This window comes from Miniopterus natalensis, chromosome 3 (genome assembly GCF_054644295.1).
Source record: "Miniopterus natalensis isolate mMinNat1 chromosome 3, mMinNat1.hap1, whole genome shotgun sequence".
Lineage (NCBI taxonomy): Eukaryota > Metazoa > Chordata > Mammalia > Chiroptera > Miniopteridae > Miniopterus > Miniopterus natalensis.
Genome location: NC_142083.1, coordinates 82,844,353 through 83,289,053, shown reverse-complemented (window position 1 = coordinate 83,289,053; position 444,701 = coordinate 82,844,353). Strand labels below are relative to the sequence as shown.

The 444,701-nt window shown below is 45.4% G+C and overlaps 4 protein-coding genes, 1 non-coding gene and 3 pseudogenes across 7 annotated transcripts; 3 read left to right on the top strand and 5 right to left on the bottom strand.

The window, feature by feature from the left end:
* Nucleotides 1–4,248: 4,248 nt before the first annotated feature.
* CEP20 (centrosomal protein 20) lies at nucleotides 4,249–19,450 on the bottom strand. Its single transcript, XM_016196253.2, has 5 exons — nucleotides 19,423–19,450; nucleotides 16,196–16,393; nucleotides 13,752–13,836; nucleotides 11,126–11,262; nucleotides 4,249–6,263 (listed from the first exon to the last, which is right to left on the bottom strand). The coding sequence occupies exons 1-5, from the start codon at nucleotides 19,448–19,450 to the stop codon at nucleotides 6,187–6,189; spliced, it is 525 nt and encodes a 174-aa protein (XP_016051739.2). The 3' UTR covers nucleotides 4,249–6,186.
* On the bottom strand, nucleotides 9,722–9,827 carry LOC148093539 (U6 spliceosomal RNA). The gene has a single exon (XR_015714348.1). It is a non-coding gene; the product is annotated as a U6 spliceosomal RNA (small nuclear RNA).
* A 26,362-nt stretch (nucleotides 19,451–45,812) lies between the features above and the next one.
* Nucleotides 45,813–172,160, top strand: ABCC1 (ATP binding cassette subfamily C member 1 (ABCC1 blood group)). The gene is made up of 31 exons (XM_087815640.1): nucleotides 45,813–45,898; nucleotides 80,223–80,399; nucleotides 86,343–86,468; nucleotides 91,206–91,343; nucleotides 92,571–92,696; nucleotides 103,263–103,324; nucleotides 104,425–104,556; nucleotides 109,117–109,347; nucleotides 110,068–110,245; nucleotides 111,538–111,699; nucleotides 118,935–119,027; nucleotides 120,685–120,888; nucleotides 129,934–130,080; nucleotides 132,549–132,636; nucleotides 135,407–135,482; nucleotides 137,652–137,778; nucleotides 140,133–140,309; nucleotides 142,048–142,215; nucleotides 144,190–144,373; nucleotides 151,610–151,700; nucleotides 153,584–153,719; nucleotides 155,898–156,105; nucleotides 158,184–158,494; nucleotides 161,191–161,390; nucleotides 163,307–163,433; nucleotides 163,945–164,046; nucleotides 166,414–166,560; nucleotides 167,981–168,139; nucleotides 168,856–169,022; nucleotides 169,749–169,943; nucleotides 170,526–172,160. Exons 1-31 carry the CDS (start codon nucleotides 45,851–45,853, stop codon nucleotides 170,632–170,634), a joined length of 4,596 nt encoding a protein of 1,531 aa, XP_087671766.1. The 5' UTR covers nucleotides 45,813–45,850; the 3' UTR covers nucleotides 170,635–172,160.
* Nucleotides 172,161–177,321: 5,161 nt separating this feature from the next.
* ABCC6 (ATP binding cassette subfamily C member 6) lies at nucleotides 177,322–222,790 on the bottom strand. 3 transcript variants are annotated; one of them, XM_016196303.2, is made up of 31 exons: nucleotides 222,734–222,790; nucleotides 221,373–221,555; nucleotides 219,602–219,727; nucleotides 219,333–219,461; nucleotides 217,525–217,650; nucleotides 216,261–216,322; nucleotides 214,386–214,517; nucleotides 209,955–210,164; nucleotides 209,077–209,254; nucleotides 206,990–207,151; nucleotides 204,417–204,509; nucleotides 203,241–203,444; nucleotides 201,876–202,022; nucleotides 201,131–201,218; nucleotides 198,795–198,870; nucleotides 196,999–197,125; nucleotides 196,647–196,823; nucleotides 196,047–196,214; nucleotides 195,431–195,602; nucleotides 194,096–194,171; nucleotides 193,162–193,279; nucleotides 191,447–191,654; nucleotides 189,636–189,946; nucleotides 187,613–187,812; nucleotides 185,460–185,586; nucleotides 184,003–184,104; nucleotides 183,058–183,204; nucleotides 180,149–180,307; nucleotides 179,906–180,072; nucleotides 177,737–177,931; nucleotides 177,322–177,430 (listed from the first exon to the last, which is right to left on the bottom strand). In XM_016196303.2, exons 1-31 carry the CDS (start codon nucleotides 222,788–222,790, stop codon nucleotides 177,322–177,324), a joined length of 4,536 nt encoding a protein of 1,511 aa, XP_016051789.2. The 3 variants fall into 3 exon arrangements, with proteins under 3 accessions (XP_016051789.2, XP_087671234.1, XP_087671235.1); XM_087815108.1 differs by having other exon boundaries at nucleotides 196,080–196,214; XM_087815109.1 differs by lacking the exon at nucleotides 196,047–196,214.
* A 2,857-nt stretch (nucleotides 222,791–225,647) lies between these two features.
* Nucleotides 225,648–272,662, top strand: LOC107524384 (BOS complex subunit NOMO1). Its single transcript, XM_016196298.2, has 31 exons — nucleotides 225,648–225,818; nucleotides 229,168–229,257; nucleotides 230,863–230,908; nucleotides 233,690–233,790; nucleotides 234,466–234,572; nucleotides 236,484–236,556; nucleotides 238,439–238,591; nucleotides 239,097–239,234; nucleotides 239,562–239,651; nucleotides 242,406–242,511; nucleotides 242,702–242,852; nucleotides 245,908–246,082; nucleotides 247,691–247,832; nucleotides 248,848–248,979; nucleotides 250,323–250,459; nucleotides 252,021–252,108; nucleotides 254,881–254,944; nucleotides 255,943–256,038; nucleotides 258,020–258,235; nucleotides 258,336–258,418; nucleotides 259,263–259,422; nucleotides 259,547–259,673; nucleotides 261,147–261,260; nucleotides 262,135–262,262; nucleotides 263,490–263,631; nucleotides 265,504–265,587; nucleotides 266,760–266,870; nucleotides 268,672–268,773; nucleotides 270,266–270,385; nucleotides 271,540–271,632; nucleotides 272,035–272,662. Exons 1-31 carry the CDS (start codon nucleotides 225,648–225,650, stop codon nucleotides 272,164–272,166), a joined length of 3,672 nt encoding a protein of 1,223 aa, XP_016051784.2. The 3' UTR covers nucleotides 272,167–272,662.
* Nucleotides 272,663–295,029: 22,367 nt separating this feature from the next.
* LOC107524392 (nucleolar protein 11 pseudogene) lies at nucleotides 295,030–296,608 on the bottom strand (annotated as a pseudogene).
* A 7,634-nt stretch (nucleotides 296,609–304,242) lies between these two features.
* Nucleotides 304,243–304,848, top strand: LOC107524393 (high mobility group protein B1 pseudogene; annotated as a pseudogene).
* A 105,832-nt stretch (nucleotides 304,849–410,680) lies between these two features.
* On the bottom strand, nucleotides 410,681–412,679 carry LOC107524385 (small ribosomal subunit protein uS5m pseudogene; annotated as a pseudogene).
* Between the last annotated feature and the right edge of the window lie 32,022 nt (nucleotides 412,680–444,701).

Here is a 444,701-nt window from a genome sequence, read left to right as displayed (position 1 = left end):
GAAAACTGAGGTCCCAGAGGAGTGCCCCAGCTCTCACTGGGACTGGAGCCCACCATTGCCATGATTCCCCTGGAGAGATTCTAAAGGGAAATGCCCGGGAGAGTTGAGTTTGAATCTGCCAGTGCCAATTTCTAGCTGTGACCATCAGCAAGGAACTTGAACCCTTTGTGTCTGTTTCCCTACCAATAAAATGGGGAGAACATCAGCTATTCCTGGCTATTTGTAAAGAGTCCGTGAGATAACCCATGTAAAATGAACACATTACATTGCTTCCTGCTGGCTGCTATTCTCAACAAACATGAAACCAAGTAGAGTGAGTGGCACCAGGCCTCCAGGACATGAGGGCCTGTCCTGCCCACAGTGTTTACCTACAGGCTTCCAATCCTTCTCGTCCTTCCAACATCAAGTTCACCTGGTTTTCACCCCCCAAAACACCCAAGCCCAGCCGCCCCCTGCCCACAAATGGGGCTAAATCAAAGAGTGAAGAGAGCAGTATTCACTGGCTGGGGAAGTAAGGGGTAAAGTTCAGAAAATGATGAATGGGCTGCTTCCCCACATGCTTCTTAATGTCTAGACTGTAAAGGAATGGAAATTGTCCCTGCATTAGCACAGAAATGCTGTGGAGCAGAGAAGAAAGGAAGGGGGAAATGTAGTCGATCACCACCCTCCCATTGTGGAAAGATAATCCAGAGCAGGCTGTCAGAATCAAACTTGCTGGCCTCGGAGTAAGAAGTGGCATTTTTACCAGAGGCATTCACGTGGGCACTTTCAAAGGGGTTGCATTTGATTCTTTAAAGAAGTTGGTAACCAAATGCTGAATTTTACTGCACCATCTCGACTAATCCTTATAACAACCCTATCAAGTAGGTACTTTAAAAAAAAACCTTCCAGCCCCGTTTTGCTGTTGAGATACCAGGTTTCGTGATTTAACCAGCTAAGGTAGCACAGCCAGTTAGCGGGGGAGCAGGAATTCAAGTTCCACCTGTGATGCAAAGTTGGTTTTTAACTCATGATCTACTAAGCACAAGCCAGGCAGCCGCAGGATTGCCAGGGAACCTCTCTGCGCCTGCCTGTTTTCTGGGACATGCTAGAAGTACTCAGGAACAGTATGCGCACATAATAGTCATTCGATAAATATCTGTCCAATGCCGAAGCTCAGATGTTTGAATCTTCACAAATGCATTGTTAGCCCCGGCTGGGTGGTTCAGTTGGTTGAAGATTAGTCCCATACACCAAAGGGTTGTGGGTTTGATCCCCAGTCAGGGCGCATATGGGAGGCAACCGATCGAGGCTTCTCTCACACTGATGTTTCTCTCTCTCTAATAATTAACAAACATATCCTCAGGTGAGGGTTAAAAAAAAAGTGCATTGTTATAATAATTAAATCAGATGCCTCCATTTTATTTCTCATAGCTCAAAAATCCAGTTAAGATTGAGGAAAACACAAAAATTACTTTTTAAAAAATGTTATTCCGACTGAGAACTGTCAGGTGTGTTTCTGTGGCATGTCTTTCCTCTGAGGTGCCAGGTTGTGGGACTTTCCATGAACTCATGAAACAAGATGGCAGAGGAGGAATTTTTCTCTTGGGAGTTTACCAAATAGCTTTGTATTTGCCACTGGGTTAAAAAAGCTCCAAAGTGTAATCCCCTGTTTTTTAATATTGTCAAAGACTGGGCCTAAGCATGGTTTACTCCTGCATGTGCTCCAGAACTTAATTATTTAAAAGTGTATCAACATTCAAGTCATCCAGCTCAAGATCTGCATGGGACTCTGCCTCCTTGTGAATAAAGGGGCATCATTTCTTACCAAGGGAACTGCTCAGCAACTACTCTCTTGCACAAAAGCACTTGTTTCACTCATGACAGCCCCCATGCTTCTCCAGGTACAAGACGACATTGCACAGTAACCTGCAGTGCTCTTTCCTTCACCAATTTCCAATGCTGGCATCTTAGTAACTCCAGAGTCTCTACCTCTATCAGGAAGGGTTCTAAGATTCTAAATAAAAGTAGTTTTACAGTTTCTTATAAAACTATTCTTACTATATGACCCAGCAAATCATGTTCCTTAAAATTTACCCAAATGAGTTGAAACTTATGTCCATACTAAAACCTGCACACAGATGTTAACAGTGGCTTTCGTCATTACTGTTAAAACTTGGAGACAATCAAGATGTCCTTCAGCAGCGGAATGGATAAACAAACCGTGGTACATTCAGATGACGGAATATCATCTGGCACTAAAAATAAATGAGCTATCACACCATGAAGAGACATGGAGGAACTTAAATGCATATGATTACGTGCAAGAAGCCAGTCTGAAAAGGCTCCATATTGTATAATTCCAAATATATGCATCCTAGAAAGGACAAAACTAGGGAGATAGTAAAAAGAAAGATCAGTGGTTATCGGGTTGAGGGAGGGGGGATGAATAGGCTGATCCAAGAGATGTTTAGGGCAGTGAAATTATTCTATATGACACCATAATGATAGATACATGTCACTATACATTTGTTCAAACCCACAGAATGTACACCACCAAGAGTGAACCCTGATGTAAGCTATAGACTTTGGGTATTAATGATGTGTCAATGTAGGTTGATTAATTCTAAGAAATATAGCACGCCAGTGGGAGATATTGATAACGAGGGGGGCTGTGCCTGTGGGAGGGTGGGGGAACCAGGGTACATGGGAAATCTCTGTACCTTCCTCTCAATTTTGCTATGAACCTGAAAGTTATTTTTAAAAAGTATATATTTTTTAAAAGGTAGTTTAACCTCCATTTTCAAAAAAATGAAGAGCACACAATCCTTGCAGAAGTTATTACAAAAATCAAATATCAAAAAATCAATGCTGGGAAGCATTGCCCTAAGTGCCTTTAAAGGCATATTCTCACAAATATTAATCCTTCGTGTACACTTGGCTTTAGAACATATCAGATTTTACATAATCATACAGGCATGTGAGTCATATACAAATGTGTTCTTGCACATAATTATAAAGCTATTAGTTTATTCTATGCAAACATATATGCGGAGCTTAAATTTATCATCTTCAAGAGCCACTCTGCTCCTGCTTTGAATTTTTAGATTCCCCAAGTTTTAAATTTCCGCTTTTCCTAAATCCCTCTTTAGTTCCAATTTGCATACTATTTTTGTGTAAACCAACTTTTCCCTTGCATTTCTAGAAGATGTCTCCCAACAATGCCATGAAAACCGCCAGCACTGATGTACTAATTTAGTTTATGAATCTATGAGAATAGTTTGATAGGTTCTCTATATTTATATTTGTCTTTCCTTTATCTTTTAAATGTTTCAGCCCATTATCTTTTTAAACTACTGGTTTATAAATTAGTTGACAGTGTTGAAAAATCCCAAGTATAGGAATTTCTGGAGCAGATTTTCTTAGCCCAAGTTCCTCCTTTGTGGATAATCATAAAAATCTCATAATATTTAAAAATATATATATATCTTGATTGATTTCAGAGAGAGGAAAGGAGAGGGAGAGAGATAGAAACATCAATGATAAGAGAGTCATTGATCGCTGCCTCCTGCACGCCTCCTGCTGGGGATGGAGCCTGCAACCCAGGCATGTGCCCTGACCGGGAATCAAACCCTGATCGCCTGGATCCTAGGTCGACGCTCAACCGCTGAGCCAAGCCTGGCTGGACTCTCATAATATTTTGAAAATAGGTAGTTTTTTCCTTTCCAAACATAAAAATTAATACTAAACAGCCCTAGCCAGTTTGGCTCAGTGGTTAGAGTGTCAGCCCTCGGACTGAAGGGTCCTGGGTTCGATTCTGATCAAAGGTATGTACCTTGGTTGCAGGCTGGATCCCTGGGCCCAGCCCAATCCCTGGCCCAGGTTGGGGTGCCTACGGTAGGCAACCAATCGATGTTTCTCTCTCTCTGTGTCTCTCTCCACCAGCCCCCTCTCTGAAAAGCAATGGAAAAAAAACCTCAAGGATTAAAAAAATGTAAATAAAAAACAACATATATGGCCCCATCGACTTTTATACTGCCCCTCCTAGAGACTGACACCACCAGCCACCCTATGAAGGGTTTGTTCTGAGGTGAGATGGCTGATGCCAAGTGCACATACATGAGAAGTTCCCCTTCCTCAACCTGACTCTACCCTCGTCAACTAGGCTGCTGGAGATCCCGAAGGAAGGTCTGGAGAGTTGTTGCCAGGTTCTGGTCTATATCTTTGATGACAGAACAATCACAAAAACCACCTTTGCACAAAGGTGAATCACTTAACGTTTTTTTATTAAATGATACATCGAAAGTATAAAAGTTGCTTAGGTACATACAAGTTACAGAATAATGCACATAAAACCACAATGAACTACACGTGACAATTCTGTTTAGCTTCTATTTTGATAATTTAATTTTACATCAGTATGCTAAACTCTGGCATTTTTTCTTAATCTAGTGCTGCATGATTGCAATTCCTGAGGTAAACTTAAGTGTCCACTGCCAACACCTTTGTATGTAAACCAAGTCGTCTGAGAAAACTTCAGATATTTATATTCCCACATATAATAGAAATCATAATTTTAATCAGATACTATAGATTTCTTTTAAAAAATGGGACTGAGCCCTGGCTGGTGTTGCTCAGTGGTAGAGCGACTGCCTGAGCACCAAAGGGTCACAGGTTCAATTCCTGGTCAAGGGCACATACCTGGGTTGCAGGTTCATTCCCAGCCCCAGTCAGGGCACATGCGGGAGGCAACCAATTGATGTATCTCTCTCACATCGATGTTTCTCTCTCTCTCTCTCTCCCCCTCCCTCCCTTCCACTCTCTCTAAAAATCAATGGAAAAAATATCCTCAAGTGAGGATTAACAAAAATAATAATAATAAAAAATAGAAATGAACCCTTATAATATTTCTACACCTATATAATTTTAGCCCACCAATAGGGCTTCTTAAAATCCTTTGACTTGTAAAGTATGGTTTAAGGGGATTTCTTTAATATTTTTCTGTATTCAGATAAAAATTCTTGGTTAATGTGTAAGGACTAAACACTGACTAGCACCAAATATAAAATCAAAAGTTTCAATAATTTCCAAAGTAGCACAGGGTCAATACCATAACGAGAATGCCAATTTTGCCAACTACAGCCCTGATCACTTCTCCCGTGGAAGATGTTTAAGCTAAATGTTGTCGGTATCCAGGTGCCCATGCAGTTGTGCTCTGAATATACCTATGACTTTTGCCAGTCAGGTTCTGCTACTGTAAGTCAGTTTTCAGTGAAATCAGTCTGTAGACTCCACATTATAAAAATATCTTAATAAATATCAAAGCAGCATTTTAGAGATAGCACTATGATAGTTCTTACTATTTTTCTACCCCAAGAATAAAAACTGACATTTAATAAGACTTTCAGAGCCCAAATAACTAGGGGTTGGCCCTTTCATAGCTCATCTTATAATTGCACAACTGAAGGCCACATAGAGGTTAAACAATGCCATCTTTTAAAAGGTACTTTCTGGTATTCTCCTAAAGCCTGTCTCTTCAGGCTGATTCCACATTCTTCATGTAATCAAATAAACTCTTTGTTTCACTTACAGCAAAATTAAAAGAATTAGTTCCCCCTCTACATTTTAATTAAATCTTCCAGTAGAAGCCAAAATGATCTAAGGAAAGAAAAAGTACATTGTTACCTAGTTTAAAAGTTCAATTTCAGATAGTAATTCAGATATTTTAATCTAATTATAAATGGTTATCTGAAAAAATGGGTAATCAAAAAAGAACTTATAATTTTTTCTGGCTTTAGTGTTATTTAAAAAACATGAATTTTTCTACAAATCCACATAATTCCAGCCTGAAGGAAATTTACTTAATGAGCCATGCTAAAGAGCAGATGATATGGCTCTACAGACCTGGGTTTGTTTTTTTTAGAAGAATGTATAGGATACTACAAAGACTTTCCATTTCTCACAAATCTAAGGACCTTTAAAATACTTCCTAAAAACAATACATTTTCTTTCAAGTCAAATCCAGTAACCTAGGTGACAGAGTTAGCTTTTATTCACAAATGCACTAAAGCACGAAAGACTAAATATTTTGCAGAAACTCAAATTTGTACAAAGTACAAATAATTGTGATGCGTTTTGGCAACGAGAAAATAAATAAGTTATTTAATACATACAATTTTAAGATAAAAGATGCCCCAAATGAAAATGTCATCTCTTCACAGCTTGAGAAATATGAAGATCTTCGATATTAGCATTTTTCCCCTTCTCTTTTCTTAGGTGGTCATCTGAAATTAACAGAAATGAATGTCAATGCTTATCCCAAGTTAAAATAGGCAGTAGGCAGACACAACTACATATATTTCAGGATGTTATATATTTAATATTGTATGAGTTTGTTCTTTATTTATCCTCACCCGAGAATATTTTTTCCATTGCTTTTCAGAGAGAGTAGAAGGGGAAGAGACAGAGAAATACATCGATTGGTTGCCTCCACACTCACCCCAACCAGGGCCAGGGATCAAGCCTGCAACCAAGGTACATGCCCTTGGCTGGAATCAAACCCGGGACTTTTCAGTCCATGGGCCAATGCTCTAACCACTGAGCCAAGCCAGCCAGGGCTTGAATGAGTTCTTCAGACTGCTTAGGACAATGAAAAAAGCTCACAACTTTTTAAACACTACTGAAAAATATCAGAAATGTTTTGTACTAGGGACTCTAATTACTCAGAAGTTTCTTGGCTTTTTTTTTAAATGAATAGAGTACCCCCTGGAGTAAACCCATAAAATAGCTACAAACTTCTCTCATGTTATATGTAAAGAATGGAATTCACAATAAAGGACAGAGTGTTTAATTAGCATTTTGAGGGATGTCAAAGCTCTTCAATCAAAAAGAAAAAAATAAACCTTTCTTCCACTAGAAATACCTCCCAGTAGCACCCTCTTGTGGCAAGAAGAAAAACTAGCATCATTTACAATTTCCTGCCCAAATCAGAAAACTATCCAAGAATTTGTAGACAAAGTTCTTCAGCCAAAACAATAAAGTTCCTTCAGAGTTCAGAGGAGCCCAGAGCCCTGTGACCACTCACTGTGCTCCAGCCATAGTAAAGAAGGGGCCCTAGTCACTTCTTTTGTAATGGGGGAAAAAGTAGAGCACAAAAGTACTCTAGATTAAAAGAAACTAAGACACTTAATATACAATGTGACCAAAGTGCAATGCACAAACTAAATTCCTAAGAAAGTGTGAAACTCCCCCAATTCCTCACTTTTTACAACTGAAAAAAATAACCTTTTTAAATGATAATTTTCATAACATGAGAAAAATACAAATTTTAGACAAGTTGTTAGAAACATGTAATTTTAGCACCAAAAACACATATTGGATTTTCTAATTCTAAAGACAATTTGATTGTATACACGGTCTTATTAGTTAGTCCAGACATAGCTGATCATGCTCAGAAATAATGTAAATTTTCACAGATGAAAAACAATTTCCCTCAATTTTAGGCAACTTTATTGAACAAAACAAAATTCACAGTATCTTTAGAACACAAGCATTTTAGGTTTTCTATAAAAGCATTATTAAAAAATGAAGTATGTTATTCACATACTTCTTCATATATATGCATAAAGTTAAGGTGATAATGATGTTACATATTATAAAGTATCTAGTCTTTAATCTATAGCAACAACTACTACTTTGCCTCCAATATAACAAGTATTAATAGCAGCAGCACTAATGAATTGGCTACTATTTCAAAGGTAAGTGTGTCTACATACACCTTCTTCATTTTTTTCAGCACTTTGAAAGCTTTAATAAAAGAAATGCTTTCATGTTGGCGTGCTTTGGACTTACTTTCAAATAACAGAGAATTTAAGTTTACTGTTTTAAACAGTAAGCTAGAGTTGAGAAAGGAAACGGAATGCTTAAACATGTTACTGGAACATAATGCAGGTTTTTTTTATTATTGATTTTAGAGAGGGAGCAAGAGAGAGAAAGAGAAACATCCCTTGTACACCCTGGGATGGAACCCACAACCCAGGCATCATGTGCCCTTTCAGTGCATGGGACAACACTTCAACAAACTAAGCCACACCAGCCAGGGCTACATAATGCAGTTTTTGGCTGACAGTTCACAAGTCATTGCACAAAGAGGCCAAGAAAATTTTTGATGATCAAGAAAAATAATTTGCAAAATCACTGTTCTATTGGTTCAGAAGTCATCCTCATTTCTGGGTCTTCCACAGAGCTTTCCATAGAATAGGCACCCAAAGCTTCAAGGGCTTGAACTCAACTCTCTGATGTCTCTGGCACTTTATACAGGAAGGACCCAAAGTAATTAATGCGCTCCCTCATCCTCTCCACCCCTCCCCAGTCGACCCTGTCCACCGTGGTATAGGCTACCAGCAGTTAATCCATGACCTTCATCTGAGGAGAACTCAGTTAAATACTCTATTACTTACAACTTTCTTATTAGTCATTAGCCATGAATATTAAGGAGATTGATTATAAAAAGCTTACAAGTCACAAAAGTTATCTCTCAAGAGGCTATTTTTCCTCATGGGACTGAAAATACAAATGTCATGGGTTTGCTGTGCTAACAAGTGTTAATGTGTACAATATCCACTGGTAACAACAAAACAAGGAAACTAGTATTGTCATTTACTTTTGGTAAGCACAAACTGGTAAATTCTTTTGGGAGGAAAATACGACAATACTAGACTATTTTTTAATACACATATGCTTTGAACCAGCAATTCTACTTCTAGGCATCCAGACAAGAAATACTTGTGTGAACAAACTAGTAAGGCTGCACTGTAATACTGTAAAAGCAAAAAAATTAAACATACATCAGTAAAGAGTGATTAGCAATATGATGGAATACTATACAGTTAAAAATGAGGGAGAAGTAGATCTACATATATTGACAAGTAAAAAGCAAAATGTAGAATAATACGTATAGTAACAGTGCATACAGGGGTGGGCAAAAATAGCTTTACAGTTGTTTATATGGAAAGACACGCAGGTTATGATAACTACAATAGCTTTATTAACTCAAAAGACTGTCACAATGGCACAGTGAACTCAGGTACAATCTTGTGAGTGCTCAAATTGTTGGCCTTCATTATTTACACATTCTCGTAGTCTACTTGCTATACTCAAGCACACTTTGGCACAGAGTCTGACCTACTTTTGCCCACTCCTGTATTTTAAAATCTAATTATTTTTTGAATACTAATGCAGTAATGAATGGTTCAGAATTCAAAAGGAAGGTGAAACGGGTTACAAATGTGAATTTATTCACTCCTGTCTCTAACCACCTATATCCCGTCCCCAGGCACAAGATATCAACTTTTCTTTGAGACTGGTGTTTGGAAGTTATGTAAAACTCTCACAATATTAACTGTAAGCAACACTGTTTTTATATACAAGGGAAGGAGGGAGGTTTGGAACAGAGAGAACTCACCACTGGAATCCCAGAGAAGTCAGGTAAACTACAGAGCACAAAGGGCTTTTTAAAAAAATATTTCCCCACTTTAACCTTTATGTTTTAATTAGGTGTTAAATAGCCTATTCTGAAATCGAGTTAAAACTTCCTGCTTCTGTTTGTCATCTTATTCAAAATGTTGTATACTTTTATCTGTCTGTTTCAAGTAGAGGAGCTCCTTTCATTTCCTGCAATGCAGGACATATGGTGATAAATTCCCTCAGCTTTTGTTTGTCTGGAAAAGCCTTTCTTTCTCCCTCATACCTAAAGGGTAACAAAAATTTGAGTGTCATCCTGGCACAGGAGCCATGTTGATCCTCTCTGCGTTGTTTCACTTCTAGTGTACGATAGATTGTATTTAAACACACAGATACCAGCAAGTCCTGAAGGACACCCACCAAGCTGCTAATGGAGGTACCATATCTATAGAAGGGGAGTTAAGGAGAGGCAGGAAAGAAGGGGTTAAAGGGCATTTTACATTATATTATTTGAATGTTTAGAGATTTACTCATGTACTTGTGTTTTGTTTTGCTTTTTAAGTAGCTGCCAAAAAGCAGGCACTAATGACAATTCCTTATTCAATCCCTGAAAAGGGAACTAGGAAAACCCCATATTCTTTTTTTTGTTTTTTTGTTCTTTAAATGGCAAAGTGTACAGGAATGGCAATCAGAGGTGTTGATGCTGCTAAAAATGATCAGCTATGGGCTTTAGATGAGTCATTCACCTCTTAGTCTTGGTTTTCTCAACTGTAAAATAACTAGCTGGGAATGCTTTCTTTTCCAATGTTCCATCCAGCTCTAAGATATATAGAAGGATAAGTCCTAGTAAAGTCAGAAATGACCTCAAAAAGGCCACAAGCTTTTTGATCTAAAGATCTTAAGCTAATATTTAAGATAATCAATATTATTCATAGAAGTTTAGGAAAACTACAAAAGGCAATAAACATTTTAGATGTTTCCTCAAAGTTTATTTCAACATTATTTCAAGAGTTGTATTTGTTCTGATAATCAGCTGTCTGAGCCTCACCTGACCTTCTTAAAAAGAGAGATCACCTCTCCCCCACAGTAAGACACATTGAGCTCTAAAACACTTTGTTCAGATGATCAAATTGAGGTCCTACTGCTGATATAATCAAAACTGACAGCTTGTTTAAAGAGTATGCATTCTGAAAGAAATATGGGCTACTCTCCTAAGATTTTTTTATTTGTAGATACCTACTATTGTGCCACAAAAAGGTATCCTGAAAACGCAAAGGACGCATAAACCTGTGACTTCTCTATCTCTGTTCAACAATTTGGCCTCTTTTTAGTCTTAAAGTAAAAAGACCATGAAGATTCATTAAAAAGCTATTTGTTCAGTATGCTAAGGACTAAGCTGCTCCAGAAAGTACAAATTTATAAGGAATTCAGGGTTTTCAATACTTCTGTATAGTAATTTTACCTAAAACTTTTGTCCAGCCATCTACGTGCCTCCCCCGAGATTTGCTTTCCAAAAGGCACTCTGGCTGCTGCGGGGGATAAACAGCAGGTTTAAACTGTCCGAGAGGTAAGCGGGATTGGACTAAGGCCCAAGAGCCTGGACAAAACTATTCCAAAGATAAACATATACACAAAGAAAATACACTTGCTAACAGCTAAGTGAGAAATCTCAGAAAACTCATACCCATTTGCTCTTTTCCACTAGGCTGTCTACCAGGATTTGGGTTTGGAAGCTGAAGTGAAGATCCTTTCAGAAATGAATTTTGGACGCCATCCTTAGTTCCATGCAAGAAGTGAGCTAAAATCCCATATAAAAGGGGTCTATGGCAGGAAGAAAACCAAAATCAATTAAATTTGCATAAATAGAAAGAGCTTAAAACATCTGTGCTTTAAAAGGTAGCCTCTGACACCAAAATAGCCCAGTAATTCACTGGACTTAAAAAAAAAGTTGCACAGTTATTATACAAATTGCAAACTGTTCATGCTTTTTTAAATTTAAGAGTACTATTTAACTCCAAAGACAATTATAAAACCTGGGGGGGGAAATGTTAACAACTTAAATCTCATGTAAACTGAAATACAAATTCAATCAATACACAGGAATTCGGCTTTTAAACTCCAAAGTCCAGTATAAAATTTCTCAGTACCTAATATAGTCTGATACACAACAAGTATTCAATCAACACTTATTACATTAATAAATCCTTGCCTAGAGAAAGTCTTATGTCCCAAGAGACATACCACCTGGTTTCAGATCCTGGCTTTGCCACTTGACTTCAGCAAGATTCTTAATGTCCCAGCCGCATAAATGTTTCCTCCGCTATAAATGAGGATAAGTGTAGATCCTACCTCGTAGGGTTGTTATGGACCAAATGAGTTAATAATGTTTAGAACTGTGCCTAGCACATATTAAATGGTATGTAAATGCTAGCTATATAGGAGTTGGGTAAAAACTAACATTTAAAAAGTTACTTTACAGTTTACAAAACATTTCTGCTTCTATTCAGTTTATCCTCACCTTGTGATGTCATAGTAATCATCCCCAACTTTTAAATGAGAAAAATCACAGCTCAAAGAGAATTTGCTAGAAATCCCTCAGCTAGTAAGGAAGCCAGGGGTGGGGAACTTTTGTCTGCCAAGGGCGATTTGGGTATTTATAACATCATTCGAGGGCCATACAAAATAATCAACTTAAGAATTAGCAATGAAAAAAGCTCCTAGATTTATTGAATTTCAAGTCCCACCTGCAGTTGCCTTGGCAGAGCCAGATCAAATTAAGTAAGCAAACTTCATACTTGAACCCCAAGTCCAGTATTCTTTTCCTTACAATTTGCTGCCTTAGATTTATATTAGTGCCCTAGCACAAACAGAAGCTGCTCTGCTGACAATAGAGAGGTACAAAAGAAATGTTTTCCTTCATTTCCAATCTCATAATCTAAAACACAATTTAATGGATTTAGTTTTTCAAGATATCTATTTACTTATTAGCAGGTGTGATGGTTTAAATTATGACGTTTCTTTCCCTTCAAAAGGTGGTGTCTAACTGCCCTCCCCAACTGTGGGCTAAATTCACTTGTAATGAATCAAGGAAGACTTATGTAAAAGCGCTCTGCACCTTCAGAGACTAGGTCATTACAGCACTGTGGCTCCACTGTGTGAGTCATCAGCATGGAAATATCATTAAAGGCTCAAGAATACTTAGAAGAGTGGGCAGGGGAACAAGAAGAAAAGTACAAAACTCGGGGAGTGCCCACATTTAAAGGAATCCCAAAGGAGCCAATAAAGACAGGCAGAACACCATTAGGGAGACAGGAAAATCAAGACCGTCACAAAAGACAAATGAAAAAAATGTAAGGAAGAGTAAAATTGATATCTATTACAAACTGCTGCAGGAACTCAGTAAAACTGAGCTGCTAAATTGGAAATATATGCTAGAGACCTGGTACAAACTACAGGATAAAGGTGGCATATGATCCTGGAACAATTTCATACAAAGATTTGTGAGAGTTCAATTTAATTGGTATGTCATTAAAAACATTTTTATGGTAAAACAATTACACCATGAAGTAGAATGAAAAAATTCAGTGAATTTTTTTGAAAGAGAAAATGTAAGACTTCAGAGAAATTTCTTGCTAGGAAAAGACTGCTTTGAGCTATGTTCCCAGGTACCTACAGACAATTTTTTTGCCACTCAGGGATCCTCTGGGAAAAGTTTAAGAAACACTGAAGTAGGAAAAGAACTAAGAAACTACTAGAAGTGATTACTCTTCTTTTTAAGAGCATAGTTTTTTGTAAATGGTGTGGAGAGAATTTAAGATGCAGGGAGGACCACAGAGGGGTAATAAAATAAAAGCAGAGGGTTGACTGTCACTAAGTGCAGCAGTAAAAAGGAGATCTTAGCAGCAGCTTGGGGTTGGAAGTTGATAGTTTAATTTTGGAGAGAGGAGATCTGAATACATTCCTAAGTTGAAGTGAAGGAAGCAATGAGGCAGAAGAGTTAAATCTGAGGAAGAAGACAACTGATAGAGCAACAGCATCAGAAGAAGGAAAGGATGGATCAAGAAGCCAAGAGGAGTGTCCCTTAGAAAGAGGTGGGGCTGTTTTGTCCTCTGAAACCATGGGAATTTGAGCTTCAGAGACACCTCATCTGACCAGTTTACTGCTGCATACCTTGGATTTGGTGCAGTGCTAGATACACACTAGACTCAAATAAATACCTGCTGGATTAAAATGAAATAAAAACCACCACTATGAGATTATGACTCCAATACAATACTATCTGAAAGCATATTTTAAAAGTAAGTTCTTACATTGTATTATCCTTTGATTCTTCAAATGCATTTAGTTCTCGGATGAGAAATTGCCTGTCCAGTGGAACCACCGGTTGACCAGATTCTGGGGGGAAAATCATGAAAACACTGAGTCTAAGCAAATATGGTTGTGATAAGAAACACATTTACCAGGTATAAACATTTTTCAGATTTTGGAAAATGATGATGGCAGATCCAACTTATGATTTTATGACTTTTACAATATTTTGTTAAATATTTAACTTAATATGGTTTATCATAAATTCATTTTTAATCTAATTTTTGGTTAAGAAAATAGTGCTTCTGCATTTAAACTACAATGCTAGCCTTCAGAAGTCTGTTTCTGAGAAGTCTGTGAATTAAACATGTGATAGTACCAATATCCATTTGGTGGCAATAATTCTAAGAATAAAATTAACCCGAATATTAAATGCTGGCAAGGATACAGGGCAACTGGAAATCGCACACTTTGCTGGTAGAAGGGCAAAAATGGTACAGCCACTTTGAAAAACAGTTGAGCAGTTTCTTACCCAGGTAAGCATATATTTACAACACATAATCCAGTAATCCACTCTTAGCAGTTTATCTACGAGAAATTAAAACATATGTTCACACAAAAACCTTTGGTGAAGGTTTATGACAGGTTGATTCATAATTGCCAAAACTGGAAGCAACCCAAATGTCCATCAACTGGCATAATGGTATGTTATTCATGGGAGGAAAAAATCAACATGGCTGAATCTCAAATGCATTATGCTAAGTGAAGGGAAGCTGACTCAAAAGTCTATATCCTATATGGTTCCATTTATAGGAAATTCTGGAAAAGACAAATGATAGATACAGATAACAAAAGATCAGTGGTTGCTAGGGGTGTGGGATAGGCAAAGAAGTTGGCTACAAAGGGGCACAGAAAATTTTGGGGGGTGATGGAAATGTTCTATATCGTGACTATGGTGGTAGTGACACAACTGTGTGTTTGGCAAAATCCATAGAACTGTATACTGAAAAAAGTAAAATATAATGCATGGTACCTATACCTCAATTTTTTTTTAAAAAAAAAGGCATTTAATATGAAATTTGACTGTCACTGTATTTCATTCTAGGGAAGCTCAAATTCAAGACACCTAATTAATGATATTTTCATAATTTTCTTCTTTTCTTAGTCTTAATGGTATTATGCAGACGTCTATAACAAATGGAGGAAAGTGGAGATACTGATATTAAAGATCCTTAAACCAGCAAAAACCATCAGTCTTTATTCAGTTAAGATGTGCTTAATATTAAATAAAAGATGTTAATGTAAAGTTCTGGCATCACAAAGAATTCATTCTCTCTTCCAAAATCTACTTTATGATTTCTTTTCTTTGATGAGATACACCTCTAAGACACGAAATAGTTTTAAAGCACAGATTAAACTTTAACAGAATTAGCCCTAGCCAGTGTGGCGCAGTTGGTTGGAGCGTCGTCCCATACACGGAAAGGTGGGGTGTTCTATTCCCAATCAGGGCACATTTGGGAGGCAACCAATTGATGTTTCTCTCTAGCATCAACGTCTCTCTCTGGCCCCACCCCCACCCCTTCCTCTCTCTAAAAACAAAACAAAACCCTTAAGGGAATTAAAGGATGTACAGGGTGGGGTAAAAATGGGTTTATAGCTGTTTATGTAGAATAATTAATAAATAATTATACAAGAATAAACTGTTTCACATACCCGCAACTGTAAATCTACTTTTGCCTCACCCTATATATTCAAGGTGCTTTGATCATCGTCCCACCCAATCTCATTTCTTCCTGAAGCCCAGAAGTAATGCCTGTCTTGACTACTGCATATATCTTTCCAGTTTTTTTTACTTTCTTTCTTAAGAAATAAAATTTAACAGATACATTTACCTTTAACTGCCCACTCCTTCCCCAATACTGTTTCTCTCCCTCTTATCACTAGATGAGTTTGGAGTTTACCTTCCTAATCCCTATTAAATTAAATACCATGCTTTTACATGCATTTGTATATATCCCTAACTGATACATAGTAGTAATATTTTGAGGCTTTATTTCCAATGTTTTATGTTTTTAAATAAAGAATATGTATGTATAATATATATGTATACATTAAACATGCACATTTTAAAAGCGTATCCATAGAAAAAAGACTGGCATGGCAGTAAACAATAAAATATAAACAACTGTTTATTCTCAGTATCAAAAATTATGTATGATTTTTCAAAGTATGCACCTAGTGCTTATTTAGTTATTTATATTCCCTACAATACAAGCCTCATGAGAACCTGTTCAAGGTATGGAAAGAGCCCGTGTGATTTTATGTCCCAGTCACTGAGATGACACTGTTTTGTAATGGAATTAGATTTCCAGGCTAAATACTTTCTTAGAATTGGTGGAAGGGAATAAGCAGATTTTGTCTCAGGTGACTAACAATAACCTCTTACCTGCTATGAGGACAGATGCTGTATACTTGTATTTGTTGAATTCCAAATACTCCCGAATTAATTCATTAATAAGAAGGTTTTCATGAGATAATGTTGGTCGGGGCACACTTTCATCATCTAGGGCACTGAAAACTTCAGCTCGAATTCTCGCTTTTAAATGCCCTAAGACTCCCCTTTTCTCCAAGGTGTCCTTTAAAACTGTTAAATATAAAACATTAATGCTTCAGTTATAGAATAAATTTTTTCATTCTTAGGCTTACTTTAAAGAAAATGGTTTAAAAGGTAAATTGCCCAACAGCAGCTTTCAATCTAAACATTGTGATGAACTGAACAATTACCACATTCACTAACACAAGCCATGTATGTAATAAAAAATAAAGTTCCTGCCCAGCCGGGCATGGCTCAGTGGTTGAGCATCAACCTATGATCCAGGAGATGGAGGTCTGATTCCCCTCCAGGGCACATGCGGGGGGGTGGGCTTGATCCCCAGCAGGAGACAGCCAATCAATGACTCTCATCATTGATGTTTCTATCTCTCCCTCTCCTTCCTCTCTGAAATCAATAAAGATATATTTAAAAAAAAAAAAAAAGTTCCCATGTTGGAGTAATTTACTATTTTAACATTTAAGAAAATTCAAGTTTATACTTCCAACGTTGTCACTGGCACAGGCTACAGTCTGATGCACATTTTTCAGTGGAGGAAAAAGGGGGGCTAGAACTATAGTCAGCATACTGGGACTTGAACTTAACCCTCAATGTCTCATACATTTTCAAGAGTGGTTATCACTGCAGACAGGTTCTGTGTGTCCCCAAAAACCTCTGGTCTAGAAAGAAAATGATTAAAGGTTACAAGTACACTCCATAAAAGGAAGGAATATGTCCTGTCTTTTGTATAGAAACCTTTGATATCCAGAACTCTTGGGGAATGGCTCATTCTGAATGAAAAGGTGGGTTTTGGTTTTTTGTTTTTTAAAGACAATTAGAAGTTAATTCCTTAAGCAAAAAGATTTTGAAATTTTAAGCCTAGTCAGAAATCTAACACAGAGTATATCACTGCCATCTTAAGAAATCAAGGATATATATGCTCAATGTAACCTAACTTCTTGATGAATAAGGGTCATTATGACAAATATTAGTAGTTGTGATGAGATTTAGCAATAGGTATTAGTATCGATAGTAAAGACATAGAACTGAATTGGCACCATCCTTGCAGGGGTCTAGAACCTTCTTTTTTCAAATTGCCCCTAATTGCTAAATAACAACTGCAGAGAGTCAACACATATCACCCACAGTGCCTAGAACAAAGTAAGAGCTCAATAAATGCTACCTAGGAGCATTATAATATAGTGCCATATACTACTGGCTATAATAAATATAGATTAATACCGTACTGCGCCCTGTCAAAGGCACCAAATAACTACACAATAATGAAAATTCATAAAGGGGGCCCAGGAACATAAGTATTTTTTAAGTTTTCATAAATAACAAAAACCTGGTCCTATGATTAAAGAGACATAATCTAGACTAGACTTAAACCTTTCTTACCCCTAATTTTAAAATCACCCCCTCAAACTCTTTGCAGGTATGTACGTATATATGGTTATCACCAAATCAGACTTTGTAACAGGCCCCTAGAAGGAAGGTATAGCCTTATTGTATCCTTGGGATCATAACCTAATCCCTATTCTCTAATTCCATCTTTGGAAATTAGATGGAAAGATTTTTTTTCCACTGGCAAGGATCTCGGCCCAATTACTTGGCATTTGCACACAGTACAGCCTCAAATTGGGCAGAGAAATGAGTGAAGCCGGAGCTAAGAAACCCAGCCTAGCTCGCCACCACCCCGGCGGTAGGTCGCCAGCTCGGGCCTCAGTTGCCTTCTCCAACATGAGCTCTACCTCTCAGAGGGAGAACCAAGTGAGGTGGAAAAACGTGAAAGTGCTTAAAAAAAAAAAAAAAAAAAAGGTAAAATCTCCTAAAACGTAAGATAAGTGACTGGCAAACGCCCGATTCCCAAGGAATTCTTCTAGGGTTCCCTGTCGCTTTGCCCTTCCCTCTATTATCGTGCTGAACAAACACACTGCGCCGCAACAGCTCCTTCAGAAAGAGGTTCTTAATCTGGTTTGCATCTCGCGCTCTACAAAGTTGCAGGCAATGCGATGGGCGACATGCGCCTCCTAGGGAGAGGGCTCGTGGACTGATGCGGCGTCTGTCCTTGCGGCTGGAGGCATGCCTTTCCTGTGACTGTTCACCAGCCCAGGGCCACAAATACACATTCATTTCCATGGTTACCGATTCATCGCAAAGAGACTCAACCCCTCCCCGCCAAGTCTCTAAGAATTCCTGGCTCAGGCCCCACGTGGGGTTCCCTGAAAACTGGAACCGGCTTTATTAGCGCAGCAGTAGAATCACTCAGTGATCTCGCCCTGAGCTCAGGAGCAGCATTATCTAGTTCTCACTTAGGGTGAGAACTTTCTGGCTACATCCCTTAGGGTGAGCCCGTTCCACCTCCCAGCGCCTCAGCCTCCTAACGTATGGAAAGGGCACAGGGTTGTCACATGGAGTCAGTTAGGTAACAAAGGGGCTGGGCAGTGCCTGGCATATGAGGCTGAATCACTCATAACTATAATTATTAATATTACCTGTCTGGATACCTGCGTCAAAACTAACGGTGTGCAAATGTTATCAGCTTAAAGGCTCTTCTTTGTGGAACTCTTCCAAAAAAGACAGAATAGCCAGGCCAGCCAACTTTCTACCTCCAGTTTTTCCCCCCACGACAGAAAATCGGGACCTGCCTCCCAGGCTGTTAGGACGCAGTGAGACAACCGACCAAACGGCTTAGGGCTGTGCCTACCATCAAGAGTCTGTGGATACCGTCAACATCGGCCCCGCGTGAAAGGCCCACGCCAAGGCCCCGGTTCCAGGCGGGGTCCAGAAAAAATGCGCCAGAGGCCCAAGGTGCAGGACTGTAGACCGCTCAGGTACCTGCAGATTCTGCGACTCCTGCTCCAACTCAAAGCCGGTTTAAAAACTGCCCTGAACTACCCATTCCCTCCGGGGCCCTGGCGCAGCGGCCACCCCATCAGCCGGCCCCGCAGGCCCTGACGCCGCAGAGCGACCGCCCGGAAAGTCTGACTCCTGCTCCGCGCGCCCTCCTTTCGTCGCAGCCTTCTCACAGTCCGCAGACCAGAAGCATTCCACCTGACAAGCCCCCCACTCTCACTCACCAGCCTTCAGCTCCGTGACAGTCGCCATTTTTAACGGCCGCCAGGGGCGCGCCTCCGTCGTGCGCACGCGCAGCCCCGCCCCGCTCCGCTCCGCGGCGTGGTTTGTAGCCAATAAACGCGCCGCTCTCTCCGCGTCCAGTCCCGCCCCTCTCAGTTTCCGGGCTCCGCGGTTACGGGTGGGTGGTGACGGTCAGGAGAGACCCCCAACAATCGTCCTGCGCTCTAGGCGGGCGCTGCGAAGGGAGGCGGGAGAGGGCGCGGGGCCTGAGGCTGGGGGAGCGGGGGCTGAGGCAGGTCGGGACCTTACAGGTACCGGGTGCTGCTGGCACCTAGCGCTTAACTTTAGCCCGTAAGTCTTTCATGATCAGCCCACTCCCGGCCTCTGCGGCCTCGGGCACTAATTGTTAATAGTTACCGTGCAATAAGCCTGAGGTTCTCCAGCTTGAGCGTGCAGCAGAAGCATCAGGAAGGCTTGTGAAAACAGATAACCGGGGAGTAAATTCTGATTCAGTGAATCCGGATGAGGTCCAAAGAATGGCGTTTCTGACAAGTTCCAGGTGACGCCGATGCTGCTGGTCTGGAGAACCATCGTATGAAGTACTTACTATGAGCCTGAAACGGTGCTAAATGCTTTACACACGTTAGTTCGTTGATTTTTTTTCCTTTTCTATTATTATCTCCCAATTTACAGAGGAGAAGCTGAGCCTCTGATGACTGAAGAGACTTCACCAAAAGTCACCGACAAATGGTGGAGGTGAGATTTGAATCCAGGCCTCTTGCTCTTCAAAGCCTGTTCGCTGCCACTGGCACTCGATAGTACTGGGCAATACATAAGGAGCCCAAGGGCTGTTTGTGAAAATGCTTGATGAACGGAGAAGCTCCAGTATCCCAAGGGAATGAAGAAAAAGGAACATGGTAATAATAATGCACCCGAAACTGAGCGTGAGGCTCTATGATTCCAGTTGTATGGCCAAGAAGGCCAGTATCTATGACCTCAATCCTAGAACAATGCCCTTGAAACTGCTGGTCTGAACCCCATAGTAGCTTTTGAAATCTATTTATTAGTGGACCCCCAATGAATGTGTTTTTAATGGAATGGAATAAACAGAAAAGAGGAATATTGGTTTTTTTTGGAAACTTCTGTTTGGGGTATATAATATGTGTATCCTGGTTCCTCGTGTATTTCTTAAAGTGGGTAGCAGTCGAAAAAAGTTGGAAAGCCATTGTAACCTAGAAGAATCCATTTCTGTTCCAAACTAGATTAATTTTGACCTGGGACACAGATCTGTTCTGTTACCTTAGAAAGGTCCTATCTGGCCCTGCTGGGCGGGGCTCAGCGGTTGAGCGTGGACCTATGATCCAGGAGATCGGGGTTCGATTCCCCGTCAGGGCACATGCCTGGGTTGCGGGCTGCAGCCAATCAATGACTCTCACCATTGATGTTTCTATCTCTCCATCTCCTTTCCTCTCTCTGAAATCAATAAAGATATATTTAAAAAAAAAAAAAAAGAAAGGTCCTATCCTGTGACACTTCCCTGTTCTGTAAAACCCATAGGGCCGAAATTCCTGGCCAGCATCTGAAGAGATGTACAAGGATTAACTACATTCCTCAGGGAGAATGTCTGAGCTCTTCAGAGAAAAGCATTCCTAAGGGTACTGATGATGAACTCAGAGAGAGAGGCAAATAAAAATGGAATTGACTGATCCGTAGTGGTCATCATATAATAATTAACAGCCACGGCCACTCTCTGTATGGCAGGCACTGCTCTAAAAGCTGTACTTTTAAGTCCTCACCAACAACTCTATGAGGTAGATACACAGCAATCATCTAACGTACAATTTCACTTAAAAATGTACTGAAATTGGCTAATACACTGTGTTGGTGAGGATGTGGGGAAACGTGCCTTACATCCCAACTATAGTAGGCGGGTAAATTGGCCCCACCTTCTCAGAAGGCTGTTTGGCAATACCTAATCAACCTTTCACACCCTTTGATCCACCAGTTCTAGTTTTAAGAACGTACCTCACAAATACATTCCCACCTAATTACGAAGGATATGTGTGTAAGAATGTTCACTGCAGCACAGTTTATAGTAGAAAAGGCTATCTACCTATCAGAATGACTGAAAGAAAAACAACTGACAATAAGAATGAATACTGGCGAATGTACATGTCTTGCTGGTAGTATAGTCACTTTGGAAATCTGTTTGGCAACTGCTTATTAAGTCGAACATGCATTTACTATACAACCCAGTAATCCTACTCCTAGGTGTTTACCCAAGAGAAATAAAAACTTATGTCCATGCAAAAGGCAGTATGTATTTATAGCAGATTTATTCATAATTTCCCCAACTGGAAACGACACATTGTCTTCCAACTGGTGAATGGTTAGAAACTAACTGGTATATAGGTACCATGGAATATCAGTCAGTAATAAAAAGGGAGCAACCATGGATACATGCAACAATATGAATGAATCTTAAATGCACTGTGTTGGTGAAAGGAACAAGACTCAAAGGCTACATCCTGTATGATTCAATTTATATGTCATTTTGGAAAAGGCAAAGTATAGGGACAAAAAGCAGGTCAGTGGTTGCCAGGCTGAGGATGAATGAAGGGAGCTGATTAAACAGGCTCATGAGAGAGATTTTTGGAATGATGGAACTATTTTCTACATCTTGGCTGTGACTACACGATTGTATATGTTTACCACAATTCATAGAGCTGTACACTTAGAAGGGTGAACTTGACTGCACGTATACTTTGATTTGACTTTTAAAAAATTACTGGAAATACCAATATCATCAGTAGGGAGACTGGTTAAGTAAATTAAAGTACAGCCATAAATGAAATATTATGCAGCCATTCCAAAGAAGAATGTGTTCTAAACACACACACACACATCAGCAAGATGCACAGATAAAAATTTTAAAAAGCACAGTCCAGTAAATATTGTGTAGTATGTCACCAATGGTTTAAAGAAAGGGGGAATACTAAGTATTTGTTTTCCTATACATGGGCTACTTCTGAAAAGATATACAAGAAAGTACAAACAAAAATTGTCGCTATGGAGGAGGACTGGGTGACTAAGAGTCAATGGTGAGAGAAAGACTTTTTCTTTTTAATTTCTTATTTATTTTTGTTTAAAATATTACAGATGTCCCTTTTTCTCCCCAATGCCCCATTCCACCCCATCCCATCCCCCTCCCCAGTCCCTTTCCCCTCCATTGTCTGTGTCCTTGGGTTGTGCATATATGGATATAAATTCTTTGGTAACACTCTCCCTCTCCACCTACCCACACTCCTCCATCCCTCCGACATTCGTCAGTCTGATCTATGTTTCCATGTCAGAATCTATTCTGTTCATCAGTTTATTAAGTTCTTTAGATTTCACATAAAAGCGAGATCCTGTGATGTTTGTCTCTCTCTGCCTGGCTTATTTCACTTAGCATAATATTCTCCAGGTCCCTCCATACTGCCCCAAAGATTACGAGATCCTTCTATACAGCTGCATAGTATTCCATGGTGTATATGTCCCACAGCTTTTTTATCCACTCATCTACTAATGGGCAAAAACTTACTTTTCAATCCATAGAAAATTTTCTATTTAAATTTCTAATTATGTGCATACATTACTGTGCACAACCAGCTGTGTGCAGGTGCAACCTGATAGCACTTCCTCTCCACTGCCTTAAGTACCCTGACGTGCTCAATTTTTGAAATGGGAGAAAGTTAACACCTCCCTTGACCAATGGTAGCCAGTGGACAAGCTATGTCTCAGGTGGACATTTCTGAGACATAGTTCCTTAGGGGGTTTTCAGTGTATTGAAACCTCGTTGCAGTAACCAGCTCAATAGCACACCATTGCATTGGTTATATACCTCCTTTCCTATTTCACTCTCACAGTTTCCTCACTCAAGTTTCCCAGAATTCTTCACAAGATAAACTATTTGCAAATAAGCCCTTGTCTCAGATTCTGTTTTTTGGGTTAGACTAAGCTAGGACAATTATATTTCCTCATCATTGCAATTATGAGCCTCAGCTTCTAGACACAGGATCATCTCAAGAAGAATAAACAGCCGTACATGAACTTCATGGAATCTGAAATGACAAAATCTTCTGATGATCAAATGGAAATTCTATTGCTGTGTCTCACTTTTTGTTTTATTGCTATGCGATTTTGTAAACCAGTGCGGATCTATGTAACCGGTGTGTGCAGAGAACGTTCCAAGTGAGGGGAGAAAGTACATAGAGAAGAGACCTGAAATCTCTTCTCAAACCACAGGGTCTTGTTTTGGTGGTTTAATAATCTTAGTTGGGGAAGTTGGCAAATGGAACTGCTTCCTGTTTCTGTAAATAAAGTCTTATTAGAACACAGCCATGCCCTTTTTCTGATCTATGGTCTGTGGGTCCTTCCACACTATAAGAGTTGAGTACTTAAGGCCGGGGCCAGATAGCTCAGTTGGTTAGAGCCTTGTCCTGATAACACCAAGATCACAGGCTAGATCCCCAGTCAGGGCACATACAAGAATCCACCAATGAATGCCTAAATAAGTGGAACCACAAATCAATGTTTCTCTCTCTCTCAATTATCTCTCCCTCTCTCTCTAAAATAAATAATAAAAAAAAGAATTGAGTAATTAAAACAGAGACCACATGGTCCACAAGCTTAAGTTGTTTAGTTACTAAGGAAAAGTTTGCCGACTTCCTAATTCCTCTTCTATAATTTTTCTAGGCAAGGGGTGCTTTATTAACACACCATTATTATTTTCTGAGCAATAAACACAGCAACTGATATTGATGAAGCATGTGTTATTTCACCTCATCCTAAAAACAACGGGGAGGCAGGTATTATCCCCATTTACAGAGAAACTGAGATGTGGAGAGTTTAAGTGACTGAGTAAATGGCAGAGTCAGGACCGGACCCCGAGCCCACTGACCATATTCGACTATTTCTGAATAGCTGAAATAAGAGGCACTTTTCTCCTTTCCCTCCCTCCCTTACTGCTGGGTCTTTGCATATGCCCCTCTCTCAGCCTAGAAACTTCCTTATGTTCTCTCCTTTTCCTTCCTAGTTATTTTCCACTCCTTCAGGTCTGCGTTTACACCTCATTTCTCGCTAAACCTTCCCTGGCTAGATTAGTTTCCTCTTCTTAGATCTATTTTTGGGGTTGGGAGGGGCTGAGAAAAAGGAGGGGTACAGAACCAGGAGAAGACTTCCAAGCAGAGATGCACCACACCTATTCTCCCCACACCCACACCCAGGCCCAAGGCTGCCTTCTTGGGGGTAAACTGCTTCAATACCTGGTCCATGTTGGGGTATAAAGGTTTGGATTTCTCACCTCAATGTGGGACAGTTCTTTGGGATCCCCTCAACTCCAGAGCTCCCTCCCTGGGTAGGCTGAGGCCTTTATTGAGGCTGCAGAGCCATCCAACTTCTTCATCCCCTCCCCCAAACCTCCTCCCTAGGTGCCATGACAAGATCTCAAGATCTCTCCCTAAAAAACTTCCTGTGTGTTGATCTTGATCAGTTTGTCCCTAACTGCTCGGTGCTTACCGAGGCTCTGGAGGGTGACTCACCAGGCAGAAATTCCAGAGCAGAGTGTTCCCTGCATTGCGCCTGGAGAGAAGCAGGCGGCTGGCTGCCTGTATACACCGGACTGTGACTCGTCCTTTCATGTCTGGTGCCCACGCTGGACTGCTTTGCAGGACAGAATCCTTGCTTACCTTGCTGATCTCGGGTACAACAAATATTTATAGAATGACTAAATGAACGCAGTCCCGAAAGGCGGTTCATCTTACAGTTGAAACTGACACTCAAAGAATTACCTGGCCCAAGCAATTAGAGCATGAGTGGGGAGCTGGCCCTTCTCTGTTGTAGTGACGAGAAGTGGAACCCACGGAGATTAGAGGTCTGTTATCACTTGCCACTGGTGAATGCTGGCTAGTTATGTGACCTTGGGTAAATTGCTGTACTTCTCTGAGCCTTGATGCCCCATCTGTAGGTATAATATCTACCTGGGATGTTGTTGTGGCTACAATTAGCTAATGCATAATAAACACTTTTTTTTTTTTCTTTTTTTTTTTTTTTTTTTTTTTAGAAAACTGCCTTTATTCTACTTGTAGTTGGAAAAAATTAACTGATACAGGAAAAAAGTTCAATCAGCTGAAGAGAAGAGGAGCCACCCAAGAGTACTAGTGGCTCTTCTGGAAGGGAACCTGGATACAGCGAGGAGAAAGAACACCATGAACTAGCACCAGATTCTGCAGTCCCAGTGAGAGAGGCAGGGTCACCTTTGGAAGTGTCTAAATGTTTCTGCCATGCAACCAAATTCCTATTTACTTAGCCCAGCTCTGAGGAGGGACTACTGGGTTGTGTGGGACTGAAAACCAGTGATATGGCCATCTTTCATCAGAGAAACTGACAACAGGAACTAGAAAAATGAATTTTTCATCTGACTTTATTTCCAAATACAATCGACCCTTGAACAACACAGTCTAAATGTCAAATTAAATGTGGGGTTCAAATGTACATTCCACAGAACATTTATTAGAACATGCATACAGAACATTCATAAAGTTCCTTCTTGACTCAAAATTATATGTAATAACAGCAATTGTCTTGCTGGTCCATAATTAATCATAGAAAATACGTGACAGTTTATGGGGCAGATAAAAATGTCCTAAAATTATATTCCTGAATGATTTGTCTGGATTAAAGATCTCCCTTAGTCCTCTTCAGTGGCAAATGGATCTTGGGCAGATTTGGGCAGGTTTTTTCAGGGGAAGCTGGAGAAACATGTCAAAGTGGCAGCTATCTGAGTTATTTTCATGCCACTCCTTACTCCATCTACTAAAACAACACACACAAAAAACCCCTCCTAATTGATTAGACTTGTTTTTTCCCTTTGGATTCAAATCAAACTGTCTTATTGGTAAGAACATTTAATATTAAACATAACCAGAAGTCCAGGTACGTGGCAGGTTTAAAGACTGACTTATGTCAGTGGGTATGTTTATTGATTTTAGAGAGAGAGTAAGGGAGAAAGAGAAACATCAATCAGTTGCCTCCCATACTCGCCCCAACTGGGGATCAAACCCGCAACCTAGGTATGTGCCCTGACTAGAAATTGAACCCACAACCTTTTGATGTGCTAGACGATGCTCCAACCAACTGAGTCGCCCGACCAGGGCCGATCCTCTTTTCATGTGTTTGTTGGCCATGTGAATATCTTCTTTGGAAAAGTGACTACTCAAATCCTTGGCCCATTTTAAATGACTCCTTTGTTGTTGAGTTGTCAAAGTTCTTTACATATTCTGGATATTAGAGTCTTATCAGATATATCATTTGCAAATTATTTCTTCCATCTTGTGAGTAGTCTTTTCATCCTCATGATAGGGTTGTTTGATGCACAAATGTTTTTAATTTTGATAAAATCCAATTTACCTATTTTTATTGTTATTGCTTATACTTTTGGTGTCATATTTCAGAAACCATTGCCAAATCCAAGATCATGAAGATTTGCCTCTAGGTTTCCTTCTATGTATTTTATAGTTTTAGGTTTTATATTTAGGTTGTTAATTAATTTTGAGTTAATTTTTGTATATAATGTGAGTACAATGTCCAACCTCCTTCTTTGCATGAAAATATCCAGTTGTCCGAGGACCATTTGCTGAAGATATTATTTTTCCCCCAATGAATGGTCTTGTCAAAAATCAATTAACCAGCCCTGGCCCAGTGGCTCAGTCAGTTGGGGTGTTGTCCCATACACCAAAGGGTTGCAGGTTCGATTCTCCATCAGGGCACATACTTGGGTTGCAGGTTTGATTCCCGGTTGGGGCGCGTGTGAGAGGCAACTGAGCGATATTTCTCTCTCACATCAATGTTTCTCTCTCTAAAAAAAAAAAAATCAGTTAATCCCACGGTCTGGGAAAACATATTTGCCAAGGATGAATCTGATAAGGGGCTAATTTCCAAAGTGTACAAAGAACTCATAGCACTCAGCAAGAGAAAGACAAACAACCCAATTAAGAAATGGGCAAAGGACCTGAATAGACACTTCTCCAAAGAGGACACACAGATGGCCAAGAGACACATGAGAAAATGCTCAACGTCGCTAATCATCAGAGAGATGCAAATTAAAACCACAATGAGGTATCACTTCACACCTGTCAGAATGGCTCCATCAACAAATCAACAAATGACGTGTGCTGGCGAGGGTGTGGAGAAAGGGGAGCCCTAGTACACTGCTGTGGGAATGCAGACTGGGGCAGCCACTGTGGAAAACAGTATGGGGGTTCCTCAAAAAATTAGAAATGGAGCTGCCATTTGACCCAGTGATTCCACTCCTAGGAATATCTCCTAAGAATCCTGAAACACTAATCAGAAAGAATATATGTACCCTGATGTTCATAGCAGTGCAATTTACAATAGCTAAGATCTGGAAACAGCCCAAGTGCCCATCAGTAGGTGAGTGGATAAAAAAGCTGTGGGACATTCACACCATGGAATACTATGCAGCTGTAAAGAAGAAGAATCTCGTACCCTTTGGGACAGTGTGGATGGACTTGGAGAATATTATGCTAAGGGAAATAAGCCAGGCAGAGAAAGACAAATATCACAGGATCTCGCTTATATGTGGAATCTAAAGAGCTTAATAAACTGATGGACAGAATAGATTCAATGACATGGAAGCATAGATGAGACTGATGAATGTCAGAGGGAGGGAGGAGGGCGGGTGGGTGAAGGGGAGAGAGTAACCAAAGAATTTACATGCATATATGCACAACCCAAGGGCACGGACAATGGTGGGGAGAGGGACTGGGGAGGGGGAAGGGACGGGGGGAACGGGTCATTGGGGAGAAAAAGGGACATCTGTAATATTTTAAACAATAATAAAATTTTAAAAAATCAGTTAAAAAATCAACTGACAGTAGATGTATTTACAGTCATAACTTTAGTCTATTGATCTATATGTCTATCCTTATTCTAGTACCACAATGTTTGGTTATAGTAAATTTATAGCAAGTTTTAAATCATAAAATGTGAGTTTCCCAAATTTCTTTTTTTCCAGGACCATTTTGGCTTTTCAGAGTCCCTTGCGATACCATATAAATTTTAGTTTTAGCTTTTCCATGTCTAAAAAAAAAAGGACATTGGGATATTGATAGGAATAGCACTTAATCTATAGATTGCTATTGTGTAGTATTGCTATATTAATAACATTAAGTCATCCAATCCTTAGACACATGATGTCTTTCTATTTATTTAGGTCTCCTTTAATTTTTTTCAGCAGTGTTTTATAGCTTTCAGGGCCAGGTTCAGACAACTAGGGACAGTCCCTATCCCTCAGACACTGCTGAAATGATTAAACTAGTCAATCCTAAGCCTGCTTACCCTACCTCTCTCATTCCTTCCTTTTGAAACGCCAATAAAGGCTCTCATCCAGTTTTCCTTAATCCTTCTGCTTCCTTACTAACCCCAGGGTTTCCCATGTGCCCCCCCAATCCCCATTGGTGTGGCATGCTCCCTTCTCTTAGGATCTGTGGGTATAATAAACTATTTTTTTTTTTTTACAGGTTAATGTTTTATTTTATTTTTATTTATTTTTTAAATAAATTTTTATTTTTCATTTACAGTTGACATTCAATATTATTTAGTTTCAGGTGTACAACCCAGTGATTAGACATTTATATAACTTATGAAATGATTACCCCAATAAATCTAGTACCCATCTGACACCGTACATAGTTATTACTTATCTGTTATTGACTGTATTCCCTTTGCTGTACTTCACATTCCCATGCCTATTCTGTAACTATGTACTTCTTAATCACTTCACCTTTTTCACTCATCCCCAAACCCCTCCTATCTGGCAACTGTCAAAATGTTCTCTATATCTATGAGTCTGTTTCTGTTTTGTTTGCCTGTTTATTTTGTTGTTTAGATTCTGCATATAAGTGAAATCATATTTGTCTTTCTCTGTCTGACTTCTTTCACCCAGCACAATACCCTCTAGGTGCATCTATGTTGTGACAAATGGCAAAATTTCATTCTTTTTTATGGTGGAGCAATATTCCACTATGTATATGTACCACTTCTTTATGCACTTGTCTATTGATGGGCACTTAGGTTGCTTCCATATCTTGGCTGTTGTAAACAAAGCCGCACCTAATATATGGATGTATATGTCTTTTCAACTTAGTGTTGTGGGTTTCTTCGGATAAATACCTAGAAGTGGAGTGCTGAAAGTGATTTGTTTAAGGCTAGCAGGGAGTGGTTTGATAAATTTAAGAAAAATAGTGTTTGTTTATAGATTAAATAGTATGTTAGACATGTACTGTATATAAAAAACATTAAAACAGAATCATTTGGGGGTCTGGAACAAATTATTTTATTATTATTAATTATTTATTTATTTTAAATATGTCTTTATTGATCTCAGAGAGAGGAAGGGAGAGGGGGAGAGAGAGACAGAAACATCAGTGATGAGAGTCACTGATCGGCTGCCTCCTGCAGGCCCTCTGCTGGGGATCAAGCCCGCAACCCCGGCATGTGCCCTGACCGGGAATCGAACCGCGATCGCCTGGATCCCAGGTCGATGCTCAACTGCTGAGCCACGCCCGGCCAGGCCCAAAACTGACAGAATTGAAGGAGAAATAGTTCAACAGTAATGGTTGGAGACGTCAACACTTTCAATAATGAAAAGAACTACTAGACCAAATATAAATAAGGAAATAGAAGATTTGAACAACTCTATGAAGCAACTAGACCTAACAGACATATTTACGACACTCCACTCAAAAACAGCAGAGTACACATCTTTTCTAATACACTTGGAACATTCTCCAGGATAGAACAAATGTTAGACCACAAGTCTCAATAAATTTTTAAAAGATTGAAACCATGAAAAGTATCTTCTCCAATCAAAATGAAGTGAAACAGAAGGAAAAACTGAAAAATGTACAAATACATGCAAGTTAAACAATATACAATGGAAACTTGGTTCTCAAATGTAATTTGTTCTGGAAGACAGTTTGAAAAGCCATTTGTTCAAAAACCGAATCATTTTTTCCCATGAGAAAAAATGTAAATTGAATTAATTTGTTCCAGACCACCCAGCCAGTGTGATGCAGCTGATCAATGACGGCTCTCTCTTCATTCATGTTTCTCTCTCTCTCTCCCTCTCCCTTCCTCTCTCTGAAATCAATGAAGATATACTTAGCCCGGCCAGGCATGGCTCAGCGGTTGAGCATCAACCTATGATCCAGGCGATCGGGGTTCAATTCCCAGTCAGGGCACATGCCCGGGTTGTGGGCTCGATCCCTGGTTGGGGGAGTGCAGGAGGCAGCCGATCAATGACTCTCTCACCATTGAAAGATGTTTCTATCTCTCTCTCTCCCTCTCTTTTCCTCTCTCTGAAATCAATAAAGACATATTTAAAAAAATAAAAATAAAAAAATAAAGATATACTTAAAAAAAAAATCTGTCAGTTTTTGTTTCATGGCTCTTTTTTAGGGTCATGTGTATTTATAATTGTTATATCTTCTTAATGGATCAACCCTTTTATCATTATATAATGCCATTCTTTGGACATTTTTTATTGTAACAATTTTTTATTTAAAATTTATTTTTATGATATTAGTATAACCATTCCAACTCTAATTGGGCTGCTATTTGCATGGAATATCTTTTTCCATCCTTTCACTTTCAATCTATTTGTGTCTGTAGATCTAAAGTGAACATAAAGTTGGTTCATGTTATTTTATTCATTCTGTCAAACTGCCCTTTAATAGGAGAGGTTAATCCATTTCCATTTAATGTGATTACTCATACATAAGGACTTGCTTCTGCTATTTTGCCATTTGTTTTCTATATGTCATATCTTTTTGTTCCTCCGTTATAGCCTCTTTTGTGTTAGATATTTTCTAATGTACCATTTTGGTTCCCTCCTCATATATTTTACTTTATACTTTTCAGGTATTTTCTTAGTAGTTGCCTTGGGAATTACAATTAACATCTTAATTTATAACCATCTAGTTAGAATTAGTACCAACTTAGCTTCAATAGCATACAAAAGTTTTACTCCTACCCAAGCCTAAGTGTCCTCGCCTGGACAGTGAGGGTCAGATCAGAGGAGGAGGAATGTCCAAAGCTCAGCGGAGTGCTTGGTGATCAATCAACAGCAGTTGATTATTGTGGTTATTATGATTATTGTTGGTAATGTTTTACAAAGTCCTTAACCACAAATGGGCAAATTATCAGCCTAGCTTTGCCTCTGTTTCCTCACTTATGGAGTTGGGATCTTCATATACCTTCTCACAGGATTGTTGTGAAGGTTAGATGGAGTACAGAGTGTTTTTGAATGCTACGGGCACTTAGTAAGAGTACAATGAATGTTGACTATTACTATTATTTACTCTTTTCTTTAATCACTATGCTTCAAACAAAGGAACTACTTAGAACAGCTTGAATATATTCCATTGTTAGCAGCCTCCGTGTGTTTTTCTTTGCCAGCCCTCTGCCTCGGACACCGTCCCTCAGTTCCCTGTGTCAAAATCCCAGTTGTGTCTGCTCCAATCCCACCAGCAGAGTCCTTGGAGCCATGAAGCCTCTCTTCATCACCCCTCTGGGACTTTATTGATCTTTCTTGGGGTACTTATTTTCTACTTTGTATAGAAATTTATTTCCCTTATCCCTTTCAAGGAGCCCCTTTCTCTACTTCAGATGACATCTAACCCAGAGTACATTCCTTTAGATACCTGAAAATAGACACCTGTTACCCTAATGAGGCCAGAGCCATTTTTAGAAGGAACTCGTTAAGGCTTGCTTGGAGTCAGGGAGAGCAATCATCTGATTCCTTTGGTACCTCCCGTCAGTCTGTTGCCAAGACTCAGAATAAATACATTGATAGGGACCAACTCCCATAGTGCAGGGAGTTGCTGATTAATAACCTCTTGTCCGGGGAGGGACCTCAGCACACCAATGGCTTCATTGTTGCCTAATGGAGGGGGCCCTGTGGGGCTTAATCAAGCACAAAGGGAGCCGAGGAGCCTCCTCCACATAGTTAAAGTGATGGGAACCTATGGACAGATTGCTACAAAGGCACCCAAGCAAACAGGACACTCTGGCAGGGGCCTTGCCCTTGGCCGAGATGTTTTTGACTCCTTTTTGGGGAGGCCGATAAAACAGTCACCAGAGCTCAAGTCCTCCCACTCCGCATTTGCAAACTGAATGCTTTTAGGCATCTTGGTGATAAGTTTTTGGTGAGATTCTGTGAATTTCAGGAATAAAATAAACAATAGCAATTGTTCTTCTAGGGCCTGCTGGATGCCAGGCCCCTCAAAGCTGTTCGCCCTATGAATTTCCACATTAGAAGGACAAGAAATGGTAGATGTCTCACCCAGGTTCAAGGTTTTCTTAAAGTCACCTTCTATTTAACCAGTCTCCCCCCCCCCCTTTTCTTTTTTTTCAGTCCTTACCTGAGGATGTTTTTTCCATTGCTTTTCAGAGAGAGTGGAAAGGAGAGAAAGTGTAACATTGATGTGAGAGGGACACATGGATTGGTTACCTCCCGCACACGGACCAGGGTACGTGCCCTTGACCAGGATCAAACCCAAGACCCTTCAGTCCTGGGGCCAATGCACTATCCACCGAGCCAAACCTAACCAGTCTCCTTCTGATGGAGACTTAGTTTGTTGCCAAACTTTTACTGTTATGACCACACTGTGGGTAAATATCCTTGGGCCAAGACCTTTGCATATTTGTGCAATTATAGGATAGATTCTTCCACCTAGGATTGCTAGGTCAAAAGGTATGAACAGTCTAAATATTAATAGATGCTGCCAACAGCTCTTCCAAAAAGAGTGTACTTATCTATATTCCCACCAACAGTGGACGAGAGGACTCAATTAGGATTGGTAAAATTGGGGTGGGGGTGGGGAGGATCCCAACTCCCCTAAACTGCTGAACCAATATTTGCAAGTATAGAATCTGAATGTTAAAAGTACATAAAAGCAGCAATCGTCTCCAATCCTTCTCTTGTCAGGGCCTGGGCTCAAACTCCCCATCTTTGGTTTTTAGGATAAATTGCCCCTGACAGGGTTCTTGTCACTTCCGGGAAGTTCATTATATTACTGGGTCAAAATCTGCTTTCCTGCAACCTCACTCCACCTTTTCTAGCTCTACTCTCAGGAGCAATAGAAAACAGGGTTAATCCTTTTTCCACATGACATCCCCCTAAAATATTTAAAGACTGTATTAAATCTCCTCTCAATCTTCTTCCAGTGTAAACCTCCCCAGTTCCAACGAGGCAAATCCCCTGGAGGTAAAGTGTTGACCCAGAGGCCCTTTGGCTTAGTGGCCAAGCGTAAGAGCTTTAAGGTTCCCTAGGCCTCCCTTCAAGTCCCTGTTTCCACACTTTCCATTCATCTGACCTTGGTCAAATCACTTCTCAGACTTTAGTTTCCTCCCTTGGATGAATGTGTAACAATAGTACCCACCTCACAGGGTTGCTGGCCAGGCCACATTTCTCCATAAGATATATAAATATAAACTACATTTTGTAATTATGTTGCTAAAAATAAATATAATAAAGGCAGGGTTATATATATTTTTTCTTCTGAGTTTAAAAGAATTCCAACATTTTGATGGGGCCCTAAAAGTATCAGGGCCTTAGGCATTCTACCATCTGTAACTGATGGTTACAACCTCTCTTGTTTGCTGGGAGGAGTGAAAAGACAAAATGGGCCAAGTATATAAAGTGCTCAGCAGCCCAGCTGGGCGTGGCTCAGTGGTTAAGCGTCAACCCAGGATCCAGGAGATCAGGGTTCGATTCCCGGTCAGGGCACATGCCCGGGTTGCGGGCTCGATCAATGACTCTCTCATCATTGATGTTTCAGTCTCTCTCTCTCCCTCTCCTTTCCTCTCTGAAATCAATAAAGATATATTTTAAAAAAATAAATAAATAAAGTGCTCAGCATATTACAGGGCCTGGCCCTTTGTAAGCTAATAAACAACGACCAACAGTAAAAAAAGGGCTCCAGAGAGAACAGAGTGTAACGCTGAAGAACGACTCCCCAGAGATGTCTCTTCAGCACTTGTAGGTTTGCAGACTCAGCTCCTTCTGAATGAGAGGAACACAAGCCCTGGGCCCAGGTTTTCTCACCTTGCCCACAAGAGTCTCAGGAGAGATTTTGTCAGAAAGGTACAGGGTCTGTGGTGTTTATTTTGAGAAGGGAGGTGTCCTAGCCTGCTCCGGATGCTATAATAAAATACCACAGACTGGGTAGCTTATAAACAACAGAAATTTCTGAGTTCTGGAGGCTGGTAGATATCAAGACACCAGCATGGTTGTGTTCTGGTGAGGATCCTCTTTCTGGTTCATAGCCAGTGCCTTCTCCCCGTGTCCTCACCTGGTGAAGGGGCAAGGGACCTCTCTGGGGTCTCTTTTATAAGAGAATTAATCTCATTCATCTGCTCTCATGACCTAACCACCTCCCAAAGGCCCCACCTCCTAATACCATCACATTGGGCATCAGTATTTCAAAACATGAACTTGGAGGGGTGGGGGACACAAATATACCAGGACAAAATATACATTACAGACACGTGCATGAAAAGTTCTGGAAGGATATATAGGAAACTAATAATAGCAGTTACCTATGGGAGAGGGTTAGGATTATGTGAATGGACACAGGAGTGGGCGAGAGATTTTCCATTTTGTATCTTCTGATAGTTTCGATGTTTGAATAATGATAATATACTGATTTTAAAAATCTTAAATATTTTTAGTATGAAAAATATATGCACATGGTTTTTAAAAACCCACACCGTTCAAAAGCTCAGGAATCTCATCATTCCTAGGGACGGTCCCACTTAATTCTCTGGTTTTCAGTTCCACGACCTACTCCATCATCTACGTGCCCTTTCCCAAATGTAGACTTTCCAGAACTTTCTGTCTTATGCTGTGGCTGAGAAAGAGACAGACACCTGATCCATGGGATGCAGGAAGAGTCTAACCTTTTTTTATATTGACTTCCATGCAACTCACCACAGTCTCCCCGTCAGTAACGGACGTTTCCAGTGTCCCAGGCTCCCCTGGCTCCCACAGTGGGGATCAGCGTGGCTCTTGCTGGCCTCCGTCTCTGTGTTCTGCTGGTTCACTTACCACCTGCTTTCCACTGTCTGAAATGTTTGTTGGCATCTTTATCTTGACCAACCCACCTGCCCCTCTTCCCCATACATTCAACCTCATCCAAGGAACTTTCGATTGCATTTATTGTGTTCTTCAAAGTATCATCAATTCCTGAAATCGGCTTTTTTCCTTAGTTTATATTTGTTTCTTACTTACTAGGTGTTAGCTCCAGGAGAGCAGGGGCCCTATCAGACTTTGCTTGGCACATGGTCACTGCTCAGTAGATGGACAAAAGGTGTTGTTTACTGATCTTCAAGTATGCTATTTGTGTTTCTCCTAAAAGAATTTCGAAGAACTATGTACCTTTCCCTTGTACATTTTTAAGCTGGCATCTAAAACTTGTTTATTATAGCTCTTGTTGGTGTGGCACGGTGCTTAGAGCACCGGCCCTTGCACCAAAGGGTCGCAGATTTGATTCCCAATCAAGGGCATGTACCTGGGTTGCAGGTTTCATCCTGGCCTGGTCAGAGCGAGTGCTAGAGGCAACCTATCCATGTGTCTCTCTCACATCGATGTTTCTCTCTCTCTCTCTCTCTCTCCCCCCCTTCCACTCCCTCTAAAAATCAATGGAAAAATTATCCTCTGATGAGGATTTTTAAAAAATTGTTTATTATAAGTTTAAATAGTTGCAGAGTCTAATTTCCCAGTTATTATAAATATTGACATTTTAGAATATAACTTTACTTCACACTTTTAAATATATCTACCATCATTATTTTAAAAAATCCGTGGGCATAATTACACATTATGAAAATATATGGAAAATTTTGTGGGGAAAAAATGCAAGAACAGGCTCTTAACTATTGGAAATTTTATCTCACTCTCTTTTTCTCCTTGAACTTGTGTTTCCATTTCACTTCCCTCCTAGACTTTTATCCTAATGTAGCATATTTGAAATTATTTTAAAAATTAATCACCTGATTATACTTCTGTGTAATAAAAATGATTATATAAAGTTTTATATATAATAAGTTCTGATTCCCCATGGCTCTAATTTTGAAAACCATCCTGTGTTCATAAGTTTTAATTTCAGACCATCCTTTGTGGTCACTTTAGGTCTCTGAGTTTGCAAGGCTGCCACGCAGGCCTCCCCTGAGCTTCTTAGGTTTAGTATGTGGCCCCTTTTCATCCACAATCATTACAATTATCATTACTGTATAATTGATCAGTATGTCCTATTCTAAAAAGGATGCCTTATTCTAAGTGAGCCTTTTAGTGAGAGGAATGGGGCTGGTTGTTTTTTTGTGTATTTTTCCAGGTTTATTTATCTGTGGATGAATATTATTTATTGCTGGAATGGGACAGAATTTAAAATAAGCACTATTCCAATTTTTGTTTTTATAGAAGCCAATCCTAAGAAAGGTTTTTCATATAAACAGGAGACTGGAATGGACATTTGTTATAGCTAAGTAATTCAAGGCCGTGCCTGTCTGAACTCCCCTCTCATTTGCCACACATCACATTCTGATCCATTATCAGAAGGATCAATTACCCAACAAGTCCTTCAGGGCCTCCTCCAAGTTGGTCGAAAGCAAATTGGAAACGATAAGAATTGCAAAAGGATTTGTTATCCAGCCTTTAGGGTAATTCTCTTTCCTAGCCACACATTATTATTTCACGCTAAGCCTGTCTGGCAGCCAACATGGGGCACCTCGGTACATTTGCAGACGAGTAGGAAGTGTTGCCATACTTTTGTGAAGTGGAGGAAGGAGAGTGGTGAAGGCGGGAACACCTTGGACCTCAGGCACTTTCTCAGGCAAATCCGTTTCGGGAGAGAGAACACACAGAAGCTGAGGTCTAAACAGATTCTCTCCCTTTCTCTTCTATTGAGATATAATTTAATACAATACAACACACTTTTAAAGTATCCACTTCGAGGAGTTCTGACAAATGTATACTAATCTCCACCACATTCGAGATAGAGAAGGAAAATTTTCATCATTCTAGAAAATTCCCTCATGCCCTTTTGTGGTCAATCCTCCTTTACCCTCCGTTCTAGGCAGCCGCTGGGCTGCTTTCTGTCACTATATTCGATATGCAGTTCTTTGTATATGGTTCCTTTCACTCAGCGTAATGGTTCTGAGCCGGATGAAAGGTGTAGTCCCTTTTCACTGCTGAGTAATATTCATTGTATACAGCAATTTGTTTCTCGCTAGCCTGCTAATGGCGATTTGAGTGTGTCCAGTTTGGGGCTATCACGAATCACTTTTCTGTTCTCACCCACGCACAAGTTTCTGTGTGGAGTCTGTTTTCATTTCTCTTGGTTAAGCAGCTAAGAGTGAGTTAGATGGCAAATCCATGTGGAAATAGCTCCTCTTAACACTGTCCTTGCCAAGAACACCTATTCTGGGAAGAATGTTTACTGACAAGTACCCAACCAAGCCTTTAGATCTCAAGTTTACAGAAAATACAGGGAACAGAAGAACAAATTGAACAATGCCAATGAAGAAACAAACGGAGAAATCCAGACTGTGGGATAGTCTATGGTATAATTGGCTTGGTCTCTTCAACAGGACAATGTAATGAAAAAAGAAAAGAAAAAACCAATGGACTGGTCTAGATGAAAAGCCCCTTAGGGGACAAAACAGCTAAATGCAGTGCATGATCCTGAATTGTGAGAAAGTAAAAATGGGATCAGACTGAGAGAGTCAAACAGCCCGGCCACGCTTCAGGCCAGGATAACAGACACAGATAAAGCTGGCTGCAGCAGTAACAGGAAATCATGTTTCTCCCAAGGACACTCTGCAACTGTAAAGTGCCCTAGTGGCCCGCTTCTCATTGCTTTCTCATTCACTAGGAAACTTGATTCTCTCAAATCATACATGGTCAGAAAATCTGCACTTTAAAATTATATCAGTGCAAATGAAATATCTTTCTCTCGCCTGCAAGATCGAAGTCACTTGGAGAGCAAGAAGCTGCCTTGATTTCCAACCCAAGTCCAGAGCTTCAGATAAGGGCTTTCGGAACGCAACGGTCCACATTTAGGTAACTTTGTAGTTTTAGGGAAACAGGACAGTCCCAGCTGACATCAACCTTTTACTCACAGCCCTATTTTGCTTTAAGCCTATCAAAACCCTTCCCCAAGTCCTCTACTAACCTGATTCTTCCCCTCTGTTTGGTAGGACATCCCATAAGTGCGCTGACCTTTGCGCTCCCTCTTTATAAAAAGTGAAGAAACCTGGCTTTGTCAGACTGCAGGTTTGTCCCTGGTGGCCTTTTCTGACTGGGCTTAAAACAATCAGATCCCTCAAAAACATCAGCTTTGAAAAAACAACATTTTGGTGGAAGTGGGGAAACCTGAATATGAATTAGACCCATAGGGGATTTTAAGTGTGACATTGGCATTGTGAGTATGTAAGTGAATGTCATTATCTCTTAAAGGTACTTACTGAAATATTTAGGGGTAAAGTGTCATGAAGTCTGATTACTTTGAAATGGTTACAAAAAAGTAGATTAATACATTTTACATGTATAGAAAAAGATGACGGTGGCAAAAGGGAAACAGTCGTTGAAGGTGGGGCAGCGAGCACATGTGTGTTTAATTTACAGTTCTTTCTCCTTTTCCTTATGTTTGAAAGTGGTTAGCATGTCGGCCTGTGGACTGAAAGGTCCCAAGTTCAGTTGTGACCAAGGGCACGTACCTTGGTTGCGGGCTCGATCCCCTGCCCAAGTTGGGGCGCGTGCAGGAGGCAGCCAATCGATATGTCCCTCTCACATTGATGTTTCTCTTTCTCCCTCCCACTCTCTCCCCTCCTTCTCTCCCTTCCACTCTCTCTGAAAAGCAATGGAAAAAATATCCTTGGTGAGGATTAAAAAAATATATACTTATAATAAAAAGTTAAACAAAAATAACAAAAACCCTATCCTTGCACGTGGCCCTTGGAGAGTCTTTGGGCCAGTAGGGCCCTGACTTGGAAAGCCGCTGACCCTCGTGGAGGCCTCCTTTCTGGTCTTTAAGGAACCCAGCCCTATCAGTGTAGTCCTGGTCACTCCATTTCTCTTTCGTCAAAGACCTTCTTCAATGTTCCTATGGACTCAGCAGAGAAGGGTAGTGGCTCCGGGTTCAATATCCACATTGCTATTCACCAGCTATTCGACCTTGAGTGAGCCCTTAACCTCTGTGAGTCTCCATCTCTCTCTGTAAAATCAGCGTAATCATAGTCCTTGACTCACAGGGTTGTGGGGGGCAAAAAGTGAGGCCGCACAGTGCCTGGCATAGCATACATATCAGCAAGCACTGGCGGCTATTAGTTACTGTTGTGGTTGAAAGAAAGAATTGGGAATTGTGGAATGAACTCCAAAAGAGCCTGGAAGCTTTGGCTAGAAATAAATGATCAAGGTGTTTTCAAGGGCCTTAGGGTCTGCAAACTGGAAACACAACTAGGCAGTACCCAAGTGTTCTGAAGAAGAAAGAAAAGCAAAGAGCTCTACTAGTAAACAGTACGTTCTTGGGAAGAATCAGTCCTACACACTCAGCCTCTGGATTGGTCTGAGGTGGGAGTCCTCTAGATGACCAGTGGTCTGGATCCTGGATGTCAGGTTGTCTGGATCCGTGAATATTATTTTCTTAGTCCTTTAGGGGGTAATCAGAGGGTTACCTGGAGGTCTGATGTATATCCAGGTATTTACACAAGACTGGCAAGTTCAACCGATAAGTTATCAGGATAGTTCAAATAAGAATAGAATTGTTGTTCCTTTGTGTCTCAACCACTTGATTTTAGTAATTTAGCAGCTCAGCTATAGGGGCTCTATTTTATTTCTGCATTCTGTTCCTCAAAACTACTCGATGGCTTGTTGTGCTTCTTTGAAACTGTGTAGAGGCTGTTCCCTGGGAATCCTCTAGAACTTTCACTTCAAATTCTCAAGACTTCCCTGTTCACGGTAGTGGGGGCCTAAAATGGAGTTTTCAGCTGCCCCATGCTCAGCCCGTAGTGGATCAGCTGTGGTCTGTGTGGTCTGACCCTCAGAATGAAGATGTCAAGAGTCCAACATAATAGGAGGCCAGAGGGCAATTTTCCACACCCAGTTGGAATGAGGCCTGAAGCAGCACCACCCACCTTTACCTTCACCCTCATCAATTTCTACATCCCTTTGCTACATCCCTCACGCCCTGCCATCCACTCCGTCTCTCCTCTGCCTTCTCCCTCACCTCCCGCACGCTCCTCCCGTATTCCCTCTGCATGGGACACAGTGCAGCATTGGGAAGAATCTGCTTTTGGGTGTCCCCTGAGTTGAGTACAGATGGGCACTCCATCTCTCTGCTCTTTCTCATTGTGCATTGGCTCATTCATGTCTCTTTATTATTATTTTTTATTGTGGTAAAATATTACCGTCTTGACCATTTTTAAGCCTACAGTTCTGTGGCATTAAATATATTCATATTGTTGTGCAACGATCACCACCAGCCATCTCTATCCAAACTGAAACTCTGTACCCATTAAACACGAATTCCTCATCTCTCCCCTCCTCCCAGCCCCTGGCAACCATCTACTTTCTGTCTCTATGAATGTGACTACTCTAGGAACTTTATATTAGTGGACTCATACAATATTTGTCCTTTTATGACTGTCTTAATTCACGTAGCATAAGGTCTTCAAGGTTCACCCTTGTTGCAGCATGTGTTAAAATTTCTTTCATTTTAAAGGCTGAATAATATTCCATTGTGTGGATATACCACATTTTGCTTATCCATTCATTTGTCAGTGGACACTTAGGTTTTTTCTACCTCTTGGCTATTACAAATAATGCTGCTGTGAAGATGTGTGTGTAAATATCTGTTCAAGTTCTTGCTTTCACTTCTTGTGGGTATGTACCCAGAAATTGCTAGATTATATCCAGTAGGATTTTTGTACTAAACACAATGGAAGGCCATGGGAGCCTTTATTCAGGGCTGTCACTTTCTTGCTTTTCTGCCTGCACCCCAGAGGTCAAGGCCAAATGTCTTTTTTTAATTGTTGACACTATTACAGGTGCCCCCCATTCTCCCACCCCGGTTTGCTTCCTTCCACCCCCCTTCCCTCCTTGGCCCTCACCACACTTTTGTCTGCATCCCTGGGCTATGCATATATGTTCTTTGCTAATCTCTTCACTTTCTTTTATCCAGTCTCCCCATTCCCACCCCCATCCCCTCTGAGATCTGTCAGTCTGTTCCACGTATTCACGCCCCTAGTTCTATTTTGTTTGTCAGTTTTTGTTCATTAGACTCCACATGTAAGTGAAATCGTATGGTATTTGTCTTTCTCTGACTGGCTTATTTCGCTTAGAATAATAATCTCCAGGTCCATCCATGCTGTGGCAAAGGCTAAGAGTCCCCTTGCTTTAATAGGACCCCTCTGGCTGCTGTGACTGCTCCAACTCCAGCAGGGAGGGACAGAGACAGGAAGGCCAGGAATGACGCTGGTGCAGCAGTCCCGGTGAGACAGCAGTAGCTGGAGCAAATAAATAATTAAATGGCTACAAATGGCGATAAGTACTGCAAAATAAATGAACAGGGACAGCATGCTGTGGTTCCAGGGAAGGGTAAAAAGGATCTCTCTGGCATTCTCGCCTTTATGATTTACTCAACAGTTTCCTGAAGCTGCTGATGCTTGAAACCCACACCCTGCATTTTCATCACCAAATATTTTGCTTGTTGTCATTTGGGTGGGTTTGGCCCAGGGGCCACAGCCACTTCGTTGGAGGGTGTTGGTTATTGTACCAGAGCCACTAGAGCCGCAGATAGGAAGGAAGGGGCTTGGAGAGCAGGGGAAGGGAGGGCCTTTGAGTCTATGGCTGGAAGAGGAGCTCAGGGAGAGCTTGACGGTTAAGACAGGGCTAGGTCTGGTCTCTGCCACATCCCACCTGTGGGATCTTCAACGCGTTATCTCATCCCTCTAACCTTCTGTTTCCTCTCCTGGAAAAAGGAACACTCATTTGTTCTGCCTATCCTCTGCTTCCTTCTCACAGGGCAGTGATCTTTGTCTTGTCCATTGCTGTGTCTACAGAATCTAATAGAGTGTTTGGCACATGGTCGGCCCCAGTAAATACTTTTATTTATTTATTTTCTATTTTAAGTTTTTATATAGTACAGCAACCTTAAGCATCCAGCTCAGTGAATTTTAAAATATATGTGTGTGTGTGTGTGTGTGTGTGTAAGAACCATGTAACTACCACTAGATCAAGTTACAGAACATTTCCAGCTCCGCAGCAGGCTCTCTCATACCTCTTCCTAATAGTACCCCCCAAAGTCACCATTATTCTGACCTTGGTCAGCATCTATTTGTATTACCTGTTCTTGAACCTCATGTAAATGGGATCACGAAAAATGAACTCTTGTGTCTGGTTTCTTTTGTTCCTTATGATGTTTTGTGGGATATATTCCTATTGCTGCATATGTTAATAATTCGATCCTTTAAAAATTGATGTGTAGTAATCAATCATGTCATTATGCCACAATTTATTCATCCTTTTGACTGCTGATGGGCATTTAGGTTGTTTCTAGTTTTTGGCTATTTTGAGTAAAGCTGTTCTGAACATTTTTTTGTAGATGTCAGTTGATGGGCATAAGCACGTTTTCTTTTGGAAAGGAGTGCAATTGCTGTGTCACTGTGTAGTTGGATGCTCAGCTTCAGTAGGAATTGCCAGACTGCATTCCAAAGCGGTTGAACCAATCTATACTTCCACTAACAGAGTGTGAGAGTTTCAATTGTTCCTCCTCTTGGCCAAAACTTGGCATTTCATTTCAGTCGTTCTGGTATGTGTGTAATAGTATTTCACTGGGGTCTTATTTGCCTTTCCCTGATGACTAATGATGTTGAACACCTTTTCATATGCTTCCTCAATAAATATTTGTTAAGAGAATGAATGAATTGCCTTGGTCAGTTAGCTCAGTTGGTTAGAGCCTCATCCCGATACACCAACATTGCAGGTTTGAGCCCCTGTCAGGGCACATACAAGAATCAATCAGTGAATGCATACAACAAATCAATGTTTCTTCCTCTCTCTCTCTCTTTCTCTCTCTCTCTCCTCACCCCCTCCAATCAATCAATCAATAAAAAAATTTTAAAAAAGGAATGAATAAATGAAGAATTCGGATAAGAGTAAAAAGAAACCTGACCCTGTCTCCTGCCCTGCTTAGAACCCACTAGTGGCCTCTTTGTTGCTCTTAGAGCCAAGCTGAAACCCCTCCCTTGGCCAACAAGATCCTGCATGCTCTGTGGCATTTACTGATCCCTTCTGATTCTCTCTGGATTCCTGTCACCCAGACTGTCTTCAGGTTCCTCCAAGGATCTGCTCTGTCCTGGCTCATGATTTTTCCATAATCTGTCTTCTTCAGCCTAGAACATAAACCAGGCCTCATGAAATTAGACTCATCACTTGTATCTTAGCTCAAAAACTCCTCCCTCCAGGAAGCCTTCCTTGACTTTCACCACCTGCAGGCCAGGACTCTTTTAGGCCCTCTTATTCCAACTTTTTCTGCCTAGCTTTTATCACAGTTGTAAATACCCTTTTCTTTATGCGATTATTTGATTAACCTGTTCCCCTACCATTAAAAAAAAGCATTAAAAAAACCCCTCAAGAAACCCAACACTTTAAGCTCCATAAGAGCAGCAACATTGTAGGACCTGACATATAGTTGATGCATAATAAGTGTTTGTTGAATGTATAAATATTAAAGCAACAGCACATGGAGTATTAGCACTTGAAATTAATTAACTCTTAAAAATTCACTCACCCTGAGGGGAATCTGGGCCAATAAAAAAAATCACAGAAAACAATCCTCCCTTCCTCCTTCCCTCCCTCCCTCCCTAGGTCCTTTAGAGGTGTGTGTGTGTGTGTTTCAAATTCAATCACTGTTCCTGTTTTAGTTGATGCAGCTGGTGAGTGTGTGTGTGTGGGGGGGGGGGGTATAATGGAAACTACACATCAGTCAAGGGATTAAGGAGGAGAGGAGGGAAGAAAGCCATTGCTGGTTTCACAGTGAAAGCCTAGCCTCCCAGGCCCTAGCCCCAGCCCCTCTGTCACTGGCTGCCTGTGCATTAAAGAAATTTGAAGCAATATGGCAGAATGATTAGCATTATAGGTTTCGCCCTTCCTAACCAGTCTGTCTGGGTTCAAAGTCTGGTTTAGCCACTTCCTGTCTAAATATTCCTGACAAATTACTCTGCCTTGCTGTACCTCAGTTTCCTCAACTGCAAAATGGGAATAATAAAAGTATTTACTTCATGGGGTGGTTGTGAGCATTACCCAAGTTAATTCATATTCACTGTTAAGAACACAGCCTTAGGAAGCCCCATGACTGTGAATGCTTGTTAATTATTACTATGTGTGTAGGCCTCAGTTTCTTTACCTCTAAGGTGAGGATCAATAACCTGGTTATTTTCTGAATGCTGCTCAAAGAGGATGGAGAAAATGCCAAGGTCGGTTTGCACACATGCGGGGACAACAGCTGCTTGGGATGGCGATTGGAGCCCTCCTGTCATGAGTCCTCTGGAATCAGACTGGTCATGGGTTTAAATCCCGCTTCCACTCCTTGGCAGCTGGGTGACCTTGGGCAAATCACTTCCCCTCTCTGAGCTTCAGTTTCTCCAACAGATTCATAAATGTATCCACTTCCTGTGTTTCGGTGTGAGCCCTGGAGTCAGCCACCTCGGCTAGCCCTGTGACCCTGGAAAAGCCACCCAACCTGACTGCCCCTTGTCTTCTTTCATGAAAGGGAAGTCATAACAGAGAGGCTCCAGTGAGGACAGAGCTGGCGTCTGGCACGCTGCAGGCCTTGGAGGGCGCAGGGCGTGTTGTGTCTTCCTGTGTGTCGTGACTGCAGCGGAGGTCGTCGTTGTTGTGACAGCAGGATTTGAAAACGGGTCGCCGGGTCTGGACGCAGAGATCTCGGCAGCTTCTGGAGGGTTAGCACACCCTCCCCGGCCCGATGGGGGTGGGGCTGGACGCGGGGTCCCGGGGACTAGGGTGCAGACCCGCGCGGTGTCCAGGCCCCTGCGCGGGGGGTGCGGGTGTAACCCCCGCGCGCGGCCCACGCCGTGAGGCTGCTCGGGGAGCCGGCGCCTGGGAGGGGCGGGGCTGCTGCATCCCCGTGACGCGCCGGCCAATCAGAGGGCGTTGCGGCCCCGGCCCCCTCCCGGCCGCCTCCCGCCCTCGCCGCCGCCGCCGCCGCCAGCACAGGGCCTGTTCGCCCGCCGCCCTGCCGTCCCGCAGCCCCACGCCCGCCGGTGCCCGCCGGTGCCCGCGCCGGCCGCATGGAGCTCCGGGGCTTCTGCAGCGCCGACGGCTCCGACCCCTTCTGGGTACGTGCTCGGCGGCCCCCCGGGCCATGTGGGGCGGCGGGAGGGAGGGTGGCCGGCGGGCTGGGAGGCCGGCTCCGGGGGAAAGCGCCAGCTGGGCGGCGGGCGGGCGGGCCCGCAGCCCCTGGGCACCGGCTCCCGACCGAGCGCCGCGGTCCCCGCTCTGCAGCCGGCCTGGAGGTCCCGCTCCCCAGTCGCTCGCGGCCGGCGCCGTCGGGAGTGCAGCCCTAACTTGGGTGACTCAGTTCCTGGGGAGCAGGCATGCGGCTGGGGCGGGGGGCGGGGGGTGGGGGTGGTAAGAAGGGGAGTTTTGCATGTGTCCAGCTCTGGGGTTTGGGGGAAAGGTGAGGGGACAGAGCCTGGGCGAGGGGGTCGAAAAGAGGGGTCCTTTCTGCTTTGGGGTTCCCCTCTCCGATTAAAAATAACCTTCCAGGGAAGGGGACGCCAGAGCTGGAGGGCGGTAAAGGAGATTGTCTCCCTGCTTTGAAGTTCTCCCATCTCCTTTGTGGGTTAGAGACCCCCCCTTTTCACAAAGAATGCCCCTTTATCAGAGGGCTGAGCTGGGGAGGGGCTCGGGTTGTAGACAGGGGCTTCCTGGTGATCAGGTGAGGTTTGCCCCAGTTGTTTTGCATCCACATTACTCTCAGATGGTCACACCTTTTTGTTATCTTTTACTTTCTTTGGGCTTAATTACTCTGGGGGGGGGTGTTTGGGGGAACAAGGAAAGAATTGGGGAAGTTTGGGGAACAGCCAGGAAAGAAGCTAGGGCTACTCACCCCTGCCATGTCTGGCCTGACCCTCTGCTAGGTTTGCGGTGCTGCTGAGGATGCCCAAGACCCTGGTAGCAGTGGGCATGCCATCCGATGGCTGTAAAGCAGGCTCCTCTCTGTAGGACCTCCACCTGTTTTAACCTCAGCAAGTTTTCTGAATGTTCAGTGCTGAGCGTGTCTGGGACTCTGGAATGCACTTTCTCTGGCTTAATCCCAGTGTCTCCGGCTTTAGCTTCCCTCTAATGTGATTTCTTCCTTTGTTCCAGGAGGGCATTTCTGTGTCTGGCCATGTTGATTATTTGTAAACACTGTATACAGATCTGGACACGATAGTTTTTCCACTTCTGTTTAGGAATCAGGAGAGAGAAACACCCTTGGCTCGTAGGAGCTGGCGATTAGCATCCAAAAAATACCTTCTTGTCCTGTTTTGTGGTTCTTTTCTTGCAGGTGGCATTTGGAGTGTTGAAAGAGTCATCATTGAGGGCCCCATGGGAAGGCTTTATTTTGAGGAGTATCTTTTGGTAGAACAACCCAAACACACTTTGGTACACCTTCCATTTTCAGGCCAACGGGGTCAGAGAGTTAGTTACTCCAGGGCTGGAAACAGCTTTGCGTTCAGTGTCTTGGAGTGATTGGAGAGCAGGCCATTTGCAAAGTAGGACTCTATCTAGCAGAGAGGAAAAACCTGTGGACTCCTTCCTCCCTGTGCCAGTTATGACAACACTAACATGATTTCTGCAAGGATGCAGATAGGGATCTGGTCTAGTATTGCTGTGAATTTTGGAGTATTGTTTCTTTTCTTCTCCTAAATGACAGAGTGGGAAAAATGGGCAACCATAAATTAGATTCTGCATCAGGATGTATTTGATTGATGGCTAATGAGGTTTTTCCAAAGTTGAGTGTGTTTGGGGGTGTCCTCCATGTATTTAGTTTAAGAAGCTCATCTGGAAAACCAATTGGCAATTGTTTTTTTCCTCCTTATAAGGACTTTTTGCTACAAAATTGCCAAGCGACTGGCCTTCACCTCTGCCAGGCCCTTCATCTTCCCTCAGTCCTTGGCCTTGCAGACTGTCCTTTGCCTCTCCTCCCTCTGGATACCTGGACTTGCTAGATGCCCCAGTTTCTGGGGGTGCCTGGAACCACAATTGGCGAGCAGACAGCTGAGGCATAAGAACTTGCAGATAGCAGGAGAAACCAAATGTAACAGAAAGCAGGTAGCTTGTGTTTTTTAGGATGGCATGCTCAAGGCCAGGAGAAGCTGGCCTCCCAGCTGTTAGATAACTGTGCCACTTTGGGCAAGCCATTTTGCTTCTCTGTGCCTCAGTTTCCTCATCTGTAAAATGGGAGCAGGGGCCAAAAGAGTCCCACCTTCCTGGGATTGTGAAGAGTAAATGAGTTTATCTATGTGAGTGGCTCAGTTTGTGCCCTGCACAGAGTTAAACAATGGTTATTTTTCTTTCTGAAGATGAAGCTGTGTGTTTTGAGTTGTTTGTCCTTCCTTTGGACCCACTTTTTATTCAGGGGTGGTGATGGGATTGTGTCACCCACTCACTCATGCCTGGTTTCTGTCCTGATCAAAGACAAGTGTTTAGAAACCAAGGTGACTAGTCCAGGTGACACTCTTATCATAGCTTTGTTCCTGGGCCGGTGTCTGCCTCTGAGCCCCAGGAAATTTCCAGAAAAACCGGAGTGTGGAAATGGCCCATGCTGAGGATTCCACTGACATACTGCCTTCATTCAGGCAAATGCTCTGGGCTGAAAAAAGAGGAACTTCATTATCTAAAAGGAAAATGGGGGCTGAGTTCACCAGCACTTGGCTGCCTCTTTCTGCTGGGGGTGTCTGGAGTGGGGTGAGGCTGGTAGGACAGACTGTTCTTTGGCTGATGTTTGAATGATGGTTGGGAAAATGGACCTGGGTCTTTCCTTTCGAGTTAATTAAAAAATTTTTTTGGGGGGGTTTGTTAATAGGTTGCATGGCCAGTGTAGAAAAATTGAAAAATATAGAAAAGTAAAGAAAACAAATCAGTAAGCAGTGTAGTGTGGTGGCTCAGAGCAATTGCTCCCATTCTCTGGGTGTAAATCCTGGCTCTGCAGCTTAGGTGAGTTGCTTCCCCCCTCCATGCCTCAGTTTCCCCATGTGGAGAATGGGGGTGATAACACATTACCAAGCAAAGAGTGGTAATTTGAGGAATAAAAGAGCCAATCCTTGATGTGAACTGAGAATGTTGCTGCTTGGTATACAGTTGACACTCAGTAATTATGAGCCGTTGATGCTAACTAGAATTCTCTAGTTAATATTTGGTCTTGGTGTTATTTGCTACAGAGATGCTCTGAGCCATCCTTCAACTCAGGAAACCCCTGAATATTTGAATTAGCTGCCAATGGGTGTGAAAAAAGGAGTATCTTAGATGCTTTTAGAAACTCCTCTTAGGATAAGGTCTGGCATTGGAGTCAGTCTAATTCCTGCCTTAATAGCTCCCCCTGGCTTCACAACAATCTATGAAGAGCCAAAATTTTTTCCACCCTCCAAGTACTCCGTTGGTTTTCAGGCTCATCACTTTGCTTTCCTCTCTCCCCTCTTTGTCTTCCCCCTTCTAGTTTCCCTCTCTCTCCCTTGTGGATTGTTAGAGTTCAAAGGGACCCTGGAACTCATGGGGACTCCCTCCACTTACCCCACTTCACTCAGGTTAAAGCTGAGGCCTAGTATGGCAGTGTGACAAGGTAACAAGGTAAATGGCTTTGGAAGGAGAAAAGGGGGACCTTTGAGAGGACAGAGCAGAGCCAGGCCTAATTCAGAGGTCCTGTGTTGCCCATGGGCCTGGCAGAAGGAAGCCACTGCTGGCCCGTTTGGCAGAGGCTAACGAGGGGCCTGGACCAGCGTCATTTACTTGGACCATCGTGGAGATGAAAACTCTCTTTCCCCTCGTGGACTTGATTTTTAGGAATTGATATCTCCATCTGGGTATCTCCAACTTACCCTGCCCCAAACGGAACTTGGGACCCTCCTGCCCCAGCCCTCCCATCTCAGTTAATGGCAGTCCGGTTTTCCAAGGCTCAAGCCAAAAGCCTGTGTCATCCTTGGTTCCCCTCTTTCCCTTCCGTTCCACATCTGATCCATCAGCAGGTCCTTCTTACAGCCTTCCCCGCTACCACTCTGGCCGGAGCCACTGGCTCACCCCTGGATTTAAACATTTCCTCCTTGCTGCTCTCCCTGCTTCCCTTCTTGACCCTTACAGTCTAGTTCCAAACCAGCAGCCAGAGGGATCCTGTCTTCCTTCTACTTAAAATCCTGCAGTGGATCCCACTTCCCTCAAAAGCCAAAGGGCTTAAAGGGCTTACTAGGCCTGGCAGCCTCTGGCTCCACCACTTCTGACCCTATTGCCTGCTACTTTCTCTCTTACTCCAGCCACACAGGCTACAGGCTGCCTTAGGGCCTTTGCACTGGCGGTTTTTCCTGCCTGAAATGCTCCTTCACATTCAATTCTTTGTGTCACCTCAGCCTGCCTTTCCCCACCCCCACCCCAATAGTCCCTGCTTTCCCACCCCCATCCATAACACTTATTTACTACCATCTAATACACCAAATATTTTACTTTTTTTCCCCCTCAAAAGGTCAACTTCACAGGGGCAGCAATTTTTGCCTGTTTATGACCATAATCCCAGTATCTAGAACAGTGCCTGGAACATACTAGGTGCTCAGTAAACATTTGTCGAATGAATGAATGACATGAAGTACTGGAATGGCTTTTGAGCTTAGTTGAAGCCTTTCTCCAGAGATCCTAAGAATGAAAGTTACTCACCTGTCCTGAATGGCTACTCAGGTAGACTGAACCCTCCAGCTTCCACATTTGACGGCTTATATTTTATCTTGCAAGGGTCAGACTGAGCCTCCTCCATCTGCCTTTTCCCAGGACCCAGTGCCTCCCACAAAGTAGGGTTAATTAGCATTTGAATTTTACTGTCTGAGGTACAAGTTCCGAGCTGGGGGTTCGATCTAGCCCACAAGGGTGCTGGTTTGGCTTTATTTTAATTATGAATTACTGTAATTGCTAATATTGATTGATTGGTTGTAAGATTTCAGAGAAAAATCTGGATTTCTGATTTCTCTTGAGAAACCGGAAGATCTGATAGCACAGGGCCTGCCTTGGTACATGGTGGCGGTAAGCTGGGTGGTTTCATTTTGCTGAAGTCCCTACTCATCCTTATTGTAGCCTCAATTCTAAGGTGCCTTTCTTCATTGTGCTTTCTCATCGGGTCTGCTTCTTTCACTAATAGAATCCAGGTGGCACCTGTAGTTATTTGAGTTGGCATTCCCCTGCTTTGAAGCCCAACCATTTGGTGAAGTGACCCGGGGCCTCTCTGAATCACTAGCGTGGTGATGCAAACATCCTGGCTCCAGACGGTCACGATGTTGGAGGAATTTGAAACAAGAGTCTCATTTGTATGTTAGCTACAGATTTTTGTGGCAGGATAAGGCCTAGCTTTTCTTATTAGATCTTAATGGTCGGTAAAACCCTAGCCCATAAATACTTGCCTGAACATTTTGCAAAAAATAAAAAGTAAAAAAGTGCTAATAAAGTGGGGGTGGATAATGACATGGGCTTGAACATCCTGAGGCGAGCACATGCCCCAGCCTGGCACGGGAACTGGGGCAGTGTCTCTTCTGATGGAGGCTGGAACCTGTACTTACCTCTTGGAGGCTGAGGGCTGAGGGAGGCCTTTGAGGAAGCCAGTTTGGGGGTGGGTGGTAGGTGTGGAGCAGTTTCTCAGCCTCGGCACTCTTTGACACTTGGGGCCAGATAATTCTCTGCTGTAGGAGGCTGTACTGAGCATTGTAGGATGTAGCATCCCTGGCCTTGACACACTACCTGCCAGTCGCACCTCCCCTTGTTGTGACAACAAAAACATCTCCAGACATTGTCAGATGTCCCCTGGATGGTGAAGTCACACAGCCAGAGAAGAAATTTTGGGAGAGACTTTGGCCCTCATTCTTCCATTTCCCTACGAGTTTTTAGGCTGTTGGACTTCTCGTGTAATTGGCTTTCTGGGGTTGCCTTGGAGAAGCTTAATGAGATGTTAAGGAGGTTAAACTCCAATTAGCTGGAGGAGCTTGCAGCCGTTCTCATACTGTTTGCCTCTTTTCAAAAACCCAGGCCTGTGTCCCTTTTCCCTAATCCATGCTCATTGGGGGGTATGGCAGTTCAGTCCTGGGGGTGAAAACACCTGTTTTTAGAGGTTCCCTTAAAAGTTAACCTTTTGATCCATTTATGCTTGAATGAATGTCAGGTTTTTAAAATTAAGTTGATGTATCTTTTGAGTCTCACCTTAGCTGAAACTCTTCAGGGTCAGACCATAGGCTTTTCGTGACCTGTTAAGATGATGCGGTGCTCTCTTAGGTGAATAAAGTGACTTTCTATATATATAGATTGCTAGAAAACTCTTTTAAAACTAGCTGTTGAATTGATCTGGCTGATTGTATGGGGAGGATCTCGAATGGTAACATTTTTGATTGTGCCATTACTTTGAAAAGGGTGAAGAGGAAGAGTATAAATGGAAAGTAAAAGTTTCGGTACTTTCCCTCCCTGCGCTCTGTTCCCAGAAGCAGCCGTGATGACAGTTTCTTGGGTGTCCTTCTAGAAAAGTTTTAATTATATGCACATGTGTATGAAGGACTGAAAGTGTGCATATCTCTTTGCCCTCTCTAAATGGGTTCATATTCTAAATACTGTTCTATGTTTTACTTCCTTCACTTAAAAACCAATGAGGAGCCCTGGCTGGTGTGGCTCAGTTGGTTGAGTGTCGTCCTGTGCACTTAAAGGGTGTGGTTCTATTCCCAGTCAGGGAATATACCCAAGTTTTGGGTTTGATCCCTGGTTGGGGGTGCGTGCTGGAGGCAGCTGATTGATGTTTCTCTCTCACATCAGTGTTTCTCTCTTGCTCTCCCTCTCCCTCTCCCTCCCTCTCCCTCTAAAAATCAGTAAAAACATATTTTAAAAAATGATTTTCTTTCTATTTTAGTCCACGCAAATAGAAAGGAAAAGGAAATAACACTTTTTTTATTGAATTTATTGGGGTGACATTGGTTAATAAAATTATGTAGGCTTCAGGAGTACCATTCTATAACACATCGTCTGTGTATTGTATTGTGTTCACCACCCAAAGCCAAGCCTCCTTCCATCACCATTTATCTCCCCATTATCCTCTCGTACCTTCTCCTACCCTCCTTTCCCTCTGATAATCACCATACGGTTGTCTGTCTCTGAGGGGTTTTTTTCTTAATCCCTTCACCTTTTTTACCCGCCCCCCCCCCCCCCCCCCCGCCATCTGTCAGTCTGTTCTCTGTATCTGTGAGTCTGTTTCTATTTTGTTTGTTAGTTTATTTTGTTCATTAGATTCCACATATAAGTGAAATCATATGGTATTGGTCTTTCTCTGGCTTATTTCACTTAATGTAATACTCTCTAGGTCCATCCATGCTGTTGCAAAAGGTAAGATTTCCTTCTATTTTATAGCCGAGTAGTATTCCCTTGTGTAAATATACTACAGCTTTTTATCCACTGATCTACTGATGGGCACTTGGGCTGCTTCCAAATCTTGCCTATTGTAAGTCATGCTGCAATGAACATAGGGGTGCATATATTCTTTCAAATTAGTATTTCGGGTTTCTTCAGCTATATTCCCAGAGGTGGGTTGCTGGGTCATAAAGCAGTTCCATTTTTTTAAAAAGTATATCTTTATTGATTTCAGAGAAAGGAAGTGAGAGGGAGAGAGAGAGTCATTGATTGGCTGCCTCCTGCATGCCCCCTACTGGGGATGGAGCCCGAAACCCGAGAATGTGCCCTGACTGGATATCGAACCGCGATCTCCTGGATCATAGGTTGCTGCTCAGCAGCTGAGCTGGGCTACAGTTCCATTTTTAATGTTTTGAGGTAACTCCATACTGCTTTCCACAGTGGCTGTACCAGTCTGCATTCCCACCAACAAAATAACACTTCTTTACAGGCCACATATTCTCCTGTGATATGACTGTGATCTATAGTCACTGAACCCCCCCCTCTTGGTCATTGTTGGGGTCAGTTCTGGACTTTTGGTGTGATAAACAGTGCTGCCTGGAACATCTGTGGGCACTCACCTTTGCACATGTATGAAAATATATGTAAATGACTCAGCAGACTAAATTCTCCCATGAGAAATTGCTGGGTCCAGGGATAGAAGCACACTGAAATTTGGTAGTGCTAATTGCCAGGTGGCTGCCATAGTTTTACTCCCACTAACGGACACACCAGCATTGGTTAAGCACCTGTTGTGCTCCTGGCATTGGACAGCATTGAGCAAGCTGGGAATTGACCAAGCTCTCCTTGCTTTCCTGTATAGTGAGAAGGGTTAATTGGTTTGTTCCAATTTTAAGAAGATATGTTCTGAAACCGATGAGATAATTTAACAGTATGTAAATTTTACTCATAATCACACCATGCTAATGCAACTCCGATTTAATTTTTACACCTACTCTCCGGTTTAATCAGTTTTCTAATTACAGAAAAAACAACATAGAGATATTTAATTCATTAACAAGCTACTCTTTTGAGTTATAACCAAGGTATTCTTCTAGTCTTTATAATCATAAAAACATTTATAAACATAAATAGTAGCCCGGCCGGGCATGGCTCAGTGGTTGAGCGTTGACCTGGGATCCAGGCGATCAGGGTTCGATTCCCGGTCAGGGCACATGCCTGGTTGTGGGCTTGATCAATGACTCTCTCATCATTGATGTTTCTGTCTCTCTCTCTCCCTCTCCTTTCCTCTCTCTAAAATCAATAAAGATATATTTAAAGAAAAAGAAAAAGAAACATAAATAATATGTTTAAAATAAATAGGTTCTGTGTTAATTACTCTGCATTTTATTTTTACTTAACAGAAACATGTCTGCATAGAATCTCACTAGTTCTTTATAGCATTTCAACATTTCAGGCTACAGATTTGCTATAATTAATTCAGCTATTTCTTTATTAATAAATAACCATTGCTTGCATTCATTTCCCATTTTTTTGTTCCTGTAAACAATGTTCTGATAAACATCCTTTACACAGGCAAAGCTTATAGAATTTTTCTATATTTAATAGGTATTGGGTGATTATTTTCCAGAAAGGTTGTAGCAAGTCCATTTGCAGTGACAGTGAATGGGAATTTGCATTTCTCTGCATCCTTCCCAGCCCCGGACATGGCTGGATGATGTTAATTTGATGAATACAAATCATTTTCATCTTTGTTTCCCTTAGAAGTTAGAAGCTGAGGATCCTGCAGCATACTCCCTGGTGATTTGCTTGCTCTTTTCTTTGGATGTGTTTCCGAATCCTTTTTGTACATCTTTATAATGGCTTGTCTTTTTCCTATTGATGTGCAGGAGCTCTTGGTATATTGGGAATTGTGCCCCTTTGTCTATCATGTGTGTTGCAGATATTTTTCATAAGTCGTTGTTGGTCTGTTAGCCTGTTAACATCCAGTTCCTGTCCAGATTTGTATGTAGTAGCTTGCCTGCCATTTTCTATCCCACATTCATTTACAGTTGTGAGAATTTTCCCATGTTCTTATATAACTTTTAAAATTACACCTTTAAATGTCCAAACGATAGTTGTTGGTATTGGTGGACTATAATTTACATAATTACTACCTTTGGTTTGATGTTTAGGTTGCTGTCTTCCCCCCCCCTTGTTTTTTTTAAAGAAACATTAAATGTTTTTTGATGTTAAAAACATTAGTTTTTTAAAAAAGAAAACATTGTAACGAATATCATATGGATAGTGCTTGTTGACTTATTTCCTTAGAACATATTCTCAGGAGTGGAGTGTCTCAGAACATTTGAAAAAGTTTCACTCTAGCTATAGCTTTGTTTGTTTTTAAAAAGGGTTTGCTCAATTCATCATTCTATCTAGCATGGTCTAAGGATACACATTATAATTGTTTTTTTTTTTATTATTGTGAAGAGCAGGTGATAGATGCATAGTAATGACAGTGTCTTCTCCAGTCCCTCTGCCTTGCAGGACTAGAGACCAGTGGCCCAGGGGAAAGTTGGAGCTGCCCCGAGCTAGGAAAGGTGACTTGGTAGTTATAATTTGGTTAGATTATCTAGGAGCCTTTGATAAAGCTCCTGCTCAGGATTATTAATTCACTAACTCAGGGTTGAGGAATAGAGTCATGAATCTCCCTGGGGTTTAGGTGGGCCGTTTCACACTTGGTGCTAGAGGCAGGGTCCTGTGGTGGAGGAGGGGTTGAAGAAAGGGCTCACCCCTGGGTCAGATCCTCCTTATTCTCAAAGAGGACACTGGGGGGGAGGGATGAGCATTGGGGGCTGAAGGCATGGGGATGCTTGGGTGAGAAGCTAGAGTTCCAAAGAAAGCCAGAGTTGCATATGGCTGGGGTCAAGAGGCCAGATTCAGGAGTTTTGGTTTGACACTTCTTCCGGCCACTTCCCAACGTGCAACCTTGAGTCACTTAACTTCTGGGAGCCCCAATTTCCTCATCTGTAAAGTGGGGATCATGATCATGCATCTTATAGAGTTGTGAGGAAGAAAAGAGGCACGATGTGGAGGTGGCTCAGCCGACTCAGCAGGCACTAGCTGTGCTTATGGAGGAAGAAGCTGGCCAGTAAGGGACAGTGCTGAACGTGGAAGACAACTGGGTGGGCCTTTCTGGTGTGGCAATTCTCTTCTGGTTTATAATCTCCTTGCGACCTCCGGGCCCCTGCAGGCCTAGGCAAGATCGGAATGGCGTCCAGCCTGAGCCCAGGGGTTCAAATACCCATCCTGGCATTTCAGACAATTCAGGTTAATTCGCCCACTTGTTATACGGTGTCAGTAGGGTGCCCGGGTCTGGGTGAGGCACTTCAGGGTACTGGCTGTCAGCTCTGAAATTGGACTCAGGTGTGGGAAATTCCTTCTGCAGATTATCTTGGTAGTTTAGGATTAAGGAGACTTGTTTAAGTACCTAAATCGATGGCGTGTGAGCACAGGTGGGTTAAGACCACTGTGAGAGCTGCTGACATTTACATAATAGGGAAGTTCCAGCTTTTCCGTTACTGTAAACATGGTAGTGATTGAATTACTTAAAGGGACCTTTTTTTTCTTTTATTCTCTTCTTTGATATTATAAGAGATACAGTATGAAGTGAAACAGTCCAGAAACACATAGAATAAAACGAGAATATTCTCCGTAATTACACTCTTCTAGAGATAACCTCTTATCGGCAAGTTGGCATTATAATTTTCAGTCTCTTTTCTCAACATATCCTAAATCATAGTATTTTTAAAAAATGAGAATGGGATCCTAGGAAAACATATTTTTTTGTTGTTGTTTCATTTACTAGAGCATGTTGGATATGGCCCACCTGTAATGAACAGGTATTTACTTGAATATGAAATGTCAACCTGAACCTAATTAAGTAATTTGCTAATAATTGTTCCTTCTGGGGGTGGTTAGTCTTGTTTTTTAACCTCTGTGCACAGGGAGATCCTGGGGAAAATGAAGCTTGAGCCGGGGGTGGGGGTACAGAGGGCCATGTCTTTGACTTTCTCAGATGCCCCTTGCAGGAGATGAAACCTCTGAGGATCATGAATTGTGCTTATAGACAGAGCTCTCACCCATTGGCCCCACTTGGTTGATAGTGGCCGAGAGTCCCGTGAATATCCTTGCACTGGGCTTGACCACCTCTAGCTATAAGGAATGCAGGAAAAGCTAACATTTATTTTATGATTCTTTAGTGAGAGACAGCAAGAGAGAAGGGAGAAAGGGGAGGGACAGTTGAGTAAGCCAGCTGAAGTGTCTGCCACACATGTATTATGTAATACTTTCCTCTAAATTGGTTCACTTAAAAAAAACCCTGCATAAAAATATCCCAAAGGAAGTGTCTCATCACTAGTATACCTATGAAGTCACAGGTTGGCCATATTTGTGTATTTACCTAATAGCTATTAAGTATGTCAGTACTAAAATGAAAAAATATGATGTTCTGCAAACTGCCTGCCTAGATCAAGTGTTCTCAACTCTGGGCAATTTTGCCCAAACTGGTCAACATCTAGAAACATTTTTGGTTGTCACAACTGGAGGACGGGTACTCCTGGCATCTAGTGGAGTAGAGGCCAGGGTTGCTGGTAATATACAACACACAGGACATCCCCTCCCCCCTCCCCCCGCCACAATAACAAAGAATTATTGCGGCCCCATTGCCAGTAGTGCTGAGGTTGAGATACTCGTGTGCTATCATGTGCTAGTCCCACTCTCTTTTCTCCTGGGTGACCATAGATCAGTAATACGTGACATCTGTAGCTTGCTTATAGGTTTTCAGACTGTTCCCACAGATAATATCGGATCTCCAATAAACTTGTAAAGTAGTTTAACATGTGAATGTGAATTCACAATACTGGTGCTCCTTGAGCACCTTCTAGAAATTGGGGGAGAAAGCTTTTGGATTCTGAAGCTGAAGTGGTTGGAATAATAACCCTTTTGCCAGGCAAATCCATCTGAGTGCGTGTTTTGGAAAATACACTGTGCTGCAGAGACGATCTCTCTCTGGGGCCAGGTTGAAACCACGGCCGCCTGGTGATCATGCACTTTGAAACGGCTGTCCTTTGCGGAATAGATTTTATTGCCTCCTTTCTGCCTGGCAAAAACAACCTGGCCTGGGGAAGGAACTGTGGAGACAAGAAGGCAGCTGGCAGGTGGAGACTATCAGATCAGGCTGCTGGCAGTTTTGCCTGCACTGGCCTGGTCAGGTAGCTTGACAATTACGCCCATCCCTCCATTAAAGTTAATTGACTTCTTGTGGAGCTGGAGCAAGGAGGTGGGGCCAGAGAGGTTATTGCCTCTCTCTTAGGGTTAGATTGGCTGAGACATGAAGGCATTTTTCATTTTTCCTTTTTGATTCTGGAAGCTTAGGAAAAAGCCTCTTGCCATTCCTTAATGATGCAGTTAGATTGGAAAAGAGGTCAGTCTGTTGATAGAGGATACCACATTTCATAGAATCTAAGAGGCTGGCAGTTGTGACATGCGTCTCAATTTCAGAGATGTTATGCTATGAAACTGGCCAGCAGAGATTGTAGGGTGCATTAATTACGAGAAACAAACTGATATCAAAGGTAGTAAAATAGGAAGAAACACAGATCTTAGAATCAATGCAATATGGTAATAGCTTCCATGCTACCCCTCTCCTTCCCATTTCTGTATATTAATTATTTTATTGTCATAGGTTTGATTCTAAGTGCTGGGGACACATACGTGGCAAGTGAAACACGTGGCCTTCCTGTCTCATGGAGGCCACAGTTGTGAAGATGTTTGGAGGAACACAGCAGCAGAGGGAGCCAGTGTAGCCTCTGTTCAGATCCTGGTTCTGCTGCTCACTAGCTGTGTGACCTTGGACAAGTGACTTTACCTCTCTGTGCCTCTGTTTTCTCATGTGCAAAATGGGGATAATGGTAGTGCCTCAGATGGTTGTAAAATGAAATGAGTTAATAGATGATTAGTGTGCTAATAGTGCTATTACTATTGCCATGTCACTGTCATTATTACAATTGGCATCATCATTATTGTTATGCAGCAGTCCAAAGCAAAATCCGAAGATCCAGGAGGAAGCTGGGATAGAAAAAGTAATGGACAGCGGTGGAGTTCTAGGTTGGCCCCGGTTAATTCCTGGGCCTCTGGGTAACAGTCTCCTTGGTGCAGGTCAGGAAGCCTTTTCATTCTGTGCCTCAATTTCTACATCTGTAAAATGGAGAATAGTAATAGTACCTGTCTCTTTATAGATTTGTTTTAGAGATTAGACAAATGGAGATCAGTGCCTGGGGCTACTTAAGGATTTGCTATGATGGTATCTAAACTTCTCCAGAGAAATAGACATACCCTTCCCCTTCAACCTTAAGCACCATCTGTTTCCTTGATTCAGAATTCCCCACCCTCCAGCCCTTAATTGCAGCTCTTCGGCAGTGCTGCTCAGAGATGGGGTCTTTCCTTTAGTTCTTGGTTGGCTTTCATATGAGCCCTAAGTGGCCAGTACCCGCCCACTTTACTGATGGCCTCTGTAGGGCTGGTGGTGGCCCCCACTTTGGTACGTGACAGTTGGGTCATTTTCAGCAGGATCCCCTGCCACCATTTGTTTATCTCTTTTGTGCCTGGGAGGTTCCCAGTTTTCCTATGAATGGCCCAGCATGTGCACATTGCTCCTTTTCTTGCTGTTTATTTCCTTTTGACTTTTGCCTGCCACTAGGATTCCTGGGTGAAAGGCGAGGGGATGGAGTCCTGGCTTTTCTTTGCATGATTCTGGGTTGCTCTTCAGATAGATTTATTCACCCCTCCTTTCATTTGCTGAAAAGTATTTAATGAGCACCTACTAGATGCAGATGAATTAAAAGGATGTGGTCCTCCTTTGGGGAGATTACAGGTAGGAGGGGAAGAGAGACAAGACACTTAGACCTCAATAGGGAAATGATTGGTAGTGTAGGCTTCCAGAGCATTTTCTAAGTGCCACGGACTGTTCTAAACACTTTATAAGTGCTGATGACTTCGTCCCAACAAGAGCCTATGGAGTAGGGAGTGGGATTACTCCCAATTTATGGATGAGGAAACTGAGGCAGAGAATGGTGAAGTCATCCAGTTAGTAAATGGTAGAGCCACATTCAAACCTAGGTTGTCTGGCCCCAGGGTTTGGCCGGTAATCCCTCCCTCATCCTGCCCCATAAACATCTGGGTGCTGAAGGAAATACACACGTTTAGGTCCTAGTGAATAATGGGGGAGAAGGGGACTTATGACAGGTGAGGACTCTCCCCCAGCTGGTGTTTCAGGCAACACTGCAAGGCTGAGAAGGAGGTAGCCAGGCCAAGGGCTTTCTAGGGCCAGAACAGCTGGTCAGAGGCCCCGGGGTGGGGAAAAAACTGGGTGTTTGAAGAACAGTGGGGACGCCATTGCATCTAGAGCATCAGAGGCTGGGGGAGAGGGTCACAGGCTGATTTAATAATGAGTATAATATAATAATAACTAAACTCATGTCATCCCAGGCACTGTACAAAACACTTTCCATTTAATCCTCAAAACAGCTGTGAAGTTGTTAGACTATTATACTCATTTTACAAATAGAGAAACTGAGGCCCAGAGAGGTTATGGGACTTGCCTTAGGTCACATAACTGATATGTAGCAGAGCTGGGACAGAATCCCAGCTGTTTAGCCCTTAGTCTAGGCTCTCAAGCATGACACCATCCTGCTACTGTGATAGGATTGTCCCTAGTTGCCACTGCAGTGGCCTGTTATTTTTATTTTTTATTTATTTATTTATTTATTTTTTAAAAAATATATCTTTATTGATTTCAGAAAGAGAAAAGGAGAGGGAGAGAGAGAGACAGAAACACCAATGATGAGAGAGTCATTGATCAAGCCCACAACCCAGGCATGTGCCCTGACCAGGAATGGAACCCTGATCGCCTGGATCCTAGGTTGACGCTTAACCGCTGAGCCACGCCCAGCCGGGTGTGGCCTGTTATTTGTAAAATTAGCTGCTGTGTGTGCTTCCTGGATTATTGGTATAACAGGAGGACGGTGGGGTGGGCCAGAGTGGAGTCTTCAGCAGGCTCTGGCAAGTGATTGTTAATTCATGGAATGAAAATCTCCTAGGGGGGTCTTCAGCATTCTGGCACGTGGCTTTCTGTGCTGTTGTTTTCACTCAAAGAATGACAACAATAGTAGCAATAATAATATGGCAGAAGTAGCAATATCCAATGGCTCCCTCTCCCCCTGTCATTGACTATCAACAGTCCAGTGAGAGATGAGTGGCTGGAAGTCAGAGAGGTGGAGTGATTTCCTCAGGGCCACAGCCAGGAAGTGATGGTACTGGAACCAAAGCCCGTGCCCTTGACCACTGAGATGCGGCTCCTTCAACACCGCCTGCCCTGATCCATCCCATGGCGATGCCGCATGGCCAGGATGGGGCTCAGGTTTCAGTTCGCAGGAGAGACACCTTGGGATAGGGAGCCGGTGAGCTGGGATGCTCCTGGATGGAAGGCTCTGGGGCAGGGATAACGACGTTTGAGCATGCTGGTGGCTTTCCTAGTGTTCTGTTCTTGGCCTGTCCCAGAAATGGGAGTGAGAAGAGTAAATAAGAGACTCCCTCTGGTTTTCACAATTCCTTGGAGCTTTTGCAGCATGTGGGTGACGCAGCACTTTCCTGGTGGGAATTCTAAGTGAAGCGTCATTTTCCTCTGCTTAACCCGGGCCCTGGCCTGCCCTCCAGCTCTGTGTGTCACCTGGTTTTCTCCTGGCACTTTGTTCCACTTCTGGATGTGCTTACACACCTTGTCCAGTGGCTGTCTTGGATCCTGCTGCATGCTCCTCTTAGGACACTGTTCTCTCCTGTCTCCACATTGGCAGATCGTGGCATCTTGGCCTTCCTTAGATTTTACCTGCTTCAATATGCCTGCTCTGAGCTCCCTAGTGGAAACGACAGTAACACTGACTTCCACTACGAGTGGCTGCTGCGTACCCACCGTCTTCACATGCCTGATTTTACGCGCGTTTTCCCAGGGAGGCAGGACCTACAGTGGTGAGCCAGCCAGGCAGCCTGCGTTGGTATCTGTTTCTGTCACTTACAGGCTGTACTACCTTGGGCAAGTTGCTTTACCTCTCTGCGCGTTAGTTGCTTCCTCTGCAAAAGGGGACAGTAGTGTCCACTTCAGAGGATCAGGTGAAGATGAAATAATTTAACGTGTGGATGTAGCCTTCACGATAACTGAAAAGCAGGGATTATTGTCCTGGCCGTGTGGGTGGGTGAGGAAACTGAGTTTTCTTCCCCTTGGCATTGTGAATTAACCCCTCTCTCTTCCCTTGTCATTTATGTGTATCTCTTAATGGCACTTAATGCTTTTAAGATCTTTTGTTATAGCCAGTTATATACCCATCCTGCCTCCTTGTACAAGATTTCAAGCTTCTTGAGGGCAGGACACAAATGTGGATGTTTTTGGTTTAACTCTTATTACAGAGCAGGCCTCAGTAAATCTGTTGAATGAATGGATAGCTGGTAGATGGGTCTTTAGGGTCGCTAGGTATTGGTGGCAGGAGTGGGACAGATGAATAAATTGTGAAGGCAGTGGGTCACAACCAGGTTGATTATGCCCCCAGGGGACTTTGACAATGTCTAGAGACATTTTTGTGTCATGGCTTTGTCGTGAGGATGTTACTGCCACCTAAGGGGTGGAAGCCAGGGATGCTGCCAGATATCCTACCCTGCACAGAACAGCCCACAGCAGAGAATTATCTGGCCCCAAATGTCAGTAGTGCCAAGGGTGAGAAACCTTGGGTGAAGGGGACATGTATGTAGTTACAAGCAACATAGCAACAGGAAAAGACATCTCATTTAAATGTTTTTTTAACAAATGCAAACATGTCCCTTATAGGTGATGCCTCTCTCACTGAGGTGATAAAGTGGGGCCTCTGTGTATTAATTTTTTGAACGAGGAGTGTTAGATACTAAAGGTAGCATATGTAAGGTGGAAAATGGATGCAGTCACAATGACCCTGGGTCTCATCATTTTTTTTTTTAACAGCTTTATTGAGATATACTTCACATTCCATGTAATTTACCCATTTAGAGTGTCCCATTTGGCAGCTTTGTAATAGAGCTGTATACTCATCACCACAACTAATTTTGCAACATTTTCATCACCCCAGTTACTCATCTGTGTGCTCTTAAGACCTGGCGAGTGTGTGCTGGTGTGGCGATCACAGATGTTGGTTGCATCCGCTTTACAGTTTGCTGAGACTCATTCTGGTGTCTCATAGATTCCACAGGCATTTCCTGACTGCCTGCCAAGTGCCAGAAGCTGTAGCGAGTGGGGAGTGATATCTGGAGGGGAAAACCTGGGCATTCACTGCCGTTGAGGAACTGACAGTCTGGGGAGAGAGCGAGATACAGAAAAAATAATGTATAAAATAAATGGCATCAGATCGGGCCATATGACATTGTCGACACCCAAAGATTTTGGCCCTGTGTCTGGGATTGGCAGACTTTTTATGTAAAGGGCTAGGTGGTAAATATTTTAAGCTTTCCAGGCCAATAGGCAACATGGAGCGGCTGCCGTTGGCAGAAGGCCAGTTGTCTGTTTTACATTTTACATCCCTGGTTTGGAATCTATACAAAAGCAGGCAGTGGGCCAGATGTGGCACGCGGGCTGGAGTTGGCCAACCTTTGACCTACACAAATGACAATTCATATGGTTTGGCCTAGGCATATATATTATACATAATATATGTTATACATTCCATAACATATATAATATAAAGCACTATGTTATACATTCCATAACATATATAATATAAAGTACTAAGTAAGATAACAGAAAACATTGACAAATATCTGAATGCCGTATTTAATGACAGTATGGTGAGTGCTCTGCAGGAGGTATACACAGTCCCATGAGGAATTTGACACGTTGAGAAGGGTGTGGGCAGGTGGGTTGGCCTCTCTGAGGATGCCACTGAGTTGAAGTCAGGGCAGTGAGGAGGAGAAGTTCTCTAGACAGAGGGAATCGACTGTGCAAAGGCCCTGAGGCAGGGAGTGGTTAAGAACAGTGAGTAAGGGCTGGACCTAGAGATTGCAGTGAGGAGTTTGGGGCAGAGTACGATGGGATCAGGGCTGCTGTGTGGAGGGTGGACTGGAGGGGAGTCTGGCAACCTATTAGGAGACTGGGGCAGTTGCCCAGGTGTGGGACAAATAGAGCTAATCACCTACCTTCTAGTGGTGTGTCACTTTTATTTCAAGTTAATGAAAGGGTTTCCTGTTTTGCAAAAATTGTGGCTGTGTTGTACTGCAGCAAACTCTTATGCTGCCATTTCCCTGATGATTTCTCTGCCGTTCAGTGGTTAGATGAGCATTGTCCGATGGAAATACAGCACCAGCCACACGTGGAGTTTTAATGGCCTTGTTGGCACATTCAAAAATAATAATAAAAGGGTGACATGAACAACAGTGGGGTCCAGGAACCTGAGTTTAAATTATTTTTTTGTTTCTCTCTGCTTTGTTGAGATATAATTGACAGCATTGTGCCTGCCACGCATTAAAAGTGTAAGTCTAAGGTGTACACTGTGACGATTTGATACACTAATATCTTGTGAAATGATCACTACAATAAAGTTAGTTAACACATACATCACCTCACATAGTTACCTTTTTTTCTTTGTGGTGAGAACATTGAAGATCTACTTTCTCAGCAACTTTCAAATATATATACAATATTGTTAATAATAGTCACCATGCTGTACTTCATCTGATAACTGAAATTTGTACCCGTTGACCAACATCTTCACATTCTCCCTTCCCACCAGCCACCACCATTCTGCTCTGTTTCCAGGAGTTCAGCTTTCTTAGGTTCCACATATAAGTGAGCACACATAGTATTTGTCTTTCTCTGACTTAAGCCACTTTGCATAATACCCCCAAGGTTCATCCATATTATTGCAAAAGACAGGATTTCCTTCTCTCTCTCTTTTTTTAAAAATTTACCTTTATTGTTGAAAGTATTACAAATGTCCCCTTCCCCCCCCATTTATCCCATCCTGTACCCCTCCCCCCTGATTTCCTTCTCTTTTATGGCTGAATAATCCATCATATATATCACATTTTCTTTATCCATCCACCCATCAGACAGTTTGTTTCCATATCTTCGCCATTGTAAGTAATGTTGCAGTGAGCATAGGGGACAGATATCTCTTTGAGATAATGGTTTCATTTCTTTTGGATATATTTAGTGATGCTTTAAAGACTAAATTCCCATACAGGTGACTGGGTCAGCTTTAATTATGCTTCTGATTTTCACTGCGTATCTCCAGGTTATCAGACTTAACCTGGGCGGTGCTGTTTTCTGCCTATGAGGCTTATGAGTGATTCAATGAAGCCCTGTTGATCTTCAGGCCAGGCTTTCCTGATTTTTTTTTTTTTTTAGCTTGAGTAATTTCTAAGGGCATTCATTGGGTCATTGTTGGGAATAGCGAAAGATTGGCAGCAACCCAAGTGGCGGGCAGTAGGGACCTGGGTAGGTACAGTATGTTCTCACTTAGCAGAGGAGTGAGGGTGCTTTCAGAAGGAAATAAGTGAGGACAAGGCCAGCCTCCAAAATCCAGTTTTTAAGTGAAAACATCAAGATACAGTTGGCATAATACCTCTTGTGTAAAGAAAGGAACAGCTAAGAATGCATAGTTGTATTTGCTTGTATTTGCATAACAAATTCCAGAAGAATCGATGAGAAACTCACAAATGTGGTTGCATTGTGTATATAGGGAGGGGGTGCAGGTATATAGGGACTGGGCAGAGGGGACTGGGTGGAGGGGGAGAGAGAGGCAGAGCAACACACACACGCGTGCATGTGCGTGTTCCCACAGGAATATATTTAAATTTGAGTCATATATTGCCTATTAAAGTGAAATTTAAAAATAAATTTGTATTTTCTGTTGTTCCCAGCTCCCATCCTTCACAAGCATTTCCTAAGCAGCTGCACTGCAGGGCAGACAGGGCTGCAGGCCACCCCGGGAGGGAGCAGGTGCGGAGTCTGACTCGGGCAGGCCCGGGGCAGGTGAGGCAGGGCCCACGCAGGGCTGTTGAGCGTGAATGAGCGTCCGCTTGGTGAGGGCGCAGCCAGCCCTCGTTTCCTGCTGGCTCTATCTGCATTGCCTGCTGTACGGGCTTCCTGTGGCTGCTATCACAAATCACCACGAATTTATGGCCTAAAGCAGCACAGACTTATTCTCTTATAGTCTAGAGGTCAGAAGTCCAAAGTGCAGTCCTGGAGTTGCTTCTGGAGGCTCTCGGGGAGAACCCATTTTTCTTGCCTTTTCCAGCTGCTAGAGGTGGCTTGTGTTCCTGGACCAGTGGTCCTGCCTCGCGTTGACTTCTGCTTTTGTTGTCACAGCTCCTTCTCTGACTCTTCACCCTCCTGCTTCCCTTTCTACCCTGAGCCCAGGAATTCCACCTGGATAATCCAGGATAATCTCCCATCTCCAGATCCATAACTGAGTCACACCTGCAACATCCCTTTTGCTGTGTAAGGTAACATATCCGTTCTGGCGATGGGGATATGGAGATCTTGGAGAACTCTTCTGCCTACTATACTTGGTCAGCATAGTCCCTGGTACATGGTAGGGGATCAGAACATCTTTGTTGGATGAAAGAATCATTTGGTGAGGCTGGAAATGTGGAAGGGACATAGCAAGAGATGGATCTGGAAGTAATCACAGTAATAGCAGTGGCATTTATTGAGCACGTAATATGTGCTCAGGCTCATGCTTAATTAAGTGCATATTTGCATCATCTCAGTGGTGTTCCCACTTTACAGATGTGGAAACTGAGGCTTAGTTGCTTGCCTAGTGTCACATGGTGAGGAGCTGACACTCTCTGCCTGATGAGGGCTGTGTGTGGGGAATATGGACCTAAACTTGGTAAGGGCAGGGATTCTGTGAAAATAGGGTTTCTTGGCCTTGTCACTATTGACATGTGGGGCCGAGTAATTCTCTGTTGTGGGGCTGTCCTGTGCATTGTGGGTGTTTAGCAGCATGGCCTCTACCCACAAAATGCTTCTACCCCCACCTTCACCCTCACCCTAACAGTGATACCAAAAATGTCTCCAAATTCAAATGTTCCCTGGTGGTGGTGGGGGTTCGGAGGAGGACTTGCCTTTGGTTGAGAACCACTATGTGAAACATAAATAAGATGGTGACACATCAAATCCATGGTCCCCAAGTCACTCTGAGTGAAAGTCAAAGTCCATACAATGGCCTATGAGTCTTACACAGTCTGTGCCTGCCTGTCCCCCTTCCTCGATGACTTCATCTCCTATTACTGTTGAGTCATATTGGCCTCTCTGCTATTGCTCCAAAATTCCAGGCATGTTCCTGCCCCAGGGACTTTGCACCTAATGTTTCCTTCGTTCTCCCCCAAGATTCTCCCCCCAGGCATCTTACTGTCTTGTTTACTTCAACAAATGTACATTTTCAGGGAGGCGTTCTCACTTCTCTGAGCTTTATTTTTTTTATAACTCACTCACTCTCACACACACACTATATACATTCTCCCTCCCCCTCCCCCCCTCCTCTTTGATCCATCCATCCATCCATCCATCCATCCATCCATCCATCCATCCATCCATCCATCCGTCCATCCATCCATCCATCTGTCCATCTTGTTTCCTCTGTCTCCTCTCAGCATGCTGTAAGCTCCAGCAGGTCGGGCCCTTTGTTCACTACTGGGTCCTCAACACCTAGACATAATGCTCAGTAAATGAGTGGATGCTGTCAGTTCTACCTACAGCTGTGTCCCCAGACACACTCCTATGCTTGGCACATGCCTGACCCCTCTCAAGTCCCTGGAACATGACCTGATGGAGGATTTGGTGAAGCTCCAGAGTCTGATAAGAGGAGAGGTAGCTAGAGATGAACTCAGCGAATGATTGGGGCTGGCTGAAGAAGGAAGGCGAGTGTGTGCTTTGTAGGGAAGGGCCCTGGTGAGAGGCCTCATGGTACTGGCTGGGACAGTTCAGGGCAGTCCGATCAAGCTGCCCTCTGCTGACACCCGGATACTTGTGCTAGGCAGCCCTGGCTATTTTCTTCTTGACACTGGAAGTCCTGTTAAGACAAGTGTCTTGGTTTTGCATGTAACTCCTGCCCCTTTCTCACAAAGGTGTTCAATTCTGCATCTTCGGCTTGAGGATCCAGTAAGGATTTGGGGCTTTTGCCTGGGCAGGGCCATGCCCTGCCTTCCTGGGCACTGGGGGTAAGGTATGGATGCTGCTGTGCCTCCCTCCCCCAATATTTCTGGGCTTTATTCTTAGCTCCAGTGAGTCAGAGGGTGAGGGAAGGTCAAAGCTCAGCCCAGCAGTGGGCAGGGGACATCACTGCCAGCGTGATGTTGGCACAGCTGTCCTCCTACTGTGCTGCTGGCTGCTACTTGACCTTTCAGGAGATCCCTTTCAGGACTGTGGTGGGCAAAAAAGGCCCCTTGCTGGCTCTGTAAACAGGATTAGTGTCCAGCAGCCCAGCGGGTCCCCTGACATAATTGTGGCCTTCCAGCTTCCTTTTCTTAGCGTTCTTTTGCTTCGGAGCCCGCTCCCTGCAGGGGATCTGGCACCTGGGTTGGTTTTGACTGTGGCTTTATAAATGGCCTTTTGCCTCTCTCCCTGCGCCCCTCCACAATGGCCCAGTCCTTGGCTGTGCCCTGCACCTCTCCTTCCCCTGCTTTGCAGAAGAGTCTGCTGGGTTCTAGAGCCAGCCTCTCTGGGTTGGAATGCAGGCGCCACCAGGCCCTACCTGTGTACCTTCCAGCAAGTCATCTTACTGGTGTTTGCCTCTGTGTTCCTCTCTAAGATGAGATTAAGACAGTACCTACCTCATAGGTTGGCTCCGATGATGAAATGAAACGATGCACTTTACACCTGGAACATAGTCCCTGCATACAGACAGTATTTCGGAAGAGCTGCCATCCTATTTTCTTACTATTCCTGTTATTACTGTTATTAGCCTGAGTTTTCAGCCCCGTGGGTTTGCACCCTGCAAAGTGGTTGGTGATACAGAGCCAGCAGCCTGCTCTGCATCCTGCCCGCCCCAGCCCTTGTTAGGCAGCTCTGGGCAAGCTAACCGCTTACCTAGCATGCTAAGGACATACCGTGTGTAGTCCGTTATTAATCCTGTTTGCACACGAGAGACACCAGGGTGGGAGAGGTTAGCTAATTTTCTGAAGGTTAAGAGGCAAGAAGCAGTGATGACTGGATTCAAATGCAGGCCCTCTGGCACCAGGGTCCTTGCTCTTGGTGGTTTGTGTTCATTTAATTTATTCCCTTCCTCCGTTCCCTCCCTTTCTTCATTTTTGGAAAGGTGACACCCACACGTGTTTCTGTGCATGGCTGGCTTCTCCTGACCCTTTTAATCTCTGCTAAAATGTAGCCTTCCTAGACCTTCACCTCTAATACTTGCCGTTCCAACACCATTCATTCCCTTTTCCTTCTTAGCAAGTATTTGCCCTTTGTAGTTATGTTTTGATTTGTTTTCTTATAATTTTATTTTTTTAATTGATTTGAGAGAGAGAGAAAAGCATCAGTGTGAGAGAGAAACATCAATTGGTTGTCTCCCACATGCCACCTGACCAGGGGTCGAACCCGCAACCTGGGTATGTGCCCTGACCAGGAATCGATCCGGCCCCTCTTGGTGCGCCGGGTGATTTTCCAACCAACTGAGCCACACTGGCCAGGGCTGGTTTATGTTTTGATGTGTCTTTTTAAAAAAATCCTCACCTGAGGTTATTTTTTCCATTGCTTTTTAGAGAGAGGGGAAAGGAGAGAGAGAGAGAGAGAAACGTTAATGTGAGAGAGACACATCGATTGGTTGCCTCCTGCATGAGTCCCAGCTGGGGCCAGGAATTGAGCCTGCAACCGAGGTATAATGTGCCCTTGGCCGGAATTGAACCCAGGACCCTTCAGTCTGTGGGCCAATGCTCTAACTGCTGAGCCAAACCAGCTAGGGCTGATGTGAGTCTTTAGAGGGCAGGGACTGTGTCTGATTTATCTCCATATCTCTGTGATTAGCCCAGACCTTGGCACATGGTAGGTGCTCAATAAATACTCATTGTATGAATGAATGAATGAATGCAACCCTGTGCTTGTGTTTATTCATCAGCCTCTTGGCCAGGAACTCAAACTGGAAACTTTGGGTGATCTCATTTAACCCTCCTGATAATTCTATAGTAGGTGGGTCCTAGAATTAGTCTCATTTCACAGAGGAAGAAACCGAGGCCTCGTGAGGCCATTGTGTTAGGGTAGTGGGGGCAATTTTGCTTCCAGGGGACATTTGGCAATGTCTGGAGACATTTTTGATTGTCACAACTGGCTGTATATGCTGCTTGCAGATTATGTGACCTCAGTTTCTGTATCTGTAAAATGGATTTAATTATACCACCTGTCTCTCTGAGTTGTTGGGAGGATTAAACTTGATGTGTGGTCCTGGCATCTATTGGGTAAAGGTCAAGGATGCCCTCAACATCCTATAAGGCACAGGACAGCCCCTCAAGACAAAGAATTTTCTGGCTGCAAATGTCAGTGGTGCCGAGGTTGAGAAACCCTGCTTTCTGACACATACTGACCCAGACCTTGAACGTTGTATTCTTAAGCATCATCTTGTATTGCTCACTTTGGGCAGATGGGTAGGAAGTCTTGTAGACTATTTCTAGGTCTGAGTGTGAACATTGCTCCTCCATTCTGCACAGAGGAGCTTGGAATTCCTAAGACCTGAGGACAGTTAGTTGATGTCCTGCCTCAGAGAAACGTTGCCTTGCGAGCTGCCTCAGGCTGAATGGTGAGGCTGTTAACTTTGCAAAGCCCTTAGAGTTCCGACTACCTGGCTGAGAGGTGGTGGGGCCCAGGAGTTAAGAGCTCAGTTGTCAGACTCTGTGGGTTCAAATCCCGGCTCTGCCTCTTCCTGGCTCTGTGAGCCTGAGCAAGCTCTTAGCCTCTCTGGGCCTCAGAGACCTCCCCTGAAAAAGGGGTAGTTATTACAGTCTTGACTTTGTAGTTCTACTGTAAGGTGTAAATGGACTCACGCTTGGAAGACAGCCCTGGATCTGGCCTGGCAAATACTGCTGGTACAGGAGCTCAATAAATGTGTGCTCTCTCTTCGCTCCCGGCTCAGCATTACGAAATTTCTACCCTTACATTCCTGCTGCTGCTATTTATTTATCTAAAGTGTGAACTCGTTTTGTTATTGTTGTTATTATTTTAGGGGGAATACATGCAGAGTCAAAAATTCAAACAGTACAAAGGATAATAAAAAACTAATAGTTGCTTCCTCTTACCAACTTCAGCCCTACCCCCTGGAGATCATCACAGTTAGCTTTTGTTTTTCTTGTCTCCTTCTAAGAAAGTGTCCCTGCCTAGACCAGCATCTGTATACCCTTTAATACTCATTTTAAATGGGAATGGTAGTACATGTACATGATAAAAAAAAAAAAAAGGAACTAGTGTATTTTTTGTGTAAATAGAGGTATCAACACTTGAATTCAGTTTCCTGGCTGTGTACGCAGCTTGCAGGTTAGGGACTGGGCCTCAGTTTTTACATCTGTAAAATGGGTTTAATTATAGTGCCCGTCTCCCAGAGTTGTTTGTGAGGATTAAATGTGATGTAAAACACTCAGCTCAGTCCTGGCACATGCTACTGAGAACCTTAATCCACCCTCACTCTGTTTCTTTCCATCAATGGAAGAAGGTGGCATATGTTTCTTCATTTCCTCCAGGTCTTTGTCCAAGTGTCACCTTGGCCCAGAGGCCCTTTTTGTCCACCTGATATAAGAAGAGCACCCACTCCCGCCATTATTCTCTGCCTCCTTTATTCTTTTTCAGGGCACTTGTTGCCATGAGACATACATATTATGTAATTGTTTATTTATCTGCCTCTTATGATAGAATAAAATTCTGTGAGAGTGGAAACTTACTTACGTTCAGATGGTATTGGCATGCAGTAATGTCCCAATAAATAATTGTCCACTGAGGGCTAGAAATCCAACTGTTGCAAGTTACTGAGACTATTGAATTGGAAAATGAATGTTCAGACCCCAGTGGAACGCCTGGTGCATAGTAGGTTCTTGTTTCTAAATAGTGTCAGAGCAATTCTAGATCCCAGACATTGGTGACACTGAGCAGCAGTTCACATTCATAATCACGTTCTGGCCTGCTGTCCGCCTCTCCTGCTCTCTGCAGCATCCCCTCCTGACCTGGTTGGGTTCTGGGACAGGGCTATTTCCCTTGTCTCCCCGCAGGCCCTGGCCACATGTCCCTCTGGAAGCTGTGTAAGCCAGGCCGGAGCAGCTGGGGTGGGGGCAGCATCGAAGAGGCCCTGGCTGTACAGTGAGCTGAGAGTGCTGGTCAGCATCAGGGTCAGTTGGCATGAGGCCACGTCTCGGGCCTGCCCAAGGCTACTTCTTGTTTTTACCTGGCAGGATTCTGGTGGCTTCTGAATCTGATCCTGCTGAGAAATGTGATGGTGTTCCTGGGATGTCAGAAATTTTAGGGTGGGCCAGAGTCAAACAGGGGATGTGGTGAACAGAATAATGGCCCCTCCAAAGATGTCCATGACCTAATCCCTGGAATCTGTGAATATGTTAGTAACCTGGCAAAGGGAATGAAGACTGCAGATGGAATTAATTTGCTCATTGACTGGCCTTGAGTTGGGAGACTATCCTGGATTATCTGGGTGGGCCCAAGGTCTTCACGAGGGTCCCTATAAGTGGAAGAGGGAGGTAAGAGAGAGACCCAGAGAGATGGCAACATGAGAAGGACTTGGCTGATGCTGTGGCTTTGAAGGTGGAAGAAGGGGCCGTGAGCCCAGGAATGTGGGCGGCTTCTGATAGCTGGAAAAAGCAAAGAAATGGAATCGCCCTTAGAGTCTCCCGAAGGAACACAGCCCTATTCACAACTTGATTTTGGCCCGGTGAGACCCAGTTCAGATTCCTGACCTCTAGAACGGTATGATAAAAAAATTGTGTTGTTTTAAGACACTAAGTTTATGGTAATTTGTAACAGCAGTTCTATAGGTTTGAGGACTCAGATCACCCTCTTGGCTCAGATGTCCCATGGGCAAAAGCACATGCTCCAGAAGGCCCTGTTAAAATTTGTACCATACCCATCACTAGGAGCCAGCAGAGAGGTCCGGGGAACTCAGTATTCAGGCTTTCTAGGTTTGAGCCCCAGCCTCATCATTGTGTGATCTTAGGCAGGTTATTTGATTTCTCTGCTTTCAATTTCCTCATCTACCAGATGGGGATCAAAACAGCCTCCTTTTTAGGTGATCATGAAGATTAAATGTTCTTCACATAAAATGCAAGAAATAGCACCTGGCAAATAGTGCTCACTTAAAGCTAGGTGATATTATTATCAGTAATAATATAAGACTATCATATTTTGACTATAATGCTATAAACTTCACTTACTTTTATTACTGACACAGAATTAAGGTTACTGTTAATAGCTCTTCATTGAGAGTGAATATATGACTCTGAGCTGGACCCTGTGTGTATATAATTTTACTTCCTCTTTAGAATAGCTTTAGGAGATAGGTGTTCTTGCCTTAGTCATAGCTGAGGCTCAGAGTCCCCGAACCTCTATGCTGGCTCCTAGTGATGGGTATGGTACAAATTTTAACAGGGCCTTCTGGAGCATGTGCTTTTGCCCATGGGACATCTGAGCCAAGAGGGTGATTTGAGTCCTCAAACCTATAGAACTGCTGTTACAAATTGTGACTTGTCTAAGGTCACACAATAAATAAAGAAGAATGCTGGACCTGTAAGAAGAGGGGCAAGGGGCCCTGGCTGGTTTGGCTCAGTGGTTAGAGCGTCGGCCTGCGGATTGAAGGGTCCCAGGTTCGATTCCAGCCAAGGGCATGTACCCTGGTTGCAGGCTCAATCCTGGCCCTGCTCGGGGCATGTATGGGAGGCAGCCAATTGATGTGTCTCCCTCACATCGATGTTTTTTTTCTCTCTCTCTCCCTTCCACTCTCTCTAAAAAGCAATGGAAAAAATATCCTCAGTGAGGATTAAAAAATAAGAGAAAGAAAAGGGACAAGGGGACAGACACAGTGGATCAGAACTTTTATTATTAGGATGCTTTGAATTGTGAAAGCACATTCATTTTCAACTTGTGTAAACAAGTGAATTTATTGGGCAAGTCCAATGGGAGGGTGGGCTGCAGGTGAAGCTTGACCCAGCAGCCTACAATGACACTATCCATCTCCATCTTTTATGATGTCAGCTTGATTTTCACAGTGGCCATAGTGGCGCCTCCCTTCATTTCCCCTCCCAGCCCTTGGCACTTCCCTTGTGAATGGCTGAGACACTGTAAACCCCACATCCTCACCCTGAATCTTTAGACAAGAGAGGATGTATCCTTGCTGTGGTTGGCTCAATTGGGCATAAGTGCCCCTCCTTAAACTAATCACCAGCATGTGGGTAAAGGACTCTGCTGACTGGCTGACGCTAATGAGGGCCCACCCCTAAAGCTTTGCCCTGAGTGTGTGGCTGAGAGTAGAGTGTTTGTTTATGAACAAGAGCCAGAGGCTGTTGCCATAGAAGGGAAAATGTGCGTGGTGTGTGGGGACAACAGAGACCCACTGCCTTTGGGAAGATGTCTCACTTCCTGGTGCCTTAGTTTCCTCATCTGTGAGATGGGGGTAACAGCTGTGCCTCTTCTTGTGAGAACTGAGTAGGGTCCTATCTGTGGGAGACTTCGATCAGCGCTCAGAACATATTGGTTGTCATACTGCCCAGAGAGGGAAGGGCGTGAGAGGACACCACACAATAGAAATTCCATAAACTCCCAAAGCTTGTGGGCCAAGCAGCTTTGGACTTGTTCCCCAGGCCCTAAATGTCAGGGCTGAGGGCAGGGGGACATAGAAGGTGACTAAGCTGTGGAGGTGTCCTGTGAAGGGAAGCCTCGGTTAGGGGAGTCTGGGGGTGCACTTTCTCTATTGAGATGCCTTGGGCCAGTTTCCCCGGAGCGCAGGGCCTGGGCCAGCGCTGGTGACTGTTTCCTGGGGCTGCATTTCATTTCCTGCAGGTGGGCTGATGGACAGAATCAGGGGTTCAGCCAGCTTGAGTTCTGAATCTGAAGCTCCCTGGAGTAGGAGGCAGAGCCCCTGAAAGGAAGGCCAGGGGAGCTGCCCTCCCTGGGCCAGGGGTAGAGTGAATGGCAGACCCAGTGAGTCGCCCCTCCTTAAGCCTTATAATGGTCTCCCGCATTTGCTGTTTCCCCCCAGAAACCCCAAACCGAGGGGGCCTCACTGCTTTGTCTCCAGGAGTTTGGACAGAGGAGATATCCGGGTCCCAGCCAGAGAGGGACACGCAGGGGGTCCCCAACGCTCTTATCGTCGCTGCTGTGACAGTTGTGGTCAGGGCCACCGTTGGGCTGGGTAGGAGCAGCGACCGAGGCCCTGTGGGGTCTGGGGGCGGGACGGCCTGCGTTGGCTGCATTCTGCAGCAGTGAAAGTTCATGTGCACAATCCTGTTTCCTCTTTTCATGCCCCCTCTGGCTTCCTCGCTCTGTCTCTGCCCTCTTAGGGACAGCCTTCTGGCTTTGAGCAGGAAGCTGCTCTCTTCAGAGTAAATGCCTGCCTTTGCTAAGCATTTCTCTGACCTCTCCTTCCGGAGTCCCGTGTCCTTAGATGTCCCCAATTCCCTCTTGTTCACTTCTTAACTTCAGCTTTTCTATGGGCAGTGCTGGTGGGAGCAGTGGCGATTATTATTCGTTATTAGCATCTGCTATTTATAGTTAAATGAACTGCCCAGGTTCACATGAGGTCAGGGGCTAAATTTTAATTCACACCCACTTGACCAGAAAGCCAGGGATCAGTGCTACGTTGTACTTGGATGGATTGTTATTTTTTAAAAAGTAAAGTAGGAAAGAATGCCTGAGAGGAAAGGCATGGCTTGGGCCACTTGTTTACTTACTAACCTCTGGGAACCTGCTGGGTAGGAAGATAGTAGTCAGAGGTAAACACAGTATGGTCCTGGCACTGAGGTACTTGCATGGTCTTTGCAGGAGGTATCGACAGACATGTAAGGAAACCATTGCAGAGGTCAGGAGGAAGGGGACTGAGGGGTCTGATGGTTTGGGAAGTGAGGAGGAAGGCTCCTTAAAGGAGGTACCTGAGTTGGGTTTTTAAGGATGAACAGGAGTTTGTTATGATGGAAAGACATTGCAGGGAGAGCATCTAGCAATAGATATGCCAAAGAACCATTCATTTGACTAGCAGCTGGGGAATGCCTTGAAGGTAGGGACCATGGCCTTCCTGAGTCTGAAGTACCTTGAGCAATGCCTGACACATGCTTGGGAAATGCTTATTTGAGTGAATGCTTCAGTTGCCACATTGGGGAACAGGGCAGGAGAAATTGTAGAAGGAACAGATGGAGCTCGAATGTGGAAGGCCTCATGAACCATAGCAAGGATCAGCTCTCAGAGGTAATCAGGAGCCATTGGAGGGTGTTTCCCAGAGGAGAAAGGGCCATCAGATCTGTCCCTTATATATATATATTTAAAAATATATCTATTGATTTCAGAGAGAGGAAAGGAGAGGGAGAGAGAGAGATAGAAACATCAGTGATGAGAGAGTCATTGATCGAGCCCACAACCCAGGCATGTGCCCTGACTGGGAATCGAACCCTGATCGCCTGGATCTTAGGTCGACACTCAATTGCTGAGCCACGCCCGGCCGGGCTGTCTCATATATTAACACATGTATTAAAGTCTATGAATTGTCCTCTCAGAGGGAGAACCTGAGTGCTTTTATTTATTTATTTTTTTAAATTTGTTTTTCAGGTTCACTGCTAAAAAGTGACTTTACAAATATGCTTGTTCATGTGTAATGTGAGGCACTTACCAGTTATTTATTCACGGCTGCATTGTTTGTAAAAGCAACCCAATGCCTAGTCAGCAGGAGACAAATTAAGTCAAGTCAGGTCTATCATACAATAAAATATGAAGCAGCCAGCACAGAGGAGGAGGAAACTGTTCATGTGCAGGGCAGGATAATCTTTAAGACCTATTATTAAGAGAAAAAAAGCAAGATACAGAACAGTATATGGAGTATGCTTCTTTCCATTTGCTAACAAAAAATATATATTTATTTTTGTTATGTATGCATAAGGTATTTTCTGCAAGGATACATAAGAAACCAATAATGGTTGCCTCTGGAGAGAGGAATTGAGGGATTAGGGACCAGGATGGGAAGATGGCTTGTCACTTGTATCCTTTGTTAAAAATAAAATAAAAGTAAGCTATCAAGAATAAAGTGGATCTATGTTACTGGTAAACATCAGTTTCTGATATTAGCTAAGTAAAAAAAATAAGGTAAAGAACGGGTTTGTATTATGGTACCTTTTGGAGAGACAAAATAGATACACTGTATTTGGAAGATAATCTAGAATGCACATGATTTTAGCAACGGTAGTTTTGCCTGTGGGGTGGGATGGGGGGCTGTGAGTTCAGGGAAGAATTATTTTTCACAGTATACCATTTTGTGTAGTTTGAGCAAATTTGGCACATAAATGTATTAACTATTAGAAATAAATACGAAGAGAGAGAGATATGGATGGGGGTGTGGGTGGGTGGATGGATAGATGGTTGAATGCATCAGTAGAGAGGGTGGCTGAGCAGATAAGACAGGTAGATGCATGGATAACTTGGTGCATGGATGGGTTGGTGGGTGGATGGATGGATGGATGGATGGACTAGTGGATGGATGGTTGGATGAATAATAGATGGATAGATAGAAGGATGAATGGGTTTACGAATGGGTGGGTAGATATATCTATAAATGCATGTGTGGATATATGGGTAGATAAGATAACTTTAGCTATAGTAGGGAGGACCTAGTGGGGGCAAGGAGGGGCTGGGAACAGGTAAAGTTTAGGAAGCTAGTTGTAATAGTCCAGTCAAGGAATAATTGGGGCAGGGATTAGCTACTGAAATGTCTCGCACATGAACCGAGCTTCTTGTATAGGTAACTGTATATGTTAAGCCCCAGCATTGTTTTCTTATTAGAAGGGCAAATTCCTTTGGAATGAACTTTTACCAGCAATTGCTCAGAAACTGTTCTGTGTATAATAACCACCAACAGTTGGATCCCTTTTTTCATCATCGCCTTAAGAATTCCAAGTTGTGTGAAACCAGTTAAAATAATCAGTCTTTGATTTAGGTCACTTGTATGATCAGACTTCAGATGCCCAAGTTCATAGAGGCATGACCTTTGTCCTAAGGGTTTCTTTGTGTTTAGTAGTTTCCTAGGTAAATACCTTTGTGTGTGTTAATCATTTAAAGTTTACATTTCATTGACTTCTTGTTATTGGTTCTGGAAAAATAACCATTTATATCATAGAATTGTTTATCAGTTATACCTCTGAAGAACCTGTTTAGGTACTTGTTTAATACCTAGATCTCTTTTTTTTTAAAGTCAGATTCTTTATTTTTTAATCATCGTTACCATTTTTAAGTGTATGCTTCAGTTGTGTTAAGTATACTCACATTGTTGTGTATAACTAGGTCTTTTTTGAAATGCTTGGAACATAATGTTTTGATCATATTGTCATATGATTTATGTGAAATGATCTACTTGCTTCCATCACTTTCTCTTAACATTAGTTGATGTGCCTTTAAAGCTTGTACAGGGCTGTGATATTCCAGGTTCCTTAAGTCCTCTGTGGTCTCATTTATCTCACCATGGGAAGGCTTGGAATCAGATATCTGGAGAGAGCATCTTCCAGTGGTGGACAGAGGGACTGTGGCCAACTGGAACACATGGACCTTTTCCCAAGACTGGCTACTCCCCAGGTCTTGCTGATGGTTGTGAAGCAGGAATATTGGGCTCAGTGCTGTCAGTTTTTCTGATTTTTTTAAGAGAAGCCAGAAATCCAAAATTTTATATGAAACTTCCTGATTTGAAATGTTGGCAGCTAATCTAAAATTTTTTTTTAAAAGCATGCTTAAAACAATAATAACAGTAAACCTTCTGTGGGCCAAATTGGCCGGAGGGCCATATCTGATGTAATCAAAGTAGAAATAGGAAATTGAGACCCCAAGATAGGGTAATAAGTTTTTCCAATGTTGTGTAACTGGTCAGTGGTCAGATCAGGACTTGAATTAAATTCTTCATTACTGAAGTCTAACAGCAGGTTGAAGTTTATTCTTGGACAGATATACTTGATCTATATATGTATTTATCTATTTATTTGTGATGTTTCTTTAACAAAATGCAGGTGGTTTCTTACAAAATAAAAGTATTTACACCAAATTTGTTATCAAGGGTGGATAGCATAGTTGTTAAATGAAGGGACTCCAGAACCAAATTGCCTTAGTTTGAATTCCACTCCAGATCTTACCAGCTATGTGATACTGGACAAGTAATTGAACCTCTCTGTGCCTCAGTTTTCCTATCCGAGAAAGGAGGGATAAAGTACTTATAGAATTATAGGGGACAATACATATAGAGTACTTACAATAGGGCCTAGCACATGGAACTGTAATTTTGGCATTATTCATGATGATGATGATGATGATGATGGTGTTGATGGTGCTGATGAAAGTGATTGTGATAGTAATGATGGTGGTGATGAAGATGATGATGATGGTGATGAAGAGATTAGAAAGTCCGAAATTCACAAGATAATAAAGTAGGAATGATTTGTATGACTAAAGGACTCTTCAGTTTACAGGAAAATACCCACAAGGATCCTTTAAATGGGCATCTCCATCTTATGTACAACAATGGAATTTGTCACAGTTCCCAGGAACCTGTTTGTAATGTGCCGTGAGGCATATCTTTATTCCTGATTCCTTGTTTCATAGTCTTTCTGGCTATTGAACTCTCCAGTTTGCATATTCTGCCTGAGAGGGCCTCAGGTGCAGGGGTCTTGTCTGTTTTCTTGAACCCCATGGCAGCTATTTTAACTCCACTGGGGGCCCCTGTCCCTCTTTGGCACATCCCATTGACCCTGTGCCTGTGTTTGTTTCCGCAGGAGTGGAATGTCACATGGTACACCAGCAATCCTGACTTCACCAAGTGCTTTCAGAACACCATCCTCGTGTGGGTGCCTTGCTTTTACCTCTGGGTCATCTTTCCCTTCTACTACTTCTATCTCTCCCACCATGATCGGGGCTACATTCAGATGACACATCTCAACAAAGCCAAAACTGTAAGTCATGGGGAGGGGGTGATCCTGGGTGGGGAGTGGAGGCTAGTGAAAACTGACATGTTTCTTCTACTTCATTGGCCCAGAATTCCATTTTCTAGGAGCCTGAACAATGATGTGGTAGATAAGGCTGGGGACCTGCATTCAGACATGGGTTCGCGTATCGTCTCTGTACCTTACTGGTTGTAGGACCTTTAGCACATTTCTTAATCTCCCTGAGCTTTAGTTTCCCATCTGTACAATGGGAATGATAGAATCTATCTCAAATGATTGTCAGAGATAATCAGGAGTTCTTCTTAGATCAAGGATATCCTTTTACTTAAAAAAAAGTTTTTGGTTTCTGACCAAGGTGGCAGAGTAGGTACAAGATAGCAGAGTAGGTACAAGATGGTGGAGTAGGTAAATGCAGTATTGCTAACCTCCCACAACCACATCAAAATTACAACTAAACTACAGAATAACCATCATTCAGAACCACCTGAAGCCTAGCTGAATGGAAGTCCTATAAGTAAGGATATACAGAAGAAGCCATGTTCAGACTGGTAGGAGGGGTGGAGACACAGAATGTTCTGGTCCCACACCCACATGTGGCAGTCAAAAATCAGGAGGGATATCTTGGCTGCAGAGGTTCCCCCTAAGGAATGAGGGGCCCCAGCCCCACACCAGGCCCTCCAGCCCAGGGTTCCAGTGACAGGAAGAGAAGTCCCCATAACTTCCGGCTGTAAAAACCAATGGACATTGTGGCTGAGTGAGACAGAGGCCTCCTGAAGTCCCAGGTGTTCCTCTCAAAGGTCCCATGCACAGACTTACTCACTCTCACTCTGAGCTCTAGTGCTGGGGCAGCAACTCAAAAGGTGCCAGCAACGTGTAGTAGGGAACTGAATTTTCTGTCTTTAGGACGAGGGCTAGAGGGGCAGCATTCTCCCAGACAGAAGTACTGGCAGAGGACATTGTTCCTTTGCTGAGCCCTCCCTTGCACTGAGCCGGCAGGTGGGCACCATATCTGAGTCTCTAGCACCCTGGCTAACACTGTTCGCCCCGTCCTGGTGATTCCCTGAGACCCTGCCCCACTCAACTTGCAGGCCCACCCAAGTTGCTTCCAGTACCTTTTTAATACAAATGGCCTATCTTGGCTCATGCTGCAAATTTTGCTAAATTCCCTCAAAGGTTCACAAACCCCAAACAAGCAGTATTTGGCCTTGTGGTACCTCTTGCTAAGTGGCCCCAGGCCTGGCACTAATGGCAGTTGGACTCAGTTTGCAGCTTGGCCTCTCCCTGGCACCTCCAAATCCAGCACAAGTAGCAGTCATCTGCTGATTCCTTTGTAGCTCGTGCTGGGTAGCTCTGAATAGGGCACAGGTGGCGTCTGACCTTTGAGCCCCTCCTGGGAGTTCCCAGAGCCAGAGTATACAGAGGCCAGCTTCAGACCATGCCAGAGCACTACCCAACCACCTCGATGAGTTACACACTCAAGGGGTTGACTCGGGCACCAGAGCCCCGCTAAAGCAAGTTCTGCTCTGTGGGGTTGGCCCTTGCACAGCAGCAGCTCCTCTGCTGTAGTCATGGCTGCTTCTTGCAGCTGATTGGCCTGGCGGTCAGTCCCTTCTGTTGATATGCCTACAGCAATCAAGGCTCAACTATAACAGGAGGGTGCACACAGCCCACAGGGGGGTGCACCTGGAATATCTGGCTCGGGTGCCCAGGGTGGCAGTGCCTCTGGGCCCTACAGGACACCTACTACATAATGCCACTCTTCCAAGGCTGGGAGACATAATAACTCTACCTAATGCATAGAAACAAACACAGGAGGCAGCCAAAATGGGGAGACAAAGAAACATGTCCCAACTGAAACAACAGGAGAAATCTTAAGAAAAAAGAACTAAAGGAAATGGAGGCAAACAATCTGCTAGATACAGAGTTATAAGGATGCTCAAGGAACTTAATGAGAACCTCAACAGCATTAAAAAGGACATAGAAACCATGAAAAAGAGCCAGTCAGAAATGAAGAATACAGTAACTGAAAAGAATACACTAGAAGGAGTCAACAGCAGATTAGATGAAGCAGAGGATCAAACCAGTCATTTATAAGAGAAGGTAGCAGAAAACATCCAATCAGAACAGCAAACAGAAAAAAGAATTCTAAAAAAAATGAGGATAGTTTAAGGACCTCTGGGACAACGTCTTGCTGGAGATGAAGACAGAGAGCAAGGGATCGAGAACCTATTTGAATAAAAATGACTGAAAACTCTTCCCTAAACCTGGTGAAGGAAAAGGGCATACAAGTCCAGGAAGTGAAGAGAGTCCCCCAAAGAGGTCACACACCAAGACACATCATAATTAAAATGGTAAAGGTTAAGGACAAAGAATCTTAAAAGTAGTAAGAGAAAAGCAGTTAGTTACCTACAAGGGAGCTTCCATAAGACTGTTAGCTACTTTCTCAACAGAGACTTGGCAAGCCAGAGGATTGGCACAAAATATTTGAAGTGATGAAAAGCAAGGACCTAAAACCAAGATTATTCTACCTAGCAAAGCTATCATTTAGAATAAAAGGACAGATAAAAGCTCTCAGACAAAAAGCTAATGGAGTTCATCACCACCAAACCAGTATTACAAGAAATGTTAAAGGATCTTCTTTAAGAAGAAGGGGGGGAGGGAGGAATATATATATATGAATAATAAAATGGCAATAAATACATATCTATCAATAATTATTTTAAATGCAAATAGATTAAATGCTTCAATCAAAAGCATTTTGGAGGCTGAATGGATTACAAAGCAAGACCCTTACATATACTGTCTACAAGAGACTCCAAATCAAAAGTAAAGGATGGGAAAAGGCATTTCATGAAAATAGAAATGAAAAAAACAAAAAAACCTGAAGTAGCAATACTTGTACCAGACAAAATAGAATTTAAAACAAAGGCTATAACAAGAGACGAAGAAGAGCCCCAGCAATTTCACTTTTGGGTAGTTATCCAAAGAAACCCAAAACACTAAATCAAAAAGACATTTACGTTCATATGTTCATTGCAGCATTATTTATGATAGCCAAGATATGGGAGCAATCTAAATGTCCATCAGTAGACAAATGGATAAAGAAGAGTGGTACATATGTACAATGGAATATGACCCAGCCATAAAAGAGAATGAGATCTTGCCATCTGCAACAGTATGGACCGACCTAGAGGGTACTGTGCTGAGTGAAATAAGTCAGAGAAAGACTTATTTGTGGGATCTAAACAACAGACAAAAGCAGAATAGAAACAGACTCATAGATACAGAGAACATTTTGATCTTTCCCAGATGGGAGGGGTGTTGGGGGTTGGGTAAATAAGGTGAAGGGATTTAGAAGTACAAATTGGTAGTTACAGAGTAGTTAATGGGATGTAAAATACAGCACAGGGAATATAGCCAATATTATTGTAATAACTATGTATGGTGTCAGATGGGTACTAGATTTACTGGGGTGATTACTTCGTAAGTGATAGAAATGTCTAATCACTGGGTTGTGCACTTGAAACTAATATAATATTGTATATCCACTGTGGTTTTAAAAAATAAAGTAAGGCAAAAAAGAAAAGTTTTTATCCTGAAATAATTTCAAACTACAGAAAAGTTGCAAGAATGATACCAAGAACTCCTCCTAACACCGTCTACCCATTTCTCACAGTCACCGAGTTTTAACATTTTGTCATGCTTGTTTTATCATTTGCTTTTGCTCTCACCATATACACACATTCTTTGTTTTTCTGAATCATTTGAGAATAGGTAGCAGCCACCGTGCCCCTTTACCCCTTAATTCTTCAGTGTATCTTTTCTTGAAGCATGTATATTATCTTTTGTAACCAGAGTATAATGATTAAATTCAGGAAATTTAACATGGCCACTTTTTTTTTTTTTTTTTAAATCTGCCTATATTTCAGTTTTGCTACTTGTTCTAATACTGTTCTTTTGAGCATTTTTCTCCCCACTTCAGAATCCAGTCCAGGGTCATGTGTTGCATTGAATCGTGTTGTCTCTAGTTTTCTTTAATCTGGAAGATCTCATCTCCTTTCTCAGTGTTTTATGACATTGACATAGTTGAAGAATGTGGGCCATTTGTTTTAGAGTGAGCCCTCAACTCGGGCTTGTATAATGTTTCCTCATGATTATGTTCAGGTGATGCCTGTCTAGCTGGAAAACTACTAGAGGGACATAATGTCCTCAGACTGTTACACCTGGGGCTCCGTGGTAACCAGCTTCGTGATAGGGTTAATTTTGATCATTTGGTCCAAATGGCGTTTAGTTTCCCCATTCCACAGCTACTATTTGTCCTCTTATAAGAATAAGCGTTCTGAGAGGAAGACACATTAGAGCATTTATATATCATGTTTCTCATTCCACTTTTTCCCGCCGACTTAGCATGTATCTCAGTAATCTTTGAAAGACCTATGCATGAACATATTATTCTCACATGTCTGAATTTTAAAAAATATATATTTTTATTGATTTTTGTTTTAGAGAGAGAGGAAGGGAGAGGGAGAGAGAGAAACATTGATGTAAGAGAGAAACATCAGTCGGCTACCTGCCGCACACATCCAGACCAGGGATCAAACTCACAACCTGGGTATGTGTTCTGACCGGCAATTGAACCCACAGCCTTTCAGTGCATGGGACTACGATCAACCAGTTGAGCCATACCCATCTGAATTTGATACATAAGATTCTTAATTCATTTCACAGATTCTGAAATCAGCTTGTTCAAAAGGTAAATTCTGAAGCCATGGTTGATGTAGCAAATAAATATATCAAAACAAGCAAAAACTTCATCCAAATTTTGACATTTTAAGAAGACATTTTTGGAATAGGCAGCTTGTTAAGTGTGCTTGAACATAGCCTGTATGGAATGAATCCCATTCATTATGGAGTTAGTTTCTGCTAAACACTTACTGACACTAGAGAAGACTCGGGCATCTGAGGATTTATGAGTTTTCAAGTGTTCCCAATCTATGCGTAAAAAATGAAACACGACAGACAATTCTGAGGCACTAATTTGAACCTCAAGTAGAAGGGCTAGTATGTAGGGCAAATTACCTAGGAGTCAGAAAGGCTGGCACCTGTGACATAGAGTGGCATGCAATAAAATTCTCAGGAGGTCATTTAAATTTTATAATTATACCTCTCAGTAATATTTTACAGCCACATTTCCCAAAACTTATTTCCATAAACCCTCGGTAAACAGGAAAACTTGGATGATTTTACTGATGCTGTCCCTTTGCCTATATTGCCGTTCAAATCTGTCTCGTTCATACTACAGTTCAAGCCTATCTCAAAATGCTGTCTATTTCCCTAACATGAACTAGATCTAATGTCTTCTTCTTTGACCTCTGGGAGCACTTTGTACTTCTGGGGAAAAATACCTGCCTTTAAAATGTGAATCAGATCTTGTTCTGGCCTTGTTCGAAAACCTTCTGGTTACTACTCACCACAGGGAGTAAAATCCAGAGGTTCTCACAGTAGCCCAGCTTGATCTGGCTCCAGGATCTTCTTCAGCCATTTCCTACTATGCCCATTGCTCTTTCCATAGTAGCCATAAACCCATCGAGCATGTTCCTACCCCAGTGCCTTTGCACTGGCTGTTCCCTCTGCCTAATTCTTTCCTTTAATTATTCACTTTTGGCTCTTTACTCAGATGTCATCTGATCAGAGAGGCCTCCCCTTACCTGTTTTATTTTTTCTCATGTCATTTATTACTTTCTGGCATTATAGTATGTATTTTTCGGTTTGTTTCTTGCCTGTTTCCTTTCCGGTAGCTTCTCACCCTGCTTAGAACTTGTGTATGTTCCAGACGATATGTGCTGTGTTCAAGGACCACAGCTGGTAATGTAGAGGTTGGCGGTTCCCCTGAGGCTGAGCTGGGGAAGTTCCAGCGCTATCCTTTGTAAGACGTGTGTTCTTCTTTTTCAGGCCTTGGGGTTTTTGCTGTGGATTGTCTGCTGGGCAGACCTCTTCTACTCTTTCTGGGAAAGAAGTTGGGGCAAGTTTCCAGCCCCGATATTTCTAGTCAGCCCGACCTTCTTGGGCATCACCATGGTAAGTAGGAGCTGGCTATCTGCCAGGCACTGTGGAACCAAAAGCAGTGGCTGGCATTTAGAGATGAGATCTCACTGTAAAACTCCAGAAATCTTGCTTCTCTAGGAAAACTCAAAGGTCTTGTAACACTGGACTCATAGTCTTCTAGGGCAGCAATCAGCTGGAGCTGAGAGGTGACTGCAGCCTTTAAATGGGGCATGCAGGGTCTAGTTTGTCACAGTCCCCACTGTGCCTTTTGCCCTCCCTGCCCCTGAGGCTGAGTACAGGTGCTATCCTGCATTGCACTTGATATTTTCTGTTCTTGTTCTGACTAGCTTAGTCACTTAGAGTCATTGCCTGGGACCTAATGGCCTCTTGAGTTTTTAAGCTCTGGCCCAAGGAGTGGAATGCAAAACTGAATGAGAAACTACCCTGCCCCATGGGGGTCCCTCATTTAGTGGGAGATCCAGACAGGGGAACTGCTTTATCACTGCTTTTTTATATCTAATTTTCAGAACAACCCTGTGAGATAGGTACCACTTTGTCTCCATTTGAAGGTGAGGAGATTAAGGCACAGAGAGGTTATGTGCCCTGCTAAAGGTCAGTTAATACCTGGTCAAACGAGGGGTGATCGTTCCGAGGCCATGCCTTTAGCTCTTGCATTCCACAGTGACTCGCTCTGAATGAAGGGCCATTCCTACAAGGTATCATGGTCCTTGGGTCGTCTAAGAAGCCTGGAAGGTCCGCGGCAAGCATGGCCCTTGAGTGTTGTAGAATGAGGAGGGAGCAAGTTTGGGGCAGGATATTTTGAGCAGGGAGAACAGCATGTCCAAGGGAGGGTTGGAGGCCAAAAGGGGATACCTTGGGGGGACGACGAGCCTTTCCTGAAGCAAGAAGGCGGAATGGGGGTTCAGGGCATAGATGGTGAATGTGACAGAAGGTGGGTCAAAAAAGGCAAGTTGGAGGCAAATTGTGAAGGGTCATGAATCTTTATAGCACAGGTGACCCGTGTGTGCCCTGTGCCAGGCACTGTCCTAATCCCTTTGCATAGTAATTCATTTAAGTATGTTCACTCATTAGCCCTATTTTGTGGATAAGCAAGTTGAGGCACAGGAAAGAGTTGCAACTGGCCCAAGGTCACAGCCCATAAGCAGCAGAGCCGACTTCACACGCAGGCTCTCTGGCTCCTGTGTCTGTCCCACTGTGTTTGTGGGGCTCTTTGCTAATACCTGGCTCTTGTGCAGGGCTCAGCTGTCCTCTGTGTCCTCAGAACCTGGCACTGCACGTGACATGCAATAAGCACTCCCTAAATGTATTGAGGGAATGGGAGATAAAGGACTTTGCTTTGCTGGCCTGGAGGTCTTAGGCTTACATTTTGGCATGGGAGTGTCAAGGTGGACTAGTTTGGGCTGGAGTAGCTCATATTCCCTTAACTTTCCCCGTTCCCGGCCTTTTAATTCTTCATTCATGCCTTTGTCTGTGGTGCTGGGGACACAGGTGTGATGGGCTGAGGTTCACCAGGCTTTATACCTCCTGGGGCTCTGAGCTGGGCTGGCCAAGAGGTGAGCTGGCCTGTGAGATCCTCAGTCTTTCTCCTCAGGGCTCCATGATAGAGTGAAGGACCAGCCGTGCTGTCCCTGTTGCAGGAACATTCTCCCACACACCTGGGGACCGGAATATGCAGGCACTGGGAATATGGGACATGAGGCAGTCAGCAAATATTTTTTATTCCTAATGTGTGCCAGGAGTTGAAGATAAACCTGACACAGTTCCTATCCTCATAGAGTGTACAGTCCAGCTGAGCAAACAGACATTCAACAGATGATTCCCAAAAAAGGCACAAAATATTTACTTGTGTGCAGATTGCCGTGAGAGTGAGGTTCAGTGAACTTGGTTTGGTCTGGAGGGTAGGGAGGAAGGGATGACAGAGCTGAGGCCTGAAGGATCAGCAGGACGTTAAAAAGTTGAAGCGGCTGTGGGCAGAGGACCACCACTGGTGAGAATAGCGCTTGCAGAAGTCCTTGGGTCGGAGGGGGAAATTGAGAGTTGGTCTATGTGGCTGGGGCGGAGAGGCTGAGGAAGAGGAAGGGAGCTGAGATGGCAGAGGCCTGACCCTGTGGGACCTTGTTTCAGGATAAGTCGGTTTGGTTTTATGTCTCACTCCCAATGCTGGGTTCTAAAACGTTTGTGCCATGGACCCCTTTCTCCTTGGCCAGTCTGCTCTCCCCAGAATAATGTTCTTAAAATAAAATACATAGGATTACCAAGGAGACCAATCACAGGTGCTCGCGCACACGCACACACGCACACACACACACACACGAAGATTTTGTGATGTACATTTATATTTTTACTTGGGGTTTTGTTGATAAACATATACTGTCTTGCAACTGCCAAGTCCACAATATATAGAGCAGTCCATCACCCCCAAAAGTTCTCTCGTGCTGCTGCTTTGTAGTCAGCCTCTGCCTCAGCCCCTTCCCTGGGAGCCACACCCGTGTTATCTGTCCCTGTCACTTTGCCTTTTCCAGAATGTCACATGAATGGAACCATGCAGGCTGGAGCAGTGTGAGTCTGAATTCATAGCACCTGAGGTTCAACTGTGTGGAGTGTATCCTAAGTTTTTTGGTTTATTTTTTTTAATTGCTGAGTGTATTTGATTATATGGTTTCACCACCCATTTTTTAAAAAAAATATATCTTTATTGATTTCAGAGGGAGGGAGGAAGGGAGGGGGAGAGAGATAGACAGAAACATCAATGATGAGAGAGTCATTGATCAGCTGCCTCCTGCACATCCCCACTGGGGATGGAGCCCACAGCCTGGGCATGTGCCCTGACTGGAAATCGAACCTCGATCTCCTGGATCCTAGGTCGATGCTCAACCGCTGAGCCACGCCTAGCCAGGTACCACCCATTTTTTTAATCCATTCCTTTATTGCAGGGCATTTGGACTGGGAAACCAATTATACTTAAATATAGTTATCAAAAGATTAAAAAGCAAAGTAAAAAATATGTGGTTCTCTATTAATGTCAAACCCAGATCTAGCAGCAGGTGTGATGCTTCTTAACTTCCAAATAGCAAGGACCATACGAGATAATTGGGACATCTCCAGCTATATATTTTCAGATACGATTTCTTTTTTTTCTTTTTTTTAAATATATCTTTATTGATTTCAGAGAGAGGAAAGGAGAGGGAGAGAGAGAGAGAAACATCAATGAGGAGAGAGTCATTGATCGAGCCTGCAACCGGGCATGTGCCCTGACCAGGAATCGAACCCCGATCGCCTGGATTCTAGGTTGACGCTCAACCGCTGAGCCACGCCCGGCTGGGCTCAGATACGATTTCTAATGGTGACAGAGTCCTGGGTACTGCTTATGCCGTTGTGGTTTATTGCCTCCACTTACAACTGGTGATGCCAATGTGGGAAGCCAAAGCTGTAATTGTTTCCCATCCAAGTTCACAGACTCTCAAGTTCTATCCACAGCCTGTCCTTGGAACCCAGGTTAAACCCCCATCCTAAAGACAAAGGTTTGCAGCAAGGATGTGATAAGCCTGGCTTTGCACATTTAAAAGCTGACTATAGCCTCCAAGTGGAGAGCCGATTGTTGCGCAGGAGTGGAAGCTGGGTGGTCAGTGGGGGGTGGGCAATGGGGTCACCTGGCAAGGGGGGATGAAGGATGGGATCAGGGTGAGCAGCAGGTAAACTGAGGATTGGCCTTAGTAGCGGAGCCAATGTGTGTTTTTGAGGGATTAGATGTGGGGAGTGAAGGAGATGGGGGAACCGAGGAGGACAGACGGGCAGATGTGTTTCTGGTTCCGGCAGCTGGGTTATGAGGGGAAGGACTGTGGGTGACCTATAGATCATAAGGAGTTGGCTTGTGACCATGACTGGCCTTGGGGATCTGCCTCAAGAGGGTGACTGTGCCATTCTGGGGGAGGGCCATGAGTCCTTTTTGCAAGGAAAAGCAATTTTATTTTTTATTTTCTCTCCCTGATCATTAAGTCACCTGTAAAATGGAAGTAGTAGCCCTAGGTATCAGGAATGAAGTAAAAATCCCCATCCCCTGCCACCATGGTTCTAAAGAAAATCCTGGAATACGAGATGCTCGAATGCAAACTGAGGTTCCTGCTCTCAGTGTAGCAGGAGGCACTGAGTTAGTGCGAATGCTTCAAGGTAGCAGGTGCTCCAGAAAGAACAGTTATCACTGTCGCCCAAAGGAGAATTTGAACACAGGTCTTTCCAGTTCTAAATCAAGGGTGGGCCTGCGGTTTGCTTTTGTAAATAAAGTTTTATTGGCACACAGCCATGCCCATTCATTCTTGTATCATCTAGGGCTGCTTCCATACTGCAATAGCAATGTTGAGTAGTTGTGACAAACTCTATGGCCCATAAAACCTACAGTATTTACTGTCTGATCTTTTAAGAAAAAGTGTGCCCATTTCTGTTTTGCACTGAACTTTCACCTCCTATCCCAGATCTATGTGTGATCTTAAGCTGTTATCAACTCCATTTTGCAGATGAGGCAGTGGAGGCTCAGAGAGGTTTGGTAACTTGCTCAGGGTCACCCAGCAGGGTGAGAGCTGAGCTGGGACTGGAGCCAAGTCCTCCCCAGGCTATTCTTGTACCACTGGGCTAAGGGCAGCCCTACCCCAGGCCTAATGTCTGCTAGAACCCTCACTGTGGGGGCCTTGAGGACCACGGGGGCTTTGGGCCCTGGCCTTCTCCTGACATCTCTTGTGTGCTTCTCTCTTCTAGCTGCTTGCTACCTTCTTAATTCAGCTCGAGAGAAGGAAGGGAATCCAGTCCTCAGGGATCATGCTCATATTCTGGCTTGTAGCCCTACTGTGTGCCCTTGTCATCTTGAGATCCAAAATCATGACTGCCTTAAAAGAGGTAAGTGGTGGCCTCACTGTGCGTCTTCCTGCGGCAGCCCTTGGGAGAGATGCCTGCTCCTTTTGGGTTGTGTGGAAAGCACGGGTTGCCATGGGAGCAAGGAAATGGGTACCACTTGGGCTCGGCTTTTTCCCAGGGGATTTCCCTACCTCATCCAGCCTTTGTTCTAGAACCTTCTTTCCTCACGGCCTCACTTGTCTGTGTACCTCTGAGGAGCCCATGTGGGTCCTCCAGGGGCAGGAGCTGCGGGCTGATGCACACCACCCTGTGGCCTCTGTCAGCAGTAAACAGATGTCTTCAATTTGGAATGGAGCTGGGTGGGGAGCAGTGTTTGCAGAGTGGCTGCTCCCCCAGGAGGCCCTAGGTTGTCCTCACGTTACCTTAGTGTCATCAGCCTCTAGTTTGGCTGAGAAGTGGTTCACGTTGGCTGCCACATGCCACTGCTAGGATTCTGAGGTGTGTGCTTTGAGACTAATGTTGTTCCCTGCTATTTCCCAGCTAATCAGGAACTGGCGTCAGGCAAAGGAAGGAAAAGAAATGGGACATTTATTGAGCACCTGCTGTGTACAGTACAGTCTTTAATAGTGACAGCAGCTGACAATTATTGAATTCGTGTTTTCAAAGTGCCAGGCGGAGGACCAAGTTCTTTTCATGAATAATCTTACTGCTCACAATTACTCTGCCAGGTTTCTCAGCCTCAGCGCTAATTGACATTTGGGCCAGAGACGTCTTTGTTGTCAGGGGCTGTCCTATACTCTGTCGGATGTTAGGGGCATCCCTGGCTTCCACTCACTGGGTGTCAGTTGCACCCTCCCAAGTTATGGTACAAACAGAAATGTCTCCACACACTGCCAAGTGTTCCCTGGGATGTAAAAATCACCCCTGGTTGAGAACCATGGGTCTGTTTATAGATGGGGACACCAAGGCACAGGGAAGTTTTAAGTAAGCTGACGAAGTTCCACAGCCAGTGCAAGCAGAGGCAGGATCTGCTTCACTCCCAAGGCCAGGCCTCCTCCCACCATCGGGGACGCCCCCCCAGGCGGTGTGGACCACACTGTGATGGAACCGCCTCTCTTGGGTTAACGTGCAAGGGGGGTGGGATGGGGCCAGCAAACTTGCTGGGGGCCTGCATGCTGAGGGCGTGGGCCTTCTGCAGCCTGCTCCCTCAGCCTTTGCAAACTACTTCCAGAAAGTGATTTTTCTCCCTCCTGCTGCCCTCATATTTAGGACGCCGAAGTCGATGTGTTTCGTGATGTCACTTTCTACATTTACTTCTCTCTCGTGCTGATTCAGCTCATCCTGTCCTGTTTCTCAGACCGCTCACCCCTATTCTCCGAAACCATCAATGACCCCGTAAGTACGATCACGAATGTGTTTGAGAAATGAACCTTGTACAGTGCCGGGAAGTTGCGATTGGACACTGTTTCTGAGCCGGTGTCATATATTTGGGGTCTCATTCCACCTTCCCCAAATGCCTGGAGACAGATTATATCGTCCTCCCCACTTGACGTGGCAAAGTTGAGCTGTAGGCATGGCTGGGGTGGGGGAGCCTAAGGAGGGAATCTCCTTAGGTTTCTAGTTGTAAATTGCTGTGTCTTGCAGGCCTGTAGGTTTTCTCATTTGGTTGGCATAGCGATTTTACAACATGTGAGCAAACATTTAAAAATCAGGAAGTTTCAGAAATTCTAAGTGTCCAGATTTTCTAGAAAAAATGAGAAGTTCAGGCAGGGCCAGGGTCATTAGCCCACATGGCAGCAGTTGGCCAGAACTGAGGAGTGTTGCCCTAGTTTACCACAGTCCCTACCACTCCCTATTGCATTGTACAGTGTCACTTTCATCTAGGTACATGCCTGCCCCCTGAGGGATTTGAATTTGAGACCCTGGGTCTGTCTTGTCAGCTTGAGGGAAATCCTTTATGTGCAGAAAGAAATCATTGTGTAGGTGGAGATGGCCACTCTTCCTGCTGGGAGAATAAAAGGGAACATTGTCATTTGTCACCCTTGCCTCTCTTCTTTCTCCCTGCCCTTCCTTCCCTCCTCCTCCCTCTCTCCTCTCTTCCTTCTTCCTCTCTCTCCCCCGTCTCCTTCCCTTTCTTCCTTCCCCCCTTCCAGCCAGTGCTGACTGCCGGGCCTTGATCTGGGCACAGGACTATAGCGTGAATAAAGTAGAGTTCTTGTCCACTTGAGGTTACAAACAGTAACCCAGGACCCATGTATCTTTCAGGTGGTGGTAAATGCTAAGTAGAAGAAAGCAGGAAAGGAAATGAAGATCATGGTTGGGGGTCTGTGCAGTTTTTGGGAAGTGATCATGGAAGGCCTCCCTCAGGAAACTGCATTGGAGCAGAGACCTAAAGAAGCAGGTGGCCAACCTGGCAAATACCCAGAGAAAGAGCTTTCCAGACAGAGTGGTGGCAAGTGCAAAGGCCCTGGGGCAGGAGCTGCTATGGAATGTCGAGGGCACAGCAGGAGAGGCCAGTGTGGCTGGAGCAGCAGAGACAGGAGAGGGCTGAGGGTGGCATCTGAGAGGTAGGGACAATTGTCTGTAGGCCAGATGAGCTGTGTGGATTTTATTCTGAGAGGGACAGGAAGCCTTTGGAGCATTTATTCAATGCTTTGTTCATGGTTGGTTGTTAGCAGATGAAATTGCAGCAGGAGCAGCTTTCAGCAGCTATGTTTCTGTTGGGTGTCACCTGAACCTCAGCAAAGGGCTGAGCTGCCTTTGCCAGTGATGAAGGGACTTATGGGGCAGCAGCAGCATCCTGAGAGGCCCCACTCTTGGATTTCCCTTCTCAAGGAGGAACTGGGTTGGAGAAATGAACAAATTGTGTGTTTATGCAAATATGTTTGTGCACGCGCGTGTGTGTATGTATATGTGTGTGTGTATGCATGTTTGCATATGTGTGTATATTTTTGCTTTTATGTTCATGTTTTGTATGTAGATTTGTGTTGGAGTGTTTGTGTATGTATGTGTTAGTGTGTTCTTGTGCATGTGAGTTAGAGTGTGTATAAGGTTCACAGAGGCAGCAACCATGCCTATAGCACCCATTGGATCCCAGCCCATGCCTGGCACAAAGGCAGGGCTCAGATGTCCATGGCTGTTGTGTCTGCTGGTCCTCAGTGTTTGTGTGTGTATGTGTGGCAGTGGAGTATCCCAATCAGGAAAAATTGTTAATTGTCGGGGTTTTCTGTGGAGCTGTGAATTGCACTGGACAAGCCACACACCCCTGAGTGGCTATAGACTTTGGGTTCCCCTGAGGGTGACTGAGCCCAGGTGGGGCTGAAGCGTTGGCATGGGCATCACCTAACCTTTCAGGGTGCCTCTGGGGCCCGAGAAGCAGCCCTCTCACAGTGGACCATCTGAGGTGCTTTATGCAGGAGGGAATTTCAGGTTTTTGGTCACCTTTGGGGATTTGGATCAAGTTCCTTTCACTTTCTTCCTGACATATGTGCAGGAAGGTGGCTCATAGAGCTGACTTCCTCCCATTATTTTTTCTGTGTTCCCAGCAGCCTGGGCCTGGGACCTAACCTGCTGCCCTGGGTTGGCCTATTGTGCTCAGCTGTAGCAGCTGGAGGCTATATCATGGGGGGCCAGGACACCCCGACTTTTCTCCCTAGTCATTGTCTTTCTGGTTTAGGAAGTGAAGCTCAGAGAAGTAGGCCATTAGACCTTAACTGATACCCTAAATCTAACAGTGGAAGCAGCATGTATGATGGGAGAGAAGCTTCATTTTGGAGTTGGGCAGACCCTGGGTTTAAATCCCACCCGGGTCCCTTTATCCCGTCAACAGACATTTATTAAGCACCTGTTGTATATGGTGCTTAGTTCTGGGGCCACAACAGTGTGTGAAATAGATACAGTTTGTGCCCTGCTACAGTTATCTGTTGCAGTTAACAACAATAGTTTATTATGTCTTGTAGTCATGGGTGTTAACTGGGCTCAGCTTGGTGGATCTCACTTGGAGACTGTCCTACGGTTGCAGGGGCTTGAGTTTGGCTTCCTCCTCACATGTCTGGTGGTAAACTCGGCCCCATGGCTGGAGCCTCGGCTGGGTGTGACCGCTCCATGTTGTCTCCCCAAGTGGCCTGGACTTTCTCACAGCATGGTAGCTGTGAGTATTGCAAGAGAGGGAGCCAGGTAGAAGCTGTGTCACCTTATATGACCCAGTCCCAGAGTCACACAGTGTCACTACTGCTCTGCTGTCTAGATTGAGGCAATCACAGAAGTCTGCCTGTGAGCAAGGTGGGGGGACACAGACCCATCTCTAGATGGGGAAGTGGCCAGATCTCATTGTGGGACCAGCACGTGGAATGGCAGGTAATGTCTGTCCATCTTTGGAAAATGCTGTCTGCTGCGTGTCCTCAGGAAGCTTCTGGTCTTGCTGGGAGATAGCTGATAAGCAGGTCAGCAGACAAATAACGATGGAACCACAATTGAGTTGAAGGCAGGGAAACAGGTCACATGACTTTTAGATTTGGGACTTTGGGTCAATTGCCCCTCCTTTCAGGACCTCAGTGGCCTCGTCTTGAAAAAGGGTTGGGGCTCCACTTGATGCTGACCTCACCTTCCTCCCTGCCCCAGGTCTGAGAAGGGGGGACACTCTTAGGTACCTTTTATGCCTATCTCCCTGACACCCTCAGAGCTGGTATTACAGCAGAGCCTAAAAAATGGGAGAGTCCAACCCTTTCCTCTCTCCTGTCCTCATGGCAGCAGTCACTGTCGCCTGTCCTTAGAGAAAGCGGTCAGCCAAGCCTGGAGCTGACCGGGGTCAGGCAGGGTCTGGGTAAGAACTGGCAGCACTTGGCTTCCCCAGGCTCTCTTCTGCTGAGTCACCCAGCCTGCCTGCCCCTTGCATGACTCAGATGTCTATTCTGGCCCTGGTCTCTTGGCAGGGCTGCTTCTGTCCTCCAGGCAGCTGAGCGTGGCTGACCAGGCTCCTGCCTGTCCCTGGCCTCTGCTCCTTTTATCTTGCTGGCCCTGAAGCTACTGCTTAGGGTTGAGGGAGGCGGTTTCCATTTGCAGAAGGGGACATCATGGTCATATGTGGTCACGAGGTAGACCCTCACTTCTCAAAGTGGGGTCCTCGGACCAGCAGCATTGGTGTCCTCAGGTGCTCACTGGAAATGCAGCGTCTCAGGCCTCCTGAGTCCTGCTGGCTAAGTCTCATTTAATAAGATCCCAGGGGCACAGTTGGATGCACTGGTGCACCCTAACTAAGAACCTCTCAGCTCATTTGGAGGAAGAGATATATTTAGCCCGGTGCATAAACTTGAAACATTCCTTCCCCAACGAATTCTACTATGAACATTTCATACCTACAGAGAAGTTAAAAGGCTGGCACAGGGACAACTCATCTACCCACCAACTAGATTCCATAATTAACTTTTTGCTAACCTTGTTTTATCACGTAGTTAGCCAGCCAGGCAGCCAACCCATTAATTTTTTTGATATCTGAAACTTCCTTTGAAATACATTAGGGTCCTTCACCCAAACACTTCACCGCTCAAATCATTAGCTAGAGTTCAGTATCTGTTTATAGTTTTGTTTCCTTAAAATAAAATTTACATACAGTGACATTGCTGAATCTTATTACCATTCAATGAGTTTTTGATAAATGAATAATCTGAGCCTCTCTCAAGATAGAGAACATTACCAGGACCCCAGAAAGTTCCCTCCTTCCCCTCCATGGTTAGTCTCTACTCCTCACATCCTAGAGGCAACTGCTGAGCTTGGACTGTTTAGGAAAGCATCATAAACACTACTTGTAATTCCTTTCTCCTTTATACTCTGGTCATTCAGTAATTCAGCATTGTGCCAGGGGCTAAGCTGGGTTCTGAGTACCTAGAAATGAACAGACGTGGACTGCTGCTCTTGAGGAGAGGTGGGGGAGGGGCAGCAGGCCAATAAATCAGCAGCTACAGGATGGACAGTGGGGCTCTGAGGCAGGGAAGTGCTGGGGCTCCAGGGCCAACATTCAGGGGAGTGAATGCCTGAGTCAGAGAAAGGAGAGGCCTTGCCAATGACATTGAGAGCTGGAGGGTGGACAGGAAAGTGGTCCACAGGAAAGTGGAGGAACCAGCACATGCAAAGGTCCAGTGATGTGTTTGGAAATTGCATGAATTCTATTTGGCTGGGTAGGACAGGCCAGGGAGCTGAGCATTAAAGATCATTGGTAGAATAGTATGTCACTATAAGGCCTTAGAATTTTTACCTGATGCAAGGTTTTTCAGTGGGGGAGTGACACACCCTGGGTGGGAACGTTCAGAGGATCCTTCCAGCAGAAGACTGGAAGAGATCTCATGGCACATGGAGAGGCTGGTGGCACCTAGGAAGCTACTGTAGGAGCCCAGGCAGGTAGAGTGGAGGGTTGAGCTGGACAGTGATCCTATGTGCACTCAGGCATCAAAATCCAGGAAAAAAATGAATGAAGCCCTGGGAAAAGGGCAGTGTGCACGTGGCATGTGTTACAGTAGAAACGGTGGTCCTGAGCAGGGAGGTGATTTGCACAGCTCTAAGCAAGAGACGCAACAAAAACCAGAAGTGTTACAAATCACTTTTATTGTTGGACATTTAAATGGTCCCAACCAGTAATAATGATAGCAGACCCATGTGCTGTCTTTACTAATTTATTGAATCCTGGAAGCAACCCAGTAAGGCAGGATTATGACCCTCCCCCCGTTTTACAGTTGAGGATGCCGAGGGCCAGAGTGGTGGTGTCTTGCCTAAGTCATGAGGCTCCATCCGGGAGCCCTTTCGCTGGGTTTGAACACCTCAGCGGGCCTGGCATCACCTGGAGGGCTTGTTAAAACACAGGTCACTGGGCCCCAACACCCAGAACTTCTGAGTCAGTAGATATGGATGGGGCCCTAGTATTCACATTTCAACAAATGCCCTGGTACTGTGGATGCTGGTGATGGCACCACATTCGAAAACCCCTGCTCTGAGCTGTCCTGCTGTTTTACTTGTCCCTTACTCCTGGGGGGTTAGGAAATGTAAAGTGGGATCACCTCCAGACAAGCAAACTAAAGGCAGAGTCTAAACCAGAAAAGAGACTGTGGGGACCTGGACAAGGTCCCCAAACTGCAATGTGCGAGAGGTAATGAGTGAGTAGTTCTCAGAGAACCAGTGCCCGGGGCTCTTGTATCAAATTGGTTTAATCCACATGGTTTCTGGCCAGATCACCCGGAGCCAGATGCCGATGCCAAAGAACGCAGCTCTGTTTGCATAAATCAGACTTTCCTCCTGCTGTCAGCCAGGGCTTGTGTGAATTACTCTCATTTCTAAATGAATGGGGGACCAGTTAATAAACCTCCGTCCTGGGTCAGGAGTTGGTCCATTTTAGCCTCAGAGGCCGCAAACCCCAAGCTGGCAGCTCTGCTTTTGTGCTTAATGAATTACTACACCAGAACGTTCTGCTTGGTTTCGGTTGAATGGTCTGCTGTCTGGATCCTTTTCCATTAGCCCTTTTCTTCTTCTTTTTAAAAATTATTTTATTATCAGTTCTTGGCTACTGAAGCACTCTAGTCGTCTGTTTTTGGATAGGGGCTTCCAGAAAGTGGCTCCCAAGTGGATAACAGTATTTGCTGATGATGGGGACCGTGTGTCAGCCCGATGTGACTTCCAGTAATCTGAAAATCTGTGTTTGGATCCCTTGGAGGAAGGAGAGCTGGGGAGACGAATTTGACAAAGCTCTTGGAGTGTACAAATCAGAAACTGGAATGTTCGTGGTAATAGCCCGGCCTCATTGAATTTGCAGGGTGACTTTTCTTACAGGAGTTGGGATTTTTAACAGCCGGAGGAAGGATTAATGTTTTTCCTCTGGGCCATGATTTCTTACAGTCTCCTTTGTACACAGTTGTACAGTCCACAGGCTGCTTCATTTTTTGACCCACAGCTGGAGTTGCCCAATTGGTGTTTGTGAGGCTCCTGTGGGTATATACCTAACACTCCTGCTATTTGCACTGTGTCTCTGTGCAAATTAGAAAAAGATGACTCATCTCCCCTGGGTGGATGAATTTGAGACAGGCCCTGCTTCTTTGAAGTTGATGGTGTCCCTCCCTGGCACAGGACCTGGCGGTCTTGTTCAGTGGGCATTGGTGCATTTCCGCTGGGTGTCTTTGTGCAAGGCCTAACTTGAACAACTGTATGCTGATGCCAAGACTGAAGGAAGACTGAGTTTGGGTGCAGGAGGCCACCATTTGAGCTCTAGTTTCACCTTTAATAATCATTGTGTCCTGGAGTGTTATGAGGTCTGATGTAAGCAGGGTCAGCCAACATTTTCTGCAGAGCCAGATAGTAAATATCATAGGCTTTGCAGACCACATGGTCTCTGTCAAAACTATGAAACTCTGCTTGTGGCACGGACATTTGTAAATAAATGGGCATCAGTGTGTCCCAGTACAACTTTATTTCCCAGCGGCCACCCATGGGCCGTAGTTTGCTGACCCCAATATAAAGCATCTGTTGGTATGGGGCTGGGTGTGTCACGGGCCTGCAGGAATGGAAGTCTTTGCTATTGTTTTCCCTATTTTCTCTTTTACTAACACTACTAATACCATTTCTTGAGCTTTTACTCTGTGCCAGGTACTGTTCTAAGTACTTTACATGCTTTATCTCGTTCAATCTCATCACCAGATCCCATGTCCAAGCGCCCACAGCTAGTAAGTGGCAGAGCTGGGATTCAGACCCTCTGACTACCTGGCTCTGTGTTGGCTCACACACCAGCCACCCCTGCTCCCCACCTCTTCTCTCTCTGGCACCGGGTGTTTTTCCCTTGTTTCGGCTCTCATCATTTATAGTTATATATTTATTTGCATCTTGGTTTACTTCCTGTCCATTTCCCCCCGAGTCCCAACGTTTTATGGGGTGAGGACCTCACTCTCTCCTTTCTAGCTCTGTCCCCACCCCTTAGCTGCCTCCTGGCATATAGGCAGATCCTCTCTAAATATTTGCTCAAGAAATAACCGAGTCATTGCCAGGCCTGCCCCACCCCTGCCCCCTTTTTTGCCAGCACTGCTTAGCTTTTCACAATGGCTAGGAATTGGGCTACAGTTGAAACGCCTTGGTGATTCCCTAATAACCCACCCAGTTCTGGAAAAAACCCAGCCTACAGAGCAAATACCATCACCTCTTCCACAGACAATATTGCTGCCTTAGGTTGGAAGAATTCCAGCTTATTACACAGTCCCATGGACCTCATTTGATTTGTCTCTCCCTGTAGTCCTGGAAGGTAGGCTGAGCAGTAGGACTAACCGCTCCCATTTTCTAGATGTGAAAACAGGCTTTGAGGTAAAGGGACTCGCCCAGGGTTATTCAACTAGCAAATGACAGGCCTGGGATTTGAACCCAGGTTTGTCTGGCTCTACAGTTCGAGCTTTGTCTTAGGTTGGTCTGGAGTGTAGGTCTGTGTCTAGCTGCATCTGACTGACTTTATTAAAAATATACTGATGTCAAGGCCCCACCCTCAGAGGTACAGATCTAGTTGGTCTGGTTTGGGACCCTGGGCACCTGGGTGATTCTGGGGCAGCCAGGGCTGGGAACCTCTCCAGGCCCCGTGGCTCTAGAGTAGAGGAGCTTGGTGGTTCTCAGCCCAGGAGTCATGTTTGAATCACTGGGGAAGCTTGTCTTGTTGGAGACTTTCACATGTGTGCAAAAGTGGACAGCCTGGTAAAATGAACTGCTGTGGACTCTTTACCCTGAGTCGCCTGTGCAAAGATTTCAGTATGTATCTCTGAAAGATAAGGAATTTAAAATTTTTAATAACTTTTTAATTTGAAATAACTTGACTCACAAAAAGTTGCAAAAATAGTAGACTTCCTATGTACCCTTCACCCAGCTTGCCCCAGTGATGGTATCTGAACGATGAGGATTTTAAACAGTACAACTATTATCGCACCTAAAAACATTTATAATAATTCTTTAATATCATGAAATATTTCTCTACACCATTGTGCTTGCAACATGGCACACTCTCATACCTTATATCATTTCTTCATTTATTAGCTGGACTATTCTTATGCAAAGACACATCCCCTCATCTTTTTGTCCCTCTCTGGTGTAGGTCACTGAGGAAAGACAGGAAAATGCTTGTTTCCTGCCCCTTTTATGTTTTCAGAACGACTTGGTTCACTAACATCTTTTCATCAGTGACACCAAGAGGTGGTGGTTCTTTTTTTCAGTGTTAGTATGAACTTGTGTATTTAAACATGTGATGGGTTTCAGTCCATTCTATTCACTGTCTATTGCAGCTCAGATTGTGCCTTTTTAGGCTAGCGGGAGCCACTCCCTATTGCTTCCTGGGCCTTGTAGCAATCTTGCTTGGCTTTAGTTTCCTTGGCGCCCGGTGTTACAAGGTGTTCTAGGCTTATCTTGTACATTTTCTGCCTAGCCACCTTGCCAAGGAGACTCTGGGAGTTAAAAACAAAGACTCAAGATGCCCTGGTCCCATCTCAAACCAGTTTAATCAGAATTTCTGGGTGGTGGGGCCCAGGTATGGTATTTTCTAAAAGTGGGTTGGGACCCTGGGCACCTGGGTGATTCTGGGGCAGCCTAGAGGGAAGACTGCTTGGGTCAAGGGGGTCTCTCAATGATTCATCTCTGAAGAATGCTGGGTCCTTGAGCACAATCCTCAATTGAAGAGCTCATCATGGCATGGTGACCCCTTCACTAAAGCTGGTATTTCAGAATTTAGACTTGAGTGTTTCAGCATTGAAAGCCGGCCGGAGTGTGCAATCCCAGAGGCGCTGTCCCTTTCCTTGTCTGTATGTTGTTGAACTGGACCTCATCTTTGTGCCTTTGGGAAGGAGGCTCTATGAGAGCTTGCTCAGAATCTGTCCACAAGTTCCCGTTGCCCTTAGGATGAAGACCCAAATTCCTTATGTGGCCTCCAGCGTAGACTGTGCACAGCCTCCAGCATAGATTGCTCAGACCCTCTCTTGGTCCCTGGAGGAGGTTATGCTCCCATGTACCACCGGGCCTTTGCACATACCCTCCTCACTGCTGGGACCACCTTGCCTTTCCCCTTTACTTAGTTGTCCAGTACTCACTCTTCAGACCTCAGCTTGAGCATCTTCATCAGGAACACCTTCCCTGACCTCCCTCTACTAGATCAGCCCCCATCCCCTACCAGCTCTTTTACTGTGAGCCCAGGAAGTTACCAGTGATCCCATTGACATACCTTTGGGGTATGAGCTCTATCATAGTTGTGGTTTTAATTTGTTCACGGGATCATTTATTAACTTCTGTCACTGGAGCCTGACCGGAGCTCACATCCTGTTTCTGTCACTTCTCGCTTGGGACCCTGGGCCAGTCATCTCACCCCTGTGCTCCTCAGTTTCTTGTACTATAAAATGAGGTAGATGCTTTTACCTTCCTCATTGGGTGGTCATGAGGATTGGATGAGATAATGTGTGTAAAGCACTCAGAGCTAGCTAGGAGAGAATGTTAGCAGGTGCTATTGTTACTGTTGTTGTTATCACTGCTACCACCTGGTATATCATGGGCTTCCTAAAGGGGGGTGGGTTATATCTGTTTTCGAGATTTGTGTACATGGTGCTAGGTGCATAGTAGCTGCTCAGAAATATTTGTTGAATGAACAAATGAAAGAATGCATGGAGTGAAGCGGGGATGGCAGTAATACCACACTCATTGGGTTGCTGAGGGGATATAAGAACGCACTGTACTGTTTTTGCACATAGTAGACATTCAGAAATATTTGCTGGGTGAAACTGGAGGAGCTGCCATGGGTTTATTTAAGGCCACTGGGGCTTAGGAGAGACATTCTTTCTGGGTGCAAATTAGTGGCCGCTGGTCCTTTGGGAGGAAGAATGGTCCAGCCGATTGTTTCCTGCCAAGTACTGTCATAGACGAGAAGTTGAATCACTCATTTCCCTTTTCCTCCCCACCCTGTGTTTCCTCCACTAGAATCCTTGCCCAGAATCTGGAGCATCCTTCCTCTCCAGGATCACCTTCTGGTGGATCACAGGGTAAGGCCTGGCCCTCCTGCCCCGGGTGAGGGTGGGCGGGGAGTCAGTGTGAGAGGTGAGTGTGTGGCATAGTTGTGTCCCGACTGCGCCTGCCCTGGACATGGGTCTCAGAGACACTGACATTGTCCCCACATGCATGAACTTCGAGTTCCATGAACCGTAAAGCACTTGATCCTCTGGACGGTTTGGCCTCAAGCAGTTAGAAACTGCATGCTCTTGGCTTAGTTTTGGATTTGGGTACTTTTTTACATTAGGAATAATTACTATTACTGGCATTATTTCAAACCCCTCACCACTAGAAACATAATATATGCACCGTAGGACATGTGGGTAAGAGAAACATAAGTAGATCAACAACAGAAAACACCAGAGGCAACCATAGTCAACAGTTACCTTCTGGTCCTTTTTCCCCCCCACATTCCTCCCCTCCCCCCACATTGTCAGCATCTTACTGGGGATTTTTTTTGAATCTTTTTCCCGCCCCTGATCAGCATTGTTCCTTGTCTTCATAAAGTTTTTACAAACATTGTATGTGTTCTCATAAGTATGTTTATAGAGATAGAAAATGATACAGCAAACCTGGCAGAACATTAACAATGGGGAACGAGGTGAAGGGTAGACAGGAATTCTTTGTACAATTCATGTGATTTTTTTGGTAAGTGTGAAATTATTTCAAAATAGCAAGTGAAAATATTTGGTTTACTTTATACAATGAAAATGTTCAAACGTGTAGAAAGACTAGCCTAATAAACCTCACTAAACTCACTGCCCAGATTTAACCGTTGGTAATGCTTTGCCATCCTAGCCTTAAAATGTTTTCCTTAGTAAATTGGAGATATCCTGATGTTTCCCTCCTAAGTATTCCCTCTAAAAAATGAGGCCATTTTTTCCTGGGTGACCTAACAATTTAGCAGTAATTATTCAATGTCCGCAAATGTCCGTATTTGGATTGTCCCAGTGCTCAGCTGCCTTTGGTTGCGGGGGCTGCCGTGGCGGGGAGGTGGCGGTGGTGGTGGTGGTGGTGGCGGGCTTGTGCAGTGAGGGCCGCTCTCCTCTTCCTCTCGACTCTCATCGCCTCCCTCCTTGTGTTCCCGCCCCAGGTTGATGGTCCAGGGCTACCGCCACCCCCTGGAGAGCACTGACCTCTGGTCCCTGAATAAGGAGGACATGTCAGAACAAGTTGTGCCCGTTTTAGTGAAGAACTGGAAGAAGGAATGTGCCAAATCCAGAAAGTAAGTGAGTCCTCTTGCCACTGGGGAAAGCCAGACACACTCTAGGACCAGCGATCACCTCCTTCTTCCACCTGAGGAGATGAAGCAGAAGTACTTGCGGGGGTCTCCGTGCCGTGGGAGCAAGTTAGGGTCTGATCCCAAGTGTGGCGAGAAGGTAGAGGGGGGCTCCCGTGGGGCAGTGGCACGTGGTGAGTTCTGTTCAATAACAACGCGTGGGGCTGCCCTGGGGAAGGTGGATCTCGGGAGAGACCAGAGTCTGGCCTCAGAGGCTGCCTAAGTCATTAATGTGCTGAGACCTTTGTTTTCCGCTCAGAGGGCTTTCTGAGAATTCAAGGAGATAAACATCATGTGATAAGTTACCTGTCATCTCATAAGCCATGTGAAAACCCTGGGCAGGTAATGTCATACAGGTTGTGTTTATTGATCTGTGCACACCAGGCTGAGCGCTTCCATGCTGCCTGGGAGAACATGGCGAGAACTGGCTTGTTGGGCTCTAATGTGGGCTTCCCGTGGGGTGCTGGCTCCATTAGCACCTTTGCCTTAAGGGGGTGTCTCAGCGTGGGGGTTTGCTCCCTTGGGACACTAGCACATAGGTCACTTGCTCTGTTCCCAGAGGCCTGAGCCAGATCCAGCACCTGTAACCCCTGCGGACATGGTGGGGGTGAGAGGAGTCCTGTTCTAGGAATTTCTTGGTGTGGCCTCTTGGAATAAGGCCTCTTCAGGTAGCCGGAGACTAAGGTAGCCTGTGCGGGCTCTGGGCTGCTGGGTGTGCTGGGCCTTCTGAGGATCAGGCAGTGGCAGCCTGGCCAGATTCACCATCGCCCTCACAAACGCCAACCCTTGGCAAAGTTCCTAACAAAATATAGTCTTCTCCTAATTTGCACAGTCACTGCATTCCTGAAAAAAAATTTTGAGGCATATTTAAACTTGCAAAAAAGGAAATGCACACTGTGTATGGATTTATGTCGGAAGATGGGCTTGGATTCTAGACTTGGGTAATTTTAGGCAAGCCTTTCACCTACATGGGTGCCTGCTGGAATCTTCTTCCTCTGGGACTGTTTCCTGGCTCAGTCCCTAGGACAGTCTGAGAATGTGCATTTGCCGAACAGCCCCCCTTGAGAAGCCTGTGTTTTTGAGGAAGAAAAAGCACTCGAAAAACAAAACAATATAAAAAACACACACAAAACCATAAAAAGGAAGACCATCTTGAGTCATTTGCATTTGTAAGTGACACTTAAAATCATGCCAGGGCTGTACTTTCCCAGGGGCTCATTAAGGGTTGGGGGTGGATCACATCCATCTATGGTTCCCAAAGCCATTGCTGTACCTTGTGAGCTCTAAGAAGAGTGGAAATGTGCCTTAAGTTTGTAAAATTCTTTCTCCATGATTGTAGATCAGAGCTGCCCTTCTGTGTTATATTGGGTATTATAGGTCAAAGACCATGTTCAGAAATGTGGAATTTTATCCACAAATGTGGAATTTTAATTAAACTAAGACCATTTTAAGTGTGAGCTTTTACCTTTGGGAGAAGATGAAAGGTCTTATTTAACAAATGATAGACAAAGCCATGTGTAGCTCCTCACTGCTGTTTGGTTGGTCCAGGCCCCTTCCAGTCTTCTCTCTCCACCCTGCTCTGGCTACCTCAAGGTTATTGTGCTTCCTGGAAGAGGGGCCCCACCTCTTTTCAAAATCCTTAGTTCCAGGCCTTGCTCATGCTGTTCCCTCTGCCTGGAGCCGCCTTTCCCTCCCCAACTGGGCCTGTTCCCTTATCTTGTAGGTCTTGGCTCCCATAGGCTTATGAAGATCTGTTTCTCTCAGGAGGTGCCTTGATGGTGGACTCTCCTCAGTGTTTGGCCCAGGGCACATGTTCAGTTCATTTACAGACAAGTAACCAATGGGCACCTCTGCCCACATCGAAATCCAGTTGAGTCAGCAAGTCCCTTTTTCTTCCCAGTTTCCAGCTTCCTCACCTGTTTCTGTTCCCCTGTTCTGGGCAGTTTTCTCCTGACCCAGACCAACCCCCTTTAACTTTCCATTCCCCCCCAGCCTGACCATTCAGATACCCTGCTGGCTCCTTCCCCTCCCAGAGCGCCTTCCTCACAGGGCTCTTGTCACTGGATATTGTTTTCCTGGCTAGGCCTTAGCTGATCCTTCCCACCGTCTTGACCTCCTCCTCCAAGCTCTGAGCCATCCTCCTCTCTGCCTGCCTGAAACCTCCCTGGCCCTTTGGCACCCGTCTCCCAGCCACGGAAAACAGCCCTGGGTTAGCCAGGCCACGCAGGCCCAGGGCCCAGCTGGGGAAGTGGTGCAGAGAATGGACAGGGGAGGGCTGAGCCACTCCCTTCCTCTCTGCTCGCCGCCCCTCCTCCTTGCCAAGAAGGCATATGTGCTGAAACAAATACCAAAACCCAGCCAGAAACCCGACCTCAGGGAAAGTCAGTAAAGCAGGCAGGGAAGGACCTTACGTGGTTACATGGACAACATGGAAAACAAATAATCCTCTGTGGCCCGTGGAATAATGTTCGTCTTCCCCAAAGATGTCCACATCCCGATCCCCAGAACCTGTGCCCGTGTCACCTCCCATGGCAAAGGGACTTAGCAGATGTGATTAAATGAAGGATTTTGAGATAGGGAGACTGTTGTGCAGTGCCTGGGCCAAATAATCACGTGTCCTTATAAGAGGGAAACAGGAGGTCAGAGAGAGAGAGAGAGAAAGAAAGAGAGAGGGGGAGAGAAAAGATGCTGTGCTGCTGGTTTTGAAGATCGAGGAAGGAGCTTCGAGCCTAGGACGGTTTCTGGAAGCTGGAGAGGCAAGGAATCAGATTCTCCCCGAGAGCCTCCAGAAGGAGCACAGCCTATGGCCCACTTTAGATTTCTGACCTGTGGAAATATGAGATGATAAGTTTGTGTTGTTTTAAGCCACTTAGTCAGTGGTAATTTGTTACAGCGGCCACAGGAAGTTGTGCAGCTTCACACACAATTTAGATTTTACTCTGGGTGCAGCGGGAAGCTGTTGATGGAGTTGGAGGAGGGGAATGATGAGTTTTTAAGATGGTCCCCTTGGCTGCTGTACAGGGAGTTGGCTGTAAGGAAAGAAGAATGGGAGGAAATGGGGAGTAGTAAGGAGGTCCTGGCAGTGGTCACTTGCACGGGTTGGAGGCTGTGGAGAATGAAAGAGTGAATAGATGACTACACACATCCCAGATGTGGAGCGGACAGGACACAGGCCTGATCAGACCTGGGGAGCATGAAGGCGGGGGTCAAGGATGAGTCCCACGTTTCTGGTTCTTTCCTGGGTTAGGGAGCACAGAGGAGAAAGACAGGGACTTGATAGCCTGGACTAGTGCCCACAGTTTGGAGTGGGGACACGACCAAGGCAGGGTGGAAGGCTATGGTCTCTAGAGGGGAGTTGCACATGGTCCAGATAGGCAGACGTGGCATAGATGTGACAAGCAGGAGTCTCCTGAAATCGAATGCTATTCAGTGAACTCATGCTGTAGAAGAACTCTGTAAGTTGTAAATGTTAGTGTTGGGTGAGGATGAGGCTTAGAGTCCATGTTTAGCCCTCTGAGGATGCTGCTTTCACTACATTTTGGTAGAGGGGATCTGGGGGGGTGTATCTGCTGCTGCATAGCCCCAAATTAGCCCCAAACCTAAGCAGCTGAAAATGACAATGTACATTCAGTATCTGGGTCAGGGATCCAGGAGTGGCCTAGCTGGGTGGCTCTGGCTCAGGGTCTCATGAAGTTGCAGTCAGCATGGTAGCCAGGGCTACTGTCCTCTGAAGGCTCAATTAGGGCTATAGGATCTGCTCCCAAGTTGCACATGGTTGGCAGGTTAGTGCTGGCTTCTGGCAAGATCTCACCATGGGGCTTTTCCAGAGGGCTCATTGAGTGTCCTCACAACATGGCAGTTGGCTTTGCCCGGAGTGAATGACCTAAGAGATGACAGGTGAAAGCCACAGTGTGTCCTACGACCTAATCTTGCAAGTGACGCTCTATCATTTCTGCAGAGAGGACTTCACAGGGGCATGTGTGAGGGTTCTGATTTCTCCACATCCTTGCAAACACTCATTATTTGACTTTCTGATGATAGCCATCCTCGTGGGTGTGAAGTAATATTTCACCGTGGTTTTGGTTTGCATTTCTGTGATAACTAATGGGCTTTAAATTGGGGTGTCTTTTTTTTTTAGTGAGTTGGAAGAAATCCTTGTGTGCTCTAGTTACAAGTTCTTTATCAGACTTTTGATTTGCAAATTCTTTTTCCCATTCCATGGTTGTCTTTTCACTTCCTTTTTTTGGTCCTAATGAAATCTACTTCTCAAAGACTATGTGAGGATTCTTTCTTGATAGTGTCTTTTGAAGCACAATCGTATTTTATGTTGATGAAGTTCAGTTTATTTATTTTGTGTTTTGTTGCTTGTGCTTTTGGTGTTATATCTAAGAATCCACTGCCAAATCCAAGGTCATAAAGGTTGACTCCTCTGGCCCTCTGCTGTAGTCAGTGGGCTCAGTCTCTGGCAGACCCCACATGGCTCCACACTCCTTCCTTGTGTTCCAGGCAGCTGGTGAAGATCGTGTACTCCTCCAAGGATCCTGCCAAGCCCAAAGCGAGCTCCAAGGTGGATGTGAATGAGGAGGCCGAGGCTCTGATTGTCAGGTCCCCGCAGAAGGAGCGGGAGCCATCCCTGTTCAAGGTGCTCTACAAGACCTTCGGGCCCTACTTTCTCATGAGCTTCGTATTCAAGGCCCTGCACGACCTCATGATGTTTACTGGCCCAGAGATCTTGAAGTAAGACCTCTTTCTTCCCAGCTGGGCAACCCTTCACATTCTTGACCTTCCCCTTTTGATGCTCCTAACTCTCCCTAGGGTCAGGTGGTACTTCAGGGTCATGTGGCATGCTCCAGGGGGCTTACAGCCCAGTCTCTTTGATAACCTGCTTTGCTTAGTGCTTTCCATTAATAGCATCTTAATTAAGCCCACTTTGATTGCAAGAAACAAAAACCTACTATGCTCCCCTAAAGCCAAAAGGGGGAAGATAGAGGATTGTCTTGGGAAGTACAGAAGGCCAGATCACATGAAAAGTGCAACCTCAGACCAGAAAGTCAGAAAGGTCACCTCTTCTCTGTGTTTACCTCTCTCCCTCCTTCCCTCCCTCTATTTCTCTCTCATTGTCTCTTTGTTTCCTCTCTCTGTGTGTCTCTTTGGGGCCAACACATTTGCTCTCTTACCCTCTCTGCTCTGTCCCCTTATGCTCTCTCTTTGGTCACCTTTGGGTGATGGTACAGTTAGTGCAAGAAGCCTAAGGCACCCTGTCATGCATGAGCAGTTTGGACAGCCTGCCCAGTCAGATCACCACCACGGGGTTGGTTTTCCATCTATAAAATTCAAACACTAATGCTCACCTCGCCTGCCTTTGGAGAAAGTCAAAACGCTGAAACTGAAGGACTTCTCCCTGCACGTGTGCATCTTGGGAACGTCATTCTGGGCTCTGTCCTTGCTCCTCTGCAGATTGCTCATCAACTTTGTGAATGACAAGGAGGCCCCGAGCTGGCATGGCTACTTCTACACTGCGCTTCTGTTCGTCAGCTCCTGCCTCCAGACCCTTATGCTGCACCAGTACTTCCACATCTGCTTCGTCAGCGGCATGAGGATCAAGTCTGCCGTCATTGGTGCCGTCTACCGGAAGGTGGGTGAGGCCAGGAGGTGGGCACATGGCCGACTTTGATATTGACTGGGTCACTTTGGGGCTACCACGGGGATTGCAAGCCTAGCTCCTGGAGCAGTAGCTCCTGGTGGCCTTAGTGACTGCGGATGGGAAGGATTGACAGTTCTGCATTAGGCCTCAGCCAAGCTGATTTCAGGGGTGAGCCTGTAGGATGTCCATGTCAGCCATGGGCCGTGTCAGCCCTGGGAAGTGGAATTTCTTACGTGGTACTTGATTTGGGGAAATCCAAGTTCAAATCCTTGCTCTGCTATCCATAGTCTGTGTTTGAGCTTGTTCTAACTCTCCATTTGAACTGAGCAGATGGTCCCTCTCCTGGATGACAGGGTACTTCGCAGGCATTTGTGCACAGCTTATAGGAACTGGGTTGCCTTCCTGGTCCCTTCGTTTCTTAGCCTCTGGGGCAAGGACACCCACTGGACCCATGGGTTGGGAAGAGACCGTCTAGCAGATAGTCGGGAAAAGCAGACTAGATCATTGGTTCTCAGCCCAGTCAACAAGCTAGACTCACCTGGAGAGCTTCAAAAACTTCTGACACCCAGGCCGCACCCCAAACAAGAAAATCAGGATCTCTGAAGGTAGGACCCAGGCATCAGTATTTCTAAAAGTTCCCAGGTAATAGTATGAAACCATATCTGAGAACCAGGGTGATTTTGTCCCTCCAGGTGATGTTTGTCCCTGTCTGGAGATATTTTTGCTTGTCATAACTGAAGGTGGGCCATCTAGTGGGGAGAGGCCAGGGATGCTGCTAAACATTTTATAATGTACAGGACAGGCCCACCAAGCATGACCCAGCCTCAAATGTCAGCAATGCCAACATTGAGAAACCCGGGTCTAGACCTTGGTCCTTCAGTGTGTCTGGGGACGAGCAGCATCAGCATCACCTGGGAGCCTGTTAGAAATGCAGAGTCTCAGGTCCTGCCTCAAATCTGCTGAATCAGAGCCTACGTGGTAACAGACTTCCTGGGTAAGGCGTGTGCACACACAAAAGTGTGCAAAGCCCAGGTGTAGGCAACTTCTGAGGTCCCTTCCACATTGAAGAGCTCAAGGTGTAGAGGCAGTAAGTGCCATCGATAAGAGTGAGGGCTTCGTGATGAGATGGACGAGCTGGGGAGGCAGGTAAGTTGGCAGGGGAGGAGGAAAGAGCAGTCGCCCTTCTACTTGAGCAGTCTCCTTCCTTCATAAGGGCCTGGAGGCAGAGTACAGGGCTCTTCATCTGCCACACTCACACTCTTTCCCTCTTCTTTATCCCATAGGCCCTAGTGATCACCAATGCTGCCAGAAAATCTTCCACGGTTGGAGAGATCGTCAACCTCATGTCTGTGGACGCCCAGAGGTTCATGGACCTGACCACATACATTAACATGATCTGGTCAGCCCCTCTGCAAGTCATCCTTGCGCTCTACCTTCTGTGGCTGGTGTGTGTTTGATGTGATTCCCTGTCATGTGGGGAGGGGCCTTCGTGTGTGGGCAGTAGGGGTGAAGGTGTGGGTGTTGATGATAAGAATCTCTATAGCTCACCAGTATTTCTTTTTTTCTTTTTTTTTTAGCTTGGAAAGGTTTATCTTTTATTTATTTATTTAATTTTATTTTTGTTTAAAATATTACAGATGTCCCTTTTTCTCCCCAGTTACCCATTCCACCCCCGTATTTCTTGCTGTCATTTACATTTTATTTCTGTCCCATCAGCCAAGTCCTGGGTATTTCATTCCTTTCCTCAGTTGTTGGGTGTATGTTCCCTTTGGGGGGAATGGTATTTGTTTGCATTCATCTTTTCTTGAGAGCATATATAATTAACAACCCTACAACATACACACCATGTTTCTGCCACTGTATTCTCCCAAATGCTAACCTAACTCATTTATTCACTAGTCCTAAATTATGTTGGTCAAGATAATATCTCTTGGTTGCAAGGGGTAGAAATACATCAGATGGAGTCAGCAAAGGACGCTGAACTCCCCACTCCCTGAGCAAACTTAAATATACAGGTATGCTGAAAATGAACAGCTTCTAAATAACAAATAAGATAAAGAGAATAAATAGAGATGGCTGGGAAGCTAAGGAAGCCCTGCAGGAACTCTCTGAGCTGAAGTAGCGGCTGGTGCCATTGTTTACATTCCCTTCCGCTTCCCTAGGGCTGTTAGGAGCTCTGATCTGGGTTTTGGCCTATCTGTAAGATCACCACAGCAGTTAACAGCTACCTTGCCCAGAGCCATTTGCCTCTGAACAAGGGAACAAACAAGAACAACAGGGCATAACTACTGACACCTGACAGGAAGACAAGGAAGCACTCTAGTCAGACCATCAGTGCCCTAGGAGCATGGTGCCTGCTTGGATCTAGCTGGATTCCCAGAAATACCCAGCACCTGAGCCTACACAGAGGTCACTTCTACACAAGACCACTTTCTATATAACAAACGAGAGAGACATACAGAGAAGACTGGAGAGCTATGGGAGCTCTCCGGGTACTGTAGGAATTCTCCAGGGTCAGAGGGGCTAGTGAGTGACATTTTTTATGTCCCCCTCTATCTCCATAGGGTGAGTGGGGGCTTTATCCAGGTGCTCTGGCCTACCTGCCAGGTTGCTGCAAGTTGTTTCTGGACACATCACCCGAGCCCATTTCAGCCCTGAACAAAGGGAGCAAGAAGAATAGAACCACAGGGTATTACTGCACAATGTGGCCACCCCACTTGGAACCACTCCAGCTCAGTTGGCCAGTGCTTTAGGCACCTTAGGTACCTGCTCGGCTCCCACTGGCCTGCCCAAACCACGTGGCACACAGCCTGCACAGAGATAGCTTCTTCATTAGGCCACTTTTTCAAGACTGAGAGAGAGAGCTCTTTTGTCTAATTTATATAAATAAACATAGAAAATCAAACAAAATGAAAAGACAGCAGAATCTCTCTCAAATGAAAGGGTAAGAAAAATCTCCAGAAAAAAAAACCTCTAAGGAAATGGAGATAAGTAATTTGCCTGATAAAAAATTCAAAGAAATAGTCATAAGGATGCTCACCAAACTTGAGAGTGGAATAGAGAAACTTAGGGAGAACAATAAGGAGAAAGTATAAGAAAGAACAAAGCAGACCCAAAGAATCTGAAATGAAAATACATTAGAAGGAATCAACAGCAGATTAGCTAATACAGAAGAACAGATCAGTTATCTGGAAGACAGACTAGTTGAAATAACCAATCCTAACAGCAAAAAGAAAAAGAAAAAACTTTTTTTAACTGAGGATAGTCTCAGGGACCTCTGGAATGTAACATCAAGTTTACTAACATTCACATCATAGGAATTACTAGAAGGAGAGAAAGAGAGAAAGATACAGAAAACCTATTTGAAGAAATAATGGCTGAAAACTTCCCTAACCTGAGAAAGGAAACAGACGTTCAGGTCCAGGAAGCACAGAGTTCCATATTAGATGAATCCAAAGAGACTTACACCAACGCGTATTATAATTAAAATGGCAAGACTTAAAGAGATAATCTTGAAGGCAGCAAGAGGAAAATGAGTCACATATAAAGGAAACCATATGATGCTGTGAGCAAATTTGTAGGTCAGAAGGGAGTGGCAGAACATCTTGAAAGTGCTGAAAAAAAGGAACCTACAACCTAGAATAAGGTTACCCAGCAAGGTTACCACTCAGAATTGAAGGAGAAATAGTTTCCCAGATAAGCAAAAACTAAAGGAGTTCATCATCATTAAACCAACTTTACTGAAAATGTTAAAGGGTCTTCTTTAACCAGAAAAGGAAAGGCTATAACCAGAAATAAGAATATATGAGAAAGGCCACCTTATTTATTAAAAACCAAGTATTTAATAAATACAGCGAATCAGACATTTAAAAGGCTACTGTGAGGGTCAAAAGAAAACAGTTCCAAAAAACTCAAACTACAGCACACAGGTAGGAGATATACAACACAAAAAGATCTAAAACATGATGGCAGTAACATAAAGCATGGGGGGAAGGAATAAAAACCTAGTCCTTATAAAATATATTCAAACTTAAATGTCTTAAAATAGACTCCTATAGATAAAGGATGATATACAGAGTGGGGCAAGAGTACGTTTACAGTTGTTCCTGTGGAAAATAATACAATAATAAATAATAAAACAAGAATAAACTCTGTATTTTGCATACTCACAACTGTAAACCTACTTTTGCCCCACCCTGTACATAAAAACCTCATGGTAACCACAAACCAAAAATCTACAAAAGATATACGAGGAACAAAGGGAAAGGAACCCCAAAGAACAACAGTAAACCACAGGGGAAGAGATCAAGAGAAGAAGAAAGGAATGGAGGACAGCTGTAAAACAAACTAAGAACAACGAACAAAGTGGCAATAAACATACTTATTAATAATTACTTTAAATGTAAATGGATTAAATGCTCTAATGAAAAGACATAGGGTGACTGAATGGATTAAAAAACATAACCCATGTGTATGCAGCCTATAGGAGACTCACTTCAGATCAAAAGACACATACAGACTGAAAGCAAAGGGATGGAAGAAGATATTCCATGCAAATAGAAATGAAAAGAAAGCAGTATCTTTTTGGATGTGTCTCCTCGGGCAAGGACAGTGAAAGAAAAAATAAATAAATGCAACTATATCAAGTTAAAATGTTTTTGCATAGTGAAGGAAATCAAAACAAAAAACCAACTGAATAGGAAGATTTTCACAAATGATACATCCAATATGGGGTTAATATCCAAAATATATGAGGAAACTTATACAACTTAGCATCAAAAGTACAATCCAACTGAAAAATGGACAAAGGAGCTGACTAGATATTTCTCCAAAGAGGACATACAAATGGCCAACAGGCCTGTTAAAAGATGCTTGACATCACTAATCATCAGGGAAATGCACATTAAAACCACAATGAGATATCACCTCACACCTGCCAGAATGAAGTCCTGGTGAGGATGTGGAGAAGGAACCCTTGTGTACTGTTGGTGGGATTGTAAATAGGTGCAGCTGCCAAGAACAGTATGGAAGTTCCAAAAAATTAAAAATAAAACTACTATATGATCCAGCAATTCCACCTCTGGGTATTTAGCCAAAGAAAAAAACACTAATTAGAGAAGATACATGCACCCCTATGTTCATTGTAACATTACTAATAATAACCAAGATGTAGAAACAACCTAAATGTCTATCAGTAGATTAATGGACTCACAATGAAATATTATTCAGCAATAATGAAGAATGAAATCTTGCCAGTTGCAACGTAATGGATAGACCTAGAGCATATTTTGCTAAGGGAAATAAGTCAGGCAGAGAAAGGTGAATACTATATGACTTCACTTATATGTAGAATCTAAAATAGCAGAACAAATAAAACAGAAGCAGACCCATAGATACAGTGAACAAGCTGATGATTGCCAAAGGGGAGGTTTGTGGACAGATAGGAATAAAAGAAAAAGAAAAGTTAATGATGAAAAAAAACTAGTTGGGGAAAGTGGCAGGGGTAGAAAGAAGGCACTGCGTTCAAAATACTTGCACTGGAGTCTACACCAATGTCTGCTGCGTAATGAAGTGGTTAGAGAGGCCCCTCTTTCAGCCAGCAACACCTGTTTTGCCCTCAGGTTCCTTGGAGATCGCTTGATGCAATTTTGTGTTTGAGGTAGATGGGATCACAGCATCAAGTGTTATGACTGCAGGCATAATTGCAACATCTGAGTATATTTTCCTAAAAATAAAAATAACACAATTTATAAATAGCCTAAGTAAATAAGGGAATTTTGTGGGTGCATACCTGAAACGTCCAGGGTCTTCAGCAATGAATGGATCCAGGAGTTCCAGGAACGCTGTAAGGATTGAGTTTTGCTCTTTAATTGTTTTTGACCCTGTTTCCCTCTGAGTTAACTTTAGTCCCAATGGGATTTCCCTAAATGGCTTTTATAGCTTTGGGCTTGTATCATTTTTTACCGATAGTGGTGTCAGAGAAAAGAGCATTCTTCTTTGCCTTAGCCAGAGTACCAGGGAGCACTCTGATTGGCCTGGCACAGTCCTGTTCACATCCCTGAACCAATCACGGTGAGGCAGGAGGCAGAGTTCTCCGATTGGCCAGCCTGGATCATAAGCCCTCTCATTGTGGAAGGGGTGGAGGTAGATTGACAGCCCTTCTACCAGGGGAGAGGGAGTTCCCCACATCAAAAGATGACCAGCAAAGGTGCTCATATCCTAACACATGCCTTATTCTTTCCTCCCCTGGGCCTTTGCATGTGCCTTCCCTTCCACCAGGAATGCCTTTCCATCCTTCCTCCCTAAGGATGAAATCCTGCCCATCCCTCAAGTCTGTAACAAATGCCACTGATTTTTTTTTCCTTCTCAATTAGATTCCTTTTTTGAACCCCAGTAGCTTTAGTATAGAAACTTGTCTGATTTTACCTTTTAGAATAGTGTTTTGCACACTCAGTGTACCACTCTCTCCTCTCCTGGGAGCATGCTAGCTGCTTCATGGACTCGCTGGGTCTGGTTTTCATGTCCTTTGGGTACAGTCCCAGCAGGGCCTGGTGCATAACAGGCACACAGCAAATTATCTGTTGATTTGACTGTGTTTTAGTTTTTTTTGTGTATTTATAGAGCAGATAGCAAATGATTATAAATTATTTTTGTTAATGAAACTTAGAACATAAATACCAGAATTCAGATATCAGAATTAATGTTTTTTCCGGCATCCATTTCCCCAGAAAGTGCTGGGATACCCACTTCCCCAGAAGGTGCACATGTGGGTAAAATATTTTTGGAATATTTCCTTTAGAATTGCCTTTGGGGTTGGTTTGCGAACTATTAAGAAAATTGCTTTATTTTTAATGAGGGTTGCTGAATGTGTTATTGGCATTTGGGGCCACATAATTCTCTATTGTGGGAGCTGCCCTATTTGTTGTAGGATGTTTAGCAGCATCCCTGGCCTCTACCCACTAGACACCAGTAACACAACACTCCTCTCAGTCCCCAGTTATGACATGCTAAACATCTCTAGACATTGCCAAATGTCCCCTGGGGGAAAATTCCTATCTGGTTGGGGACCAAAAACAGGATTTCTCTATTTGATCATCAAAAACTGTGGATGACAATGCGGACCCTGGAATCAGACCGCCTGGGTTCAAATCCTGCCTCTTCCACTACTTGCTCTGTGATTTAGTCACTTAATGACTCTAAGCCTCAGTGTCCTCTTCTGTAAATTGGTGAAGAGAATGGTACCTCTCATCATAGGGATGTTGGGACAGTCAATGGATTAATTCAGGTAATGTTTATGGAACAGTGCATGGTACACAGATGTTCTTAGTCTATTTTAGTCACTATTATTTGCTGTCAGAGTTCTGAACACTTTCGATTGTTGGTAGAAATCACCTTTGTTCTCGGAGGTAGATTAATTTCCATATCACCAAAGCCATTTGGATCAACAGTAGTATCTTTTTGGAACTAGGCCTGTAGCCGTTGCAGATGACTACTTGGAAGGGACTGACACTCCTATTTTTCTGAATGCCTAAAGGGGGAAAAAATCACATGACCCTCGAGTTCCATTTGTGTGTTTCAGCTAAATTGGTACACACTGGGCTAACTTCTCAAGCTATCTCCTGTATTTATGGAAGTTGAAAGATATCGATCAATATTGTCAGCTCCTCTTAACCTCTCTGAGATAGTAGTTTCTTTGTTTGCAGATGGGACAAGAGAAAAAAATCTACCACCTCTTATCTGCAAATCCTATGCAGATGGCAAAACCTGACCTGAACTCATATGAACTATTTATAACCTTGATTATTTCTCTCAGTGTGAATATGTCTGTTTTGCTGCTAAAACATCAATGTGTTTGATTATGGAGTGCTGTGCCAGGTCCTGGTTGGGGTGGATGCAGGAGAAGGGCATGTACACCTGTGTCAGGAGTCCCCAACAGCCTGCCAGATTGATGATTCCCTAGGAGAACTCAAGGCTATAATTTATAACAGCAGGATGAGTGAAGGGTGGAAAAACTTGGTGGAAACCAGATCCAAGCTTCCAGAATTCTTTAAGTGGTGTCACACAGGATGTCCTTGATTCCCTAGCAACCAGGTGTGACAGCTTGGGTGGAACGTTGCCAGCCGGGGAAGCGAGGTAGAGACCTGGAGCTGAGGGTTTATAGTGGGGGTTGGTCACATAATCAGCCTCTGCCTGGCATTTACCAAACTTCCAGACTCCCAGAAGGAAAAGGGGTGTTCAGCACACACCATATTGTTTGTACAAACAGTTTAGGCACAGGGAGCCACTCGAATCAGTTCTGAGAATGGTGGGGACCATCCCCAAATCTGAGCTCCTTGATTCCAGCCAAGGGCCAGATTTGTAAGCAGATCTTTAAACAAGATAAACGCTCAGGCCGGCTTGTGCTGTTTTCTGCTCAACACCTCATTACCTTTCTAAAATTCTAAAGTCCTAATTTGTGAAACTCATCTGGCCCCAAGGGTTCCGCTAAAGGATCATGGACCTGCATGTTCTTAAAGGGACTGTGGGACCCCCTGAGATGCTCAGGAGTAAATGTGAGAAAATTGAACAGCCCATCGTTGGGTAAAAGTAACGGAACTGCCTCGAAGCTGCTGGGCAGAGTCAGAGTGAGTGGCTCAGCCTGGGAAGCCCTGTGTGAAGCCTTTGCTCTTTCCTTCCACAGAACCTGGGCCCCCCTGTCCTGGCTGGCGTGGCTGTGATGATCCTCATGGTTCCCCTCAATGCTGTGATGGCCATGAAGACCAAGACCTATCAGGTAGGGTATCTATCTCCACCGGACTCCAAACCAGGCCCCAGCCTGAGGCCTTTCTACTTGGGCTTTAGCGGAGTTCCTGCTGCTCAGAATGCGGGGTTCTCAGCCTTGCGTCCCTGTTGGGATCCCCTGGGGAGCCTTAACAAATACTGATGTCTGGGCTCCAGTCCTGGGATTCTGATTCACCTGATGTGGGTGGGCCTGGGCATCATGAGTCTTAAAGCTTCCCAGGTGATCACAGTGGGCAGCCAAGGTTGTGAGCTCCGGAAATCATTAGGTCAGTGGGCCAGTGGTTGAAAGCACGTCTGGGAGCCTCTAAGAAATTCCTTACTTCCTGGAATTTATTCGTTTGTGTGTGTTTTTAAGAGTTAAGTAAAAATTAACCCTACTCCTCCCCACCCTTACCTTATGCTAGGCGCAGTGATAAACTCTCTAGTTTCCAAGAAACTTTGTATTTTTCAAGTTTTTGAATACCCAGGTAGCAGAGTGAATGCCTTCTCATTATTAAAAAATGTTCGAATAATACAAAGGTGTACAGATTACAAGGGGATGTCCTTTTTCCAAGCCTCTGAACCACAGTGAACGTGATGAAGCAGATCCTTCTATAACTTTCTGTGCATTTATATAGAGATCTGATTATATAGTTAGGTTTGGTGTGTATATGCGCTTTTTGGGGTATTGTTACCACATATATTTTTACACAGACAAGCTGTTTGGCATCATTTGACACGTGTCTCGGGGATCTTTCTGTGACATGCCACAGTCTGACTTCATCTTCTTGAACTGGTGCCTAATGGTCCATAACAGAGCCTGGCCAGAGTTTATCCCTCTGCTCCCTGCTGATGGCTATTTATGATGTGCCTGTGGAATTTCAAATAAGAGAGCCTGGCCTTGCCGATGGTGCCAAAGGAGAGATGAACTCATCAAGTGAGGGCGGGGCGGGCAGGAGAGCATAGGCAAGGAAGGGGGCTTGTGGCCCTGTCACCTTTCATGATCGTGACACGTTACATCTCTGAGCAGCCACCTCTGACACACCTTCAGTCACTGGCTTTCACCTCATGTTGCTTAGAGTGTTCTCATCTGTGACCCAGGCATGACCATAGCACTTCATGACAGGGTCCTCCTGAACATTAAATGCCTAAATGCATGCAAAATGCTCAGAAAAGTGCCTGGCTTATGGAAACTGAGAGATGCCGTTAGCAGTATTTAACAGCTGTATGGCGTGGACACCCCAGGGCTGGAACCAGTGCCGGCTGTTACAGAAACATTTCAGTATTTTAATTGACCATGCACTGGAGGAAAACTCATAAAGAAAATAAAACAATGGAGGGGAAAAAACTCAGCGTCATCCCTCTTGTGTTTGGATCTGCATTGTAGGGACCATGTCCCCCTTTTTCCCTGGATACCTGAAGGATTTTTCTTGCCTCTGTTTCTCAATCTAATAGGTTTCTTTGTGTCTAAATTCACATGATTTGAAGCAGGTGTTTTTTCCCCCATTGATAAAAGAGTCCCTTGGAGCACTTTCAGGGTCGGGAGTAGGGTCAGCTCAGTCTTTGCACCCTCAGGAAGGCCCCTTTTTAATAGATGGGCATGTTGAGTGATGGATGGCCAGAAGTGAGTGGCCAGCCTCCAGATGTGCGGTTGATTACTGTCTTTGAAGGTAGCCCACATGAAGAGCAAAGACAGCCGGATTAAGCTGATGAATGAAATTCTCAACGGGATCAAAGTGCTAAAGCTTTATGCCTGGGAGCTGGCATTCAAAGACAAGGTGCTGGCCATCCGGCAGGAGGAGCTGAAGGTGCTGAAAAAATCTGCCTACCTGGCCGCAGTGGGAACCTTCACCTGGGTCTGCACACCGTTCCTGGTGAGTGAAGCCAAGTGTCTTAGCCCATGACGTTTTATGTTTTGTTTTGTTCTCATACCCAAGTATTTTTAAACGGTCACTATTTCAACAAGGCCTTCTCCTGTCACTCCCTTTAAAAATTGCCATGCATACCCCTTTATTTTATTTATAAAACTTAGTAGCTTTCAGCCCAGGGTATTCAAAGTAGCCAGTTCAGGAACTGTTTGTTACGGGTTCCCCATGAGATAAGGAGTTTGCACCAGAGTGCCCACCAGCATTCTCTGCTTCCTTCATCAAAAAGGTCTTGCCAAAAATAAAAATGTCAGTTGAGCTACCTGTCGGGTCCTTGTCTGTTGCTGACTGGTCACAGACTTGTATTGGCAGTGACACTTTGAGTGGCAATGCCAAACACACTGAAATATATATATAAATATATTTTTAAATATATCTTTGTTGATTTTGGAGAGAGGGAGGGAGAGAGAGAGAGAAACATCAATGATGAGAGAGTCGTCATTGATCGGCTGCCTCCTGCACTCCCCTGACTGGGGATGGAGCCTGAAACCCGGGCATGTGCCCTGACTGAGAATCGAACCCCATCTCCTGGATCCTAGGTCAATGCTCCACTGTTGAGTCACACCCTGCCGGGCCACACTCTGAAATTTACCTACTCTTTTATTTATTGTGTCTCTCTCCGTTGGAATGTTAATTCGAGGAAGGCAAGGATTTTGTCTTGTCTCTTTACTGCTGTAATCCCAGTGCCTAAAATAGTGCAAGTCGGTACTCAACAAATATTTCTCATTCATTGTAAAAAAATAAATTCCAACCATGCAGAAAGTTTTGAAATGAAAAGTATATTGTCTTCCCTCCCATCAGTCCCTCTCATCCAAAGTGACAGTTTTATGTATCTTTTCAGAAAAAAAGTTTATATAGATATTTTAAAAATATTTTAATATATTGAAAGTGAGTCATACTATACATAGTGTTCTAGACCTTTTTTGGACTTAACTATATAACCTCTCAGTTCATGTGTTCAGATCTGCTTTGTTTTAACGAATGCTTGTCCAGGGCACAGATGTGCCGTAGTTGATTCAACCTGTCTCCCAATCCTGGATTTTTAGGATGGTTCGCATTCTTTCCTCTTATGATCTGTTCTGTACTGAATGTTCCAATATGCATGTCTTGGGTACTTTAATGGGTCTGTCCCTGGTTGGCTAACTTTGAAAAGTTTAAAGACAGCAGTGCAAGCTGCTCTTTTACAAAGAGACCAAATAGAGATACCACGCAGTTAATAGCTAAGAATGGGTAAGGATAACTTCCAGTGATGCCCATGTTTGCTTTTCCTTTCTGTCTTTGTATTCTTAACTATGTCTTTAAAGGTGCTAATGATGATTATCTCCTATTAGTTATGTTGGCAAATATACAGGGTGGGGCAGAAGTAAGTTAACAGTTGTAATACAAATAAACAGTAAAATGATTAATAAATAATAATCCAAGAATAAACTCTGCTTTATGTACTCACAGCTGTAAGCCTACTTTTGCCCACCCTGTATGTTCTTACGAGAAGTTCTGTGAACTAAACACACATTTTCATAAGTATGATAGTTTCCTATTAGACTAACATCCGCTTCATCGTAGCTGAATTGCATGTGGAATGTTTAAGGACACTCCTGTCTTTTCAGTGTTTGTTGAAGTGTATTTATTCTGACACTGGATTTTATTAGGCTCAGTTCCACGTCTCCCAGTGCCAGGCAGTACAGTGGAAAGCAGTGATGCTTGAACTTGAGGGAGTGTTGGAATCACCTGGAGGGCTTGTTAAAACACGGCTCCCTGGGCCCCACCCAGTTTCAGATCCAGTAGGTCTGGGTAGGGCCTGAGTATTTGCATTTCTAGCCTGTTCCCAGGTGCTCCCAATGTTGTTGGTTTGGGGCACACTTTGAGAACCATTGGAGTAAATCCTCACTCTCCAGAGTGTGGCCCACAACCAGCGGCAGTGCACCTGGTTGCTTATTAGAAATGCGGACCCTCAGGCCTCATCCAGACCAGCTGAAACCATCTGAACTTTAGCAATCTCCCCCCAGGTGGTTTGATAAACACTGGCACAGAGTAGGAGTAAGCAAACTTTTCCTGTACACCACTAACTAGTAAATATTGACGGTGTTCTGAGCCATATAGTCTCTGTCGCAACTACTTAGTGTAGCCATAGGTAATACATAAATGAATAGGTGTGGCTATGTTCCCATAGAATTTATTTATAGACACTGAATTTCATATAATCTTCATGTGTCATAAAATACTATTATTTTGATTTTTAAAAATCATTTAAAAAATGTAAAAGCCATTCTGTGCTCAAGGCCAGACATAAACAGGTGTGGACCACGGGCCATAGGATGCTGACCCCGGCTTAGAGGAATGGAATGTTCTGAGAGTCAGGACACCTGCTGAATTCTGCTCCCAGCTCACAGTCTGACCTGAAGCCAGTCATTCTACTTCCCTGCCTCTGGGTTTTCACATATGGAACATGAAGGGGTTAGGCCACAGGGATGTCACACACCGAGCCCTGCCCTCTCCCACCTCCCATGCCCACACCAGACATCCACAGTCGGTCATGGTGTTCACGCCCACCGAGTTATGTTTGATCAGTGCCCCAGGTGACCACTGTCAGCTGCCTGGAGTTGGCACAGGAGGTGACTGGGACTCTGTTCCCAAGATCCCTTCCAGCTCAGACACTGCTGCATTCTGGGCTAGAAAGTTCTGCCCTCTCACTCTTTTCACACTTAGGTCTCCCCAGCTTTCCCCAGGAATTTGAAGACCCTCTTTGATCTTGAAGAGTAAAAACAGTGTAAGACTGGATGGTAGTTATATAGGGTATTCATTTTATTATTTTTCTTTAAGTTGTTAAAAAGCCTCTACATGTTTATAACTGTTTTGTATATGTATATGTGATACGTTTTATTTTAAAACAGTAATGCATCGCCATGGTAAAAGTAATTAAAGCTCTTCTAAAGGATCTGCAGCAGGGGTTTGCAGCCTCAGCGCTGTTGACATTTGGGGCCCGATAATTCTTTGTTTGTGGGGGCGGTCCTGTGCATTGTAGGGTGTTTAGCAACATTCCAGTCCTCTATCCTCCTAAGTGGTGCCTCTCCCTCCATTTTTCCAGTTGTGATGATCAAAAATGTCTCTCCATTTTGTTAACCAGTGTCACTCCAATAAATTCAATAAAAAAGGGGGGAAAATGTCTCCAGGCGTTGCCAAGTGCCCCCCCAGTTGAGGACCACTGATCTGCATTAAAAGGCACAACTCTTTTCTTCCCTGCTTCTTTTGTGTATTTCCAGAGAGAGCCTCCATCTGTATCAGCATAACAGTGACTATGTATAATAAATGTCATTAAACTTATGTACAGTATTTCTTTTAGTTACTTTACTTTTACACAAGTGATAGCAAATCATACAGAAATCTAACGTGTTTTGAATTGCTTTTCTTTTTTTAATAGGAAAAGATCAGTCAGAGGGAGCAAGCAACAGGGCTTAATCCATGGGTTGTGTTACACTTAGGACAGGGTATCCTTTTCCCATAACCCTTTGCTGTGCACATTAGATCCTTGGATCAAACTGAGTTTCCAGCTTGTCACCTGAACTTTCCAGCTTGGTCGTTCACTTATTGTCTCCTACCCTGGTCTCCGTTAGGAAGCCCTGGCAAGAGATGCTTACAGGCCGGACTGGCTTTTCTTGACCTTGAATTTGCCACTCTGTTTTGGGGTGGGTGATGGGCTTCCTGAGATGGAGTTTGTTGAGCTGTTGGGCATGAAACAGATGAACTTGGGTGTCAGTTGGGACCTTGGCTCTGGCTGAGACATCGAAGCCTTTGACTACTACATTAGGATAAAATATGTGGCCCTCGGTTCCCTTGGAAGGTATTTGTTCATCTCACTGGTAAATTCCTGAGCTTGAAGGTTGATGAGGTGTTTACCCACTGGTGGGTGTGATGGAAGACAGAGGCCTGGGGAGGTCGGACAGGAGTGGGGACGCCATATGGTGGGATTGATGGGACTGTTTTTTCTAGGCTACAGAGCCTGGCATTTATCATGTCCACTTAATGCACTTTCCTAAAATAGCATCCCCAGGCAGCCTGCAATATTTAGCATTTTCCATCTTGGAAGATTTGTGAGCTTCTTGCCTCCTACTTACCTTGTATCTCCCTTCATTAGATAATTACCATTCTTTTCTTTTTTTTAAATTTTATTTTTGTTTAAAATATTACAGGTGTCCCTTTTTCTCCCCAATGGATAATTACCATTCTGATGGTAATAATCTGTTGTGTAGTTTGTATGTAGAGGAATGAGTGAATGAAATATTTGAGTAAACTATTGACTAAGAACTATTTGCAAGACACAGAAACCTAACTCAGACTGACTAGAGTGAAAAAAAGAAAGGGGGATTTTTAAGTCGCAGAACTGGAAAGTCTAGGAAAGTGCTGGTTTCAAGCATGGCCAGAGTTTCAGGCATGGCTGGATCTAGGTGCTTCAGAGATCTCTATCCATCTCTTTGTTCTGCTTTATCTTTTGTGGGTTTTTTTTTGTCAGACATGCGCTCACCGTGCAGTTCTAGTTCATCCTGTCATCTCAGTTACTCCTGTGAGGAGACAGCCCCCCTTTCCCCGTTAGTTCCTGCAAAGCTGTGGGATTGAGTCTCATTCATTGTAGTTGGCTACATGCTTATCCTAAATCACTACAGCCAGGGAGACGGGATGCTTTGATTGACCAGGCCTAGGTCATGAACTTGGGGTGGGGAGTGGGCAATCCATCTGTGCCTGAAGCTCATAGACAGACTAGGTGAGGTTCAGCTTCCCAAAGGAAAATTGAGATGTTACCAGCAACAGGGGAATGGGTGCTGGGCAGGCAGAAAGAACAGATATGCACACAAAGAGATGTCAGGTTTTTAGGGGTTGGGTGTAGGTGGTTCAGTCATTTGCCACATTTCTCAGTGGAGGCACCATTAGCACTTAGAATGGGACGGGTGTTCTTTGCTGTCTGTGAAGAATATCTCCCATTCTTCATCTTCACCGCGACAAGGCAGTGGCAAACCCCAGCTCCCCACCACCTACTGCCCCACTCACCTTCACACACTCCCAAACACCCCCTGATAGAAAGAACCAGGCTAGTACCTATTTCCTACTAGACTGTGAGTCTCAACGAGATAGGCAGGCTACTCCCTGGGCCCTTCGGACAGGAAGGTGGGAACCCATTAACTGCCCCAATGCTTTCTTTTTTCCTAGTAGCCAGTTAGCAGCTAGACCAGGGGTGGAGAACCATTTTTTCTGCCAAGGGCCATTTGGATATAACATTCTCGGGACACACAAAATTATCAACTTAAAAATTAGCGATGGAAGAAGCTCCTAGATTTATTGAATTTGGAGTTCCGCCTGCAGTTGCCTTGGCAGGGCCAGACCAAATGATTTCTTGGGCCAGACGTTCCCCACCCATGAGCTAGACTGAAGGACACTGTTTTCTGCAAGTTTTACTTTGATGGGCTTAAGTGTGGTTCCTTTCACTCATGCCTGCAGGCTAGCAATATAGACTGTCCTTTTGGTGACCTTATTTAAACGCTAAAAAATTCACTCCCTTGGGTGGAGATTTAATATGCTAATGAGACATGATGCTTGAAGAAGCATGTAGTTAACACTGCACGAGCGCCAGAGTCCTGCCTCTGCATATTTAGATGCCACACTTAGACATCATCTTTCCTGCTTCAACTTCTTTAAAACTGTGCCCTGGCTTTCGGGAAGCAACATTTCTCTTTCTCCCTCGATGCATGAGCTATATATAATAAACCTATTGCCTGAGTACTACTATATGGGGAACTCTCTTGATTTCTATCTCAGGAGTTCCCAAGAAACCAGGGGGTTCAGTGGTAGGATTCTCACCTGCCTCCCGGGTCCGATTCCTGGCCAGTGCATCAGGCTCTATATCAGTTTCTGGTGAGCTCTTGATTTCTATCCTGGGAGATCACAAGAACCAGGGCTTCAGTAACGTGAGGATCTCCATGGTTGCCTCACCTCCTAGCACACAGTGCCTGGCACATAGTAGGTGCCCAATTAGTAACTGATGGATGAATGAATGACCTCTTCTTCCTGGAGAAGTCAGAGCTGTGGGTCTGACAGGGGCCATGTGGTGTGGTTCCCTTTCTACTCATGCCCTGTGCTGCCGGCAGCCACCCCATCAGTTGAGCCAAGGGAGCTGGTGTGCTCTGGGGATGAGACCTTTCAGGCCTGGTTTTCTCCACTGAGTATATGCTCTCCTGCCTTCAGGAAATCCATCCACCTACTCACCCACCCATCTATCTGTTTATCTGTCCGTTCATCCACCCGTCCACCCACCCACAAACATTACCTGAGTATCTGCCTTGATCCAGGCACTGTCTTAGGCACTGCGGAGAATACCACAGCCAAATTTCCCATGCTCATGGAACGCCCATTCCTTCTAATTGGGAGAGACAGACAGTAAACAGCAGGCACAACACGTGCATCATACAGTGTGCTAAGCTGTCGTAAGTGCAACGGGGAAAAAATATCTGGGTTAGAGCAAGCCGGGAAGGCTTACAGTTTTAAATAGGATAATTGAAGACCTCATTGAGAGGGTGCCACTTGAGCCTTTACCTGATGGAGGCGAGGGGCCCCACCAAGGCGAGGAAAGGCCCTGAGGCTGGACTCTGCTTGCTCCGAAGAAGAAATAACCATGGAGGCCAGTGGGGCTGGAACAGAGGGAGCGAGGGGAGAATGGTAGGCAAGGAGGCCAGACAAGTTACAGACAGGGATGTTTACAAATGAGGTGGTCCCTGGGGCCCGAGTCAGAGCTTTTGCTTCTGTCATAAGCAAAATAGACTGATTTTGGAAAGGCGAGTTTTAAAAGGTAATTTGTTATTTTTATGGAGATGTAATTCACCATTTTTAAGTGTAAAACTCACTGGTGGTCAGTATATTCACAAGGTTATGCAACTGCTACCACCATCTAATTCCAGAACATTTTCATCTCACCAAACAGAAACCCTCATTGGCAGTCACTCCCCATCCCCCCCCCCCCCAGCCCCAGCCACCCACTCATCTACTCTCTGCCTCTGTAGACTTGCCCATTCTGGATATTTCCTATAAATGGAATCATTGCTGTGTGGCCTTTTGTATCTGACTTCTCTCACTTAGCTTCGTGTTTTCAGGTTCATTCATACTGTAGCGGGTGTCAGTGCTTCGTTCCTTTTTATGGCTGAATACTATTGCTTTGTGTGGATGTATCTGGAGAGTTTTGAGTGGAGAGTGCCTTTGGATAGGAGGTCACTGCCTGGAAGAGGAGGCAGGGTGTGCAGACATGAGGGCCTCACTTCCCTCTTGGCTGTGGAGCCTGGAAAATTTGTGTGCCTTGCCTTGAGGTCATCTAGCTTGTTAATGTCAGAGCCAGAACAGAAACCAGCTTTGCTTCCCAGTGCCTCGCTCTTGGAACCGGTTTATAAATTCTTTGGAAGACTAGTCCAAGGAGTTGGGACTGAGTTTTATAACAAGAAATAAAAACAGCTTCCATATGTTGCATTTTTCTGTGCCTTGGCCACTGTGCTGAGTACTCTGCCGAGCACCTGACTTCCCGCTGCAGCAGCCCTGCGAAGGCGTGTCAGGATCCCCACTTTGTAGATGGGAAAGTAGAACCTCTCGTGGGGTAAGCAAGGTGGCACACCCAGCTGGTGTGTGGCCAAACTTACAGTTTTAATTTTTAAGCTTTATGACCTTCTACTGGGTAACAAAGAAATGAGGCAGCTGAGACCCTGAAAGTACACTGCACCATGGAACCTCCTGATTTCCAGCAGTCTGCCCTGAGTGCAGAAAGGCAGGGCCCTGGGCAGTTTATAACCCCATCCCCTCCCTAATGGCTCTAGGAGTCTGGGGCTGGTGTGGGGCTGGGAACTTCTGTTCACCTGCCTGGTCCAAGGTTTTCCAGACGGCTGCTTGCATGTACCAGATAATCTCGTGGGATGCTTGTTGTTAGCCTCCCCTGGTGACACCTAGCACTGCTCTGTCCGCAGCAGTGAAGGAGGGGCACAGAAGTTTACCCACTGATCTTTTCCCTGCCCCCTAAGCCAAGCAGCCTGGCCCTGGATTGTCCAGGGGGTCCCCCATTTCTCCTGGTGAGGGAGGTGACGTGCTTGTCATCTCTTAACAACTGAACCCAAATTCTGGTCCCCTGGGTAGTAAAATCTCAGGAACTTAGGGCAAGGTAGTAAAGTAACAAAACAAGACTAACTAGAGGGAAGGGGGTGGCTGTTTGGTGTCTTTTTTTTTTTTAGTTTTCGTGTCCTGAGGGTATAAAACCACAGAAAACTTTATGAGCTGGAAGGAACTTTGAACAGTGGTGTTAATTCTCCACTTTCACCCCCATTTCACAGATGAGGCACCTGAGGCACGGGGTGAGGAGGTAACTTACCCAAGGTCGTCTTTAGTGTTCTTGTGTCCCAGGGACTGTTCTGGGCACGAAGGATGCAGTCCTGTATAAGACAGGGTCCCCGCCTTTGTGGGGTTTCCATTTCAGTGCAGGAGTCAGACAGTACCTACATATAGCACCACACTAAAAGGTGACAATAGGTGCTGTGAAGGGAAATAAGCTAGGACAGCAGGATGGAGGGCAATGGCGGGGCCGTTTCAGGTGGAGGGGTCGGTAAGACCAAGCAACCTTGCCACTGCCTGGATGAGAAGGTTGTTTAGGCAAAGGGAACCACAAGGGCACAGGCCCAGCGGTGTGGTTCTGCTGTTAAGGAATTCCAGTGTGCCTCAGAGGAAGCTGGTGGTGGGAGAGAACGTAATTTTGGCTCCTGGTCACTTATTTATCCAGTTCACTCTCTGAGTGTTTGGTGAGTACCTGTCACGTGTGCTAGACACTGCCTTGGGTGTTTTCTGCTGCCTCCAGTGGCCAATCGTCTGGTGACTGCAACTGGAGGGGGGGGGGCTGAACACACGGCGGGGGGGGGGGTGTAACTGCTCCCAGATTGTGACTGACTCGGGCACACGTGTCAGTGATGGGCGTTCTGCTTGCAGGTGGCCCTGTCTACATTTGCCGTCTTTGTGACCACCAAGGAGGACAACGTCCTGGATGCCCAGAAAGCCTTTGTGTCCTTGGCCTTGTTCAACATCCTTCGCTTCCCCCTGAACATTCTCCCCATGGTCATCAGCAGCATCGTGCAGGTACAGGCCAGGCTGGGGGACTTCAGGGACGGTTCTCTGGAGAACAAAACCAAAGGGCTTAACAATCCCCCTTGGGGCAGCTCTCTGTGCATCACTCATCCCACTGTGCCTGGTGGGCTTGGTGAGGCCTGGACAGGTGGCTTTCATGCTTTTTGGTCATACCCCAAAGAAATACATTTTAGTTCTTGACAAGGAACCCACACTGAGGTATACGAAACAAAAGCTTAATGCAGCCAGGCTTTCCCATGCTCTGTATGATTCTTTCTGAATATTTTATTCTATACGGATCTGCTCTGTTCTACCCTGCCCTATCCGCTATTCTAGCTTTTCAAAAATGCATCTCTTAACCCATTAAATTGATTTCAAGAGCCACTAATAGGCCTTGACCCACCATTTGAAAACCCCCAACCCCCCTCCCTCCGAATTCCTAAAATTCGTGCAGCCCCTCTGTAAGGAGAGGAAGCTGCTCTGTCTGCTTTCACACTGTTTGAAACTCCTACCCCTCTTCTACTACTTTCCACACTCTTCTCCCTCGAGTTGCACATATTCATGTTGAAAACCCCATTTCAGCCACACAGACAAGTCAGTCTTAAGATTTGTTTGTACAACTCTGGTCGTAGGCTTTATTAAAAAAAACAAGCAAATAAAAACACTTTTTATTATGAAACATTTCAAATTTACACAGAAGTAGACACTGATAATGAACTTTGTGTACCCATCACCCAGCTTCGACATTTTGTCCTGCTTGCTTTATCTGATCCTTTTTCCGTCTTCCTCCCTCCCTCATCCCTCCCTCCCTTCATTGTTTTTTTTTCTTTGCTGGAAATTTTTAAAGCAAATCCAAGCCTCTTGGCAGTTCACCCATAAATATATCAGCGTGCATTTCTTCTTGCATAATTGTAACACCGTTATCATGCTTAACAAAGTTAACAGTCATTTCTTAAAATAATACTCAGTCCTTGTTAAAATTTTCTGGATTTGTTGGCAGTGGTGGAACAGGAGCAGGTGCTAGATGGGTGGGGTCAGACCAGACCTGGGTTCAGCAACCTCAGTCTTTGAGTCCTGGCTAGGAAAGAATTCAGAGTCAAGACTCAAACTATAAGAGAAGGTTTATTTAGAAAGTCACAGAGGTAGAAGTCGTTAGAAGAAATGGACTTAGGAAGCAAATTATAGAGGCAAAGGAAGGGCCCTTGGAGCTTGGAAGTCAGGAAGGTAATGGTAACGCACCTGAGGAGATGGGAAGGGGAAAGGTGTGGATGTGCTCCCAGGAGGGAGCTTGAGCAGGGCCCTCCTGGGTCCTCTGTCCTAAGGGTTTTAAGGGTGGAGGTTTTAGGGGAGGTTCCAGGGGAAGATCTCAATAGAATATTCAGCAGCTTTCCAGGTGTGTCCTTTTAGGATCAGAGTCTCCACTGGTTGATTGGTGGTCATCACCAGTAGGGGGTCATTATTCAATGCAGCTGGTCCTGAGGTCAGCCAGGGCAGGGGTCATTATTCAATGCAGCTGGTCCTGAGGTCAGCCAGGGCAGGGGTCATTATTCAATGCAGCTGGTCCTGAGGTCAGCCAGGGCAGGGGTCATTATTCAATGCTGCTGGTCCTGAGGTCAGCTGTGGTGTCACTTGTCTGGTTTTGCTGCTTTTCTGGGCCTGGAGCTGAAATACAACTGAGGCCTAGATGTTATCTCTAGGGAGAAAAGGTCAGGGGGTCTAAAGCACAAGATCAGCCATATGCCAAGGGAGGAAAGGTCACCCTGGGGGTGAGGTCCCACCCTACAATTGTCCTTTGACCTTTCTATCCTGGTGACCTTCTTGTACCTGGCCCATTGTCCTTGCTCTGCTCCTGTTTGTCTAGCTGCCTACCACAGATTGTCTCATTAATGCCTTTACAGTTGGGCTGTTTGAAGCAGAACCATTGTTTTTTTTAATTGATTTTTATTGGGATATATTTGACATATAACATTGTGTAAGTTTAATACATTGATATATTGCAGTATGATTACCACCGAAGTGTCAACCAACAACTCTTACCATGTCACATAATTATCATTTCCCTTTTTGTAATGGGAACAATTAAGATCTAGTCTCTTAGTAACTTTGAAGTTTATAATCCAATCCTGTTGACTCTGGCCACTCTGCTGTGCATTTTGGCTCTAGGACTTGTCTCTTTGCCGGGGTTTTGTGCCCTTAAATGGGACCATTGCCTTTGGTTATAATGTATCTCAAGTCCCTTTGCATCTGGGACAGTCCTTGTTAGTACCAGTTGTGGGATTTTAAAGCAAAACAAACAGGAACCAAAATGTGTTTTACTTTCTATTCTAAGGTGCATGCTGGTTGTGGGAAACGCAGAGCCTTCAGAAATGGGGGAGGGTGTGGCCCTCTGCACACAGGGGAAACCACTGAATGTTAGCCCGGGGGCCGTTTTGCAAAAATGCTTTTAAAAATAACCGAGCCTGTAATTGCTTCCTGTGTAGGCAAGTGTCTCCCTCAAACGCCTCAGGATCTTTCTGTCCCACGAGGAGCTGGAGACCGACAGCATCGAGCGAAGGCCCATCAAAGATGGTGTGTGCGATGTGGGTGTTTGGTCTCTCTGCGCTGGGATGGCCGCCCTCACCATGACTGTTCTCCATTTGGCTCTGCCCAGCAGCTTGTCTGCGAGGCCACAGGGAGCAGGATCTCTCTGTAGAATGTGGTGGACTCTAGGGCCTTATCTTGCACCTCCCAGGAGGTTGAACTTGCACTTCTGCTTTCTTGCTGAGAGGCAACCACTGGGCGTGGCCTCCCCCTGAAGGTCAGCTTGAGCGGGGGAACCTGGACTTTGATTCCATTTTGGGCAGATACACAGATAGAGCTAGGCTGCTGGAGACTGACCGACCTCCAACACCTATTAGCTGTGTATATTGGGCAGGTCACTTCACTGCTCTGAGCCTCAGTTTTCCCATCCAGATAATGGGAATGAAGGTGCTTTTCTTTGGCAGGGGGTTATATGGATTTTATTTTGTAGCTTATTAATTGGTCCTTTCCTAGTCAGCACCCCTGACCAGGTATCTGATCCATGGCTGTGTCTCTAGGCACTTAATGATCAACTTTAATAGCACTAACAGAAATGGCCACTTTCATGTCAGTGACACTCCCATGGGTGGTGGCCTGTTCTAAGGACAGCGAATAATGCCCTATCTTCTGTTCCCTGTGGAAACTCCCATTTTACACACAAGAAAACTGGCCTCAGTAATTTGCCTAGATTGCACAGCTAATAAGAACTAGAGTCAGGATCCACACCGACAGCCATCAGTAGAACCCATGCTCTTATCCACTGAGATTTAATGAACACCTACTATGTGCCAAGCACTGTTCTAAGGACTCCCTGTTTATTGCCTTATTTACTCCTCATAGACCTATGAAGTTCATACCATTATTATCAATCGTATTTTACAGATGAGGAAAGTTAGGCACAGAGAAGTTAAGTAACTTTCCCATAATTGTCCAGCTAGGAAGTGGCAGTGTAGGGATTTGAACCCGCACAGTCTGTCTCCAGAGCCCAGTAAATACAGTCAGAGGAATGAATGTGCATATATATTGGTTATGATATGTGAGCAGTGCCTGGCAGCTAGTAGGTTTTGAGGTGCCTTCAAGGGTGTGTAAAACACCCAGCACAGTGCCTGCTAACCCAGTAAAGGTAGTGCTCATTACTTCTCTAGTGTGGGTGAGAAGATCTGTGGCATTTTCAACTCAGCCTCAGCGCTACTGGCTTTCTGGAGGATCATTCTTTGCTCTGGGGTGATTATACCATGTTGAGCAGCATCCCTGGCTTCTACCCACCAGATGCCAGTAGCCCACACCCAGTTTTAACAACCAAAAATGTCTCTAGACATTATATCCCTTGGGGAGCAGTCACCCCTACTTGAGAATCAGTGCTCACTGGATGCCGGAATCTTCCTCTGACTTCCCTGGCCTGTGGTCATCCAGTTCCTGCTGTCCTGAGGATCATCATTCTGTCTCCACCAAAGAATATGGGAACATTGCCATCTATGTCAGGGTTAAGTTTCTCTGCATAACACAGGGTTGAAATTGGGGGCAGCCAGTGGAGGTTTGAGCTACTGAAGTTCACAGCTCACTGCTTGAGACAAGTTGGAAATCCCTGAGGCCTCCCAGTGCCCTTTAGGCCTCAGCCCCTCCCTTTCTGCCCTGGTGGCAGTCTATCCTAGACATTTTGACCTTCTGAGATGTTTATCCACACCTCCAGGTGCCAGACCCTGCCACCTTGGCAGCTTTCGGCCAAGTCTCATGGTTCATTAGCTTGTCAGACTCAAGTGGCTTTTCTTAAATTCCTTAAATAGCACTTTCCAGTTTCCTCCTTTGTTCTCTGTTTTCAGCTGGGGGGGGGGGGGGGGGAATGGAGGTGGTGAGGGAAAAGGTTAAGTTAGGTTAACCAGTAACTTCTTCTCAGCACCAGTTTTAGTCTCTTTGTGTGGGAGAATTTATTTCTTCATTTGATACCTGAAAAACACCCCCAGCTTATCTCTGGGTGGTTTGAAGATGGCTCATAATTAGTCAAGATTGTATTTTTTTTTTTTAAGTGAGGGACATGGAGTAAAAGGGAAATAAGGGGAGGGAGGTGCCAGAAGCCTAGGATCACAGGAGCCCCGCATATAGTGCAGGCTTTGTCTTAAACACCCCTCCTCCAGGGCCCGATACCCCACTTCCTGCTCCAGAGCCTGCTTTCCACAGTGGATTGTGACGGCTGCTGCTTTAGAATGACCTGCTGTGATGTGAGCAGGGTGGTGGTGAAGGCAGAGAGGGAGGATCCAGGGAGATGAGTTTAGGAAGCAGCCCTGTAATCCAAGAGTTGAGGGTGGGTCCTGTTTTGAATATTAAAGGTAGAGGCCCTGGGGTGTGGTGAGTGCCAAGAGCCAGCCCATCCCCGTGGAGAGAACCTCTGTTCAGGAGGGTGCTCCTTGTTGCCATTGACCTTGGCTTCTGCTCCGCCCTCCCAGCCACAGTGGACAGAACCTTCCAGGACAGGGCGAGGGAGGTCCCTGGAGCCCTGTGTTCCCTGTTACCCCCCCACTTCTGCAATATAGGCATCTGGATGCTGCAACCTCCTGCCTTTCAAGGCGGAGCCCTCTTGCGGTTTCCTTTTGCTCTCTTGGTCTGAGGCCACCTCCAAAACTGCTGGGTGGGTTCTTTTTTAGAAACTGAGACAGATATAACCAGATGCCTAGCAGAAGTGTCTAGCCTCTGGGGTTGAACTACACTTGATTAGGAAAAAAATTAAGAGCTTCCTGCTCACTCGCAGTCCCGTGACTTTATCTGTATGTCTGGTGCTTTTCAGGCGGGAGCTCAAACAGCATCACTGTGCAGAACGCCACCTTCACGTGGGCCAGGAGTGAACCCCCCACACTGAATGGGTAAGCCAGGATGTGGAGAGCAGCACAGGGCTCTGGTCAAACATGGGTTCAAAATCCAGCCATGCATGCTTCAGCTTGATGACCTTGAATAGGTCACTTTGCCTTTCTGAGCCTCAGTTTACTCATCTGGGAGCAGTCACACTTGCTTGGGTTTTGTTGAGGAGATGAGAGTGTGCCTGGCACAGAGGGTCCCTTTAATTGTAAGTAGTGGAAACCCTTGCACAGATAGGCTTAGGCAACAAAGGGAGATTTTTGGTGCGCATAATTGAGAAGGGCCACTTTCAGGTACAGTGTGATCCAGGGACTCAGCGCATTAGGATTCTCACTGTCTTGTCTTCGTTCTGCTTCCCTCTCAGACGGCCTCTCCCCTCGTGATGGCAAATGGCCCCCATCACTCCAGGTGTACCCCCTGTTTCTGATTGGCCCAGTTTGGGTCATGTGCCCCTCCCTGAGCCAATTACTGTGCCTGGAGAGACCCAGCACACTGACTGGCCAAGTTGGGTCCCAGGCTGTGATGCTGGCAGGCTTGGGTCTGTTGAAAGAAATTCTTATCCTGTGGGATTTGCTCTCAGGATGGAATTGCTCTCTGTCCTTCCCAGGGTTCGCCAGCGGCCTGGCTCACCCTTTCTCACCTACTCCCCATCTGGTACTTTGCCCACAACGCACAGCGTATCCAGGGAATTGACCTGGTTCCCCAGGCAACTTATCAAGTGCCCCTTATTTACTTTTGATTAGAGGCCTTGCTCAGTGGCTTCTAGGCCTCCTTAAGTAATCCCCAAAACATGAGGCCAGAAGGGGCTTCTTTAGAGGCCAGATTTACCCCCCATGCCCCTGAACAAATACCCCCTTCCTGGGTAGCCCAATTACTGCTGTATTTATATGACGGGAGGGTGCTGGGGACGGGGGACAAATTCCCCAGAGAAAAGGATCTGTATAACACCTCCCCTGGAAATTCACGGTGGGATTGCATGCTTAGCAAGTTCTTCCTTATGTCTAACACTACTCCTGCCTGCTTCGGTTTTAGCTTTTCTCTCTTGTTCTACTCCACAGCTAAATAATCTACACCTGCGCCCTCATTCTTTCCTCTGTCCTTCCAGAACCAAAGGCTTTCCTGTTCCAGTCTCCCTCACCACCTTGACTCCCCACATCTTTCTCCATCCAAACTTCCTTTCTCCTCTGCCTATAAAAATATTTCAGTCTCACCTGGATGATTGCAGGAGCTGTTTCACTGGGCCCCGTAACCCATTCCCCTCACTGCACAGGAACGAAAGAATAATCATTGTGACTGTGCAGCAGGTTCCCAAGAATTAAACAGTGAGTGACAGCAAAATCTAACAAGCATTTCCACTAATATGTTCAAAATCATAATAGCAACCGTGGAAAAGCACAGCCAGTGTACGTAAGGTCAGCAGTGCCCTGGACGTGCCACCCTTCGCTGGTGGGTGGAATCACAGCTCTGACACATGTCGTGTGACAGCCAGTCTTACCGGCAGAGCGTCGAGCTTAGTTTCTTGTCCTTTGCTTTTTTGCTTACCAGTATCTGTGAAAGGGCAATTTCAGTGGAGACCTGTTTCTGAAACTCACATTCATCCATGTCCAGGCCCCCTTCAAACCTTTCAGTGGCTTCTTCAGGTCCCCCAGGCCTGGCCACCACCCACCCACCTTCAGGACCAGGACCCGCCTACCCTCCCTGCTTCATCTTGTGTCATTGACATGCCGATCCCTGATCACACCTGTTATTCACAGCCTTGGCCTTTTCTTAAGCTTTTCCACATTTTTGTGTCTGACACATGCTTACTCTTCCTTTAGAGCTCGTTTTGGGGTGTCCTCTCCCCCAGGGCACCTGTGTTGTGTCCCTGGGCGAAGTGAATCCCTCTGCATTTTAGCCGATCGCTCAGGTCTCTCCTGCTGTCTCCGTTTTCTCAGATGCACTGGCATCTCAGCACCAGACCCGTGCCTCACTCAGGGAAGGCCTCTGAGACTGTTCACTGAACTAAGCTCAGCGGTAGAAGCGCAGGAGGAATTTCCAGATCTTAGAGGTTCGCGACAGCCCTGCCTTCTGCCTCTCTCTCCACTCGGTAAATCCAGCCCCAGGGGCTGGGGCAGCAGCCCCACTGGCCTCATTCAGGTGAGAGCATGACTGAGGCACTGTGTGTTCTGTCTTTTCAGCATCACCTTCTCCGTTCCAGAAGGATCCTTGGTAGCCGTGGTGGGCCAGGTGGGCTGTGGAAAGTCGTCTCTGCTCTCAGCGCTCTTGGCCGAGATGGACAAGGTGGAGGGGCACGTGGCTCTCAAGGTAGGAGGAGGACTGGGTGAGCGGGGGCTCTGGGGAGCTGATGGCATGGGAGGAAGGTCACGTGCAATGCCGTGTTCGTTCACTGTGGTCCCCGTGCATGAAGCAAGAGCAGCGATGCCTCCTCTCATTTTCTCTCTCATTCTTTCTGCTCTTCTCTGTGCCATCCTAGAGAAGTGTCATTTTTTCCTGCTGTATCCCAGCACATAGAACAGTGCCCTGCACGTAGTGGGCACTCAATGCATATTTAGTAAACACACAAATGTTCCCTGGTCTGCTCACTGTCTCTCATTCCCTCCCATCTCTGCCCCTCAGTGTGCATCCCGTAGCCCCTTTATCTGTGAGTCTTTCTGGCTTACTCTCTCTCTACAGACCTCTCTGTGTATCCCTTTTTGTAAAAGTAACAAAACTTAAAATTTTTGACTAATGTCATTGGAATGTGATCTTAGAGAATTCTTTTTAAGGGAAGCTGTTTAAATTCTGTGTGCTTGTCGAATTCTTAATATAGGGCTAATACAGACTGTGGTTTTATTGCTTTTAAATACACAGAGTACTTTGAGCTAAGCTGGTATATGCCTCAAGAGAGAGTCTAAGAGGCTGCTTTAGTGGACAAATGAGTCCTTTAGAAATCAAGAGTCTTGTTTTGCATTTTGCTTGTTCCCACGAAGGCCTTTTCCTGATGTCGGACTACCTCCCTCAAAGTTTGTTGACACCAACATTACCTGGAGTGGGGTCTGCAGCGGGATGTTTTGGGAAATTCTGCATACTCTGATCCCTTCCCTCTAGGAGACTTAGAATAAACATTAATAAAGTCTCTGAGAAGTTCTGCAAGGGGGGAAAAAACTATTTAACTTTGGTTAATCCAGCATGGCCTAGACATATTTGCCCGCACCTCTTTATTGTCTATGCAGCAACTATTTATATCCCCAGAATTACTGTCTCTTAGAATCTGCTTTTGGGGATGCTGGCTTATCCCATTGTCTTTATTTTGGTGCAAAATCTTTTCTTTGTTGATTATATGATGTCCTGTAGCCTAATATGCATTAGTAGAAAGTGTACGTTACAGTAGTTGGGTCCAAACTAATAACATCTAGCTGTTGTTTAGGAAGTGTTCTGTCATTATTTCAAGTACATGTTATGAAGTATGATCAGTGGGCAACATGAGCTGGGTTAATGGAAGAAAATTAGAAATCATGGTAGGACCCACACTGCCTTCTGTTTCATTAACCCTGAATTTCCCCAACCATAGCACTGTTGACATCTTGGGCTGGATAATTCTCTGTTGTGGGAGCTGTCCTGTGCTTTGTAAGGTGGATACCTGGCCAGTACCCCCCTAGATTCCAGCAGCAGCCTCCAGTTGTGACAACCAAAAGTGTCTCTAGACATTGTCAGGTATCCCCTGGAGGGCAAAAGTACCCCAAGTTGAGAACCACTGTTTTAAAGAAAAAGGCCTTTGCCCGGCCGGGTGTGGCTCAGTGGTTAAGCGTCGACCTAGGATCCAGGCGATCAGGGTTCGATTCCCAGTCAGGGCATATGCCCGGGTTGTGGGCTGCAGCCGATCAATGACTCTCTCATCATTAATGTTTCTATCTCTCTCTCTCCCTCTCTTTTCCTCTCTCCGAAATCAATAAAGATATATTTTTTTAAAAAAGGAAAAAAAAGAAAAGAAAAAGGCCTTTAAGTACAAAAGTGATGGATCTGGAATTTGAGGGTGCACTGAGTATTTGGTTTGACAAGGTTACAGGTTCATTTGTTAATTTTGACTTGTTAATTTTCCCCAGAAGGGAGTGCCTGCCCCTCTTCTCGTGGCCTTCTTGACACCTTACATTATGTAGAAATAAAGACACAAAAGCTTTTGAAATGGATGATTTTGATACAGAACCCCTTGCTTAAATTTCATCAAGGAGGTTTCCTCAAGAAATGCTTTCCAGTTGTTCCTAACTAGGTCTTTCTTTTTAAAGGACTGTTTAAAGGTTTCACATGTTTTTTTCTCTTAGCATTTACTCTGACTATAATCAAATAATTTTTTTAATCGTGTCAGGAATTTCCCATTCTTGGGAGGCAGGAGTTTAGTGCACTGATGAAGGCATTCAATGAATGTTTACTAAATATCTAACTATAATCTCACCAGTGTGTATTTTAATTCTTGAACTCCCAATGTTGGTCAGTGTGGGTTCTGATCTCAGCTCTGGCATCCATTGTCCTTTGTGACCCAGTTTCCCTCCTGTTGAAACAATGGGTGTGATGAAAAGTCATTTGTGAAGTAGGGCCTTTCTGGCACATGGTTGAGCTGGATGCTATTTTGTTAATCTAATCTGTCTCCCTGTCTCTTGCTTTCTTCTCCACTTGCCATCTAGGGCTCAGTGGCCTATGTCCCCCAGCAGGCATGGATTCAGAATGATTCTCTCCGAGAAAACATCCTTTTTGGACGCCAGCTACAGGAACAGTTTTATAAGGCTGTGATAGAAGGCTGTGCCCTCCTCCCAGATCTGGAAATTCTGCCCAGCGGGGACCGGACAGAGATTGGTGAGAAGGTCAGTATGTCTTCAGCATGTCCCCTGTAACAGTCAGCTATAGCCGTGTAATAATCAGAAAATAAATCTCAGTGGTTTATGATGTTGGACACTTATTCCCTTATTTGTGGGCGTGTGAATCGACTGATTGGCTGACCCAGGCTGGGCTCAGCTGGGCGACTGCTCCATGTTGCAAGCCAGCGGAGCTTGGCTCCAGGCTGTGGGTTTGGCCCAACTCTGCCCCACATGGCTTTGTGCTGGGGCCTAGGCTGAGGGGCAGCAGCTCCCCAGGGGAAAGCTCTTATGGTGACAGCAGAAGCCCAAGAGAACAAAAATTAATACGATGTCCCGTAAAACACACTGTTTTTTCCATCACAAAATGGATGGATCACTTGGTTGAGCCCAAAAACAAGGGACCAGAAAGTGCACTCTACCTTTGTAGTCTGCAAAGTCCCATGACACAGGGCACTATACAGGGAGGAGGGGTGTCAGTGATTCAAACGTCCACAGTCTCTTTCAGAACAGTGATGATAATAAAATAACACTTTTGAGGATTTATTATGTACCAGGCACTGTCCATATTTTGTCTTCACAGCACGCCCATTAGATGGGACTTACCGTTTCCCCGTGTAGTGGTTGATAAAAGGAGGTAGGGAGGGGCTAAGTGACTTGCCTGAGCCCCTTCCCACCTCCGGGCCTTTGCACACTCTTTTCTGCCTGGCCAGCTTGTTTTACTGCCCCCTGGTGGTCACCTGGTGTCCACTTGGCAAATGCAAATGTTCCACGGCAGCACCAAATAGCTTTCCTGTCTGCTTTTAGTTACAAGCCTGTGGTTCTTCCAGCTTTCTGATGAATGATTTATTTGAGGGAAATCTGCAGATCAGCTTTTTTTCTTTCTTTCTTCTTTTCTTTCTTTTTTGAAAAAAGTGTGTGTTTCTGCCACTTGGTGACTCCTCTCTCCTTGTCTGGGTCCCAGCACCAAAATCTGGAGAAAGAGAATATGATTGGCTTAGCTCAAGTCTGGTATCTTCCCCTGGGCCAAAAACCTGTCGCCAGAGGGACCATGCAGAAAAAACCTGGTTGCCAGGACACCACCTTGTTGCAAGGGGGTGATGGGCATCTCTCAGGAGACGCTGGGCAGTTAACCCAGTGGGTATGCACTTTGATTCCTCAGCCAGACAGTGGGTTATCTGGCATGGAAGGGCCAGGGCTGCTGCTTTGGTCCATGTGGTGCCCTTGTGTCCTTCCTGCTAGTGAGTGGAGCTAGATCCCAGTGTCCCCAGGGTATAGTCTGCCTGGATTGTATGTGGCTTCACCAGTGAGTGCTAGATCCGGAGTAAATTAGAAAAAAAATGTTAGCTGTTAACAATAATAATAGTAACAGCAGTAATGATATTGCCACATCCTCTGGTGCTTTCCATCTGACTCAGAGATCAGGAGCCTTTCCGTAGCCAACATTATTCAGTGTCACTGGCCACCCTTTGCTAAACTCCCACTCTGTCCTGGGTCTTCACTCAGCAGCTCCTTGGAGGCTCAGGTTTTCTCTTCCACCTGTTTTACAAGTGAGGCTAAATCCCATGCTAGCACTTGAACCCACAACCATGCAGGTGCAATCTCATACCTCTATTGCTGCACAGGAGGGAGAGGGTGCAGCCCTGTGGGGTCTCCAGCCTGGGTCTGCTGCATCCTAAGCAGCTTGCCTTCTCTGTGTGTCTTGAGGTTTCCCAGCAAACCCACCTTCTGCCATGTGTCTCCCCAGGGCGTGAACCTGTCAGGGGGCCAGAAGCAGCGCGTAAGCCTGGCCCGGGCTGTGTACTGTGACTCCGACATCTACTTCTTCGACGACCCCCTATCGGCAGTGGATTCCCACGTGGGAAAACACATATTTGAAAATGTGATCGGCCCCAAGGGGATGCTGAAGAACAAGGTACCTGAAGAGGGGCAGGGCTCAAGGTCTGGTTCTTTCACGCTTTGGTTAAGTCAGAATGTGCCCCTTTGGTAACCTTTCACTTCCCAGGCTTTTTTTTTTTTTTTTTAATTGAACTTAAGAACACTTTTCTAATGCTTCCCTTGGAAGCCTTCCCAGGACGGCCTTCTTGCTCTTGTCATTATGGGGGGAAGTCCTTGGCACTGACTTGAGGTCATTGCCTCCGCTTGGCCAAAAAAGGCCCCTCTTCCTGGTTTAACAATAATGGTGGCTTCATAGAAAGAAATCCCACAAAGATTCCCTGTGACCGAGCAGGCAGCTGTCCCTTCTTTTCTGAAGTGACCATGGGCCAAGGGACAGAGGCTTGGAGCAGGAAAACCGTCACAATACCTTGACCCGACAGGAAATAGTTCCTGTCTTCTTTCATTATTTTATATTTTATTTTATAATTTTATTTTATTTCTTTAATTTTTAAATTTAATTTAATTTTTAATTTAATTATTTTATTTTATTCTGTAGAGGAATTATGGGGTGAGAGTACTGATTCCTCCCTTCTCCCCCTCCCTTCTCCCTTTCCCCTTTCCCCTTTCCATTCTTTTCCTTTCCTCTTTCCTCTTTCCTCTTTCCTCTGTCCTCTGTCCTCTGTCCTCTGTCCTCTGTCCTCTTTCCTTTCTTCTTTGCTCTCCTTTCCTCTCCTCTCCTTTTCTTTTTTTCTCTCTTTCTGATTAAAAAAGTAACATGCTCATGGGAAAAATATAGGAGATTCAGAAAAACATGAAAAAGAACAACAAAAGCTAGTGGCATCATCTCACCACTTAGAGATTTCCGTGTTTCTTTCGAGTCTTTTTGCTGTGCGTATAAACTCTTTTGATAGTGTTATCACGTTGTGCGCATATATAGTGAGCATTGTGCCACTCAGCCTATTGAAGCAGTCCCGTACACACCACAACGAAGTCTGTATAGACTTAATTTTTAAATATTAAAAAAATTGTTACCAAATTCCTACGTGCCCATGGTAACAAAGTCAGACTATAAAGAGTATGTGTAAAATTTTAGAAAATGGTCCTCCCTTCTGCACCCAGCTCCTCTCCTGAGGGCAGGGGCCAGGAACCGGGCCTGCTCTGTTTAAGTCTGGTCCTCAAGCTAAGAATGGTCTTTACATTTTTAAGTGGTTGGAAAACATCTGAAGAAAAATAATAATTTATGACATATGAAATGGCATTGAATTTAAACACCAGTGTCCATAAATAAAGCTGTATGGGGACACAGCCAGCCCTCTGTTTATGCCTTGTGTATGGCTGCCATCACGCCACAACCACAGGGCTGGTGGTTCCCACAGTGACCCGACGGTCTGTAGAGCTGAAAATGTTTACCATCTGGCCCTTTAAGAAAAAGTTTGTCAACTCACGTAAATAGCTTGATGAGTATCTTCCCAAACATTCAGATCATTAGATAAAGGACATATCTACAAATTTTGAAGCTTGTGGGAAGTGTGGGAGTGGGTGGTTACTTAAAAAATGAAGCCATTGCCAGCAAATTATTTTGCAGAGTCCTTATTTGTCTACATGTGCCAGGTTCCCTCCCTCCCTTCTGTCCTTCAGATTTTTGTTCAAAAATACCCTTTCCCATCACCTTTGTTAAAATTGCAACACTTACCCCACCCTCAGTGCCCTGCCCCTTCTGTGCTGTGTCACCGTCCAGCACATGGCGTTTTACCCACATCGTTCGTTTCTCCCCTGACCCTGGAATCGGGGACAGGGATTCCTGACCCTGGAATCGGGGACAGGGATTCTCGAATTCTTCCCTGTTACTGCCACCCCCTCCCCCAGGTCCTGGCACATGTGTTGAATGAAAGCACCCAAAGGTTGTCCCAGGTGTGCATCCACCTTCAGATAGGAGCCCTGCCACCTAGGTGTGGGGTGATTGCCTCTCTCACATGTGTGCTAACGCGCCCGGTCTCCGCTTTGCCCACAGACTCGGCTCCTGGTCACGCATGGCATCAGCTACCTGCCGCAGGTGGATGTCATCATCGTCATGAGTGGCGGCAAGATCTCTGAGATGGGCTCCTACCAGGAGCTACTGGCCCGGGATGGGGCCTTCGCTGAGTTCCTGCGCACGTACTCCAGCGCCGAGCAGGAACAGACGGAGCAGGACGACGGTAAGGTGGCGACTTGCAGGGCCTCAGTTGTCCCCTAGAGGTTTCCACCAGCCACTGGGTGATTCATCAGGGCATCAGGCAGGGACTGGGCCAGGCCCTCTCAGGAACCATCTGGAAGAACCATCCTTATGAGGAGTGGTCCCAGTGCTGTATGTCCTGGTCTGCAGACATGGGCACAAGTCCCAATCTTTTCTATGGTGTGGCTTTGGGCCTCCTGAGCTTCAGGGTCCTTGTGACAAAAATAGGGACAGGGATAATCATAGTCCTTCTGGCTCCCAAGAGGCTGTAAGGAGCCAGTGACATGTGAGGGTCATGAGGCAAGGTGGTTGAGCATGCAGGCTTGGAGTTGGCAGGACCTGGGTTTGAATCCCAGCTGCTGCTCTTAACCAGCTCTTGGACCTCAAACCCCTTCTGAGCCTCAGTTTCCTCACTGATAGAGCAGTGTAACAAAAGAACCAACCTTCTAGCATTTGGTGTCAATTTAATGTGCTACATTACGTGAAGCCTCTGTCACAGTGCCCAGCACAGAGTGTTGCGTAAATGACAGCTGCTGTCATTTCTGCCCGGGGAAGAGCTGCGTCTCTTTTACCCCCATCCCCCTGGCACCTGCCAGGCCAAGGTAGACCTGCCTACTTCCCAGACGCTGCACCCTGGCTCCCCTCCCAGGCCAGTACTCTGAGAGCAGGGACAGTCTCGGAGGTGCCTTTTGAATTTTGGGCTGGGACGTCACCCTGCCTTTATTTGAAGCAGACAGGGCAAGACTTCTAAGAATCCTGTTCTCGCTTATCATTTGGTTTAAAAGTCAGGGAATTGGTTTGCAACCTTTGCCAGTTGCCCTGTGTTTCATTGGTCAGATTGGCCTCTCAGATGATTCTCTCTTCCCTGAGCTCTGGCCTGTGTTAACACAGAAAGGTCATCTGATGCCTTTCAGCTTTGGTTTCAGCTGTTGCTAAAAAGAGTGGAACTACACAGAGGTCAACTGTCCTACCCTGATCTCCCTCTTCCAGGAGCTGATTACAGACTTCTTGAGACTTTGTAGTGTGTTTATTATATACTTGGTCCCCAGACAGGTCTCAAGGGCGGGGCCGCAGGGCTGCCCCATTGCACAGCTCCCCAGGTGAAGGGAATGTCTGTGATGGGAAAGCCACACAGCTGGGACAGAGTGCTCACTGGGGCTTCTGTTCTCTGCTGAGGTCATCTTGCTGAATCCTCCTAACAGCTCATGAGGGGGGTAGAATTGCTTTTCAGAGAGAGGGGAGAGAGAGAGAAACATCAGTGTGAGAGAGACACATCGACTGGCTGTCTCCTACACACGCGAAGTTGGCTGCGTGAAGGATGGAGCCTGCGACCGAGGTGCGTGCCCTTGGCCCTAATGGCTTTTCCCCATTCCTCCCCAGCTGCAGGCGTGTGCAAAGCAGTTTATGCAGGACACGGAACACTGCCATTTCTTTTTTTCTTTTTTCTCTCTGTTTGGTGCACGTCAACACTTAATTTGTTGGTGAAAATACCATCCACCACCCTAGCACCACTGTGGGGTCATTTCCCCAATTCAGCCACTCAGCCTCCTGCCGGGTGGGACACAGAAGTCCTCAACCTATGTGTCTAAATCAAACTGGGCTCCCCCCTCCCCCCCCCCCCCGAAGGCCCAGCGATAAGGCTCAGCTTTAGTGCCTAGTCTTGCTTAGCCAGCTCCAGGCGCCAGTGACCTTGGATTTGTTTGAAACACATTCTTGGCTCCTCCTAAAGGGAAGCTCCCCCCCCACCCCACCCCGCCCCTGTTGTTGGCTTAATCGAGTCTTTTTTAGAACACACAGGCTGAAGGGGGAGTGTTTGGTTTGGGGAGTTTTTTCTCACACGGTAGGGAAGGGGGAAATGTAACAGGAACCAGGCTCAGGGTGGGGAGATGTCCCTCCCCAGGGACATTCATTGTACTGATTTCTAGGAAACTTTTTGTTGTTGGTGGTGGTGGCAAAGAGATTTACAAATTGGCTCAAAACCTTTGTACGTGGAAGGTGAAGAACATTTTGAATTTACTTTGGTTTCTTTGTTAAGAACCTAAAACCTAGAGCAGTGGTTTTTACCAGAGAACACCTGTGCCTTTCAGGGAGACTTGGCAACGTCTGCAGACATGTCTGGTTGTCACAACTGGGGTTGCAGGGTGGGTACTCCCAGCATCTAATAGGTAGAGACCAGAGATGCTGTTAAACACCCTGCAATACACAGCGCACTGCCTCTGCCCACCGGCAGCAGAGCATCATTTGGCCCACAGGATGGCGAGACACCTACTCCACTCTGACTTCAGGCTGCCCAGGTCCTTTCCTTGTTTTCTTAGGAGAAAGACCTTGATTCCAACAACGTGTTTACTTTTCAGAACCTTGTTTGAAGTTTCTTTAAACCCCATGACTACTTTTTTCCCCCTTTCTTAAATTTCTGCTGTTTTCCTTTTTCCTGATTATAAAATCACTATGTGTTCATTGTAGACAATAGCAAACGGTGGAAAAGCGTAAGGAACCAGGAGAAAGAATCTCCTTCCACTCTCCCACCGCCCAGAGAGGGGGGACTACACCGGCATTTGGCCTCTTTCCCACCTGTCTCTCTCTTCATCAATTCCCCTGACCCTTTTATTTTTTCTTTAACATCGAGTCGTAAGGGCCTCCCTTTATTGCAAAAATCTGTTGTAAACACCACATAGCCGCGGAGAGTCCATGTACAGATGGCACATTCCTGTCGGCTGTCCTCAGTGGCCGTATTTCTTCCTCTTTTGAGTATGAAGAACCTGCAGGGCCCAGTGGCGGGAGGGGGGTCGGGGGATGCAGCCGGTCACTTCCGTTTTTGGTCAAAAGCGAGGCGTTGACTCTGCGCATAGCAGTGTCTTGGATCTTTCCCTTGAGGGAGGCTTGCCCGCTGGCCCTTGCCCAAGCGGAGTTCCAGAACCTTCTTGAGTAAAGGCAGTATTGCTGGAATAAACAGTGAGCCTCTGACGTGCCCACTCTGAGGGCCAGCAGCTGGCAGAGCACACAGCCCAGGCAGCACTTAAGTGGCTCAAGGGCAGGAACGCTGCCTGGCTTATCGGCATCACAGCCCCGCACCTGGTGCTGAGACACACTCAAGGAACAGTCATTGAATTACAGGTTTCTTGTCTTTGCTTAAAAATTGCCAAGAATTACTATTTCATAGCATCATTGGTTTTCCCCTGCCCTGCTTTATTTTTCTCCGTGGTGCTTATCACTACCTGACACTAAATTCTGGATCTGCTAGTTTGTTTACTGTGTCTCTCTCCCCCTTGGAATTTAAGCTCCATGAGGGTTTTTTGGTCACCTCTGGATGGAGAACAGTGACCGTCATGTAGTAATAATAATAAATGTGCTGAGTGAATGAATGACTCCTTGATTGTTGAAGTCATGCCCTGTGTATGCGGTCTGTATATGTCTCTGGGCTTTGGACATTAACACAGCTGCATAAATATCCCAGATGCGAAAACAAGATAAGCTCATTTTTTACCCATTTCTCTCAGGGCTGGTTTAGAAACCAGCTTTGTGGGTTCGGGCTGTGAGATGGCACCACTATGGCTGATTTGGTGCCCCTTCTGGCATTGGAAGGTCAGCTCTGCTAGTTCACTTGGCCATTTATTTGCTACTCTGTCATCTGCCCACCCAGTGTACACAGCATGGCTGTGGTCTGCTCGGTACTTGAGCCACTGTGTGGAATGGTGCCCCTTGAGTTATGCGGTGCCCATCCTGTAGAAACTCATGGCCATCTGATGTACTGGTGCTGGGAGTAGAGTTCACAGTTTGATGGGGGACAAACACCAAGTAATCAAGGACATCATGGTGTTGGAGGCAAGCATGGGAGGCTGTGAGAACCCCGAGAAGGGATCCCCATCCTAGCCTGGGAGGGTCCAAGATGATACCCGAGCCAAGTGACCTTCTCTTCCTCATTTCTCGGCTCCATGTGTAGCCGGCTCAGAGTCAGGTTCTTGTGTCCTCTAAGAACTAGAGGCTGTGAGCCGGAGCTGAGGCCTTGCCTCCTCCCAGCAGTCATGTCCACCCTGCCACTCTGTTTACTTAATTTCTTTCCCTCTGCTGCCATGAAACAGCTGTCAAGACAGAAGGTTGATCTGCTCTTTAATGTTTAAACTCTTACGGTTATAGCTTTTAGAGAAAGGGGTGGCCATGTGCAATGTGCTTGTCAGGGATACCCCCAAACGTGGGGTGGGGAAACTGAGGTTCAAACACAGCAGGTCCCTCAGCCATCCTTGCCCTTCATCCTTAAGAGAACACACCCATCTGCACCCAAACGTGTGGGGCGTTTACATGGGGACTTAGGGAGGGAGTTTTGCCTCAGTTCTTAACACTTTCTTGGATCTTGCGAATTCCCAGGTAGCGATGTGGTGGACGAGGAGGGGGCAGGTCAGTGGCACGTGGGCTGGACTTGCCTGTGCTTGCAGCATGAGCTTGCAGACAGGCTTGTGCTATTGCTGCGCGCCTGGGAAGGGGCCTGGAACGTCTGCTCTTCCATCCCCTTCCATTGTCCATTCAACAAACATTTATTGGGCACCTACTATGTTCCAGGCTTTCTGGTGGGCACTTAGGGATATCATTCAAGTCTCCAGCTCTGCCACTCATCAGCTGGGAGACCTTGGCTAAGGTTTACTGTCTCCTTGGGCAAATGACCGTGACTAGCACGCCTTGAAGGAAATGCTGGTTGTGAAACACCTGGCACGTGGTAGATGGACGATGAGTGGTAACAGTTTGGCTGTTACTGATTATTTTATTATTAAGCTGCTCAGACCTCCTGGGCATGGTCAAGACCTTGGCAGGCCACAACAGTGCGGGTGATGACGCCTGATGGAGCAACTGCAGGTTGCATCCCAGAGGAGGGATGTCTTCCAGCAGAATTTCAGCCGGCAAGGCTGCCCTCTCTCCCTCTGGGGCTGTAAAGGCCTGAACTGGTCGCTGGAGTGGACCTGTCCCTCCTGCCTTCTGTAACTAGCATTGTGGTTGAAGGTCCTGGCAGAGGGCCCTTTTGCAGCCACAGAAGCCAACTCCAGCCACTTAACAACAAGGGTGTTTACTGAAGGACACCAGGTAGCTCAGAAACCAAAGGCAGCGGGACTCAGGAGATGGGAACTCTGGGAATGAGACTTCTTTGGGACAGATCAGTTGGAACTATCTTTGGTTCTTGTGGGACCAATGATGGTTCAATGTCCTGGGAGAGGGGTTCTGATGGGCTGACCTTGGGCAACCCCCTTTCCTTGGCTGGGGGAGCCTGGGGCACCCTCACAGGCCTGCCAGGACCATAGGAAGAGGGGGAGGGCTAATCCCCTGTGAAAAAGGTGGACTATAGTAGACCAGCACACGTTCACATTGCCCCTCTTAGACCCTCAGTCCCTCCTCTTGCAGAGGAGCATTTTCCAGCTGCCCCATTTGGTGTATCAACCTGTGGGCTAATTGGGTTGAGAAGGGGCGGCAGCCACAGGAGGCCACTGGGGGGTTGCTGCTGAGTGAGGAGCAGGAGGAGAAGACAAGGTTGAGGCTTACAGAGGGCGGCCTGGCAGCCCAGTGGCACAGCCGGGCTCTCTGAAGCACCCGCCCACAGGACAGGTGTCTTTGGGAGTGTGTTCAGGCGTCCCCACCCCTGCACAGAGAACGACTGTCAAGGCTGCAACTGGGCCCGGATGTTGTGCATGTGTTATATGTGCTGGCTGTGTGTGGCTGCATGGGAAGTCCTGCCTGTTATCACTCTTCTTTTTTGTTTGGCTTAGTTTTTTTTAATTAAAAACAAAAATGCTGACATTAAAGGAAATGTTTAAGGCAGTGATTCTCAATCCTGGCTGTGGGCCCGAATTATCTGTGGACCACGTTTAAAATGCAGGTAAGGATGAGCACCACAGTGCATCTTATACTTGCTGTTCACCACGCACAGCTCATCATCTTCCTGCGTATGAGGGAAAGTGCTGTCATTACTCCCACTTTGCAGATGTGGTAGTTGAGGCTTAGAGGTTCATTACTTCCCCAGTACCCACACCTGGAAGTGAGAGAACCCTCCCCGCCTGACTCTGCTCTGACTCAGCACGGGGACCCGTCTCTCTGCAGAGTCACCACAGGCACCTCGGCTGCACCTTGGGCATCCCCCATGGTTGGTTCACAGCCAAGACTGAGGATCATGGACGAACTCCTTCCCTTTCCTCAGGAATGATCCCTAGCTTTCTGTCCTCTTTGTCTTCCTGTGGCTCTCACCCCAGAGAGCCTGCCTTTCTGGATCCTGCTTCTATGCATGTCACCTGAGCATGTTCCCAGGGTCCCCCTGGCTGCATGTTTATCCCCTTTTGTGACTTCTCTCCTGCATCCCTCCCCTCCGCTTTTGGGGTCATCCCTTTAGGGCCCTACATCATGCTTGTTTCTTACACTCTCTCACAGCACCAGAGGGGAAGGAAATCGGAGTGGAGTTGGGGGTAATCAGTGTCTCACTGAGTAGTTGGGAGGATTAAAGGGGATGATGTATTTCAGCACAGCCGCCCCACTCCATTGGTAAACATTAGCCACCACCGTCGAAGCTACAGTGGTTAGAGTTGACAGGTGGGTACTTCCTGGGATTTTGTGGGTATCCGGCTGGTATCCATGGTGGCCATATCAGTTAAGATACTTCCTTACTGTTGGGGAAGCAGCCACTGGCCCAGGTACCCCTTACCCCGGACCTTTTGGACCACCCTATTATTAGGCAAACCGAAGGGTTAACTCCTGGCATGACAGGGTACCCCTGGGACTTGATTGACTGGTGCCCCTGTCAAAACAGGTTATTTATTTTGAGTATCACCCCTGCTTGGGGCCCAGAGGGCTGTTCCCTTTCCCCCTGCCTAGTTCCTCACATCCTGGCCCCATTAACCAAGCTTCATGCAGCAGGGGGGCAATCAGCTGAATCTCACTGTACCCGTTGCTGCTGGAACAGAGCATCTGCTCAGGCCCAACACCCTCAGTTAATGGGGCCCTCGAAATGGTTGCAAAGCATCACCCCTGCCCCAAGGGAACTTGCAAACTAGTAGTTAGCTCCTGCATCCCAGCCGAGAGCCTGCTTGTGGCCTCAGCAAAGCCGATCTTGCTCTCTTGCTTTTTGAGCTTCCTGGAGGCCAGGTTTTCTGCCATCCCCCCCCTTCCCCCCGCCAAGTGACAGGTTTTGTCTTTGGTTTTGGCATTGGCTCTTAAAACTATGATTCCCCCTTTCTCTGTCTTCTGCCAGGATTAGCAGGCATGAGCGGTCCAGGGAAAGAGACGAAGCAAATGGAGAATGGCATGGTGGTGATGGATGCTGCAAGGAAGCAAGTGCAGAGGTAAGAGCGAGGGAGACACCACGCTTCTGCCCGCCTGGGGGAGGGAGGACATACAGGGTGCCAGTGGCTTGACCTACCAAAAAAAGCCTTCAGCTCTCCAGGGTTGTGAAAATGCAGGCTTTCTGCCTCCCCCCTCCCCCCGAACCGTCTAGGAACCTCATTTTCTGGAGCACAGAGGCCTGAAGGGGGAGCCTGGCACTGTTCCTGCCAGGTGGCACAATCCACACAGGCCTCGTGATTTAACCATCAGTCTGCACTTCTGGCATCAAGTTCCCTACATGGTGTGGATTTTTGTTCAATTCCCTCCGAGGGGCCTGGAAGGCTGAGGCTTTAAGAACCAGCATTCAATTCAAAGCAGTCACAGTGATAGTGAGCTCTGTGTTTTATGCACCATTAGGACCCAGGTGTAGTGCCAAGTCCTGTGCAGTCTATTGGACCAGGAGGTAGTTACTGTCATCTTCCCATTTTACAGATGAGCAAACAGAGAGCTCCCCACAGGTTATACAGCTAGAAAGAAGCTGAGCTGGGATTTGAACCCAAGTCAGGCCTCTGAGTCACTGCTCCTAAGTTCTCTGCTTTGCTACTTTAAAGGAGGTTGCATTTCGTGAGGTCATTGGGTATTTGGGCTTTGCTGGTTAACCTCTCTGTGCCTCAGTTTTCTCAGCTGCCAAATGGGGTGTGTGGTGGGTCTGCCACATAGGGTTGTAGTATGGCCTACATGATATGTTACCTGTGACGCACTCAGGATCGTGCCTGTGCCACCAGCACTCAGCAAACAGCACTGAGCTATTATCTGGCGAGCTGGGGCTGCCTGAACTTCTTTTGGGTGTGGGGAGATTTCACAGAAATGGAGCTGGGAAGGAGACTGGTATGAGCAGCTCTGCCCGCAGAACACTGGCACAGTTCCCTCCTGGACTCAGATTTTTATCATACGGACAAGTGGAAGGATTTCCTTCTCTGTCGGTGCCTCTGTTGAGGCGGGGAGCTGGGCATATGTGTGTAAAGCACTTAGAGCACACCCAGAGTCACACCTGGGATGTGGGGGTGCTGCAGGTTCAGGCAGGCGGCCAGCATAACCAGTCACGGTGACTGCTATCTAAAATTTTGCTGAAGTAGCCGAGATGAGGCAGCGCCTGCGGGTGGTCCTAGGAACGGGGGCAGGTGATGGTGGGGCGCAAACCAGAGAGAGCCATGGGCAGACTGAGCAGACACAGAACACTGGGGTGTTTGTTTTCTCTTGCTACATAACACATCACTACAAACTTGATGGTTTGTCATCTCATGGTTTCTGCGTCTTGGGGGGTCCAGGTGCGGCTCAGCTCATTGTGTCTCACAGGCTGTAGCCAAGGTGTCGGCCAGGCTGGGGTCCTATCTGAAGGCTCAGCTGGGCATGGACCACTTCCATGCTCGTGCAGCTGTTGGCAGGACTCACTTCCTCGTTTCCTAACTGGCCGCAGGCTGGACCAAGATGGGTCACATGCCATCACTTTTGCTCATTTGGGTCTAAGCCATGGCTGAGAGAGGGGATATCCCCTTCCTGTGTTCTCACGCACATGTACACACGCACACTCTCTCTCTCTCACCATGTCGTTCCCCAAGGTTTAAGTCCCCAGGGAACAGGACTGCCTCAGGGAGGAAAGAGTTTGGGGTCACATGATCCGTGATAATCTGTGATGGTCTGCAAAAGGTAATGACCACTGGTGGGCAAAAATGCTGTCTGAAGAACGCCTGCGTAAAGGAACACTTCCTTTCAGGGGGCCCTGGCACGGCCCTTCCCCTCTCTGGGTTGCATTTGTAAAATCGGGAGGTTGAACTGGGTCGGTACTTTGCTGGGACTGCCGTCCCTGCCCAAGGCTGACACCCGTGTGCCTTGCTTTCCCCAGGCAGCTCAGCAACTCCTCCTCCTACAGCGGGGATGTCAGCCGGCACCGCAACAGCACTGCCGAGCTGCAGAAGGCCGGGGCCAAGGAGGAGGAGACCTGGAAGATGATGGAGGCAGACAAGGCCCAAACGGGGCAGGTAAGGGCAGGCTGCCTCCTGAGGGCGCTGGCTGGCGCTGGCGGCCGTCAGTGTGTGCCGGCCCGTGCAGTGCCGCCTCGTTTATGTCAACTCGTGTCTTCCTCGCAGGGGCCTATATAAATACTGTTTTAAGTGCTGGAAACCGAGGCCTGAGAGCCTAGGGGACTCACCCAAGATTGCAGCTGAGTGGCGGAGCTGGGATTCAAACTCTGCAGTCCAACTCCAGGGCTGTCATGTATAGTCTCTGCTGTCCTTACTGCCGTCTCCTGTGAGCCCCTGGGGGCCTCTCTAGCACTAGGCAACCTCGTTGATTTGATTCAGGGCTTCCTACCATGTGGGATTCCATTTACGTGAGATGGTTTCAGGCTGTTGCAGACACAATGCTAAAAAATATTAAATTATATAGTTAGAAAAAAAGTTTTCATTTCTCTTTCAGCCCTTACATCAGTGAGAAAGTTGGTTGCTAGCTCGTTTTTAATACCTAACTGTCTTAGTCCATTCAGGATATTTGTTATAACAAATATCGTAGGCTGGGTGGCTGTGAAACAATACACATTTATTGGTCACACCTCTGAAGGCTTAAGTGCAGGATCCAGGCATCAACAAATCTGTGTCTATCGAGAACCCTCTCCCTTGTTCATAGACGGCTGCCTTCTCACTGTCCTCAGCTGGCAGAGGGGCTGGGGAGCTCTCTGAGGCCTCCTTTTGTAAGGGGACTAATACCATTCACTTTCATGAGGCTAATCACCTCTTGAAGGCCCCAACTCCTAACGCCATCACATTGGGGGTTAGGATTTCAACATAGGAATTTGGGGGGGGGGGCACAAACATTCAGTCTCTAGCACTAACAGCTGCTAACTTTTCTTTGTAAAAAGCACTGGGTTTAAAATTCTACAATCATCCATATTGGCTGTCAGTAATCAATTTTCCACTTGTGGCTGTGATCCAAAGTTGTTGTTTTTTTAAATCCTCACCTGAGGATATGTGTTTCATTGATTCTAGAGAGAAAGGAAGGGAGAGAGAGAGAGAGGAACACCCATCAGTTGCCTCACTCATGTGCCCCGACTGGGGGTCAAATCCACAACCTGGATATGTGCCCTGACCAGGAACTGAACCTGCAGCCCTGTGGTGCATGGACAGTGCTCCAGCCACTGAGCATCACCAGCCAGGGCCAAAGTTTATTTTTAAAAATAAATGTTTTTTTTTTTTAAAGAACAGGGAATAGAGTTTTTTAAATAAGTAAAAAGTAAGTACACAAAGAAAAACCACCAACCCATGAAAGGTGGTTCGGCACCATGTGAGGGTGGGGCACTCTTCTCAGATCTACGGGGATGCATCCAGAATCTCCTGGGACGCTCTGTTCCCAGCCCCTCCCCTCACCTGCCATCACAGCTGTGGCTGGGGGCACAGGTGACTGGAGTGTGTCCTGTCCCCTGTCCCCTTGCTTTTACTGACCCTCCAAGGAGCCAGAGAAATGACCCCGAATCAAGGACATGGGGAGGAAGGACCAGAGATGCCAGGCCTGTTGAATCCCCATTGAATCCCATACCCCAGAGGAGATGGGTCCCAGTATTACCTGCATTTTATATACAAAGAAAACAGAAATGGGGGAAGGTGGTCGTAAGTTGCCGAAGTCAGACCAAGAGTGGAGCTGGGTTCAGCTCATGTGGCCGCTTCTGCCTCCCACGTGGCCATGTCCCACTGCTCAGGGAATAGAGTGAAGGAGTCCCTGAGTCCCGCAGGGTCATTCAGGGCCAGCAGGCAGCTCAGCTATGTGAGGAATCAAGTGGTGCAACGAGCATGTTCTTTATTCTGACACCCTTTTCCCACTATTTGAGTTTGAAGAACAGGGACTTGAAACTGAAAAACAGAAGCACTCAGTTATACATCAGACCTCTCATCTTTCACCTGCTACCTTTCAGCCGGCCTGTAATTCAGACATGACCTTCGTGACCCAAAATTCAGCCTGGAAAGCTGGGCAGGACTGACAGTGCACAGACACAGGAAAGATACCTGGAGCTTGTTGAAACCAAGCCTAGCAGGGCAGAGACCTGGACTTTGTTGGCTGCTGACTTTGTCAAAGAACTTGGAGGGCGGGTGTCATAAACATGAGCACAGGTGAGGGCCTGAGTGGGTGTGGTGCTCTGTGTAAAATGCCTCCTTCCCTGTGGTCTCCAGGTCAAGCTGTCCGTGTACTGGGACTACATGAAGGCCATTGGACTTTTTATCTCCTTTCTGAGCATCTTCCTTTTCTTGTGTAACCACGTTGCCGCCCTGGCCTCCAACTATTGGCTCAGCCTCTGGACTGATGACCCCGTCATCAACGGGACCCAGAAGCACACAAAAGTCCGGCTGAGCGTCTATGGAGCCCTGGGCATCTCACAAGGTGGGAGTTGTCCCTTCACACCCTCCCCCACTCCACCTGATTTTGGCACTTGGAACTGCTTCTGTGTCTTGTTAGTGAACTGGACCCCACTTGGCAGGGTATTACAGACCCTCAACGAAGCCAGACCCAGATGAACGGTACCTGACACTCAGTAGACACTCATATTTGTGGACTGAGTGGTTTTTGAATGCTTTGTTTCATGTGGCCCTAAGAGATAGAGGGGAGCTCCAGTGTGCCCATTTTACAGATGAGGAAAATTGAGGAAGAGAGGCTACCGGAGCATTAATGAGCAAGGGCCCTCACCCCTTGGTGCTTCTGCACAGTCTCATTTGTGGGCTTTTTCATGCTCTATGAGGGTGGGAATTCTTAGCGTTTGTAGCATTGGTCCCCAGGGGACATTTGGCAACATCTGGAGATCCTTTTGGTTGTCACAACTTCTGAGTGGGGGTGGGTGCTACTGGCATCTAGAGACCAGGGATATTGCTAAGCATCCTGCAGGCACAGCACAGGTCCCACAACAGAGAATTATCCAGCAGCACTTGTCAATAGTGAGAGGTTGAGAAATGCTGCTGTATACCTTTCCTGTGGTCCCATGAAAGTCCCCAAACACAGCAGCATTAATACTAACAGCATTTACTGAGGACTTACTTAGCCTGCTTCTGTTCTAAACACTTTTATGTGGTTTAACTTGTTTTAGCCTTGCAGCAATCCCGTGAGCTAATATTTTCTGCATTTTAGAGATGCAGAAACTGAGGCCCATAGAGGTTAAGTAAGTTGTCCTAAGTCACACTCTAATATGTGGCAGAGCTGGCATTTGAATGAGGCAGCCGGCTCAGAGCCCATGCTCTTCACCACTATAGTATGTGCTCCGTGGCACATTAGCTGTGTGTTTATGTGCTCATAAAAGCTATGTATCTGTATATACACAGGTACATTCAATGTCTGTGAAACAGTGTATAAAGTAAGTGTATACATATTTGACATTTTGAGCACTTTCTGTGCACCAAGCACATTGCTGGATAGGCTCCTTACATTTGACATTGCTAAAAGTATTGTCCCCATGTTACAGATGGGGAAACTGAGGTGTAAAGAAGTTAAGTGACTTTTGGAAGGTCCTATAGCTGGTAGGCGACAGAGACAAGATTTGACAGTGTTGGCTCCAGAGCCTGTCATTTTAGCTCCGCCTCTTGGGTTTCTTCCTTGATTAAGGAGGCCAAGGTAGAAGCCCCTCTATCCCTATGAAATCGCCTCTGCAAAGCATGAGTGTCCTGCTGTGGGCTGTTTGCAGGATGCCTCTTGAACTCTAGGAGATAGCTTTGGAAAAACCCAGAAGAGCAGACATGGGTTTCTTAAATTTCTCAGTCCATTCAACACCCTCATAGGGCAAAGGACTGTAGACTCCAAATTATAATTGAGGGGAGGTGGTGCACAGAGAGGGTGTGGTATTTACCTGGGCTCACACAGCAGCACCTGTTCTGGAGCTGTGCTGTCCTGTAATGGTGGTCACTGGCCACAGGTAGCTGTTTGAATTTCAATTCATTAAAATTAAATAAAAGTAAAAATTCAGTTGTTTTGTGCACTAGCCACATTTCAGGGGCTCAGCAGCCACATGTGGTTCGTGGCTACTACATTGGACAGTACAGATATAGAAGGTTTCCATCATCATAGAAGGTTGCACTGGGCTGGTTGAGAGTAGTATGGCCTATAGACTGAGAGCATGAGCCTGGAGCAGGCTGCCTGGGTTAAACCCCACCTCTGCTTCTGGTTGGCTGAGAATATTGAGGGCGAAGGACTTCACCTGCCTGAGCTTCGGTTTCCTCATCTGTGAAATGGGTAGTGATCTAATTTGTACAGAGTTGTCATAAGGATTAGATACCTGTAAAATTTCAGTACAGTGCATAGCGCATAGTAAGTGCTCAATAAATAATAGCCATTATTATTATTATTATTATTATTATTATTATTATTATTAGCTGGGCACCTAACCCTGCTTTGTCCATATGACCACATGGCCACTCCTCCCAGCCCCCAGCGTGGTCCCTCTCCCACTGTGGAGTTTAACTCGAGAGTGTTTGTAGGTATCGCAGTGTTTGGCTACTCCATGGCAGTGTCCATCGGAGGCATCTTTGCCTCCCGCCGCCTACATCTGGACCTGCTGCATAATGTCCTGTGGTCACCCATGAGCTTCTTCGATCGGACGCCCAGTGGGAACCTGGTGAACCGCTTCTCTAAGGAAATGGACACGGTGGACTCCATGATCCCGCAGGTGATCAAAATGTTCATGGGCTCCCTGTTCAACGTCATTGGCGCCTGTATCATCATCCTGCTGGCCACGCCCATCGCCGCTGTCGTCATCCCACCCCTGGGCCTCATCTACTTCTTTGTCCAGGTAAGAGGTGGCCTCTTGGGGTCCAGGAGCAGCCCTGCTGTGTATTGGGCTCCCGTGTGAGCCCAGGGCTCCCCCCATCACACTGTTTCCCTGGTGTGGAGCTGTGGAGGGTTTGCTGGGGGAGCCGTGGGTGTGTTGTCAGTTGCAAATACCTCAGCTGATTGTTTTTAGCTCGGAATAACCAAATGTACTTTTTTCAAATAAGCTTTATTTTTGTAGCTGTACGTTATAAAAGAAAAAAAGCTATCACTATAAAGATACTTTTATTATTGAAATTTCTTTAAGAATTTTATGAAATTCTTTAGTTCCCAAGCTCCCTGAAGATCATGGAGATGCAGCTTAAAGAAGATAGGTATTTATTTTTCTCTTGGGATAGAAACATAGAGGTAGACCATTCAGGGCTGGTGTGACAGTCCCTGAGTATGTCAGTATCCCAGACTTCTTGTCTGTATTTCAGAAAGTGAGCCTGAGGAGGCGAACAGGGCAAGGGGCGTATGGTAGCCGAGTCAGCATCACTGGTTTCTTAGGCAACTGCAGCGTAGATAATGTTGCCATTTGACAGATGAGCATGTTGAGGCCCTAATGGCAGAGCTGGCAGTATGAACTCATATCTGTCTGAGTCCAAAGCTTGTGCTGGTAACCACGGGGCGGCCTGTCCCTTCTTACCCCTAAAAGGTTAGCTGCAGCACAGCTGCTGAGGAGGGGGTGTTGGATGGGAGCCTAACAACTGCAACACAAAATAAGGGTAGGGAATTGTGAAGGGCTCCGTCCTCAAACCGCACTGGAGCCTGCTCATGTGGGGCCCTCGCGGGATTCTCGGTCCCGCGGGATTCTCGGTCCAGCCAGCCAGTCCCGGACCCACCACACTGGCCTAGTGATGGGTGAGCGTGAACAAGGGTGGAATCGGGGAGAACAGGTCCAGTTCCCCGACCCTCATTGTATTCTCTCAACTTGGTGCCAACTTTGGACAGTCATCTGGGTCCATTCACCAAAAATAGCATCCATGGTCATACCCTGGCTGGAGATGTTCCTGAAAGACCCAATTCAAAAGAAAGAACAGACCAAATGCAGTGTTTGAAGCGGCTCAGATACCTGCCAGTGGCGGGACCTTGAGTGCACCGTGGAGTGAGCGGTTCCACGGCAGAAGCTTAAGTACCTTTAACGGGGATAATTAGGGACACGCTATTGCAACACCACCGATTTTATTTCTAAACAGCAAAGGCAATGAATTCAGCAGAGAGTCCTGTTGGATACACACTGTCATTGTAACTAAGACAAAACCCACAACGCGCCCATGTGGGCAGGACTGGAAAAAAAGGCAAAAAATGAAGACATTGCCTGCCTGAGGGTTGGGATTATGGAAGAGTTTTTTGTTCGTTTGTTTTGAATGGCTTTTAGCTAACTATACACTTACTCCTCGGTATACATGCAAAAGAAATGTGAGTCCTGTCAGGGTGGCTCAGTTGATTGGAGCATCATTCCCATACACCAAAAGGTTGTGGGTTCGATTCCTGGTCTGGGCACATACCTAGGTTGTGGGTTCAGTTGCCTGTCAAGGCGCCTACGAGAGGCACCTGATGGATATTTCTCTCTCACATTGATGTTTCTCCTCCTCCCCCGCCCCGTGGGGTATTTATACACTAGAAATGACTCAGCAGTAAGAAGGAAGGAGCTGCTGATGCTCGCAGCTGGACGGGTCTCTCAGATTCATCCAGGAAGAAGCTGTGACCTTGGAGGCCCTGTGAGAGCCACCTGTTCTATTGGGTGTTCTCCTTGGAAGGTCTCTGCCCCAAGATGGCCCCGGACACCTACTGCAGGGCAGGGAGGCCGTGTCCCTAACCACCCTTGTTCATCTTCTCTGCTCTGCTGTTTATAAAGCAGTTGCATATCCGTTCTATTTTTAGCATCTCTGCAATAGGCACCCTCAGTCTCCCCAGTCCCGTTTGTATAGATGAGGAAACTGAAGCCAGGAGAGCTCACGTCCTCAGATCCAGCCCAGCATCTGTCTGCAGCTGCTGAAAGCTTCTGGTGGTGATGTGCTGCTGTTCTGTCCCCAGGGGCCGACCAGTCAGCTCTCAGCGCCAGGCCCTGCTGAGTGCGTGGGTTAGGGCAGGGGCAGATGTGGGCTTTGCCCACAGGGATGGAGAGAGTCAGGGTTTGAACTGAGTTCTGGTTGTCCTTCAAACCTGTGCCTAAAGTCTCGCTGCTGGGCTTAGAAAACCCCAGCGGTCAGTGGCTTCAGAGAGGCTGCGTGGTTCAGAGGCTGGCACTTTGCAGCCAAGCTGTCTGGGTTCGAATCCCAGCTCTGCCAACTCCTAGCCAGCTATGTGATCTTAGGGAAGAGGTTAGCTGACTTCTTTGGGCCTTAATTTACTGATGGTGAGAAAGGAACGAACACCTCAGAGGTTTGTGGTGAGTATTAAATGAGCTGATATTTGTGAAAGTACTTAAAACAGTGCCAAGGAGGGTGCGCTCCGCGTAAGTGATAGCTACTGTTACTGTCATCACTGCCATTGTTGTTGTTGGCTCTGTGCCTGCATTTCACCAGGTGAGTGGAGACACCTGCTAAGAGCAGCCCAGCTCCAGCATTTTGCCTCCTGGAAGCATCATTTGTATCCAGACTTCCTCCAGCACAGCCCAGGAGGCTGGGATGAGGGCAGCCACACTGACCCCCCCTGTCCATCCTGTCCTCCCAGAGGTTCTACGTGGCCTCCTCCCGGCAGCTGAAGCGCCTGGAATCCGTCAGCCGCTCCCCGGTTTACTCCCACTTCAACGAGACCTTGCTGGGGGTCAGCGTCATCCGGGCCTTTGCAGAACAGGATCGCTTCATCCGCCAGAGCGACCTGAAGGTAGACGAGAACCAGAAGGCCTATTACCCCAGCATCGTGGCCAACAGGTGGGTGCCCTGGGCCCGCCCCTGGAGGGGCGTGGGAAGCTGCTTTAGTTCCTGGAGGATGGGGTGAAGCCAAACGCAGATCCTCCCAGAGAGAATCATTCGACTTGGTAAGGACAGAATAACCATTAGAAGCAGACAGGGCACGGTGAGCACCCAGCACCCCAGGGCATTAAGTGCAGGGACAGAGAGTTGTTCTGAGGTCAGAAAATACTACAGAGCTTGTCCTTTGGCTGTTGTCCTGGGGCTATGAGATCATCATTGGTGGGCAGACTTAGCTATTGAGTATTTTCCTACCCTAGTTCCCAGCTAAAGGGTGATCGCTGCCCCAACCCCATCCCCCATGATGTGTATCAGAAGCAAATTACTAATATTAGCTTGAACCATGTGAAATTGCCATTTAGGGTATCGAGAATGGTTGAATAGCATTAATCAAAAAAAAGGGAAAGAAGTTTGCTAATTTTTTTATCATTAAATTATTTTCGGAGCAGAAGGGAGAGGGAGAGAGAAAGAGAAACACTGATGTAAGAGCATAATATCGGGCCTCCTCCTGTACACCCCCTAGCGAGCCCACAGCCCAGGCATGTACCCTGACCTGGAATCAAACTGGCAACCTTTCGGTGTACAGGACAACGCCCAACCAACTGAGCCACAACAGGCCAGGGCAAAGTTTGCTGATTATTGACTGAATTTAGAAAAGTGATTTATCTCTGAAATATCCTCCTCACTTGGTTACATCGTGACGTATTTCTTGAGATGTGGGGTAGAAAACGCTGGGGAGGGGTGCCAGCATCCTGGAAGTGACCCGTCAAAACCAACCCCCAGCCCATCATGCACAGCAGGATCCTATAGTGTAAGACTGGGTAGGAGACATGAGTTACTAGAGACTTTGCCTTCCCTTGCAGAAGTTTTAGGGAGTTTGTCAAAATGTGGGTCTGTCTGTGGGAGTCGCTTATCCCCATGGAGATCAGTCACATGGACCTTAAGGGCTGTAGTGGATAAAAGGTTAACCCATCTCCCTAGACTGCTTTACATTTTTGAAACATTAAAACCATATTCCTAATGCTGTGTGATATCTTATGAAAGTTATCTTTAAACCATTAAAATATCTGTTTATATTTTAAAAGGTAAAATAACATTTTAATGTTTCTGAGATGAGGATGATCTGGGTCTGGGAACACTTATAGCTACATTGAAAATAGTGTTATTTTCTCACTCCCCCTCCCTGCCAAGAGAAGGTTATTTAATTTTATTTTTTATCTTTTTAAAATATGTCTTTATTGATTTCAGAGAGAGGAAGGGGGAGAGAGAGAGAGAGAGAGAGAGAGAGAGAGAGAGAGAGAGAAACATCAATGATTAGAGTCATTGATCAGCTGCCTTCTGTACGCCCCCAACCTGGGATCGAGCCTGCAACCTGGGCATATGCCCTGACGGGGAATTGAACTGCAGTCTCCTGGATCCTAGGTCGATGCTCAACCACTGAGCCACGCCTGGCTGGGCAAGAGAAGGTTATTTTAAATCAGTGGTGCCTTACAGTTGATGACTTCTTAGTATTTATTAATTTTTCAGGACATCTTTTCTTAAAAATGCACACATGGCTGAATTTTAAAGGTTTCAGTGAGAAAAAAGTTGGTTCTTAAAAAAGCAAGCTTAATTTTCCTGGGAAGATTGCTTCCAGAGAACTGTCTTAATCCCTGGGGTTGCCAGATGAGTGAGGATTTACTGGAATTGTGTCCCTTTGGCCTTCCTTTCCCATGTGTCTTAGGAGCAGGGCAGAGAAGGCCTGTTTCAGAACTATCAGGGATTATTTCAGTTAGTGAAGTGCCCCCCCAACCTTCAGAACCTGAAACCAAGTCTCTGAAAATGCTGACTCTGTGCATGTGCATCTGTCCATCCATCTGCCTGTATGTCTCATGTAGGTGGCTGGCTGTGCGGCTGGAGTGTGTGGGCAACTGCATTGTCCTATGTGCAGCCCTGTTTGCAGTGATCTCCCGGGACAGCCTCAGCGCTGGCCTGGTGGGCCTCTCAGTGTCTTACTCATTGCAGGTAAGAGGGGACTCTCTTGCTGGATTTTCCATTCCTCTTAATGGAGAAGCCACTTATGTTTGCTTTGGGCCACTGTAGGAGTGTGGGAGAGGAAAGGGGCTGAGTGGAGTTTGAGGAACAGGTCTATAGTCCATTGACTAGAACAGGAGGGAGATTAGACATGTGATCTGGATGCCTCCAACTACAAGAGAAATGGTTTTAGCACTATAAATTTCCCTCGAAGTGGTGTTTTAGCTGCATCTCCCAAACTTTGATGCATTGTGTTTTTCTGTTATTATCTAGTTCAAAATACTTTCTCATTTCCTTTCTGACTACCAATGTGGCCCATGGGTGATTTTGAAATTTGCTTGCTTAAGAGATGCAGTGGAGCAAGTATGGGTGAAGGCTCTGTGTGGGGTTGCTGTTTTCTGTACCTTTTTAATCTGAAGTATTTCATAACTCATAATTACTTCCTCAAAATAAAGCAACTCAGGCTCACTTGAGAAGCTCCATGTGACTCTTCCACTCACAGGTCACCACTTACTTGAACTGGCTTGTTCGGATGTCGTCGGAGATGGAGACCAACATTGTGGCTGTGGAAAGACTCAAGGAATATTCAGAAACTGAGAAGGAGGTAGAGCAAGCCCCTGCCCTGACCTCTTAGCTTTGATCTTCAGTGTGGCTTTACTCAAAAGAACTCTCTGAGCCAAACCATGTGTGCCTGCCACAGGCAACCTCTGTCTATTATCTGTTACGTATTTTTATTGGTAACTTCTTTTATAGGAAATGAGACTAGTTTCTTCTTTTAGTAAGTTTTAAAATTAAGTACAAATGAGTTGATTAAACGTATTCAAAGTCAATAACAAGAATCAGCACACGGATATTATAAAAATCATATGCTAGTAGGAATTGACTCAAGTTTGGGAAACCCTGCAGTTATTGCTTATATAGATGGAGAAAAGGTAGCCTAGGGAGAGATGATGGCTGATTGAAGGTCATATGTGGTCGGTAGAACCCAAGTCTCCAGGCTTCCGTGCCACATTGCCCCTAATAACTGCCTTACTCTGTCTACACACCACCACCAATAGTAGTAGGGATTATAATGACAATAACAGTAATGCCTGGTGATACTACCATCTCCATCACCACCAGTAATAATAATAGGGACATATATTGTGCCCTTGTGGAGGTGTCAGGCCCTGTCCTAAACATTTCACATAGAGTAATTTATATATCCTTTATATAGCCTTATAACTCACATTCTATTATTATTTCCATTTTATAGGTGAGGAAACAGACACAGAGAGGCTCAGTTACTTGCCTAAGATCACATGGCTGGTAAATGGCAGACCCAGGATATGGGTCTGTGCGATTGTGCCACACTATCTCCCAAGAAAATGCCCCTTGGGAATGAGACCAAGGCTGCCCAGTTAAACTCTATCTTAAAGGATTTGCAAAGGTGACCTGTGACCCCAGTCTTTTAATGCTCTGAGATGGTAAACTGGTTCCATTTTATCGGAGAGCATCTGCCAAAGAAATGATGAACCAGGTCCCATTTCATCAGAGGCATCAGCCAGAATGGTGTGAGTGACCCCTGTGGAAATAAGAGTGTATTACACCAGGACTTTCCTACCCAACACTGAATTTATGTATTTATTTTTTTAATCCTCACCTGAGGTTATCTTTGTTTGTTTGTTTGTTTTATTTTTAGAAGGAGGGGAAGAGGAAGGGGGAGAGAGAGAGAAACATCAATTGGTTTCCTCCTGCATGTGCCCTGACTGGGGATCCAGCCCACAACCTAGGTATGTGCCCTGACCAGGAACCTAACCCACAACCTTTTGTTGTGTGAGATGATGCTCCAACCAACTGAGCCACCTGGCCAGGGCTGAATTTATTTTTTTTAAAAAGCTTTAATATGTAATTCACTTGCCATGCAGCTCATCCACTTAAAGTGTGAAGTTCAATTTATTTTACAAAAATATTTTACATGCATTTATTTTTATATTTTTAGAATAAGAACATATTTGAAAAATACAAGAGAAAGTAAAGATCATCCAGAGTCCTACCACTATTATAATATACATATTTATTCGTTGTTTATATATTATATATATATTTATAGATAGAAAGCTCCACCCACTTTTTTTCAGTTGCTCCTGTTTTTATACCATGACCCTTTCATTTATATACATAAATTATAAAAGGGAAATATTCCTCTCTTTCCCCAAAGATAGCCCCGAGGCTGGCCTGGAGCATAGCCAGTTGTAAATCTCAGGAAATGCTGAACTGGACTAAGAAACTTTTCAGAAAAAGGGGCTGTGTGACCCGGGGCACAAGTTATTACCCTCTCTGTGTCTCAGTTTCCTTGTGTGTAAACGGGATAATGAAAGGACACCACTTACGGGGCTGTAGTGGGGATTAAGTGAGATAATGTGATAGAATGATGTTTAAGTGTTAGCTGCCGCTTTTATTGTTGCACTCCAGACCTAGAAGGCAGGCAACCTTGTTTTGGTTCAGAAAAGACCACTTTGATTCAGTCCATAGATTTTATTGAGCACCTACTATGTGCTCTGCACCCTGGGATAGAACGGTAGATGAATAATAAAGAACCTGTCCTCATAGAGTGGATATTCGAGTGGGCGTGGGTGACAGAATAAAGGAATAAATATGTGCTTAAAATGGTGAGTTCTGTGAAGGAGACTGAAGCCAGGGAGAGCAGAGAGGGGCACAGGGCCAGGAGGGTGGTCAGAATCGACCTGAGATCTGCAGGAGTTGGGGTAGCAGGTTGAATAGGTAGCCTGGGGAAGAGCGTTCCAGGCGAGGAAGCTGCAGGTGCAAAGGTCTGGAGGAATCACCCCGAAGTCAGTGTGGGGAGCAGAGTGAACGAGAGAGAGGGTGGTGAGGTCAGAGGGGTTGTGGAGGCCGGCTCACATCGAACCTTGGGGCCCACAAGAGGGACCTAAAATTCCTATTGGCCCCCCTCTTCCCCCACCCACCGCAGGCTCCCTGGCGAATCGAGGAGATGGCTCCGTCCAGCTCCTGGCCCCAGGTGGGCCGGGTGGAGTTCCGGGACTACAGTCTGCGTTACCGAGAGGACCTGGACTTGGTTCTCAAGCACATCAACATCACCATCGATGGAGGGGAAAAGGTGGGTGCTCATTGTTCTCCCCCCTTCCCAGTCCGCACAGGTGTGATCAGGCAGATGAAACCAGCTGTCACTTCCCCAGTCCACCACAGCCCCATGACATAGGGTGAGTGGCCTTCTTTTGGAAGGGCTTGTGGAAGTAAAAGCTGCTCGGTGTCCGACAGGGTTGCAGACTAGTAGCCTGAGGGCCAGAGGAGGCCCACAGATAGGTTTTGAAAAAATCCTGAATAAGTTACAAATATTGAAAAATCTGGAACTTTTTTTTTTAATAAAAATCAGTTTTCTGCTTTTCTCAAAAGATCACAACATGTAGCAACACTGGGCTCATACTCCCCACCTGGCTCTTGTCAGAGAAGGTGTGAGCCTCCGTCTCTCCCACGCTGTTCAGGTGCCTGCTTAAACCTCATAGACATGGAGTTTGGGATCTCCAGGGTAGAAGGATGTCACCATCACTGCTAGGGATGGCCCAAGGGACATGTGAAATTGTCGGAATTTTGGAACATAGCCTTGGAAGCCTTTCCTGGAAGACGTTTCTTCCCCTGAGACCCTCAGATCATCCTCAGGATGAGGCTACAGGCCTTCCTGGCCATTTTCCAGGGGACTGCTGCTTTCATCTCTGAACATACCGACTTGTTGAACTGTCCCTTCTGCCAGGCTCAGAATGTACTGTTCCCATGAGATAAGTTCTCTAACTTCCAGCAAGGGAAGAACAGAGTGGGTGCTGTTCTCACCAAGGCTTTATGGCTTGTGTTGTATCATGAGGCTCTGCTCTGTGATGTCGCTGGTAGGGATAGAGGAAGCCCACCTCTCAAGGGCCCAGATGAAAGGGAGAGTTGTATTTGGATGTCAGGAACATTCATCATTGGCCATTACATGGGAGCCCAGTTCCCTCAAGAGAGGATAAGTGGAGACCAGGTCACATCCATAACCCCTTTTGGTCACGCAGCTGGGAGGGAGAGGGGGTGTGTAGGGGGTTCTCATTGAATCTTTGAGCTGTTTCAACAGCTCAGGTTGGGAAACTCATCATCAAAGAATTGGAAAAAACAGTGTGAAGTAATCAAGTAATAACTTGATTATTACTTAATATTATCTTGAGTTGAAAATAATAGGGCCTTATTTAAAATCCCTCTTGTCTGATGCCTGGGTCTTTGGAGGTCTCTAGTAGTTTATAAAGAAAGCTAATTATAATTTTAACCTATATGAAGAACTGGCAAAGAGAAGGGCGTCTTTCTTGACCTTTGGTCAAATAGCCCCTAAAGGAGCATTTCTTGGAAGCTGCTCAGGGAGAAGGCTGTGGTGGGAGTTGGGTCGACCAGATGACTGGACTGCTCTGGGGCAGATATTTGAGGTGAGGGCACTCTGGGGTGGGAGGTATCCCCCAGATAGCATTCTCACCTCATGCCGGGTCCTTCCTGTCCCACAGGTTGGCATCGTGGGGCGGACAGGAGCTGGGAAGTCCTCCCTGACCCTGGGCTTGTTTCGGATCAAGGAGTGTGCCGAGGGAGAGATCATCATCGACAACGTCAACATCGCCAAGATCGGCCTGCACGATCTCCGCTTCAAGATCACCATCATCCCCCAGGTGCGGTCTGTGTGAGGCTGCAGGGGTGCACTCACTGGTCCCTCCAAAAGCAATGCATGTATATTTTCAATGTACAAATATACATCTGTTCCTACTTTATTACTTTTATTAAAATTGTGCTATGTTTCTTCTCCACTGAATCTCCTCTGAGCGTATAAATAACAATGGGAATTAACCAGGTATCATCTCTTCACTTCTGCCACCCAGAGCACCTAACAGGATCCAGTAAGACACTGGCTTCTTGGCTGGCTATCAGTCAGGACAAGACTAACCCTTCCAAGAGCTAAATGAAAAATAATGATTTTCTAGACTGATTCCTTGGGGTGCTGATTCCCTAATATGTTGCTTTTTAGTGTTATTTTCCCTACAGTTTCTTCTAAGATTCTTTTTTGAAGGCAGAGGATAGGGAGGAATGCACAGTACTTTATGATTCAGAATTACCATGTTGCATCTCCTTCTTAGAAGGTTCCTGACACATTTGCATATTGAAGGCTTGGAAGTCTTGCAAAAAAAAGTAATCTATTTTATTTCACCTAACCCAGAGATTTCCAGATTATTTTTTCATTATTACTATCTCCAGAAATAGTGATTCTGAGAGTCTCTGGTGCCCCATCCTGAACAATTCTGGCAAGAACTCTCTCTGTCCCACCTCTTTGCCCATCCATGTCGAGTTGATGTGAGCCTCACACACTGTCTGCTGTCTTCTGTCTGAACAGGACCCCGTTTTGTTTTCGGGTTCTCTCCGCATGAACCTGGACCCATTCAGCCAGTACTCGGATGAAGAGGTCTGGACGTCACTGGAGCTGGCTCACCTGAAGAACTTTGTGTCAGCCCTCCCTGACAAGCTGAATCATGAGTGTGCAGAAGGCGGGGAGAACCTGAGGTGGGTTGGTTTGGTGGGGGTGGGACGGGGTCCCCTCAGCTTCACCCCGGTCAGAGTGTTTCAAGATTCTGTCCTTTTGCATCTGTGTCAGATGCAGGTTTGAGTCCCAGCTCTGCCACAGACAAGTCTTTTGTTTCTTGGGGGCTCAGTTTCAGTATCTATATAATGGGTTTTAGCCAGGTTTTGTGGCTGGGGGTCTTCTTCTATTGGCTGATCTGATTGGCCTCCAGTGGGGCAATTAGGGTCTGCTCCACATGTCCCTCATCCTTCACAGACCAGCCCAGGCATGTTGTCATAGTGATGGCAGAGGTGTAAGAGTTCAAACCCTGGCATGCATTCCCATGTCAGGCTTCTGCCAGCCTTATGTTTGCCAGCACCCCATTGGCCAAAGCAAGCCACATGGTTAAGTCCACAGTTCAGTTGTGAGGGCCTGGATATGGGCCCCTTTTGCTATCTGTCACACTACCCACAAAGAACTGGTCAAATATTTTGGATATTATTCTTCGTCCTGTCTTGAGAGTGATTCTGAGCCTGCTTCTAGCTCAGCAGGAAGAACATTCTGATCGATGAGCGATGCCTGCCAGAGGCACAGATGTGAGAGTGGACACACTCTCCTGGTCTAAGCAACACCAAGTGTCTCTTCTCCCTTCTCCCAGCTCAGGCCAGGGCTAAGGGTCAGGGGTTATTTTTAACACTCTGTCTCCTGGTCTTTTTCTCCTGGTCAAGTGTTGGGCAGCGCCAGCTTGTTTGCCTGGCCCGAGCCCTGCTGAGGAAGACGAAGATCCTTGTGCTGGATGAGGCCACGGCGGCCGTGGACCTGGAAACAGATGATCTCATTCAGTCCACCATCCGGACGCAATTTGACGATTGTACAGTCCTCACCATCGCTCACCGTCTCAACACCATCATGGACTACACAAGGTGAAGCTCGTGGCACAGAAGGCCTCCAGGCCTTGGTGTTCTCCCCACTCATTCATTCATTCATTCATTCATTCATTCATTCATTCATTCATTCAGCATGATAGCCCCAGTTGGTGGGACCTCTCTCGATCCTGGGTAGTACCAGGTGTTTTTGACATCACTCAATCGTTTACTCAGTCAGCACATGTGGAATGCCTGCCACAAAGCCGGCCCTGTTCCAGGCACTGGGAACTCAGCAGGAAGCTCAGGCAAGGAGCCTGCCTAAGGGACCTTATAGATTAGTTGGGGACTGGGTGCAGAGACAGCCAATAAACACAGCACATTGTTTAAATAAAAGCAAATTGTGCTGGAAAGGAAATAGAGTAGGTGATAGCAAGTGCCTTGTGTAGTATCACGGGACTTTGACATTGACTAGAACCAGGGATTGAGAAGGGGTGACCAGTTGGAAGGCTACTGCAGCAGCCCTCTAACAGAGGCTTTAGGGACCTGACCCAACGCAGGGACTTGCCTAGATGGGCTCTTGGGGGCATGAGGTGCCAACGCATTCCCTACCACTCATGCTTGCATCCCCTCCCCTTGCAGGGTGATCGTCCTGGACAGAGGAGAAATCCGAGAATGTGGCCCCCCCTCTGAGCTCCTGCAGCAGAGAGGCCTGTTCTACAGCATGGCCAGAGATGCTGGCCTGGTGTAAGCCCTGGAGCTGGTGCATCTGGTTTGACCTGCAGGGATCACAGACCAGTGTCCCAGGATGAGTCAGCCTCTTTGGGAACCCAAGCCTCCCATGTACTGAAACCAAAAAAGAAAAATACCAAACCCAACAAAGCAAAACACACACAAAGGCGCCATCACCTGGTCCGCTGCCTGGAATTGGCCATGCAGAAACAGGAGAGACACAGATGCAGCACACCAAAGCCATGCACACCCTTGCCTCTGCTACCCACACAGGATGCACAGGCGTCCCACACCCCTGGTTGCGTCTGCTCGTGCTCTTGGTGCTCTGCAGGGAAGCTTGGCACCCAAACTTCTCGAGAAATTGGTTGCGTAAAATATGCTAGTGACCAAATCCAGCCAACTGCCTCAAATCTCTTTAGCCAAAGTTTGGAATTCCAACTCTTTGGCCCCCGGCTGCTGGGCCAGCACCTCTAACAACATCCTTGTCTGGCTCCACCCAGAATGATTCGTTTACTTGGGGCTGTAATTTGGAGGTGAGGGGCCTGGTGAAGATCATCTTCACCCTTGGGCAGTGTCCTGAAGGTCCTCTTACTAATCATCCGGTCTTCCAGGCACTCTGACCCTGGGAGCCAACGTCCCAGCACTGCCTGCACCCAGAGGCAGCTTTGTCACCTGCACACTTCTTAGTGACAAGACTTGGTTGGACTTACAGGGGACCTGGACCTGGAACTCCAGGTCTGGGGGATCCTCCCTCAATGCCGACTTCCCAAACTGGTTGCTCACCTCCTTACCAGTCTGGTCTTGTCTTTGCTTTTCCTCCTGCCTCTTTTTGCCCATTGCTAGAATGGATTACCTCTAGGTACCTGGAAGAGGTCTGCACATGGTTAGGAGGCACTCAAAGCCAAGAGCACTGGGCACCTCCAAGTATGGCCAGTTGGTACTGAAAAGAGCTCTGTTGAGTCTCCTCGTTTTTAGATTCCAGTTTCTCACCCTTGGCCTCCGGTTAGCTGTCAAAGGTGGCAGTGTGGAGAACTTGACATTTAGTTCTGAGCATCTTCCAGGACAAGAGAAGAACCCATTCATGAATATCAGTGATTTCTTTTCCTTTTTTTCTTTTTTTTTTTTAAGTACTGCTTGCAGGAGAAAAACTCTCTCGACTTGAATTTCTTGGGAGGGCGTGTTGGGCTGGGGAGCAGCACTCCCAGGGAATAGCCAAGGTGGCCCGGCGTCTTGACAGTGGGTCTGCGTGTTCTTGGAAGAAGACAGCAGAGTGGAGACCTTTAGGTCTCGCAATTGGAGACCAAAGGAAGACCCAAAAAGCGGAAAGGTCACTGCTGCCCCAAGATTCATACTTGCTGACTTCAAACCCAGAGAAGCATCTTTCTTCCTCTTGGTGGAAATATATATTTATTTTTTGTAAGTTATACCATTCTTTCACATTAGATAAACCAAGTTTTTCTTGGGGATCATTTTGTAATGACTTACACTGGAAATGAGAACATTTACAAGCAATTTGCAGTAAAAAATATTTTATTTCTTTCTAAATGATGATTCCTTTTCTTTGGGGCATTAGCATGGGTTTTGGCCATCTCCTCTGGGAGTCAGCGTGGGGCTCCCCTCTTGTCTGCTTTTGTTCTTTCCTTTGGGCAAACATGCCATCTCTGGTGGGGACTCTTGTTGGAAATGGGAGCCTAGAGGTTAAGAATTGGGTGGGGTTTAGTGGGGAGTCAGCGTGGCATAGTGGACAGAGCCTGGGCTGAGTCCTGCCCTTGTCATTAGTTGGCTGTGTGACCCTGGTCAAGTCACTTAGTTTCTGTGCTTCCGTTGCCTCGTCTATAAAATGGAGCTGACCTTACCTGCGCCGATGGGATTGTTGTGAAGATGAGCAGTGATGTGTGTGCTCCACCTGTGGCCCAGGTTGGGTTCTAAGACACCCACAAGGTAACACGTGGCCAAAATTACCCTTGAAAATCCCGTTGTATTAGGAAAGGCCAGGCGAGGCCTTGCTGAAGCCATAAACTTGGAGAATGAACACAAGGGTTTTGTTTCTCCCTCATACACTTCTTGATGAGGGTCAGTGCCTCTGCAGGGCCACTGCCTTCCATGCTACAATAGAGATCCGGACCGTTCTAGTCTTATGACATCGCCTCTCAGGAGCTGGCTTCCAGGTCACCGTAGCAGGGGAGGGGAGACTGGATGACACACACCCAACTCTTGAGTCTCAATCCAGAGATGAAGTAAATCCATTCCACTAACAGCCTGTTGGCCACAGCAAACCACAAAGGAAGCTGGAAATGTAGGGGTGCATAGGGAAGAGAAGTCTCTCTTCTGCAAGTTCATGCGGTTTCTGAATTTGGGGGAGTTGGGTTTCTTGGTTTGAATTGGGTGACTCTGGATAGTGAGGAAAGCCTGTACTGGGAAGCACGCCACTTGTGCTGCACCCAAAGCCACACGCCAAGTTCACGTGCAGACGGAGCGTCTGTGCGCCATGTTCCCTCTGACATGGCTGTCCTGGACGGAAGTCATTGCCTTGCAAGAGGGACAGAAATGTGAAGGTGCTGGTGCTGGTGTGGGTGAGGTGGGGTGGGGTGGTGGAAGAAGTTAGTGAGGCTGTTACCATTAAAATGGGTAGTATTTGGATGGTCATGTGGAGTTAGTTTTGAATGTGAGCTACATTTTTATCTCAAGCTGACCCTGAGTCCTTCACAGTGTGTGACCCAGTGAGCACCTGTGGGGGTGGAGGGCATGATGTGGGACAGGGAGAAATCCTGGGGCTGGGTTACATTTCGGTCTCTGTGAAAGGCACAGTCATCATTGACCCCGAAGATGGTGGAGCTAGACCCTGGTGGGGCTGCTCCAGGTAAGCGCGTTAGTGCCATGGGAGGAGCAGGGGGGGCAGTGAGCACCTGAGGGCCAGCCCTGGGCTCAGCAGCGCATCGCTTTCTCACGGCCAGAGCTGCTTGTCCCTTTTTATTCTCACCCTATGTCGGGTCCTGCGGCAAGTTTTACTGACTTCCAGGATCAGACCAAAGCATGCAGGATCTGACTACCTCTCATTCCTCCCATTACTGCCACACTGGTCTCTTGTGTGTCCGCAACAGCCGACTCAGTGGTCTCCTGCCTCTGCCCCTGGCTACCCCCTTCCCCCACACTCAGCCTGTTCTCCACCCAGCAGCCATAGCGATCCGGTGAAAGCACACGTCACAACCCTCCTGTGTCCCCATCCAGGGACAGCAGCCAGCCTGGCCTCAAGGCCCTGCACAACCTGGCTTCCTGCGACCTCTGCCCTCTCAGCTGGCCCCTCCGGCCACCACTTGGTCCGATCCAGCCACACACACCTCTGCCCTTCTAATGTGTTGAGCACAGTCCTGCCTCAGGGTCCTCCCACTTCCCCCAGATGTCAGCATTGCTTGCTCCACTATTTGATGATGACAACTCCGTGAGGGCAGGGCATTAATCTGTTTACTCTTTGCTGAATCCCCCCCTCTGAGCACGGCACAGAGCGTGCACTCTGACTGCATTCTTAGAGCCAGGACCGAGCCCTATGTGCCAGACCCTGGGACAGGGGTGACGTCACTGGGGCTCTAGAACTTTTAGGAGCTGCGGTTTCCTCCTTGGTAACTGGGATCAGAGTGTTCACCTGGCCAGGTAGTTGTGAGGATGAAAACAGATCGGGGGAAGCACCCAGCACCATGCCTTAGCCCTTAGGACACTTTCCAACGTAGTGATGCCATTCACTCTCATTTTCTTGTCTGTCCATCTATCCGTCCATCCGTTCATCCACTCAGTCAAGCAGTTGGCATTTATTGAATCATCCTACATGCTCTGCACTGTGCTGGGTGCTGGGAAAAACACAGTGAACACGCACAAATCCCCTGGCTCGATAAATAATTGAAGTCCTTTCCTTCTCATTTGATGGGATCTTAGAAATTCCAGTTTTTATCAGTGAGCTGGTGTAGAACTAAAAAGCTGTGTGAGAGGCAGCGTGGCACACTGGTTAGGACATGCTCTGGAGCCTGGCCACCTGGTTCAGTCCCTACTTACCTCCCAGTTTCCTCATCTGTAAAAGGGGCCTAATGATAGTACTTTCCTCATCAAAGCATCCTAGTAAGGTGCGGAATGATAGTACCTTCCTCCGATATGAGGATTACCTGAAAGGCTGTGGCGGGCATTAGAGCAGGGCTTCGTACATGTTTATAGTGACCAGCGGGACACGGGTGAGGCTAAGGACCTACTGGAAGGCACCGGCCAGGGACGTCTGTATGTGGCTTTCCTGGGTCTGTGTTTCACCTGCCAGCCAGGCTCTGCTGGCAGGAGCCATGGCAGGGGGATTAGCGGCCTGGATGGCATGCAGGCTGGTCTCCATGGAGCAGTGGTGTGGGCCAGCAGCAGCCTTGTGGGCACTGCTGGCTCTTGAGGCCACACTTTGTTCCCTGGCAAACCATCTCCCTCCATGAAAGGGGCTGTCGTGACCCTGAAGTGGTCCCAGGTGAGTTTGCCAAAATGCAGCTGCTGCCGCCTCTGCCTGTGGTTGCTCTGCCGGGATAGCCGGTGGCTCAGCTCCCAGCAGAGCAACGAGAAGGGCTGCATCTGGTCTCTTTCCGTGCTTTCGAATTGGACAACCCCTAGGCGATAACTTGGGCTTTGGTATTAGATAGCCCCAGGGGCAGGCACCCACTCTGTCACTTACTAACTGGGTGACCTTTGCAGGTCATGTCAACTGAGCCTCGGTTTCCTCATCAGCAAAATGGAGCTAGTAATTGCCCGTGATGATGGGGCCAGCACTTTGTAAGCGTGACGGTGGACCGGCAAGGGATGCAGACGGCCTACCCCAATTTGAAGTCATCAAAATGTGCTTCTGGCCACATCTTGGGAAAGGGAGGTAGAAGCTGCAGTTAAACTGGGATTAGTCTGGGCTGGAAGCCTAATGTCGGGGAGTTCCATTAGAAAGTCCCCATGACCTGACCAAGACAGAGCAGGCACAGGCCCCTCCTGAAAACCAACACAGCCATGGCCCCAGTTAGCCCAGTGACTCTCAACAGGGTGACTTTGATTACCCTCCCCACCACCTCTCCAGGACATTTGGCAACGTCTGGAGATATTTTTGTCACAACTGGAGGTAAGAGTGCTACTGACATCTAGTAAGTGGAGGCCAGGGATGCTGCTAGACATCCTACAAAGCACAGGACAGCCCCATGGCAGAGAATTATCTGCCCCACGTCGGTAGTGACAAGGTTAAAAAATCCCGGTGTATAAACCCCTCTCGCTACCCCACAGAGGCCCTCAGATACAACGGTAGTGATAATATTGAACGTTTATTGAGCACTTACTCTGTGCCCAGCTGGCTCTGAACATGTTTCCAGGTAGTAACTTACTCTATCCCTGCAGCAATGCCATGAGGTCAATGAAGATCCTGCGTTGTCTCGTTTCTCACGCTGCCCTTTACAGTTAGTTGGCAGACCTCAGGTTTGGCTACTTGAGACTTGAGTCCCCTTTCCTGGTGCCTGAAGCTGGTTGTATGAGCACCACAGTAGAAGGCCGACGACTGTGAGAAGCAGGCCTGAGCAGTGTGTGCTGTGCCCTGCCCTTCCTGAAGGCAAGCGCTGGCCCCTCACCACCCTGACCTCTGACCTCCAGCAGCAACTCCCACACGGCCCCCTCAGGGGCTGCAGTGTGGACAGAAATGCCCTGGGTGCCTGACTGCTTCTGGGGCTCCCCCAGGAAGCTGGAATTTGGTCTTTAACAAACAAACGTATGACGTGCCAAGTCCCAAGCAGAGTCTCTTGGCGGGGGCCAAGAAGTTCTGGCCCCTCTCCTCTCTCCTTTGGAACTGAACCTGCGCAGCGGTGTGTGCTCGTGCCTGGAGGGGCCCCTTCTTGGTGTGGGTTGTGGCCTGTGTGTCCAATTCAGACAAGATGCTCCTTGGAGCTCATGTACCAGGGTGAGAGGAGCAGCAGGAGGCATGGAGCTCAGTCCCAGTGCATGTTGGAATCATACGGGGAGCTTTAAAAATATACAGTATACAGAAATGGAGAACACATCGGGTTGTGGGGCGGGAGGGAGTGGGCATGGTAACACGATGGCAACCCCCGTGTCGTGATGGATGCAGCCTCTACGTGTGACACGGTTGTGCAGAAGTTACACAGAGTACAAGTACAGTGGGAAATCTGAGCAAGCTTGGTGCATTGTACCAATGTCAATATCATACTAACATTTTTCAAGGTCTTACTATTGGGGGAAACAGGGAAAAGGGTGCCCGGGCATTCTGTGGATTATTTCTTATAAATTCTTATCAATCTACACTCATCTCAAAATAAAAGGGTTAGTCTGGGAAAGTACACACACCATTGCCGCGGCCCCAGGGATAATGATTTCACTGGTCTGCGGTGGAGCCTGGGTGTGGGCAGGTCTTGAGGTCCCCGGGTGAGTCCAATGGGCAGCCAGGGCTGAGAGCCACTGTCGGCTTTGGCTCCAGGATGGACAAGGCTGGACGGGCTCTGGTCAGGCCAACCTTGGGGGTTGCTGCATCCTCCTGGGTCTGTGATGATTGTCCACTTTCCCTGCCATTCGCCACCCTCCCCCCCAGAGAGCAGAGAGGGGTCTGGACTCCATACCGTGGGGCCACTGATGACCCCCAGATCACTCGTATCTCCAGGGTATGTCGCATCTTCTGGGTTGGCGTGGCGGGAGGGTTGAGGGGTCTGGCTCAGACCAGGCCTGACTCCTGTGCCAGCCTGTAAAACAGGCCCTTCTTGGCCAGCAGCTGGGCGGGGCTGCCGCTCTCTGCCACCTGCCCCTTGTCCATGACCAGCACCCTGCAGGGGAGAGAGAGAGAAGCAGCTCTTTGGACACCAGCCTGGGCAGTTGGCGGCTCTGAGAGCCCAGAACGCCTGCTCTGAGGTCTGCTCCCAGAAGTCTGGCCTTTTGTGCAGTTTCCTGACCCTGCCAGCCAGTTGGAAGCATCTGTTGTGCATGTGCCCTCAGGCTCATCCCTTACCCTCTGGGCATCAGTCTTGCCACCTGTACAATGGGCACTTGATAATCCATTCCAGCTCCTTTCCGGCTCCAAACCTGACGCCTTCCTTCACCACTGCAGGGGGCCAGCGGCATGGGGGACCTACCTGGCGCAGTCCATCACGGAGCGCAGGCGGTGGGCAATGAGCAGCACCGTGCACTGGGCAAACCAGCTCCCGAGGGCGGCCTGCATCTGAAGCTCTGTCCCCGGGTCCACGGCGGCCGTGGCCTCGTCCAAGATGAGGATCTGGGTTTTCCGGAGAAGGGCACGTGCCAGACATAGGAGCTGCTTCTGGCCCAGGCTGGGAGGGAGAGGGACAGTCAGGCCAGATGTTTGTGTGTCTGCACATCAGGGTTTTCAGGGTGTGCCCACAAATGAGTCCTCACAACAGCCGTAGAAGTGGGGGATGCCAGTGTGTCCCTACATGTGGGTTTGCAGTCCACAGAGCTGGTAGAAATCCCCATTCTGCCATTTTTGACCAGGGTGACTTTAGGCAAGTCATTTAAATCCACTGTGCCTCAGTTTCTCCATCTGTGAAAGGGCTATTTCTAGTCTATGGTCTTTACCATGTGTCACACACATCCTTGTGTTCTGTGTATATGGACTCAATCTTCATAAAGGCCACAAAGCTGGGTATTATATTAGTGAGTCCTTTATTGAGTTGTGAGGACGAGGTGAGTCATATAAAAGGGCTCACTGCGTGCTTGTCAGAGAAAGCCTCCAGCATGCAGTAGCTTCTCTTACTCTAGTTACAAATGGAGAAGTTGAGGTTCAACATCCCATTGCCAGTGACCCAAGGGTGTCTGGGGCTGCTTCCCACAGTGCTCAGCTTCCTCTCACAGTGAACTTAGAGAACCAGAGCCTACTGTGGCCATGCTCCAACCTCACCACCTAGACCCTGGGCGAGTCTCAAGTGTCAGATGCCACCTTTGAGAAATGGGATTAGGACAGTGCAGCTTTGAAGGTTAAAGTGAATATTTATTGCTTCTTGTATGCCAGGCACTGTTTCAACAACTTTACACATACAACTCAATCCTTGTACGGGTGCGTAGGTACTATTATTCTCATTTTACAGATGAGGAAACTGAGGCACGGGAAATTAAGTAAATTTCCAAGGTCCTACAACTAGTAATTGGGGGGATGGAGGGAGCCTGGATTGGAAACCTGTCTATGCTCTTAGCCGCCAAGCTATACGGCCTCTCTGGTGTGTGGAAACCACTACCCCCCACAGCGCTTTACCCTAACACCTTTGGGGGCAAATGTGTTTTAGAACGTCTCGGTATTTTTAAAGAAAAAGGAAACACACCTATATATCCATGTTCATGGCAGCATTATTCATAATAGCCAAAAAGTGGAAGCAGCCTAAGTATCCATCTACAGGTGAATAAATAAAAAAACCTGGTGTAGTCCGGCAATGGAATATTATTCAGCCTTGAAAAGGAAGGATATTTTGAGACATGCTACAGTTTGGATGAACCTTGAAGAAATTATGCTAAGTGAAACAAGCCAGTCACCAAAAGACAAAAAATATAATATTCCTCTTAAATGAGGTACATAGAGCAGTCAAATTCATAGAAACAAAGTAGAACAGTGGTTGCCAGGGGCTGGGAGGAGGGGGAAATAGAGAATTGCTTATTGAGTCCTGCATTTCAGTTTTGCAAGATAAAAAAGTTCTGGAGACGGGGAGCACAATGATGCGAGTGTATTCAACGCTGCTGAAGTGTGCACTTAAAAATCTCTCTCTCTTCCCCTCCCTCCCTTCGCTCTCTTAAAAAAAAAAAAAAAAAAAAAATCAATGGAAAACAATATACACTCAGGTGAGGATTAACAAAAACGGGTAAGATGGTAAATTTTATGGTGTGTATTTTGCTACATTTAGAATAAAGCTTTTCAAGGCCTACTCGACACACTCAGTGAGCATGGGCTCAGTGCCTAACACCACACACGTTATTTCTATCGCAAAGTAAGTGCTGAATGGGATAAATAAAGACTGTAAGTAGTCTCATGTCAGTAGAGGTTGGGTTTTGCCACTTAATAAATTTGGAAACCAAATTTAGGAAAAAGAAACTTGACATTCAGAGATCGTGTTGGAGTTTGGAACTGCGGGTAAGGGATGGGGCTCCTACTGTGGTTATTAATAGAATGAATAGAATGGGGTTGACAATCTGCGAGGAAGGCAGATTTCCAGCGCAAACTGCCCTTGGAAGGGCAGCCGTGGCCACACTCGCCTCTCCCTCCAGCTCCCCTCGGGCCCTGGCTGAGGCGACGACCCTACCTGAGGTCATCGCCCTGGTCGGTGCACTCGTACTGCAGCTGGCCGGGCAGGCTGGCCACCAGGGCCCTGAGCTGCACCGTCTCCAAGGCCTTCCAGATGGCTTCGTCTGTGTGCTCCTGCAGCATGTCGAGGTTCCTCCTCAGGGAGCCGGGGAACAGGATGGAGTCCTGGCCGGGAAGGGCAGCGGGTCAGAGCTGCGCCCCGCCTCGCCCCCACCCCTGCCCACCCTGACCCCGGTCTCACCTGGGGGATGATGGTGATTCTTGACCGCAGCGTGTGCAGCCCCACGTGGGCGATGGGGACCCCGTCGATCCAGACCCCGCCCTCAGCGGCCTCCAGGAGCCGCAGCAGGCCCCCGGCCAGGGTGGACTTCCCAGCCCCTGTCCTGCCAACTATGCCCACCTGTCAGGGGACGGGCGGTTAAGGCCACTGTGACCGGGCCTGGCCAGAAGAAGGCGGGCCACAGCCTAGAGGGTTCCTGGGCTTCTCTTTGAGAGACGTTTCCCCTGCACCTTAGATCCATCCATCCATCCACCCACCCATCATACTCTAAGCATCCATCCACCCATCCCTCCCCCATCATACTCTAAGCATCCATCCATCATCCATCCATCCATCCATCCATCCATCCATCCATCCATCCATCCACCCATCATACTCTAAGCATCCATCCATCCATCCATCCATCCATCCATCCACCCATCATACTCTAAGCATCCATCCATCATCCATCCACCCATCATACTCTAAGCATCCATCCATCCATCCATCCACCCATCATACTCTAAGCATCCATCCATCCATCCATCCACCCATCATACTCTAAGCATCCATCCATCCATCCATCCATCCACCCATCATACTCTAAGCATCCATCCATCCATCCATCCACCCATCATACTCTAAGCATCCATCCATCCATCCATCCACCCATCATACTCTAAGCATCCATCCATCCATCCATCCATCCATCCATCCATCCATCCACCCATCATACTCTAAGCATCCATCCATCCATCCATCCACCCATCATACTCTAAGCATCCATCCATCCATCCATCCATCCACCCATCATACTCTAAGCATCCATCCATCCATCCATCCATCCATCCATCCATCCATCCATCATATTCTAAGCATCCATCCACCCATCCATCCATCCACCCATCATATTCTAAGCATCCATCCATCCATCCATCCATCCATCCATCCATCCACCCACCCATCATACTCTAAGCATCCATCCATCCATCCATCCACCCACCCACCCATCATACTCTAAGCATCCATCCATCCATCCATCCATCCATCCATCCATCCATCCACCCAACCTTTTGTCTTTGTGTTCTTCTGTCTTCCCCTCACCCCAGCACATCTCCCCCATCTTCCCATCTATTCCCCCAACCTTCCTTCAGTACCCCTACCCTTCCTCTGTTCTCCACTTCCCCATCCTTCCACCCATAGTCCTCCATCAACCTTCACCCCGTCCCCATGTTGTTCGAGTCATGTCCCATCCTCCCATCTGTCCCATCCTTCCATCTGCCCCATCCTTCCTTCCATCTGTCCCATCCTTCCTTCCATCTGTCCCATCCTTCCTTCTATCTACTCACCATCCCTCCACTCACTCCCTTTCATCCGTACTCATATCCTTCCATCCATTGCTCATCCTCTCCCACTACATCCTGTCCAGCCATCTAACCATCAGCCTTCCTCCACCCACCCCCATCCCAGCCAGCCATCCTCCATCCTGCCATCCATCTGCCCATCCTTCTGTCTGTCCCCATCTTTCCTCTCATTCTTCTCTCTCGCTGACTGTTGCATGCTCAACGTCTGACACACTGTGGGGGTTCATTCATTAAACTATTTGTTTAATGAATGAATGAAATGTGTCACCCCACTGTATGACAGACAGGCGCCCTCTTAGGCGCCAGGTATAGAAAGTAAAGAGTTCTTGCTCCAAAAGGGCTCACTGTCTGGTCTTGGAAATAGTGCAACTGAGTAAACTTAATTTCAATACAGTGTGATGAACAATCACTCTCTGCCATCAAGCTCGGACCTATGGCAATGGAGGTAAGTAAGGAGGTGCTTTCCTGTTGTCTGGGATAGGGGCTGATGGGGTAATCAGAGAAGGCTTCATGGAGGAGGGGATACGTGAGTGGGATCTTGAAAGACAAGCAGGAGTTCAGGGAGGCGGGAGATTCCAGGTAAACCCCAGTGCTAGACTATAAGCTCCCTGAGGGCAGCTTCCAGAGGCAGCTGCTCCACAAATGTTGATTAAATCCTGGCAGGGGACTGAATGAAGTAGAGAGCTGGGCAGGACCTTGAATGTCAAGCTCAGGAGTTTGGTCTTTACCCTGAAGGAAGCAGGGAAAAGGCATGCTCAAATAAAGGTCACGGGAGAACAGATTGGAGGTGGTGAAACATGAGGGTAGGGGATCAGATGGGGGCCTGGAGCATCAGGGGGAGGGCAGGGAGGGCTACAGGGAAGAAGTGTCACTGGGTGGGAAGGGAGAAGCGGGATTCAATGAAGGGGCCTAATAGGGTAAATGGGATAATACTTGCACCTTCCTCACAGGGCTGTTGTTAGAGTAAAAATGCAAATCCTAATGAATGAAAGCATTGGTAAACATTTCCGTAGCGCGTGCTCTGTGCCAGGCACTATTCCAGGCAGGTTGTATGTACTAACTCAGTTCAACTTCACAACATCTCTATATGACGTTGACATTATCATTTCCGTTTACAGATGGAAAAACTGAGACGGAGACATGAAGTGACTTGCCCATGGTCACCCTTGGCAAAGCTAGGAACCGAGCCCATGAAACTGGATAATGTATGTGGAGCATTTAGCACTCTGCCTGCTCAACTAATGTTCAAGAAAGAAGGAAAAGGAAGTTGGGGAGATGCCTCATTTGGGACACCAACGTGGGTGGGTGGATTTCACCCTGGTGGAATCGGGTTTGGAGAAGATAACTTCAATTTGGGCTGTGGTGGGTCTGAAGATGAGGAGGCCTGAGATGGGGATCTGGAGGGGGCAGCTGGTGCTCAGAGCCTGGGTGCTGGGGTGATGCCCAGCCTGGCAGAGGCCCTGAGGCCTCTCCAGCTGCCCTATAGCCTGATTTCCATGAGGAAGAAAGTGTGGGAGAGCCACTCACCTTCTCTCCCGCATGGATCTTAAAGGACACACCCTGCACTGCCAGTGGGAGCTCAGGTCCATGTCTCAGGCCCAAATTCCAAAACTCGATCTGCCCCCCATGAGGCCAGGGGGGCTGGGCTGCACAGGTGGGCAGTGTCCAGGGTGCCTGGTGTAGAAGGAGACACTGAGTCAGAGGAGCCCTTCTCCCAGGCTGCTCCTCATGAAAAGGTCCACCTCCTTGAGCCTCAATTTCCTCTTCTGTAAAATGGGCATATTTATAGGGACATGGGACATAGCAAAGCTAAAAACAAGTATCCAGTATCATAAAAATGATGATGTTGGCCACTCTTTATTTTATTATTATTATTATTAGCCACTGTTAATTGTGAAATACTATTCTCTCTTCCTCTAGTAGGGGTAGGCCCTCATTTTTGCCTTTGTGAAGAGGGCAGGTCTGTGCAGTAGTGAGTCCAAAGCTGCCATTGGTATTCCTGTGACCTTGAACAGATCGCTCCACCCCCTTGAGCCTCGATTTCCCCATTTGTGAAATGGGGCTAATAAGAGCAGTGGGCATGTACTGAGTGTTTGTGGTGTGCCAAACCCTGCACTAAGTTCCTTTATTGCCGGATCTCATGGGACACTCCCAGTGTACCCGGCATTGTTAGTGGCTATGCTGCTTTTCTGTTCCTGTAATGTTGCTGTTATATGGTTGTTGCACTGATGTTCCTCATGTCCCCTGTTCCTCAGAAGAATGACCTGCTTGCCCAACTGAGGAAGCAAAGGACCCAGGATTTGACCTGGCTCCAGACCCAATGCTCTTAACCATTACTGCAGCCCTGGCTGGGACTCCAGCCTGCAGTGGTGGGGGCTCCAGAGCCCGTGGCAGACGTCCACATGGGTCCACTGCCCTCTGCTGTAAGTCCCAAGTGGGGCAGACCTTCCACCCCCATCTGCCACCCATCACCTCCTTGGGTGTCCCAGCATAGTCCTGCATCCGCTCCACTGACATGATGCTGCTTTCCAGGTCTGTCCAGCTTCGAACAGCCCACTGCAGCGTCTGGGTCACCTGTGTGAGAAGACACCAGGCTGGCTTGAGCAAAACCACCCCACAGGCTTGCATCAGTGCCCCTGAGGCAGGGACTCGGAGGTAGGACCCAGGGCCGAAAAGGGAGCTGGACTTGGCTGCAGCCACCAGGACTCCCCCCTCCTTTCAGTAGAATCAGAGCAGGAGAGCAGAAAGGAGCCCTCAGACATCAGCTTGTCCACCATGTCTTGATACAGGTGGGGAGACAGGCCCAGAGAGGGTGCGTGGCCTTCCCAAGGATACCCAGCAAGACCCCGGCCCACTGACCTCCATTCTGAGAGGTTTCCCTCCACTGATTGCTCATCACACTTGGAACCACGCCCAGCTCCTCACCAGGGCCCACGTGTCCTCCCTGCTCCAGCCCTCCCTCCTCTCCCCAAAATCACTTCCCTCCAGTCTCGCCCTTACCCACACTCTCCAGCCACACCACCTGCTTGCTGTTCCTGACACACCCAGCCACACCCCCTCCCTCATCCCAGGGCTTTTCCCCCTGCTCTTCCCTTCCCCAGGAAAGCTCTTCGCCCCTCCCAACCTCACTTCCTTCAGGCCACCCCCTCAGGGAGGCCTTCAGGCCCTGCAATAGAGAATGCCCACTCCCCATCCCGCTTCGACCTCTCACCTGGCTTCATCCTTAAGCTTAGCTGCCTCAACTGTAAAATGGGGATAATAGCAGCACCCCCGATGGGGTTGAGGGCAGGATGAAATGAGTTAATGTTTATAAAGCGTTAGAACAATGCCTCATTCGTAATGAATGTTACTTACATATACAGTGGTACCTTGGTTTTCAAATGTAATCTGTTCTGGAAGACCATTCGAGTTCTGAAACGCTCAAAAACCAAGGGATCCACAGCCGACAGCTAGGCCTCAGGATCTTGCCCTCAGCAGAAGCCATGTGGCATGTTCGACTTCCGAAGCATGTTCGAAAACCGGAGCATTTCCCTCCAGGTTTCTAGCATTTGTAAACCGAAATGTTCGCCAAAGGCGACGTTTGACAACCGAGGTACCACTGTATATTCCCTTCATAGATGTCATGACCTGACATCAAATATTGTTAATAGGTAACAAAAAGTTAATGCACCGGAAATGCACTCTATATACTTCATCTCGACTAGTGAAGCGAAGGGATTACGACCCCATTTTTCAGATGCGCTCCCTGAGGCTTGGAGACGGGACTCTTGCTCAATGTCCAGCAAGGTCACCTCAGCTAAGCTCTTGTAAGAGCCGTATTTTCCTCACTGGTTGGTAGTTTGGACTTGGATCTTTAAAGATCCCTTTGGCAGGGGTCTGTCTGACTCTGTTCTGCCTGCTCCCTGGAAATCAGGTCGGGTTGTCAGTACCTGGAGGGCAGCGGAGACAGAGAAGCCCACGAGGCCGGCGCTGAGATGGGCCTTGCTCAGCACAGCGCATGTGGCGGCAGCGAACACCAGCCCGTTCCCCAGCAGCTCCAGGTTGGCGGCGAGCCACCTGCAAGGGGACGCAGGTAATAGCAGGGTCGGCGGGGGCTCTCTCTGCAGGACCTGCTCCTCTGGGCACAAGGACGGGTCATGGTGCCAGCTCCAGTGCCCATGGGGTTCCTGGACATAGTCTCCTCCACACTCAGGCCCCACTCGGACTCAGTGGGTGGGGTAAGTTGATGCTGTCCTGTCTCACCCGTGCCAAATTCAGGGCTTGGCACACAGTAGATGCCCAGCCATATACCCTTGTGCTTCCCTGACTGAACCCAACCTCCATGGTCACGTGGCGAACATCTTATGTTCATGCACAGGTCATCACCTCCTCAGAGAGCCTTCCCGGCCTGCTCCTCCCTTTCGCTCTAACACATCACTGATAACTTTCTTCATTACAGTTATCAGTCTTAGTAATTCAACTGCCTAATCAGTCCTTGACTCTCAGTTTCCATCAGTAGATCGTGAGCTCCATGAGGCCAGAGACTTGGTCTTGTTCACAGCTGTCCCCAGCACCTACCATAGGACCCAGCCCAGAGCAGGTGTTCAACAAGTATGTACTGAGTAGATGAATAAGTATGCACCCCCTTTTATTGAATTCCTACTGTATCATTCATTCATTCATTTACAGATATGTATTGAGCACCTACTGTGTGTGCCATGTGTATTGGAGGTAGTAGGGATACAGCCGTGAACCAAACAGATAAAAATCCCTGTCTTTGGGGGACTCAGGGCTTTACTACATATAACAGTGAGTCACCCTAACAACCTCACAAAGGGGGTTATTGTTGTCCCCACTTGACAGCTGAGGCCACTGTGGCTCAGAAGGGTTAGGTACTTGCTTAAGTCCAGACACATAACAAACAGCAGGATTTGAAGCCACATCTTTCTGAATGATACCAGAAAGCACGTACCCTTTCCAGCAGGTCATGCTTCTCAATGAACCAACTAACAAATGAACAAAGACCCTCTAGGGTCTCCCACTTCCTAGATGGCTGAACTTGGGGAGCCCCTCCACTTCTTTGAACCTCAGTTTACCCATCTTTAGAATGAAATAACACCTGATTCATTATAGTCGAGAGGTTTAAATGAGATATGCCATATATAGCATGGAAATCACCAAGCCTTGCACATAGTAGGCGCTTTCTAAATGTCTGTAAGGTTCCTTCTCCCTAGGCTAGGACTCCAGGAAGGGGCAAGGCAGGCTACCCAGAAGGCATATGGTATTGAGACACTGCTCACAGCTACAGGGCCTGATAGCCCCAGCTGACTGGGGACCTGGGCAAAGAGGAAAAAGAATTCACATTTATTGAGTACCTACTATGTGCTTAACCCTCTCCACACTCTAGTACCAGACTCCCTAGGTTCAAATCCTACTTCAACTACATATTCCCTGTGTGGCCCTGGGCAAGTTCCTAAATCTCTCTGTGCTTGATTCATCATGTATAAAACAGTCTCTGCCTCACAGGGTTATTGATAGGATTAAATAAATTGATCCATGTAGAGTGCTTAGAACTGTGCTGAGCACATAGTAAGCATGTTGTAAGTATTAGCTATGAATATATTTATTTAATTCTCATAGCCACTCTATGAGTGCAATCCAACTTTGACAAATGAGGCTCAGAGAGGTTATGTAACTTGCCCACGATCACCCAGCTGGTAAGCTGCAGAGGTGGGGTTTGAACCTGTGTCTGTTTATGCTCAAAGCTTGTGTTCTTATTCTTGCTTAGTACTGAAAAGAGGTTAAAGATGCTTGTATAGCTGCCTGTCACCAAGGCAACAGAGGCTGGTCCAGTGGCTGGCAACAGAGGCTTCTTCCCTTTTGCTGACATCTGTGGCTCCTTGCCCACCTGCTGTTGGGGACCCATCAGGCCAGGTTCCATCTGCTCACAGAGTAAGCCAAGTGCACCCATGGGATCTAGCCTCAGCTTTATCCCCAACTCACTGTGTGGCCTTCGGCAGGCCACTTGACCTCTCTAGCCACACAGCATGATACTCTCTGGGGACACAGATGGGTTGCAAGGTCTTCTCTGCCCCCTTCCTACCTGTCAGCCACCAGCCGTGGGAAACTGACTCGCTGGCTTTCATCCATGTGGACATTGTTTTGAGCCACGAAGGGGCGCTGGGCCTGGAAGGCTCTGACCACTGCGCTGCCCTGGAACGTCTCCACCACGTGGGAACACACGAAGGAGTGCCTGACTGACTCTAGGCGTCTGAGCTGGCACGAGGTGGCCACATACAGGCTCTGAAGTGGGGCAGGTGGGGAGGAGAGAAGTTACAGACACAGAAAGGTAGTTTGAGAAGTACAGGGAGCCCCTAGTACAAAGTCCCAGACCAGGCTCTGTTACTGGCTTGCTGTGTGACCTTGGGCCAGTTGCTTCTCCTCTTTGGGCTCCAATTTCCTTGCAAAACCAGAAAGAAACATGGTTCTTTTTAAAATCACCTGGGAAACTTCAAACACCTCTAATGCCCCACCCAGAACTATTCAATCAGGATCTCTGGTGGTGTCACTGTGGCCCTGGTATTTTCAAAGCGCCTTCCAGGTATTTCTACTGTACAGCGAGGATTGAGAAACCACTAATCTAGTGTAAATGTCTCATTCCCATAAGGCCAACTGCTTCACTTAGGGCCAGTTACTGTGGGAACAAAACTGTAAAAGGCAAGGAAGGCAGTCAGCCAAGTCGAATTCATTTCTTTAACTCTAGGGTTACACGCCAGTTGCTGGGAACATAATGATGCACAGATAAGAGGTGTTGTTTGGTTTGAGGTTGCCAGTGTGTACAGCTGGCAGGAAGGGGGGAGGTGCATTTGCTGAACACCTGGGCTGCATGCAGGGCTCTTTACAAACAGTATTTAATAATTGTGAGGTGGGCATTAGTGGCATTCACAGTTTGCAGGTGAGAACACCTGAGGCTCAGAGGGATTAAGCACCTGGTCCAAGCCTCTATATCCAGCAAGTGGCAGGGCCTGGATTCAAACCCATCTCTGCCTGACTCCCAAGCTCTCAATGGAGAAGTAGTCCCTCCCCAAGTCAATAGGACATAGAGAAGACCTGGGATGGTCATGGAGGCCAGCGTTGGCCATGATTTTTGTCTGACTATCATGGTTTTTCCTACTCTACTACTGAGTTCCTTGCGGGGGGTGGGGGGGTGGGGGTGGCTGTCAATTGTGGGACCTGATAGTAGAGGTGGTCACATAACACAGCCGAACCAGTCAAAGTAAACTATCCCTTTGCTCACAGTGATTAGCTCAGGGATGAAACATTCTCCATAAATGGCCAATCAGAATCTTCCCTGGGATTGATATATGAACGCTGAGCCAAAGAAAAGGTTTCTTTGTGTTGGGGCTGCTAAGGTAGGATGCTGTAGGTATAGGGTTGTAAGGGGCCATCAGACCTGACCTCTAGAAAGAGAGTGTTGCAAAATTGAGCCAAGCAGAGCTAAGCCAGCGGTTCTTAAATGTTAGAATGCATCAGAATTACCTGGAGGGTTTATTAAAACCCAGGTTTCTGGGCCCAACTCCCATAGTGTCTGAATCAGTAGGTCGTGGGCAGAGCCTGAGAATGTGAATTTCTAACCAGCTCTCAGGTGATTCTCTGCTGGTCCAGGTCCATACTTTGAGAACTACTGAGCAAAGAGAGTGACTGTGTTCTGGTGATAGTTGGCCACTGCACCTACTACTCATAAGCCATTAAATTCTATTCTTCTGTTAAAGTTAAATTAAGTTGGTCTCTGGCTCTGGCAACTGAAAGTCTAGCCTAATGCACAGTGTTTGAGGCCTTGCAATGCCTTCTTGGTTTCCAGGTAACCGGAGAGGAGGAAACTCATTTCAGCAGCAACAGAACAACATGTTAGCTATTAAGAACATCGATGGGAACATATGGGAGACACAGCTTAGTAAGTACAGGAGTTAGAAACAGACTGTGGTGTCTCTGCCTCTGGGAATTCTTCTAGGGATGGCCCCCAACTGCCCAGCATGGCAGACTCTTACACCGACTCCTGCCCAGGAACAGGGGACAGGCTGAAGTGACCTCAGCTGCCCCCAGCAGTCTCCCCAGCCTCTCCATACCTGAAACCAAGCATAGAGGAGCAGCAGCGGCAGGATGGCCACAGCAGCCAGTGGGGTGGCCACTGTTACCACCAGGCTGACCTCCAGGAGTCCAAAGGTGTAAATGAGCAAGGACCGGAGTTTGTCGGGGATGTCCACATCTACTGTGTCTGTCTCCTTGGAGAAGCGGTTCAGCAGGTTCCCGACGGGCGTCCGCTCGAAGAAGCCAATGGGAGACCGTGCCACGTCCCACAGGAGCCTCCGGAAGAGCAGGCTGGATGCCCGGACCCCCCCCAGGAGCACTGCGGCCGTGGAGGCGAGCAGCCCTATAGCTGCGGAGAGAGGGTGTCAGCATGAGGGCTGGAGACCCCACCCCACCCCCACCCCCACCCTGTGGTGGCCAACTTATGATTTGGCCACCCAAGTTATCCCTTGATGGAATCACCCTGTCCATCAGGAACCTCGGAAATAGGATCTTTGCAGATGTCATTAGTGAAAGATCTTGAGATAAAATCATTCTGGATTTAGGGCGGGTTCTAAATCCAATAACTAGCGTCCTTTTAAGAAGAGGTAGAAGCCAAAAGAGACAGAGAAGGTGGTGTGAAGACAGAGGCAGAGACTGGAGTGATGCGCTGCACACTAAGGACCACCAGCACTGCCGGCAGCCAGCAGAAGCTAAGAGGGAGGCATGGGATGGATTCTCCTTCAGAGCCTCCAAGAGGAACCAACCCTGCCGACCCCTTGATGTTGGACTTCTGGCCTCAGAACTGTGAGAGAATAAATTTCTGTTTTCTAAGCTACCGAGTTTGTGGTCCTTTGTTTTATAGTAGTCCTCAGAAACTAACATACTTCCCTTCCTCCCAGTGCCAGTCTGTGTGCTTGGAATGGGACTAACTTCACTCCCTGTTTCTGGGGTGGGACAAATTTCATCCCTGGCCAATCCAAACCACTGTAGTTTGTTCAGGGATGAACACGTGACCCAAGTCAGGCCAATGAGAGTGAGACCTGGGACTTTGCTAGGGCTTTAGGGAAACAGGTGCTTGCTTTCTTGAGGTGGCAAGGCTGGAGCTGTGGGTACCATCTTACCACTAGGCATCTACCTTGCCTGGACAGGAAGCTATCACAGAGGAAGAAAATGAAGCCATTCCCACAGCCTCACTGGACCCCTGGATCCAGCCATACCTGAAGCTAGTTATCTGTGGATTCCAGTCCTACAAGCCAATAAATTCTCTTGTTGCTTAAACTAGTTTGAGATATACAGTCACATGGTTAATCTATTATAGCTATATAGTTAGTATCTTTATTAATGTCAAACGGAGCAGCAGACTTCAGACTAAGGAAAGTTATCAGGGAAGAAGAGGGGCATTACATAATGATAAATGGGTCAATTCTCCAAGAAGACATAACAGTCCTCAACGTGTTTGTCCCTAACAACGGCATCAAAATGCATGAGGCTCATCTGGAGGTTTGGGGTGGGGGTGCTGAAAGTCACCCCCAGTCAGACCTTGGGTTTGCCCTCTGTGCGGGAAGCAGGCAGAACCAGCTGAACTGTTGTATCTGTCCCCACCTAAGTGCTCAGCTACCCCTACATCTGGGGGCCAATATCCTGCATTTGCCAATGAGTCTGGTAAAGACCGAGGATTCCAGAAAGGGAAGGATGTGCCATGTCCCCCTCCTCCCATCTTGAGGATGCAGGTCTGGGAATGGACCTAGGACATTTACACAGATCTTCAGGGAGGACAGTTTGAGCCAGGGATGGGCAGGCCAGGGAGCCCTGAGCACCTTGGGTGGGAATGAGAGGATGGAGGGTGAGGAAGGTCAGCGAGGGGTACCTTGGAGGCACCCCAGGAGCCCGAAGACCCAGCCTCGCAAGGCCGCATGTGTCTGCCGCCCGTTCACGGTGGGGTCGTCCGCCCACAGGCTGAGCCAGTAGCCGCGGCAGAAGGAGGCCACTTGCTGGCAGAAGAAGAGGAAAAGCGCGTAGACGAAGAGTGGGGTGCCCACAGCCCGCACGTAGCTCAGGTACACGGTGGCCTTCACCTGCAGCACACGTAGGGCAGATGGGGTAGAGAGGGGTCCGGGGGAGGGGGGAGAGGAAGAGCAGGTGAGGCTCCCAAAACACACCAATGGGCCAGAGGGAACCACCGTGCAGACCTCACAGGTCCCCTCAGCACCTCCCAGCTGCAGCCCCATCTCCCCTACAGGCCCCACCCAGCCTCAGGACCCCTTTCCTGTGTAGAATCCCAGAGGGCCAGTGGGAGCCTTAAAGGTGACTTTGGAGTGACTTATTGAACACCTACTATGGGACAGGCATGTGCCTCTATCCCCATCTGACAAATAAGGAAACTGAGGCACATACAGGTAAAGCCACTTGCTTAAGGTCCACCTCCTACCAACCTGAAGTTCTCCATACAAGCTGCAGCGGAGTGAACTTTTGAAAACATCAACCTGATCCCATCTTGCTGTTGCTGATCTGCGCATGGCTTTCTCTTGCTCTCCGAAGAAATTCCCAACCTCTTGTACCCCTCTCCGACCTTACTCCTCACTATCTGCTGGTCTCTTGGGATCCCTTTCTTTGCTCCTTCCTACCTCAGAGCCTCTGTACCTGCTGTTCCCTCTGCCCAGGGTGCTCCTCTCCCTGTTCCTTCCAGGGCTGGTTCCTTTGCACCCCTCAGGGCTCAGCTCAAGTGCTCCCCTCAGAGCATCCTATCCAAGCAGGCCCCGGCCCCTTGGTTGGTTGCCACCTCACAGCCCTTCTTTATTTTCTTAAAGGATTTATCATTATCGGATATCATCTTGCTTGTAGCCGAATTGTATGCTGACTGTCTCCACGCACTAGCAAGTAATCACCAGGGCAGAGGCTTTCCCTGGCATGTAACGGGGGCTCTGTAAATGTTTGCTGGGTGGGTGGGTGGGTGGATGGTTGGGTGGGATGACGGGCAGTTGGGTGAATGGGTAAATGAATCGGTAGATGAGCAGGAGGGTGAATAGATGGGTGGATCTGTAGATAAGTGGATGAATGGATGGAAGGGTGGATGGATGAGAGCGGATAAATGGGCGGATGGATGGGTGGACGGGTGGATAGATGGATGTTTGGGTGAGATGGATAGATGGATGAGTAGATGGGTAGGTGGATGGATGGGTGAATAGGACAGATGGGGTAGGCGGGTCGGTGAATGGGTGGAAAGGCGGGCGGATGGATGGAGAAAGCAGCAGAGAAGAAATAGTACAAGCTCCAGGTTAGGACTGACCTAGATTTGAGTCCCAAGTTGGTCATGTGCTAGCTGCAAGAACACTGAGAAGCCTCTCAACTCTCTAAGAAGTCAGTTTCTTCATCTCTAATATGGAACTATCACCATCTAACTTTAGGGTGGTTGTGAGCATTAAGAAATAGAAAGTGTCTAGAATCTTACTTGGCACATAGTAGGTGTTCAATAAAGGTGACTGACCCCTCCCCCCGCCCCCAGTACTGTATCTGGTGGCAGGTCTTGAGCCCGAGGGCAGCAGTAGCAGTGAATGCAGAGAAGAGGGAGCAGCTAGTGGTTACCCTGCCATAGTGCACACTGCCCTCTCCTGTTGGCAGTCCTGCCTTCTCAGGATCATTTAGGGGAACCTTTGTCTGGGCCTCTGAAGTGGTGCTGTCCTCGGGGATTGACTTCACGGACCTGTTATTTAAAAGAAATGAGGAAAAATCAGTGTCTCTCTCCATAGGGTGTGTGTGCCCAACCTTCATGGCCACTGATACCAGTGAGCTCTGGGGTACCCTCTCCATTCATTTATTCATTCACTCACTCACGCACTCATTCATTCATTTATTCATACATTCTTTCAATCAACACACCGAGCTATACCCTCCTCCTGTGGTGCCCAGCTAGATGCCATCTATTACCCCAGAGTTGAACAAGCCTGTTCTTTCAATGCCACTTCACCGAATGAACTTATTTGCCCAGCTTTAGAACTTGGTTTTCAGAGTTTTCATTTTGGCCTAAGCTTTGCTACAATCATTTTATCCCGCTGTTTACCCTCAGATTTGTTGATCTAGATTGGCAGAATGTTGATTTTGTCCAATTCACTTGTTGGAGACTCTTTGTATGTTCCTTTCAGCTGTGGATGAGTGGGCTGACTTAACCTTAAATGTGAATTACCATCTGCTAGTTGTGAAACCATGGGCAGCTGACTTAACCTCTCTGCCTCAGTTTCCTCAGCTGTACAATGGGGATAATCTATATCTATCTATCATCTGTATATTTACACTTGGAAAATTGGTCATTCTGTGAACTGGACATTTGGGTACTTAATCATTTTGGTCATTTGATTGTCAAACAATTTCTGATGAATTATCCCACACCTGAGCACCATGGTGGGTATTCAGCAGGTGTTCAATCCAGAATAGTTTTGGCTGCCCCCTACCAGCCTGAGCTGCAGGTGGTCTTCAGCCTCAGCCTGTGCCCTCCCTGTGCTCAGGACCAGAGCAAACTCACCTCTCTGGTCCACCAGTGGGCCTCCCACCTCCAGCAGAGCCTCTGGGGTCCTCAGGGCTGGTCACGGGTTCTGTCTCTACAAGGTTAAGGGAGTCTTGTCACATGATGGGGGCCAAGAACTTGGGGTCTAGATGCTGACTTTGACACCCACTGGATGTATGGCCTTAACTTGTCTGAGCACCCATGTCCTCTGCTCTGGCTCCTGCAACTGCTCCCAATTCTTCCAGGGTTCTTCCGTGAGCATTATCCATTCAATCACTCACTCTTTCATTTATTCACTCAGCAAATATAATCAAGCACCTGCTATGAACTTGGGGCTGGAAAACAACAGTAAACATGTACCTAGTTATACTACTTCCGGTTCCCCTGACACCCTTGCACAAGCTATGGCTGGAATGTTCTTTTCCGATTAACTTTTACCCAACCTTAGGCGTCATCTTCCCCAGGAAGGCCCCTGGTTGCTCGACCATCCCCCTGGGCTGGGCGGGTTCCATCTCCAAGCTCCTGGATGGTGACACTGTGAATCACCACTTAGGTGGGCCAGTGCTAAACAGGTATTTTCAGAAGAGGCAGAACCTGGGGCTGGGGGCACCTGGCTTCGAGTCCTTGCTTCGTCATGGAGGGGCAGTAGACAGCCTCGTGATGAAAACCACATGCTCTGGGTTCAAATCCCAGCACCTCCACTTCTAAGCTGTGTAACCTTGGGCCAGTTCCTTATTCTGGGCCTCAGTCTCCTCATCTGTAGAATGGAGGTAGTTAAGGTGCTGACCTCACAGGGGCAGAGTGATGAGTAAAGGAGTTAATGTAGGCGAGGTGCCATGGCCTTTTTTCATCACTCACTGTGGGTGAGCTTGGGTTGGTGACTTCGCTTCCAGAATGTTATTATTTTCCCAGTAAGCATTGCATTCCCTGGATTACGATAAACCCTAGCTAGAATGGCTTAGGTCTTCTGACCTCTAGACAACAAATGACCTCGCTCAGTCTCTGGAGCAGTTAAGAGCATAAACTAAATTCTAATCTTGTGATCTTGGGCAAGTTATTTAATTTCCCTTGCCTCAATTTGCTCATCTGTGAAATGGCAGCAAGAAAAGCACGTGCCTCAGAGGGGTGTTGTGAAGATCAAATGAGACCCCGTACATTTACAGATGCATTTAGCACAGCCCCTGGCTCATGGACAGTGCCACTGGCTCTTACTAGGGGGATGGTTTGCCTCTCAGGAGAGCCATCTGCCTCAGGCATGGGCCTGCAGGGAGGGTGTGGTCAGAGCCATTGCTCATACCAGTTGGATCCTTGGCAGGAGCCAGACAAAGAAAACCAGCAAAGCCCAGCCAGTACCTCCTTCTCTGCCTCTTGGCTGGCTGGCTCGATCCAGAAGGCCAACAAGGGCCCCTTTCCTGTTCAGAAGCTCCTGGTAGGAACCCATCTCCGCAATGGCCCCATCTTCAAGCACCACAATCCAATCAGCCTGGGGCAGGACATGGAGTGTGTGGGTCACGAGAATCCGTGTCTGGGCAGGGAAGGGGTGGAAGTTACAATCATGTGCTTGACCAGCCTCTCAGAGCCAGGGGTGTGGGCAGGAAGAGCCTGGGTTAAGAGTGGGGCAAGTTCCCTCAAGAAAGAGGGCTCCTACCCTCTTTCTTGGAAACAGCATGTCACAATAGAGATATAGAGGGGCTTCTTCAACCTATGTCTCGAAATAAGGAGTTCACCTGAACCCAGTGACCTTAGGGAGGCAGAGCTGTAGCAGTTTAACTACAGACCCACAAGCCAAAATCACTGCTGTTGTAAGCCACTGAGGTTCAGGGATTGTTTGTTATGTGGCACTGTCACAGCAAAAGCTGGCCATTACAAAGAGGAAAATTGGACTCAAGGAGGGTGGTGGTGAGACAGACTTGGGTTAAACTTTCTCTGCCTTTGCCCCATGCCCTCTGATACATTTTCCCAAACTTACTGTCCCCTGGAGCAGCCCATTGGGCCCGATGACCTGGTTGAAGATGTGCTGGCCAACATGGGCATCCAGGGCTGCCAGGGGATCATCCAGCAGGTATACGGCAGCCTTACTATACACGGCCCGGGCCAGGCTCAGGCGCTGCTTCTGGCCCCCAGAGAGATTCATGCCCTGTGGCCACAAGAGAGGGACAGAGCCCTGAGTCTACATGCTGGGTGAAGCTGGTGCGATGGGGCCACATCTGCTCATCAGAGTGAGGCACAGCTCGCTGTGCCTGTCCTCCAGGGCCACCTCCCAGCTGTGACACTTGCTCTCCAGCCAACACCACCCCAAGCCAGGCTTTACCCAGCCTCCCACCTCCCCTTCCAGCCAAGCGTTCTGGAGGAATTGCCCGCGCCCTCCACGGTGTTCTCTCCTCCCACTCACTCTTTTCTCCACCTGAACCTATTATGCACTTGGCCCTAAGCTGGGCCCTTTCTCTCCCCCACTGCCCTACCCTCTTTGTCTCCCCTTTGTCCCTCTCGCCACACTGCCCACAGCTCAGGGAAGCAAACAGGCCCAGCCACAGTGCCTCCTTGTCCCAGGAAGGCCCAAGCCCCTCACCTGCTCCCCAATTTGAGTGTGGACCCCTGCAGGAAAGCTGCCCACGTCTGGCCACAGGGCACAGGCCTCCAGGACTCTCTCCAGCCACGATGGGTCCAGTTCCTGCCTGAAGCACACATTCTCCACCACGGATGTGTTCTGGACCCAGGCCTCCTGGGGCATGTAAGCCACAGGACCCTAAAACACAACTCGCTTTGGCAACGAAGAGGCCCATGGGGCTGGAGGTAGGAGCGACTGTGGAGGAATAGTGGCTGGTGGTGGAAGGTGGAGAGGGTGAATGGAGAGGAGGGGGAGGGGCAGGGAGGGCTCTAGGGTGGGGATATTCTGCAGAAAGGCAGGGGTGTGGCCTCACCTTGATGTTCACGGACCCCTCTACCTTTGACAGCTCCCCGAGGAGTGCGGAGAGCAGGGAGGACTTCCCTGCCCCCACTGGCCCAACCACAGCCAGCAGACAGCCCTGCGGCACGGTGAGGTTTATCCTGGAGGGGAGACACATCCCTGGGTAGGACCCAGACGAGTCTGCAGAACTGGTGAACCCCAGGCACTGCTAGCCTTTCCCACTGGTGATCCATCCAGGAGGTGGCTAAGAAGACACTCAGGGGCAGTCCTTCCTTCTCCCAATCCTTATCTGGCTATGCAAGCAGCCATCATGTCCCATGCACATGCATGGGAACACATGCATGCACACCCATACACATGCATGCACACATGTGCACATGTAACACCACAATGTATGCACACATGCATGTATACACAAGTGCATGCACACACTTTCACAAATGCACATATATGCACACAGCATGCATGTGCACACACATAAGTGCATGCACATATAAACAAACATGCTCTCACACATGCACACCTATGTGCATGCACACACAGAGTTTATCATGGCAGGAGGACTTAACCAGCATTGTCTCTTGACTCAGTCATAGCAACAAACTCCTCACTACTCTTCCTGCTTCTGTGCTTGGCCCCTGCCCCTGTTCATTTCCCACCCAGAGGCCAGGGGGGCCTGAGTTAAAAATGGAGTCAGATCATGACACTCCCCTGCTGAAATCCTCCAGGGGTTCCCATATCACGTGGGGCTCTGACAATCTTGAGAGACGCCCAGTCTCTTATTGCTCTAGGTGAGCCACAGTGACCTCCTGTTTCTCAAACACAACTAGGGGAGATTGTGCCCCCCCCCCCCCCAGGGTGTCATTGGGCAATGTCTAAAGATATTTTAGGTTATCACAACTGGTGGAGGTTGCTGCTAGAATCTAGAGGGTGAATAATGGGGGTCCTGCTAAATATCCTACAATACATAGGACAACCCCCACAACAAAGAATTATCCAACCCCAAATGTCAGTACAATGAGCTGAAGAAACCTGGGTCTAGGCATGCTCCTGCCCCAGGAACTTTGTACATGCTGTTTCCACTGCCTAAGAGCTCTTCTGTCAGGCTTGTGCAAGTCTCATTCCTTCCCTTCATTATGACCTCAGTTTAGATGCCAGCCCTTCTCTCACTACACATGACCCTGTCAATATGACACTCCGTCACCCTGATTTCTCAGTTATGCACTGCCACCCATCAGAATGTCAGTCCCAAGAGTGCAGGGCCCTTGTCTGTTTTGCTCACTTGTCTGTTTTATTCCCAGTGCTTGAAACAGGGCCTGGCACATAGTAAGTTCTCAATAAATACTATGAAGTGAGTGAATGACGAACGACAGATACTGGCCAGGATTAATTTTAGTCCCCTTCATAGGGAGTTTTGGGGTTGGCTGAGGTGAGTCTTCTGCTACAAAGACCTAGCCAAAGAGTTGAAGGCTAGAGGTGACAGGGAAGTAGGGACAGACACAGAAGGGAGAGAAACAGGCATGGCTGACCGGGCTGGGGCTCTTCTTGGCTAGGCCTCTCCCATGTCATCTTGACCAGTCTGGGGAACAGAAGATGTCTCCACAGGTGCCCTGTCCCCCCCATCTGCAGGAGTTCTTGTTTCTCTGAGACTCTCTGCCAGGGCTGGTCCTGGGAGTCTCCTTGATAGAAAGCCAGCCCAGGCTCACCCATGCTCCAGCCCCAGGCTGCAAACCAGCACCATCTCTCACACAGGAAGCAGCATTTTCTCCCTGTCAGCAGGAGGTAGTTACCAGGGAAGGCCCTCTGTACCTGTGCAAGCAGGGTGGGCTCTCCCGGGACCAGGCAAAGGTACCTTCTTGCACACTGATGCAATCCTTCCTGGCAGCTGCGGGCATAAAAGACCAGTTATACCAGACGCTCTTGGCTGGCTTCCTTTTCCCAGAGACCCTCAGGCACTGCCCCCCCAGAGGCAGCAGGAAACCTCTCCCATTGAACAAACTGTCCTGCTACTCACAGGCTTGAGTGTGACCCTAGGATGGTCACAATCTCTCCCTGTGGGATGGTTAAATAATTCAGGAGTCCATAAGCCACAGCCCAGGGGCCGGATCCTGCCTGCCATCTATTTTTATAAACATTTATTGGACCACAGCCATGCCCATTAGTTGATATTTTTATTTTAATGGATTCTTTCACGTTGCAACAGCAGAGGTAAGCAGCTGCAACACAGACCGAATGGCCTGCAAAGCCTGCAACATGGACAATCTGATCCTTTACAGAAAAGTTACTGGGCTTCTGATATAATTTGTCATCTAACCTGGGGCTCTGGAGAGTAAAGGGAGTATTGTGAATTTTACTGGGACAATAGGTGTGACCAGGGACACTGATCTCCCTGTATAATGAGGAAAGAACCAGATCAGTGGTTTTGGACCCTGAACACACATTTAGAATCACCTGGAAAGTTTTGTTTTAAAACACAAGTCTCTCCCTGGCTGAGCCCAAATCCCCAGGTCAGAATCTCCATGGGGTGAGGTTTGAGCGTCTTCCAACTAACGAGCAGCTGACACCCACTGACACCCACTGGACTGGATGGTCTCTAGGGAAGGGTTGCAGATAAAAGGCATGATGCCCAGTTGAATGCTTTTTTGGTATAAGTATGTCCCACATATGACATGGTATATGCTTATACTCAAAAAATTATTCTCTTTGGATCTGAAATTCAAATTTAACTGGAAGTCCTGTGTTTTTATTTGTGAATCTGTCTAACCTGCTCTGGGGATGGTCCCTTCTTAACAGTCTTGGCTGTGGGATTCTCCACTTCCCCATCTATGAAATGGGTGGTGGTGGGGAGATGAGGTCGTCGCTCTCTAGAGCACGCTGAACTGTGCTGGCACGTGGCAGTACTCGGTCCACATTATTAGCTGTTGGCATTGGTACCAATCTCACTGTTGTACACCTTTGGGCGAGGAACATAGACAGGGAACAGTGAGGCTCTGGCCCCGGCAGGTGACCAGGTGTGTCAAACACGTGGCTCAAATGAGACCCAGGGGTCTCTGGGCCAGGGTCCATGGGGCCCTCCACTGGGGACAAAGGCACAGTAATCATGGCCCTCAGCTATTTATGGAGCACCTCCTGAGAACTGGGGCTTGCTGGCTTTGGGTAGCTGTCAGGGTAATCCTGCCAGAGATGGGGCACAGCAGTGGGGAATTGGACTTACTGCCCAGGGCCACACAGTCAGAAACGGCAGACTCAAATTTGAACCCAGTGCCCAGTTCCCACCGCCTATGTCATACTGAGTCAGCTGAACGAAGCTGTGTCCAGCTGAAAATGTGCCAGAGCTTTGAGTAGCCTCAGAAACACCAATGTGGGGTTATTTAAAGGGCCCTTAGCCGACTTTCATGGTTCTTTTTCCTCTAGAGATATTTATAATACTAACTAAAATGCGCTGAATGCTGACTATGTGCAGGGCCCTGCTCTCAGTTCGATACTTAAACAAATCATCTCACCCTGACAAGGACCCTGTGCCAAGGTGCTGTGAAGATCATCATGCCCATTTTGCAGATGGGGACACTGAGGTTCAGAGATTAAATTCTGGCTGGGGCAGTCCAACACCACAGGCTAGGCTTTTAGCCGCCATGAGGGTGTTTTCTAGGTTGATGATGCCTCAGTTATGACAAGGGGAGGGTCTCAACCCTGTGAGGGGTTACCTTGTCTCTGCAGCAGTTCAGATAGTGTCACTGGGCCTGTAGGTGCAGGGTTAGAAATGGATGGGGCGGGGCAGGAAAGCCCGGCTAACTTGTGCTTAGTGAGTCCCCCCATAAGCGGCTCTTGTAATCTCTCTGATTTTCCTTTCTAGCTTTGCGCACACATTGCCATGCTCAGCTCCCGGACCTTCCACGCGAGGGCGAGGATCTGGCCTGTTAGAGTGCTCACTGCTGTACACAGACTGCATGGTGGCACCCAGTCGGTCCCACGAGCCGTCACCGAATGACTGGCAGGAAGCAACATCGTGGTGCTAGTTTCCACGTTACGTGGCTGATTGTGTGGTCTGCAGGTGCCATCTGCTGCTGCAGCCCCCAGCTGGGACCCTGGCATCCTGCCAGTGCCCTCATCCCTCCCAAGCCCCTCCTGCTCAACTCAGCACTCACAGCATCTGGAGAGACGTGAGTCCACAGCCTCAGGGTCCACTTCTTCCAGGCAGAGGAAGGCAGCCAGGCGACCGAAGGACACCCGGGCCTGGGGAAACCAAAACCCAGGTCGCCCGTGTGCCGGAGAGCAGAGAAGAACTCAGGTTTCGGGTAACAAAAAATGTGTGCATGAAGGTGGCGCAGACGATGGTGGCGGTGCCCTCCCACCTCCTTGCTTCTAATTAGCATGATTGGTACCACGGAGCTGCCCTTCTGCAGATCAGACCCTGGAAGAAGACTGAAGCCTTTCCGGGAGCATCGCCGGGCCATTAGCGGGAACGATTCTGCACTTGGTCCACCGGGGGCGCCCTTGCCCCCAACCCCACCCCCAGCGGTTTCAGGAGGGATGTTGTCAGCCAGGCCACCGCCATCTCATTTTCATTGCTCCCGAGGAGGCACGACGTGAGCAGAGTCGGGAAAGGGAGAGAAGTGTGCTAACAGTGCTCTGCGCAGAAAGGGGAGGGAATGCAGGCTGGCAGCCGGAGCCGCCGGGCCGGGGAGACTGGGTTTGGAGGGTGTTTGCTGGCAGCTTCTGCAGTAGCCTCTGCCCCTTCCCTCCCTGCTTGCCGCTGTTCCATTCCCTATCTCACTCCCTCTCCTCCCCCTCTCCCCCCTCCACTGATGGTGGGTGGGTGGGTGGGTGGAGACCTGGAGATGGGGCACAGGGCTCACCCTGCAAGGCTCCTCCAAGCAGCCCCCCCCTCACCTGGACAACGGAGTGGATGGAAAAGGGCAGGAAAGCCTGGGCCTTGTTGAGGATGTTGAGAACCGTGAGGGTCACGAAGGCTTTCTCGGCGTCTATGGCATTCTCCTCGGTCGCCAGAGTATGGACGGTAAACACAACCAGTGCCACCTGGGTGAGACACGGGGAGACATGAGCTGACCTGAGTGTGGCCAGGGAAGCCTGAGCCAGCTGTGGTATCTCAGGGGTCTGTGTGACCTGTCCACCCGGATCTCCCCTCAAATTTGGCTATTGGTGAAGGGAGCGTGTGCAGGGCCCCGCCGTCAGTAGGTATCAGAAATTCTGGGTTCCAGGCATTGGGGGGGTACCACCGTTCTCCCATCTTGGTAGCATTTTTGTGTTTCTAGGCGTGGGTGGGACTTGTGATTCGAGAATCCCTTGGAAGATGACTGAAAGTAGCAAGTATCGGCAGCACTTGAGGGCTCTAGGTATTGGTGGCAGTTGTGGTTCAGGATGTCATTTGGTGTGATAGTTTGGCTCTAGACATTGGGGATGTTTTGGTTCTAAATGTGGCTTGGTGTGGTGGTTCAGTTCTAGATGTCGCTGGGTATGATAGTTTGGTTCTAGATGTTGGTAATGTTTTGGTTCTAGATGTCGCTTAGTGTGATGGTCACTCTGTGTGATGCCTAGTCAGTGTGACACTCACTTGTGACTGTCACTTGGTGTGATAGTGACTCGGTGATCCTTTCTGGGGAGGCCTCATGGTTCTAAGTGATGGCACTTGCAGTTCCAAGTGTTGACTGTGTTGGTGACATCTGGTGTCATGGCAGATGGCCCCTGGGATTCTAGAACCTTCTGGAAACAGTGGTTAAGACCCACTTGTCACCAGCCTTGAATGTTTTATGAAGGGTTTGAATTTTATTCTGGACACAGCTGTGAGGCATTGTGGGTTTGACTGCAATGGGGTGACTGCAGGCAAAGCCATGCTTTGAAGGTTAAATTTACGAAATCAATTGGAAAAAGACGGGACAGGCACCGTGCCCAGTGGGGGGCCGCAGCAGGGTGAACTTGGGAGCCCATCTCTGCAGCTTCCCGCACCTGTCACCGATTCCCCATGGCAGTAGAAACAGCAGTTTCAGAAGCTGGAACTTTCAGGGCAACGACAGACCTCACTGGACACTGCCGCGCTCAGGGGAATGGCCTGACTGATTCGCTGACCAGCAGAAAGCAGGGACCCCTGAGCGAGAGCAGGGTGCAGGGAGGGTGCATTTTGATGGTCAGGGTGGTCTGCAAAGAGAGGCTCTGGGATCCAGGGCTCTGCCTACCTCATCCCCCCCCAGCACTCCCTCCCCCAGTCCACGCTCTGCAGGGAGACCAGGGTGACGTCACCAGAAATGTGGACACTTGGAAGGACACCAGAGACACAGAGAAGAGGAGTCCGGAGGTCCTCAAGGCGCCCAGCTCCTGGCCCCGAGTGCGCAGGACTCTCTCGAGAAAGGCCCCCTCCCAGCCATGGCACTTGACAGTCCTCATGTTCCGGAGGATGCAGCTGGTGAGCCGCGCCCGGCAGTCCTTCTGCCTCATTTGCTCTTCCTGGGGACAGAGGGAAGAGGGGGAGGGGACAGGGAAAGTCTAGAGTTCTCCTTCCCTGCAGCTATCACACCACCCCTTCAGCAAATCCTGCTGGTTCAAACCAGGCCCCAAGCTGTCTGCCTTTCAGCACCTGTGTCCCCAAAGCTGTGGCCCGAGCCACAGTCATCTCCTTCTAGACCGCACCATCTCACTTCGTCCCCCTGCTTTTGCATTCATCACAGGGATGATTCGCCATAACAAAGGGAGGCCTCCCAATGGGCTGGAAACAGAGGCAGGGCCCAGACCCAGCTGAGCATGGTGCCATCAGGAAGGAAGGCTTCCCGGAGGTGGGGGTGACACACGAGCTACATCAGAAATGATGTGGAGGTGCTGAGCACACCGAGGATGGGTGTGGGCAGGGGAAGATGGAGGGGACAGCATTAGTAGGAGGATATCCAGTGTGGTCAGAGTGTGGGGACTAAGAAGGAGAGGTGGCCTGGGTCATGTTGGGACTTGGAGGTCTGGCAGAGGAGTTGAGGCCACTGGGTTTCACCTTTGAGGGGCATCATTAGAGGGGCAGATGTGTGGACAGTGTATTAGAGGAGGCCAGACGGGAGGCTGGAGAAACAGTTTATACGACACCTTCCCTCCCTCCCTCCCTCCCTCCCTCCCTCCCTCCCTCCCTCCCTCCCTCCCTCCCTCCCTCCCTCCCTCCCCTCCTTCCCTCCTTCTTTCAATTTGAAGGTGAGGCCAACCAAATTAGCTGACTTATTGGATGTGAGTAAAGGAGAGGCGTCAACACTGACCCATGGTTATTTTGTGGCCTGGATGCTGGAGGGACAGAGCTGTCACCCCCCCCCCCAGATGGGGGGTTGTGGGAATGCAGGTCTGAATGACTGAAACGACTCATACCATGGCCTGCACCTCTCCCCTCCCACCTCCCTGCAGACCCTCCTTCCATTTCTCCTGGGTGTCCCCTGTCAAATGACAAACCTGGTGGTGGTTCCTCTTCTTGGTGATGAAGAAATTCAGAGGGAGGAGGCCCAAGAAGACAGCGATGGCGGTGAGGGCAGAGGGTCCTAGAAGCTAGAGACAGAGGGAGAATGTCATGAGATTCCTACAGGAGCCCAGCTGTAGACTCGGAGGGGTTGGTCAGCACCAGGGGTTGGGGTCGGAGGCTCAGGCTTGGCTCTGAAGTCAGGGAGGTGTCAGAGAGTCTGGTGAGGGCAGCTGGTGGGTCATGGAGACCAGGACTCAGGGCAGACACCTAGAAGGAGACGCCTTCTACATGAGGGAGCGGAAATGATGGACTTCACACAACAGGGGCTTGGGGGTAATATTCAACACAGATCATGCATCTAAATGGGTGGAACAAGGAAGGTGTGCCTGGTTGGGATGGCGAAGTCAGACCTCTGGAATCAGGATCTGGGTTCAAATCCTGACTCTAACACTCGCTTGTGTGACCTTGGAAAAGTGACTTACCCCTCCCCAAGCTGCAGTTTCCTCATCTGTTAAATGGAAACAGAGCTGTCCCCAAAGCCTAAGGTCAGTGCTCATGCCATACAATCCATTATTATCCTAATCTTCATTTTACCCCTGACAAGGGTCGCAGATTTAGCAAATAAACATATAGGACACGTGCCCAGTTAAATTAGGGTTTCAGATAAACAGTGAATGTGTTTTTAGTATAAGTGTGTCCTGTGGAATATTTGGAACATACTTATACTAAGAAATTATTCAATGTATATGAAATTTAGACTTAACTAGACACCCTGTTTTTTTCTGGCAGCCACCCCCAGCTTTGTGACTGGACAGTTGCCTTCCCTCTTAGCTCTGGTTATGGAAAATGTGGAGGTGGAGGGGTAGAAGAAATGATTTTTAAGTGGCTGTGACTTTTTGAGATTCCTTCTGGGGTCATTTGGGCCCATTTTCTAGACAAGCCTCAGCCTCTCTCCAGTCTGTGGACCTTGGTTTCTCCTATTAGCCAAAAACAGTTCTTAAAATTTCCTAGACGACTGAGCAAGCCGGTTTGTTTCATTTATGTAGCAATAGTGCCACCCATTGGCTAAATTGAGAAGTGCCCAGAAGGCAAATACTGTACCAGCTGTCATAGCCAGTGTTGCGAAAATGCTACAAATGCTAACCACAGCAATCCCAGCGCCCACCCCTCCTTAACCAGGATCTCAGGGTGATCCTCTGAGTAGGGGCTCTGTCTGCTGAGAGGCCAGGAAGTGATGGGTGTGCTGTCCGCAGGTTCACTTGGGTCACGGGTCAGCCTACTCAATTGTCCTGCATTTTCCCAAGTGTCCTCCCCCCCCCCCTTCCTATCATAACAGCTAACACCTGCGTACTGCGCTTCAGGAACTCTTCCAAGTGCCCTACGTGTACTTGCTGAGCACCTACTGCATGCTAGGCCCTGGAACACCAGGTAGCAAGTCAGAAAGGCTCTGGGCCCTGCCCTACAGGTGTGTGGAAGCAGTAGAAAATGACCAGCAACGAGGAGGGCACACAATAGGTGGCATATGGGAGTATTCCACGCTCACTCACAACCACTATGCCCCTGGTACGCCCACCCAGGGGCCTGAGAATGACGGCCCGTGGGCCAGATCCCTCCACCTGCTTTCCTACAGCCACGAGCTGTATAAAAATTTTTAACGGCTTTTAAATTTTTAAATGACTGAAGAAAATGAAAAGAATAAGACTATTTAGGGGCATGTGAAATTAAAATTTCAGTGTCATAAACAGCTCCTCTGGAACCTGGCCTTGTCTATCTGGTTAGTATAGTCCGTTGCCGCTTTTGCATTAGAAGGGCAGAGCCGAATAGTTTTCAGAGAGACCACATGGCCCCCAACGTCTAAAGTACTTACAATTTGGTCCTTTATGGAAAAGTATGTGAGCCTCGCACCTACAACTGGAGTAAGGTCTTCAGATGAACTGTCCCACCTTCACGCATAATTAATAATATGGGCCAATACCTGCAGAATACAGCTGTGTGCCCGACACGGTTCTAAGTCTCACAGGTATTAGCTCATCTCATACCTCAGCATCAAGGGCAGGGGCACTGTTGGTAACTATGATTCTCGCCTTACAGATGAGGAAGTGGACACAGACAGGCTGTTACTTGTGCAAGGTTTTCTATCTAGTAAGTAGTAAAAGCAGGATCTGAATCCAAGCAATCCCACTCCAAAGTCTGTGATTCAGAAAAAAACTCTGCTTTTTTTTTTTTGCCACTAGGTAGCAAATTCTTTCCCCTAAAATGTTTTGTCTTTTTTGTTGATGGTGCTGGTGCCCTAGTGTTACTGGTGACTTCAAACGGGCTTAATCTCTCTCCTCAGAGGTGGCAATACCCAAGAGGGGGCAGTGTCATCATTATCGTCAACATTTTACAGATGAGGAACCTGAGGCCCAGAGAGGGTGAGCATCCTGCTCAAGGTCAAGTGAAGGCCATCCTTGTCTAAGACTTTGCCCATTCCATCAGCCCACAGTGTGCAGAGGGAGACGGGAATAAGGGGGGGGGGAGGGGGATAGGACTCAGCTCAGATCCCAGGGGCCTCTGCCCAGCACACCTGCCAGAGGTAAACAAAGCAGACTATGATCCAAACGAGGGGCAGCCACAGCCCGTTGAGGAACAGGACGCTCTCGGACAGCCGCTGCGCGTCCACAGACACCAGGTTGACCACGTCCCCAACTGCGCTGGTCTTTTTGGAGCCGCTGGACAGAGCCAGGACCTGGGTAGGACAGGAGGAAGGAGACCTGAATCTGAGGGAAGGCCTGGGCCAGGGGGGTGGAGGGACACAGGAGGCCCGAGGCGCAGAGGGAGCAGGAGCGCAGCCACCCGCTGGCCTGGGTCTAAGCCGAGTGCCCCAGCTGGTTGAGTCAGGTTTCTTTACCACCTGAGCCTCCGTTCACTCATCTCTAAAGTGGGCTAATAAAGATCCCCTAAGCCAACCTCCCGGGGCCTTTGTGAGAATCCAGGGAGATGACAGAAACGAAAATACTCTGAACTCCCTAAAGCATTGGAGCGATAACAGTCAATCACATAACAAAAAAACCTTGGGTTTGTGACGACAGTGGTGGTCATTCGCTGTGTGCTGTGTCGTGAGCACAGTGTTCGATAAACAGTGTCATCATTTTCTGTGATGAACACATCACACAACTGTATGCGGCAGGTACTGCCATATTTCTATTTAAAATGCCTCTATTTTTGTATCATTAAGGGGAAAAAAATCAATGCTAATTAAATTCAGTCATAAGGCATCTTGATTTCAGAAGTGTTAAAAAAGTGTGACTAGAATCAATGAAATGCAGAGTTACTAATCCCATTTTACAGCTAAGGAAACTGAGGCACAGAGAAATTGACCAACATGCCCAATGTTGGAGGGCTTGTAAGTGATGAGGCCAGGTTTGGAATCCAGAAGGAACAAGGCATGACCCAGGCTCAACAAGGTGATAGATGGACCCCTCCAGGCATTTAATGTGCCTCTCAAATACCAACCTGGTTCTCTGGCAGCCCTAAATCTGCCCTAACCCTGGGGCCACAGTGGACCCCTTCCGGCCTATTGAATGCTGTTTTACTTGCAATCCTCTCTCTGCTGAGTGCATGAGGGAAGAAGTGAGGGGGTAAAGGAATAGGCTGGGAATGACTGAGTGTAGAACTTCTCCAAAAAAATCTTTGAATCTTTGCTGAGCACCTACTCTGTGCCTGACACTGAGCTGAGAACTGAGATTATAGCTGTGAAAGAGAGAGGCGGGGGCTTGCTCTCCTGGGAGGGGGGTTTGAGCTGGGAACAAAGTTAAGTAAAGACTCACCTAGCTCACTCCTTAATGGCAGCTATGATGAGGGCCATGAAGAAGTGTTTTAAATCCAGGTGTTATTATTCAGGCAAGGCAAGGCCCATGGATCAGGAGATGACTGTCATTGACCAGACAGCTCTTATACTCACAGATCTCAAGAGGAGAGGGTGCCCTATGCTAGGAGGGGCCACTCAGGGAAGCGCCTGGGTTGGGCAGAGGGAGAGGCCTGCACTGTGGTTTTCACAGGAAGGAAGGTCAGGCAGGGTAGGCAGGTTTAGGGCTGGCTTCTTTCAATAATCCCAGCAAGCTCTGGGGCATGGGGAGCTGTCCCTAGGTGTCTGGCCCTGGAGTGATTGGGGGGTGGGGGTAGTGGCCCAGAATGTGAGCGCCCCATACTCTGGTGGGTGCTGGGTGGATGAGGCACTCTGGATTAAGTGGTTTGGGTATGAAAGGTGTGCTCTCAGGTGAATCATTTACTATCTCTAGGAATTGGCTAGCTGGGAAGGGACAGTCCCTCCAGGATCAGTAAAGCCCCAGATATCAAAACACCAGGTGCAGAAAAGAAGAAGACACAGTTCATAGAGCAGTGGCCCAGAGAGGAGAGGGAGGAAGATGCGTGTGATGTGAGGAGGTCAGAGAGGCCCTCGGGTCAGATCATGCAGGACCTTACAGAAATAACCAGGAAGGTGAGAATGTAGCGTAAGCGTAAGTCCTATTAGTGAAGGAATGAATGAGTGTGCCTTCCAGCACAGATGATATTAACAGTTCGGTGATGTGACCCTTACCGGCTAGAGCATTTGCATGTAAATCAGGACAAGATGGAGAGAAGGGACAGGCCTGAACCTCTCCCCAGGCTCACCTTTCTGTACACCAGGCCAGTGATGGCCGTCCGCAGCCTTATCTGCAGCACCTTGAGTCTGTACATGTGGTGCTGCTCAAACAGCGTTTGCAAGCAGGCGGCGAGGAACATCAGCACTGCGACCAGATAACCCTTCCAGGCCGGGGCCGTGGAATCGCCAATGAACTCCAGAAAAAGGCTTGGGGGAGGAGGGAGAAGGTACAGCTGGTGAGAGAAGGTGCCTGCCTGGCCAGGTCTGGAGGACTAGACAGTGTGGAAGATTTCCCCCCTCCCAAAAAAATGACCAATTATTTTCCCCACCGTCCACACTCATTTTCAAAGTGACTTGCAGCAGCTCCAGTCAAGAGGTGACGTTTTTACCCCCACCTGTTATGGGCTGAGCTGTATACCCCACAAAATTCCTATGTTGAAGTCTGAACCCCCAGCACCTCAGAATGCAACTGCATTTGGAGATGGGGCCTTTAAAGAGGCAAATAAATTAAAATGAGGCCATCAGGTGGGGCCTTAATCCAATATGATTGGTGTCCTTGTAAGAGGAAATTTGGACAGATGAGGAAACACTTGGGGTGCATGTGCACAAACTGAATTGCTAACCCACATTATCATAAGTAAATAAGTAGTTTAAAGCCCTTCACTTTTGGGGTGTTTTGTTATGCAGCAAAAGCTAACTGATACAGTCCGGTTAGAGGTCACTCATTTTCTCTCCCCAAGGTCAGCCACCTTCTCATTTGTTTTTGTTCTTCTCAGTGTCCTTCCACCCACCCTCCAGTTCCCTGAGCAGAGGTCTGGACAGACCAGGAGAGCTGAAGTCCCCATGGCCCTAAGGACACCATCAAGGGACCACCAACCTTAGCAAGGCACCCAAGGCTTGAACCTACCTGAGGAGCTTGGGGACAGTGAACCTGAAGACATCACTGATGACAAGGCTGAGGGTCCCCAGGAGGAAGGTGGAGCGGAAGACCTGCCAGATGGCCCTCAGCAGCGGGCCCCTCGGACTCCCGCTTTGCTGTAGGAAGGCCTGGGTCTCTGCGGCCTCCCCGCCACGATGGAGGCTTCCTTTCCTTTTAAATACCGTCACCTCGGTGTGCCTTAGGGGAGAGGAAAACTCAGCTCTGGGTCCTTGCAATAGATCGAATGTGCGTTTCCCCAATTTCATATGGTGAAACCCTAGCCCCCAATGTGATTGTATTGGGAGGTGGGGCCTTTGGGAGGTGATTAAATCATGCGTGTGGACCACTCCTAAATATAAAAGACCCCCGGGAGCTGCCTCACCCCTTCCACCCAGGGAGAGGACTGAGTCTAGGAAGCGGCCCTTGCCAGACACCAAACCTGCTGGTGCCTCGATCTTGGACTTCCAGCCTCCAGACTCTGAGAGATACATTTGTTGTTTATAAGCCACACAGTCTATGCTATTTGCTAGAGCAGCCCAAACGGACGAAGACAGTCCTTTCTAACATTCTCAGAAGAGGCAGCTGAGCTGTCAGCAGCAGGACCCAGCATCACAGGGTTCATTCTCAACAAGGGGGTGGGCGAGCATGGATCCAGCCTTGCCTCCTCACCTGTTCTTCCGGACCCCCCAGGCGCCCACTTATGAGTGGGCGGGGTGGAGGTGGGATGGGTGGGCAGGAGGGCAGCCCCAAGACCTCATGGATGGTGATGGAAATACACATGCTTTGAGCACCTACTATGTGCCAGGCACTCCTTAGTCTACCTAAGGAATCTGGCAAGCAAGGTGTTGTCCCCATTTCGCAGATGAGGAAACTGAGGCTCAGAGGGTGAACTTGTCTGGGGGCACACAGCTGAGAAGAACTTGGATTTGATCCCAACTCTTCCTTCTGGCCCTTTTTGATCCAATACGCGGCCCTCCCTTCTTCCACAGCTGCCGCCCTGAGGTGGTTTAGAACTGCTTTAGAATCCTGCTGATGTCCATGGGCCTGGCACTCCTGGTCTGGATGAAACCATACACAGAAGCTCAGGCAGCCTTGAAGCAATAAGAGCCCTAGCCCTTGGTGACAGCCAGGGGCCACAGGGAAGGCTAGAGTGAGGGAGTGTGAGAAGGAGGCGGAGGCCAGAGGACCCTGCCTGAGGCCAGCAGTCCTCAGTCATAGAGAGAGGCTAACAGTGACGCAGCTGCTGACAGCCCGGTTGCTGTGTGGCCTTGTGCAGACTGCTCCCCTCTCTGTGCCTCTGTGTCCTCATGTGTGAAAGGTTGGAGTTGGTCTCACTCTCTGAGTCCCTTCCAATTCTCACAACCTATGGGTTATTATTAATGTCAATGACCATGTACAGAGCTGGGACCCAGGACCAGGCGCTGGAGTCAGTCCTTTACCAGCACGATTGCACTGACTCCTCTCAACCTCCCTGCCTGGTGGGTTTCATGGGCTCCCCACTTATGTAAGTCAAGACAGATGCTCAGAGAGATGGTGACAACTGCCTGAGGTCACACAGCAAGGGCAGAGCAGGGATTTGAGCCCAGATCTCCATTCATGGTTTACACAGTAGCTCTTTGGGGCCCTCACCCACCAGCGAAAAGAAAAAGAAAAAACCCTGGTGAGCATGGGTGGCCAGACTCTCACTGACAAGGTCAAGGCCTTGCCCCCCATCCCTGGCCTGGTTTGTTTGGTTTGGCATCTCAGAGGGTTGTGGCTTGGCCTTTGTCACTGAGCTGTGCATGGCCTGCCGCTCACAAACATTTTGGTATTTGGGTCCCAAATGCCAAAAGGATGTCCCCTCCTTGCAGAGGCCATCCCTGACCACCTTCCCCATCAGATCCCATCGTTTAATTATTTGCCTTCACAGCCTTGCTCACTCTCTCCAGCTCTCTCCTTTACTTATTTGTCTTGTTAGAACTCCAGATGGGGAGACTTTTTGGTTGTATTTCCCCCAGCACCTAGTTCAGCTCCTGAATGTAGTAGGCACTCCATTAATACTTGCCAAACAAATGAGGGAAAATAGGTTAAGTGTGATGTACGCAAAGGGCCTAACAGAAGTGCCTGGTGCATAATGTTATAAAGATCTGTGGGAAAAAGAAAGGAAGGGAGGGAGGGATCGAGGAAGGAAGGAAGCAGGCAACTTGGTTTGGTGGCCTGACCCTGGCCTTGGAGCCAGGAAACTGAGGTTTGAATTCCAGCTCTGTCCTCTCCCCTCTGAGCCTCAGTGTTTCCATCTGTAAAACGGGGTGGGTGAAGACCTAGTTGTGAAGGCTTCTTCCAGCTGGAAGTATTGCTCGGTTCTGTGCTAGCTGCTTGCCCCAGAACTCTGAGTCATTGTGGTTAGCCTGCAGGGTCTGTGGCAAACTCTGTCCTGTCCAGTGGGCTTCACTTTTCTTCAAGGAAAACCTTCAGACTGGTGTCTAATCTTTGGTCTCTGGTCATTTGTGCAGGACTTGCTTATGACCACAAGGTGAGACAGGGGTGTCGGTGAGTAGCCAGGTGTAAGCTGCAGGCTACAAAAGGGAGTGGCAGAGACTGTGGCGAGCTGAAGAGCACCTGCCCCATCTAAGGAGCAGCTGCCACCCAGATCCACTCTCCTGTTGTCATGGGGGCCTATGGCCCAGCACTCTGTCTACTTTAAGGGAGATCAGAATTTCAGATTTTTATGTGATACCTCCAACATTTAAACCTTGGCAACTTATTAAAAACAAAGCAAAACAAAACCCCCAAAGAACAAGAACAACATTACACCATGTGGGCCAAGCATACTTTGGGAACCTGAGTTGCCAGCAGGTGGCTGGTCTGTGACCTCTCAGGATGACATCCTCTCCCTTCCTCCAAAAGTTACAAAATATTTCAGGAACAAAACCAAAGTTCCCTCTGTGTGTGAGCAGTCAGCTCTGAAAATAACTGAGCTGGGTCTTTGTATAACCATGCCTTCTTCCTTTCTTTCTGCCCCCAGTTCAGGGATTCTCAGCCTGTTCTGGGGAATGTTTCTATCCACTAGTTCCAATATTCCCATGCTGGCATGGAGAGAGTGGGTGAGACCTCCAGGGCTTATTTTGAATGAATTCTGCCACTCAAAAGTAATTTAAGAGTGGAAGGGAAGTTCAACAAGATATGCCTGGGGTGAGAGAGAGAGCTGCTGTTTTGATTTGCTTGTATAACTCACCCCTTTTGGAGCAACACACCCCCTTCCTTTGGGGAACAATCCTTTCTCTCCTCTCCCCTCCCCTCCCCTCTTTGTGTGACTCTGAAGGAGCCACCAATCTTGGGGCCTGCTCCCTGGCCATGGGAGTGGCCCCTGAGAGGCACATGACTTGAACTGCCAATCAGAGGCTTTCCTTGGGATTTCCTATTTGGAAACTAGGTGAGATGGCTTTATGAAGAGAGCAACACACAGATAACACCTGAGCTGAGAGATGGAGGGAAATAATTTGGACACCGTGCAATCCCTGGATCCAGCCAGACCTGAAGCTAGACACACCTTCTCAGCTATGTGAGCCACTAGTCTCTCATTTTCTTTCTCTCTCTTGCTTCTTCCAATTTGTGGGATTCAGCCATCTACAGTCACCACCACAAAGCCCTAGAGTTTGCAGGGGAACCTTGTAACTCTTTCCACAGAGCTAAGTTACTTTCGTCTTTCCCCTGAAACACCAAGGCCCAGTGAGGTCAAGCGACTTGTCCAAAACCATCAACTACTTGATGGCAGGTCTGCATTTAACCCAGGTTTAATTAATGTCGTCAGCTCATTTCTCTAGAACAAAGGTCCCAAACTGGTTCTTCAGACTCCAAGGGCCCCACAGAAGTTCCAGAGATGTCGCAGAGGGCAAGAGCGAGGCAGAAAGGACAGGACTAGGGAGAGCTTGAAATGCTCTGGGTAACTGATATTGCTTGAGCATTTACCATTTTTGAGGAATTCGCTAAGTTCCTTTCTGAAATCATTTTTTTTTTCAGCTCCCACAAGTTACAAGTTAGGGGGCTAATGACATCCCCATTGAACATATAGGAACACCGAGGCCCAGGAAACTAATCACTCAGGTGATGTGATACATGAATAGTTGCCTGCACTTAGGATCCACCACTCAACTCTCCACCCCTAGTGTTAAAATATCCCTTCTGTTTCCTGCCTGCCATTCCACCATTCGAGCTTCTTCTTGGGGACCTTGTGGAGCTCCCACCTGGTCCATCTCCTTTGGAAACCTGCAAAGCCCTCTGGGAGGAAATGTCCCTTGAGCCTGACCAGTTAATGCTTAGTGAGATCAGCTGGCAGGAGGGGGACTCTGGAGATGGAGCCCAGAGGAGGGTCGGGGGGTTGTATCCGGGGTCAGGTGACAAGCTTGCTGCTGAGCTCTCTCTCCACTTCCACACACTCACCGCTGGGCTGCATTGCGGTTCCTTGTCCATTCCTTTTCGAGCTGGGAAACAAGTTCTTCGGAGGAGTTCTCTCTCCCAAGTGACCAGAGGTCTTTTGTTCCCAGTGGCCTCCTGTAGCCCCTCCAGATCAGCCTGTAAAAGAAGGTGACCAGGGTAAGCTCCTTCTGCCTTCTACCCTTCAAAGTCCTGGCCTGGTAGCTGTGTGACCCTGGGTAAGTCCCTTTACCTCTCTGCACCTCTGTTCACCCTCAGTAAAATGAAAGCAATTAGCTTAACTGCACCTAATATTTGCTGGGCACTTTTCCGTTTACAAAGATAATCTCATTTAATTCTCACATGAGTCTATCAATAGATTATTACTGAAGCATATTACAGATGAGGAAGCAAATAGAGACTCCGAGAGATTAAGTGATTCAACCAAGGGACGACCTGTGTAGCAGGGGAAATAAACCTCTCTTCCTAATGAACCAAGGAGAAGGTCTTATTTGGTGCTGGTCTTGAACTCCTCTCTGAAACTTTTCAAGTTCCCTTTCCTAACGCAGAGCAAACTCAGGCAAGCAACAGTTTGGATCTAGAAATTATTAATATTACTTGTTTTTCACTGAAATTATGGTTAGAGTTCTACATGACAAGCAATTCTATAGATTTTTCCAATTTGACAGTGATAGAAAGTTTCCTTTTTTAAAAAAAATTGATTTCAGAGAGAGGAAGGGAGAGAGAGAGAGAGAAACACCAATGATGAGAGAGAGGCCTTGATCGGCTGCCTCCTGCACGCCCCCTGCTGGGGATCAACCTGCAACTCGGTCCGCAACTCCACCAGGAATCGAACTGCGATCTCCTGGATCATAGGTTGATGCTCAACCGCCCAGCCATGCTAGCCAGGAGAAAGTTCCCTTTTTAAAAAAGGCTATTAAAGTAGAAAAGTGAGTTGATTTAAAGGAAAAATATTAAGTAAATAGTATATGAATAATATCCTAATATAAGGCAAAATGCTTGAAGAATGGTCCATAAATATCTATGTTTGGGAAACAGAGGGCTAGATCTGTTTTCTTCTAGCACTTCTATGCTCTTTCCACCAATTCTATACCCCCAGAGCATCCTATTCTGCATTTATTTAGCAGCTGCTTTATATAATACTCACTATAGACCAGACCCTGTTCTAAGTGTTTCATAAACCTTATCTCATTTAATTCTCACAACCCTATGAGGTAGATGCTATTATCTTCATTTTACAGGTGCAGAGACTGAGGCACAGAGAGGTTAAGTAGCTTTCCCAAGGTCACACAGCCAGGAAGTGGTCGGGATAAAATTCAAAACTAGGTACTATGAAATCTGACCACAGTGTGGTCAGGTGGGTGTCCAGCGGGTGGGGACATCCTCAGTGCCCAGTGTGCTGACCCTGGAGAAACATTTGTTCTTTCTACCAGCCTAGGAGCCTCCAGGGGATAAAGATTTGGTCTTTAACTCCTCACCCCTGGTGCTTAGCATGTAGTAAGCGCTTACTAAATGTTGATGGAATGAATGAAGCCGAGTAAGCGATGATTTTATTGAGCACCTGCCATGTACAAGCACTAAGCACTTCACATTCAATGAAGGTAGAGTTGCTCCCATTTTATAGAGGGGTAAACTAAGGCTTTGAATATTTGTGATACGGCCAGCTAAGAGATAGAGCCAGGATTCAAACCAAGATCTCACTTCAATGAGTGAGTAGGAGTGGGATGTGGATGACACGCACAATGAAACCTAAGAGGGACGTACTGAGGCTGGAACAGAGAAAACCAGCTGACCTTGGAACCTCATGGGGTAACAAATGAGGGCAGCAAATGCAGGTGGGTGGATGCACCATCCCAGCCCCTTCCCAGCTACTTTACTTACCCAGAAACCCACCAGAACATGGCCTTGGAGGGGAAGGAGGCCCCAGCTTCTGGACATGGATTCTGTAAAGACAAAAATGGGGCAGTGGGAGAACTCAGTCTCACATTCCATGGCCAGTATGTGGCAAGGGGAACCAAGGGCAGGAAGACAAGGTGAAGCGACCGACAGCTTAGTTCCAAAAGTGCACACCAGTGTGCCCTGCCTACTTGTCGAAGGTAGACACTAATGGGCTTGGCGCTTCCTAGCAGGCAAGGCAAAAAGGGATTGGGCCACAAGACTGACAGCATCCACAAGGTAAGAACTAACAGTTTCCCAGAACAGCTGTTATTATTACTGAGACCAGGCAGTTCTCAAAGCAAGGGCCATGCATGACATAGACAACATTCTGAGCCATATCCCTCAGTGAATGTGGTCGGGAAGTGGAGAGGGATCTGTCCTGAGATTTTGCCAGCTGCTCCAGAAAAAAAAAAAAATTGCACAGACCTATGTTCTTAGCCAACAGGGCATGAGAGTGCCCATTTCATCACATCTTTACCTCACAGCTTGTTATCAGTTTTTTTTTTTTTTTTCTGCCAATATCATAGGAAAGAGTTCTATTATAGTTTAACTTGATTATTTAAGCAGTTGAGCATCTTTTTAGATGACTCAGATCAATTGGTTCTTCGTCAGAGAATTCTTTCCTGATTTCACAGACTAGTTCAACATTACCTATTGTAAACTCTCATGGATCATGAAGTTCTCCCTGTAGAGCATTTGTAATTTTCCACTTATTTGTGTAATTATGTGATTAATGTTTGGTTCTCTTACTTGGCTGTTAGCTGCGTGATGACAGGCACGCCATCTGCTTATTCAATATAAGCCTCAGTACCTAGCTGGGGCTCAGAGTAGGGGCTGGCAAACTACAGCCTTGGGAGCCAAATCCGGCCCCCTGCTTGTCTCTGCAAGTAAAGTTTTATTGGAACACATTCATGCTCCTTTGTTGACATACTGTCTGTGGCTGCTTTTGTGCTACAGTAGCAGAGTTGAGCAGTTGCCACAGAGACCATATGGCCCACAAAGCCTAAGAGTGTTTTCCTCTTGCTCTGGACAGAAAAAGTTGGCCAACCCAAGGCATAGAGCAGACGTACAGTACATGTTTTGCTGAATGATGGAATGAATTAGAAAAGCAAAGGCCTATGTTATAGTTCATCCCCCTTCGGTCACATGGGGAGATTGAGACAGGAAATAGAACAGAGACAAGGGAGGCACTGCGTTGGAGACTTACCGACTGCTGGGGGTCTTTAGGAAAGAAGGGGGGTTGATCGGCCAGGCAGGACAGTGCAAACTGTGCCACCATCAGAGACAAGCACAGGTAGGTTGACAGGTGGCGGAAGGGATCACTCTGAAAGCCCTGTGGGAGAGAAGGCAGAAGTCCCACTGAGTCTAGGCAGGCGGACTGATAAGTCAACTGTGGGAACCCACCCTCTGATGCATTAGTGGATGGCCTGTGGAATTTTCCAATTAGCTACAAAGGTTATTTTGTAAAAATCTGTCCTTAAGGACAGAGCGTGGTTTTCTGTCTTCTTTTAAAAAGGAGCAGGATGGAGTAACCATTTGGCTCAAGAGGTCTTGGGTGAGCACCACCTATGCAAGTGGTTTTCAACTGGGAGTGATTTTGCCCCCAGGGGACATTTGACAATGTCAGTAGACATTTGGGGTTACCATACTGGGGAGGCGTAGTGCTACTGGCATCCAGGACGGAGGCCAGGGATTCCGCTCAACATCCTACAATGCACAAGACAGTTTCCCCACCCAAATCAGAATTATGCCAAGAATGCTGAGGTTGGAAAACCCCGGTCTAGCTACATATTTTTCTCTTTGCAGATAAAATGATCCATCACGCCCCTTAACACGGACATGCTGCTTTCCAGGTTAGGAAACAGAAATATGGGTGGATATACAAAATGAGTGTGGAAATACAGATGCACGGGAGCACGGATGGGGTGAGAAGAGGTGAGAATGAGGGGAAACCCGCATTAATGAGGAAGAGTGTGAGCAGGTGTGTGCCGCGGGAGGCCATCGAGAGGACGTGGCTGCTGGTTGACCTGGGCAATCAGAGGCTCCTCACCCTCCCTTGTCCCAGTGAGGCAGCCGTGAGAGAGCAGGTGTCGTGAGACTGTCTGAGCAGTCCACGTGACTGAGCCCCACTAAGGCCACTATATAAGCTTTAAGACTCTGGTGGGTGGGTGCGGAGATCTCCTGTCTTGCAGTGCCCAAGACGAGCCTCCTATGCAAGCTCCTTTGCTTGTGAAACTGCCACCTACCAGCCTAGAGGGGCTGCCTTTCCCGTCTCTCTTTGCCCTCTGTGTACAGGGCCAGCTTGGGATTTCACGTGGGAACCTCAAGCTTGCCAACCCACAGCGTGTCTGCGCCGGGTAGTGCGGGAGGGCTGTGTGAAAGTGTGTGCAGTGGGGGATGTTGGTGCCTGAGTCATGGGGGAACTTGAAGGCACAGCCACAACTGGGTGACGGCAAGTGTGAGTGGATGGGTGCAGGGGTGTGTGTGAGATGTTTCAGAGTCTGTGGGTCTGTGACCCACGAAGTGTGTGTCTGGTGTGCAAGTAAAGTGTGTGCTGTGAGTGTGTAAGACAATGAAAATCTGTGTCGATAAAGACATGTGGCCCGGCCGGGCGTGGCTCAGCGGTTGAGCATCGACCTAGGATCCAGGCGATCGGGGTTCGATTCCCGGTCAGGGCACATGCCCGGGTTGCGGGCTCGATCCCCAGTCAGGGGCTTGCTGGAGGCGGCCAGTCAATGGATCTCTCATCATTGATGTTAATCTCTTTTTCTCTGTCCCTCTCCTTTCCTCTCTCTGAAATCAATAAAGATATATTTTAAAAAAAAAGACATGTGGGATGATGGGTACTTCTGTGGGAGGGAGTGCATTAGTGAGTTGCGAGAATTTAAGCAACTGTGGTGTTTGTGTCTCTGTGTAGAGAATAAGTTGTGTGTGGAAAGGGGAGAAGAAAGGATGGGGCCCCGAGGCCTGAAACTGCCACACTGGTTTCCCCAGGTGGCCCAGGCCCCCACTTACCCCTTGCGAGGCCTGCTGGGCAGCAGTGATTGCTGGCAAGAGACAGCAGAGCAGCCAGTACCCAAACAGCACCCCAGATGCCTGGACCCCCTTTTTCCTCTCCATGTGGATCAAGAACACCGCAAAGGTCTGCACCAGAGAATCAGGACACACCCCTTAAGGTGGAGGGAGAAAAGGGGAGGGGGGAGCCCCAACCTGTCCCACACCCTCCATCAGGGCAGGAAAAGCAATAAAGCAGGAGCTAGCCGCAAGCCTGGGAATGTCCTTACCATCGTGGTGAGCCACATGGTGGGGTGAAGGAGGAATTCGGGGGCCTGGGGCATCCCCTGCTGGATTCTCCAAAGAGTGACAGACACGCTGGAGATGTACAGGATGATGAGGGTGAATCCAAGCACCTGGGGAGACAAGCTTAGATAAGGCTGGTGGGTGAACAGAGAGGTGGTGGCAAACTGCACAGTGACCCACGTCACTGTGGCTCTGGATGGGGCACTGCACCTACCAATGTCATAATTTAACAGTGACGATGTGACATTTGCCTAAGAAAAAGCAGATCGATCTTGACCTGTAACTGTCATATAATAACGCACCACAAGGATCTGAGCCAACCCTGTGTTTTCCAAAATGCTGGGGAGCTCCAATAGTGCACAGGAGAGACTTAGGTACAAAGGAACAGAGGGAGATAAAATCGACTTGACGGGTAAAAAAGTTACATTTTCTTCAAGTCTGTTTCAATCTCTACTATCAAATCAAGGAGCAACTCTCTGTTAGGAACTGTATGTCTCTAGATCCTCTCTAAGATGCTTCAGTGCCTCTTAAATAAGAGAAAGTGCCCGGCCAGGTGTGGCTCAGCAGTTGAGCATTGACCTAGGATCGAGGAGATCACGGTTTGATTCCCGGTCAGGGCACATGCCGGGGTTGTGGGTTCGATTCCCAGTAGAGGGCCTGCAGGAGGCAGCCGATCAATGACGACTCTCATCATTAATGTTTCTATCTCTCTCTCTTCCCCTCCCTTCCTCTCTCTGAAATCAATAAAGATATATATATTTAAAAAAAAGAGAGAAAGCAAGAAAGTGGGAGTGGCTATATGCGCGCGAGAGAAAACCAGACCTGGGCATACCAGAAAAAACTATTGAAAGTACCTCAGTTAGTCAAAGCAGGGGTCCTGCTACCACCCGCAGGCTGAGTTTGGCACGCTGCCTGTTTTTGAATTGCTTGTGAGCTAAGAATGGTTTTTGACATTTTCCAATCATTGAACAAAACTGAAAAAGTATATATGTCATGACGAGTGAAGATTCCATGAAATTCAAATTTCAGTGACTATGAATATCTTTTTATTGAAACACAGTTGTGCCTATTTGTTCACCTTGGCCTATGGCTGCTTTCCTGCTGCAATGGGACAGAGGCCACATGACCCTCAAAGCTTCAACTATGTAGTACTTGGCCCTTTAAGGGAGAGTGTGTCAACAATAGATCGTCAGCGATGGGACAAAAATTAACTAGGTGGTATGGGGATGAATGAACGTTGAAGGGCATTCTTGTAGAAGTCTGGAGGAGAAGGGGCTAGAACCTTGAGCAGAAAGGCTCACCCTTAGAATGCCAGTGTTTTCCGAACTCACTAAAACAGATACCTAACAATTTTAAGAACTGTTCTTTAGTACTGAGAGCGGGGAAGCATAAAGATCAATGCATAACTGTTAAAAATGTAAAAGTTTTATCCTCGCATGATCCTAAAATTACCTTGCACACCCATGCTTTGCAGAATGCCAGAAACTGTTTAGGAATGCACAAGCGTCTGTCTGGATGCGCGCGTGTGTGGACTTTCATTGTTACCAATCTGTTTGGGTGAACCCTGGCCCACTGAGTTTACCTCTGGATCCGGTGCAGTATTGCTCTGTTTGCTTAACAAGTTCCCTTCTTGTCCCTACCCCGTGTGCTCCTTGATAGGAGTGTCCACTTTGGGGTCTCTGCCAGGTTCCAGCCTACTCCTCCCCCTGCCCCTCAACTATGGTTTGGTTCCAGGCTCCCAGAGGCGGCGGCTACCATTTTGGTCTTGAACAGGGAGGACATGCGGAGGTAGCCCCTGCCGTGGCGGTGGATGCAGAGGAGGTGGATGGGGCCAAGGGCCCAGAGGTACATGGGGGGCACCCAGACTCCTGCCGTTTTCAGGAAGCAGAGGCTCAGCAGGCCTTCAGCCGTGGGCTCAGGCTCCGTCTGGTTCCAGACCTGAGGGAGTACCAGGGGGACACTTATGAGGGTACAATGCAGGGGCCCCAAACTCACCTGCTTAGGGGGCCAGGCAGCTTTTTGGACCCCTAACATTTACATGAAAACATGCCAAGCAAAAATCTTTGGAATACCTTATAATTCTCAACTCCTTTCCTGCTAACATCAACCCTATGAGGCTGATGAAATTATCACACTGATTTTGCAGATGAGCAAGCCGAGGCCCAGAGAGTTTGAGTAACTTGGCTGATGTCACCCAGCTGGGAAGTGGTGGTGCTGGGATTTGAACCCATGGGGTTGGGTCCGGGAGTCTAGGAGGCCTGCGCTCCCTGACAAGTGCTGGGCACAGACTGTCACTTAATCTCTATAACAACTCTAGGAGGTAGGTGTTACTGACCCAATTTCACAGACCTGGGAAACTGAGGCACTGAGAGAGGAACGGCCTTCTTTTGGCTCACACAAATAGGAAGTGACAGAGATGACTCCATGTAGGCCTGTCTGACCCAAACCTTGTTCTCAATTTATGATTCTTATCTTAGCCCCTCTGCTGGCCTTCTCTAACACTGGAAGTTTGAACATGAAGTTTAAAGAACATGGCCTCTTCAGTCCTCTCTCTACTGTATTAATAGCCCCTCAAACCCCTACCCACTGGTAATCCTGACTCCTCCCGGCTTCACCACTCACCAGCTCTGTAAACTGCAACCTCCCTGTGCCTCAGTTTCCTTCCCTGCAAAGGGGAGATAATAAGAGAATCACCCTCTAAGAGCTGTATTAAATGGGTTAATACCAGTAAAGCACATAGCATGATGCTGCGCACAAAGTAAGCCCTCATTTAAACATCAGCTATTATTTTTCCCATACCTACTTGGCCCCCCGAAATTCAGGGATTTTGTTACCCTCACTGCCACCCCATGAATTCCACTCCTTAGAGTCCTTTGCTAAGAGCCTAGTGAGAGAGATGGAGGTCTTATGCAAATAGGGGTCAAAGTTCCAGTATGTCTGGAGGCCCTTTTAACAGAGCTGGGATCTTCTGAGCATGGGTTTGGTTAAAGGGGTCGCCCTCCCCTGTGGTTCATCTGGCCTGGAATTTGGAGGTATCTCCCCTCCCCAGCACTATGCCTCCTGAGAGATCTACCAAGCCCAGAAAAGGGGACATGGAGATGGGGAAAGACACTCACTCCCAGTCCCATGCTGGGCTCTCCTGGAGCGGCCATCAGCGTTGTCCGTCCGTCCATCTGTCTGTCTGTAGGTCTGTAGGCCAGTCTCTGGCAGCCCCCTCGGCCTGGCTCCTAGACCGGGAAGGGGCGGAGCCCTGCAGGCCTGGCCAGGATTCCCGCTCCGGATTGCGAAGCACCGGGCAAGGTCCAGCCTCATGGTGGGGGTGGAGCAAGAAGAAGAGACTCGGAGAGGCCCCTGCGAGCTTCTGGGTGGGAATCCCCTAGCTCCAAAAAAATACAGTGGCATCTCCGTATAACCCTCCAGCCCCCTGCAAGTGTCACCCCAAACTTCTTGAACACTGTGGAACTGCAATTCCAGGAATTTATCCCCATGCAAAAACCTAATAGGTGCGCACGTGCTAAGAGTCCAACAACAGGGTGGGTGGGGGAAACTTCTGATTAAGCTGCAGTCTTCTCATCCATGGGGATGCTTCTAGGGTAGTGGAAAGGTTTTAAGAAGATTACTAGTAAAAAGTTCAGCACAGTGCCGGGCACAGGGTAAATGCTCAGCAAGTTAGCTATTATTAGAATTAATATTGTTATTTCATTCATAGGTTATTAAGCAGTGGTTCAGAGTGCCCTTGCAGAAATATATTAATTTGGAAAGATGGTTGCTAAATGCTAAGTGAAAAAAGAGATAATAGTATAAAATAGGCTATGATAATTTTCCAATATACATGTGTATATATATATATATATATATATATATATATATATATATATACACACACATATATATGTATATTAAGTTGGAGAAAATGGGAAAGTCAGGTCATTCACCTTCTTCTCCTGGGTCTTAAAGCAAGGTGTGTCCTCAGCCATGAGTTCTTTTTGGAAATGACTCTACGTGGCATATATGCATAAATAAAGAGATGGAAGTGCACTAAAGCAGTATCATGGGAATCCTAATGTTCTTTTCTTTTTCCTTTCCTTTCATATTTTCTTTCCTTCTGCAATGAGCATGCATTCCTTTCGGGATAGAAAAGAAAGACTAAGCTTTTCCAGACAGACAAACACAGATGCTCGGTTTGGGTGCAGAATTAAAATCCTCTGCTCTCTCTGTGCTGCCTTGTTACTTCCCAGAGTCTTGACATTTTTTTCTCCTGCCTTCTGCAGGACCACAATCACATGGGTTCCCCTGGCCTTTATTTTCCCCATTTCTTTTGGTTTTCCCTTCAGCCATCCCCCTTCATGGATCTTCTGGAAGAGCAGGGACACAAAAAAGCCAGATTTTTCTTGGAGCTGGGCGTGGCAAGTCTGCTGTTTACATTTAAATTATGCCTGTTTATTCGAGGTGATTTTAGTGGAGGCTGCTGGAAATTATGGGAGGCTTGAACTCCCTTCTGCCTGCAACTCATTCTCCAGTTGGCATTGCCACAGTCCTAGTCCTTTATTTCTTTGTTTATTTGAAGATGAATTTGAGGGAAATGGTGGAAATTTGAGGGGGAATGGTCAGGAAGGCAGGAAGAACATAGAGGAAATCTGTTGGTGAGCCAAGGACAGAACTTGGGCACCTGCAAGCCTGCTTTCCAGCTCTCTGAACATCACATGGCTGCATGCAGAGAGACCTAGACAAGTCCCTTTCCCTCTCTGAGCCTCAGTTTCTCATTCTGTAAGATGAGAAGGTTCCATAGGTCAGCATTTCCTAATTGGTGGCTTTCAGCCCCTGGTGATTTGCCAAGACAGGCCAGGGATTCATGTTAGGGAGGGTAAAGGGCATATATTTCTATTGTAGGTAACGAGCCTCAAGCAATAAAACAATTATTTAAATATTTTCTTTCTATAATGAAACAGTTGAGAGTCTCGCTGTATTTCAAGTGAGAATTCAGACCAAAAAACTGAAGTCAGGTGCTCTCATGATTGAGATCCTCAGTGGATGTATTGTAGCCAGTCTGAGTGTTTTTACCTTTGTATAGCTTAAGATCATTGAGATTCATAGTTTTTATTACTTGAATTATGACTCATTCTAGTGGGAAATTTTCTTTTACCTCATCATTTAGAAACAAAATATAAAAACTATCAAAATAAAGCATTCAATTTTTTTTTTTTTTTTTTTTTAGGAGCAAAATGGAAGAATTCCAAATGTCAAGTCAGAAAAAGCAATTTTTGTCTATTTCAATGTGGTGACCTGCAGTTAAATTCAGTCTATGTAATAGTATATATTAAATCTTGGGACAAAATACAACACACTGAATGAAATTCCTTTTCAGACAAATCATGCGTCATCTTACAGAGGTATTTCAAAGTAAATGAAACTGCATGCATGTCTTTCTTATGGGGAAAAAATCCCTCAAAATCTGTTTCATACAAATGTTATTAGAGCTGGGATTAAAATAAAATTTAAGTATGATTTAAATGTTATGCTGAATTTAAATGACCTATGTTTTGCTTAAAAAAAAAAAACCCCTTATTGGCCATTTTTCGTGGAAAAATGAACCAACTTATACACATTCCTAAAGTGGTTTTTGAGATTATATGTCACGCATGAAATATATGGGTCAAAAAGATTTGGGAAAACTGCTGAATACTTCGATCAACAGTCTCTCGTCCTTTCCAGTGTCAGGGATGCCGAATTCCAAAGTAGAGTTCTTTGGAGTTTGTGCCTATATGCACGCCTCTTGCAACTGCGCCTGTCAGACGGTGCGCGGAGTCCTCCAGGCCTCCAGAGGGCACGAAAGGCTTCTTTTTGTTGTTGAGCATGCGCGGGAGTCCTCTTGCCTGGGGGAGCGGGCGCGGGGCGGGAGCGCGCACGCGCGGAGGCGGCTGGGCGGGGCTTGGGCTGTCAGCGCCGGCGGAGGAGGAAGGAACGGGCGGCGTGCGGTGTGAGGAGCGGGACCGGCGCCTCGGCGGAGGGTCGGGCGGCGGAGGCCAGGCCATGCGGGTGTACCCGGGCGCTCGGCCGCCGGGGCCCGCGGTGGTGGCTGCCACCGTGGTGCTGCTGCTGCTGCTGAGCGGCGTGGGACCGGCGCGCGGCTCCGAGGACATCGTGGTGGGCTGCGGGGGCTTCGTCAAGTCTGACGTGGAGATCAACTACTCGCTCATCGAGGTGAGCGCCCGCCCCGCGGCCGGGCCGGAGCTCGCTGTGTGACCCTGGGCCAGTCACCCAACCTCTCTGGGCCGCAGTGGTCTCCTCTGACACTAAGCGGGTGCCGCCAGCCCCACCTTGTAGGAGTCCTTTCAAACCCTCTGCAGGCGCCGCGTGTCCGCCGCCGCCGCCGCCTCAGACGCGCTGAGGGGAGGTTCTCGCCGCGGGGGCCGCTGTGCGTGGGGCCGGGGCCCGAACCTGTGCGCGCAGGCGTGTGGGGGACGTTTCTGGGGATGGTGGTGCAGAACTTTCATCCGATCACCCCAAACCCAGGACCCTCCAAACCAAGACCCCCAGATTCTTGAAAACCGGGACAACTGCAGGTACCTAGAACCGGTTCACGGTAATCCAGAACCCAGACCGTCCCCAGAATCCAGGCCCCAGATCTCTGAACTCCCCGTCTCCGCAGGCCCCAGGCCCCAGGTCCTCAAAACAGACCCCCCTGAAACTCTGATTTCCCAAAAGCCATATTCCAGAACCCAGAGACCACAGTCTTACCCCGCCCCTCCCCATACCCCACAACTCAGAGCCCCCCCCCCCCCCCAAAAGTTCTACTCCACTAAACCCCTCCAAACCCACTGGGATGCTTTTAAAGAGCATCAGTTCCTGTCCTGGAGATCCAGACCTGGCAGATCTCTGTTGGCATCTCTGGGGCTGGGAATCTGTAATTTTAATCCCTGGCCCCCTTTTCTTCTCCCCTTGGGACACCCTTTTTCTCCAAAAACGGAGAGCTGTGAGCCGCCCTGATTGCTTTACTGGGTCGTTATTGGAATGACACCAGAGATTTGTGCAGAAGTCTTTTTATTAAGTTGCAAAGCCCTCGTCAGTTAGATGATGATTAGCCCCGGGGGGATTATGACCCAGAAAGCTCTGTGGAGAGGAAGGGAGGCTGATGGAAGGTGGGAGAGAAGGTCCCTTTTCTGGGTGGGTGGGAAGGGGCCCGAGGGAGGGGTGGCCTCTGTTTTAGGAGGTCTCTGATGATGGGGCAGAAGAAGGGGATTGGAAAGAGGAAAAAGGAACAGGCTGTAGGAGATGCCAAAAAGAAGGGACTGGAGCCTGATACCCCGAAAGCCACCAGAAAGCACCGTTGAGCCTCCCCAGTGCTGGCCGCTGGAGAGCTGTGGTGAGGGATAAACCAGTGTGTTTTACAAAGGAAGCATATTCTACACCCCAGTAGCCCTTTGAGCTGGCCTTGCCCTGAGCCCCAATTTCCGTTCCTGCCGCGTGGTATGCGAGAAGCTGCAGAACCTAGTGCCATGCATTTCCTAAAGAAGATAATCAGTGATCACCTTTAAGGCCCCTCCGTTGTGGCTTCACCACTTTTGATCTTAAGCAGTTGGGTGTTTAATTGACGACTCTACCCCCTGGCAGGGGCAGGGTTCTGAGAGTCAGCGGGGTGCCCATTGCCACCTCCTGGATTGCCTCCCAGTGTGTGGGCACAGGGCATTTCAGAAGCTGCCTCGATAGGCCTTTTATAGCTTATAGTTTCCTGGTGCTCTGGGAGGAAAGTGAAGGCAGTTAGGGGCACTCCCACCCCAAGGTCCCACAATAGTGACCTTGAGAGCAGGTATTATGAAGTGTGTCCCAGGGCTTGAGTGCCAGGGCCGCCTGTCCAGGTGGTGTGACACATTTGTTCTTTAGTAATTTCTGATTATGAAATCACACATTTCATATGTGTAATGTATGTTGCCACCCTGTGTCCTGATCTGTACTTTATGAAAGACATGCAAATAATCAAGTTATTTCACAATCATTTCCTGATTGTATTTTCTGTGTCCTAATAAAACTGCCTTTACTCTTCTCCAGACTTCTTCCCTTCTCTGTGTTTTTCTGTCATATTCATTCAGTCAGTAACTATTAAGTGAGCCCCTGCATGTGCTGAAACTGTCCAGGGTGGGAATGTAGCAGTATAGTGAACACAACAGACAAAAATCCATACAAAAGAAAATTTATATTGGTTGCTGAGACCTAGATCATCTGGAGAGTTCATTTTGAAAACTGGATTCCTGATTTTTCTGGAAAACCAGCTGATCTCTTGGCTCAGGTTGAGTAGTGATCTGTCTCCCTTTACATTCATGCCCGTTGATATCGCTTCCCTGGCGCCTCTGGACAGGTGAATTTTCAATCCCTGCTTTAAGTTTGCGCATCTGGTTTTCTTTATGGCCTGTAAACAGATTCCCTGAGTATTGAGCACCTACACTAAAGACACTGTCCCAGGCGCTGTGGAGTGTAAGCTGTCATCACACCCGGGGGCACTTTCAGTCCCTGTACAGTTTTAACTCTGTTCCTTCCCCAAGTGTACATGTAAGTTTGCTGCTTTGTACATCTTCTTAGCTGTCATTACATGACTCTTGTGATTTCTGTATCATGGTCACAGCATTAACGTTTTAGAGGTGAGATTCCTTTTACAGATGTAGAAACTGAGGCTCAAAGTGGTTGATCCACATAGGTAGGTTTAGGAAATCTCTTTTGAATCAAGTCTCTGCCCTGCCAATGACTCCACATTGCTTTTTTTCTTTGGAGAGATGTTAGTAATACAACATAATAATATAGTAAAATGGTAATAGTAAATAGTAATATAGGCTACTTTTTTTTGAGTCCGTACTCTGTGCCAGATGCTTGATATGCATAGCTGTGAATCTGTGCAGGCACCATGAGGGGCTTGGCTCTCCTTTCAACCCATGAAGAAACAAAGGGTCTCAGGAGGGCAAATGATTTGCCCAAGATCACATAGTATGTGGGAGACTCAGATGTTACTTGAGCCTTTTAATGGGTTAGCAGTTCGTGTCTGGGAATGCTCAGGATGCAAGAGTTTTAGAGAGTCCTCGAGGAGAGGACATGTATTAAATGCCTTTTGATATGTTTCTGCCCCTAGAATGAAAATAAAAGAAAATTTAAAAGTTTCTAGATAAGTGTTACTACAAGCACTGTGAATCATTTGAGGTTAATAATGCAGATCCCTGGCTTGACCCCTCAGTCCTTCTAGTTTAGAAACAGAAGTAGGGCTCAGGAATTGCTTTTAGCACCTTACTAACAGCAAGTTTGAACATTTTAAACCCAGAAACAGCATAAAAACAGTCACTAAAATTAAAAAACTATTGAAAAATACAACTTTTGGGGTAGACTTAAGTTGGTTTCTAACCTGAAAAGTATCAAATCACATTATTTTGAGGGTACTTCTCTCTCTCTCACATGCCCAGTGTTAATAGCAGCATATAGTAGGTCTTCATCAAATGCATTGACTGAATGCATTCAGGTATAATGTATGTAGCTAATTCTCAAAGCTGATATGACTTTCCTTTCTTTCTAGATAAAGTTGTACACCAAGCATGGGACTTTGAAATACCAGACAGACTGTGCCCCTAACAATGGTTACTTTATGATCCCCTTGTATGATAAGGTAAGAGGACAGAGTAATTTAGCCTTTTATAATGGGAAGTGGTTTGGCCCATCACGCTGCACAGGACAGACAAATGTCAGCAGTGTCAGGGCTGAGAAACCCTGATTTAATAGAACCCTTTATTTGCAAGCAGCTTAAAATGTTTAAAAAAAGCATACAAGTAATATGTGAATTTATGAGCTTTTTTTTTTTAAAAAAAATCAAGGTCTTTAGAAGTATATGAAGTAAATTCTATCTTTTATTCCCCAGGTGCCCTTCCTTGTGTAGGGATAATCTTTAATAAAAGTTTTGGTGTGTATCCTAACAGACTGCTTTCTCTGTACTTACAGTTATATAGATATTCATGAATGCACATGCATGTGCATATATGCAGACATACAGAAACACATGTGCATCTAGATGGCCATCTGTGCATGTTTGTTCTTCCACCCCCCATCTTCCCACATTTAAACTTTTTATTAGGAAATAGAGATTCACAGGATGTTGCAAAAACAGTCAATATACACTGTTTTGATTTTGATTTAAAAAAAATACAAATGGAATCAAACAATAATATTTGATTTTTTTTCCCTATGGTAATATTTTGACACCTTTCAACATCAGCATGTATAGATCTACTGCCTTTTTTTTTTTTTTTTTTTTTTTTTTGGTTAATCCTCACCCAAGGACATTTTTTTCCATTTGAATTTAGAGAGAGTAGAAGGGTGGGAGGAAGGAGGAGACAGAGAAAAAAACCCCATCAATATGAGAGAGATACACATTGATTGGTTGCCTCCCGCACATGCCCTGTCCAGGGCCAGAGATCAAACCTGCAACTCAGGTATGTTTCCTTGCCTGGGAATTGAACACGTCGCCCTTTGGTGCTCAGGCCGATGCTCTAACCACTGAGCAATACCGTCCAGGGCCTACTGCCTTCTTTTAATGGCTGCATAGCATGTCAGAGTCAGACCAAAGCAGTAATTTATTTAACCACTTCTCTATTGATAGAGACTTTTTCCAGTTTTTAAAATTAATACAATAGCAATACATATCCTTGAACTTATATCTTTATGCTGAATACAGGATGGGGCAAAAGTAGATTTATAGTTGTGAGTATGTGAAACACAGAGTTTATTCTTGTATAATTATTTATTAATTATTGTAAACTGTAAACCTACTTTTGCCCCACCCTGTACATAAGATTGATTTCTAGAGGTGGACTAGCTGGGTATTGAAATCTTTTTAAAATTTATTTTATTATCTTTTTATATTGAAAAAACAATCTCAGGAAACCAGGGTGTATGAGTAAAATCTAATTTTAAGAAATGACTTTAGTTCCTGAAGGTATGGCATATGTGGGGTTAATAGGAGATTCATTAATAGTATGTTTGGTGTCAAAAAAACAAGGAGTGGCTGAATTGGCGTCTTTGGGATTCTCCGTTGGGCTTTAACATGGTGTCTTCTGATTGGTTAGATGGGAACTTTTGGTGATTAGCTTCAGCTTCAGCTTGGAATTTCATTTCTGGTGTAAAAATTCTCGATTAAATGGTAGCACTAAACTAAGTTCAGCTAATTGTTGAAGGCTCTTCAGTTCTCAATCCTTTACTTTTTTACCCCTCCTCTTAGGGAGATTTTATTCTGAAGATTGAGCCTCCCCAAGGGTGGAGTTTTGGTAAGTTAACTGAATAACCAGACATACTTTGTAAATGATTAGATTATATGCTGATTATTAATTTAAGTTGACAGTGCATAGACTGCTAAAATATTGAGGATTCATTTCTAGTGTAGAAGAGTGTCCCTTGCCTTGTCACTTCAGAGTAGATTGGATTTACCTTAGATCTATCTTGAGGTTTTTTTTGTCACCTTTCTTAAAATAGACATCTTTTCTAGCACCTTTCTCTGGAAACTCTACGGTTGCAGTTTCATTCATTAAGTGGCAGTAGAATTATGTACAGAGGTCAGGAGTGGGGACTTTGTTACTGTTCCAGTTGGCTTCTTTCTTAGCTCCCTCAGTGTTACTATTATTTTTTTTTAGTGGGTTAATTGTAACATTAGACATTGTGAGATCTGGCATAAAAGTCCAGATCTACTTCTCTTAAGAGATGAGAAGATCAGGCAGCCTTGGGCCTTACCAGCTTTGTGATGACCTTAGGCAAGTTACTTCCCTTGTTTCCATGTCTGTCTCTTCGCTAGAGGGTCAGGAGAGTAATAGCACCTGTCTCACAGGCAACCTGGAAGATTAATTGGCCGATGTATTTATGTGTTCAGAATGGCTGGCACATCATTAGCAATTAATTAGTAGATACTTAAAAGCAGTCCTGCACGTGTCCAAACAAAAGCTCAAAACTTTCCTGAGCTTTTAGCAAAAAGTAACTGCCTTTTAGCAAAGTTGGAGCGGTGGGAATGGGGTTGAGATCAGAAGAGAGGGTTCTGCTTTGAGCTCGCTGATGATTTTGGAGAGGAGAGACCATTGACTTTTCTGTATAGTAGGTGTGTGTAACTTGGGAACAGTTCTGTAGCTTGGGAACAGAAGGGGGGGTGGGGCCTGGTTTTTGTCAGGCTGGCTTGTGAATTAGACAAGGAAGAATTGAGTCCCTGCCATCACGACAGGTGAAGGGAAGCTCAGGTAACTGATAAACTCTGTGGGAGAAGTTCTTTTCATTTTGAAGTCAGGGGGCCACCTGGCTGGTGCATTCCAGAAAGTGTAGTGGTAGGGGGGAAATCAAACGCAACTGATAGCTAAAGCAGAGGTCACAGATTGGCAGCCAGTCGGAGCGTTTTGTGGAAGCCCTTCCCTTCCTGTACTTTTTCTTTTGATAAGCTTTTTTTATTGAGTTATAACATATTTTCAGGAAAGTGTACTTATCATAAGGGAATTTTCACAAAGTGAACTCACCCATGTAACTGCCACCCAGACAGTGAGATGGAACTTTATCAGCACCCCCACAGGCACCCACACCACCCCACACTACCCGACAGGTGACCACCACCTGAGCTCAAATTACAGATTTTTTTCTGTTTTGAACTGGATAAAAATGGAACCAGATAAGGCACATTTTTTTGTATCTGGTTTCTTTCAACATCGTCCATGAGATTCATTCGTGTTATGTATAGCTCTACTTAACTTCATTCTGTTGCTGTATGAATGTAAAGTGATTTATCCCTTCTACTTTTGATGGACATTTGGGTTGCTTCCTGATTTGGACCGCTGACAATAGTGCTCCTACAAACATCCTTGTACGTATTTTTTCGTACATGCGTGTTTGCATTTCTGTTGAGTATATACCAGAAACGAAATTACTGGATGATAGAATTTTTACGTGCTCAGTTCTCGTAGATATGGTGAAACATCCAAAGTGGATGTAGCAGCTTCTCTCCCAGCAGTGTGTAAGGGTCCCAGGTGCTCCATGTTCCCACCAGCGCTTGGCATGGTCCATCAGTCTCTTTCATTTTGGCCATTCTGGTGGGGATATGGCGGTATCTCGTGGTTTTGATTTGCATTTCCCTAGTGGTCAATGAGGTTGAACACTTTTTTACGTTTTTTGGCTCCTGGGATACTCTCTTTTGTGAGGTGCCTGTTCAAGTCTTCTGTCCATTTTTTATTGGCATCTTCGCTCATGTGTTTGTGTAATTTTTTGTTTTACCTAAAATTTTTTTGATTTTTCCATTTTTCTCTCTATCACTCCACATTTTTCCTAACTTTTAAAATCTCAACTTCATTTAAAAAAATAATTGAACTAGTTATTAATATTGAAGAGTCAGGTGGTGGCACCTATAATTCGGCTCTCTAGTTTTTCTTGAGAAGTTGGAGGCTCTGGCAACACAGGGCCACATGGCTGGGGTAGACAGAAGCTGGGTAGTGGCTTCCCTTTATCCATTCACCGTAGTCCCCACTTGGCCTCTCTGCTTACCTCTTACCCATTTGTTTCCTGGGTGCATTGTTTATGGCCCTGGTTTAATATAGCTGAACCCATGTACTTGGTCAGGGGACAGAAGTGGAACCAGATTTTGGGGGCTTGAATTGGGGCCCTGTAACAAGCACTGCGACTTTGAGAGATCCATTAACCTTTCTGTGCCTCAGTTTACCCCTCAATTGTAAATGTTACTACCTACCTCTTAAGGTAGTTGTGAGGATTAAGGGCACTTAGCTCAGTGGCTGGCCTATGGTGAGCATTCAGTGAATAAAGCTATTTGGTGCGAAATGAATTTTCATGGGACTCTGAGGTACAACTGTCATAAGGGTATATTATACTCTAAACACTGGTTCCCTCTGGGGTGGGAAACTGAGTGTCTTTGTATCTTTGGATTTTGAACCATGTGAATGTATTAAGTGGTCAGAAATAAATAAAATGAAAGTTAACCAATAAAATGTGTTTTACCTGGGCCCTTTCACCTTATCCCAGAACTAAACTTGCTCTTGTGTCTCACACCCTGTTCCATCTTCATCCCCCAGAGCCAACAAACGTGGAGCTGTATGTGGATGGTGTCAGTGACATCTGCACAAAGGGCGGGGACATCAACTTTGTGTTCACGGGCTTCTCCGTGAATGGAAAGGTTTGGTTTCAGAACTTTGCTATTTTTAATGTTCACTTTGTGGTATATACAGAGTCTTCTCTTACCTTTGAAAAAGCAGGACTTTTTAACCTGGGGACTTTGATCACACAAGGGACCCACAGATGAGCTTCAAGAGGATCTGAGAACTGGATAAAATTGAGTATAAAATGTAGTGGGTGTTTTCAGAGATCTAGGCTGCTGCTCTTACCATGTAAGAGGAGAGGCTGTTAGTGTGTAAGTTCCAGGGGTGGCCTTTCCTAGGGACAGATTCTCGGGGGAGAAATTTTTTCCTCCCTCCATCCAGCATCAAGGTTGAGATGTGCACGTTTCCTTGCACGGCAGGTCTATTTCTTTACTTTTACACTGAGAGTGAGGCCCTTTTGTCTGTCTTTATGTGTGGGTTTCCTGTTGGAGATAAGGATCATCTCTATACTCCAAACTATGTAAAATAATTGTGCATGGTGTCTTAGATTAAAAAAAAAAATTATTATACTGTTACTGTTTCTCTCATGGCCCCTCAGCCCTCCCCGGGAAGGATATCCATGATCTTTATCCCCTTTTCAAAGGAATTTTTACCCAAAGAAGGTTATCGGCCCCATGAAGGGAGTATGAGCAGGATCTCTTAAGAGCAGTACTTTGCTGCTGGCCAAAGTTCAACCTCCTTCTTCACAACAGGTTCTCAGCAAAGGGCAGCCCCTGGGTCCTGCTGGAGTTCAGGTGTCTCTGAGGAACACGGGGACCGAAGCAAAGATCCAGTCCACAGTTACACAGCCTGGTGGAAAGTGAGTTGTGCTTGTGTTGTCCTGCCTTGTAGCTAGAGTGGGGCTCTGACAGGGGTTGGGAGAGCTTTGGATTTAGAGAGACCTGGGTTCAAATCCTGATTGGCCTTTTACCTTTGGACAAGTTCAGGCCCCTTAGGGCCTCAAGCTCCTCATCTGTAAAATGGAAGTCATTTGACCCATTGCATCTAGCATTGATGGGATCACTAAATATGAGATAACACCCATCAAAATAAGCACCTACTGCAGGACCTGGCACATAGTAGGCCTTTATTTAATGATTGCAACTGGCTCTGGAGTCTGGTAGCCTGTATTTGAATCCTGGTTCCCCCATTTACGAGCTGTTTGACCTGGGGCAAGTTACTTAATGCCTCCGGGCCTCCATTTTCTTGTTTATAAATGATAATAATTGTGAAGTCTACCTTCTAAGGTTATTGGGAAGATTAAATTATATAATATTAGTGTTTCAAGCTCTCTGGCATGACATGTGCTTAATAACTGTTAGCTCAATATAGGTTAGCTCAATTATGATTTTTACAAATCATTTTATCCCTATTACATCAAAATTGTTTTGTAGTTAGAACTTGATGACTACTTAATTAACCTTGTTGAGTCAAATTTAAAGCATTTACTTAATGGATTTATATCGTTGAGTAGTAAATGTTAACAGATGTGCCAAGATTAATAGCAGAATAGTTCCAACTGATAATTTTGAGAGCATTCAGATCGTTACTACTTTAATATACAAAATTGACTAAGTTCCAAAATTGAAGTTTATAATGAGTCTGTCAGTAAGTCATTCAGTTTTTAAATGATGATTGTTGAAATTATTTTTTGAAATAACATGTACTTCTATTTGATTGATGCCTTTCCAGCCCTGGTCTATAGAGGGAATATGGAGTGTTCATTTCTCTAGGCTAGTAGTTTGCTATTGACTTTGCTGGGAAAAATGACTTGACCTTTCTGCATCTCTTTCATCTGCACTAGCTAAACAGAGATAGTAACTTGCAGAACAGGGATACCATGAGCATGAAGTATAAGCTACATCTTACTAAGACCAAAATCCAGTGGCAGCTTCAATTTTATTGTAGCCAAATGGTTGCCAAGCCCTATCCAGTTATTATAGGCAACACTTGATATAATAAAATATTACCACAGAAGAAGAAATTGAATGCTTTTTGTAGTTCATTTCATTAGAACTAGGCCTCTAATTGTCTGGTGCCTTGCAGATTTAAAGGGTTAAATGTTTGAGAATCCTTCTGTTCCCAACCTGAGCTCATCACTCTGGTCTTGGTTAGTCTATAGTTCCTTTAATGATCTTCACTGACTTCTGGTTTCATCACTGTTGCTTTGCATTCAAGCCCAGAATGTCATATTTGTTTCTGATAATAGATCTAAACTCTCTTGCAGAGGCTTCAGAGGTCGTTATCATTTTTCTTCCCATTATCCTTAGCATCACCTTGTATTAGCGTCTTCCCAGCCTATAGGATCTGGTCTCTGTTTTTACATGTGTCTCCTCCCTTCCCACTTCTGTGCCTTTGACTCATCTCTTCCCTTCTCCTTGCCGATTCATGCCTGTCATCTCTGTGAAAACTCACTTGCCTGTTCTATGACTGATCCCTGCTACACCACAGTGACTGGTTTTTAGGCTGGAAATTCCTGGGGTTAAGGAAAACATAAACCCTGCTTCCTTTTGGCACACAGAGTACCTGTCCTTGCACACAGCGAGTGCTCAGTAAGTGCCATCGGATGTGGATGCGCACAGTGAAGGATGGAATTTTGTTTATGCTTGTTAACTAGCGAATGGCAAGTGTGTGATAATTCAAACACTATTTTCTGTGCTTCTCAATATTAGTCGTAAAATTAGAACTCAGGTTGTTGGGAGTAAGTTAAGTGGTGTTTTGTATTCCTTAGGTTTGCATTTTTTAAAGTCCTTCCTGGAGATTACGAAATCCTTGCAACTCATCCAACCTGGGCACTGAAAGAGGTAAGCATTTCCGTTATGGCTTTATCGTGCCAGCAGTGCTGGTTTGGGGACAGATGCAGGTGTTTTCAGTTCAGGATGTGAAATGAGTTTATGGTTTTTCTGGAAGTAGCTGAAAAACAGTGGTGCTGCTCATGAGGTTGGTGGTATTTGTAAGGTAAAACTCCCTCCTGGTAGCAGATGTTGCTTATGTTGGTTTCGGTTTTAGGTGAAAATATTGTCTTCCTGCTTTGAAATGGGTTTGTTATTAACTATAGCTATTTTAAGCTAAACCAACACAGAAGGACCTGATGAGATTTTTGTTGTTGTGCTTTTTTCAGGCAAAAGCAACATTCTGTTAACATACTTAACATTTTAGAAACTGTTGTACATGTATCCAAGGTGAATGTATAAGAATGTTTACTGCAGCTTTGTTTGCAATAGCAAAATATTGTAAACAACCTAAAATGTTCATTAAGAGGAGGGTGGATTGTAGTTTCATTACACAGTCAAATTCTGTACATCAGCCATAATGAATGCACCAGAGCTACTCAATATGACTACGTTTAAATACATAGGTCAAGGAGAAAGGAGAGTTGCTGAAGGATAAGGAAATATGATGCCACTTATATAGTAGCTAAAAACACTCATGATAATACCAGTTAGGGATAATTCACATGTAGAAAAATTGCAAAGATTTGGGTGGGAATGGCAAACACCATGTTAATCAGGATACTGACATCTGTAGAGGGAGATGGAAGGGGAGACGCAAGGGTCTTGAATTGTAGTTTTACTCTTATTTCTTTAGCTGGTTAGAGCATGTATAGGTGTTCTTTAGAGTATTTCTTATATTGTTTTGTTTGAAATAGTTTATAATAAAAGATTTTTAAAAAGCAGCATACTAGGTGAAATTTTATAATAGCTGTGGAAAAACAAATTGAATTAAGACTTAAGGGACATTTCAACATGTTAGCTTCTACATTAGTTTTGAGGCTGTGTCTCATTCTTGCTCCAGAAGCATGAGAATCGGTAGTTTAGTTTTTACTGTATGGGTTTTTTGCAGTTTTAATTGATGGTGTGGTTTCATCCTACGTGTATCTGTATACTGTTTATGACTTTCAATTTTCAGGACTTTAGAAACATTTCATTTAAAACTCAATGGCTTACACATTACAAATAGAATACATTTTAAGGCTTACATTGTTAATTCTATGCATAAAGGATTTTGAGTTTATTAATATGAAATTATGTTTCAAAGTAAAGTATGCTGTTAAAAGTCAGGATGATGGTTGCCCCTTGAGGAGGGTAGTGACTGGGAATGAGCATGAGTGGGGCCTGTGGGGGGCTGGTTCTGTTCTGTCTCTGGCACTGTTTGCTTCGTATGTTCAGTCTGTGAAAATCACTGCTCTGGACACTTAGAATATGTGTACTTTTCTCCACATAAATTGTACTTTAGTTTAAAAAATATATGCATATGTACCATTAAACATAGGAAAAAAGTAAGGCATGCTCATTAAAAAAAATGGAAACATACAAAATAAAGGAATGGAAACAGAAAATTTGGAAGGTGGAAAAGTATAAAAGAAGTAAAATGTCACCATATAGATGAAATCGTCATTATCTACATTTTGCCATATTTCCTTTTACTTCATTTTGCACATGAAAAAATAGCGATCATACTACATATATAATTTTACATGTTTCTTTTTTCCTAGTCAGTATTGTAGCTTAAGGCATGTCCCCATGTTCTTAAATACTTTGTGACTTTTTTTGTGTGTGGTTTTTTTTTTAATTGATTTGTGCACGCAAGAGAGAGAGACACACATTGGTCAGCCACCCCCCACATGCGCTTTTTAAATTTACATATATTATTTCTTTTTTTGGAAGTTAAAATCTTCTTTTGTAGGCGAGCACCACTGTGCGAGTGACCAACTCCAATGCTAATGCTGCCAGTCCCCTGATAGTGGCTGGCTACAACGTGTCTGGCTCTGTCCGCAGTGATGGGGAACCCATGAAAGGGGTGAAGTTTCTTCTCTTTTCTTCTTCAGTAACCAAAGAGGTAAGCAGAGGAAAGTGAAGAACAGGAGAGACAGAGCCTGTGCTATTTAAAGCACTGTCAAGGTTGATCTATAGCCTCAACATTTAAGACTGTCCTATTTCCCGATTGACTTACAAGAAACTGAATGAGAGGTGGTGGAGTTTGGTGTAAAGGGCACAGGTTTTGAAATCACTCAGACCCATTTCAGACGAATCCCAGTTCTGCCTCTCACTAGCTGTGTGGCTTTGAGCCAGTCTCTTTGCCTTCCTGAGCTGCGTTTTCTTATCTGGAGAATGGTGACCCATTGTAGGGCTGGGCAGTTACGTCTTTTTTTCCAAGCAAACTGTGCCATTTTAAACTTGAATGTAAAGATCTTTGTTTCTTTTATCTCTACTGTGTCCTAGATTTCAGAAATATATATTTTGTGATATAAAACTTATGAAAGTTTTCCTGTAGTGTGGCTGTTTGATGATAATCCAAACATGTAAGTGGAAAAGGAAGCCAAGTATTGTTTTCTCTGGCCTAGGATGTCCTGGGCTGCAACCTCTCACCGGTGCCCGGCTTCCAGCCCAAAGATGAGAGCCTAGTGTATTTGTGCTACGCAGTCTCCAGAGAAGATGGCTCATTCTCCTTCTATTCCTTGCCGAGCGGGGGCTATACTGTGGTGAGTGAAGCAGTTTCCGTTCTGTTTAACTTTGGGACTCTTACGATGCAATAAGAGTGGATGCCATTTGGGTGTTAAGGACTCAAAGGTTGGCCCTTGGTTTTGTGAACATTTTATTTAGCAGTTACTTAGGATAAGACTCTGACCCCTCTGTAATAGCTGCAAAAATGCAGGCCTTTCTCTTTTAAAATCGGCAACAGAATAAGAGTGTCTCTAGGCCTGCCTTAAACTTTCCCCTTGTCATTTATGGGCTGCCGGATTGATTAGTAATAATGATGGTTGAATCATGTTATTGGCTGTTAGTAATTAACAGATTCTTCCCTCCAGATTCCATTCTATAGGGGGGAGAGGATTACCTTTGACGTTGCTCCTTCCAGGCTCGACTTTACAGTGGAACACGACAGCCTAAAAATTGAGGTAAGGACTCCCCGTCTTTTGGAGGAACAGGTGTTCAAGTTCCCATCCTTGGGCACAGGTGTTGAAAACAAGTTTAAGAGAAAAAAAAAGTGTTTTATCCAGATGGACTCTTGGGAAAATCAGAATCTTGTACTCTTCCAGTTTAACCTAGAATTCACTAGATACCCCAGTTCTCTTACTACATGTCTTTATCTTAGAGAATCGGAGCCCTAGTTATATCTGCTTCATTCAGGGAAATATGTTTATTAAGTCAGTGACATATGTTTCAGGTGCTGTTCTAGGGATGGGCTTATAGCAGCGACTAAAAAGAGGCAAAAATTTCTCTTCTATGGAATTCATATTCTAATGTCAGAAAAAGAATACACTTATAAATAAGTAAATTTGAAACTATTAGAAGGTGATAAGTGTTCTCTAGATAAATAAAGCAAGAAAGAAGATTACACAGTTTCAAGGTCGAGATGGGTTACAGTCTTACAGGGTATTCTTGGGAAGTCCTCACTGTGAAGGTGACATTAGAGCTACACCCTGAAGGGGGAAGAGGCAGTGAACTGTACTCACATCTGTGGGAAGGGTGTTGTAAGACCGAGGGAATTGCAGGTGCTAAGGTTCTGAGGCCTAGAGAGTTTGGGGGACCCCATGAGGCCAGGGAGACTAGAATGGAGGGAGTGAGGAAGGGAGGAAGAGGAGAGAAGGACAGCAAGATGATGGGGCAGATTGTACAGGGCCTGGTGACAATTGCCCCACTCTGGATGAGGTTCTGAGTAGAGGAGAGGCGTGATCCCTCTGGCTGCCATGTTGAGAAGAGTTTCCAGGGGGCAGAATGGGAACAAGGGACCAGTTAGGAGGCTGTGACAGTAAAGCAGGTGAGAGATGACAGAGCTTGGACTATGGTGGTAGGAATGAATGTGATGATAGGTGGCCTGATAAACTCCCTAGGCCCTAAAATAAGTGGTAAATGTGTTTTTCATCACAGTTACATCTTTAATTACAGAATTTGAAATGGTTACTATAGCAGATTATCTAGATAGAACAAATCCCTAAAGAAAAGAACAAATCCCTAAAGAAAATAACAGTCTTTCCTAAATAGACCACCCAGTGTCACAGGTATTGAAAAAATTAGATTTTAAGTGTTTTTTCTCAGTGTTACATTTGAAAGTGCTGCATTAAGGTAGCTGGAACAGGTCCACACTGGCATTTGGGTGGCATGCCCAGTGGGCTTCTGACTCTGCTTTGAAAGGTTCAGGGAAGCACTGACTGTTGTGCTGTGCCCTGGAAGGGAGTTAGAAGGGTGAGAAGCTGAAGTCCTTGAGTGGGCTTCTGGGGCTTACGGAGAAGAGTGGGAGCAGGAGAGTGGGGAAAGACATTCCAGATCATGACCAGTAAACATGAGTTTTTAAACAGAGACAACGGGAATTTCAGGAGTGAGAGGGCCTGTAAGCTGCATGAGGTCAGTCTTATTCCTCACTATTCCTAACTATGATTTAGTGCCTGGCATATTGTAGGCACCTAATAAAAGTGTTTGTTGAGTGGATATATGGATTAATAAGCAGATAAAGCACATCTTTTTAGAAGGATCAAGAAAGGCTACCTGAATAAAAAGGAAGCCATTTAATTTTTTTCAAGCTCTCTCAAATGCTGTGGCATATATGCACTCATTGATTGATTGATTGATTCATTCATTCATTCATTCATTCATTCATTCAGGGGTTATCTATTGAGTGCCTACTATGTACCAGGTAACTAAGACAGAAAAGGTCTCCATCTTCATGGACCTTACATTCTAATGGAAGGTAGACAACTGTAATAAATCAAATAAGGACATTTTGGATATTAGTCATTTTTTTGATGAAGCTAATAAAATAGGTTAGTGTGATGGACAGTGACTGGCTGGGGTAGGAGGCAGAGACTGCTGAGATTAGATAGTCAGGGAAAGCTGCTCGGAGGTGGTAACATTTTAAACTGGAACCTGAATGATGAAAAGGAGTGGCCCCCTGCCAGATATTCTCCGGGTGTGGGAGGAGGTTCAGGCTGACGGAGCAGCTGGTGTGGAAGCCCCATGCGAAACATGCATGTGGTGCACCCATGTGTGGTCAATCTGAGGAACCAAGGATCAGGTGGCTGGGACATAGTGACTGCAGAGAGAGCAAAGCCATGGCACTCGTGAGTGGGGCAGACAGGTATAGAACACTGGCCAGTGCAGCAGCTGGCATGGAGTGAGGTGGTCTAGGTGGAGTTAATAAGGACTTGAATTCAGGTTGTGGTGGGAAGAGGCAGGAGAAGGGCTTGGGAGACCTTGCTGAGGTGGAATCTACAGCACTGATTGATGTTGAAGTGTAGGAGGGGGGTTCCAATGTGATGCTGAGTTTAAGCTTGGGAGACTGGAGGATGGCATGGCTCACCAAAATGGGGGTGCCTGGAGGGGAGGAGGCAGGAAGGGAGTAAGAATAGAAAGGCTCTCACCAGTTTAACTGGGGAAGTAAGTCTACAGATCTGTTTTATTCAATTATTGGACATACATCAGTGTGTTGGGAATGCAAGAAAGAAGACAGACTTGGGGAATGTGCTGCTGGTGGGGGAGCCACCTATGGGTGAGTTGAGAAGGAGCATGGTTGACATATGGGACTAGGAGAAGCCAGTGTGGGCAGATGTGCTGAACAGTGGCGTGAGCAGTGTCATGAGAGGTGTCATGAGTGGCATAAGGGAGACTTTTGCAGCTCAAGCACAAGAACCTTCTTCCTGATCTTTGTCTTTTAGCCCGTGTTCCATGTCATGGGATTCTCTGTCACTGGGAGGGTCCTGAATGGGCCTGAAGGAGAAGGTGTTCCGGAGGCGGTGGTCACTCTGAACAACCAAATCAAAGGTGGGCAGACATTCAGCCTCTGGGGCTGTGTGCCAGCACTAGTTTCTGACTATAGAAACAAATGGAAGGGAAACAAAATGTTAGTGACTATGAAAATAGGCCAGCTTTTCCTCCAACGTATTCTTGTGAATATGGAGGGCTATGGAGTTCTTTTTTGGCTCATCTTTGTTGGCACGTTTTTGTTTTACAGTCAAAACAAAAGCTGATGGCTCATTCCGTCTGGAGAACATAACGACTGGCACGTACACCATCCATGCGCAGAAAGAGCACCTCTACTTTGAAAGTGTCACAATCAAAATTGCTCCTAACACTCCTCAGCTGGCTGACATCATTGCCACGGGGTAAGGTTATCATGTTTGGGTCTGGGAATGCCAAGGCTTGTGTGAGCAGCCAACGGAGAACAAAGTCACCTTTGGTCTGACTGTGTGTTTCTGCCCAGGATCCGCACGCAGTCTCAGACACCTGCCCAGAAATTCAGGCCGGCTTCTTCAGAAACAGTAGTGCTAAGTCTTATCAACTCAAGGCACTTAGATGTTGCATGCTTAAAGAAAATGATCTCTCTTCAAAGTTCAACTGCACTTAAGTTAGAAAAGGATCTTTCGTGTCTGACTTCACATCTTGGGGGACTTCCTTGGCCCAGTTCTTGAAGACTTTGGAAGATGTAGTTGGTTGAGAAAGTTTATTGTAAGATGCTCTGAGCCATTGTCATAGTTCTTTCTGCTTTGTTTGTATTTATTGCATGTGAGGGGACATCCCGTGGTTGAATTTGTGTGGCTGTATTAGGTAGTGATAACGTGTGCTGCAAAAAACCCAGGCCTCGGAGTCAGATCTTGGATCTTCCTCTCACCTGTGTAACCTGTAGAATGGGGATGCTTTCTTCTTTCTTGAGACAGCAGTAGGTGCTCAATAAAGAGTAACTTTAAAGGAGAGGGGCTGAGTCTGCTTGGAGAGAGGCAACATGAACAATGGCGTGCAGATATGGATGGCAGCATAAAGCTTGGCAATGCTGGCACATGAAGTGCTGGGTGGGCAAAGGAGGGGCAGACCTTTTCATACCCCATTGGAAGGTGGGGACTTCCTCCACTTGGGGTCAAGGAGCCAGTGAGCAGTTTGAGCATGGAGGGAACACGGTTAGACTAGTCTTCAGTGAGGCCTCTGGTGGTATGGGGGAGGATGGCTTTGAAGGGGTCAAGACTTGGGGACAAGAGACCTTAAAAGAGAGTTGGTGAGGGCTTGCCTTATAGGAAAGTCAAGGACAAGTTGGAAAAATATTTAGGGGTTCCCATTTTGAGGGCCAGGATGACTGTGGTGCTGCCAGCTGTGGGCAGGAAGAAGGTCCAGTAAGATGACGGGATCAGTTTTGGGGTTTGTAGGACCACTAGGTGGAGCTCTCTGTTAGATGCTTGGATTGATTATAAATCCTAAAGATTTGGCTGCAGGTGGCAGCCAGAACCTTGAATGTGCAGGAGCAGGTAGAACTGGGAAATCACTAGACCAAAAATGAAGTGCTGGTGTTTGAGGGTTGGCCTCAGGAGAACCTGGGGCGGTAGGTCTTAGGTATAAAGTAGTGTCTGACGGCAGGGAGATCCTGGGAGCCGAGCCGTGAAAACGCAGTTCATTCGCTTGGTCACTGAGGCTGCTACAATGACCATTTTCTGAAGACAGACGGAAGGTCAAGGTTGGGGTTCGGTGTTGAATAGGAAATCAGGAAACACGTCACCTGTGGAACCTGGTATCCTGTCTTTGTCCTAGAGCCTCGGAAAACAGTTTTTGGATTTAAGGCCTCCCTCTTCCCCTTCATAAACATTTTTGAACAGCTACTATGGGTGAGGCACTGTTATAAGTGCTAGGTATATAACAGTGAAAGAAACCTAGCATTCCAAAGACAGGGCTTTCATCTCACTGGGGAGACAGACTCAAGACAAGTGAATTTGTGATTGTAAATTATGGTGGGTGTGCTGAGAAGAGGCCGGGTGCTCTGAGAGGACTTGATTTAAATTGGGAGCTATGGAAGGAAGTCCTCTCTGGGTCGCTGGGACCTTCTGGAGGACTATAAGTTATCTAAGTGAAGAACTTCCCAGGCAGAGGGAACTTCCCAGGCTGGAGGGGAACTTCCCAGGCTGGAGGGGAGAGAAGGGAGCTCTTTGGAAGACAGCCAGCATGGCTGGAGGCAGTTGATGAGGGAGGAGAGCTGTGTAATGTCGTTGCCATCTTGTGGAGATGGGCTTATTCCTAAATGCAATGGAAAGCCGTTCAAGAGTTTTGGCAAATGAGTGATATAGATCAGGTCATTTTAGAAAGCTATTTTGGGGTCTTTTTTTCTGGCTGCTGTGGAGCACGGATCAGAGGGAAGCCAGAGCATATAATGGAGGGACTAGACAGGAGGTGGCGACAGTTGTCTGTAGGAGATACGGTGGTGGCTGGGACCAGGGTGCTGGCAGGGGAGGGAGTGAGAAGTAGAGATTTGACAGGTAGTATGGAGAGAGAATCAGTAGGTCTTGTGCCACTGAAGTCCCAGGTTTCTTATTTGAATAATTGGGTAGATGGAGGAAGTGCTGTTCTTTAAGATTGGAAAATTTAACCTTTACTCTGTTGAGGAAGCTGTTGTGGCTTTCAGCTGTGGTACCTTCGTGTACTTGAACACATCAGCTGAGGAGAAATGAAGAACATCACTGAGGGTGATAGTCTTTGTTGGCCTTTCTGAGGGCGTGGATGTGCCTTTCTTGGGCCTCTCCAGATACACTTTGGAGCACTTTACACACTGCTCATGCAGTCCCCAGTCTGAGTCATTACCTTAATGGGGCTTGTCAATTACAAGTTGCTTTTCTGGCTCCTAGCTCCTAAGGAGTTCAACTTTAGCTTTGCATTTTTCTAACTTAATTACCTTTTATGTTCAGATCTCCCAGATTGCTCCTCTTATCCACACATTATATGTAATCACAAGCGAGGAAGTTGTCTTTGATAACTGCCTTGTTTTATGGCCTGGGTAGTACCACACTTCCTTAGGCAGCTTATAGCTCTTGCTTTTAAGGACTAGCCCACATTCTTAGTCCAAGGCTGCTCCACTGTCAATGATTCAATTACCTGAAACATTTTTTTATCGCCCACTGATTTTCTGAAAATCACTTCCACTGTGGGGGATTCTCACATGTCGCCCAGAACACACACACAGGCCTGCAGTGGGCCCCCACTCTGCTTTCCCTTATTCAGAAAGAGGTACAATCTTTCCAAAGGTTGCCTTTAAAAGTGGAGCCATTCGGGCTGCATTCCTGTTTACTAAGGTTAAACTAGTCTCAGGGACAAGGGCTGAAAGACGGACGTGTAATTTTGGTTGATAAGTGCCTTTCCTGTTATAATTGAGTTCTCATACTGGAATGAATTGTCCCCTTGTTGCAGGTTCAGTGTCTGCGGCCAGATATCAATCATTCGCTTCCCTGACACCGTCAAGCAGATGAGTAAATACAAAGTTGTCCTGTCTTCGAAAGACAAGGACAAGTCTTTGGTCACCGTGGAAACGGATGCTCATGGATCATTTTGTTTTAAGGCAAAACCAGGGACCTACAAAGTCCAGGTATGATGAGTTTTGTTCTATTTAAGATATTGAAAAAGAACAATGATTTTTTTTGAAAGGGTTATTATTAGCCAAAATGGGCTAGAAAAGGAGTGTTTCCATTCCCAGCTTATGTTGAAATCTTTAAATTCTGTATGTCACTGTTAGTGGAGCAGACAGGTAATCAGTTTAAAAATGATGCACCAGGCCTTTCTCTTTTCCAGTGTGATACTTATTAGGGGTTAGTATCAGGCTGCCAGTCACATCTCCACCTTCTCAGGCTTTTGGCTGCTGCAGAATATCCATGAGTCTGAAAGGAAATTAAAATGAACTCTTTATTAATGGCAGATCAGTACCTTCTGCAGTACGTGGCTTCTGGAACCTGAGGCCTTTCCCTGCCTCCCCCTAAATGGAAGATGCTTGGCAGGCACCACCTGGTTTCTCCATCTAGGCAGGCAGAGAAGCTGGGGAGACTTTGGCCCTTGGTCTCACCATAAGGGCGAAGGCCTAAGCACAGGTCAGGCTAGTGGGCAGGAGACACGACAGAACCGGAGGTCAGCCCACTGTGCCTTTTGGTGCCGTGGCCCTGCCTATGGAGAGAGACCGCAGATTTCAGACCCTCGCCCATTGAGTCAGCTGCTGCTCCTCTTTCCTGAGAAAGAGCAAGTGAGGGAATGGAGAGGGATGGGAAGGCTCCTTTTATTACTTGCTCTCCTGTGGGGCAAGTGGGGTCCCTCCCTCTGAGGAGATGGGGTGGGAGAACAGTGGTCCCCCTGCTTCCGTTGAACAGTGTGGTGTGTGGGCTGACAGCTCCTTTACTAGATAGCAGCTTCTTGCAGAGTTGGCCACATTGACAAGCCTATGGAAGCCCTTTCAGAAGCATGATTAGGGACTTATCCAAGGGAGGGCAATTCCAAAATGTAGTTTTCACTAGGGGTGCAAAACATGACCATTGTCTCCTTTCCCAACCCCTCTTGTTAGCCTGAGAGAGGCCCCTAGAAGAAAAGGAAGAAGAAAATGGCCTAATGTTACTATTGGGCGTCCACACAGCGTCAGCAAGTTCATGGCTTATGTCATGTGTGACCTCAAGCTAGGAAAAGGTTCTGGGGTTTAGTATGGTTTTTACCCAGTGTTAAGGTGATAGATGACAGCTTGCGTTTCTCTGGAGAGTTATGCCCAGTAGGCTTTTGTGCACACCGTGGCGCTGCTGAGGATGAGGTTTTTTTTTTTGTTTTTTTTTAAAATATATCTTTATTGATTTCAGAGAGAGGAAAGGAGAAGGAGAGAGAGATAGAAACATCAATGATGAGAGAGTCATTGATCGAGCCCACAACCCGGGCATGTGCCCTGACCGGGAATCGAACCCCGATCGCCTGAATCCTAGGTCGATGCTCAACCTGCTGAGCCACGCCCAGCCGGGCGAGGATGAGGTTTTTATATCTGATTAGAAATGTGTTGTCTTCACATAGGCTACTTGAATATTTGTTGTGATTATAACTCATCCTAGAAAGGAACCTTTGTCCTTGGAAATCTCTTTAGCCTTGGGCCCAGGTGAATATTCTGGTGCCCTGTAGGCCAGGGGAGCAGCAGTCCTTATGTAGCGACTGATGTTGCCCTGTGTTCCCACAGGTGGTGGTTCCTGAGGCAGAGACTAGAGCGGGGTTGACATTGAAACCCCAGATGTTTCCTCTCACTGTGAAGGACAGGCCTGTGATGGATGTGGCCTTCGTACAGTTTTTGGCATCAGTTTCTGGGAAAGTCTCTTGTTTGGGTAAGATGTCCATGGAAAGCAAGAACAGATGGTTTCAGAGAAGCAGGTGGGTAGAGGTGGGGTTTTGGTGAGCTTTTCCTCTCAGGGCAGCATTAAAGATGAAGGCAGAAGCTTGTTCCTGGGGGGTAGTTATGGAGAGTTCATATTATATCCAGTTCTTTCTGAAAAATTGCCACATTGAGTCACAGAAATATTTCTCTGGGAGTAGTTCTTCTTTGGCTCCCAAAAGAACATGTGGGCCTCTTTTCCCCCCTCTGACTCTGAGAGAAAGGTGGATTTAGGCCCAGATTTCAGTCCTAGCTCTGTTGCTTACCAGGTATGAGATTAAGCATTTACTTCCCCAGCCTCGGTTTTTCTTATGTTAATAGGAATACTGCTGCTTTCAGAGGATTTTAATGAAGCTTAAATGTGGTCATCAGGAAGGCAGTGTAGCACAGTGACTACATAGATTCTGGAACCTGACCACATGGGCTTGAACCTTTGCTGTGTGACCTTGGGCAAATTACTTAACCTCTCTGTGCTTGGAGTCCTTTATCTATAATGTGGAAATGATAATAGTACCTGCCTCATAGGCTTATTGTGAAGATCAAATGCGTTAGTATATGTATAGCCTTTAGAAGTACTTGGAACACAGTAAGAGCCATTGAAACCTTTGCTATTATTGGTAATATTATTATGATGATGATTAGGGGCCCAGTTTTAAGCCTGGTATAAAGTGGGCATTAAGTGAGGTTTCATCAGCTCTTCTTTTTCTCTGGCTCTTCTTGTTGCTCCATAAAAATTACTTTCCCCATTTTGGTAAATGGTAGAGCCACTTTCACCATTAGTGGCTTCCTTGCTTGGTACTGATGACCTGCACAGGGGATACTTTTTAGAATCAAGTAGCTGCACATTAGCTTTAAAGGAACCCTGACACTGCTCTTCAGGAGGTAAACAGTAGTGAGCAGCACACAGGTCGAATGTGTGCTATGGTTCATGAGGGCAGTCAAATGAGGCCCTCTTGTCTTTTCTGCAGACACTTGTGGCGACCTGCTGGTGACCCTGCAGTCCCTGAGCCGCCAGGGTGAGAAGCGGAGCCTCCAGCTCTCCGGCAAGGTCAACTCGATGACTTTCACGTTTGACAGTGTCCTCCCTGGAAAATACAAAAGTAAGACCCTAAGAGCCTCTCATGGCCCTTACATGCTTCCTGTCTTTCTAAGTGTCCTAAAACCCAGCTCTCAAATTGCATCCCAACTGTCTACCTTTACTTGTTTAACTCTTCTTTGGCCCTTGACCTTGAATGTGCTTCATTTAGCATCGGGCAATAATGCAGGAGCTGAGGCTCTAGGAACCAACTGCCACCTTATCAGGACAACTCATCCACTTCTCTTTTGGGAGGGTCCCCTTATTCATGCCATTTTATTTCTAAATGCTGTAAAAGAGTGAAATAATACACCATATGTTCTGCCACTTATCAGCTCTGACCTTGGCAGTCCCTGAGACTCAGTTTTCTTACCTGTAAAAGAGGAGTGATAGGCTTTCTCCAGAATGTAAGACTAAATGAATTATAGTTGGTAAAGCCCTTGCACAGTGCCTGGTAAGCATTAGATGCTGGCAAACAATGGTTCTCTTTTCTCTGCCTTTCTCAAGAAGTTACCCATTGCCTATGTTTCTGTTTTTTCAAAGCTCAGCTTGGAGCTGCTGGCAGTGAATAGCTTATAAAGTCTACTGCTTTTTCTGGGGAGCTATATTTTCCATTATATCAGGTATTGGCTAACTATGGCCTAAGGGCCAACTGCCTGTGTCATAAGTTTTATTTGAACACAGGCTTGCCTATTTGTTTGTGTATTGTCTATGGCTGCTTGTTTGCTGTAAACACAGAGTTGAATAGTTGGGACCATGTGGCCTGCAAAGTTGAGAATATTTGCTCTGTGGCTTATTATAGAAAAAGCTTGGTGATCTCTGGATATCTTATATGTAGCCTAATATTTAGACACAACTGAATTTCTTTCTTGGTGATTTTAATGGTCATTGGTTTAAATTTTTCTTCAGTTGTTACTTCTTCCAAGTATTGCTATTTGTGTGTGTGTGTGTATAATATTCATTGATATGTATGTATGCATATTTAAAGTGTGTATGTACACACCCACTTTTTTTGTTGTTGTTGCTAATCCTCACCTGAGAATATTTTTAGATAGAGTGGAAAGGAGGGAGGGGGAGAGGAAGAGAGAGAAACATTGATGTGAGAGAGACCCATTGATTGGTTGCCTCATGCATGAGCCCCAACCTGAGCCGGGGATTGAACCTGCAACCCAGGTACCTGCCCTTGACCAGAACTGAACCCGCGACCCTTTGGTGGACAGGCTGATGCTCTAACCACTTAGCCATGCTGGCCAGGGCACACACACACATTATTAAAAAATTAGTGAATTCATTATAATTTTTCCCAGTGGCATTCTGGGATTGGTGTGCTCTTAACCCATGTGTCTCTTTGTGTTGTTCCATTTCCAGTAAGCATCATGCATGAAGATTGGTGCTGGAAGAACAAGAGTCTGGAGGTGGAGGTTCTGGAAGACGACGTGTCAGCGATTGAGTTTAGGCAGACGGGCTATATGCTGAGATGTTCACTTTCTCATGCCATCACTCTGGTATGCATGGGTTCTGAGGATCCTCTTATTTGGAAGGGCATTTCCTTTGGAGAGCAAGAAGGACTAGTGTGCCAAGATTATAACCATAGTGTAGTCAGTTTTCCTTTTCTGCCCTTCGACTCAGCCACCTAATATGGAAAGCGTCATCAGGAAGCATATAAAATCTCTCAGTGGAAGATGACTTTATTAGGGAGATTTCCTGGCTTCACATTAAATTCTGACTTTGGTGATTTGGGGAAGTTGCTGATGTAGTGCAAAAGCACAGTGTTTTGTAGCCTTGGGCAAGTTCATTTAATGTTTCTGAGCCTTACTTTTCTCCTCTAAACCTGGGATCTTAATATCCACTTCTCAGAGTTATAGGGAGGTTTAAGTAAAGCTTTTACTCATTTAAAAATTCCTTGGTGTGTGCTGCTGTTACTTATTAACAGGTACAGCTGGGCCAGTTTCTCCAGTATATTTGTTTTGGTTCAGAAGACAGAGCTGAGCATCTTATTTTCTTGTCAATGTGCTCTCCATGGCCTGATGGGTAGTATACCAGGTGGACTTCTGGAAAGGGAACACCTGTGCAGACCTCTAGAGTTCCACTTATGAATTTTATATAATTTTTTTGACTTGAAGCAATGGTAAATGTCATAGTCAGGTACCAGTAGAGGAACTGAGGCAAATGGCAATTAAGTGACTGCTTATGTTAGATGCTGGAGGATTTGAAAGTAGTGTTTTCAATGTCAGTTGACTGCTCTAACTGCTTAACTGCAAATGCTCAACAAACAGCTTTGTTCCAGGAAATGGGTTAATTAATTTGCAGTTGAGATTAAGTGGTGGACATTTAGGAAACCATTCCTTCCCTTAAATCCTTCAGTGTATTTCTGTTTCCCTTAGAATAAGATCCTTATTCCTTAATGATGGCCAACAAGGCCCACCCTCAACTCCCACCTCACCTCCTACCACTCTGCCTTGCTCACTGAGCCCCAGCCCGTGGGCCTTCTCCAGTTCCACAGTAAGCTCGTTCCCTCCTCTGGGCCTTTGCTCATGCTCTTTCCTCTTCTTGGAATGCTATGTCTCTTTGAGAAATGTTTGTAGTTGGTTTTTCTGATCTTTCAGGTTGCAGCCCCAGTGTTTCTTACTCAGGAGAGGCCTGTTCTGAGACCAGTAAGCTGAAGACTCACTCCTCTATGGGGGTCATGCTATATCCGGATCCTCTGTTTATTTTCCTTAGAGCTCTATTACTTACTAGCTGAAATCCACTAATTTCTTTGTTGACCATATTGATTTTCTGTCTACCTATATTAAAATGTAAGCCATCTGAGAACAGGAGCCTTGTCAACAACCAAAGCCCAGCTCTGGGTCTATCACATAGTAGGTGCTCAATAAATAGTTAACTGAATGAAAAAGAGCACATTTTTGTTGGAAGTTTCTGAAGGTTTTAAACTTTCCTGTGGCACCCAACTGCTCAAATGATTAATGGGCAAAACAGATGACTGGTTCTGAAACAGAAATATTATTAATCATCTTGTGTCTCCATCTCCCCCAGTAAGTCATTGTATTGGCTTTGGTCCCTTAGGAATTTTATCAGGATGGAAATGGACCTGAGAATGTGGGGATTTATAACCTCTCCAAAGGAGTCAACCGCTTCTGCCTGTCCAAGCCTGGTGAGTATGGGAGGATTGATGTGCTACATGTTAGGGACACAGAAAGGCACCACAGGATGGTTTTAAAGGCGTTTTCTATCTCAGTTCTATTTGCATCAAGCTATCAATTTTTGTTGTGGTCAGCATACTCTTGTTTTTCTCTCTCTTTCTTGTGGAAGGAGCACTGTTTTTACCCAAAGAATTAGAACTGGGGGCTGGCCAGTCTCTTGGGTTTGAGTTGGGTAGAGACCGCTAGGCCCTTTCACTTTTTTTTTTAAATTTATTTTTCAATTACAGTTGACATAAAATATTAGATTAGTTTCAGGTGTATAACATAGTGGTTAGACCCTTTTACTTTGAAAAATATTACCCCATTGGCCAATGATTTCCCCTTAAGAGCCATCTTTTTAAAATAAAAATTGGATCATCTCTCACCTTGCTTAAAATACTTTGGTGGCTTCACTCTCTTTTAACAACTTTGAGGTGAAATTTGCAGACCATAAAATTCACACATTTAAAATGTACGATACAACAATTTTTAGTAAGGTTTTACTACCATCACTATAACCCACTGTAGAACATTTTCATCACCCAGTCATATCCTTCATACATGTTTACAGTAAATTTCCTTTCCAGGCAGTAATCAGTTTTTTGTTTTTATGGATTTGCCTTTTTTTAGACATTTCATATCACTGAAATTGTACAATACTGGTATTTTGTCTGGCTCCTTTCACTTAGCATAATGTTTTTGAAGTTCTTCATACTGTTTTGGAGTGCATGTTGTAGCAGGTAGTTGTAGTTTGTTCCTTTTTATTGTTAAATAGTATTCTATTGTGAGGACATATTCACATTTTGTGTATCCATTCACCAGCTGGTAGATACTTGAGTTGGTGGATAGTTCCAGTTTTTGACTATTATGAATAATGTTCCTATGAATATTTGTGTACAAGTCTTTGTGTGGACATCTGTTTTCATTTTGTGGGGTTAAATGCTTAGGAATGGAATTGATGGATCATATGGTAAACTTATGTTTAATTTTTTAAGAAATTGCCAAATTGTTTTCCAAAGAGGCTGTATATAACATTTGATATTCCCACCGGCAATGCACCAGGGTTCTTGTTTCTCCAAATCTTCACCAACATTAGTTACTGTCTGTCTTTTTTACTTAGCCATCCTGGTGGGTGTAAAGTAGTTTTATGTTACACTTTCCTAATGAATAATTGAGTCACTTTTCTTGGTTCTCAAGATAAAATACAAAATTCTTAACCTGACCTTGAGCTCCTGTATTATCTGCTCTTCTCTCTGCTCCAGGCACTTTGTCCTTATGTTTCAGTTATGATGCCTTTGGCTGCAAGTAACAGAATCCGCACAACAATGCCATCAAGAGTTGGGCTTAATTTGGCTCAGTAACAAAGTCTGGCGGCATGTGGCTACAAGCGTGGGTTCAGTGACTGGTAGATGTTAGGGTTGGTGTCTTTATGATTCCTTTAGCCTTTTTCCTTGTATTTTTTCCTTGTACTTTCAATATGGCTGCCATTGCCTCAGAAAACTTGTTATGTTTAAGGCAGAAAGACCAGGAGAGGGACAGGCAAACATTTTCCATGTTATCTCCTCTGGTAAACTTCCTTTATGTCTTATTGGCCAGAAGCTTATCACAGGTCACTTCTAGCTGCAAGGGAGGCTCTGGACACATTGCCACCCCAAACAGAACTGTGGTTTGGTAGCAAGGAAGGATGTTCACCTGTTGGGGAAGCAACTAGCAAGTCTGTGGTTCAGATATTCTCTGATTAAGTGCTTTCCCTGTGTCTCATGCCCCACTCTTCACCCAGCTCTGCCTTCCTACTGTCACTTCTTGGTTCAAATATTACTTTCTGGCTGTGGGAGGGCCTTCTAGTATCATCGATATCTCCCTGTCATGCTTTTGTTCATAACACGCAGTTCTTTCCTTTATTGCACTTAGCATAGTGGGTCTGCTGTGGCGGTCAGATGCCACTCTCTGTAGACAGTAAGCCCCATGATGGCAGGGGCCATATCTGTTTCCTGCTGTGTACCAGTACCTAGCACAATACCTGGCTTGTAGTAGGTGCATTAATATTTGTCAAATGCAAGAACAAGCAAAATGAACTGAGAAACCTAATCATTTTCTTCTGCTTGGAACTACACTGGGATTTACTCTGTGTGCTGCACACAGCAGAAGTAGTTTGAACTAATGTCAGTTTTTGTAAGACATGGCTAAAATGTGGGTTAATGACCCTTTGTGGGGAGTACATTGTTGGACTTTGCTCCTTCCTGAAACTGACTGTATTCCTCTGGCAAATGATGACATATGCCCCTAATTCAGTGTTACCCTGCATAAACTTCTGGCATGAGAGTGTTTGCTGTGATTGTTTCCTAATTTTCTGGGCCATGCCCATTTTAGGAATATTTACAGGAAGGAGTTCAAGCTGTGGTTATCTTTTGAATTTTTAACGGAATCTTAAGTAGAAAATTCTCAGTCTAAGTTGCGGTAGAAATGTACTTCCTGTTCCTTCTTCTGTACTTATCTGTTAGCTTGGTATATGTGGATTAAACTACTGTGAGCTGTTAAGTTATAGAAATTAAAGTCCTGAACTTGTCCGTAGGCTGTTAAATGGTTTAGGTCAAGGGTAAGATGCCATGAGCAGCCGCAGGAAGGGCACATCTGTGGCGTGTTGTGGGTCTTCAACTGAGGAGCTGCCTTTGGATTTCAAATGTTGGAATTGCTTAGCGTAATACACCCTTTTCTCAAAAGGACTTTTGCTTTCCTGGCTGCAGGTGTGTACAAGGTGACCCCACGCTCCTGCCACCGGTTCGAGCAAGCCTTCTATACCTATGACACGTAAGCTGGGTGTTCACTGCTCTGGTGTTTGTGTGACTTCTGTAGAGAATGAGTGTGTACCTCTTCTTCAGTCATTTCTGAGAACAAAAGGAAGTAGTTTTTCTGGAAGAGGTTGTAGTTTTTCTGGAAGAGGTAAGGTTAGGCATTAAAAAGAGTTTCTAAATAAGGATTTTAAGACACTTGGGTAAATTATTCTTTTTTTCTTTTTTTTAAATTTTAAATTTTTTGGTTTTCAATTATAGTCGATATTCAATGTTGTATTAGTTTCAGGGGTATATCATAGTGGTTAGATATTTTTATAATTTACAGAGTGGTTCCCCCAATAAGTCTTGTACCCACCTGGCGCCACCCATAGTTATTACAATATTATTGACTATTTCCTATGCTGTACTTTACGGCCCTGTTGTAACTGCCAATTTGTACTTCTCAATCCCTTCCCCTTTTTCACCAAGCTCCCCCCCGCTCCTCTGGCTACCTTCAGTTTGTTCCCTGTACTTATGAGTCTGTTTCTGTTTTGTTTTATTCTTTAGATTTCACATATAGGTGAACTCATATGGTATTTGTCTTTGTCTCTCTGATGTATTTCATTTATCATAATACTTGGGTAAATTATTGAGAAAATGGAGATAGGATCTCTTTCCCAAGAATTCTGTAAACCGAGGATGGAAGACTGTGGTTTTGAAGTGGATTAAATATGATTTTTGTTAACTCTTCCTCCAGCCCTCACTATTGGGAATTTCTCAAGCTCAAGCCCACCATTTCTGTACTTTTGCAAATGCTTGTGGGTGTCACTGGGCTTTGGAGATGTAAAGTTTTGGAGGGGAGAATTAGTTTATTCTTTAAAATCCTGATATGTGTATTTCAGCCCAAACTAAGAGCAATTTTATGTAGTCTATTTCAGAGTCAGGAAGATGGCCCATAAAGGGTGTTGTTTGTGATTCTTTGAGAATGACTAGGTCATATTGCCAGTGTTTTATTCCCACCTCTCTGATTTATAGGTCTTCACCCAGTATCTTGACGTTGACAGCCATTCGCCACCATGTCCTTGGAACTATCACCACTGACAAAGTGATGGATGTCACTGTGACGATCAAGTAAGACGAGTGTTTCAGGGTGGGCCGAGTGTGGGAGGGTGGTGGTGAGGCCTGGGGGTTTCTCTGGCAGACTCTGAGGAGTGTTTTTGACTTCTCCTCTCTCACACTCACGGGTGGGCCATAAACTAACAGCAGCCTCGGTCCTTTTCTCTTGCGATTCGAAAGTTAACTTTGGATGAGGAAGAGTCTTCTGACAGCTCGTCTCAGTGTCTTAAATTTCTCTTTCAACTCTTTATATTTCCTGTCTTTGCTGGGGGGGGGGACACACACTGATTTATTTGTTGTATTTCAAGTGTTTTAGCAAATCCAAAAATACTGCCTGTTTTTCTTAGAGCTTTTCTCGAAGGCTTGGAAAATAGAGACAGCACCTGTATAGGACAGGTCACGAGAGAGAAAGGATATGAAAGGCCGTCCCCTCACTGAGGGTCATGTGTATGTGCATGTCACTTTTTTTTAATCCTCACCTGAGAATATTTTTTCCATTGATTTTCAGAGAGTGGAAGAGGGAGAGAGAGAGAGAGAGAGAGGGGGAGAGAGGGAAAGAGAGAGAGAGAGAAACATTGATGTGAAAAAGACACATCGATCGGTTGCTTCCCAAATGAGCCCCAACTGGGGCCTGGGGATCGAGCCTGCAACTGAGGTATGTGCCCTTAAACCCAAGACCCTTCATTTCACGGGCCAGTGCTCTAACCACCGAGCAAAACCAGCTGGGGCTGAATGTCACCTTTGAAAGGAATTTTTGCAGTGTGGTGAGGTGCATCTGATACCTCAGTTTTCTTGAGAAATGAAAGATTTTGGCAGCCGGATTGACTTTGTCAAGTAGAATGGAAATCTTCGTAACTTTCTCTGTCCTTACCCCAGTTGAAGTTGCCTTTCCAGCTGTGCGCCGTGTTTCTGTCCACCACCTCTTCACTCGACCATCCTTTCAGAAAGTATTGAGAGTCCAGTGTGACTGAGCATAGGCCACAGCTCCTGCCCTAGTCTCGTGGGGGAGGCATGTAGTCCAAGAATCAGACACAGCTATAAAATTACAAGTGTGATAAGCGCTTTGAATTTGAACTTGTTGGGATTGGGGGCATTTAGGAGAGGCCAGCGCATGTTAAGCCAGAGTGATCCTTTAATAGTAGAGATCATATCATTCCTCTACTTAAAACTCCAGGGGTTTTCCTTTCCACTGGGAATGAAATCCAAGGTCCCCACCAAGGTCTGTGAAGCCCTAGTCCCCCTGGGACAGCCCCCCCCCCCCCGACCCATCTGACTCTTCCCTGGGCTCCTTTGCCCAGGTTGCCTTGGTCTCCTTGCTGTCCCTTGAGCATGCCTAGGGAGCTCCCCCTCCAAGACTCCTAGGACTTTGCACTTGCCCTCCCCTTGGCTTGAGACACTCCTCACCCAGAGAGCCACATGGTTCACATATTCACTTCCTTCAGGGTTACCTGATCCAAAAGGCCTTGACTGACCCCCTAAAAATAGCACCCCCACACTCCCAGCACACTCTTTGTCCACACTGCTTTATTTTTTTCACTGTACTTGTCATGTGACGTTTTTCCTCTTGTGTGCCTCTTCCCTCTAGAATGTGGATTCTACAGGGTTAGGGAATGTCTGTCCTGTTTATGGCTGTATTCCAGTGCCTGGTCCTCTAGCAGAGGATGTTCTCAATAAAGATGGCATAAAAGACAGAGGATGGTGGCATGGGGAGCACTCCATGTCCTCGGGAAATCTGACATGTTTTCATCAAGTCATAAAGTCAGTGGTATTTCATTCCAGCCCAGATCTACCAGATACCACTACTATCATGCAGAAGTTCAGTCTTTATTTTTAAAAAACTCTTAGTTTATTCAAATCAGGAAAAGCCTGTGCCATGTGGTATTTTCAGGTGTCTGGTATTTTCACTTGTGGGTGACCACTTGCAGATATGTCAGATTCCCACCGACCACAGGGACAAGTGACCACATCCTCTGGGCTGCTCCTTCCTTCCCTCCAGGTCTTCCATTGACAGTGAACCCGCCTTGGTCTTAGGCCCCCTGAAGTCTGTGCAGGAGCTGCGGAGGGAGCAGCAGTTGGCCGAGATTGAGAGCCGCAGGCAGGAGCGGGAGAAGGGCAAAGAGGAAGGTGGAGAAGGAAGGACCAAGCCCCCTGTCCAAGAGATGGTGGATGAGTTACAAGGCCCCTTCTCCTACGACTTCTCTTACTGGGCCCGGTAAGCTCTCTCGGGCTTTTCTCTGCAGTGTCTTCTGTGCTGATATTCTTCCTAATGGAGGGACCGAACCAGCCAAATTGAAGTCTTTTTATTATTTCAGGTCTGGAGAGAAAATCACTGTCACACCCTCATCTAAAGAGCTGCTGTTTTATCCCCCTTCCATGGAAGCCACCGTCAGTGGAGGTAGGTGTCAACTCCAGGAGCCAGCAACTCAGCTTTGCTGCATTTAAGCATTTGTTCTGCATTGTTGTTACATTGAAAGCATCTGTAAGGCACATAGATGCTACTATTTGATGGATGGAATGAGTGAATGAATGAAATCAATAAAAGTAACTCTTGCTGTTAGAAAGGGGAGATCTTTTTGGAAAAGGACTTGGTTTCCTTCACATTACCAGGTTGACAGCAGAGGTTGGTGAAAAGCAAAACCATGAGTTGCTGAAATGTGAGCATTAGTCATCCTGTGTCTGAACTGTTCATGGTGTTTGTATTTTTTGGTAGGGATGATGGGAAGGTCTTTTTAGGGCTGGATAATTAGAAGTGACTGCTTAAGGGGTGTTTGCCTTTTGGCTACTGATAGTTTTTTCTAGCATTATGGGTTTATTCAATCCCGGGCATTTATGTGGTTTGAGTTTGAAAGTAGAGTGTGTAGAAGAACCTGGCTTTCAGCAGGCAGTCTGTTCAGGGTGGTCATTCATGTTGGATGCTCTGAGGTCGAGCAGCACAGCCTTTTACCTACTGTAAAGGCATCTCTCCCTGTCTTTGGCCTGTGAGAACCGAGAGAGGAGTAGTGAAACCCCAGCCTTTAGGTTTGCCTGCTAATGTTGGCAGTTAAATGAGGCCTCTCCAGGATGGAGAGAGGCTTGGGCCCCTTCCAGTTATTGAAGTTTTGGGGACATTAAACAACTTCATTGGGAGGTTAGCTTCACATATCTTGGTTTTAGACCCTTCTTTATTGGGAAGCCCCCAACCAGAAGACTCCCCTCCCTCTGCAGTTAGGTCTTGTTCTTCTGTTTACTTGCCTTTTTAGAAAGCTGCCCAGGGAAGCTGATCGAGATCTACGGGAAAGCAGGCTTATTCCTAGAAGGCCAGATCCACCCAGAGTTGGAAGGAGTTGAAATTGTCATCAGTGAAAAGGGGGCAAGTTCACCCCTGATCACAGTCTTTACCGATGACAAAGGTGCCTACAGGTAAGCCTGTGATTAAGAAACATTCGCATGGGACCACTTGGGGAGCCGGGATTTCCTTGCAGTTAGGCAATGCCTCCTGCAGGATCTGAGGCAAAGCCATCTCTGCATTTCTCTCTTTCTTCAGTGTTGGGCCCCTTCACAGTGACCTGGAGTACACAGTGTCCTCACAGAAGGAGGGCTACGTCTTAACTGCGGTCGAAGGAACCATAGGAGATTTTAAGGCCTATGCCTTGGCAGGCGTAAGCTTTGAGGTAACACTGTTTTTAAAAAGCAGTTTTATTGAGGTATAATTGACACAATACACTGCACATAAAGTGTATAATTTGTTATATTATCAACCTAGTTTCAACATGTGAACACACCCATGAAAACACCACCAAACACCCCCCAAAGTTTCACTGTACCCCTTGGTAATCCATCCCTTCCATCCCACCCTGCCGATCTGATCTGCTTTCTGTCACTGTGGATGTTTGCATTTTCTAGAGTTTAATATAAATGGAGTCATACAGGACGGCCCCCTTGTCTGGCTTTTTTCACTCAACATAATTTGGAGATCTGTTACTTGAGCTTGTTTGCATGCCTTTTGGGAAGTGTTCCAAGCTTTCCTCCTCCTCTGCTCTGTGTCGAAGGATGCAGGGTAACCTGCAGGGGTGTTTGATGTCTTTCTCTCTTCCCTCTGTCCTTCTGGGAAGAAGATGCTGTAAGATGCACAAAGCGAGCCTGGAGATCCTTGAGTAGGAATATTTTGAACATGGAGGACAGAGGAAAAGAACAGCACATCACCTCGAGTGCAAAATGAAAATTCTGCACTGCAGAATACATTTTAAGCTAAATTGAAAGGTAGTTAAACTGGGGAAAAATATTTATACCATAAATAATACCCCCAGTTTACAAGGAACTACTAAAATTGTTAAGAAAAAACTCAATACAGAGAAGATGAACGAAAGATATGAAAGGCAGTTCACAGGAAAAACACAAGTGACTAATAAATGTAGAAGAAATGCTCAATTTCGGTAATGACTGAGGAAATGCAAAGAAGTTGCCATCAAACCACTGGGTTAGAGTTGCAATAATTAAGACCATATCCATGTTTTGGAGGGTGTGTATTTTCCCATGCGTGGATGATTTATGGAAATATGCATGATCCCAACCACTTTGGAGTGCAATTTGGTGGTATCTTTCTGAATTTAAAGTGCACATACCCAAAAGTTCTTCTCCTAGGAATGGATTATTCAGGAAAAGAGAAAAACCTAAAAGCACAAAGATATACATGTTTGGGGACCTTTAGATTGTCTTTCCTTTTCCACCACAAAGATGGTTTCCTGGCCTCTGCAGCTGAATGATGTGCAGCTGTTAAGCAGTGAGGCAGATCTCTGTGGACTGGTAGAGGAGGAAAGTCAGGGCACACGGTTGAGGGAAGAAAGCACATGTAGTGTGTAGCGGGCCACTTTTGTCCCCCTCCCCCCAAGTAAACCTGCCAGTCTGTCAACAATAGCTGTAATGTCTATAAGCTTTGTGTGGACATCGAAACAGTTCTGGAAGACTACACACCAACCTGTTAACATCAGTTACCCCTGGGAATGAAGAACAGACCTTATGTTCCCCCAACAAATAACAATAAAAGAAAAATGACCCGTAAGAATTACCTCTTGACTTGTGCATTCCTGTTAACTTCAGGGTTAACATGAAGGTGACTTGCTCTGGTGTTCCCTTCTCACCCCCAGATCAAAGCTGAAGATGACCAGCCCCTCCCTGGGGTCCTCCTATCCCTCAGCGGTGGCGTGTTCCGTTCCAACCTCTTGACTCAGGACAATGGCATTCTGACTTTCTCAAACCTGGTAAGGTGGCCTGTAATCTAGCGCCTGCCTGTCTTCCCCACAAGGGAGCAGGGACGCAGTGTGTGACTTACAAATGCTGCCCGACAACGTGAGAACAGAACACCAGCGCGGAGTGTGTGAAGCTTCTCAGGGGAGCACATGTAATTAGAATATTGCTCTTACTAGGACTTAATGCACCTGATTCATGTTCCCTTCCACACACACTTCTTGTTTTCTGGTCACCCACTTGTCACAAAGACAATGTAATTAATGACCCTGGCCACAGCGGCTGCTGTGTTAGGCGGCCCTTTGTTTTACCACAGGATCCCGTTGTTTAAGATGCTGAACCTTGTTCAGCAGTTAGCTCGTGTTTCTTCAGCAAAACATACTTCACATGGTGTGAAGATAGTGCCAAGTTTTCAGCCCCTTGGCTGGTGGGGACTCAGGAAGTGTACATTAATTGGCCATCTTGTCAGTCCTGGGAATAAAGTGACTTACAGGGATGTCACAAGCAGGCAGTGATGTGTATCCGAAAGGCTGCACGCTGTGCGGTGATGTATGCTTGGGTCCAAATCTTCCCTCTGCTCCTTATTGGCTGTGTCATCTCGGGCAGGTTACTTGACCTCTGAGCCTCAGTTTCTTCATTCCTAAAAATCCAATGATTGCTACCTCACACAATTACTGAAGGCACATGATAATGACAACTGCTATTGCTATAATTGTAATTGCTGTTACCCTCACTATTTATGGTAGAGTTATTGGTATCTTTCTGTCTGTCTAGGAAGCTCTGATGCTCTTGTGGCTTCTGTTTCATCGTGACTTTAGACAACCCCCTTTAAGCCCAACCTAGATGTGGCCACAGATGCTCAGTTTGTGGTTGGTTGTCTCTCGGCAGAGCCCTGGTCAGTATTACTTCAAGCCGATGATGAAAGAATTCCGGTTTGAGCCATCCTCCCAAATGATTGAGGTGCAGGAAGGGCAGAATTTAAAGATCACCATCACCGGATACCGCACGGCCTACAGGTAAGCAGCCCCTGCCTACTTCCCTCTCATCCAGGCCTGGGCTGTGGAGTCACCCTCATGCTTCTGTCATCTAGATGCTCATTCCAGCCCTCATATGCATTTTATTTGGGAGCCAGGGGAGATAAGATATGAGGTCCAAAGATTTTTGACTGCTTCCCTTTCCTTCTAATAAAGTAGTGATTCAGTCACAAAGTTCTTATTTTGAAATAGGCCTTTCCTTCTAATAAAGTAGTGATTCAGTCACAAAGTTCTTATTTTGAAATAGGCCTGTGAGAGCCTATATAGCTGCTTGAAAGTTTTACTTTTTAAAAAAGTTGGAAACTTGAATTAAATTTTTAAAAGGAGGATGTGTTCACTTGAGTAAAACTTTAAAATGTTAAAAAGAGTACACAATGTATTTTTCTCATATCCTTGTCTCCCAGCTACCCAAGTTTTCCAGTGTTTTAAATACTTCCAAAGATGGTTTATGTAAGTGTACGTATGTGTTTGTATTTGTGTGTGTGTGTGTACATATATATTATTTATACACAAAGACACACACACATATATATATTTAAACACATTTACAAAAGCACTTGAGATGAACATTGATTAATCAGGAGTATGTTCAGAAAAATGGACTATTTTCAACAATAGTATAAAAGAAGATTTATTTTCATTTCATTGAATGCTTCATTATTTAAAATAAAGCTTAACTAAAATAAAATGGAATAAAATAAAGCTTAGCCTTTTAAATTATAATTTTCCAGAGTATCCCTTAAAATATATAAGAGCCCAGCCAGTGTGGCTTGGCAGTTGAGCATCAACTTATAATCCAGGAGATCGTGGCTTGATTCCCAGTCAGGGCACATGCCTGGGTTTCGGGCTCGACCCCTAGTAGGGAACATGCAGGAGGCAGCCAATCAGTGACTCTCATCACTGATGTTTCTATCTCTCTCCCTCTCCCTCCCTCTCTCTCAAATTAATAAAGACATATTTAAAAAAAAAAAAGTATGAGATGAGATATTGATGATACCCTTGCCGGCTTGAGCCTTCTGGTGGGAAGGCTGGATTGGCAACTGAAAACAGCGAGATCTGAATGGCCTGGGTCCTTGGGGCGCAATTCTCCACTGAGCTGTTTTGCACCATAAATTGTTGGTAAACGCAGGACACTTTTCCTGAGATCCTTTGTGTGCTTCAGAAAAATCACAAGAATATCATGTTCCGTTTCTTCTTTTGTCACTGTAGTTGCTATGGTACAGTTTCTTCTTTAAATGGAGAACCAGAGCAGGGTGTTGCCGTGGAAGCGGTGGGACAGAACGACTGCAGTATTTATGGGGAGGATACCGTGACAGATGAAGAGGGGAAGTTCAGATTACGTGGATTGCTGGTGAGACTTTGAGCATGTTTTATTAGGGGATTTTTTTCATACAGTGTTTGGAGGTGTCTTGTGGTGCCCCCAGGACTGCTAGGAATGGGCCAGGTCAGAGGGCTGGGGTGGTGGGTAAGGTCCTGAAACCCTTTCAGTTTTCTTAACTGACACATCTTACCTTTTTTCTAGCTGACATACTAGGTTGGGCTTCTGTGGTAGAGTAAAGTGGGAAACTCATGGGTTTGGTGTAACTTTTGTCTGGCATTGGGTGGTTGTGGCTTAGGCCACGGCTCTCAAACCAAAGGCCTTTGGGGCCAAAAGAGAGGTGTGAATAGCTGAAGGAGACCAGGTGTACAGTAGGGAGGACTGTGGGGAACTGGAGAGGGCCTGGCCCATGCAAAGGGAGAAGCTATCACTCACCTCTAGCTCATTAGGGCCGTGTGGGAAGACAGACTGAGGGTAGCCACATTGTTTGAATTTTTAAAAGAGAAGCCAGAAATTCAGATTTCCATGTGAAAACCGATTTTTACATGTCAACAATTAGTTTAAAAAAATCATAACTTCTTTGTGTGGGCCCGACAACCACCTTATTTGTCCTTTTGGCTGCTATATAGCAACATTTGGTTTAGGATTTATGGTGCTTTTTTTCTCAGTTTTTATTTGTGCGTTCACTCACATGCTCACTCTGCAGACACTGAGTATAAACTGTAGAAGTCACAGAGAGAGTGTGGGCTGGATGGCACCCACAGGACTGGGCCACTTGGATTTGGAGTTGGGTCCCCAGCCTTTCAGATTCACACACTGTATATGTCATACACATCTTGGCAACAGACTAATGTTTGCCCAAATCATGTGAGCTGAGGTGCAAATCCGTTTGCCAATTTATTTAGGTATGTTGGGGGCAATGCTGTTTTTTCCCCGAAGACAAGAATGTCCAATGTCCCGGGCACCCCCACTCTCAGATATTGGGGTACCTGGAATTCAGGTTGGAAGCCAGGGGAAATACAAAGTTTTTTTTTCTTAAATAAGTAAGGAAAAAAGTAATTCAGAAGTTTACAGACAATGGGTTCATTTGTGCTATTAAAGCTTTGTTTTAAACTGAATTTATCTGATTTGCAGCCTTCCTAGAAATTCTCCTCTGAACTCGTATCTCTCTTTGTCAGAGTTGCCACTAACCCATATAGCAGTGTCAAAAATAAACAAAAAACCTCATTTCATCAAGACAATTTACTTCCATCTATGGGAAAATTGTCATGTGCTGGCTTTCTTAGAACAAAATACTATTATCTGAGTAAATATCCTTCATGTGTTCAGTGTCAAAAAAAAAGTTTATTTTAGAATGGTGACTTTTTGGTAAACATGTTATATGCCTATAAATTTGAGCAATAGGATAAAAAGTACAAAGGAGAAATTTGTTTTTTAAAAGGAAATTTAAAAATTTTTTTTAAAATAAAATTTTTTTTTTTTTTAAACCTAAAATCCCACTTGCCAGAACTAATATCCATAGTAAGCATTTGGGAGTGTCATTCCAGTTATCACTTGATGCATATATACACACAGAGGGGAGAGGTGGGCTGCAGGAAGGAAGAATTTTGTCAGACTGAGAGCATATTCTGTTTGCAATTTTGAAATAAGAAACCACATTTAGTTTTCCTTGGGTAGAAGAGACTGAATGGGGATTGAAGAATTGCAGGATGTCAGATAAATGTTTCTTCATCAGGATGCTTTTTAAAGCAACTCTTTAGAAGGTTGACAGACCACAGATTGGGAACTAAAATGAGTGGGACAGAAAAGCTCTGGTCCTGGTGAGGGCCTGCAGTCAGAGCAGACTCAGATCAGGTTGCATGTGACAACTTCTTTCTAAAGCTGTGATTCCTGGGTTCCTTGCAGCCAGGATGTGTGTACCACGTGCAGCTGAAGGCAGAAGGCAATGATCACATTGAACGGGCGCTCCCCCACCACCGGGTAATTGCGGTAAGGCATGAAGTTCTTCAGCAGAATCGTGGTATGATTGCTTCCCTGATCAAAAATCCTTTAGTGTTCCTCTGGCTGGCTGCCTTTCATCTGTTGCGGGGGCAACTTCAAATCCTAATTAAGGGTCCTCTTAGAATAGTGTCATCTTCCCAAGCAGCATCTTGTGGGGTTTTTAATGAACAGCGTGGCTGTCACGCATCCAGGGAAGAAATTTGAACTGTTGTTTCCCCACTTCCCTGGAAACTCTGATCATTATTCTGCAAGTTAAGGATCTTAAGGCACAAGGAGCTTTTCCAATCAAGGGAGTGTAATAAAGAGAACATGGGCTTAATTGGTAGCAGGGCCACCCAGTTTCCTTACGTTCAGATGACCTTGTTTTTCCCATTTGGTGGGCAGAGTCTTTTTGATATTCCAGATAATGACTTTGCTAACTGATTCCTAAAGGGGCAGCCCTCTAGGTCACAGGAAGTGGCCTGGGAATCATTTGAAGTGAAGCTTTTCTCCCACAAAATAACTCTCACTTGCTAGACTAGAGGACTTGGGTGGGACAAGAGGGACCTCCCTTGGTGGCTTTAGTAGGTGGCTTTAGGCATAAAGTTTGTGAGGGGTTAGAGAGGTGGCAGGCCATTTAGGACTGTTTAGCCTAGAAAGTGGATTTTTTTGATGTCTTTATGGTACCTGGCATTTTAAACAGTGGCACTTAACAGTTTTATATTTCTTTGCTGTGGTGACTTAGGCCAGTATCACAAGCAATCATGTGGCCTGCAGCCTGGCAGATATGAACAAGTGACAAATGGGAGAGCACACGCCCACCCAGAGGGGGCAGCCGTGGCTCAGCTTTTGCTGATTGCTGCCAGGCAAGAACATCTTTCTCTCTTTTCAAGAGAAACCGGAAAACTTGGCTTTTTTGTATATGAAATTTTTAAAAATGTTGGCAAGTAATTGAAACTTAGAAAACAAATACTGCATTTGTCAAACAAAATGTGTCTGTGGGCCAGCTACAGCCCATCTGCTTGCTATCAGATTGTGACCTTGGTCTCAGGCAACTTCTGTGGCAAATTTTGCTCCTTTAACATAGGAAGTGAAGTTTGTTATGAAATGGCCCCTGGGATATCACACAGCAAAAGTAGAAATTCCTCTTCCAGCTTCCTCAGTTCCTCATTTCTTTCTAGGTTGGCAATAATGACATCGATGACATAAACATCATAGTTTTCCGGCAGATTAATCAGTTTGATTTAAGTGGAAATGTGATCACTTCCTCCGAGTATCTTTCTACATTATGGGTAAGGCCAGCTTTTTAAGGTGAAAGTACCATGTTCTTTTCAGCTTTGAGACGAGCAGGAACAGGATGCCTGGCCTCTCTGGCACTTGCTTTAGTGTACTAAAGGCGGAGATGCTGAGCGTTGAGGGTAAGATTAAGGACACCTCGGTCTTAGCATGTATCTCAGAGAGTGATGGCTGATTGCTGGAGAGAAATGCATTCTAGTTTCAGGTAACCGTCTTGCTAGCAGTATATATCTTTGGAAGTATTGTCGTAGAAGCTTAATGAATGATCAATAGGATCTAGAGTCTAAAACAGAAATACAATTTCAAGGCAAAGTGCTTCATAACTGTTTAAATTCTGTCCAGGGTGGAAGTGGTGGGCAGTGGACTAGAACCCAGATCGTCTGGGCTGCCTCCTGTCACGGGTGGTTACTTACCTTGCTGCCTTGGGCAGTCACTTCATTCCCAGGGACCTTGGTTTTCTCCTCCGTAAAGCCAGAGAATTAGACTCAGTGACCTCTTAAGGTCTGTCCAAGCTCTAACAAAATGTCATGCCTGTAATTAATGAAGAAATGTTTATACACTGCCCTGTGATCCCTTGAAAGATGTTAATGAATTGCTTCAGTGTATTTTTCAGAGTCACCATAATTTTGTGTACAGTGAAGTATTAGACTTGGGTGAGAACCTGTGCTTGGGTTTTAACTCACCTCTTAACTTCCCTTCAGTCTGGGGGTTGAAAGCATGTTGTCAGAGAGTGCAGAGAGCTGAGTAGGATGTGGGGCAAACTGGAGAGCCCATGCCTCATCCAAGGGCAGTGAGGGAGCAGACAGGAGGTGAGGGTGCCACTGCTCTGCTCTCTCTGATTAACACTGCATTGGGAATTCTGGCTCGGGGTTGACATCACTTCCCAGTTTCCCAGGGAATCTGGAAGTTAGAGTTATTTGAAATCACCTGATTTTTAAATATAGGGATGAATTCAAATTTACTTAAAATACTCTACAAATCAGAAAGAACATATATTCAGTATTGGGTGTGACCTACAGGCCTTCAGTATTTCCTGTGACTTTTGTTTTAGGAAGACTCCTCTTGACTTGTGTGTTATATAGGAAAGCGTCAGCATGGGCCCTGAGGAGGGGTAGCTTTGGCATTCTCTTGTGGCAGGTGCAGGGACTGTTCCTCCCTCTTCTCATGCCCCATCACATGTGGTGTGACAGGCAGCAGACTGGAGCCAGAGAGAAAGAAAGGCCAGAAACAAAGCACTACAATTGCTGGAAGCAGCCCAGAGAACCAAGTGCAAAATGGGAATGTATTTCAAGTTTAAGATTACAGCGTATGGAGAAGCAGTGCCAGTGGGGAGACCTCAGTGATGTGGGTTGAGTCCCAGGCTTCACCGTGTATAGATTGTGTGACCTTATGAGACGCAGGCTCCCTGAGTCTCCTTAGGGATGATAATGATTCCTGTTTAGTAACCAGGATTGGTGACAGTATATGTAGGGCACCTGTTGCATGCCTGGTGTGTTATGGATGTGTTAGAAGCTGTTCTTTTAAAATATTATAATTACACTATTAGAGCCATACTGAGTGTTAACATAAGTCATCAGAGTCTGCTTTAAATCTTACATTTCTTTGCATGTCCTGCAACTGGAGTCTTGGATGAATGCATTAGTATAGCTTGTCAGGGGAGGATGGTTTCTCTTTCAAATATCCATGTTTCCAAAGATCCTTTCCCCCCAAGAGATAAGCTGTCCTGAGCATGTCTGAAATGAAAGGTTTATCATTTTTCAGTTCAAAAGCCTGTCCTGCTTTGTTTCTACTCTCTAGGTGAAGCTCTACAAAAGTGAAAACCTCGACAACCCAATTCAGACGGTTTCTCTTGGCCAGTCCCTCTTCTTCCACTTCCCGCCACTGCTCAGAGATGGCCAGGTAATCGCTGTGGCACCATTCTCATTTCTGTCTTTGTCTTAATAATCCTACTTTTTAGTTTGAGGCATAGTTCTCTCATTTTCTCTTTAAATACCACTCTGCAGAAATGGTTGACATTTTCCTCTCTGAATCAAAGGAGATTGGCCTCTGTGGTGATTATGTTTCTTAGTGTTTTTCTGTTCACAAAAATAACACTTGTTCATGGCAGGAGAGTTTGGGAGCGAAAATCAGACATAGCCCGCTTAGCCAGAAATAACCACTGTTAACGTATTGATAAGTATCCTTTTGGCCTTTTTTCAATGTGTGTGCACATATGTGTATAAGTTTAAATATGCAGGTACATTTATTTTAATAATTCAGAGCAGCGACTCTTGTACAGCATTTTGTAATCTGTGCTTTTCAGTTCAGAATATGCCATGCATCTTTTTCCCACCATAAATCATTTATAACATGATCTTTAATGGCTGTACAGTAGTCCAAAGTATAGGAAATACAATAATTGATTTAACCAAGGTGCTAATGTTGGACATCACTTACTGATTATAGAATGTTTATTACCAATTCTAATTGAACAGAGAAAACTTTTATAGTTGGCATGATGGGAGCATCCTTTGCAGAGACTTTAATTGCTTTCTGGGGGACAGCGTGGAGGGTATCAGTAGTGAGCCTGTGGTCTGACATTTCCTCTCGGCTTCTCACCACCTGCCACATAGATGATACACTGTGGTCTTCTTGGTATGAAATGGCTATAAAGAATGACATAGATTGAGATGGAGTTTTGGAATCCTCTTCATTTCTCCTGATGCCCTTTAGAATAGATACTTTAGGTAGCACAACACTGTGTGAACAGCTTGGGCTCATCTGGGTTCCAAGGCTGCTTGGTACCATATTAGCTAAGTGACCCTGGGCAAGTCACTGTTAAGTTCTTCAGGCCTTGCTCTCCCCATCTGTACAGTGGGGATAACCATCCTGATCTTGTCAGTGTTTGGGAGCAAAGCAGGCACTGATCTGGCACACAGGGTTCAACATGCAGGGCTGTGACCATCACTGACCTTTTCAGAGATGCCAGCTAATGAGCACCGAAATGTGGTCCCTAAAAAATCAGCCTCATTTTGGATTGCAAATAGTCTTCCTTGGTTTGATCATGTCCCTCCCTCATTAGAATTGGCTCATAAGAAATACTTGTGTTTCATAAAGTCACATCCTCAAAGGGCGATGATTGTGGTTGAATATGTTCATAATAGGTGCCACAGCCTCTGAAAGCTTTATCAGAAGGCACATCTCAGAGTCGCTGGAGACATGTGGCTGTCACTGCTGGGTTAGCCCACTGAGGTTACCACTCTGAAGTTAGCTACCATGGTTTTGGATGTATAAGCTTGGGGATTTCATTTAAAACATAAAGTCCTTTACATCATAGCCATATGTTAGGTTTTAGTTTTTATTGCTTTGCCCAAACTGCCCTTTATAAAAATAACTTCTCACTTGTGCACAGAATTACGTGGTGCTCCTAGACTCCACGCTCCCCAGATCCCAGTACGACTACGTCCTGCCACAGGTTTCTTTCACTGCAGTGGGCTACCACAAGCATATCACCTTGATTTTTAATCCCACGGTAAGGAGGAGGGGGAGTTCTGTGAAAACCCATGGGGCTGGCAGAAGAAGGAAAATTCACACACCCTGTGCCCCAGGTATTGGGCAGAGGCAGGACCACTGATTACAGGGTCCTTGGCATCGGGTCCCTTGAGTGTCCTGTATTTTGCATTCTGGATTCCCACAGATGTTTTTCTGCTTTTCTGAGCACTGATGCCTAAGTCTCCTTTGAGGAGGAAACTGGCAGTGAGGGGAGGGGATTGTTTAGGTCAGTGGCTCAGGTGTGACTTTGGGGGAAGAAGATCACACTGCACCACTATGTCCCAATTGGTGGCATTGTGGTCGTCCAGGAGTCTCATGATACCTGACCCGCCCAAACTTCTAGAGCCTGCTGCCAGTTTACAGGACATGTATAGAGAACTCGAGAGCATGTGATGGACACCAGCAGATATAGGGTGTGGATACTGCAGGACAACAACGTAGAACCTGACTTACTTGACAAACTGAAAGAGGAAAAAAAATATATGTGGACGGGATACCTGTAAATTAAAAGAAATTAGTTTATCTGTCAGTTGCAATGTGTGGACCTTATTGGATCTTGTATCAAATACTGTAGAAAAGGATGGTCATGTGGTCTCTACTCTGATTGGCCCGGGTGAAAGTTGAGGGTTCTGTTCTGTTGGAAGAAAGGGTGAATGACCACTGGGGTACAAATAGCAGCTGCTTCATCTCCTCACTGTATAATCTTTGGGACTAGCTTGGTCATCACTATGTTCCTGAGCCTAGAGCAGTGAGTTCTCCATAGTTCCTTATAGGAAGCGCCCTGTGTGTAGCTAGGACTTAGCCACACGAGACACGTTTACTTCTCAGCCACAAGGACTCCCTGCTCTTATAGTGCTTCTTTCCCCAGTGTAGACAGTGGAAGTTCAGGGGATGAGGAATACCTCTTGATGGACTGTGTTTGTTCCTGAGTTTCAGAGAGCAAGGAATGAGCTTGGATAGTAGAGGGTGCATCTGAAAATTTATCCAAGTTGCCTCAGTGGCTTGCTTTGGATAGTGGGAGTTTGGATTATGTGGGTTACCCGGGTGTCTGGGACAGCCAATTCAGAAGGCTGGTGGGTCACAGCTGTGTAATAGTGGATGGCAGGTAGGTGACGGTGTTCTTGGTGTTTGCAGAGGAAACTGCCTGAGCAAGACATCGCACAGGGTTCCTACATCGCCCTGCCTCTGACGTTGCTTGTTCTGTTGGCCGGCTACAACCATGATAAGGTAGGAAATCCAGGGACCTCAGGAGAAAGCAGACATGTCATCAAGAGGGGTCCCTCAGCTGTGAAGGAACAGAGAAGAAGGTCCAGTGTTACAGAAGTTACAACTTGTCAGGGTTGGGAGGGACTGTAAAGGCCTCCTTTCAAGGCCATAAATGTCTGTAACATCTCTCCTGATCCTTAAACCTGGACTACTTTGGGACACGTGCTGCTCAGAGAGAGCCAGCCATCTCTGCTGACCCTCTCCAGTGCATAGGCTGCCTTGTTTTGAACTGAGGTCCACCCATTAGCACGTAGCGGGTGGTGACGGTACCTAGAAAGGGAGCTGTGCTAACCTGGAGGGCTTTAGTGTCCATCTGGACAGACATCTCCTGGCATCCCTCTCACACTCTCCCTCTCTCTTTAGCTCATTCCCTTGCTGCTGCAGTTGACGAGTCGACTGCAGGGCGTCCGGGCTCTTGGCCAGACAGCCTCTGACAGCAGTGGCCCAGAAGATGCCAAGAGACAAGCCAAGAAACAGAAGACAAGGCGGACGTGAGGAGGAGGGGGAGCAGTGAAGTCTCACTCAGACAGGCCACAGTCATGGGGCACCACCGCCATTGGCATGAAAGCATGCATTTGACTAACTTCAGAACGTGCCCTTTGCCCTGTGCGCCTGTCAGCATAGCTGCCTGTTTCTGTCCTCCCCTTGTCCGGCCCCTCGGTGCAATGCAATGAATGGACCCTCCTGTCACTCTGCTGAGCACAATTTATTTTCTGAGTTGAAGATAATTTATTATTATTATTTTTGTCGAAGAGGTATTTAAGCTGTGCTGGTGGTGTGAGAATGTAATTCTTGATCTTCAGCATTCATTTGCAAGAATTCCACTAAACGTGAGTTTTGACCCCCTCGTGAAGAACCTGTTGGAATTACCTTTTCCTTTCATGTCTGTTTGCATCCAAGATCCCTGCTGGAAACTGTACGACGTGTGTCTACTACTAGGAGGGTATGTTAAGAGGTAAAATCAATAAAATTGCCCGTTCATTGTGTCGTACGTAGCTCATCTCAGATGATTTTCTTGGATTACATTGGCATATTGCCAGGGTCACATATTAGAGGGGCACTCAGATCCTGAGTGAAGGGCTGGGGCAAGAAAATCCTCAGCAAAGGCAAGATGATACACAGCAGCTGTCTTTTGACTTCGGAGGGAAAATAGGGGAGGGTGAGGCTTTTGGTAAAGTGCACCCACCCTGTCTAAAGGAGCTGGTTTTTCCAGCTCACTGGGGCTCTGCAGGAATGTGTGCTCATGTTTCTAGAGATGCCAGAAAGAGCATTTTTGTTAAACTTTCCAAGTTTTAAATGTTAGCAACAAATTAAATTTTTTAGAAGAGCTCATACTTTTGGTCAAACAAAATGCATATGAAGGGTGGGTGAGGCCTGAAGGCTGCGGTTTGCATAAGTGATCCACAGGAATTCATAGCACTTGAACAACATTAATTCAAAGCTTATAGGAATGGAATTAATTTATATTGAAGGAGGGGACACATCCATTGAACATTAATATTGAGTACCACGTGACAGGCACTGGGGATATAAAAATGGGTAGAGTAGATGACACTATAAATGGAGTTGGAAGAGCTGGAGATCAAGTCTGCTTAGTTCCCTGTAGCCCCAGTGCTCAGCATGCAGTGAGCATTCTAATGAATGAATAGGTGAGTAGATGGTGCCTGCCTTTGTAGAACCATCATTGGGTGGAAGACCAGCCAGTGAGTAGACAAGGGCAGTGCAGGGAGTTGAGGGCCTCTTGGTGGAAGAAGCTCAAGTGGCCATGGGGGCACGGAGCAGAGGTCTGATTCCACCTGAGGGCTTAGGGAAACTTCCTGGATGTGACATTTGAGCCCAGTCTGGTAGGACACAGAATGGAGAGAAGAAATACAAGGATGGTCTTTTTGGGTGGAACTACCAAAGCAGAAGGTCAGTGTGAGGGTGTCCTGGCTCTTGGCCACCTGAAGAGTTGCTTTGTTTCCAACCAGTGGCTCTTGGGCTGTTTGCCACTTCACAGGTTTGCTTTTTAACCCGAGAGGGAAGTAAACTCTTAGAGACCTGGGACAGATGAGATACATAATCCATTTCTTGGAGTGTTTTCTTACTGTTATTCCAAGTGGACACCCTGTAACATCCCTTTTAAATGTTAATGGGGCTTTTTATTGACATGGTGTAAAGGTTAAGAGCTTGTGAAAGATACAACTAAATGTCAATATATTCCGTCCAGTTCCCGAGGCTGCCATTAAGTGGCAGTCTTCCCCCATCGCCTGCCGCAGGTCACCTCTGGTGTCAGTAGGACTTCTGCAGGGCTCTCTGTTCCTGGAAGAAGCTGATGTATTTCAGTACATTTGGAAGTTGTCTGTAATTGTCCCCTGTGAAGTGTGTTAATGTTGTTACAGGATTTGGAATGGTGCAGAAGTTATATGAAACATATTTTTTTCCCTCTGAGAGAAATTTTTTAAAATGTCTAAAATGGTAAGCTCTTGGAGAACTCTGGTGCTTGCACATCTTTACTTATTAGAATAGCCCTAAAACCTCAATGAGGACACTCCAAAGACCTTTAGGAAAGTGTTATTCTAAGGTGCTGCCTTCCCCTCAGTATTCTTTTCTGTATTTTCTTGTTTTGAATTTTCTCAACCAACCAGAACGGGTTGTTGCAAGTAGGGGCATGGGAAGGGCTGAAAGCCAAAAGGAGCATGTGCACGTTCTTGCGTTGGGGGGGGCGGGGGGGGGGTTGGTAGCTGTAAGAGAAGGGCAAAGGGAAGAAGCAGTGCTTCTGCTTAAGTCTAATGGTCTAATTGTGAGGAGAGAAGATTCATGAAGTCAGGTGAAAGTGAATGATTGCCTAGGCTAGGAGCACTGTCAGGAATGGCCCTGAGTGGTTACCACGTGCCAGGCACTGAGCTGAGCCCTTTTGTGCATGTCTGTTGGATCTTTATGACCTTATGAAGGGCATATCTTTTCAGTCCCATTTTATAGAGGAGGAAACAGACTGAATGCTCTTGCAGCTTCTTGATACAATGGGATTGTGGTTGGATCACAAATACTGTAACTACACCCCAACGCCTGGGGCTGTTTGAGATTCTGTTTTGCACATCCTTTTGGATGAGTGAATTTTTTCAGTGTTCCACTAGGTGGGTGAAACAACAGCCCATCTTGCAGTTGCTCTTTGGAATTTGAAGATTCTGTAAAATAGATGAATGCATTGAAACAAGTGGTCCCGAAATCTGTGCAGAATCCATGCCTCCAGAGACTGACAGCGGCCCCTCCCTGTCGGTCTCCACAGGGAAGGCAGCTGGCAAGAGGCCTGGAGCTGACAGCTGCAGCATTTTCATTCTGTTACTGCTCCCTGAGCCGGAGGAGAGGTGGCTGACACCACCGAGCCATCACTCGGGACGCGCCTCTCATGCTGTGTTCTCCTGGGCTAGGGTAGGCAGGAAGATGGAGAAAGAATGTTTTGCTGCCTACTAAAAATGCTTCTTTCCTTGCACAGTTTCAAGACCGCCTCACCTAAGATGACTGCTTCTCAGTTATGATGGGAAAGAACTGTTCACATAGGAAGATGGGCTCTAAGGCTTGATTGAGTGCAGGGGTCAGCAAACTGTGGCCCACGGGCCCCATCTGGTCTGTTGCCTGTGTTTGTAAGAAAAGTGTTGTGGGAGCCCAGCCACAGCCATCAATCACAGGCTGTCCGAGCCTGTTTTTACCCTGCAGTGGCAGAGGTGGGAAGCAGTGGCAAAGACTGTGTGGCCTGCAAAGCCAACAATATTTACATTCTGGCCCTTTCTAGAAAAGCTTTGCTGGCTGACCGCTATCTAGTGGGTACTTTGTAAGCTTTGATCTTTGGGGGGCGGGGGTCATTAATTCATTCAACAGCTATTAACAGCATCTAACCTGTGCCAGGCACTACTCTGGGTACTGGGGGTTTGGTGGTGAGAATATACTAGCGGACCTCAGCTCTCCTGAAGTGTAATGCTGATGGAGGAGGGGCAATGAGCAAGTCAATGGATAAGTGTTACAAAACAAAAACCAGAACTGGTCCATGTGGTAGAGGGTGATTGGTATCAGGGAAGGCCACTCTAAGGAGGTGACATTTGAGCTGAGACCTGAGGAAGAGGAGGGGCTAGTTATGCAAAGATCTGGAAGAAGAGCTTCTAGCTGGAGGGCATAATAATTACAAAGCTCCCCTCGCCCCCCAGGAGGAAATGCACTTGCTAAGTCTGAGGAACAGCAAAGAGACCAAGTCCTGGGACAGTTCAAGCTTCAGAAGGATGGGTGGGGAGGAGGGGCTTCCAAAGAGACCATGAGGACTGGCCCGTGAGGTGGGGGAGATACAGGTGTAAGCTGAGTAGTTGCAACAGAGATTGTAGGGCTTACAAAAAAATCTGGCCCTTGACAAAAAATGTTTGCCAGTCCCTGGATAGGGGACACAAATACTGTCCTTAGCAGGAAGGGCTAGGAATCCCATCTTGGGTTAAGTCTGTCTTTTGATAACAGAGCACACAGCTCACTTCTTTGGGACTGACATTGATTTTTATTTTATTGATTTTTAGAGAGAGAGGAAGGGTGGGGGGAGAGAGGGGGAGAGAGAGAGAGAGATACCAATTTGTTGTTCCCTTTATTTTGCATTTATTGGTTGATTCTTGTATGTGCCCTGACCTGGGATCAAGTTCACAACCTTGGTGTATGGGGACGACGACCCTTTAACTGACTTAGCTACCCAGCAGGGCTGGATCATTAATTTTAAATGTTTACAGCCTCCTTGCTTCAGATGATTCTGGTTAATTTCTACAGCCTCTTGTAACAGGGGTCGTCTTCATTGGCTCTCTGAGGCTTCAGAACATATTGATTCTGCAAAATGTACATTTCTCTGAAAAGAACGTCTCCGACATTACAGGAGAGTATACCTCGCTTGTTTCCTGTCCCTTTTATTCCCCTCTGAACATGATAAAATCATGATCCCTGTGTCACTGATGGACCCTCCTGTCTCTTGGAAGCGGGGCTTCTTTTGCTTGCTTTCTTTTTAAATCTTTCAAGCCAATGAGGCAGAGTAGAAAATGTGTAATGGCTTTGGAGGTAGATAGGTCTGAGTACAAGTTCTGCCCCTGCTAATGACTGGGCCCTGTGACTTTGGGCAAGCTGCCTAATGTCCCTGAGCCCTAGGCTGTTCTGCATTAAAATGGGGATGACAGTGGCATTGCAGGCTGTTGTGAGGATCTCATGAAATACTCATGGAGCAAGGGTTTGATTCATGATATAATCCCTCAGCAGAGGTGGGGTTGGCATTCAGCAGATACCCACTGGTATGGCTCTTCCTGTGTTTTATAGCTGGTTGTGGGGCTGGTCACAGTGTTGTTGATTGGTCAGGGCCCATGCCATGACAGATGTTCAGTGGTTTGAAAGCCATCCCTAGGTAGAGATGAATTCTTCCTTCCTTTCAGGGCCTCGGACAATCACAGTGGTTTACACTGGTGCAGACACTGTTGGGTCCTACCCAGATCTCCTTTATGTGGCCAGTGCACCTGCCAGCTGCTGTGAGTGCTGCCTGCTAAGAGCTCACAGCTGTCCCTTCTATGTATACGCGCCCTCTCCAGATGGGAGCCACCTCCCCAGGAGGGGACGCCACGGTCCAGTGACTAACTGATTCGGCAGTAGGAATGGCTGCCCCTGCCTTGTGGTGCTGCTGTCCATGCTCCAGAGCTCCTGAGGGATCAGGCTGAGCTAGACGTTAGAGACCACATTCTCGTTCAGCTCTTTCCCCTTCTGCTTCCCGTGGTCCTCACTTCCCTTCTCCTGGAAACTCTCCCTTAAAAACCCACATGTGCCCAAGTCCCTGTCTCTGGCTCTGCTTCTGGCCATCAGTGTCCTGCTGTTTCAGGTCTAGATCTTTCTGCGATCACCAGAATGGTGGTTGATCCTTGGGGACCCAGTGAGGAAGGGTCTGAGGGGGCCATCTGCATGGAGCTGGTTTGGTGGGGACAGCAGGCAGGCAGGGACCCTGCAAGGGATGCAACTCAAGGGTTTTAGTCAAATACCTTTATCCCCCTGACCCATGCAAAAAAATGTGGGCTCAGATTGCAGTTTCCTCCATGCCGCACTGTGGCCCTGTTGTCTGTTGTGCTATTGGCAGGTGTTGGGTTTGGAAGGAGTGTATGCGTGTGGGTGATGTGTGATTGCAACTCTTTGTGTGCATGCATTTATGTGTGGGATTGTTTGTGTGTGTGTGTGTATGTGAGTGAGTGAGAGAGAGACTGAGCCTGTGAGCTCTCCTTCTGGTTCAGTGCCCCCGCCTGGATGGCCCTGTTCACCTGCTGCTCTGGGCTCCTTGAGTGGTGGCCAGCTGGCAAAGGAGGAGGACACTGGGATGCCTTGTTTACTGGGACTAGACCATCCCCACCATATTGGGCCTCTTGGCCTCTTGGGTGTGACTTAGCCTCTGCTGGCATTGAGGGCCTGCCAGAGACACCATCTGGCCTGGGAGATGTTCTCAGCCTGGGTACAGCCCACTAACTACTGCCTGCTCTTCTGTCCAGAAAAACAGTCCAGCCTGACTTGAGCAGGCACCAGGGATGGACCATGTCTCAGGAAAGGTTACCTTGGGATCATCCTGGTTTCGGAACCTGGTTCTGCCACTTAGGTGCAGAGGATTTGGGGTTAGTTACTGCCCACTGGCTCTATCTTAAGCCAGCCTAGGGTTTGAGCTGTCTTCTCCCTGGTTCTGCCCAGGCTGGACCGCCTTTGCCTGGGTGATGGGTCAGAAAAAAGACATTAATTAGTTTTATTAGTCAGCACTCTTGTTTGTAAGGGTTGCAGACCCATCTCCAGCTAGCTTAGGCAGATATCTCCAGAATCCAGGGAAGGGTAGAGTGCAGCAGGCTTCAGGAACCTGTGGAACCATGGACCAGGCCCCTTCTTCATCTTAGGTAAAACACTAAGGTCTTTATAGTAGTTTTCTCATTTGATTCTTAAAATAAACTAATGAGGAAACTGAGGTTCAGAGCAGTGAATTACCAAGGTCACACAGTAAGTGATATCTGTGGGATTTGAACTTGTCTTTCTGACTCTAAAGCCTGAACTCCTAATCACCAGGCATTGTATCAGATTATTAGTTAGGGTAAGCTAAACTGCTGTAACAAATAGGCCCAGACCAAATGGTGCACACACAACAGAAGTTTATTTATGACTCATGTTACAGTTAAGGGTGGTTCCAGGTGAACAGGGAGAGATAGGTCTATATTATATTATACACAGTTGTTTGGCACATAGGCTCAGAGTCTGCCATCTCCAGCATGTGGCTTCTAAGGTCACTTTAGCGACACAGCATGGTAGAGTTTTATGGGCCAGAATGGGGAGTGGCACGTCACTTCCATTCCCACTCCACTGACTTGGACTTGGGCATGTGGCCCCATCCAGGTGCAAGGACGACTAGGAAATCTGGTTAGCTGTGTGTCCAGGAGGAAGAAAGGAACAAATTTGATGGGCAGCTAGCCATCTCTACCATATATAATAAGTATTTCCATTATCTGTTGCTCTTTTCTAGTCCTGTTTATAGGTAGTTTTCCTACTCAGAACCATAATATGTATTCTCATTTTTATTTGATTTCATTCATTTATTATAATCCTTTTTCTGTGTGGCTCCACTGAGTTTTCATAACGGTCATGGCTATAGGCTGTGTATACCAGTTGTTGAACAGTTAGCTTATTCCAATTTTTTTTTCAGATAATAAAACAGCAAACACTTTTATGCCAAAAACCGTTGCCACTGTTGAGTTATTTCTTTAAATTCTCTGGAGTGGGAATATCAAACCTAATGCATGAACATTTTTATGGCTTTTGACACATACTACCTTACTGCTTTCCAGAGGGCTTGTAGCTGTCTACAGTGATACAGTGTGACCAGCATTGGGTGCTACAGTTGGTTCTAATTCAGCTGCTGGAAAATGGTTCCTTAGTTTATTATGATAACCTTTTCCAGGTCTCAACCCCTTGGGGGTGGTGGTATGTGAAACAAAATCATTTATTCACTCAACAAAAATTTCGAGAGTTTCTGTTATGTGCCAGGCAGTGGTCTAGGCTCTCGTAAATAGTGAATTAAAGAAAAAAACACCAAGTCCTAACTCTCGTAGAGCTTTATATTCTAGTAGCAAGACAGACATTAGTCAAGTAAACACGGATGCATGGGATCATTTTAGTCAGTGAAAAGTGCCAAGAGGGCTGTTCTAGGCTGATCATTCTGAGAAGGTGCCTGAGACCCTCTGTGATAAGAAGGAGCCAGCTGTCTGAAGACGGAAGAATATTTGAGATGGAGGGGACAGCACAAGCAGAGGCCCTAGAGAAGGGATGACAATGGAGGGTGTAGTCAAGGGTCAAGAAGTGACAACAGGACAATTTGGGGGAAGCACAGTGAGTGAGGGGGAGAGTAGTAGGAGAGAAGACCAGTGAAAGACACAGGGATGAATGAGGTCACATACGACTTTGCCAGGTAGGATACAGAATCGAGATGTTTTTAGTGTCCCCTGGAAGACACTGGAGGGCTTTAAGCAGGGGAGGAAAATGATCTGATTGCCATTGCAGAAAAATGACTATGGATGCTGTGGGGAGAAAGGACTACAGAGCAGAGATTGGAAAATTTCCTGCAAAAGGCCAGAGAGCAAATACTTTAGGGTTCATGCACAATATACGGTCTCTATGGCAACTACTCAGCTCTGCCATTGTGGTGGAAAACAGATGGCACGTACATGAATGGATGTAGTTTTGTTCCAATAAAACTTTATTGACAAAAAACAGGTGGCTAGCCGGATTTGGCCTGAAAGCCATTGTTTGCTAATTTGTGCTGTAGGGATTAAGAGCAGATGGGGGACCAGCTGGGAGGTCACTGGATTAATTCAAAGGAGACATGAAGGTGGCTTGGACTGGAAATCCAGAGAAGCAGATGGATGTGGGATGTGCTCCAGAGGTTGAATCGACATGAACTGCTCTGCCCTGGGAAACTTCTGCCTTTCAAAGATGACTCTTGGAGAGATACTGAATGTCTTAACTTTTCAGACTTTTGGGGGCTTGATCTGAGTGGAGCCTGCTAGTCAGGTGCTTGGAATGTGGTCACTCCAACCCTGGAGACCAAGTAACTTGTCCGAGTCATGCAGCTAAGGGGTGACAAGGTCCGTACTTGACCTTAGTCCGTCTGGCCCTGGTGACCCCTAGCATATCCATGGTGCTACACCACCTCCCAGCTTTGGCGAGGGCTCTAACTCAGTCCAAGCTGCATCCGATGCTCTGAGCTCTCTCCAGGATGCCTGCCAGGTGGGCTGTGTGTGTGCAGAGTGTTTGCAGGAATGCTCCCAGCATGGGGGCCCTCCAAGTCTCCTTTCTTGAGACAACTCTGGATGTTAAACTGTGTAAATTAACAGTTGCAAATGTGGGTTTGGGGCCAGGCAGCCCTGAGCCCCACCACTTACTGGCAGTAAGTGGGCATGTAGCTCTGAGCCTCAGCTTCCTCAACCATAAACCAGAGTCAGCAGAGAGTCCCAACTCTGGGGTTGCTGGGAGGCTGGATGAGCATCCAGCTGGGGCTGGTTCACAAAATACTAGGCAGCTCTTGATACTAAAAATCCCCCCGTTGATGCTCTCTTCATACCTTCATAACTTATAGCTCCATTTTGGTAATTTGTGCTTCTAGAGGATATCTCTGTGACTTTGGAACATCTTTGTTTTGATCCGTTAGGTGTAGTTTTTGTATTTTATTGTTAACTTGGTTCAGCTTTACTTCCCAGCTTTTGGTGGGGGTGGAGGAGCCTTTCTGTCTCAGGAGGGTTCGAGCTCCTCCAGGGCAGAGCCTGGTCTTTTGTTCACCACGATATGTGTGCCCCCGGCAAACCGCCAGGCACCTATGGGTTGAATGAATGAAGAGGAAGATCCTCTCCACTCACTGTGCACTGCAATTCTGTCCCTCTGTAGGACCTAGTCTGGAGCCCTGCGCACAGTAGGCCCTCGGTAAATGTAAGCTGAACTGTTCTAACTACATTCACATTTCCACTTTAGAGAAGCTTGTGTATTTGTGATATTTTCTTATTTCAGTGTTGCTTAAGTTTGCTTTGGGGACCAGCAACCAGGATTGGCTGTATAATAATGTGTGGGGCTCAATGCAAAATGAAAATGCAAGGTTTGATTTAAAAAAATTAAGAACTTAAAGATGATAGCAGAGCATGAAACCAAACCTAGGGCTTTTCTGAGCACAAGGCCCTGTGCAGTTGCACAGATTGTACACCCATCAGGCTTGACACCCATCAAGGCTCCACCTGAGAAATGCAGACTCTCAGGCCCCACACCAGACCTACTGCATGGGTATCTCTGGGGGTGGGACCAAGGAAGCTTCCTGGTGATTCTCCTGCACAGGAAAGTTTGAGCTCTGTCTTAATCTTAAGCCTAGGGGAAGTCACCGAACCCTGATGGAGACAGAACCCTGCAGGCAATGCTTCACTGGTCTGATCCAAGCCAGCATTTATCATGTAATAGTCTCCCTTTTGGTGAGTGGCTTTGACAAAAGGAGCCAATGCTTAAGTTGGTCTGAGACCAGGCCCTTCATCTGCTCCATGTGTCTAATCTAGCGGCTTGCTCATTTTTCAAGTGCCTTCCTCCAGCACCGAGTCCATCCATTGCCTTGGACGCAGCGAAATGACTTCTCCTTCACAGGCAGTTGGCTGTTTGAATCTGTTTGAATCCTTTCTGGGTCTGGTGATGTGGGACTCTTCAGGAGTTGATCGGCTGTTGGAGAAGTGGTGAGCTCCCTGTCACAGGAGCTATGCAAGTAGAGGCTAGATGATCACTGGGCAGGGGTGCTATCAGGAGGAGCCCAGCATTCAATGTGGGGTCAGAATGGATGATTTTGAAGCTCCCTTTCAATATGAATAGCTCTGTCCCTCTCTCTTTAGCACCAGCTTCTCCTTTCTCTTCCCTAGTCCCTCTTATCACCATAACCTTTGCACAGTCCCCAGACTGAGAAGGAATAAGGATGGGTAATACCCACCATGGTAGAATGCAAGGACCATACCTACCACATTGAACTACCCGAAGTGTCCTGTCAGTAGTTGTGGCAGATGCTTTTGTTGCCCTGCCCACATCCCTCTGGCTTAGTGGTGTGCTGGAGCCAGCTAGTACCAGCTCACAAGAGCCAGCTATTATTTTCAGAAATTTTGCAAGCCAGTTGACATCATGTTGGTAGCTTGATATTGTCCATAGTGGGAGTATTTACACCATGGATTGAACAAACATTATAAATCAAGAGCCCTCCCTCCCTCCCTCCCTCCCTCCCTCCCTCCCTCCCTCCCTCCCTCCCTCCCTCCCTCCCTCCCTCTTTCCCATCTGGAAAGCTAGTTGTTAAACATTTACCATCACACCGCTGCTTTGGCCTTACTCTATCAATAAGTGTTGGCCAAGTTCCAGTTGCTGGTACATCTCTCTCTCCTTGTCTGAAGGATTTTGTCAAAGTTGGGCAAAGCTGTTCTGCCCTTGCAGAGGACAGGCTGGAAGTGTCTGGGAATGAATACTCCTGAGCACCTCCCTCTACCAGTGACTGACAGGCATGTAAGTGCTCTGGCTGCTTGGCCTCTTGGCTGGGATAAGGCTGACTCACAGTGTTCCCCACAAGATTAAGCTCCAGCGGCCCAGAGCCGGAGCTGTCTGGAGAACACAGTCTTCACTGGGGGCTTTCTCTTGACTATTTCACGTCCCCCATTTCTTGTAGGTATTTTATGCACATCCCAAATCAACTACTTGTACTTGAATCCTTGCCTCATGTCTGCTTTGGGGGACCCAAACTAAGATTGCATATGACTTAACCTCTCTGGGGCTCAGTTTCCTAATTTAGAAATGGGGTCTTAATCACTGATTCACAGGCAGGTTAACTAAGGACGGTGGAAATGAAGCTGATCCTGAGCAGAAATAGGTGTGCTCCAAGTGCCTAGGACAGTGCCTGGGACATGTTTAGAAAACATGACAGATAGTGCCTAGTACCTACTAAGCACTCAGAAGGGGTCCATCAGCACCACTATGGCTAATCTGATTGGATGCATCTTCAGTTACGGGTGGTCAACGTCCATCTCAAGCACACTTAAGCAAAACTAGAACTTAGTGGCTTATGGAATGGAAGGAGTTGCTGCACGGACCTGGGACTAGGGACTCAGTGACACCAAGATGCTTTATACATCTGTCCATCTGTCACCTTTGCTGGTGTTAGCATCTCTTGGTGACCTGGCCTTATTTTGTCCTACCAAAGAGGAGCTCCTTTCATGTGGCAGGAAACTTGGAATGAGTGAGGAAAAAACTTTGTGGCACTAAGCTACTGATACTTGGGGTTTTATTTGACACTGATTTCCCCCCCCCCCCCATTATTTATAATCCTCTTAACTACCTTACAAGGAAGGTATTCATGTCTTCACTTATTGGGTGGGAAAACTGAGGTTCAGACAGGTCCAGTAGCCTTCCCAAGGTCACTGAGCTGTTAAGCAACAAATCCAAGATTCAAACACAGTTCTGTCTGTAGAGCCTGCTTTCTTGCCCTACCACTCTAGGGGTCTTAAGATGTAGATCAGGATTGGGATGGGGGAGGAAGGAGAGAGTGGAACTGACAAATAGGATGATGTGAAAATGAATGTCAGTTGTCAGTTTAGCCCACCTCCTGCCAAAACTGCAACTGTGAGATTTAACAGATTACAGAGCCACGTGCTTGGGCTATTTTCAGAAGAGCTGTTCTGGAGCATTTGCTAAATACTCTCCATGTGTCTTCAAAGACCCCCTTCATATTTCATGCAGGCAGGCAGAGCAGGATGATAATGAATGCTAATGCCTCTTTGTGGGAGTCCCAGAGGACTGTTCTCTTTAGTCCCTCATTAAATCTCCATGTGCACTTTTGAATGAATGATGTCTGGCATCTGGACCAGATGTCAGAAGGGCCACAGCTGCGAGGGCCCTCAATTCTCGGCCAAGTGGCTTCTTCCCAGTGAGGCTTTCTGGCAAACTTCCCTTGCTGTCAGGATGAAGTAAATGCTAGTGTTCCCAGCATGCCTCCTTTCTCATGACAATGGCTTTTACCCCCCTTCCAATCCCTGTCACTTTGACCCCCTAGTGGTTTCCTGCCTCCACCTGCTATTGATTTACTTGAAACCAAGGCCCTGAAACTATAGTGCTCTGGCCCCCTGGCCACACATGATTGGTCCAGAGGTTGGCATATGACCTAAGCTGGGCCAATCAGAGCCCTTCCCTGGGATTTTGAACTTGGAAGCAGAAATAGTGTCAGTCAGTCCTTCTCTATGGTGGAGGCTGTGAGACATGAAGCTGGTGCTATAGGGAGCCTCATCTCTTCCCACAGGACGGAAACTCATCTGCCATGAGAAGAAAAAAGTTGACAGAAGCAGAGATGAAGAGCTATGAATTTCTTTGGAATTCAAGTGCTTGATTTCAGTTATACCTGTATACTTCTGTTCTTCTGGTTACTCTTCCTTTGATTATAGTTTAACAGTGATGGGTGCAGCCTTTGGAGCCAGACCAGCTAGGTTCAAATTCTGGCTCACAGCCTAGGTGTGTGACAGCAGTTTTTTTTCTTCTGTAAATTGGGATAAATGAGAATACATACCTCATAGGGTGGTTGTGAGGAATAAAAGTGATATGTGCACAGGGAGCTTGAAATAGCACCCGAGAGATATTAAATGCTTCATAAGTGCTTTTTTTTAAAAAATATATCTTTATTGATTTCAGAGAGGGGAAAGGAGAGGGAGAGAGAGAGAGAGATAGAAACATCAATGATTAGAGAGTCATTGATTGGCTGCCTCCTGCACGCCCCCCGACTGGGGATGGAGCCCATATCCTGGGCATGTGCCCTGACCGGGAATTGAACCCTGATCGCCTGGATCCTAGGCCAACGCTCAACCGCTGAGCCATGCCCGGCTGGGCATAAATGCTTCTTCTCTTTCCTCCTCTTCCCCATCCTTCTAATAATAATAATAATAATAATAATAATAGCAACAGTGTTGTTAATTATCTAATACTACTACTATTAATTATAGATATATTATTTTTCCCAGCTTTATTTAGATACAGTATAACTGACATATAACACCTGTAAGTTTAAGGTGTATAACTTGTTTATTTGATATGCTTATATATTGCAAAATGATCACCACCACTTCTGTCACATCACATAATTATCATTTCTTTTTTGTGGTGAGAACATTTAAGTCTACTCTCTTGGCAACTTTCAAGTATATAAATCTAGTTTTATTAGATGCCCAGAACAAATTCATCTTATAACTGGAAATTTGTACCCTTTGACCAATATCTTCTCATTTCTCCCATCCCTCAGCCCTGGTAACCAATATAATATTATTATTATATCAAATAATTAACATGTTATATCTAATCATCATCTAACAATATACTACTAAAACTATCATTATTATAGCTAATAATAATTATATCTAATAATAGTAGTAATAACTATAGATTCTTCATTCTTCTAATAAGTTGGTCTATCACTTGCAACAAATATCATTGTGAGACTTGGGAGATCAAAGAGTCCTTCAGAAATCAGTGGGGCTGATACTGGCACCTACTTGATCAGTCATTGGGTGCAGGGTCTGACAATCAAATACGCTCTACCAATGACCTGAGAGTTGACACTGTCCCAGTGGACAGAAAGAGGACTGGTAATAGGGCCTTGGAAACAGGAAGAGGCGGGGCTTCTGCCTCAGCTGTGGGCGGGAGATGAGGTGGCTTCGCAGTTTGGGAAGGTGGAGCTGGAAGCCCAGGGTCCAAGCTGGAGCTCCCCGGGTGAAATTGGGAATTGGCCTCATACCGGGAGGGCAAAGAGCCGGGAAAGGCAGGCCGCTCCAGAATGGCAGGTGGCGGTTTTAACAAGAAAGGCTAGTTGCCTACGAGGCTCGTCGTGGGCGCCGTAAGGCCAGGAGATGTCCGCACCGCCCGCCAGAATCTTCACGTTTGTACAGCGGCCTTCACGGGCTTCAGTCCCGCGCACGACCTTTCAGCCCGTCGCACTACACCTTGCTCTCTCGAGGGTGTATCCTTGGAAGAGCTCCTAGTGCAGGAAGAGTGGATGGAGCGAACCTCCCAAGGGCAGGGGTGGAGGTGAGGAGCCCCCCGTTGCCCAATTTAGATGTCACCCCGCGGTAGCATCCTCTCCATGACCTCCAGCAAGCTGGAACCCGAGGATGAGAAACAGCCTCCAGGCAGGGCCAAGCTGCCCAAAGGTAGCAGCGAAATGGGGGGCAGGGGGACTGAAGGTTGAACTGGAGTCTTCACTCAGGCTTCTCCATGTGACCGAAGTCCTTTTTGCGCTTTATTCTGGCTGGGGGTCTCTACTCAGCTCTTAAAACCGGAGTCGCCAAAAGCTACCACAGGGCACCACCATGGAGGAGAGCAGTGAAGAGATGGAGAGGATGATTCCACAGTGTTGTCTGGGTTTCTGAATCCTAAGGTATCTGAACCTAGCGCTACCCCTGGACTCCCCATATATGTGGAACAATGAATCCACCGTTTGCTTAATTGGTTCCAGTTGCTTTTCTGTTGCTTTTCCATGGAAAAGAGACCACCTCCATATTAAGCCAGGTCCCAGCTATATTAAACATTTGAGACAATTTGAAGCTTAAAAGGGAAAGAAAATTTCAGGGCTGTGGACTCTGAGCGCATTCTCTGGACCCAGGGAGAGTATGGACTGCCAAGCTGTAGTCGTCACCCTCAATCCAGAGGCAGGGCTGGGCCAGGAGGGCCATGTACTACATCCAGACTGACAGGAATGGCAGTGACATAAATCAAGGCTCCAGGACAGGTACGTGTGTTTCTTGGGAGGGGAAAGTGTAGTCCAGTCCACAGCTGATGGATGAGAAGGGCTCAGCGTGAGTCCGAGGGATCCTCATTGTTCAGGAGTGCTTTGTTTTATGCGTGAGGTTCTTGCTGAAAAGATGGTAGAAAAGAGAAGTTCAGAAAACCAGGGTTTATTTTTAAACTGCCAATAACTACATATGGTGTCAGGTAGGTACTAGACTTATCGGGGAGATCACTTCATAAGTTATGTAAATGTACACCTGAAACTATGCTGTACAGCTGAAACTAATATAATATTAAATGCCAATTGTAATTGAAAAATAAAAACAAACAAAAAGAAAGCCAGGTTTTATTTTTCAGTTGGTTTCTGTACTAGCAGTGGTTTCATTTGTTGAGCTCCTACAATGTGTTAGACACTGCATATTATCTTGATACCCCAACTCTTGGCACAGTACCTGTATCCAGTGGGCATTTGGCAAATGCTTGCTGTGCTGAACTGGCAGTGGACCAAGTGGCAGGGGACTGCACAGAGGAAAAATGATTTGGAGAGGAATGGGTGCTTTTTGGTTCCTACTAGAAATAAATCCAGCAATGTGCCTTGAAGGTGGTGTTGAAAGGGATGCTTTTTCCACACATTACTTCACCTTGAGAACTTTCTGGGAGCAATTCAGCATTCTGATGGCGTAGACAGCCAAGGCCCACCTGGCTACGTGGTGAAGACTTCATCACACTGGTGTGTCCTTCAGTGTCCCTAAAATACAGTAGGGACTCAACAGTATGGTAGGTTGGATTGAGAAAGAATTAGACCTTTGCTGGGATATACTACTTCAAGGTGCTTGGCTGGGGGAAGAAAGTTTCTGGGGATTGCAGTTTAACCTGAAGATAGAAAAATCCATGTCTAAGACAATAAAAGGATTTGCTGTTTCTTTCTGGAAATAGGTCTTTAGGTAGGGCTCTGTTTGACTTGTACATTGTTTTAAGTAAATTTGAATTAAAAGCAAACATTTAAAATATTTAATAATATTATAACCACTGAGCAGTGGTTAGAGCATCGGCCTGCACAACAAAGGGTCAAGGCTTCCATTCCTGGTCAAGGGCAGGTACCTGTACCTGGGTTGCAAGTTTGATCCCTGTCAGGTTGCAAGTTTGATCCCTGCGGGAGGCAACCAATTCGTGTCTCTCTCACATCAGCGTTTCCCTCCCTCCCTCCCTCCCTCCCTCCCTCCCTCCCTCCCTCCCTCCCTCCCTCCCTCCCTCCCTCCCTTCCTCCCTCCCTCCCTCTCTCCCTCTCTTCCTCTCTCCTCCCCTCTCTCCATCCATCCATTCCTTCCACTCTCTCTAAAAGTCAGTGGAAAAAATATCCTTGGGTAAGGATTAACAAAAATAAATAAATATAAAAGAAGAATTTACATTACAAACTCTGATTTTGAACTCCAAAAATCAGAAAATGGCCCCACATTCCTGTAGGGCAAGAATTAGTTGGAGGTGAGAAGCAGCTTCCCCTTTAGACAGCACAGACTCTCCAGTTCACCACAATCCCTGCCACTCCCTACTGTGTTATGCCCAGACTGCTTCTCTCATTTTTGTTACTCACTGATCCTTATAGACATTTAGGGGATTCTTATTTTGCAGGCTAAGCTGAAAGATCAGCCATTCTTGGTTACTGTTACAGTTTTTTAAAATTTTTATCAACTAAAGAGTGAGTCATAAAGATTCAGTAGTTTCTCATTCCCCTTTGGTGATGAGGAAACTGAGTCCAAGTAGAGGTTAAATCACTTACCTGAGGTCACATGGCAGGGCAGTGCTGGTTCTAGAGAGGTGAGTATCTTTCTCCTGTAGACCATGAGTACGGCTTCTGTCCTTTTTGACTTGGTCAACAGGGAACTCAGAGAGACATTGTCAGGTCCAGTTTAGTAACTGACCTGACCTACACTTCTTTATTCTATCTCTCATCCTGCTCTATTCCTGTCTTTACTTCTTTTATTTATTTATTGATTTTTAGAGAGAGAGGGAGAAAGAGAGAGAAACACCAATTTGTTGTTCCACTTACTTATGCATTCATTGGTTGCTTCCTGTATGTGCCCTGACTGTGGATCGAACCATCAGCCTTGGCGTATCAGGACGACACTCTAACCAACTGAGCTACCCACCCAGGGCTTTACTTCTTATTCTAAATTATTTTCCTGTAGTCCCAATTTTTAATTTATATTTTATAATTTTGTCATACATATTTCTTGGCGTCTACTGTAAGTTCTGTGTAGGCAGTGAATGCAGAAATACAATGACATGAATTTTAAAAGTCCAAGAAGGGCCTGAGTCACCACACCCAACTCAATGCTGGATGAATTGTCCTAGACTTAGACTGTGGCTCTGTCCTCATTACTTGCCAGACTTTTTTTTTTTTCCAGCTTTTTTCCAACAACAATATATTTTGCTTTCCTGGCCCAGGCTGATGGCTCCGAGTGGCTATGACGCGTCAGTCTCGTGTCAGGAGGAGGTTGGCAGACTGTCTCAGGCTGCATGGGTGGATGTGGGGTGGACGCAGCTTCACTGCCTGCCTGGCATCTGGGTCTTGGTTGCAGAGAGAATTCCAGGTTCTCTTCTGTTCTGTCTCCTGCAGTACCTGCTGATACAGCCATTCCTGCAGAGATCTACAGAGAGAATTCCCAGCTGGCGTTTCTGGCTTGTTTGATTTTGAACGTGTTCCCTCACATCCCCTCTCTCACCTCACCCTACCTCACCCTGCCAGTCATGGTTTGAAACCAAACCCAAATATTCAAAATGGGCCATTTTTACTTATTTTGGCTGTTTCAGGGTAGGGAAGGGAGCTTGCATTTTTTTGAGCTTGCTCTTTGTACCAGCTAATGTGCCGTGTTCTTTGCATAAGTGCCTGCTTCTCTGTGATTTCAGAATAACCTAGAAACAAATTATTAGACCCTGTGTGCTGTGATCCTGGCTGACTTCTCTCACTGCATCTCCCTGCCTTGCTTCCTCCAGACGAGCTGGCCTCCCTTCAACCCCCCAGTACAAGCCCAATCCTCTCCAGCCTCTTGCCCTTTGCCCTGGCTGCTCTCTGTGCTGGGAAGGCTAATCCTTCTGGCCTTTGCTTTGCTGGCTCCTTCAAACCCCTAGGTCTTGGCTGAAGTACCCCTGAGGCCTTCTCGGATGCTGAAGTAGATGATTCTCTTATAGAAACCTTCTTCCTTTACAGCACTCTTCAACATTTTTAGTTCTTTTTATATGATTTTTTACAAATGTGTTTCTTTCATTATACTATAAATCTGTTTCTTCCACTGGGAAGTTTCATGAATGTGGAATCGTGTGTCTTGTGTCCTGTTGTATCCCCAAGTGTCTAGCGCATAAGAGGTGCTCAATAAAAATTTGTTGAATGAACAGACAATCCTACGATTTGAATGTTGTTGTTGTAATTATTACTAACAGCTACTACTTATCAGGCGCTGACTATATGCCAGGCACTGTTTTGTTTTGTTTTTGTAAAAATCTAGCATCTTATTTAATTCCACAACGATCCTAGTGGGGTGGATTGTATTATCCCCATTCCTCAGAAGGGGAAACTGAGGTTTAGGTCTTTGCTCAGGGCCGCCTAATTAGATGGTGATAGAGCTGGGATTGGAACTCAGGTTTTCTAACACCAAAGCTGTGTTCCTTCCACTCTGCCACTGTGCTCCTCTCCAGGGGAGGCCTTGTACTGCTAGGACTCATTGCCTGACGTTTACTGAGGCACATAGTTCCTGCGGGGAGGGGCAGAGGAGAGGGTTTACCAGGTGGGAAGCCCCTATAGGTGTCGGCTGAGAAGGAAGGCCGAAGAGGAGGTGGGGTAAAGGATCTTGCTTTGCATAGCGGGGCTGTCAGGATGGGCTGGCTGAGAGCTGGGCTGTGGTTGGGTTCACATCTGTTCTCTTAGTCTGCCTGGCTGCCATAACAAAATACCACAGACAGCAGACATTGATTGCTCAAACTTTTGGAGGCTGGGAGTCTGGGATCAGGGTGCCACCGTGGTCGGGTTCCAGTGAGGGCTCTCTTCCTGGCTAGCAGAAGGCTGCCTTCTCCCTGTGTTCTCACAGGATTGGGAGAGGACACAGGGTGGGAGGAGGGTATCTTTCCTCTTAGAAGGACCCAGTCCTATTCCATTAGGGCTCACCTTTATGACCTCATTTAACCTTAATTACCTCCTTAACACCTTTCTCTAGAAACATTCACGCTGAGGTTATTGCATCAGCGTATGAAGGGGGGGGAGGCGGGCAGACGGAAGTGACACAATTCAGTCCATACATAGCAAGGCCCCAGAGGGCTTTGGGAATCCTAGGCTTTGGGGCCAAACATACCTTTAAACCCTGCCAGGCCCTTTTCTAGTTGTGGGACCTGCTTTTCTGAGTCTTAGTTTCCTTCTGTATGAAATGAGAATACCATATGTGCCCTGCCTGCTTCATAATAGTTATTTTTATTTGTATTACTAATTGTTATTATCACTGTTCTTGAGCAGGCTGACTATAACTTTTCTCTTTTTTTTTCCTACCCTTGAGTTGTTTGGTAGTTATTTTTAAAAATCTTTGAAATGTCCTTTCCTGTATTTGGCAAAAGCAAAATGGAAATTGATAGCGTTGTCACCTCGGACGTCCCCCTCCCTCTGGCTACCTGGCTGGGGGAACAACTCAGGGACATAGTGGAGGTTTCTGTTGAGGGCAGCTGGCTTGCTGTTGTGTAAACATTTCCTGTGAGACCTGCTCAGCTCTATTCTAAAACAATTTCTTCTTTTCTTGTACCTCCTCTTTTCCTTTCCTGCCAATGTAAGGTCCTCTGTGTCTCAGCTGGATTCAGAAATCAGGCAGCAGGCATCGGACCCCCATCTGGCAATTCCAGCTGAAAAGCCTTTCAGTGGCTTCCTTTTGACTCAGAATAACATCCAAATTCTTTATCATGACCATAGACCCTGTGGTCTCCTCCTGTACTTTCCTGTCCTTCTCTCACATGGCCTTCCTTCTACTCCTCAAATACCCCACTTTCCCCGCTCTGCCCCAGAGCCTTTGCATGAGCTCTCATCTCTGTGTGGAACTCTGTTCCCCTTTGGTCACGGATGTCTCTATTTATTGACATCTTTGCTCAAGTGTCACCTTCTTAGAGGTCCTTCCCTGAGCCCCAATAGAAAACAACCCCCCTTTGCTTTTCAGTCACAGACAGGCATAATTTCAGTTAGAGTTATCAGAGAAAAATGAGTCCAGTTAAGTTTGAATTTTAGATAAATATAATTTTTTTAGTATGGGATACACTTGTACTAAAAATTATTCATCGTGTATGTGAATTTCAAGTTTAACTAGGTGTCTTGTGTTTTATTTGCTAAGTCTGGTGGCCGTACCCTCCAGAGATATGTGTTGAATGAATGAATGTGAAGCACTTGGCACAGAGCCTGGCATACAGTGGCACTAAGTGGATATTAGCTATTGTCTTCATCTTCCTCATCTAGTCACTTCTTAGAACTACAGCCTCCCTGTTCCTTTTCCCTTCTTTGGAGGCAGGTGAGAAAATGTTTTTCACCAGACGAACATCACCTGGCCCTTAGCATAGCAGAAAATATTCTTGCTGGAGCTTTGAAACCCGACTGCAGTGGTGTTTGGCAGGGAAACACAGTGAGTTATCACAGAGCATTCCCTCCAGTGCTGGGTCATGCAAATATTTATTGCGAGCATTAAATAATAAATGGAACAGCCTGCCCAATGGTAAATCTGTCATGTTTGGTTTCAGCCAGGAGCTGTGATGGCTCCAGAATTGCTGCCCATTCCACTGACTCCGCCTGCCCTCCAGAGGGGCAAGGCAAACAGCCCAGTTCTCCAGGGTGGAATCAGCAGGCTGATTAGACACCTGGAAGCCAGAAGGGTGGCGGGGATGCTCAGCCAGGCATGGAAATTGGCAGGTAAGACCAGGCTGCGGCCCTGGAACCCAAGCTGATGAGATGCGGCGCAGGCCTGGACTTGTGCAGTCACAGTGCCACCACAGTTCTAAAGGGGCACCATCTCACTGTCCACATCTTGAATTGTCTTGCAGTATTTCCCTTAATGCTCATGTCAGCTTCACTTTAAAGTGGAGTCAACATTCTGCTGCTGTTTCTAGGCTGAGTGCTGGGTGATGAGAGAGGAATGAGACTCTGTCATACACTGTGAGGCAACCATGTTTTCGGGACCTCTGATGTGTAGAACTTAAACACATGGGGCTCTTGAACCATTTGGATCTGACTTGGAATCCTGTCTCTGCACTTAAAGCTGTGTGACCTTGGACCAGCCACTTAACCTGCAGGGCCTCAGTTTCTTGAGCTCCAATGTGGGGGAGATGATGGTCCCACCTCTTGGGACTGTTGTGAGGATTAAATAAGATTAAGTAGGTAAATGGTTTAGCACAGTGTCGTGTTCATGATATGCCAGCTCTAATGGTTTATAATGGTCCAGAGAGGAAATGATCTTCAGATCTACAGACAGGACTGCTTCACTCAACCATGCAGTTGTAGTCACATCTGGAGTATGGGGTGAAGAGGTGTTCTGGTCACAAAGTTACTGAGTGGTGGAATTAAGGCTTCAACCTGGAATTTTATGGCTCCCAAGATAATGCTTTCTTCTACCCCAGATCTACCCTATCTCCTATAGGATGGTGGGAAGTGTGGCTCATATGCCTCACCCCAACCCTCATTGTCTGGGATTGGTGGTGTCCTCACAGTGGTGAGGGGTGGAGTTGGAACCTAGCTAGCGTGAGGCTGTGCAGAGTAGAGATACCTCATAGGATGTTCTTGGCTTCGAATCACTGAGTACCCAACTGGAAGTGGTTTGGATAGTAATCGCAGTTATTGTTTTACAGAAGGTGGCTCTGTGGTTAGTTTATTCAATGGGTTAGTTCTGTAATGGTGAATCCAGTTTCTTTCCACCTGTCTGCTCTTTTTGCCATTTGTAGCAGGTGGCTCTTATCCTTAGGGATGCCCCTCCTGGTCTTAAGATATGCAGAAAGAGGAGATGAGAGCCTAGCCCTCTACCTGTCCCTTTTTATGAGCACTTTCCCAGAAGCCCCCCACCCACGGACTTGAATTACACTGGTATCACATGCCCTTTTCTAAGCCAGTCACTGACCAGGGAAACAAAATTGCCATGATTGGCTTAGTATGGTCCCCAGACCAGCATCATCAGCATCACCTGGGAACTTGTTATAAATATAAATTAAAATCTTGGACCCCACTCTAGACCTACTGAATCAGAAACTCTGGGGTAGGGCCCACATCTATGTGTTTTTTGTTTTTTTTTTAAGATTCACAAATAAGTTTACTTACAATTAGCTCAGTTACATATTTTTTAAAAGTTTCAGAATCTCTCCCCACCAGCGTCCATAAACTGGAATAGGTTTGCATGGAACCTGCAGTCCAGCTTAGGAGCCTCAGTAAGTGATGGTCTAGGTACTCACTGACACATTTCTCTTGTCACTAAGAGACAGCCACAAACAAAACACATCTCTTGCCTGGATGACTAGGAGGAATTCACTTTTAAAAGAGCTTCATAAAATGTCTGTGAGAGAGAACTGGTGATATCTGAAGAGTTCTAGCACTTCAGTTGAATATAATTCTGTTATTTTTCTCTTGGCTTAATTTCTGTAGCTCACAAAGACTGACTTCAAGCCTTGTTGAGCTGAAGGAATGCATAGCCGAGATTTTACAAACTTGTAAAGACTTAGCAGTAACCTTCTTGCTTCTGGTATCACCACAGCAGTAAAATTAGCACCTAGAAGTAGGCATATTCAGCCTGTAGCCAGGTTCAGGGTTGGAGGGTGTATTCCAGGAGGAGACACTGTAGCATTTTCACTACACGGCAAGTAAAGGAAATACAGATACTGGAGAAGCAGAGTGATATGTTGTGCTGGGATGTCTTTCAAGAATTGCATTTAGCAGATCTACTCTTTTTGGTATTACAGGGCAGGAAGTGGTCTCCTTTGTTGTGTTCTGAGGCTTTTCATTTAACTACATCACAGTTATCATCTTCAGGATTGAAGCCATTTTGAAGAACTTCTGTTGCTCTTTCACTTTCTCATCTTGTACAGCATCACTGTAGTCAGAAACTAACTCCATACGGACACCTATTTCTTAAAGACTGCCATCACCAATGCTTGAGAACATTTTTAAGCAAGCACAGGTGACTGCTTCAGGAATGTCAGGGACTGCTGTAGACAGTGGTAACATCTGAACATCAGTCTCCTCTAAGGCAACCTCCACTGAGTCAGGGCACAAGCTGCAAGGAAGCACGTGCGTCTGTATAAGTGGATCAGAGATTTCCAGGGGTAAAATGATGGCTCTGTTTTCCATCTTCCCAGAAGTTCTATTACTGTGTCCTTAATCATCATATGAAAGTCAGGTGTCCACTTAATAGCCAGAATTTTCATAGTTTTACTTCAGTGTGTTTTTCTGAATCTTTCTTGATGTTCTATAAAAGTTGTTTGGAGGCTGGAACCTCTGTCTGGACACTTGCTTCATTTTTTCTTCTCAAAATTCTCTTTGATGGCTCTGGTTTCTGGGGTCCAAGTCCATATCCCTGTGAGGTTTCCCAGTTTACAGAATGAGGCTCAGTGTGAGTGCCTAGATCTTGACTATGCTTGAGTTTTCTAAGCACACCTGCTAATGAAGACACTTCACACTTCCACAGACTCACAGGTAGAAATTTTCCATGTAGAATAAACACATGTTCCCCATAATACCAAAGTTGATTGCTAGTCCCTTGTGGTAATTCTGTTGAAACCTGTAGTGGTTGAAATTTTGTGTTCCCTATGGAGAGGCATTCCTTGCAAGCTGGTAGTGGTGGTCCCAGGACCGCTATGAGATCTTGGTCAAGGATGGTGAGTGCAACACCATTTCTGTCCTTTCCAGACACTGTTTTGAGCAACAGTGATCTAACTACCCTTTGATTTTGATTTTTTTCTGGGTCAAATGGATGTATTGGTATCAAGGTTTCATATATACATCCATCAGAGCTTAATGACATCAAAGAGAGGACTCTCCGATGCACAGGTGCAGTAAAACTCTGTATAACAGATTTTTCTTCTTGTCTAAGTAGGAGTATTTGCTTAAGACACCTGAGTTAAACATTTGTACATAAGCAAAGTAATTTCCATGTTTTTTAGTAATAAAGATTAAAACAGGATGCCTAGATACCATGAAAAACCTTGTCCACTTAATCACTGCTTCCTCAGAGAATAGTTTCAGTTTGCTGTTGGGGCTCTGCAAGCAAGGACTCTGAATCACACACACCCCTTCCTTGAATGGCACCAAGGGTTCTATCCCTCTTATTGAATGTGTCCTGTATACCTCAGCTGACAACGTAGCTTTAAATACTCTATCCAGGTTTATGTCTTCAGTATTCCATAATCTCAAAACCCTGTCATTGTGTACAACAATAAACTCCCCAGTTTGAAAGCTGCACACAGCTGGACATGTTATCATTTGACCTTATTTCATTGACCAGCTTGTTCCCCAAGGGTTTCTAATCAGAAACCTAGTAAAATTAAGGTAACATACAATATTCAAAAACTTAATTTCTGACTATAAAAGCAATTAAATTTACAATGAAAATGATTGTATTCAACAAATTTCCTAAATTAACAAAATAAGTAGTCACAAAAAGACAAATACTGTATGATTCCCCTTAAGACAGAGTAGAATGGTGGCTGCCAGGGGCTAGGGTGTTGGAGTCACTATTTAATAGGGTCAGAGTTTCAGTTTTGCAGGATGAAAAGACATGGAAGGTGGTGATGGTTGCCCAACAAGATGAATGCACTCAGTGTCCTGAACTGTACACTTTAAAAAGATGGTTAATTTTATGTTATGTGTATTTTACCCCAATTAAAAATATAAAAAACTTTAAAAAATAGTTTTATAAACAATAGTACATTTAAAAAGTTGATTTCTTTGTGCCTTTGAACAGGGAAGTTAAATAGGACTAACTGGGATTGTGCCAGTCCCATCTGCCACTGTGTTCCGATGCAGGGGTTGCAAAATTTAAGTCTCCTCGGCAGCCTAGGTGAAAACCAGCAGTATCATGAGAAGAGTCAAAACAAGCAAACAGTATAGGGGACTGTTTGCAACCTGTTCCCAAAACGTCAAAGTAAATTATCTAGCTGCTTAAAGACATGGAGAACTACATACAGCAGCCCAGAAAAAAATAATTCCTTTCTTCCCGACCACTAGAGGAAGATACAAACAAGTGGAGGAATATATTGTGTTCATGGATTGGAAGAATTAACCCAAAGCAATCTATAGATTCAATGCAATCTCTATTAAAATACCAATGGCATATTTCACAGATCTAGAACAAATACTGCAAAAATTTATATGGTACCAAAAAAGATCCCAAATAGCCACAGCAATCTTGAGAAAGAAGAACGAAGTTGGAGGGATCACAATACCAGATATCAAGTTATACCACAAAAGCCACTGTAATCAAAACAGCCTGGTACTGGCACAAGAATAGACATAGATCAATGGAATAGAACAGAGAACCCAGAAATCAACCCATGCCATTATGCTGTTAATATTTGACGAAGGAGGCAAGAGCATACAGTGGAGTAAAGACAGTCTCTTCAATAAATGGTGTTGGAAAAATTGGACAGGTACATGCCAAAAAATGAAACTAGACCACCAACTTACACCATACACAGAATAAACTCAAAATAGATAAAATACTTAAAGGTGGGGGATTTTGACCCCCAAGGGGCACTTGGCAATGTTTGGAGATATTTTTGGTTGTCACAACTGAGTGGAGGGTAGGTACTCCTGGCATCTAGTGGGAGAGTCCAGTGGTGCTGCTAAACATCCTGTGATATGTAGGACATCCCTCACAACAGGGAATTATTTGACCCAAAATTTCAGTAGTGTTAAGGTGTCAAGGTTGAGAACCTCTATATTAGAACAAATTCTTTGAGGGCAAGAAGCATGCTGTCTCAGTCACTTCTGAATCCTCTATGCTCAGCCTAATCCTGACAGGTTGTAAGTGTCCTAGCACATTGTAAGACTCAGTAAATGCTGACTGAGTAAATGAACAAACTTGCTACACTGAATTCTGGAATCAAGGAGGCATGGACTTGGAGAACTGCAGGATCGTGGGGGTAGAGAGTAACATTCCTCTCCCAATGGACTCCTCCAAGCCCCCAAGTTCCTCTGGTTTCAGGAGAACTGGTGGGAGACATGCTCCTCATGTGCAAAAGGGGGCTGACTCAAGGTTGGTTACCTGTTTATCTCTGAGGTCATGGAAATAGAGGAACCAAATAGAGAAACACTTCTCTGAATCTACCTATTTTTAAATGGACTAACCACCAAGGAGGAAGCCCAGTAATTTATATTTCACTGCCCTTCGTTCCTCGCTCTGCTCTTTGTAGGCAGTTGCTGGTGCTCCAGGGCAAAGATAATGAAAGTTCCTTCTTGTATCAAACTTCTTTTCCCAGGAGGCAGAGCCCTAGCATCAACCAGAGCAGAAGACCTGGGCTCTGGGAGCCTGGATCGGAGGCCCAGGGTGTCCAGACAAGTTCAGGTTTCTTGGAACAAACTGGTCTGGCAGTGACTGATAATTAGCTTATAACTGACATTTCAGAGTCCCCGGCTCTTCACTAGATGTTTCTGTATTACATCAGGTTATGAGAAAAAGCAATAGCCTGTAATGGCTAGGCAAGAGCAATTTTTTTAGATGTCAGTTTGTGCAGTAAAGAGCCTAAATTTACTCTAAATGTGTCCCTGGGTTGACACCACCAGCAGATCGTGCATGATATCCTCACAAACACTCAGGAGTTATTGTCTCCATTTTTTGCAGTGGAAACTGAGGCTCAGAGAGATTAAGTGGCTTGCCCAAGATCCCACAGACAATAAGTGGTAGAGCAAGGATTTGAACCTACGATTGTTTACCTTCTACAACCCTGCAGTCTCCAAGTCTCTAGGGCTGTCTGGCTCTAAATCCCACACTTATTCCCTGTGCTGTGCTCTGGTGGCTACTTGGACCCCTTCTCCAAAGTCTTGGCTATGGGTAGAGACTGAATGTTTGTGCCCCCCAAATTCATATGTTAATATCCTAACCCCCAATGTGATGATATTTGTGGGTGCAGCCTAGGTCATGAGGGTGGAATTGGTTTAAACATCCATGTCAAAGCACAGAATTCTCAGAACAACACCAACTGACAATATGCAATAAAACCTGGTTGTGAGATGGTCACAGCCAGCTCTTGAGTTACCTTCCTTCTCAACCTTTGACTCTCCCCATCTTCATATGAACAGAACTGCTTTCACCTGGCAGAAGTGCTGGCATGGTATTTGCTCAAAAAGAAAGGACATTTAAGACTGAGGGCTAGTCTAGAAGCCATAGCCTCTTTTTAGCCCATGTTCTGAGGAAGGTCAAGCAAATTGTTAAATAATGTGATAGAGGTGTTAGCTGATGCCATGTATATAAGTGCATCAAATCAACACATTGTATACCTCAAACCTACACAATGTTTTATGTCAATTATATCTCAATTACAAAAATTACATTGAACTATGGCAGCGATTTTCAACCTTTTTCATCTCACGGCACACATAAACTAATACTAAAATTCTGCCGCACACCTAGAAATATATTTTTTGCCAGTCTGACAAGAAAATAGGTATAATTTTGATTCATTCGCACTGGATAACTACTGTCATGTTGACTGTTTTCATTTTTTTATTTGACAATCTAAGGGAAATGAGGTCAGTGCCCCTGACTAAAGTCAGGTGTTACATGTTTTAAAAATTCTTGTGGCACACTGGTTGAAAATTTCTGGACCAAGGGGAAAAAAGAGTTAAATAAGATGACATTGAAGGCAAGTTTGGGATTCCACTAAGAAATATATGTCTCAAAGAGACATACTTCTTCGCCTTGCAAATCTTCATCAACTAAATAAAAATGGTCACAGCTCCATGGCTGCAAAGCTGACTTTTGTTTCCATGTGAACTGCTCTTAAAATGATCCAATGCAAATCCAGAAAGATCAGGTGCAGGTCAAGTAACTTATTTTCTTGAAACAGGTTACCAAACACAATAAACATATTTTCACATCGGTCTCCTCACCCTTGCTTTCTCATTAATGCCCTTTCCTTGGCCTCTTCTCTTGGACCCTGCAAGGGCTCTTGTAAGGCTTGTTAATGGGAGATGTGGGTGGAAAAGAGAGCTGGCCTGTGGCTCCTCATGGCTTCATCACAGCCTCTTTCCTGTGCTCTGGGTCATACGAAATCTGGTGGCTGCCACATGGCCAACTGTCGGGGAAGCTCAGCTTTGCTCTGCTGAGGGTCTGATTCGTGGAACAGGCTGAAATCAGACAGAGCCTCTGAGGTCCATGTGGGTGGGATTCTTGTTCCCTGTGCTGCTGGTAGTGCCATCTGGCTGTCCTAGAGGGGTTGAGGGGTGTGGCCCCCACCTGGATAGTGTCTGAGGGAAGAGCTGGCAGAGGGCTGGGAGACTGTGGGGTTGGTAGTTGTTGGGGACAGAAGCAGGTTCAGAGCGGGCTGAGGAGGTGTGGCCAGCTGCCCCCAGGGCTCTTGGCAACTCTGTCGGAAGGCTCTTTCCAGACAGCCTCTGTCTGGTCCCTCCTCCTCTTTCCTCATTATCCCCTCACTGCGTCTCTGTGGCCTGAGACTTTCCCACCAGGCTAATGTAAGGACATGGTGTTGCACAGTCTAAATCGGCTGTGTGCACAGTACTGGGCTGAGCATCATTTGAGAATGAAAAGCAGCTTGTCTCAGCCTGCTCAGGCTGCCATCACAAAATACCACAGTCTGGGTGGTTTAAATAACAGGCAGTGATTTCTTACAGTTCTGGAGGCTGAAAGTCAAGATCAGGGTGCCAGCCAATTTCATTTCTGGTTAGGACTCTCCTCCTGGCTTGCAGATGGCCACCTTCTTACTGTGCCCTCACATGGCTGAGAAATCACTTTTCATCTTCTTATAAGGTCATCATGAGGTCCCATCCTCATGGCCTCACTTAACCCTGATCTCCAATAGCCTCCTCTCCAAACACCATTACACTGGGGGTTAGGGCTTCAACATGAATTTTGGGGAAGAGGCACATTCAGTCTATAACACAGCTCCTTAACTCCTCCCTGCCCCATGTGCAAGGAGCTGCCAGTCTTGCCTGGAGGCCTAATATCTTGATAAGGTATGAGGGGAACTTTCCAAAATGTATACCCAGAAAGTATGGGCCCTGCAGAGGTCATTATGTTTAGGCCCGAGACCTCAGGCTGTTGAAACCAGAGGCCAAGCTCAGGGAGGGAGGTAGGAATCTGCAAGGCCATCATGGGGAGAGGCCAGAATCCAATGAGAGAGCTTGGAGGCATGTGGAAGGGGCATTGTGGGCAGAAAGTGCCCAGGTAAAGGCCTGGAGTGGCTGTTGGGTGGAGGTGTAGAGGCTGGTTTGTGTGAACACACAGTGAATCAAATAGAGACCCATGGTGCAGGGAAAAGCATTTAAAGGCTTTCCTGTACCTGGCTTGTCCTTTCTGCCAAGCACAGTGAATCCCACATGCCTGTTCTCCATCCCAGTGGGCTTTAGGTATGGTCAAGAGCAGAGGAATGAAAGCCCCAGAGGCCAGGGTTTGAATCCTAGATCTGTCTCTTTTTTCAGCCATGTGACCTGGGGCAAGCCACTGAGTTATCAGAGCCTCAGGTTCCTCATTAGTAAATTTGGGGAAATGACCCTTGTGCTTTATGTGGCTCTCTTGAGGGCTTTAGGTGATGATGGGTGAGGAAGTGCCTGGTAATCAATAAAGACATTCACCCATAACTTCTGAGCATCTATTATGTGTCCCAGTACCAATTGCTGGATCCACAGAAGAGTTTTGGGCGGGTGGCAGATGAGTGGGCAGGTAGGCTAATGGCTGGAGCCTCAGGCCTCTGCTGCTACTTGCCTGCCCTGGCTCCACCAAGTCACTCTGTGGTCCATTTGCCTCTTTGGGGCACCTGCTTATCCTCACATTGGACCTATTTTGTGGGTACTGTATCCTCTCTATTGAGGCCTCTGTGGCTTTGATGGGTCCTGCCGTCCTCAGGCTGTCCCATTGGCATGGGAGAGTGAGGCTTATTACTGTCAGTCCAACAAGTCTGTCCATCCCATCCATCCATCCATCCATCCATCCATCCATCCATCCATCCATCCATCCATCCTTAGCCTTAGGGAATTTCAGGTTTGGGAAGGACACCCAATTTTGTAAGCAAGGAGCCTGAGCCTGAAAAAGGAAACATTTCTCAGCGTAAATGACACATCCTGTGCTAGGGATTCAGGGTTGGATCAGATTTGTCTCCCTCTCCATGTGGATCAGGCCTGATACGACTTTGCCTGAACCTCCGGGACTCCTGAGCTGGCTTACCCTTCCACTGGTACCCCACCCCAGGCCCCCACTAGCAGAAAGGTTAACCATGACACTGCCACTGCAGTCCGAGAGTGGGTACCCTTCTACCCACCACTGACCATGGGCTCTAACTGCCAGCCAGCCAGTGGGTGAGCAGCCCCAAAGCACAGGTTGGAGTCTGCTTTCTGGGTCCACTCTTGCTTTCAACTCTCCTAAGTTGTGTTCCTTGAAATGACTCAGAGATGGAGATTCAACTGCAGGAAGTTTACTCAGTGGGGCGCCACACTCATGAAGGGAGTGAGAGAAACAGAATTAAGTAAAGGGAGCAGTAGGACTGTGAGGAGGTGGTAGTTGAGGCCTCAGCCAATCTCACTGGGAGCTCTGAAGCTGGGAAAGGCCTTAAACCTCCTGTCCAACACTGACCAGTCATAAGGTGTGGACTGCTCCCTGGGGGTGTGACCTTGGGTGAGGCAGCTCCCTTTGGCCAGGGGAGATTTCTGGGGAGGACTCAGTGGTGAGGCATAAGGAGCCAGCACCCCTGGCAGCTGGGGAGTGATCTATGCAGCACCACCAGGTGGCCACTACATCCATTGTTTTTCAGAGTCACTGTCTATAATGTAGAATGAACCAGTGGTGGGTCTCTGGACCCTGTGTGCCCAGGACCCTCCCTTCTCCTACAACAACCCCACCCCCCACGTGATTGTGGTGGCAATTGCCACGTTCTTCCATGTTAACTCTCTGGCCAAAGTTGACTCGCTCAGGGGAGGGCAGCTCACTGGAGCTTGCCCACTATCATACCTGTCCTTATGGCCATAGGTGATTGGCCAGTTATAGGCACCTGCACTAGCCTGGTGCAAACAATTCCTCCAGGGCGGTGAGGATGTTTCTGTGTGGAACAGACAATGTTAATCAGCATTTCCCTGAGGATTGGAATCTTGGGAACTTTAGTGCTCAGGGAGAAGGCCAGCTGCAGTGGGAGAGGTGAGTGTGATATGCAGAGGGAGACAGAGATGAAACACAGGGACGTATGCGCCCTGGCGAGCTCCAGGGCCCTGGTTTCAGCTGCTTCTAAAGCTCATCTTCTTCCTCGCCTTCCCCATTTTAATCCCCCTTTTTGTTTACTTAGGTTTGAATCGAGTTCACCCCTCTGTCAACCCCATGAAGTTCCAACTTAACAAACCCCTCTAGGGTGGCTTTAGAGGCTACAAGCTGGGGGTGCCAAGGGGTATTTTCAGCCTTTAGCTATATTCTGTTGGGTTGGTATGGTGTTTGAAAAATCCAGTTTCAGCAGTAGCTTGAGCTCCATAGAGACAACGCTGGGGCAAGTCCGAGCCAGACGGCACTGGGCAACTGTGTGCTCGCTGAAGAAAGATAATTGAACATGGGCAAAGGAGATCCTCAGAAGCTGAGAGGCAGAGTGTCACCGTATGCTTTCTGTGTGCAAACTTGCCCAGAGGAGCACAAGAAGTGGCATCCAGATGCTTCAGTCAACTTCTCAGAGTTTTCTAAGTGCTCAGAGAGCTGAAAGACCACATCTGCTAAAAAGAAAGGAACGTTTGAAGACTTGGCAAAGGCAGACAAGGCCCGTATGAAAGAGAAATGAAAACTTACATTCCCCCTAACGGGAAAACCAAAAAGAAGTTCAAGGATCCCAGTTCACCCAAGAGGCCTCCTTTAGCCTTTTTCTTGTTTTGTTCTGAGTATTGCCCCAGAGTCAAGGGAGAACATTCCGGCCTGTCCATTGGTGATGCTGCAAAGGAGCTGGGAGAGAAGTGGAGTCACACTGCTGAAGCAGACAAGCAGCCTGATGAAAAGACAGCTGCTGAGCTGAAGGAGAAATACGGAAAGGAGACCGCTGCATACCGAAAGGAGACCACTGCATACCGAGCCAGAGGAGAGCCTGATGCTGTTAAAGGGAGTCGTCAAGGCTGCAGAAGGCGAGAAAGAGGGAGAGGAGGAAGGTGAAGGAGGAGATGATGATGAATAAGTTGGTTCTAGCGCAGTTTTTTCTTGTCTATAAAGCATTTAACACCCTCCGTCCCCCACCCCCGTACACAACTCATTCCTTTTAAAGAAAAAATTGAAATGTAAGGCTGTGTAAAATTTGTTTTTAAACTATACCATGTCTTTTTTTTGTATAGTTACCACACAACAGAATTTGTCTTTGGGTAGCCCTGTCCTGGTGGTATTTTCAGTAGCCACAGACCTTGCCTGGGGGTTGTGAATTGGCATGGACATTTAAAGCAGGTTCTTGCTGGTGCCCAGCACAAATTAGTTATATGTGGGGATGGTAGATTTTTCATTTTCAGTTGTCTCTGATGCAGCTTACACGGGATAATTGTTTTCTGTTAACTGAATACCACTCTATAATTAAAAAAAAGTTGTAGCTGTTTTGTTGGCATTCTGAATGCTTCTAAGTAAATACAACTTTTTTAGTTAAAAAAAAATTCAGTTGTAATGATTTAATAATTGGAAGATTTACATAGCATCTGGCCTTTTACGTATACTAGTGTATTGGCAGGTCTGGCAGCACTGGGCTCATATTTCCACATGGAAATAGTTGGTATAAAACGAGAAGCAGCGGGCCTCACCTTTCAGTGGGGCAGGCACTTCAGTTTGCCACAGATCCCACCGTGCTCTGTCGCTTTTCATTTCTCCCTCTTTCTTCATTTATGTCACCTGCCTGTGCTCTGCAGGCACCTTGGTTTGTGGTTCCAGTTTTATATAGATCCTGGAATTGTATGGCCTTTTCTGACCCTGTCCAACTTCAGGTTCCCAGAGGGGGCCAAAACAGATACTGCATATTGTAGGGGACACAAATCAAGAGGCAAGATCTCTAGGGAAACCTGAGGCCCTCTGAAATCACAAAGCCATACAAATGTGAATTATCATCATCATTAATATCAACTGGAAGGACAGGAGACTAGGAACTTCCCCTCGCTACACCCCCCTCCCCCCAAGCCCAGAACGGCATTTGCACCATTATGATGGCGTTTATCATTGACGTTGGCAGTTATTATTAAACTGTGTCAACTTGCAAATGCAAAATGTTTACCGAATGAACAAAAATGAACTAGCAGAAATAACGTCTAGGCACTGTCTACCTTTAGCTATTTTTTCTATAAATTGCTATGGCATTTCTCCAGGGCCCAGAGTCAACAAAGAATGAAAGAAATGAGTCCTCTGGCTTGTTGAAGGTGTTACTTGTTATCCAGCCGATACCCTCTTTGTCCCGTTGTCCCCACTGCCACTGCTGACACGCAGTCTTAGACCTTGGAGATGTACATTGCTGGCCAATGCTTTTCCCTGGACACATTTATTAAAAAGAGGGTGTCGTTTCTCTCCCTTTGCGTCTGTCTTTTCCCCTAATTGAAGTTGATTGACTACAGTGCACCATTTTGAAGCTCAGAGTGCAGGCAGAGGTTTGATAAAGCATTTCGCTGTGCTCTGCAAGTGGGCTGCACCTTGAAGAACTGATGGTTTCATATCATTGTGTGTCTGTGGCTGCCTTACCGCTTCTGGCCCCCATGTCTCTGTGGTTTTACATAATGCACATCCAGGACCGCTGTGACCTGGCCCACCTCTCTCTGGGTCTTCTCCCGCTTTGTGGTCCCCTGCCATGCTTACAGGTGTGTCATGGGGGTTTGCTCCTCCATGCAGTTCCCCTGTCTAAAATGTTGTTTTGTTCTGTGACTTCCTATAGACATCTCCTCCTCTTCCCCGACTTTCTTTGATGACTTAGGAGCTTGGGAGACCTGAGTCTTATAATTCTGAAAATTGTCTTCTAGTTCCCAGGACCCCAGATGGAGCAGAGTAGCTTAGGGGAAGGAGAATGGCTTTGGAGAGGGAATCACGTGGGTTTGAGTCCTGGCTCCTCCATTTACTAGCTGTGCCATTTGGGACATGTTACTGTTCACCTCTCTGAACCTCAGTTTCATCATCTGTAAAATGGGGATAGTGATAAGACCTAAATCTTGTTGTGAGGCTTAAATATGGTAATGTATATAAAGGGTATGGCATCTCTATGTCTGGAACATACTAAATGACTAATAGGAACATTTAATATAGCGTATGAGATGGGTCCAAAGATGGACTCACCTGAGGCAGAACTTGGAAACCTTTTAAACTGAAATCACATCATATGTTTTGACTTCTAGGCTCCCTTTCCCTAAAAGGTAAGTGCAGAGACAGATCTAACTAATTGAAGTTTTTGGTTAATCAAGGGCTTGCTGTCCTCCAATGGCTTTGTGTTGATTTTAGGATAAAGACCAAAATTCTCCCACATGGTCAGCACCCTGCTCATCTCTCCAGCTTTATATTTCACTTCTCCTTTGCTCCTTGGGTTGGACCCAGGGCCACAGGGCCTTTGCACAGGCTGCTCCTTTTGCAGAAATACCTTAAGCTGTATTACCTACCCATTTAACTCCTATTCACTTTTTCAGAGCCCAGGCATATCCTCTGGATTGTCCACTTATTCTAGTTTCTGATTATATGTTCATTACTTTGTTTACTTGATTAATGTCTAATTCCTCCACTTGACTGTGCACTGCATGAGGGCAGACCAAATCTGTGGGTTGCTCACTACAGCATCTCTAGCACTTAACAGAGCAACCGGCCTGTAATGGCCATTCATTAAGTAATTTGTTGAGTGCATAGGCGAATAGATGACTTACTGTTTCAAGAATGTATGCAGTTAAGATGTTTGCTTGACACTACAAAGTCCTTCTCTTAAAGAAAGAATGACCCCAAGAGACAATTCACTGAAAGACAGAAAACAGCGTGATGGAGTTGGGTTGCTCCTAGCACCTGGTAAGTGGACTGTTAGGGAGGGTTTGTGAAGGAAGTGAGTGTGTGTAGTGTCAGCTGAAGGACTTCCTTCTCCTTGTGGCTAAACTGGCTTCTAACCCAGGGACAGAGTTTTATTTGAGAGTAGGGCTGCTGCTGGTGAGGTGATTGTCTTCCACCTTGCTCACCCCTTATAAGTGGGGTGTTGCTGAATGAGCAGCCTAACCCACCATAGGGCCTTATAGGGTTTAGGGAGTATAGTCCTTGCCTCCTAAGTTCCTGATCTGCTATCAAAAATATTCCTTAACCTTTAAAATACAGCATTTAAAAGACAGCATCATACAAACTCCATATATTTTTCCAGGATCAACTGTACAAATAATGGTTTCTTTCCTTTTGCCTGGAAAAAAGAACGTAGGTGCTTAGGTTTCTGAGTATTTAACCTTTAAAAGACGGCATTTAAATTCCATCAGCATTTAAATTCGGCCAGCAGGACCCACTCCTTGCTGGGAACTAAAGTTCCCTTTCATCGGATAAAGGTTAATGCACACTTGTTCTTGATACATTTGGAAAATATATAAAAAAAAAAAAAAAAGTTGAAAAAATAAAAATCAACCAGCATTCTACCACATTAACATTTTGGTGCATATGTTTCTGATTCTTTAAAAAAATTTGCTTTTCTGTGTGTGTTTTATTCATACAGCATTGTAACCTGATTTTCTCAATGAGCAAATGTACCATGGATAGTAAGTACACAGGAAGGCAGTTACCTCCCTCCTGCGGGCTTGGTGTGATAGTACTAGCCTTGTGCCAGGAGGTTGGGAGTCCCAGAACTGCAGAGGATCTGACAGAGGTGTGAACAGTGGCCTTTGGAAGGAATGGTTATGATGAGATGAGGAGACAGGCAGTGGTGCAACAGAGGCATGTCCTGATGGAGCAGTTGATGTGAGACTTGTCCCAGGCATCAAGAGATAATGGGGGACATATGTAGAGACCTCAAAAGCAGGGTCATGGAACTGGTAATATAGAAGGTAGGTTCATGGAGCCATTGACCCTTTAATTTATTCAGAAATATTTCTTGAGTGGTTAACCAGGTGCTGAACTAGGTGATGGGGATTGTAAGAAACATAATTGTGACCTCATTGGAAACTTGCACCACCCCATTTACACATGTAAAGTGCTTGGCACAGAGCAGGAGCTTGATACAGGGCAACCATAGAGATGAGCACTTACTAATTTTCCAGAATCTCATCTTTGGTGATTATCTCCATGTTGCCCAATCACCAGAAGGGGCAGAGAGCTACATTTTTGTGACAACTTGTGTCCATACAAATGATATAACTAATTGAATATGAGCAGTTTATGGTGTGATACTTATCAGTGAAGCTAGCTCCGCCACCATGAACTCTGGCTCTGTTACATTATTGAGGAAATTTTCCTTGGGGCTTTGGGGTACATTATTGCTCCTTCAATCACATCTTGATCCTTGGAGGACCAACCGGCAGGCCAACTTTTATTACTTGCTGTTTTTTTAAATCACAACAGGGAAATGATAGCAAGGCATTGGGAAGGGAGACTTTTCATATAAGATGAAATGAGCCAAGATTGGAAGGTGACATTTTTATTTGCCTTACAAATGGGGTGGATACAGTGTGAATGGCATTGTGAATGAGATGAAGGGCTCTGCAGGTCAGCAAACACAAGCCATTCACCTTTCTGCACAGGCAGAGAGACTTCACAATGTGTTGGGTTCAATTTGCAGTCAGCTGCTGTTGTTTTCCTGTGGCAAGGAGTTTGCAGTTTGAAGGTACCCATTTCATGGCCAATCTCAATTAGCTTTGATTCCAGGCAAAATGTGTTTTTAATTCATTAGGCACAGAGTTTTTCCAGATCTAAGTTTTTAAAGGGTCTAAGGGTCTACAAAAAGGCCTGGGGAAAGAATTGTTGGCTCTAAAATGCAAAAAGAAAACAGCAAAGTTGACATTAATGAAAATCTAAAAAAATTTCCTACAAACTGTGATACTTTGTCAATATTGCTAATTGTTAAATTTAGTGTTCCTAGAGATTTTATTACATCCAAAAATGCTGGTAGATTAGAATTTCCCACTTTCAAGAGCTTCTGAATATGCAAATTGCCAAGAAATCACATCCAATCAAAATTTAAATGTCACTTATTGTCGAATAATGTTAGAAGAAAAATTTAGAAGTTTCTCAAAAATATTTGATAGCAAAAAATCCACTTAATGTAGGATGTAGGCAAATATGTAATATGTTTGAAATACACTAGGGTATACAAAATTCTTAAAAAGACCTTATCATTTATCCCCCCTCCTCACTCCTCTATAAAATAGTTTAGATAGAAGCTCTTTTAATGGTGGCTTTTTTGGGAAGTATTTGAGCTTTATGGTAGGTAGGTTACTGTTCAGTAAATATTCATTCTCTCCCCCTTTACCTCATTGCTGTTCAGCAAGGCCTTGTCATGTGCCTTCATAGTGTATTTCCCCACACTTTGTTTAGTTGACCATGTGACTTTCTTTGGCCAATAGAATGTGAGAGGACCGAACTAAAGGATACTTGAAATATGCTTGTGTGATAGGCTTGCCCTCTTGTGCATCTGCCTTCTCCACGAGAATAAGATTCCTTAGTCACTGGCCGTAGAAAAGTGAGAGACACATGGAGCAGAGTTACCCCAGCATAACAGTAGGCCTACAGCCCAGCAGAGTTGTACCAGCCAACCCACTAAAGCATGAATGAGAGATAAATGCTTGCTAAGAATCTGTGGTGGTTTGTTTTACAGCATTATTGTGGCCTTAGCTGACTGATACAAGCTTCTCCTCACAGTGGTGCTTACTCATGTTTCTGAAGCAATGACCATTTGTTATTTTCAATCATATTGCTATTTATTTATTTCCAACCATAATGCAAGGGTTATAATTAATTCTGAAAACAAGTTCAGCTACTTTGCACATGCTATTCCCTCTGCCTGAAAAGTTTGTCTCTTCACATAGTTGGCTTTTTTTTTTTTAAATCTTTGGCTCTGGCTTTAAATAGTACTTCCTCAGAATGATCTGAGCATTTATTGTGGTTTTCATGGATGAGGCAGTGTAGGTACACTGAACAAGCATAGGGTGAGATAGTTTGAATGATTCGGAAAGCTCTGGAGTCCTCGGAGTGGTCCCTAGTTGTCTGGTACCTGGCCCTGTAGTGGTTTAGGGCAGAGGGAGTGTCCCAGACTGTAGGAGCCTGACTAAAGGAGGTGGATGGGGAATTAGGAGGTTGGGAGTGGACAGGGAATGTGTTGGTTTGCATATCAAAGGCATGTTGGAAGGCAAGCTGTTTGCTACCTCTAGGAATTAGCTAACCCTGGAAGGGGCAGTGCCCCCCTGGGTCCAGAAGGCCTCAAGATGTTAAAGCATCATAAAATATAGAAAATTAAAAACATGATCAGTAGTTTCACAGATGGAAAATGGAGGCTCAGTGGATAAGGGAATCAGCCTTGGTTACCTGGTATGTCTGCCCTGGTGTTGCTGAGGCTCCTTGTATCAGAGGCTCTGTGTGTTGGGGCAGAAATATTAGTCATGCTCTGTTAACAATGATTTTAGCTATAATTATAAGAAATATTAATCATGTCCTGTTAACGGTGATTATTCTGTTCTAATTAAAAGAAGCATACTCTAACCTGGTTTGGAGTTGTATTTCCTGGGATATTCGGAATGTGATTCATTCTCCTTAACTGCCTATCATCATGGAAAGATTATCAACCTTGTTGCTGAAACAAAAGAGTCCTGGAGGCACCCCACCCTTTTGCAACCTCCAGCCCAAATTTCCTGTAACCTGTATACCATTATGCCCATTCTTACTCCTTTATGCCCACTTCCCCATGTAATCTTTGTCCTTCTACCCAATATAAGGAACTGGCTTATGGGGGGCAGGTTAGAGCAGATTTTATGTGGGCAAATCCCTCTGCTCTCCTATTTTGCCGGCAATAATGGAATAAAATGCTCATATATGATTCAACCTTGTCTTTGCTTAATTGGCTGAAGTAGCAACAGGCAGCCCTGACCCATGGTGTTCGGTTTCATGTGTACAGTGAACTACTTCACAGCCAGCCTTTTGGAGGAGTGGGGGCCAATAATCGAATTTCCCTAAGCAGAGAACAGTATAAACCTAGACATTCCCCTAAACTGGGAATTAGGAAAAAAGTAAAAAATGGAAGGAATTACAAAGGTATTCCAGCATGGTTCCAGAAACAGATTGAGCCAGTCCTTTTAAGCTTTAGAGTCAAAAAGATAATGCCAAGAATTTCCAATTGTGTTAAATAAAATTGGCCAGCCCTTTGTGACAGGGTCCTATTGACATCAAGAAAACTGACTGTTGCCTGTCTCCTCTGGATTGTGCAGAGATTCAGTGTCACAGCAGGCAATCTCAGCCAAGACTTCACAAAACAGAGAACCTGCAAGAAATTGGTTGTCATTCATTGGAATAGCGTGTTTGGTGAAAAATGCCTGAGACTGCCTTGATCCCTTGGTCAGTCACTTGCGTTGACCCTTTTTGTTTTGCAGCTGTTCTGGGAATAGGACGCAGCACAAGCTTTTCTGCCCAAGCGAGCCTGCCATTTCAGGGTCTTGTGTCCAAAGGTATTCCTGGGGAGAAGGTGCAACAGGTTGCATGAGGAACTCAGATGTTGTTCTAGTAGGAAGCGGGTCAGAGAGACCGAATAGCATAGTGCTGAAAAGCTTAGGCTCTCTTGTCAGACCTCTCAGTTTCAAATTGTGCTTCTGTTACTTATTTGCATGTGAACTTGGGCAACAGTTTTAATCTACCTGTATCTCAGTGTTCTCATTTGTAAAATGGGACGATATGGCAATGGTTAAAAGAATATATATATTTATGTACTTAGGCTGCTCAGCCTAGGACCAGGCATAGAGCGAGAGCTTAATAAATACAGTCATTAAAGTCAGTTATTACTCCTTTCCCCGCCTCCTCTTTATGAGATTTGGAGATCTATTGGGATGGATGGGAATATCCCCAACTAATGCCTAATGACAGAGAAGGGAAACAAAATTCTAGAAATAAAACTACCCCTCAGGAGTGGGGCTGTCCCAGCCGTTCACCCAGTTTAACACTAGACTAAGAGTAGATTGGGATGGTCCCAGCTCAGGCCTGCAGGATAGGACCCTGAAGGCAGTAGAGGGGAACATATGTTGAAAGGTTTGAGTGTTTGCATATAAGCTTGAAGAGCTGGAACCTGGGGGCTGGAGTGTAGAGGAGGTTCACTGGGTCCCATATACGGACTGGACGATGTGGGCATCATCACAGCAGTAGGCAGACACCCCAGTTGTACTGAACTGGCTTTCAACAACATCACCTGTGGCAGCCTTGGGCGGGAGGGGAGATGAAAACTGGGCTGCCAGTGAATGGGTCAGCTTCTCAGGTTTCTTTCTGCCTGGAGTTTGGAAGTGACCTTTGGGTTAATTAAACCTTCAGGATTTTTGGACCGTGGGAAAGGAAATCTAGAGGGAGATACTGGACTTCTTGCTCCTGTCAGCATCTTGGGAAGGCATGAAATTAATTGGGAAAATAAGAGATGTGACTGTTTCCTGGGCTAATAAAAATGCGTCATGCCTGTTAAACACGGAAGCTCATTTCACCCTCACAACAAACCTTCAAGACTGTGTTATTACCCAAAGCCCTTATGAAGGCTGAGCAGGCGCTGCATACACCGATTCCTCGTATACTCTGGTCTTGTTCCCTGTTACCCCCTGACCTATTCACTCGGATCCAGCCACACTGTTCTCCATTCTCTTCTGTGAATGAGCAAAGCTCTTTCCCATCTCAGATTTTTGCATTTTTAGTTCCCTCTGCCTAGAATGCTGTTTCCCAGGTCATGACACACTTGTTGTCATCTGATGGGTCTCACCCTAAAGGTTACCCTTTCAGAAGGTTTTTCCAGTCATATCCCTTCCTCCAAGTTAATCTCCGTCACATCACTCTCCCTAGCATCTCTCAAATGGTCTTTGTTACTCCATGGTTAGAGGCTCTTGCCCCTACTGGAAGGTAAACCCTGTGGGTGCTGCTCAAGATCCTATCATATCCCCAGTAATCTCCATAGTCAGTAGGACATGCTGCATCGTTAAGTGCTCCATAAATATTTTTTGAAAGATTGAGGAATTCCCCATTTTACAGATCTAGTATTGGGGGCACAGGGAGGTGAAAAGCTCTGCCACGGTTACACAAGTTATCAAATGTTTTCAGTGCTCTACCCATAGCTCCTAACCTTTAATCCCTTAAGTGTACACTGGTCCAACCAATGCATTGGCGTTTCTCTACCTGAGGACCCAGAAAGGTTTCGGGTTCAGTCCCCAGTCGGGAGGCAACTGATGGATATTTCTCTCTCTCCCCCCCGCTTCCTCCTTCTCTATAAAAAAAGAAAAAAATCAATAAAAATATATCTTTGGGTGAGGATTAAGAGATAATAATAATAATAAAAAATAAAACGAGGCCTGTCAGATGCCAGATCTTCCTGTCTTCCTTGTTTGGTTGTCAGGGTGGCAGACGCCCTTTGGATGTGGAGGGGCCTCTAAGGAGTGGGACAAATGCGTTTTATTGACAAAATTAGCTAGCAATTAAGAAGTTATCCTTCTCATGTTAAGGGCCAGATTAATTAGGTAAAACATGAGGAAATCTAATTTACTTCATAAATTATTCTTTATCAAAAAAATTTTAAAGCACAGTCATGGTTCGCATAAAACTTGTAGGCATCAAGGCAGATTTTATTACTCTCTGTGTAATGATCCGCATCATGCTTCCATTTCATGCTCCTTCTAATTGGCTGTTTACAGTTTCTAACTGTTTAAAGACGGGTTTGAATATTCAGGGTCCTCACCAGGTGGTTGAACAGGTTTGACACACTCACGGTGTTAGGTGCAATCTGATAGACCCTCAGAGGCTGGAACAGAGGCTGAAGGAGCAGAAAGAGCTTAGGCTTTGTGGTCTTGTATTAGTCAGGATACTTTTGTTCAAAAGTGAGAAAAACTCAGCTCAACCTGTCCCTAATGCTTTAGGAAAAGAACGCAATGCTTCCGGAAATTGGGAAATTCAAGGATGTAGAATTAGCTTCAGGCATGGCTGAGTCAGGGGTTGCTTGCTAGTCAGGTCTCTCCTTTCCTAGAATATAAGCTCCATAAGGACAAGGGCCTTCTCTCCTCTACTCATTGCTGTGTGCTCCATCAGCCAGGACAGTGCCCTGCACATTGTGATAATAATAACATATTTACATAGCACTTTGTAAGGAGGTAGTAGTGTTCTAAGTGACCTATACATATTAACTCATTTAATCCTTTCACCACAATGAAGTAGATAATTATTATGATCTTAATTTTTCTAGATGGGGAAACTGAGGCACTGCAAAGTCATATATCTCATAAGCAGGGAAGCTAGGATTTGAACTGAGGCCCCCTTGCTCCAGAGCCATGCTTGTAGCTACAATGCTATATTCAGTCAGTAAATCGTTGTCGATTGAGCAGATGACTAAGTGGATAAAGATGTAACTTGCCAGACAAAGAGTATTCAGTAGCTAATTGTGATGATATTTATTTGCGCAGCCTCCATCTTCTGTGACCCATTAGCTTTGGGCATGGTCATTGTCTGTCTTCAGGATTCAAAATATTTTGCCCTGGCCAGGGGAATGTCGGAGGGTCAGGGTGGATCATGCTCTAGGAAATGAGGCTGGCAGTATTTCTAGAATCATTTTTCCTCTAAATGAGGAATTTGGGGATCATGGATAGATACACCTTAGCCTGGGTTTGGAGGGTTCTTGACAGAATTATCTGCTGGACCAACAGAGTCTAACAAATGGGAAACATTTTGAAGGAAAACACCTCAGACCCAGAATTTTTAATAAGTCTTTCTGGACAACTCTAGGTAAGTTGTGCGTCTACCTCCCCACCTTTGTGATGGAGAGTCAGATATTAAGGTATCTGATGTTCTCCAGATGGGAATAACATGATAAAATCTCTGAAGCCTCAGGGTAGTCACTGATGCTGTTCACCAAGTATTTCCAGTTCTCTGTCTTCTGGGTACATATAGGACCACTACTCCTTCCTTACCAAAGTTGGACATGACCATGGACTTGGTTTGACCAATGACATTGGCACAGGAGTGATGAGTATCATTTTTAGGAGGAAGCTTTAAGAGCACGGATGTGCCCTGCCACACCCTTTTCTCTGGCAACATTACAGGTAGTGGCTTCTTTCTATGCCAATGTTTGGGAGTGAGGTCAGCACTGGGAAGAGCCTCCATCTGACCTTTAGTGGACATTGAGTGTGAATGAGAAAATTGTGTTGTCTTAAGTTGCTGCAATTCAGGGGGGTGTTTGTTACTGAAGCATAGCCTAGCCCATCGTGGATACAAGCAATTACCTCTGTAGGAAGTGATCATTGAGTTCAGAGAGGGAGGGGTAGAGGAAAGATCACAGACTTTAAAATCGGAGGGACTTAATTATGATTCCCACTCATTGGCTATATGACCTTGGGTAAACTCTTTAACTTGTCTGAGCCTCAGTCCACATTCTTACCTATGAAATTGTCGCCACAATATCTACTTCATGAGGCTACTTTGAATATTAAAATGGGAAACCTGGATCAAGGGTATAACAGTAGATGCTGATGAATGTTAGTTGTTACTTTTGTAATACAGCAAAGTATAGATTACTTTGATTATTTTTGAAAAACCTGTTTCTGTCTACTAAGGATAGAGTGGCTTAATTAAGTAAACTCTATAAGCTAATAGGGATGGGTTTTAATTCTCCTCTACTCTCCATTGATGGCTGGGAATTTGACAGTTATCTAAAGGCTCAGGAGCTTGAGGTCCAAGACTGCATGTAGACTTATCTTTTGTTCTCCCCATTAGTGTGATTAACTGTTTTAGGACATTCCCAAATCTACCTAGGTCCTGATCAAGACTTAGCTTCCCCTAGGGTCTTTAATTTTTAACAATGGAATAATTGAAATCAAACTTGTCTGGGTATCAGAAAATCTAAACTGCTCAGAAATAGCCAGAACTTCTCTATAGATGTCATAAAGAATATAGAACTTTGGCAGAATCAGATCCAGGTTTTGTGGGATCTGAAGCTTATACAATTTGAGGATCTCTCTTTAGAAAAAATAATATAAGAGAAACAACAAGATGGCGGCGTAGGTAACAGCTGCACCCGCTGCCTCCCGCAACCACATCAAAATTACAACTAAAATACAGAACCACCATCCCTCTGAGCCTCCTGAAATCTGGCTGAACAGAAGCCCCACAACCAGGAACCTGAAGAAGCACCGAGACCGGTAGGAGGGGTGCAGACGCGGGCGGATCGGGGCTGAATCACTGAGACGTGCGGCGGGCCCACACCTGGTGCCGCGGTTGAAACCCAGAAGGGAATCTCGGCGGCGGAGGTTTCCCGGAGGAGGGAGGGGTCCCAGCCCCACAGCAGGCCCCCAGCCCAGGGCTCCAGGCTGGGAAGAGATGTCTCCACAACTCCGGGCTGTAAAACCAGCGGGGACTGTCCCTGAGGGTCGCGGAGGCTGCAGGAGCCCAGCAGCTCCTCTCAAAGGGCCCGCGCACGGACTCACTCGGACGCGCTCCCTCTGAGCCCAGCGCCGGGCAGTAGCCTGGAAGGACCTGGGACACTCGGGGAGGAACTAACCTGCCTGAGATCCGGGCGAGAGGCGGAGGGGCGGCTTCCTCCCAGGCAGAAGGGCTGGCGGAGGCCATTGCTCCTTTGGTGAGTCCTCCCCTCACACAGCCAGCAGGCAGGCGCCATATTTGAACTGCCAGCATCTGACTCACACCTTTGGCCCCGCCCCGTGATCCTGGAGGCCCCGCCCCTCCCCACCTGCGGCTAATCCAGGCCATTTCCCGGGGCTTTTCTATGCAAGTGGCCTTTCAAGCCTCATGCTTAGGACTTTCCTAAAATCTCTCAAACAAGCAGCAGCGGGCCCCATAGGGCTTGATAAGTGGCCCCAGGCCTGGCCCTAGCAGCAGCCTGCATTGGCTCATAGGCTGGCCTCTCCTGGACAACGCCAAGCCCAGCACAAGTAGCAGCCAGCTACGGTTTGCTGGATAGCTCATGCTGGGTGGCCCTGGGCAAGGCACTGGCACAGGCTGACTTTGCACCTCCTGGGAGGCCCCAGAGACAGTGCACCTGGTGATCAGACTCTACCACAGTGGATTACAACCCTACCACATCCACGAGTGACACTCAAGGGGTGCACTTGGTGAACACCAAAGCTCCACTGAAGTAAATCCTGATCCATAAGGGCGTCTCCAGCACAGCAGCTCTCTGGCTGTAGTTGCAGCTGGTCCTCACAGCTGATTGGCCTGGGGGTCAGTTCCTCCCAGGGACGCCAACAGCAACCAAGGCTCAACTACAACAGGACAGTGCACACAGCCCACACAGGGAAGCACCTAGAAGGCCCAGCTCAGGTGACTGGGGAGGCTGAGCCACTGGACCCTACAGGACACCTACTGTACAAAGCCACTCTACAAATTCTAGGAGACATAGCAGCTCTACCTACTACATAGAAACAAACACCTGAAAGCAGCCAAAATGCGGAGGCAAAGAAAGATGTCACAAAGGAAAGAACAGAAGAAATCTCTAGAAGAGGAACTAAATGAAATAGATCCAAGCAAGCTAACAGATACAGAGTTCAGAATTTTGGTTATAAGGATGTTTAAGCAGACTGTTAGGGAAATAACTGAGAAAATCGATAACATAATAAAGTACCAATTTGAAATGAAGGCTACAGGAACTGAAATGAAGAATAATTTACAGGGAATCAACAGCAGAGTAGAGGACACTGAGAATCAAATCAGCAATTTGGAACACGAGGAAACAAAAAACACCCAACCAGAAGAGCAAAAAGAAAAAAGAATCCAGAAATATGAAAATAGTATAAGGAGCCTCTGGGACAACTTCAAGAGGCCCAACATTCATATTATTGGGGTGCCAGAAGGGGAAGAAAGAGACCAAGGAATTGAAAACCTATTTGAAAAAATAATGACAGAAAACTTCCCCTACCTGGGGAAAGAAATCGACTTACAAGTCCAGGAAGCACAGAGGGCCCCAAAGAAGAGGAACCCAAAGAGGCCCACAGCAAGACACATCATAATTAAAATGCCAAAGGTTAAAGACAAGAAGAGAATCTTAAAAGCAGCAAGAGAAAAGCAGTTAGTTACCTACAAGGGAGCACCCATACGACTGTCAGCTGATTTCTCAACAGAAACTTTGCAGGCCAGAAGGGAATGGCAAGAAATATTAAAAGTGATGAAAAACATGGAACTACAACCAAGATTGCTCTACCCAGCAAAGCTATCGTTTAGAACTGAAGGTCAAATAAAGAGCTTCTCAGACAAGAAAAAGCTAAAGGAGTTCATCACCACCAAACCAGCAGTACAGGAAATGTTGAAGGGTCTTCTTTAAGAAGAAGCTAATGAACAAAAGAATCTGATTAACTAAATAGATCCAGAGACATTGACACATGTAACAGACGATCATATTTCAGAGGAAAGGGGGAAGGGGGGGTGGAGGGTGGGAAGAGATTAACCAAAGAAGTTATATGTATAACCCATGGACACAGTTAATAATGGGGTGAAGGCCTGGGAAGAGGGTGGGAGGGAAGTGGAGGGGAAAATAGTATACCTGTAATACTCTCAACAATAAAGATAAATTAAAAAAGTTAAAAAAAAGAAAAAATAATACAAAAGTAGGAATATAAAATTAGGCACAAAAGGGAATATTTGTTTAGAATGAGAAAATAAAACAAATTTCTGGAGACTTTGGATATTTGTCTTCCATCCTTCTGGGATCTCCATAGATCATTAATCATAAATATGAACCTAGAGGTGTTTATTCTTGCAACCTAGCTTTCCCATCTCACCTAGAGCCCTCCCCAAGTTCAACACATAAGGGAACCCATGCAAGAGAAAGGGCCTTGTGCCTAAGCTCCATTAGCTTCATGGTGAATTTGTCTCTGGACAACAGAAATCTCCTCTGAGCATTGAGAAGGGTGTGCCTGTGTCCACGTGCATGAGATCCAAGTTGAGTACATGGGAACCTAGCTTAATTTTCTTTGGAGGTGAACTTGGAATTGCTCCCTTTCAGATAATATAAAACCATTTCCCAAAATTGTTGTAAAATATTTGGTCTCTACCTTTTCCCCATCCTCTTGCCTGACCCAGGGTCTGTCATCTTGTGCTTCTGAGCACTTCCACCTCCACCCCCACCAGCAGCCCTGCCATCATAAGGTGGCCAGCTCCTGAGTGGACAACCCTTGGTAGATCCTCTTGCAGTGTCTTGGTACTGCTTTGTTCCTTACAGTATGTAGTCCCTCCTTATTGTGGGGGATACTTTCCAAGACCCCCAGGGGATGCCTAAAACCGTGGATAGTACTGAAACCTATACTGTGTTTTTTTCCCTATGCATACATATTTTTTCACTTAAAGGAAGCACTTTATGTCTTCTCTTTGGTGTATCTGAAGTGCCAGCATCACTACTCTTGGGCTTTGGGGCCATTATTAAGCAAATTAAGGGTGATTAGACTCAAGCACTGCAATAGCATGACAGTCTGTTGACCATGGATACACTGGACAAAGGGGTGATTCACTTCCCAGGCAGGAAGGCATGGAATTTCATCCAGCTTCATAGAATGGCATGCAATGTAAAACTTATGAATTGTTTATTTCTGGAGTTTTCTATTTAATATTTTCAGACCATAGTTGACCGTGAGTAACTGAAAGTATAGAGAGCAAAACCATGGATAAGGGAGACTACTATATCTGACACCTTTCCATTCATAGGCTGGTTCCCTTTGTTTTGTTTTGTTTCTTCCTTTGCCAAGATTCTAGTTAAAATATTATATAGATATATTCCCCTCAAAAAATACAGATAGGGCACCCAGTGACAAACGCCCTGTCTGTATTTAATTTGGAAGCTTCTTGTGACTGTAAGATGTGGATTGTTAGAGCAGCAAGGTGTTCACGCAAAATGTTTCCCCAGCTGGTGTGAAGGGCCTGATGGAATGGAAACTGAAAACCAACTATTTTCTCTTGAGTGAACATCAATTATGCATCAACTGCTATCAGCATGGTAGCAGTGCCTCTGATTCCATTTTCTCAAAATCTATGTGTGTGTGTGCACCTACTATGTGCCAGGGACTGATATAAGTGGTGATAAGTTACCATGTACATTTTTGCCAGGTCTATAACAAACACCGCAGACTGCGTGGCTTAAACAACAAAAATTAATTTTCTCATAATTATGGCATCTGGAAGTCCAAGATCAAGGAGTTGGCAGGTTTGGTTTCTTCTGAGGCCTCTCTCCTTGGCTGGCAGATGACTGCCTTCTTTCTGTGTTCTCACGTGGTTCTTCCTCTCTGCATTCAAGCCCCAGTTGTCTCTTCGTATGTCCTAACCTTGTCTTCTTATAAGGACATCAGTCAGGTTGGATTAGGGTTGCACCCTAAGGGTTTCATTTTAATTTAATCACATCTTCAGATGCCGTATCTTCAAATATAGTCACATTGGGGATTAGGGCTTCAACGCATATGAATTTGGGGGAGGACACAGTTCAGTTCATAATAACATGGGTGGCTGGGGAGAGCATGCCTTGCTGCTGACCATGTTGAGATATGGCTGGACTTGAGCAGGGCCTTTGCCCCCCTGACCTTTCATGTTGTGAAGGCTGGCCTGATTAGTGCTCACCTGAGCTCTTTTTCTTACGTCACTTCCCATCTCTCCGTTGTCCCCAGCACTATGGAAAGGGATAACATACCTTGGTTATAGCATAGTGGTGAAGAGTATGCACTCTGGGTTTACATTTTGACTCTGCCCCTTATTAGCTGAGTAACTGTGGGCAAGTCATTTTCCTTCACTAAACGTTAGTTTCCCCCTTTGTAAATTAGGGGTTAATACAAGTACCTTACCTCCCACATAGTAGAGAGGATTAAGTGCATTAGTAGGCATAACACATTAAATACCCACTGAATGCCAGCTGCTATTAATAGGGTTATTTTGGTTGCAAAGGACAGAAACTCATTGGAAGTGATTTAGGCACTAAAAGGGGAATTAAATATATATATATAATTGATTTCAGAGAGAGGAAGGGAGAGGGAGAGAGAGATAGAAACATCAGTGATGAGAGAGAGTCATTGATTGGTGCCTCTGCACATCCCCTGCTGGGAATGAAGCCTGCAACCCGGGCATGTGCCCCGACTGGGAATTGAACCGTGACCTCCTGGTTCATAGCTCCATGCTCAACAGCTGAGCCACGCTGGCTGGGCTAGAAAAGGGGAATTTATTGACTCCAATAACCAAATCCAGGAAGGGTTAGGGGGGTAAGTGAGTAGGAGGGACAACTGGAACCATGCAGTGAACCATTCCCCATGCCTTTCGTATCTGTTTTCACTGTGGTGATTTTGTTTTTTCCATGCTTGCCTAGATCCATGACTTCTCCAACCTTTCCTGTTTCAGAATGGAAGAGATCTTCTCTTGTTGTTACAATGGGAAAAATCCCAGGGAAGGACTCTGATAGGCTCAGCTTAGGCCACATGGTCACACATGTGACCAAGTCAGGGGCTAACGTGCAGGTCCCATTAAAGCTTCTTAGAACAGAGGCTGCTTGGCAGATAAAAATAATGGATGCCGCCTCTGTCATCTAGGTGCTCTCTGTACTGTGCTTGGCACTTGGTAGAAATGAAATGAATTCCCCATTTTTTCCCATTCATTCCAACCCTCATGCCCACTTTCTATTATACTGTAGAATAATCCAGAAAAGAAAGTCATCTAGACCGAGGGACCTGAATAGTGTGGAACATAACCTCTTATGGGACATTCGGTAGGAATGGTGGCTTAGGCTGGCATGGGCTCCTGATGAAAGATCACCTGAAATCAAGTCAGGCAGATATATCCCTGAAGACAAGATAAATTTCAGGCAACGATGCATATTTAAGTTTGGAGCACTAATTAAAAACAGATATTTAGAATCTTGGCAATTGTTCATGCCCCTTAACCCATCAGATTCACTTCTAGGGTGTCAAGAACTATGAAGGGCTGGGATATTACCCTACATGCAAGTTACCAAATTATCTGCCATAGTTTCATGGATGTGGGCAGAAGACACGAGACTTCTGGGTCAGAGACAAAGGACTTTATTATTTGTGACACAGCAGGAAGCCCGTGCTTCATGTTTGTGCTAGTTCCCTTGGACTCCCACGTCTTTAAGGGTGACATGGAATGACATGGAGGTGGATCCAGGTGGATGCTGTGTACACAGTGGGTTTGCATCATAACTGAGGAATCCCAGTCTTTATGGAAAGGAACTGCCTAACATTTGCCCTGGAGAGAAGCATTATCTTTATAATCCTGGTCAGCAAATACATCCGCCTTCTGCTCTCTTATCTCTATTTCCAATGCTGTTAGCTTAGACAAACATCCTTGCAAAGATAGTCAGGAATAAAAGCCGACACAAGATGCACAGAAATGTGAGAGATGCATGGAGAATTGTCTCCTAATAAAGAGATTCTTTCCTAAGGAAAATATATCCTAGCAGAAATTTATTCATAAACAACCAAAAGGTCAAACATTAGGTGGGAGATTAAGCAGACTGTTGTTGGAAATGTTCTGCTGTTTCTAAAAATGTTCTGAAGATCTTGGAATGGCAAATGGAAACATTCATTTTAAAATATAAAGTGAAAAAAGTTCATGCTACAAAATAGACTATATGTTTTTGTTAACTATGTAGAAAAATCCATTATATAAAACAATTGGGAAGCAAATTTGCTAACATTTTAATAGTCTTTCTCTGAGCAGTGAGTCTAAGGGCAGTTGTTTTTATTTTTTCTTTCGTATTTTTTAATTTTTTCAGTTTCTATAATGAACATGTATTACTTTTACAATAGGAAAAAAAAATTCCAACATAAATTATTTTTGAAAGCAGTGCCCAGCATTCACAATTTGGCAAAAACAGGAGAAGAAAGCATGAAGTAAGCAGGGAAAAAAAGGTTTCAGTTAAATTAGGTGTTCAATTAAGTGATTTTCTTGGCTGCAAAATATCTTTTTGACAATTAGTTCTGGGTAAGTCAAATGTTTCAATGGTGTGTTCTTAGAGCGCAATTAGAGTATTCACATTTGATGTGCAGAAGTGTTGTAGTAATGGGGAAACTTCCCTGAGTGTCAGTTGAAGCAAGACTAGTTGTGTTTTATTTTTCTTCCTTGAAGTTGTCCTGATTGGAGAAGTAATTTCCTTGACAAGCCATCTAGCTGGGTCTGCTAAGGGGGCTGGTAGGATGGAATTTTCCATTGGCTAGAGGAAGTTGTGTTGGGATAGAAGACAAAGTTCAACAGTAATAACATTAACAACATTTATTATAGTATTAGCAACATTTATTATAGTATCAACAGTATGGTACCAACAACAACCGTACAACATATTTGGAATGTTTATGCTCTACTAGATATTGCACTAAGCACTTCATATATCTATTACTTTCTGCAGCTATCCTATGCAATAGTGTTGATTGGGGTCTCCCTATTACAGATGAGGAAACTGAGGGCCAGAGAGGTTAGATGACTTGTCCAAGGTCACATAGCTAGTGAGTGATGGTGTTGGAACCTGAATTCATCAGTCTGAGTCTAGAGCTCTTGTTCATCTGCTCTAGGACTTATGTACTAGAATTTCCTGGAATATAATAATGTTTTGTACTTTTCTCTGTATTTTCCTGGATAAGGCAATCTGACTCCCCCCCCCCCGCCCCCCAAGGCAAGTGGGATAAATTATACATGCTCCATTTGAGAGAAAAAAACTGAAGCCCAAAATGTATTAGGAACCTCCCTAGGTCCCATAGTGAAAGAGTAGGAAAATTTCATTTTAAATATAGTAGGGCTTTTGTTTGAATGCTGTTTGTAAATTTTAATAGGTAATGTTTTTTATATTACATGAAATTGGATGAGAGGTGAGGAGGTATATTAGCCAAACTCTTTTTTTTTTTTTTTTAAATATATCTTTATTGATTTCAGAGAGAGGAAAGGAAAGGGAGAGAGAGAGAGAAACATCAATGATGAGAGAGTCATTGATCGAGCCTGCAACCCAGGCATGTGCCCTGACCGGGAATCGAACCCCGACCACCGGGATCCTAGGTCGACGCTCAACCGCTGAGCCACGCCCGGCCGGGCTTCAAACTCTTTTAGTTACATCAACTATTGTTCCGTGCAACTTCAAAGCCCACAAATAGACCTGAACTTCAGGTATGGCTAGATTAAGCTGCTTAAATGATATTCTTTGGAATCTCTCTGCTCTCTAGCTCTCCTTTATTCTTAAGAACTGTTGGTAGGAAAGTTCAGACCATCTCTTTTGGGAAAAAAGTTCTTACCTGTAGGCACTAGAGTTTTTCCAGGGTCATGTGCATGGCTCTCATTTCATTAGCAAAGGGGCCGAGTTCATCACACTGCACGGGACCCTCTGGGATTTAAATTCTTTAGGCTGTTGTGTTTTCCTGGTGCGCAGTGTGGAAATCCGCGTAGAGGGGAGGACTTAGGGGCTGAACCTTGGATGAAATTAGACCCAAATAGCTAGAATTTGGAGGATATAAGTCAATGGGAGCTGCGTGTCAAAAGCAGAATTTGCAAGATGGTGTGTTAGTCTAGTTCCTCTGCAAAGCAAACTCCAATATGGGATTTAAAATGCATGATTTTTATTAGACAAAATGCCTGTGACAGAAAATAGGGAGGGATGTCAGAAGAGTCTGGGAGAGCCCTTGGACAGCACTGCAAGTCTGACCTGGAATGAAGGAGAGAAGGAAGGAAGTTAGGGTAGAATCACCATAGGAGAGTCCTCAAGCTGACTGGGGACAGGAATATTGTGAATTTCAGGAAGGAGTGTCCCTGCCATACTCAGTCATTCAGGGGCCTGTGGGAGCATGTGGACTTTGGAGCACAGGAGATAGGGCCCCTGGTCAGTTACAACCCCTGTGGTGGGAAGTCTGTGAGACTCATTCTTTGCCACCACTTGATGACCCATGCATTATAGGGCTGGCAATACAGTTGATGTGGCTCACATAGTATTTACATTTAAAAAATTAGTTGTCAGTTTTCAACAATCTATAAATTTTACATGAAAAAACCTGGATTTTCTGCTTTTCTGTACAAAATGTGGCGGTCTGGCAACATTCCACTTCCATTTCCACGAGTCAGCCAGAATGGAGTCCTTGCTGTCTTCTCCAGTTTGCCACAGTCCCCACCGGACCCTGTCATCCTTCGTCCAGTCTTCTTCATTCATTGGTGTTACGTATCTGCCTTATGTGGGCATTTAAGTTTGCAGCCCTTGCCTTAAAACAATATGAGAAATTGAAATTATGAAAGTCAAGCTTATCCATGGAATTGAATGGGTGAAAGCAAAGCTGGAGATTGGAAGACTAGGCTAGAGGCTGGAGGAGCCACTGATCCTGGGTGGCGAGCAAAGGAGCTGATCCTCATGGAGAAACCGTAGTTGAGATGGATGTGTGAGCAGGTGGAAACCCTGTTGTTGTGTCAGGTCAGTTCAGGAGTCGCCTTCCACATTTTGATACTTTTTGAGAGCTGGGTTTCACCCTGTCCCACCTGCTCAGTGTTGTGGACTACACTGAATTTAGGTTGTTTTATTTACTTGGCACCCTTTTGTTTAGGTAGCACTCCTTTCTCCTTCCACGTGGCTCACCAAGGCTGCTAGTCCTAGGGATCTTTCCTCTGCTGTTGGTGCCATGGTAACAGGTTGGGTTCCCCCAGAAGTTCCTGAGATAGGATTTGCATATAAATGGTTATTTGCAAGGTGACTCCAAAAAACACCAGTATGAGCAAGGATGTGTATTAGTCAGGGTTCTTTAGAGCAACAGAACCAATAAGATACGTATTGGTTGTTTATATAGAAAATAATACCATAATTAATAAATAATAATACAACAATAAACTCTGGGTTTCCTGTACTCACAACTGTAAACCTACTTTTGCCCCGTCCTGTGTGTGTGTGTGTGTGTGTATCTACATCCTATTATATAATAAATAACTTACATTTCTCTATAAATAAATAAGCATTTATTTATTATAAGGAATTGGCACACACAGTTATGGAGGCTGACAAGTCCTAAGATCTGTAGGGTGAGCCAGCAAGCTGGAGACCCAGAAGAGCTGAGGGTGTAGCTCTAGTCCAAAGGCCGGCCAGCAGGCTCCAGACCCAAGAAGAGCCACTGTCTCTGTTCTAGTCCAAATGCAGAAAAATCCTGTTGTCCTGGCTCAAAGGCAGTCACACAGGAGGAATCCTCTCTTGTGGGATGGTCAGCTTTTTTGTTCTATGCAGGCCTTCAGCTGATTGGCTGAGGCCCACCTATACATTAGGTTAGCAACCTACTTTACTTAGTCTACTGATTTAAATGTTAAACACATGCAAAAACATCCTCACAGACACACCCAGATAATGTCTTACCAGGTATCTGGGTAACCCTTGGTCCAGTCAATATCAACACATAAAATTAACCTTCACAGGAAGAAATGAAATGAGGGAATTTAAGCCAATATAGAGTGCGATATGAGCAAGGTGCTTCTTGGGGTAACTGGGCTCAGTCCTTTTGGTGAGCTCTGGTTGACTTTATGGAACACACCTCAGAGTGTCCCACCTCAGTGGGGAGAAAACTGAGATATTCATCTTGCATCTCTCATCTGACACTGTCTGAGGGACACTCAGCCAGTGCTACTTCCTAGAACTTCTGGCCCATCTTGTCTCCGCCAAGAACAAGCCCTCAGGTGGTGAGTGAGCCTCAGGTGTTTGCAGTGGGATGCCTTTGGTTTGTATGGAGATGACGAGGGTCCAAGTGACACGGTGGGGCATTGCCAGTGTTGGCTGTGATGGGCAAATGGCACAGGTCTGATCAACCACAGCGCTCCGTCCATCTGGCAGTGTTGACCATGGGGCAGCGCGTGGCCTAAGCAGGGCCCCCCAGGAGCTCCCCCTGGGATTAATTCCTCGTGGTTCCTTATCAAGGAGCTGTGAAGATGGGGCCGAGAGCATCTCCTTTTCCTGCCCAGTAGAGATGAAGAAGGAGGCTGAGCAGAGTCAGGGAAGAGGAATGGAAAGAAAGAAAGTGTGTGTCTTGGTGGAAGTAAGTTCTTTTTTGTAGGTTCCGGGCTCTGGTTCTTGAACCTCCCTTTCCGTAAACTGCCGCTGCTTGATAAACCAGTGTAGTCCTTTCTTGATTAATTTAGCTAGAGTTGGGTTTCTGGGAATGCAACAAAAAGCCCTTCCAAACAGTTATGGCAGGTCAGAGGGAGTGGGAGGGGGAGGGAGATTGGATTGAGAGAAAGAGATTGCCCTGGGCCCAAGAGCTTTCTCTGCTTATTAGCTCCCAGTGCCTGAGATTTAAGACGCTGGAAGGAAGAGGAGTTTATGGTGGAAATTTGTAACCAACCATTAACTAGAATGACACATCTAAGCCCTTGTGCCTGACCAATTGTTAGACTTCAGTGAAACAGAGATAAAGAATTTTTAATTTCAGCACTTAATTAGCCATTCTTTTCTTCCTTTTAGTTTTATGACCCTAGCTTCTAGGATAGGGTTTTATTGTGCTTGAGTATGAAATAAGCCCAAACAAGGACTCTCCCCATGTTTCTGCTTCTTTAGTTTAAATTTATTCTTTGTAGGGTGACACAAAGTATTACATTATATGTCACATGAAAGAACTGTAAATTCTTTTAAAAAAGAGACAGAAGCAAGCATTTATCATCATGATCTCTGTTCTAAACACTAGGAAAATTCATATTAATTAAAAAATAAAGTTAATGCTGTTTGTTGCTTTAAAAAAGGGGGAGTTTATCTGAAGTGCTCTAAGAATAGGCACTCTAAAATACTCAGTGATGAAAAATAATAGTAGCCATTTGTGGAAAATCTATTGGTACACTGCTTAGGTCCTTAACATTTAATATCTCCAGTTATCCTGTGAAGCTTTGAGGATGATTGCTCCAATTTCCTTGTGAGGGAATGGTGGCTCAGAGAAGACTTAACCAGTCTCAAAGAAAAGATAGATCTTGGGGCCCATTTTCATTAAGACCCTTTGAACTCCAAAAATCTATATTCTTCCCACTTGCAAAGGGTGTAATTTGCATGTGCTGCATGTGGTGGTGGAGGTGGTGGTGTATGTGATGGGTGTTTCAGTGCTAGACATTGTATTAAGTACTGCACATAGTAGGCACTCAAGAGCACTTTTGTTCAGTGAATTTAAAATGTTTGAAAAACTGAAACTTCATGAGACTGAAGAGGAATTTATCTTTCCACTCTGTCTGAGCAAAGGATTGATTAGGTCAAGTAATTATATTTGTATCCTCATGGGATGGTATTTGTGTCCTTATAGGAAACAAAGATTCTTATTTATTTCTCTCTTGAAATTCAAAATAAAATAAAGAGCTCTGCTGATATCTACCTTAATCCTTTTTTGTAACAAAGCAAAGCCTACATAAGTCTCTTAAGAAGAGATTCACGCTGTCTTGCATTTGGACAGCACTCTACAGTTTAGAAAGCATTTGCTGACCACATCCCTTTTGTTTATCCCAACAGGCCTGTGGAGTGGGAAGGAGAGATACTGTAATACCCATCTTATGGTAGGGAAACTAAGGTTTGGAGAGGTTGGGAGACCTTCCCCAAGGAGACACACAGTTTGGTGCCAAATCCAGGGCTTGAGTGGGGTTCATCTGATTTATGGTTCACACTTCTTGAATAAGATTTTGGAGTGGTATCAAGTTATGTTCAGAAAAACAACAGTTTTCAGGCATTAATAGCCCACTTTAGCAGCACTTAACTGCATGCCCCTGATCTATATGCTAATTTCAGATATGCCTTATCTCTTAAATAATCCAAGGGTAAGTGTGTGGATGCTCCTTGGTTTTGAAATCCTATTTTGTGCCTAAAGCTAATGGGGTTGTAAAACATGCTCCAGAATTGATGCTTCCCTAATTCATCCTGATTCCTCCCATCATTCCTCATTACAGCCACCTCGCCCCCTGCTTCTGCTCATGGTTGTGCAGCGTGAAAGCGCAGTTAGCCACTTACAGTTTTTCTCCAGGGTGTTGGAGCACGGGGGGGCACGTGGAGGAGAACGGAGCGTTTGAGCTGGAGAAACACATCTTAAATTTCCCTGTTCTCTCTAGCTTAGGAAGTTACATGCTGTCTGATGGGTATTTGTTTTATTTATTTATTTATTTATTTATTTATTTATTTATTTATTTATTTATTTTTACAAAAATAAAAAGGTGAGAGTGTGTCTTTAATTGGAGTAATTAGCTGTGTTCTAAAGGTGGAACAGCCAAACCAGAAATCAGTGGCCAATTGCTGGGCATCAGGATGAGTGGGCAGAGAGCTGATGCCAGCTGTGTCTAATTACAAGAGCTGTACTTGTTCATTATAGACAATTTGGAATCTAGGGAAGTTAGAAAGAAGAAAAATGTAATGTTTTATCAGTCTTTTGTCAGCCATTGGCTGGTTGGTCAGAAGTCATTGCTGTTGTAGACATTCGTTGCTTAATGGGAATTAGTTCATCAGAAGCCTTTTCCTTGATGGTGATAATACTAATATTTATTGAATTGCTACTCTATGCTGAGTCTGGGCTAAGAGCTTTACATAATATGGTCTCATGCATACTTTTATTTTCACTGTTTTCCAGGTGAAGGAACAGACTCAGAGAGGTTCAGAACTTGCCCAAGGTCATACAGTACCTGAGTGGGGGAGCTAGAGTTGGGGTTCAGACAGTCAGATTCTAGAGTCCAGGGCCTTATCACTTCACCATCCATGTGCTGTCCAAGTGCTAACATAAATCACTTTTGTATTTAGAGGAGTGCGGAGGAAAAAAGGAAAAATACCACATGGAGAAGCAGAGAGCAAGGAAACCAGACTCCATTTGCTGGTCATGAGCCATATTATAAAAACAAAGCCAAACAGATGGTTTCACTTGAGCATTGCCCCTTCCAAATAGCCACCATTAGGAGTATGCGCCTTATTATGCTGACCCCAAGGCTAAGAACATGGGATGCCTCTTTCGCTTAATCTTTAGAATTAATTGCATGGTGGTCCTCTGAGGGTGGGTTGGTTTTTAAAAAACAGTGGGAAGTCATTTGTGGCCAAGTCAGGTGAAATAGTAGGTGATCAACTTGTTACTATATTTTTTATTGAAATGAAATTTATCTTATAGTAAAATGAGATTGATTTTCTTGTGCTATTCTGAAGGACAGTTTTCCCAGAGCAATGGTTTTCAAACTTTTAACAAACTACCCCTAAAGGAAAGGAGAATAAATTCAAACTCAGCAAGTGTAGCCTGAAACAGCCTCCCAAGGGTGAGGATGTCTTTGAAGTTTCATGTTTCATCTTAGATATTTGTGAATTCTGCATTCTGCTTCATGCTACATCGATTTTCAATCACTTAGGGAGTAAAGCCTATTGATGCTGGTCATGTTTGTACTATAGCTTTGTATGTTTCAGGGATCCAGCGGGGTCCCCTTGGGATGGAAGATGAATGGGTGTTAGAAAAGATGAAATGTGAAAAAGCATGTAGCTTAGATTCATAGAAACACAGACACACAATTCAACTCTATTCAGTTCAGATAAACTGAGTGCAAACCTGTATTGGGTACCTCTCTGTCCGCAGTTTGAGAACCGTGGTTCTATTACAGGGAGTTTCAAACTATACCCCAGGCTGCCAGTTGTCCCTGATGGCCTTCTCTCTCTCACTTTCAAATTCCAGTGTTTTGAATGGGATAGATAGTTTAAAGTTCAAAAATGAAATAATATAAAAAAAGGAGTGAAAAGTCCCTTATCCCTGTCCCTCATCTCCCCAGTCTGCCCTGAGGTAGCTGGCTTTCCAGATGGCCCACAGTGATCACTGCCTACCAGCATCCACACCCTTGTCACCCTTTCCCATGTTGTAATAGGGTTGGTCTTTGTCACCAATGCAATACTGGAAAAACTATGGAATGTCATTTCCAAGATTAGGGTATGAAAGGCTGCAGCTTCCATCTTGGGCGCTCACTGTTTCCAACACTTAGGCACCCTAAGGGAGAGACCCATGTGGTGAAAAGTGAGGTCTCCTGCCAATAGTCAGTGGGGAACTGTGGCCTGCCAGCGACCACATGAGTGAGCTTGGAAGCTTACTTTTCAGCCCCAGACAACCTTTGGATGACTGCAGTCCTAGCTGACAACTTATCTGCACCCTCATGAGAGACCCTGAGCCAGAATCACCCAGCTATGCTTGTAGATTCCAGATCCATAGATACTGTGAGAAAATAAATGTTTACAGTCTTAAGCAGCAATGTTTTATAACATATAACAATAGATTCCTACTACATCCCACCCTTAAGAGTTTCATCTGTTTTTTCCCAGAACTTATATATGCAAATGAAAGCAAATATAAATACAAATTCTTCTTTTCCCCTTTATTCAAAACATAGTCTGCTACATATTCTGTGCTATACCTTGCTTTTCTCAATACAATATTTTGGGGAGATATTAGTACATAGAAATAGTATGGAGAAATCTTCTCTGTCTTTTTTTCCCCCCTACAGCTGAATAGTGTTCCTCCTAATGACTATACTATAATTTTATTAGCCAAGTCCCTTATCAATGGCATTTCCAGTGTTTTGATATTACAGTTTTTTTTTGTGTGAAAAATCTTATACATATATGTGCAAATGCATTTGTAACATATGTTTCTATAGGCAAAATTTCTGGGTCAAAGGTATGTGCATTTATAATTTTGATATTGTTGGCCCTCGCCAAGTAGCTCAGTTGGTTAGAGCATCATCCTGATACGCCAAGGTTGTGGGTTCAATTCCCGGTCAGGGCACATACAAGAATCAACCAATGAATGCATAAAAGTAGAGCGACAAATCAATGTCTCTCTCTCCCTCCCCTCTAAAAATCAATTAAAAAATAAGTTTGACATTGTTAGATTCTCCTCTATAGGGATTGTACCAAGTTACCTTTTCTCACCCATCCTCCCCAGCAACGTCTGAGAGTCCTGTTCCCCTGAGGGGAAAGGAGAGCTGGTTGGACTTGAACTGATGGAAAATGAAGTTCTCCAGTTCGAATGAACTGACGAAGTGCTCCTCCAAAGGTTTATTCTACTTAGTACTAAGGCAGCCTTCCAAAAAGTTTTCAAATTTTGGTATTTATAATGAAACCAGTGTGTTCTCTGAGATTGCTGAGGATACAAATCCAGTTTTCTTTTAAGGCTGGCTGCCACAGCAGTGTATGTCAACAGCGGCACAAGAACAAAGTGGGAACAAGAAGGGCATGTGGCCGCTGGGGTCTCTTTCCCTGCAAAAATGAGCTGCCTCAACGTGAATGTTTCAGACATATAGCTCTGAAGGACTTGAAGTATTTTCAACAGTGCCAGTGTCATCAGAATAAGTAGGTACCTTTCCAAGGTGACAGTGTTTTCCCATATTTCCTTGTTTATAAGGTAGCATTGATTGTAAGTTAAGTCATTGATTTGATAACAGCTCTTTGCGGGAAAGAGAGACACTACATTAAATCTCACATTGATTGTAAGATGAACGGGTTTTAGAAATGATGAAATGTGAAAAAGCATGTAGTTCAGATTCCTGGAAGTACAGTCCCTCAGTTCAACTCTATTCAGTTCAACCCAGTTGAGTGCAAACCTATGTTGAGTGCCTCTTCCTTACCTCTTTATTTATTTTTAAATTTCATACCAGAAAGAACTTATTGTCAGCTCAGATCTAGAGAGAACTGACATAATGAGCCTGCACTGGAATCAGACAGTCCTGGGGTTAAATGCTGGTTTTTACCAGTTGATACCTGGGAGATCTTGGGAAGATTACTTATTTCACTGTTTTTTCAGCCTTGATTTTCTCATCTAGAAAGTAGAGATATTAATATCTGTCGCGAAAGGTTTGTATTATTTGGGATGCTTGTGCTTGCAAGTGCCAGAAGCCCAACTCAGTGTATCTTAAGTGCTAGAGAGGAATTTATTGGGAGGGTACTGGGGTAGTTCATAGAACAAGGAACCGCAGAAAGGCAAGCTGGCCGCTGGGCCTCGGGAAACTGGTTCCAGGATTGGTGCATCTCCAGGATTGGTTTTGCATTTCTTGTGTAGAGCAACATTCTCCATGAGATAAATCTAAAGTTTAACGTCTTATTGGTTGAGTGACAAGTGAGATGGATTCAGTTTTCTTGGCCCCAGACTCCAAAATCCCAAGGAAAGAACCTTTGGCCCAGCTTGGGTGATATGTTCGTCTCTGGGTTCAGCAACTCTGATCAGGGGAGGGCTGGGGCAGTTCTTAGAAAGGGGATGTTGGGCAGAAAATGGCACAGATCTTCAAACAGAGTTGCTGTGAGGACCAAGTGTTCATAGTATACCTAGCTCATAGCAAACATTCAATAAATGGCCAGTAGTAATAAGAATGATGAAAGTAAACACAGACAGCTAACGTTTAGTGAGCATTTTTTCCATGTCAAGTTCTATATCAAGCACTTTATATGCATGTCTCATTAATAAAGCATTTGCACTTATCAGTAGTAAATCCTTCCCCCATTCCCAGAACTATTTAAAAATCTACAAGCCATAACTGACTTCCTGAGGGCTCAGTGGACACAAAATGAGCAAAAGGGGCTCTTGACCTCAGTTTCCTGCCCAGAGATGAGTGAGTTTATATTTCCTGGACATGAAGAGAGGGACTGTGATGTGAGATTCTTCTAAACTTTTAAAAGTTATTGCTACCACTCAGCTGGAAGCAAAGGGACCACAGTGAATAATAGATGTGTTTACTGCTTTTGAGTGAAGGAAAGAGAGCTAGCATGTCTGTCGGGGTAGCTTACCCACATTGTCTGCCTGGGGTCCAGGTTTCTAGCATTGATATGACTTCTTGGCTCTCTTGAGCCCTGAGTCTACTTCAAAGTCAGAAAGCCCCAAGACTTCTGTGCTCTGTAATTACTCTGGGCTTTGGAGAATAGTTTCACTTATGAGCAAAATAATGGTGGGAACTTGTGCAGAGGACGGAGTTAAGCCAGACTTTGGGGTAAGCCTGCTGTTGGTTGATGATACTGGTGGTAGTGGGTGGGATTAACTCACCGAGGAGCTTCTCTCTGGCTGGGGCTAGAGATTCTGGATGAAGAAGATGATCTTCATCTGTCCTCTATCTGGATAGTATCTGAGCTGGATCTTTTGCATTTGCCCCTCTAGCCCCACTCTTTACCCCCCTCCCTCCTGCTCCTAGGAGGCTGACCTCTGTGGACTATATCACCTGGGCTACCTTACCTCCTTGTGGCTGGTTAGGTTTGGCCAGTGGAGGACCTTCGTAGGATATTAGAGGTTGGGAGGAGAGAGAGGTTGGGAGGGGTATTTATTCCTCTTGCTCCTCTCAGTTGAGTTGCATGGGTTGGCTGCCTCTGTTGAAGGCCACACCTTCTGCCAGGTAGCTTTCTCCAGCTATAGCCACTCTCCCGGCTCCATAACTGTTTCCTCTCCTTTCCCCTCCAGGCCTAGGGTAGTAATGGCTCCTCCCTGCTCCCAGTTCCTGGGTACTGTGACATTCCTTTTTGGTTTCCCTTAATCCTGCTTGCACCTCTGTACATATCCCTTTATTAAACTCTTCTCAGTTGTCCCATTTGAGCATGCCATACGTTTCCTGCCATGATCCTGATTGATACTATGTCCCAGAGAAGGGAGTAGTTTCATTTAATTTTCTCACTCCTTTATTCATTCATCAAACCTCCCATGAACACTCACTCTGTGTTAGGACTTGTAGTGGGGCTTTGAAGAATAAGATGATTTCTTGTCTCTGTCTCTGTTCTCAGTTGTTCAACCCAGAAATTGACTATAAAGAGAGAAGAATATTCTGAGGTAAGTGCTAAAGGACCAGCCTAGAAAAAGGGCCCCCAAACAAAGTTGATCTAGAGGGCTGTTCAGCAGCGACTCCTTCAAGGGCATATGTCAGGGACACGGTGGCCCGTGGACCACAGCTATCCCTGCAGAGAATCCACTGAAACCAACAGGCCCTGTGTTTGTGCATCATGAGTCAGGTTCCAGGAGAAATCATCTGATTGGCTATTCCCAATCACATGCTCAGTCACATGTAGGATGCCCAACCATCCTGGTTTTCCTAGGACCATAATAGCTTTAGCACTGAAATTCTGCATCACATGAAATCTCTCAGTTCCTTGGATGTGGGAAGAGGGAGAATCTGTCCCCTTCGGCTTCTGTTTCCCAAGACTGAACACAATGGGAAGTTTGAAGGCATTCCAGGCAGAAATTTTGGATATCTGCAGGAAATCAGTATGACTAAAATTAATAACCAGTTAATTCACATGTTCAATAAATATTTACTGAGGCAACTATTATGTGCCTGGTTCTATTGTAGGGGCTGGATTTGGAGTGGTAAACACAATGTAATCCCTGCTCTCATTAAGCTTACCTAGTTGGACATAATTATAGTCAAACAAATAAATATATAATAACAAATTATAAGTGCTGTGAAGAAGAAGTATTGGAGCTCTGAAAATAAATAAATCATAGGGTATCTTGACCTTGGGGGGGGGAGGCTGGTCAGGGATGGCCTTGGTGAGTAAGTGACTGTTAAGCTGAAACCTGAAGTGTGAAGAGGAATTAGCCAAATGAAGGGTTGTTGGAGGAGCAGTGCAAAAAACCTGAGGTCTAGTAGTAGGGATCAGATGCAAGGCAGTGCCTTGTGACTGTGCTCCTGAAGAGTCCTCCTGGACCCTTTCCAGTCCAGCCACCACCTGCCACTGAGGCCAACAAGGGTGAATTGTGTTAGGAAAATTCCATGCAAGGAAATAACCCAGAATCCACATGTATTTATTATCAAGTAACAGAAAACTCAAATGGCTTAAACAGGCCATTTGAAGAAATATTATCTTGCATAAAAAGGAGTTTGGAAGTAGGGTGACTCTAGGGTTGCTTTAGCCAGTAGTTCAGTTACATTATCAAAGACCTGGGCTCTTGCCTTTTTTCTTCTCTGACTTGTAGAGTGTGGTCTTTGTCCCAGCCTTTTCCTTCAATGGTCACAAGATGGCTACCAAAGCACCAACATCACATTCTTACACAACAGTGTTCAAAGACCAGAAGGGAATATTTGTCTTCCTTGTGTCTCTTTTTAACAGCAAGGAGAAACTTCCCCAAAGCTCCCAGCACATTTTCCATGAACTCTCATTGGTCAGAATGGGTCACATGTCTATTCCAAAGTCATCACTGGAAAGGGAGCCAGTATGACTTTGGTTGGTTTAGATCAATCAAGATTTACTCCTTGAGGCTCAGGAAGGGTGTAGCTTCTCCTGAATCCTATGACTGCTCAATACCTAAAAAATTGGGGTTTCCTTAGCGGAGAGAAATGAGCTCTTTAGTAGCATCAACCAAAGTGTAGGCAAAGCTTGTGGGGTATGGTGCATGATGAGACTGGAGACTGGGAAGGTTTCAGAATGTGGCATTCTGATGAAGTCTCAGGACCCAGGAATCTTAAAAGTGACTGTCCCAACATCATGGAGTCCATTGGTGGCACAGGAATTGAGATGCCTCAGTGGAGTCATTTTCTCCACAAAACCTCTCTGCTGAGACCATCGACCTTTAGCTGTAGAGACACCTTCATGGAATCAGTGGCAACTTGGGCCTCCTAAGTCAGCGACAGAGCCTAGGATGGTGCTCTCACCTGCGGAGACTCAGCAGTGTACAGGCATTTCCAAGTCCACGGTCTCCGTTGCCCTCCACTTTGTAATGGGGAAACCGAGGTTCAGGAAGGTGAAGGGACTTTCTCAAGGCCTTACAGCTGCAAGTGGGAGTGTCTGGACTCGAGTCCAGATCTTTTAACCAAAGGTCCTAGTATTCTGCTGCCCGCCTTCTAGATATCCCTGTGTTGTCTACAGGGCAGAGCCTCCATCATAATGAATTGAAGGTATGAACGACTCCAAGGGAGAAAAAAAGGTTAAAAAAAAGTTGAGCAAAGATGAAAACCCTGTTGTGACTCTCTTTGCGGACCCATGAATAAAGCGAAGTTGTGAAATAGGGACGTATGAGCCGCTGAGCAGAACTCACTGGGTTTACAGGGCTGTGTCAGGCACCTCTGACAATACCGTGTATTTACCTTGCAGATGAATGGCTTCATTTCTTGTCCCAGATGCATCACAGGTGGGTAATATTTATGCAGAGCAGGAGCCATTCCCCTTACTTTATTTTGTCCTGGGATGTTTTTACCCATTTGATTTTTTTACCTTTTGACTCAACACTGTCCTTTGAGGGACCATGGTATAAGATGCATTTCGATAAACAATGCTGAGGTGACAGATTTTGGCTTTAAATGAAATTGTGTTCTGTAAAGTGTGAGACAAAGGCTTATAACTCACTGTTGGCTACAGACATTTCGGTGAAAATTATCTTTCATGCTTTGCTCTCCACTGTATCATTTTACTGAGTGGCCTCATGTGTTCTATCAATCAAACCCACTGAAGATGCAGGAGAATTACATTTAAAATCAAATGCAAGTTATAGATTCATCTGCCCAGGAGGAAGAGAAATGTGTCATGAATCCTCATTTCAATCTTCTGTGATTACAACCGAATTAGTTTTTGAAAACTCCAGAGGATGAAGTTTTCCACTTCCCAACTCTCAAATTATTACGATTATTTTTTGAACGGGGCAATATTAGATCAGTAGAGGCAGACTAAAATGATTTAGTGGTGAGATCACTAGCTTGCCTTCCATCTAACTGTAGGTTAGGGCCTTTTTTGTTGTTTTAATCCTCACTCGAGAGTTGTTTTTATTGACTTTAGAGAGGTAGGAAGGCAGAGAGATAAAGAGACACCAATGTGAGAGAGGAACATCGATTGGTTGCGTCCCATACGTGCCCCAACTGGGGATTGAACACGCAGCCTAGGTGTGTGCCCTGACCAGGAATCGAACCCAAAACCTTTTGGTGTATAAGATGACTCTGCAGCCAACTGAGCCACCGGGCCAGGGCACAGTTTAGGGCCTTTTAATATTCCTCTGATGGGGATTTTTCATGCAGGAAGGGATTTTAAGAAGAAATGTTTTCTAACAAGAAAACATTTATTTATTTATTTATTTTAGCACCTCACACCACTGACTTTTTAAATTTAATTTTTAAAATTTTTATTGAATTTATGTAAGTGGCATTGGTTAATAAAATTATATAATAACATGCTCTTCCTGTCTCTCCCTTGCTTCGAATGTATGTGGAGAAATCAGGCAAGAATGAGTGAGCCAGGTCATCTCCTTGTCTCTTTGCTGATCTCCTTTCTCTGTTCAAGGCACTCTGCACAGGTCACCTCATTTGACACGCACATATCTGTGTGAGGTGGTGTGTCTTCCGCAACCTTGCTTTATAGATGAGCAAACTGAGGTCAAGAAACATGTTCAAGGTCAGTAGAGCTGAGATGGGATCCCAAGTCTACATGATTCTGAGTGACATGCTTCTAAAATTTTTGAGTAGGAATACTTCTTGTTGGTTGCCTTTCCTCTCTCTTACCTTAGTGCCTGGCACGTTATAGGTGCTTGAAAGCACTCATTCTGTGCCTAAACCAGGAGTCAGCCAACTCTGACTGGGAAGACCCAGGTAGTACATACACATTTTTGGCTTTTGTGCCATATGGTCCCTGTAGCAACTAAGTCAGTTCTTTTCTCTTATCAAGAACACAGGCGTAAACAATATGTAAGCAAATGAGTGCGGCCATATTCCAGTAAAATTTTATTTATGAACTCTGAAATTTGAATTTTTTGTTTTGTTAATCCTCACCTGAATATATTTTTCTCATTGCTTTTCAGAGAGAGTGGGAGGGAGGGAGGGGAAGAGAGAGAAAGAGAAACATCGATGTGAGAGAGACACATTGACTGGTTGCCTCCTTCACGCACCCTGGTGTGGTAGTGAACCTGCACTCCAGGTATGTGCCCGTGACTGGGAATCGAACCTGTGACATTCAGTCTACAGTCAGGCACTCTAACCACTGAGCAACACCTTCCAGGGCTGAAATTTGAATTTCATGTAATTTTCATGTCATGAAATATTATTTCTTTTGTTTTTTACCCCCAACCACTGAAAATATATAAAAATACTGTTAGCTTGTAGGACATAGGAAAATGGCTTGCATTTGACCTGCAGACTCTAGTTTATAGACCCCTGGTCTAAACAATAATTACCTTAATCATTTCCCTAGTAGGCAACAAGAACTATTGTATCTCAAAGGTCCAGTTAGGTACCTGGCACAAAAGTTCTCTCTCCATGGGAGAAAGACTTATTTTGAGAAGGTCTGTAATCTTCCCTGCCTTCCAAGGAGAGCCTAGCTCTTGTCTTGACTGTTTTTTTGAATTTTTATGATATAAAATCTGGGGAACAAAGAAAGTGGAGACAGCTGCAAAGTGAAAACAGGGTTAATTTAATCTACTTGACAAGGGTTGAGAGGCATGGTGTTGGGGAGGGACAAGAACATATCAGCTGTCTGGGGTCAGAGAGATCTTCTGGGGTTTGTTCTAGGGAAACTGAGAAATGCCAGAGAACTGGGGAGGTGGGAAAGGGGCTTTAAGGGTACCTTTGGAAGGTAGGAATTGGATCTCCTGTTACAGGAGTTCTCACTGGGGACTCAATTGCACCCTTGGCTTTATCTTAAAATCTGTGGTTTTCTATGATCCAGGAGATCAAGGTTTGATTTCCGGTTGGGGCACATGCCTGGGTTTTGGGCTCCATCCTCGGCGGGGGAGGAGGGAAGGGGCCGTGCAGGAGGCAGCCAATCAATGACTCTCTCATCATTGATGTTTCTCTCTCTCCCTCTCCCTTTCTCTCTCTGAAATCAATAAAGACATATTAAAAAAAAAAAAATCTGTGGTTTTGGTGGTCTTAAAGACAGAAGGTAGAGGAGTCAGTCATGATAGGAGACAGTTTTATTAGATGTCCTGCAAAATAAAAAATAATTCCCCCAATTCTGCTTGATATTTGAATGGTCCACCAGGCATTTATATGGGTTAGAATCCTATTTATGGTTATCTGAACCTAGAACCTTCTATTTACAGAAGGTTACATGTAGACACCAAACGAACACTGAAGTTTCCTGAACGTAGCTGTAGTGTAAGTAAAAGAAGATCCTACTTTGTTTTGTATGGAGCCTTATCAAGATGGATTTTCCGTTTTGGAAAACCATGGCCCTCTTAGTAACACCACTGAGACACACACCTGCTCTTTCTGTATTTGCTACTGTCACATTCAGTTACTTTACACGTAGGCATGAGCATCCGACTGCCTCACTCTGTCTTTCCTGACAGAAACCCATGTTATTTCACTGTTATTTCATTATAATGTCCTTGCATTTAATTTCTCCTTTATATTATAATAAAGGCATGATATGGATTGGTTGTTAAAGGCAGGTAGGTTGTATTATCAATAAATTTCCTTTTAGGATGGCAAAGCTTTTCAAAATATTAGCTAACATGGGGCCATTGGGCTGGACGGAGCTGAGAACCCCTGCCTGTGATGCTCTTTGGGGAACCGCTTTTAAATGACTTTCAGGCTGCTGGAATATGTTCCTTTGAATGCAGAGACTGGGTTCCTGGCTATACTTAGGACATAAAAGCATCGACTGCAGGCACCTGGCAGAGTGCATTAATCAGATGCCTCCTTCAGGAGCAACCTCTTCCTCATCTTCCATTTCCCTTTTGTTTGCAGGGCAGAGCCAGACTCTTGACTTCCTGCCTCAGTGGGGTTTGTTCTGGGCAGAATTTTTTATTGCTTCTAACTCTCCTTTAGCTCACAAGCTAATGACAACTGGATCCACCCATCAGCTCAGGCCATGCCCAGCCTATCCCCTCTCTGGGATGCTGAGATCCTTTCTCCCTCCCTGGAAAGTGACTGTTGTCAATTTTCCCCTTCAGGCAGTCAGAACTACTAGCCTTCCCTTTACCTCTGGGACCTTGATGAAACTGGCATCTCTAGCCCTTCCTTCTTAGGGTTGGTTTTTCTTCTCCAAGGGCCCAGACGTATTGTAAATGAAAAGTTTGTCTGGGGCTGGTCATGCATTTTATTCTGATGGAAATTTCCACTGGGATTTTTATTGTTACAATGGATGTGACAGTTGAATCCTTGAATCAGACTACCTGGGATCACACTCTGCCTCTACCACTTACTAGAAATCATGTGACTTTCGGCTGATGACTCAACCTCTCTGAGCATCACTTATTTGTAAAAGGGCAGTGATAGCATTATGAGGATTAAATGATGTAATGAATAGAATATGCTTAGCACCCAGTACCTGGCATAAATTACCCACTCAACAAACATCAGCTTTATAAAGGAAATTATCACTTATCAGTATACACAGTTAAGCTTTAAAAGTCCAAACTCATGTTCTCTTAAATGTTCTATAAGCTATTCAGTGGAACAGAGAACTCTGCTCTCATTTTTGGGGGTATACAAACCTAATATCCCTTAGTTTTTCCAGGTTATTGTCTGTTCTCAGGGATATAATTCCATTTGCCTTCCTGATCTTTCCAATACCAGTCCTGAGTATAATGATGGGAATGCCCGTGTCTGTGAGGTGTGCTTTCTTTCACTGTTTGATTGCCTTTCAAGGTGGGCACTGGAAAGAAGAAATGCTGAAGGGAGCAACAACCATCTATTACTGTCTTAGTCAGTTCGGGCTACTTTAAGAAAATACCATAGACTCGGTGGCTTAAACAATAGGCATGTATTTTTCAAAGTTCTGAATTCTGCAAAGTCTAAGATCAAGGTGCTGGTGGGTTTGGTGTCTGGTGAGGACACTTCCTGGTTTGTGGATGGCTGTCTTCTGGGTATGTCCTCACACGGTGAAGAAAGAGAGGGCTCTGGTCTCTTTCTCGTTTTACAAGGCCACTAATCCCATTGTGGGGCTCCACCCTCATGTCATCATCTAAATCTAATCACCTCCCAAAGGTCCCACTTCCAAATGCCATCACTTTGGGGTCTGAAGCCTCAATATATGAATTTGGGGACGACACAAACATTCAGTCCACAACGCTTCCTTTTCCAAAAATCCCTCTTAAACCCTCTGCCCTCCTTGTCTCTATCCTCACATGACATGGTGAAACTAACACTCCAAGACATGGCTTGAGTTGTCCATGCTGCACAACTTATAAGTGCCACCTCCCCAAATAATTGCATTCAGCCCTGGGAGCAGAATTAACCACTGCATACTAACCATCCAGGGAGCAGAGTTCCTTATTAATAATGGCGAAGTGGGAGACCAAGAGCCACCTTCAGATGTGCCTGTGGCCAGGATTCAGGCTCATTTGGTTCCCAGGTTTGCCACTCAGATGTTCAATAAGTTAAATCGCCTCTGGTGCCCAGCTTCCACATCTATAAAACAAGAATATAATAATAGTCCTTCTTATGGTTGAGAGGCTTTGATAACATATTGCAGGTAAAACGTCTGATTTGGTAAGTGTTCGATGCTTGTTGGGCATTGTTAGCTAAGGTGCACGATCAGCGGAGGTATGGTTTCCACTGGTGGATAATGCTCCTGTCTGCTGTCACTTAGGGAGAGCAGAGTCCTGAGGGGAGAAGACACAAGCCAGGGGAGTTCTGGGTTGGGGGACATTTCTGTCTAATGTCTCAACAGGGGGTAAACCTGGGAATTTCATGAGAGACCTCCATGTCTGAAAGCAAAAAGAAGACATGAAGGAAGAAAAGATGTTCATGGGAGTGGTCAAGGAGGAGGGAATTGTCAAAGTATCAGAGCTGCAGAGGGGTGGAGCCAAAACGAGAACCCATGGCTTCTCTGACTCCAAAGCCCACGTTTATAGATTGATGCAGACTTGCCCTCCACCTGGCCCAGAAAGTAAATCAAGGCATGTCGTAACAAGGAAGACTTAAGGAAGAGATGTCACTGCTCCTCCTTAAAAATGTCTCCCGTCCTATTATCAGTTGCTAGTTATAAACCCTTTCAAAATGTGATAATGGTTTTGAATTTTCCTGTCATCACAATTTGATATGAGAAATTTGGGATTTCCAGATTGAAAGAGAAACCCAAGTTCAAAGATGCTAGAAGGCAAACATCTGTGAAAAATAACAGGAACGATGTCAGCATCTGTCCCTGTGAAGAGAAATCACCGAGGCTCTCAGTTTACAGCCAATCAATCTTGGAGGCCAGGATACTTGCAAATTTAAATGGGTGTTGAAGCTATAGAAATGGCTAATTAATTTAGTTTGCATGCCTATCAGATTTTTCATTGTTTTCAGTTTAAAAAAATTCATTTTTGAATAGGGAATGTGCGCATATGGCAAAAAATTAAACAGTACAAAAAATTGGACAGTAAAAAGGAAATCTCCTTTTCGTCCTCACCACCAATTCACCTGTCCCAAAGGCAACACATGTTACTGGCTTCTCTTCAAGCCTTCCAGAAAATACCCTCTGTATAGTAGAATGTATGTATATGTAGTCTCTTCCTGGTTAAAAGATATAAATGATAGCACACTGTGCACATTATTCTGCATTTTTATTATTTTTACTTAACAATATATCTTGTTACATATTAGTACATATAGAGATGTACTAATTAGTACATTCTTTTTCATGGCTGTGTAATATTCCAGTATGTGGATATGTATAAGTTAGTCACCCAGTTCCCTTGTGGTGAACATTCAGGATGTTTATTGTAATTTTCGACTACAATTTATGCTTGTATATACCTCTTGGTGTACATGAGTGTGTTTATCTGTAGAATAAATGTCTAGAAGTGGAACTGCTAAGCAAAGAGGACATGCTTTTAAAATATATCTTCTAGTTTAAAAGGAAATATTTCTCCTTTTTCCTGGAGAGAACATCACCTCATTCAGGGAGAGCAGATTGATGGAGCTTAGTGACCACTCACAGATGCTGTGGCCACCTTGCTGTTATTGCATCTTTGGGGCTTTTGTGCCACTGAGACCCTGTGCTCAGAGATAAGTGAACTGCCACATATTTATTATCCAGTCCACAAGGTCTGATGTGTTTCTTTCTTTATCCTGAAGTTCTTGATTCTGCAGTTTCCTTCTTTATCATGGAACCATACCAGCTCCCTTTTCCTCCAGCGCTAGAACACTCAGTCTTGTCAAGTCAAGGTAAACCCAGACCCTTCTGGTTTAAAACCTAGTCACTTGAGTAAACAGTCAGCTCAAGATTCTCAAGTCAACCTGGGTTTTAAACCTTAATTAAATCAAGGTTTCCTATAGCTTTCTCTCCCCTCTTTGGTCTTGGGCTTTGTGCTGGGGACTGCACCACCTAGTCCTCTATGTAAGACTATTGAGGCACTCCCGCCCCTAGCTGCCAGGAGAGTTTGGCTACCTACAGCTCAGAGCTGAGTTGTACTTTCTAGCCAAAAGAAGATACTTAGTTCTAGGAAATTCTCCCTCCTCCCAAGGCATCCATGTCCAATGACTGATCCTGAGGGTTACAAAGGTGATGTTCCTTGCCTTGATTTGGGACATATCTGAAGGGATGTCCCAGATTCAAGGCTCTCCATGTGATTGCCGCTGCTCCATGGTTCCACTCCTCTCTCTACCTGGTGCTACTCCCCAACAAACCTCCTGCACATGGACTTCCATCCCTGTATTTGTCTTCCTGAAAACCCAACCTATGACAGGCTCATAAATGTCACAACAAGGTGTGTGTGTGGGGCAAGAGGGTCACCTCTGTGGCCTGCTGAGGGGCGTCTGCCCCCAGCTGCCCCTGGAGAGGGATGGTATTCCAGTTGCCCATGAGGCAAGTCCTATGAAGGGTGTGGGTAGAGGTGGCCCCTGTTTTACCTGAATGTCCCTTCTTTCAGCCTGGTTCCATTTGTTTACTCTGCTGCCCAGAAGGTAAAGAGTGTAGCATCTTTCTCATCTGTATATTGTCTTTATGCAGTAAAGGGTTGACTCAGTGTGTCTGGGGTGTTCAAATCTTGCTCATTCCACAGAAAGGTTTGGCCCTTGACTGACTGCTGGGAGATAACCCAGAAGTCCTTGTCATATTCTGCCCAATAATAGTCTTTGTTTACCTGGGGTCTTGGGACTTGCCAGATAATCTATACTAACATGTGACTTATGGTGGATGCCTGGTTTTGTGTGCCTCCGTCCTTGGGTTACGTGGTATCAGTTTGACCTCTGGAGGGGGCTGGAGACTGAGTAACTAGGATCAGCCTTCAGGATGCTGCAGGCCTATGTGACCATCTCTCAGTAAAGGCCCTGGACAAAGGCTTGGACGAACCTCATTAGTTTGTAATACTTTTCATGTGCTGTCACACATCCTTCCTTGCAGAATGAGGTACTGTCCTTATGACTCCCCTGGGAGAGGATAACTGGAAACTTGTTCCTGATCTCTCTTAGGTTCTGTCCTCTTAAAAATGTCCCCTCCCCTCCCCCCCAGCTTCATTGAGATATAATTGACAGAGGTCATTGCACAAGCTTAAAGTGGTGATTTTATGTGCAAATATTGTGAAGTGATTACCAAATAAAGTTAGTTAATATCTCAGTCATAGTTACCTTTTTTGTGTGTGTGTGGTGAGAACATTTAAGACCTGCTGTTTTTGCAGCTTTCAAGTATGCAGTAGAGTATTGTTACTTATAGACACCATGCTTCATGTGCAATCCCCAGAATTCACCTTATAACTGAAAGTTTATACTCTTTGATTAACATCTCCCCACTCCCCCTCCCAACCTCTGGCAACCACTATTGTACTCTCATTTTCTGTGGGCTCATATTTTTTAGATTACACATATAAATAAAATTTGTTTTTCTCCATCTCACTCATTTCATTTAGTATAATACCCTCAAGGTTCTACTTTGTTGTCGCAATTAACTGGATTTCCTTCTTTTTATGGCTGAGTAACATTCCATATACACACAGCACATTTTCTTTGTTCACTCATCCTTTGGTTGACATTTAGGTTGTTTCCATGTCTTGGCTATTGTGAATTAATGCTGGCAGTGCAGATATTTATTCAAGGTCTTGATTTTATTTCCTTCAGGTATATACCCAGATACCCAAAAGTGGATTGCTAGATCATATAATAGTTCTATTTTTTTAATTTATTTTTTTATTTTTTAGGAACCTCCACACTGTTTTTCCACAATGGCTGTACCAATTTACATTTTCATCAACAGTGTGCAAGGGTTCCATTTTCTCCACATACGTACCAACACTTGTTATCGCTTGTCTTTTGATGATGGCCATTCTGACAGATATTTCATTGTGGTTTTGATTTATATTTCCCTGATGAGTAGTGATGTTGAACAACTTTTCATGTACTTGTTGGCCATTTGTATGTCTTTGGAAAAATGTCTATTGAGTTTCTCTGCCCATTTTTAAGTCAGATTTTTAAAAATTGACTTGTATGAGTTTCTCTTATACTTTGGATATTAACCCTTTACCAGATAATATGGTTTGCAGATATTTTCTCCCATTTTGTAGGTTACCTTTTCATTTTATTTATTTATTTTTTTTGCTTGTAGAAGCTTTTTAGCTTGATGTAGTCTCACATGTTGATTTTTGCATTTATTGGTTGTGCTTTTGGTATCAAAGCAAAGTGTCTGCAAGGCTGGCTCCCATGTCCATTGAGAGTGCACACAGGCCGCCGGCCACGAGTCCGCTGGTGTGGATGAGGCATTGGGGGTTCTCAAGGTCCAGTCACAGTGATCTGCAGGTGGGCCCATCCCCAGCAGCTCACAGGCAGGCTTCCTGATGGATCCACAATGTGGTTAGTAGGATCTGTGTCTCTTGGATACCCTCTAGGATGCTGTTCTTCAAGTCCCTGAGTTGCACAGCACACCCCAGTATTTTGGATGGGGCAAGGGAGAAGTGGGTCTCTTTGGCAGTTTCCTGCACATGCTCTCACTTGCCTGTGGGAGAAATCACAGGCCAGGAAGGTTTCTTAGCAGTGAGCTGTGCTGCCTTGGGGGGCGGGTGACGTGGATAAAGTGGACTAGTTTCTGTTACTTACTTCAGTGCATCCAGTCTTGGACTTTTTTCTCCCCCGTGTTGTGCTGGAACTTCTCCCCTGGGAACCAGGACTTTGACAAAGGTTCTCGTCCACACATGATCGTCTAAATTGGTGTTCTTTGCCGAGGGAAGATGTAGAAAATGTTATTTCACCATATTGACCTGCCCTATATACATTTTTTTTTTTTTTGCTTTTGCTGATTTTATTCTGTATTCTTCACTTTTAATAAACCATAGCCATGAGTATTATGGGTTTTATGAGTTCTGTGAGCCTTCTAGTAAATCATCCAGGCTGAGGGTGGTCTTGGGGACCCCTGATAATAGTCAGTATAGACAGTGACCATCTTTCTTTAGCTTCCTAATGTGGTAGAGGTCCTGGGTAATAGGTGTGGGGATGAGTAGGAGAATATCCCATAGTTCTAGGTGCTGGAGATAGAGCTATGAGCCAATTGATAGAGCTATGATTCCATTGCCTTCATGGAGCTTACATGCTAGTGGGGAAGATGGACAACCCCTCCCCTGCCCAAACAAGCAGAACCAAAAAACCAATAAATATATATTAGCATCTTGTGAAGTGTTGATGAATTTCTGTGAGCATATAAAATACTTAACAGAGCTTATCCAAACCTGTCTGAGCTAATCCCTGCTTGCTTCCCCACCTCATCTCTCTTACCACACTCTCCCCATCACTCCTAGCATCCTGGGTCCTCCAACATCCCAGGGCCTTTGCACATGCTGTTATCATTGTATAAATGCTTTCCCTTACTTTACACCTGGATAACTCCATGTTGTCCTCCTAATCTTAGCTTAAATGTCACAACCTCCAGCAAGCCCCTCAGGATCTTCCCTTTCCCCCAACCATATAGTGGATCCCCCATTATATATTCTTACATATAGCATTCACCCATCTTTTTTCATAATGTTATTCCAAGAATAATGCATTATCTTTCACTTTGATTTCAGTATGATTCTCAGTGGTTGGGAATTTGGATGTGTTGATGATTAAAGTGAATCATTTAGGCAAAGTGTTATGTTATGGGCCCCATCAGAATTGAGAATCTGGCACTAGATCTTGTCTCTAATTCTGCCAAGCCACACTCTTCTGGGGGTGTCCAAGTTCTCCATTCTAGACCTGCTAGTTACAAATGTCAGGAAGCTTCCCAGTGACCAGCTGGCTCCCCTGTCTCCAGGGTCACTCCTCGACTACTCACCTCTTCATCTGCTGGCTTGCCCCTCTTGTTGCCTGATGCCCTCCCTCCAGACCAGCTGATGGGACAGCTGGCAAGAACTCAAAATATTCCTGCAGAAGATAAACGAGAGGGAAATGTCAGCAGGCAATGAGCTCTGTACCCAAGAGTTCGCAGTCGGGGCTTCTAATTTTAGGCACAGAGAGGAAGCTGATTTCTGTGATGAGGTTGGCCACATGCTTTATCAAGGGTCAAGTGAGCAAAAATCTAGAATGTATATGAAGCTAGAAGGTGCCATTCTTAAAAAGCTACATAATGTGTGATTCCAATGATAAGACATTCTGGAAAAGGCAAAACTATAGAGATGGTAAAAGGAATATAACCATTGTAATCTAGTTGATAAAGTTGTTCCCCACATGGTACAGGTAAACAATTCTGAAGCCACTGTGCATGTATATTGGATATTTAAGTAAATGGATAGTGGGTGGTAAAAGAATAAAAATATATATGAAGCTGTGAGAGGTTTGGGCTTCTTATTTTTTTTAGCATTTAGAGAGGTTATTTGTGAGAGTTTGTTGGGTGGCCACATTGCAATGTCAGTCACGGTGGCATAAAATTTCTCTAAAATGACAGCCACAAGAGATCAAGGCAATTAGGGCTTATATTAAGGGACTACCCCTTTCATTCTCACCGAAATTAGTCAGGATGAGGCTGGCATGTCCTTTTAGGCACCAAGACATGGGAGACGTTACATTGGGAATTCCTGAGCTTTCCAAGCATTTGAGTCCTGAGGGTCTTCTTTTTGCTGACTTGGTATTAGGTTCTCTGCTTCCTATGGGGGTGACAGGGACCTATTGGGAGTCCCTGGTGGAGCTGCCAGCCACCCTCTTTAAATTTTCCCACTTGCTTTCACAGGGTAGCTCTAGCCCCATGCATTGAAGACAAACTTTTTGCTATTAACTTAATGTTTTTGCAGACATCCCCTTCTTCCTTCCACTGTATGGTGTTTGGAAGAGTGAGCTCCATCATTTGCTAGCTGTGCACCATTGGGGAAACCCCTTCTTCTCTTTGAACTCTAATTTTGTACTGAATGCTGGTTTTGATTTCTGACTTGCTCTACCTTTTTCTTCTCGGAAAGCTTTCTCCTTCCAGGAATTCACTTTCCTTTTACCCTATGGTTCCTTGGGGAAACTTACATATTTGTTTGTTCGTTCGTTCGTTCGTTCGTTCGTTCGTTCGTTCGTTCGTCCGTCCATCCACCCATCCACCCATCCACCCATCCACCCATCCACCCATCCATCCATCCATCCACCCATCCACCCATCCATCCATCCATCCATCCATCCATCCATCCATCCATCCATCCATCCATCCATCCATCCATCCATCCACCCACCCACCCATCCATCCACCCACCCACCCATCCACCCACCCATCCATCCATCTATCCACCCACCCACCCATCCATCCATCCATCCATCCATCCATCCATCCATCCATCCATCCATCCATCCATCCATCCATCCATGATGTATTCATTGAGCATTTCCCATGTGAAAGACCCAATGTTAGATACTGGAGATACCATAATGAACAGGCAAGGCCAGACCCAGCCCTGGGAATTTGTAGACTATAAACCAAAACTTGGGACAGTGTGTGAAAGGTGATACTGTAGAGGCAGCAGCGAGGTCCAGACGTGGCCCCAGTGAAGGAATGAACCACTTGGAGCGGAGTGAGGTGGGAAACCAAAAGCTTACAAAGGATGAGTAGGAGTTCACCAGGTGAATAGGGATGGGGAAAGGACATACCAGGCGGCCCTGTAGAGGAAGTCTGACCTTTTTGTCTGTTCAGCATTTATCCACTGCATTTCCATTAAGAGCAATATTTACTTTGGGCAATCACTGCTCCCTAGAGGTGATGTTTAGCCGCCCACACAGGTATGGCAACACTGGCTATTTATAGCCAGTGTCCATTCTGATTGGTGGGTCCCTGTACCGTGCTAGTTGTTAACTATTCTGAACATCACTCCTTTCTCTTCATTATTTCCAGGCTCTGTGGTTTGTTAGGGACCATTGCTCACCTGCCTTTTTAGGGGTGGGCAAGTGATCCAGTCCTGGACCATCAGCTTACCCAGCATCCTAACCACAGTGACCCATTCAGGCGTGGACCCATTGGTGTGACCAAGCCGAGCCAATGAGCATCAGCCCTGAGACTTTTGGGACTGTTTGTCCACTGGGGGGTCCAAGTTGGTAGAATATAAGCCGAAAGTTAAGAGCTAGTGTATGGGAAGGGCTGTCTGAGAACAAAGCCACCACAAAGGGAAAAATAAGAGCTTGGAGATGCAGTGCAGGTTCTTGTTCGCATCATCGATGCCAGGATCCAGCTGTGCCTAAATCTACCTCTGGGTATACGTTAATAAACCATATTTTTTGCTTAGGCAAGTCTGATTTGTGTTTTATTTGCATCAGAAAAAAAGTTTCACTACCCCATGGAATCTTAGGGTAAAAGGAAAGGGGGGAGAATTACTGCAGATCATTATGCAGCCCACGGCATTTATCCTTAAGTCTGAGATGGTAACAGTAAAAATTACGACAAACTATTTCTGAGAGATCTGCTGAAAGCATCTGCCATTTTCCTGCTACTCTCCTTCAACCGATGCTATCCAAGAGATAGCTTGGTTCTGTGTGAAAACACAGGGGATTTAGAGCCAGCTGAGTGGTCTTGGGAATAATACTTAAACTCCCTGTGCCTCTATTTTCTCATCTTTAAAATGGAGATAACACAGAGCTGGTGTGAGGATTGATAAGTTAATGTCACCATAGTGGAGAATGCCTGGGCAACCACTTCTTCCTGGCACACCTTGCAGGCTCTGTGGGGGAAGACAGCGATCCTGTCCTGTCCCTCAGAGCCTTGACATAGTTAGAAGCTGACCCACTGCCTGTCTTGGATGACCCATCCCCCCAGCCTGTGAAATAATGGAGTGAGTTCAGGGTAAGCTCACTTGTCAAGTAGCTTGAAACCTTCAGTATTCTCTAAGCTTTCACCCCAGCTCTTCCTGTATTTTTTGGCTGCTGGTGACGGAGTTCAGTGTTAGCCCTTCCCAGGATGAATCTCAGCATGCTTTCTGCTCCCTCACTGTCTGCTATGGACTGAATGTTTGTGTGTTTGTGCCTCCCCCCCCCCCCATTCATATGTTGAAGCCTAATTCCTAAGGTGAGGTCTTTGGGAGATGGTCAGGTCTTAAGGGTGGAGCCCTCATGAATGGGGTTAATGCCTTCATAAGAAAAGACATGAGGCATGATCTCTCTTTCTGCCCTGTGAGGACACAGTGAAAAGAGGGCTGTCTGCAGGCCAGGAAGAGGCCTCTTAAGAGAATCTAGCCATGCCAGCATCCTGACCTCCCACTCCCAGGCTCCCGAACTGTAAGAAATAAATGTCTGCTGTTTAAGCCCCTCAGTCCGTGGTATTTTGTGCTAGCAGCCGGAGCTGAACAAGACAGTGTCCCTGACGCTGCGTCAGTGAGGTTGGGCTCCATCAGCTAGCACTTAGGTCCAGAGGAATGAGGGAAATGGACACCCGGGTATAACCCACGTTCCAAAGATATGGGAAGCGCAGTTGAAACAGTGTCACAGACAGTATTTTTCTGATTCTGCTCTGCCTCCTCTGTGAGAATTCAGCTGCTTTCACATTCTTTTCAGATAGTCCTGAGCATCCAGGGGGAGTTTTCTTTGTGTTTTGGAACATAGCAGTGTCTTCTGTACTCCACCAAGAATACCATTTCATTCATTTCTCAGCCGATCACTTTTCCTTCTTTAGAAACTTGTCCTTTCCCGAGCCCTGGAAGATTCAGAACCTTTAATATAGGATTCTTTTGGCTCTGGCCATGGCTGATTGTACCAAGGGGGCAGATACAGGATCAAAGCTGGCCATGCGGCCTCTCTCCAAGGAATTTGGAATTGAGACTCTCTGAGCTCATCTCTGGTGGCTGCGTGAACCTAGCAGCAGATAAAATGTAGGGAGGGAAGGAGGGAAGGGGGAGAGAGAAGAGGAGGGAGAGAGAGAGGGAGGGAGAGAGAGAGGGAGAGAGGGAGGGACTGAGAGAATGAATAAAACACATAAGTCATGAGAAGGATGGGTCAGACAGCCCTGGGAAGATGAGACAGGTCGTGCTGACCCCGGCTAGCTTTCTACCATGAAGCCTTGCTGTGATTTGGGTTTTATGGGATACTCTTTTTGGGTGTTATGGGTTGAATTATGTCCCCCAAAAGAGTATGTTTAAGCCCTAATCCCCCAGTACTAAGAATATGACCTACTTGCAAACGAGGTCACTGCAGATATAATCAGGTAAGATGAGGTTGTATTGGAGTAGGATGGGGCCTTAATTCAATGACTGGTGACCTTGTAAGAGCAGGGTAATTTGGACAAAGACACAGAGTGAAGACTGGAATGTGCAGATGAGACAGAGCTTGGAGTGATGCCACCACAAGCCAAGGAATTCCTGGTGCTGCCAGAAGCTGGGAGAGACAAGGAAACATCCTTTCCGAGACGCTCTGAAGAAGCACAGCTCTGCCCACACCATGATTTTGCACCTCTGCCCTTGAGAACCTCGAGAGAATAAATTTCTGTTGTTTCAAGCCACCCAGTTGGTGTTGCTTTGCTATGTCAGTCCCAGGAAACTAAGACACACTGTATCCTTCTTGAGTGAGTAATATCTTACAGTGAGATTATAAGATATAAGCATCTGGATCCAGATGCCACTTGCAGTGATATCACAGGACAGAGGAAGGTTTTGAACTATACCATAAGTGAGAAGTCAGAAGAATCCAGACTGGGTAACTCCTCGCCAGATGTCCCAGGTGCTTCCACAGTCAGTTGTAAGTAAAGAAGGGGAGAGGAAAGAACCTGTTGATTAAAGGGAACTTAAGAAGATCAACCATGAAGAGGAGGGCACTTCACCTCTGTGGGATTCATTCTAAACCCATAACACCAGCCTGATCATGAGAAAAATACCAGATAAGTGCAGATTGAGGGACACTCCACAAAATTCCTGACGAGTACCCCCTAAAATGCCAGGGTGACGGAAATAAGGAAAGACTGAGAAACTGTCAGAGACCGAGGAGCCTAAAGAGATGTGATGACTATGTGCCATTGGATTTTGTTGTTTTTTGTGTCATATCCAAAAAAATCATTGCCAAAAGCAATGTCAATTCACCATGGCCAGCATATGGAAATAAGTGTTCGCTGATGGATGAATAAAGAAAATGTGATATATATACACAATGGAATATTATTCAGTCATAAAAAGAAGGAAATCCTGCCACTTGCAATGACGTGGATGAGCTTGGAGGACATTATGCAAAATGAAATAAACCAAACACAGAAAAACACACTGTATGATACCACTTATATGTGAAATATAAGTAAGTCAAACTCATAGAAATGGAGCATGGAACAGTGGTTGTCAGGGGCTGGGGGTTGGGGAAACAGGGAGATGTCAAAGGGTGCAGTCTTTCAGTTACAAGATGAATAAGTTCCGGGGATCTAATGTACAGCATGGTAACTGTAGTTAATATTGTAGTATATCCTTGACATTTGCTAAGATAATACATTTTTAAGTGTTCTCATTACACACACATAGATGGTAACTATTTGAGGTGATGGATGTTAACTTAATTGTGGTAATCATTTTGCAATGTATACCTGTATTAAATTATCACATTGTACACCCTAAATATATACAATTTTATTTTCAATTATACCTTGATAAAGCTGGAAAAATGAAAGAAAAAAATAAATGGAATATGGTACCCTGAATGGAATGCAGGAACAGAAAAAAACAATGAAAAAACTGGAAAAATCAAAATGCAGTCTAAGGTTTAGTTAACAGTAATGTTGGCTTCTTGGTTTTGACAAATGTACTATTGTAATGCAAGATGATAACATTAGGAAGAACTGAAAATAGTCCAGGGGGTAAGTGGGAGGTCTCTGTACTATCTTTGCACATCTTCTGCAAATCTAAAATAATTTCAAAATAAAGTTCACTCCAAAAAAGGCACATCAAGTTAACAATTGGGCCATGTTACACTATGGAGTCTAAGGCTGCATATGTTGGTGGTAAAACTAGAAAGAAATATAAGGAAGGGATGACTGTAAAAGGTGGGAGTGTGTTAGCGGCTGGGGGTGGGGGGATGAAGCACAATGGTGGTGCTTCAGAGGGTGTGGGGTTGGAAAACTTTTAATTCTTCACCAATTAGAGGTAGTTGCAAAGATTTTGCTTTATAATAATTCTATAAACTGCACATTTGTGATTTTAAGCATTGTTTTACTTTTCAGTGAACTGGTTTAGACAGTCGCTGGGTTGCCCTCTGCTCTATCCTTGTGTACCTCTGGCTAAACTAGTGGGACAGCTTCCTAGCTGGTGGCCTGTTCACTCTGGTCCTGTCCATTACAGTCTTGTCCCTGCAGCCACAGAGATGCTTTAAAGCTTCAAAGCCAGTCATGTGTTGGGTGTCAAGGTGAAACATTAACTGAAGTAATCAAAACGTAATCCTGTCTTTGTCCTTCCTGACACAGTCCTGTGTTTGTTCCAGCACCTGGTGACAGTGGTGACCATGTACCTGGGGGGGGGGGGGGGGGGGGCGTGTCCTCAGCCCATGAAGACCATTCCTTTGTGCCAGAGGTTAGTCTAGGGATGGGCATGTGATCCTCTCCTGGCTGATGAATAAGTTGGGGGGAGCCTTCTGGCAGCTTTAAAGGGACCCCCGAGAGAAAGGGCCCCACCCCTTCCTTTCTGATTGAGTGTTGTGGGAGATGTGTAGTTTATAGCCCAGCCACCATATTGTGATAGTGAGAGGGCACCTTGCCATACAAGGAGGGTGACAGAGCAGGATGGGGAGCCTTTCTGTAGATCAGGAGCCTGAGCAGAGATTCGCTGGGTCCTCTGCTCAGGGTCTCATCAGGCTGCAATCCGGGTGTCAGCTGGTGCTGTGGTCTCATCAGAGGCCAGGCTGGGGAAGGATCTGATTCCAAGATCACTTAGCAATTGGCAGAATTTATTTCCTTGCAGTTGCATGACCTAGTCCTTGTTTTCTTGCTGACTTGCCGCTGGGGAGCTGTCAGCTACTGGAGGCTGCCTGCATTCCTTGCTATGTGGTCCTCTCACAACATGGAGGCTTACTTCCCCATAGCCAGCAGGGGGCGCTCTCTCCAGCCTGCTGACGTGGATTCTTACATACTGGACTGATCAAGGGAGTGACACTCAGCACCCTTGCCGTATTCTCTTGGTTAGAAGCAAATCACAGGTTCCGCCCACACTCAAGGGGAGGATTAGGTATGTCCCCTACAAATGAGGTCCAGAGACCATGCCTGGCACATACAGGACTTCATGTGATCGTGATTATTGCTTTATAATATGAAGAGGAGGTGGGCAGACAGCAATGCTGAATTCTGTTCACCAGTCCTGCCCAGACATGCCTCTTTGGGTAAACCTATTTTAACTTGGGACTCACCTTAGCTATGAGAACTATTTTTGGAACTTGCCAGCAAAAATTACTGCCTTGAGAATTTGGGGGCAACTGCTTCCCAGGCTTCAGGCAGATGATTTGGGCCCAGTTGTGACACCAGAATCATTTCAAGGATGGTTTCCTCGCTCTGGACGCACCAGCAGCAGATGCTTCAGTGGAGGACATGTGTCCACTCTGAGCAAGGTTGAGAGAATCAAATTAATTTCTTTTATGACCCGAGGCAAGTTTGAAATTGGCTCTTCTGAGATGAAAAGGGAGAGGCAGGGGCAGCTTGCAAGGCTCCCGACTCCCCTTCTCCTCTGCCCCCCTCCCGTCAGGGCTCCTGGAATTTAATTGAGGTGGGATTCCTTCCACAGATCCAGGCCATCTGCCTCTCTCTCTGCAGCATGGGCCATGCCGGAGACAATGTCTTGAAGTGGCCTTTGGGCAACTCCTCTTAGGCTGGTGTATGTGCCCTGGTGGGTTTTGATCACCTCTTAGAAGAAGGTTCAGGGACTCCCTGCAGCACCAGGAGTGGGAAAGGGCAGAAGGGATAGAAATGAACCTTGCACGGGAGGTGCACCTTCGTGGTCCTGCAACCATGGATGTTGGGGTGAAATGTGGCCCCTGACTCTCGCCCTTGAGTGACGATGGTTTCACCACTGAGCAGTGCCGGCCGGGCTACCCCTGTTTTAATTATCACGTGCGTTTAGAAGAGGTTCCTGTAACTTACTGCACACCCAGACAGAAATAACCTCTCTGGGCTAGTTATCTAGTTGGCTGACCTCTCCTGTACCTGGTTCTACCCTACCTCTCTGATTATAAAGATGACTATTGAGGAAAACCTGGAAGAATACACAAAACCATAAAAAGCTGCATCCCAGGGCCCTGGCGGGTCATTTTTGGACTATTCCTCCTGCCTTTCATATGTTTACATAATTGAGTTCATTGTCTATATGAAGTTTTACAATCTTTTTTTCTCAAAAATACAACTTTCTAACAGATCATTCTCAGTTAAAAGTTGTGAGCATTATTTTTAATCATTGCAGAAGATTCCATTGTATGAACGTGGCATAACTGAAAAAGTGGTTTTCTCCTAGTAGACATGTTATTTTTCACTATTTGCAATAATGTGATAGCCTCTTGAGCATTCATCTTTGTCCTCATACTGGATCGCTTCCCTAGAACTTTCTGGGTCAAAGTGAATATTTATTTGTAAGGCTCTTGATGTATGTTGCCAAATGGCTTTCTAGAAAAGCTGCAGCTGTTTATATTTCCACTAGCAACATGGGAGGGCCAGATGTCAGAATAATGATTGCGATTATTGATAAGGATCCAACTAGTTAAGGTATTGCCAACAGTAGCATTTTAACACCTCAGCACTTCCACCGATAATGATAATAATAATAATAATAATAATAAACAACACAGGCTTATTGGGAGCTTATAATAGTCCAACTATTTTGCTATGAATTTTACATGTGTTATCTCATTTAGTCCTTCCACTAACCTATAGGTTAGGGATCATAATAATTCCCCCATTTACAGATGAGGTTAGAAGACCCAACAAGGTTAAGCAGCTTACCTAATAATGGATCCCAGATTTGACTCCTGGCAGTATGACTTTTGCAAGTGTCATTCTTTACATTTTTAGCAAGACAGAGATGCACAGTTGAGGGTAACTCTACCCGGTGGTTAGTCGCACTGTGCACAGCTCGTTAAAGATCTAACTTGAGCTGCATGTTGCAAATGAAAGTCAGAGCTCTGGTGTTAACCTTTTTTCAGTCTTCCCCTCCTAAGGAAATTGTCACCCTCCCAGCCAGGTGTGTAGCTGAGGGAAACCACTCTCCTGATTCTGTGAATGCCAAAGAATCCCCGTTACCTGTATTTCTAAGTTGGTCTGCTTTCCTCCAGTGTGCTCTCTCTGCAAAATGCCAGCTGCATGTGTTTGCTGGGAAAAGTGCCTCTGAACGGAGGTGGGTGGTTTCTCACTGATAAGACAGGGACTCGCTGAATATTTTGCATTGCCTTTTTTGGGAACATTAGTGCTTCTTGAAAAGTCACCAACTTGGTTTTTACTGCCTTTCCCTGGGTTGCAGGGCTAGTGTCTGGCTCCCAAATTTTGTGACTGGACCAGCAGCAGCAGCATCTGGAGCTTGTTAGAGACACACATTCTCAGGCTTTATCCTAGATTCACTGAGTCCAAAATGCTGAGGGTGGGGCCCAGAGACCTGATTTCAGAAACACACTGGGTAATTCTGGTGCATGCTGATGTTTGAGATCTACTGCCCTAGACCTCCTTTTGCTCCTTTACAAAATAGTAGTAGTAATAACAGTAACATCTACCTATGGATTAAAGGGAGGATTATATGAACTAATTTGAGTCTGAGGCACAGTGCCTGGCATACAGTAAGCACTTAATAAGAGGTAGCTGCCACCACTGTCTCTGAACTTGCCCAGGGTTGCTGTGTAGTGATTATCTGCCCTGCATCCTGCTCCTTCTAGGGACAGCCCTTCTGCCTGTGGGTCTGGTGGGGCTCTGAGCATCATTCCCTCCCCTCCTCCCGTCTGTCATGATGTGGCCAAGCAAATGTCAAAAGCATGGCCAATCAAATGCCTGTCTTCTGGGAATTTGCATCTTAAGGAGAGACTCTCAGGGATGTAACAGTGGTTAGGTCCCAGTCATTCCATGACACTCCAGCCCCGTGCTTCTCAGCCTTCCATCTGCTCAAGGCTTACCTGATTCTGATTGATGAGAAGGTCTGGGGGTTCTGAGAGCCTGCCTTTCTAATGCTCCCTGGTGATAGTGACGCTGGTATTGTTGGTTTGTGGACCACACTTGGAGTAGCATCTCTAGAACCCTGGTTCTCATTTTTAGCCTCACATTAGAATCAATGGGGCATGTTGGAAGTGAGACAGTCCCACCCAAACCATTTAAATCCCAATTTCTGAGGGTGGGATCCTGGCATCAGTGCTTCTTAAGAGGCTCCTCAGTGGATTCTTACCTGCAGCCTGGGTTGAGAATTACCACTGTAGTGAGATGGCCCAGCTGTTTCTAGCAGGGAGATCCCTGGCCCCTCCTTAGGTCTGGGTATCTGGGTACTCTGTTCTTTCTTTGATTTTATGAGTTCCCCCTTTTAAGGCTTTGATTTGACTTCTGTTGCTTGCAACCAAAGAACCTTAACTGATAGAGCCTCCAAAATAAGAAGCAGAATCAAAGCTAGTATTCAGTGTCTCTGGACTCTCTTTCTATAGATCTTTCTGCAACACTACAGGCCCTCTGGGATGTGGTTTAGATTTGGTTGGGATAGCTCTATAGGGATATGGAATGTCCTCTCTTCTCTTTGCCTCCTTCAAGACTCCTTTGGGGGCCTGCTTCTCTCTAGGACTGCTCTGCTCTTCACAATCCTGGGTCTGGATTCTGGGGTGACAGCTTCACCAGAGTTTGACAAGGCACGCCAGCTGTCAGCAGTGTGAACCATCCTGCTCACTTGTCAGGTGGTGATAATGGAAACTGACCGTCTGCACCAGGCAGGGCAGTCAGCAGCTGGTGGAGGGCCTTCCTCCTGTCTGGAGCGCGGCTCGGACACCTCTGCCACCTGGGCTGCAGGAGGCGAAGCTGATTACATCTACCTTGTGGAGCGGATGTTCTCCCACTCCTACTGGACCCGCATTGACCTGGACCAGCTGACCGGGATCTCCTGGAGACAGCGTTGCCAGGGAGACCCAGATGCCAAGCAGGTGTCTAGGATGCCGTGGCTGCAGCTCTGCCCGGAGGTCCAGATGTTCGGCTTGTACCCAGTCTCTCTGCTTGGAAGATGTCCTCACCCTGAAGTTGGTGAGTCCCTTGCAAGTGGAGCTGATGCTCACCGACATTCAGTGTTGAAATACTTCCATACCATGGTAACTGGCTGCTGCTCTTCTTGCCACCATGCCTCCCGCCTCCCGGTGTATCTGAAGAGTTCATGCCTGGCCCTCAGAGTCATCTCCAGGGCCTGCTCCCTCTCCTTATTCCAACCCCCAGTGCCCCTGCCATGGAATTGCTACACGTGAGACACCACTCTCCACGAGGAGCTGATTCTTAAGGCCAGAAGTACTGGGGCAGAGGAGCAGTTAGAGGTGAGTGTGGCAGGGTCGGCCTTGAAAGGCCAGAGGCTAAAAAGGGCTATAGGAGCTGGCCCCGGGGAAAGGGGTTGGATCTAGGAGAGACAGAATGAGAGCTTTGCTTTCAGTTTCAAGTTGTTTTTATCATGGGCTAGTATTGCTTCAATAAAAAGAAACTTAACAATTCTTGTAGAAATTAGAAGTGAAAATAATTCCTCTACAGCCATGTACATAACGATTCACAATAATTAATGCTAGTTTATATCAATGCACTAGGTTCTCTGTGTGTCACCCAGCTCACTTCTAATTCTCGCCGCAACCTGGGGAGACCGAGTCTTGGCTTGCCCAGGACGCTCCTGGGCTTAGCACAGAAAGTTCCATATCTGTGGAACCTCCTCAGTCCCAGGCAAACCAGTCACTTCACTACAGCCCCCAGAGGTGGCTGTTATAACCACATGTATTTGAGAGGGGAGGAAACTGAAGCTCCAGAAGCTTTCTGTAACTTGTATACTGGTCACACAGTTAGTTGGTGGTAGCCATAGGTTACACAACTAGCTAGTGGTAGACTCAGTTAAACCATACTACTAGTTAGTGGTAGACAGAATTAAGAGTCATACTGTGGGTTAGTGGTGGACAGTTAAGAATCATGCTATCATTAGTAGTGGACACAGTTGAGGGTCCACAGCTAGTTAAGTGTAGTTAGTTAAGGGTTGCACTACTAGTTAGTGGTAGAGCCCTGTTACACTACATCACTTGGAGCTTTGGAGCTGGAAAGACTTTAGGGTCACACATCTGCTCCCCTTCTCTGTGGACAGGGAAACTCGGCCTCAAAGCAGTCAGATGACCTACCCAAGGTCACATGGTGAGTTAGTTTTGTGCTTCCAAGGGACCACTGGGCTGGACGTTAGGGGAGATTTATGCCACCTAGGGTCCCATTAGGAGGCCTGCCTGTTGGCTTTGAGAGGAGCACACCTTGCACCTCGCTTTGAGGAGGATTGGCAGAAGGATTGGCACTGGATAGTGCCTGGGGCCAGGGGCCCACAACCAGGGCTGGGGCTGGGGTGAGGGGGAGGCTGCTTTTCTTTATCATTTACAAACACAGCAGCAACAGCCTGGGGAAAGACAACCCAAACAAACTCTCAAAGGATGTTTTGGACTTAATCCCAGGATGGGAAGCAGCTCGGTAAGATAAATAAGATAAAGTTGGTGTGCCTCTAAGGTTGAGCGATCCTATCACCACTGCGTATGAAATATTCATGAGGGCAAGGGAGGGGCAAGAAACGGCTACAGAAACAGACCGTGCTTTAAAAAGGCAGAACTCAAAGGCATGAAAAATGAATCAGGGGAAATTAATGTTGGGGCGGAGGGGAGGGGGTGGGTGCTTGGGGGACAATTATGGCCCAGAAGGAGTAAGGAAGGAGATGGGAGATGTTGCAGACTGGGCTGTGACCAGAATTCTCTATCCTGCCTGCAAGACTTGAAATGTTATTCGTTTCATCTATCACTTGAAGTCAACACTTGATCCCAAAATGCATGGTTCTAGCAGGAATTAAAAAGCAGGTTGGGGTGGGGGGATATGAGACGGGGAGGGAGGTGCTGGGTGGGAGAGATGGAGCAAAATCAGGAAAGTAAACTAACTCCTGTAAATTATGGACAGATTTCTGGGCTCTGTAGACAAACATGATGCCAAGAGATGGGAATTTTTAAACCCGGCTCTGCCAAAAATGTCTGCAATTTTTTGCACATCTCTGAACCTTAGTTTCTCCCTTTGTGAAGCCAGGGGGTGGAACTGGCTGCCCTCCTAGGTCACTCTACTCCATCGTTTAGGGGCTCTGATTTTGTGATGTACGTACACATCAAGGGTAGCTGGAGGCAAAATGGTCATGTGTATTCACTGATGGTGGGACATAATGCTTTTGGTTGTTGGCAGCTGTTGACAGCACCCCTCAAGTCTACACCATGTCGGCAAGTCCAGTGGGTTGTGGCCCCTTTAAAAAGCAAGTCCTAGGAGTGTCAACTGGTATAACCATTCTGGAGAGAGATCTGGCACTAAAGCAAATGAAGTGTGCATATCCTCTGTGGTCCCTGACCAGCAGCATCAGCAGTGCCTGGAAGCTTATTAGAAATGTAAATTCTGTCTCATTCTGGGATCTCCTGAGTCAGAACCTGTCTCTTAATAAGATCCCTGGGTGGGTCATGTGCACATTAAAGTCTGAGTGACACTGACCCAAGACATAACAATTCTGCACCTGAATTTATACCCTAGGGAAAGTTTCACCCAAGGATGTTCAAGGAGGTGGGTTTATGGTGGTGGGGAATTGGAAGCAATCCAGGTGCCCAGTGGGGTTGGGGATAAGTAAAACATGTTGTATGGATAAATGTGTGCAGCAGTCAGAAGAATAGATCTGATACATCACAGCAGTATGGATAGATCTTAGAAACAGTGCTGCAGGGGAAAGTGTAAGGAACAGAATCAGTTCTATAGCAGGGCAGAGTTATTGGTTAAAAATGCATCATACACAAACAAACACAGTATGTTAAAGCCCCACGAGGGCAGGCACTTTGGCCTATTTTCACCACTGTATACCTGGTACACAGGAAGCATTCTGTATTTGATGAGCAAATGCACTTCACAAGAATATGTACACCTCAACGGAAAGGACTGTATCCAGTGAGAGAGCCTTTGCTCTCTCTGATGGTTCTGTGCCAGCCAGTGGGGAGTAAGTCACTCAACTTTTTGTATCTGGGGTGAAATGGAAGCCCAGGCTTATGTGAGAGGGATGCTGGCCGGGTCAGTTCTGTTGGCAGAGTTTGTCCCACCCTGCAGTGGCTTGGCTGCGTGGCCTCTGCCCACTGAGGTCCTGCTTGCTTGTCTCTTGGCTTGCCACCTTTCTGCCTGATCTGTTCGTTACTATAGAAACAGACTATCCTAGGAGTCTAAATGTGCATATCACCTCATTTATCCTCACAACACTGCCTGGACCAATGGTTCTTTCAGGGACAACTTTGCCCTCAGGAGACTTTTTGTTTTGTTTTGGTTAATCCTCACCAGAGGATATTTTTTCCTTTGATTTTTAGAGAGAGTGGAAGGGAGGGGGAGGGAGAGAGAGAGAAAGAAACATCAATGTGAGAGAGACACATCGATTGGTTGCCTCCAGCACTCATCTTGATGCTGGCCGAGGAACAAACCTGCAACCCAGGTATGTGCCCTTGACCAGGAATTGAACCCGTGGCCCTTGGGTGAGCAGGCCAATGCTCTACCACTTAGCCACACTGGCCAGGGCCTCAGGAGACATTTTGATTGTCATGACTTGTGTTTGTGTGTGTGTGTGTGTGTGTGTGTGGGTACTACTGGCATCTAGTGATTAGAGGTCCAGGATGCTGCTTAACATTGTAAACTACAGGACAGCCCCCAAAGCAAAGAATGAGTGGGTTCAAATGTCAGTCGTGTTGGGGGTGAGACACTCTGCCCTAGAGGTTGGTGCTCTATTAGGCCAATTTTTGCAGGTGAGGAAACAGGTGTGGAGAGGTTGGGTAATCCTTCCCAAAGTCCATGACTAGGATATAAACCAAATGAAGCTGGCACCAGAGCCCTTGTTCCTGACCACTACACATGATTACTTCTCAGAAATGGAAAACCCAAACAAGCAGAGATAGCACAGCTTTTTACTCATTTACTCAGGTATGCTACAACCAGGGTGACCAGTTGTCCCATTTTGCCCTGAACTGAGTGGTGACCCAGGATGTGGGACTTTCAGTGCTCAAGCTGGGCCATATGGCCACCCTAGTACTATCCAGACTCTAAACATCTGGGCTTGTGACCTGATCAATGTATTCAGTCTGTTGAGTTCATACATACGATGTGCTAATTGCTATGATATAGGGACCAAACCCCAGCCCCAAGTTCACCTGCAATGACTTTATCATTCATAGTGCTCAAGGCCACCTTTGTCCCTATTTCTAGAATACTTATCTGTTAGGCCCTTGAGTTAAGTCAGCAAGCCTCCAGGTAGATCAGCATTCACCCCTAGAGGATTTTTCAAGTTTGTTTGGGAAATAGTTCCATTGGGGATACTGTGGTAGAGGAAAAATCCCATAGTTCGATGGCAAGGTCAGAGTACCCATCTGACCTTGAGCAAATTGCTTAACCTGTCTGGGCCTCAGCATCCTCATTTGCAGAATGAGTTGTTAATAAGAGCCATGACTATGAGTAGTTACTTTGTACCAGGTATGTGCTGTGCTGAGCACTTTACTTGCGAGTTGTTTGCACATAAGGTGTTATAAGGTTATCTCATTTAATCCTTACAACAACAGGAGGGGGGTAGCCCTTTGGGTTAAGTGGCTAGCCCAAGGAGGCAGCAGGTGAGTGATAGAGCCAGGATGCAAACCCAGATTATCTTGCCGAAGACCACACTTGTACTGCTGTGTAATGTCTCCTGTGGCTGTTTCTGAGATGGAAAAACCTGCCAATTAGAGGCAAAAAACAGGAGGTGGCCTCAAGGGCAGCACACCAAGTGTGCTGCACAGGCTTATGTGTTTCTCCCACCCTCTAAGATCCCTGAAGCATCATTGGTTCCCCGGCATCTGCATGAAGGTCCCCATCAGCTGACCTCCCCCTGAAGCTCCTCTGAAGTATGGCTCGGGCGTCAGGAACCTCATTCTTTTATGGAGAAGCAGAGCTCCAGCCTCCCAACAGCAGCTGGCCTGCCTCTTCTCAGCCTTACGACATGAGTCTGGCTCAAATTGTAGGATTTGTGTGTCAGCTTCAAAAATGCCTGGGGCTGTGTCTATACAGCAAAGGTCCTGGATCTGTCGCTCTGGTTTGTTGAGGCTTCCAGGGATAGGGGTCTGCTGGGGAGTGGAGAGGCTGATTTTCTTTCTGTCTACAGTTGAATACATTTTTCTTGTATGAGAATTATTCTGAAAATAAACAATGGCTACTGTTTATCGAGCACTTACTAGGTGCTGAGCATTTGACATGGAGTGATTCCCTCCTCCTCCGTGACTACTGATTTTTCTTACCCTGCTGTCCCCTGCCCCTCCCAACAGCTAGTAACTATATTCCAAAAAGCTAGAAAATGGCCTGGCAAATGTAGTTTCCCAGTAAGTATTTATTGAATGAATAAATGAATATGTGTTGGGCTCTACGCTAAGCCCATTATGTATATTATTTCACTTAAATCTCACAGTAATTCTAGGAGACAGGCACCATTTTTATCCCATGTTAAAAAACAGAAAATGTACCCAGAGAAGTCAAGTAAGTTTTCCCCAAACACACAGCCAATAAATGTCAGAGCAAGAATGGAAACCTAATTCTTTTTCCAAATCCTACATCATCATCTTATACTATCTGCTATATATGGAAATATACTTTCGGTATTTATACATCTGTATTTTCATGTCGCATCCACAGATATGTACATGCACAATATGTACATATATCTATTTGTAAATGTATCAGTCACCATAGCTGTGTAACAAGCAACCACAAAAACTCAGTGGGTTATAAAAATAAGCATTTATTTCTTGTGCATAGGTCTGTGGTTTGACTGGGGAGACGGCGTTAGGTTGTAGGTTGCATTCAGGTCTGATCCCTACATTTCCTTCCGAGGCTCAGACAGAAGCAGTGGTTTCCTGGTGAACGCTAGCGGCTTCCAGAGGGGTGTATGGAAATATTTGATGCTGTTAAAGGCCTAAGTTGGAAACTGGAACACTGTACTTTTGCCCATGTTCCATTGGCTGAAGCTAATTCAACATTAATGGGGCATGGAACTTTATTCCTTCCAAGATGGAAAGAATGGGAGGAGTAATATTTGCTGAATAATAATATATACTAATATATCATATTTTCGTTACATGTGGATGTGTGTAAATTTTAATTTTCAGCTTCCACAAAGAGCTCTATTATGCTCCTCACTTTTACTGGGCATTAATTTGCTTATTTGAAAAATGGGAGGCAAATGCCTAGCTTCTGTTCAGAATTAACTTTTGCTATTTATTTGAGTGAAGCTAACATACACTTGAGCTCCTCCATGTAATAAAGTGACATCGACAGGGTCTTGAGCTCTGCAGCCAGATGTCCTGGGTTTTCAAGATTTCCTGGGTCACCTTGGAGAAGCCTCTTGGAGCCTCAGTTTTCTTTTCTGTGAACTAGGAATGGAATAAGCGCCTACCGCATAGAGCACTGTGAGGACTAAATGAGAAGATACATGTAAAACTTTCCCACAGTGCCTGGCTCCGGAAGGCACCCAATAAACTTTAGCTGTTGCTGTTAATATTGCTATTCCTATAACAAAAACCGATGGCACAAGTAATGCTGCTCAGGGCTGTGATCCTAGCCTGTCCCCTGCTGGTCCCCAGCCTACATTTCTCTGACCCAGTCTCTTTCCCATTATCACCCCTCTTTCCTTCTAGACTTGGCCTTGGGGTTTGGTCTTCCTGCGTTGGCTGAAGACTCCCTCCCTGCAGAAATGTTCTGGCCCATCTTACTGATTTGTGCCTTCTTGGTTCCCTTGTGTGGTCATCCCCTTGGAACACAGGGCCGGCCTCAGTCTGGGACTCGCCGTCCTTCAGGGCATGATGGGCTGGTTGTGCAGTTTCAGCAGGAGAATGGGTGATGGGAGAACCTTCAGGTGCCCACAGACAGCAGCTTGGATGTTTGTGAGTGGTGGTGGTGGTGGGGGCTGTTCTTTTCACCTGCAGCCCTCTGGGAGCTGTCAGGCTTAAAATCTTTGCAGTTTAGGCGGTCTGTTTGTAACGGTCTCACGAAAATCCATTCTGCCTACAAATGTGGTGACCTTTAATTTTTTTTTTTTCTCTTCAGAATTTTCCAAGATGCACATTGACTCTTTCTGTCAGTGTGGAAGGCTCTAATGCTATCCGAGGCATTTAGATTGCATTTGCCAATTGCTGACCACTGTAGCCAATTTGTTCCTGATCTCAGGGTCGATTTTGAATAATTTTAGCTGGGCTAGTCTCTTGCATTGAATAACTTAGATGAACTACTAAGGTGTTGGTACGAGGGGGTATGGGGCAGTTGTTTCTCTTGTGCAGACTTCCTTTGATTTTGGTTAAAGAGAAAGCTCTCAGATTTGCCATTCATGGAGTAAGTGGCCTGGAACAAGAGAGAAGGGAGTGGACACATGCCAAGTACCTGGTATAAGTTAGATGACAGCCAACTGTATAATCTAACTTGTGAGGTAAACCTCATGATCTCTCTGATACAGATGAAGAACGGAGGCTCCAGAGCTTGCAGGGCTAGGCCTGGGCCTGATTTCAAAGCCCACGTGCTGCCCTTGTTGGTATACTTCAGGACAGAGCAGGCTGCGCCGTTCACTTTTGTTTTCTCAGAAGGGGGCTCTGTGCCTGGCATGGGGTTGGCATCGCAGCTCTTCCTGGCCATGAAGCAGACCTAGAAGTGAGCATGGTGTTCTCTGATGGCCTAACACGTGGCAGCTGGAGCGGGAACGTGGGTGTGAATCCCTGCAAGCTGTGTGAGCGAGGTTGGGCTCCTTCCAGGCCTGGTGCAGGATTCGGCTGGGTGTGGTTTATTGTGGGAGGGCTCTCTGGAGGAGGAAAGTGAGGGAAAGAAGATGGGGAGGGAGAAAGAGCCCCGTGCTCTGCACTCAGTGTTTGAGCCCCATCACCAAATTCATGTTGGATCCTACCCACTAAGGTGGTATTAGGAGGTGAGGCCCAGAGAGCTCCCTTGTCCCTCTGCCATGTGAGGACACAGTGAGAAGGTGCTGTTTGTGAACCAGAAAGCAGGCTCTCATCAGACACTGAACCTGCTGGTGCCTTGATTGTGGGCTTTCTAGCCTTCGAACTATGAGAAATAAGTTTTTATTGTTTATAAGCCACTTAGCCAATGATATTCTATTATAGCCACCCAAACAGAGTAAGACAGCAGATATGGAGACTGAAGCACAGTGAGGTGAAGTACCTTGGCTGAGGCGGAGGTCACATGGCTTGTAAGTGGCAGGGCTAGAATTCCAATTGAGGCAATCCCGCCCCACAGCCCTCAGACAAGCAGTCCTTTGGTACTTACCCTCTGACCATAGGTCATCGTATTTAAGAAACACTCTCAGTTTCTTGAATTCACCATTTTCTTGCTTGTCTCTGAGCTTTGGCATATTGTATTCTCTGTGCTAGAAACACTTCTCCCTTTTGAGCCTGATGCTCTCAGGTTCATCCTTGAGTCTGAGCTTAGATTTGGCCTCTTTCAGGAAGTCCTCTAGGTTATCTCCTCCCACTTGTACCTTTCCTAATCAGAGTATTAGGATATATTGCAATTGCCTGGTAACTTGTCTGATTAATTTATGGCTCCAGTGGGGTAGAGATTTTACCTATCTCATTTATCATTGTCACCCAGCCCCTAGCATTTTGTCTGGAACATGGTAGTATTCAATAAATATTTATTTAATGACTGAGCCTTTCAGATTCAGAACTGAATATATGCGTGGCTTACAAAAGTCATTCAGTTGAATTAAACTACATGGACTAAATTCTTTCTTGGGAGGTTTTATAACCAAGTCCACTGGCCGGGTTAGCTAGAGTCTGTGGACAAAGGCCTCACCCATAGAACTATCCCTTTACCAGACCAGAGAAGCTTTGGGAGTTAAAACAAGGTTCTAGTGTAGTAGCAGAGAGTTCTTCGGAGATGCTTCTGATATTTAATCACTGCTCAGTTTATTTATTTAAAGGAATGAAGTTTATTTCTTTTCATTATGAAAGTAAGAGAATCACATTGCTGGAACCCACTTGTGATTTGGCAGGTACATTTCTTTAGTCTTCCCCTCCTCCATATATATGTTTTCTTTCTTTTTTTAATTAAACATAACATGCTGTGAATATACTTATGTATCCTGCTACTTTTTTTCACTTAGCAAAATGAGATTTCCCCCCAGGTTTAATTACATAGCTTTAAAAATAACCACCACCACTTTTTCTTATTTTTCCCCTGTTTATAATTTTTTAATCAAAGTAACTTGTACACATAATAAAAAGTAAAAGGGCAGAAGGACTGCTAATGAAAGCAGCAGTTCCTGGCCCCTTGTCCCCTCTCTCCTCTCCCCCAGTCCCTACTTCCCAGAGGCAACTGCTTGAAATATTGTTTCTATTTTTAGGTCTCCTGGTGTTTATTTCTATAACTCCAGATAAGATGCTTATGAAGCTATTTCTTGATGTATCAACATATGACATTTCCTATTGACTCCCTGCCATAGAATATAAGGATTCAGAGTATTGAAATTGTCCCTCCTCCCCTCCTCTTCACATTTTTTACTTGAAAAAAGTCATACATGCCCATGGAAAGTCAGGCCAGCAGGATGAAAGGGTCCCTCCTACCCTCATGCTTCAGTCTTCACTTTGCCCCCATTCCCAGTTTCTTGTGTGTCTGTTTCTGGAGGTTAGAAGGTGGCTGCGAACATTCTGACATTCTACCACTGACAGGTGGTAGCCTGTCTCCCCTCCTCTTGAACCTGGGCTGGCCTTTGGCCACTTGGACCAACAGAATGAGGCCGTGCTGGTTCTGTTCTTGGCCTTTAAACAATCGGAGGTTTCTGCTTCCAGCCTCTTGGAACTCTTGGTCTTAAAACCCTGAGCCACTGGGTTAGAAGTCTGATGACCCTGCTGGAGAGACACGCAAAGGGACCCTGAGATGACATGGAGAGGGAGAGGGGCCCCAGTGAGCCCAGCTCCCAGCTGTCCCCACCAGAGCACCTGGCATGTCACTGAAGCTATTGAGACCCTTCATAGCAGCCTGAAAGCCAGGTAAATACCACTGAATGACTCCAGTTACACCACATGGAGCAGAATTTCCTAGCCGGGTCCTGCTTGAATTCCTGACATTCAACATTGGGAGATATAGTAACCACAGTTGTTGTTTTAAGCCATTAAGTTTTGGAACTAGCCAGAGCACTATATTTCCAGAGACACTCCATGAGTGACAAATTTTGGGAGGGTTTTCTCAGCCTAGCATTGGAGCCTGATAGAAAGTGTATTCTCTAGTGCTTTATTGGGCTGTAAGCCCAAGGAAGGAGGAAGGACGGAGGAGGCAAGTGAGGCAGACAGGGCGAGAAAGCAAATGCAAGGTGGCGCATAGGACTCAATGGGCCACAGCTTTGCAGAAACATAACTTGTTGCATGGGACACCTGGAGAGGCTCTGCAGAATTGCTGCATCTTGGACCTGGCCGTGGTGCACAAGGGCAAGCTGTTTATCTGCCAGCTCCCTCCTGCCTCCTGTTTTATTGGTCAAAGTTTGCTCCATCCTATACTTTCTAATTGATCACCCAGGCCCTCCTATGAGCTACTGGGGAATTCAGAACCTCAGGGAGTTTGTGGGTGTGATGGAAGCCAGTTCTAAATTGACACAGGGTAGAATGAGTAATTTTTGATTGGATGCCAGGCAGTGTGAATTTTACCCTGTTGGCTGCGGGTATTTTTGTGTCTGGAACTGTCCTAGCTACTGAGGAACCAGCATGAAACAAAGCAAAGATCCCTGCCTTTGTTGAATTTTCATTCTAGTGTGGGAAGATGGTGAGTAAACAAGAAGCATAGTTCCTGTGGGCTATTATTGTCTCGTTACACACACATCTTTATGAGTACCTACCGCAAACAACCATCGTTTTTAGTGGTTGCATAATATTTGATTGAATGGTTATATCACTGTTTAATGAAGCACTTTCCTGTTGATGGTTAATCAAATTAATTTTTTTCAGTCAGAGCCATCAGGAAGCTTAGAGGCTTAGGATTCTAAGATCAGCAAACAGAGGCTGATAGTTCATTCTGAAGTCCATTGGGGGGCAGCCACTCCAACACCTGGAACCAGAGGCTGATCTTCCTTTCCCTGTGAACTGGAATTGCTCTGGATTGGACCATCCTACCAGGTGTGCCCCTGGCCAGCAAAAGAGATGATGGAGGAGTTTAGGATGGCAGGATGGACCTTAGATACCCCCTTCCTTAAAGTCTCCAGCACTTTGACTAAAACTTGTATCCCAGCATCCAGTCAGTCACCCAGACCTAGAGTCAAGGTCTTCGATATCGCCTGAGTTTATACTTTCCCCTCTGTTCCCGTGCCTCTGTCTTCGTTTGTATTCCTATCATGTCTTGCCTGTTGGCTTTGAATTGAACTTCTTGTCTCCTACTCCATTGATCTCCAGTCTCCAGTAATAATTATGTTGTTTGCATTGGAGGATGTGGCAGAGGCTATTGGTGCCTTGCCCATATCCTCTGGTATTCACCGTTTCTGCTGCAAGCACCGGTAACAATGCCCGGGGCTTTCTCAGGCTAGGCCCTAGTGGGGCAGGCTGGGAAGTGCAGAGAAATGCACAATCAGGAGAGGATACCCCAACAACTCCTGGAAGTAGTGTCCTACCTTTCTCACTTCCAAGAAGGGGCATGCTCTGTGCTATCTCCCAGAAGTCCCCAGTGAGGTTGAGCTCCACTTGCCCAGTTAACCTGCTCAGCACACCCCAGATTGGCTTCTTTCCCTGTCTTGTCTCACTTTTCCACTATCATACCTGTGTTTCCTGGGATTGCTTCCCAAACATACCACTTGCCTTCAACCCTTCTCTTAGCATTTGCTCTGGGAAGACCCACCTAACAATGAAGACTACCTAGTGTTGACAGGTGGTGAAGCATGACTTTTGGACCATTCTAAGCTTAGACGTGAAGGATGAATAAGAATTAACTAAGCAAAGCAGGCCTGGCGAGAATCACAGGAGAAGAATATTCCAGGCCTAGGAAACAGCATGTGCAATGGTCCTGGGGCAGGAATGCTAGTATGGCTGGAGTGCAGAGCATGTCAGCCAGATTGGGAGGATGTATGGCCTGAAGGTGAATTTGGGTCCTTGCCTTTACATCTTTTTTCCCTTCATTTTGGTTCTCTACTATACACTTTTTAAAACCCCATTATGGTCTGGCTTCATTTAAATGCATCTGAAATGAAATCTCTAATGTTAACAGTGTTGTCAGACGTGAAGGCCTCATTTCTCTTTGGTTCTTTTTCACAGAACGCTATCTGTGAATTTCTGGGGAGGATATGAGGATTTTGATTGTTTTGATTTTTTTTTTTTGGTATGACCACATTATGTTAATTTCCCCATTGTCTTAGGGTATGAGAACATAAAAGCAATAACTCATTTATATGAAGACTGAATGTGCAGAGAGGTTGTCATGGAAACCAGGGGGAAATATTCACATTGGCTTGAGTAAATTGAATAACCCCTGTTAAAAGATTGAACACAGAACTTATTTACCCAATTGTGTGGTGTGCGGAAGAGATGAGAAAATCAACGTGATAAATGAGATTTTTTTTTTTTTTGGCGGGGGAGAGGGTGCGGATGAAGAGGATGAGTAAATGCTAGGGACGCGTTGTTTTTAACTAGTTATTTTCCTTCCCCTGTGAAGGCTGTATTTTTGTTGCTAAGTGGGAGTGGTGTCATGAGGTAGTAGGGGGCGGGCCCCGGGGAAATGGTATCTTAGCACTGCTCCCGGGATGGATACGTGTGGCTGTTCCCTGACTCCCGATCCAGAGCCCTGAGCACAGGGCCCCACCTGGAGCATCCTCTGAAGTCTTGGTCAGAGCCATTGAAAGGACATGAACATTTTTAGCATTTTTCCCCTTTTTTTTTGGCAGGGCTGTTGACTGTGTTTCAAGCTGATTTCCAAAACATACTAGTTCTGTTGCCTTTTGTTTTCTTTAAAGCAAAATGCTTCAGCTCTTCCCAAATAAGTCCTTGAAAGAAAGAACGCAGAAGAAGGCAAAGAAGCAGAGTGGGGACAGGTGCTGGGCGTGCTCATGACTGCAGTGACAGGCAGGGCTCAGGAATCCCCCTGAGCACAAGGAGTGGCCTCCTGAAAGTGGCCATGGACCAGTGGCCACCCTGAGGGTTGTATCAGGCCAGCATGGAGATTAGGTCCTCTGGAAGGCACCGATGGCAGTTCTCCAGGGCACATTGATGTTACATCTCTAAGTGTCATGATGGGAGATGCTCTTGAGGGACAGGATTCTCATTAGCAGCTTCCACCCAAAAGCATTACTGTCCTACCTCCTCATTTTATTTCTTGCTCCTCAGGGTCTGTTCCCTGGCCATTCTGGGGGTAGGTCATGCAGAGCCCCCTGTGATAGGTGATTGCAAATCAGACCCAGTGATTTCCATACCTGGATCCACACTGCCTTAGTCTGCTTAGGCTGCTGGAAGAAATTACCATAAACTGGGCAGATTAAATCAACAGAGCCCTGGCTGGTGTGGCTCAGTTGGTTGAGCGTTGCCCCATGCACCAAAAGGTCACAGGTTCTATTCCTGGTCAGGGCACATGCCCAGGTTGCAGTTTTGATCCCTGGGTCCGGGTGCATCTGGGAGGCAACAGATCAATGTTTCTGTCTCACATTGATTTTTTTTTTTCTTTCCCTCTCCTTTTCTCTCTCTTTAAAAAAATCGATAAAAACATATTTTAAAAAGACACACAAAAAAACTCCCCAGACATTAACTTCTAGGTTCTAGAGTTGAAAGTTCCAGATCAGGGTGCCAGCAGGGCTGGGTTCTGGTGAGAGCCCACTTCGGGTTGCAGACTGCTGACTTCTCATTATGTCCTCACGTGGTGGAGAGACGAGGAGAGCTCTCTGGGGTCCCTTTTTCACTTATTTTGTATATCTTATTAAAAATTGTCTATATTCAAGGTGTGTGACATGATGATTAGATATATGCATAGTGACTGATTATTACAGTCAAGCTAATTAAGGTGTCATCTAACATAGCTACCATTTGTGTGCGTGTGTGGTGAGTGCACCAGAAATCTACTCTCTTAGCAAGTTTCCAGTGTTCAGTAAAGAATTAACTGTAGTCATGATCCTGTACATTAGATTGCTAGACTTATTCATCCTATATTATGTGATTCTGTACCCTTTGACCAACATCTCCCAATTTCCCCTCCACTCCAGTCTAGTCACCAATTTTTTGAAAATGATGACATGAATTTGATATTCAAAAAGCCTCCTCCTCTGGTATTTTCTTCACTTGATGGGTGAGGAAACATTAGCCCAGAGAAACTAAGTGCCTTGCCATGCAACTAGGACATGGCAGAACCAGAACCAGAACCCAGGTCGCCCAGTCGTGCTGGTGAGGAGCTTTTCCCTCTGTCCCAGGCAGCCCCTGAAATATACCTCCCCTCATGGAGAGGCCCCCAGTACACTGATCTACTCTAAGTAAACCTTACCAAGCCCTCGTGCAAGGCATTTATTGCTGCATCAGTTAATTAGGAAAAAAATGGGAAGACCACAAATGTTCAACTAAAGGGGAATAGATAACATTTATGATCCTTCTATACAGTGGGATGTTATAGATTATAAATAATAATATGCAGGAAGCATAACATAAGATGGCGCATATATTGTAATATAAAGTGGGGAAAGAAAACGAAATGACAACCATATAAATTAAATGCATGAAATAAAAAAAGAAATATACATAAAGTAACAGTTGTCTCTGTATAGTAGGTATGTCAGTTCAGGTCCTCTGAGAAGCAGAAGGCAAAACAGGATTAATTGTGCAAGAAATTCATTGGAGGAGAAGTGCCTGTGGAGGAGAAAGGGGAGCGTGCGGGTTAGGCAGGGAGAGCCTCAGACGCGATGCAGTCCTGACACCTCTAAAAGGAGGGAGGGAAGGGGGGGTTCATCTCAATCCTGAGAAAGTTTCAGCTAGACTGATGGGGGGTTCCTGAGGCAAAGTTGCCTGTTGTACAGATCCAGGAATCTAGACACCCAGATCTTCATTCATTTATTCATTATTTAGTGAGTACCTATTATGTGCCAGACATTGGGAATGCAAAGATGTCTAAGGCACAGGCCCTCAGCCAACTACAGTCCAGCGTGGAAAGAGCACGTCCCTGCATCTTGCTTATGCACAAGGAGCCCTGAGAGCAGATTGTGACATCAGGAAGGAGGGAGACATTTGCCTTAAGATGGACTTAGGGGGCCTGCAAAAAAATATGATGCAAGGAAATCAGTTTTACAATGTCTTGATTTAATAAAAACCACATTCTGAGAGTGAAAATGTGTCACAGAACACACACAAACTCTGTTCCCCCCCTTTTTTGTTTAAGTTGTAAGTGTATAGCTTGTGACTGTTTATGTATATGTAAAGCTGAGTAACTACCATCCAGATCTAGGACATTAGAAGCACCCCAGAAAGCTCCCAGGAGCCCCTTTTAGTCACCATCTCTCAAAGATAACTGCTATTCTGATATTTTTCTCAATGAATTTGCCTGTTCATGAGCTGCATGTAAAGAGAATCGTACTTTATGAAGTACTTTTGTATGTGGCTTCTCTCGTATAACATATTTCTGAGATTCATTTATGTTGTTTCATGTAGCCATGCTTTATTTTTTAACTGTGTCTCATTCCACTGTATAAACAAACTACCTGGGATGGACATTGGGGTTGTTTTTAGTTTATTACAATTAGGATTAAAGCTGCCACAACATTGTTATATTAAACCTTTTTGGACTGGTTTCTGTTACGTACATACTGAGAAGTCAACTTGTTGGGTTACAGGGTTTACACGTGATCATTTGAGTAGATGTAGCCGAAGAGTTTTCCAAGGTGGTTGTACCGATCTACACTTGCACCAGGGAAGTGTGAAAGTTCAAGTTGCCCTGTATCACTATTGACATTTAATACCGATATCCTATTGGTCCAGCATCACCTGTTGGAGACCATCTTTTCTCACTGAGTCACAGCAGGGTCTTTGTCACACATGCTCTGGACTTCCTCTTCTGTCCCATCATCTACCTTTCTGCCATTTCCAGTCTGTCTTCATGGTCTCGGCTTCACAATAAATATTGATAATGTGCTAGTACAAGTCTGCAACTTCATCTCCTCCATACTGGCCTTGGTTATTTTTGGTTCTTGGCATTTTCATATTAATTTGAGGCATTTTGTCAATTTCTCCAAAAACCCCTGCTGGGTGTGTGTGGAGGGGAAGTAGTTGGCTTACAAATGAAAACTGATTAACATGAAGAAGCCTGGATCAGGTTCAGCCAATTCTGCAGTGTGGATTGTACTTGGGAAATCTAACTGGTGAAGCTGACCTAAAGTCCAGGTCAGTCTCATCCCCTCTAGGCAAGTGGAGAGTCCAGGAAGGTGATTTTGGTTTTGTAAAAGTTGTCCTTTTTCATTCCTCTCAAATAATCTGATTTTTTTCTTAGCTCACTTAGAAGTAAAAATGGAAAGGTTAGACAATTTAAATATTTTAAATATTTTTTTATTTATTTCCATGAAATCACTTGACCCTACAAGACTAATGTCAGAGTTTTGTTTTCCAGCCCATCTTGGGTCTCTGCTATACATATTCCACAGTTAAAATGAGAGATTACTTTTAATTAGACTTCCCTAGGTTTCAGAGAGAAATCTCTCTCCTGCTCTCTCTCTCACTCTCTCTCTCTCCTCTCATTTTAAGTCAGAGAATCAAAGAAATATCTTTTACAGGCTGAACTATTGAGAAACACTGGAGTTCATGAACCTGAGCTTAATTTTATTTTTTCCAGCTTTATTGAGATATAATTGACAAATAGCGTTGTGTAAGTTTAAGGTGTTCAATGTGATGATTTGATACACATATATCTGGTGAAATGATCACTACAATAAGGTTAGTAGTCAACACATCCATCACCTCACACAGTTACTTTTTTGTGTGTGTGTGGTGAGAACATTTAAGATCTACCCTCTTACTGTCTTTCAAGTATACAATACAGTATTGTTAATTATAACCACCATGCTGTACTTTAGATCCCCAGAACTTATTCTTTCATCACTAAAATTTGTACCATTTGACCAGTATCTCTCCATTTCTTCCACTTCCTAGCCCCTGGTAACCACCATTTCACCCTGTTTCTGTGGGTTTGGCTTTTTTTTTTTTTCTGTGGGTTTGGTCTTTGTCTGGCTTATTTCACTTAGCATAATGCCCTCAAGTTTCAACCATGTTGTGAAAAAGGCAGGATTTCCTTTTTTGTGTGTGTGGTGAATAATAATCCATTGTATGCATCTGCCATATTTTCTTTTTTCTTTTAATCCTCACCGAGGACATGCTTTTATTGATGAGAAAGTGAGAGAGAGAGAGGTCAGATGTGAGATGTGAGAGAGAAACATCGATCGGTTGCCTCCTGCACATGCCCGGACCACAGGGGGATTGAACCTGAAGCCTAGGCATGTGCCCTGACTGGGAATTGACCCGAGACCTTTCAGTGCATGGCACGGTGCTCCAACCCACAGAGCCACACTGGCCCGGGCCATACTTCCTTTTTCTAGTCATCTGTTGAGGGACACTTGGGTGGTTTCCATGTCTTGCCCACTGTGAATAATGCTGCAGTGAACACGGGGGCGCAGACATCGCTTTGAAATAGTCATTCTCTTCAGAAACCTGAGTTTAAAATAAGCAACTCAGGCAGGACTGGCTATGTAATTTGCAGGGCCCAGAGCAAAATGAAAATGCAGGGCTTCTTGTTAAAAAAATTATTAGGAATCTTAAGACACCAGCAGCAGAGCGGGGCCCTCTAAGCATAAGGCGACTGCATGGGTTGCCCCCCGCGAGGCCAACCTTGACCTCAGGAAATTGCTTTGTGATCCTTGTTTTGAAAAAGGCAGCCGCAGGTTCTCTGACTGTGACATGGATGTAAATCAAGGGGTTATAACTCTGGTAGAATTCAGTTTGTTGCTTATGTGAGTACAATATGGACGATTTTTTTGAATGGCATTTTCCCAGCTCTTATGTATGTTATGTATTTGTGCATTACCATGGGCAAGTAGTTTCACCCCCCAGGGGACATTTGGCAATATCTGGAGACATTTTTTGTTGTCACAACTGGAAATAAGGAGGGGTGGATGCTACTGGCATCTAGTCGGGGGAGGCACAGATGCCACTAAACATCCTATAGTGCACAGGACAGCCCCCAACAATAGAGAATTATTTGGCTCCTGATGCCAGCAGTGCCAGGGTTGTGAGACTGTGCTATATGTCACAGCCTGGCCTGTACCCACCCGCTGGATGGGAAATCAGAGGCACTTTCATTTGTTATTTCTCTGTAGTAAAAAAAAATTTACCTTGTTCCAAGAAGGAGCAGTCAGTATAATTCCTAAAGATACGCACAATATAAAATAAAAATAACTGGGACAGTAGCGCAAGTGTGTTTTCAAGGACACTGTAGAGGAAGGACAAATATTCAGGCCCAGGTTTGTCCTGTGAGGTTGGTGCTTGTGCAGTGGGCCAAGTCAACATCCTTTTAGCGGTGTCCTGTCTCCTTCCTGATTTAGAAAAGGCAAACCCACCTGCCGCCATGAAAAATACCTTCTAGAAGCTACCGGGTAATTGGGTGATATTTCTGGATTTGTCTCCCTGTCTAATGTACATCAGTTAAACTTTTGACTCCTCAGTGCTTTCTGGAGAAAGTAATAATCGGAAACTAAATCGACTTGTTTTTTTCCTCCCCCTGTGCCCCGTCTTTGTAAAGATTAATCTTCAGTATCTATGAGCACCGGGTGATTTGCAGAAACTGCAGCCGCTTTATCAATATCAACCTGGCCTCCATTGATCAAACCCTCATTTAGGTGTTCGCTGCCGTCTGCTGGAAACAGCCCAGGGACAGGGAAGGGAGAGGAAAGGCCACTCCGGGAGGCCACCTTGCCTTGGAGTTTCTGCCGTTTTCTGAGATGAGCTTGAACGTCACTGGGCAGCACAGCGTGGTCAGTGAGAGAGGGGCCGTGGGGCTGGGGCTGGGGCTGCGGGTGAGTCCATCCCCGCAGCTGTGGGGCTGTCCGCCTGCGGGAGTGTTTTTCTTCCCTGTGTCCTCACTGTATTTCCTCCGCGTGTGTCTGTGATCTCGGGCAGGCTTGCAAATAAAAGTGATGCATCTCCATTTTGTTGGAGGAGTTGTTTGTGTGGATTTAGAGGCTAAAAAATACTCCCCTGTCAGTGAGATCGTACTGTATTTGTCCTTCTGTGCCTGGTGTATGTCACCCGCATCATGGCCGCAAGTTCATCCGTGGGGTCACGTTCCAGGGTTTTCTTCTTCCTCTTTTCCTGGCTTAATTTTTACCATACAAGTAATCCACATTCACTTTAGAAAACTACCAGAAGATAGAGTGAAACAAAAGAAAGAGCATTAAAATTACCCACAGTCCCTCAGCCTAGATGAACATTTTGGTACATATGTGTCCAGACTTTATCTCTATCCATTTATCCATCATTGGACATTCAGGTTGTTGACCCTTGTGAGTAATGCGGCAGTGAACATGAGAATGAAGATACCTCGTCGAGACCCTGATTTCAATTCCTTTGGATAAATACCCAGAGTAGATCACATGGCAGTGGTATTTTTAGTTTTTTTTTTTTTTTTTTTTTGAGGAACCTCCATATTGTTCCCATAGTGGCCGCACCAATTTACATTTCCACCGACAGTGTGCAAGGTCCCCTTTTCCCAGATCCTCACTAACACTTACCTTTTATTTTTTTTTTTAATAATAGCTATGCTAACAGGCATGAGTTGATATCTCACTGTGGTTCTGATTTATATTTCCCTGGTGATTAGTGATGTTGAGCACCTTTTCATGTACCTGTTGGCCATGTGTATGTCTACTTTGGAATGTCTGCTCAAGTTCTTTGCTCGTTTTAAAAATTGGGTTATTTATATTTTTGCCGCTGAGTTGTATGAGTCCCTTATATACTTTGGATATAAACCCCTTTTCAGATATATGGTTTGCAAATATTTTTCCCATCCCGTAGGTTGTGTGTTCATTTTGTCGATTATTTCCTTTGCTGTGCAGAAGGGGAAGTGATAGTCAAAGTGGTCAAAGTTTAGTTGTGCAAAATAAACAAGTCCTGGAGATCTATACAGCATGGTGACTACAGCTAACAGTATTGTGTTGTACACTTAAAATCTGCTAAGAGTCCCAGCCAGTGTGGGTCAGTGTTTGAGCATCAACCCATGAACCAAGATGACCTTGGTTTGATTCTCAGTCAGGGCACATGCCTGGGTTGTGGGCTCAATCCCCAGTAGGGAGCGTGCAGGAGGCAGCCGATTGATGATGTTTCTGTCTCATTGATATTTCTATCTCTAGAGTGTCCCTCTCCCTTCCGCTCTTTCTAAAATATCAAAAAACATTTTTAAAAATTTCTGCTGAGAGGATAGATCTTATGTAAAGTATTCTTACTACACATGAAAATGGCAATAATTATAATAAGGGAGGAAACTCTGGGAGGTGATGGATGTGTTTAGGCCTTGATGGTAGTGAAGGTTTCATGGATGTGTGCTTATCCTCAAACTCAGTGTTGTATACATTAAATATGTACAACTTTTTACATGTCAATTACAGCACAATAAAATGGTTTAACAAAAAAAATGATACAGCTCTTATCATTCTGTGGGCAACCACTGCCACTGTATATTGCACACTTTCTATAAATTAATTCATTTTTCTAGCAGCTTGCGATGGCTTCTTACTACTTCTCTAATTTGATTTAAAAGCCCTACTGGATGGGATCCCTGTTTTCTTTTGCAGCCTCATCACTCACTACCTTTTTTTTTAACCCTCTCCCAAGGATATGTTTTCATTGATTTTTAGAGAGAGGAAGGGGGAGAGAGAGAGAGACAGAAACATCGATGTGAGAGAAAAACATCAATTCATTGCTTCCCATACGCTCCCTGACTGGAGATTGAATCTGCAACGTAGGCACGTGCCCTGACCGGGAATGGGACTCCCAGCCTCTTGGTGTACAGGATGACACTCCAACCAGCTGGGCCACCGAGCCAGGGCCACCACCTTCTTTTTATCCACACCACCCCAGCCGCACTGAACTCTTTCTGTTGCTTGAATTGGCTTTGCTTATTTTTACCTTTGGGCCTTTGCATGTGCTGTGCTCTGGACTTAGAATGTTTCACTTTCATACCGTTAACCTCACTAATATCTTACATAGGACAGCAGGACAGCCCAAGGCTATAAATACTGGAAAACTCTGCTGTAACAGCTTGAATAGGCAGGATTTTATTTGAATTGAACAATAATAAACTCAGTGGTAGACAGGCCATGGCCGGTAGAGTGAGTCAGAGATGCCGGTAGGGACCCCAGCTTTCTCATCTTGCTGTCGTTCGGGCAGCTTCTGTCCTCCCGGTTGCAGAATGGCTGCTTGGCTAACTCCAGGTGTCATGTCAGCAGGCGTGGAAGTTGAGGAAGGAAAAAGAGCCAATGGGCTAAAGCTACACTCTCCCTTTCTTTCCCTGGTCAGCACTACGCCAGGTGGCCAGCCCCAGCTGCAAGATATGCTAGTGAAGGAAGGTTTTCAACTGGATACATTGTTACCCTCAGGAAACAAAACAATACAAAACAAAACATCAGATTCTATTAATAAGGGAAAAGGAAGAAATGGCTATTGATGAGGTAATTCCTACATGTCCTTTAGCTCTCAGTTTAGATGCCACTCAGCTCAGAGTTCCTTCTGGAACCCCCTAGACTGACTTCGGAATATACCCGTATTCGGAGATTTCATGAATGGCATGGAAGTTACATGAAATTGTGTTTACCTATCTGGATTCCTTACTGGATTGTAAGGTCCATGAAAAGGAGAACCTGGTCTATTTGTTCACAGTTGTATCCCTGGTACCTAACACAGTTCCAGATGTGTAGTAGTAGATGTCCAATAAATACTTGTTGAATAAATGAAAGTAGCTACTATTTTGCCTACTTTGCAGTCAACACACTGAGTTTTAGAGAGATGAAATTACTTGCCCAAAGCAACACTATTTATTTGTGAACTCCTTTATTTGATAATGTTTATTGTGCACCTACTGTATACCAGGTTCTGTTCCAGACACTGGGGATACATCAGTAAACAAAGCTGACAAATTCCTGCCTTTTGGGTGTATTTCCCTAACATTTTATTATGAAAAATTTCAGACATACAGCAGAGTTGGAACAGTTTCAAAGGGAGTATCTGTATACTTACAACTTAGATTCTACCATTCCCTGAAGTACTTTTATTCTAGTGGAGGAAGGCAGACAATAAGCTAGAAACAAAATAAGTAAATTATATAGCATTGTGGAAGGTGGCAACTGCTATGGAAAATAAGTAGCACATAAAGGGCTTTGGGGCACGTAGTTGGGCTTGGCCGCATCGAGATGTGGCATTTGTGTAAAGACTTGAAGGAGGTGAGGGAGCGAGCAATGTGGGTATCTGAGGAAAAAAGCATTTCCAGACAGAGGGAATGGCCAGTGCAAAGGTCCTGAAGTGGAGACCTCCTGTGTTTAAGGAAGAACAAGGACTGTAGCTGGAGAGGAGTGAGTGAGAAAGAGAGTTGAAGGTGATGAGGTCAGCATCAGAATGGGTTTGATGAGGTCATTTTCTCAGACTGGGATTTGGATCCCAGGCCTCCCAACCCTCCCCATTTTTTATTTTATTTTTTTGGTTAATCCTCACTCGAGGATATTTTTTTTCCCATTGATTTTTAAATTTTTATTAAATTTTTTTTTTAGTATATCTTTATTGATTTCAGAGAGAGGAAAGGAGAGGGAGAGATAGAAACATCAATGATGAGAGAGTCATTGATCGGCTGCCTCCCACATGCCCCCGACTGGGGATCGAGCCTGCAACCTGGGCATGTGCCCTGACCGGGAATCGAACCCTGATTGCCTGGATCCTACGTCAATACTCAATCGCTGAGCCATGCCTGGCCATGCTCTATTGATTTTTTTTAGAATAGAAAGGAGGTGGGAAACGGACGAGAGAGAGAGAGAGAGAAACATTGATGTGAGAGACACATTGATTGGTTGCCTCCCACATGCACTGCAACTGGGGCTGGGGACGGAACCTGCAACCCAGGTACCTGCCTTGACTGGGAATCGAACCTGCAGGCCTTCAGTGTACAGCCAGTGATCTAACCACCGAACTGACTCCGTCCATGGCTCAGCCCTCCCCATTTTGCCATGTCTGCTGACCCCGTCACAAGAGGGTCCAGGACACAAACCTGCAGGGCCATAGGAAAAGCTTCAGTTTTACATGGACAGACTGTTTGGAAACCACTCAGATGGTAAGAAAAAGTGCTTTGGATTGAGCAGTTTCATATGTGATGACTGTCTTTGTCACAAGCAATAGCAGAGGCCTGCACATCATACCATCCCTGTGAGCCCTGGCCAGTAGCTTAGTTGGTTAGAGCATCATCCTGATATGCCAAGGTTGTGGGTTTGATCCCCAGTCAGGGCAAATACAAGTATCAACCCATGAATGCATCAGTAAGTGAAATAACAAATTGATATCGCTGTCTCTCCCTCTCCCCCTTTCTCTCCATTTCTCTTTCTCTAAAAAATCAGTACATAATAATAATTATAGTAATAATAAAGAACATCCCTGTGAAAAACAAGAGCATACTTTTGGGTCAGGCAGAGAACTTGGTTGAAATCCCTGCTCTGCTACTTACTAGCTGAATCACTTTGGGGGAGTGACTTAACCTCTCTGAGCATCACTTTCTTGATCTGTAAATGAAGGTAACATCAGTATCCCTCCTTTAGGATGAGGGAGGGTTAAATGAGATAATGCATGTGTGTGGCTTAGCATGGTGCTGGTCCATAGGGCCTGTCAGAACGGTGGGGTAGGAGACTCCAAAGGAAGCCACAGAGGAAGTGGGGCTGCTGAAGGGAAACAAATGTGCTCCCCCATCATCGTGGGGTGATAGGTCCCTGGAGAAGCAGTAGATGACTTGCGTATTCCAGAAAATCCACACTTCCCTAGCAAGGCCTCATACCCACAGTTGAAGGGTAAGTCCTCACCAGCCAGACTGATGTTCCAGCCTTGCAGGACCTGACGTTTTCTAGTCACCAGACTTTGCATGTCATGTCCTTCATCACAAGTGTCTTTGCTGCTCCTTGAGGCCTGGATATCTATTTCTTTAGGACCCAGCTCAAGCGTCTCCTCCTTAAAAGGCCTTTGGTTACTGTCCCAGCCTATAGGATGCTCTGTCTTGTCCAGATCCCTTCTCCAGTGCTTGCTGAGTTTCAGATACACCAAGAGTAAAACATCTGGGCAAGGGCAGGGTAGGGGCCATGGATTGGTGGCAGAGATTACCAAAAGATGGCGCTATTGAGTCATTGCTCTCAGTTGGGGCATCCTATTGCCAACGTGGTTTTTCTTTGTTTTCATGGTCTTTCTTGATGAGAAATTTGTAATTTCCAAATTGTCCCAGAGGAATAGAACTGTGACTGTGGCTCACAGTGAACACGGGTGATTTAAAATACCTCTGATAGTCCTATCCCATTTTCTACAGTTAAAAATTCCACCCCACACCCAGGGGACTTGGAAGGAACATGTCACACACTTTTCACCATCCTCCACCCATGCAAGTAATTTGGTACTTGCTCTAGACACTTGACATCCAAATACTTCTGCCTTTTTTGGATTATACTTTATATCTTGGAGTATAAATCCCTTAAGGGCAGGACCTGGGGTCCATGATCACCCAGTAGAAGTTCCATAAAGTCTTGTGGAACATTGTCAGTCTCTCTGGTATATGGAATCCAAACAGCTCCTTGGACAGGTGAAAACCCCAGTGTTGAAGCAACCCTGCTCCATTTCCATCCCAGTGGAAAGGAAAGCAGTACATCCTTTGTGGCCAAAGTCAGTTCTCTTCATTTCTTCCTGGAAATGCCATTGGTGGTGGCTGGGGAAGTCATTTGCCTCATTATGTTCCTCTCCACAGGGTGCAGTTACTTACAGCCCTTCCCGTGCTCCCCAGTGATGCAACGGGGTGGTATTCAGAAGCCCAGCATGCAGGGTGGGGTTTGATGCCTGAGAGAATTACAGCCTAAAGAAAGAATAGTGGGTGGGACCAGGTGTCCCGGCGTCAGCCCTGTTGTCCCTCACTCTGCGGAGTCGTCCTTGAGCAGGTTTGAGTGGGAAAACCTTGATGTCAAGATGCTCTTTGCAAAACACCACAGCGTTATTGACATATTTGACTTAAAATGACCAAATTTTGCAATTGATCATGTGCCAAGTTTAATACCACATTACATTAGATTCTTTTACAGACATGTAGAAGTTGGTGCCAAGATTAAAAGAAAAAAATAAATGGGAGAAAAACATAACTTTTAACAGCTAAAAGTTATTTTTTTAAAACAGTTTTCTTTCTCTCTCTCTTTTTGTTTTGAGCCAGCTGGGCTGCGTGGGCTCAGGAAACAAGTTACTGAGGTAAAACAAGGGCCCTTGGAACTTAGGAGAAAGAAATCAAGGATAGACACACCTGGGGGAAGGCTAGGGCAGTGCTCCAGAGAGAGGGAGCCACCCTGGGGAAAGGAAAGGCGCAGGTGTGCTGGAGAGAGGGAGGAAGGGAGGGGGAGGGGGGGAAGGAGAAAGGGAGAGAGGGGTAGGGGGAGAGGGGGAGAGGAGGAAAGAGGAGAGGGGGAGAGGGGGAGAGGGGGAAAGAGGAGAGGAGGAGAGTCACTAAAACTTTTTTTTTTTTTTAGGATTTATTAATTCTTCCAGCCCACCCATTCATGTATATATCTAACAGGGTGTTTTAAAATTATTTTTATATTACTATTTAACAGGCATTACACACCTGTCTCAAAATTTGAAAGATACCAAAGATTGTACAGTAAAAGGTAGTACCCACTCCCACCCTCATCCTAGCCACTGTATCTCCTCCCAGCAGTGACAACCACTGCTGATAGTTACCATGTTCTCTTTTAGAAATATTCTATTCATGTAAATGCATATTCATCTATCTGTTTGTCTGTCCATCCATCTATCCATTTATCCATCCATCCATGCACCCATCCATCCATGTAGGTTTTTTTGAGCAACAAGGGAAAGTCAGCCATTATTCGATATTAGATGGCAGACCAACCTTGGGTCACTGATCCACTGCCAAATACATTTGGAACTAGTGTCCTTGCTGCTCAGCCAGCCACTCCAAGGCTGTACTGTATGAATGTCAGGGATCAGTCAGGGAAGACTGGGCATTTTAATAACAGCTAGGTGCAGCTATTCAGATTTTATTCTGGTCCAGCCATCTGGTCTTATGTTTGATTCCAAGGGAGAGGGAAACTTGCAACAAATGAGCAAAGGGAAATTAAAAGGGAGAGAGTGAGATGCCATGGAAATGGTGATTGGAATCAAGCTTTCTTGGATCCAAATCCCATCCCTGCCCTCATTTAGAGCTGGACAGTGAGGTTATTAAACTTCATGGAGTCTCAACTTTCCTATCTGTGCAGTGGGGATAACCATACCATCCTTTGCAAGTTAAAGCCTAGCATAATGCCTAGATATGGTTGGTGCTCAATATCATGACACTGCTACTAACATTATTAAGCACACACAATTCCCTTGTTTGTTTTTTTTGCAAGAAACTGAGATCTTTAGGTTAATGATTTAAGCTATAGCATAACACAGAGTCAGAGGGTTGGCTGCAAAGGAGCACGGGTGCAGGCAGGGCAGGGATGGCAGAGGATATCTTCCAGCTTGAGTGGGGATGGGTGCTGAGCTACAAAGCTACTGGAGAAACGGTAACCTCAGTTCTCATTGTAGCAAGAACCCTTGTTTCTCTGCAGCATCCTCGCAGCGGCCCCGGAGAATCTTCCCACCCCAGTGCCTCTGTGCAGGGTATTCACTTGCCGTCCTTACTGCTTACAGCCTTACCTCCCATCTGCCCTCCCTGCTGCATCTGTTGAATCTTTATAAAATGCTAATGTTGCCATTTCATTTTCTTGGCTAAAATTCTCCATTGCCTTCAGGAGGAAGTTAAATTCCTTAGCACACAAAATCTTTGCTGTGGACCGAATGTTTGTGTCCCCCTAAAATGTACTAGGTGGTAGGGCCTTCAGGAGGTAATTAGGTCATGAGGGTGGAGCCCTCATGAATGGGGTTAGTGCCCTGATAAAAGAGACCCCAGAGAGCTCCCTCACCCCTTCCCCCATGTGGGGACACAGCGGGAAGATGGCCATCTGCAAGAGAGGAGGTGGGTCCTCACCAGACGCTGGGTGTTTTATCATCTTGATCTCAGGCTCCCCAGCCTCTAGAACTGTGAGAAACTGATGGTGGTTGTTCAAGCCACCCAGGCCTTGGTGTTTTGTTAGAGCAGCCCGAATGGATGAAGACACCCTTCATGAGGGAGCCCTTTCTAATTCCCCCCGACTCGCTTCTGCCCACCTCTCTGCCTGGTGCTTGGCATGCGCTGGGCTCCCTCCCCGGAGTCTTCCTTTCTTCATCCAACTCCCTCCTCTTCTTCGTCCAGGACTCGGCTCAGACACCCCTCCGCTGAGCCTTCCATGACTTCTGAGGCGAGGATGTGGTCGCAGTGGACTTGGTGGGGCCCACTGGATGCCTCCATTCACTCTTTCCGTGCAGGAGATCACAGGAGAGGAGGGATCGGAGGATGCGAGTCGGGTGTGGGGTTCTTACAGATCCATCCGAGCGGAGCTGAACCACCGACACCTGCCTTTATGTCTCCTTGTCATAGAGGAATCCCCCAGGGGGTGGGGCTTGGTGGGAGCAGTGATCAGACACTGAGACACCCGTTTCTTTTGTCAGGTTTTCCTGTCCCAGTTGGTAGAGGGTGAGCATCCATTGTACTTTAGCTTAATTTTAGTTTACTTTTTGTTGCTTGTTTATGTTTTTGTTGGGATTTTAAAAGAGGCTTTTATAAAAAGGAGTTTTAGGACTGGCTCTGCCCTCCTCTTTGGACTTAGTGTCTTGTTTTCAGATCACTATGTCAAGTTCGTTATAGAATAAACTTAAACTTAATTATTTTCATCAAATGTACATAATTCACAGTGCAGTTTTTTTACATATACAAGTTTTTAAAAATATTTTAATTTTGAAATGATTTTAGATTTATAGAGAAATTGCAGTGACAATACTGAGTTCCCCTAATGTCATCTTTCTTAAAAATTGAATTTATTGGGGTGACATGGGTTAATACAGTTATATAGGTTTCAAGTGTACGATTCTATAATACATCATCTGTATATTATGTCTTCACCACCCCAAGTTGTCTCCTTCCATCACCGCTTATCCCCTCTTCACTCTTTCCTCCCTCCTCCCACCTCTTTCCCTCTGGTAATTACCATACCGTTGTCCATGTCTGTGAGGGTGTTTTTTTTTTGCTTAATGCCTTCCCAGTTTTCACCCAGTCCTCTCCCCTTCCCCCTCTGACAGCTCCCAGTCTGTTCTCTGGGGTACATTTGTCACAGTGGAGACACCAACATTGGAACTATTAACTAAATTCCAGATTTTATTTGGATTTCACCAATTTTTCTACAAATATCTTTTTTGTGTACAAGATCCATCCCAGAGTCCCATGATGCATTTAATCTCATGCCCCCTAGTCTCCTCTGGTCTGTGACAATTTCTCAGTCTTTCCTTTTTTATCCCGACAGAACTGGAGAGGCCTAGACAGGGATTTTGTAGAATGGACTTGGTGACTTTAATCAAGGTCTGGCCATCCACCCCTCACACCAGTAAAAGCCTCTCCTGAAATTTACCATGGCATGAAAATTCCAGATGAGCCAATCTTTGGTGCCCCTGGAACACAGGAGAGACCCACCTTGGGGACAGAGACCTCACAAACCCAGGTGCTTTCTCTGCAGGTAATTTTGTCTGCAGGCTCATCACAAAGCTGGGTGAGACTTTGGCTAAGGCCTCAGGACCTGTGCTAAAAAAATCCCGGGTTTCCTTCCTCGCCATGAAAGCCAAGTTCCAAATCCCAGCCCATGTGCAGCCTGCTTTCACGGATAATGAGGCACTGGGTTCTTTCAAGGCAGCTGACCTTTGGAGCAAATTATCCAAGGAAATCTGATTAGCTAGTTCACTGGGTTCCTGCAAAATGGATCTTGGTGTATTTCTGCTGCAGAAATGTCAGCATAATTGGAGTTCCTGGAGCTCAAAGAGCTTCTTTCTTATTGTTTTCATCCTTTGGAAAAAAAATTTTAAAAACCATCCAAACAAAATCCAAGCTTCCAAAGCATTATTCTTTGACTTATATTCTTTGCTTTTGTACATGGCTCAGAAGCTGCTTCTGGCCATGTTTACTACTTTATTAATCAGGGGAACAGCCCAAACATCATTTAAACAAACAAGCCCCCAAAAATTCCATCCCCACATAGATGATGTGAGCTTAATAGAGATGGCCCAGCCAAGGACCTTAAATAAATAAACCGACTTTAATTTGAGGGAAAGAGCATGGGGTGGTAATTACTTAAGGCTGTGTGCCATGCGATGTAACCAAATTCTAAACTCACTAATTTCATTATTTTAATGGAAGCCTGCATCCCATTCATTAGCCTGACATATGACTAGCCATTAGTGACAGTTCATTTCCAAAGCGATGGTGGGTAAAGGTGATTGGAAATGAGTGAAGGCCAGGCCTGGTGGAAGTGGACAGAGCTCTGCAGGGAACTCGCAGACAGGATTTGTGGAAGGGGCAGGGAGTGCAAGGAGGAAAATTACCACTTTGGATGGAGGCAGCAAACCAGAGAGACCTGGGTTCGAATTCTGGCTCTGCCATGTACTAGCTGTGTGACCTTGGGCAAGTTACATCCCTCCTCTGGACCTCAATTTTTAATCTGTGAAATGGGGATAAAAATCGTTTCTACCTCATAATGTTGCATGGGATGATTCAACAAGGGCTTATTATGGGGCCTGGCACACAGCGGGCATTTAAGAAATGGTAGCAGTGATGACAACAATGTTATTGTTATTAGGTAACAACAGTGTCTTAGGGCTTGGAGACATGGCTAATGAAGAAGCTGAAGCTGATGGGGGTAAAGTAAGTTCTCCAGCTTCGCCCTGTTGCTTAGATTCCTGATTCCCAATATGATGCTCTTAAAAAGTTTTCTAATTATTTCACATTTTTGAAGAGGCAATTATTCACATGATTTAAAATTGAAAAAAAAGGACGATGTCAGTGTATCCAGTGGAAATTTGTCCCTCCTACTCTGACACCCCCTTTTCATAGGCAGCCATTGCTAGTGATTTCTTCTTTATCTCTGTAGAGTTTCAGGCATGTATAAGCAAACACAAATATATATACACTCCTTTTTTATTACACAGGTAGCTCTGTATCCTGTTTTATTTTGTTTTTTACTTACACTGTATCTTGCTTATCTTTCCAAATCAGAGTAGAAAGGGTTCTTTTATTCTCATTTATAGTTATATGGTTTTCTTTTATGTGGAGATAGTGTGATTTATTTATCTAATTATTCCGCTCTTGATGGACGCTTAGGCTAGCTTCGATCCTCCGTGTTACAAACCACGTTGCAGTGACAACACTGCACGTGTCATTTTGCACAGGTGTGTGTGTAGACCTGTAGGATAATTTCTGAAACTAGGATTGCTGAGGCAAAGGGCGAGTGCCTCTGTAATTCTCGGCTGCAATGGAGTGACTCTGCTGCTCGTGGCTGTGCGCATTTGGGCAGTCGCTTCGCCCGTCCGAGCTCCGTATTCTCATCTGTAAAATGGAGGTGATAATGCGTCCGTCATAGGCTGCTGGGAGGGTCGAAGGAGAGCAGATACACAGCAGTTAGCATGATGCCTGGCCCATAGTGGGTGCTCACTATGTGGGGGTTCTGGGTGAGTAACTCAGATTGTGATGAGTCATTACAGCATTACAGCTAACCAGCCTTGCCTTGCATTATCGTGCATTATGCTGTTAGACACCGTATTAGTGTGGGCTGGCTAACATTTTAATGTTCTCTATGTGATAGGCGTTGCGCTTACCGCTTTTCCCGAAACGGCTGCTTACATCGCGTGACAACTCCGTGGAGCACCCTTGTTACCTCGCTCTATGGATGTGGATGGTCGCGATAGGAGAGTTGAGGAGGCTGCTCAGAGAAACACAGCTAGTAAGTGGCAGCGCTTTTTATCTGAACTGGGGCAGCCTGTCTCAGAGGCTCCTCCCATCCCACTTTCTGCTCTCGATCCCTGCGTGATGGGTAAGGAGCTGGCTACCCAGGGAGAGAAGTTCACCATGGGTGGCTGTTCATCCCCCAGAGCAGTCAGTTCCCTTCTCATCCCCCTGTCGCCAGGTTCAGCTTCCTCATTTCCTAGGCGGATGCCATCCTGTTTGAAAGGTTCCAGGGCACTTCCTGGTCAGCTTCTTCGAAAATGGTCCAGACTTACGCTGTGTGATGAGTGCAAATTCCGATTTTTATCCTTACACGAAGAATAGATATTGGCCGAGACAACTTCATCCTTGATGAAAGTTACCCAGGATCCATCCCCTGTAAGTTGTGTGATCACAACTCTTAGGGTTTTGGGAAAAAGTGAATAAAAAATACATTAAAAAGGAAGTTCTGTGAGAGCAGGGATTTTTGTTTTGTTCACTACTGTAACGCGATTGATTAGAAAAATGCCTGGCACCATAGCAGGCACTTATGCTAGAGGGAGACAGGGATAAATTTATGAATTCCGGAGAAAGCGATGGCCACAGAATCCAAATTGATATTATTGTCCTCACTGTTTTAGAAACCAGGTAGTGATCTCTGCCCAGTGTGACATCAGTGACTACCCCTATGCACCTGATAGGGTAAGAGTGAGAGGGACCACTTTTTAGGAGGGACATTTTGATTGGAGGGGTCTTGATTATCCTTGGCATTTACTCATAAATGTGAAAGAATTTAATATTTACTTAGACATTTTGGCATGCAATGCCAGGTCTCTAAATTCCTAAACTTATTTACCAGCCTGGGGAAGCATGTTCTCAACTATAATTTTATTTACAAAGGGCTCTAATCTGGTGTGAAGTCTGAAGGCATGTTTGTTTAACGTTACTCAGTTAGCCAGCCAGGGAAGAACAAAGGGAAGTCATTATGCAGATGTATGCCCATTCAAAGCCATTCTGCTTTAGAGGCTTTCTTTGCAGTGAACCAGAGGAGAGCTTCCAAAGCTGAAAAGTTTTCTGTCCCTGCTGTGTTTACTGCTAATTCTCTTCTAATATTAGACCATGCACGAATGATTAATAATATTACATTTCAACACTCTTAGATTTGTCAGTTTTTTCAATCCAAAGACATATAATTATAGATTATTTTAAAATCTGGGAAAGGAAGTCAACCACGAACCGCGCTCTAACTCACCCACAACCACTTTGATGTGTATCTTCGAGTATTTTTCTGTGCATAATTTTATGTATTTGTAATCCTAGTGCACATAAAATTCTAAGTATTGCATTCGCTATCTATGGCATATTAGAATTATTGTGACTTTTATTATGAAATTTTCAAATACTCAGTATTCATCATTTAGAATTAACATCAATATTTGTTTTATTTTGTATGTTTTTTTTCTTTCCTGAAGTGTTTTAAAATAAATTACACATGTCATGGTATTTAACCCTAAAACATTAGTTCTTAACTGAGGGTGATTTTGACCCCCTAAGAAAATATCTGACAATGTCTAGAGACATTTTTATTTGTCACAAGGGAAATGCTTATCTTATGGGTAAGAGTCAGGGACACCACTAAACATCCTACAATGCACAGGACAGCACCCACCCCCCCAACAATAGAGAATTATCCAGTTCCAAATGTCAGGAGTTGTGAGGTTGAAAAACTTTGCCCTAAATTATTAAGAATGCACTTTTAAAATGTAAATTTTCATATAACCACATATCACCATCACATCTAACAAAGTTAAACATAATTTCTTAAAATCATCCAATAACAAGTGCATATTTCCCCAGAATTCCCCTAGAATTTCTTTTATAGCTGGTTTTAGCAAACATTTTCTCATTTTATTAGCACACTTTATAGACTCTTATTCTAAATGACTACGAAATAGTGTATTGAGTGGATTGGCCGAAATTTATTCAAAGGATCCATTATTTTTGGGAATTAGTTTTGCTTCCAGGTTTTAAAGAAATATTTATGTAAATAACAATTTATTTCTTTTCAAACTTTATGCCTTTTGTTTCTTTTACCTGCTTTATGCCTTGGCTGGGAACTTCAGTAAGTATTAAACAAAGCAATGAGAGTGGTCAGCCTTGCCTTGTTCCTGATTTTAGGAGAAAAAGCTTTAATGTTTTACCATTAATTATGATATTAACTGTAGGTTTTTCATAGATGTTCTTTATCATGGCAAAGATGTTCCCATCTACTCCTAGTTTACTGAGTGTTTTTATCATGAAAGACTGGTGATTTTTGTCAAATGCATTTTCTGCATATTTTGAGATGATCAAATGATTTCTCCTGTATTCTGTTAGTGTGAGAAATTACATGGATTGATTTTCGTGTTAAACTGACCTTGCTTTCTTGGAATAAACTCCACTTGGTCATGATGAATTATCCTCTTTACATATTACTGGATTCCACTTGCTAACATTTTGTTTAAAAGTTTTGTGTCTATATTCATGAGAGCTATTGGCCTGTTATTTTTCCTCCTCATAATATCTTTGTCAGACTTTGGTATCAGGGTTATGCTGGCCTTATAGATTAAGTTGGGAAGTGATACCTCCTCCTCAGTTTTCTGAGTTTGTGCAGATATATTACTTATCCTTTAAATATTTTGTAGAATTTACTAGTGAGCTATATATACTTAAAGTTTTCTTTGTGAGTTTTTCATTTTATTATAAATTCAATTTCTTTAATAGATACAGGATTATTATTAATTTTTTGTCTTCAAGGTTGATAAATTGTGATTTCATTTTGTTAATATAAGTTGTTGAGTTACTGTCATAATTTTGTTTTAATATTTCTTTATCTTTTGAAATATCTGTAGGATCTGTAGTGATGCTCCATTTTCATTCTTGATAATTCATGTTTTCTTTTTTCTTCACGATTGTTATCATTTCTCTTTGTGATTTAGTTTGGATGTTCTCTTCCTTTTAGTTTACTGACACTTTTCTCTGTTTTTTATTTTCAAGTTTTCTGTTAAGCTGCTTTAACAAATTATTCATGTCTAATGCTTTATTTTTTATTTCTAATTATTCCATTTGATTTCCATCTAACATGTCTAAGATTTCCTGCTGAACATTTTTTTCTGCTGAAATTTGCTGTCTTTTTATTCATGTTGTCTACCATTTCCATTAGATTTTTGAGATCATTTTTATCATAGTTAAAGTCATTGTCTAATAATTTCAACAACTGAGTTATTTCTCCATCTGTTTCTGTTGATTACTTCGTCTCTTAACTGTGGGCCACATTTTTTCCTTCTCTTAAAATTATTTATGTGTCTTTTAATGTTTGACTGTATGCTGGGCATTTTGTATAAAAGACCAGTAGAGACTCACATAAAAAATATTTACTTCCACTAGAGAGCATGCCTTTTCTTATGTCAGGCCATTAGAGTGGGAACTGAGTTCACCTGGCCTGTAGTTGAGCTTAGTTTGGACTTCGCTGCAGCTTTAGTTTTATTGAGCTTACCACTGATTTCAAATACTTTGATGGTTGGATCAGAACTTTCTCTTTAGCAGCTTCTGGGATCTGAGCACTGGCGAGATTCCAGAAAACTGCCTGTTATTTAAAACTGAGCCACCAGGTTTTGGGACTGTGAGGAACTTCTCATGCTTTAATACTTGGATACCTGGCTTTTGGGTCACTGGAGTGCTCTTTGTTCTTTGGTTCCAACTCTCCCTGCTTTCTCAACCTTGTAAGATCTATTTTAGCCCTGATGCTCTGCCCTTGGTTATTCTGAAGGGGACATTTCTACCCCTGTGAAGTCCATACTGCCTTGAAGGGGGGTCTCTGAGTTCTCCCACCCTTCCTCTAGTCTTTGTTGGTGAAACCTTAATGCTTTGGAGCACCTCTGCTGCCCTGCCTGTTCAGAATGTTTTGGTGGATTTACCTCAGCTCTCTTGTCCTGCTTCTCTCTCCTCACTCCACAAAACAGCTGCCTTGCACTTCATGTGGAAGCTCCACATATTTCAGGGAAACTCTCTTACTGCTCCTTCTCTCACCCCTAGTGTTCAATGACCATCCTTGAGTGTTGGTAAAGACCCATGAGAAAGTGTTCAAAGATGGTGGAGACTTAACCTGTGATGTCTACTTGCTCTGTCATCCAAACTACAAATGTCCATTCCCAGTCTGGTAGGAGTTCGGCTGTTTTCTCTTTATCTCACCTATAGCCCTTCTTCCTCCTGCAATTTTGCCAAGGATAAGATCAGCAGTAAATCTCTTCTCTCCTCTAAAATGATACTTTCTGGAGTTTAGTTCATTTGGGTTTATCTGTGTCCTTAGCTCACTGAGGTTTTTAAAAAACTGATTTTGTAGCTTATCTAGCTTTTCTGGGTGAGAAGGGCATTCAGTGGTGACTTTCTATTTCTGAATTGGAAATAGAGTGCCAGCCAGTTACACTTCATTAGAGATCTGCATTCATAAAGTGTTTTTTTATTTATGATATTTTTTTTTTAGCATAGATTTTAGATGGTGGATACTGAACTAAAATATCTAGAGATTTTCATGGTTCTTTATGGAATGTAGCCCTGTTATTTAAAAAGAGGAAGTCATGCCAATTTTCAATGAATGAGAATAACCATTTGGCTCCATAACCTTTGAATATTATGGGTAATTGTATTTTGTTAACTTATTGGGCAAAATGTATTATCACAAATGCCACACCTTTAATTTCAAATTGTACAGGATCCAAATCATATGTTCATTTAAAAAAAATTATTTTTATTGCTGAAAGTATTACAGATGTCCCCCTTCCCTCCTCCATTGCCCCCTCCACCCCCAGGCCTTTTTACAGAGGAGGAAACAAAGGCTAAGAGATGATGGGACAGGATGAAATCCAAGCTGGCCTGAGTCCAAATCCTCACTCCAGAACTATGATGTGATTTTTCTCAAATCTGATCCCAACCAGTATCGTTACTTGTGTCAGTCAGCTCTTGCCACAGCAATGCTCCGCGACAAAGAACCCCTACACTCAGACACAAAACATAGCTATTTAGTCCTATCGACCTGCCAATCAGTTGTGGCAGCTGTGCTTCAAAATTCCCTGTAAATCGTGTCTTAATCATTCACTGAAGAAATATGTATTGGGTACCTCTTATTTCCCATGCACTTTTCTGGGCTCTGGGAAGACAGCGCTGAATTAGAAAGGACAGAGATTCTACCCTCACGGAGCTTATGGTCTAGTTGGGGGACACAGACAGTAAATAGACAAATGGAGTCCACAGTATGGAAGGTGCAGATGATTTCTGATGAGAGAAATAAAGCCGGGGAGGAGGAGGGGAAGGGCTGTTAGACAGACGGGGGTTGCTGTTGCCTGGTCTTTCCCCCTCTCACCCTGCTTCTCAGCAAGCCACCCGACCCCAGCATCCTCTGTCCATTTTTCTGATGCAGAGCTGTCTCGCTTCCTCATTTCACCATATTCTAAACTGTGCCCGGGGGGGGGGGGGGGGCTCACATTTAATAACCAGAGCTGCCTATCTAAGTATTTTGCTAAAGAAAATATATTTAGTCTGGACAGAAAATATATTTAGTCTTCCTCAGGGGCAGAAGCAGCTGCAGTCAGTAGTAGTTTTGAATAACATTTTTTCTCTGTTGCTCATGATTGCACTCACTTCCTTATTTAAAGTTGGGGATCAGAGGTGAAGATGTGGAGGGAACTTACTAAGGAAAGGAAACTGACATTTTGGGGGTGCCTGCCAGGTGTTAGAACTAGTGCAAGCAGATGCCTTCCCTATAATCACCGAATTACATATTATCATTTCCATTTTCTTTAGGAGAAAACCCAGTCACGTGCAGGGAGAATAATCTGCCCCCAGACACGCAGCCAGCATCCTGCAGGTGCAGATTTGATTGCCAAGTGTGTCCTCCTGCTCTGGACTGCATGTGAGAGATACTTAGTTTCTACCTCTTGTGGTGAGACCTGGGATGCTTGCTAGCTTTGCGGTCCTGGGTCTCGTTCCCACCTCATTGTTAGTCTGTGTGGTGTGGACCACTGCTGCCTTCAGCAATGGGAGGAGGCAGTCAGGGCTGGGGAAATGAAAGAGTTCCCAGGGCACCAGGCAAATGAATGAATTCCACTCATCTCGTTCAGTTCCTTATGGGATCATCCATCATGATTTAACAACCTGAAACCCAGGGTAGCTACAGGCATGCTTCCTTCTCAAAGCCAAGAGACAGTGTAATTGATGGCTGAGAAACTGGCTTATTTTTATGTTACTATTACCTGTATCATGCCCATTATACTATATTATATACTATATTATCATAATTTAGAATCCCTTCTGCTCCAATGCCATTTGTTTATGAGAAGCCTTGGTTTTCCTAATCCTTTTATAACTCACTAAGGAGAGCAGATTCTCTGGATGTAATGCAAGCAGATATTTGTTTAGGGTTCACTGTGTGCACAATAAATGGGGGATACAGCAACGCTTTGGTTTTGTCTTGTCCTCAGGAAACTTATTCTACTATTGTTTCACCTGTTTATTTTTAGATATTTTCAATGTAATATTTGAAACAAAGAATATATAAGATATGTAAGTTATAAAGCATATTAATAAAATGAGGACCCATGAAATCATTGCTTACTTTATCAACTAAAATTACCAATACTGCTGGATCTACTTGGGTATTAGTTACTTCTTCCACTCCCACCCATTCTATTATTATACAGAGATCCACTATCCTGTTTTTGTGTTTATCATTACCTTTTTTTGTGTGATAGTACATTTATCACAAATGTATTATTCACTATCATATTCAGTTTTGCTTGCTTTTGAACTTCATAAAAATGGTTTCACACTATAAATAATACTATGGGATTTGCCTTTTTCATTCAATGTGATTTTGAAGATTTACCCCATATTTTCTAAGCCTTTTTTCTCTCCTTGCTTTGAATTGAGTTTTTTGCTTATTTGTTTTCATGCTCTGTTTACACCCCTATTGGTTTGGAATTTTTAAATTCTAAAGCTTAAAATTCTGAAATTCTAAAGTTAAAATTCCCCAAATTCTGAAATTCCAAAAAATTTTAAGACCCCTTTCTCTTACCTTTCCCTCGAAATTTTACTGTGTAGACCTAACAAAATTAAAGGTCAATAAATGTCTTAACTCTCCTTCCAAATAATAGAAGGACTTTACAATCCTTGAATGCTAGAGTCTTCCTCCTGACTCAAATGTCAGTCTCATAAATTGTTTCAATTTTGTCTGCTTTTTAAACTTCACAAATTGGAATATTATTATTAATATTTTATACAGATATTGGTAAATATAGATTTACCCACCAATTTAAGTGTTTATTTGCTAACTATTCATTTCTTCTCATACCTGAGAACTTCCTTCTGGGCCATTTTTATTTTTGTTTTATTTAGAATTCCTTTAGTGAATATCTATTACTGGTAAAATCTCTCAGCATTTGTTTATTTGGAAATGTCATCATCTCATATTCATTTTTAAAAGATAGGCGTGTCTGATACACAGTTCTAGAATGATGATCGTTTTCTTTTAGAACTTTGAAGGTATTATTCCAGTGTCTTCTGGCTTCCATTGTTGTGGCTAAAAACTCAGTAGATAATCTAAACATTGCTCTTTTGCAAGTAATCTGCCCTTTTCTTCTAGGAGCTTTTAGATCTTTGCTCTCTTTTTGATGTTCCGCAGTTTCATTGCAATGTGTCTAGGTATGGGTTTCTTTTTTAATAATCTTGCTTATATATGTTGTGCTTGTTGTATCTGAAAATTTATATAGTTTACCACTTCTGGAAAATTCCCATCCACTATCGCTTTAAATACTGCCTCTCATCAATTCTTTCTATGTTTTTTTCTCCTGGGTCCCCAAGTGAGTTGACCTCTTTAGGTCAAAAAGAGGAATTTCATGTACCTCTTTTGATAAAACAGAAACAAGCAAAGCACAAGTTAAGTAGGATACTTGATTGCATGTTATTTTTGGGTTCTGAAGCCTATCTATCAAATGAAAGGAGGAAGAGGGAAACAGAGTATCCTGGCATCGTAACCACGAAGGCACAATCATTTGGATAGCTTCCTCACGTGGTGGGGAGAGTATTGCTTCGGAGCCAGATATTTCAGGGTTCACATTCTGTCTCTACCACTTAGTGTACAAGTCACTACTTCCTCATCTGAAAGATGGGAATTGCAAAGCATATTTTATGTGCTTGTTATAGGAATTAAACAAGGTAATATATTTAAAGTTCCTAGCACAAGGGTTGTTAATATTAGGTGCTTAGTGAAAGTACATTCCCTTCCTATGTCTGGCCTTTTAATCATTGCTGCCCCTGAAAGGCATGTAAGACTTGTCATGATCTGACCCTATTTTACTTTGTTAGCTTCATCTTGGGCCACCCTTCCCTTGCCCACGACTCTCTAGGACTGTCCCAAGTTCATGGTTAGCTTCCCTTTCTTACTGTGACCACTCCCAAGTTCTTTCCTGACTCTGGGTCATTGAACTTCCTTTTCCTTCTGCTGGCAACCTCTTTTCACTGTTGGATCTCAGAGAAGCCCTCCTAAGGCTGCTGTATGTAAAATAGCCCCTTGCCCATTGTGACAGGCAGAATATCAACTCCCCAAAGAGGTCCACTTCTGAATCCCTAAACCTGTGAATATGTTAGGTTACATGGCAAAGGCGAGGTAAGATTGAAGGTAGAATCGAGGTTACTGATCCCCCTAAGCTAGGGAGATTGTCCTGGAATATCTGCGTGGCATGACTATAATCATGAGAATCCTTAAAAGTGGAAGAGGGAGCCCGGCTGGGCGTGGCTCAGCAGTTGAGCGTCGACCTAGGATCCAGGCGATCGGGGCTCGATGCCCAGTCAGGGCACATGCCCGGGTTGCGGGCTCAATCAATGACTCTCTCATCATTGATGTTTCTATCTCTCTCTCTCCCTCTCCTTTCCTCTCTCTGAAATCAGTAAAGATATATTAAAAAAAAAAAAGTGGAAGAGGGAAGCAGAGGAGGAGAATCAGAGGAAGAAGTGGAAGCAGAGTCACAGAGATGCTACACCGCTGCCTTCAAAGACAGAGAAAGGAGCCACGAGCCGAGGAATGCAGGTGGTCCCTAGAAACTGAGAAAGGCAGCTTCCAGAAGGAACATGCCTTCATTTTAACCCTGTGTGACCCACACCAGACTTCTGAGCTATGGAACTGAAAGAAAATGAATTTGTGTTGTTTTTAGCCACTAAGTTTGTGGTGACTTGTTGCAGCAGCAATAGAGAATGAATACCATCATGTACCAGCCCAGTCTCTAGCACTTTCTAACACAGGAGTGGGCAACCTTTTTTCTGCCAAGTGCCATTTGGATATTTATAACATCATTCAAGGGCCATACAAATTATTGACTTAAAAATTAGCTACGATAAAAGCTCCTAGATTTATTGAATTTTGAGTCCTGCGTATGGTTGCCTTGGCAGGGCCAGACCGAATGATATATGCCCTCGGGCTGGATGTTCCTCACCCCTGCTCTACACGTCACAATCTGTGATTGTCTTTTCTATTTGTCTATTTGAAGACTCCAGGTCAAATGTGTGTTTTATGAAGACAGAAATGTAGTCCATCTCATATAGCAGCTCACCTAATAGAGTCAGTATTTACTGAATGAATGAAAAAAATGAATGGAACTTCCGGAACTCACTTTTCCCATCTGTAGGGATTCTTGTGTTAGCAAGGACACCTAGCATTTATGAGAGTGCACAAGGAGACTGACAGGTAATGCGGCAGGGGATCGTGTGAGAGTGGGGGGAAAGGCAGACCAGGAATCCTGACTGCTGGCTAAACCAAGTCTTAACATTCAAATTCTGTTTAGGAGTGAGCCTATTTTTAAAAGTGATTATTTTCAACCTATTTTAATCAGCTGTACATCTTTAGAGACATCAGGAGGGGAGCCAAGTGCCCCACATGCTGCCTTACACAGGAAAACTCCTCCGGCCGGGACACTCCAAGTTTTAACTACCTGCTACAGTTCTGCTAATTCACAGCAAGACCCAGCCCTCTGCCATCGCAGGAGTGTGTGTTTGTTTAATTAGGGCGCTGAGTACAGCCTCATCCCGTGGCAGATGTTGCCATGTGTAATATAATAAATAAAAGTCTTTATAGGACCCAGCAGGCAGTGGAGCCTTCAGTTAGCAGATGGCGAAATATTAAACTGGCAGAGCAGTAACTTCACCGCCAGAATCAGCTGGTCCCTGCCCAGATTTGCCCCGACATGAATCAGCTTCATATAGGACGTGTCACTCAGACGCACAGTCATACCCTCACCTGCCCTCCCTCCCTTTCCCTGCTAGCACCATTCTTTCCTTGGCAGCCCATTACTAAAGTCAGCTTCCTGCAGAGTGGAATCTTGTAACCCCATTAGCTGGTTGATGAGAGGAGCTGACTGGGCTGGACCGTAGGGCTCCTTTATGGGGAAAGAAATGCAATAAGCCTGGTGGATGTCCTCCAGCGTGTTTCTGCTTGGCTTCGAATTAGCCAGACTGTGCATTACCTGGCCCCTAAGTCCTCATGGTGCAAGAGGATGATCCCCCTTGACTCCAGGAGTCCTCCTGTTTAAGAACTGGGGCGGGGGTGGGGATGGCTAAACCAACTTGGGGACCCCAGTGGATTGGAGAGAACAGGCCTTTTGGTCTGAAAAGGAATTGACTGGCATCTCTATAATTGCTCAGGGGGTAGAGAGAGGGGCATTGGATTTGTTTACCAAGTGCCAGGTTATTCTGTTCTTGCTTATGGAAGGCTCCCTACATTCTAGCCTGGACTCTAGATATGCATCATAACCCTGTGAAGCCGTAATAACAAACTCTTCCAGCACTTCCTATGTGTTAGGCACTGTTCTAAGTACCTGAGCCCACACTTATCTCTCCCAACATTAAACCTTAAACCCATTTCTCACATGGGAAAACTGAGGCTCTTAGAGGTGAAATAATTTGTTCAAGATCACACAGCAAGGCATCCCAGGCAGAGCGAACAGCATGAGCAAAGCCCTGGCAAGTGTGGACACGTGTGTGAGTGTGAGTGGAGAGAGGGGAAGTGAGGCCTATTGCTGGAGGGACTCAGGGAAGCCCTGAATGCCATATTCACAGGGTTTTGACTCTCTTTCCCAGGCCACAGCGGGATGTTGAACGTTTCTGAGCCAGCATTTGTTGATACCCTAACTAACAGGTCATGCTGTTAGGTTTCCATGGCCCTGTTCTCCATTAACTTCTCTGGGGAAAGTGACATTCTCTTTGGACATGAGGGTGGGAAGGTCCTGAGGGTCAGGCTTTAGAATGTCTTCCAGTCCTGCGTGTAGGGAGCGATGCAGAGCCTGTGGCCTCATTGAGGGCCACCACAGCTCTATTTTACCCTCTGACTTCCCAACATGGGGAATCTTTCAGCCTAGTTTTCTCTGTGTTTGCCTTTGCCTGACTACCCAGATCTGTCTCCTTGTTCTGCTGACCCTTAAACTAATGGGGAAAACCCTCTTGGTCCTGTGGACTCTCAGCCTGGACCTCTCCTCTCCAGCCTGTCCCATGACTCCTAAGCTAGGCCTGAGCAGAAGATGTAACTCTGGGAGTTTGAGGTGAGCCTGGAGCTTCCCTCAACTTCTTCTGTTTTATGCAACCACAGAATCACAGATATCAGAGTGGATGAACCAGCTCACCCTCATTTTCTTTCAAATTCACTGTCTCTGCTTAAAAAAATTTATTTTTACTGCAGTAGCAACACATGTTCATTGTATAACATGAAGAAGATGCAGAAAAATTAAGCAATGAAATGACAGCCAGCTGTAATCCCACAACCCAAAGACAGCCATTCTTAACTGTCATTCATACGTTTCTCCCCATACATAGCACAACATACATGCCTGTCTCTGGGAAATGTTTATGTAATTGGAATCATGTTGAATGTATAATTTTGCATTCCAGTGTTCTACCCTCATAAAATCAGTACCAATTTCTCACACCATTAACCCTCTTTATAAAAATTTATAGATATAGGAAATCACCTCAAAATGATATTAAGGGGAGAAAAGCAGGATTCTAATTCATAAGTTCAGTATACTTTCAGTTGTGTTAGATGAACACACATGCGTGCATGAACGTGCACACACTCAAAAATACTACACAGAATGGAAGGACATCCTCCAGGATGTTAATAGAAGCTCTCTCTGGGAGTGGGTCTCATTTTCTTTTTGGCATCTTTTTGTATTTCCCGTGTTTTCAATAATGAATTTTTATAATGAGAAAATTTTGCATAGTAACATAATATTTCAGGGTATGAACACACTGTTGTTTATTTAATTATTGCCTTGTGGAGGGCCTCTGGGTAATTTCTACATTTTTACAATTACAAATAATGCCACACTAAATATTCATTTATTTATTCAACCAGTATTTGAGTCTAGGATGCATTGTATATCGTGGTATAATATCTGCTCATGTTATGCAACTCCTGTCATTTTACAGATGAGGAAACTGAAGAGCAAAGAAATCCTAAGCTACTTGGGGGCAGAGATGGGTATGGGCTTTTAGGTCTTTCAATTCTGCGGCTTTATCTTTGCCAGACTACCTCCCCCAAGTCTCCTGTCCTGCTTTCTCAGAATGGTGGCAAATTAGGGGTGCACTGAGTCACAGGTCTCCTTTCTCCCCTCAACTTTATTGAGATATGATTGACAGATAACATTATATAAATTTAACATGATATAACATTATACGTGTACCATATGATGGCTTGATACATGTATATAATGTGAAATGATTAGCACGGAAGGTTAGTTAACACATCCATCATATAGTTACCCTTTTCTTGTGGTGGTGGCGAGAACATTTCAGATTCACTGTCTTAGCAATTTTCAAGTATATAATACAGTATTGTCAACTCTAGTCACCATGCTGAATATTAGATTCCCAAAGCTTATTCATCTTATAACTGCAACTTTTACCCTCTGACCAACATCTCCCCATTTCCTTCACCCCCCCACCCCAGCCCCTGTCAACCACCACTGGACTCTGTTTCTATGAATTGTCTTTTTTAGAGTCCACATTAACTGAGATCATACACTGTTTGTCTTTCTTTGTCTAACTTATTTCACTGAGCATATGCCCTCAAGTTGTATCCATGTTGTTGCAAATGGTAAGGTTAACTTATTTTTATGACTGCATAATATTCCATTGTGTATATGTCACATTTTATTCATTTATCCATCGATGGACACTTAGGTTGTTTCCATGACTTGGTTACTGTGAATAATGCTGCCATGAACATGCGAGTGCAGACATCTCGTCAAGATAGTGACTTCATTTTCTTTGGATATATACCCAGAAGTGGGATTGCTTTATCATATGGTAATTCTATTTTTAGTTTTGGGGAAACCTTCATATTGTTTTCTATAGCAGTGCACCATTGTACATTCCCACCAGCAATGCACAAGGATTTCCTTTTCTGCACATCCTCACTAGAACTTACCTCTTGTCTTTTTGATAATAGACATCCTGATGGGTGTGAAGTGATAGCAGGTCTCCTTGAGTAGTGTGTGGCGTAGCACCTACCTGTTCCCCATCTTACTGCCTGGTGGCCTCCTTCCTGTATATGCATCAGACAGAGCATTTCAGAGCCTGTTCTCTTTAACCACTGACTCTTGTCTTCGTGGGAAGTTGTCCTCTCTCTGTCTGACTGCTGCACTTTCCTGGATGCCCGTCATAGGTGTGGCTTTGTGACCTCTGATTGGGATTTTCTTCCTCTCCAGATTGGTGCCGCACACTTAAGACGACACATTTGAAGACCAGCTCAAATGTCACCTCCTCTCTGAAGTTTTCCAGATGCCCTCAGACAAAGTTCACAGGGCTCTTTATGTTTCCTTAGGGCTTTGTTTAGACCATTAAACCATGGCTATTCATTATACCATGGCTATTCTTCCTTGTCTCATCGAATAGATTATTAGCTCTTTAAGGCCATGGACCACATGTTATCCACTTTACTACCTTGACCATTTGCTCGTGTCTCCTGATTTAGCTACTTCCTTCATCTGCCTCGCTACCAACCAAGTTCATGGCATCCATCATTTCCCACCTGGAGCGCTATACCAGTGTCCTGATGGGAGTTCCTGCTTCTGTTCTTGTGCCCCTTACAATCCATTTTCCATATGGCAGTGAAAGTGATTGTTTGAAATCACAAATCAGAGTGCCCAATAGCCCAATAAGGTCTGTCCCCTGTCAACCTCCCTGACATCATCCCAGGTAACTCCCTCCTTTAGTCACTAGGCTCTCCTCTTTCTGATCCCTCATAAATCACTTGTTTATTACATTATTCTCTGTGGTAGATTGGATTATTTCTCATCAAATGTCCACTCCCTTCCTTCTCTTGGCCTTATGACTTGTTTTGGCCAATAGGCTATCAGTGAGCAGAGATGTGAAATATGACTGTTTTGGGCTCACACCCTTCCCTTCTGTCATGCCATGACAGCAACATGCCCGGGGCCATCTGCTGGTGCCAGAAGAGTGAGAAATGTAGGGAACATACCTGAACTGAACTCATGGCCTAGAGCCAAGCCGGCCATAGTCGCATTAACAGATATAAATGTCATTGTAAGTTACTGGTTGTGTGCCACATAGCACAATTGTGGCATAGTCGACTAACACATCCTACTTTACTCTCTTCATAGTCATTGCTTTTGAAATTCAATCTTTTCTCCTAGGGGCACAGTTTCCATGAGAAAAGAGACAATGTCCATTTTATTTACTCTGTGATGCTAGCACTTAGTGTACAGTAGGTGCCAAATGAATATTTACTGAATAGTGACTGACAGGCTACCCCCAGCAGACTTAGCACAATACCTGGGCCCCATCACTACTTGCTGGATGGAATTATTGAACCATCCAAATCGGTTTGTGTTATGTCCTGACAAATATAGCTTTAAACTCAAGTTGTCACATGGGCCAAAAATGGTTAGTGGTGACACTCCTCTCCCCTTCTCTCTCCTCCGTGTGAGGTCACACACACTGGAAACAGATGATGTGTCAACTCAGTAATTTAAACCACGAATCTGCACTTGCTTAAAGATGAACTTGTTTGGAAGAAAAATGAGAAAAATGCTTGTGACTGTCCAATAAGTCTGTGGATAAGCACATCAATTTTGGTTCTTGGCAGGTCCGGCACACATAATAAAAGAAAATTGCTGAGGTCAGCAGCAGAGAGAAGCCACACTTCTTATTTTCACAAACACAGTTTTGGGGATGGTAATCATATCTATTAGCAAGGGTGACACCACCGTGGGCCTGGCAGAAAAATGAGCTCTCCCACATTGCAAAATGAGCAAAGTGGGGATCGATAAATCATAAAATTAGTTGAGACATCATCTATCTTTCATGGCTTTTCCTTTATTCCCACCACGGTCCCTCTGGACACTAATTCATTTATTGCATTTTATCGTTGGGAAAACACATCAGGCTTCAGAGGCTGCTTTTCCTTAGGGGAACCGTGGCAATAACATGTGTCATTAATTAGTCAAGATTGGGAATTTCAATTCAAACTCTGGCCTCCATTGACTTCCATAAATTGAGTTTTAGGACTGTTTCTGTGTCATACTTCATCAAAAAGGAGTGTTACTGAAATATGCCCCGAGAGGGGGAGAGAGCGGGGCACTTCCACTTACACTGAAGAAGCAATACATTTAGGGACAAACCAGGTGATGAGCCAGATGCAGCTTGAATTGTCCAAATATTAGTTCTGTTATATGCATGTAATTGAAGTACGTGTGGGAACCTGGAATGTACAGAATTTGAAATCATCTAGTGGCCATATTCTTGATTACAAGACAAACATTGAGCAGATTTTTCTAAAATCATGACATTTTTCATGTGTGCACTTAGTATTGGCTTAGTACTACATCAAAAGAATCCTAGAGTCAAGGAAGCGTGGTGGTTACTCAGTTGCGATTGGGTGTTATCAACTGCTGGATATTAAACCACAACACACTCAGTGGGTTCAGACTAACTCATTGCTCTTACCCGGGAAGTTGGCTAGGCTGAGCTGGCAGACTTTCTGGTCTGGGTAACATTAGGTAGAGCTGCAGTCGTTTGGGAGTTGGGCTCGGCTGGAGCATTCAACATGGCTCTTTCATGGTTGGTGAATTGGGTCTAGCAGTTGACTGGGAGCTCAGCCAGGTTGCCTCAGTTCTCTTCCATGTGCTTTCTCCATGTGGTCTGGGCTTCTCCCGGCATGGCAGCTGGTTTTTAATGGGCAGGGAGTGGAAGTTGCCAGTCCTCTTATGGCTCAGGAGACCTGGCACATCATTTCCATCACAGACTCCATGGCTCATAGCTGATCATGAGGCTGGCCCAGCCCAGAGGAGAGGGGAAACCTGCTCCACTTCTTCACGAGAAGGGCAGGCATGTTGGGGGCCATCTTTGGCAATTAGGAACCTTGTGGATTCTGGTGCAAAGTCTGATATAGACCTATCTTCATTGTGGTCTTTTTGTGAATCCCAACAACCCCCTTCTTTCCTTCTCTGTGCAAGGAATCTGGGCTTGGCTAAGCCAGGAAGAAGTTTTTGCCAAAAGGGAAAAGGCTGTGTGCTCTGAAGAGGGGAGTGGTCAGTGGTTTCCAAAAGCTTGTATTGAGCCCCTCTGGTTCCTTGGTGTTCATGGACCAAAACCTGAGCACTTTTCCATTTTCTAACCCTGCCTTGCCCAAGGTATGTTTCCCTTGGTCTCTCCCATCTCCGTAAATGCTACCACCATCCACTCAGTTGCTCAGATCCTTAAACTTGGAGTCATCTTTGTCTTTTTTTGCCTCCTACATTCCACATCCAATTAATCAGCAAATGACCAAGGTACATCCACAAGCCATATATCTACTTCTGTCCATCTTCAGTGCTACCACTAAATCCAAGCCACCACCCCATCTCCATTGGAGTGTTCCAGTGGTCTTTATAACTGGCCCCTTGCTTTCCCTCTTGCCCTATTCAGTCTGCTCTTCATATGGGAGTGAGAACGATCTTTAGACTAAACGGAATCCTAGCCTACAGCTCTCCAGAGGCTGCCCATTATTACTCAGAATCAAGCCTGAACCACTTGCCATGGTCTTCAAAGGCCTTCACAATCTGGCTCCTGCTTTCCTCTCTCAGCTCATCTTCTAGTACTCTCCTTCTTGCCACACTGGCCTTCTTTCTGCTCTTGCAGCATGCCATGGTCATTTGCACCTCAGGGCCTTTGCACCTACAGTTTACGCTGGAAAGTCGCAGGTTCTGGGAATGCATCATGGACAGACCCTGCTCTTATGAGTCTTTCAGAGAAGGAAGACAGCAAACAAGTTAACACGTGGATAAATGCGAAGAGACAGCAAGCATTGTGAGGATAAATGACGTGGGGGAAGGGGATGGAGAGGATAGGAGAGGGTGCCTCAGTTTTGAGAGGGTGGTGAGGGAAGGCCTCTCCAGGGAGGTAGCTTTGAACAAAGACCCGGATGAGCCATGCAGATTTCTTGGAGCAAATGGGGAAAAGAAGGAACTCTTTCGAAAGCTCCAAGGTGGGCAAATACCTGCAGGTCTTGCAAATGATGGGTATAGTCAGAAAACATGCAACAAAAGGGGTCATGATTAAATATGAAATCACGCAGCTGAGCAGTGGTGACTTCTCTGTGGGGAGTTTCCATGAGAAGGGCCTTCTTTTTAGGGCGGAGCCCTGAGACAGGTGTGCTCACAGGAGCTATTTGTTGACTCGGATGGAAAGGGCCTGTCCTCGGCTTTTGTTCTGGTACGCCCACTGCCTCCAGCATTAGGTTCAGGGCGAGGCTCTCACAACTTGACTTCCCTGGAGGAGCAGAGTCCTGATACGAGGGCAAAGTGCCAGTCCTGCCGATGATGAATCTTCGTGTCCTTGCTGACACCTCTAGAGAGGACAGAAGAACTGCAGGTTCCCTTCCTGATCTGTTGTTTGTGTTTCATTGCTCTTGAGAAGGTCCATCAGAAAGCTGTGGGACCTGGTCTCAGATGGACGTGGGTTTGAATTCCACCATGATTTTTATTCCTGTAATATTTTGGGGAGAGTTAAAGTAAACTGGACTAGATGGGGGTCCTTGGTGGTGGTTCTCAGATTTGGGTTATTTATGCCCAGTATTGTGGTTCTTTCTTTTTTGTTTTATTTTTGTGCGTGGAAAACATTTACATCATTCCAGACTAAGAATAGTATTAAAAAGTATCCTCAGAGCACAGGCCTACGAAGAGGGGGTGCCTGCTGAGTGGTGGGAGGAGGGGGTGTTTTACTACTGATTATTTATTGCCATCCATGGTGATAATACAAAGCAGATGACCTTTAGTTACCCCACCCCCACTGCATCATGCTTATTTACTCATATACCATTCAGCACGGCTCATTTATTTAAAAAAATAAACTTTTATTTTGAAATACTTTTAGATTTACAGAAGAGTTGTGAAGATGGCAGAGAGAATTCCCTTCTTTACCCTTCATCCAGCTCCCCTAATATTAGCACTTACATAACTGTGGTACATTTGGCAAAACTAAGGAACTAACATCAATACAATACTGTTAGCAAAATTATAGCAAAATTATTCAGATTTCACCGGGTTTTCTATGGATGTCCCTTTTTTGGACTCAGAATCCAGCCCATGATACCACATTGCATTTTGTAGTTAGTTTTATTATTGTTTTTCAAATTCTTTACAGACCGTGCACCTTATTGACTGCATCTGGCTGGGTGGACCACTCCCCACTCCTTTCCTCCTAGCCCCCCGCCTCCATCTTTGTCTTAGAGGAGCCCCACTTCCACTCCTATTGCTGCTATCCTCTCCCCAATCCAAGGGAACCATCTCCTGCTGGTTTATCTTTCCATTTTTTCACTTATAAATAAATATATTTTTCCATCTCTTTCCTACACAAAGCTATCTACTCTTTTCTAAACCTTGCTAATTTCATTTAGAAGATATAATTTGGAGACCACTCTATATTGGGGCCTAGAACTTACTCTTTAGTGTGATTCACAGCGCTCTGTTGGATGGGTGTGCCTTGTTTACCAAACCATTTCCCTACTGGTGGACATTTGGATTGTTTCTATTTACTGGGTTTTACAATACCTCAATGAATCAGTTGTGGTTCTTTTACGGAAAAGATGAGTCTGGGAGGGAGAAAAGTGATATTCATTTGAAAAACCATAAAGAAAGGAACCAAAGTGTTTTTTTCCATGGAAACCTGGGACCCCTAAAACTTACCTTTCTCTTTGTACTAGGGATTGTCCTTTTGCAATGTCCTTGACTGGCAGGCAGGCTTTGAAGATGTATCCTTGGAGATGAGATAAGCAAGGGATCCTATAGATGAGGCGTCAAGATTTGCACTTGAACTTGCTTTGCAACAGTTGCTGGGGGAGAAAAAAATTATGCCAGCTCAGGAAATGGACTCTAGTCAATAAGGCCTTCAGTGCAAATATTCTCTTGGAATAATTTATTAACTCCCTGCAGACCTTGTGGTCAGGCACAATTAGAATCTCCTCCCACAGAGGCTGCGTGCCACTTAACAAGCTGGGGCTACGGCCTGCAAGGCGGAATTGAGGAGGCCCAGGGGACGTCTGCAAACCAAGGCAGGTGATGATGATGTGGAGGAAACAGCTCCCTGTAGGGGGAAGAGCCAGGGTCTGTGTGGGTGGGGAGACTTGGGTTTGAATCTTCACGCTGACAGTGTTTTAGCTGGAGTCCTCTGGGTAAGTTGCTTTCTATTTTTGATTCTCGGTTTCCCCATCTGTTAGATGGGGATAGCTCTTAGCATAGGATACATCATAAACCGCAGGTAATTTGTCTGAGAAGAAGTTTCAACTCCACAGGGTACAGACTGGAACACTTTTGTTTTTTTGATTCTATTATCAACTAGATGTTAAATCTCTACCCAGCTGGCTGGAAGACCCCTTAGCTTTCTGATTACTTCCAGCTGTTAAAACTCTCAGCCTGGTCTAGTTTAAATCTCCCATTTCTGATTCTATGAAAAGCTCTCTCCCTTCCCAGTGATGGGGAGCTGAAGAGGTGGTGGTGTGTGTGTGTGTGTGTTTAGCTCTTTACACCCCCCCCCATTCCTTGGTGTGTTGAGGTGGAGAGGCGGGATTGAGAAAGGGGTAGGCATATCCCTTCCTTAACTCAGAAGGACTGTAGCTGTGGGATAGCATTTTGTTTTTTTAAGTTAAAACTATAATTATTTATTATTTGTAAATAAAGAAGTTAAGGTTGGTCTTTCCTTTAAAAAAAAACTAAAACAAAAGTCCTGACATTCCAAGGCGTGAGAGTGGAGCCACCCCTGGGTGCTGACCCGGCAGGCACTGTGGAGGATGAGCTGGGGGAAGCCAGGTGGGGCTCCCTTTAAACCTGACCATGTGGAGCACTTTATTCCCTGGGACGGCTTCCCCTCCTCCCAGTCCAGTTTGATGTTCGGGAACCTCATCTTCCGGCTCCAGATCCTGTCTCAAGGGCCCCTGGGGCAAGGTGGCTACGCTGGACAGAGGGCCCTGGTCCTCCTGGAACTTCACAGCACGGAGACTCTTCTCAGCCAGCTGTTGGCAGGTTTCCTGACGAGAGAGCCCATGGAAGAGGCCAGGGTGAGGCTGAGCCTGTGGAGGACCCCAAGACCTTGGCGTACATGTCTTTGATGCCAGTGAGACGGCAGATGGTGATGATGTGCTTGTTGGTGAACAGAGTGTAAAGCTTCCCTGGGGTATTTTAATGTGCAGGACGGGAGGGCCAAGACTTCCGAACCACATTTTCCCACTCCAGCCTCGCTCCCACTTGACCTTCACACCCTCCTCTGCTGGTCCCACTCCTCTCTCCTGGATTATGTCAGCTTCTACCTTCTGCTCATCCTTGCTTCTTTTGGGCAGTGGTTTGCGTAGCTCCATCCCTCATGAGGGACATTCCGACCAGGGGATAGGAGGCCACCACACCCTTCACTGATAATTTGACCCTTGTTCAAAACCTTTCTTTTCTCTCTTTTAGTTCTCTGGCCTCTTCCTTTCTTGGCTCCAGCACCAGTCTCTGCTAACTCACCTTTCCATAGGTCATCAGCAGTCAGTTTAGTGAAGAAACTATAGGATCTGTACTGTTGACCCATCAGGTTGCTGGGAGAAGACATCCAGCATTGTGACTGTAGTGCACAGATCAAGCTGCTGAAATGACAGTTGTCTCTGGTTCCTGAAGGTGACAGAGGGCCATTGCTGAGAACAGTCTTCAGTGCCAAAGTGGAAGCTGTTGGAAAGGTTTAAAGTGAAGCTACCTGGACCATAAGTGGCCCGCCAGCGTGCCACACTGCATAGGGAGGCAGCCCGCTATTGCACCGCTGCCCATGGGTAGCATTTCTGACCTCACTCTGGCTGACAACAGGTCTCCCTGTGGCACAAAACTTTTCCATTCCAGCCCACAGAAACTCTTTCTGACCAGTCTGCTCTCTGAGTTCAAAGCCAAATGATAATAGCTCACATATATTAAACACTGACTATGTGCCAGGGGCTGTGCTAAGTGCTTTATATGCCATACCTTTTCAATCCTAACAACCCTAAGGCAGGTAAATGTTACTATGTCCATTGTACAGTTAAGTTAACTAAGGCTCAGAGAGGTTGAGTGCCTTCCCATAGTCACACAGCACATAAGTGGCAGAGCTGTAGTAGAAACCCAGGACCGACCAACTCCGTAGTCCATGCCTTTAACCATTTTGTTACATGAGGAGTTGAGAAAATGTAAGTATACCTGGGGTCGAACCTTTTAATTTATGAGCAGTCAAGCCAGAGATCCCAGACCAGTCAGCCAATGGAGAGAAGTACATGAAGGGCCTCTCTGAGTTGGAAGGGGAGCTCTGTGCAAGACTGTGAGATGAAGAGAGTTTTTGGACCCGTTTCTGAGGGGTCTGAGGTGGTCAGAAAGAACCCAACCATATGCAAGAGGGTGGATACCACGTGAGGGTTAAGACTAGCAAACCTGTCACTGCATGTCTGTTTGAGGTCCGTGGGCAGATCTGATCTGATGGAGGGCATTTAGAGCATCTGAATCCATAAACTGTCTAACTCAATCAATTGATTGTCCAGTTTTGCAAGCATTTTGACTTTGGTTCATTTCAGCATTTTGCTGAAATGCCTTGAGTTGCTTCTGTTCCCAACTGATTGACATATTTGCATCAAGTGTCTTTAAATGCCCATGTTGGTGGTGGTCACTTACAGGGATGTGTGTTCTGTCTTGGAGGAATTACTACCTAAGTTCAGTGGAAAACTTAACGTGGAACCATTCGCTCCACCATAGCCCTGAAAAAGATTGCTTATATTTATTTATCCTTTCACATTGAACTTGGGAGATGTTTTAGTTAGCTAATGCCAGAACGAGGCCACATAACAAACCTTCCCCATACTCAGTGGTATGTAACAGTGAACTATTTTTAGCTCTTGCATAGAAGGAACTGGCTGGGGAGGCTCTGCTGGACTTAGCTGGGCTTGCTCATGCAGCTGTAGCTCAACAGAGGATTTGCTGAGCCAGGCTGGGCTTAGCTGGGTGGTTCTGCTACAGGTTCCTGGTTTGTGGGTTAACTTGAGTCAGCTTGGCTCCACATATTTCTCACCTTGTTTGGAACAGGGGCTAGTCAGGGCGTGTCCTTCTCATGATGATGGCAGAGATGCGAGAAAGCACATCCAGCTGCACAAATCCATGTAAGTCTCCTGCCTGCATCATATCTGTCTTCATCCTATTGATCAAAGAAAGTCACATGGTCAAGTCCAAACTCAGTGAGTGGGGAGGAGCTACCAAGTTACCTGGCAAAGAGGATGAGGTCCAGGAGGAGAGACTAACTCTGAGAAAGTTATAAGAAATAGTCCTGAAAGGCTCCTGGCATGTTGATGCTATTCAGAGGGTTGCCGACTCTCCAGTGCCTGTCACGTCTCTGCATTGGAGAAAGCTGTGCTTCCCTTGAGTAACAGGGCTATTTTTATTGGATGAATGCCATGAATCTCATGGTTTCCTCTTTGCTGTGGCCAGCAGGAAGCCCAGAGTCAAATTGCAGCTCAAGCCTACCTGCGATTGTAATCACCATTCCTGATGCTTACCTGATCCCAGCCCACCTATGGCTTTATCTTCTTTTCCTTCTAAAACGCTCTCATTTATTTTTACCCTATGGTATTGCATAGGTGTTTTTTTTTTTTTGTCAGCAGCTACAGTTCTTTTCTTGAATAAGGTGGGGGAGAAGTGAACACACCTAAATGCCAGATGAGGAGTACAGATGATCTATTCCACGAATATTTACTGAATACCTATTGTGTGTCAGGCTCTGTAGCTGGTTCTGAGGTTACATGGTTGGCTCTTACACTTTCCCTGCCCTTGAGAACCTCACATGACAACAGGCTACAGCAGGGTTTCTCAGTGTCAGCACTACTGGCATTTGGGCTGTATAATTCTTTGATGTGTGTGTGTGTGTATGTGTGTGTTGTAATATGTAATATGTATTGCAGGATATTTATTTTTAAAATATATCTTTACTGATTTCAGAGAGGAAAGGAGAGGGAGAGAGAGAGATAGAAACATCAATAATGAGAGTCATTGATCAGCCGCCGCCTGGACGCCTCTGACTGGGGATCGAGTCCGCAACCCGGGCATGTGCCCTGACCAGGAATCGAACCCCAATCGCCTGGATCCTAGGTCGATGCTCAGCCTCTGAGCCATGCCCAGCAGGGCTGTATTGCAGGATATTTAGCAGCATCCGTAGACTCTACCTGCTAAACAGTAGCATCCCCCCAACCCTAGTTGTGATAATTAAAAATAGCTCCAGATTTGCCAAGTGTCCCCTGGGGAGCAAAATCACCCCTGGTTGAAAACCACTGGGTTATAATAAGTGCAATTGTAGGAGGTTGGGAGCCTGGGATGCCTTGCTAGAGGAGGTGGCACCAGAGTGGAGGCCTGGAGGCCAATTGCAGGAGCCAAGTGAAGGGGAAGGTAGAGGTCATTTCTGCTGCATTGAGCAGTAGGTGTTGGTGGAGCTCACAGGGCTGTGCAGGAATGATGAGAGATGAATCAGAGATGCAGGCAGAGCCAGGCTATAATGGTATGGTCTTGCTGACTGTGACTCAAGACCTTGGATGGGTTGTCAGTGCTTCTCAACCTTCAGGACGTCTCATAAAGGACATGTGGTAAACATATAGGCAGATTCCTGGGCCCCACCCCAGGGATTTTAATCGGAGAGGATTGGGCATTATGAGTAATGTTATTATAAACATCTGTATATAGTTCTTACATGGATATATACATAGTAGAATTGATAGGTCATATGGTTAACTCTATGCTTAATCTTTTGAAGGACTGCTGACTTTGTTTTCCAAAGCAATTGCACTATTTTCATTCCCATCAGTTGTGTACGAGGGTTCCAATTACTCCCTATCCTCGTGGGTGTGAAGTGGTATCTCATTGTGGTTGGGATTTGCATTGCCCTGATGGCTAATGACCTCAAGTGTCTTTCCATGTGCTTGTTGGTGAACAAGGTGTAAAGCTTCCTCAGGTTATTTTAATGTGCTGGCAGAGTTGTCAACAGCCGGTCTGTGTTGAGGGAAAGCAAAGATGCTTGTTGGGTAGTGTAGCTGGGAGCATCTTCCTGGAGGAAGGTAAGCAGCCTAGAGAGGTTAGACTTGCGACTAGACATACTGAGATCCTCCTGGGAGCCGCTGCAGGAGGGACTGGAGAGAGAAGAGCTGGCAAAGAGAGGGCCGCGATGAGAGACTTTTGCAGGGGTAGGGTGGAGGGGGTCTGACTGGAGAGAGAGGAAACATAGAGAGGGGGCTGTGTGTGTGGGAGAGACATGGAGAATTGGAATAGACCGGACTTCAGGTTGATAAAGTACTGGGGGCAGAGAGGAGAGAGGGAAGGAAGAGTCAGATTTCGAGTTTTTTTCTACTTCAGTGGCAAAGATGGAGAATCCGTTATGGGGAATGGGTCAGATCTAAAATAGAAGGACAGAGGAGGTGGTGACATGAACAGTGTAAGTCCAGGGTGCGCCCCCTTACCTTCTCTGAGCCTCCCATGGTCCGTCTCTAAATTGGGTGGCAGTCGTTTGTTGCAGGGTGTGTATGAGGATTAAGTGAGGTAATTGATATAGCCTGGAAAGCTGTATCGACGTGCACTTTGTTTATACATCTAATTTATTACCTCGGATTATTATTTACATTTGGCTCTTGCTACAAGACGGTCTTATTTATCTTTATAACTGTCTCGTGTATTTGTATAACCTCAGTGCCTGTAGCTGATCAGGGCCAGATTTACAGTTCCTTCCTTCCCTTTATTAATGGTTGAGCACTCCTTGTGAGCCAGGAGTTGTATATACTGGTTACGTTCTGTCCACTTCCAACAACCCTCTAAGGGTCCCATCTCTGGTTTACAGATGAACGAAACAACCCCCTGGGAATTACTTGTCTGTGGCTGAGTAAATTTATGGTGCATTGGGGGGAAGGGAATAAAAGTTTATTGACTCCTTGTTATATGCCAGATGATGTAGTTTTTCTTAGTGTTCCAATCACCCAGTAAGATGGCATGATTATCCCCACTTTGCAAATAAGGAAACAGATTGCCTAAGGCCGCACAGTTAACGAAGTAGCAGGGGCTGGTTGCAAAGCCCCTGGCTCCCCACTATGGCACATGGCCTCTACTGAGACCTTCAGGCTGTGGGAGAAGGGATAATGGAAGGGAAGGGTCTGTAAGAGCTGGGAGGTGCAGCTCCAGGATCAGTGCCTGCAGTGCCCCCCTCTGCTCCTAGATGGTGCTCAAGGCTTGGCTTCCAGGACACACCTGGTGCTCCAGCCTCCTCTGATGAACAGGCTATTGGTTTTAGGCAACAATTTATTGTAAGGAAAGCAGGATATTAAAATAATTTTTTTTGTCGTTGTTTTTGTTTCTGCCTGCAAAATTAATCTATTGCCTCTATGTCTGCATCTATGTCTGCAGTTCATCTTTGTAGCTACATTAGCCTAATACGCTGGCAAAACCCTGGGGTAGGGGCCCTGAAGGCACTGGCAGGGTGAGACATTTCAAGCACAAAATAAAGTGAAATGGCCCCATCGAAGAGAGCCCCTCTCTTGACCCCTTCATCAAAATTGCTGTGGTTTGTAGATGTCAGCAAATTCCCCCACCCTGGAAAGCAGGGCCTCTGCCACTCAGAAGAAAGACTTGTCAGAGGTGGAAAGAATTTCTCTTTAGGTGTCTGACCCCTCATTTTGTGAATGTAGAAGATGGATGGCTAAGTCCTGGGTCCAAATTCAGTTCTTTTGGTGCATTGTGCTCACTTCATTCTCCTTTTCTCTTTTTTTTTTTTTTAAAAGTTTTATTTGTTGCCTAGATGGGGGTTTGTCAGCATGGTGAGGGGAGTGGGTTGGGTGTGAAAAATAGACTGGTGAGGACTGTGGCAAACTGGAGGCTCCTTCCTCTGTTTAAGGAGGCAGCTGGTTCTCAGGTCCAGCTAAGAGTCAAGATGCCTTATTACTTATTTAAAAAAATATATTTTTTGGCCCAATTTTTAAATAGCGAGAAATCTGGATTTTTATATATTTTCTAATGTTTAACATTAGAAAACCAACTAAGTAAAAAAGGTGTGGGGGAATGAAAGTGCTCTGTGTGGCTTCTGGTGTGTAGACAAACTAGAATAACCTCCTACTATATCCTCGTGAAACACACTTGGTTTGCCAGCTGGCCAGGGAGGAGGACCTTGGAGGGTCCTGTGCGAGGATCTTGGCTGCTGTGGTTTTTGTCTGGTTTGGGCAGCACCCTAAGTGGAAGATGGGCAGGAGGCAGCCAGAGGGAAGTGGAAGTCAGGGGTGGGATTCCTAAGATAGGGCACGGAACCTCAGATCAGCTCAGAAAGGTCCTGCCGGGCTGGTTGGAGGGGCGGTGTGGTGATCAGCTGCTGGGGCCTGTGTTCAAAGGACAAACAGAACTGTTCTGAGAAATTGAGAGCCGTGTCCTCATTATTTCCTGTTTTCCTCTTTACAATTATTCTTAAAGTCTAAATGTGGGAATTCTCTTCATGCACATGTGGAGCTGCATGCTAACTCTAACCTAATCCCCATTTTTTTTGTCTTTCTTTTTTTCCTTTGGCTACCAGGGAGCTTGGAGCCCAGCTGGAGTTCCAATGCTTAAAAATTGTGCAGAACCTAGTGGATTGCATAGATGCATTTCCCCTTGGTCTTCATGTCCCATCCCATATATATTTTTTCTGGCTTTGTCTTTTAATTACATTTTCCAATTTTATTGTGTTGTGTACCTTCTCAAAAGCTGCCTCAAGTCCTTTGTGGAATGAATAAAATTGCTTGTGTAGTGGGACATTTTGGCTGACTGAGCTGGGGGTCTAGATACTTGTACTGTGAACGGTACTTCTCTCTCCTCTACCCCCTCCCAGGCCCTAAAGGTTTTGTTATGGGAAGGTGGAAGGTAGAGAGGGTGGACTAGCATCTGTTTTCCATTCATCCCTTTGCCCTGGGTCTGAGGTCCTATGATTAGAGGGACAGAGAGTGACAGCTGCTTTTCATGAGAAATGGCTTGGTGACATACTAGGTAAGGTGTGGTGGCCAGAAGTTGGCAGAACTCTCAGAGGGACTTTCTATGGCTCTAGAGACAAACAGGACAGCTCCAGGGCCTGGGTGACCCTGGATTGGCAAGAGTGCCATTCTCCTAGGCTCTGCAGGCAAAACGTGCTATTTGCTATTCTCAGACAACCCAACAGACTAGAAGCTTTGGGGGCATCTGGAATAATCTGTGGGCTACAAATAGCAGTGACGCTTCCCTCTGCCTCTTTCTGGCAAACATGTGCCAGCACAGATCAGAGAGCGCTTGATGGACTCTGATGTTTAGATGCAGGTGGACACATCACATCACACCCAAACTCTTCAAGTTGACTGCAGAGCACTTTGAGGGGGACTGATTCCTACAGAACCACCCAGGTAAAAGGGGCACATGCTGTTTTCATTTGCATATAAAAGAAAGTATGAGAGTTTGGCAGATTATCAACATTAGAAATGCATGTTTTCATTGATCCAGCAGTCCCCCTTCTGGAATCTACCCTACAGAAATGTTCAGGTTTATGTGGAATAACGTATGTTCAGGACGTTTATTTCAGTATTGTTTGTAATAGTGAAAAAGTGAGAGTGACCTAAATATTGATCAATAAGGGAGTGGTTAAATTATGGTACATCCCTACGATTGACTGCCATGTAGCTATTAAAAAGATGAGATGAATTTATATATGCAAAATGGAAATATCTCCCAAACATGCCAAGTTTAAGTAAACTATATACCTATCTATATATATATAAAACTATACATAATATGTACATAATTATATATGACTATACATGTAGTTATATGTTACTGTATATGTATATACAACTATATGTGTGTGTGTGTGTATGTGTGTGTGTATATATATATATATATATATATAGTGTGTGTGTGTGACTTTATTTATGTGCAGTAAATATCCTCTCCCCCAAAGGAGGGCATCTGGGTCTGTAGACTAGCTGCTAGTGACTGATTGTAGAAAAAAGCTATTGTCTGTGATCAGGGTCATGTTCAAAATATTTGACCACTCTTAGGGCATGAGCACTGACTCATCAGAATGGACGCCGGGGCAGGTTCTGGAGACCTCTTTCTATTATGCCAGGTGTCAACTCTCCAGTTTCTAGATCGTGAGGGGTGGGGGTCTGGGAGGTCCCACGGGTAGCTGTTGACCAACCAGTATGGAAAGATTTTACTATTTTAACAATTGGTATGGCCATACTGATGCTTCTGGTTCAGTATCAGTCTTGCTGTTGGTAGTCATATTTAAAATTCAGATAGGAATGGGGTGGGCTGCTTACACCCTGATTTGTGAGCGGCAAACTGTGGAGTGGGCTCCACAGAGCAGAGGCCTCTGGGAGTCCCTTGTTCCCGAGCTGTGGGCGTGCTGTTCTGGGAACCGAATCCCTTCCTGGATCTGACATTGCCGACGAGCGCTGCTGCATCACCACCTTTCAGAGAGCTAGCCTAATCCTGCAGAAGACTTGGTATAATTAGTTGTTAATAACCAGGGCCCGGCTTCCCCATGGTGCGGATTGTTCCCGTATTGATCTCCACCTGCACTGTCAGCACTCTGGAAAGATTGAACCTTAAGTGCTTAATTCAGTCCCATTCAACCAATAATTTTGGTTTTGTCCTTCAAACAAAAAGCACCCTTGTTTATCCTTTCTTCCCCCCTCCCGCAAATAATATAATCAATCCATTTCTCCCCCTTCCCCTGCCCAAACTGAGTCTGCTCCTGTAATCAATACATTTCGAAATGTCAGTGTATTCCTGGGGGAGGAGGAGGGGAGGGCCGGAGAGGATGGGGAAGGGGGGCTGGGGTGCTGGGAAGACAGCTCAGTGTCACCAGGGAAGCCGGCTGCCCTTTAAATCCCATCCCCGTGGGTCCCCACTACGTCAGATGCTTCCACACCCGCACACCTGGCGTTGGGCATGGTCTTTCGGCTGCGGTTGACAGAAATACATGTGCACCGCTTTCTCGCATGCTTTACAGCCCAAAGCCAAACGGCTGAGCTTTCTGCTTTCTTTAAGTTACCAAGTAAACTGTGTGGGGGTCATGCTCACTCCAACCCTGTCCCAGGTCACTTGCCCCGAGCCCCACCTCACCCATGAAGTTGGTGTTGGTGGGGGCTGTGGCGGGGGTGGGTGGCAAGGACGAGAGAGCCTCAGAGCTGGTCTGTTGGTAAGCCAGAGCCGAACCAGCCAACCGAGGTCTACTTCTCCGATTTCAGAACTTAATAATATTCCTAAGGAGTCAGAGTTTGTACAACTTGTCAGAGGTCATTGTTTGGAGAAAGAGGCATTCACTTTGAGTATCTACTATGTGCCAATAATTACATAAGTGGTATTTTTAATTATCACAAGAAATCCTTATTGCAGAGATGAGAAAACAAATAGAGGTTAAGTGAATTGCCTCAAGGTCATATAGAAGGTAAATGACAGGACATCATTAGGAGAGTGTCTTTCAGAATCCAAAACCGTGTGTGTGTGTGTGTGTGTGTGTGTGTGTGTGAGTGACTAAAAGGATTAAATGAGCTATGCCTACAAAGTGTTTAGTCAGACTAAGCACTTAGAAATAGTTGTTATTCTTATTATTGTAATAATTCCCCTGGTATACATAAAACATTTGGTTTCAGAAATTTCTGGTATCAGAACAGTTGCAAAAACTTTATTTTTTTTCTTGACTTTTATTCTTAAAAACATGCATGACATTGGAAATAAATCATCCAGGATTTCTATCCTCAAAGAGATGACCATCTGGTTTTGGGGTGATAGAGAAAGAAGAAAAAAAACAAATCACATGACTCTGTCATACTTATGATAAGAGGAATATGCTAGAAGGAGCACAGAGGAAGGTCTGGGGCGGGGCATCAGAAAAGGCCTGTAGGGGGATTTGAACTCATGGAGGAGAATGACTAGGTGTTAGCTTGGCAGCCTGGAGTGGGAAGGAAATTGTGAGACGAGGAACAGCATATTCAGAGGCATGGAGGTGTGCAGAGGCACATGGGGGAACTGCCGGTAAGTGGCTGCATTTGACCGGAAGGGGCTTGTTTGAGAAGCGGCCAGAGAGAGGGCCGGGTTGGAAGGCAGGGCTAGATCATGATGGACCATCTTGACTAAGGAGCAGGCTTTATTTTGGAGGTTTTGTGAATTCTTGAAGGTTTTTAAATGGGAAAGTGGCAGATGCAGAATCATGTTTCAGATGACTTTGTCCCGCACATTGGGCTCTACTGGGGGAGACTGGAAGTAGTCTGTCCATGGTGGAAGCTGCTGTGGGTGAGTCAGAATCAACTGTTGAGTGGAGAAAATGGGATGGGAGAGCACAGACCTGAATTCACAAAAAATGGGGATCAATTGGATGTACAGAGTGAGGGAGGAGAGGAAGTCTGGGATGATTCCAGTGTGGCAGAGCCATTGACCAAGAAAGGAGGCAGGGTGAGAACATGTTTTAAAAGGAAGATGGAAGGTCATTTTAGATACTTTAAGTTTCAGGGATCTGGGCATCTGAGTGGAGCTGAGTGGGATACAAGGTGCCTAGTTCCATATATAGAGCAGAGTAATTGGTGACTAATAGGTTAATAAATATTTGTTGAGGGGATGAGTAACATCATCGTGTGGATGAGATTGCCCAGGAAGAACACAAGTCAGATAGGGTGCAGAGAAGAGAGTCCCTGGGTAATGTTACCCAAGGTCTGCGGGGTAACTAATGATCCCCTTCTCTTCTCAAAGAGAAGCTTGAAATTCAAGAATCATAGGCACACCCATCAAGAGAAGAAATTCAGGGTATGGCAGAAAGTTATTTTCAGTACCGATGTTGACCTATAAAATGTGTAGGCTGGCTAAACCTTTATAACAATAGCCAACATTTATTGAATATTTACTGAATGCTGGGTCCTATGTCAAGGACTTGACCTGTATTTCTTCACTTAGCACCCACAACAGGATGACAGGAATAGGCTCTTTTTATACCTTTTCCAGAGATGAAGAAACCAAGGCTTGGAGACATTAATTGCTCAAGTTCTATAGCTGGTGTGTGGTGGATTTGGAACCCAAACCCAGGTCTGGCTGACTCTGAGCCAAGACTCTTCATCACCGTTTTTGTCTCTTAAGTTTCTACTCGTTTAAAATTCAAGGCTGAGCATATCAGGCTTTGCAAAAGGGGCTTTAACTCGTAAGATAATCAGGTTGAAAGAAAGCTGCTGTTTGGAGAAATGTGGGAAACAGAAGTTGCTACACTAGCCTTGTGTATCTTTGGGCTGTTCCAGGTACTTTTCTGGCCATCTGCTTCTCCCCACCTCATGTGATATTAACTCGATGGCTTTCAAAAAGACGCCAGCTTAGGGGGAGAGGTCCTCAGTTTTCCAATTGTGACCTGGAGGACTTGTGTCCATCTGCATGAGCATTGAGATCAAGGGTGAGCTAGTCTCAAGGTCAGTAGGGTGAACAGATTCTTCTGTTGGTTTGTGGAGGTCAGGTAGTAATTGTGGATCAATGGATTCAATGAAATGCCTTTAGTGAGCAAGGTCTACTGGGAACAGTGATGAGTTATCAAATAGGGTGAAGGACCTATGTGGAGTGAGCACATTACTTTGCCTGGCTTCGCAACCTCAGAGAGGCTTCTTCAAGAATCATAAAGAAGATGGTCTACCAGTATTCCCATTCATTTATTTAGTAGCTTGTTTTCCCCAGTTGCCATCCCTTGTAGTGAAAAAAGCACAGTCTCTGGCATCAGGCAGGCATGGCTCTGACTTCTAGTTCTGTTTCTGGCTAAATTCGTGGACTTAAGCAACAGTATCGACCTCTCTGAACCTCAGTTTCCTTATCTGAGAAATGGGGTTAATAGAACTTGCCTGTCATAACCTTTGCTGTGGACATGAAGTGGATGAGATGTTCAAGGCGCTCATCATGGGGCCCAGTGCTGTGACAGAGCTCAGTGTATGTGAGGCCCTTTCCCTGAAGGAAATGGGGGATGTACCCCTGGGTAATTTGTAGCTGGATACTTATTCTCTTGCCTCTAGGAATTTTGATATTTTCATCCATCCAAATAAAATCTGATATTACAATGGCCCCCATGTTTTGTCACTGTGTTGCAAAAGTAATCAGAAGTCGTTCAAGGAATTCAGATGTCGTAACTACTTGCAAACCATTGCTTCTGACTGAGTGTAAGAATCCTGATAGAGCCCAGCACGCATGCTTTCATATTATTTATGATACAGGATCACATGAACTGGATTCCAGTTTAAATGGAGAACATCCCTTCCCTCTGGAAAAAAACACACGTAGGTGGTACAAAGTGGGTAAAGCCAGACGACATCGACAGCCACACCGCGACCAGTAGCGAGGAAGCACAGTGCTTCCTGGAATGTATGCTGACTCTTCTGTGAATTTGGGCAGTTTGGAGGCTGGTCATTTCCCACAAGTTGATGCCCAAGCAGCTCCAAAGCTCAGGTGTGAAGTGACAGTTGAGACAGGTCTTTGCAGGACAATGTGGGGAGAGTAGGCTGCCTGTTGACAATGAACTCTCCAGGATGTTTTGTGATGGAAGCTTAGAATGTGAGAGTGAAAGGTGCAGGAGGCCCAGAGTTTATATATATAAAGCATAACCCATTGCTAAGGTACAAAAACAGTAAGTAAGGAGTCAGAGAAGAGAAATGCAAAGTGACCATAACAGTAACAGCAACAACAAAAGCACATAATGGTACATGCACACTGTGTGCCTGGTGGTGGTCTAGGCTGGGGCTCCTCTAAGTGTGGGAGAATAGTCCAATGGAGGTAACAGACAATAACCAAAATAAATAAGTACATTATTGTGTATATTAGGAGGGATAAGTGCCAATGGAAGAATAAAAGAAGATCAAGACTGCAGGGGGCGGGCGGATAGTGCGATCTCAAGTAGGTAGTTATGGAGGGTCTCCATGAGTAAGACTGAGCACCACATGCGCTCCTGTCTTGAGAAGAGCCTTCCAGGAAGAGAGGAGCCCAAGGTGCCCGGACACCGAGGCAGGAGCACTCCTGGCATGTCTAAAAGAGCAAAAAGGCCACCGTAGCTGGACTGGAGCAGAGCTCAAGCCAGAACAGAGGATGGGAAATGAAGTCAGAGAGCTAACAAGACTGATGGCTCCCGGGGCAACCAACTGGATCTTTATCCCATGGAAGGGCCCATCGTCATCACCGCCCTTCTCATTCTTACTGCTCTTCTCCTTGGCCTAACATTTGCTAGGCACTTTGAGAAGCACATTTACCTGTAGAATCCTCTCAATCCTCATAATAACCCTCGAGGCACATCTTGTATCACTCCTGCTGCGCATACGAAGAAATTAAGGTTCCAGGAGGGCATGTGGCTTTATAGGGCTACCGAGCTCAGTGGCAAAGGCTCAGTACCTTTCATCCTACTGTCCTGCGTGCATTTCCAGAGCAACACTTATTTGTGTCCCATGTTCCAGCTTCTGCTTGTAGCTTTTCAGACACGGGCATCCAGGAAGCTCTTGTGTATTCCTGTCAGTTGCTGTTGATGCCTCATTTCCCTTCTCATTGGGAATGGTAAAGATAGGATGAGCAGACGGTTTCTCTGGGCCTCTGTGTTATGGATTGCATGTTTGTGTATCCCCCAAATTCATACACTGAAGGTCGCACCCCTGTGGATTGGCATCAGGGGGCGAGCCCTTTGGGAGGTGCTTAGGTTTAGATGAGGTCACGAATGTGGAGCCTCACTGTGGGATTAGTGACCTTATTAGAAGAGAGACCAGAGCTTTCTCTCTCCACCTTGAGAAGATCCAGCAAGAAAGAGCTGTCTGTGTACGAGGAAGAAGGCTCTCACCAGAACCCGACCAGGCTGGCAGACTAACAATCTAGGACTTCCAGCCTCAGAACTGTGAGAAAGAAATTCCTGTTTTGCGAGCCACTCAGTCCATGGCATTTTGTTATAGCAGCCGACGCAGATATAAATACCCTCATTCATTTTGCGAGATACTTTCTTCTGGAGTTGTCCCCTTTCTCTTTTTTTGAGAACTGCCGTGCGGTTATTAATTTCTGTTTTCGTGTTCTCTCCTCTTTCTTGGTAGCATGCAGAGGCAAGGGTTCCCCAGGTGTTCATTGCTGCACAGGGCAGCTTTCTTTCTCAACTTTACAAAAGCTGCTGTGATGGGGACTGTTGGTGCCCAGTCATCTCTGGTTCTTTCTCCTTCTAGCTGGAGAATTGCATTCTGTGCCCCTTTGGCATTGGGCTGGGTCACGTGAGTGGAAGTGATGCGTGCTGCTACTTCTGGGTGGAGGCATTTAAATGTGGTGCGAGATCCTCCAGGGCTTTCTTCCCCAACAGGCAAACCCTAGGGAGATGGAGGGTCCATGAGTTCCATGAGCGCTGAGCCACCACACAAGACAGCAGTTGCCATCCTAGAAAGCTACCCGGCCGTGAAGAAATAACTTTTGTTGTGTGACAGTCTGTGATTTTGGGGTATGTATCTTGTTATTATAGCATATCTACGCTATACTGATTGACACCCCTTTTCTTCAAGTCCAGATGGCAAGTCTGGCTACTCCCTGAGTCTTGCTTAGCAGCTTAGTGTGAGGTTGAGATTTGCAGGCAGACAGACTTGCGTTGTGTGACCTTGGGCAAATGACTTTACCTTTCTCCATTTTCCATTATTTTTTTCTGTAAATAGAAGAGACTTATACTCACCTTCTAGGTTTGTTGTGAGAATTAAATGTTGTGACACATACAAAGCAGGCAGTATCCAGTAGGTGTTTAATGAATGCTTTTTTCCCTTCTCCCTTCTCCTGCTCTGTGATTAACTCTAAGATCATGTGGTGATTTTTTTTCCTTCCTAGGATTCCACCACTTTCTCATCAACCAGTGTTTCCTTATTGCCAGGACTTGGTGCCAAATAACCATTTCCCTCGCCATTTCCGCTGACTTCTGAAAGATGAAATCGTCAGCACGGCAAGGCGAGGATTGATCAGATGAGACGCCCAGCAGATGTCCAGAGAGTCGGAGTCCCCACTGCTCCTCCGTCTGTCTCTGTGCCAGTTCCGTAATCTGTATTAGGAAAACACGGTCTGGTTGATTGCTCTGTAATAGACTTTCACAACATTAGTGCTTGTTTCCCTTTCTTCTGGTTCTTCATGATATTTGTTTTCATTTTCAATTTCCATTCAATTCAATTAGATGCTTGTTTTGACTCAGACACTGAGCTGGGCATGGGGGATACAGAGGAGGGTGAAGGCATAGCTCCTGCCTGCACAGAAGTCACTCAAGTGAGGGGAACAGATTTGTTAGCCAAACCAATCAACCAACCAACCAACCAACCAACCAACCAACCAACCAACCAACCGACTGACCAACCAACAGGCCAACCAAAAGAAGAAAACCCCAAACACTGTGCTAATTACAAAAATGGAAGTATGTCCATGATACAGAGAAAGGACTGAAAAGGAACTGATGAATTCCACTGGGTGTAAGAGTGGGAGAGAGATGAAAAGACTTCTTCCAAAAGATTATGTTTCGGCAGGGTTTTGATGGGTGGATAGGAGTTTACCAAGTGTATTGTGGAGGAAGAGCACGTGGAAAAAGGAACAGCATTTGCAAAGGCATAGTGACATGAGACATGGATAGTGCTGGGCAATATATGTGATTTGGTGTTTAACAGAGCACAGAGTGTAAAGTGGGAAGCGCTGGAGGTGAGGAAGAAGGTTGTGCCAGGCAGGCCAGGGGAAGGAGACATATTCTTTTGTTTATGGGTATGTATTACAACTGCTTGTATCTGAGATTTAGCCTTTATTGCTTTATACTGGCTGTGAGTTCCAGTTCATGATTGTATTTGTTGCTTTTCCTGATTATGTCAGGTATTTAGCACTCATGGTCTGGATGGAGTAGAGGGCTCTGGGAATGTGCTGGAAACAGCATGGAGCCAGGAGAAAAGACAGGCTCAATCCAGACTGTGCTTTATCGGCCCCGTGTCTCTCTACCACCTGCTCCGCAGAGGAGAGAAAATCATGCTTGCCCCACTGAACATCTGTGAGGATTAAAATAAAGAAATAGTTACAATACCCAGCCCAGAACTTAGTGTCCACTGGTTCCCCACTGCTTCTTCAATCTGGGGGACCCGGTTATTTGCATTTGGGAATTGAATTAAGCTAATAAAGAAACAATGGTTAGGACTGATTTAAAAATGGAAAATTGTTAGGATTGATTTAAAAATTGATTTAAAAATTGACTTCAAAATTTGAAACTTGTTACCATTGATTTAAAAAAAATACAATTATGCTTTTTTTTTTTTTTTTTTGGAGAAAAGTTCTTGGCCCTTTTTCGTGACAAACCTTTCAGTGTCCTCAGAGGAGGAAAACAAATTTACAAAGAACCGAAAAGAAAATTGAAACAATATGACATTTCTATGGTATCCAACCTCAAAGGTTTTACCTTGAGATTATTTCAGTAAATCCATTTACATTTTTTGCTCTCCCCCACCCCCAAATGTCATGTGTTAGAACACACTGCTATTTTGACATCTCCATTGTGATATTTATTTTAAGCCATCAGCAGAGTTTTAAATATCTCAGCAGTGAACTCTGGCCTTTAGGAAGGCAAACTAATTATTTCCCAAACCACTCTGTGAAGCAAGGCCCTGGCATTTGTTTCCTGACAGCTTAGAAAGGAGATGTGAAGTCAGTGGCTTTCTGAGGAAGAGGCTGTGCATTCGGACAGGTGCTCAGGAACTTGGGGTCCAAAGTCATCTCGACCAGCACGTTTGCAGAGGAAACCCTGATGTTCCCAGAGACCTGGGACTAGTCTCACATGTGTAGTTTTGCTGATGACACAGATAAAACAAAAGCTGTGGCAGTGGGTGGGGTAAAGGCTGACTGAGGTCTTTTATAATCATTTGATGGTTCCAGCAATGCTATGAAGTAGAGAGTTTTCGTCCCCTTTTATAGATGGAGGAACTGAGTCTCGGAAATGTTTAGTCTCAAGGTCACAGGGCCAGGAAGCTGAGAGTTTGTTTTTTGCCTGATACCAGAGTGTGTGACCTTAACCACTTGGGGCTGCTGTCCGGGTGTCTTTGTGTTGTGTGACCTTGAGCAGCTCACCCGGCCTCTCTGAGTATCTTAGTTTCTTTTTCCATCAGATGGGGATGACGGTATCTACTACCTACCTCATTCTTGTGGTGATCAGCTATACTTCCCGGGGTGGGAGCCCCTAGAAAAAACAAGTGAAAGTAGAAAAACATCGTGACTAATTGAGTGTTGAGTATTCCGACTTCTCTGTCTTATCCCTCCCTGGCTGTCAGTTTCCTACCATAGAAGGTCCCCGCTTGGACCACAATATATGTCTCTCATCTCCTTCATCTTTTTCCACCTCCCCGTCTGAGGGTCTTGTTTCCTCTCCTCAGGTTCTCTGACTCCTGAAGTTCCCATTGATAGTCCCTTTCTTAGAGCTTTGTTTCCTGGTGGAGGTAAACACCAGAGGTTTGGGGTACATAGAAGAGAGGCAACTGACCAGCCTGGGGGTTTCACAGAGCTTCCTCGAGGAGCTGACTCTTCGGGGCTGAAGAGGATTTTGGTAAATGGAGGGAGGAGAGGGAAGAAAGCACTGCAGGCTCGTGCAAAGGCCTGGCACATTCTGGGACCCACACCTACTTGTATGGGGTAAGGTGGGTGTGGTGGCACGTCAGTACTTGGTTAAAAATTGGATGAGTATTTTTTTTCCCTTTATCTCCTCAACTGTTAGTCCCAGGAGTGCAGAGACTGCACCTGAATCCCACGCCCCTCACAGCGCCTGCCTGGGGATGGGCACAGAGCCAGCCCCAGGAAAGACTCAGGTTAACACTCACGGCTGATGAGTTGGGTTTTGTTGAAGTGTCACCGTAGCAACGTGGAAACGACCTAGACTTTGGAGTCAGACCCGATGCAGGTCACTTCCTCTGCCCCAGCCTTAGTTTCTTCCTCTGTGAGATGGAGGCAGTGCCTCATCAGATTGCTGTGAAAATGAAGTGAGGCGGGATATCTGTGAAGGACAGACAGAGCAGACTCACCATGTTTTAGTTCTTGATGTTTTGTGGACACTCCTATGAGCTAATCCTAACTTTATTGATGGCAGCCAGGGATGGGGGAGTTAGCTAAACAGAGAATTGCAAAAGCGGCCACAGCTCAAGCTAGCTGACCACTGCTGCCAGGCCGCCGCCTGCTTCCCATCTCCCTGTCCTGGAGGTGGGAACTGGCTTCCATGGCGGGTAAGTCGGGAGAGAACGTGGGTGCAGGAAACACTTTGTTCCTTTCTTTACACCCGCTTCTTCCAAAGTCAGTGGGGTTGTTATGGGCTTATAGGACCTAGGAGGTGTTCAGGAAAATACAGTCCCATTGATCCGCAGCCCTTGGCCATCCCCTTTCCTGCTACATCACATGCCCCACAAGTGCAGGCATCTTTGTTTCATTTGTTTCCCAAAAGCCTAGGACAGTGCTGGGTGCAGAGTAGGGGCTCAGTCATTTTGTTAAAAGAACAAATGCATAAACCCCTCCCAGCCTCCATCCCTTGTTTGCCTTCAGTGTGGAGTTGGCTGGATTACCTGTTGTCCAATCCTACTACTACTTTCTTCACCCGTACTCGCCTGTGTTTGCTATGGTAACACTGGCAAGGAGGGTGGTACATAGCCAGGGCAACCAGGAGTGGAGTTCTGTGACATGCAGACATCCAGGGAGGCCCATGGACTGACGTGAGTTCTTGGACTTGTGGCCGCAAGAATGTATGTGCTCTGAGGTGTGTGGTTGGTGTGCTCCTGCGTCCTGCTGACCTGTGCGCGTGCCCTCGATCAAGACTTGACACGCTCAAGCTACTATCCCCAAATAGATTTCTCTCCCTCTAAATAATAAAGGATCAGTACACTTTTACAATTACCATTACTGATGGTCCTAGTAGCAGAATCCCTTTCCCCTCCCCACCCTGAGAAACCACGTCAGGTCACCAGACACCAAGCGCCTACTGTGTGCACCGGATAAGTGCCCTGGCTGTCCATCTTCTTTCCCCCTCCGTCTTCACAGGCAGCATGTGAATTTCACATGTCTGACTGTGCCTGTGCATTGAAAGCTTTCCCACGAGTGTCTTAAAAGACAATTGGAAAGATGGTAGCTGTACTCCTCTCGAAATTCCATTTTCATTTTGATTTTCTTATTCAACGCAATGTGACATTTTTATTTTTTTTTAAATCCTCACCCAAGGATGATTTTAGAGAGAGAGGACGGAAGGGGGGGGGGAGGGGGGGAAGAAACATTGATGTGAGAGAGATACATCAATCTGCTGCCTCCCATATGCTCCCTGACTGGGGACTGAACCCACAACCTAGGTATGTGCCCTGACCAGGAATCGAACCCACAACCTTTACTCATTTATTTTAAAAATGTTTTTATTCATTTCAGAGAGGGGGAGAGAGAGAGAGAAACATTAATGATGAGAGTCATTGATTGGCTGCCTCCTGCACACCCCCTACTGGGGATTGAGCCTGCAATCCGGGCATGTGCCCTGATCGGGAATCAAACCATGACCTCCTGGTTCATGGGCCGACACTCAACCACTGAGCCACACTGGCCGGGTGAACCCTCAACTTTTTGGAGTACAGGACTATGCTCCAACCAACTGAGCCACCCAGCCAGGGCAGTGTGACCTTTTCTTGAAAGGGATGTTCCACTTTGGGAGCCAAAAGGTAAGTCAGTATTGCCACGATAAAAATAATAACTGGCAAAAAAAAATTCAGATAAATTTAGTGGATGCCACCCATCTGCCTGAGTTTTGCTGTTAATCACCCCCCTGTCACCTCCCATTCTGAGAAACTAATTCATTTCTAGCTGAGTTTCAATTTACAATATGAGGTTGATGATAAAACGCAAGCTTCCCCCCCCTCCCAGAGTAATGTCATCAGGAGAAATGACTCCGATGGGTGAGGTGGCCGTGATGGAGCCTCATAAAATGGGGGTTTCAGGAATGCAGGATGGACTCTTCCACTGCCTGCTCTGTTTTCTGTTCCAATTTCACAATCAATAAAGCCATGAATGAGAGAGAAATATGTTGGTTACATTACTTTAAAATAGCTTGGCAAAAATATAATTTCTTATTGATTAGTTTCCCATCGAAGGCAAGATCTGTAGATAAAAGAAAATTGACTGCTGAAAATTCTAAAATAAAATAAATGAGGGAAGATGTTTAAATTTTTAAAGGGGGGAAAGGGTTTAATCGATGTACCCACACCTGGTGCTTATAAGAGGATGGCTGGAACTGAAATCTAAGTTGTTCTTGATCCGATTGACTGACTTTCATTTACTCCAGTATTTAAAAGATGTGAAACACACCGACAGGCTGTGGAAAGCAAAGCCCATAGACGTTTCAGATACCACGGGAAGTAAAGAAATATAGGAGTAAAAATGATTCCTGGAGATTAGGTAGGAAATTCTTTGATGAGTTGGTATGTGGTCATGATTCTTTTTGGTTACAAGCCCTAAAAACTTGATTCAAAGTGGTTTGAACCCATGGTCCTCAATTGGAAGTCATTTTGCCTCCAAAGGGGCATTTGTCAATGACTGAGACACTTTTGGTTGTTACAGCTATGAGGTGAGGATGGCTATTGATATCTAGTGGGTAGTAGCCAAGGATGCTGCTAAACACCCTACAATGCACAGGGCAGCCCCATCCAGCCAAAAAGTCAGTGGTGATGAGGTTGAGAAATTCTGGTTTAAGAACAAAAGTAGAATTTATTGACCCATAACTGAAAATCCAGGATAAATCTAGTTGGACTCAGATGTTCCATTAGAAGCATCTTTTTCTCCTGAGCCTGACATTTTTCCTGTAATCTTCATTGGGGAGGTTCCCCACCCATGGTCATAAGATGGGCTTCAGCAGCTCAAGGCTGCTGCCGGCTCAGGCACTTTAGTGAAAGAAGGGATGTCTTTCTCATTGGTTTCCCCCAAGAATCCTGAGATTGACTCTCATTTGGCTAATCTTTGTCATATGATCATTCCTGAACCACTCATTATGGGGCTAGAATATTGGCTGGACCTGGGACACACACATACCCCTGACACTGGGGGTTGGGGTAGGGTATTAGATTGGCTCCATCTAAACCACTGGAACTGAGAGGGTGGCAAAGTGTTTCTCCAAAAGGAAAAGTAGGGTTCCATTTCTGTAATAAGGGACAATAGATGCTGAGCAGCCAAACAACAAATGTCTGTTACATTTATTTTCTGGGGAAATGCAGAGGGTGGTGGTGGTATGGGGGACACTAGGACCCCTCTCCTCCCTCATCCAAGAATCCAAGATAAGTTGTTTTAATACTCCTATGATAGTCTTTTCCTTTCTCTCTTTATCCCTCCTAATATTTATGTTACATTACTATAAATGTATTTATTTACATATCCATGTGTTCCCTAGACACTGAAGCCCTAAATAGGGGGATCATGTCTAATTCATCTTTGTGTCTCCAACACCTTGTATAGGATAGAGCACCAGTAGGTTAAAATAAAACTTTTAGACTGCTAAAAAGTCAGTTTGGTCCTTTTAGATCACTGATCATACGTATTCACTGAATGTTTTTTGAGAAGCGACTACTGTGTGCCTGACTCTGTGTCAAGCCCTGGAGACATAGCAGGAAACAAGGCAAGCACATGTGAGGTTTCACATCTGGTGGGGTGGCAGCCAATGGACAGGTGACCAAAAGTCAGTTGCACGCTGCAAAGGTGAAGTTCAGAGAGCTATGGAACCCACAACAGGGGCCCACCTTAGAGGAGGAGTCTGTGGAATTGATCCTCAAAGGGGGCAGTCTAGAAGCTGAGTGAGAGAGAGTTTTGCAAGAAGTGAGTGGAAGAGCTTTCTGTGCAGAGGCAATAGCCTGTGCAAAGCCTTGACGTGGTGACGGGGCACATGGTCACGGTTACTGTGACCTGTTTCCAAGATGGGGTTGCATTTCAGGTCTGACTTAAGGAACCATAGTCTCAGCTTTCCACTGCAATAAGTCTCTTAAGTAGTGGTTGTTTAATTTAAGGAACAGAAACTCATTCAAAGAGATGAAAGTGAATAGGGATTTTTATTGTCAGTATTCAGAAGGTACTCAGGGAATCCAGTGTAACAGCTGGACCTCGTGGGACTGGAATGTTGTTAACCAACCGTTCTCTCCATCTCGCTCTCTGGAGCTTATCTTGCCGCATCTGCTCCATCGTTCTCTCTACAGACCCACATCTGCCATTGAGATCCCAAGTTTTGCTCTTAATTACTTTCCACTTGCCCAGGGCTCTGGCTTCTCCTCCTCATAAGCTTTTAGTTCCAGCTTCTAGCACCCTCTGACCAACTCAGCCTCTGTATCCCTTTCACATGTCCAACTCTAAGAATCTGATAGGTCCAGGTGGTGGCGGTAGGTGTCCTTTGCGGTCCGGTCAGCTGTGGCCACGGGTGTCGTCACCTGGGTGCCTCTGCTGTGTGTAGGCTGGAGAGGGTCTCTGAGAAGGTATGTGAACAGAGAAGAAATGATGGACCTCTCTGGATTGGTATGCTTAGCCGTCAAGGATGGTGATGCTGCTGCTGGTGCTGATGCCGATGCACGAGATGTGGCCAGCCCTCTTCTATTAACTCATACTCGTTAGATAATTTTATGCTCACAACCACACAGTGAAAGGTTAATATTATTCCCTTTTACCAAAGAGAAAACTAAGATGCAGAAAGGTAGACAAAAATTGCTTCAAATGTTATTTTTGTGAAATGTCAATTGCTTAACACGTCTGATTTCAACCTCAAGGGAAATGTTACTCTCCGATAATTGTCTAGGGTACATAGCCATGGTAATTCTCACCCAGTTCTCCTCACTCAGAATACTCCAGCTATGCCAGTGTTCTTCTGGTTTCTCAAACATACAGCCTTGTCACCTGCTGTTTGCTTGGTCAGAAATGTCCTTCTCTTCCTCTCTTTACTTGGTTAACTTTTATTCTTCTCCAGGTCTTAGCTTAGACATTATTTTCTCAAAGGCACTGTGTGAGGTAGTTTATAAATACCATCTCATTTAATTCTCTTGACAACTCTGTCACATGTGAGTAATGTGCCTTGTAGATGGTCTCCTTCAACTTCCATTCCAGCCTGCTGACTGTGCCATCTGTACTGCAGAGGCTGGAAGGAAAAAGTACACTTCCCAGACTCTCTTGCAGCTAGGATCCTGGGTACGACTTAGGTTCTGCAGATCAGACTCACCCCTGAGTGTTGAATTCAGAAATGAGTTAGGAGTGAGAAAGGTATAATGCCATCCACCTTGCTGCTGTGGGTCATTGCAGAGCTGGGGTGATTCTTCAGCCATTAGCCCCTTGACTTGGTGACTTCTTGTAACAGCGGTGGCAGTTTTCTGATAATTGTACAGGCAGGGAGATTTGGGGGGCAGGGAGTTGTTCATGGAAGGTCCTACTCTTTGAGCCTTTCCATTGTTTTTTCTAAGTTACCTCACACCTAGCAATCTTTCTGCTTAAAGTAGCTGGAGTGGTTTCTGATGTCTGCAACTGAACACTACCTCAGTACTAGGTTTCCTGTACCCCGCCCACTGACCCCATTTTACAGATGAGCACCTGAGGTCCAAGAATCAAAGTTTAAATGGCTTGACTCAGGTTTCAGAGCACATGAGTGGTGGAAAACTGAAACCAGACCAACTCTCCTCATTTGTCTTTAGTGCTGCCTCTAAGGTCCCCTCTCTGGGCCTCTTTTCTCACTTTGTTTCCTTAAGTATTCTTGCCCCCACAGCACATTCTGTTCCAATCAGATGGGATCTGACAGTTAAATTCATTCTAAGGCCTTAGGGACATGATGTAACCTTCCCAGGCACCCCTGCTTTGTTTAGAGGACTATGTGGACAGTGTGAGGCTGAACCCTAGGGCATGAATCCCAGGCACCATGGCACCTGCTTGAGGAGGAAGTGAAGGGGAGGGAACCTGGGGTGGGAGGCATGGAAAGGAAGGTCAGGAAGAATGACTGGGGTTCTCAGCTCATTATTTTCCTGGCCTGATTTCCTTGAGGCATGTGTTAATCTTCCCAATTTGCTGAAAGGGGCTTGCCCCAGGTGGTAAGCTTCCTAAAGCTTCGGATTGGGGTTTATAAGCTGGCTGGAGCACACACTCCCCTTCTGACCCACTCCCAAGAGCTCTCCAGTCAGATTTTAGACACACCAGCTAATTCCTTTCTATAGATTCGCCTGGCTTTATTAGGAGTAATGGTATCGAGGGTATTTTTCTTTATAGACATTATAATTAGTAATTGTTTTGAAGGGCAATCGCTGTTAAACTACTTATTTTTTCTTTTCCTGGAGGACAGGACAATTTCCAAGACTGATTATTTCACAATTGAAATTCCATGTCTCCCAGAGGTAGATTTTTATAGCGGTTGGTGGAAGCAAAATCCTCTCCTTTTATTTTTTCCCTTTACACATTCAGACACAGACACGTACAGAAACCGTTCCCAGGAAGGGAAGCGGAAAGACAAAGCCTCCGCCGAGCCTTCCACAGCTTTATAGACGGTCGCCTGGCTCTCTGGCTAATGGGATAGATGATAAACGCTCTCGAGATACCATTTCAGTCAATTAATTAGTTAATGTTTAAAGATGGGGAGTGTCATGTAGATAGAGAACATTATGATTCTCTTAATAGAAAAGACTTAAAGTAAGAAAATACAGGAATGAGAAGATAGTGCGAGTTTTGCCTCTGGACTCTGATTTCTCCTTGATTCTGGAGTCAGTCCCACAGAGCTGTGAGCACCTCTCTATTGTCAGGTCCCCTCCATTGAGTTCTGTCTTCGGGTCAGAAAATTTCAGTCCAGTAAGTATGGTGAGGTAACTGATTATTTTCTTGTAAGTGAAACTTGTTGCATAGGAACATCCAGAACTGGGTGTGTTGTTGGGGGCTCCGAAGCTGGTTGGAGGAATTTCCTAAATCAGTGATGCTCAGAAATGACTGGAAGATGGGGTGAGTGGCATGCAGGCCCTTCTTCAGGTGGCCCCAAGGTTCAAGATCCAGAAATGAAAATTCAGTCCTTTCTTGTGAGGCTTTTGAGCTTTGAGCTGGAGACAAGAAGGAAAGGGTGGGGTCCTTGGGTGAATATTAACTGAAATGACGATGAGAGTATAAGTGATGTGCTAATGAAAGGAGAGGGTCCTAGAAAAATGGTTACCAAGGGGGCGGCAGGGCCCAGTTCCCCTGATTTTGCAGCACTGGCTTCCATGCCAGGTGAGCGGTTACTTCAGAGGGAAGGTTTGGCGTGAGGGCAGACAGCCCGGACCCAGTACAGCGTTCATCACATCTAACCCTCCAACCACCCTAGACAGGTGCCCGCATGGCCCGATCACTGCTGGGCTCATCTGTCTACTGAGAAGATCCCCAAAAAGGGAGCGGGGCGTGAGAGAAGCTCAGGCACATGGTTTCTTGAAGTTCCATTCTATCCAGGTGTGTGACAAAATAGCAATGTATGGTTTGAAAGATACATCCCCGGTATGACATACTCATGATTGTTGCCTGACAAAAGACTTTTTCTTGTCACAGCTGCTCAGACATTTTTCAGTGACAGAGGTTGGAAAACAGTCTCTAGCAGTGATGGGGAATTCAGGCTTTGGAGTTAAGACAGTTCTGTGGTCAAAAGTCTGGTTGTCACCTACTGTTTGTGTAAACTTGTGGAGTTTCCTTATCTGCTCAGAGCCTCAACTCCCTCATCTGGGAATGGGGTAGTAAGCATATTTATCTTGGGAGAGTTTGAAAGTTATTTATTCATTTATTCCACAAATATTGATTGAGCTTCTGTAACATGGCAGGCAGGTACTGGCTTGTTGGTCTCACAGTAGCAAGAGAGGAAAGTTCTTGCTTTCATGAAGTTTATAGCCTCATGAGGAGCAGATAGTAATTGAGTTAATGAAAAGTGGTGATGGCCTATGAAGAAAACACAGTAAAGGAACATCATAGAGAATGGCTGGGCATGGAAGGTGGGTACCTTAGCCAAGGAGGACCTCTCTGAGTTGAGAAATGAGGGATGGCAAGGAGGGAGCCACTCACATATCTGGAGAAGAGCATTGCCAGCAGCGGCAACTGCAAGTGCAAAGGCCCTGAGGTAGGAAATGGCCAGCATGGTTGTAGCATACATAGTAAGTGATGTGAAGGCCTGAGCAGAGATTTAATTTAGTCAGAAAGGGAGGCAGGGACCAGATCGTGTAGGGCCTTGTAAGCTATAAGTAAAAAAAAAAATTCTCAATCCAGTGCCCGGCACAGAGTCGTGCTCAAGAATCCATTTCCTTTCTTTAAAATTCCTTTCCCTTAAAGCATGGTTGAGTTTTAGTCAAGATATTAAAGTACCATTCTGGCTGCTTCTTCCTCCCCTAGAACTAAAAGGATCTGTTAGTTTATCAACAAGGAAGTTTCCTTTTTCTGACAATGCCATAGACCAAGGGAAAGTACTGAGTAAGAGTTTTATGTGTCTCAGAGGGAGGGGACAAGAATTCAAGGTGCTTAGGAGACTCTGAGTAACCACTGAGGAGGTGGCCTTGGAGACGTTCAGGTAATGAGCTTGGATTTAGATATCTGTAAAAGAGTCCCTACTATATTAATTAGAATATAATACCACTTAACATGAGCTGGATTTCAAGAATCTGGAACCCTCAAATAACCAGAACATGTACTCTGTCCTTGGCATCTAGGAGACGGGTAAAGATAAGGAATGTGAGTGATCGCAAATAATTTCTAAAACAATTATCTTTATTGTTGAAAGTATTACAGGTGTCCCCCTTTCTCCCCTGCTCCTGCCCCTCCCCAGGCCCTGTAAAAATCCCATGTGCCAAAGGTCTCTGCGGAGTCAGCCTAATTTCTAACACCATTTTCAGCCCCAGAATTCCTGATTCTCAGGCCTGCAGGATGCTCGTCTCTGTCAGAGAGACTCCATTTCTTTGGGGAAATTTTTTTTTTTTTTAAATATATCTTTATTGATTTCAGAGAGAGGAAAGGAGAGGAAGACAGAGAGAGAAACATCAGTAATGAGAAAGTCATTGATCAGCTGCAGCCCGCAACCCGGGAATGTGCCCTGACCGGGAATCGAACCCTGATCGCCTGGATTGTAGGTCGACGCTCAACCGCTGAGCCATGCCCGGCCGGGCTCTTTGGGGGAATTTATTTACAGTGGGCAGCAACATGGGCTAACCTATTCATTCTTTTCCCAAGTAATAAGGGAGGAAATAAATGTCATTTTCAGTTTTATTTCTCTGCTAACAAGAAAAAAAATGCACCCCAAAACCAAAACCAGCGTATGCTGAGTCCTGGTTAATCAAATTTTTGTTGTGTTTGGCAGACAAAAGCTGAGCAGATTTTTTTCCAAGTGTGGTGCAAAGTAGAGCTGGGTTTTGCTGTAATTTTGTCATTAGGACCAAGAGAAGAAATCACATCAATCAGAGATAATTTTGCTGGGCTTCCCAGAGGGCTGTGAAAGGAAGAGTGAACTCCCTGTTGCTCTGAAGTGGCAGCAAGTGGCCGGCCAACAGATGAATTGAACAGATGGGAGGAAGTGTCAATGTGAAATTGATGTGCACCCTGGTGATGGAAAAGAAGACACTGCTTGGAAAATGACACAGGGGACGCAGAGAGGGGAGATCTCACTGAATACCGAACGAAGGTCTGCTTTACCCTTGATTTGGCATCTGGAAAATGACAGATATAGGGAGACATTTGGCCAAAATCTCATGGCAGAAACAGTGAACAAATAAATCACTTTAATAAACATTCATTAAGCATTTGCTATATACCAGGTACTATGCTTAAGTGTTAAGATGAAGAAATATATCAGGCCTTTTCCTCTCCCAAATGTCCGCCCTCAGCGTGATGAGTGGGGGAGACAAATGGGGATAGGCAAGCGACATCGATGGTTAAATTCAGAGTGGTAACGATCATGACAGAGAGGACACAAGGGCTCTGGCCTGGGGACTCAGAGATGGCAGTCCGGAGAAGATATCTCAGAATGAATTGTTTCTAGTTATAGAAGCATTACATGTTTTCTTAAATTGAGAACCTGTATTACTTATCTATTGCTTCATAGCAAATTCTCCCCAAACTGAGAAGCTTAAACCAACACACATTAATTATCTCACAGTTTTTGTGGGTCAGGAGTCTGGCTGTGGCTTAGCTGGGTTCTCTGCTTCATGGTGCTACATAGGGCTGCAATCAAGTGTCAGCCCAAGGTCTGTGCTCTCACCTGAAGACTCAAGTGGGGATGTATCCATTTCAAGCTCACTTAGTGGTTGTTGGCAGCACTGAGCTATTTCCTGGCTGTTGGTTGGAGGCCACCCTCAGTTCCTTGCCACATGGATCTGTGCCCCTTGGCAGCTTGTGTTTTCAAAATATACAAGATGGGAAGATGTCTGGCAAGTCTGCTAGAGTCTGTTAGTAAGATGGGAGTCATAGTCATTCCTAACCTGATCACGGAAGTGACGCCCATCAGCTTTAAACTCAGAAGCAAGTGACACTCAAAGGAGATTATACAAGGTCAGGAGCGCAGGGAGATGGAGGTCATTGGATGCCATGTCAGAGCCGTCTGTCACAGATCCCAGAAGCAGATCCTCAAGTACAGACTCATTTGAAACTGATCTATTAGGAAGTGTTTCCAGGAAATACTCAGGCAAGTGTGTGGTAACAAGCAAAGTCCTGCAGAGGAGAACTTTGGCTCAGTCTGCAGGGAGATCTGGAGACAGCATTATTGGAGTTATCTCCATCAGGGGCAAGGGACCTGGAGTATTTATACCCCTGCACCTGCTGCTCCTTGGCTAAGTGCTGCTCTTGGGGGACATAAATTCCCAGGAACTTGTGGCTCTCCAAGCATGAAGAGAAAGTGGGTTCCATGAGCCTGAGGCTGTTGAGAGTGAAAGCACGTGGGGGACTGGTAAGCATGAAAATGTCAAAGGGATCCTGGGGGACGTGGGAGAGCAGTGACAGCATCTGCTACTCATGTTTATTATAAAAAATGGTGAAAATGTAGAAAAGTATGAAGAAATGGAGAATTCTGCAGGAGTAACTGCTACTAGAAGCAAACTGTAAAGGTTGAGAATGAATCCAGGAAAAGGGGGGGGGGGTGATGTAGGCAGAGGAAACACCAAGGAGGGAATTATGGAGGCGATCAAGCATCTCATTGTATAGTAACATTAAGTAGATGTAAAAAATGGGTCCTAAGTGTAGCATAGAGCAGGGATCCATGGGTCACAGATGTAGTTTTTCTATGCATTTGTTTAAAAGTTTTTGAGCCAATAGAAATGGCAGATCCTACCAAAAAAATCTGGATTCCCTGATTCTTTTGAAAGCTTGGAAGAGCTTGGAAAACTGAGTCTCTATTCCCTCTGGGGAAAGGATCTGCACCTGTGAAATTGCTCAGGTCTTGGGATGTGCACTTGTGCTTTTCTCAGCACCCTCCACTGTGTCCCTTTTGGCCTTTGAGATTGGGATGCATGATTGAGTGTGACGGGGAAGGTGAGGGAAGGTGAGGATTGAAAGAGCTACATCATTCAGGGCCTCAAACGTCATGCTGAGGACCAAGTATCCCCTGGGGCACTGGGGAGCCGTTGACGGTTTTATGTAGCAGGATGGCCTTGTGAAATTTGTGCTTTAGAGAGCCCTCACCACTTGTCCCCACCAACACACCAAATCAGATCTTCGGATTAGCTATTACTTAGGTCAAACTTTTAAAATAGATCTCAGATGTTCAAATTTAGGTCAACTACAGTCCTTGTCCATGAGAAACTGTCATTTCTCTAAGAACAAATCTGTTATTTTACTTTAATTGATTGAATATTTAATAATCGAATAAATGCCCTTGCACCTGTCATCTAGCCCAGGTGCTATAGCATTGACGCTGACTTACATCTATTTCTATCTCACCTGTTAATGGGATTCTGCTGTCTTTGCTTATTTATCAAATGTTCATCATAGTAACCTGGTAAAGATGAGATGAGCTAAGAAATCATCTCGTCCTGCTGTTTTTAAAGACTCTGTCTATTCATGGGAAATTCACTACTTTAGCAAGCAGTCAATTCTAGTTGTTAGGAAGTTGGCCCAGTCCACCGATTCCAGCTGTGCTGTCTGCTGTCTCCCATTCACCTGGAATCTGGTAAACACAATCTTCATTCAACATGTCCTGAGCACCTGCCTTGGACAAGGCACTGTGGGGAATACAATGATGGTTAAGACAAGGTTTTCTGCCCCAGCGGAGTTTACAGTTTAGGAGAGGAGATAAGAGAAATACACAAATAATCGTAATACAATGTACGCTGAGAGAGGGACAAGCAAAGTGTTCTTGGAATTCACGGGGAGAGACAGAGATGAATTCCAGGGGGAGGAGTTTGGAAAAGCTTCATGGAGAAGGTAGCGTGTGGGCTGTGCCGTGATGGGGGGTGGAGATGAGGGTTTTGCAGACTAGGGAGAGAGGACAGGAGAGTGCTGCCCAGGCAGAAGGAACAGCATGGACAAAGGCATGGAGGTGGGAGAGCACACCCAGGGACATGACTATGGGTGTAGATTTTCATTGCCCAGGAGTCTAGATGTAGAAGTCAAAGAGGGGACTGCAAGGGGATTGAGGCAACAGCCCTTCATGGTATAAACTGTTTACCTACCAGTCTTCCCTCTCTTCTCTTTCATCTTTGCTAATTCTTCCTCACCCGTCTCCTCCAGGTAGCCTTCTGTACTGCCCCTGGTTGGCTTAGGTACTTCTCATATACTCTCAGTTTCCCTGGGTGCACCTTTGTCATAGGCCTTAGCTCCTATCATGGCTCTATTACAACTGTGTATTTATATCTTGGTCTCCTCCATAAGACCATGAGCAGCTGAGGACTAGCATTATGACTTCTGCGTCACTGCATCTTTAGTACTTAGCTCAGGGCCTGGCATTTGGTAGGTAGTCCATATATGTGTAATCAAGTGAGTGAGTGCTTCCTGTTCTGGTCCTATTACTGTCGTCTACTCTCCTTCAGTATCCTGCCCATTGGACGTAGAATGTGTATTTAGTTCCCTGTACTCTGTCCTCTGCTGTCACTCAGGGTCTTGATTTTGCCTTATTTTAGAATATATTTTCATTTTATGTATTACCTTTGGATTCAGATTCCAACTCCCATACTGGCTAGTCCTGCAAGGGGACTGTCTGGACAGATCCCATTTATTCAGCCAACCTGCTCTGCTTTGAGCCCCAGGATAGGATCCCTCGGGCATTTTTCAATTCTACAGTTACTTATTGAGTGCCTACCACGTGATGAGAGAAGCCCATCGACGCTCCCAAGTTGACCTAAGTTTGGCTGCATCCCTAAGTCTCCCCAGAAAAACAAAGAGGCTGGAGAAAATGGCAAGTTCTCATGGAGAGGTCTGATGTGTCAACCAGATTAATTCATCCCACACCACAGTTAGATGAGCGTTTGGGTCCATCAAGCGAGTCCCCGTGGCAGCTGCCTCTTCCACTGATCATCGGGAATCTATCTGGGCTGTTTCGTGGGGAACGAGAGGCTGTAATTCTGTAGTGGAACAGAAGGAAATGTAATTGGATCAATGGGCTGTTAATGATGCTATTGAACAGCTCTCCGCCCAGCCACGTTGTGGATGGGCTGGCCGCAGAGAACTGGGCCACGCTGCGTGAATGGCTGACTTTGACACAAAGCCCTCTGCAGATTGTAAAGTGCTTTTTGTATGCACGATTCCATGTGATCATCACCGTCCTCCTTGGCCAGAGTGGAACCTTAGGGTGTCAAGGCAGGCTTGCCAGACACTGGGCTATGCCTCTGGGGAGGGGAAGAAAGATCCATGTAGGTATTTGTGGTTTACAGGGCAGTTGCGAGCATCAGACCACCTTTGTGTTTATTGTTGTCTGGTTTTCACGTGGGAGAAATGGGAAGCAAAGCGCCTGCCTCTCTGCAGGGCAATAGCTGAGTCAGTTACAGTGCATCTACTCATGGACCAGTATGTGCCCGTCAGGGAGAGTGAAGTAGAGCCCTAGAAGGCGGCTTGGGGGGCTTTCTGCAAGGAATGGGTGTGTATGATTTTCCATTTATACAAAACAGACAGTGACCACTCATGCTCATTTATGTCTGTATGTCTGCCTAGAATTACATGAGGGCGGAGAATATATGGAAGATCACAGACTGGGCTTTTTATATGGGATTTCAGGCAGGACAGGTCAAAGGTCAGGGTGAGGATGTGAGGGGACAGGGCAAACAAGCAAAAAATGCTAAGGAAATAAAAGAGTGCTCCCCCCCCCCGTCTCTCTCATACATACATAGCATGTTTTGGTCACTTTTATGTGTTTATGTAAAATTTATATGTGCATGGATACATGTGTAAGGCAAATAATTGAAAAAAATGGAATGAAGTGACATTATTTTTATTCACTAACATGTATTAGTGACAAACTCTATGCCAGGCACTGTGCTTGGTGTGGGTGATGCAGTGATGAGGCCCAGGCCATCCTTTAGAAAGTACTATGTCATCTATCAAAGTGCAGTACAAACTGCTGGAGTGGTTTTCAACCCTGGCTGCACATCAGAGTTGCCGAGGGAGCTTTACAAGAGTCCTGATGCCTGGGGCCACACCCCACACTAATTAAACCTGAATCCCTAACCCGGGCACCTGAATTTAAAAAGAATCTCCCCAATATGAGGGCTGGGAACCACTGTCTTAGGACCTGAATTCTAATACCTTAAGACATTATTTTAGGCCAGAACATTTATTAATAACTTTAGCCTTGTGCAAAGCTTTTGTTTATTTAACAAAACGCTAAAGCTAAAGCAAAATTGCTTCAGCAGTTTTGGCCCT

Bases quoted from the DNA above. Each gene is read 5' to 3' on its own strand.
- ABCC6 (XM_016196303.2), bottom strand. From the start codon at position 222,790: ATGGACGGACGGACAACGCTGATGGCCGCTCCAGGAGAGCCCAGCATG. The intron at 202,023-203,240 runs GTGACGTCACCC...TGTCTCACCCAG, and splicing joins TCCAAGTGTCCACATTTCTG to GTGGCACTGGTTGTGTTTAC. The intron at 189,947-191,446 runs GTACCCCTCGCT...CTCTCTCCGCAG, and splicing joins GCTCCTGGGGTGCCTCCAAG to CTATAGGGCTGCTCGCCTCC.
- LOC107524384 (XM_016196298.2), top strand. From the start codon at position 225,648: ATGCGGGTGTACCCGGGCGCTCGGCCGCCGGGGCCCGCGGTGGTGGCT. The intron at 258,236-258,335 runs GTAAGCTCTCTC...TTATTATTTCAG, and splicing joins GACTTCTCTTACTGGGCCCG to GTCTGGAGAGAAAATCACTG. The intron at 262,263-263,489 runs GTAAGCAGCCCC...TTGTCACTGTAG, and splicing joins GGATACCGCACGGCCTACAG to TTGCTATGGTACAGTTTCTT.
- ABCC1 (XM_087815640.1), top strand. From the start codon at position 45,851: ATGGAGCTCCGGGGCTTCTGCAGCGCCGACGGCTCCGACCCCTTCTGG. The intron at 142,216-144,189 runs GTACCTGAAGAG...CTTTGCCCACAG, and splicing joins AGGGGATGCTGAAGAACAAG to ACTCGGCTCCTGGTCACGCA. The intron at 151,701-153,583 runs GTAAGAGCGAGG...TGCTTTCCCCAG, and splicing joins GCAAGGAAGCAAGTGCAGAG to GCAGCTCAGCAACTCCTCCT.
- CEP20 (XM_016196253.2), bottom strand. From the start codon at position 19,450: ATGGCGACTGTCACGGAGCTGAAGGCTG. The intron at 13,837-16,195 runs GTAAGAGGTTAT...TTTTCCCCCCAG, and splicing joins AGCATCTGTCCTCATAGCAG to AATCTGGTCAACCGGTGGTT. The intron at 11,263-13,751 runs GTAAGAACTTAC...TTCCTGCCATAG, and splicing joins GAATCAAAGGATAATACAAT to ACCCCTTTTATATGGGATTT.